The sequence below is a fragment of the Scyliorhinus canicula genome, chromosome 16, assembly GCF_902713615.1.
Source record: "Scyliorhinus canicula chromosome 16, sScyCan1.1, whole genome shotgun sequence".
NCBI classification, from domain to species: Eukaryota; Metazoa; Chordata; class Chondrichthyes; order Carcharhiniformes; family Scyliorhinidae; genus Scyliorhinus; species Scyliorhinus canicula.
In genome coordinates, this window is record NC_052161.1 from 10,435,253 (window position 1) to 11,011,968 (window position 576,716).

The window sequence follows — 576,716 nt, forward strand, 5'->3', positions numbered from 1 at the left end:
GTGATCACTTCGTTGTTATGCCTATACGTTAACCCCTTGTATATATACAGATATGCAGATCATTACAGTATCCAGTGGAGTGCAGAAGAGTAAGAGGTGACTTGATTGAAACCTTTAAGATCCTGAGGGATCTTGACAGGGTGGATGTGGAGAGGATGTTTCCTCTTGTGGGAGAATCCACAACTCGGTGTCACAGTTTGAAAATAAGAGGTCGTTCATTTAAGTCAGAGTTGAGGGGACATTTTTTTTCTCTCAGGGTAGAAACTCTCTTCCTCAGAAGGCAGTGGAAGCTGAGTCTTTGAATGTTTTTAAGGCTCTCCCTTGGTGTACCCGAACAGGCGCCGGAACGTGGCGACGAGGGGCTTTTCACAGCAACTTCATTGCAGTGTTAATGTCAGCCTACTTGTGACAATAATAAAATATTATTATTGTTTATTCCCTTGTGAGGAAAAAAAGATAGCTGCCATTTTTAGCCCTTTTTGTCCTTCCCTCTTGTGTCACAAAAGGCTTCACAGCAAATTAAAATACGGTAAAACATGCCAATCCCAAACCCCCGGCTGACATCTACCACTCATTAAAGAAGGCGATGAACAACCTCCACCTCGGAAAGAACTCCTCATCTGACCCCCGAATGGCAAATTTTATCTTTTACAGATGTAGGAATTCCGCCAGGTCACTCACCCACCCTGCCACCTTGGGCGGCTTCGGATCCCTCCACCCTAACAAGATTCACCTCTGGGCTATCAGGGGTGGCAGAGGCCAACACGTCAGCCTCTCTGCCCACCCGCACCCCCGGATACTCCAACACCGCAAATACTGCCATCCATGGGCTCAGAGCCACCCTCACCCCCAATAGTCCCTGCAAAGGACTTCCTTTCCTCAACCTCGCCTGATCCGCAACCCTCAGATACATCTCTTGCATAAACACCACATCTGCCTTCAAATTATTTAAGTGGTTAAGAACACAGGACCTCTTGATCAGCCCATTCAGTCCCCTAACGTTCTAAGCGTCCAGTCTCCTTGGAGGGCTCAACTACCCCCCAACCTGATCTGCCACATCCACATTTCAGTGGGCTCCTCCAGGCCTGTGTCCCGCCCACCTCCCCGGCCCCCTCAACATGGCCGACTTCATCCCCTCCCCAGCCAACTGTTCCAAAACAACACCTTCAATATCAGCAACTCGGGCAGCAGGGTGGCGCAGTGGGTTAGCACTGCTGCCTCACGGCGCCGAGGTGCCAGGTTCGATCCCGGCTCTGGGTCACTGTCCGTGTAGAGTTTGCACATTCTCCCCGTGTTTGCGTGGGTTTCGCCCCCACAACCCAAAGATGTACAGGGTAGGTGGATTGGCCACGCTAAATTGCCCCTTAATTGGAAAAAATGAATTGGGTAATCTAAATTTATAAAAACAATATCAGCAACTCATCCCTACCCCACAACACCTCCCCATCCCAAACACAAAAGGTCCCACCTCTCCAGGTCCACCTTCCCCCCTCCCCAAGCCACAAACAAAGAAAGCCAGTACAACCCAAAAACCCAACCCTGCGACCCCCACCTCATCCCTCCACAGCTCTCCCCACCCCCTCCATTTCACTTCCGTTAACTAGCCTACCTGCCAGCAGGGTGACTCCCATCAAAAAAACAACTACCGGGCAGCACGGTGGCACCGTGGTTAGCCCTGCTGCCTCACGGCCCTGAGGTCCCAGGTTCAATCCCGGCTCTGGGCCACTGTCCGTGTGGAGTTTGCACATTCTCCCCGTGTCTGCGTGGGTTTCGCCCCCACAACCCAAAGATGTGCAGGGTAGGGGGACTGGCCACACTAAATTGCCTCTTAATTGGAAAAAATTAATTGGGTACACTAAACTTATAAAAAAAACAAAAAAAAAACAACTACCTCTAAACCACGGCACCTTTCCTCCCCCTGCCCCACCCAAACTCCCATTCCGCCCCAAGCACGGCACCGGGATTCCGATGAATCCTACAAGCTCCCCGCCTTGCTTGGATTTCCATGGCCCAGGCCAGGACGATTTTACTCCAGTGGAAGAACTGAGTCTCCCGAATGGAGAATCCATCCCATAATAAAAGCTGTACTACGATCATGGATCAAATCCCAACAGTGACGAGGATAGTGGACACACACCCCAATATATTGTTTTAATTTTGTAAGATTGTGAGGAAAGTACACCTCGCTCCAGGAGTGATGGCAGAAAGAAATAGGGATACAGTATATTAAAATAAACGTTGTTATTTTTTTAAAAAGAAATTTAGAATACCGAATTTTTTTTCCAATTACGGGGAAATTTAGCCTGGCCAATCCACCTAACCTGCACATCTTTGGGTTGTGGCGGGGAGACCCATGCATACCCCGGGGAGAATGTGCAAACCCCACACGGACAATGACCCGGGGCAGGGATCAAATCTGGATCCTCGGCAACGTGAGGCAGCAGTGCTAACCACTGCAACACCGTGCTGCCCTTAACAAACTTTATTACTAGAACAGTCCAAAAATATCTTTAACATCACACAAGAAAATATCTTACAATTACCCCTTACACAATGCTAATCAATACAGTGACACAATTATCCTTAACTGCTATTCAAACAACAGAACCATCTCAGATCTCAATCTACTTTTAAATACAATTAGCAGACCCAGGTATTCTTGCTTAAGAGATGTTTCTTGGAGAATATTTTAAGAGAGACACCTGAATTCTGCCAGAACAATGCAAGATCACTAGCTGAAGTCTTCAGAAACTGCTTTATACTTTGACTTGCAGAACCAGCTGCAAACTCTTGTCGGTCTCGACTCACTGGTGAAACTGTCTATCCTGTTCACAGGCAAATCTGCTTCTGGTCTGATCCAAGACAAATCTTTAGCTGAACTGCAGTGAAAGCAGATACTTGACTACCGGTCACATCCCAATCTAAAACTCAATTAGACTGCTTTTCTGCAAAATGCCTGGTTATCTAGCTCCTAATTACATCATCTTACCAAGCTGAAACGCAATGTATCTTATTATGTACTCCACAGGGAACCGTCTTAATCCAAACGAAAATCCATTAGCCCAAACTTTTACGATGCTTTAATTGCACCTCTGGCTCCCTAAAACACAGTTGCTTTTTAAACCAAGATTCTATTTTAAATTCTTACCTGATTTCACATACTAACCCAGGCTTTTAGTCCTTATTGCACCAGATACCTATAGTACAATATATCTGAAATTCTATGTCCATCACAGTTGTTACATTCCAAATGGTAAATGAAATCACATTGGTGAGATGGTTTCAGTTATTTTTGGTGAGGATATATGGCTAATATCTCATTCATAGTTCACATTAATATTTAATATTTATTTTTTAGTTCTGAAAGATTAAAGTTTAACTGTAAAAAATAGGATAATGCAATTAAAACAGCTTAGGTCTATTACACCTAACAGGTTGGTGCCTTGATGATTTAAGGGGGAGCAGCTAGAAAGGCAAGATCCTAAAACAATAGGTGGGCTTACTTAGCTGGAGGACCTCTTGCAAAAAGTGCAGTCCAGAGATGAGGGGTGGGATACTCCAACCCCCACAGCGGGTCGGAGAATTGCCGGGGTTTGGCGTGAATCCCCCCCCCCCCCTGGCGGCTGCTGAATTCTCCGGCGCCGGAGATTTGCCAGGGGCGTGAATCCCACCCCCCGCCGGCTGCTGAATTCTCTGGCGCCGGAGATTTGGCAGGGGCGGGAATCGCGCCCCCCGCCGGCTGCTGAATTCTCCGGCGCCGGAGATTTGGCAGGGGCGGGAATCGCACCGCGCCGGTCGGCGGCCGCTGGCAGCGCCCTCCCCAGCAATTCTCCGGCCCGCGATGGGCTGAGTGGCCACCCATTTGTTGCCTGTCCCGCTGGCGTATGTTAGAGTAGGTCCTTACTGGCAGGTCCTGGTTGGACGGGTGGCCTCCGGGGTTCTCGGGGGGGGGGGGGCACGGGGGGATTTGGCCCCGGCAGGTGCCCCCACGGTGGCCTGGCCCACGATCGGGGTCACCGATCCGCGGGCGGGCCTGTGCCGTGGGGGCACTCTATTCTTCCACACAGGTAGCTGTAGCGGTCCGCCATGGCCAGTGCGGAAACGGAGCCCTCTGCGCATGCGCAGGGATGACATTAGCACACGCTGGCGCTCCCGCACATGCGCCAACTTGCACCAGCCGGTGGAGGCACTTTGGCGTGGCGCCAAGCCCCTTCTCTGCCGGCCGGCGGGGCGCAAACCACCCTGGGGCCGGCCTAGTCCCTGAAGGAGCGGAGTATTCCGCACCTTTGGGGCGGCCCAATGCTGGATGGTTCACGCCACTCCTTCCCGCCGGAGTTGCCCGACCCGCCGATTACGGCAGAATCCTGCCCATGTTTTCTTTTGGGAGCTAGAGCTAAATTAGTTTAAAAGTAATTGGTGAACCCTGAAATTTTACATAGAGATTGGTGTAACTTAAGAGGTTATCATGTTTAAATTCACCTGTGTGTTTCGCTGGGAGAGGGGGTTGCAGTTTGAACCTTGTATGGTTTGCGCCTCACAAAGAAGCCCGGGAAACCATGTGGAGTAGTTAGGGCTCAGGTATGTCCTGCGGATCTGCGATTGTGACATGGTGCCTGGTTCCATGCCAGTCACAGCTCAGAGAAGCCCTAGGATAGCTTGATGCACCTGGGAGACTCAAGATTGGAGAAACGCTGGGATAGTGCCAGCTTAGTGTTGTTAGCAGTCTGCAGAAATGCTAGAAATGTGCTCATAATTGGTGGCAAGAGTAAATCCTGTGGAACGCAGTCACAGGATTGAACCACCAGGAATTGAGCAACCTTTGAGGTAGACCGGGTCAGAGGGGCCTTTGAGGGAATTCAAAGGCTAGATCTTGAAAAGTTGAAATCCCTCCTGAGAGATACAGGGCGCAATTCTCCGCACTCACGACGGTGCAGAGAATAGCGGGCGGCGTAAATTTTTACGGCCACGCTGGTCTGACGCCCTCCCGCTATTTCCCCCCCCCCCACGCCCGCCTCCCCACACAAATCGCTGCCCGCCATTTTTTTACGGCGAGCAGCGATTCTCAGCTGGCCGATGGGCCGAATTCCAAGGCCTTTATGACCGTTTTTAGGAACGTCAAACACACCTGCTCTGACCGTTTGTAAAAACGGCCGTAAAGTCCCGATCTGAGCACCGATCGCGGGCAGCGGGTACTTACCCCCGCGCACTCTTTATCCTTCCGCCGCCCCGCTGTATCCATTCGCGGGGCGGCTGAGGGGCATACCGGCCCGCGCATGCGCGGGTTTCACGCAAATGCGTGATGACGTCATCTGCGCACACGCGGGTTGGAGTCGTCCAATCTGCGCATGCGCAGCTGACGTCATCTGATGCGTCAGCCGTCGCAAACTCTGGCTAGCGGGCTTAACGAAATTCGTTAAGCCCGCGATGCCGGAGTTCACGGCCGCGGGATGCTAGCCCCAAACGGGGACCAGAATCGGTTCCCGGTTGGGGGGCGGGGGGGGGGGGGGGGGGGGGGCGGAGGCTGGCGTCAAACCCGCCCGTTTTTGACGCCAGCCTCACGATTTCTCCCGGGTGCGGAGAATCACGCCCACAGTTTTTCTGAGTTTCAATGACTCACAATGGTCACTGACATCCTGGGTTGCTTAGAAATCCATGGTCGCATCTGACATTTAATGTGCAGCAAGGTGTTTTCAACCAGTTTCCTGTTCGTTCATATTTACCTCATGTTGATTCTGAATGTTAAGAGTATCTGATAGATATTGCAGACTATTTTACTTATCTGACTTTGTTTAAAACTCAGGAACCTTGTGAGTTTATTCTCTTATTGGGTAACTGGGATTTCAAACTTTGTTTACATTGAAGAAAAAGTTACTGGTGTCTAACCATATTGTAACAGGGGATAGAGAAGCAAGGTGGATAAATTGATTTAAGATACAGACCTTCTATTAATTCATTAATTGGTGGAACAGGCTCAAGGGCTGAATGACAACTTCCTGTTCCTTTGTGATTTTTTTTGGGGGGGGTGAAAAAACAGGATCTGATGGAGGATGAGGGAAATGTTATTTGCCTAAAGAATTGAATAACCATAATAATTAAGGAATGGGATAATTATCTGAGAAAGAATTTGCAGAATTCCAGCTGAATAGTGCTTACAGAGGGCTGTCATGGACATGATGGGTTGAATGGCCTCCTTCTGTGCTGTAAGCATTCAGTGGCATAACCATTATGCTACTGGACTGTACCGTACCGGCTCAGGATGATGTGTTGCAGCCTGAAACATAAAATATTTTGAAGCTAGAGATCAAAACCCAGATGAAAGAAACTGTGAGAGAAGAAAGTCTTATGTTTATACAAGATTTTACACAATTTTAGGATGTCCCACGTGCTTTCCAACCAATGTAATACTTTTGCAGCATCTTTTGTGAGATTGTGAATGAAGCTGAGTTTTATTGAAAAATCGTATCTCTCATCATTAATTAGCTTGCGTTGGCATGTCTGATTCAAACGGTAGCTATAGAAATGCAAGATGTTGGTTTTGTTGCGACCACCAGATAAGGCAAAATGCTGCTATACCCACCAACAATTTAAGTTGTTGTAGGCACCAGGTACAGCCAGTTGTTGTTGTAGGCACCAGGTATGGCCAGTTGTTGTTGTAGGCACCAGGTATGGCCAGTTGTTGTTGTTGTAGGCACCAGGTATGGCCAGTTGTTGTTGTAGGCACCAGGTATGGCCAGTTGTTGTTGTTGTAGGCACCAGGTATGGCCAGTTGTTGTTGTAGGCACCAGCTATGGCCAGTTGTTGTTGTAGGCACCAGCTATGGCCAGTAGTTGTTGTAGGCACCAGGTATTTTTTTTTATAAATGTTTTTTATTGGGGTTTCGAACATAATATACTTACAGGTGTACACAAAGAAAAAAAATGTGAAGATAATACAAACGAGATAAAAACAACAATGCTATATAGTTAGCTAAATCACAGAAATAACAAGTAAAGAAAAACAAGGTGTGGGAGGCTAAAAACTGGGGAAGTGTGTATACATCGAGGTATATAATTGCAGTATACCTGTATACATGTCTTGTGTATTCTTCCTTTTTTTTTTCAAACATAGCGAGTAAATACACCACCAGTAATACAAAATAGATCTGTGGGGGTGGGGGGGTGATGTTGCTTGCTTCACCAGGTCAGTTTTGTTGTTGTTGTGCGTTTGCCTCTGCTTCGGCCATTCATCGTTTCTTCCTCCTGTACTTTCTTACTCTCTGTTGCTGTGTTTGTCATGGTCGTTGTCATTTCCTGTGCTCTCCTTCCAGTTTGCGTTCCCTCGTCTTCCCCCCCTCCCCTCTGGTTCCCCTCTATTGTTCTTTGCCTCCTGCCTTTCCTTTTTTCCTCCCCTGTGCCCCCCCTCTCCCACCTTTACCCTACCTCCCCCCCCCCCTCCCTCCGTGCAGTTCATCTTATTTTTCTATTGATTTTGGCTACCCCCTCTTGCACTGCCCCCCACCCCCGGCCCTTTCCCTCCTTCCTTCTCTTTTCTCATGTTTTAGCTACTTTCCCCCGGCTCTTGGCTGCTTGATTATTTATCAGCCTGTTCGTTGGTCACAAACAGGTCCCGGAACAGTTGAGTGAATGGCTCCCATGTTCTGAAGAAGCCATCGTCCGACCCTCGGATAACTAATTTGATTTTCTCCATTTGGAGAGATTCTGATACGTCGGACAGCCAGCCTGCAGCTGACTGCCAGCTGAGCAGGATTCTACTGCGGGCGATCAACGACCACCTTCCTCCCCATGAATCGATCTGGCTGGTCTGATACCCTGAAGACCGCCACTTTTGGGCACGGCTCCACCCTCACCCCTACCACTTTGGACATTGCCTCGAAGAAGGCTGTCCAGTACTCAGCAAGTCAGGGGGCAAGACCAGAACATGTGGGCATGGTTGGCACTGTTCACACCTGTCCTCCACCTCCAGGAGGAACCTACTCATTTGGGTTCTTGCTAAGTGGGCTCTATGTACCACCTTTAGTTGCGTTAGGATAATCCTGCGCATGTGGAGGTGGAGTTTACCCCATGCAATGCTTCACTCCAGAGTCCCCACCTGAAGTAAAAAAACTCAGCACTATTCTTAGAATTCCTCCTATACCTAAAAGGGTCAATAAGACATTCTAAATTGTGAACAGGGATTCTCACTCCCTGACTCCTATGCAGACTTGGTGGGTTCTATTCGGATCAGTCTATATTTTTAAGTTATCCCCGGTATAACCCATATCTTCATAGGAGATTTCATCTACTTACCACTTAGTAGCATCGATCCTGGGTCCTGCATTGCTAAGTAAAGTAGACTTTGTAATAACCACTGTTTCAGGTTAAAACTTTTAAGTTATTTTCTTTTTCTTTTAAAAGATGCAGTCACTGTCTTTACAGTAAAGTAAAATGATCTTACTTCTGGATTCTCCTGGTTGGTTGAAAAGACCTTCAGGTCTACCATGACAATCTCTCTTCTTTAGCTTTTGGTCTTCCTCAGATGGATTCGCTGTTCCGCTCGGTTTCTGTGCTCCATCCTTCCCATGACCGAGGGCAGCTATGAGAGCTGACTCTGTTGGCTGTCCCTAAGGGTTTATATTCTCCTTCTAGCAGTTATTAAGTTTATATGACATTATCGTGAAGTAACTTTATTTTACTCTTGATTGTTCAAGGTACCTTTAATCTGAATGATTTCTAACACAACTATGTATTCATGTTGAGCATGACGTTAGATCATCAAACTCTGATTACATTTTTTCCCTTGTGATGGTCAAAAGTGTTTTGATCCTAGAGGGGTGTTACATCTGGTTCCTGTCACTTCTAAAGCTGCCTTATTACCAAATAGTGCCCGTAGCTTGTCAGAACTCTGACTCCGATTTGGGGTTAACGTGTGTTCTCGTGGACCCGTTGTCTGCAGCTTCCCATATTCATCTGGTGTCAGCAGAATTTCACACCTAAACATATGTCACCCAATTCAACTGAAGATCCTGGCAATTCTTTTTTAGCTGCTTACTAAAATAGTTAACTTCAAAGAAGGTGCAAAATATTGTTTTTTTCCATATAACTAAAAGTTCATTCTGCTGTGACCTGAAAGACATGCATCAGTTTTACAGCTTGAATAGTCACAAGCTGCTTTCTTAACGCCTGTTTGATAAAGGCTTTCTGCATTTCAAAACTTTCTTTTGCAGCTGCTGTTAACCCTTTGTGGGATTTTTCCCTACATTTTCCGGTGTATCATAGAACATGGAACAGTACAGCACAGAACAGGCCCTTCGGCCCTCAATGTTGTGCCGAGCCATGATCACCCCACTCAAACCCACGTATCCACCCCATACCCGCAACCCAACAACCCCCCCCTTAACCTTACATTTTATTAGGACACTACGGGCAATTTAGCATGGCCAATCCACCTAACCCGCACATCTTTGGACTGTGGGAGGAAACCGGAGCACCCGGAGGAAACCCACGCACACAGGGGGAGGACGTGCAGACTCCACACAGACAGCGACCCAGCCGGGAATCGAACCTGGGACCCTGGAGCTGTGAAGCATTTATGCTAACCACCATGCTACCCTGCTGCCCCTCCTTAGGTCAGGTTTTGCTAGACTTCCATATTTCAAATGACATATTTTCCCATTTTTACTTTGCACACCACATTCCGAGCCCCAGGTCTTCCTCCCATTTCTTCCTCGTTGCGTTCAGTACAGTGTCGGCCCTCTCTACCAGTCGTTCCTACATGTCGCTGCAGTTCAGGCACCAGGTATGGCCAGTTGTTTTTGTAGGCACCAGGAATGGCCAGTTGTTGTTGTAGGCATCAGATATGGTCAGTAGTTGTTGTAGGCATCAGGTCTGGTTAGTTGTTACTGTAGGTACCAGGTCTGGTCAGTTGTTGTTGTAGGCACTAAATCTGGTCAGTTGTTGTTGTAAGCACCAGGTATGGCCAGTTGTTGTTGTAAACACGAGGTCTGGTCAGTTGTTGTTGTAAGCACCAGGTATGGCCAGTTGTTGTTGTAAACACCAGGTATGGCCAGTTGTTGTTGTAAGCACCAGGTCTGGTCAGTTGCTGTTGTAGGCACTAAATCTGGTCAGTTGTTGTTGTAAGCATCAGGTATGACCAGTTGTTGTTGTAAGCACCAGGTCTGGTCAATTGTTGTTGTAAGCACCAGGTCTAGTTAGTAGTTGTTGTCAGCACCAGGTATGGCCAGTTGTTGTTGTAGTCACCTGGTATGGCCAGTTGTTGCAAGCACCAGGCCTGGCCAGATGTTGTTGTAAGTACCACGTCTGGACAGTTGTTGTTGCAAGCACCGGGTCTGGTTAGTAGTTGTTGCAAGCACCAGGTCTGGTCAGTTGTTGTTGTAAGTACCAGGTCTGGCCAGTTGTTGTTGTAAGCACCAGGTCTGGCCAGTTGTTGTTGTAAGCACCGGGTCTGGTCAGTTGTTGTAACCACCAGGTCTGGTCAGTTGTTGTTGCAACCACCAGGTCTGGCCAGTTGTTGTTGTAAGCACCAGGTCTGGCCAGTTGTTGTTGTAAGCACCGGGTCTGGTCAGTTGTTGTAACCACCAGGTCTGGTCAGTTGTTGTTGCAACCACCAGGTCTGGTCAGTTGTTGTTGCAAGCACCAGGTCTGGTCAGTTGTTGTTGCAACCACCAGGTCTGGTCAGTTGTTGTTGCAAGCACCAGGTCTGGTCAGTTGTTGTTGTAAGCACCGGGTCTGGTCAGTTGTTGTAACCACCAGGTCTGGTCAGTTGTTGTTGCAAGCACCAGGTCTGGTCAGTTGTTGTTGCAAGCACCAGGTCTGGTCAGTTGTTGTAAGCACCAGGTCTGGTCAGTTGTTGTTGCAAGCACCAGGTCTGGTCAGTTGTTGTTGCAAGCACCAGGTCTGGTCAGTTGTTGCAAGCACCAGGTCTGGTCAGTTGTTATTGCAAGCACCAGATCTGGTCAGTTGTTGTTGTGAACACCAGATCTGGCCAGTTGTTGTTGTAAACACCAGGTCTGGTCAGTTGTTGTTGTAAACACCAGGTCTGGTCAGTTGTAAACACCAGGTCTGGCCAGTTGTTGTTGTAAACACCAGATCTGGCCAGTTGTTGTTGTAATTGTCAGCTCAGGTAACCGGCCTTACCCAGAATGCAGCGCGGGGTGAGTGTCGCAGTGCAACTGGACAGTACTGGCAGCCCCGCCTCCTCTGGCCATAGGAACCAATCGTGCGGGGGGGAGGGTGGAACCCAGGCGCTGATTTGTTGGGCGGGGCGTGGTTAGAAGGGGACGTCACAAAGGGGCGGGCAGCAGGTTTGTCTGAGCCGGCTGAAGTCCGTTAGGACGGTTGGTGCGCGCGAGTAGCCCGTCCTCCTTCCCCCGCCGGCTGACCTTCACCTCCTTCCCCCGCCCGCCGCCGGCTGCCCCTCACCTCCTTTCCCCGCCGTCCCGGAGCCTCGCAATGGCGTGCGCCTCCTCGCTCTTCGCTGCAGTGCCGCTGGCGGCGCCCGTGGCCGTCTTCAAGCTGACCGCCGACTTCAAGGAGGACTCGCACCCCAAGAAGGTCAACCTGGGAGTGGGAGGTAAGGGTTGGGCCGGGGCGGAGCGGGGAATTCGCCGGGGCGGAGCGGGGAATTCGCCGGGCGGGTGTCCCCATCCAGCGAAAGCAGAGACTTGACACGTGTCCAGTGTGAAGGGGCACCACCCCAGGCCCCGGGTTTCTAACCCCAACGGGTGCTGGTAAAGCTGGTGACTGTCGTTGTCAAAAACCCATTTGGTTCACTTGTGTCCTCCAGGGACGGACAGATGCCTCTCTGCCCCACCACTGACTGCAGGCCCAGGGCTATGTGATTGACCTTCAATTGCCCTCTGAAATGTCCAAGCCAGCAACTCAGATTGTGGGCAGTTAGGGATGGGCAAAGAGACTGGACCCTGAACGATTTAGAGGAAAGGCACCGTTATCCAGATGTGCATGACACATGGGGTGGAATTTACTGGCTGTACTCTCCGGTGGGATATTCTGGTACCGCTGACTGGTTTCCCAGTGACGAGGGGTGCAGGCAACAGGATATCCCATTGACAGTGGTGGGCTCAAAAACTCCCACTGGCTGGCTGCCTCTGCTGTGGCAGGTTGTGTGGTAGATACTGCTCATGGTTTCTGTTTTTGTGGTGGGGAGGAGTGCGTTGGCCTTCCCTCCCAAGATACCCAAGTTTTGGATACCTTAACAATTACTCCTCTTAAGATGGGAACCCCATCGTCTTGGCTGGGATGGGAATAGTCATCCTCTTGTCGTGGATGAGGTTGGAAAGGTAGAGGTGTGACTACGTTGCATATTTCTTTTCCGTGTGCTGGGGGGGCTAGTTTTTTTTGTACAAGTTGGTGTTGGGCCAGGCCCAGTGCTGTGGCTGTTATCCTGTTGCACCTCAGGGCTTGGGATGTTCCTCTCTCAGGGCATGGTTTTGTTTCCTTGTCTCTGTGGGATAGGTTGAGTTTGGTGTATTGGTGTGGTTAACCAATGGTTCCCCTGGGGGAAACAATAGTGCAGACTATTGGCCGAAGGGCCTCCTCTGTACCGTATGACTCTTTCCTCCGGTGTCAATATTTGCAAATTCAAAATCCACTAGCATTTTTATAATTGGAGTTCAGCGTTTTTCTTTTTAAAAGCCAGAAACACAAAAACCTGGGACCAATAAGGGACATATGAAGCCACCAAATGTTTCATTATGCTTGAAATGCAACAGATGTGAATGTAAATTTGAACCCAATTCTCAAGGTAGCTGTGAGATTACTAAATTGATCTTTAAACATTCCTTTTAACCAAGTTTCATTTTAAAACATGCCTTGAATTGATGGGCATGTACCACAAGCAGTTAAAATGCATTTGTGTTAACTGTCCAGCATAATATTGTTGTTTTTCCTTCTCTTCCCTCTTTGTCCCTGTCAGCTTATCGTACAGATGCAGGTGAACCCTGGATCTTGCCTGTAGTGAAGAAGGTGGAACAGCAGATTACTAGTGATACCAGCCTTAATCATGAATACATGCCGATTCTGGGCTCGCCAGAGTACACCAAACGAGCTTGTGAACTAGTTCTCGGAAAGGACAGTCCCGCCATTGCCGAAAACAGGGTGAGCCTCCCAGTTTGCCTAAACGCAAGTTGGAGAGTTGCGCAAGTATTGCAGTGTTTCAGAAGTGGTGCGAGGAGCTGTACAAAACATCAGCAAAAACTTGTTATTCCTGCTTGGAGACTGCTGTGATTTTATTTACATCCCAGTACTGTCATTTAAACAGGATCTGGTTTCAAATGTGTCAAGGGTTGTATTTGTCCTGTGGAACTCGTGGATTATTTTGATGGAACAGCTGCTCTAGGTTTTGATGTGGAGTTTCTTTGCCACTGGTAATAGGTTTGACACTGACTTGGATAGCAGTGCTAAAGCAAGACAACACTAAATTAGACCTAACTTACATTCTACAGTGTCCTTCAAAACTAGCAGGTAGCCAAGCCCCATTTGCACCTTGGTGTCTTGGACAACAGCACCAAAAGTGCTTGTTAGTAACACCCACAATTTGCTGAAAATGAGCTAATGTTGAGAAATATGCTCCAGTACGATTTTGGCGTAGCATTGTGCTCTTTTTGAAAGGAGGAACATAGTAATGGATGATTGGATAATCCAATATCAATGATGTAACCAAAAAACATTTACAAAAAGGGGATGTGAATATTTTAGATGTTCTTGATGGTAAATGGGGCTCCAATAAACCAACCATGAAATTGCAGAAATCATTAACTTAATAGCCCTGTCCAGATGTTGGCAAATGATTGACTTAAAAATGTTTACATTTAAAATGAGTCTTTAATTGATGGATATGCATGGCATTGCATCTATTTTAGAATTTTTGTATACATGCCCCAGTAAACTTTTTAAAAATCCATTGATCCAGTAGGACACTGGATCGCTAACAAGATCAACATTTATAGTGCACCTCTAGTTGCGCTTGGGAATACGCCTTCTTGAATGCACCTAAGTGACTTGCTAAGGTGTTGGGAAGGGTATGGCTAGATTTCCTTCCCTACAAGACAATGAACCAGTTGGATTTTTACAAAAATCCAGTTGTTTATGGTCACCGTTTAATTCTCAACCTTGTTAATTTGCCAACTACTATAGTGAGATTTGAACGCCTGCCTACAGTCCACATCTCAGGATTACTAATCTGTAACATAACCATGGTGCTATTATGCACTTTAGTACCACGTGTAATTGCTATGGTGCTTAATGTGGGATTCTACGGTTGGGCTGAGTGCACTCACATTTAAAACTGCTGAGTTAATTGCTTTGTAGCAGAAAAATCAATAGACGGGTATTAATGGTGAGGACCACAAAGTCTCCCCAAAAGCACTGTGTTCTTTCTTTGCTGTTGCCCATTTTACATCTGTGACCTTCCTATGACAGGTGGGTGGCGTGCAGTGTTTAGGAGGAACTGGTGCTCTTCGCATTGGTGGTGATTTTCTGCGCTCTTGGTACAATGGAATAAACAATACATCCACGCCTTTATATGTTTCTGCACCAACGTGGGGTATGTGTTTGCCTTATAAAATTTTGAGTGACTTTTAATATATGCAAGAGTTCAGGCCTACAAATTGCTTTTTCGGCTGATGACTGCAAAGCCGTCTCAGAGGATTGAACTAAATGGCAATTGTTCTGATGTGGCATTGGCTCTGGAAGGTCAGTGGTGAAGGACCTCTTCTCCACTGGACCTGCTAAGCTGCCTACAAAAATGTAGCTGTAGCTGGCAATAGAAGGTATTATTTTCCTTGATTCTGTCGGGACTTTTTGAATTTGGTGTTTTCCAGCAGCAGTGCAGGCAGGCTGTTCAGCCAGATGGCAAAGCAGAAAATGTAATTTGCACTTTATAGAAGGCAAAATAAAGATCGAGGCAGACACAGGGGATTGGGTATTGCTGAAAAAAGTTGATTTTTTTGTTGAAACTTTTTGTCTTGCACTCATCAGGACATTTACAAAAATACAATACAAGAGAAATCAACCAATTGGGAAGAGAGCCACTTACTGTGGGATACGGGGTCAGTTTGATATTCTCTTATTCCAGGTATTAATATTTCAGTTGGCTGTTGAGAACATGGTTTTTAAAATAAATTTCACATTCCGCAGGAACTTGCTGTGGGATACAGGGTCGGTTTGATTGCCTATTGCAGATTGAGAGCACAGACTGCTCTCTCTGTGGCCTTGATTGTCACCAGTTTGTCTTCCTAGTTGTAAACTATATGGAAATCGAGTAAGTTGTAAACAAAATTGAATGGAAGATTTTGCGGTAAAGTTGTAGTGGCGCACAAAGCCAGGGGAGTACAAAATGTGAACAGCGACTTTGATTTATTGCCTGCTCTCCAATCTCAACCATGCTGTTGAGGAGGTTGCTAAATGGCAAGCAAATGGTTTCCTACCACGGGAGGAAAACTCTACTGTTATTGTATACATCTCTCAAGGGATAGTGCAAGTGTGGCATTAAAGATGGCCTGGGAACAGACATCCCTGCATCCCTGTGTATGTTGAACCAGTGTGTACGCAGAGGATACCAGGGAAAGAAGGGTGACACTTTACTCCAGGGAAAAAAAAAGGCCACCCATCTTCATCAACCAGTATCTATTCAACTGAGCCAAATCTGCCCAGGAGATCTGTTTCAATTTTTCGTCTTTCTTGAGTTGATTGACCCAATTAGGACCTGTTCCTGTGCTGTAATTTTCTTTGTTCTTTGTTCAATTAATAGTGGGGGCACTGCAGTTGACGTGAGAACCCCAAGGTTAGATGAGAAATTTGACATTGATTTTGACTCCTGATCATTATCCAGTTTGTTTAATGAATGCTTGAGCTACATGGAATTAAACCCCAGCAAAGAGTCAGCACCAGTAGCAGAGTAAAAAGGGAAGGGGGCGAACAGTAGGAAAAAGAGCATTCATCCAGTTTTGCTGGTACCTGAATACTGAGTTAAGTTGACATTTGTTTCACCGGTGATTATAGTTACGACATAAATCTTCCAAAATTGTCTAGCAAGGTATTAAACTGAGTCATGTTATTCACTGGGAATCGAAGGCTATGGGGATAAAGTGGAATTTGAGGTTTGTGGTGGTTTTTCTCTTCCAAATTGGAGGAGTCTTGGTAGTTTGATTGACCAACACATTGGGAGAGCCCAGCTTTAGAGATAGACCTCCGGAGCTGACTCTGCACAGAATAGGTGGCATTTATACAGAATATGATTGAGTAGATCATGTATGTAAGGATATTGTTTACAACATGTCTGTTTTAAATTTTAAACCCAGACAGTGTTATCTATCCTTCAGTTTTCTATGGATCTCTCCCTAATGTCCCTACTTGGTGCCAGACCAGTTGGAAGTGTCTGGTCCTTGGGTCGAGTTAGAAAAACATGTTTGTTAACTTTTAATGCTGACTGTTGTGTTTTGGCACAAGCTGTTAAGGTCACTGGAACTGGAACATGCTTGACCCTGCAGCGACTGTTGTAGACTGGTGCCATGTCGGCTTTTAGCTGACATAGTCATAGAGGTCTACAGCATGAAGACAGGCCCTTCAGCCCAACTTGTCCATGCTGCCCAGTTTTTACCACTAAACTAGTCCCAATTGCCCACGTTTGGCCCATATCCCTCTCTACCCATCTCTCCCATATAATTGTCCAAATGCTTTTTAAGAGAAAATTATACTTCTACTCCTGCTTCTGGCAGCTCGTTCCAGACACTCACCACCCTCTGAAGAAATTGCCCCTCTGGACCCTTTTGTATCTCCCCTCTCAACTTAAACCTATGCCCTCTAGTTTTAGACCCCCCTACCTTTTGGGAAAAGATGTTGATACCTTATTCATGCCCTCTTTATTTTACAGACTTCCTATAAGATCACCCTACGCACTATCTCCTTCTAACTCAAACTATCAAGTCCCGGTAGCATCCCAGTAAATATTTTCTGCACTCTTTCTTTTAAATTTAGAGTACCAAATTCATTTTTTTCCAATTAAGGGGCAATTTTGCGTGGCCAATCCACCCACCCTGTAGAACTTTGGATTGTGGGGGTGAGACCCACACAAACATGAGGAGAATGTGCAACCTTCACATAGATAGTGACCCAGAGCAGGGATCGAATCTGGGACCTCAGCGCTATGAGGCAGCTGTGCTAACCACTGCGCCATCACGCTGTCCTCTGCGTGTAGTTTAATAATGTCCTTTCTATAATAGGGTGACCAGAACTGTACACAGTATTCCAAGTGTGGCCGTACTGATGTCTTGTACAACTTCAAGATGTCCCAACTCCTGTATTCAATGTTTTGACAATGAAGCCAAGCATGCCGAATGCCTTTTTCACCACCCTGTCCACCTGTATTCCATGTTCAAGGAGCTATGAACCTGTACTCCTAGATCTCTTTCTTCTGTAACTCTCCCCAATACCCTACCATTAACTGAGTAGGTCCTGCCCTGATTTGATCTGCCAAAATGCATCACCTCACATTTATCTAAATTAAACACCATTTGCCATTCATCGGCCGACTAGCCTAATTGATTAAGATCCTGTTGCAATCCTAGATAACCTTCTTCACTGTCCACTATGCTACCAATCTTGGTATCATCTGCAAACGTACTAACCATGCCTCGTAACTTCTGATCCAAATCGTTAATCTATATATAACAAATAACAGTCGACCCAGCATTGAACCCTGAGGCACACCACTGGTCACAGTCCTCCAGTTTGAAAAACAACGTTCTACAACCACCCTTTGTCTTCAGTTGTCAAGCCAATTTTGTATCCAATTGGCTATCTCGCCCTGGATCCTATGAGATTTAACCTTGTGCAGCAACCTACCATGCGGTACCTTGTTTATGAAAATTGCTGTACTACAGAACAAAATCCTTCAGAATAAATGCTTAGAAAATTGCTAACTGTCCTAATAGATTATTAATAAATCCTAATCATTCATTTTCCCCACAACAAGGATTATATCCGACCAGCCATGATCTCATTGAATGTTGGAGCAGACGTGATGGGCCTAATGGTCTACTTCTGCTCCCAGGTCTTTTGGTCTGTCACATTATCTCAGTTGGGTTATGGTAAATGAATGGATTCTAAATTCTAAGCTGCCAATCTTTTATGGTTCTCCAGGCCATTGTGTAGCCTAATTGAAAGGCCTTTGTCATTAAGGGTTAAGTGTAATCTTCAGAATTACTTCTTAATATCAAGTATTATGAAGTGAAGTTCCTATCTCTATAGTGGGAATTCTAATATCTGCTCCTCCCCTGCTTCAAAGCATAACAAGGCACCACGAGCAAACTAAAAATTAGTAAAGTTTTCTTTTATAATGAGGATTATATCCTCCCTACTCTTTGCCAATTAAAAAAAAAATTAGAATACCCAATTTTCTTTCCAATTAAGGGACAGTTTATCATGCACAATTTACCTAATGCTGCACATCTTTTTGGTTTTCTGGGGTGAGACCCATGCCAGACGTGGGGAGGATGTGCAAACTCCACATGGACAGTGACCCGGGGCCGGGATCGAACCTGGGTCCTCAGCGCCGTGAGGCAGCAGTGCTAACCACCGTGCCCACCTCCCCCTTTGCCTAGTTGACCATTGGATTAAAGTCTTTCATTTACTGTTGGATATTCCTATAATTCTTTTTAATGCTGCCTCTTTGGATTAAATATCTCGCATACTGTGTCTTGCTTAACTGTCCGGCATTCCCTTTTCATAATGTGCTTCTTCTACCACATCAATTTTTTCTAGTTGCCTCATAGGCCTGGCATGTAATAATTTGTTCTTTTCAAACTTAGGATATTAAGGAATAACTAAGTCATGAAGGACTACAGCTGCAGTCTAGCTCATTTGGGGCCAGGTTTCACATCGATAAACTTGTTACGTTTTTATGACAATCCAGCAGGAGTTTTTGCAGCCACTTATTTTGGTGTTCGTTAACAAATGACCAGAGTTCTGTGGAATATTAAACCACAATCTCTGGATTCTAGTCGGTTATCATAACTGCTGCCCTGTCCTATTCAAGCAATTGATGATCACTTCAACTTGTTAAATCTATCCCAAGGCAGTGTCTGAGTAGAATAGTGCAGAACTCCCAGCATTGTTACAGATTGAGGAGAGTTCCTTTTTTTTTACATTGGTGGAGGCAGAATGTACTTGCCCTGCTCGGTGACAAGAGAATACTTTTGTAACTTTGTGGGTGGAACGGTTTCACATTTACTAAGTAGCATGATTAAGCCCTGCCTCATTAGTCAGAAGATGATTATATCCATATAGGTGACAGGCTGATGAAGCATTCCAAACCAAGCCAGGAAAACCAAAGCAAATACTGAACATACCATGGCCGCACCCACTATTCTTTGTAGAGGAATTGGTTCTTCAAACCTTTGCATGTGACAGCTTTAAGGTTTGAATCCCAGTGCCTAATTAGTGTGAAATTTCTGTTCACAGCCAACCACAATGGAGTGTTTGGTGCTTCAGGATTCACTGACATACGCAGCTATCGTTACTGGGACCCAGCCAAGCATGGCCTTGATCTACAAGGACTGCTGGAGGATATGGAGGTATGCATTGTAAAATGTGCTTTTTAGTTCAAACATTATCTACAATTTGCTTTGTGAAACGCTTGACTATTTTTCTCTTTCCAGTGCCGGTATGGTGGAACAGTAGTTAGTGCTGCTACCTCCTTTAGGGTCCCAGGTTCAATACCAGCCTCTGGTGAATGTGGCGTTTGCACATTCTCCCTTTGTCTGCGTGGGTTTCCTCCCGGGAGCTCCGGTTTCCTCCCACAATTCAAAGATGTGCAGGTTAGGTGGATTGGCCATGATAAATTGCCCCTTAGTGTCAAAAAGGTTAGATGGGGTTACCAGGTTGCAGGGATAGGGTGGAGGTGAGGGCTTAAATCGAGTGCTCTTTCCAAGGGCTGGTGCAGACTCGATGGGCTGAATGGCCTCCTGCACTGTAGCAATTCTATTTAGCAAAATGTATGGTGGAGGTTCTGCTTGTGGCCTGTGTGCGACCCGCCTGCCATCTTGGGTGGGATTACCTCCTTTGTTTTATAAATTTAGAGTACCCAATTCATTTTTTCCAATGAAGGGGCAATTTAGCGTGGCCAATCCACCACCTTGCACATCTTTGGGTTGTGGAGGCGAAACCCATGTAAACACATGGAGATTGTGCAAACTCCATAAGAACAGTGACCCAGAGCTGGGATTGAACCTGGGATCTCTGTGGCATGAGGCAGCAGTGCTAACCACTGCATCACCATACTGCCTGATTACCTCCTTTTCTGCACATCTTTCCATGATTTAAAGAAAAAAATACTGTTATTTTTGCCCGCTCCGAATTGTAGTTTTGGGGGATGTTTGTTAAAAGACCAGGTTGGATACTTTGGGATGAAGAGAAAAGTTTAGTTGTGGAGGAAGAACATAAGACAGATAAGTGAGTTTTTAGGAATGTTGCTGAGGTTAATTGAGATCAGGATATTGAAATTTCCTGATGGCACAAAAGAGAAGCTACAAAATGTTTTTAAATGGGATGATACTGAAGTGAGGGATCAATAGTAAGAGTTGCAGCATGAAATATTGAAAGGGAGTGGGAGAGGATTAGACTCGGTTATAATGCCACCCTGCAGTCGTATAGCTGATTGTTTAATGTCCCAGCTCTTATATGACCTGTGGCCACTTAGAACTTGTGGAGCTGTATCCTAATGTGGATCACCACCAGGAGATGCTAGAATTAAATCAACAGAATAATCTCTTGTGTAGCAGACGTTGAGGAAGCATCTGGTTTTTAATATAAGTAGCACACTCTGATCTCTTTGGAATGGCAGGATTTCTACAGACTTTTGGTGACTCACTTTGAGACCTCGGGATTGGCAATATCACAGACTAATGTATGCTGCAGCTTCTCTTGAACAGAACATTGTTACGGCATGTTACACAAAAGCATTGTGGATTTTCCCAAGAACAGCTGGCAACTGCAGTACTAGTAGTGATAACTGTAGCTACATTAGCCCTTGGACAGAGTCTTGAGTGAAGGTTAGAAAGTTGCTTGTCCTTGTGGGCTGCACAGATAAATAGTTTTAGTAGCAGAATGCACTTTAATCTTTGATGGATAAATTAATTTATCCAGTGAAGCAACAATGCTAAAAAGGGCTTTGTCCAATGCCAATGATATTCATAGTAGATAAACCAGAAATAAAAAGGAAGTTGCATTTATGTAATGCATTTCATGACCTCCCTATACCTCAAAGCTCTTTAAAGCCAATGAAGTACTTGGGAAGTGTAGTAACTGTTGCAGTGCAGGAAATTCAGCAGCCAATTTGCAGGTACCAAGCTCTGACAAGCAGCAGTGAAAAAAATAAATAGATCATCTGTTTTGAGAGATAAATATTGACCTGCAGAGCACTCCTTTTTAGAAAGTGGTATCTTTTTACATTACTTGTGAGGGCAGGAGGAGTATTGGTTTCAAATAGTGTATAAAGACAGCTGAACTTCAGTTGTCAGGCTTGGGGGATCACATGGCCCTAGGATTGGAGATTGAATTCTCGAGTCAGGAACACTGACTTAAGAAAAGGCGGGGAGTGGGTGTGCAGAGGTGTGGTGAATTGAATATTGTAGCTGGCACAGTAATCTCATGTTTGCCATTCTCAAATATACATAACACTAATTTTAAGGATTGCTTTTCCTCTTTACTGCTAGAAAGCTCCGGAATTTTCCATCTTTGTGCTGCATGCATGTGCACACAATCCAACTGGTACAGACCCAAACAAAGAGGAATGGCAGAAGATTGCTGAGATCATGAAGGTACAGTAAGTTCTGTTTTTTAAAGTATATTAGTCCGTATTCAAGTGAATGGTAGCAGCACCTAGTTATTACCATTCACCTGAATATCTTAGAACAAAGAACATACAGTGCAGAAGGAGGCCATTCGGCCCATCAAGTCCACATCGATCCACTTAAGCCCTCACTTCCAACCTATCCCCATAACCCAATAATGCATCCTAACCTTTTTGGTCACTAAGGGCAATTTATCATGGCCAATCTTAGTTTTCCATGTATTTAAAGTTAATGTACGGAATATTGAATTCAGTGGCTTTAACCGTTTGAACTTAATCCTATCTAATATCTTGAATAGAATTTTATCTTCAATATGTTATGCCCTGATTAGCCTGTATGTTTTAAAATCGGCACATGGGAATAGGAGATTGCCAAAAACAGTCCCATACTGCCTAAGACTCACTACGAATAGCTGTGAACTTTATCTCTTTGATTTGCATTTGGTAAATATTTTACATGTGTAGGATTAATGTTTAATTTGCAAACGTGTAAATATTAGGTAATTTCAAATATACTTTGCACCCAGTCTGAATTGAACTAAATTCAATTCTAAACTCTAACTGAGAAGGGTTTGCCTTCGCTGAATCTGAAGGCAGCGCTCCCATATGTGGCCAAAATAGCTTGCGTGTGGTAATTATGTGCTGTAATCATGTGCTGTAATCAGCGCTCAGTTCTATAATACGAGATGTTGTTTGGGAACAAACAGTGTCTGAGTTCAGGAAGTAGAAGTAGTTGAGAACCATGGGGAATCGTCATACAGCAGTGTGTGTAAAGTCATCGGTGTAATTTTATTGTAGTGTATCTGAGTTCTTCTCGTATGTCTTTTGAGTTAATAAATATACTTAGTAATTGATCACAAAAGACTGGACTATTCCTCCATGGTTCACATACCTTTTCTCACAGTAAACCACATTGAAAATATACACCAATAAGCACTGGGGTTCCAAGTTGCCCTTCTGGATTTTGGAATGTCCTTGCATTGAATAAAAGTTGGGTTCTTAACAGGAACCATTTTCAATATTCCACATTTTCTCAAGTCTGGATCTGTTGTTCAGTAATTATTGCTCTATTTAGTGATTTTTATTCAACAATTTGAACTGTTGAAAGTTTAGAGCAAGTCTCTCTATGTATAGCTGACCGATTGGTGACCAAAAACTCCACTCCTGATGGTCTTCAACAGCTATTCAGATGCAAGAATTTTCCCTCCTGGACTAGATAAGATGCCTAATTATGTTTTGAAAAGAGGGGGAATTTTCTTTTTTGTGTCTGCATTATCTGCTCTTTAAACGTGCTTTGGAAGATGGTGAAACACCTAAAGAATGGAAAACTGCTCTTGCTATTTTTAGAAAAGGGAGCAGAAAGGACACTTATTGACCGGTCAGCTTGACTTGTCACATTGGAAAATTAATGGAATCTTGTCTTGTAGAGACAGACCATCTGGACATTTTGGAAGGAGTGTGGTCTTATTTGGGGAAACCAGTTTGGCTTCATCCTGTACAGTTTTGAAAGATTGTTTATGACAATAAAATTTATTTTCAAGTTTAAGAAAAATAATTCGGGGCTCTCGAATGCACACCTCTAGAGTGATTTATCTTGTATGGTGTAGTGGTCCAAGGAGTGGCAAAGTGTTCATCTTTCCATTTTGGCCATATTAATCCTTAGTCTTGGAGCCAATCTTTTCATACATTCAATCATTGGAAAGGATTTGGGTGTGATTGTTACAAGTAATTTGAAGTTTACGAATCATGTGGCTCGGGCAGTAAAGCGGAAAGAACATGGTTTACGAGCGCTGAATGCATCCTTTTTTGAGTTAGGATGTTAGTGTTTATCTTAAACTCTAAGCAGCTCTGGTATGCGCACATCTGCAGGATGCGTCCACAGTTTGGAATCCACACTTTTTGATACAGCTTATCCACAGTGAAAAGACCTGTTACCAGCAAAATGGAAGGCAGGAGGGGGATACCTTTTGAGGAGTGTTGTAAGAATTCTTAGATTGCAATCTTTTAGAGATGAGACTAGTGATTTGATTTAGTTGAAGTTTATAAATTGTCATGTGAGAGTATCTTTTAAGAAATGGGTGTTTATCAAATAGTGAATGTAGCTTTAAGAAATGGTGTTTTATCAGTGATGTCAGTGTGGGTGGAGCTGGGCTGTCTGTCAGGTTTAGTTTCGCTTTGAGGAAAAGCTTGGGTGTGTCTTTTTTTTTGGTTTTAGTGTTGGAGCCAGCCAAAGAAGATGTAATTTCAAACTCTCTGCAATCTAAAGACTACCTCTAGATCATTTGGTGAATTCAGAGTGATAACTGTTCTCAGTAGTGAATTTAAACCTAATTTGCTTCTGTTAAAAGGTTTTTGTTGTCTTATGGATGTTAAAAGGAAAATTTTAAGTATTACTTAGTGTTGTATTCTTTGGGGGTTGTATTTGAATTGATGGTTGCTAAGATGTTCACTATGTTTTAAAAAGGTTTACTGAGTTCATAGAATAAACAAAAATACTGTTGGATGTCTGCTGCACCACACCTGTAGAGTGGGCTGTGTGCTCCCCACACCACAATCTATTCAAAGTTGTGGGTCAGGTAAACTCCATGATACACTTTGGGGTTCTCTAACCCCTGGCCCATAACAAAATTGATACATGGCATTACTGTCTCAGGCTGAAAATTTTTTCAATGTATGTATTGTCTGATGTTCTTGTTTTTAATATCGTGCCTATGTGCTTCACACTGTATGGCAATGAAAATAAACACATTAATCATTTTAAAACTCAGTTACCCCCTCATTGAACAAAGTTTAACTTTTAGTAGAGTTTCTGTCAAAGATGGGAATAGGGAAGTTCTCCGATCAATTACTTGTGGTTTGCAGGCTTGATGAGAAGGCCACAGTTGGGGGTTGATTTGGGGTGGGGGAGAGGGGATCCACAAAATAACATGGGGTGCACAATGCAAAAGCATTCCTCCAATCTGCGCTAAATCTTGGAAGTGGGGTTAAAATTCAGAGAAGTAATAGCGAATTACTGCCCGAGCCACGTGCCAATTGGCATAGGGACAAGAAAATTAGGGAAGTAAACACGTGGCTAAGGGATTGGTGTGGGAAAGAGGGATTCCACTTCATGGGACATTGGCATCAGTTTTGGAACCGGGGGGATCTGTACCGTTGGGACGGTCTCCACCTGAACCGATCTGGAACCAGTGTTCTAGCAAAAAGGATAAATAGGGTGGTCAGTAGGACTTTAAACTTCTGAGTTGGGGGGAAGGGAAAGTGAAAGCGACAGGGAGCATGGAGTTAAATGGCAAGATACGCAGGAGGATAACATGTATTTCAGCTTCATGCAGACTAGGAATTCAACAAAAAGGAAGGATAACTTTGGACATCTTAGGACTTCCAATATCTGTAATGATAAGAAAGTTAGCATTAAGGTACTTTACCTGAATGCTCGTAGCATTTGTAACAAAGTAGACGAACTAATGGCACAGATCATCGTGAATGATTATGATGTGGTAGGCATCACAGAGACATGGCTGCAGGGGGTTCAGGACTGGCAGTTAAACATCCAAGGATATACAACCTATCGAAAAGACAGGGAGGTGGGCCGAGGGGGTGGGGTTGCCTTGTTAGTTAAGAACAAAATTAAATCTATGGCACTAAACGACATAGGGTCGGATGATGTGGAGTCTGTGTGGGTAGAATTGAGGAACCACAAAGGCAAAAAAACCATAATGGGAGTTATGTACAGACCTCCTAACAGTGGTCAGGACCAGGGGCGCAACATGTACCGGGAAATAGAAAAGGCATGTCAGAAAGGCAAGGTCACGGTGATCATGGGGGACTTCAATATGCAGGTGGATTGGGCAAATAACGTAGCCAGTGGATCCAAAGAAAAGGAATTCATGGAATGCTTACAAGATGGCTTTTTGGAACAGCTTGTCATGGAGCCCACAAGGGAGCAGGCTATTCTGGACCTAGTGCTATGTAATGAACCAGACTTTATAAAAGATCTTAAAGTAAGGGAACACTAGGAAGCAGCGATCATAATATGGTTGAGTTCAGTCTGCAGTTTGAAAGAGAGAAGGCAAAATCGGATGTAATGGTGTTACAGTTAAATAAAGGTAATTACGAGGGCATGAGAGAGGAACTGGCGAAAATTGACTGGAAGCAGACCCTAGTGGGGAAGACAGCAGAGCAAAAATGGCAGGAGTTTGTATGCATAATTGAGGACACTGTACAGAGGTTCATCCCCAAGAAAAGAAAGATTATCCGGGGAGGGATTAGACAGCCATGGCTGACAAAGGAGGTCAGGAAATGTATCAAAGAAAAAGAGAGATCCTATAAAGTGGCCAAAAGCACTGGGAAATCAGAAGATTGGGAAGGCTACAAAAACAAACAGGTTAACAAAGAGACAAATAAGGAAGGAGAGGATCAAATATGAAGGCAGGCTAGCCAGTAATATAAGAAATGATAGTAAAAGTTTCTTTCAATACATAAGAAACAAACGACAGGCCAAAGTAGACATTGGGCCAATTCAAACTGATTCCGGAAGGCTAGTGATGGGAGACGGGGAAATGGCTGGAGAACTTAAGTACTTTGCGTCTGTCTTCACAGTGGAAGACATGAGTAATATCCCAAAAATTATAGAGGGTCAGGGGGCTGAGTTGAGTATGGTTGCCATTACAAAAGAGATGGTGCTAAAAGGTCTTAAAATTGACAAATCTCCTGGCCCCGATGGGCTACACCCTAGAGTTCTGAGAGAGGTGGCTGAAGAAATAGCGGAAGCGTTGGTTGAGATCTTTCAAAAATCACTGGAGTCAGGGAAAGTCCCGGACGATTGGAAGATCGCTGTTGTAACCCCCTTGTTCAAGAAAGGATCAAGACAAAAGATGGAAAATTATAGGCCAATTAGCCTAACCTCGGTTGTTGGTAAAATTCTAGAATCGATCGTTAAGGATGAGATTTCTAAATTCTTGGAAGAGCAGGGTCGGATTAGAACAAGTCAACATGGATTTAGTAAGGGGAGGTCGTGCCTGACGAACCTGTTAGAATTCTTTGAGGAGGTGACAAGTAGGTTAGACCAGGGAAACCCAGTGGATGTGGTCTATCTGGATTTCCAAAAGGCCTTTGATAAGGTGCCACACAGGAGGCTGCTGAGTAAGGTGAGGGCCCATGGTGTTCGAGGTGAGCTACTGGCATGGGTTGAGGATTGGCTGTCTGACAGAAGGCAGAGAGTTGGGATAAAAGGTTCTTTTTCGGAATGGCAGCCGGTGACCATCGGTGTCCCACAGGGTTCAGTGTTGGGGCCACAGCTGTTCACCATATATATTAATGATCTGGATGAAGGGACTGGGGGCATTCTAGCGAAGTTTGCCGATGATACGAAGTTAGGTGGTCAGGCAGGTAGTGCTGAGGAAGTGGGGAGGCTGCAGAAGGATCTAGACAGTTTGGGAGAGTGGTGCAGGAAATGGCTGATGCAATTCAACGTGAGAAAATGTGAGGTCTTGCACTTTGGAAAAAAGAATCCAAGCATAGACTACTTTCTAAACGGTGAGAAAATTCATAATGCCAAAGTACAAAGGGATCTGGGAGTGCTAGTCGAGGATTCCCTAAAGGTAAACATGCAGGCTGAATCTGTGATTTAAGAAAGCGAATGCAATGTTGTCATTTATCTCAAGAGGGTTGGAATATAAAAGCAGCGATGTGCTATTGAGCCTTTATAAGGCTCTGGTTAGGCCCCATTTGGAGTACTGTGTCCAGTTTTGGGCCCCACATCTCAGGAAGGACATACTGGCACTGGAGCGTGTCCAGCAGAGATTCACACGGATGATCCCTGGAATGGCGGGTCTAACATATGATGAACGGCTGAGGATCCTGGGATTGTATTCATTGGAGTTTAGAAGGTTAAGGGGAGATCTAATAGAAACTTACAAGATAATACATGGCTTAGAAAGGGTGGACACAAAGAAACTGTTTCCGTTAGGCGAGGAGACGAGGACCCGTGGGCACAGCCTTAGAATTAGAGGGGGTAAATTCAGAACAGAAATGCGGAGACATTTCTTCAGCCAGAGAGTGGTGGGCCTGTGGAATTCATTGCCGAGGAGTGCAGTGGAGGCCGGGACGCTAAATGGCTTCAAGGCAGAGATAGATAAATTCTTGATGTCGTGAGGAATTAAGGGCTACGGGGAGAATGCTGGTAGGTGGAGTTGAAATGCCCATCAGCCATGATTGAATGGCGGAGTGGACTCGATGGGCCGAATGGCCTTACTTCCACTCCTATGTCTTATGGTCTTATGTTGATTGCTGTCTGATATTCTGCTTTGTGATTTCATTTTGTCTGTTCAGCAAACTGTGCAAGGTACAGCATGTGTAGATTGTTCATACAGCGAAGTCTGTACTTGCAGTATCTGATTCACAATAAAGATGTAATACATCCACTCTGTTGTCCATTTTTCTGCCAAGTGGAGTTATTGAATTTACAACATCCCTGTGTAGCAACTATGCATGTCTGGTAACCTCTCCCAGCACTACCTTTAGTGAACTGTACTGATGCTCGGATGTGGTCTTCAACTACCTTCACCGGGGAACTTTGGCATTATTTAACCACTCTTTTTAAAAAAAAAAATATATATATATATTTCTATTCAAGGCATTTTCATATAAACAAACCGAATCAGAAGAGCAACCAACATCCACTCCTCTCCTGATGTCAACCCCATCTAACCCATGGGGTCTTCCCCCGCCTCCACAAATTCAGAGATCAGCCCATTGATCTTCCTAAAAACGATTTGGGCATGAACATTGGGAGCAAACAGAAGTCTTGGTAGCACTGTCATTTTTACTGTCTGCACTCGCCCACCAGCAGCAGCACATCTGTCCTCCTCTCCACCAACCAAGCCAGGTACAGCTTGTGCAACAGCTCTGTTCACCTGGATGCCCAAGTACCTGCCTCCACCACCCTAAATGGCAATTCCCCATTTCTTTCCTGCCCTCTAGTGTCAATTGGGAACACATCACTTTTCCCATATTCAATTTGTCGCCCGAGAGCCGGCCAAACTCCCCTAGGATCCCATTGATGCTGCCCACCAGGTCTGAAATATACAGTAGGAAGTCATCCACATAAAATGAGACCCTATGGCCAATGCCCTAAGTGCCACTGCCAGTGACTGTTGCCAAGGTGGGGACAGCGGGCACCCCTGCTTCGTCCCCTGATGCAGCCCAGTACCCCAAACTCACTCTGTTCGTCTGCACACTCGCAACTATCGCTTTCTACAGCAGCCAATAATAATAATTTTTATTGTCACAAGTAGGTGTGCATTAACACTGCAATGGAGGTACTGTTAAAAGCCCTTGTCGCCACACTACAGCACCTGTTCGGGCGCACAGAGGGAGAGTTCAGAGTGTCCAATTCACCTAACAGCACGTCTTTCGGGACTTGTTGGAGGAAACCGGAGCACCCGGAGGAAACCCACTCAGACACGGAGAATGTGCAGACTCCACACAGACAGTGACCCAAGCCAGGAATCGAACCTGGGACCCTGGTGCTGTGAAGCCATAGTGCTAACCACTATGCTACCCACCAATCTACAGACCCACGTGTGAACCCAAAACGCCCCAGCACCTCTAATGGATATGGCCACTCCACCATTCGCCTTCTCCACAAATTCATACACTGCCCCTCTAGCTGTCTGCAGATGCCCCACTGCCTTCACCGTCAAAACTAGCCCAAACGTCATCCTGTAGCCACTGCTTCTCCTTCAACAGTCCTGCATCCAGTGCCTCAGAGTATCTCCTGTCCACCTTCAAAATCTCGTCTGCCAATCTAGCCCTCTCCTCCTGCTCCGTTTTCACCCTGTGTGCCCAGGTTGATATAAATGCCCCATACTATCTCATTGCCTCCCATGATGCAGTGACCGTGCCCTGATGTATGATCATATTAAAGTTGCCCCCCCTCCCCACAATCTTCATGTCCAGCCCCAAATGGAACACTTGCACCAGTCATCCTTTTTTCAACCTCGTCTGGTCCCCCGATTTTCACGTGTGTTTCCTGCAACAAAAAAAAGCTACGCCTGCCTTCAAACTCAGATGCATGAACACATGCAACCATTTAACTGGCCCATTCAATCCCCCTCGCGTTCCACATGACCAGCCTTGTCAGGGGGGGGGCTCCACATGACCCTATAAGCCCACCCTCGGATGTCCACTGTTAGTGATCTCTTCCCAACTGCATCACACCCATGTGAGCAAACCTCCGACCCTCGTGGCAACCTCCCAGCTGACTCACATTAACTGGCCTGTCTCCTCCCCCCCCCCCCCCCCCCCCCAATCCTTGCCGCGTACACAGTGGCCTCTGCTCCTTCAATGCCTTCGGGCATCCCGACCACCCTTGAAGTTTTACCTTCTGGAGTGATTCTCCAGGTCCTCTGTCTTCTCCCTTAGCCTTTTCTTTTTTTTTTGGTCTCCCATTCCCACCTCAACCACCAACAAGGCCAACTGCTCCTCGTGCTCCCCCACTTTCTAAATCGTCTGATCTTGGGACTCCAACCTCTGCTCCACTCGCTCAATCCCAGATCTCCGCGGTTCCACCACTTTGTCTCGGTCTTTCAGGGCCGCTTTCCTCTGCTGCCGAAACTTCTCATTCAAGAACTCCTCCAACTGCTCCGTTGACCACAGGATGGGCAGCACAGACCCCATGTCCGTTGCCATCTTTGCCTGTGGTGCACCACAAAGACTTCCTCCAGTAGTTCTTTCTTCCTTGCACCACGCCTTGTCTGTGAATCCATCCACCAGCCACACAAGAGACGTATTACCTTCCCCAGTCACTCCTGTACCTTTTGCCCTCCAATACTTTGCCCTGTGGGAGGGGAAAGGACTTAAAAAGATCCGCCTTGAGCGGAAGTCACCAAATGTGCGACCACTCACTCCATGGCCACCACTAGAAGTCGTCTTCACCACAATTTGAGTGCGAGTTGTTTGTTGAGGACTCGATCTACATTTGTCCCTTTAGAACTGTGTAGGAATGAAGAGCAGACTAAAAATGTAGGTGAAGTTGCTGAAAATAGTGGGAAAATGTAGAGGAGTGCAATTCAACTGTTCAGCTAGAAGTAATCCTTTTCAGTTTTGCTTTGTTTGTGTGTTGTATCCTCACGCCTGTATTTTCTGTCCATTTGCAGCGAAGATCGCTTTTCCCTTTCTTTGATTCAGCTTATCAGGGCTTTGCATCTGGAGACTTGGATAGAGATGCCTGGGCTATTCGTTACTTTGTGAGCCAGGGCTTCGAACTCTTCTGTGCACAGTCCTTTTCTAAGAATTTTGGACTATACAGTAAGTAATAGTTTATTTCTAAATTTTAAAATGTAGCAGGAGCTAAGCACAGTGAAGGAAGCAAAATGACAAACTAGCAACAATATCTACTGAGATCCTGAATAATCCCAAGTGGGTGAAAGTCTGCAACCCATTCGACAGCCCTTGAATAGATGAAGAACAAATGGGGTCTGAACATAAATGCATATATTCTGCCACAGACTAATAAAAGGTGACAGTTCCAAATAGGTTGACCTCTCTGGGGAAAGTCCTGAATAAACGCTTATTAACTATAAAAACAAGAGTGTAGCAGGACACAGGCCTGCAACTGAAGCTGTGGGTGTGCCCAGTTGTAAATTTTAATTGTGTTTGATAAATGCTTGGGTTAGTTGGTTTCATTTTGCCTCCTTTAAGCAGATTGAACTTTGCTTTATGGAAGTTGGTTCTGGCTGCACCCTCTTGTGATATGGACCAGTTTCTACATCATCATATGTCACCCCTGATGGACCGTGTCAAGTCTAAAGGCAGAGAAGATTGGTTTAAATAGTCAGACAGCTTTATGCTGCAGCAAGGTTAAACAAAGAAACAGGAATGAGCAGAGTCTATAAAGCTTGTATTCACAGAATGACACAAAATTATATGAAGTCATGCCTTGATCTGCAGATGGTAGTTTGTTCTCAGAACACTAGTGGCTGCCATGTAATAATCTTTATTATTGTCACAAGGAGGCTTACGTTAACACTGCAATGAAGTTACTGTGGAAAGTCCCTAGTTGCTGCTACACTCTGGCGCCTGTTCGGGTCCAAATTGCCTAACAGCCCGTCTTTCAGGACTTGTGGGAAGACGCCCACGCAGACACGGACAGACAGTGACCCAAGCCGGGAATCGAACCTGGAACCCTGGCGCTGTGAAGCAAATTTCTTTCTCCTTGCTGTTCTTCACATCTACCCATTCCCTCTCTCTTGCCAAAATATATTAAACAAATTCAATGCAAAAGAAGTATGCAGTCCCCTCACCCCCTACCCCTTTTTTTTGCAGCTAGCTCCTCCATTTTGCTCGAGAGGATTATGATGACTACTTCTTTCCTCGCTCCTCTTCCTTTGTGCATTTCTAGTACCCAAACTCATTTTTCCCAATTGAGGGGAAATTTAGTGTTGCCAATCCACCTACCTTGCAGGGTTGTGGGGGTTGAACTCGCGCAGACACGAGGAGAATATGCAAACTCCACACTGACAGTGGCCCAGAGCTGGGATCGAACCTGCACTTCGGCACCGTGAGGCAGCAGTGCTAACTACTGTGCCACCATGCTGTTCTCTTTGTGCATTTCTAATTAAGAAAATGCTGTGCTCGGTTCAGCCTCCAGTCAGCACAAACTTCCGAACAGCACTGTGGGTGCACCTACGCCATACAATCTGCTGCAGTTCACCACCACCACCATCTTGACATTTTAGGATCAGCAACTAATGCTGGGTTCGCCAGCAATAACACAGCATGAATGAAACTTTGACATCTGCCTCTCACTTCAGGTTATGTGATTGTTCATAAACCAGGCACTTGAGCTGCTGTCAGGGACAGGGTGGTCGGCAAGAAATGTTTGAGTGGCATAGCGGTTAGCACTCCTGCCTCATGGGGCCAAGGACACTGGCTTGATCCCGGCCCCAGGTCTCTGACCCTGTGGAGTTTGCACATTCTCCCCATGTCTGTGTGGGTCTCGCCCCCACAACCCAAAGATGTGCAGAGTAGATGGATTGGCCACATTAAATTGTCCCTTAATTGGGGGGAAAAAAAGAATTGAGTACTTAAATTTATAAAGAAATGTGGCTCAGATGAGGTATTGCTGATCACTGACTGTTTTTTAAAACATTTTTCAAAATTATGAATGCTTCAAGTCCCTTAAGGCTACTTCAGAATTCAGGTATTTATATCAAGTATACAAAGAATTAGGCATTGATTTCTCCTGGGGCAGAGAGTTCAGAGGCCAACAATCCTCTGTCACTGAGATAGGCATCCGAATGGGCCTTGCACCGTTTACATTTCTGAGCCTAATTTAAATAATCCAGGACAGTTTCTGGGCAGAAATGATGGCGGGAAGGAAATTGGGAGGCCTCGAGTTTTGCGCTCCCAAGAAAACAGTCCTCTGCATCAGCTTGCGCTGGGGAAGTGCTCGTGCACCTCTGATGCCAGAACCAAGCAGAAGACCAAGCAAGAGCTGGGAAGGCTCTGGATTCCTTGAGGGGCCTGGACCCAGCAAACCTACTCCAGGTGGTGTAGTTGTGGTGATGTTACTGGACTAGTAATCCAGGGGACATGGGTTTGAATCCTACCCCGGCAGCTGGTGGAATTTATATTCAATTAATAAAACTGGGATTAAAAGATAGCCCTGGTAATGGTGACCATACAACCATTGTCAATTGTCTTAAAAAACCCACCTGGTTCACAAATGTCCTTTTAGGGAAGGAAATCTTCCACTCTTACCTGGTCTGGCCTACATGTGACTCCAGACCCACCGGCAATGTGGTTGACTCGTAAATGCCCTAACAAGCCACTCACTTGTATCAGAATTGCTGTAAAATCTACAAAGAGCAATGAAACTGGCAACGACCTAGGCAACAGCAACCCCAACCTCCTCGACTTTGCAAAGACCCCCTCACAAACTCTGGCTTGTGCTAAAATTGGATGAGGTGTCTTATGGATTAGTCAAGCAACAGCCTGACATTGTCATGCTCACAAAATCATACTTTATAGTCAATGTCTCAGAAAACACCATTACCATCCCAGAGGTGGTGGAACAGTGATAATCAATCGGGAGGGAGTTGCCCTGGGAGTTCTCTATCTCCTCAGTCATGAACCTGTACTCCTGTTGCACACCACCTGGAGGAAGCCCTGAAGATGGCAAGGATGCAAAATATATTCTGGTTGGGAGACTTCAGTGTCAATCACCAAGAGTGGCTCAGTAGCACTGCTATTGACTGAGCTGGCCATATTTGGTCGACTGGGTGGTGAGGGAAAAACCTACTTTACCTTGTGTGCAGATGTGCCTACCCATGACTGAATCGGTAGATGTTACCACTACATATTCCTTGCGTAGCCAAAGTCACGTCTTCACATTGAGATACCCTCCATGTGTTGTGGCGCTGTTCTCATGCTAAATGGAATAGACTTCGGACAGATATAGCAACTATAATCTGGGCATCTATGTGGGCATCAGCAGCAGTAGAAATGGATACAACAACAATTTGTAGCCTCATGACCCGGCATATCCCCCACTCTACCATTACCATCAAACTAGGGATCATCCTGGTTCAATGAAGAGTGCAGGAGAGCATGCCAGGAACATCAGCAGGCGTACCAAAAAATGCGGTGTCAAGCTTCTAACCTCAATGATGGAGCATCATCAGCCAATTTGATACACTGCAGATAACATCACTAAACAGTTTGAAGGCACTGGGTATTGCAAAGTTAGCATATTAGATGGTTAGCAGTTTCAAATTCCTTGGGGTGCACATCACCAAAAATCTGTCCTGGTCCACTCGTGTCGATGCTATCACCAAGAAAGCACAACAGCGCCTATACTTCCTCAGGAAACTAAGGAAATTCGGCATGTCCACATTAACCCGTACCAACTTTTACAGATGCACCATAGAAAGCATCCTATCTGGCTGCATCACAGCCTGGTATGGCAACTGCTCGGCCCAGGAGGAGTCGTGAATACCGCCCAGTCCATTGCACGAACCTGCCTCCCATCCATGGATTCCATCTACACCTCCCGCTGCCTGGGGAAAGCGGGCAGCATAATCAAGGATCCCTCCCACCCGGCTTACTCACTTTTCCAACTTCTTCCATCGGGCAGGAGATACAGAAGTCTGAGAACACGCACGAACAGACTCAAAAACAGCTTCTTTCCGACTGTCACCAGACTCCTAAATGACCCTCTTATTGACTGTCCTCATTAACACTACTGTATGCTTCATCCGATGCCAATGCTTACGTAGTTATCTTGTGTTGCCCTATTATGTATTTTCTTATTTTGTTTAATTCCCTTTCCTTCCCATGTACTGAATGATCTGTTGAGCTGCTTGCAGAAAAATACTTTTCACTGTACCTCGGTACACGTGACAATAAACAAATCCAATCCAAAGGCTATGTGCTCCAGGACTAGCTGTATCCTGAGCCAAGCTGTTCCAGTATAGCCACATCACTGGCATCTGCCTGGCAATGTGGAAAATTTCCCAGCTATGTCCTGTACACAAAACACAGGACAAATTTGACCAGGTCAGATATTGCCCCATCAGTCTATTCTCAATCTTCAGCAAAAGGTTGGAAAGTGTCGTCAACAGTGCTATCAAGCAGTGCATACTCAGCAATAACCTGCTCCTGATGCTCCACTTAGGTTCCACCAGGGTCACTCTGCTCCTGTTCTCATTGCAGCCGTGGTTCAAATATGGACAAAAGAGCTAAATTCCAGAGGTGAGTGTGACTGCTCTTGAGATCAAGGCAGCATTTTCTTTCGAGTATGGCATCAAGGAGCCCTAATAACTGGAGTCAATGGCAGGGGACGGGATTCTATGCTGTTTGAACTCATACATGGCACCATTTGCAACTCTGCAGATATCAAAGCAGTCTGAGGCCATATGCAGCAAGAGCTGGGCAACATTCAAGCTTGGACAGATAAGTGGCAAGTAAAAGTCATGCCACAAGTGGCAGGTGATGATTATATCCAACCAGAGAGAATCCAACCATCTCCCCATAATACTGAATCCCCCATTATCAACATCCTGGGGGTTGCTATTGACCAGAAATTGAACTGGACTACCAGTATAAATACCGTGGTTACAAGAGAAGCCACAGGCTGGGAATTCACCTCTTGACTCCCCAAAGCCTGTCCACTATCTACAAGGCACAAGTCAGGAGTGTGATGAAATATTCACCACTTGCCTGGATGACTGCAGCTCCCACAACATTCTAAGCTCAACACCAACTGGGACACAGCAGCCTGCTTTCAGCAACCGCCTTCAACATTCATTCATTTCACCACCAATGCACAGTGGCAGCAGTGTGTATCATCTGTAAGATGCACTTTCCAAACCAGTGACCTTACCAACCAGAATGACCAGGGCAGCAGATTCAAATTCCCTTCCAAGCCTGATTTGGTATTACTTTGCTGTGACTGTCAAAATCCTGGGTCTCCCTCCCTAACAGCACTATGGGTGTACCTACACCACATGGATGATAACATTTCAAGGCGAGAGCCACCACCTTCTTGAGGGCAAGTGTAAGGATGGGTGTAATGCTGGCCAAGCTAGCAACGCCCACATCCTAAATAATTTGTAGGCTTTTTAACAATCTTACTACTTTCCTCGGTGATGCATTTCCTTATAGCAGTAGGACATTTGCCAGCTCTTGCTGCATATGGCCTCAGACTGCTTTGATATCTGCAGAGTTGCAAATGGTGCCATGTATGAGTTCAAACAGCGTAGAATCCTGTCCCCTGCCATTTACTCCAGTTGTTAGGGCTCCTTGATGCCATACTAGTACCAGAGATGAAGGACTTCAGTTCATTATTAAGACTGGTGAAACTGGGACTGTTCTTCAGAGCAGAGAAGGTAATGGGAGATTTAGTAGAGGTGTTCAAAATTATGAAGGGTTTTGATGGGGTTAATTGGGTGGGGTGGTGGTGTAAGTTGAAAAAGAGAACTGGATAAATACTTGAAAGGGAAAAGGTTGCAGGGGAGAGCAGTGGAGTGGGACAAATTGAAGCTGCCACAGGCATGATGGGCCGATTTGGCTGTCTTATGCAGTGTATAATTCTATGAATTGTCTCCATCAGCAGTGTGTCTGCAGTACTGCTATAAATCCAGAAGGTGGCAGACAGTGAGTGCAAGTGGAGCGGTGGGGGTAATACTACAGATATGTAATAATTTACACCTGTTTGTTTCCTAAAATAGATCAAAGCTTTTGCTCGGGGGCATGTGATATTCAGAAAAATGTGCTTTGATTTTGTTCCATTAGGTCCTGAAGAAGCAACTGGTGTTTTTTTTTTTTAAATTATGGAACTTTTTTTCCCCCCGAAGAGTCTGTAATTGTGCATCAGGCTGCATACCATTATAAACTCATTTTAACATTTTACTCTGCTATGATTAGGGGTATTGGAGTTTCTGCTTTGGGAGCAATCAAAAATTGTGCCCAAAGTGCACTTTAAATTGCACAAGTTGGGTTGGGCTTCAATTTTTCACTAAAATTAATTTGTCTAATCAAAAGCGTAACATTTTCCATAGACCACAATAGGGCAGTGTAATAGATTGTAATTGTTTTTTTTTTTTACACTTGTAGTTGCTGATATATAAGTGTGGAACCTATTGCAGTTTAGTAACCAAAATTATCCCATGAGTAACCCCATTTAAAATAATTGAAAAGAACTTTTTCAAAAGAGCAGATCATTGAACAGTTTCATTCCAGACCGTGCTCAGCTGTTCAGAGTTTGAGCGTTAAAATTCCGTTTGAAAATTGATCAGTTCACAGAATAGAAATAGATGGGCGCAGTATTGAAAAAGCAATCTTCAAATCATTGCATAAACGTTACATTTGTACATTAAAAGGTTTGAAATCTATATTCTGTTGGATTATGATCTTTCATAAAAAGTTAGACTTCATTTAACACAAATTTCCCACGAATACTGAATTAGTCTTGGGTTGTGTCAGCTTTTTATGCTACGTTGTGGTAAGCACCTTTTTAAGTTCAGTGGATTGCTGATGTCTGTGTGGAGTTTGCACATTCTCCCCGAGTCTGCGTGGGTTTCAGCCCCACAACCCTAAGATGTGCAGGTTAGGTGGATCAGCCATACTAAATTGCCCCTTATTGGGGGGAAAAAATTGGGTACTCGTATTAAAAAAAAAAATTTAAAAAAAGCTTTTGTTATATTCGCCTTTAATATATGAAACATCCAAAGGCACTTCATTGGACGGTAATGAAACTAATTTGATGCCGAACCACATTGTGACAGATTGGTCAAAGAGGTATGTTTTTAATGAGTGGCTTAAAAGTGGAAAGGGAGACAGAGCATTTTAGTGAGTGAATTCCAGTGCTTTTAGTAGCTTTAGTAAGGATCAAACCCGGGTTCTCAGTGCCGTAAGCATCAGTGCTAACCACTCTGCCGCCCTAACTACAAGTTGTTACACTGAAGAGTTGGGTTCTCTGAACAGCAAGACACAGCCACCAATGCGATCCTCAAGAGGCCCGAATTAGATGAGGATATACATCTAGGGAAGGCTGTGGGCTGGAGGAGGTTCTAGAGTTATGCAGGAGACAATGGAGGAGTTTGAAAATAAGAATGTGAATTTTAAAATCAAGGCATCGCTTAACTAAAAGCCAATCCAGGTTAATGAGCACCGGGGTGAATGGGACTCAACGATGTTTAGAAGATGAGCAGTAGTGTTTTGGTGAGCTCTAGTCATATAGGATTGAAACTATTCTTCCACCATTCTCTTTGTCCCCGTTGACTGAATGAACCCACTCCGCTCTGATTCTTCGCCCAGAGTGAAAGGAAAGGAAGAATTGGATTTTACATCGCACTGTATCACTTTTTGTTCGGCTGTTGAGGAGGGCGTGTGGCAGCCATTTTGAGCAGTGCAATGCCACAAAACAGCAATTGGATAAATGACCCATGAAGTTTAATTTTGGTATATTGGTTAAGGGTGAGATATTGGTCAGGACAATCTGTAAGCCTTGTAATCAGAAGTGGCATTTTAATACCAACATTTGGGACAATCTAAATATCCATTTGGATGTTCTTGGCCACAGTTGAATGGCTCTACATGCTTTAGAAAATGAGTGTGTGCTCTTGAGATCCAGCTGTTCTTGTCCTTTTATTTTCTTTTGAACATTCTGTGTGATTTTACATCTGCTTGTCATTCCAAAGCTGCACTACATACTTGATCAGACGTAGTTCAGTAGGAATCTTGGCTGCAGCTTAAAAATTCCGAAATTTGTAAATTAAAATCCATTGCATTCCAAGTCAACCCAACAAAACAACTTTTGGGGGATGAGATTTCAGTTTTTAAACCTGGAACAGTGATGTTCACAGTGAGTTTGATACACATCCCATTAATGAATAAATGGTCACCCAAGGCTTAAGGGACTGACTGGTCTCTTCCTGTTCCTATCTAGCTCTGGTCACTAGGGGATCCTGTTATACACCTTGGCTATGTAATGGGAGGCATAAGTATCAGGTGGCATGTTCTTAACCCTAACTACAAAATTCTCAGACTGTTAGGGGAGTGGTCAGTAATGGTGTATGTTAAAGTAGCTAAGGCAGAACCTAACTTGCAATGTAGATCTCAAAAAGGAGTTGCTCAATATTATTCACTCTTTAACCAACTAAATCTTGCAGATTTTCTTCAAATAAAAAGGCACTTTTTTCAGTATCAGTGATGATCAGACCTCTTGCAAACTCATCCAGCTCAGTACGCAAGAATAAATAAAGAGACAGCCAAAAATGATTCAATTAAATATAAACAAAAGATGCTGGAACTACAATAAACAGGGCAGAGTGAAAGAGAAGGGAATAGGTTTAGGGTTAAAATGATGATTTAAAAGGAAACTGTATCTTCACTATAAACGGTATTGAGAGTTGTAAGAAATATTTACTTTTTCTTGGGTTGAGAAAAGTGGTCTAATTAAACATGGTACAGATATTTCAATGAAGGGCTTCGGTGATATATTTTGTGTTTTCAAGTGGGGAGGGGAGCATGGAAACAAAATAATACATAGACTGATTCTCCCCCCCCCCCCCCCCCCCCCCCCCCCCGTAACTCCTCGCAACATTTATTTAATCTTCTCCAGATATAAGAAGGACATCAAATTTTCAAACCAGGATGCAGCACTGGGTGGCTTGGGAGATTTCCAGGTTAATAAAATCCTCCAGTGAATTTTTTTGGTCTGGATATTTTTAATATCTCAAAGATTAGAATTGCATCAAAGACACAAATGTTTGTAGTTTGCTTTTCCTTTTAATCCGATGGGAATTCTTTCCTCGGGAGGCCCTTTGTTCCCTTTCAGATTCAGTCATTCTAATATTCTTCTGGCCGGATTGCCATTCTCCACTTTTCCATTCAAAGTTCTGCAGCCGCTATCCTAGTCCACACACTTGCCCATCACCCTCTATTCTTCTCTCTGCTTTCTTACATTGATTCCCAGTTCAATCAACCTGAGATTCAAAATTCTCATCCTGTTAAATGCCTTTGTGGCCTCAGCCCTCTCACATCTCTGTGAAATTTCTCTGGCTGTAGGCGCATTCCTCCCACACACTCAAACACACTCTCCTTCTGACTGTAGAATCCATTAGTTAGTAGACCTTCAGCAGTTGGTGTACCTTCAGCTACTTTAGTCTGTCCTCTGGAAATTCCTTCTGCTTTGCTATCCTGCCATCACCCTCCTTAAAGCTTGCCTTTGTGACCAACCTTGGTTTACTCACCAGATCTTTCCTTTAGCTAGGGGTCTATGTTTTCATGCTTCTGAAATGCTGCCTAGGATTTTTTTTCTACTAAAGGTAGGTTTATTCTTTCATGAAATATGAGCAGTTTTGGCAAGGCCATCATTTACTTGGTATTAAAGATTAATTGTCACTTTTAAAAAATAAATTTAGAATACCCAATTATTTTTTTTCCAATTAAGGCACAATTTAGCGTGGCCAATCCACCTATCCTGCACATCTTTGGGTTGCAGGGGATGAAACCCACGCAGACACAGGGAGACTATACAAACTCCACATACAGTGGGATGGATTCAAACCCCGGTCCTCAGTGCTGTAGGCAGCAGTGCTAACCACTGTGCCACCCTAAAGATTAGTTGTCACAGCAGTATTCATAACATTAATGATTCTGTTATTAAATAAAATGTACAGTGAATGTCCTGCATTAACATTTATATCTCAATCTTTGTGGAAATTAGTGGTGGCACAGTGGTTAGCACTGCTGCCTCACGGCGCCAAGGTCCCAGGTTTGATCCCAGCTCTGGGTCACTGTCCATGTGGAATTTGCACATTCTTCCCCTGTTTCTGTGGGTTTTGTCCCCACAACCGCATTAGGGAACTGGAGTTGGATGAACTTCGGATCATTCGGGATGCAGAGGTGGTCACAGATAGTAGCTTCAGGGATGTAGTTACTCCGAAGAATCAAGATAGATGGGTGACAGTGAGAGGGGCTGGGAGGAAGCAGTCAGTGCAGGGATCCTCTGTGGTCATTCCCCTCAGTAACAAGTATACCGTTTTGGATACTGTTGAGGGGGATGACCTACCCAGGGGTAAGCCATGGTGAATGGATCTCCAGCACTGAGTCCGTCCCTGTGGCTCAGAAGGGAAGGAGGGAGAGCAGGAGAGCAATAATTATTGGGGACTCGATAGTTAGAGGGACAGATAGACGGTTCAGTGGCAGCGAAAGATACTCACGGATGGTATGTTGCCTCCCGGGTGCCAGGGCCCTTGACATCTCGGACCGTGTTTTCAAAATCCTTAAGGGAGAACAGTCACAAGTCGTGGTGCACATCGGTACCAATTACCTAGGTAAGAGAAGGGATGGGGATTTAAAACAGGAATTTAGGGAGCTAGGGTGGAAGCTGAGAGCCAGGACATGTTGTCATCTCTGGTTTGTTGCCGATGCCACGTGCTAGTGAGGTGAGGAACAGGGAGAGAGTGCAGATAAACACGTGGCTGCAGGGATGGTGTAGGAGGGAGGGTTTCAGGTACGTGGATAATTGGAGCACAATATGGGGAAGACGGGGCCTGTACAGACAGGACGGTTTGCACCTGAACCAGAGGGGCACCAATATCCTGGGAGGGAAATTTACCACGGCTCTTTGGGGGGGGTTTAAACTAATTTGTCGGGGATGGGAAAACGAGCTCTAGTCCAGAAGCCAGTTTTGAGAGTAGTGAGGTACTGAGGAGGGTATCAAGGTCGCAGGAGTTTACCGGCAGGCAGAAAGATGGGTTGAAGTGTGTCTACTTCAATGCAAGGAGCATCCGGAATAAGGTAGGTGAATTTGGAGCGTGATTGGTACTTGGGACTAGGATGTGGCCATTACGGAGACATGGTTAAAACAGGGACAGGAATGGTTATTGGAAGTTCTGGGATATAGATGTTTCAGTAAGAGTAGGGAAGATGGTAAAAGAGGTAGAGGAGTAGCATTATTAATCAAGGATAATTTAACGGCTGCAGAAAGGCAGTTCGAAGGGGATCTGCCTACTAAGGTAATATGGGCCAAAGTTAGAAATGGGAAAGGAGCGGTCACATTGTTAGGAGTTTTCTATAGGCCCCCAAATAGTAATAGAGATGTGGATGAAGAAATTGCAAAGCAGACTATGGATAGGTGTGGAGGTCTCAGGGTAGTTGTCATGGGTGACTTGAACTTTGCAAATATTGATTGGAACCTCTATAGATCGAACAGTTTGGATGGGGCAGTTTTTGTACAATGTGTGCAGGAGGGTTTCCTGACACAATATGTGGATAGGCTGACAAAGTGGGGGGGGGGGGGGGGGGGGGGCCACATTGGATTTGGTGCTGGGTAATTAACCGGGCCAAGTGTTAGATTTGTTTGTGGGAGAGCACTTTGGAGATAGTGACCACAATTCGGTGTCTTTCACTATTGCAATGGAGAGGGATAGGCCCATACGGCAGGGCAAAGTTTATAATTGGGGGAGGGGTCATTATGATGCGATTAGGCAAGAATTAGGGAGCATAAGATGGGAACAGAAGCTGTCAGGGAAAGGCACAAATGAAAAGTGGAGCTTGTTCAAGGAACAAATACTGCGTGTCCTTGATGGGTAAGTCCCTGTCAGGCGGGGAGGAAATGGCCTAGTGAGGGAACCATGGTTCACAAAAGAGGTTGAATGTCTTGTCAAGAGGAAAAAGGAAGAGTATGTAAGGATTATAAAACAAGATTCAGTTGGGTCGCTTGAGGGTTACAAGGTAGCAAGGAATGAGCAAAAAAAAAGGGCTTAGTAGAGCTAGGAGGGGGCATGAGAAGTCCTTGGCGGCTCGGATCAGGGAAAACCCCAAGGCTTTTTACTCTTATGTGAGAAATAAAAGAATGACCAGGGTGAGGGTAGGGCCGGTCAAGGGCAGTAGTGGGAACTTGTGCTTGGAGTCAGAAGAAATAGGAGAGGTGTTGAATGAATACTTTTCTTCCGTGTTCACCAAGGAGAGGGGCCATGTTTTTGAGGATGTGTGTGATACAGGCAGGTAGGCTGGAGTAGGTAGATGTTCTGAGGAAGGATGTATCAGCAATTTTGAAAAGCCTGAGGGTCGACAAGTCCCCTGGGCCAGATGGGATATATCCAAGAATTATTTGGGAGGCAACGGATGAGATTGCAGAGCCTTTGGCTTTGATCTTTGCGTCCTCATTGTCCATGGGGATAGTGCCTGAGGACTGGAGAGTGGCAAATGTTGTTCCTCTGTTCAAGAAAGGGAATAGGAATGACCCTGGTAATTATAGGCCAGTTAGTCTTTCTTCGGTGGTCGGTAAGTTAATGGAAAAGGTCCTGAAGGATAGGATTTGTGACCATTTAGAAAGACACCGCTTAATCCGGGATAGTCAACACGGATTCGTGAAGGGTAAGTCTTGCATCACAAATTTGATTGAATTCTTTGAAGAGGTAACGACGTGTGTAGATGAAGGTAAAGCAGTTGATGTCGTATACATGGGTTTTAGTAAGGCGTTTGATGTTTCCCCATGGTCGTCTCATGAAGAAAGTAAGGAGGTGTGGGATAGAGAGAAATTTGGCCAATTGGATAAGTAACTGGCTATCACATAGAAGACCGAGGGTGGTGGTGGATGGAAAATTTTCAGACTAGAGACCAGTTACCAGCGGTGTACCACAGTGATCAGTGCTGGGTCCTCTGCTATTTCTGATTTTTATCAATGACTTAGAGGAGGGGACTGAAGGGTGGGTCAGTAAATTTGTTGATGATACCAAGATTGGTGGAGTAGTGGATGAGGTGGAGGGCTGTTGTAGGCTGCAAAGAGACATTGATAGGATGCAGAGCTGGGCCGAAAAATGGCAAATGGAGTTTCACCCTGATAAGTGCGAGGTGATTCATTTTGGTAGGAAAAATTTGAATGTGGATTACAGGGTGAACGGCAGGGTTCTGAGGAATGTGTAGGAACAGAGAGATCTTGGGGTTCATGTCCACAGATCTCTGAAGGTTGCCACTCAAGTGGATAGAGCCGTGAAGAAGGCTTAGTGTGTTAGCGTTTATTAACGGGGCTTGAGTTTAAGAGCCGCGGGGTTATGCTGCAACTATACATGACCCTGGTGAGACCACATTTGGAGTATTGTGTGCAGTTCTGGTCACCTCACTTTAGGAAGGATGTGGAAGCATTGGAAAGGGTGCAAAGGAGATTTACCAGGATGCTGCCTGGTTTGCAGGATAGGTCTTATGAGGAAAGGTTGAGGGAGCTAGGGCTTTTCTCTTTGGAGGGGAGGAGGATGCGAAGCGACTTAATAGAGGTTTATAAGATAATGAGGGGGATAGATCGTTCAGAGACTATTTCCTCGAGTGGATGTAGCTGTTACAAGGGGGCATAACTATAAGATTCCGGGTGGGAGATATAGGAGGGATGTCCGAGGTAGGTTCTTTACTCTGAGAGTGGTTAGGGTGTGGAATGGATTGCCTGCTGTGATAGTGGAGTCGGACACTTTGGGAACTTTCAAGCCGTTATTGGATAGGCACATGGAGCACACCACAATGACAGGGAGTGGGACAGCTTGATCTTCGTTTCGGACAATGCTCGGCACATCATCGAGGGCCGAAGGGCCTGTTCTGTGCTGTACTGTTCTATGTTCTATGAAATTATAGGGTGGTGGGCCTTGCGTCAGTGTTGGGGAAATTATTGCAGAGGATTGTTCAAGACAGAATTTAATTCAATTTGGAAGCAAATTGGCGTATTAGAGCGATGCAGCATGGTTTTGCGCAGGGAAGGTTGTGTCTCACTAACCTGATCATGTTGAGGAAATTCCGAAGATGATTGAAGGTAGGGCAGTAGCTGTTGTCTGCATGGACTTCAGTAAGGCCTTTGACAAGGTGAAGTCACACTGGATCAGAGGTGAGCTGGCAAGATGGATACAGGGCTGACTCAGTCATAGAAGACAGGGTAGCAGTGGAAGGGTGCTTTTCTGAATGGAGTGCTGTGACTAGTGGTGTTCTGCTGGGATCAGTGCTGGGGCCTTTGCTGTTTGTAGTACATATAAATGATATGGAGGAAAATGTAACTGGTCTGATTAACGTTTGCAGACGACTCAAGGTTGGTGGAATTGCAGATAGTGATGAGGACTGTCCGGTTATAGATCGGTTGGAGATTTTGGCAGAGAGATGGCAGATGGAGTTTAATCTGGGCAAATGTGAGGTAATGCATTTTGGAAGGTCTAATAGAGGTGGGAAATATGCAGTAAATGGCAGAACACAGTATTGGCAGGCAGAGGCATCTGGGTGTACAGGTCCACAGGTCACTGAATGTGGTAATGCAGTGGAGAAGGTAGTCGAGGCATATGGCATGCTTGCCTTAATCGACCAGGGCATTGAGTATAAAAACTGGCAAGTCATGCTGCAGTTTTATAGAACCATAGTTAGGCCACACTTGGAATATGGTGTTCAATTCTGGGTGCCACAATACCAGAAGGATGTGGTGGTTTTGGAGAGGGTACAGAAGACGTTTACCAGGATGTTGCCGAGAGGTTGGATAAACTCTGTTTGTTCTCGCTGGAATGAATGAGGTTGAGGGACGACCTGATAGAAGTGTACAAAATTATGACAGGCGTGGACAAAATTGATAGTCAGAAGCTTTTTCCTAGGGCGGAAGAGTCGAGCACTATGTGACATCAGTTTATGGTGTGAGGAACAAAGTTTAGAGGAGACGTGCGATGAGGTTTTTTTTTATACAGGGTCATGGATGCCTGGACCTCGCTGCCGGAGGAGGTGGGTGGAAGCAGGTATGATGGTGATGTTTAAGGGGGTCTTGACAAATACATGAATAGGATGGGAATAGAGGGATACGGACCTCGGACGTGTAGAAGCTTTTAGGAGACGGGCAGCATGGTCGTCGCAGGCTTGGAGGGCCGAAGGACTTGTTCCTGTGCTGTACTTTTCTTCTTTGTTCATCCAGAACTGATGTAAAATGGCTTATGTTTAAGCTACATGTTGATTTTTAAAAACTTAATTGTTTTCAAATCCCACCATTGCCCTGCCAGTCCCTATCTCTGTAATCTCCTCCAGCCCTACAATTCCCAAAGTTATCTGTTCTCTAATTTTTGTTTCCTGAGCAATTTTAATCATTCCACTATTGTTGGCTATGCCTTCAGTTGTCGAGGCCCTGAGCTTGAGAATTCGCTCCCTGAACGTTTCGACTTCTACTGCTCCTTTTTTTTTTAAGATGCGCATTTGAAGTGTTCTTGGCCAAGCTTTCGGTCACCTGCTCTTAAATATCATTTTGGCTCAGTTTATAATTTTGATTCCTGTGTAACACCGTGGGACATTATTAAAGATGCTATATAAATCTAAGTTGCTTTGCATTATTTGTAAACCCAACTTTGTTAATGGTACCTTAACTCTGTTTTATGAATTACATCTTCAGTCGAGCAATTGATAATAAAACTGCTAATTTTTTTCGACAAAGTAATGTTTACATGTTTGAGCAACTGAGTTCCTTTTTGGATCCATAAGGTTACCTAAATCAGCAGTAATTGTCTATAAGGTGATCAAGATATACAAGATGATCAGAGGATTAGATAGGGTGGACAGTGAGAGCCTTTTTCCTCGGATGGTGATGTCTAGCACGAGGGGACATAGCTTTAAATTGAGGGGAGATAGATATAGGACAGATGTCAGAGGTAGGTTCTTTACTCAGAGTAGTAAGGGCGTGGAATGCCCTGTCTGCAACAGTAGTGGACTCTCCAACACTAAACGCATTCAAATGGTCATTGGATAGGCATATGGACGATAAGGGAATAGTGTAGAAGGGCTTTAGAGGGGTTTCACAGGTCGGCGCAACATCGAGGGCCGAAGGGCCTGTACTGCGCTGTTATGTTCTATGTTAAACCCAAAATATGTGCAGGCTAGGTGGATTGGCCACGCTAAACTGCCCCTTAATTGGAAAAATGAATTGGGTACTCCATTTTCAAACGAATGCAAAATTAGTGTTGGATTTAAATATTTGCTCAAGAGGAAACATGGTTTTATTCTGTGGGGTTGCTCAGAGTCAGCTCACTAACTCTGACATTTAGTGCTGGTTTATCACCATCACAGAATCTTGAACATCATTGTGCATGCTTGCCCATTTTATTCTGATGTGTGTATTTAGTAATAGGCTGAAGAAATTATGAAATGCATTCAAGGAAAAGCTTCTGGAAGCGGGATTATCTTAACTCCCAGTAAATTTGCCTTGGACACCAGAATCTTGTATTTCACAATGATCCATTTCTTTCCTTTTCCCTTTCCCCGTGTTTAGATGAACGAGTTGGGAATCTGTGTATTGTGACTAAGGATGAAGACAATGTGACCAAGATTCGCTCCCAAATGGAGAAGATAGCCCGTACTATATGGTCGAACCCGCCAGCTCACGGGGCTCGTATTGTAGCCATGACGCTTGGTAACCCACAACTCTATACAGAGTGGTGAGATGTTGTTGATTTGAGAAATGTTTTAAAGATGCACTCTGACATACTGCTGCTTAATCCTCCTTGAGCAAAAAAAAAGCACCTGCGGTTTTTAAATGAAAATTTAAGCCTAAAATTATATTTTCAATTCTTTAAATGTGTTTCTGACTGATGGGACAGAGTGGACACAACCATGACGCAAGAGTTGGAAGTGGTTACCAAAATCTTACTTCAAATGATGGATTTTGCGATAGATTCTAAAGGTGCAGTAAGGTCGAGTGTAGAATGTTCATGGTTTTAAAAACAAAAAAATGAATTTTATATACTTGAGTCAACCCTTGAGTGCTGGAATTACTCAGCAGGTCTAGCAGCACCTGTGAAGAGAGAAACAAAGTTAACGTTTCAAGTCTAATATGAGTCTTCAGAACTGGGAATTCTAACCCTTCTCTTTGTACACGTGTCCCATTTATATTGGCAAGGGTACCCTTGAGGGAGAGTTAATTGAATGTATGAGAGATTGAGCTAATAGTTAAGGATCCTCTAAGATCGAATTCAAAATTTAGTTTGAGGGTGAGAAACGGGAGTCACACACGTTCCAGAGCTGAGCATAGGCACAAGGTCAGAAATGGCCCTGGTGGACTGGGCAGGAAGAATAAAAGGTAGGACAGTTGATGAGCAGTGGCAGTTGTTAGAGATATTCAATTCCTCCAAAACAAAATATATTCCAGAAAGGAAGTTTGCAAGAGGTGGAAAAAATCCATGGCTAAGCAAGGAAGTTAAAGATAACAAAGACGAAAACTAAGGCATGCCATATTGCAAAGGCCAGTGACCGGCTGGAAGATTGGAAAAACTTTGAATTAGTTAAAAAAAAGTAAAAATAAGAGCAATGGAACGTGATGAAAGAAAGCTAGTGCAAAATATAAAAAAAGTTAGCAAAAGCATCTATAAGTAAATAAAAAAGAAAAGGGAGTAGCTAAAGTGAATATTGGTTCCTTGGAGGATGAGGACCGGGAGTTAATAATGGAGAACACACAAATGGCAGAGACGCTAATTGTATTTTGCCTCAGTTTTCATGTGGAGGACACTCGTACCATCCCAATAGTAACAACAGGTAATGCAGAGGTAATAGAAAGAGAGGAACTGGGTGGCACAGTGGTTAACACTGCTGCCTACAGCGCTGAGGTCCTGGGTTCGACTGAGCCCCAGGTCACTGTCCGTGTGGAGTTTGCACAGTCTCCCCATGTCTGCATGGGTTTCACCCCCGCAACCCAAAGAGGTGCAGGTTAGGTGGATTGGCCACCTAACAAGCACGTCTTTTCAAGTCCCTACCCCAGAGTGCAGTGGATGCCAGGACAGTGAGTAAATTTGAGGAGATAGACAGATTTCTAATTAGTAATGGGTTCAAGGGTTATGGAGGATGGGTAGGAAAGTGGAGTTTAGGCCGAGATGAAATCAGCCATGATCATATTGAATGGCGAAGCAGGATTGAGGGGCTGAATGGCCGAGTGGCCTAATCCCATGTTTCAGTAAACTCTACGATAGGTTGTTTGCAGGATATCTAATCCGTAATCGGTACGGAGCTTCCAGCTGTGCCACTTCGTGCGCTCAATTTAAAAACGAGATTGGCTTTTTAAAAAATTGAGAATGAAAGAATCAAGACAGAAAGATGGTTGAACCTCTTCCCGCTGTCTCCAGTTTTGCTCCCCCCTCCTAGCATGATGTACGTTGCCCTGATGTTTTTGAATGTGCTGCCTTATATACTGCATTCTGATTAACATTTATCAGTGCCAGTGCAGCAGCTTTGCTTAATTACTTTTACAACAATGTAGATTTCTACCAGGTGTTTTTTTAATACATCATCCTCTACTGCTTTACAGTTATATATTTGTGCCATACTTTGATTTTGCTTTTGCTGTTTCCTTTGATTTCCCACCAGGCCCTTTGAATCTTTAATGTTAAGTTGGTTCTCTGAGGCATGTCCTCAAACAAATTCATAGAGTCATAGAATTTACAATGTAGAAGGAGGCCATTCGACGACCCATCGAGTCTGCACCGGCCCTTGGAAAGAGCATCCTACTTAATCACACGCCTCCGCCCTATCCTCGTAACCCCTCCGAACCTTTTTTGGACACTAAGGGGCAATTTAGCACAGCCAATCCACCTAACTTGCACATCTTTGGACTGCTTGCATTAATTTCCTTACTTTGCCTACCATTGGTATTTTTCTGTCCCAGCTCCATCATTGCACACACAGTAGCTTGTCGACCTCCCTTAAAAACTGGTTGCCTCTTTTCTCATTTTATTGCAGCCAAGTGTGCGCTCCACTGGTACATTAACACCCTGGTGAGATTTGTAACGTATGGGTCCTATTACCAAGATTTGCCCTTGCAGGCACCTACTAACTGGTGCGCAGTTCCAGCTAATATTCACTGGTGCATTTCACCAAGTGCACCTACTGAAGATAGAGCAGAGATCAATGTAGGAATACCAATGTCAAATCTAGCACTTGTATCCGCCAGAGTTAAAATCCGCTTGCCCTGCTCAGCGCAAATTATAAATCAAACCTTGAACTTTCCGAGCTCATTATCGCATCAGACAGCTCAATGTCCACTAATCCACTGTAGTAATTTCACCCCACTCCAGGAAAGGTAATGTGAAGACCATGGCTGACCGTGTGTTACTGATGAGAGCGCAACTGAAGGAGAAATTGGAGAAGCTGGGAACACCTGGCACTTGGGACCACCTCACCCAGCAGATTGGAATGTTTAGCTTCACAGGACTTAACCGTATGTATCTAGACTAATGGAAGCCTGCTTGTTGTGTGATCGCGGACTCTTGAGGTTACAGACATGTCTGCGTTTTGTGGGGTCTAACCAGCAGCACTTTCCAAAGATTTAACCAGCAGTGTTGAAATGCTCTGATGTTGTGCTGCAGCTTAAGGAGAATGTTTACAATAGGAATACTAAAAGAAAGAAAAGAAGTAGAACCTCATACAAGGTCCATCTGTTTTGGACAAATTTATGTATAGATTTATATTGAAAAGATCAAACTGATTTCACATTTGCAAATAGGCATTAAAGAGTAAGTCATTATGCCAACTACTTAAAAAAAAATAAATAATAATAATTTTAATGAGGTATTTTTCGGCATTGGAAACAGTCGAATTACAGAGTAGAATTATAGAATGAGAAAACAAAAGGGCTGTACAGTAAACAAAGTACATAGTGCAATTTCTGTAGCCCGCCCCACCCAGATCTGTCTAAATGAACCCACCCCGACCATTAATTCTCCGCAAAGAAGTCAACTAATGGTTGCCACCTCCAGGTGAACCCTAACAATGACCCTCTCCAGGCAAACTTGATTTTCTCTAGGCCCAGGGAACTCGCCATGTCTGATAGCCAGGCTTCTGACTTTGGAGGCTTTGAGTCCCTCCAAGCTAGAGGTATCCGTCTCCGGGCTACCAGAGATGCAAAGACCAAGACGTTGGCCTCTTTCTCCCCCTGGACTTCCGGGGCCACTGAAACTCCAAAAATCGCCACCTCTGGACTCATTGCCACCCTCGTGTTCAATACTCGAGACATGACGTCCTCGAACCCCTGCCAGTATCTCCTAAGTTTTGGACAAGCCCAAAACATGTGGACATGGTCTGCCGGTCCTCTCAGACACTTTACACACCTGTCCTCTACGCCAAAGAATCTGCTCATCCGGGACACTGAAGACCTTAAATTGAATCAGGCCAAGCCTGGCATATGTTGCAGTCCCATTAACCCTGCTCAGCGCGTCCACGCACAGGCCTTGCTCAATCTCCCCTCCCAACTCCTCCTCCCATTTATGCCTCAGCTCCTCGGTCTGTGTCTCCTCCGCCCCTATGAGCTCCTTGTAAATATCCGAGACACTTCCCTCCCCCACCCATCCTTTAGACACTACCCTATTTTGGAAGAAAATCGCTTATTGTCACAAGTAGGCTTCAAATGAAGTTATTGTGAAAAGCCCCTAGTTGCCACATTCCGGCACCTGCTTTGGTCTGTTTTCAAAGCCAGCGATCTAGCCCAGTGCTAAACCAGCCCCATGTGGTTAAAACATAATTTGTTGGAAATTAAAAATAATAGAACATAGAAAAATACAGCACAGAACAGGCCCTTCAGCCCACTATGTTGAGCCGAACCTTTGTCCTAGATTAAGAACAAATTAATCTATACCCCATCATTCTACCGTAATCCATGTACCTATCCAATAGCCGCTTGAAGGTCCCTAATGTTTCCGACTCAACTACTTCCACAGGCAGTGCATTCCATGCCCCCACTACTCTCTGGGTAAAGAACCTACCTCTGACATCCCCCTGTATCTTCCACCATTCACCTTAAATTTATGTTCCCTTGTAATGGTTTGTTCCACCCGGGGGGAAAAGTCTCTGACTGTCTACTCTGTATCTATTCTCCTGATCATCTTATAAACCTTTATCAAATAGCCCCTCTTCCTTCTCCGTTCTAATGAAAAAAGGCCGAGCACCCTCGACCTTTCCTTGTAAGACCTACTCTCCATTCCAGGCAACATCGTGGTAAATCTCCTTTGCACCTTTTCCAAAGCTTCCACATCCTTCCTAAAATGAGGCGACCAGAACTGCACGCAGTACTCCAAATGTGGCCGTACCAAGGTTTTGTACAGCTGCATCATCACCTCACGGCTCTTAAATTCAATCCCTCTGCTAATGAACGCCAGCCCACCACAGGCCTTCTTCACAGCTCTATCCACTTGAGTGGCATCTTTCAAAGATCTATGAACATAGACCCCAAGATCTCTCTGCTCCTCCACATTGCCAAGAACCCAACCGTTAACCCTGTATTCCGCATTCATATTTGTCATTCCAAAATGGACAACCTCACACTTTTCAGGGTTAAACTCCATCTGCCACTTCTCAGTCCAGCTCTGCATCCTATTTATGTCTCTTTGCAGCTGACAACAGCCCTCCTCACTATCCACAACTCCACCAATCTTCGTATCGTCTGCAAATTTACTGACCCATCCTTCAATTCCCTCATTCAAATCATTAATGAAAATCACAAACAGCAGAGGACCCAGAACTGATCCCTGTGGTACGCCACTGGTAACTGGGCTCCAGGCTGAATACTTGCCATCCATCACCACTCTCTGACTTCTATCGGTTAGCCAGTTCGTTATCCAACTGGCAAATTTCCCACTATCCCATGCCTCCTTTCTTTCTGCATAAGCCTACCATGGGGGAACCTTCTCAAATGCCTTACTAAAATCCACGTACACCACATCCACTGCTTTACCTTCATCCACGTGCTTGGTCACCTCCTCAAAGAATTCAATAAGATTTGTGAGGCAAGGCCTACCCCTCACAAATCCGTGCTGACTATCCCTAATCAAGCAGTGTCTTCCAAGGTACCCTTTTTTTAAGGTTTGAACTACTGAGCACATTGGTTACTTTTATGACTTCCAGGTGTTTGAATGCGATAGAAACATTTGTCCTGCAATGTCTCCAATGACTTGGTTGGCTAAGTTTTCCATGGTTTTCCATGACCCAGCTCATAAAAAAGTTTCATATAACCCAACCTTGTGTTTAGAGATGCTGTTTTAGATTATGCAGGCAAGACCAGAACTGGGGACCATAAACATAAGATAGTCACTAAAAAGCCAATAAGGAATTCGGGAAAAACCCAGGGAATTTGGAAGGTTAAGAGGTTATTTGGTTGAAGTTTTCAAAATATTAAGGGTAGAAGGAGAGAAAATATTTGCACTGGTTGTGGAGTCTAGGGGAATTGTCAAAAATTAAAGCCAGAACATGGGAGTGAAATTGGGAAACAGCTCATAGTGTGGCAAAGTTTGGAACTCTCTCGCAAATAGCAAATGACACTGGTTCAAAGATATTAAGGGATACGGGGCAACAAAAGTGCTATGAAGTTTTGTCACAAATCGGCCATGATCTCATTGAATGACAAAACAGGTCTGCTAAGTAAAAACAGAAAATGCTGGAAAAATTCTGCAGGCCAGACAGCATCTGTATAGAGATAAAGAGTTAATGTTTCAAGTCCAAGTGACTTCTTCAGAAAGCTCTGAATAAGAGTCAATCCGGCCTCAACGTTAATTCTGTTTCTCTCTCCACAGATGTTACCAGACCTGCTGAGCTTTTTCCAGCATTTTCTGTTTTTATTTCCAGCAGTATTTTGCTTTTATACAAGGGGCTAAATGACCTACTCCTGTTCCTGCAATCCTATCTGAGGGGTTAGAATGTGGAACACGCTGGAAGATGCATTTAAAGAGAATACAGTTAAACTAGGTGGTGTAAAGAGAACAGAAGAAATGGACTTGTTGGTCCATTTACTGTAAATGATTTGAGTCGTCTTAAATGAAGGTTAAAACTTATGGTGCATAACACCATTGGAGTTGGAAACATTATATTAGACTTACACAGGAATTAATAGGACATTGCCAATCTCAATTCAGAAATAAAGCACCAATTTTGCAACATTCAACTTTGTAACTTTAATCCTGCCCAAGGCAGTAACTAGAATCACAAGCCAAAAATCTATCTAGATTGATACTGACCTTGCACTTCTCATTTTGCAAAGTGTCTTTCTCCCTAACTCCCTCTTCAAGAAATTGGTGTGGTATTCTGTCAAATGAACAAAGAGGATGGATTAACCAGAGGGGTAGTTAGTACTCACCTCCCAAGTCAGAGATTGTAGGTTCAAGTTCCACAACACCCAATTTGCTTTTATATAACACCATAACATAGCATAAGGTTTCAAGATGCTTTGCAAGTGTAATTGGACAAATATTGATCTTCAGCCAAAGAAGGAGACATTCAGGAGTTAAGAGGGGGGTTTTGAAGACCATTTTAAAGTGTTGAAACATGCCAAAATCTAGCCTGATATTCCAGTATTGAGCGAGTGCTGTTCAATTGGAGGTGTGCACTGTTATAGATAAGGCATTTATTACCTCTGGATCCAGTGACACTCTTTTGAAGGTGATGATTTGAGGTTTTCACCAATGTCCCTTCTGTCCTATTTATCCCTCAATAAATAGATCCCTGAAACACATAATCTGATCTATATCACACTTATGCTGGTGCTGTGCATACACTGACTGCTATCTTTCCTACATTAGCAATTACACTTCAAAAGCACTTAATTGCCTGTAAAGTGCTTTGGTAGATCCTGAGATTGCGAAAGGTGTGCTGTAGAAATTAGATCAGCTAAACTTTGAAGTTTTCTTTTGGACACCTAACAAGTAATTTTTATACTTTTTATTGTGCTAAATGTTGAAAATTAAACTCTGTGAACTAATGAGGAGTAATGCTGCTAGGTTTGCTAAAGGGTTTGTAGGTGGGGTGCAGAGGAAGCAGCACAGGCTTCCTCCAGCTTGTGATGCTTGAGATCACAGCACGTGCCTGCTATAGTTTAGACTCTGGGATCTTCAGCTGTTCCCAATTCATGTGACAGATATTGAGAGCAGTCCATTCCTCCTTAATGCACCTGGCAAATAGCTTGGAAATTTTTGCAGATTTTCATTGCAGCATTTATTGCCGGCAGCTGCAATGTTTGCACAAACCATTACAGAATGTGCCCAGGGTCGTCTCTGTTTATTGTCAGTCTAATTGTGTTGAAAGCTCTGGGCAGCCAAAAGAGTTCCTACAAAGACCTTCCATAATGTTGTTGCCAAAGCATCTGTCTTGCAGGAGTCTCTGAGCAACTGAGCTCTCTCTAGATATTTCTCCCAAAGCATGCAGGATGAAGGATTTTTTTTTTAAACACAATTTTCCAACAGCTCAAACCACTCTTTTGGGACATTTGCAGTATTCATTCTCGTTCAAAGGTTGGGTACATTTGGGTTAATAGGTGAAATTCCTTGGCTGAGGTTTATTACCTGAGCTCTGACCATTTGTCAGTAGATGAGGCGACAGATTATTTGTTTATTGGTGCATATCACCTACCTCTCCCCTTGTGGTAAATACCAACGGCATCAGTAAAGCTGAAGCCAAGAAAATACTTGCTGAAGCACCTAAACCTGTGCCATTGGACTTTACATGGAGGCCCTCTGATGTCATCCAGGTCACAGTAGAGTCTAAGAAACTTGATAAATTTCTTACCAAGTTCTTTAGATCCTCTTGTGACCTGGATGATTTCTGAGCATTTGGACTGATGCAAATTGTATTGGAAGTACAGAAGTGTGTCCTCTATTCTGCTCCTCTGGATGTCATGCCACCTGTTTAGTCCTGGCACCCAATGTTAAAGATTGGCAGAGGGAAGGCAAAAGATGGGACCAGCATTGAGGCTCTGTGCTGTGGCTTTACGAGGATTGCCACTTGATTTAATTTAAGTGGATGCTGTAGCTGGTGTTTTCTCTCTCAACTGCCACTTGAACAGCGTATCCCACAGCAATAAGAAATCTTATTCTGCAATTCTAGCTGTTCCTGGGATTGGCACTCTGTGCAATTCTTCCACGTTGATTGATCAGTGGGTTTGCACCATGTGATTGAGATGCCTCTCCATCAGTCCAATTATATTTGGGAGATTTTTTGGGTTTCTTTCAGATTCCAGCGTCTGCAGGATTTTTTTTACCTTTTTGAAAGTTTTCCTTGGATGTGAGTGAGGCTGACTAGGCTTTTTAAAAATTCATTGCTGGGATGGGGAACATTGCTCGCAAGGCAACAGTTATTGTTCATCCCTAGTTGCCTTTGAAAAGGTGGTGGTGGTGAGCCAACCTCTTGAACTGCTGCAGTCCATGAGGTGTAGATGCATCCACACTGCTGTTAGGAAGGGCATCCAGGTTTAGGAACCCTAATATTGTTACAAGCCAGGATGGTGTCTGGCTTTAAGGGTTATTGGTGTTTGTAGGGGTCTGCTGCCCTTCTCTTTCAAGATGATAGAGGTTGTGGGTTTGGAAGGTGCTGTTGAAGGAGGCTTAGAGTTGCTGCACTCCATCTCATAGATGGTGTACACTGCTACTGTGTGTGCCAGTGGTGGAGGGTTTGAATATTCAAGATGGTGAATGGGGTTTCGAATGAGTGAACTGCTTTGTCCTTGTTGATATTGAGCTTCTTGAATGTTTCTCGAGCTCATCCAGGCAAGTGGAGTATATTCCATCACACTCTGACTTAGAGTCCAATGCTGTCCAGTTCTTACAGCCAGTGAGGGATATGGCTTGTTCAGTTCAATGATGACCACACACTCTCATCCCAGGAGGTTTGATGGTGTGTTTTGCCATTGAAGGTCAAAAGGATAGCAGATTGATGGACATTTTATTATTGGAGATAGTCACTGCCTGGCACTTGTAAACCAAGCTTGGTTATTCAACTCTGTCTAACTGTTGTAGATTAGTTCGGACTTCTACATATTCTGAGAAGTTGTGAATAGGACTTGCTGATGTACTTGTAGTTTTGCAGACAGCTCTTTAAAGGTTTCAGTATTTGGAATTCGAGAGTTTAACCAACAAATCTTTGTGGCAGCAGTACTGAATTTGTTCCCATAATCTTGGTATCCTCTATGTGGATTCAAATTTACAGCACTGTTTCCGTGGGTAATGGTGTGCTGTATTGGGGATGAAAGTATTTAACAGGAAATCCATGTTTTTTAGTAGGATTTTTGGAAATAAAGCCTTTGTGGTTAATACCCCACTTAGAGAGAACTAGCTGGTTTGAGTGCTGGTAATCTAGTTGCTTTAAAGATGCAAGATTGGCATCTAATTTCATCAGTGCCCTGAAGAATTACATTTATTGACGTGATAGCACCAACAAGCTCTGTTGCACACATCTCCAGCAAACTGCTGGCATGAGATGCTACTCTGCATTAGCAGTGGGAATGATTTTTTTGAAAAAAGAAACACTTAAGTGATGGATCACTTTCAAACTTCTGTGTAGGTACACCGGTCCAATGGGGAGAATCACACTGCTTGATGATAGCATCATAGCGCTAGCCCCTGCTCTGTAACACAGCTCCCCATTGAGAGGTTGTATCTCAAACATTGACCGTCTGTTCTTGGATGCTGATAGAACATGCGAAATAGGAGCAGAGGTAGACCTTTCAGACCTTCAAGCCTGTCCTGCCATTCAATAAAGTAATGGCTGATCTTTTTGTATCAAGTTCAACATTCCCATTTACCACCAATAACCTTTGGTTCTGAGCCTAACAAGAATCCATGTACTTGTGCCTTAAAAATATTCAGTGACCCCACTTCCACCACTTTGAGGCAGAGAGTTCCAAAGTCGCACAACCCTCAGAGAATTTCTCCTCATCTCTGTCCTAAAAGGATGAGCACAATAAGGAGTCTTACAACACCAGGCAGTGCTCCGAAAGCTAGTGTTTGAAACAAACCTGTTGGACTTTAACCTGGTGTAGTAAGACTTCTTACTGTGCTCACCCCAGTCCAACGCCGGCATCTCCACATCCTAAAAGGGTGACACCTAATGTTAAAACCATGCCTCCTAATTCTGGATTCATCCACTAGAGGAAACATCTTTTCTCTGTATACCTTACTGTTCAGAATCTCGTATACTTCAATCACGTCACCCCTCACTCTTCTAAACTCCAGTGCAAGCAAGCCAACCTTTCCTTGTAAGGTGACCTGCTCATTCCAGGTATCAATCTAGTTAACCTCTGAACTGCCTCCAAAGCATTTGCATCCTCCCTTAAATAAGGAGACCAAAACTGCGGGCACTATTCTAGATGCGGTCTCATCAATGGCCTGCACAACTGAAGAATTCCGTCCTTGTGTTCAATTCCTCGTAATAAAGGGTAGCATTTCATTAGCCTTAATTGCTTGCGGGACCTGTATACTGACCTTTTGTGATTCATTCACGAGAGTTGTTTACATTTACCATGTTAATCTTCGTGTCTTCACTCTTGTCAAGTGACTGCTAGTTGTTTACAATTCAATGCAATATTTGGAATTTTTCTGTTTTATCAGGTGAGGCATTAAATTGAGTCACCACCTGGCTGAGGAGGATGTTTAAGTAAAAGTAAGGTAAAATCGCCATAGTCCCAGGTGACCATAGGCTGGTTTCCCCTTTGAGGGGGAGAGCTGACTGGTGGTCATTTAACCTGAGGAACATCACCTCTGGCTAGGGGCAAGGTTGAGAAGACTGGGTCTTCATGGATGACCTCTGCCAGTACAGGAATTGAGCCTGCGCTGCTGGCCTCACTCTGCATCACAAACCAGCTGATGCCAGTTTAGCTCAGTTGGCTAGACAGATGGTTCATGATGCAGCGCAAGGCCAACAACGTGGGTTCAATTCCCTTACTGGCTGAGGTTATCCATGAAGGTCCACCTTCTCAACCTTGCCCCTCGCCTGAGGTGTGGTGATCCCACCGGTCAGCTCTCCTCCTCAAAGTGGAAAGCAGCCTATGATCATCTGGGACTATGGTGACTTTACTTACTCTGGGGCAAGTTTAGGTCTGGAGGGTGTTTACAGATCCTGTGGCATTTGTCAAAGCAGAGCAGAGTGTTCCCGTGGCATCTTGGCCAACATTCCTCCCACCAGTGCCAAAAATCGATCGTGTTCATTCATCTAACTTTTTGTTTGCAAAATGTTGCTGTGGGTAAATGGCAACTGCATTTTGCTGCATTAGTGGCCAGAGTTTAGAAGCAAGTCATTCCATTTAAAATGTTTGGAGACTTCCTGGAGATGTGCTGGGAACCATATAAGTGCAAAGTGTTCAGTTTACAATTTGCCTCCACCACCTCCCCTGTCTGCAGCCATTAAGCATCATTTGGAGTATCAGATATTAAATTGTTTAATGCCCTGGGAAACCTTCCGTTTTTTTATTTGAAAGCAACAGATAATGCCCCATGGTTGATGCAAGTGTTCCCACTGAAAACTGTGGAGAGACCAAGGTGTTGGTGGATTGGCAGCGCCCTTGGTCAGCACACATTACTCACAGCTACTTTGGGTTTCCTGTCGACCCTATTAAGTTTGGGTTCGCTCTTTCAGGCCTTTTAATACAAAACAACTGCACTAATTGATCCACATCCCTTTGTCCTGCAGGTCTTTGTACCATACAATACTCAGGGCAGTAATACCATCCAGCTGTACCGCCTGTGTGTTTTGTTTTGGATAGTTGCAGATTCACAAAGGACCCGAGAACTTTATATTTTAAAAAAACAAGGAAGAGAGGGGGGGAAAAAACTGCATCATACTTTTATTAATGGGAAGCAGACTGTTTGGCTTAGAAAAGGATCTTGTGCAACTTGAGAGTCTGTTGAGAGCGTCTGTTTTGGTGCCCTGAAGGAGTCAATTAGATGTACACATAACATACCACCAGGGTCTTTTGACGGCTGCCAGGCGGTGTCTCCTTCTATTTAGAAAAAGACCCCAGGTATCTGATAAAGTTATGTTGAGGAATCTGCTCGAAGACCCTCATCTGCTTTGCGGAATATGACCTCTGAGGATTGAGCTATTTCTATATCGGGCTGGGTGGTGAGCCAGGGCCTCGGGTTCCCAACACGAGGAGCTCATGCAAATGTTGGCAACCCCAAAATAAACCTGTTCGATCTGTTAAAACAGGACACTGGGGAGACCTTTCCATCTTTTTTGTATTCGGGTTTCCAAGAGGCTGCCTTCAGTGAGTCTTGTTGTTTACTGTCCCCCTCTCTACTCTCTCTCTTTCTTTCTTTTCTTTCTGCTAGCTTTTTTTTTCTCTTTTATTTTCTTTCTGCTGTCTTTTTTCTTTCTTCTCGTTCTCTAGAGTCAGTGTCAGGTTTTAATGTTTTTGTTTCCTCCTCTTGTCGTTTCCCCCCCTCTGCCCAGGACCAATGGCTGGAACCACAAATTGGCGACTCCTGAATAAGTCTGTTGTTTTTTTTTTGTTGAAAATTCCACGATTTAGATTCTTTGGGGATGGATTTTTTCAAACAGATCTTTTGTGAATCATTCCACGTAGTTCCTGGTAAACCAACCAGTGGCTTTGCCCATTTCCTTGTTGTTCCCCAACACAGCCTTCATCCAGTATATTGAGGAAGTGGCTGTTTGTCACCTATCACTCCAGGTATTGAGGCAATTTGATCATGAGGGTTTTAAAGCTAGGGCTTATACTGTCCCAGTCAAATATCCACATAGCAATATGCACTAAGTGTCACCTGGAGTACAATCAGGAATGAAAAACCTTGCTGTTAGCACTCCTTTCACTTTCACTCTCTCTTCTTGCTCTTATTCTTCGCCACTGTCCTTCTATTTGTTCCTTCTTTGCTCTATTATTCTGACACACGTTCTCAGCGCAAATACTTTCTCACATTCTAACACTCGTGCTGGCTCTCTCACTCTCTTGACCAATCCTTTTTTTTATAAATTCAGATTACGTTGTTAGTTTAAAAAATAAATTCCAAATATGGGGCAATTTAGGGTAGCCAATCCACCTACCCTGCGCATCTTTGGGTTCTGGGGTGCTAAGTAATGGGTTAAGAGACATTGCAATTAGTTGTCTCATTTATGTTAAGTGTTCAATGATTGACACTGATATGTAAAGGGGCTTCAAGTGACCTCTGGATCTGGTGATCTGTAGAGTTCTGTGCAGTGAGTTTGAACCATTAAAGGTGTGTTGGTGAAAAAGGAGCTGAACTCTTGCCTCTTCATACCACAGCATCTAATACATCTAACATGGGGGTGAGACCCACGCAGACACGGGGAGACTGTGCAAACTCCACACTAACAGTGACCCGAAACCGGAATTGAACTTGAATCCTCGGCGCTGTGAGGGAGCAGTGCTAACCACTGTGCTGCCAGCTCAAAGGAGTTTTTGTACTGAACAGTTGACATCACTCATCACTGAGATTGAGACTCCAGGACTCTCGAGAGCAGATAGAATCCCTACAGTCAAGAAGGCCGCCATTTGACCCATTGAGTCTGCACGAACCCTCCGAAAGAGCACCCTATCCCTGTAACTCCACCCAACCTGCACATCTTTGGACTGTGGGAGGAAAGTCGAGCACACGGAGGAAACCCCACGTGGATGTAGTGTATTTGCAGCACATTTCTCCATCTAATCATTTTGATTTTGTTTATGTTTTCCTCTCTGGAAATGTGTAATATTGTGGGACTGTTCTGAGTTTACTCTATATTCTTGCACACAGAAATCTATTGTGGGGAAGTGAGAAATCGGTTTAATTCCTTTTAAACTACTGTCATGCCTCGGGTTCCTTTTTTAAAAAATTCATTCATGGGATGTGGACATCGTTGGCTGGGCCAGCAATTATTGCCCATCCTCCATTTCCTTTGAAATAAATGGTTTGCTCAGCCAATAGTCAACCATATTACTGTGGATCTATGGGCCAGACCAAGTAAGGATGGCAGATTTCATACACTAAAGACATTAGTGAACCAGATGGTTTTTAAATGACCAATCTACGATGATTTCATCATCATCATTAGACTTTTAATTCCAGATTTTTATTGAATTTAATTTTCTATTCTAACCTGGGTCCCCAGAGCATTACCCTGAGGTTAACAAACCCAGATCAGGGCTGCCTTTAAAGATAAACTGTTGGAACATCTTGAAGAAAGTCCAAACTAGCACCTATAATCACACCTTTCATATCCCAAAATCTCTGACCAATGAATTACGTTTATGTTTGAAGAGTAGCAATTGTTTTTGTTATTATGCAGGCTAGTCATTTAAAAAATCGGGGTCATGGGTCTATCGGTTGTGGCGCTCCCAATCGTGGGAAGAAGTGCCCATTGGCCGCGACCAGCTTTTGATAATGCCGAATGCGCCTGGTTTTCAGAATGCAGGCCATCCTGTGCTTGTGTGCTCCCTCAGCAGTGAGATCTTGAAAATGAAAATCGCTTATTGTCACGAGTAGGCTTCAATGAAGTTACTGTGAAAAGCCCCTAGTCGCCACATTCCGGCGCCTGTCCGGGGAGGCTAGTACGGGAATCGAAACGTGCTGCTGGCCTGCTTGGTCTGCTTTAAAAGCCAGCGATTTAGCTGAGTGAGCTAAACCAGCCCCAGATCTTAAATCATCAGCTGAAGTCTTTACTAGAAATGTAACATTGAATGACAAAGCAAGTGAGGTCGTGAGGACCAAGCAGGTTCACGTCACGTTAAAGGTAAGTGAAAATGGTGAGTCGTGAAGTTTGTGTGGTGTGGGTCGCGAAGGTCAGCCAGTGTGGATCCTGAAGGATGGCCAGTTGGTAAAAATGGGTCCCAGGCAATAAAACTTGAAAAACATTGATGTAGGCAAACATAGTGACACATTTGCATCAAGACAAATGATTGAGGAATAAATTCTGGACAGGAGCCCTGTTGCTCTTTGAATAGCATCATGGAATTCGGTGTTCCATCAGCATAGTGCCTGCCTGGGCATCACCTGGAGTAACAGCTTCACCAATGAACAAGGACTACAGAGGATTGGCCGGAGCGCCTGTGGGTCAGCATGATGGAAAGATGACTGAAGCTGGCAGGACGCACATCTTGCCTCTTGGATGGAAAGTTCCACCAGAGTGGCAGTAGAATGTCTCCCACGAGATGGAAGAAGACTGGGCCAGCCAAAGATGATTTGGAGAAGTACATTTAAGGAGGACCTTCGAAGAGTGGAGCACCACCTGTGGACTGGAGCAAAAAAGATTCTGATGGACTGAGTCCTTCATGAGGCAGGAGGAACAGAGTCTCAGTCGGCCTTGAAAGGGTACACCTAGGTTTGACGGCACCACTTGATCTAGGATGGCAAGTCTAAATGTTGTGCTGCCCTCCAGTGAAGCTTGACTTTCTAACTCCCAAGATCAGAGTGCACCCACAGACCCAGACTAATGAGCACTGTTGGAATACAAGATATTAAGTTTGGTTTAATATATTACCAAAAGCCCAAGTATGTTTATCTAGTTTTGGAGCTTAGTAGTGATCCCTTTCTTTCTGTTACAATATCAATGGAGTTTTTAAAAACTACCTGCATTCAAACTGCATGCTCCCAGCCAAACTAGATATATAGACTTTTCAGACTTCTATTTCAGTTGTCTCTTAAGACTGTTTTGGAGAGAGTGCAAAGACCAGGCAAAGAGAGTGCCTGGTCTCGAGGGTGTTGGCTATGAGGAGAGGTTGAATAAACTAGGATTGTTTTCACTGATGAGATGGAGGCTGAGGGGAGACCTGATAAGAGGTCTACAAAATTATGAGAGGCATAGACAGGGGAGGCATTGTCCTAGGGTGGAAGTGTCAATTACAAGGGGGCACAGGTTCAAGGTGAGGGGGAAAGTAAGGGAGATGTGCAGGGTATGTTTTTCACGTAGAGTGGTGGGTGCCTGGATATGAAGGAAGCAGGCATATTCGCAACATTTAAGAGGCATCTGGATGGGTACATGAATGGGGAGGAAATAGAGGGATAGGAGCGAGTTAGGGCAGAAGGTTTTTTTTTAAATTAGGGCATCATGATTGGCACAGGTTTAGAGGGCCAAAGTTGTTCTCTTTGGATAACAAAATAAAGCATTGAAGCTATGTCGTCCTTTTCTCAGTTATATCAATCACCAATGATTGCTTTAGAATTTAACTGGCGACTACTCAAGTTTATAACTTCTGGTTAAGTATTTGTCTTCTACACTAAATTCTGTGGTGCAGAAGTTTCAACGGAATAAGTATAAAGTTCCTGATCCATTATAAAGAAGAAAGAATAACTACACAAATAAAATAATTGAACATCGAGATTGTGAGCATTTATGATTTTCACTGCAGAGTTTCATTTAGTATATCTACAGAAAATGCTATTTGCTTGTTCTCCTATATAATACATTTTCCTTGATATTCCAAAACGAGATCTAATGTTATGGTGCTCTACTGCTTTTTTAAGATGTGAGAACGATTCTATGTGGATACCGATAGATCCAGTAGCCAAAGGAAATTTAAAAAAAAAAGATTTTCTGTTATCCTGGACTTTTATAGTGTTACAATCATCAGGACAGATGCAAAAATGCTAGATTTCAAAGGGAGCAACAATTTCTACCAAATTCTCCTTTGAAATTTGGCATTCTTGACTCTGTCCCGATGAATGCTGGGCATGTAAAGCTTTGACCGTATGTCTTTTATTTGCAACAGTACTCGTGTTCTAAGTGACATGCCAAACAACAGAATCTTCTGACTCGAGGGTATAAGTAACTTGAGTAGAACTGCTGCCAAATAATAGGGGAGAGGAGTTCCACTGGCATACCTGTTGGACACTGATGGTGTGAATCTTGAGATATATTTTTTTGTTAAAAACTGACTTTAAGATTAATAGGCAGGTTACATATCTCTAAGTTAACTGCTGGTGGCTGATTTTGGAGACATAAGTAAAAATTCACTTAGGAGTGACATGAAATATGCAAACTAAAATGTCTGAAATAATGAAGGTCCCTGGACTGACATCCCACCAGGGAGAATTTATCCACCTTTTCTATGAAAATTGAATCTTTTGACGTTTGCAGCAGTGTTCAATTACAATTTAAAGTTTCAAAGCAAAAGCTCTTAGTTCACCAGGCCCCCTTTTAAAATGAATAAATCTTGAAAAACATACCAGTTACTAGTACTGAAAATAAACCTGTTGCCTGAGCAGACTAAATTGAGCTGTCTGTATTGTGTTGGTGTGTGTGTGTGTGTGTGTGGAATTCTGAGGCATTCTCAAAAATCTTTAATTCTTTACGAGATTGGATAACCTTAGCACTTCTGTTTCTAAACCGAGCATTTGTAGGATTCTGGAAGGCTGGAAGCAAGTGTAGGAATGTAACTTTAAGCAGCAAAACTGGCACGCCAGCTGTTTTATAAAACTGAGAATTTATTCTCTCTTTTTTATTTGCAATCTTTCCTGGTTCCTTTTGATAAAATGATTCATCCTTTACCATTGGTCTTGTTGCTCCCCTGGATTGGGGAGGAACCTGCCTTTTGCTGTGTAACTGTCCCAAGGTGAAACTGCAGGGCATTGTCCTGCACATTTGCACTCGTGTGAAGGGCAGGCTTCAACCATTCTCTGGTCCTGGACCCTCCTCCCTTTCTACAGAGCCACTTAAAATATGCCTGTGCCAGAGCTCTCTTGAAGGTTCTCCTAAAGCTTGTGGACTGGTGCAGAGGGAAACATCAATCGTGAGGTGTTCTGCAGGAAAAAACCTCTACTTTCCTTTCTCCCCCCCCCCCTTCAAATATTGCCTTGGGTAGGGGGGGGGGGGGGGCTCTGTTTTATTGTCTAATCCAAAAGATGGATTACCACCATGAATGTTGGCCTAGACCCTTGCTGAAGTCATAACCGTCTAACTCAAGGATCTAAGTAACTGAGTAGAATTGCTGCCAAATAACAGGAGAGGGGAGTTCCACTGGTGGAATTGTTGAACATTGATGGTGTGAATCTTAATTTGTGATTTAAAAAAAAAAAAGATTAATAGGCAGGTTATGTATTAACTACTCGTGGCTGATTTCTGAGACCCAAAACTATTGACTAGCAGTGTCTAAAAACCTGAAAGGAGTGAGCTCATGGCATGTCCCCTACCTAATAAACAGATGCTGACCCTTTCTCTCTCTCTCTCCTGTGTTTTGCAGCTTCCCAGGTGGATTATATGATTAAGAAGAAGCACATCTATCTTATGGCCAGTGGTCGCATCAACATGTGTGGCCTGACCACTAGCAACCTGGATTACGTAGCGGAATCTATTTACGAAGCCGTGACCAACAGCCAGTGCCAGTAATCCCATTCACTTGATGACATTGTGACCACTAAGCAAGCAATCTGTAGATGTGATTTTATGTGTGTGTGCGCAGGGGAGGGTTGGGGGGTGGTGGGGGTGGGGTGGAGAGGAGCAGTGGTATTTTCTTTGGCCTCTACCCCACCACCAAAAACCTCAATTGGAAAAGAGGTATGTGACAAAGTAACCACAGGAACTCTTCATTAATCGAGTTCCTTGGTTGAATATCTGCCCGTCCTTTAATTTTATCTTCACAATTACACTTTTAATTTGAATGCATGTCAGACGATGCCTGTGGATTTTAATAGAAGCTTGACCCAAAGCCCATGCATTGTGAAGCTGACCTTAAAAGGCATGTTTTGCAAGTTATCTTCATGCTCCTCATCTTCAATATGTCTCTACATTACTGTAAGTAGGTAATGGAAGTCATTTCAGAAGGCACAAGAGTGATGCTAGACTGAAAAACTCCCAGGTTCGATTGGTGCATCTTGAAACCAGTTAAATATTCTCTCAATAAGACCAATAATCCGAGGCAGTGAGCGTTGTGTGATGTGACCTATGATTCAGTAAGAAGTCTTACAACACCAGGTTAAAGTCGAACAGGTTTGTTTCAAACACGAGCTTTCGGAGCACTGCTTCTTCCTCGGGTGATTCAGATTCCCATGATTCAGACCAAGGTCCCACAGCCCTGTGAAAGTATCTGAAAACTCCTGCTTGAAACAGTAATCACTGTCCTTGTACATGTAGGTAGGTAAAAAATATAGTACAAGGAACTGCCCCTACCTCCGGCACCACTTTTCAGAGTAAATGGTCCATTCTGTACACCCAGTACACAGGCTACACTTTCAGTGGTTTTGAGTGCGGAGCTGAGTAACTGGAAATGCAATCATTTGGAGAAAAGCAGCCGGTCACTTCATGTTTTGTGATTTAAAAAAAAAAAAAATCTTCCCCAAGGGCAATTTCATGATCAAAAACATCTTCCTTTCTAAATAAACAAAACCCTACTAAAGAAATCCATACATAATAAAATATGATGTGTTGTAATTTCTGTTTCCAAGGTTTGGCCTGGGGGGACAATTTAAATGAATAAACAGATATTAATTGTTTAAAAATTTTAAACGAGTGACATTTCAATAAATGTTACCACAGGAGTGGTATCAAGGTGGGGTTGGGGGTGGTATTTGAATGGAATCAGTAGGAGTGAGATATTCTGTTGTTGAGACCGTATCCAGTCTAGTCCGCAAGCTGCTATTTGCTCATTGCAATCCCAGTTCAAGGCAATGTTGTCTGCAAATGTGGTTTGTGTATATGGCATTGCTTGTGGAAAGCATGATCTCTACAATAATTGAATGGAGCGTCGGCTTAAGCCATAGAACCTTCCACTTGAACAAATAATATTACTGACGTGTGTAGGACATCCTGCAGCGCACAATAATTTTCAGGATGCTAGTGCTGAACAAATTCTAATGTGCTAAAATAGTTTTGTTGTTGTGGCTGCATTTAATGAGTCCATTATCAGTGAACAGTCCGATCGTGGGAGAGCCCGAGAGGGAGCCTGGCCAGTGTAAGTGAGAGCAGAGCTGTTCCACGTAGCTCATTATAACAGCACAACAGTGCTCTTTACAGAGAGGTGACTGGCTAATAAGATATTTCTTACAAGTATTTCTTTAAGTATTCCAAGCCCATCGAAGGGAATTGATATTAACAGGGAGCGAAACAATTCCAGATTTATTTGGTTGTAGTGTTTGAGTATGAGATGTCACAATTATACAGCTCTAATGACATCACACAAGGTGATGGGGTTCCAACCAATGCTTTTTAACTAGTGAGACTGAGAAATTGGTAGAATATGATTCTGTTCCATCACTGTCCTTGATTCTACTTTATAAAGTAACTGAGAGTTGTTGATTCAGAATAGCCATCAGATATCCCTGTAGTTTTACATGTTAATCATGGGGAGTGTGTAGTTCGTAGTGTGGCTAGGCTGGTGACCGTTGTCTGGAATATATTTGCACGCTGCTAACGGTTCCTGTTCTTCTCTTCTCTGGAAAGGACTTTCAAAACTCTAACTCTGCTGACTAGTAATGATACTGAGGCTCATTTAGCGGAGGATAGCAGGCTATGGTAATACCAAAAGAATTTTACCTTGGGGTTAATTAACAGCTTAATGAATGTAACCAGGTTGTGATTGACTCAATACCATCATGTCATTCAGTTGCTGTATGGGACATTGTTTGTCATGTTGACCAATTTACATGCAGTGAAACTCTTTATTATGACTGTTTTATTATGACGGTTGTTGTAAGTGTTTGTTTGGGTGGGGTTAAGGGAGGAAGGCAGAGTTCCACACCTTCTGTTATTTGCCTATGGCCATTTGATTAAATTCCAAAACCATAATCATTTCATCGATTTCTAACATTTGGTGATCTACTGAACAGATCAAAAGCAAACTCATTGGTGATTTAGTTCCAGTACTATAAGCTTCTAATAAGAATGTCTAGAAAATAATATATGAAATGTATAAATGTGGATAACTGACTAATTAATCCATTTAATGTATACATGTAACGGGTCACATCCAAATCAATGCAATATGAAGAAATAAAATTTTAAAATTGTTCCATTATTTTCTTTCATTCTCGAGCTTTTGCGATGCTGGCGTGGTTGTAATTATTTTCCAAAGATGATGGTGCTGTGGGCTTGAACAGAAAAAAGTGGCAGATGAAATGCAATATGGGAAAGTGTGAGGTTATGCACTTTGAAAGGAGAAATTTAGGCACAGACTACTTTCTAAATGGGGAAATGCTTAGGAAATCAGAAGCACAAAGGGATTTGGGAGTCTTTGTTCACAATTCTCTTAAGGTTAACACACAGGTTCAGTTGGCTGTGAGGAAGGCAATGCAATGTTAACATTCATGTCAAGAGGGCTAGAATATAAGACCAGGGATGTCCTTCTGAGGCTGTAAAAGGCTCTGGTCAGACCCCATTTGAAGTATTATGAACAGTTTTGGGCCCCAAATCGAAGGAAAGATGTGTTGGACTTGGAAAGGGCCCAGAGGAGGTTCACAAGAATGATCCCTGAAATGAACAGCTTGTCATATGAGGAATAGTTGAGGACTCTGGGTCTGTACTCGTTGGAGTTTAGAAGGATGAGGGGGGAATCTTATTGAAACTTACAGGATACTCCCTAGGCCTGGATAGAGTGGATGTGGAGAGGATGTTTCCACGTAGGAAAAACTAGAACCAGAGGACACCATCTCAGACTAAAACAGAAATGAGGAGGAATTTCTTCAGCCAGAGGGTGGTGAATTTGTGGAACTCTTTGCTGCAGAAGGCTGTGGAGGCCAAATAATTGAGTCTCTTTAAGACCGAGATAGCTAGGTTCTTGATTAATAAAGGGATCAAGGGTTTTGGGGCGAAGGTAGGAGAATGGGGATAAGAAAAATATCAACCATAGTCATGATTGAATGGCAGAGCAGACTCGATGGGCCAAGTAGCCTAATTCTGCTTCTATGTCATATGTTGGATTTTTCTATCCTTTTAACTCTTTGTTTTTTGGACCACACCAAGTCATATCTAGCAGAAAAGAAGATAGTTTTCATTGTTGATGGCTAATCACCTCAGCCCCAAGAGCGAGCTGCAGGAGTTCCTCCAGCTAGTGGCCTTGGCCCAATAATCATCAGATACTTCAACAGTGACTTTCCCTCTATCATAAGGTCAATAAGGGATGTTTGCTGATGATGTTCGGGGCCATTCGTGACTCAACAGATACTGAAGCAGTGCATGATCATATGCAGCAAGACCTGGACAACATTCAGGCTTGGGCTAATGAATGTAGCATTTGTGCCACAGAAGTGCGAGGCAATGGCCATCTTCAACAAGAGAGAATCTAAGCCGCTCCCCGTGGCATTCAATGGTATCGTCACCAACAATTCCCGGGCGGGGCGGGGTGGGGGATGGTGTCACTATTGACCAGAAACCAAATGAACTAGCCATATAAATACTGTGGTTCGATGAGCATGTCAGAGGCTGGGGATTGTGTGGTGATTCCCCCAAACACTCCAGTCTGCAGGTCATGAGTGTGATGTATTTTACATGAATAGGATGGGAATAGAGGGATACGGACCCCGGAAGTGCAGAAGATTTTAGTTTAGCCGGGCAGCATGGTCGGCACAGGCTTGGAGGGCCGAAGGACCTGTTGCTGTGCTGTACTTTTCTTTGTTATTTGATGGAATAATTCCCTCTGCCTGGATGAGTGCAGCTCCAGCAACATTCAAAAAGCTCGATACCATCCAGGACAAAGTCTGATCAGCACCCGATCCGCTACTATAAACATAAATGGCTGTGGCAATTCCCGCATCCCCATGATTGCAAAACAGTGCAAGAAGAGACTCTCTGACTTCACCAGGTAACATCAGCGACATATTTCCTTGCCCACAGTGAACATCAGCACACTCCAGGCACTACAGTGTTTATTTTACTGAACTGGCAAAACAAAACCCTGGACTTGCACCCTGGAGGTGAAGTTCAAACCCCACCACCACAGTTGGGAAATATACATTGATTTAAAATAAATCTGGAATAAGTAATGGTGGCCATGAAAGTACCAGATTACCGGAAAATCTAACTGGTTCACCAATGTTCTTTGGTGAAGGAAATCTGTTTTTACAGAGGACAATATGGCTAACTTTGAACTGAAATGGCTGAACAAGCTACTCTGTTGTCACCACTTTTATCTCAAGTCACTGGGGATGGGTAAGTACCACATTAAAGAATAAACTTTGCTCAGTTCAAGTCTGTACTACCAAACAACTATTTAAAAGAAAGAAATGCAACTTGGTTATTAGAGATTCTAGCTTTGCCCCTTGCACAGGCGTTGCCCAGATCACCAGTAACAATTAGTTACTTGCACAATTCTAAAATCTTTCTTTCCTTCATGAAATGCAGTCTCCTCAGCCAGGTGCATTTCTGAAGGAGGAGTAATATTTGACATTCTGTGTTCTCCCTTGCTCCACCCTATGCTGCTGCTCCAGGAGTATGCCCAAAAGGAATGCCATAGCTGCTCCCAGAAGGCCCTCATTGGAGGTAGGTGTCAGTCAGCTTAGCTGTAAGAAGTTCAGATCTATATAGAACAGTAACATTTAATTTGTTTTTTTATTAAGGGGCAATTTAGCATGGCCAATTCACCCAGTGGGCCCTGCACATCTTTGGGTTGTGGTGGGGGGGGGGGGGGGTGTGAGACCCACACAGACACGGGGAGAATGTGCAAACTTCACACAAACTGACCCAGGGATTGGGATCGAACCCGGGTCCTCGACACTGTGAGGCAGCAGCGCTAGCCACTGTGCTACCCTGATAGAACAGCAATATAACAAAAATCACAAGTGCGCCTCAGCTGGAGAAGTCACTGAAACTTTTCTGTCTCAAAAGTATCGCTCACTTGCACCAGCTACTTCCCAGCTTTTTACCAGAATGTGAGGTCCGAAACACCAAATCGCAGCATATTGGTTTATTAATAAACCAGTTAGGACTTGGTGGATGGATCATGGGTAAGAGGCCAAAATCACCAGAAATCTCAAAGTTTTAATGGTGGGCAGAGCTTCTACCCAACTTCCTGCTGAAACATTTTTGCTCTATGTACTAATGTGTGAATAATAGAAATTTAGTAACTTCCCCATTCTGTCCACAAAATCAGATCGGACATATGAAAAATAATGAAGGTTGAGGTAACTAGGCTCAGAAGGATTTGTATCTTGGATGACTAGGTCAATGTGGATAAACTTGAAATAACTGAGGCAAGGAATCAAGTGTCTGTTCATTGGAGCAGTGAGGCATCTGTGAATAACCTGCAAGTTATTGTGAACAGGTCTATGAAACATTCAGCACTGTTGTTACTGATTACATTTATGAAATAGCTCGTATTTTCACCCTTGGCTTTTGTTTGATCCTGGAACAGTGAATTGTCTCACATTTACTGTATGATTCTCTGCAGTGCCTCTCCCTTACCTGACTAGTCATCTATCTCATCGCCTCCGGAGGATGGTGAAACAGCAGTTTTCATTTATTCTTTGGTTGCCACTGCTGGTTTATCAAACTATTTCTGCCACCTTCCCTTCCGCTGTTTATTGCTAGTCAAGGGCAATATATATCTAACCTAGCTGGTGAAGGGCTGGGATTGAGGGATGGGAGGGCCTTGAGTTTGAATGTTGACGGTTCACTTGTGACTTTCAGCTCCCAAAGGTAGGTAGATCTTCAGGATGGGCAGATGGAAAAGAGGTAGATCGCGTGCTGTGCGTGACGCAAGCCGTATTTTTCCTTGGTGTTGCGCAGCTATTTGGCAAGTCAAAATAGGGTTGGTCCTGCACCCAAGACATTTGACTCTAGTGCAAACCAGCACCTATGGACAGTACCTCATTAATAATGTCAATGCTTTTGCTTGGGTCAACTTTTGTAACATTTTAACCATCTTGGGGCTTGTTTTTGTTCCTGTTTGTGATGCCAATAATGTCAGTATTTTTGCACAATACCAATAGTTTATTCGTAATTTATTTCCAGTTTCCTTTCTCAGTTTAAATATTGTTTGGAAAAAAGAAATCTTTGATCATATTTATTTAATGGGAGGGGGAATATCATGTTGCTCTGAACAAAATCTCAGCCTCTCATTCTTAACTTTCATTTCACTAAATCTCAGATTCTGACTTTATGCCAATACTTTCAATCCCCATTTGGCTATGAGCAGGCCATCCTTCCTGTACCTGTTCCTAATTGAGTAGAGAAATCCAACCCTTGATAAAATGAACAGTCAATTAAAACATTCTTGCTATTTATACTTCCAACTAAGCCTTTGTTCTCGACCTGGAATCGAGCCTAGTGCTCTAAAGCTTGTGCATATTTCTTTGATCGTGGGCCTACTATCGAATGTAAAGCTGCTGTTGTGAAAATCGAGTCATTTTTAGCTGCAGAAGGTTCAGCAAATTCCTTGCACTTGTAGCTGTATCCCTTTTCCTCGTCCAGAAGGATAACACGATTAAACTAAGTTCCCACACAAAGTGCACAGTGTCCTATTGTTGAGGAGTCAGGCCGGAGAGCAACTTGAGTATAAGAGTTCTACCAGTCAGGAAACTGGGGAAATCAGACTTGAGAGGTTGGCATTTGGAACTCCTTGAGCACCTTGAAACTTGATGGAGGTCATTTTGATTTTCTTCATGGTGTAAAGCATGCAATATTGGCTTGGCCATGTTAGAATACCTCTTTTGAAGTCCAAAATTGGGGAGGGGTATTTAATTTTGTAAAGCAGGGAGTGGGGGGGAAAGGGTATTGTTAAGCCAATATCATCCATTTTGCATGATAGGCAAAGTAACTCTTGTTCCTACAACTGTTGTTACCACTGTTATTTCCCCCACCCAAAAAACGTTCACTTCCACCCTGCACCTTCCCTTTGGGGAGATCAAAATGTATTGCACCATTTCACACGCGGCTGACTTTCCCATGGATTCCCTGCCCTTTCCCTTCAGTGGGTCATGGCTGATTGTTCTGGTGCAGTTTCCATCACCTCACTCAAGTGACAGTCATTCATATGTAATTGAATATGGTACATCAAAACCCAGCTCCAACCTGATCACAGCCATAATCTAAAAATACACACTTCAATCAACTAGCCCTGGACAGTGCTTCGGAGCAGTAACCCAGGGTCACTTCTCCCTCCCTAGCTCAGGAAACTCAGCCAATTGCAATTTCCTTATTGATGATGAGCTATAAATAAGGGAACTATGCGTTGCTCAGGAATCAAGTGACTCATAGACCAAGGATTTGAGCTAGTGCATATATCAGGAGAATCCTCAAGCTCTTACAAATAGTGTAAAATAGACGACCTGAGAAACAAAAATTACAAAGGAAGGTTGGATGGAGTGTCTTTATCATTTGAGTTGTGGGGTTTAGAAATAGAAAATGTTTCATTGATCCAGAACAGTAGCTAATCTGAGGAAACACTGGCCAATGTATGACTTACCTGAAACTTTGAAAGTTGACCTGATGGAAAGATTAGAAAAATCTTCCATTCTCAAATATTAGTGATACTTAAATCAAACTTTTTCATTTAAGTTCAATATCAAATGCATATTGTGATTCTGTTGTAATGATTCACTGTGCAATCCAGCACCAAAGTTGAAGAGATGTTTCAAGTATTGCTTGGGCAATGTCAAGATGTTAAATGTCAGTAGTGCCGGAGGAAACAAAAGGGAAGGAGTTTCAAAATCTCTGCGCTCCTCCAAGTTTGACCTCTTTCATATCTTTTATTTTCTTTGCTCCCATCATTGCCAGCTCTGCCTTTTAATTAATTTTTAAATAATCTTTATTGTCACAATAGGCTTACATTAACACTGCAATAAAGTTACAGCTGGAGTTTTTAAGTTCTAGAATTTATTCCCTAACTCTCCCTACCTTCTCTTTGCGTAGATGCTCATTAAAAAACCTCTCTTTAAAAGCCAAGTTTGATCAGCTGTCAAAACATCTCCTTAATAAATTTAGTTTGATAATTTGGGTGGCACAGTGGTTAGCACTGCTGCCTCGCAGCACCAGGGACTGGGTTCAATTCCAGCCTTGGGTCACTGTGAAGTTTTCACATTCTCCCAGTGTGTGCGTGGGTTTCCTCTGGGTGCTCCGGTTTCCTTCCACAGTCCAAAGATGTGCAGGTTAGGTGGATTGGCCATGCTAAATTGCCCCTTAAGTGTTCAAAAAAGATGTGTAAGTTAGGTTAAGGGGTTATTGGGATAGGGTGGAGAAGTGAGCTTGGGTGGAATACTCTTTTTGAGGGTCGGTGCAGACTCGATGGGCCGAATGGCCTCCTTCTGCACTGCAGGGATTGTGAAGTGCCTTGGGACCTTTTTTTTACGAGGTTTAATTGCGCAATAATGCAAAATATAGTCCTTGCAAAGAATGTTAGAGAACCTGCCCGAATCTGATCTTAACTCTTGTCATTCAGTTTTATAATACATGGCCTAGGCACTTTTAATATCGCTGCCATCTTCTGACGAGAAGGAATGACCATGATATGGAATCACCATCAGTTGAATTTATGGATTTTTCCGTTTGAATTGAAGTGAATGGAAGCATTCAGGATTATGATGGGAAATGGGCTAAATTAATCCAAGCAAGTTGTGAAAGATTCAAATGGGATGAAAGTTTAAAAGTAACAAATTGGGAGCCAGGAAAGACGGAGCTGTCTTTTTCCCCCAATGGGTAAATAGATTCATGGGACCATTTAGCAAGGAAAACCATGGATGGGGAAAAAAATAACAAGTGGGCTTGAGGCAAAAAAAAAAACACTGCAAGAAACGGTGACAGGTGGGGGGTTTGCTCTGATACAGGTTTGTTGGGTTGGACACATATTGAACTAACTGAGACAAGAATACTTCAGTTCTTTTAAGTTGTATTCAGTGTTGGAATATTTTCATTAAATCTCTGGAATTTGACGAAATGTGACTGGTTGTATATCTGCTTTGGCATCACCAAGGACTTAAAGTGCTTTGATTAGATGTTTCTGTACATAATAAAGATCAAATGTGATTATGTTTAGAGATATGTTTTTTGTGGCAGGGGATCACAAAGTACAGCTGAATATATCCTTCTGGTTTGTTAACTCAATTAAGCCAGATACTATTCATTATTAGATTTTCTTTAGCATTGAGAAAATTATGAAGTGGGTATAAAGGTCTATCTCTATCGTGTACAGCTTAGGCTTTGCACACAACTCAGGGCTGCAAAGGTGTTTGAAACTCTGCAGTGGTCGCAGGCTTTCAAAAGTAGGTGTCATCAATTGAAATCGTGAAATTAGAAAATGTGTAAAAACTTCGGGCTGGATTTTCCACAGCCCCACGCCGAAATCGCATTTGGCGCGGGGGCGGAGAATTGACGTTTATGCCCGAATCAGCCCTGGCGGTGCTCCCACGATTCTCCGGTCCCCAGATAATCGCTCGCGTGAATTACGTGGCGCGGCTGGGGAGCCATTGCCAGAGGCCCTCCCAGCGATACTCTGGTCCCGACCGGCCGATTTCCTGATGGCGTGGTTCTAACCACGTCTGGCCGGTTGGAACTCTCGCGCGACGGCTGTGGACTCGGTCTGCGGCCGCCCTGGTAGCCGGGGGGGGGGGGGGAGACCTTATGGGCGGCCGGGACAGTGATCGGGCGGGTCTGATGGAGTGGCACGGGGCAGATCTGTGGCACCTTGTTTGTTGGTCCAGGTACGCGGCTGAGTCTGCCAGCATGTTCGGCGCAGCCGCTGGAGGCCGCCGCTGTGCGCGTGCACGGACTTGGAACCGAAAGTGCGGGGGCCCGTATCCACGGCTCAAGCTGTGAGAATTACTCCGGGTTCCTGCCAGTGCCCTGAAGGTAAGTGAATTGCTCTTTATTTTTTTCAGGAAAGTCTGGAGTGAAACACCAGCGGTTTTATGCCGGCGTGGGGACATAGCCCCATTGTTTTGGAGAATCCAGCCCCTATTTCTTTCCCCCACAAGTATTTCGTGTCAGCGCACAATATAATGTAGTCAAAGCTATGAGTAATTGAAAACATGGTTCTCATAATGGTTACCATTTGTAGCACAACAAAGTATGTGAGACACTAAACAAGATCACAATCTCCGTCCTCCAGTGCTTCAGTGGGATGTCAAAGAACTAGCATTTTAAGAAGCATAATTTCTCCCCCATCCAGCAAACCAAGTAACAGATCAAATATTCATTCAACTCTTGCCATGTGCTAAACAGCTGGCACCTGACTAAACACTCACTGCATTTCCTCTCCATAGATTAGATTAGCCCCTGCACCATTATTTGGTTGAGGGGCAGTGTTAGATCAGAGCCTATACCTTGGCCAGCAAATCTAAATGTTAGGAGGCAAAAGCACAATTTGGTTTCGCTCAACTTCCCATTTTCCATTACCTTCCTCCCATGCCTCTTGACCGTTCTACTAGTGATCAGTACTGAGCTCAGGAACTTTAGCAGTTAGAAGTCTTGGACAAATCATACTTTCTGATGCAGCAGCTGAAATCTGAGGGTGTTTAAATTAGGGAGATTTTGTACTTTTGGGTGGAGTGATTTAGCTGGGCAAATCTTCCTGGACCAATAATGTCTCGCACAAGTCTACACCTGATAATTTGGTAGTATGGTCACCTTCAAAGTATACAATATATTGCAGTCCAATGTCAGATTTCCTGTTTTCAAAGCAATATGGGATGCTGAATTAAAAAATACACCAGAATCTACACCACTGCAAACCAGTTAACTCATCATTAACCTCACTCATCATTGACTTAAGTATTAGGTCGGGAGCAGTGTATTACATTGAGATAAGCCTTGTTCCAATTTTTATTGTGTCACCAAGCCAACAATTACATTTACAGCAGGTTTCAACACTATCGGGGTGGAACATCAGTTGCTTTAAAAAAAATACATAAAAATAGAATAATTTAAACCTTTTTAGAGATAGCATATTTGTGAACTATTCACGGAATCTAACAGCACAATACATGCAATGATTTTTCTAGCACACATGACAAAGTGCTAATTCAATTAATGTATTCATTTTAAAGTGTTCCAGTATGTTCCCCCAATATGAACGATCATATAAAATTTCCATACAAAAAATAATGCATGCCTTGTAACTTTGCAACATACCCAGGGTAGGAGTGGAAATGAGAGGCTCATTGACTAGATTAGGTTTGAGCTACTTCCCATTATTGGCTGAACTGAGAGACAAAGCAACTGTATTTTTCCCGCACTCCTATTCTTAACTGTCCCTGATAAACTTCATTCCTTTGGCTTTGTTGTAGATCTTTTTATTTTCCTAATGCATTTCCTGCAAAATTATAAATATTTTTACAATGGAATTGATCATTTCTGAACCCATAGGAGTAAAGAACCATAGAGGTTTATAGCACAGGCCATTCAGCCCATCAGTGATGACCCAGATTGATTAATGTGGCTGGAGGACAATGAATGGGCCTAAAAGGCAGTGCTCTGCCGTGTAATAGATAGTGATCGGATCTGTTCTCACTTAAAAATGGTTCAGATATTAAAGAGGTTTAAGTTTCACTTTGGCAACAAAGGGAGAAAACCTCTCCCCACCCTGTTTCCTCCAGAAATAACCAGTGAATTCTCACTGTGGGAACCAACTCTCTCTCTCTGCAGAAATGGCTGATGTAGGCAGAGGCCAGTATGCGATAATCACACCGCAGAATTGGCTTGTCTGAGGCTTTCCTGTAAAAGCTAGGAGTAAGACATTTCGATCTGCAAGGTTCATCATTACGGATGGTAAACCAGAGACTTTAAACCATGTTTATACTGTGAAGGAAGTGCGCTGAAGAACTCATCAGCTGAAGCAAGGACTCTTATCTTTTGACCTTAATCCTTATTAATTTTGCCCCTTTCCACTCCTCTATGTTTGTCTTATTACTGGGCTTTAAATCTGAAAGTTTTCAGAGAGTGGAGTGCTGTTTGTGACTTTTTAATAGGAGAGATCTCACAGAACTGGCTTGGAGATTTTAGAAATCGCCTGGCCAAGGGAGAGAGAGCAGCAGAGAGAGAGAGAGTGCCTCCCAGATGCTTCCTGGCCTGCGTCTTCTTTGCATGGGCAAAATGGCCCTGGCTTCTCCTGTTCCATACGTTCTGAAAAGCTCCAACAATACCAGGCAACAATAAGAGACGGCTGAGAATTCTACATTCACCGATTGACTGTCTATCAAATTGACATCACAGGTTCTGCCATAGAACTCAAAGGAGATGTTTTGGTCTGGTCCATTCGAACAGGGGTGTTTCAGTGTGCCCAAGATCTGTAGCTTAAACGGAAATCTCAGTGATGCAGCAGCTAGCAAGAAGACCAGGAATAACAGAAGACACAGAACAGACAAAGGCTTTACAATAGTGTCCTAACACTATCAACCCCCGATAATCTTTCACCCCCATGTTAACCAAGAATCTACCTACCTCTGCGTTAAAACTATTCAAAGGCTCTGCTTTCACTGTCTTTTGGGGAAGAGTATTCCAGAGACTTCCAACCCACAGAGAAAAAATTCTCATCTCTGTCTTAAATGAGTGACCCCTTATTTTTAAAGTTACCCATAGTTGTAGATTCTCTAAGAATCATTCGATCGATCGAGTCTGCATCGACACTTTGTAAGAGAATCTTAAAAGTTTGGGTCAAGTCACCTCTTACTCTTCTAAACTCTAGCAAATACCTACCTAGCCTGTCCAGCCTTTCCTCATAAGACAATCTGAACAATCCAGGTATTAGTCTAGTGAACCTCTGAACAGTGAACACATTTACATCTTTCCTCAAATAAAGAGACCAATACTGTACATAATACCTCCCGACTTTTGTAATCAATTCCCCTCACAGTAAACAATAACATTCTATTTGCTTTCCCAATTACTTGCTGTAACTGTATCCTGGCCTTTTGTGATTCATGCACTAAGACACCAAGATCCCTCTGCATGCATCTCAGAGCTCTGCAATCTCTCACCGTTTAGATAATAAGTCTCTTTTATTATTCTTCCTGCCAAAATGGGCTATTTCACATTTGCCTACATTATACTCCGTCAGATTTTTGCCCACTCACTTAACTTATCAATGTCCCTTTGTAGCCTCCTGATGTCATCTTCACAATTTACGTTCCTACCTCTCTTTGCAATGTCAGCAAATTTATCAACCGCACCTTCAATCCCTTCCTCCAAGTTATTGATATAAATTGTAAAAAGTTGAGGCTCCAGCACTGATCCCTTAGGCTCACTACTCGTCACATCTTGCCAACCAGAAAAAGACCCATTTATGTCTCCTCTCTGTTTCCTGTTAGCTAGCCATCTTCAATCCATGTCAGCAATCCATGTTGCCCCTACACCAAGCACTTTTATTTTCCACAATAACCTTGGATGCGCCATTTTATCAAATGCTTTCTGGAAATCTAAGTACTGTACATCCACCGGTTTCCCCTTTATCCATGGCACATGTCTCCTTCAAAGAATTACAATAAATTGTTTAAACAATTTCACTTTCATGAAACCATGTTGACTCTGCCTGATTGCCTTGAATCTTTCCAAGTGCCCTGCTGTAACATCTTTAATAATGTCTTCCACAACTTTTCAATGACAGATATTCGGCTAACTACCTGAAATTTATGCTTTCAGTCTCCCTCCCTTTTAAGTAGGTTTAAAAGCACCCCTGCTAAAGATTACCTATCAACAATAGCATGGAGATTAGCTAGCATAAACTGTATTATAAAGAAAATGAAATTCGCTTATTGTCACAAGTAGGCTTCAATGAAGTTACTGTGAAAAGCCCCTAGTCGCCACATTCCGGCGCCTGTCTGGGGAGGCTGGTACGGGAATCGAACCGTGCTGCTGGCCTACTTGGTCTGCTTTAAAAGCCAGCGATTTAGCTGAGTGAGCTAAACCAGTGAGCTAAACATGAATATAACAAAATTCTGTCATATTTCCCAAATTGAATTCAGACCAATCTCTCGAAATACAAACTGTCCACGTTAATAAAGTCAAAAGTAATGTTTGTTTCAGGGCTTTATATTTTATATATATATATATATATATATATATATATAAATAGATAGATATAGAGATATATATATATATATATATATATATATATATATATATATATATATATATATATATATATATATATATATAGAACATAGAACAGTACAGCACAGAACAGGCCCTTCGGCTCTCGATGTTGTGCCGAGCAATGATCACCCTACTCAAACCCACGTATCCACCCTATACCCGTAACCCAACAACCCCCCCTTAACCTTACTTTTTAGGACACTACGGGCAATTTAGCATGGCCAATCCACCTAACCCGCACATCTTTGGACTGTGGGAGGAAACCGGAGCACCCGGAGGAAACCCACGCACACACGGGGAGGATGTGCAGACTCCGCACAGACCGTGACCCAGCCAGGAATCGAACCTGGGACCCTGAGCTGTGAAGCATTTATGCTAACCACCATGCTACCGTGCTGCCCTAAATATATATGAGAGATAGACATAGAGAGATATAAACATATCTATAGATATCTCCAATGATTTGCACATAATAGTGTAACCATTGTGATGCTAATATTGTTTTGATTTTTTTTCAGAATATTGTCTCGGTCTGTGGAAATGCTGTTTGTAAAGTTAGTTTCATTAAGGTGTAAGTGGAGAGCCGATGGAATTGAGATGATCAAAGAGGTTAGGTGTGAAAAACACATTTGAAGAGAATAGGACCAAGTTAGATTTGACTTCTATATTGGGAGATAGGTGAGGATTTGGATTGTTAGTTGTTGAATTTCAAAGGGAGGTAAGAAGGAGTTTAACACTTAGAAAAGGTCACAGATAAATAAGGCAAAGTTATCAAATTTTATTTCACACGAAAGTAGTAGCATAAGGAGAACATAAAAGATTTTTATATACTGGGAAAGGTAAGTTTCAAAGAAGGATGCAAACAATGGTTTTAAAGATGAAAGAGAAAAAGAAAAAGGTGGGTTGTGCTTTGTGATAATATTACTGGATTTAAAAAATATAGATGAAGCTTCTATATAGACTGATGCCTAAAGGGGTGTTTATTTGTGAGTTTAACCAAGTAAGAATCTTTTGGGGAAATATTCTGTCAGACTAATTTTAACTGTGTAAATGTAATTTTGTGTGTTTAAGTTTTCGTTTTTAAAAAATAAATATTTTTATTCTCCTTTTCATATTTACAACAACAAATAATTAACAATAACAACAAATACAATGGCAAACCCCAAGCCAACAATCCCCTCATCCCACCCACCCTAAAACAGCTCCCAACATTTTGAATACAAAACATCAATGAAGACGAATCATCAATAACTTACACATCCCAACCCCCCTCCCATAATTTGTGATAATGCATGATGAACAAGGCCCATGAGTTGTAGAACCCTTCCATCCTCCCCCTCAACTCGAACTTTACTTTCTCAAGCATTACGAATTCCAGCAGATTCCCCCCCCCCCCCCCCCCCCGCCACGCCGAGGCACAGGGTGGAGAAGCCGACCTCCATCCCAACAGAATCCATCTTCGAGTGATCAGCGAAGCGAAGGCTAAGACATCTGCCTCCGCACTCGCTTCCAACCCCGGCCGATCCTACACCCCGAATATGCTTCTAGGGGACCTGATTCAAGTTAGTGTGTTTAAGTTTTCTTATGTTTTGTTAATGAAAAATGAAATGAAAATCGCTTATTGTCACGAGTAGGCTTCAATGAAGTTACTGTGAAAAGCCCTGAGTCGCCACATTCCGGCGCCTGTTGGGGGAGGCTGGTACGGGAATTGAACCGTGCTGCTGGCTTGCCTTGGTCTTCAAAATCCAGCGATTTAGCCCAGTGTGCTAAACCAGCCCGTTATGAATGTTTCAAATTAAAATCTTGAACATGTTACTAGTATGGCTCCTGACTTCAGTACATGCAGTTTTGTACACAAAATACAAATTGAAAATAGTTGTGAAAGCTTCCCAGTTACCCTTTGCGATTTGGCAATTACCACCTGCATAACATAATTGAGGACTCTTTGCAGTATTAAAATTGCCTTGATTGGCTTGGAGTTGGTGAATCCAAAGGCTACAAATGCTAGGAGAACACTGTACTCAGGAGTTGCAGTTGAGGGATTTTAAAGTGGTTGGACTGCAAAATGTCTTTGGCAATGGCTAAAACCTTACTGCAAATGGAAGATGCAACTCTGGCTGGTTTACAAAAAGTAACCAAAGCTCACCTAATGGAATTGGCAGATAAGTTGCGGTTAGAATTAACCATAGGGGCAAGGAATGCAGACATAGTTGAGATAATAGTGAAATTGGAAGGGATGCCAGAGCGACTTGGTTCTCCAAGAGATGAGTCACGAGAATAGATTTGGCCAAGTCAGTTGCAAATGGAAAAAAAAACTTGAATTGGAAGAAAAGGAAAAGGAACAGACACTTAAAAAGGGAGCAAGCAGAGAGTCAGGAGCAGGAAAAGGCAAGAGGCTGAGAAGAAAAACAATAGTGAAGGCAATTGGAAAAGGAGAAAATATAAAAGGTCAGAGAGAGGGATTACCAGCTTAAAAGGCTAAACATTTAAAGAGGCACCAAAAGGTGGAGCAGAACTTTTCCAGACCAGAGTTTAAGGGGGAGATGTTTAAATTTGTGAAAGCCCTGCTAAAGTTTGAGGAAAAAGATGTAGAGGCATTCATTATTTCATTTGAGAAGACTGGAAAGCAATAAAATGGCCAGAAGAAATCTGGACATTGCTCTTGCAGAGTAGGTTGGTAGGTAGTGCTCATGAGGTTCAAGGATAAAAACAAATGATAGAAAGGGGAATAAGAAATGTGATAGGCCGAGAAACCAAGGGCCAGATTCAAACACGGACACAGTGAAAAATAGTGGGACAAGTAATGTTAAAAATACAAGCCTAAAGACTTTGGGCTGGATTCTTCATTATTGGGACTATGTCCCCATGCCGGCATCAAAATAGTGGAGTTTCACACCAGAAAAGCTGGCATGAAAGGAACACAAATTCCTAGCCCTGCTGGGGGCTAGCAGGGACCTGACATAGATCTAGCAGCTTTTGCTGCAGATACGGACCCCGCATTGCTGGGTCGGAGGCCTTGTATGCACACAGCAGCTGCGCCGTGCTCCATGGCGGACTCAGACCACGGAACTGGAGCCAAAAAAGAACCCCCCCCCCCCCAATCGGCCACACGCCTGACCCTTAACCCCTGCACAAACATTCCCCGGCCGCCTATAAGGCCCGGGCCGGCCTGCCCCTGACCAGGGCGGCAGCAGACTGAGTCTGCAGCCATCACGTGAGTATCCCGACGGGCTGGGGATAGTAGATCCACGCCATCGGGACTTCAGCCGTTCGGGGGCGGAGTGGGCCTCTGGCAATGGCCCCAGATAGGTGATATGCGGTGTAGCGTACTCCCCAAGTGCGCCATTTTTCGGGGCCCGCAGAATCAGGGGACCGGGGCTGGTCACAATTCCTTGCAGGAAAATGGATTCTCCGCCCTTGCGCCAGCCGCGATTTCGGCATCTGGGTGCGGAGAATTCAGCTGTTTGTGCCTTAATGCAGGGAGCATTTGTAAGGATAGCACGCAGACATAGTGGTTAGCACAGCTGCATTACGGTGTCAGGGACCCAGGTTGAATTCCAGCCTTGGGGAGATGTCCAAGAAAACGGTCCCGTCAGCAGAACCTACAGATCGTTGGGTTACCAGACGGCACAGAGGGAGAACTGAATAGAATTTCCCTTTGTTCATGGGCCATGATGGCCATCATCTCCTTCCTCTTGTCATGAGAATGTTACTTTAAGAAATGTTTGGCTGCTCATGTTACTGCAGTGATGTCAGAGTGTGGGTGGAGCTGAGCTCTGGCTCTGCTTTTTAGTTTCACTTTGAGAAAAGCTTGGGTGTGTCTGTGGTTTTTTGGTTTTGTTTTTCAGTGTTGGAGCTGAAGCCAGATAAAGCAGGTGTACTATTGTGCTCTCTGCCATGAAAAGACTATCTCTTGATCATTTGGTGAATTCAGAATTATAAACGTTCTTAGTAGTGACTTTAACCTGATGTGCTTCTGTTAAAGGTTATAAGTCTTATGGATGTTAAAAGGAAAGCTTAAAGGATTACTTAGTGTTGTATTCTTTGGGGGTTATATGCAAATTAATGGTTACTAAGATGTTCACTGTTTGTTTTATAAAGGTTTACTTGAGTTCATAGAATAAACATTGTTTTGCTTTAAAAATACTTTTCCATTTCTGCTGTACCATCCTGTAGAGTGGGCCGTGTGCTCCCCATACCACAATCTATTAAAAGTTGTGGGTCAAGTGAACTCCATGATACACTTTGGGGTTCTCTAAACCCTGGCCCATAACACTCTATCCAGCCATCTCTACATGCGACCTGTTGTAACCAACATTCTACCTATCCTCCCCCCCCATCCCCCCCACTGAGGCCTTCTGACCATGCAGTTCCCCCCTTCCCTTTCCCTGCTCCCCCATTACCACCTCGCCTTTCCCCTCTCTTTCTTGTGTCACGCACACCCATTCCATCTAACCCCTCTGCTTGCTCGTTAGTGTATTCGCTTCCCCAGAAATGGATTCTGTTCTATCCATCCCTTCTGACTCCCAAACCCCCTCCCCCCACATCCCCAGGTGCAGTTACCCCTTTCCTCCCTGGACTCTTGAAAGTCCGCATTAAGATTCTTTGTCCCTCACTGCTCCCCCCCCCCCCCCCCCCCCCCCCGAGCTTGTTCTTTTGGACAAACCCGCTTGCCTCCTCTGATATATTGAAATAGTTTTTTTTGCCTGACTCTAGTCTAGCTGGCAGAGCATGCCAAATCACACTTTGCTTTTAAACAGTGTGGTTTTGGCCACCTAAATTCTGCCCGCTGCTTGGCCAGGACGGCCCCAATGTCCTGGTACAAGCAAATGGTGCGTCCTTCCCACATGCACGACCGCGTGCTCTTTGCCCACCTCGGAATCGTTCTTTGCCGTGGATTCTGTGGATCTTCACCATCATTGCCTATAGTGGTTAGGGTTAGCATTGCAACATTTCAAGTCAGGTGTTCGCTTTGCAACATTTCAAAATTTATATTGCAAGCACACAATTATTTATATAGGCTATAATCCTTTGATATTTCTGGAAAGGTTTTGAAACCAGAATGTTGAGTTGCAGTTTATTACTTCAACTGCTTAATTTACAAAGTATACATGTGGCTGAATGAGAAAATGTAGTTGCAGATGCATTGTCAAAAGTTGAGAGTTCAAAGGAGCTTAATCATTTTGAACGCAGAGAATGGACTGAAATTAACTCTATTTTTACCAAAAGACTTGTGTATATCGTCATATTTAATGTATGTGCTCTATAGTGTAATAGTTTTGTTTGGTATAGATGAATATTGTCATGCGAAGTAGGTTGAGAAACTGTCGGAGGTACGATTAAAATGTTATTTTTTTTGAATATATTGTGTTAGTCATTGGAAATACAGTTCTATTAAGCTGGGAACTGAGTGTCTATGAAATTGAGACTATTAAAGGGCCTAGGTGTGAAAAGTAGGTTTTTGAGGTGAATAGGACCAAGTTAGATGTTCTGCAAATAAACACATGGGCAGAGATTTGCATTAGGAGAATTGGCAAGTCATGTTGCAGCTGTATAGAACCTTAGTTAGGCCACACTTGGAGTATAGTCTTCAATTCTGGTCGCCACACTACCAGAAGGATGTGGAGGCTGCAGAAGAGATTTACCAGGATGTTGCCTGGTATGGAGGGCATTAGCTATGAGGAGCGGTTGAATAAACTAGGTTTGTTCTCACTGGAACAACGGAGGTTGAGGGGTGACCGGATAGAGGTCTACAAAATTATGAGGGGCATAGACAGAGTGGATAGTCAGAGGCTTTTCCCCACGGTAGAGGGGTCAATTACTAGGGGGCAAAGGTTTAAGGTGCGAGGGGCAAGGTTTAGAGGAGATATACGAGGCAAGTTTTTTTTACACAGAGGGTAGTGGGTGCCTGCAGCTCGCTGCCGGAGGTGGTGGTGGAAGCAGGGATGATAGTGACGTTTAAGGGCATCTTTTGCAAATACATGACTAGGATGGGAATGGAGGAATATAGACCCAGGAGTGTAGATGATTTTAGTTTAGATGGGCAGCATGGTTGATGCAGGCTTGGAGGGCCAAAGGGCCTATTCCTATGCTGTATTTTTCTTTGTTCTTTGTAAAGGAACTTCTGGGAAAGTGGGAGCGGTGTTGAGGGGAGTGATCATGTAAGACCCTGGAGTGTGCTCTGTGCTGGAATAGATCTGTGAAGTGGAGTGAGCTGTTGTTCTAAAGCTTTTTGAAATTCCCCAAAGTGGAATGAGCGTGAAAAAAGAGATCTTCTAGCAATAGTGGGTTGCACATTGTGGTAATATTACTGGATTTTTAAAATATGGATTAAGTTTCTTTATAGACTGATTATTTGTGAGTTCAACCAAGTAATAATCTTTTAGGGAAATGTTCTGCAAGATTAATTTAAACTGTGTAAATGTCATATTATGTGTTCAAGGTTTCTTTTAATGAATTTTTAAATTTAATATTTTAAAGCTCCAACAGTGTTACTGGGATTTGTGGCTCCGAACTTCAGTACCCATATTTTCTTGTAGTAAAGTATAAATTGAAACTTTTGCGATCGCTGCACAAATTTCCCTTTTACTTGGTTAGCATGTAATTACATTGTAATTACATTACCATCTGCCAGATCATAACACCATAAGCCATTCTTTACCTTCCTTAGTGCGATTATTCACAAAGTGAATAGCGAATTCACTAGTAACGAGCAGAGAATTACAACCAGACAAGTCTTGTTCCAATGTTTATTATGTTACCAAGTCACAATTACATTTACAACAGTTAGATTTCAATGGTAACAGGCTGGAACATGAGTTGTTTAAAAAAATACATACAAAGTAAATAAGAATTTTAACTTTTTAGAGGTAGCATACTTGTCACTATTCACTGAACCTAAGAGCACAATACATGCAATGATTTTTCTGGCACAAATAATAGTAGAGTTTTAATTTCATGAATGATTTTGAAAGCATAACATTTTAAACAGTGTTCCAGTATGCTCTCCTATTCTAATGTCCCATTATGAACCACCATATAAAATCCTCATACAAAAAATAATGCATGCTTTGTAACTGCAACATAGCCAGGGTAGGAATGGAAACGAGAGGCTCATTGACTAGTTTGGGTTTGAGCTACGCCCCACTGTTGGCTGAACTGAGAAACAAAGCAACTTTTCTTGCCCATTTCCAGAAGGCACACCGATACCGTGGTCATGTGGTCTTTGTTCGTTAATACTTTCCACGCATTTCCTGGAAAGTCATTCAATCAAGGAGCATTGATCTTTTAAAAAGATTGTTTCGTTTGTCCTGTCCTTTTTCCCAAAACATCTTCCTTGTGAATGCATTCTGAAAACAGACAGCTTTGTAGTTTGGGGGAAAGAGTAATTTTTTTTTAAACACAAAAAATGTAGATTTTTTTTTGGAAACGATGCCCAATCCAAAGAAAGGTCATAGCTTTATGATAAAAAGGGGAAACTTTCACTGCAATGGCATTAATTGTGATGGTTATGGTTTTAACTCACTCACTACATTGTGCTGCTACACTAACCAGTTATCTGATTTTGGCTCAGGTAGGCACTGGTTTAAAGTGGGGTGTTTTTTCCAATCCAGATACTGGTGGCCTGGGAGTGATATTTATCTCGGTTAAAAACAAAAACATGATTCTGTTCATAACAATAATCAAGTTGCAGTCTCAGAAAATACACATTTCAAAGTCCTGCTTTTCATTAAAAGCATTTTCCTCTTCCTTCAAAAGACTGGTTTAAAAAAAAATAGAAGTAATTGCCCATCTCTACTCGCTTCTCTTCCATTAGATCTGGAAGCACGAGCAACAAAAATTTGCAATTGATTATTCTCAGCAAATATCAGATCTCAAGGCACAATCTTACTATCGGTCCAGGATGGAGTTGCAAAAGGGTCAACCAGAATCTGCACCCATTATGCACAGTTACAATGTTATTCAGTCAGAATTCTAATGGAAACCTGTGGCGATAAAATGTGGCAATTGCTATTCTATTTCAACTCTCTAAAGTAACAAGTTAAAGGAGAGGTCTATCTAAATCATTTTTTCAGCTGAGTGGAAAGCTGGGTCTAATGGCCCCAGTTCGTACTCTCCCTTTTTATTGCCTTATAGGAGTCTGGCATTGATCCTGTGATAGCACAGCTAAAAGTGGCAATTCAGCCCAGTGGAAAAATCAGTTAATCATTCAATAAAGGGTTAAACAAAATAAAAAGATTTCTGATTTGGCGTTCAGATTGATCATCGCCTCAGTGAACTCCAATGTGAATTAATAGCAATCTATTCTTTTTGTGTTGGGTGTTTCATCATGAAGTGACCTGACTTCAATGTATTTTTCAATTGCACTGAAAGCTTCCTAAAAGGTTTCCCTGTTGTGAAGCAATTTGTTCAGTGCAATTGGTTCCCTTTAGGAAATACAGATATTATCTGAAATTAGAAAAGAAACGAGAAAATGCTGGAATGCAAAGAGAGTAATCAAGAGCTTAACGAGAAATATAAGTGACATGTTTTTTACAAAGAGGCTGATTTGAGCATCTTTCTCACCTTTAAGCCCTTATTGTGAGCTAGCAAGTCCTCAGATACCTCATTTGGGTAAAGAGGCTAGAGAACATTTGAGCAGGATATTCAATCTAAGTCCACGCGCACACTCACTCTCTTTCCATTAACGGTGACTGGATGGAAAACTGTCCAACTTCACCTCACCAAACTCTTCCCCCAGCACCGGGGCCAGCCGCAGCACAGGGGGGCCAGCCGCAGCACCGGGGGGGCCAGCCGCAGCACCGGGGGCCAGCCGCAGCACCGGGGGCCAGCCGCAGCACCGGGGGGCCAGCCGCAGCACCGGGGGGCCAGCCGCAGCACCGGGGGGCCAGCCGCAGCACTTTACACCCACCACAATCCTGCTCAAATCAGCTGCTGACTCAATATCAGCACCATTATCCCCTAAAGACTTGCAATTGACAGCATAAGAACCCCTTTAATGATGCATTAATGATTAATTGCTACCTCTTAATCCAATCCCCTTTGTCGCCCTATTCAAATTCAGTCCTTTCTGTTTAATTCTACATCTTTATGTCTCATTTGTTAGGGGTTAAACGGTTTGTTCCATTATTCACCAAGGTCCCTGCTGCCCTTTGCCGCACTATTAATTTACAATTCCAGTAACTTTAAAGGCAAAACTTTTTTAAAAACTCTAAACTTACAAGGCGAAGTCACATCGGCACACTGCAAGATACCCCACTTGAGCAAAACCAAGCACAGTGTTGTTTTCTGATTTAAAAGATATGGGGGGAGGGGGGTGATATATTCTACTCAACTGGGTGGCATATTTGATGCAGGATGCCATTTGGTGAAACCATCACAATTGACAAACCCACTCTAAAAGTCAGGCAAACGTAGCACCACATCAGTACAAAAATTAATAAAACCTTCCAATTTTACTTATTTAAATGCAAAAGTCCACCCACACACAATTTCTATTGCCTCCCCTGAAGGCACCAATTATTGCAGGGCTATGGTTCCATGATTACCAGTAATTGCCTGTCTGCCATTTTATAAGAGTTGAGCAATGCAAGCGTTGGTTTATATGGATCGTACCACAATTAAAAACAATCAGGATTGCGCCTCTCCATATGGCTCAATGAAGTTCACTTGTAAGCACCTGACACACACACTGAACAGGAAACTATAATATTCAATCCTCTGTCAGTGCTATCCCAAACTGCGGTGGAACAGGTGCTGGAGATGGACTCCGTGCCTGGGGCTAGGCAGAGGACAATGACCCAGGTTTCCTGCTCCTACTTGTCATCTGGTGATCCCCATTGTATACTTCGTGCATGGAATTGTATACTTCTTAGTGGGTTGAAGTGTGATGCCTACTTGCTGTCAAAAAACTTTGCATGGAGGTTCATACATGAATAATGGGAATGTGCCAGTTAAGCACTAACTGACTATAGGTGAGCGAGGGAGGCAGAAAATTGTCAGGAGAAAACGAGGACTACAAAACCTGATTTCAAGGCAAGAAAAGGCTGATTAAATGTACTACATCTGCAGCCTCTTGGAATTAAATTATGTTTCCATGATTACGTGAAATAGTTTTTGTATCCTGACACAAAAACTGTAGTACAAGTTGGAAAAAGCCACCAAGTGATCATGTACCTCAACTCATCATGAGGGGCTGGTTTAGCACAGTGGGCTAAACCGCTGGCTTGTAATGCAGAACAATGCCAGCAGCGCGGGTTCAATTCCAGTACCGGCCTCCCCGAACAGGTGCCGAAATGTGGCGACTAGGGGATTTTCATAGTAATTTAATTGAAGCCTACTTGTGACAATAAGCGACTATTATTATTAAATTATTTTGTATTGAATTTCCAAGAGGATGGTTCAATTTTCACTGGCCTCAGTATAACTGCAGTATGTTTTGGACCATCTCAATATTGGTGCAGGACCAACTGCTCCTTGACAGATTAATGCGAAAATTAACTGGTATTTGGGATGGCTGAGTCAGCACTATAACTTGGTCCTGTAAAATTGCACTTCTTTGAGGTACCTGTCTCAACTGGGCAACACTTTGAACAAACATGCCTGCCGTAAAATACTTGGAAACTCAAAGAGTCTGTGGTAATGTGTGGTGATGACATGAAGCAGAATTTCTGCTACAAAATGTGCACTGTTCCAAGGTACTGCACACAGAACACATATGCAAACACAACGTTCTGAGATGGGGCATGGGGGGGATGGGGGGGTGGGGGGGATGGAGGGGTGAGTCAGCACAGCAAAGATACAGAAAGGGAATAGAAATGTCCTACTTGAGAACAGACAGCCATTCATATACAGTAATGCTATTCATCTGAAACGAGTGAATACTTTTGTCTTGATTATCTACTACGGGATATTCTCTACAGGATAGGAGGTAACCATTGCAAGGCTATGCATGTTCAGGTAACATTATACACTATCAAGAGCAACACTTTTGAAATAATAAATATTGCAGTGGTGAAACCGTAAATATTAATTACTCTCTACAATATATATTTTAGATCATTACAATAAAAATATTTACCTGAAAAACATCAGAGGTAATACAATTCATAAGCACAGCACTCAATCTGCAGTGATTTGGGCTATAACATGCTTTGTATCTATTGAAACAAGGTGATGTATGGAGGGGTAAGACTTCCTCTTTTTGCTGTGACAGCAACGTGGTAAACATAACAGGAAGGTTTCCCACATATACAATTAAGCTTGAAATAGTAAACGCCTTCCTTTAGAATACATTTATCGTTTTACTACAGTCTGCTGTTTTCACAACTTTGCTAATATATTGTGACCAGAAGAAATCTGTTCCCCTTCCCACCTCCCAGGGGCCACACCCCAGGGGTGTGCGTTACAAGACAAAGACACATCAAAGGGGCTCATGTCATCTTGTGAACTGAAAAAGCAATGCTCCAATGGAGCATCAATGTTTTGTGAAACCCGAGAGGTGTTATGTTTCTGAAGCGCACTTCAATCTGTACCACAGAAAGGCTGTGTTTACGGTATCACAACACACCTAGGTTATAATGGGAGGCGGGGGTGAGAGCAGCGGTATGCTGACAGGAATAGAGACTTTCATTGAAAAATAATGTATTTTACATTATATAACATTATATAAAATGCTAAATTTCAGCTCATTGCAAATCTATATGGTTTGCTGCTCTTTCATTTTACTTCAGAGGAATGGAAAACATGCAAACCCTAAATTCTCAATTGAAAGTATCAAATTACTTGGGAAAAACTGTATCAAGTTACTTGGGCCCTGCTCTCACTGCTCTGATACCGTTTCATGTTTACAATCCCTGACAATGTCTGGCGATCACCGCATCTATTATTTGGGCTCTGGTGTAAGGAATGGTTCACAATCAGTCAGTGATTTTCGCCGATGCTCTTTTGCTTTAACCTTGTTGCTTCGTTGGAGACGTCAGATCTTTAGTTGAGGTACATTTAAATTCTCTTCAGGGCTTTTCTCGCTGTTCCTGGAGGGCTTCCTCTTTTTGCCACCTACACAGATTTACAAAATACAAAAATATAAATTTTGGGAAATACGCACACTTGGATGTTCTAAGCATAGTAGCATAGCAATTAGTAGACCAGGAAGATACGAGTTCAAGTCCCATTACGTGACGGGGCAATTTAAATTCAGTTAATTAGATAAATCTGGAATAGAAAGCTACAAGGTGACCATGTTGTAAACCCATTTGGTTCACTAATTCATTCAAGGAACAAAACCTGTTGCCCTACCCGATCTGGTCTATATGTGACTCCAGACCGACATCAATATGTTTGACACTTAACTGCTCTGAAGTGGCCTAACAAGCCACCCATTTGAATCAAAACTGCTATGAAAAATTGTAAAACCACACAGTCTGCAAGGGTTCAAGAAGTGGGATTAGACAAGTTCCGCAAAGGGCTGGTACAGGCATGACAGGTCAGTGCTGTACCCATTCCATGATTCCAAAAAAAGCTACTAGGGCAGCACGGTAGCACAGTGGTTAGCACTGTTACTTTACAGCTCCAGGGTCCCAGGTTCAATTCCCGGCTTGGGTCACTATCTGTGCAGAGTCTGCACGTTCTCCCCATGTCTGTGTGGGTTTCCTCTGGGTGCTCCGGTTTCCTCCCACAGTCCAAAGACGTGCAGATTATGTGGATTGGCCATGCTAAATTGCCCTTAAGTGTCCAAAAAAGGTTAGGTGGGGTTACTGGGTTACGGGATAGGTTGGAAGTGTGGGGCTTAAATGGGGTGCTCTTTCCCAGGGCCGGTGCAGACTCGATGGGCCGAATGGCCTCCTTCTGCACTGTAAATTCTATGATTCTATGATATTGAAACAATGCTCCTTTGTTGGAGCTGGATAAGTTAAATCCAGAGCCGAACTGCCTGTTCCTGTGATTCACATGGACACCAAGTAATGCCTCAAAGAAAAGCAGGGAGTTCGCCCTAATTCATGGCCAAGCATTACTCCGTCAGTTAATATCACCATAAAATATCAATCGGCTATCCAGCTAATGACTGCATGAGGGGCATTGCAGGCACAGAACAGCTGCCTGTCTGGTTACATAACAACTGCCACTGTTTTCCAGAAGAATTTGGGTATATGAAAATACAGACAAATAAAGAGCAACGTCCATCTAGTTTGTCTTCTACTGTGCTGGTAGTTGCAAAATGTGATAATGGAGTTGTTGACTAATCATAGCAATCAATCTCCATCAATTAGTCTATAATAGACCCAGACATGGGGCAAGATTAACCTCAGTGGTCAAAATAGTTGGAGAGCTGTGGGAACAGCACCTGTTCCTTCCAAGCATCAGGCACTCACCACATGTCTTTTCTCAAATAACTCAAATCCTAAAAGGCGAGTCAAGCACTTTCCGATGTGCTGAGAATCTTTAGATCAATTATATAAATTAATTTGCTACAAAATTTACATTTATAAAGAACAGAAACACATTGGATAGCATGAGTGGGTTTAAGAGAAATGAATGATCAAATTTAAAGACTCCTTGGCTTCTATGGCTCAATACCAATCCTCATTGTATCTTTGCCTACCGATCCATAGGAGACTTTGTTTAGTATTTTTACTGTTTTATGGAACAAAAAGTATCTATCTATGATGCGCTTGCTTATGAAACCCCGAACGATTATTCTAGTTACGAATGAGCACATCTATGTCACTTGACGTGGTGGTGCCAATAGTGATACCTTTGCAGCAGATTGACAATATTATCCTTCGCTGTTAAAAACAGGAACTCACTTCCTACTATTGCCCTGAATTTCGAGGATACATGTGGACAATCTGGAGTCTGCTCCACATCAGTCTGCTTGTGATTCAGTCAGATGGCATAATATTTCTCTTGTACCAAAATGCCTTCAGTGCAGTAGTGAGGAAGAGCTGCATTGTTCCAGACGGTGGCCTTTCGATGAATTGTTAAACTATCTGTCTGACTGGTCAAGTGGATCTAAAAGAGTCTGTATAACACTTTGTTTTGGAGGAGAGGAGCAGGGAGTGTCGTGGCCAACATTTAACACTCAACCAACACTATTAAAACAGTCAATTGATCCTTATTAACATTGCTACATGTGGCATCTTGCTGTGTAAATTGCCTGCTGTTTGCCAAAAAATCACCGAGAACACGTCAAAAAGTAATTGATTGGCTCTCAAGGCACTTTGCAATACCCATTGAAAGTGTAAGGTGATAGATAATTGTGTCTTTCATCTTGTTTATCGATCTTGTTCATTACTGTGATGGCCTTGTCTAGATCTGACCAGTACAAATTGGTTATTTGTTCTTGCTACCACTGGGTTTTCTATAGAAGCCTAGGACGATCACAAATAACGGAGTGCCGGACAACAATCAACACTGTGTTCCACTCATCAAGACATAAGCCTTGAACAGTAATCAGAAATAAATTTTAAAAGCAAATTAAAAACATATTGACTATATTCGTGAGTTCATCAGTTGGCAGGGAAGACGAGGAATACTAGAAAAGAAGCAGATGGGGGATAAATGTATTCATACAACTCATGTTGGATTGCTACCTTGTTTGCAGCCTGTGCAAATCAGGAACTTACAAGCCAATGAAAGTCTGGGAGTGAGTAATTATAAAAATATTCGCTACAATTCTTTTCAAAATGCATCAAATTTCCTGCTCCGATTGGGACCCTCTAATTTTAACTCTCTATCCCCTCCAGCTAGTCCAGCACTAACTGGGAACAGCTACAAAACTGAAGAACAGCCACACTCATTCATTTTAATAGGTTCCGAACTTTAGACTCCCCTGGGAGCTGATCATGATCATTGCGATCTCTGTTGGCACTATGTGTGTTCCCAGGGCTAGGAAGTCCTGGATTGGCATGGAGACCTGCTTGTAATCGCGGCCCAATCTAAATATCATCGTGCTGTATAGAATGCAACAATGCCACAGAGTGAACCAAAGTGAAACAGCTATGAAATGACAAAGTCATGCCGGGAACTACTTTTTTTAAACTGTAGGAGCACTTTAAACAGAAAAAATGCTCTCCCTGGACCTGTCTTTTGCTCTGTACTAGAGTCTGAGGGTATTTCGAGCTCTAGGGCAAACACAAGGGTGGTCCCCTGGCTCCCAACATCAGTAATCTATCAAGTTAGATTAACCCCTTTGTCAGCCTACCTAATAAGTATGTGATTGGCCACACATGGTGCAATACTACTGGCGGCAACAGTCACAAGTATCAGCTCCAGTTACCATTATATCAGTACTGATACATTCTACTTGTACTTGTTCTGGGCTTAAGGTTGACCTACAGTAAACTTGTAATTGGCAGTTATTGTGCCTCAGCTTCAATAAAATCCCCACTATCAGGGCAGTATGGGAGTGTGTACCAGTACAAACCTGACATGTACAATGCTAACCTCACTCATACCATCAATGGAAAAGACTGAGTTTGTGGCAGCCGGCTACCCCATTGTGTCGTTGTGGACCATCCAGCAAACAGACACAAAGGAGAACACAGATGGGGTTAAGAGTAGGAGCCGGAGGAGAAAATAAATAGGCCGCAAGCGAGGCAGTTTATATACAAATAAGAAAGGCTTCCATCATCTGAAACTTGTCTGAGAACACCACCGAAACCCAAATCAAATTGGCGCAAAAGGATTTACTGAACCATCGTCACCTTATAGTTTGGGGGGTGGGGTCACGCTGATTGCAAATGAACACAGTTAACATCAGCTTAAAGGAAGGTAACTGTCCCTTGGGATAAGAAAGGTAATCAATAGCTAGACCGACAGGGTTGCAATTGATTTCAGTGACATGATCGGGAAAATTTGGCGTTAAATTACCTCCATTATAACGCCAGATCCAATTCCATATTTTGCAACTAGATTTAGTAGAATTCAAGCCTGCAAAATAAGTTACTATTTTCCTTAATTTATGGGTGACAGGAAAATAAATCTCAGTGAGAGTTTGATATTTTCAGGAGGATGGCAGAAATTGCAAACCTGTAATAATCATCACAGACCAATGGTAACGTCTAATCCAGGATTGAGGGTTCAAAATTCAAATTGTGTATTCTGGAGTCTGACTTCAGACCAAACAGGTTACAGAGACCAAAGTCAAATGTCATTCTCTACTTGACATAATTGGCAAGGCTCACAACAAAAACATATTAAATGAGGCAGGGATAAGCTCTCAGGCCTGGCCACTCAGATCTAAGCAGGACGTGGAGTTGATTAGGGCTCAGACTGTGGGCATACCGAGAAAATAGAAGCAAGAGGAGGCCATTCAGTCCATCAGCAGCTGAGGAATTATTTGGGTTTGGATGCTAAGTTAACATTGGTTCATTCAGGAAGCATGGAGTTAACTTGGGTCACAGTCTTGATAAGCAAAGACCTGAAGGGTAGGTCAAACTTAACCCTTGGAAGTATGGCTGGTTGGGGTAGCTGGAGAAAGAGAAACAGTCTGAACAGCAGCAAGACCAAATTCACACAATACTTTTAAATCTGAAAGAATGAAAGAATTGTAGACAATCCAGTTGTGCCAAAAGGCCTGTTTCTGTGCTGTTGTGAACTCAATGTAATAAATTGCTACAATAATCATTTGTCACAAGTAGGCTTACATTAACACTGCAATGAATCATAGAATTTACAGTGCAGGAGGCCATTCGGCCCATCGAGTCTGCGCCAGCCCTTGGAAAGAGCACCCTACCCAAGCCCACACCTCCACTCTATCCCCGTAATCCAGGAACCCCACCCAACCTTTTTGGACACTAAGGGCAATTGAGCATGGCCAATCCACCTAACCTGCACATCTTTGGACTGTGGGAGGAAACTGGAGCACCCGGAGGAAACCCACGCAGGCACGGGGAGAACGTGCAGACTCCGCACAGACAGTTACCAAGCCGGGAATCGAACCTGCGAACCAGGAGCTGTGAAGCAACTGTGCTAGCCACTGTGCTACGTGCTGCCCAGTTACTGTGAAAAGCTCCCAGTAGCCACACTCGGGCTGTTGAAATGATCAGTATAAATTAGCTCAAAAACCCAATTGATGGTGATTTAGAAAGAGGGGAATGAAGGATATGACAGAGCTTTGAGTCAAATGGCCTGTTCCTGGTCCTAAAAATGCTAATTTTCTCTGTCCAAAATCCAGCACAGAATCTCCATGTACCGTAGCCATAATACTTGCATTGAATTTCAGAGGCAGGGTTTTTTTTTCTTAAATAACATGAACAGTTACACTAACTTAATTTCCTCAGCAGCTTTTTGCCAAGTGTCTCTTCTGAACTGCTAAGTGAGGTGCTGTTTTTCCACTCGGGATTGTTGACCTCAGGATCAATGTTTACGCTGGTGTTTTCATCACCTGAAAATAAACAGAAAATTAACTGACAGGACTGCACCTTAAAAGGGTAAAGATCTCTGATGTATTGATTTGAAATCCTGAACTCATTAAAGAAAGTGCTTCGAAATGCTTTTGGTTTCTTGCCAGTAATGTCCAAAGAGCCTCTCTCAAGTATCTTCTTTTCACTCCATTATTCTTATTTCCGGAGCATGCACTGTGCCCCAGGACAGAGAACAGACAGAGGAACTGCTCATGAGTCTCTGCTGCCAATGGGGCACCTGAGCTTACAGTTAAAGGATACAAGTGAGTATCACCCAGCAATCTTCTAAAAAATAACCTCCCCAATCCCACCCAGTTTTCTCCACTCAGCTTCTATTTGCGCCACCACTTCCTAGGATGCTGAATCCCTACCCAAGTAGCCTTTTCTTCATGCAACGCATTGAGCATTGTTGGATTACTGACTGTGAACTGAGAGAGAGCGTCACAGCTGAACCCAGTTCTGCCCTTAGCTGGTAACACACATTTTCTCTTGTGGGCTGCTGAAAGTGATAAAGAGTGGGGACCCCTAATTAATTCCACACCCCGACAGCCAAGGATGCTGACCCCAATTATCGTGCTCCTACTCTTCTCCTAGCTGGTTTGAATGAATACAGTACACACCAGCGATTAAAGTCCAAGTACTGTGGGATTGGGCATCCATATTATCCATGGTTGTCTGTTGTAATTATCTGTGCTGACACTCTTCTGAACCTAGGATGGAACAATCTCGATGCGCCTATTCCTTGGCCTTCTCCAACCCCTTTAATATCTGTGACTCCAATACCCTGCCGTTGTTTGAATTGGAACACTCACAAAAACATAATAAAACATAGAATCAACAGTGCAGACGGGAGGCCATTCGGCCCATCGAGTCTGCACTTAAGCCCTCACTTCCACCCTATCCCCGTAACCCAATAACCCCTCCTAACCTTTTTGGTCACTAAGGGCAATTTATCATGGCCAATCCACCTAACCTGCACGTCTTTGGACTGTGGGAGGAAACCGGAGCACCCAGAGGAAATCCACACAGACACGGGGAGAACGTGCAGACTCCGCACAGACAGTGACCCAGCGGGAAATCGAACCTGGGACCCTGGCACTGTGAAGCCACAGTGCTATCCACTTGCGCTACCATGCTGCCCTTGACAGTCCTACCTTAGGGAGGCATATATCAAAATCCCTGATTTATTAGGGAAAACAGTGAAAGGATGATTATGAGTAGAGATTTCAGAGATCCCAGACTCATACTCAAGCTAATTAGTGCCCCACGAACCTAGTCTCCTACTTTGTTGCCTCATAGGGAGCATATAGTTGAGTTCAGCAGTTTGTCCCTCAAATTGGTTTGAAGGTTTATATTTTGTTTGCATTAGCTGCCAGATACTTTATTGTTAAAGAAAAACTTACATTGTCTAATCTTGAATCCAGTCATATCCGAGTTATTTATTGCGTCTACTCCCAAGAAAAATAGATCACTTGGGTTTTTCAGTCCATCTGACTTGCTGCCTATAAGTGAGATATGAAGCTGAGCAACTGAAAAATACTTCATTTCAATGTTTTTTGTAGACAGGCAGCACTAAGTACAAAGGAAATACACAATCTTTATTGCAGAAAGTACAGCACATTCAGACAACACATAATTGGACTCTGTTGTAAGACTGAACAAGTTAAATGCAATTAATAAAGACACAACAAAGACAGCTTACCGTGTGGAACACCGTGAACGCAAAAAGTTAATTGCTCACACTCCAGCCGGAAGTTGTTGGGTTGTACTCTGTTGGAGTAACATTGTGTTCATATATTTTCTCCATTAAGTGCTCTCCTAACAACAAACCGCTGGTCATCTATTGTAAGCTTTTGCAACCGAGAGAAGTAATGGGACAATATCATAATCACTTCCTCCAATTCTTAATTATACTTCCAGGAAAAAAAAAAACTACATTCCAGTTCAACGATAAGAAACTGAGAATCATAATTTGTAGTGAAGCTTACAGTTAGTTTACTATCAGGTCCCACGGCCAAACATGTAGAGAAGAAGCTATGGGCGAGAACCCTATTGTCACAGTTATTGAACTGTACACTTCCAAGATCTGTACCCGCCTGCTTTGCTAACTAGGGTCTGTTCTGGACTTTAGAGTGTTGAGTGATGTACAACATTATCTGTCTCAGATTTCTTGCTCTTCCTCCAGACAATCCATCAGAGGCAGGCAAACCCAGCTACCCTTGAGGGATTGAACATAGACATTAGGATGCGGTCAATGAGTGGTATGTTCCAAGCGTTTTCCTGCCTCAACAGTCGACTTTAATATTTGCCAGGATGTACACGGGTGCAGTTTGATCGGTGTGAAGTTGTACGAGGAATTTGAAATTGGAGCAATGTAAAACATAGTATACTAGGAAAGAGATGGAGACGATCACAGTTAAACTTCTTAAAGAACATCATCTTTGTCAAAAAGAAGAACAGTTGGAGAAGCGTGTGAAGTGTGCATCTGTCATAAGGAAAATGTTAGAAGCTATGTATAACAGGGCACTTGGAAAATGCAAGGATATCAGGCAGAGTCAACATGGTTTTCTGAAAGGAATTTTATTGGAGTTCTCTGAAGGAGTCGCATGTGCTGTGGATAAAGTTGAGCCGATGGATGTACTGAACTTAGGATTTCCAGACGGCATTTGATAAGGTATCACATCAAAGGTTATTGCGGAAAATAAAAGCTCATGGTGTAGGGAGTAACATATTGGCATGGATAGATGATTGGTTAGCTAACAAGAAACAAAGAGAAGGCATAAATGGGTCTTTATCTGGTTGGCAAGATGTGATGAGTGGTGTGCCAAAGGGATCCATGCTGGGGCCTCAACTTTTTACTAATTATATAAATGACTTGGATGAAGGGACTGAAGGTGTGGTTACTAAATTTACTGACGATACAATGATGGCAGGAAAGTAAATTGTGACGCGGACGTAAGGGCTCTACAAAGGGACAGAGATAGGTTAACTGAGTTGCCAAATGTGAAATTGTCCATTTTGGCCGGAAGGATAGGAAAGCTTATTATCCAAATGGTTAAAGATTGCAGAGGGCTGAGGTACAGAGTGATCTGGGTGTCCTGGTGCAGGGTTTTTCAAACTGCAGGCCACGGGAAGGTGGCGGGAGGGTCACAGACCAATCACTGCTTTCCCGATCACGGGCGGAACACCCAACGGCCGCAATCGGCTTTTAAATTGAGAATGTCGGCTGCAACCAGCTTTTTAAAAATAAATTTAGAGTACCCAATTATTTTTTTCCCCAATGGAGGGGCAATTTGGGATGGCCAATCCATCTACCCTGCACATCTTTTTGGGTTGTGGGGGTGAGACCCAATCAGACACGGGGAGAGTGTTCAAATTCCACATGGACAGTGACCCAGGGCCAGGATAAGTGCTAACCATGCTGCCCCTGCAACCCGATCTTAAATGGAATGTAGCAGTCTTCCGACCAGAATCAGTAGCAGTGTGTGTGCCCGGCACGTACACTGACGTCACGCACCCTGTGCATCCGGGCTGTTGGCGTGAAATCACGGAGGAGAGATTCCTCCATTTTCTAGCTGCGAGTAAGCAAAGCAATAGGACTGTGAAGAATGGATTGTTTTGTTATAAATGATGAGAGGGCCAAAGCTGCAAACAGTCCAGGATCTGACAACTGAATCTGCTGCCGAGAGCTGCTCAGGAGAGTCTATGGCAGGACAAAGCAGTGCTAGTGTTGGCGCTGTACAGAACTCCAGGGCCTCTGGTGAACAGCCAACAAAGAATAACCTGAAATCGGGAACAAAGCAGTATAAAGGTATGGCTTTGTTAATTATGCCAATGCAAATCAGGATGCAAAGCCCATGTGCGTTATACGCAGGGAAGGACTTGCAAATGTGAATTTAAAACACTCCAAATTTCAACGGCATTGAAGACTAAGCATGGCGGACAAACCTCTTGATTTAAAAAAATTTTTTGCAGTGAGAACTGAAATCATCAGCTGAAGTCCCTAGCAGAAATGTCACATTGAATGACAAAGCAAGTGAGATTGTAAGGACCAAGCAGGCTCACCTGTCGCATTAAAGGCAAGCAACAATGGTGTGTCATGAAGGCTGTTCGGCGTACGTCCCGAAGGCCGGCCGGCGTGGGTCGCGAAGGCCGGCCGGCGTGGGTCGCGAAGGCCGGCCGGCGTGGGTCGCGAAGGCCGGCCGGCGTGGGTCGCGAAGGCCGGCCGGCGTGGGTCGCGAAGGCCGGCCGGCGTGGGCTGTGAAGGCTGGCCGCCGTGGGTCGCGAAGGCCGGCCGGCGTGGGTCGCGAAGGCCGGCCGGCGTGGGTCACGAAGGCCGGCCGGCGTGGGTCGCGAAGGCCGGCCGGCGTGGGTCGCGAAGGCCGGCCGGCGTGGGTCGTGAAGGCTGGCCAATAGGCAAAAGTGGGTCCCGGGGAAAAAAGTTTGAAAAACACTGTCTTCGTGCATGAATCACAAAAGGCTAATATACAGGTACAGCAAGTAATTAGCAAAGTTAACGTAGAAATCATAGAATCCCTACAGTGCAGAAGGAGGCCATTTGCCGCATTGAGTCTGCACCGCTCTTGCTCCAATAGAGCACCCTACACCTAGGCTCAATCCCCCACCCCTATCCTCAAAACCTCACCTAACCTTAGGTAAATTTATCATGGACAATTCACTAAACATGCACATCTTTGGACTGTGGGAAGAAACTGGGCACCCGGAGGAAACCCACGCAGACACAGGGAGAAAGTGAAAACTCCACACCGACAGTCACCCAAGGTCAGAATTGAACCCAGGTTCTTGATGCGGTGAGGCAGCAGTGCTCACCACTGTGTCATCCTTTGTGGGGCAAATTCCTAACAGAATGTTATCATTTATTGTGTGGGGAATTGAATACAAAATTAGGAAGGTTATGCTTGAGCTGTACAGAGCATTGGTGAGATCTTTTTTTTTTATACATTTAGAGTACCCAATTATTTTTTCCAATTAAGGGGCAATTTAGTGTGGCCAATTCACCTAACCTGCACATCTTTTTGGGTTGTGGGGGCGAAACCCCTGCAGACACGGGGAGAATGTGCAAACTCCACACGGACAGTGACCCAGGGCCGGGATTCGAACCCGGGTCCTCAGCGCCGTAGGCAGCAATGCTAACCACTGTGCCACCATGCTGCCCCATTGGTGAGATCTTTAAGATCCTGAATTGACAGGGTGGATGTTTCCTCTTGTCAGAGAATCTGGAACGAGGACTCATTGTTTAAAAATAAGGGGTCGCTCATTGAAGGTGGTGTTGAGGAGAATTCTCTTCTCTCAGAGGGTCATCAGTCTCTGGAACTCTCTGCCTCAAAAGACAGCGGAAGCAGAACATTTGAACATTTTTAAGGCAGAGCTAGATAGATTCTTTATTAAAGGGGGGGTGGGGGTGAAAATTATTGGGGGTGCGAATGTGGAGTTGAGGTTCCAATCAGGTCAGCTCTCCAGCAGAAAGTGCAAGCGTTTAAAAAAAAAACATGATCCAAACTGCAGGACATGGGAGCCAATGGCAACTTTTCACAACACAATCCAACTTGTCACCAGAACTTAAAAACAGCACTATTTTAACACAAATTCAACAAAGAAAATCAACTTTTTATTCGCCCTGGGCCTCTTTTGGAGGTCTGTAGGAAAGGTGCAAGAAGGTGAAGAGAAGGTAAAATTATACTGTTTTAAACGAAACCACATCTCAGTTGGTTTTCACAAGATTTCATTAACTGCTACAATGCAAATAATTCAACTGTGTTCACTGTTAAAACACATTGTAATTTCAAAAGTATTTATTAGAATTCAATATTTTGTAGTTACCTGTCTTGGGAAGCACACAATGTCAGAAACAAGTGGCATTAGGGAATTGTCCTAGTGTATTTCAACAGTTGTTTCAGATGTCCTGTGTGAACCACAAAAGAAAATAACACAAACAAAACAGATGCAACAAAAATAAAAGCATGCAGGAATCTAGAGAATGAGAAAGAGCAGGAGACGGTTCTGGTCTAGTGCTTTGTCAACACGTACTCGGACCAAACAGACATATGTGGTTTATTCAGTTTATCCTTCTAAAATATCAAGCAGCTTTTCACTGAACAAACTAGTGATTTAAAGCATAGGTAATGGCTGGTTTGGGCCTGGGATATCATTGCTAACAATCACCATAAGCACTTACTCATGAGTCCTGCAAATTGGATCATGTTGAAAAAGTGAATGGTTACAATTTCCTGGATAAAGTACCAGCATTAAAAAATGAAAGAGTGTTGGCATAACATTTACATGAAACATTAATTTCACAGTCAAGAATACAGTAACTGGTCTTATGGAACTCGGTCTTCCAATAAAAAAACAAATATGAAGACAATTTTTGAATGAAGATAGCAGTGTTATTTCCGAATGGCTCAGTCAGTGACTGCACAACTTGATGTATTAATGATCTGCACAGGCTGGAGGGGCCACACTGTCAATCACCAGCTTGTGCTGGGTCAGGTCTTGAGTACCGGTGTCTTGGTAGAGATGTGACAGCTAGTCTCAGTGTACTTAGACGACAAGGTAAGTGGGGTGGTGGGATTTTGGGGGGGTGGAATTCAGCCAGTTTTCCCACTCCTGTTTGATAGCTAATAACCGCTGCTAGAAAATACACACAATTTCATATTATGTAAAAACAAATAACAATGGATGCTGGAATCTGGATCAAAAACAGAAAATGCTGGACAATCTCAGCGGGTCTGACAGCATCTGTGGAGAGAAGGGAGCTGACGTATCGAAGCTTTGATGCAGACTCAAAACGTTAACGCTGTTCTCTCTTCATGGATGTCGGCAGATTGCTGAGATTTCCCAGCATTTTCTGCTTTTGCACATTATGGATTGGGCTCAGCAATAATATCCACCCCTATCCACTACTATCAACTGTCACCATCTGACTGACTGTGAAGAATGGCCAGTTTGAGTGAAGCACTGACGGGCTGCCAGCATCCATACAACCAAGTACCCAGTCACTACTTTCAGGAAAGGACATGGGAAAATTAGGAAGGAACTAAAAGTAAAATATTGAACACCTACACTTAATATTGTTGCTTTAAACCTTGGTATGAAGAAGGCTACGTGATGAGGGACGCACTAAAGCTTGATGCAGCCACCGCAGAGGTGCAATGAGAATAGGTCGCTGTCCAATACCTTTCAGCCAGTGTACACTGAGGGGCTGGAAATCGTATAGAACCTCTCAGGCTGTATGACTTGCATTGAATGTACACAGTAAATATTGCATGTACCACAATTGTATTGAAGCACCTCAGTGCAACTTGATCTGTGTAGAAAGTCTGAATATCGTGGCACTTTTCTGATGGTCATTTTGAAATGTCTTTAATGTTCTTTTAGACATTTTATGAGTCAAGTGTAATTTGTCAAAAACATATTATTGGTATAAAGAGGTTAAATGTGTACGAAGACAGAAAATATGTGCAATTAAATGTTAGAGTAGGAAGGATTTATGATTAATTGGTTTGAAAAATATCACTGGAAAGAATGTACAAAAGAAATTAAGTGTTGACAACAATAAATAAGCGAAATGCAGAGCAATTTTAAACAAGCTGCAAGTAAAAGAGGCACGTTTAGTGACAACATTCACAATGCACAAGTCATGCAATTAAAGTTTATCTATAATAAACTTGAAACCAAACACACAAAATAATGAACAACAGCAAACAAACATTGGCAAATACTGTAATCTACGGTTTTATTCCCAGTTGAATTGCAGCAACACCGTGCATCCAATTATGGTGTGAAAATCTCAACGTCATCAGATTGTTTTGTTTGCCGGGGAAAATCCCTCTAGGTAAACATTATATAGTGATTTGATTTAATATGGACAGTGAAAAAGGCAGGCAGCTGACCACAAGATGTCACCCTAAGGCATTTTTACATGAGAATCCTCCTAGCTGCTTTTTCATCTAATTGTTCAGCACAGTGAATCTGTCCCCATGCAGTCACTGATATTGGCAGACAGGAGCTGACAACTCACTGATGTTTGTAAATATATGTTTTTATTATTTGTGCCAGAAATGTTAAATTATCTAGCCTTTCAAATTAAGCCACTAGAGTAAAACAGTGCCGAGGCATTTTCTTTCAGTGAACGTCCAATTTGAATTATTCAAGAATTCACCTTGAAATTCAATTTTGAATTAAGGGTAGGTAGACTGTATCGGCAACTTTTCACTTTCAATCCGTAAATGTCCCTTTTGTTGGCTTGCAGCATACACACTAGACAAATGTTTTCAAAACCTAATCCTTTGCATACTCTGCCTTAATCATCTTGGCAATCACCATTTATGAAGTTTGCCATTTCATAATTAATTCAGACAAGGAAAACTGTAATGCCATTGGAGAAACCTATATTCATATACCACTTATTTTGTGGCATTCAGCCCTTCAAATCAATCTTGAAAAAGCTAGAGCACTTCAAAGGCAAATTAAGTAACATCAAGTTATCACTAAATTAAGATGTGTCCTTTGATGCTTGGGCTGAATTACCACACCTCCCCCACACCCCCATCCTCAATCTTTTTATTAACTGTGAACATTAGAACACTATGCTCAACTCAAGCTCAACATTGATGCAGGTAGGGCAGTGCATGTTGTCTATATGGATTTCAGTAAGGCCTTTCACAAGGTCCCTCATGGTAGACTGGTACAAAAGGTGAAGTCACATGGGATCGGGGTGGGCTGGCCAGGTGGATACAGAACTGGCTAGGTCATAGAAGGCAGAGAGTAGCAATGGAAGGGTGCTTTTCTAATTGGAGGGCTGTGACTAGTGGTGTTCCGCAAGGATCAGTGCTGGGACCTTTGCTGTTTGTAGTATATATAAATGATTTGGAGGAAAATGTAACTGGTCTGATTATTAAGTTTGCAGGCGACACAAAGGTTGGTGGAATTGCAAATAGCGACGAGGACTGTCAGAGGATACAGCAGGATTTAGATTGTTTGGAGACTTGGGCGGAGAGATGGCAGATGGAGTTTAATCCGGACAAATGTAAGGTAATGCATTTTGGAAGGTCTAATGCAGATCGGGAATATACAGTGAATGGTAGAACCCTCAAGAGTATTGAAAGTCAGAAATCCAAGTGTACAGGTCCACAGGTCACTGAAAGGGGCAACACAGGTGGAGAAGGTAGCAAGAAGGTATACGGCATGCTTGCCTTCATTGGCCGGGGCATTGAGTATAAGAATTGGCGAGTCATGTTGCAGCTGTATAGAACCTTAGTGAGGCCACACTTGGAGTATAGTGTTCAATTCTGGTCGCCACACTACCAGAAGGATGTGGAGGCTTTAGAGAGGCTGCAGAAGAGATTTACCAGGATGTTGACTGGTATGGAGGGCATTAGCTATGAGGAGCGGTTGAATAAACTCAGTTTGTTCTCACTGGAACGATGGAGGTTGAGGGGCGACCTGATAGACGTCTACAAAATTATGAGGGGCATAGACAGAATAGATAGTCAGAGGCTTTTCCCCCAGGGTAGAGGGGTCAATTACTAGGGGGCATAGGTTTAAGGTGCAAGGGGCAAGGTTTAGAGTAGATGTACGAGGCAATTTTGTTTTTACACAGAGGGTAGTGGGTGCCTGGAACTCGCTGCCGGAGGAGGTGGTGGAAGCAGGGACGACAGTGACATTTAAATGGCATCTTGACAAATACATGAATAGGATGGGAATAGAGGGATACGGACCCAGGAAGTGTAGAAGATTGTAGTTTAGTCGGGCAGCATGGTCGACACGGGCTTGGAGGGCCGAAGGGCCTGTTCCTGTGCTGTACTTTTCTTTGTTCTTTAAAAAGTGCCAGCTTTTATATACTGCCAGTTCATGTCACCACAGAATGTTCCTGCTATCATCGGTACCTCCCTTTCCATTCAACCTTTATATAACACGGTTCTCAAAGTGTAATACTCATGAATATGGGAAACACTGATAAAACAGTGGATACTGAGATTAGCTCTAATGAATGAAAGCAAAGGTAGTAATTTCACCATGGGTAGCCACCACTACATATACCGATCACTAAAGACCATACTAAACACAAGTGAAAGGAATAGAGCTCTTGTACTGGTAAGTCTCTTGATTTAGAAGTTTCATTGTGCATCCCGAAACATTTTTCTTTTACTATTCCTCCATTAACGTGCATTAGTATTTCCTTTCTTTACCACAATCTACACTTTCACACTTCTTCCTTTGTAGTTCATCTTTCCTCACTTTGCTTCAAACCCCAAATCTCTGGTATTAATTTGCTTCCCATGTGCCTTCCTTCACCAGCTCAGTTGTAGCCTACAAGTCAAGCTGGCAACATCCCTCATAGATATCCTCATGTGAAACTTTTCCATACCTTCTTGCAACACCTTAGAACATAGAACATAGAACATAGAACGATACAGCGCAGTACAGGCCCTTCGGCCCTCGATGTTGCACCGACATGGAAAAAAAAAACTAAAGGCCATCTAACCTACACTATGCCCTTATCATCCATATGCTTGTCCAATAAATTTTTAAATGCCCTCAATGTTGGCGAGTTCACTACTGTTGCAGGTAGGGCATTCCACGGCCTCACCACTCTTTGCGTAAAAAACCCACCTCTGACCTCTGTCCTATATCTATTACCCCTCAATTTAAGGCTATGTCCCCTCGTGCTAGCCACCTCCATCCGCGGGAGAAGGCTCTCGCTGTCCACCCTATCTAACCCTCTGATCATTTTGTATGCCTCTATTAAGTCACCTCTTAACCTTCTTCTCTCTAACGAAAACAACCTCAAGTCCATCAGCCTTTCCTCATAAGATTTTCCCTCCATACCAGGCAACATCCTGGTAAATCTCCTCTGCACCCGTTCCAAAGCTTCCACGTCCTTCCTATAATGAGGCGACCAGAACTGTACGCAATACTCCAAATGCGGCCGTACCAGAGTTTGGTACAGCTGCATCATGACCTCATGGCTCCGGAACTCAATCCCTCTACCAATAAAGGCCAACACACCATAGGCCTTCTTCACAACCCTATCAACCTGGGTGGCAACTTTCAGGGATCTATGTACATGGACACCGAGATCCCTCTGCTCATCCACACTACCAAGAATTTTACCATTAGCCAAATATTCCGCATTCCTGTTATTCTTTCCAAAGTGAATCACCTCACACTTCTCCACATTAAACTCCATTTTCCACCTCTCAGCCCAGCTCTGCAGCTTATCTATGTCCCTCTGTAACCTGCAACATCCTTCCGCACTGTCTACAACTCCACCGACTTTAGTGTCGTCTGCAAATTTACTCACCCATCCTTCTGCGCCCTCCTCTAGGTCATTTATAAAAATGACAAACAGCAACGGCCCCAGAACAGATCCTTGTGGTACGCCACTCGTAACTGCACTCCATTCTGAACATTTCCCATCAACTACCACTCTCTGTCTTCTTTCAACTAGCCAATTTCTGATCCACATCTCTAAATCACCCTCAATCCCCAGCCTCCGTATTTTCTGCAATAGCCGACCGTGGGGAACCTTATCAAACGATTTACTGAAATCCATATACACCACATCAACTGCTCTACCCTCGTCTACCTGTTCAGTCACCTTCTCAAAGAACTCGATAAGGTTTGTGAGGCATGACCTACCCTTCACAAAACCATGCTGACTATCCCTAATCATATTATTCCTATCTAGATGATTATAAATCGTATCTTTTATAATCCTCTCCAAGACTTTACCCACCACAGACGTTAGGCTCACCGGCCTATAGTTACCGGGGTTATCTCTACTCCCCTTCTTGAACAAAGGGACCACATTTGCTATCCTCCAGTCCTCTGGCACTATTCCTGTAGCCAATGATGACCTAAAAATCAAAGCCAAAGGCTCAGCAATCTCTTCCCTGGCTTCCCAGAGAATCCTAGGATAAATCCCATCCGGCCCCGGGGACTTATCTATTTTCACCTTGTCCAGAATTGCCAACACTTCTTCCCTACGCACCTCAATGCCATCTATTCTAATAGCCTGGGTCTCAGCATTCTCCTCCACAATATTATCTTTTTCTTGAGTGAATACTGACGAAAAGTATTCATTTAGTATCTCGCTTATCTCCTCAGCCTCCACACACAACTTCCCACCACTGTCCTTGACTGGCCCTACTCTTACCCTAGTCATTCTTTTATTCCTGACATACCTATAGAAAGCTTTTGGGTTTTCCTTGATCCTACCTGCCAAAGACTTCTCATGTCCCCTCCTTGCTCGTCTCAGCTCTCTCTTTAGATCCTTCCTCGCTTCCTTGTAACTATCAAGCGCCCCAACTGAAACTTCACGCCTCATCTTCACATAGGCCTCCTTCTTCCTCTTAACAAGAGATTCCACTTCTTTGGTAAACCACGGTTCCCTCGCTCGACCCCTTCCTCCCTGCCTGACTGGTACGTACTTATCAAGAACATGCAATAGCTGTTCCTTGAACAAGCTCCACATATCCAGTGTGCCCAACCCTTGCAGCCTACTTCTCCAACCAACACATCCTAAGTCATGTCTAATGGCATCATAATTGCCCTTCCCCCAGCTATAACTCTTGCTCTGCGGGGTATACTTATCCCTTTCCATCACTAACGTAAAGGTCACCGAATTGTGGTCACTGTCTCCAAAGTGTTCACCTACCTCCAGATCTAACACCTGGCCTGGTTCATTACCCAAAACCAAATCCAAAGTGGCCTCACCTCTTGTTGGCCTGTCAACATATTGTGTCAGAAAACCCTCCTGCACACATTGTACAAAGAACGACCCATCCAATGTACTCGAACTATATCTTTTCCAGTCAATATTAGGAAAGTTAAAGTCTCCCATAACAACTACCCTGTTACTTTCGCTCTTTTCCAGAATCATCTTCGCCATCCTTTCCTCTACATCTCTAGAACTATTAGGTGGCCTATAGAAAACTCCCAACAGGGTGACCTCTCCTTTCCTGTTTCTAACCTCAGCCCATACTACCTCGGAAGAAGAGTCCCCATCTTGCATCCTTTCTACCACCGTAATACTGTCCTTGACTAGCAGCGCCACACCTCCCCCTCTTTTGCCCCCTTCTCTGACCTTACTAAAGCACCTAAACCCCGGAACCTGCAACAACCATTCCTGTCCCTGCTCTATCCATGTCTCTGAAATGGCCACAACATCGAAGTCCCAGGTACCAACCCATGCTGCCAGTTCCCCTACCTTATTTCGTATACTCCTGGCATTGAAATAGACACACTTCAAACCACAGACCTGAACACTGCCGCCCTCCTGCGAAGTCAAAACTGTGCTCCTGACCTCTCTACTCTCAATCTCTCGCACCCCAAAACTACAATCCAGGTTCCCATGCCCCTGCTGAATTAGTTTAAACCCCCCCAAAGAGTACTAACAAATCTCCCCCCCAGGATATTGGTGCCCCTCAGGTTCAGATGTAGACCATCCTGTCTATAGAGGTCCCACCTTCCCCAGAAAGAGCCCCAGTTATCCAGAAATCTGAATCCCTCCCGCCTGCACCATCCCTGTAGCCACGTGTTTAATTGCTCTCTCTCCCTATTCCTCATCTCACTATCACGTGGCACGGGCAACAACCCAGAGATAACAACTCTGTTTGTTCTCGCTCTGAGCTTCCATCCTAGCTCCCTAAAGGCCTGCCTGACATCCTTGTCCCCTTTCCTACCTATGTCGTTAGTGCCAATGTGGACTATGACTTGGGGCTGCTCCCCCTCCCCCTTAAGGACCCGGAAAACACGATCCGAGACATCACGTACCCTTGCACCTGGGAGGCAACATACCAAACGTGAGTCTCTCTCGCTCCCACAAAATCTCCTATCTGTGCCCCTGACTATTGAGTCCCCAATTACTAATGTTCTACTCCTTTCCCCCCTTCCCTTCTGAGCAACAGGGACAGACTCCGTGCCAGAGGCCCGTACCCCATGGCTTACCCCTGGTAAGTCGTCCCCCCCACAAGTATCCAAAACGGTATACTTGTTACTCAGGGGAACGACCGCAGGGGGTCCCTGCACTGACTGCTTCTTCCCAGTCCCTCTTACAGTTACCCATCTATCTCCAGTCTTTGGTGTAACTACTTCCCTGAAGCTCCTATCTATGACCCCCTCTGCCTCCCGAATGATCCGAAGTTCATCCAGCTCAAGCTCCAGGTCCCTAACACGGTTTTTGAGGAGCTGGAGTTGGGTGCACTTCCCACAGATGAAATCAGCAGGGACACTGACGGCGTCCCTCACCTCAAACATTCTGCAGGAGGAGCATTGTACTGCCTTCCCTGACATCCCCTCTAGATTTAAAAAAAAAACAAGAAAAAGAAAAAGAAAGGAAGAGCTTACCTGATATTACCTCAAACCCTGATCCCGCTGAAAGGTAAGCAAATTTAAAGGCACTCACTCACCTTCACGACAGGCCCCTGCTCCCGCTTCCCAACCACCGTGGGGTGGGGGGGTTGGTTAGAGGAGGAGGTAGGGTGGGAAACACTCACAAAGTGTTTCGGGTTTAACTGTCACTTGCCAACAGCCCCTCCACAAACCACCTTCAACTTAGGCTGACCGCACTGCACGTATGCAAATTCCCCCAGAACAGCTGATCAGTAGCTCTGCTCTGCTGCCCTCTGCTGGTTGCTTGCCTTTACTCAAACTCCTTGGGTCTTCTTCGCAGGTTCACCTTCAACTTAGGCTGACCGCACTGCACGTATGCAAATTCCCCCAGAACAGCTGATCAGTAGCTCTGCTCTGCTGCCCTCTGCTGGTTGCTTGCCTTTACTCAAACTCCTTGGGTCTTCTTCGCAGGTTCACCTTCAACTTAGGCTGACCGCACTGCACGTATGCAAATTCACCCAGAACAGCTGATCAGTAGCTCTGCTCTGCTGCCCTCTGCTGGTTGCTTGCCTTTACTCAAACTCCTTGGGTCTTCTTCGCAGGTTCACCTTCAACTTAGGCTGACCGCACTGCACGTATGCAAATTCCCCCAGAACAGCTGATCAGTAGCTCTGCTCTGCTGCCCTCTGCTGGTTGCTTGCCTTTACTCAAACTCCTTGGGTCTTCTTCGCAGGTTCACCTTCAACTTAGGCTGACCGCACTGCACGTATGCAAATTCCCCCAGAACAGCTGATCAGTAGCTCTGCTCTGCTGCCCTCTGCTGGTTGCTTGCCTTTACTCAAACTCCTTGGGTCTTCTTCGCAGGTTCACCTTCAACTTAGGCTGACCGCACTGCACGTATGCAAATTCCCCCAGAACAGCTGATCAGTAGCTCTGCTCTGCTGCCCTCTGCTGGTTGCTTGCCTTTACTCAAACTCCTTGGGTCTTCTTCGCAGGTTCACCTTCAACTTAGGCTGACCGCACTGCACGTATGCAAATTCCCCCAGAACAGCTGATCAGTAGCTCTGCTCTGCTGCCCTCTGCTGGTTGCTTGCCTTTACTCAAACTCCTTGGGTCTTCTTCGCAGGTTCACCTTCAACTTAGGCTGACCGCACTGCACGTATGCAAATTCCCCCAGAACAGCTGATCAGTAGCTCTGCTCTGCTGCCCTCTGCTGGTTGCTTGCCTTTACTCAAACTCCTTGGGTCTTCTTCGCAGGTTCACCTTCAACTTAGGCTGACCGCACTGCACGTATGCAAATTCCCCCAGAACAGCTGATCAGTAGCTCTGCTCTGCTGCCCTCTGCTGGTTGCTTGCCTTTACTCAAACTCCTTGGGTCTTCTTCGCAGGTTCACCTTCAACTTAGGCTGACCGCACTGCACGTATGCAAATTCCCCCAGAACAGCTGATCAGTAGCTCTGCTCTGCTGCCCTCTGCTGGTTGCTTGCCTTTACTCAAACTCCTTGGGTCTTCTTCGCAGGTTCACCTTCAACTTAGGCTGACCGCACTGCACGTATGCAAATTCCCCCAGAACAGCTGATCAGTAGCTCTGCTCTGCTGCCCTCTGCTGGTTGCTTGCCTTTACTCAAACTCCTTGGGTCTTCTTCGCAGGTTCACCTTCAACTTAGGCTGACCGCACTGCACGTATGCAAATTTCCCCAGAACAGCTGATCAGTAGCTCTGCTCTGCTGCCCTCTGCTGGTTGCTTGCCTTTACTCAAACTCCTTGGGTCTTCTTCGCAGGTTCACCTTCAACTTAGGCTGACCGCACTGCACGTATGCAAATTCCCCCAGAACAGCTGATCAGTAGCTCTGCTCTGCTGCCCTCTGCTGGTTGCTTGCCTTTACTCAAACTCCTTGGGTCTTCTTCGCAGGTTCACCTTCAACTTAGGCTGACCGCACTGCACGTATGCAAATTCCCCCAGAACAGCTGATCAGTAGCTCTGCTCTGCTGCCCTCTGCTGGCCTTAGGAGGCCATTCAACCCATCGAATCTTTGCTGACTCTCTGAAGGAGCAATCCAGTTTGACCCATCATCCCCCTCTTTCCCCAAAGCTCTACAATCCTTCTGTTTTTCAAATACATATCCAATTCCCTTAGTTACAGCTGAATCCGTTTCCATCGCTCTTTCAGCAATGTATTCTGGATTATAAAAACTTGCTGCTTAAAAGTTTCTCTCGTGTCCCCTCTGATTCTTTTTTTCTAAAATAAATTTAGAGTACCCAATTCATTTTTTCCAATTAAGGGGCAATTTAGCGTGGCCAATCCACCTACCCTGCACATAGAACATAGAGAACATAGAACAGTACAGCACAGAACAGGCCCTTCGGCCCTCAATGTGAAATGAAAATCGCTTATTGTCACGAGTAGGCTTCAATGAAGTTACTGTGAAAAGCCCCTAGTCGCCACATTCCGGCGCCTGTCCGGGGAGGCTGGTACGGGAATCGAACCGTGCTGCTGGCCTGCTTGGTCTGCTTTAAAAGCCAGCGATTAGCCTTGTGAGCTAAACCAGCCCCTATGTTGTGCTGAGCCATGATCTCCCTACTCAAACCCACGTATCCACCCTATACCCGTAACGCAATAACCCCCCCTTAACCTTACTTTTATTAGGGCACTACGGGCAATTTAGCATGGCCAATCCACCTAACCCGCACATCTTTGGACTGTGGGAGGAAACCGGAGCACCCGGAGGAAACCCACGCACACAGGGGGAGGACGTGCAGACTCCACACAGACAGTGACCCAGCCGGGAATCGAACCTGGGACCCTGGAGCTGTGAAGCATTTATGCTAACCACCATGCTACCCTGCTGCCCCACATCTTTGGGTTGTGGGGGCGAAACCCACGCAGACACGGGGAGAAAGTGCAAACTCCACACGGACAGTGACCAGAGCCGGGATCGAACCTGGGACCTCGGCGCCGTGAGGCAACAGTGCTAACCCACTGTGCCACCGTGCTGCCCCGTCCCCTCTGATTCTTTTGCCAATTTTCTCAAATTGGTGTCCTCTGGTAAATGATCCACCCACCAATGGAAACAGTTTCCCACAACTTGTCAGAATTTTGAATACTAGTATGGAAGCTCTCCTTAACCTTCACTGCTCTAAGGAGTAAAACTGCAGCTTCTCCAATATTTTCACATGACAAACTATTTATCCCTCACTGATACCACTCTGGTAAACCTCCTCTGCACCCACCCCAAGGCCTCTTTACATGTGTTCCCCGTGTTGAAGCTCCATCTTTATTTTTGGGGTACTGATGAGCAGAAAATTATTAAAAAGAGTACATTCAAATCTTCAAATAAATAAATATAGTAAGATTACTCCCAAGATCCTGACATAAACATTGTCCCAGAAGTTGCCCGAGCAGCACACCCCATCAGCTTGGAAATGATTGCGCTGAAAATTGCTGGAAGGGAGAGATGACAACGCAATGGAATATCTGGGATCTTGCTGAACGGGACTAATTGTCTATCATCTAGACCAATGGAATTTAAGGACAGAGAAGGAAAGAGAAATGAGGGTGATGGAAATAATGTGAATTGGAGTAAAATCAGGTACAAAAAGAAAGAGAGGGAGAGAAAGATCGGATTAAAAGAAAAACATTCCTAACAGAGTGATTGACAAGAACATAAATCTCATCGTTAAAGGTACTATACATTGTTAATTATTCATCCCGACTTTGCGAGGCAAAATTTAATTGGCAACTAATGTGCAGATGCAACAATTTTCAAGAATCACAGGACGGTTGAGGGCTGGCTGCTATTTTTGCAAGGCTAATGGCTATATTAGGGACCAGTGCAAATCATCAAGCAATTTGTGGTAATTTGCAACTCTTGGGGTATTTCTTCCTAGCCAAAATTTTTAAAAATTTGTTCATGGGATGAGGGTGTCGCAGACTGGGCCAGCATTTGTTGCCCATCTCTAATTGCCCTTGAGGGGAAGTTAAGAGTCAACTGCTGTGGATCTGAAGTCACATTTAGGCCAGATCAGGTAAGGACGGCAAATTGTTTTCCCTAAAGCACATTAGTGAACCAGATGGACTTTAACAAGAATCGACAATGGTTTTCATGTGATCATTAGACTTTTAGTAAGAAGTCTTACAACACCAGGTTAAAGTCCTAGTAGGAAGTCTTACAACACCAGGTTGAAGTCCAACAGGTTTGTTTCAAATCACTAGCTTTCGGAGCACTGCTCCTTCCTCAAGTGAATCTGAGGAAGGAGCAGTTCTCCGAAAGCTAGTGATTCGAAACAAACCTGTTGGACTTTAACCTGGTGTTGTAAGACGTCTTACTGTGCCCACCCCAGTCCAAAGCCGGCATCTCCACATCATTAGACTTTTAATTCCAGATTTTTATTGAATTCAAATTTCACCATCTGCAGTGGTGGGATTTGAGCCTGGGTCCCCAGAGCATCACTCTGGGTCTCTGGTTTAATTGTCCAGTGACAATATCACTATGCCACCACCTCCCCAAATCTGTTAGCTATGTAGATATTCAATAATAGGATATGCCTTAAACCCAACATTATTTTGTCAGCACACTCTGGGTCATTCTCCCTTTTCTTATTCCCACTGTCATCCTGAAAATGCTCAATTTCTCTTTCGACTTTCTTGGGCTACAGACCTTTCCAAGCATGAAGGAGCTTGTGAAAGAGTTCCCTGGCAACTCACCTCTTGCACTCTTTACTAATTATCACTTCTCCAGTCACACCTTCTTGCACTGACTCAGCAGGAAACGTGAAGAGGAAAATATTAATGGACTGTTGCAAAAAAACTCCAGAGTTTCAACACACCGTCATCGCGTCGACCACAATATCCCACCAGTAGTAGATTGGGTAGCAAAGCCTTCAAAGTTGATAAGTTTCTGCCACCCTGATTAAAACTAGTTGTGGAGCATACATTTAATCAAAAATCGCTACCGTTGAAGTTGGTGTCCCTATTGTTAATTTACATGCATTTTTCCAAAATGAATTAACTTCAAAAGTAAAAGCAAAATACTTCAATAGGTAGAAATTGGAAATAAAAAGAGAACATGCTGGGAAACACTAAGCAGCATCTGTGATGTTTCAGGTCAATGACCGTGCAGCAGAACTGGAACTTAAGTTAAAGAACAGGTTGTTTCTCCTTTACCATCACATACAATGAATGGCTTGGGGACCTCCCGTTTGCATTGTGAGCTTTCAACAGCAGCACCAGATTTCCAATCACATCACACGGAGCAGTAGTGTTGGTCACTTAAATCAATGACCCTGCAGGGGTTGTTGTGTTTAATGGAAGGATGGGTTAATGCCCCCATTTTATTAAACATGTCTATTCTAAATTGAGCCATCACACCGAGTACCAAGTAGAGGTGAGACATGTTCGCCACTGACAGCAATAAAATATTAAGAAGTCACGGACTGTCCCATGTACTGATGAATGTGCAATCAACCAATCAATGCACCATAATCAGTGGGGAAGATCACATGGTCCTTTCACCTGGTGATACAATAGGGAAATGTGTAAGAAATGGAAAGGTAAAAATGTCTATAGACACCACTATCGCTGCAAATGATTGGCTGTGGCCGGACTTACAGACATCAAGACTTACAGCCAAACAATGTATTTTACTGTAAAAAGAAACTATTTTATAAAAGTGTCTCCACAAGCTGAAGCAAACAGATTCATAAGTCAATCCCAGTCATTTACAGTCCTGACAATCGCCACACATGATTCACAGAAGAATTGCCTAACCACCTTTATTCTGCCTGGGAATAGTGGTGTGGCTGATTGCAGCTAACAATATTGACTTGTTACTAAATACAAGCTGTAAAAATGCATCAAAGCTCAAAGGTCAATTAAATTTAGTAAAAAAATAACAACATTAACTTGGAAATCAATCAGAACGCATAATAAATATTTCAAAGTTGGATTGAAATATTTAAAAGATTTAGAATAGGGGGAGTGATTCATTTTAAATAACAATGTACTGCAAGTAAAGGAGATAAGTTTCCTTAAAATTACAGAATTTCCATTATTCAATGTCTGTGTAATATCAGAAATGATGTCACTTTGCAGAGGTAAATTAGCAGTTGAGACAAACTTGATGCTTGAATAGCTAACTCTCATCACTGTGACACAATAGGATATGACAGTTCCTAACCAAAACACTATTAAGATCAAGGAATAAGTCAGTATACCTCGTTCTGAAAACGAACTGATAAACTAAGCAATAAAACTCAATTTGTCAAAAACAGCTGCTTTGCATTTACATGGTGTTGAAAACTACTTACTAAAATAAATTGAGTTTGGTTAACACAGACATCGATCAATCAACAGAATTATCTGTTGTGGATGCAGCACTTATACGGCAATTCTACATTATGTTTGTAATTTCTTGCTGTAATTTATTCCAAAAATGTTGCAACAAAATGTAAGCTGCAAATCAAATCATTTACCAGTCTTGTGAATTGATTTCAAACTAATTAACTAAGAAAATCATTATTACTGACTTCACGTAAATAGGGCCATTAAATTTCTTTAATTTTATTTATTCTGACTTCATTTATGCTTATCTGAAAGAATGAAATACTGTCCTTAACATTAGTCTGGGATTTCATGTCAATAACACCAATACAAGTGCACAAACATTATAGAATCAAGCAATAGAAAAATATACAGTGGCAATTCTCAATAAATGTCACAACTGAAGTAAACACTAACATTCAATAAATATTTTTTAAAAATCGAAGTCTTTACTGCAACCCGCTGAAGTGTGGCAACTTCTGCCAGTTGTGCAAAACTAAAATGCGTAATAATTGTAGAATTCCCGTAACACACAGTGTCACTCAATCACGTAGCTTATCACACAAGACAATAAATTTTAGTGAACAGATTAAGGAACAATCCATTGGCGAGAGAGAGGGATATCTTTAGAAACATCTCAACTTCCAAAAGTTGGCGCCATAGTTAAAATAGAGTCATTATCTGTCCACTAATAGTTAGAATGAACAGTCCCATATGTTTTATGCTGCAGTGGGGGGAGCAGAAGCTTAAGCAAATTAAGTCAGTCGGTGCTTTCCCATTCTACAACAGAAAACTCTCAGCAACTGTTCATTACCATGTTAGTATAAACACAATGTGCAGAAATAGTTTTTATTTTAAATCATGCAGTTAGGTAAAGTTAGAAATGGCAAAAAAAATACAACTCATGACAGAAATTAAAAACAAAGCACAACCTTTCTAGTGAATTGCAATGCAGCATTCCAAGGGTTTGTTTGCAATCAGCATTCTTCACAGTCAGATACTGTTCATCAGCCTTTAATGCTTCATGTGAGGCCGCAGACATTGTAAACATAAACAAGAAGAGTCAGTGCAGGGTTTAAAGTACAGTGGACAATAAGGAGGGCAAACAACCAAAGTTGTATGGTCATAGATATGAAGTTTAAAGGTTCATATCAAATACCGTAGCAACAGCAGCCATAAATTCAGGTGCAAATGAACAAGCTCGTTTCAGTTAATGCAGAGTGTTTAGCTGATTTTTCCTTCATAAATTAAAAATGGCCAAAATGTTTGGCACTGAAGTCTGTTAATGCACTGACACATCCAAGCTAGATGCACATTTAAGGACTCAGGGCTTCCAAGTAAGCTATACTGAATTCTCATCAAGGAGACTTACGAATCACACGTTTCTTCCCATTGGACAAGTTAGTGGTTTCAGTAAATATGCTAGTCGTTAGGTCTTTACTTGTTGATTCTGTCAGTGCCATATCAGGTTCAGGGGTCTGGGGAGAAATCTCCAATTGGGTTGCTGTTACCGCATTTGCATACTGCATCCTCGTGATCTGAACAAAGATAAAAAGTAACTTTTATAACACGCAAAATACTGCAGATGCTGGAGATCTGAGTTAAAACAGAAATTGCTGGGAAAACTCAGCAGAACTGGCAGCACCTTGTTGAGAGAGAAACAGAGTCAACATTTGGAGTCCAATAGGACTTCTTCAGAACTGAATAGAGGCAAGAAGGCGATCAGTTTTATACGGTTGAGAAAGGGTCACTGGCAAGTGAAGCAAAGGCGGGCTGGGATAAGTTAGAGGGCAGGGGAGACTGAATGACAAAAATGTCATGGAACACCAGGCAAAGGGATGGTAATGTTACAAAGTAGGTGTCAATAGCAGTATAAAGATCAGTGCTGTCTGAAAGCAAAAGCATGAGAACAAGATAGAGACCGACAATTGCCAGTGGGGGTGCGGGGGAGAGCATAAATGGGGAAGCGATCATATGGTCAGGGTCTTGCTTGCACACTGAGCAAAGATGTTCAGCAAAGTGATCACAGAGTCAGCGTTTGGTCTCCCCAATGTAGAAATGACCGCATTATAAGCAATGAATGCGCAACACTAAATTCAAAATACAAGTAAATCGCTGAGTACACCTGGAAGGACATTAAAACACACCTAGCATGCAGGTTCTCGAAGATATATGGTGGAGGCAGTATGAGAAACTGAACAATTATAGAATCTTTACCTTTCCCTCATTTACGGATCGCACAGTGGTTAACAGCACCAGGATCCCAGGTTCAATTCCCGGCTTGGAACACTGTCTGTGCAGAATCTGCACATTCTCCCCGTGTCGCTCTTAGTGTCCAAAAAGGTTCGGTGGGGTTGCTGGGTTATAGGCATGGGGGTGGCGGTGTGGGTTTAAGTGGGGCCAGTGCAGACCTGATGGTCAAATGGCCTCCATTTGCACTGTAAATTCTATGATAGAGAAGGCCATTTGGCCCTTTGAGTCTGCACCAACCCTCCGAAAGAGCACCCCACCTAGGCTCAATCCTCCGCCCTATGCCTGCAATCCCATCTACTAGGGAGCAATTTAGCATGGCCAATCCTCCTAACCTGCACATCTTTGGACTGTGAGAAGAAACCAGAGCACCAGGAGGGAACCCACACGGACAGGGGGGAGAACGCGCAAACTCCACACAGAGTCACCCACGGTAGGAATCAAACCCAGGTCCCTGGCGCTGAGGCAGCAGTGTTAACCACTGTCCTAATGCTCATATAACAATCATACTAATAATAATTTTTGTCTTCAAATCTCAACTAGAGTCTTTGTAAATTACTGTCTGTCCCAATGTTATCCCAATTGATCGCCTCCTCTCTCAAAATATTAGCTAATGTTCGGGTAGAGACCAACACATGGAGAGTCTGCAAAAGCAGAGTTCAGAAACACTCATGTGACAATCACCTGGGGGAAATTTGAGGAGAAACCCAGAGAAGATCAATTGAGTGGGGTGTTGTCTGCCCATACCCGAGCCTGTTGGGCTACAGGGATTGTATATTTATAGTGAACATTACATCGTAAGATATATTGCGCAGCCCGTGTTATCCTAGAAAACTTTACATTTGTGAAGATAAGGGGTGAGTGAGGGAATATCCTGTAAATCTTTGGGTTTAATAAATGTTTTCTTTGGTGTTGAAGACTAATTGGCAGTCCTCTGACTCTGTTCCTCCACGTTTTCTAAACAACGTAAAAATTAGGGTTTGTGAGCCAGGGTTCTGTTCTAGGACTTTCCTGTCCAGTTGTAACAGCAACTGGGATTGTAACACTTGTGCCTCATAGAATCATAGAAACGCAACATTGGGGAGGGAGGCCATTCAGCCCACAAAGTCCATTCGGGAATTGAATGGCCTCCTCATGCTCCTCTTATGTTCTTATTCCATTAATGGGAATGTAGTGGTCAGACGTTTGCCATGGCGAAGACTACTGTGGCAACGCACAGTTCCGTCACTATGCATCCACACAATGAATCAGCTGAAACAACATTCTCAGGAGGATCACAACACAGAAGCAAGCTTTTACCTTCACAAACTGGATGTCAGTTAATAGCCGTACAGAGTAGTCTGGAACATAGTTGTAACTACTTAAACTTTGTTGAGGGGTACTACCCCCAAATTCAGTCCGCTCCGGTCGATTTACTGTGTCTGTCCACTGCATTCCAAGGCTCTGATTTGGTGATCTGGTGTCTGGGAACATAAATATTGAAGAGAAATAAAATGACACCCTCTAATAACTTTATATAAATAATAGTCACAAAAATGGTGTAAGAGATTGCCGAGGCTCTGTCAGAATACATTATTGAAACAGCCTCAGCAAAGCTTGCTGGGCTGCTGACCTTAAGGGCTACAATGATCATTACACTTTGGAAATGGTTCCCAAGACTAGTCGGATATGCTTGCAAGAACAAGCACCATTTCAATAATAAATAAAACAGTATAAGGTGTCTTTAACTAGTTATCGGATTTGTTCAAGTAGCAAAATCTCATTAAGAAAGTCTGGTTGCGCTGCTAACAGCACCATCTATAGGTCAGTAGCATTTACGATTTTTCATGACAAGAATCTTTTAAGGAGCAAATTCTCCTGTGATTTCTGACTGGCCAACATTTATTCCTTAGGCTCAAAACACCGGAAATAAGGCCAAAACCCAAAATAGCTGAACCACAATAAATTCCAAACTGGGGTAGCAATTTAAGTGAGGTGAATGCTAATGTCTCTGACCCTTCCACCTCATTTTGCTCATCGCTGGCCAGCAGAATCAGGTAGTGATGTGGTGTAGTGGTAATGTCACTTGAAATTGACTCGGTCTACACCTCCAGCTGTGTTGTGAAAGCGGACAGCATACTCAAAGACCCCTCCCACCCGAGTTATTCCCTCTTCCATCGGGCAGAAGATACTAAAGTCTGAGAACACACACTAACAGATTCAAAAACAGCTTTTTCCCGCTGTTACCAGACTCTGACCCTCTTAAGGACTGCACTGATCTCTCCACACACCTTCTCTCTACTGCTGCAGCATCATAGTCCTTGGGCGGGATTCCCTGATCCTGGAACGAAATGTTGATGCCGTCGTAAACGCCGGAGCATTTTACGCCGGCGTCAACAGGCCCCTAGGAGCAACAATCCTGCGCTGCACACTGCTCACGCTGCTCCAGCTGCCGATACCGGCGCCAGAACTGGCACCGCGGGTCCGCGCTATGGGTGGCGTGGATTCGTGCATGTGCATGGATTGTCTTCTCCATGCCGGCCCCACACATGGCGGAGAGCTACAGGGGACCAGCGCGGAGGAAAATAGGCCACCACCAGGATAAGCCCGCCGGCCGATTGGTAGGCCCCGATCGCAGGCCAGGCCACCGTGGAGGCCCCCCCACCCCCCCCCCCCCCCCCCCCGCCCCGCAATGTGAACACCGTGGTCCCGCCGGGTAGGACCACACGTGAACAGCGCTGGCGGGACTCGGCCTAACTCGGCGTGCACTCGGCCAACCGTGCACAGAGATTTGCCGGGGGTGCCACTCCGGCGCCAATGGCACCGCTTCTCCGGTCACCGGAGAATCGGCACACCGCCACCGGGGCGTCGCCGCATGAATCGCGCCCCCGCCACCCCCAGCGATTCTCCGACCCGGCGTGGGGTCAGAGAATCCCGCCCCTTATGCTTCATCCTATGTCTATGTACTTACATTGTGCATTTATCGCATCTTTAATGTTTCTCATGTATGCAACGATCTGCCTGGACTGTAGGCAGAACAATACTTTTCACTGTACCTCAGTATACGCAACAATAAATCCAAATCTAAATCAATGGCCACCTTCAATTGCTTGACATAATTCGGTGTTGCCAAAACTGGTACGGTGGTTAGCCCAGTTTTCAGACTGTCAAATGCCTCCTGATATTCTGATGTCCAATTTCCAGTTCTTTTTTAAAAGTTCAATCAGTGGAGCAACCACACTGCTGAAATTTGGCACAGATTTTCTGTAGAAACCACTCATGCCCAGAAATCTCAGGATTTTCTTCCCCGTTGATGGTATTGGGGACTCACCAATAGTTTTTGTTTTCATGCTTCAAGGGGCCATCTGATCATGTCCAACAGTATGGCCTAAGAGTGTGACTTGGGCTTTTGCAAACTCAAGTTAGTCAAGTTTATCACCAAGCCAGCCTCCTGTAGTTGGTAGAACAATTCCTTTAACTGTTCAAATGCTCCTTCCACGTTTGATTGAACATTCCCAGATCAGATCGTCTATGTATTCTTGAATCCAGAAATGGCCTTTCTGGTTAGTCTTTGGAATGTTGCGGCCACATTCTTTATTCCAAACGGCATAACTTTAAACTGATACAGACCATTTGGCATTACAAAAGCATTAACTTCCTTCGCCCTTTCTGATATGTAACATATATTGCAATATACAATATACAACACATAAAAATGGTGGAACATATACTTAAGTGTAATATGCCATACATAATAAGGGCTGTAATAAACCACATACGTGTTGAAATATATCACATTTAACAAATGTTAATATACGACAGTCATGAAGTGCTGTAATGCAGTACAAATAGTAATAGCTGCAATGTATCGCAAATAGTAACGGTTGTAATATCAGTCAGTTAATGCCATTGGCATGTGGTAACTGGGAAACCCACCTAGTCTGGTTTTAAATACGTCTGTGGGTTCATTAATTCAGCATATTGTTGGAAAACAAAGGTAGTTTTAAAGGATTTAAATTGGTAAACATTAGAAATAAGGTGGCTTTATGGTAGCACAAGTGGCTAGCACTGTGGCTTCATAGCGTCAGGGTCCCAGGTTCGATTCGCCACTGGGTCACTGACTGTGCGGAGTCTACACGTTCTCCCCGTGTGTGCGTGGGTTTCCTCCGGGGTCCCCGGTTTCCTCCCACAGTCCAAAGACGTGTAGGTTAGGTGGATTGGCCATGATAAATTGCCCTTAGTGACCAAAAAGGTTAGATGGGGTTATTGAGTTACAGGGATAGGGTGGAAGTACGGGCTTAAATGGGTTGGTGCAGACTCGATGGGCCGAATGGCCTCCTTCTGCACTGTATGTTCTATATTCTATTTTCTAAAGGTACTTGCTAGTATCCCTTCAGTAAGTCAATTTTGGTAATAAACTTTGCTTATCCCACCTTTTCAATAGTCTTCCAAATGAGGAATAGGACACGAATCTTATTTTATAACTTCATTGACTTTTCTATAGTTCACACATAATTGTTGTGTTCCGGGCAGCACGGTGGTACAGTGGTTAGCATTGCTGCCTACGGCGCTGAGGACCCGGGTTCGAATCCTGGCCCTGGGTCACTGTCTGTGTGGAGTTTGCACATTCTCCGTGTTTGCGTGTGTTTCACCCCCACAACCCAAAAGATGTGCAGGATAGGTGGATTGGCCATGCTAAATTGCCCCTTAATTGGAAAAAATAATTGGGTACTCTAAATGTAGAAATAATAAATTTTTAAAAAATTAATAATAATTGTTGCGTTCCATCTCATTTTGGTTCCATCACAATAGGTGAGCTCGAGTTGCTGCAACTTACTTCAATGATATCATTCTTTTTATTGAAAATATTTTTATTACAGCAAGAAAGGAGGAAACAGAAAAAAATGGGGGTAAAGACTGGCTTTCACACGAAGTATCGTACAATAACATAGGTTTGAATGGCCAGCTTCGGGCCCCTCCTTGTCACCATAGCCGTGACTGGGCTCCAACGCTGGATAATATTTACATTTGTACAACAATGTTTGATTTTCAGAAGTCTGTCGGGGTTCACTAGGGTCTCTGTCGCTTGGCAATAGGAGTCGTTTCTCATTGTCTCCATCTGTATTCTGGTATGTTCGGGGTCACCCCCTCGATTGTTCATTCTGTCCATGTTGGTGGGGGTTGAGATGGAGCCGTGCCCGTCGTCCACTACAGTCAGCGTTCCTCCATCCCGTCCCCATGTCCCAACGGTAGCGTCCACTCCTTCCGGTACGAACTTGTGCTTATTGCAGATGGGGACCCCCGTGGACATCTTGCTCAGTTGAAAATGGCATCTAAACTGGTTCCAAGTCCTAATGGTGGCCACTACAACTGGGCTCCTGCAGTGCAGGGGGCCGGAAGCGGTGGGGTGGCCAGCGGACAGAGAGAGGTCCCTATGCAGGTGGCCTCCTCCATTTGGATCCAATCCGCCTCTGGTTCCCTTAGCCATCCTCTGACCCTCTCCATGTTAGCCACCCAGTGGTAGAAGAGAAGATTTTGTAGGGCCAGCCGCCCCACGTGCGGTACCCATTGTAAAATGGCCTTCCATATTCTCGGCACCCCCCCCCCCCAAAACCCGGGACAAAGGTCATGATTAGTTCGCCAATCTTGCTGAAGCAGGTTTTGGGGATGAAGATCGGGAGCAATCTAAAAATGAAGAGGAACCTAGGCAGCACATTCATTTTGATGGTCTGAACCCTTCCAGCTAGTGAAAGAGGGAATGAGTCCCATCTTTGCAGGTCCCTCTTCACCTCCTCCACCAGGCTGGAGAGGTTACATTTGTGGAGCCTCTTCCGGGTTTGGGCCACTTGAATCCCCAGATACCTGAACTTATTCTGGGTTACTTTAAACGGCCGTTCCTCCAGCTCCGCTCCTCCCTCTCAGGGGTTTACCGGGAAGATTTTGTTCTTACCCAGGCTAAGTTTGTAACCTGAGAAAGCGCCAAACTCCCTCAGGAATCTGGTTATCTTTCCCCTGCTGGCCAGGAGATTCAATACGTTGAGGAGTAGGTCATCCGCATACAATGAAACTCTATGCTCTCAGCCGCCTCTTTGGATGCCTGTCCACCAATCCGCCGATCTAAGGGCGATAGCCAGCAGCTCAATTGCTCATGCGAATAAAAGTATTCGGAGTGCTGTACAGGAGCCTCACCCACATGGTTAATCCCTCTCCAAACCAAAACCGTTCAAGCATCTCTATGAGGTACCTCCATTCTACTTGATCCAAGTCTATCTCAGCATCCAGGGACACCCTGGATGGGGTCATTACTACGTTCGGCAGGCTGTTCGCTGTTAGTGGTCTTCCTTTCACAAACCCAGTCTGATCGTAATTGAACACATCTAGCACTGCAGCCCCCCAGTCGCCTTGCCAGAGCTTTGCCAAGATTTTTGTGTCAGTGTTTTGGAGAGGGATAGGTCTTTGTATGATCCACACTCTCTCGCATCTTTGTCCTTTTTGGGGATCAATGAGATCGAGACCTGGGCCAGCGTGGGCGACAGCGAGTCACAGAACATTTCCCGCCGGTGCGGGAAAATTTCACAGACAGTAAAATAAATAAGTGGGACATCATGGGATTGGAGTAGAAGCTAAATATCATAAGTGTGCTTTTGCTTTAATCATATTTGAGAAATTTGACATTCCACGAATATAAACTTTGTCTTTCAAGCCCAAAGGAGTTAGTTCTTCAACAGTATTTATGAAGTTAGTGCAGCACGTCTTCGCTTAAAGTCACTTAACGGTGACTCACTTTCACTTGGTCAATAGAGTAGCATCAGTATACCTGTTTAACGTTGCAGGTTTCACTTTAGTGTTGTTTGCCACCACCTTCCTCTTCTGTGGCATGCCTACTCGCATGACTTTATCCCCAGTGCTTCCAACCTCGCCTGCAGTCCCTCTTCCTCCTGCTTCAGGCCTTGCCAACTCCTGACCTTAACTACCTCCCACCATCCCCTCACACCTTGCCCATTCGCAGCCGCCCCCCACTGCCAATAATACCCTCTCCCTGACCACGACTCCTCCCTCTCACCTCCCAGCTTCTGTTCTTAACCGAATCCTCGGGTCTGTTCTTCAGTGGTTCCTGACTTCTGGCTCAGCTCCTGGCTTCGCTCGTAAACTCATACTAAGTCCTAGGCTCCATCTAGTTGCAGAGGACGGTTAGTGCATGCAGCTGCAGACTGCACTGACCAGCTTCTACCACTGGGTGGAGCCAGGTCAATCTAAATACCGTGTAGCTGTACGGAGGTGAGAACAGATACAGTAATTATTTTTAAAGTTTTAATTTATATATTGTATTTCTTTTATATTTAGTGCTGTATTTTTGTTACAAATTACTTCAGCTAGAAATGCAGTGCTGCACATATATGATACAGTATTTCAACTTGTATATTAATTTTTCCCAGGAGAGAAATATACGAAGGAACCCAACTCTGGCTTTAACATTGATTCCTATTGGAACCCACGATTCACCTAAAGTTGTGTTTTTAAGGAATGCAACCTCAACTTTAAGTGAGGACTCCTGTCTGCTGTGCTACAATCCCAGATGAGACCCCCAAAAATTATGATCTTGGTAGACATCAATAATGTTTTAATTTTTGTTTAAGAATCCAAAAGCCCAGGGATTGCGGGTAGTGTCTCGTGATAGATAGAAAACAGTTTAGCAGACAGGAAGCGAAGATTGGGAATAAATAGATCTTTTTTTGGCAAGCAGTGACAGCGAGGTACCGCAGGGCTGTGTGCTAGGGCTCCAGCTGTTCACATTCTATATGAATGATTTGGTCGCGGGAACTAAATGTATTATCTCCAAACATGCAGATGATACAAAGTTGGGTGGGAGGGTGAGCTGTGAGGAGGATGCAGAGATGCTTCAGCGGGATTTGGACAGGCTGAACGGGTATATGTATGACAGATGCTTTATACGATGGATAAATGTGAGGTTATCCATTTCGATAGCAAAAACAGGAAGGCGGATTATTTGAATTGGTGTAAGTTGAGTGGTGGGTACTCAGCGAGACCTTGGGTGTCCTCATGCAACAGTCGCTGAAAGTAAGCACGCAGGTACAGCAGGCAGTAAAGAGGCAAATGGTATGTTCGCTTCATAGTGACAGAATTTGAGTATAGGAATAGAGATGCTTTACTGTAATTGTATAGGGTATTGGTGAGGCCACACCTGGAATATTGTGTGCAGTTTTGGTGTCTTTATTTAAGGATATTCTTGCTTTGGAGTGCAGCGAAGATTTACAAGGCTGATTCCCATGATGATGGGACTGTCATATGAAAAGTTAGGATTATATTAATTGGAGTTTGGAAGAGTGAGAGGGAATCTCATAGAAACTTATAAAATTCCAACTGGATTAGATAGGGTAGATTCAGAAAGAATGTTCCCGAGGTGGGGGAGTCCAGAACTAGGGATCACAGTTTGAGGATAAGGTGTAAACCTTTTAGGACTGAGGTGAGGAGAAATTCCTTCACCCAGAGAGTGGTGAATCTGTGCAATTCACTAGAGCGAGAGAGAGCGAGAACAGAGAGAGAGGCAGGACCAGGGTGCTGAAATTAATGATCAGCCATGATCATATTGAATGGCAGGGCAGGCTTCAAGGGCCGAATGGCCTCCTCTTGCTTCTATTTTCTATGTATCTAAGACTTATCTGGATAGGCACATGAACAGACGGGGTATAGAAGGATACAGACGATTGGTCGAGATAGGACACGTGATTGGCACAGGCTTCGAGGGCCGAAGGGCCTATTCCTGTGCTGAATTGTTCTTTCTTAGTTCTTTGTATGTTTCTATGTATTTACTCAAAGAACGAAAGCCGCAAAGTCCACAGCTTAAATCAAAATAATTGTACTTTCTAAAACTCAAAGAACATGATTCCTAATGAATACACTCTCATCTTAAGTAATCAGTTATGTTAAAGATAATAAAAGTGTCATGAACTCAGGTATGTAGAATCGAACAGACTCTCACATTGTTCAAGTCAGATACTTTTTTTTTTGTAATAAATTTAGAGTACCCAATTATTTTTTCCAATTAAGGGGCAATTTAGTGTGGCCAATCCACCTACTCTGCACATTTTTGGGTTGTGGGGGCGAAACCCACGCAGGCACGGGGAGAATGTGCAAACTCCTCACGGACAGTGACCCAGAGCCGGGATCGAACCTGGGACCTCAGCGCCGTGAGGCAGTTGTGCTAACCACTAGGCCACCATGCTGCCCTCAAGTCAGATACTTAACCAAAAATTAGAAGATTAACTGCTGAGTCTAAGTTCTGCTTCAATTATTCATTTAAGGGTTGTGATTTCTTCGGCATTCCACTTACTTGCGCCAGAACTCTGACGGTTCTAATATTATTTTTCTTTAGTTTTGCATCGCAAACTCTATTGCAGTTTGGCTTTGGCTATCCCTGGAGTTCAACTCATTGTCAACAGCCCTTCACCAGTTCCGACACGTCCCGAAAGATGTGCTTGTTAGGTGAATTGGGCATTCTGAATTCTCCCTCAGTGTACCCGAACAGGCGCCGGAGTGTGGCGACTAGGGGTTTTTCACAGTAACTTCATTGCAGTATTAATGGAAGCCTACTTGTGGCACTAATAAAGATTATTATTAGTTAGCAAGATTTAAAACTATTTTAGCCAACACTCAAAATTTCAGCTGAACTCTGAGAAATGTTTTCTCTCCTTCAGCCAGCTTGTTCGCAAACCTAAAACCTAAACTGCTTGAACGTTGAATTGCACCCTTATAACTTAATTTATGATGACCCTTTCCCCCTCTCTATTGTTTATGTCCTAGACAACCTGGTCACTAAATCATTCACTGAAAGCCAAATGCTTTACCACCATCCCCATCAAATCCGAGGGAAACAGAGTTCTAAAAGAAATAACTACCCCAACACAAAGTTATGCCCCCCCCCAGTCACATGGCTGTCGCAGCTAAAATTAAAAAAATAATAATTTCCTCATTCAACACGGCGTATCCTTATCACAAAGGATATTACAGCAAGACTAATAGTGCGTTAGCTCAGTGATTTCAAACTGATTGCCGTCTACAGGAACATCAACAGAAGTGTAGATACAACAGCAACTTCTGTATTTCAGCGTTTAACTGCATCATGTGCCAATTCCAGATTCAGGAGGAGTAATGTCCGAGAACACAGATATTTCTGCTGTCTTATCTAACTCAAATTCCATGTAATTATAATGTGCTTCAGCAAAAATAATTATAGTCAAGGCATAGAAAAGATGACCACAGTCAATTTTCAGTCTCATGGGCATGATGTTGTTGATTTTTTGCCTTTTGAGTACCCAACAAATTTAATATTGGCGGAGCTCATGCACAAAGATCATTACAAAGCCAGAATGGAAAACAGGCATGCCCATTAAGCGAAATACCATTAGAAGTTAATGACCAATGTTAATCAAAGCAAAATGTCATATTAACCATCACCTCCGATGGCTTTCATGCAAGTTTGTCACCCGAGTTATGTATATTTACACTAGACTGCTATTGACACCACAGGAAAAGTTATAAAGAATGCCACATTATCCATACTGCATCCTACATCGTTTCTCTATTGGACATAGAGTCAAATAACAAATAATGTTTCCAATTTTCTCAAGATGTTGATTTCTTCCCCGAAAATGATTTCAAAAGTGTCACTTTCTGGGATTTTGCCCAAGTTGTCGGTATTCATGTGCGAGGCTGGACAATGAGCATCAGCAGGATTCTTGATTGCTACAGACATCACATCTGAGACCAATCTAGTCCTCATTTGATAAAGAGCAAAACGTCGAGCTGATTTTTCTCTCCTAACCCACTGAGCTGGGGCTAATGGGAATGCCTCCAATTCTGCTCTGGAGATCAGCTGAGACAGAGCAGCCTGGGAATCAGATCTGGAGCTTTCCTCATCCAAATGGTTCAATAACCTGCTGGATAAACTCAGAGAAGCTATCAAAGGAAATTGTTTAAAGCATCTCACATGGGGGCGGGAAGGTAATTAGGTCGCGTGCATTGGTACCGCCTTCCCTGATTGAAAACAGGAGACAAATGTGAGCATGTTTGTGGCAGGTTACATGAGAGGGGTATCATAGTCCCATAGTTAGTCAATGGAAGAATATGTAATGATTTGCACTAAACTAAAATTTCTCTGGGCTGCACACGTTTTCGGGAAAAGTGCACATCCCAGCAGGAGGTTAAAATTAGAGTACCTCTGCTCCAAAAAAACCATAGCCATTACTCAAGCAATGAACAATGTCATTTTTTTCTGTTCCTCGGGAGCCATCAGAAAATGTGATCCTGTGCATCAAGTCATTCAGTCGATAATCAAGGATGAGAAAATTCCTTTCATCCATCCTTATTCACCCATCCAGAGTTATTAAATACCTTTAGTATTTGGTAGTTTATTCCTTTTCCTCCGCCCCCAAACTTAATACACAATTTACATACATCCGGGTATATCCTCAGGGAACAAAGATATTCATAAAGCAGGTATCAATTTCATGGCAATAATGGTTTGATTTTTTACCACACAGAAAATGACTTATCACAATTTACACTAAGAAGACTCCATTACACTCTATGTCACTGATCTTTATTATGTTTCAGGAAAGAGACTCTTCTGAAAAGGAACCTATTGAATACCAATAATATTAGTTGCACTTTTTAAACTGTCTTTCACTCAATTGCACAGTCTTTTCACAACAGCTAGTTCTGTACCTTTACTGAATTTTACCTGTTGAAGACAGTGCAGGAACCAGGTTAACAATTAAGCTAATTATAGTTATTTCTATACAGGACTTTATAAGGTTAGTCTCTCGATCTTAATCAACTGGTAGCACAAATAAAAACAGAAAATGCTAGAAATACTCAGGTCAGTAACATCTGTGGAGGGAGAAACAGAGTTTATGTTTCAATTGAAGTGACCATTCATCAGAATGAGTATCTCCACCATGTTCTTAAAGAATTCCAATATCCACGTTTTGTTTGCTTTTGAATTAATAGTTCAAAGAAGCTTTTACAGACCAAAATTACAACTATTGAACTGAAACATATAAACAACTATACGAATTATAATAGTCTATCACAATAAATTATCACAGATCCTTAGTATCGCAAAAGGGAACTCGTTATAGATTTTAAATTAATTTTTCCAATTAAGGGGCAATTTAGCGCGGCCAATCCACCTACCCTGCACATCTTTGGGTTGTGGGGGAGAGACCCACACAGACACTAGGAGAATGTGCAAACTCCACACAGACAGTCACCTGGGACCAGGATCAAACCTGGGTCCTCGGCGCCGTGAGGCAGCAGTGCTAATCACTGTGCTGCCCCTTTACAGGATCTCGTTATGGCGAAATGAAGTAGAATAGTCAGTTTTACAATGCAGGGCAAGATTTTTCAGATGGCAGGGTTTCCCATCCTGCCACCTGAAGATATGGCGAGCAGCCTCAGAACCATTCAGCACACGAAGGGGAATTAACTGGCTGGAGGCAGGACCTCTGCCCATTTACTTGGGTGAAGTCCCGGCTCAGAATTGTGAGTCTACGGGGGGCGGGGAGAGAGATCAGACCCCCGTAGACTCACAATGGGAAGCGCATGCATAGATTTTTAAATAAATTTAGAAGTGCTACTTTCTTACTTTAACTTATATTTAACTTATGGTAGCATAATGTAATAATTCTGCAGTCAACTAAAGTAAGTTCTTATCAGAACTCTGATCGAAGGTTTTATCCAATACTTCCGGTCCAAAAAAAAAGTTGCAGAGCCAATATGCAGCAGTGGATATTGGATATGAATAGAATCTGCATAACCCACCCACCTAGTTCCCTTAGTTCATATTAGGAAACCCACAGAAACTTACCAGGAACGCTGCTCCTCTCTCACTGAATCTCCCTCCAATCAGCTGGCAGTGTCAATTTCAGCGGCCGGCTCACTTTGATCCGGAGAGGGAAGCTGACAGTTGGGGTCCATAAGCCCCCCCGCCATATATCGCGAACCGCGGTATTGCGGAGCGCGGTATAACGGGGGACTACTGTAGTCACATCCCTCCAATTAGAAAAGCACCCCTCCATTGCTACTCTCTGCCTTCTGTGACCTAGCCAGTTCTGTATCCACCTTGCCAGCTCATCCCTGATCCCATGTGACTTCACCTTTTTTACTAGTCTACCATGAGGGATCTTGTCAAAGGCCTTACTGAAATCCATATAGACAACATCCACTGCCCTACCTGCATCAATCATCTTTGTGACCTCTTCAAAAAAACTCTATCAAGTTAGTGAGACACAACCTCCCCTTCACAAAACCATTCTGTCTCTCACTAATACATCCATTTGCTTCCAAATGGGAGTAGATCCTGTCTCAAAGAATTCTCTCCAGTAATTTCCCTACCACTGACGTAAGGCTCACCGGCCTGTAGTTCCCTGGATTATCCTTGCTACCCTTCTTAAACAAAGGAACAACATTGGCTATTCTCCAGTCCTCCGGGACATCACCTGAAGACAATGAGAGGATCCAAAGATTTCTGTCAAGGCCTCAGCAATTTCCTCTCTAGCCTCCTTCAGTATTCTGGGGCAGATCCCATCAGGCCCTGGGGACTTATCTACCTTAATATTTTTCAAGACGCCCAACACCTCGTCTTTTTGGATCTCAATGTGACCCAGGCTATCTACACACCCTTCTCCAGACTCAACATCCACCAATTCCTTCTCTGATGCAAAGTATTCAACTGATATATACTGATGCAAAGTATCCGAACTTGGGTTCTCAGCGCCATAGTCCCAGTGCTAACCACTGTGCCACAAGCCGCCTTACTTTTTCTTATTAACAGTAACTATAATTAAATAGGCAACAAATATTTATTTATTTCTTTAATTATAAATTTAGAGTACCCAATTATTTTTTCCAATTAAGGGACAATTTAGCGTGGCCAATCCACCTAACCAGCACATCTTTGGGTTGCGGGGGCGAAACCCACGCAGATACGGGGAGAATGTGCAAACTCCATACGGACAGTGACCCAGGGCCGGGATTCGAATCCAGGTCCTCAGCGCTGCAGTCCCAGTGCTATCCACTGTGCCACCGTGCTGCCCAATAGGCAACAAATATAACTACTATCTAACCCCCCCCCCCCCCCACCCCCACCTATTAACTCACCCACCCTCTAAACACAGACAAACAAACACAGAGGGGAATGAGGGGTGTAAAATAATGATGACAGGTAAAAGATAAGAGTCTTTGTTTCAGATGGACGTCTTCCAGTTAGTTTCTGCTTTAGTCTAGGTATTCAGATGGATGTTATCTTTTCTTTCAGCTTGTGCTGGTTTTCACTGTAGACTCAGAAACAGCAGGCAGCCAGCATTCGAGAGAAATAGAGAAAACTTCTTCTTTCAGGGTCTAGAAGTTTCAGCCTTCAGACAGTAGGCAGCAGAGGAGAGAGAGAGAGAGAGAGAGAGAGAGCTGCTTCCACCCCGGGGATCCAGCGGCTTCTCCTGGGCTCTCTCCGAAAAAAACCCTCCTGACAGGAACCAAATGCTTTTGGTTGCCAGGCAGAATACTGTCCCTGGCCAATCCATTGGCCCCCTGCCAACCAATTGAAACAAACCCTTCCAATATCTTGGGTGCCATAAAGTCTTCTGCCCAAAATACAAAACTTTACAACACAGTGTGCTATTTTGACACTTCCTTTGCTCGATTTAAAGGCATTTTTCCATTAACGATCCATAGACCAAAAACGATAAAGACAAAATAAAAGAAATATGAACTATGGGAATCAGCAGGAAGGGCCCTTACACGTTAGAAGTCTTTTTCCTTCTCTCATGCACATTTGCTTATCAGTCAGAATTGAGAAGCAAGCTAAAAATTCTCAACCATTTGGATGCAGAATAATTATCTGGGATGGATCAGTTGCCACTGGGTTTCTGCCATTTCCTGTTATTAATAAATTCCAACCGAGGAGAGCAGGGGGCAACCCCTTCTCTTCGGCTGTGCCTTCAATTGAGATGTCACAACGCATGATATACCTAACTCTGCGTGCTTCACTTTTTTTCCTCTCTCTGTATCATTATCTACGCTCACTCATATCTCATCTTCACTCTTTTCTCTGACCTCCTATGGAGCCCTGAAATCAAAGGTACATTCAGGTCAGGAACTGGAAGGATTCTTTTGGGGAGAAGGGCAGTCATGCAGAGAGAGTGTAGTCTAATCTGGGGTTTATTGTTTTTTTAAATTATATGAAGTTAGTTTCCCTTTTTATGAAAATTATGAATATTTTTATTAACTTATTGAAGGATGTATTTAAACAATTTCAAATAAGGACGACTAGATTTATAAGGAATCTCTCCAATATTTTTAAGAGGTATTTCTCAGTTTAAACAATTTGAAGAACCTAGTACAGACAGTCCACACTACTATTCCTTGATTTTCACAGGAAAAAGCCGAAGTCCGATAAATGCGTTAGCCATTTGTCATCACCAAACCCATGAATTTGCAGCTTAAACAGGCAGGTGTTAGAAGCACAAAAATACAAATAGAGCAAAGATATTGTAGCAAAGGTTAACCTGCTTAAAAGCATCAGTTGACTGAAGCTGTCCGAAGTTTTCTGGTGCCTCCCACAGTTGTTAAAAATTAACAATGAAACCAACTGGGGAATTCAGGCAACTTCATTCAGCCACTTGCATTGTTCATGTGTGCAGAGGCAGCTGGAAACAGTGCCACACCTCTAACAGACAAAGGGAACATCATTAAAAGTTTACAATTATAATAGCATCCATTTTCAATTTAACATATTGATACTAAAATAATAAACGTGTCCCATCTTAAAATGGTGCACAAGTGAACCAACCAAAATTAACTATGATTGTAGAAGCTTATTTGAAGCTGGTAAAATAAATCTTCAGCTCCTTCAAACATCTTAAATTAATTGATCTAAAGTTTATCTTATGAATTTGTTTATAAATAGAGAAAACACTACCTGAAGAAACCATAGTGGAGAGTGCAGGTACACCGTAATAAGTGAAAGCTCCATTTTCAAATTTCAAGCCTTCTTTGCTTATTTCAACTTCCACCTTTCCCTGTGTGAAAGAATCATTGCATGAAGTCACATTTATAAGTGACACATTACTGAGCACTGCAATAAACAGTTAGTGTGTCAACAAGTCTGGTTACTACAGAGGCAGAGGGGTTTTTGCTTCATCATTATTGGGCAGTGAATGTGGACAAGGTGCGGCGGTGGTGGGAAGGAGAAGGGGTAGAGTGGGTTAGGATAGAGGAGGAATCATGTAAGGGGTCTAGTTTGAGGGCTATGGTGATGACAGCATTGCCAATGGCTCCAAGTAGGTATTCCAGGAGCCCAGTGGTGCAGTCCACGGTGAAGATATGGAATCAGCTGAGGAGGCATTTTAGGGTGGAAGGGATGTCAGTGCTAACGCCGCTGTGCGAGAATCATGAGTTTGAGCCGGGGGGATGGATAGTGTATACAGGAGGTAGAGGGAAGTGGTGCTGGTCAAGGTGAGGGATTTGTATTTGGAGGAAGGGTTCGCCAGTCTGGAGGAGCTAAGGGAGAGGGTAGATCTGCCGAGGGGTAGTGAGTTCAGGTATCTACAGGTTAGGGACTTTGTATGAAAGGTCTGAAAGGGGTTCCCTAGATTTCCGGGATGCACCCTGCTGGAGCGACTGCTGCTTCCGGATGTGGAAGCAGAGGGAAGAATTGGGAATATATATAAGTGGCTGGGGGAGCAGGGAGGCGAGCAGGTGGTGAAGATCAAGGAGAAATGGAAAGCGAAGTTGGGAAGGGAGATCAATTGGGGAGTATAGAGTGAGGCACTGCGAAGGGTAAACGGGGCCTCCTCTTGTGCAAGGATGAGTCTGATACCGTTCAAAGTGGTGCACAGGGTGCATATTGCTATCCTCCAGTCTTCTGGCACTATTCCTGAAGACAAAGATGACTTAAAGATCAAAGCCAAAGGCTCAGCAATCTCCTCGATACTTGGTAAGTATGTACCTGTCAGGCAGGGAGGAAGTGGTCGAGCGAGGGAACCATGGTTTACTAAAGCAGTTGAAACACTTGTCAAGAGGAAGAAGGATGCTTATGTAATGATGAGATGTGATGGTTCAGTTAGGGTGCTTGAGAGTTACAAGTTAGCTTGGAAGGATCTAAAGAGAGAGCTAAGAAGAGCCAGGAGGGAACATGAGAAGTTTTTGGCAGGTAGGATCAAGGATAACCCTAAAACTTTCTATAGATATGTCAGGAATAAAAGAATGACTAGGGTAAGAGCAGGGCCAGTCAAGGACAGTAGTGGGAAGTTGTGCGTGGAGTCCGAGGAGATAGGAGAGGTGCTAAATGAGTATTTTTCGTCAGTATTCACACAAGAAAAAGACAATGTTGTCGAGGAGAATACTGAGATACAAGCTACTAGACTAGAAGGGCTTGAGGTACATAAGGAGGAGGTGTTAGCGATTCTGGAAAGTGTTAAAATAGGTAAGTCCCCTGGGCCGGATGAGAGTTATCCGAGGATTCTCTGGAAAGCTAGGGAGGAGATTACTGAGCTATTGGCTTTGATCTTTAAGTCATCTTTGTCTTCAGGAATAGTGCCGGAAGACTGGAGGATAGCAAATGTTGTCCCCTTGTTCAAGAAGGGGAGTAGAGACAACCCCGGTAACTATAGACCAGTGAGCCTTACTTCTGTTGTGGGCAAAGTCTTGGAAAGGTTTATAAGAGATAGGATGACAATCATCTGGAAAGGAATAATTTGATTAGAGATAGTCAACATGGTTTTGTGACGGGTAGGTCGTGCCTCACGAACCTTATTGAGTTCTTTGAGAAGGTGACCAAACAGGTGGATGAGGGTAAAACAGTTGATGTGGTGTATATGAATTTCAGTAAAGCGTTTGATAAGGTTCCCTACGGTAGGCTATTGCAGAAAATACGGATGCATGGGATTCAGGGTGATTTAGCAGTTTGGATCAGAAATTGGCTAGCTGGAAGAAGACAAAGGGTAGTGGTTGATGGGAAATGTTCAGACTGGTGTCCAGTTACGACTGGTGTACCACAAGGATCTGTTTTGGGGCTACTGCTTTTTGTCATTTTTATAAATGACCTGGACGAGGGCGTAGAAGGATGGGTGAGTAAATTTGCAGATAACACTAAAGTTGGTGGAGTTGTGGATAGTGCAGAAGAATGTTACAAGTTACAGAGGGACATAGATAAGCTGTAGAGCTGGGCTGACAGGTGGCAAATGGAGTTTAATGCAGAAAAGTGTGAGGTGATTCATTTTGGAAGGAATAACAGGAAGACAAAGTACTGGGCTAATGGTAAGATTCTTGGTAGTGTGGATGAGCAGAGAGATCTCGGTGTCCATGTACATAGATCCCTGAAAGTTGCCACCCAGGATTAGAGGGTTGTTAAGAAGGCGTACGGTGTGTTAGCTTTTATTGGTAGAGGAATTGAGTTTCGGAGCCATGAGGTTATGTTGCAGTTGTACATAACTCTGGTGCGGCTGCATTTAGAGTATTGCGTGCAGTTCTGGTCGCCGCATTATAGAAAAGATGTGGAAGCATTGGAAAGGGTGCAGAGGAGATTTACCAGGATGTTGCCTGGTATGGAGGGAAGATCTTATGAGGAAAGGCTGAGGGACTTGAGGCTGTTTTCGTTAGAGAGACGAAGGTTAAGAGGTGACTTAATTGAGGCATACAAGATGATCAGAGAATTAGATAGAGTGGACAGTGAGAGCCTTTTTCCTCGGACGGTGATGTCTAGCATGAGGGGACATAGCTTTAAATCGAGGGGAGATAGATATAGGACAGATGTCAGAGGTAGGTTCCTTACTCAGAGAGTAGTAAGGGCGTGGAATGTCCTGTCTGCAACAGTAGTGGATTCACCAACACCAAGGGCATTCAAATGGTCATTGGATAGGCATATGGACTATAAGGGAATATTGTAGCTGGTCTTTAGGTTGGTTTCACAGGTCGGCGCAACATCGAGGGCCGAAGGGCCTGTACTGCGCTGTAATGTTCTATGTTCTATATGACTCGGGCGAGAATGAGTAGGTTCTTTCAGGTGGTAGCAGGTGAGTGTGGGAGGTGTGGGCGGGGGCCAGCGAATCATGCACACATGTTTTGGGGTTGTGAAAAATTGGGAAGATTCTGGGCAGGTGTGTTCGTGGTCTTAGCCAGGATACTGGTGGAGGGAGTGGACCCGGACCCTTTGGTGGCAATATTTGGGGTTCCAGAGAAGCCGAAGCTCATGGGGAAGAGGACGGCCGATGTCATGGCCTTCACCTCTCTGATTGGACGGCGCCGAATTTTGCTGGAGTGACGGTCGGCATCGCCACCGGGAGCAGCAGCATGGTTGGGTGACCTGTATGACTTCCTGTGGTTAGAGAAGATAAAGTATGAGTTAAGGGGGTTCAGCAGGGGAATTCGAGAAAAGGTGGGGGATGTTTGTGACCGTGTTTGAGGAGCTTTTGTCGCAGGGGGTGAAAAAGGAGGAAAATCTGTACAAACTGTATCGTTGATTGTTGGGAAGAATGTTTCCAGGGTGTTTATTTGCTGTAATCTACTTTGATACAAGTTTGAATAAAATGCGTTTTTTTTTAAAAATAGGTCTGGTTACTTCCATTCAATTTATCCCACTTTAAAGGCTGCCATTTTAGATCCCTATATATCATTTGGCCTTCAGATTTAATTCTTCTATTTCCTCAGAAAAGTGTTTAGCCTTCAATTTTCACCTCCTCCAGTGACCAAGATCTGGAAGTTGGGCAGGTGACTTACAGGTGCAAATTCATATTTTGGCACTCTGATACCTCCTACATTTGTCTTGTTTGCAATCCATCACATTCACAGCCTATACCTCTTACCTCATCTGGAAAGTGAGCTGTGCTGAATACAGTGAGGCTTCCTGATACTTAGAGATTTGACAAATTTTTGAAGAGCAAGGAGATTGAGAAGTGAGGTTAAGATAATCAAAATGAAGTGGGTTTGCTTGACATAAGTGCCATTAAAATTGTTTATGAGCTGATCCGAAAGCCAGATTAAGAAGTGCCACGCAACACAGAATTTTATCTGAAGGGCAAATATTGGCAAGACATCAGAAAAGACAACATTCAAAGATCATGAACAAAGGGAAAAGTAATCAGGTGTCATATCACTGGACTATGCTCAGCCACCTCCAAGCACCTGACTTTTGATTTATGATCAGTGGTGTGAGCTTATGTTCTCTGCTTTATTAGATTATTTTAAAAGTACTCTGTTCGATTTAATTATTTTCTCTGCTGGTAACATGCACTGTAATGCCAAAGAATTCTAAAAACATGAAATCAAATGAAATGAAAAATCGCTTATTGTCACGAGCAGGCTTCAATGAAGTTACTGTTAAAAGCCCCTAGTCGCCACATTCTGGCACCTGTCCAGGGAGGCTGGTACGGGAATAGAACTGTGCTGCTGGCCTGCTTGGCCTTCTTTAAAAGCCAGCCATTTAGCGCAGTGAGCTAAACCAGACGTAATGAATGATTTGAACACAATAGTTCCCCATTTGTTAAAAAGATTGTGTAAAAATTCCAAAATGGTCTATTTGCTAAAGGCACAGCTGGTACTATGTGCCAGGTTTGACCTCCACTCCATGGCGAACATGCTGATTACAGCTGAGGGGGTAAGCTTGCTCGAATTGGACTCAGCACCCAGGGAGAATTCCTATGCCTGATCTATCCCACAACCACTGCTAAAAAAGGGTCCATCAATGGGTGTTAATTGAGCAGCATTAGAATTTGGCTGTGATACCATGTCTAGTTAAACACGTTTAAATATGGGTACTTGAATGCAGTACAAGATGACTACCAATGTGTATGGAAATACACACCAGAAGAAACCATCAAAGGAAGACAGAATATTGTGGGGAGAAAACATATTATAAAATTGTAACTAGGGAGTCAAATTGTTACTGTGTCCATAGCAAAATGTTTGGGTTGAACAACCCAACCGTAATAGTAAACTTATATCCTGGAATTTTCAGCCTATTACCTTGAGGAACCAAGGATGTTTCTTGGCTTAGAAAACTTACCTATGAATAATGACTACCTCCTGGAGGAAATTAAATATAGTAAATTAATGAAATATTCTCTAAGGGTTCACATTCTAATTGAAGAAGCAATCTCAGTGGGTCAAATGAGACATTTTTGCCTCATACTTTGATTTCTATCTGCAGCTTTCTAGATGCTTTGAAACACACTTGCTTTTTTCTTTATTCTTTCATGGGATGCGGGTAACGCTGGCAAGACCAGCATTTGTTGCCCGTCCCTAGTTGTCCTTGAACGGAGTGGCTTGCTAGGCCATTTCAGAGGGCAGTTAAGAATCAATCACACGGCAGTGGTCTGGAGTCGCATGTAGGCCAGACCATGCAAGGATGGCAGATTTCCTTTTCTGAAGGACATTAGTGAACCAGATGGATTTTAACAACAGTCTATGATAGTTTTCATGGTCAACATTACTGTGACTAGCTCTGTATTTCTGATTAATTAATTTGAATTTAAGTTCCACAAGCTGCCCTGATGGGATTTGAACCCAGATCACCAAAGCATTAGCCTGGGCCTGTGACATCACCACTATGCCACCATCTCCTTCATATAATACATTAGTGCTCCATGCATCTAATAACCATGTAAGAGCAAGGAATTCAGATTGGCACATACCTGTAGGATCAGTGCAAAGTAGTCAACAGGTTTATTCCGCTGATAAAGATATTGGTCAGGGGACATTTTGTTTTTCCCATCATATTTTAACTCCCAGATGATCTTAGGATGTTTCAGAAGTCTGAGCAGAATCCTGTCTGATATATGTGTGCTTTTAAAAGGTTCCACCTCTGTTCAATTGAGAAAGAAACAATTAGCTTGGTTTGACAATGTGAACTTGAATGTCTTGAATATTCTGATATCACCATGCTTTCTACATTCTAACAAAAACATGATTATTTTTACCTAATTCCTCCCAGGTCATAATCAGTACACATTTAAGTCACTTAATTCAAATTATATGTTATTTTGAATCTTTTTAAGGCACAAAATATCCTGTGTCATTTAATGCAACTTTTAAATTATCAGCAGACTATCGTTTCTTTCATGAAAACAATTTTAAAACTTTACATAACAGCCAAGACTACAGCTGGGTTGATTGGAGCCAATAACTGGTTATCTATCAGTCAAGAAAAAAATCTGATTTGAGGGGCAATGAATTGTACATTGAGAGACCAAGAACAAAAGACACAGTACATAATTAAGGTTAGTAATACAGATTCTGATTTCAATAGCATCTTAAAGTGTTTAGCTTCAAATAGCGTGAATTTAGAAAACAAGCGTATGAAAGGCCACCTGACAAGTTTGCTGCACTTGGCATTAGGTTGTTAAAAAACAGAAATTGTGTTTGACAAAATTATTAAAAGGTTCTCCAAGAGAAGTGCTAATAGTGTTGGGGACAGAGGATCGGCTAACTTACAGGAAAGAGAGAGTCAGCATAAATGAGTCAGGTTCAACTTGGCAAAATAACTAGTGGAGTACTACAGAGGGCAATGCTGCAGCCTCATCTATTTATAATCAGTTTTATGTGGCATCTTACCAAATGCTTTTTGGAAATCCAAGAACTACATGCACTGCTTTCCCCTTTATTTACTCTGTTTGTTACATCCTCAAATCATTTTGTCAAACACAAGCCTAATGCCTCACGCAGTGATCTTGGTCAGGGAGCCTTCACACACTAAATTTTCTAAATTCATTCTATTTGAAGCTAAACACATTAAGATGCTATTTAATCCTAATCTGCATTACTAAACCTAATATAGATTTAGATGAAGGAACCAAATGAATTGTCGGCAAATTTGCTAATGCAAAAATAGGTGGGAAAGCACATTGTGGGCAGATACAATGAGTCTACAAAGTAAGAAGTCTTACAACACCAGGTTAATGTCCAACAGGTTTGTTTCAATCACTAGCTTTTGGAGCACTGCTCCTTCCTCAGGTGATTCACCTGAGGAAGAAGCAGTGCTCCGAAAGCTTGTGTTTGAAACAAACCTGTTGGACTTTAACCTGGTGTTGGAAGACTTCTTACTGTGCTCACCCCAGTCCAACGCCAGCATCTCCACGTCATGTCTACAAAGTAAGATAGATAGGTTAAGTGAGTGGGAAGATGAAGTATCTGAGAAAATGTGACGTTGTTCACTTTGGCAGGAAGAATAAAAAAGCTGAATATTATGTAAATTTAAAGAGATTGTAGAATGGTGTGATACAGAGGGATCTGGGTGTCCTCATACACAAACCCTAGCATGCAGGTAAAGCAAATAATTAGGAAGGCAAATGGCTTTTATCAAGGCAGATGGAGTATAAAAGTCTGGAAGAGTCTTGCTACAACTTGTCAGGAAACAGGTAGTTTTAAGTAATCTATTTTTGTATTTCTGGGTATTAGAAACAGGGTAAAGTTTAATTTTGTGTTTCTGTGTAAGAAAGGGCCAAAACTTTAGCTATCTTCCTGTAAAACAAAGATGCTTGCACGTCTGTGGGTTTTTGTTTCATTTCAAACTTTGCCTGCATTGTAATTAAAGGGTTTAAAAGTGAAAACATAACGGTTTAAAGAAAGACTATGCTGTTGCTTAGCAACCAGAGCCCCACACTGAAAAGCATAGCACTTGTTGTTCAGTTGGAGCCAGGCCCCTGAGAAGAAAGTAGCTCCCATAAAAACTGCCAGCAGGGAGGTAGGGCAATGGAGTAAGGGACAGCAAGCAAGTCCAAGAAGCTAAAGAACAGATAGTTCTAAAACGTAGGGAATGAAAAGAGAAGTGACTGGAAGACTGAAGTCAAAGGAACAAAGAACTGGAATCTGAATAAGGTACTGTTCACTGAAGCTAAAGAAAGGGGCAGAGAGAGGCTCCTGAAAATGAAAAATGAAAATCGCTTATTGTCACGGGTAGGCTTCAATGAAGTTACTGTGAAAAGCCCCTAGTCGCCACATTCCGACGCCTGTCCGGGGAGGCTGTTATGGGAATCGAACCGTGCTGCTGGCCTGCTTGGTCTGCTTTAAAAGCCACCGATTTTAGCCGAGTGAGCTAAACCAGCCCCTCCTAGCTATGATAGAGCTAAAAGTTGATGAAGTCGGCTAGCGGGAAGTCAGACATCTCAAGTAATCGTAAGGTTGGTGATACCTTAATACAGCCTGTGAAGCAGTGGTGTTCTGTTGGCATGGTTGGGTACCCGAGAGATTGCGTGGAAGCTTGAATGCATGTGGCAATCCAGCCCATAGGAATACTGAAAGAAAAGTTTTAAATCCTGGATGTGGATCCGTAGTGAAGGCATCAAGAGAAGGTGTTGCTTGAGAAGATTCTAAGATGTGATGTTTTTCCGAAAGTGAAGTTTAGAAACACTCATGTGGAAGTCAGATCCCAGTGAGACCAGTCGTGATAAACAACTGGGAAGAATTTAATGAGAAATCCACAGAAGTTGTATTAAGTTGTGTCTGCCACTTGGTTTCAGAGTAGTGTGTGTCTGACCGCAGTTAGCCTGTTGGTTTACATGGACTGTGTACTTACCAAGAACATGATAGTGTAAGATATATTTTGTAACTTGTGTTATCCTTGGAAATCTGTGCAGATCTGTGAAGATTTAGGTGGGGGTTGAAGGAGTATTGTATTATAGTCAATCATTTCATGTTTAATACATGTTTTATCATTTTATTAAATGTTAATTGGCAATCTGTTACTCTGATCATCGATGTCTACGCAAAAATAAAGGTTACAGTCTACTGAGTCAAGGTTCCATTCTGGGACCTGACTGTCTAGTATAAATATCAACTGAGGTCATAAACTATACAGGGCACTAGTGGGACAACACATATCGTGTGAAGTTTTTGTCTCCTTATTTAAGGAAAGATATACTTGCATTGCAAGCAATTCAGGATGGTTTACTCGGCTAATTTCTGAGATGAAGGGGTTGTCTTAAGAAGAAGCATTAAGCAAGTTGGGCCTATACTCATCGGAGTTTAGAAAAATAAGAGGTGATCCATTTGAAACATATGAGATTCTGAGGGGGGCTTGATAGGCCACATGCTGAGAAAATATTTCCCCTCATGGAAGAATCTAGAATTAAGGGGCAGAGCTTAAAAATAAAGGGGTCTCTTATTTAAGATGGAGATGAGGAGAAATTTCTTCTCTGAGGATTGTTAATCTTTGGAATTCCCTTTCCCAGAAAGCAGTGGAGGCTGGGTCATTAAATATGTTCAAGGTTGAGTTAGGCAAGATTTTTATTTACAAGGGAGTCAAGGGCGATGAGGGGGCAGCAGGAAAGTAGAATTATGGCCACAATTAGATGAGCTATGATCTCATTGAATGGTGCAGCAGGTTTGAAGGACCAAATGGCCTATTCCTGCTCCTACTTTCATGGATCGTTGCTACAGGATTTTATGTTCCCTCAACAAGAACAATGTTTCCATTTGTATGTGAAGATACAAAGGACAGCAAGGGGCAAGCCAGCAAATCTCAACGTTTCAAAAGGTTAACTGTGTTTGAATTTCTATAATTTATAACGTTGTTTTGCTCTGACCTTATTTGCACTGGTTCAGTTATGACACCTGTGCACAAACTAACCTGGAAGCACCTACATTTTTCTGTTACTCATTTGAATAATAAAAAGCCAAAGAAAATCTGAAGCAGTTGTAGCAGCAGGAAACAATACTTCAGTCAATCTATAGTACCTGTTGCTAAAAACCGGTGAGTTGCAAGTAAAAGCTGAGGTGAAATCTTGGTTCTTACATCGGTGTCTGAGCTTCTGAACAGGGAGAAGTCTTGTCGCTTTCTTTCTCTGTGAGCAATTGTCTTTGATCTATTGTCAGCTGCAATTGTAAAATTAAGATTTTTCATTAACATACAGAAGGATTTAATCAGCGAGGTTAAAAAGAAGCTCAAGTTTGCTCTATGCCTTTTTGCCATTGCAGGGACCTGCTACTGTGATCCCTCAATTATCCAAATGAATTACTGACACTCCTTGGACGGATGCTGCGAACATCCTGCACTGGAAGGGTAGGAGTTTCATTCAATTAAATACTGGGAAGGTTGAAGCCATTGTCTTTGGTCCCCATTAGAACTTTCTTCTCTAGCCATCGACTCCATTCTGCTCACTTGTGACTTTGAGGCTCTACCAGACCGTGGTGATACGAGTACATATTCGCAGCAAATGAAGACTGCTTATTTCCAGTTCCGTAGCATGTCCCAATTCCACCTAACTCCTGTCCTGCCTCAGCTCGTTTGCAGCTGAAACCCTCATCCCTTGCTTTATTTCTAGATTCGACTATTCCAATGGATTCCTGATGGACCTCCACAAACTTTAGATCATACAAAGCTCTGCTGCCCACGTCCTAACACGTGAACATCCCGCTCACCCATCACTCCCGTGCTTGCTGACCTAAACCGCCCCCAGCTCAGCAACACCTCGAGTTTAACTTTCCCACTCACCTTTTCAAACCCTCTTGTGGTCTCGCTCCTACTATCTCTGTAGTGGGAGCACGGTAGCACAGTGGTTAGCATGGTTGCTTCACAGCGCCAGGATCCCAGGGTCGATTCCCGGCTTGGGTCACTGTCTGTGCGGTGTCTGCACGTTCTCCCTGTGTCTGTGTGGAGTTGCGGATGCTCCGGTTTCCTCCCACAGTCCAAAGATGGGCCGGTTAGGTGGATAGGCCATACTAAATTGCCCTTAGTGTCCAAAAAGGTTGGTGGGGTTACTGGGTTACGGGGATAGGGAAGAGGTGTGGGGCTTGAGTGGGGTGCTCTTTCCAAGGGCCGGTGCAGACTCGATGGGCCAAATGGCCTCCTTCTGCATTGCAAATTATATGTTCTAACCTCACAATCCTCAGAGATATCTGTGCTCCTCCAATTCTGGCTTCTTGAACATCCCTGATTTTAATTATTCCAGCACTGGTGGCCATGCCTTCAGCCACCCAAGCTTTAATGCTCTGAAAGTCCCTACCTAAACCTCTACATCTTTCTATCTCTCTTTCCTCCCAGACTTTCTGCAAACCTGAGTTTTGACTAAGTTTCTGGTCGTCATCTGCCCATGTGACTGCTTGGTAATGCTCCTCTGAAGTATCCATTAGTTGGGCCATTTAGACACAAATTGTTTTGGAGAAAAACTGTCCTCTCAAGGATGTGATAAAGCTACCAGACAAGGTGTTTTAAGTGGCACAAGTTCCCCCATCAAGAACAGGAGCATAATAGTATATTATTAACAGTATCACTGCCACTTAAAACTGACATCAATGCATAACTATGATTTTGGTACATTGCCTTTGCCGCGTAAAAGAGAATCTACTGATGAGATTGAGGTGAGCTGTTGTTCAGTAATGTTGAGCTGAAAAACACCATTAGGCATCAGCAAGTTTACACATCAACATGTTATAGGAAAGTTAGTGTGCAGTCAAACCTGCAGTCCAAATCTTCATGCAGTACGGGAAATTATTGAAAAAGAGAGAGAATGAAAGAGAGAACACCGTAAATGTGCATGACTGACCATATAGAGAAAGGAAAACATCAAGTAAAGGAAGAAGAGACAAGAAGATATTTGTTGTTGACAGAGATCATGAAACTGGGCAACATTTCCAAATCAAAACACCTCAAGGCAAAATGGCACAAGACAAGTGGGAAGTCGTCAAAATGCATGTCTACAAACAAGTTGAACAGGTCAGGCAGAGTGTGTGGATGTTGCGCATCACGTTCCGTTCAACGTTACAGGGTGAAGTTTAAATATAGCAAGGCCATCATATGATGGTAAAGAAGAATGTTGCCCAATTGTTTGCTTGAGACATTTTGGAAGAGTTTGGTTTTGAGGGCATAGTTTCAAAGGCACCTGGAAAGAAATTTGGTAGCCAGGAAGTTCACTTGCAAATTGTTTGGAAATACTGTATTTTCAAAAACTTTAGTCATAAAGTAAATGTTTTTCTTCTTTTTATACTTACACACAGATAACCCGTATTAAAATGCCTGGTTTATTCCACTACAGCATTTATTGTTATGCTGAAATGCAAATGATAGAAAGAAAATAAAAACTTGGATTTATGCAGTATCTTTCATGACCTGAATAACTCACCTGCTCTTCTTTGAAATAGCACCATTGGGTCTTTTACGTAGATGAGGCCTTAGTTTAATATCTCATTCAAAAGACAGCTCTTCCAACAGCACAAAGTTCTCTCAGTGCTTCACTGCAGCACCAGGCTAGATTTTTGTGCTCATGTCTCGATCAGGGACTTCAACTTAGAAGCTTCTAATTCAGAGATATTACCAATTGAACCAGCACTGACACCATAGATGCAAATCTGTAAATTTAGCTACATTCTCCATTACCAATAACTAAATATCATCTTCACACTATCCAAATAATATGGCATCCTAAAAGGTGAAATGATCAAAGTAGAAAAACTTACATGTTTTATTACCTACTTCCAAAAAAAAAACAAGAGTTTGGCTAAATGCAACAAATGCAACAGGCACCATTCAAAATTTAACACAACTGTCATTTGGCACACAAAGAAAAGATTGTCCATGCGCGTTACACTATAATCCACTGTTCCAATTGGCCAAAGGTCACGAAGGAAATGCAGTAGCTCCTGGCAATATTGCAAATAGTAATTGGCTTCTTCTTCACAGATGTGTTGGGATCTACAGAAGAATTCAATAGCTCCTATATAGGTCCACATACCTCCATTGTGAAAAAGACACGTCTCCTCGAAATCCTTTCCATCTACAGCCAGGAGCCTTGCTTTTAAGTAACTCTGAAGAGGATGAGCTGGACCACAACGTAACAGTGGAACCTGAAGAAAATATGGATGCGGAGATGATGACGAAGATTATGATAGTTCCTTTGATTCTGATTCAATATATTCCGATACATCCATTAGAGAAGTGTCATCTATTGAGCATTACGTCCAAGTAGGGTCAGCATATAAGCAGCAGGGAAGACAAGCAGATAGAGAGCTAAAAGTTTCTGGAATCCCGAAAAAAGATATCCATGGTCACTTGCAAATTCAGAATGACCATACGTGGAAAGTGCCTTTTTTCTGTCATTCAAAGTCAAGCATGGATAAATTAAGCAAGAGTGGATAGAATGTCATTAGGTTGCACTGCTGCTTAAAGTGCTAAAGTTTCTAAGTAATTTCAAGCATCTGTGGTTGCTGTTTGAGAAATAACTGGCCCTTTGTCCTGCTATACAACAAGAAGTCTTCAAATTTGGCCAAGTAACAAATGATTGGCCTCAGGGCTGAGGAACGATGCAACATCAGCCATCAGGTAAAGGAAATATAAGCCATTAGAAATCTGAACTGGAACCAACTATATTTGCTAATATTAGTTTCCATATTTAAAAATATTCTGGGCCATGCTTCAACCTCCCACTTTGCCTTCTCTATCTCTGAATCTTATCAAATAAGTGCTTTACAGTATAGTTTAGTTCTTGTGATAATTACTACCCATCCATACACTCCATTAATACCTGGTTGTCACAACTTGGATAGCTAGGTGGTGAAGGATTAAACACTGGAGCCTGGTCTTTCAAGATTTTATGTACAAAGACACACATTGCACACCATGCACTCCATCAAAAGAAAACCGCTTTCAGCCTCTTCCTATTTATGTATAGGCTCCCAATTAATACAATTAACACTAGTTCAATATGATTTCACAAGCAAATGCAAAAGTACTCATAAAACTGAAGAAGAAATAGCGCAAGGTCAAGAAATATGACTGGTTACACTCCTAATTAATGTATACTTGAGCTGTCAGGACAACTATACACAAATGATTCTGTATGTGGCCAAATATGCCAAAATCATGTTGCAGAAAATACTTTTGTATTTTCATTCATACAGAAAGGATCAACAATCGTATATTCTCCACATATTTTCAATTCATGTGAAGCCCTAGAATGCTCAATATTTAAGAAAAAGGTGATGCACCATGAAAGTCCTGGAAGTATCTGTGTTCCCTGGTTGCATGAGTGCAGCTTTTAAATGAATTTTGGCAATACTGATTTAATTTCTTATGTAGATTGTATTGTAGGAAAATAGTGGTGACATGAAAATATCAGGGAACTCCAAAATACTGGAGTATCTTCAGCTGGTTATACATTTTATAAACTGTGAGACAATGTAAGTTAATTAAGGCAGGGCAGCATGGTGGTGTTGATGGAAGTAGTGCTTTTGACATGTTGATGATCTTAGCAACACTGCAAAAATATGTTTACCTAAGGCAAGTTAGTAACAATGGGGGAACAGAACATGAACAGATTTGAATCAGGTCTTGGGGCTTCAAAGAAAGAGATATAATGTGTGAAAAGAGAAATGTAAAGAAAGGACTCATAAAGTGAGTGTACTTTGCTTTTATGCTCAAAGCTAAAATCAAGAAATGAAGTAATCAAGTCAGAGTTCTAAAAGACGTTAGGTCAGATATGAGAAGATCAAAGGGAAACCAGCCCCGAAAGACGTGCTTGTTAGGTGAATTGGACATTCTGAATTCTCCGTGTGTACCCGAACAGGCGCCGGAATGTGGCGACTAGGGGATTTTCACAGAAACTTCATTGCAGTGTTAAAGTAAGCCTATTTGTGACAAAATAAAGATTATTATTTAAGGAGATGATTAAATCTATGCAGGGGAGCTATTTTTCAGACCCCAACCATCAGCAGGAATAGCTGTTTAACTCCCAGCAAGCAATGTCTGTGAAGAAAGCCTGTCTAGAAAAGCAAGCTTCTTGTTTCACCTCAGAAGCAGCCCCAACAATTACTGGATTTTTACAGATATTAAAATCTTTAAGGTGCTGTGGAACTATTTGAGGGGTGTTACCTCTGAAAACTTCAAGTCAGCATCTAACTGTACAATACCTAGAACTGGAAGTGGTTGATTCAGTAAAGAACAGTTGAAAAGAAAATTGCACACTGGCAATGCCACAAAAGGAACTTGCTGCCATTTCATTAAACAATAAACTATTAATATTAACAGTGAGCTGTTTACATCTCTACTGGAGATACTGCAGGAAGCAATACATACTGTAAATGTCCGTTTCATCCAGGATCTCTGATTTTATAATTTCTTCAATTATATCTTCCAATGTGACGATACCCAATACTTCATAGAAAGGATCACACTCTCCCTCATCATTGACTCTCTGTACTATCGCCAAGTGGGATTTACCTGAGGAGAAACAAACACAGAAAACTGCTTCATTATAACATTCTACTAAAAGTAAACTGGCAATAAACACAATGCAATAAAGAGCTCATTCACAGTTCTAATAATATTCAGCTGTGCGATTCATTGCACCAGCCCAGAATTCACTGGACAACAGCATTGCCTCTGCTCCACATTACCGTTATGGAACAAGAACCCATCATGCGCATTGACTAGCTCTTCCTTATTTGGCCTTGTGTTTCCTTTTTACTGCTTAGTACTCTGTAGGAGTTGAAAATCTTTTCAATAAAGCTTTTAATCTTAATAAAACCAATATACAGTGAATAGTGCATTAGAATATTTCCACTTGAAATGAATACGTGGCTTGAGAGATGGTGCAGGAGAGAGGGGTTCAGATTTTTGGGACATTGGAACCGGTTCTGGGGCGGTGGGACCATTACAAATCGGATGGTCTACACCTGGGCAGACTGGAACCAATGTCCTAGGGGGTGCTTTTGCTAACACTGTTGCGGAGGTTTTAAACTAATGCGGCAGGGGGCTGGGAACCAGATTAGGAAGTTAGAGGTCAGTAAAGAGGCAGCAACTAAAGCCAGTAAGGTACTAGATAATAAACTCAATGTGACTAAGGGGAAGAGTAGACAGGGAAGAGATGATGATCGCAAAGGGACAGGTGGTCTGAGGTGCATTTGTTTTAATGCGAGAAGTGTAGCAGGTAAGGCAGATTAATTTAGGGCTTGGATTAGTACCTGAGAATATGATGTTATTGGTATTACTGAGACTTGGTTGAGGGATGGGCAAGACTGACAACTAAATATCCCAGGGTATAGATGCTTCAGGAGGGATAGAGAGGGAGGTAAAAGGGGTGGATGAGTTGCATTACTGGTCAGAGATGATATTACAGCTGTGATTAAGGAGGGCACGATGGAGGATTCGAGCACTGAAGCAATATGGATAGAGCTAAGAAATAGGAAGGGTGCAGTAACATTGTTGGGACTTTACTACAGGCCTCCCAAAAGCGAGCGTGAAGTAGAGGTACAAATATGTAGACAGATTATAGAATGAAGTAGGAGCAATAGGGTGGCTGTGATGGGAGATTTTAACTTCCCCAACATTGAATGGGACTCATGTAGTGTTGGAGGCGTAGATGGAGCAGAATTTGTAAGGAGCATCCAGGAGAGTTTTTTTTAGAGCAATATGTAAATAGTCCAACTCGGGAAGGGACCATACTGGACCTGGTATTGGAGAATGATCCCGGCCAGGTGGTTGAAGTTTCAGTCGGTGATTACTTTGGGAATAGCGATCACAATTCCGTAAGTTTTAGAATACTCATGGACAAAGACGAGAATGGTCCTAAAGGAAGAGTGCTAAATTAGAGAAAGGCCAAGTATCACAAAATTCGGCAGGAGCTCGGGAATGTGGATTGGGAGCAGCTGTTTAAGGGTAAATCCACATTTGAAATGTGGGAGTCTTTAAAGGAAAGGTTGATTAGAGTGCAGGACAGACATGTCCCTGTGAAAATGAGAGATAGAAATGGCAAGATTAGGGAACCATGGATGACGGGTGGAACTGTGAGACTGGCTAAGATGAAAAAGGAAGCATACATAAGATCGAGGCGACTCAAAACTGATGAAGCTTTGGAGGAATATCGAGAAAGTAGGACAAATCTCAAACGCACAATAAAGAGGGCTAAAAGGGGTCATGAAATATCTTTGGTTAACAGGGTTAAGGAAAATCCCGAAGCCTTTTATTCGTATATAAGAAGCAAGAGAGTAACTAGAGAAAGGATTGGCCCACTCAAAGACAAAAGAGGGAATTTATGCATGGAGTCAGAGGAAATGGGTGAGATTCTTAATGAGTACTTTACATCGGTATTCACCAAAGAGAGGGACATGACGGATGTTGAGGCTAGGGATGGATGTTTAAATACTCTAGGTCAAGTCGGCATAAGGAAGGGGGAAGTTTTGGGTATTCTAAAAGGTATTAAGGTGGACATGTCCCCAGGACCGGATGGGATCTATCCCAGGTTACTGAGGGAAGCGAGGGACGAAATAGCTGGGGCCTTAACAGATAACTTTGCAGCATCCTTGAGCACGGGTGAGGTCCCGAAGGACTGGAGAATTGCTAATGTTGTCCCTTTGTTTAAGAAGGGTAGCAGGGATAATCCAGCGAATTATAGACCTGTGAGCTTGACGTCAGTGGTAGGCAAACTGTTGGAGAAGATACTGAGGGATAGGATCTATTCACATTTGGAAGAAAATAGACATATCAGTGATAAGCAGCATGGTTTTGTGCAGGGAAGGTCATGTCTTACAAACCTAATAGAATTCTTTGAGGAGGTGACAAAGTTAATTGATGAGGGAAGGGCTGTAGATGTCATATACATGGACTTCAGTGAAGCATTTGATAAAGTTTCCCATGGCAGGTTGATGGAAAAAGTGAAGTCGTATGGGGTTCAGGGTGTACTAGCTAGATGGATAAAGAACTGGCTGGGCAACAGGAGACAGAGAGTAGTGGTGGAAGGGAGTGTCTCAAAGTGGAGAAAGGTGACTAGTGGTGTTCCACAGGGATCCGTGCTCGGACGAAGGTATAAGTGGTCTGATGAGCAAGTTCGCAGATGATACTAAGATTGGTGGAGTTGCAGATAGCGAGGACTGTCAGAGAATACAGCAAAATATAGATAGATTGTAGAGTTGGGCAGAGAAATGGCAGATGGAGTTCAATCCAGGCAAATGCGAGGTGATGCATTTTGGAAGATCTAACTCAAGAGCGGACTATATGGTCAATGGAAGAATCCTGGGGAAAATTGATGTACAGAGAGATCTGGGAGTTCAGGTCAATTGTACCCTGAAGGTGGCAACGCAGGTCGATAGAGTGGTCAAGAAGGCATACAGCATGCTTGCCTTCATCGGACGGGGTATTGAGTACAAGAGTCAGCAGGTCATGTTACAGTTGTATAGGACTTTGGTTGGGCCACATTTGGAATACTGCGTGCAGTTCTGGTCGCCACATTACCAGAAGGATGTGGATGCTTTAGAGAGGGTGCAGAGGAGGTTCACCAGGATGTTGCCTGGTATGGAGGGTGCCAGCTAAGAAGAAAGGTTGAGTAGATTAGGATTGTTTTTGTTGGAAAGACGGAGGTTGAGGGGGGGGGACCTGATTGAGGTCAACAAAATTATGAAAGTTATGGACAGGGTGGATAGCAACAAGCTTTTTCCAAGAGTGGGGGTGTCAATTACAAGGGGTCACGATTTCAAGGTGAGAGGGGGAAAGTTTAAGGGAGTTATGCGTGGAAAGTTTTTTTACGCAAAGGGTGGTGGGTGCCTGGAACGCTTTGCCAGCGGAGGTGGTAGAGGTGGGCACGATAGCATCATTTAAGAAGCATCTGGATAGATATATGAACGGGCGGGGGACAGAGAGAAGTAGATCCTTGGAAAATAGGCAATATGTTTAGATAAAGGGTCTGGATCGGCGCAGGCTGGAAGGGCTGAAGGGCCTGTTCCTGTGCTGTAATTTTCTTTGTTTGTTCTTTGTTTGTTCATTTCACCCCCTTTCTTATTTCGCCTGAGGATATTGACTCTTGCACGGGTCAACGGTGGATATACGGAAATAGATCACAGATCAAGCATGATCCCGTGGAATGGCTGAAGAGGCCCGCGGTACTAAATGGCCTACTTGGCATATGTAAACCAGAGTTCTGTTATTACAAACCTTACTTATAAGGATCTGTGTTAAGAAGTTTCTGTCCCAATTCAATTCAATTTAATTTAATTTAATTTAATTTAATTTAATGGTTGATGACGTACCCTTGATAATTAATTTTTCTAGGTGGTATCACTTAGTATAATTGTGTTGAGAAATGGCTTGATTTTAAAATTTTCATCCTTTTTTCCCAATTCCTCAAAAGCTCCACCCCACCCTCGCTCTGCAACCTCCTTCAGCCCTTCAAATCTTCACGTCTGCATCCTCCAATTCTGACCTTTTGCACATCTGCAATTTTAATCGTGCCATTGGTGGCAATTCCTTCAATTACTGAGGCCCTAAGCTCTGGAAACCCCTTCCTAACCCTCACCACTATTTCTTTCCTCCTTTAAAACGCTCCTAAAAAACTGGTTAAGGGAACAGTTGATCGCCCAAAGGCGGATCCTGTTAAGGGTGGAGAGCAACCTCGCCACCCTGTGCCCGGCGGGGGGACTGGCAGGCATTGAAAAATAAACAGGAACCGCAGCTTACATTCATTTTAACCGCCTGAACCCGACCTGCCAATGAGAGGGAGACCATCCCACCTTGCCAGATCAGCTTTCACCCTCCCCACCAAACTAGAAATGTTGTACCTACAATGCCCCCCCCCCCCCCCAATCTCAAGCAACCTGCACCCCCAGGGTGAGTCCCTGCCTTACGGAATGGCAGCCCCCACCCCTGGCCGAGACACCACAAAATATTCACTCGTCTAGATTTAATTTGTACCCCGAGAAAGACACATTCAGATACTTTTTAACAGATGTGAGGAAACCCACCTATACTATCCTCCCAGGCAGTGCATTCCAGAACGTCACCACCCTCCGGGTAAAAAAAGCTTTGCTCCAAATCCCCCCTAAACCTCCTGACCTTGAACCTGTGACCCCTCGTAACTGACCCTTCAACTAAAGGTGAACAGCCACTCCATATCCCTGTCCATGCCCCTCATAGTCTTGCACACCTCGATCAGGTCGCCCCTCAATCTTCTTTGCTCCAGCGAAAACAACCCAACCCAAGCCTATCTACCTAACTCAAGTGAGATAAGACCAGCAATAAATTAGATAAAAATTGGAAAAAACCTGGCATGGATGAAATACCTACAGATTTAATTAAAAACATGGGGAAGAAATTAACATCAATGTTTACTAAGCTGTGCAAATATATTTACTTATCAGGGGAATGGCCAGAGTATTTCATGCAGACAATAATGATCATGCAAGGCACATCAATGAGAAAATAGGTTCTGTAGAATGTTTGAGGAGTCAGGCATTAAATTAAACAGAATCTCCAAGGATTTATTACCTGAGCCACAAGCAAATTGACCGAGTACACAAAATTAGAGAGATGAATACATGGCTCAAAGACTGGTGTGGGAGAAGTGGGTATTGGTTCTTGGGGCACTGGCATCATTACCGGGGGAAATGGGGGGTTGTATCGTTGGGGTGGCCTTCATCTGAACTATGCTGAGACCAGTGTTCTTGCATACTGCAGAACGAGGGAAGTAGAGAGGGCTTGAAACTAAATAGAGGAGGGATGGTTTTGGGGAGCAGATAGGTAAGCTTATAAAGCAAAGGAACTGGCAGCAATGCAATCCAGCTATTTAGGTAATGATACCTAGAGTGCGCCAGGAAGCGATAGAGTACACAAACATAAAAAAACTGCAGTAAATAGGGGGAAATAATGGTAAAAAGGCAAAACTAATGGCTCTTTATGTAAATGCACATCGTATTCGACAATAAATTAGGTTAGTGGGTTTGATCTTATAGCCATTACAGAGATGATGTGGAGATGCCGGCATTGGACTGGGGTGAGCACAGTAAGAAGTCTTACAACACCAGGTTAAAGTCCAACAGATTTGTTTCAAACACGAGCTTTCGGAGCACTGCTCCTTCCTCAGGTGAATCCGTTACATGGAGGTGGTCATAAGGAGATCAAAGCTGGGAACTAAATATTCAGGATATGCAAATTTTCATAAGGTCAGGCAGGAAGGAAAGGGTAGTGGGGTAGTTTTGTTAGTATGAGACCCAGAATCCAAAATGTAAATGCAAAAATATTTGCAAATGGTGGGCATGTCATTTGATTAAATTTCATGTGATTAGTCAGTTAAAAGTCACATGATCTAATGTTATATGATCAAACCTCTAGGGGTTAGCAACCTTAAGTATTGTGTGGAGTTGTTTTTCAGACCCTATCTTCAGTGCTCCATGTGGCTTCATGAACAATTACATGAAGAATATTATTGTCCTTCAGAGGATACTGAAGCAAGTAACAAAGATGATTCCAAATATTAGGAAATTTACTTGGTAGAAGAACATTATGCAATTTAGGCTGGAGTTGACTAATTTGATCCAGACAGGTTGTGTATGATGGTAAAACTGTAAAGTTAAAAGAACAAAGAAAAACCTGCATTTATATAATAACTTTCATGATCTGAGGACACCCCAAGCACTTTACAATCAATGAAGGTTTTGAAGTGCAGTCACTGTTGTATTGTAGGAAACATGAACTCTCAGAAACAGCAATGTGATACAACCAGATAATCCATTTTATTGATGTTGGTTCGGTTTGATGACCATCATGACATGCAAAGACCTTTTGAAGTCACCAGTCCCACATACAAACTTAGATGAAATGGACACAATCCTCTTTGCTCACAAGATGTGGTCTCCATAATAACAATGCCATCTGCCAACACTGGAAAGAACATTTCCAACAACTTCTCAAACATGAATCCATAATGGCAGCTGATACACTTCTGCCTATCCCCCAGTACCCGGTGGTCGAATCCATGTGCAATCCACCACCAATATGAGAGCTGCAATAGGCAATCAAACAGATGAAAAACAGCAAAGCCTGCAGTCCCAATGGTATTCCGACCTTGTTCTTCAAAGTAGGTGGGCTTTTGCTCAAATCAAAGCTCCATTTATGGATTTAGGAGCAGGACTGTGTGTGAGTGTGTGTGTGAGATTAATTTAATTAAACTGAAGACAGTGGGATTGCAAAATTTAAAACATCAAATGCCTAGGTGTGAAAAGCAGGCATTTGAAGTGAACACGGTCAGATTGGATGTTCCACAAGTAAACACAACATGGATTGGCATTTACATGAGGGGATAAGTGAGGTTTGGGATCTTAGCTGTTGAATTTCAAAGGGAACTAAAAGGTTTTACAACTGAAGTGAAGTCATAAAAGTTCTTAAGTTGTAATTGACTCGTGTGGAACAATAGAGAAATTAATTATTTTTATAATTTGAAGAGAGATACGTTCAGAGAGATGTTGCAAACAAATGGGAAAAGATGAAAGAGGAAAAATATATTTACAAGAGAGGTTGGAGGTTATGCTGGGGGTGTGGCCATGCAAGATCTCAAAGAGTGTGTCTTGCCGGGACAGAACTGTGAAAGAGGCAATGTGAAACAGTCTTCAGCGATCAGAAAGAGAAGTGTCTGTTGTTTTCAAAAGTATTGTTCTGTTCCAAAGCTCTTGGAATCCCCTACTGCAGAGAAAAGCCCTGTGATGTACCAAAAGCAACAGTGGGTGCCTTGTGGTAAATTTACTGTAATATTTATAGATTAACTATCTTTAGGAATGGTTATCTAAAAGTCAACCAAGTAAATATCTTTTGGGGAAATGTTTGTAAGATTAATTCTAACTGTGTAAACATAATCGCGTTTTTAAGTTTTATTTCATTTTATAAATAAATGTTAAATTTATTATTTGAAATCTCAGTAGTTTGGGAATTTTTGAATCCTGACTTCATCATACGTAACTTCTCATAATAAAATAGAAATTGAAAATTGCTGTGATAGCGTGCCAAATTTCCCTTTGGTTGGCACGGCATGTACCACCTGCCACATGGTAAAACTATCAAGGTCTGTTCCTCTTGTTAATTCTGACACACCTTCTCCTGAATTGCCTGTGGCTGAGCCCAGAAATTCAATGTGGCTTTAGAGCTTCCAGGGGAACTTCTGAAATTGTCTCGATTGCCAGTCAAATCCAAGCAAAATGTCAGGAACAACACCAGTAAGTCTTCTTGTATTAATCGAACTGACCAAAACATTTAACTTGATAAATCACAAGGCTCGGTGGACTGCGCTCTAGAGATTTTGAAGACCAAGAAACTTCATTGCAACCCTGCAACAGCTTTTTGATGATATGACTGCAACTGTCTTGAGTAGGTGATCTGAAATACCGGTGTCAAGCAAGGTTGTGTGATAGCCCATTTACAATCTACTTGACTATGGCTATTCACCACATCAAAAATTAACTGCCCTCTTGTGTGAGTATTAAACGCTGCTTAGATGGAAAACAGTTTAACCTCCAATACCTCCAGGTCAAAATTAAACTGATCATCACAGGCATATATAAACTAGTTTGTGGGTGACAGCAGTGTTGTCACCCACTCTGCACCGGATCTGCACACCCCTCTCGATCTCTTCAATTCTGAATACAAGAGATTCAGCGTGTCCTTGAATGCTGTCAAACCAAAATTCATATCAACCCAGACCAAGTCAGTGAAATATTCCATCTTTTATATATGTTGAAGGAGAAACTCTGGTATACGTTGAACACTTTCTATACCTTGACGGCCATCTCTCTCAAAAGGACACCATTGTCAAGGAGATCAAAACGGATCAGCTGTGTCAGCTCAGCCTCAAACAAATTTGAATAGCAAGTGTTTGACAACAAAGGCCTCTGGAAGTCAACAAAAGACCTAGTGTACCGAATAGCTGTTGTCACCACACTCCTGTACTGCAGTGAGACCCGGACTGTATCAGCAACACACAAGAGTGCCAGAGAAATTCCACCAGCAATGCTTCTGCCACATCTTCCAGGTTCAATGAGAGGACCATTTAACAAGAAACTAGTATCCTTCTTGAAGCCAGCTTCGCAGGCAGTAATGCAAAACTCCTGAAAAATCAAGTAGGATTAATTGCCGGAAGGCCAGTGACCCCTGCTGGAAAGGTGTGCAGATATCACGTAATAACAATTCCCAGTTGCGATACACCCTATGGAGCAACAGCCTGTCAACACGCATTATCCAGGCTTGATGAATACGATGAACGTTATACGTGATGAACAATCAACTAGCTGAGATACCAAAGGATTCTGTCATGGACTCTAGCAAGGAGCCAATTTCTTCCTTTTTTTAGAGAAGGTAATTGGAGAAAAATGAATATTCGTGTACTAGTTTCTAAATCCATCTGTGGGTGTGATTCTCTGGCTTCATTGCACTCGAGCGAGAGCACAAAGTGGCCAGAGAATCCCAGGAGGGCCCCCCCCCCGGGTCTCCTGGCAGCCTCTGTGCTTTACAGGATTCACCCACGACCTGCGTGGCGTCTGATTCGGATCTCTGCCCAAAAGGGGCAGGACCAAATGGCACTCATGGAAGAAGGTCTTAAAATTACCTAAGGCCTACTCACCCGACATCCATCGGCCTCCCTTGAATCGCCGGCCTCCCCAGAGAGGCTGCAGCTGGGTGCCAATCAGTGCTGGTCCACGAGAATGATTACCAGGCAGAAAGGCAACCAGGGGCGGGGGCGGGGGCGGGTCTCCCAGGCCAAAGACCCCTGGGTGGTTTGGGTCAGTGTAGCATGACTCCCTGGGCCTTGCGCTGGAACGTGGTGGCACCGCCAAGCTGACTGGACCACTGCCCTGGTGCCAGAGCAAAGGCACCCAGGTGGCAGGGTGGCACTGCCAAGGGTTTGGGCGTGACGGGGGGGGGGGGGGGGCAATGTCCATGAAAGGAGGGTGGAGGGAGTGTTTGAAGGGCAGGCAAGTAGGAGCCATTGGAAGGTTTGGAGGTGACGGGTGGGAGTCCTGGAAGGGAGGGGCTGCTGCAAGGGGGCTTGACGGGCTGAAGAGGGGGGGCCCCCAGGAATGCCATAGCGGGGTGTCCTCACTTGGGGAGTGTGGGGTAGTGCCCATGTAAGTGGGGGGTTGACAGACCCACAAGCTAACTTGGAGATCGGGACACCCTTTCAAAAGGCATCAATCTCGGAGTTCAGCTCCCCAGTATTAAAAGAAATTCTAAGTGTGAGCTAAACCGGTGAGACACTCCCAGGGTCCAAAATGTGATTAAGTGTCATTGAATAGCAGTGGGGAACTCGCCGGCAGAGCTGGTGGGAAACTCCCTGAAAAACCCGCCACAAATAAACTTTGAATTGCTTCTGGAGAATCGCGCCCAGTATTTCTTCTCATTAAATTTCAGAAAATAAGTGCATTTGTGTTCCTTGGAGAAATACTACATGCCTCCCAAGTGGTTTATTTGATCTTCTGTACTGAATGTACTACACTTCAAATCCCTATTCAACCATCACTAGATTAATTTTAAAGCATTTACAGAATTGTGATAATTGGCAATGCTTTTTTCCTCCACTGGCTGCAAGACAAAATACTTAAAAGACGGTGTCCTACCCTGTTTTGCCGTTCCTAATCTCAAGGGAATATTTCACCATTATTATAATTTGGAAATCCATTTTGTTGCCATATTTTAAGCTATAAAGATACCAAATAAGATTACAATTAAATCACAGCAGGAAGCCCACACAGAAAAATGCAATACTGTATGGATATCTTTGGTGAGTCTAAAATAATTTTATTTGTGCATTAAGATAAGTGTACACAAATAAAATAAATAGCCTTCACACAGCATGGCAGCCTCTTTTCTTTACTTCCTTATAGTCTATTTATTTGTTTAATGCCACCATACCTCAAAAGAGTAATCTAGGAATTAAACACTAGATATTTGAATGTTATCGGAGTTCAATGATCATGAGTGTTTTATTGGCTGTTGTCAGTGTACAGATTCATAAAGAACACTCAACAGATTATGCTCAATCCACAGGAAGCATTTTGAAGAAGTCAACGGCATTGATTGACAAGGAAAATGCTGTACATAAATTTATTTGATTTTTAGATGAGATTTCACATTTTAAAGGCTTGGAAAGATTAAAGATTCCATAAATAATGCTAACTGGATCGATAACTGGCTGATGACACTGATTCCAGGGCCACATCTTCGATCACACACTTGGCAGGTGTTTCTGGGAGGTGGGATCAGTCCATGGATTCCGGATTGTTGGTATTCCTTTCGCAGGTTCCTTTTCTGGGCCTCCTTCTGCCGCTGGGTGCTCTCGAAGAAAAGTGTCACTTCAATCAGGAGAATTCTCCAAGTAGGTCACTTTTAAGCAAGAGTTTCCCAGGCTTTGACTTAAGGTAAACTTTCAGGGTATTTTTGAAGCACTTCATTTGTCCTCCTCTTGATCAGAAGCCTTCCTTGAGCTGGGCAACAAATATTTGTTTTGGCACTCGGTAATCTGACATCCTAAGCAAATGGCAGGCCCAGCGGAGTTGGTTTCTAATGGTCATAGCCTCAATGCTGGCGTTCTTGACTCCTTCAAGGACACTGATGTTAGCACGCCTGCCGTCCCATCTGATGCAGAGAATCTGTCTCAGACAGCGTTAATGGTACCTCTCCAGGTCTTTGAGGTGGCGTCTGTACATAGTCCAACTTTCTGAGCCGTATAGAAAGGTTGGGAGGACGACCGCCTTTTACACAAGGATATTGGTGTCAGCACGGATGCTGCGGCCGTCAAAGGCTCTCGTCCTTGGGTGTCCAAAGGAGGTCTCGCAGATTAGATACGATATCAGCCTTAGAGGAGAGGTCACCCACCAGGTATGGGAATATTCCATGTTTCACCGTTGATCTTGCTCTGGGGTGCATTGGTAAAAGATACTCAGATGTACATCTTAATAAGTTAGCTTAAAGCTGTACTCACCCAAAGTATGCATTCCCATCAAGAATCTTAATCCAAGGGGTGCTGAAACCTGATATTACCCTCACTGTTAATAAATTAAACCTTGGACTTCAGTGGTTTATATGGCTCAGGTCACTCACTGAATAAACTCACTTGTCACCAGGAAACTTTAATTTAGCAACTTGATAATGAGAAACACTGTTACAATGGTAACTACTAGTAAAGACACTGTAGCGCTATTTCTTCATGCCAAAAGTTTGAGATGTTGAATCAAGCAAATGAACCTTACTAAGGGTTAACTAAACACATACTCACACCCAACACCAAGATTACAAGAGACGACTAACTGCAGAATGCATGTTGCAGTCAGCTGAGTTTATCTCTTTCTCTCCTCTAACTTATATTATTTCACCCATTTCATACTGCAGAACATCAAGGTGCGATGATTAGATTTATCTATTGTTGGATAAGAACAAGATCAAGCTTGGTTCTGTTAACCATACCACATGATCGAATAGCCTGCCCACAAGCAAATGAGCACACAGGTCGTGGTCAGACATGATAAAGGACCACGCACACATACTTGTGGAACCGTAGTCCACAATGAACAAGTGCTCTCGGAAGAGGAATGGAAAAGAATTAATTGCAAAAACAACAAAGCTTATTTGCAATAGGGGCACACTTGAAAGTACACTAAAGAAAATGGAATGTGACAGATACCTCACTTTTAACTGGAAACAAAAGTTAATTTTGCATTCTCAATGTGACTAAAAGCCACTGGCTGTAAAACCTTACACTACCTTTTATTACTTCTTCAAGCAATAAGTTACATCAGGGGTGGGCAAACTTTTCCGTGCAAGGGCCACATTCGGAAATTCACAATTTTAAAGGGCCGCATAGTATATTAAGTAAAATTATTACTTCATCCGGTTCTGATTCTGGGCACCTCATATAGAACATAGAACAGTACAGCACAGAACAGGCCCTTCGGCCCTTGACGTTGTGCCGAGCAATGATCACCCTACTCAAGTCAACGTATCCACTCTATATCAGTAAGTAACCCAACAGCCCCCCCCCCCCCTCATTAACCTTAAAAAAAATTTATTAAAAAAAAAAAATTATTTTTTTTTTAATGACTTGGTGGGCCGCATAAAGACCTTTGGCGGGCCGCATGCGGCCCACGGGCCGTAGTTTGCCCACCCCTGAGTTACATGGTACACGGCTATGGCACAATACGATTGTGGCATCTGTTTTTGAAGGATGTGACATTTTCTCTTTCAAAAGGACAGAACAAGCGTTCAATAACATTGAACAGTCCTTGTTATTGATACTTCATGTGGCATTTTAAAATATAATTGACTATTTAAAATTCCCATCTGTTTTTCAGTGAGAGGACATGAATAATGAATATCCTTTAGTGCATGCACTGGAAACACATCTGCTGAAACAGTAGGTAGGCTAGATGAAACTAGGCTTCCTACTGTAGCCTGTTTCCTGGCAGCAATCACATCCACTGGGCTAGAACAGTCCTCAAGGTAAAGTATGCTAAATTATTTTCAGGATAATCTAATTTTTTGTGACTGTCATCTATGCCATTTCAATTACCTGTGAAGCCTCTTTTCAGTTGAACAGATCACCTTTTTTTCTTCTTTGTTGGTTAAATAGTTTAACAACTTACATTTGTATGGCACTATTGATGTAATAAAGCATCTCAGTGCTTCAGAGTGACTGTAGAAAACAAAACATGATCCCGAGCTACATAAGAGGATATTAGGGCAAGACCAACTACTTAGTCAAAGAGATAGGTTTGGAATGTCTTAAAAGGGGAAAAGAAAGGTAAGAGAGGTGGGCATTCCAGAGTTTGGTGCCTAGGCAGCTGAACGAACAGCCATCAATGCAGGAGTGATTACATTTTAAGATGCTTAAGAGGCCAGAATTAGAGGAGCTCAGGTATGTCAGAGGACTGTGGGGCAGGAGGAGAGATAGGGAGGGCCAAGGCCATGGAGGGAATTGAAAACATGGAGGGAGGGGCATTTTAAAATTAAGGCATTGCTTAACTGGGAGCCAATGTATATCACTGGTGAATGGGATCTGGTGCGAGTTTAGACATCGGCAACAGAGCTTTGGGTTACCTCAAGTTTATGGATAGTAAATTGAGGGAGGTCTGCCGGGGTACATTGGAATAATCAAGTTTAGAGGTAACCAAGGCATGAATGAGGGTTTCAGCACAGCAGGTAAACTGAGCCAGGGACGGAGTCGGTGATGTCAGAGGTGGAAATAAGCAGGCTTAGGTTATGGCCTGGATGTGTGGATATGTTTAACTTGTAACATTTTTCAGGATTTCTAATTGGATATATTATACTTTTGGTATTCATTGATATTAAATAAACAACCTTATATACAACCCTTTTCACATTTCAACAAAAAACTTCTACCCAATCATATGAGAAAACATTATTCTCCTGGGTGCAGCTGCTGTGACAATTCCCCCAACCAGCACCACTAAATGTTGGTGTTCACAAAGCACTTCAGGACTCTTTGAACACCCGAGGTAATTTCATTCTTAGCTACCACCCAGACAGCTGACTCCCCTCTGCAAGTGCCTTGATGAACAAATCAAAACTGCCTTGCAAAAGAGCCCCAACACAAGCCTACATTCGTGTAACTATCACGTGAGAAGTTAGCCATTCAGGTCTGGGAACAGAAATCTCAGTTGAGAGAAGAGACATCTGAACACATCAATAATAATTCTTATACTTCATTTGCTTCCTTTACTGCTGATGGCATTAATCCAGGCTCAGTCTAGGCTCTCACTAAATTTTGAGCTGTCTCAGTAAATTGGTATACCAAAGTTGACACCAACAGTAAATGTTGCAGATTTCAAGGAGTGGAAACTGGCCGTCCGCACTTTCTTCTCACCAAGATGATTCAGTGGTGACAATAAATAATGAGAAAACTGGCAAATGAAGATATACTGAATGAGAAAACAAGAGAAATACTGAGGGGAAGAGAAACTGAGGATCACTTTAAATATCAAATATTTTGGCCTATTTACAATTTTATAGAACAAAAATGCAGTAAAGGTTTTATGTTTGCAGGAAGCTGGATCTCTGCTTTCCTTTTTCTCCCTCAGCATAGGCAAAAGTTAACAAGACAACATTCAATTGCCCCACTCTATTCATCCTGAATACATTAAGTATAAACCACACTGTATGCACTGGAGTTGCATGAAGCACAGACCAAGGGATGGGTAAGTTCCCTTCCCTGTCAGACAGCAATGAACTGGTGTTTTCATGACAGTTCAACAACTTTCATGGTTTTTTATCTAGTGCTAGTCACCAAATTTATCAAATTCACTTCTACAACTTCAGGAAAGATTAGAAATGGATAGAATCATAGAATCCCTACAGTGCAGAAAGAGGCCACTTGGCCCATCGGGTCTGCACTGACCCTCCAAATGAGCACTCCTCCCATACCCACCTCACCCCTATTCCCGCAACCTAAACTGCACATCCCTGGACACAAAGGGACAATTTATCAAGACCAATCCACCTAGCCTGCACATGTTTGGACAATGGGATGAAACCGGAGCACCCAGAGGAAACCCACACGGACAAGGGGAGAACATACAAACTCCACAGACAGTGACCCAAGCCGCAATTGCACCCGGGTTCCTGGCGCTGTGAGGCAGCACTGTGCCTCCCAGATGTGAAGGCATTAGAGAGATTGCAGATATGATTCACCAGAATGGTTCCAAGGATGAGGGATTTCAGTTATGTGGAGAGATTTGGGCTATTTTCCTCGAAGAGAAGGTTGAAAGATTTGATAGATATATTCACGAGGGGTCTAGAAAGAGTAGATAGGGAAAGAACTGGGGGCAGCACGGTAGCATTGTGGATAGCACAAATGCTTCACAGCTCCAGGGTCTCAGGTTTGATTCCGGCTTGGGTCCGGAGTCCGCACATCCTCCCCGTGTGTGCGTGGGTTTCCTCCGGGTGCTCCGGTTTCCTCCCATAGTCCAAAGATGTGCAGGTTAGGTGGATTGGCGATGATAAATTGCCCTTAGCGTCCAAAATTGCCTTTAGTGTTGGGTGGGGTTACTGGGTTATGGGGATAGAGTGCAGGTGTTGACCTTGGGTAGGGTACTCTTTCCAAGAGCCGGTGCAGACTCGATGGGCCAAATGGCCTCCTTCTGCACTGTAAATTCTATGATAAATCTATGAAATCTATGAACTGCTCCCAATGGTGAAAGGATAAGAACAAGAGGGGGCAGATTTAAAGGTAATTGACAAACGAAGCAATGGAGACATAAAGATAAACATGAAGATAACAATCAAATTCCCTCTTGAATGCCACATTTGAACTTGCCTCCACCACACATTTAGGCAATGCATTCCAGATTCTGTTGACTCTCACTGGCTTAGCTCAAAACTGAAGAATGGTCACGTAGGTGAGGCGTCAGGCATTGGCCAACACTGGGGGAAATGAATCAGCATTCCCATAGGGAAACAGGAGCATGGTGTATTATTCAACAACAAAACCAAGGATTAAAATAACACTGCAATGATCTTGCAAACAGCTTTCAAAATGTGTTTACATAGAACAGTACAGCACAGAACAGGCCCTTCGGCCCTCGATGTTGCGCCGAGCAATGATCACCCTACTCAAACCCACGTATCCACCCTATACCCGTAACCCAACAACCCCCCCCTTAACCTTACGTTTTAGGACACTACGGGCATGGCATGGCCAATGCACCTAACCCGCACATCTTTGGACTGTGGGAGGAAACCGGAGCACCCGGAGGAAACCCACGCACACACGGGGAGGACGTGCAGACTCCGCACAGACAGTGACCCAGCCGGGAACTGAACCTGGGACCCTGGAGCTGTGAAGCATTTATGCTAACCACCATGCTGCCCCTAAGTTTCTTTAAAGCAGAATGTTTCTTTAAAGCATTCCTCCACCAAAAATAGGAACTTTGCATTCTAATGAATGTTAACTCCATCTGATGCTCTGTGCTGAGAAGTAACATCTATTTGTTTTGTGGCTCACTGATGATTTGTTACAGATGAATGGAAAGTTAAGTATATACCATGTCAAAGTAGCAAATACATAATTAACTGTCTCTACCACTATATTCAAATTAACATTTCGAATCATAGAATTTACAGTGCAGGAGGCCATTCGGCCCATCGAGTCTGCACTGGCCCTTGGAAAGAGCACCCTACTTTAGCCCACATCTCCACCCTATCCCCGTAACCCCACCTAACCTTTTGGACACTAATAATAGCAAAGGTCAGCCGGCGTGGGTCGCAAAGGTCAGCTGGTGCGGGTCGCAAAGGTCGACCGGCTGGTAAAACTGGGTCTTGGGCAAAAAAGATTGAAAAACACTGGTATGTTATGATATTCAGCAGATCACAAGCAAAACAATGCCGTGATCAGAAAGCCCAACATTATAAAAGCCTTGATATAATTCTAGAGAAAAGCAAATTACTGCAGATGCTGGAATCTGAAACGAAAGGGAAAATGCTAGAAAATCTCAGCAAGTCTGGCAGCATCTGTAGGGAGAGAAAAGAGCTAATGTTTCGAGTCCGATGACTCTTTGTCAAAGCTGATACAATTCTAGTTTATGTAATCTCCCCATATAATTTAACTGTTGGAAAGCCGATAAAATTCCAGCAAATTTGCACTATCCTCTTTCCAAGACCAATGTATTCTTTCTGAGCTGTAGTAGCTAGAACTGTTGACAGTCCTCCAAATGTGGTCTAACCAGGGCCTGAGATGACTGGAGCAAACATCCTCCCCTTTACCTACTATTCCTCTAGTTATAAACATTCCATTAACCTTTCCAATTAATTTTATGCCTGACCATCACATTTTAATGATGTGTACATAGACCTTTAAATCTCAGATGGCCACTGTAGGAAATCTAGTTTCATCCACTCTGCCTGCTGTTTCTTTGGAAGTGATTCCAGTGCCAGCACTTAAGGATATTCATTATTCATGTCCTGTCACTGAAAAACAGATGAAAATTTAAAACACTCTCAACATTAAAGTGCCACATGGGGTTTCAAAAATAAGGCCCTTTCCATGTTCCATAAATGTTTATTCTATCTTTCAGAAAGGAAATACATCACATCAGGGTAGCCTAGTGGCAATGTTACTGGATAGTAATGCAGAGATTTGGACTAATAATCCAGAAACACAAATTCCATCAAGGGGAATTAAAATTAAGTTCATTAAATGAAAATCTGGAATAAAAAGTGAGTGCCAGAATGTGACCATGAAACTACCAGTTTTCATAAAAATCCAGCTGGTTCACTAATATCCCTTTGAGAAGGAACTCTGCTGTCCTTGGAGAGCTAGGCCTACACATGGGATAAAAGCAAATTACTGCGGACGCTGGAATCGGAAACGAAAGAGAAAATGCTGGAAAATCTCAGCAGGTCTGGCAACACCTGTAGGAAGAGAAAAGAGCTAACATTTCGAGTCCGATGACTCTTTGTCAAAACTAACAGACAGAGAAAGTGGGAAATATTTATACTGTGGCGTGAGAATGAAAGATGAGTCATAGCCACAGAAACCCAGGGACACCGGATGCCAATGGCCACAGAAACCAAGGGGAAAGAGTGCTCATGGCAGTCCCCAGAGAGAACAAAAGATATTAAAATGGCAGGCAACGGTCTGTGCGCATTCAGAACCCTGACCTTCCCATTGATTGCCATTTTAACAAAAGACCCTGCTCCCATGCCCACTTGTCTGTCCTTGGCCTGCTGCAATGTTCCAGCGAAGCTCAACGCAAACTGGAGGAACAACATCTCATCTTCCGGTTAGGCACGCTACAGCCTTCCGGCCTGACATCGAATTCAACAACTTCAGATGGTGAGCTCTACCCCACCTTAACCCATTTGTTTTCATCCCATTTCATTTTAACGGTCTTTTACCATTTCTTTCTTTATATATATATATATATATTTACCCCCCCCCCAATCTTATCCACCTTTCCTTAACCTTTCTCCTCTTTGCTTCCCCGTTCCCCTCGCCCACATCTACAGTTCATCCTCTATGTTAGTTTCTCTGCTGTTTGGCCTTTCACATCTTTTGTTCTCTCTGGGAACTGCCATTAGCACTCTTTCCCCTTATTTTGTGGCCATTAGCATCCGGTTTCCCTGGGTTTCTGTGGCTATGACTCATCTTTCATTCTCACTCCATAGTACAAATATTTCCCACTTTCTCTGTATGTTAGCTTTGACAAAGAGTCATCGGACTCGAAACGTTAGCTCTTTTCTCTCCCTACAGATGCTGCCAGACCTGCTGAGATTTTCCAGCATTTTCTCTTTCGTAGAGAACATGATTCCAGATCCACAGTAATGTGAGTGACTCTTAATTACCCTCTGAAATGGCCCAGCATGCCACTCAGTTGCATCAAATAGCTATGAGAAACAACAATAAAACCAGGAGCACCCAGCATCAACCTAGGTGCCAGACACTTCAAAGACACACCCAGCCTAGTCAATTCTGCAAAATCCTCTTCACCAACATTTAGGAACTTGGGCCCACAATGTTGTGCCGAACTTTTGTCCTAGATTAAGAACAAATTAATCTACACCCCATCATTCTACCGCAATCCATGTACCTATCCAATAGCTGCCTGAAGGTCCCTAATATTTCCGACTCAACTACTTCCACAGGCAGTGCATTCCATGCCCCCACTACTCTCTGGGTAAAGAACCTACCTCTGACATCCCCCCTATATCTTCCACCATTCACCTTAAATTTATGTCCCCTTGTAATGGTTTATTTCACCCGGGGAAAAAGTCTCTGACTGTATATCCCAAGATACTTCACTAGGGTAAAACTGAACAAAATTTTTGGCTGAGTCACAGAAGGATGTTGAAGGAAGATGACCAATAGCCGTCTCATAAATAAGCATTAAGGAGTATCTTAAAGCAGGAAATAGAAATGGAGGTGTACAGCGAGGGTATTCTAGAGTTTAGACAACTTAAAACATGACCGTCAATCATGAAATTATTAAAATTGAGACCAAGAGACTGAAACTAAGTGGAATGCCAAAGTCCGAGGACTACAGAACTGGAGGAAATCAGAAATTAGACTAGGAATGGATTTGAAAGTATGATGAGACTATTAATTAAAACAGATATTTGTAGAGAGCTGAAGCCAACATCGGTCAGCGAAGATAGGGTAATGGGTGAACAAGACTTTGGCAATTTAGGATATGGCAGCGGAGTTTTGGATGAGCTCATGTTTCTGGAGGATACAAGTTGGAAGCGTGTCAGAATATTCAAGTCTGGAGTAACAGACATGGATTTCAACAACAAACTGAGGCAATGGTAGAAGTGAATGATGTTACAGAGGTGAAAATAAGGTGTCTTGATCATGGAATAAATATACGACTAACATCTCATATTGGCATCAAATACAACACCAAATTTCCAACATTTAGAATGAAGCAGTTGCCTATATAATTTTAAATATTGAACACAACATTTTTGCAACCCCCTCCTTACACCACTGCCCTTTTAAAGTCAAACTTGTATCTCGGCACTAGCTCTATTGGAAACTCAGCTGTCAATCATGTTATTGCAATAACATTTGAGGAATGTGTGTAAGTCAGGCAATGCAATATTTTCACACAATAACCATTAAGAGCAAACACAAACTTGCAATTGACTTCTGAAGCTGTCAAGAAGCGGATTGATTTTTTGGGAATTTTTACAAAGTCTACAAGTTTGCTGATGACAAGACCGTAGTGGGTCGGATCTCGAACAACAATGAGTCAGAGTACTGGAGGGCAATGGAGAATCTAGTGGAGTGGTGTTAACAACTCCACTATCTCTCCCTCAATGTCAGCAAAACTAAGGAGCTGGTCATTGACTTCAGGAAGCAAAGTATCGTACCCCTTGTCTACATCAATGATGCTGAGGTGGAGATGTTCGACAGCTTCAAATTTCTAGGTGTGCACATGACCAACAATCTATCCAGGCCCACCCACATCAACGCTATGACCAAGAAAGAACAACAGCACCTGTACTTTTGCAGGAAACTAAGGAAATTCGGCATGTCCACGTTGACTCTTACCAACTTTTACAGATGCACCATAGAAAGCATCCTATCTGGCTGCATCACAGCCTGGTATGGCAACTGCTCAACTCAAGACTGTACGCTACTACAGAGAATCGTGAACATAGCCAAGTTCATCACGCGAACCCACCTCCCATCCATTGACTCTGTCTACACCTTCCCGCTGCCTTGGAAAAGCGGGCAGCATAATCAAAAACTCCTCCCATCGGGTTTATTTGCTCTTCCAACTTCTTCCAGTGGGTAGGAGATACAAAAGTCTGAGAATACGCACTAAGATTCAAAAACAGCTTCTTCCCAGTTTTTACTGGACTCTTGAATGACCAATTTATGGACTAAACTGATCTCTCCACGCATTTTCTCTACTGAGTAGTTCTACACTCCTGTATGCTTCATCTAATGCCTGTGTCTATGCATTTACATTGTGTATTTATGTTTGTCCTATGTTTTTTTCATGTATGGAACAATCTGTCTGGACTGTACGCAGAACAATATTTCTCACCGTACCTCAGTACACGTGACAATAAACAAATCCAACAATTCAGAATCTTACAGTACAGGAGACAATTCTTCAGAAGTGTCATCCAATGATGATGCTCTTTCCCTACAGCTCCAAAATGCTTTAATATCCAATTCTAAAATAAAAATAGAATGCACTAAAACACCAGTCATCTCTAACAATAGTTTTGGAAGCTTCAACATCAGTAAAGCTAAAGTTCGAAACTGCTCCAAATGTACAAACTTGCCTTTTTTAAAGTCTTCCAGAACTGCATCCAGTTTTGCATCATTAAACACACAATGCAAAGGACGGCAATAAAACTTTGTCATCGTTACTAAAGACATACAATCATCTGGGTCCACAAAGGCCAAATCCTTCACGTAAAGTATGTCAACAATGTTTGACCGCTCGTTCTCATAGACAGGAATCCTTGTGTAGCCGCTTTGCATGATCTCCGACATGGTCGCAAAATCCAGTATAGAGTCAGAGCTCAGCATGAAACAATCACCCAGAGGTGTCAGCACTTCTTCCACCGTCTTGTTCCTGAGTTCAAGGGCTCCCTCAATAATGTTGAGCTCCTCTTTAACCAGGTCGTGATAAGGATCAGTCACCTTGAGCATCTCGATCAGCTTTTCCCTGGTGTAAAAGTTGCTGATCTGCTGGTGCAAGATGACATCCAGGAGTTTGCTGATCGGGTACGAGGCCGGGAAGGCGATGAACATGAAAACCTTAGTGACCCAGATGGTCTTGGAAGCCAGGGCCAAGCCATGCCTGGAGCAGATGGCGTGGGGGACGATCTCCCCAAAGAAAAAGATACAGCTGGTGCAGACCACGATTGTCAGCCAAGTGCTCTGGAACATCTCACAGAGCCATACCGTCAGGGAGCAGTTCATCAGGACATCCCCCAGCATCAGGGTGCAGAGCAAATAATTCCCATGCTTTCGCACAGATTCGATCTGCTCCGAGTATTTCTTCTCCTTCTCGCTGCCGCTGTTTTTGATGACCCTGAGCTCCACCGGGTCCAGGGCCATCAGGCTAATGTTGAGGATGCTGAAGAGGGTGGACATGCAGACGAACAGCACGGTGATCAGGATGCGGTACCGGAGGCTGGTCATCTGCTCCCTCGCCAGCAGCACCAGCTGGAAGTCCTCGCTGTCGAACCGCAGCCAGTCGTGCGCCCCCTGGCCCCCCACCCGGGCGCACAGCCAGAAGGACTTGATGGTCTCGTCCTTCCTCAGATACATGGTCTCCACCTCCACCAGGGCCCAGCGGTCCGTCAGGTTGGAGCTGAGCACGGCGATGTCCGAGCTGCCCTCCTGGCACAGCCGCTGCTGCCCGCCGGCCGCCGGGCCCTCGCTCACCTCCACGAAGGAGAGGCCGAGGCCGTGGTCTGGGCCTCCTGCGCCGCCGTCGCCCAGCAACCCGCTCCGCCTCAGGCCGGTGCCGTGCAGCCGCAGCGTGAAGCGGGTGGCCTCCGTCACCTTCAGCAGCCCGCCCTCCAGGTAGACGGTGCCCGCTGCCGTGCTGTCCGGCCGCATGCTCAGCAGCTGGGCGCGGCGGGGGTGCGGCACCGTCTGAGCCGCCGCCGTCCACAGCCACAGGGAAAGCACCAACGGCGGCCAACTGCACGGCGCCGCCATCTTACTGCGAGAGCGCGCGCGGAGGGGGGTGGCGCGCGTCCGGCGGGGGCGGGGCCGAGCAGGAGGGGGCGTGGCCGAGCAGGAGGGGGCGTGGCCGCGCAGGAGCCGGGGGTACACCCAGTCAGAGGAGCTGAGCAAGGGGGCGGGTCTCTGCTCAAAATGGGCGGGGCACGGTGACGAATGGGCGGGGCCACATGACTGATTCAGTCCCTTGTAACTTGCCCACATGCAGATTCAGTCTGTTGCAAAACAAGTGCAAACAAACCCACTTTTTGCACCAATAGTTTTGCACTCACCAATAAAACGCTACAATGTCAGCAGAGAAATTAAAAAGAAAATGAAATGAAAATCGCTTATTGTCCCAAGTAGGCTTCAAATGAAGTTACTGTGAAAAGCCCCTAGTCGCCACATTCCAGCGCCTGTTCAGGGAGGCTGGTCCTGCAATTGAACTGTGCTGCTGGTCTGATTTAAAAGCCAGCTATTTAGCCCAGTGTGCTAAACCAGCGCCGATACACATCGGGACGAGTGTTATAAATGCTGCATTTGCAAAGTTTCCGAAACAAGACCGGTCCCAAGCCAGAAAACCCACCTCCTGACTCCCAAAGAGCAGGTTGAGACAGAGAATTCTGCTTCAAGCATCTCACCTGACTCCCCAAAGAGCAGGTTGGGGCAGAGAATTCTGCTTCAAGCATCTCACCTCCTGACTCCCCAAAGCCCAGACCACCATCTACAAGTGCACACTAGAATTGTCTAGGGAATACTATCATCACAAGGGCAGCACAGTTGCATAGTGGTTAGCACAGCTGCTTGACAGCTCCAGGGTCCCAGGTTTGATTCCCGGCTTGGGTCACTGTGTAGAGTCTGCACGTTCTCCCCGTGTCTGCGTGGGTTTCCTCCGGGTTCTCCGGTTTCCTCCCACAAGTCCCGAAAGATGCGCTTGTTAGGTAAATTGGACATTCTGAATTCTCCCTCTGTGTACCCGAACAGGTGCCGGAATGTGGCTACTAGGGGCTTTTCATAGTTACTTCATTGCAGTGTTAATATAAGCCTAGTTGTGACAATAAAGATTACTTTACTTTAACATTCTGAACCAGCTCATTTATGACACCCAGACCTTCATCACTCATACTCAGTCAAAGGCCTTTCAATTAGTAAAATAACTTATTAAAGCCTACAACACCCAAGAAGCTCAATAATATCCAAGAGAATGTAGCCCGCTTAACTGGTCCCCATCCACAACCTTAAATATTCACTTCCTCATGCATCGATATACAGCTCCTACAGTGTGGGCCATCTGCAAGAAACTCACCAGGATTCCTTTCATAGTATCTTCCAATGACATCCACCACCTAGAAGGACAAGAACAAAAGATGTAGGGGAACACCACCACCTTCAAGTCCCCTTCCAAGCCAGACATCATTAAGATTTGGATTTGGTATTGCTGTTCTTTCACTGTCACTGGGTCAAAATCCTGGACTCCCTTCCCAAGAGCACTGTGGCTGTACCTATGCCACATGGACTGCTGAGGTTCAAGAAGGTGGAAGCACGGTAGCATTGTGGATAGCACAATCGCTTCACAGCTCCAGGGTCCCAGGTTCGATTCCGGCTTGGGTCACTGTCTGTGCGGAGTCTGCACATCCTCCCCGTGTGTGCGTGGGTTTCCTCCGGATGCTCCGGTTTCCTCCCACAGTCCAAAGATGTGCAGGTTAGGTGGATTGGCCATGATAAATTTCGCTTAGTGTCCAAAATTGCCCTTAGTGTTGGGTGGGGTTACTGGGTTATGGGGATAGGGTGGAAGTGTTAACCTTGGGTAGGGTGCTCTTTCCAGGAGCCGGTGCAGACTGGATGGGCCGAATGGCCTCCTTCTGCACTGTAAATTCTATAAGGTGGCTCACCACCACCTCCTCAAGGGCAATTAGGAATTAACAATGTCCGTATTACATGATCAAATAAAAAAAGAGATGTTTTTAAGTTATCATACAGATATTCAAAAGAAGAGCAAGCTAAAAAGGAGAGGAAATGGAAACGTGGAGGAGCTGAGGCAGAGAAATCTAGAATATGGAGCTGAGGCTGGTGAAGACTTGATTGGCAATCATTGGAATAAGGGGATGCACCAAGGGCTAGTGTTGGGACATCAGAATATAGGATGATGGATTTTCTTGTAGTTGGAAGAAACTACAGAAGTAGGGAGGTGCAGGGCCACAGCAGGATTTATACACAATGATAAGAATTTTAGTATTGCTTAAAAAAGAGACATGTTCTCAAAGCTTTTCACCTTCTATTCATCAAGACAGATGCAAGAATGTTAAACTTTGAAAAAGAACAATTTATACCGCTGATTGGTTGGAAAGTTAACCCTGATTGGTTGAGACATTGTCATGCGGAATACACCAGTTGTTGCCCCGTGTTTCTGTTTCTTCAAAAAAGGTTTAACGTCGGGACGTATTCCTTTTGCCTGCAGAGGACAGATCCCTGTAACTTAATATATGTAGCTTCTAGCAAACAGAGGTGAGCTGCATTGTGAGCCTAACTGATAAAGGAAAGGTTGGACAGACTGGGCTTGTTTCCACTGGAGTTCAGAAGGGGGTGACTTGATTGAAGTGTATAAGATCCTGAATGGTCTTGACAAGGTGGACGTGGATGGGATGTTTCCTCTTGTGGGTGAATCCAGAACTAAGGGTCACTGTTTTAAAATTAGGGGTTACCCTTTTAGGACAGTAAGAAGTCTTACAACACCAGGTTAAAGTCCAACAGGTTTGTTTCAAACACGAGCTTTCGGAGCACGGCTCCTTCTTCAGGTGAATGGAAAGGCTTGTTCCAGAAATGTTTATATAGACACAGTCAGAGATGCCCCGGAATGCGAGCACCTGCAGGCAATCAAATCATCAAAGATGCAGAGAGAGAGGTAACTCCAGGTTAAAGAGGTGTGAATTGTCCCAAGCCAGTTCAGTCGGTAGGCCTCTGCAAGTCCAGGCTTGTTGGTGGGGGCCGAATGTAATGCGACATGAATCCCAGATCCCGGTTGAGTCCGCATTCATGCGTGCGGAACTTAGCTATAAGTTTTTGCTCAGCAATTTTGCGTTGTCGCGTCTCCTGAAGGCCTCCTTGTAGAATGCTGACCCGGAGATCAGAGGCTGAATGTCCTTGACTGCTGAAGTGTTCCCCAACTGGAAGGGAACAGTCCTGCCTGTTGATAGTCGCACGATGCCCGTTCATTCGTTGTCGCAGTGTCTGCATGGTCTCGCCAATGTACCACGCTTCGGGACATCCTTTCCTGCAGCGTATGAGGTAGACTACATTGGTCGAGTCGCACGAGTATGCGCCGCGTACCTGGTGGGTGGTGTTTCCACGTGTAATGGTGGTGTCCATGTCGATGATCTGGCATGTCTTGCAGAGATTACCCTGGCAGGGTTTTGTGGTGTTGTGGTTGCTGTTCTGAAGGCTGGGTAATTTGCTGCAAACAATGGTTTGTTTGAGGTTGCGCGGTTGTTTGAAGGCCAGTAGTGGGGGTGTGGGGATGACCTTGGCAAGATGTCCATCCTCGCTGATGATGTGTTGGAGGCTGCGAAGAAGATGTCGTAGTTTCTCCGCCCCAGGAAAGTACTGGACGACGAAGGGTACTCTGTCAGTGGTGTCCCGTGTTTGTCTTCTGAGGAGGTCGGTGCGGTTTTTTGCTGTGGCGCGGTGGAACTGTCGATCAATGAGTCGAGCGCCATATCCCGTTCGTACGAGGGCATCTTTCAGCATCTGTAGGTGTCTGTTGCGCTCCTCCTTGTCTGAGCAGATCCTGTGTATACGGAGGACTCGACCAATGTAGTCTACCTCATACGCTGCAGGAAAGGATGTCCCGAAGCGTGGTACATTGGCGAGACCATGCAGAAACTGCGACAACGAATAAACGGGCATCGTGCGACTATCAACAGGCAGGACTGTTCCCTTCCAGTTGGGGAACACTTCAGCAGTCAAGGACATTCAGCCTCTGATCTCCGGGTCAGCATTCTACAAGGAGGCCTTCAGGAGACGCGACAACGCAAAATTGCTGAGCAAAAACTTATAGCTAAGTTCCGCACGCATGAATGCGGACTCAACCGGGATCTGGGATTCATGTCGCATTACATTCGGCCCCCACCAACAAGCCTGGACTTGCAGAGGCCTACCGACTGAACTGGCTTGGGACAATTCACACCTCTTTAACCTGGAGTTACCTCTCTCTCTGCATCTTTGATGATTTGATTGCCTGCAGGTGCTCGCATTCCGGGGCATCTCTGACTGTGTCTATATAAACATTTCTGGAACAAGCCTTTCCATTCACCTGAAGAAGGAGCCGTGCTCCGAAAGCTCGTGTTTGAAACAAACCTGTTGGACTTTAACCTGGTGTTGTAAGACTTCTTACTGTGCTCACCCCAGTCCAACGCCGGCATCTCCACATCATGGCTACCATTGACACCGCAAACTGCCGGCTCAAAGTGGAGAGGATCTCCAGGAAGATCGCGCATATAGACACTGACATTCAGTTTCTACAAAGATGCAAAAAAGCAGACAAGATCCCGAAAGGACTACAGATCAAAAACCCACTCAAGTCGACTTACAACACAGACTACGCTGAAAGACTCTGCCACCGCACCTCTGTCACACTCCTCAAACACCTCGTACACCAACTCTACAGCAGTCGACGCAACCTGGAAACCAAGAGAGAGGCCATATTCTCAACTTGCGCTCAGGACACAGCAGACCAGCTGCGGAACACCGCCAAACAGATGAGACAGCAATACTATGCCACCTACATGCACACCAAGAACAGGAAGCTTGAGAAACTTGGCATCACCACCAGCAGCAATCAAGCTTCTCCCGGTACAACAGTCGAAAACAATACAGGGAAATCCATTGTCAACTTGTCAGACTACACCCTTCAACCAGACGAAATCGAAGTCCTCAGCAGAGGGCTCAATTTCTGCACCACCACCAAAATGGACCCCATCAGTCTCGCGGCAGATACGGAGGAATTCATCAGGTGAATGAGGCTCCGGGAATTCTTCCACAGACCCCAAGAGGCCGACAGCGAACCCAGGGACACGACCAATGAACCGGAACAGCAGACCGCGAGATCTGCAGTGCAGCAACCGAAAAGGAAAGAGTCAAATTGGACCCCTCCGGAAGGCCGCTGCCCTAGACTCGACATGTATGCTCAAGCCGTCAGAAGTCGTGTCAATGCCAGATTCATCACTCGCAATCACAAGGCAGCCTCAAACGTCACCCAAGCACAACGCAACGCCATCCGCACTCTCAAGACCAACCGCAACATCGTCATCAAACCAGCAGACAAAGGAGGGGCCACCGTCATACTGAACAGAACAGACTACTGCAAAGAAGTATACCGACAACTCGACAACCAGGAACACTACAGGCAGTTACCCGCAGATCCAACCAAGGAACACATCCGCCAACTCAGCAGACTGATCAAGACCTTAGATCCAGACCTTCAGAACACCCTACGTGCTCTCATCCCACGTAATCCCCGCATTGGAGATCTCTACTGCCTCCCGAAAATACACAAGGCCAACACACCAGGCCATCCTATCGTTTCAGGCAATGGGACCCTGTGTGAGAACCTCTCTGGCCACATCGAGGGCATCTTGAAACCCATCGTACAAGGTACACCCAGCTTCTGTCGCGACACGACGGACTTCCTACAGAAACTCAGCACCCATGGACCAGTTGAACCAGGAACATTCCTCGTCACAATGGATGTCTCGGCACTCTACACCAGCATCCCCCATGACGACGGCATTGCTGCAACAGCCTCAGTCCTCAACACCGACAACTGCCAATCTCCAGACGCAATTCTGCAACTCATCCGTTTCATTCTAGACCACAACGTCTTCACCTTCGACAACAAATTCTTCATCCAGACGCACGGAACAGCCATGGGGACCAAATTTGCACCTCAATATGCCAACATCTTCATGCACAAGTTTGAACAGGACTTCCTCACCACACAGGACTTTCAACCGATGCTATACACCAGATACATCGATGACATTTTTTTCCTTTGGACCCACGGCGAGACATCACTGAAACGACTACACGATGACATCAATAAGTTCCATCCCACCATCAAACTCACCATGGACTATTCTCCAAATTCAGTTCCATTCTTGGACACACTCGTCTCCATCAAGGACGGTCACCTCAGCACCTCGCTTTACCGCAAGCCCACAGATAATCTCACGATGCTCCACTTCTCCAGCTTTCACCCGAAACACATTAAAGAAGCCATCCCCTATGGACAAGCCCTCCGTATACACAGGATCTGCTCAGACAAGGAGGAGCGCAACAGACACCTACAGATGCTGAAAGATGCCCTCGTACGAACGGGATATGGCGCTCGACTCATTGATCGACAGTTCCACCGCGCCACAGCAAAAAACCGCACCGACCTCCTCAGAAGACAAACACGGGACACCACTGACAGAGTACCCTTCGTCGTCCAGTACTTTCCTGGGGCGGAGAAACTACGACATCTTCTTCGCAGCCTCCAACACATCATCAGCGAGGATGGACATCTTGCCAAGGTCATCCCCACACCCCCACTACTGGCCTTCAAACAACCGCGCAACCTCAAACAAACCATTGTTTGCAGCAAATTACCCAGCCTTCAGAACAGCAACCACAACACCACAAAACCCTGCCAGGGTAATCTCTGCAAGACATGCCAGATCATCGACATGGACACCACCATTACACGTGGAAACACCACCCACCAGGTACGCGGCGCATACTCGTGCGACTCGACCAATGTAGTCTACCTCATACGCTGCAGGAAAGGATGTCCCGAAGCGTGGTACATTGGCGAGACCATGCAGAAACTGCGACAACGAATAAACGGGCATCGTGCGACTATCAACAGGCAGGACTGTTCCCTTCCAGTTGGGGAACACTTCAGCAGTCAAGGACATTCAGCCTCTGATCTCCGGGTCAGCATTCTACAAGGAGGCCTTCAGGAGACGCGACAACGCAAAATTGCTGAGCAAAAACTTATAGCTAAGTTCCGCACGCATGAATGCGGACTCAACCGGGATCTGGGATTCATGTCGCATTACATTCGGCCCCCACCAACAAGCCTGGACTTGCAGAGGCCTACCGACTGAACTGGCTCGGGACAATTCACACCTCTTTAACCTGGAGTTACCTCTCTCTCTGCATCTTTGATGATTTGATTGCCTGCAGGTGCTCGCATTCCGGGGCATCTCTGACTGTGTCTATATAAACATTTCTGGAACAAGCCTTTCCATTCACCTGAAGAAGGAGCCGTGCTCCGAAAGCTCGTGTTTGAAACAAACCTGTTGGACTTTAACCTGGTGTTGTAAGACTTCTTACTGTGCTCACCCCAGTCCAACGCCGGCATCTCCACATCATGGCCTTTTAGGACAGACATGAGAAGAAATGTTTTCTCTCAGAGGGTTTTTATGACATTGGAACTCTCTGCCTCAGAAGGGTGTGAAGTTCGGGGGGGCGTGTCAGTGAATATTTTCAAGGTGGAGGTAGATAAATTCTTGTTAGACAAGGGAATCAAAGATCCTCGGGGTAGTTGGGAATGTAGAGCTTAAAATTCAACAGATCAGCCATATTCTTATCAAATGGCAGAGCAGGCTCAAGGGGCCGAATGGCCTTCTTCTGCTCCTATTTCAAATGTTTATAAATAAGTGATGTTGGGGTACTGGGAGGTAACAAGGATAGGGATTATTGGGGAGTGCCTCCTGGTAAAATACCCACAAGGTACGCGATAGATACTCGTGCGACTCGGCCAACGTTGTCTACCTCATACACTGCAGGAAAGGATGTCCCGAAGCGTGGTACATTGGCGAGACCATGCAGACGCTGCGACAACCGATGAGCGGACATCACACGACAGTCACCAGGCTGGAATGTTCCCTTCCCGTGGGGGAACACTTCAGCAGTCAAGGGCATTCAGCCTCTGATCTCCGGATAAGCATTCTCCAAGGCGGCCTTCAGGACGCGCGACAACGCAGAATTGCCGAACAGAAACTTATCGCCAAGTTCAACACACATGAGTACAGCCTCAACCGGGGCCTTGGATTCATGTCGCATTACATTCACCCCCCACCATCTTGCCTGGGCTTGCAAAATCCTACCAACTGTCCTGGTTTGAAACAATTCACACCTCTTTAACCTGGGATTACCTCTCTCTCTCGATCTGTAAAGACTTAATTACCTGCAAATGCTTGCATTCAAAGCATTGTGTTGCATCTTTGACATTGTTTATATACCGTATATGTTCCTGGAATCTACCTCTTCATTAACCTGAGGAAGCAGAAGTACTCCAAAAGCTAGTGATTTGAAACAAACCTGTTGAACTTTAACCTGGTGTTGTAAGACTTCTTACTGTGCTCACCCCATTCCAACGCCGGCATCTCCACATCATGGTAAAATATGGACAGCAGAATTTGGGGAGAAACTGAAGTTTATGGAGAATATAGGATGGGAGGTAAGCCAAGATGGTAATGATCTATAGAGTGTGGAAGTGACAAAGGGAATGATAAGGGTCTGAGCATGAGGTGGGGTGGAGTAGGGGGGGAGTGATGTTGCTGAGATGGAATTAGGCGTTCATTGTGGGGGAGAGGATATAGTGTTGGGAGATATGGGCAGCACGGTAGCATTGTGGATAGCACAATTGCTTCACAGCTCCAGGGTCCCAGGTTCGATTCCGGCTTGGGTCACTGTCTGTGCGGAGTCTGCACATCCTCCCCGTGTGTGCGTGAGCTTCCTCCGGGTCCTCCGGTTTCCTCCCACAGTCCAAAGATGTGCAGGTTAGGTGGATTGGCCATGCTAAATTGCCCTTAGTGTCTAAAATTGCCCTTAGTGTTGGGTGGGTTACTGGGTTATGGGGATAGGGTGGAGGTGTTGACCTTGGGTATGGTGCTCTTTCCAAGAGCCGGTACAGACTGGATGGGCCGAATGGCCTCCTTCTGCACTGTAAATTCTATGATAATCTATGATAAATGCAGGATCATCTCAATGTTTTTTGATGAGTCAAATAGGAAGAGTTTGAATAGCCGAGTCTAAAGGAAGAAAAAACATGAATGAGGAATTTCAGCAGCAGACAAGTTGTTGTGGGGGTAGAGGTAAATGAAGTTGCTGAGCTCAGAACAGAAAGCCTTTAGAGGAATTGGAAATGAATAGTGTCCCAAAGGCCTTCATGTCGATGAGAAATGGGAGGTAGGGTCAAGGGAAGATCCTTGGGGACTTGAGGGGTGGGAAGAGAAGCTATTGTAGAAGTAGGATAATATTGGAGCCAGCCGAGGCCACACAGCTGGTCCACAGAGGAGGGACGTTGGGGAGGATGGTGTGGGTTAACAGGAATAAGACAGTTGTCATCGCAGAGGATGTAATTTGTGGCTTATATCTTAACAACCAGCGTGAATGTAACAATGGGTGCAATCTCACAGCAATCTAAAGCAGGTCCCTGAGCAATAATTAAGGATAGGCACAGTGAGATTATTAAACAGAATAAGCTAGTTGACATTATTTCACAGTAACTTCATGTGTTAATGTAAGCCTACTTGTGACAATAATAAAGACTATTATCCAGAATTACATAAGTAGCTGAGCTAGAGCAATGTAGAGTTAATCTTAAAAGCCATTTCTGGTAGAGAGAGAGCGAGAGCAAGAGAGAGAGAGAGAGCTGCTCTTCTGCACAGCAGGGGTGAGTGGGAGAATGGAATGTCAATTGCTGCATGGACTCCAGAGTGACTAGAAAATAAGTCCCTTTTGCAATAAAGATTGAAAGAGATAAGGGATTAAAGGTTACAGAGAAGAGTAATGAGCCCTCATGGAAGGAGACGTCCAGAGTGCAATAAACCTGAAAGACATTAACTGACATGTGGACTGAATGATAGCAGCTTTATTTACAATGAAGCAAACTGGGTATCAATGGCATGTCCACAGACGTTAATGAGATATTGGATTATGTAGTTAACCGTAAAGTACACTACTGTACTTTAGGAACTCTGTGTAGTCTGTTCAGGGCTACTGTGAGCATTGGAGAGAAGCCAAGTCGCATGCCTTGGTGAGTTTTTCTGTATCAGGAAATTTCAATTCCATCTCACGGGCGATGCATGTAATGAGCTCTATGAGCGTGTTTCTTAATAGAAAATATTAGACAGACATTTTTTCCCTCATTCTCAAATCTGTATTGAGGTGAAGGGTAGTGACTATCCTAAAAATCTAAACGTGCATATGTGTAAAAATAAAATGTGCTGGAAATGCACAGCAAGTCAGGCATCCTCGGAGGACTGAAACAAACAAGTGAATGAGCTGTCACCAGATCTAGAAATGTGACAAGTTTTAAGCAAATCCAGAGCTTGACGTTTATGTCATGTTTCTGTTACATCTCTAACATTTTTAATTTCTGATGAAATTTCAGCAACCCAGATCATTCGTCTATTTCCTCTTTCTGTGGATGCTACTGAACTGCTGAGTATTTCCAGCAGTTATTGTTTTATTTCAGAGTTCAGGCTGCTGCAGTATTTTATCTTTATATCGGTAGCTACAGTGTCACTGCAGCACAATAGTAACGGATTCCTAAGTTCCTTGGAGTTTGATACACAGATGTTTCCGATGTTACACTTTGGTATCAGGTTCAGTGTGATTCCAGCAATCCTTTGTCTCAAATCACAAATTAATTGTTAACGTTGACCAGTATAGCTCAGCTGTTTCAGCACACACTTCATCTGTATAAAGCATGATCCATTACTTCCAATTACCAAAAAGCAGTTAGTCAAGAATCAACTTCAAAAAACCTTAAATCAGAAATCAACAACCAGCAAATAACTACCAAAGTAGCAGAAAGAGAGCCAATGAGATCATTCAAAATATTATATGTTGAGAATTCTTTCAGTAGCTGTTTTGCTTTACCTACAAACTGGAAATGAGCTTTGTGTTGTTGAACTGGAGAAAATACAAAATGATAGAACAATTACATTTCCTTGCACAATGACCCAATAGCACTTTTTTGTTGGTTTGTATTAGCCTCACACTGGTTTGTGTTCACTTCACAGTTATATAAAATTGACAGTATTACACTGCAGTCAGATCAGAGCTGAATGTAACACATCAAAAGAAGTGTAACCTCTTCCAGCATTATAACCCTCCGGAACTCAGTGCTCCTCCAATTCTGGACTCACACACATTTTGATTTCCTTCACTTATCCATTGGCATGTGTGTCTTTACCTGTCTAGGCCCCAACCCCTGCAATTCCCTCCCTAAGTGCACCTACCTTGCTACCACTCTCCTCCTTTAGGACCATAAGACATTGGAGTCACATTAGGCCATTCGGCCCAAAGAGTCTGCTCCGCCATTCAATCTACTGCCTCTACTGCAGTCAGATTATTGTAACCCAGGAGTGTGAAATCTGAAGTGTGAAGAGTAGACCTGGTAAGAGCAGATCTCAACTTTGTGAATTTCTTTGGCTGGGCAGGGTGCCCTTTTGAAGAGGTAAGTGTCAAGTGAACCTGCCAAGAAGATCCATCAAGAAGATAAGCCAAAGGTGTCAAGAGGAATTGTGAAAAGGCACCTGTCAAAGGGCGCTGTCAAGTCGGCAAATCATTTAAAGCTGCTGCCCTTTAGATCTTTGGAAAATGTCTGCATTTTTTTTTTTAAATGCGTGTTCTTTCACTCTGTCTGTTGACATAAGCCTGAGTGCTTTCCCTATTGGGTTACTGCTGCATGACCGATTTCATAATGACCCATTTTCACAGTAGGATGTCTCTCATTTCATAGTTTGATTGACAGCTACAAGTGGTCTGACATGGGATCATGTTGTTATATGTTGTTGTGCACTTGAATGAAATGTTTGTTTTTAGAAGGCAGTTGAGGAATATAAATGTAGTTACTGGGTTTTTATGACTGGGAGTGATTTTACTATGCAGTGAAGTCTGCAGTAGATGCTTTGGGCTTTATTTTATACAACTTTATTTGATCTCATCTCTGCATGAGTCTTGATATCTGTCCATACTACTAGTTGGGTTGGCATGGCAGGTGTAGACAATGGTGGTGTGTGGGTGCTAAGGGTAGGCATGAGTTTGCACTGAAATGGCATGAAAGGTATGAGGGGTCATGGGCGTGTGCATGGGGCATATATTGACATGGAAAGTATGGTGGTTGTGGAGTGTGAGTACAGGGTATAAACTGCCATTGGTTGGCATGGATGGGGAATGGGGACTGTTTGGGGAGTGATGGGGCAATGGTGGAGGATGTTTTATGCTTTATTCTTTTTGAAAGTAATTTTGGACACAGTGTTAGAGCCCCAAGGCTGGCCTTCTGCCCAACGCACCTCCGCACCCAGCTTTGTCCTCTCTACCTCTGGGATCATCCGCCCCAACTTCTAATATAGCCTGCCTTTCCCCAGCTGGGCTGAAAGTCTGTCACACGGGCAGCCAATTTTAAAGGCAGGTTCACAGAGCTGGGCATTTCCCCAACTCTGCACTCCTAACTTGTTAATGTTTCTGGTTGATCATCTTTCATGAGAACTGAAGAATGTTATAAATTAAGTTTTAAGTGAGTGCAGAGCCAGAGAAACACAGGCAAGAACAGCGAAGAAGGTCTGTGCTGGATGCAGGACAGGACTGTTTAAAACACAAAGGGGGTGAGAGTGTAGGCAACAGTGGGTGGTAATGGGACATGTAGGAGGGTTGGCCAGTACGTTTGCGGATGATACGAAAATTGGTGGGATGGCAAATAGTAAGGAGGATAAGGATATAGATGGCTGATCAGATGGGCTAATCAGTGGTAAATGGAATTTAACCTGGATACGTATGAGGTGATGCACTTGAGCAGGAAAAACAAAGCAACAATGCATGATAAACGGCAGGACCCTGGGAAGCACCAGGAATCAGATGGAACCTTGGTGTGCACATATAGTGGTCCCTTAAAGTAGCAGGGCAGGTAGATACAGTGGTCAAGAAGGCATGTGATATGCTTGCCTTTATTAGCTAAGGCAGAGAGTTTAATATCAGGGAGGTTATGCTGGAACTGTATAAAACTTTGGTTAGGCCACAGCTAGAGTATTGTGTGCAGTTCTGGAGTCCATATTACAGGAGGGATGTGACAGCACTGGGAAGGGTGCAGAGGAGATTTACCAGGATGTTGCCTGGGCTGGAGAGTTTTAGCTATGAAGAGAGGCTGGACAGACTGGGGTTGTTTTCCTTGGAGCAGAGGAGACTGATGGGAGACATGATTGAGATGTATAAAATTATGAGGGACATGGATAGAGGAGGCAGGAAGAAACGTTTCCCCATGGTGGAGGAATCAATGACCAGGGGGCATAGATTTAAGGTAAAGGGCAGGAGGTTTAGAGGGAATTTTATGAAAAGCTTTTTCACTCAGAGGGTAGTGAGTGTCTGGAACTCGCTGCCTGAAAGGATGTTGGAGGCAGAGACCCTCATAACATTTAAGAATTATTTAGATGTGCACTTGCAATGCCAAGCTCTCAGCAGATATATCGCCTTCTATATTATAGCTTCAAACTTCTCCTGGATTTTCAACAGGTTGCATTCTCCCTGCCACAGCAGAGTGAGTCTTAAAGTAGCCTTTGAAAGTCCATTCTCTGTCATCTGTATATTCTCAAACTGATTTCTAGCAGCCATGCACCCTTAGTCCTTCAATCTCTACAAGTTCCATCTCTTCAAACGGGGAATTCATTCTCACCAACATTCTGCTTGGTGGCCAACACAAAACAGTTTTCCCTCTGTTTCATACAGAAATAGCAGTTTTCAGGTCTCCCTCTCCAGGTCTCTCTGAATCTGAAGTTCATGTCCAGAAAAACCCAATGCCCCTCTTTTGTGTCAAGATTTTGGCTTAAGCCTTGGTATGTCCAGGAGAGAGAGGCAAAACCAAACTATTTCATTCTCCAGCCATCTGTCCACAAGTATAGGCTGTGGCACTTGTTCCAAAAATAGTTTGTGTGGTTAATTTTGCAAAGTAATTTGCAATAACTCTCAGGATTAAATCAGAGGTTTAGTTTATTCACACATTCAAACCTGGGGGTGATCACAACTTTGCACACACTAACACACATGTACACATATACACACACACAGACACAGAAATAGATATCCATTCATGTAATTTGCAGAGACCAAGTGCATATCCAGAGGGGGTTTTCTCAGGGAGAAGTTCCAGTTCAGGTGGGTTTCAGGATGAAGGCAGAAGTCTAGAATTCCTTTAAGATGATGGTGCCGCAGTAAGATAAGATTGATATTCAGAGTCTTGCTCTGCTTGGCAGCAAGGGTTTGTTACATGTTACCCGGTCAGCCTGGAGTCCTGCTGTTGGATATTAGCAGGTTGGAGATAAATCGACAGACTGACAGAGTTCTCAACTGTATACAAAGATTTCAAAATAGTTAGTCAAGTTATCTGACCTCCTTCCTCTATTGGGTTCATAAAGGAAAGTTTATCTGATATTTAGGTCTGGCTTTTGTTTAGTTTCTTATCATGCCCCAGCCATTAGCCTCTTTAACCTCTGAAAGAGTCATTATCCATATTGATGACCCTGTTTTATTGTTTTGGTCGACCCTCAGACTCCACTGTTGATGTAAATGATGTTCATTTTCTTTCATTTGTTCCTTTTTGAAATTGACTTTGACAGTTCCAGTTGTGAAATTCCATAAGCAATATATCAGGGAATGCCTCCAGTGCAATCCATATAATGCCTCATTAGTCACCTTACGATGACATACATCAGGTGACTTGTTGCAGCCATCATTTGGTTTGCCAAAGTTCATTGTTCAATGAGCGAAAAAAAGAATAAAGTCTAATTTACATAGTTTATGATTGTTCATGTCTTAGGGCATGTCAGCCTCTTTCATTATGGTGTTACAATCCTCAAGAGGGAACTGGAAACCAAAATAACCAGAATTACAAAGGACTCCCAAATGACAAAATTACACTGCAATTTCATATTTTGTAAGTTTTGCTTTAACACAAATTAGAACCAATGTAAATTAAACATGAATTAACATGCAGATTATACTCCAAAGAAAAATGTTAAATTTCACTTTAAACATTCAACACAACAAAGGCACATCTTATACAATCACAGGTACCTACACCGCTCCCTGCTAACATGTAGAACTACATAGTTCATCACTCCTTGCAGACATGTGGAACTACACAGTTTACCACTCCCTGCAGACATGTATAACTACATAGTTCATCACTCCCTGCAGACATGTAGAATTACACAGTTCATCACTCACTGCCGCATGGTGGTTAGCATCAATGCTTCACAGCTCCAGGGTCCCAGGTTCGATTCCCGGCTGGGTCACTGTCTGTGTGGAGTCTGCACGTCCTCCCCGTGTGTGCGTGGGTTTCCTCCGGGTGCTCCGGTTTCCTCCCACAGTCCAAAGATGTGCGGGTTAGGTGGATTGGCCATGCTAAATTGCCCGTAGTGTAAGGTTAATGGGGGGATTTTTGGCTTATGGGTATACGGGTTACGTGTGATTAAGTAGGGTGATCATTGCTCGGCACAACATCGAGGGCCGAAGGGCCTGTTCTGTGCTGTACTGTTCTATGTTCTATGTTCTATGCAGACATGTGGAACTACATAGTTACTCACTTTCACAATATTCCATTCTTTATTCACACAGGTTAGGTCAGGGAAGTCATATTTGACAACAACTTTCCCACCTTTGAGTTCCAAGTGTACAACTATCACCAGCAAGGCATGCTTATGTGAACCATCTCTCCTTCAAATCACGACATCCTGATGGTCACAGAGTTTTCAGCACAGAAAGAGGCCCTTTTGGCTCATTGTCTATGTGCCGGCCGCCAAACACCTATCTATTCTAATCTCATTTTCCAGCGTTTGGTCCATAACCTTGTCTGCTATGGCATTTCAACAGTTTATCTAAATGTTTCTTAGCTCTTCAGAGTTCCTTTTCAATTGACTCACCAACAACACCCCAGTTTACAGTTACCCACTCCTGGGGAAAACACCGAGCTCTTGGTAGCTCTGAGCTATTAACGGTGCTTTCCAGGTTTTAAACATTTCTAACCAGTTTACACATTGCCCCCAGGAGCTCATGGGCGGGATTCTCTGAAATGGAGGCAGAGTGTCCACGCCGTCGCAAACGCCGTCACGTTTTACGATGGCGTGAACAGGCCGCTCCCACGTCAAAGTCTGGCCCCTACAGGGGGCCAGTACGGCGCTGGAGTGGTTCGCGACTCTCCAGCCGCAGATCCCGGCGCGTACTGGGTGCCGCGGGATATGCGCATACGCATTTGCGCCGGCGCCAGCGATGACATGCGCAGTGGCGGCAGTGACAACCGACGATGCGCAGTAGCCTCGCAGAGCGCTCCGGCCCCTCACCAACATGGTGCCGGGGTTCTGGGGCCGGTTGTGTAAGAAAGTAGGCCCGGGGGAGGGGGGGGGAGGCCGGCCCGTCAATTGGTGAGCCCCGATTGCGGGCCAGATCTCATTGGAGGTGCCGCCCGGGAACGGAGGCCCCCCCCCTTGCCCCCCCCCCCCAAAGCCTTCGCGACGAGTACCTGCCGGCAGCGGCCAGGTGTGGACGGCGCCGGTGGGACTAGGCCGTTTACGTGTGGTCGCTCGGCCCATGCGGGCCGGAGAATCGGTGGTCGGCCGCGGATAGCGGGCAGCGACCGGCGCCGCGCCAAACGTGCCGGCGCAATAGCGCCGATTCTCCGCACCTCAGAGAATCGTGCGCCGGCGTCGGACCAGCGTCACGTGGAAAAATGGCGCGAATGCCGATTCTCCTAGCCGGCGCGGTTTTGGAGAATCTTGCCCCCTATCTCCTTTTCTTCCACCGCTCTGCAGTGAGCTTTGCCAGCTTCACTTCTGTGTTCCCTTTCTGTCTCTGCTTTCTATTGGTGCTGATTGCATTGACCTTCCTTGACAAAATTGATCAGGGGGCTTACGCCGTTTTCAGGACTCAAGTGCCAAATTCTCCAATCAGTGTTTCTGGATCTATGGCAGCCTAACTAGCAGTTATGAAAGGATTCTGGCGGTCACCAAAGAATGGGTTCTGTCTGTCCAACTCCATCAGGAATGCCTAAATTGACATCTGTAGCCAAAAAACTGAAATGAAAATCGCTTATTGTCACAAGTAGGCTTCAATGAAGTTACTGTGAAAAGCCCCTAGTCGCCACATTCCGGCGCCTGTTCGGGGAGGCTGGTACGGGACACAATTTGGAGTAAGTCTCAAGCACCCAACTTCAGGTGAACAATCCAAATCCGTCACCTGCTATGTGCTGGTTCCTGGCACTTAACCAATGTCTCTCGCCTATATGTTCAAATCTTACAGTGGAGCATTGAACACACAAGATTCTGAAATCAGAAGCAAGTGGGCCAAGATTTTAATTCAGGCGAAATGACAGTTAATGCAGTGGGAGCAGGCTGAGAAAATGCATTTAAACAGTAGCAGTGGAAAGAATGGTATTATTCATTCCAACTGGAGTGGGAGAGGTGTTAATGAAAGTACAGGAGCAAAGGAGGAATTTTCTTTATAGAGCTGTAATGTTCAGAAATAGCTCTTAAAGCTTGTGAGCAATATATATTTTTTTCATTGCCCAGAATCAGTAGGAAAACTATTTTGTACAGGATTGCATTAAGAAATCAAAGCAGAACATGCTGCATTTTTTTGATTGTGGCAGACCTCCTGACATTGGGCAGGTAGGGTAAAGGCACAGGAAAAGACTTGGTATCATTCAAAATTCCTGACTACAATTAAATTGGGAAAACAGAGACTCTGAATTGTATTGATCAAACTGCAACACTATTGTTCGGCCACATTCCTGTTAACCCTTTGAATCAGATTTTTTTAAATAGATGGTGGCATAGTGGCGCAGTGGTTAGCACTGCTGCCTTACAGCGCCAGGGACCCGGGTTTGATTCTGACTTTGGGTAAGTCTATGTAGACTTTGCAAGTTCTCCTGTATCTGCGTGGGTGTCCTCCGGGTGCTCCGGTTTCGGCCCACAGTCCGAAGATGTGCAGGTTGGATGGATTGGCCATGATAAATTATCCCTTAGTGTCCAAAGGTTAGGTTTGGTTACAGGGTTACGGGGATAGGGTGGAGGCTTAAGTTGGGTGCTCTTTCCAAGGGCCGGTGCAGACTCGATGGGCGAATGGCCTTCTTCTGCATTGTAAATTCTATGACTAATGCATTCCCATCTGTGCTTTTGTAAGAATAACTAATTTGAGGATGCAGCTGAGGTTAAGATACTCTATTTCCAGTAACCTGTTAGTCTTTTCCTCTCTCTCAAAGAAGAAGGGTGGAGATGGATGATAGACGGGATGGGAACTCCAGAGCAGACATTGGTGGAATTTGAGCAGACTATTCAATGACAGAAGTAAAATTGTATATTCTGCATCAATCAAAAAATTCTGTCAAATCAAGCACATAGGTTGTGGTGTCACTCAAAACATAAACCATTAGAATCAAAAGCTGAAGTAACAATAGGAACGCATTAATGTGTATATTGAATTGTTTTCAATAATTTGCTTTGAAACAGAGTTTTATTCTCTAAATATCATTTCCTCTATTCTGCAGTTAGCATATTGCCACCCCCGAGTACAAGCAATCCTGGAGTATGTTTCCAAGAGGTAGTTTTTCAGGTGTCAACCAAACATTATCCTAGAATTTACAGTGCAGAAGGAGGTCATTCAGCCCAATGAGTGTGCACTGGTCCTTGAAAAGAGCATTCTACTTCAGCCCATACCTCCACCTTATCCCTGTAACCCAGTAACCTCACCTAACCTTTTTGGACACTAATTTATCACAGCCAATCCACCTAACCTGCACATCTTTGGACTGTGGGAGGAAACCGGAGCACCCGGAGGAAACCCACGCAGACACGGGGAGAACGTGCAAACTCCACACAGACAGTGACCCAAGCCGGGAATCAAACCTGGGACCCTGGAGCTTTGAGGCAACCGTGCTAACCACTGTGCTACTGGTTAAGAGTCAAACACATCGCTGTGTGGGTTCAGAGTCACAGGTAGGCCAGACCGGGTAAGGACGTCCGATTTCCTTTCCTGAAAGATGTTAGTGAACCAGATGGGTTTTTAATGACAATCAACAATGGTTTCATGGTCATCATTAGTCTTTTTAATTCCAGATTTTTATTGAACTCAAATTTCACCATCTGCAGTGGTGGGATTCGAACCTGTGTCCCCAGAGCATTGTCCTGTATGTCTGGATTACTAGTCGAGTGACAACGCCACTGCCTCCCTTGTTATGAGGGATATTCATTTGTCCAAAAACAGGGGGTCAGAAATGACCACCCCGCTGATTCCAGGTCATCAAAAATTGAGGCATTTCTGTAACCCTGAGATCATCTTAATCACTGCAGACAAGAGATCTAAACTGGGATGTACCTGGTACTACCACTGCAATACTACAGTGACACATCAGGTGATTCCTCGTTGTAGGATTATTGGAAAAGAATGTTGGGGTTGATAATTAGCATTCGATTAGTACACACTATTGCCGGTATCAACAGCTCTCCCAGGATAAATGATCAGATTATGTTATGGTGGAACCTATAACCATGGGGAATGTTGAAAACGGTCTGGGACTCAAATTAGGACCTCAGTGCAAACCTGTTTGACTTTATAAATGCACTTTGAGCAGAACTATCATCTCAAAATGACAAGTTTACAAAATGTAAACACGGAATCTGAATGCCTCCTGAAGTTCTAAACTCTAAATTACATTGAAAGCTATGTTCGTTATGCTGGAAAGGTCCCTGGATATTTTGACGGCCTTCAAAATAAGAAAACTGCAACAAAAGTCCGAAACTGACAACTCAAAAACTTACTTTGTCGTTCTTTCAGTTTTTAATTATTGTGCTAATTAAAATTACAGATAAGAAACAAAAGTAACGGCTTCCCTGAGACAAGAGTAGCGAAAAGTTCAGGAGGTTTCCCTTTGCAGTTGACTTATTTTTTTCCTGGACCCACCTTGTTTCCTTGTGTGTTTCTGTCAGATGACCAAAGCTCCCCATTCGCTCCTCAATGAGATTGGGTGCAAGCCGACTGCTTTTGTTTGAACTCAAGGCAGTGCTGCCAATGAGATTGTCCTGCTGCCGTTCGAGGCTCCAGGGGAGTCCTCTCCTCTCCTGATTTCACTGTAAATCCACCTCGGATAAGGCACCTCTGACTTGGTGATACCTGTTAGCTTGCAATGGTGGCTGGTTAGTTTCCTTGACTGGCGAGGCATATCCCACCCGCCTGCAGCAGCTGGGTGCATCGCACAGCCCTGCAATTTCTCGTTGACAGCAGCCCTTCATTCTAAGTTGAATGCAAGGAATGGAAGTGTAAGATAGGGCTAATAAACAAGATGGGAGGAGAGGAAGACGATGATTACCTTGGCAACGCGGGCACCTTTTCTCCAATTCATATTTGCTCCATACCCAGAGATTAGACTCAAACCCAGCCAATATAAACCCCTTCAACAGAGCAGCTTATCAAGCAACTCAACTCTGGATAATAATAATTTATTATTAGTTAATCTTTTTCAAATCAATTTTCAAACAAATAAAATCAATTTTCTCCCCTCAATAATTTCCCATTGATTATTTATTCCCACTAACGAATGTATAAATTACAGCTAGGTTTCACTGCCCAGTGTGAAATGGAGGCTTACAGGCCAGGGAGATGGCAAGGTCAGTCATGCTCTACGGTGAGTTCCCTGGTCTCAGACAAGGCTGCAGTCAGAATCACTGCAATATGGTCTCAGTGGACTTTGCGAATCAGTGAGCGATTTTCATTTCATTTTCAATTTCCATTGATCCTGAGAAGTCTCATGAAGATACTGCCATGGTAGGTCAGCACTGTGAATTGCAAAATAGGAGCCTGCAGGAGCACCAGTGTCCAGCAAGTGGCGCTGCTGAAAACATTTTCACAATGTTGGACCATCAAAACAAATGCAAACAAATTAAGACCGACCCAAATAACACAGGACAGACCCCAAACAGCAACAACAACTCATATTGATATGGCACTTTGACCATAGCAAAATGTCCCAGGGCACTTCACAGGAACGTCATGAAAGAAAAAAGCCGCATAAGGAGATGTTACGACAGGTGACTAAATGTTTGTCAATCAGGTGACCAAAAGTTTGTCAATCAGGTAAGTTTTAAGGAGAAACTTAAAGGAGGAGAGAGTGATGGCGGAACCTCAGAGCTTGGGGTCTTGGCAACTGAAGGGATGTTCACCAATGGTGGAGCAATTAACATCGGGGATCATCAGGAGGTTAGAATTGGAGAAGCTCAGGTACCTCGGAAGACTGTAGGGTTGGAGGAGATTACAGAGATAGGGTGGGTGGAAGGCCATGGAAGGACTTGAAAACAAGGACGAAAATTTTAAAATCGAGGCCTCACTTAACTGAGGGCTAATGTAGGTAGTTCAGTGAGAATGGAGGTGTAAATTAAGGCATGGACAGAAAACATTTGGTTGAGCTCTAGTTTACATAGGCTAGAACAATAACACAGGACAACCTCAAATAACACAGAACAGAACCCAATAACAGAAGACATAGCTAACACAGGACAACCCACAATATTAAGAGACAGACTCAAAATGTATCTTTATTCACTCATAGGATATGGGTGTTGTTGGCTCGGCCAGCATTTATTAAAGAACAAAGAAAAGTACAGCACAGGAACAGCCCTCCGGCCCTCCAAGCCCGTGCCGACCATGCTGCCCGACTAAACTAAAATCTTCTACACTTCCTGGGTCCGTATCCCTCTATTCCCATCCTATTCATGTATTTGTCAAGATGCCCCTTAAATGTCACTATCGTCCCTGCTTCCACCACCTCCTCCGGCAGCGAGTTCCAGGCACCCACTACCCTCTGTGTAAAAAACGTACCTCGTACATCTCCTCTAAACCTTGCCCCTCACACCTTAAACCTATGCAACCTAGTAATTGACCCCTCTACCCTGGGGAAAAAGTCTCTGACTATCCACTCTGTCTATGCCCCTCATAATTTTGTAGACCTCTATCAGGTCGCCCCTCAACCTCCGTCGTTCCAGTGATAACAAACCGAGTTTATTCAACCACTCCTCATAACTAATGCATTTATTGCCCACCCTTCATTGGCCTTGAGTATTCAGGGCAGACCCATATTATTTCAGAGTGAACTGTGTAACATAAGATATATTAACAAAGGTAAGTTTAAGAACATGCAATGGCTAGTAACCCCATTGAAGCCATTCTTCCATGTTTCCTTGAGAGCATCCAGCCTCTGTGGAGCATTCTTGCCATTTTTGTCTCATTACACCACCTGGCAGACTGATCCAAACACTTAGTGTAACATTATTTCTCCTAACATCTGTTCGGAAACAATTTTTCATTCATTTAAATGTTTGTCCTCTTGTTCAACTCTCCGTGTCCATTTTGTAGTAATGTTCATGTTTATCCATATCTAGAGATCTGATTTCCTCAACATTAACCTTAGTGCTGAATAGAATAACTTAAGCTTCCCCAGTTCCCCAGTCTGTGCAGGGGCTGGTTTAGCACAGGGCTAAAGAGCTGGCTTTGAAAGTAGACCAAGCAGGCCAGCAGCACTGGTTCAATTCCCGTACCAGCCTCCCCGGACAGGTGCCGGAATGTGGCGACTAGGGGCTTTTCACAGTAACTTCATTCAAAGCCTACTTGTGACAATAAGCGATTTTCATTTCATTTCTTTTTCATAGTCATTTCACTATGCACTCAGAGGCAGTGCCATTGCTCTCTGCACCTTTCTCAATGCTTTGGTGACTAGAATTGAACATAATACTCCAAATAGGGGCTGGTTTAGCACACTGGGCTAAGTAGCTGGCTTTTAAAGCAGACCAAGGCTGGCCAGCAGCACGGTTCAATTCCCGTACCGGTCTCCCCGAACAGGCGCCGGAATGTGGCGACTAGGGGCTTTTCACAGTAATTTCATTGAAATGAAATGAAATGAAAATTGCTTATTGTCACGAGTAGGCTTCAAATTAAGTTATTGTGAAAAGCCCCTAGTTGCCACATTCCGGCGCCTGTTCGGGGAGGCTGTTATGGGAAGCCTACTCGTGACAATAAGCAATTTTCATTTAATTTCATTTTCAAATTAGATCCAAACCACATTTTACTCCGCTGTTACAATTATAATTCTGCTATTTCTGCTGTTTCTTATTTAATTCCTACGATGTCCCTTTCTATCTTCCAGCACCATTATAGTCACATTTGTTGTGTACTTTTTCAGGACCAATTTACAAATATGTTGTGAGATAAATCTTATTCACACAATTAGTTGTTCAGTCCTGGAATGCACTGCCTGCAAGTGTGATGGAACAGGTTTGATCGAGGCATTCAAGAGGGATTTAGATGATTACTTGAATAGAAACAATTTGCAGGGGAATGGCACTAAGCCATGATGCTCATTTGGAGAGCTGGGGCAGACATGATGGGCCAAATAGCCACCTTCTGCGCAGTAGCAAATTCTGTACTTTTACGTGTAAAAATGTAATACTTTCGAGAACAGATTCATGAACACATGAGAGATCCTCCTAACATCGAAAAGCCCCACTAATACTGGATAGACATAAATAGTAGGGGAAATACTAATGAAAAATAAAAAGAGGCAGTCTTAGTGGGCAGCACGGTAGCATGGTGGTTAGCATAAATGCTTCACAGCTCCAGGGTCCCAGGTCCGATTCCCGGCTGGGTCACTGTCTGTGCAGAGTCTGCACATCCTCCACGTGTGTGCGTGGGTTTCCTCCGGGTGCTCCGGTTTCCTCCCACAGTCCAAAGATGTGCGGGTTAGGTGGATTGGCCAGGCTAAATTGCCCTTAGTGTCCTAAAAAATAAGGTTAATGGGGGTTGTTGGGTTACTGGGATAGGTATACGTGGGCTTGAGTAGGGTGATCATTGCTCGGCACAACATCGAGGGCCAAAGGGTCTGTGCTGTACTGTTCTAATTCTAAAAAAAAAATAACAAATGGCAGATCCAAAACAACAATTTATATATATAGCAATATATATAGCACTTTACTGCAATAAAATGTCCCATGTCAATTCACAAGAGCACAGTTAAAGAAAATATGATTTGAAACCTCATGAGGAGATAGTGACCAGGATTCTCAGTTCTGGAGTCGAAGTGCTCCCCCCCAGTGAATCGCTATTGGTCTTCCCTGGCACTAGGAACAGGGCCTAATAGGCGAGTCTCTCCTTTACTGTGTTAATTTATGCACAAGGGAGAGCTCACCGGATTCTGTGCATAAACACTCTTGCTATGATTGACAGCTCCTCACCATGTCGAAAGGAGCTAAATGCTGAGAAAAAGAGGAAGTGAAAGCACTTAGCTCCATTCTCCACCCAATCGGGAGCCATTATTGGAGCCCAGTGCAATTGAGAATTCCCCCCCCCCCCCCCCCCGTTAGGTCAGGTGAGGAAGGCTTACTCAAAAAGTACTTTTTTTAAGAAGGGTCCTAAAGATGAAAGGAGGAAATTGTGCAGCTTGGGTGGGAGCGGGGGGGGGGGGGGGGGGGGGGGGGTTGTGAGGGGGTAGGCAGCTGAATACAGAGTGACTAGCAATGGAGTGATTAACGTCGGGGGTTTAGATTTATTGTCACATATACCAAGGTACAATGCAAGTATTGTTCTGCATACAGTCCAGGCAGATTGTTCCATACATGAAAAACATAGGACAGACCATAAATACACAATGTAAATACATAGACATACTCATTGGGTGAAGCATATGGAGTCTAGTGCTACAACAGTTCAGAGATTAGTTCAATCCATAAGAGGGTCATTCATGTGCACACCTAGGAATTTGAAGCTGTCAACCATCTCCACCTCAGCACCATTGATGCAGACACGATACTTTGCTTCCTGAAGTAAATGGCCAGCTCCTTAGTTTTGCTGATGTTGAGGGTGAGATTGTTGTCATTACACCACGCCACTAGGTTCTCTATCTCCCTCCTGCACTCTGACTCATGTTGTTTGAGATGTTACCCATAATGGCCGTGCCATCAGTAAACTTGTAGATGGAGTTGGAGTCACATTTTGCCACACAGTCGTGTGTGTAGGGAGTATGGTGGGGGGCTATGTATCCAGCCTTGCCTGTTATTGAGGATGCGCCAGACACCAGATCTAGATGAGCATAGATCTTTCTGAGGGCTGTGAAGCCGGAGGAGATTACAGTGATAAGAACGGCCAAAATCATAGAGGGATTTGAAAACGAGGACATTAATTTTAAAAATCAAGAGATTGCTTCACTGGGAACCAATTCAGGTCAGCAAGCACAGGGGTGATAGGTCAACACGACTCGGTCATCCCAAGTTAAAACATGGGCAGCAGACGTCTGGATGATGTCACGTTTATGGAGGGTCCCATGTGGGAGAGTAGCCAGGAGTGCATTGGAATAGTGGAGGTAATGAAGCCGTAAATGAGAGGTCCAACAGCAAATCAGCTGCGATAGGGTCAATGTAACAGAAGCGGAAATAGTGTGTTGTAGTGTATTGTGTGGGCTGCACGGTAGCACAGTGGTTAGCACTGCTGCTTCACAGCACCAGGGACCCGGGTTTGATTCCCGCCTTTGGTCACTGTCTGTGCGGAGTCTGCACGTTCTCCTTGTGCTCTGCGTGGGTTTCCTCCGGGTGCTTCAGTTTCCTCCCAGATGCCCCGAAAGACGTGCTGTCAGGTGAATTGGACATTCTGAATTCTCCCTCCGTGCACCCGACCAGGCACCCCAATGTGGCGACTAGGGGATTTTCACAGTAACTTCATTGCAGTGTTAATGTAAGCTTGTGACAATAAAGATTATTATTATCAGTGATGGCATGAATATGTTCAAATAACACACACCTCCCCCCCCCCCCCCCCCACCAAAATAAAAGAGGGCTGGTAGAAACCCTGGCTCAAATAATAGGAAACACAGACCCTAAATCTCGGGACTGACCAAGACACAGGATAGACGCTGAGGCTCCACGGGCGTACCACAGAGTCTGATATGGCGCTGCAGAACACAATTCACCAAATTAAAATGATTGACGGTGAATCGCTCAATCGGGGAGTCGGCGGAGACGGTTTGGGCCCGATGCGCTGGAACAATTCTGTTGTGAAAACAAAAATTTTACCGCTCATCGCTGACTGAACGACGCCCACCCATTTAAACCCGAACACATGCAGGATTATTTCACAGGCAATCGGGGAGCGTTCAGCAACACTGTCATTTGGCTTTGTTTTTGAAAGGAGAGAGTTATTGCACAGGCGGTTAAAACGAAAGAATCTGAAGGTATCCCATCGGGAATAGGACAGAGACAGTCCAGAAATTAAACAGCAGCGCCGGATAAAACAAACAAAATAAACAAACAACAAATCACTAGGACAATATACACTATTTACTAACAGGTTGTGGATACTTCGTTACACAAAGTACCAGGTATTGAAGGGTAAGTTTTTTTAAATTTTGAGTTTGTTATCGTTTGAGTTTACATTGGTGAAATTGATCGGTTAGAAAGTGACGAAGCGAGACAATGCAAGCCTGGCCAGAAAGTCAGCTTCAAGTTTTGCACATGGACCATTCATCAGCAGTTACTGCTCTCCCAAGTTCCTCTCTCCTCTGGCGTTGGTTTAAGTATTATTGCACAAGGGGATTGTGTAAGGAGGGGAGTGGGGAGAGAGGGGAAGCAAGGGGGGTGTTTGGGGGGGGGGGGGGTGAGCTTCTACTGCTGACACCACCAATCTGGGGCTAAGGGTTGCAGTCTGGTAGAGGCTTATTTGAAAGTGTGTGTGGGGGTGTGTGGGAGGGGATACGGGGGCTCCTGGAGGAGGCTGGCAGAGAAGGGGGCGTGGAGCTGCAAACCACGCCATCAAAACATTGTAAACCGCATCCACACAAGATAAAGAAATAATTCATTCTCGCCACCGTCTTGCAAATTCTCATCTGCAGGGCACTGGGGGGGAGGGGGGGGGGATTTTAATTCGATGTGATTGAATTTTGCTCTCTTTCTCTCTCTCTCTCTTTCTGCCTGTCCCCCTCTCTTACCCCCCACCCCCTCTCTCTCTCTACGACAATGATGCCCAGCGCTCCTCTCTCTCTCAGCCTCTCTGGGATCCTGCCAGCCCTCTACTTCCTCGCATCCCTCCCCACGTTGGCTCACCTCTCGGCCGCCGGAGGACCCAGTCGAAGCAGGAGTCACCCGTGGGACACGGCCACTCTCATCCTCCTGGACGTCAACATCAGGAGGTCGGTGCGTTCGGTTAGCGAGAACTTCTTGTCCATTCAACTGGACCCCGCCGTGGTGCACAGTGGCTGGATCGACTTCTTAAGGTAAACAAAAAGCTGCTGACACCCACAATGGGGACAGCTTTTCTATTGTGTCTGTGAGTGTGTGTGTGTGTCTTAAAATAAATATTATTTCCCTCTCGGGGTAAATAATGCCCAGTGTGAAACTGACACTATTTTCTTTTCCCCAATTCGTTTCAATTTCTTCTTGTTTGCTTTCTGAAGCGCGGTCTGTACATATCCAGCAGCCCTGAAACTAACCCCAAATCCATTCAGATCCTTCCTCAAATTAAAAAAGAAACCTCCAGTGCAATCATTTCGCTTCTGTGCAATCGACGTGGCGCATTTCACATTCAATCTCAGTTGATCAAAGGGCCGCCTGGTTTATTCTAAGAAATGCTCCCCCCCTCCCCATGTCCAAGAATGTCGCTCAGTTTTGGGGGGGACAAGAACCTTAAACGCACGGAAATCTCCACGCTTTAAACCCGCAAAGCCAACCCCAAAATAAACCCAGGAAGGAATTCGATGAAACGAAACCAGTTTTTAAAAAAAATTCTCTTAAGTTTAATGAGCAGAAAGTTGTCCGGGAAATGTGGGGGTGGCAAAGATCCCGGGAAACACATTCGGGATCAAACCCACCGGGCGGAATCGAAAAATCGTTTCAAAGCGTCTCTTTCTCAATTTGAGGCTCGCTTCGAGTTAAATGAGACGAGGCAAGAGCGAGGCGAAGTTTTGGACAAGAGCGAAAGATCCCGCATGTCTGGCGCAGCTGGCGAATCGAACCGTTCGCCCCTCTGCGGGTTTCGGTTTGACCCCCCCCCCCCCCCCCCCAGTGTGTTTCTGGGGAAATATCCGAATTAAAGCGCAGACATCCTGCCCTGCCTCAGTCACTGTGAACGGTTCCTTGCATTAATGGCATAGACAATTAAAGCGTCCCCTGTAAACGAGCCGTGCAACTAACCATCATTCACTGTAACCTTTGTTTAAACAGCGTCTGATGCCCAAAGTAATCTTTGCAATTTGTGGAATTACGCATTAGACAAGAGAATATTTTAAACTGGCTGTCGGATGTAGGTATCAATTGTCTGCAGTTATGGATCAAGCGCCACAATCTCAGGTCCCGGAGCGCTCCATGTGTAACGAGAGTTCGGATTAACATCCTGAAAATCAAGACGCGGCTAATTTTCAGAGAAAGCTGTTCTGTTTTTTTCACTGTAACGGACTTTTATCACCGTTCCCTCCCGTTATTGGTCATGCACAGCTCTCGCAGACACATTGCACTCCCCACAGCAGCGAGAGCTGAGGGAGGGTTAAATGTTGTTCTCCCTTTTTTCTTTTATAAAACAATCCAATGTGTGTGTGTTGTTTTCAGCTCCAAGAAGCTGGTCACGCTGGCTCGGGGCTTGTCCCCCGCCTTTCTCTGGTTCGGCGGCAAGAGGACGGATTTTCTGCAGTTCCAAAATCAACGAAATCTGGCGAAGCACAGGGGAGAACTGGGGCCCGATTTCTACCTGAAAAACTACGAAGACGGTACGTGAATCTTTCCTAGCCTTTCGTCTGTCAGGCGTCCGTCCTCTATCTCTCTCTCTGTGGCCAGCAGCCTGTTGCTGACAACTGGAGATTCTGTTTAAACAGCGCTTGATGCCCAAAGTAATCTTTGCAAATTGTGGAATTTGGTATTAGAGAATATTTTTAACGTGCTGAAGGATGTTTGACATTCTATCTGAAAGGCTTATAACCACATAATCAAGGCATGAATGTAATATATAGTGTGTGTATATATACTGTATATATATTCGGGGCCTCACGGTAGCATGGTGGTTAGCATCAATGCTTCACAGCTCCAGGGTCCCAGGTTCGATTCCCGGCTGGGTCACTGTCTGTGTGGAGTCTGCACGTCCTCCCCGTGTGTGCGTGGGTTTCCTCCGGGTGCTCCGGTTTCCTCCCACAGTCCAAAGATGTGCGGGTTAGGTGGATTGGCCATGCTAAATTGCCCGTAGTGTAAGGTTAATGGGGGGATTGTTGGGTTATGGGTATACGGGTTACGTGGGTTTAAGTAGGGTGATCATTGTTCGGCACAACATCGAGGGCCGAAGGGCCTGTTCTGTGCTGTACTGTTCTATGTTCTATGTCCATTTACACAGTCACATATGCGTTTTGTTTTTATACATACCGCCTGCTAGAACAGATAAATCGCCCGCTACATCCAACTATGATAAACCTATGGAATGCATGGATTACAATTACAAATCACCGTGATTTTCACAGTAACTTCATTGCAGTGTTAATGTAAACCTCCCCGTGACAATACATTTTTTTATAATTGCGTGCCAGGAGTGCATCTATCAGAATGATATATTTTTGCAATTAAATATTATGTGTCATCTGGAAGGGGCAGCAGATTATCTCTGTCATTCCCGTGGGAGAGGCTGTGTCAAGAACTCGCAGTTAAATACCCCGGAAAGTTCCCTGGATGAGATTTACTCGTGTAAACGGTTTTTAACTTTTAAGATTAAAATTTCCTCCCCTGATAATTCTCTCTGCAGAGGTGGTGGTGTGGGGGGTGGGAAGAAGGGTAATAACTGGGGCAGTGATTTGGACTGATTCGTACCAAAGCGCGCCCTGAAGTGGTTTGCGTTGCCATTTCAGACATTGTCCGGAGTGACATCGCCCTGGATAAGCAGAAAGGCTGTAAGATCGCGCAGCACCCCGATATCATGCTGGAGTTGCAGAGGGAGAAAGCTTCACAGATGCAGGTGGTTCTGACGAAGGAGCAATTCTCCAACACCTACAACAACATCACAATAACAGGTAGGAAAAAACAGAGCAGGTCGTGTTGCAGGCTGGCATCCAGATGTTTTGATTAAAACGCGGGATTTGGTTTGAGTGCGGGAGAGAGAGAGTGAGGTTTCGTTTGAAGGAGGGGAGAGAATGCAAAGAAGCAGTCTCTCATTCCGGTCCCAGCAACCTCAGGATTATTTGGTGCGATTTTTGTGGCTAGATTTCAATTTCCGCGCCATTTCCCACCCCAGGGGGCATTAGCCTCTCACCACTGAGTTCCTTAGTTGGACATTCAGATACTCCGTAACGATTGGCTCAAGTGAAATAAAGTTTAATGCTTGTGGGTTGCGAATGCCCGATTTGATTTTCAATATTTCGTGGATTTTGAAGACATTTTGCAGAAAATGCATGTACTAAATACGGATGAACAAGGGCGATCGCTACATTTAACAAAACAGCGCGTGAGGAACTTCGAACTTAAAATAGCAAAAGGTGCAAAAGCGTGTGTGGTGCGCAGCTGTCTGTCGTGTGTCTGATGTATATATTGAATTGCATGCATTGGAATAGTTGCATATATTGTACTTATTGCCTGCAGCGCACCAGTTGCATGCATTGTAACTAGTTGCATATAATGTACCAGTTGCATTGTAACGAGTTGCATATAATGTACCAGTTGCATTGTAACGAGTTGCATATAATGTACCAGTTCCATGCATTGTAACGAGTTGCATATAATGTACTAGTTCCATGCATTGTAACGACTTGCATATAATGTACTAGTTCCATGCATTATAACTAGTTGCACATAATGTACCAGTCGCATGGATTCTGCCCCGTGTGTCCTAATTGCAGGTAATGAGCAGTTAGATGCGGGCTCACTCAGTGGGAAAAATAACAGTGATGCTGTTGCGAGTTTGAAGTGACCACCTGCTGTATTTTTCCCAACGATCTGGCCTTTTGAGCGATTGCAGTTTGTCAGTGACTGTTGTATTAAATGGACCCAAGTACAGGGGATTTCAGATTTCCACAATGCATTGGACACATTTAAGTGATTATTTGGAAGGCCGTGTCGGCGCTCGTGTATCGGAATGGAGTTCCATTCTCACGCAAAAGCATCGAATGGAAATTGATGGCACTGCAAGCTGTTACTCTCATGTGTCCGTAAATATTATACAATTAATTCGCCGCCTGGAAATGGCACAGGCCTGATCTTAATTAGTCTAGAAATGTTCATCTATCTGCAGATTGGGTACTTGTCAGCAATTTGTGGCTGTTAAACCTGGTACATTATAATGCACCAGTTGCCTGCGCTGAGGTCAGTGAGACAGGAATAAACCTGGGGACATTGACAGAGCGCCTACCCAGATGGCTAATTTGTAACATTGGAGGAAATGTGCCAGGGCAGTTTATGTTTCGAGATCAGACGCATCGAGCAGTCAGTCTACAAGGTCCTTAGGAAGGCTAGGGAACCTTTTTTTGTGTGGCAGTTTTAAAATGTGGCTTTTTACTGGGCCGGAGAATGACCGTATCCGTTGTGAACATGGGTTGGGGGTCTACCCACTTCGCTTTATTCACCGATCCAGGTCAGGACCCTCCTATTCGGTTATATTTCCATCAAACCCGAGATCAGGTGTAATACCTGTTCTTGTCAACCTGAGAGAGGTGGTGTAGGGGTGATGTCACTGGACTAGTAACCCAGCAGTCTGGGACATTGCTCTGGGAACATGGTTCAAATCCCACCATGGTATTTTAATGAAAAGTCTAGAATATTTTAAAATGGTCGTGCTTATCAGTGGTCTTGAGGAGGGAGGGGCAAGTGTGTGTGGTGAATTCCCATCTGAGTGTACCCTACCTTGGGAGGAGTTTCACATTGGCCCCAAGCCCTGAAACCCCTGGGGCCCCATTGCCCAAGGGTTTCCTGTATGGGCTGTTATTACACACCCATCACGCCCTTGCCCTCGGATATCCCTGTTGCCGTCCGTCAGCAGAGGTCGCTCTATGGAGGAGTCCTCCCCCTTAACATTGGGGACCTGAGGGTGAGGGTGTTGCACACAGCAGCCCCATACAACAGTAGCTTGTTCTATTCACGGACTCCCAAGATACCCGGCCACCTTGTGGAGTCTGTGGACCGTGCTCGTATAGTTCGCTTTAGCCTGCGCTCCATTTTCAGTTATTTTGAACACCTATTGCACTTCAGCTCACACCTGGTGTGGAGGGAGGGAGTGGGGGGTGTGGGGAGTGGGGGGTGGGAGGAGTGTGCCTCGTGAATCTGCTACTGGGCCTGGACAAATTCGCCACCACCAGGTCCAGGCAGCGGGCGACTGAGGGGATTGTCCAACCCGACTGTCTGCCCCTCTACCGGGCTACATTTGTGAAGAGGGAGAATGTGGAGTCCACTGGCACTGTCGAGGCCTTCCATGCCAGGCGGGCACCATGGGGATTGGTGTGCTTTATCGACCCTCTTAAATCAGATTTTGGTTTGATGTTTTAACTTTCATTTGTGATTTGTTTAAGGCTGTATCCCTTTAAGGGGCTGCCCCTTTAACTTGTCCCTTGATTTGCTTGGTTTACTTTCTTTGGTTATTTAATTTGCACCAAAGTAGTTGGATCTGGTTTGTCTCTCTTACGGGAACCATGAGTTGGATTCAGTTTGAATTTGAATTGGTTGTTGGAGCAAGCAAGACGATGGAATAAGGACTTGTCCTGTCCACTCTGCACGTTGGCTTTGTAACTCTGAGAAAGGAATAAAATTATTTTTGTTAAATGTGCAAAGGCACATGCCCTAAACCATTTGACATCAGCATGAAAGTAACAGATATGTCTCTCTAGTGATACTGTCACAGATGATTATTGAAGCTTTATAATTTTACTATATTGTGAAATAGATGTCACACTTTAAAAAAAAAATAAGTGTATCTAAATCTTGGATGAGCAAATAAGTATAACTGGCCTTTAACAAGTGCACAACTACTTCACTTCTGAATATGCCACAGATTTTGTCATTATTTCTTCCGCCATTCATTTGTTCTTACAGAGTTCACACAGCACATTAACTCCATGATAACAACATGATATGAACACACGATTCTGGAAAAGGGACTTTAAATCAAATGTTTCATTTATACTGTGGGTACTGTTCAGAGATTTATCAACACTTACAATGCTGTCCTGACATTATACTGCTGCTGTCTCATCAGCCCCAGCTTTGTTAAAATAAAGCAGTTTGCGCATATACTTAAGCCCACACATTCTTGCTAGACAAGTGAATGAAAGGATATGGAGTCAAGGCAAGTGGACAGTTTTAAGATACAGGTCAACTGTGGTCTCGCTGATGTGCTGAACTGGTTTAGGGAGCTGAATGGCCCACCCCTGTTCCTATATATAAACTGCAGTTATCTGAATTAGGGAATATTCCGGATGCTAGCCACTAGTTGATTATTCTGGACCAACTTTTTCCACCTTCATGTGAGCTTCAGCCTATCTCCTGGAGCCAGTGTGAACAGCCAGTAATTTGTGGCTGCCTCTTTAAAGTTGTCTTGGAAGCTGAATTCAAAGTTCAGCTGAGGTTAATACCATGATTTTCACTTTATAGGGAAACGGGAACTTCTTCTCAGCAACAAGGAGCACTCTATGTAACACTCAGTAGATTTGTGACGCTGCAGTGTGAACTCTCACTTGGTGCTTCATCAACCTCGATCCTGTTTCCACATTAGTGTATAAACTGTACAGTCTGTCGCTCCTAAATGTCTTTTAACTTAATTTTCTTTCCTCTTCTTTGGACTTTTCCCATGCTTAGGAATAGGTGTTAACTGGGCTGTTTAAACCTCACAATATATCATCGTTCATAGATGAGATAAGGTGGTCAGTGTCAGTCACTAATCATCCAAGATTTAGATACACTTCTTTTTTTAAAAGTGTGACACCAATCATTGAAATTCAAATAAAAGCGAAATGCTACAATGCTGGAGATCGGAAATAAAAACAAAGTGCTGAAAAAACTCAGGTCTGGCAGCATCTGTGGAGAGAGAAGCAGAGTTAACGTTTCAAGTCCAATGTGGCTCTTTTATGGAAAAACCTGCTGAGTTTTTATTGCACATTCTGATTTTATTTCTTTAATATTCCTTTTAATTCCAAGCAGTTAAAGGTAAATCCAATTAGGAAATATTCGTCTTGAGTTCAACTCATTATTAGTTAAGCCTACATTTAGTGCAGGCTGGTAGGGTGAAAACATCAAGCTTTGACAAAGAGTCATCGGATTCAAAACGTTAGCTCTTTTCTCTCCCTACAGATGCTGCCAGACTTGCTGAGATTTTCCAGCATTTTCCCTTTCATTTCAGATTCCAGCATCCGCAGTTTTTTCCCTACATCCAATACTCTGCCTACTGCCAGTAAAGTCCCATGTGCAAATATCGCCCTAGTTTATAGCGGACATGAGCTCACATCACAAAATGATGTCTAATACAGTACTACGTTGACAATATCACTCAGAATGATTTCTGGCTGGTATGGGAATTAATTCATGCCACACTGGCGCTGTAGGGCTTTGAGGTTGGGTTGAAATATTGGATTTGTCAAAGCTGTCTGCCTCATTGGCGTCCATCCGTCATCATTCGCCATTGGTGTGACGTGGCTGAGATGTACTATGTATAAGATGCACCGCAAGGCTCCCTCGACAACACTTCCCACTCCTGCAACCTCTACCACCTGGAAGAGAAAGGGCAGCAGGGGCACGAGAACACCACCGCCCGCAGCTGCACCTTCAAGTCAAACGTTATCCTGACTTGGAAACACATCAGCAATTCCCATAGCTACTGGAACAAAGTACTAGAACTCTATAGTGACCACACGATGGGAGCGGACTGCAACGGTTCAAAAAGCTGGCTAACCCCCCCCCCCCCCCCCCCCCCCCCAAAGGGCATTTGGGGATAGACAATAAACACTGGCCTTGCCAGCAACACCCACATTGAATAAATAAAAACTAGCTGCTTTTACATTGCATTAATGCATTGATAAAGCTCCCTGGTCCTGCGTATGTAGGATTCTGCAGCTGGCTTCAGGTTGAATATAAGTCTGTCAGGTCACATCAAGATCAAGATCCATTCAGAGTGCTATTCAGGCCGTCAATCTTGGCAAGCCTGGCAGTTTTATATTTAGCTTCTGGGAACCAACTAGCACAGATCCAACAAAGTAAAAACAGCTAATGTGATATTGTTCTGCAAGTGCCTGATGCTGAAATTTGGTGCCTGAAAGTTCTTTAAATCTCAATGCAAATCCTTAATCCCGATGAGTAAAAAAACTTGTTCCCAGGATTTGTTACCGGGTGAGGTTATTTAAAAGAAATAGGATGCAGAGGTAATTGGATGCATTTCTGGAAGAAGGGGCCCAGGATGGGGAGGTGGGTTTGAGATCACAAAGATGGGCATTTTGGGCCCAACATTTTTATTTTTACGTTGCTTCCAACTGTTTATGCATGTTTTCAATTAACAACATATGATTATTACATTAAAATACAAGGATAAACATTTCATTCCCATTTGTCATTTGAAACCAAACTGCCATAGATGTCACTTATGAACAGAAACAAGTCAAGCAAAAAGAACGCAAACCATCAAAGGATGGCTCAGATCGTAAAGCCAACTCGTAATTAAGACAAGCGCACAATGCTCATATGGAGCACGCAAATGTTATTGAATCTGTCAACAACAGGAATAGCATGAGGCCCATGGAATAAAATATTTGCCGCTCTTTTCTTTCAATTTGGATTTTTTTTAAAAAAGCATCAATGCCACAGATTTTGTGAACATTGATGAGTGACTGATGTGTATCAGTTTCATTCCCCCAATACCTTTAAGTTGCCTGCATGTGCTGTGTGAGTATCAAGCCATGTATGTGCCTTCACGTATAACTCGATGCAGTCAGTCGTATAGAATTTCCTTGCTGCAGGTCACTTTAATCTGCTTGCCAAAGTCAGTCTTCTCAGTATAACAGATAGGTGGCGTGCATCTCTGGAGGAGAACAAAGAGACCCTGGGCGCGATTTAATGGCCACCTTGCCGTGGTGAGGATCCGTGCAAATTGGTTCGATCACTGGAGTGGCCTAAGCCACGAGGCTCGCCAGACGCCAAGTGGTTTGCGATCAAACCGACTCGCTCCCGTTGGCGGATTCCGGAACTCGCCTAGGCGCGGCGAGCACCCGCTAATCACCATTTAAAGGTCAATCTCCATCTCATTAATAAGATGATCGGCATATCTTGCGATCCACACAAATGAGGACCAGGCGGAATCAGCATTTGGAAGTTCTCCCAGGCCGTTGGTGGCTCTTGGATGGCACTCTGGCTTTCCCCCTGATGCCTTGGTACAGCCAAAGTGTCAGGGTGGCACTGCCAGGCTGGCAGGAGCACTGCCAGGGCAGCAGTGCATGGGTGCCCTGGTGCCAGGGTGTCACTGCCATGGGTCATGGCCTGAGGGGAGTGTTGCCCATGAAATGTAGGATGAGGGGGTATGGAGGGTAGGGGCAAGGATGGATATGAGGGGGCCTCTGGAAGGGTGGGGGCCCAAAGGGAGTGTGGGAAGCCTGAAATAGGGGAGGGGCCTCAGCAACCCCATTGCTGAGTGTCAGAACTTGGTGTATAGGGTAGTGCCGAATGTATGTGGGGGTGACAGTGCCCGTGGGTGGGGGATGTGAGGGACCCACAAGCTCACTGAGAGATCTGGCACCCTTTCACAATGGCGGCCCGATCTCTGAGGAGGCGGTCTAGCCAGCAAACTCAGATCCCCTGTATGAAAATAATGGGCTTGCGGCAAGGAACTCATAAGGATCTGAAAAAAATGACTTAAGTACCATTTGCTAGGGGGCAGGAGCTCGCCAACGTGGCCGTCGAGGAGCACGCAGGAAAGTTCGCTTGCTACTCACTTGTCCTGTTCACAACACGCCCGTTAACATCCTCGCAGTTCTATAATGGTCCCGTGGTAATAACCGGATTGGCACCAAATAGCTTCCCGGGCCATTGATGGGACGGCTGCATGTCAGATTTAATAAGATTGTGCAAGGATAAACAAGATAAACTTTGCAAAAGGTTCATTGCTCTCTTAATCTTTTCCATTCGCAAAATAAAGATTATTCAAAAGATGGATTATGTGTGGACTGATTAAATCTCAGTCTCCAGAAAATGTCTGTTGAAAAGGCACACTGCATCTTCAAAACCTTTTCATGTTGCTGAAAGCTAGATGCTATTTGTTAAAGTTAAACTATCAGTGATATCCTGACCTGTGTCAGGTACTAGAGCTGTTTGCAGTGTGGAGATCTTCCACCTGCCTCTCCAATTACTTAATACGGTGCCCAGGCACACTCTCTCTCACTCTCACACTCTCACGCTCTCTCATTCTCTCTCTCTCACACTCTCTCTCTCACACTCTCTCTCTCACACACTCTCTCTCTCTCTCTCTCACTAGCACAACTTACACCCGGTTTCTTTCACTGGATTTCGTCCATGGTACGCAGTCTAAACATTGCAGCGGCAGCACAATTGCAGTTGTTGCAAACCTCAGGATGGATTTTGCGGTCTGTGTTTGGAGGCCAAGTGCCAGTGGCTACTAAGATAAAATGGCAGATACTGCTGTTGGGCATCAGGTCCTCTCTGAATGTGGAAACCATTGTCTGGTCTCATGTTGGTTCATCACGCCATGGTATCGTTGGCAAGATTCACATAAAATCCTCTTGTCCACCTGTTTCACCATTCTGTCCTAACTGACAGAATGGGCAGGTCAAAAATAGGTCTAAACGCCTGTCTCTCCCTCAGTCTGATGCCTTCTTGACCCTGCAATGTGTTATATATTTAAGACCATTCCATCCATGTTTTTGTAAGCTATTGAAAAGGATACAGAGGCACCGGAGAAGGTGGAAGATGAGAAATTATATGTATTGGGAAAGATTGAACAAGCTGGAGCTCAATTCTTTGTAAAAGAGATTACTGAATGGAATACAATGTTGACAAATGTGAGGTTATCCATTTTGGTAGGAATAACAGCAAACGGGATTATTATTTAAACGATAAAATATTAAAGCATGCCGCTGTTCAGAGAGACTTGGGTGTGCTAGTGCATGAGTCACAGAAGGTTGGTTTACAAGTGCAACAGGTGATTAAGAAGGCAAATGGAATTTTGTCCTTCATTACTAGAGGGATGGAGTTTAAGACTAGGGAGGTTATGTTGCAATTGTATAAGGTGTTAGTGCGGCCACACCTGGAGTATTGTGTTCAGTTTTGGTCTCCTTACTTGAGAAAGGACGTACTGGCGCTGGAGGGTGTGCAGAGGAGATTCACTAGGTTAATCCCAGAGTTGAAGGGGTTGGATTATGAGGAGAGGTTGAGTAGACTGGGACTGTACTCGTTGGAATTTAGAAGGATGAGGGGGGATCTTATAGAAACATTTAAAATTATGAAGGGAATAGATAGGATAGATGCGGGCAGGTTGTTTCCACTGGCGGGTGATAGCAGAACTAGGGGGCATAGCCTCAAAATAAGGGGAAGTAGATTTAGGACTGAGTTTAGGAGGAACTTCTTCACCCAAAGGGTTGTGAATCTATGGAATTCCTTGCCCAGTGAAGCAGTTGAGGCTCCTTCATTACATGTTTTTAAGGTAAAGATAGATAGTTTTTTGAAGAATAAAGGGATTAAGGGTTATGGTGTTCGGGCCGGAAAGTGGAGCTGAGTCCACAAAAGATCAGCCATGATCTAATTGAATGGCGGAGCAGGCTCGAGGGGCCAGTTGGCCTACTCCTGCTCCTAGTTCTTATGTTCTTATGTACTGAGGAGTGACCTCTTGGAAGTCTTTGAAATTCTGAAAGGGTTTGACAAGGTGGGTATAGAGAAGATGTTTCCACTTCGGGGGAGTTCACAAAAATAAGGCAGCCACTTAACAAGTCCAAAAAGAAATTCAGGAGAACCTCCATTACCCAGAATGTGGACCTCAGTGCCACATGTAGTTATTGAGATGGATAACATAGAACCCTTTAAAGAGGAGCTAGGTAAGTACACAAGGGGGAAAGGAAGAGAAGGATATGATCAGATGATGTAGGATGAGAAGATACTTATTGGAGATATGGATCATTTGTGTCTAATGTCCTGATTACATGCTATAATTTGTATGAAATTTTATTCAGTGGTAGCTTTTTGGCCATTGATGGTATCAGTTCTGGGTCCTCTGCTGTTTGTGATTTTCATTAATGACTTGGATGAGGGAGTTGAAGGGTGGGTCAGTAAATGTGCAGACGATACGAAGATCGGTGGAGTTGTGGATAGTGAGGAGGGCTGTTGTCGGCTGCAAAGAGACATAGATAGAATGCAGAGCTGGGCTGAGAAGTGGCAGATGGAGTTTAACCCTGAAAAGTGTGAGGTTGTCCATTTTGGAAGGACAAATATGAATGCGGAATACAGGGTTAACGGTAGGGTTCTTGGCAATGTGGAGGAGCAGAGAGATCTTGGGGTCTATGTTCATAGATCTTTGAAAGTTGCCACTCAAGTGGATAGAGCTGTGAAGAAGGCCTATGGTGTGCTAGCGTTCATTAGCAGAGGGATTAAATTTAAGAGCCGTGAGGTGATGATGCAGCTGTACAAAACCTTGGTAAGGCCACATTTGGAGTACTGTGTGCAGTTCTGGTCGCCTCATTTTAGGAAGGATGTGGAAGCTTTGGAAAAGGTGCAAAGGAGATTTATCAGGCTGTTGCCTGGAATGGAGAGTAGGTCATACAAGGAAAGGTTGAGGGTGCTAGGCCTTTTCTCATTAGAATGGAGAAGGATGAGGGGCGACTTGATAGAGGTTTATAAAATGATCAGAGGAATAGATAGAGTAGACAGAGACTTTTTCCCCGGGTGGAACAAACCATTACAAGGGGACATAAATTTAAGGTAAATGGTGGAAGATATAGGGGGGATGTCAGAGGGAGGTTCTTTACTAAGAGAGTAGTGGGGGCATGGCATGCACTGCCTGTGGAAGTAGTTGAGTCGGAAACATTCGGGACCTTCAAGCGGCTATTGGATAGGTACATGGATTACGGTAGAATGATGGGGTGTAGATTAATTTGTTCTTAATCTAGGACAATAGTTCGGTACAACACCGTGGGCCGAAGGGCCTGTTCTGTGCTGCATTTTCTATGTTGAGCTATTTTCTGGGCAGTTTTTGTCAATGGTGGTTTGCCCCTTGCCATGTACTCGCAGGCAGGGCAAGAAAATGGTTCCAAATTTACCTCAGTCAGAGTGGGAATTGAACCTGTCCTGTTGCTGTTATTCTGAACTGCACACCAGCTAGCCAACTGAGCTAGCCTACCCCCATGTAATGTGTAACTCTACATAATAAGTGTACAATTGGTTGAATTGAACTATGTCACAGGTCTAATGGAAAATATATTAAAACTTTAAACGCCTACTGCTTTATCTTTCATAACAGTATGCTATATTTTGGCTTGAAGTTACTATATTACATACACATGGGGAAATCACCAGGAACAGCTGTCCAACTCAGTATGAACTAAATACATGATATTGCCAAATAAATGAATTTTGGCTCCTTTATAACTCAATCCGCATTGAGACAATCTGTTAAGGAATGGATGACTTGAAATGTGCGCTTCATTGACATTGCTCTGCAAAGTCCTTATTTTGTGGTATTGCCCGAAGGAATCTGCCAGCCTATTTCAGTTGTTAGCATTCATAGAACATAGAACATTACAGCGCAGTACAGGCCCTTCGGCCCTTGATGTTGCGCCGACCTGTAAAACCACGCTAAAGCCCTACACTACACTATTCCCTTATCATCCATATGTCTATCCAATGACCATTTGAATGCCGTTAGTGTTGGCTAGTCCACTACTGTTGCAGGCAGGGCATTCCACACCCCTACTACTCTCTGAGTAAAGAACCTACCTCTGACATCTGTCCTATATCTATCTCCCCTCAATTTAAAGCTATGTCCCCTCATGCTAGACATCACCATCCGAGGAAAAAGGCTCTCACTGTCCACCCTATCTAATCCTCTGATCATCTTGTATGCCTCAATTAAGTCACCTCTTAACCACCTTCTCTCTAACGAAAACAGCCTCAAGTCCCTTAGCCTTCCCTCATAAGATCTTCCCTCCATACCAGTCAACATCCTGGTAAATCTCCTCTGCACCCTTTCCACTCCTTCCACATCCTTCCTATAATGCGGCGACCAGAATTGCACGCAATATTCCAAATGCGGCCGCACCACTCTTGCCTCTCAGAAAGTTGTGGGTTGAGGCACCATGCCAGGACGTAAGCATGTAACTTGGTCAGATGGGGGGCACAGTGGTGATATTACTGGATGGGTAATTCAGAGACTTAGGCTAATGCTTTGAGGGCATTTATTCAAAATCCCACCATGGAAGCTGGGGGAAGTTAAATTTAATTAATAGATCAAATAAACCTGGATTTTAAAGCTAGTTTCAGTAAAGGTGACCATTGATTGTCATTTTTTAATGACATTTGGTTCACTAATATCCTTTAGGGAAGGAAATCTGCCATCCTTACCCTGGTCTGTTCAATGTGTGGCTCCAAACCCACAGCAATATGGTTGACTCGACAATCTGCCCTTTGAGGTGGCCCAGCAAGCCACTCAGTTCAAGGGCAATTAGGGGTGGGCAACAAATGCTGGCCGTGGCAATGACACACACACCTCCTGTGAAAGAATGAAAAAAACATAAGGCTGCAACCTCCCCCAGTACGGAGGGTATGTTGAATTGCTGTTGCCTTGTAGATTAGATATGATTCTGTTAGTTAAAGTGGTTGGAACAGATCGCGTGGTATAATTTAAAGAAGAGCATAGAATGGGCGCCACGGTGGTTAGCACTGCTGTCTCACAGCGCCAGACACCCGGGTTTGATTCTGATCCTGGGTGAGTATCTGTGTGGAGTTTGCACTTTCTCCCCGTGTCTCCCCGTTTCCTCCGGGTGCTCTGGTTTCCTCCCATAGTCCAAAGATGTGCAGGTTAGGTGAATTAACCATGCTAAGTTGCCCCTTAGGGTGGGGTTGCAAGAATAGTGCGGAGGATTGGGCCTGGGTAGGGTTATTTTTCGAAGGGTCGATGCAGACGAAGGACCTCCTTTTGCACTGCCGGGATTGTATAACTCTCCCTGCATCCTGACCAACATTCCACCAGCATTAGATTAATTGGCCATTGGCATCATTTGTGGGACCAGGTTGGAGTAAGTTGAAATCTGCTTTATGTTGTACTCCTAATTTAGATCATGGTGGGCTGTGTTCAGTGAATTAGCTCCTGGTGTTTATAGTCCTCTGAGATCTATCTCACTGTTCTTCAGTAAATGGATTTAGCAGAACAATTGCAAACACTGATGGGCGGCGCGGTAGCACAGTGGGTAGCACTGTTGCTTCACAGCGCCAGGGCCCCAGGTTCGATTCCCGGCTTGGATCACTGTCTGCGTAGAGCCTGCACGCTCTCCCCGTGTCTGCGCGGGTTTCCTCCGGGTGCTCCGGTTTCCTCCCACAAGTCCCGAAAGACGTGCTGTTAGGTGAATTGGACATTCCGAATTCTCCCTCTGTGTACCCAAACAGGTGCCGACCAGGGGCTTTTCACAGTAACTTCATTGCAGTGTTGATGTAAGCCTACTTGTGACAATAAAGATTATTATAATTGTTAAGAGAGTAAAGCATTTAGCCTTCAAAGACGGAGAGAGAATCCTCTTCGTGCACTGCATTGTTCGAGTGCCCCGGCCACTGTTTCTATCTCCACCAAAAACAAATAGATAGACTGCTTACCTCACAAATATTTGTTGTGACAGTTGTGGCAACAATCTGAAGTATTAATTATACATGAGGTGCTTTGATGCTTTGAGATGTTTCTGAGAGATACTTTATAAATACAAGACTTCCTTCTGATTGTTCCAAAGATTATAAACATGGTGCAAAGCCTGCCTCTAATGGATGAGAACATAATTGAACAGCAAATCTGTAACCTAGACAGTAATGTTGGACTTTACGAATAGTTAGGTGCAGTTGGCATTTATTCTGCTGTACTTTTAACTCAAGTATGTTTGAGATTGAACTACCAATTTTTATTACAGTGTACAGTCCAGCAAATTATAAACTAGGCATCAGAGTCTACTTTTAGGAAAATACAAGGTCCAATTTTTATGCAGCTGATGTTATTATGGGTTTCAATTATTTCTCATTGGAAGCAAAGGGAAAAAGTCAAACCTCAAATCATGATTGCATCCCTTGCCTTTATTCTGACTCCTCTCCAGATTTGTTGAAAGGTAGGAACCCAGATGATGGTGGCAAGTCTGAGGATACCTGGATCTTGGACCTTAAGAGCTGTAAGCTGCAGAGCAAGGGTCCGGTGGGATTAGAAAGGGCACCGGAGTGTCCTTGGCTGGCAAGGACAAGATGGGCTGAATAGCCTCCTTCTGTACTGTAACAGGATTGTGGGCAGTGTGTATGGTCTGGTATCTGTGTCAGGATTCTGGGCGGAGTGTATGGACTGGTATCTGTCAGGATTCTGGGCAGTGTCTATGGTCTGGTATCTGTGTCAGGATTCTGGGCGGTGTGTATGGTCTGATATCTGTCAGAATTCTGAGCAGTGTGTATGGTCTGGTATCTGTCAGGATTGTGGGTGGTGTGTATGGTATGGTATCTGTGTCAGGATTCTGGGCGGTGTGTATGGTCTGGTATCTGTCAGGATTCTGGGCAGTGTCTATGGTCTGATATCTGTGTCAGGATTCTGGGCGGTGTGTATGGTCTGGTATCTGTCAGGATTCTGGGCGCTGTGTATGGTCTGGTATCTGTCAGGATTCTGGATGCTGTGTATGGTCTGGTATCTGTGCCGCGATGCTGGGCACTGTGTATGGTCTGGTATCTGTCAGGATTCTGGGCAGTGTGTATGGTCTGGTATCTGTGTCAGGATTCTGGGCAGTGTGTATGGTCTGGTATCTGTCAGGATTCTGGGCAGTGTGTATGGTCTGGTATCTGTGTCAGGATTCTGGGCGGTGTGTATGGACTGGTATCTGTGTCAGGATTCTGGGCAGTGTGTATGGTCTGGTATCTGTGTCAGGATTCTGGGCGGTGTGTATGGTCTGATATCTGTGTCAGGATTCTGGGCGGTGTGTATGGTCTGGTATCTGTCAGGATTGTGGGCGGTGTGTATGGTCTGGTATCTGTCAGGATTCTGGGCAGTGTGTATGGTCTGGTATCTGTCAGGATTCTGGGCGGTGTGTATGGTCTGGTATCTGTCAGGATTCTGGGCGGTGTGTATGGTCTGATATCTGTGTCAGGATTCTGGGCGGTGTGTATGGTCTGATATCTGTGTCAGGATTCTGGGCAGTGTGTATGGTCTGATATCTGTGTCAGGATTATGGGCGGTGTGTATGGTCTGGTATCTGTCAGGATTCTGGGCGGTGTGTATGGTCTGGTATCTGTGTCAGGATTCTGGGCGGTGTGTATGGTCTGGTATCTGTCAGGATTCTGGGCGGTGTGTATGGTCTGGTATCTGTCAGGATTCTGGGCGGTGTGTATGGTCTGGTATCTGTCAGGATTCTGGGCAGTGTGTATGGTCTGATATCTGTGTCAGGATTCTGGGCGGTGTCTATGGTCTGATATCTGTGTCAGGATTCTGGGCGGTGTCTATGGTCTGATATCTGTGTCAGGATTCTGGGCGGTGTGTATGGTCTGGTGTCTGTCAGGATTCTGGGCGGTGTCTATGGTCTGGTATCTGTGTCAGGATTCTGGGCAGTGTGTATGGTCTGGTATCTGTCAGGATTCTGGGCGGTGTGTATGGTCTGATATCTGTGTCAGGATTCTGGGCAGTGTGTATGGACTGGTATCTGTGTCAGGATTCTGGGCAGTGTGTATGGTCTGATATCTGTCAGGATTCTGGGCGATGTGTATGGTCTGATATCTGTGTCAGGATTCTGGGCGGTGTGTATGGTCCGATATCTGTCAGGATTCTGGGCGGTGTGTATGGTCTGGTATCTGTCAGGATTCTGGGCGGTGTGTATGGTCTGGTATCTGTCAGGATTCTGGGCGGTGTGTATGGTCTGGTATCTGTCAGGATTCTGGGGTGTGTATGGTCTGATATCTGTGTCAGGATTCTGGGCGGTGTGTATGGTCTGATATCTGTGTCAGGATTCTGGGCAGTGTGTATGGTCTGGTAACTGTCAGGATTCTGGGCAGTGTGTATGGTCTGGTATCTGTGTCAGGATTCTGGGCGGTGTGTATGGTCTGGTATCTGTCAGGATTCTGGGCGGTGTGTACGGTCTGGTATCTGTGTCCGGATTCTGGGCGGTGTGTATGGTCTGGTATCTGTCAGGATTCTGGGCAGTGTGTATGGTCTGGTATCTGTCAGGATTCTGGGCGGTGTGTACGGTCTGGTATCTGTGTCCGGATTCTGGGCGGTGTGTATGGTCTGGTATCTGTGTCAGGATTCTGGGCGGTGTGTATGGTCTGGTATCTGTCAGGATTCTGGGTGGTGTGTATGGTCTGGTATCTGTGTCAGGATTCTGGGCAGTGTGTATGGTCTGGTATCTGTCAGGATTCTGGGCAGTGTGTATGGTCTGGTATCTGTGTCAGGATTCTGGGCGGTGTGTATGGTCTGGTATCTGTCAGGATTCTGGGCAGTGTGTATGGTCTGGTATCTGTCAGGATTCTGGGCGGTGTGTACGGTCTGGTATCTGTGTCCGGATTCTGGGCGGTGTGTATGGTCTGGTATCTGTCAGGATTCTGGGCAGTGTGTATGGTCTGATATCTGTCAGGATTCTGGGCGGTGTGTATGGTCTGATATCTGTCAGGATTCTGGGCAGTGTGTACGGTCTGGTATCTGTGTCCGGATTCTGGGCGGTGTGTATGGTCTGGTATCTGTGTCAGGATTCTGGGCGGTGTGTATGGTCTGGTATCTGTCAGGATTCTGGGCGGTGTGTATGGTCTGGTATCTGTCAGGATTCTGGGCGGTGTGTATGGTCTGGTATCTGTGTCAGGATTCTGGGCGGTGTGTATGGTCTGGTATCTGTCAGGATTCTGGGCGGTGTGTATGGTCTGGTATCTGTGTCAGGATTCTGGGCGGTGTGTATGGTCTGGTATCTGTCAGGATTCTGGGCGGTGTGTATGGTCTGGTATCTGTGTCAGGATTCTGGGCGGTGTGTATGGTCTGGTATCTGTCAGGATTCTGGGCGCTGTGTATGGTCTGGTATCTGTCAGGATTCTGGATGCTGTGTATGGTCTGGTATCTGTGCCGCGATGCTGGGCACTGTGTATGGTCTGGTATCTGTCAGGATTCTGGGCAGTGTGTATGGTCTGGTATCTGTCAGGATTCTGGGCAGTGTGTATGGTCTGGTATCTGTGTCAGGATTCTGGGCGGTGTGTATGGACTGGTATCTGTGTCAGGATTCTGGGCAGTGTGTATGGTCTGGTATCTGTGTCAGGATTCTAGGCGGTGTGTATGGTCTGGTATCTGTGTCAGGATTCTGAGCGGTGTGTATGGTCTGGTATCTGTCAGGATTCTGGGCGGTGTGTACGGTCTGGTATCTGTGTCAGGATTCTGGGCGGTGTGTATGGTCTGGTATCTGTGTCAGGATTCTTGGCGGAGTGTATGGTCTGGTATCTGTGTCAGGATTCTGGGCGGTGTGTATGGTCTGGTATCTGTGTCAGGATTCTGGGCGGTGTGTATGGTCTGGTATCTGTCAGGATTCTGGGCGGTGTGTATGGTCAGATATCTGTGTCAGGATTCTGGGCGGTGTGTACGGTCTGGTATCTGTCAGGATTCTGGGTGGTGTGTATGGTCTAGTATCTGTCAGGATTCTGGGCGGTGTGTATGGTCTGGTATCTGTGTCAGGATTCTGGGCGGTGTGTATGGTCTGGTATCTGTGTCAGGATTCTGGGCGGTGTGTATGGTCTGGTATCTGTCAGGATTCTGGGCGGTGTGTACGGTCTGGTATCTGTGTCAGGATTCTGGGCAGTGTGTATGGTCTGGTATCTGTCAGGATTCTGGGCGGTGTGTACGGTCTGGTATCTGTCAGGATTCTGGGCGGTGTGTATGGTCTGGTATCTCTCAGGTTTCTGGGCGGTGTGTACGGTCTGGTATCTGTCAGGATTCTGGGCGGTGTGTATGGTCTGGTATCTCTCAGGTTTCTGGGCGGTGTGTACGGTCTGGTATCTGTGCCGCGATGCTGGGCAGACTGGCTGATGTGGTAACTGCGTCGGATCCTGCTTGATGATGTGGCAGCTGCGGGAATATGATGCTGACTCTCACAGCTGCAAGATCATACACGCGGTATGAAAAGGAATTTATTTTCTACGGTTTTTGGGTCCACATGGTGTTATAAATTGTAACGATCACTCTTTGAACCCACATCCACAATTAATTTGCATTCAGCCATTGAGGGAATTTCTTCGTCCTCCAAAGGCTACTATTAGAGAGGAAGTTTTTTAAAGGAAAGAATTGACGAGGGCAAAGGGTTAAGGGAATCAAAAACATATGTCCGAAAGCTTAAAGCTTTTATGTGCCATCATTTTCTTTTAACAATGTAATGAATTGACATGTTGTAATCAAACAATATAATGGTGATCATGCAGAAGGGAACGATTACATTGACCAATAAATCACAAGATCAATCGAGCCATATCATAGTCAACTGATTAAACATAAAACAACACTGACAAGGCCCATCAGATACTCACAAGTGACACTGATGAGGGTAAATGTCGTCAGCCTCATCAAAAGACATCCTCTGTCTTTTCACATCGATTCAGTCTTGCTCATTGAGGTGAGGAATGTTCAGGCTATGAATGGAATACTGCCCATTCCCCCATTCCCCTGTCCAGTTAGCATGAGGTGCAACACTCTGTCCTGTCCCATCAGTTTACTTTGGGACAGGCTCAGACAAGCACCAGTGTGATATTTTCCCAGCCAGCTAAACTGTCCACAGTCTTGTGGCCATTCTGAATGTGATTACCCAGTTGATACAAGATTAGCACTTCCCCAAGTCTAATCCCTCCACCATTTGTGACTGAACCCACAGCTTTCTCGGCTTTCAGCTCTAAAATATCCTTCCTGCACCTTTCCATTATTGTAACGCACTTTATTATTTATTATTGTTATTATTTAGGCGACTGCTCCATTTCTGCCTCTTGACCGAGCTTTTGGTCGTCTGTGCTAATAGCCCTATAAAAGCTCAGGAGGCCGAGATGGTAAATCCAAATGGCCATACAGCACAAAGGTCCCAACCAGAACTCCCGATCATGCCGGTCCCAATCTGGGCTGGCTTTTAAGAGGTTAATTTGATGAGACCCATTAGCGGGGGAGCTCATATTCCACAAGTCCACGGGGAAGTCAATCGTGCCGTCTCCGTGAATCTCATGAGGGTTATTACAATTTCCTTATGAGCTTGGAGTCATGTTTTGTTTTATAATGCTCCCACTAAATGTTTTGGACTTTTCATTATGTTAAAGGTGCAAAATAAATGTTGTTGCTGTTGCTGCTGGAACTGAGCTACGGTGTGCCAAAGTCATTTTATGTCGGAACTTCATGATAGACAGGCAGGGGGGGGTCTCTCCATCCCCTTATTTTAATTTTTAAAAAAATTTAGAGTACCCAATTCATTTTTTCCAATTAAGGGGCAATGTAGCGTGGCCAATCCACCTACCCTGCACATCTTTGGGTTGTGGGGGCGAAACCCACACAAACACGGGGAGAATGTGCAAACTCCACACGGACAGTGACCCAGAGCCGGGATCGAACCTGGGACCTCGGCGGCATGAGGCTGCAGGGCTAACCCACTGTGCCACCGTGCTGCCCCTCTCCATCACCTTAGACAAGTGGCAAAGTATTGCAGATGGGAGGAGAAAGTTACAAAGGAAGATCAGTCGATCAGGTGACTGGGAAAATGTTGGCCAATGAAATTGAACATGCAGAGAAAGGTGTGGTAATGCAGTTTTGGATCGAAGAAACATAGATGTACATATTTTCTCAAATGCCGAGAAACTGGTAACTGGAGAAACAGAGATTTAATTATCCATGTACACAAATCATTATAAACCAGCGGTGATTGCAGAACAAACAATTTAAAAGGCTAATTAAGCGTTCGCAATCATCTCAAGTGGCTGGAGCATAGCACTGTGCTACAGTTTTGAAAGCGTTGGTTAGACCACATCTGGAATACTGTGGTCAGTTCTGGGCATCGCACCTCAGGAATGTTATATTGGCCTTGGAGGGGTTAGCACAGGGTCACCAGAATGATACTGGGGTCAGAAGGATACAATTATGAGGACAATTTGCAAAGATTAGGCTCTTATTCCCTCAAATAATGAAGATTATGGTTGATATAAGTGAGGTGTTTGGTATGGTTAAATGATTTGATAGAGTAGCAAGATAGAGACCAACTATTTCTTATGGTAGTGTGAGAACCATGGGTATATAACCTTAAAATTAGAGCTTGTCCATCCAGTGTGACAGAGGAAGCACTTCTTCACATAAAGGGGGAGTGGAAATCTGGAACACTGTCCCCCAATAAGCTTTTGAAATCCGGGCAATGGGTTAATGGAAATTTTCAAAACATAGATTGAAAGCCTTTTCTTAGGCAAGTGTACGGAGGGATATGGAACTCGGGTGTAATGAAGATACAGACCAGCTGTGGTCTAATTGAATGGTGGAACAGACTCCAGTCGCTGAATGGCCTTCTATTTCCATGTTCTAAGCTGGACTGGATTTGACCCACAGTCCTAACAGTGACACGTCTCTTTCTATCTCACTCTTCTGCCCAGTGCCCACTGGCGCAGTCAATGATATTTCCTTGCAACACAAATTTACATAAATGTCAAACTGAAAATCTACAAATGCGAAGGGCACGATTGGGTGTGTTCGGCAAGGTGTTTCTCGGCAGCTGCAGTATTCTTTGGGCTTCGAGGAGTTTATCCCTACCAAGGCCACACTTTAGTCAGAGCCCACCAGCAGGAATGGCTCCTCACAGATTGGGATGTCATTTCAACTGGCAGCTCCGACCTCTGCACCCCTCCCTTTCAGCCCTCCCTCCCCCCCCCACCCCTGCTTTATTGAACCCCCCCTTCACACTCAATCTTGTCGAGGCCCCTGGAACCGTCCCTCACCCCCCTCCAATGGGAAAGCCCTCGCCCCCTGGGCCTGACCCTTGACACTACCAACCTGGCACTCAGCCAGTGCCAGCCAGGGTAGCAGTGGCAGGGTGCCAGGTTGGCAGTGCCCAGTTGCCAGAGGAAGTGCCAGGGTGCCACCCTATTCGTTCCCCGACCATTTGGGGTCTCTAATGGCCTGGTAGACCCCCCCTCCCCCAGGTGCCATCACGCCTGGTCCACCGGTGTTGGAGGGCGCCCTGGCGAGGTCTCGCAGGCACGGCCATTGACTCCCGGGCACTGGCATCCGGGTATTTAAATCAGCCTAATGGATAATTTGAATATGCAAATCTGGATCAAGCCCAGTGAGGGCGAGATCCAGATTGCGGCAGGCGGAGAGAATCAGGTGACTCGCGATCAACCCTGTGCCTGGCATGGAGTCTGATTTGGGTCACTCGTGTGATTCGCCCGGATCAGGGCCAGGCGCTGAATTCAGTGATGGCTGAATTGCGCGCTGTAAAACTGAAAAAGAACTGGAAATGCAGGGCAGGTCAGTCAGCTTTGGGAAGAGAAAGGAAGGTTAATGTTGCAGGTGAGAGCCTGTCCTCAAGAATTCTATGAATTCTGATTAAACCCGTTATCAAGTCCCACATGCTTTAACATAACAACTAAGGGGATGGAAGAAAAAGTAAAATTATATTAAGTAACAATGCAATGCTACACCTTCATTTCATCAGTCTATAACGTCAGTATTTATGACACAGTCTGTTGACTTGAGTGAACATGCTGATCAAAATGATTCCCCTGTAATTACTAACCCTGGTCAGGCGACAAGGTGTGACATTAACTGGCTGCTGACTTCCCAACAGATTCACCCTATTTCACCCTGTCAAAATTTTAAAAATAACTAAATAAATTCTCCCTTCAGCAGTCTCTGCTCCAGGAGAAGTAATTCGGCCACTATGTCAAACCTGACCTCACATCTATGGCCCGGTGCCAAAGCCTTTGCAGTGGTAGCATCCTTGTGCGTACATGATGCTCACACCCAACTCCAGACACTTGAGTATCTCAACTAGAATGAGGGAGGATCTAGGTAGACTAGACTGCAGTATCGGAGGTGCCGTCTCACGGATGGGGCATCAGACCGAGGTCCCTGCCCTCACCTCTCACCTGGACACAAACGATTGAAGAAAGAGCAAAGGAGTTCTTCTGGTGCCCTGACCAGCGTTTATCCCTCAGCCAGTATCATACAATACAATTGATGGACTTCTGGTTTTACAATTACAGCAGCCTCCCTTCCCCGTCCCACCTTCCTCACTCCTATTTGCTACTCATTTGCCCAATGGCTCTGCTCTGTAGATCTATTTAGGTTTCAGTACTTTCCCCAAAACACTCTTTCAACAATTTTGCACGCATTTTATTTAGAATACTCTCTGCATTAGCGTATCAAAATTATGAGCAGGAGCTCAGGTTCAATTCCCATATAGACATCGCAATCTCCACGGGAATTATTACTAAATACTTACTCTTTCCTATTTCTTGTTTGCCACCCAATCTGTTGCTTTTTGTCTCCACCCCCCACCCCCACCCCATACCATGAGATTTCAATAGGCTCACAATACTCCTGTTAAAGATCCTATCCAATGAAGGGGCAGCAGGGTAGCATGGTGGTTAGCATAAATGCTTCACAGCTCCAGGGTCCCAGGTTCGATTCCCGGCTGGGTCACTGTCTGTGTGGAGTCTGCACGTCCTCCCCGTGTGTGCGTGGGTTTCCTCTGGGTGCTCCGGTTTCCTCCCACAGTCCAAAGATGTGCGGGTTAGGTGGATTGGCCATGCTAAATTGCCCGTAGTGTCCTAATAAAAGTAAGGTTAAGGGGGGGGAGTTGTTGGGTTACGGGTATAGGGTGGATACGTGGGTTTGAGTAGGGTGATCATGGCTCGGCACAACATTGAGGGCCGAAGGGCCTGTTCTGTGCTGTACTGTTCTATGAAGGTCAGGATATTTAATACCAAAACGCACCATCATCACCACCGTCAACACTAATGTGGGTCAGTATATTAGGTCCCCTCTTAAATCCATGTTATCAGGCCAATAATCATACTGCTGTTTGTGAGGTCTTCCTGTGCAAACAGCAATTACTGCATTTCCCTTAGATTACAACAGTGACTGCAGTTCAAAAGGCACTTAATTGGGTGTGAGCATTATGAAATTGTTTAGATCAGTGTTTTTCAAATCTTTTTCCTCCCCGGTGCATAAGAGCATAAGACATAGGAGCAGAATTTGGCCATTCGGCCCATCGGGCCTGCTCCGCCATTCAATCAAGGCTGATATTTTCTCATCCCCATTCTCCTGCCTGCTCCCCATAACCCCTGAAACCCATATTAATCAAGAACCTATCTATCTCTGTCTTAAAGACACTCACTGATTTGGCCTCTACCGCCTCTACAGCCTTCTGCGGTAAAGAGATCGACAGATTCACCACCCTCTGGCTGAAGAAATTCCTCCTCATCTCAGTTTTAAAGGATGGTCCCTTTAGTCTGAGATGGCGTCCTCTGCTTCTAGTTTTTCCTACAAATGGCAACATCCTCTCCACGTCCACTCTATCCAGGCCTCGCAATATCCTGCAAGTTTCAATAAGATCCCCCCTCATCCTTCTAAACTCCAACGTGTAGAGACCCAGAGTCCTCAACCGTTCCTCATACGACAAGTTCTTCATTCCGGGGATCATTCTTGTGAACCTCCTCTGGATCCTTTCCAAGGCCAGCACATCCATCCTTAGATACGGGGCCCAAAACTGCTCACAATACTCCAAATGGGGTCTGACCAGAACCTTATATAACCTCAGAAGTACATCCCTGCTGTTGTATTCCAGCCCTCTCGACAATGATGCGGTAGGAACTTTTCAAGTGCAGGAACTCTTAGAAAATGTGTTGGCCATATAATTTCAAAATCTTCTATTCCGTTGTTTTCCTTTGTATTAATTATCTGACTCCCCAAATGTCAATAAAACTGTGCCTTTTAAGTGAAAAATATTAATGCCAGTCTGTATTTTGATTCAAACAATGTGGCATTTTGAAACATGAGACTTTGGTACAGCTAGAATTTCATTATGCATGAGATTATTTATTTAATTAAATCCTATTAAAAGCACGAATTGCAGAAGATTTGACTTGCCTCTGACTGGGGGATGGTGCATGGAGGGATCACTGCTTTCCTGAATTTACATTTATAACCTAGACCTGTGTGTACGGGGGCGCAGTTAAAAAATTTGAAGGTGAAACGAGACTTGGAAGTATTGTAACTGTGAGGAAGCCAGAGCTAGAGGGCAGGAGGATATAGGCAGGCTGGTGGAGCGGGCAGACACGTGGCCGATTAAATTCGATGCAGAGCATTGTGAAGTGCTACATTTTGGTTAGAAGAATGATGAGCGGTGGTATAAAGTAAAAGGTACAATTTTAAAGGCAATGCAGTGACAGAGGGACTGGGGGCCTATGTGCATAAATGATTGAAGGTGGCAGAACAGGTTGAGAAAGTTTTAAATTAATTATACTGAATCTTCTATTCTGTGTACAGGGCACAGAGGACTAAAGCATGTAAGTTATGAACCTTCATAAAACACTGATTCTGCCCCAATGTGAAGGTTATAGAAAGGGTGCAGAAAGATTTACAAGAATGTTCACGAAGATGAGAGTTTTTTGGTAACGTAGATAGATTGGCAAAGCTGGAGTCCTACTCCTTGGAGAAGAGAAGTTTGAGAGGAGATTTCTCAGACAAACTCAAAATGATGAGCCTGGGGAGTGTAAATGGGTACAAACTATTCCCTTTGGCTGAAGGTTGATAGCCCTAAGGTGATTGCAGAGGGGGGGTTCACCTACGCGTCAGCCATTGCGGAGGCTGACACGGCCGACGCATAGGAAAAGAATGCCCCCATGGCACAGGCCTGCCCGTGGATCGACGGGCCCCGATCGTGGGCCAAGCCACCGTGGGGGCACCCCCCCGGGACCAGATCGCCCAGGACCCCGGAGCCCGCCCGCACCGTCAGGTCCCGCCGGTAAGGGACCTAGTCTGATCTACGCCGGCGGGACTGGCAAAGAACCAGCGGGACTTCGGCCCATTACGGGCCGGAGAATCGCCGGGGGGGGCTGCTGCCAGCGGCCGCCGACCAGCGCAGCGTGATTCCCGCCCCCGCCGAATCTCCGGTGCCGGAGAATTCGGCTGAGGGCGAAGGCGGGATTCACGCCCCCCCCTCCTCCCCCCCCCCCCCCCCCCCCCCCCCCCCCCGGCGATTCTCCGACCCGGCGGGGGGGGTAGGAGAATCCCGCCCATTATGTTGAATGGCCTCCTTCTATGCCATGACCATTCTATGGGTGGGGCTTTCAGGCCCTTCCCAATGGTGAGATCCTCTGGTCTCGCCAAAGTCGACAACTGCCCCCTGGGAGATATACCAATTAACATGGTCTTTGGCAGGACCTACGCTCTCTCCCCCCACTTTCACATTCCCCCTCCACCTCTCACATTGGGCACACACTGTCCCATTGGGCAGACACAGAATGGGTTCATAAAGGGCTGGTCGTGCCTAACTAATTTAGTGGAATTTTTTGAGAACATTACCAGTGCGGTAGACAATGGGGAGCCAATGGATGTGGTATATCTGGATTTCCAGAAAGCCTTTGACAAGGTGCCACACAACAGGTTGCTGCATAAGATAAAGATGCATGGCATTAAGGGTAAAGTAGCAGCATGGATAGAGGATTGGTTAATTAATAGAAAGCAAAGAGTGGGGATTAATGGGTGTTTCTCTGGTTGGCAATCAGTAGCTAGTGGTGTCCCTCAGGGTTCAGTTTTGGGCCCACAATTGTTCACAATTTACATAGATGATTTGGAGTTGGGGACCAAGGGCAATGTGTCCAAGTTTGCAGACGACACTAAGATGAGTGGCAAAGCAAAAAGTGCAGAGGATACCGGAAGTCTGCAGAGGGATTTGGATAGGTTAAGTGAATGGGCTCGGGTCTGGCAGATGGAATACGATGTTGACAAATGTGAGGTTATCCATATTGGTAGGAAAAACAGCAAAAGGGATTATTATTTAAATGATAAAATATTAAACCATGCTGCTGTGCAGAGAGACCTGGGTATGCTAGTGCATGAGTCGCAAAAAGTTGGTTTACAGGTGCAACAGGTGATTAAGAAGGCGAATGGAATTTTGTCCTTCATTGCTAGAGGGATGGAGTTTAAGACTAGGGAGGTTATGCTGCAATTGTATAAGGTGTTAGTGAGGCCAGACCTGGAGTATTGTGTTCAGCTTTGGTCTCCTTACCTGAGAAAGGACGTACTGGCACTGGAGGGTGTGCAGAGGAGATTCACTAGGTTAATCCCAGAGCTGAAGGGGATGGATTACGAGGAGAGTTTGAGTAGACTGGGACTGGACTCGTTGGAATTTAGAAGGATGAGGGGGGATCTCATAGAAACATATAAAATTATGAAGGGAATAGATAGGATAGATGCGGGCAGGTTGTTTCCACTGGCGGGTGAAAGCAGAACTAGGGGACATAGCCTCAAAATAAGGGGAAGTAGATTTAGGACTGAATTTAGGAGGAACTTCTTCACCCAAAGGGTTGTGAATCTATGGAATTCCTTGTCCAGTGAAGAAGTGGAGGCTCCTTCATTAAATGTTTTTAAGAATAAAGGGATTAAGGGTTATGGTGTTCGGGTCGGAAAGTGGAGCTGAGTCCACAAAAGCTCAGCCATGATCTCATTGAATGGCGGAGCAGGCTCGAGGGGCCAGATGGCCTACTCCTGCTCCTGGTTCTTATGTTCGTATGTTCTCACACTGCCTTCTCACTCCCTCACACAATCTCCCCCAATCCTTTCACATTCTCCCCCCCCACACATTTTCTCCCCACCGCTCTCTCTCCCCTCACACCCTTGCTCCCTCACCGCCTCATACTTTAAATTTTTAAATTTAGAGTACCCAATTCATTTTTTCCAATTAAGGGGCAATTTAACATGATCAATCCAGCTACCCTGCACATCTTTAGGTTGTGGGGGCGAAACCCACGCAGGCATGGGGAGAATGTGCAAACTCCATACGGACAGTGACCCAGAGCCGGGATTGAACCTGGGACCTCGGCGCCGTGAGTGAACCTGGGACCTCGGCGCCGTGAGTCAGCAGTGCTAACCACTGCGCCATCGTGCTGCCCTCACCCCCTTATACTTATTCTCCCCTACCGCCCTCATATTATCTCACTCACATGCTCTTTCCCTGCCCCCTCACAGCCTTCCTCCCCCCGCACACACGCACGCATGCGCTCTGTCTCATTCTCCAGTTATTCACCCACTCAGAAGACAGGGGGCTCCACTTCTCCAGATGCTCGGCATCTGGACCCCGTACCGGCGCTCCTGCTGCCTCAGCTGGGCCCTGCTCGGGTTACCACATCTGTGCCCCGCACTGTCACTCCAGCTGCCTCCCTGGGGCCCCCAGCTGCCTCCCTGGGGCCCCACCATGTAGCTCCAGCTGACTCACCTGGGCCCCCCCTCTGCCACCCAGACCACCTCATGCTCCTGGATGTACCTTCCCACTCTTTGCTTTTCATCCAATCACAGGCTAGTTTCTCTCTGATTTGCTGATGATCAACTCACCAGTGAGCCTATCAGCAGAAAATGGATCTGGGCCGGGATTCTCCCCTACCCGGCGGGGCGGGTGGGTCCCGGCGTGTCGGAGTGGCGTGAACCACTCCGGTGTCAGGCCGCCCCAAAGGTGCGGAATTCTCCACACCTTTACGGGCCAGGCCCGCGCCGGAGTGGTTCCCGCTCTGCTGGCTGGCGTGAACGGCCTTTGGCGCCACGCCAGCCGGGGCCGAAAGGACTTCACCGGCCGGCGTACGTCCGCGCATGCGCCGGAGCGTCAGCGGCTGCTGACGTCATCCTGGCGCATGTGCAGGGGAGGGGGTCTCTTCTGCCTCCGCCATGGTGCAGACCATGGCGAAGGCAGAAGAAAAAGAGTGCCCCCACGGCACAGGCCTGCCCGCCGATCGGTGGGCCCCGATCGCGGGCTGGTGGAGAATTCGGGACACGGCGGGGGCGGGATTGACGCCGGCCCCGGGCCATTCTCCGACCTGGCGGGGGGTCAGAGAATCCCGCCCCTGAGTATTTTTACAGCATTTTGCAAATGTTAGTTATTTGAATGTCCAGGTGTGGCTGGCTGCATTGAGTTTACAAGTCTGCTTGAAATCGATGGCCCCAGAGCAACACTCCAGTGCACTCGAGCAACACGACCCCACTGCCCAAAACTACACCGAATAATCCAACTTGTGTCTGTACTTTGCACAAATGTTTCATTTCTCACTCATTCTTGTCTCTTTGCCTGTACTTTAAACACATGGGATTGATGATAGTAAAACATTTCTTGATTGTTCCAGTTTAAAATTTTCTTCAAAATTAAATCAAACTCCCAGTCCTGAAAACTAATTGAACTAATTGAAGTTTGTATGTCAGCCGAGGCTTTGTTGGTAGCCCTCTGCTCTCTGAATCAGAAGCTTCTGGGTTCAAGTGCAACTCCAGGATTTGAGCACAGACTCCAGTACAGTGCTGAGAGAGTGCTGCACTGTCAGAGGTACTTGTCTTGTGGCTGAGATGTTGAACTGGGGCGCTATCTGCCCTCTCACGTGGATGTAATAGATGCCATAGTAGGCAAGTTAAACCCAATGTCCTGACCTATATTTATCCATTCGGGGACATTAAAAACAGACAGATTACCTGGTCATTATCACATTGCTGTTTGTGGGAACTTGCTTTGCCAAATTGGTTGCCACATTTGCTACATTAGAACACTTCAAAAGTACTTCAACGACTGTCAAGCACTTTGAGATGTCTGGTGTCGTGAAAGGTACTAAATAAATGCAAACCTTTTTTTACATTCTTATTGCACAGACTAATATCTGTATACTGACCATGTTTTTAATAATATATGCATTACCGATTGAACACACAAATAAAGTTAATCATTTAAAAATGTCTCAAAGCTCTTTACAATGAATTATTTGCAAACTGCGATGATTGATGTTATGTAGGAAGGATGTCAAAACCCACTTGTATGAACAACGTCCCACAAAGAGTAGAGGTGGGCTGGATGATTGGTTAATCTCTTTTACTTTTGTTGCTGTGTGAGGAACGAAATTTAACTGGGAGACGGAAAGAACTCTGTTGTACTTCGAATAAGGCCATGCCACCTTTAACATCCAACTAAAGCAGACAGATGGGACCTTGCTTTGACTGTTGTTATAATGAGTGCTGGTGTTTTTTGGTAAATTAACTAAATGTAGTAAATGGACGGTAGCCCATTGGTTAGCACTGTTGCTTCACAGCCACCAGGGACCCAGGTTCGATTCCCGGCTCGGGTCACTGTCTGTGCGGAGGCTACACGTTCTCCCCTATGTCTGCGTGGGTTTCCTCTGGGTGCTCCGGTTTCCTCCCGCAAGTCCCAAAAGACGCGCTTCTTAGGTGAATTGGACATTCCAAATTCAACCTGTGTACCCGAACAGGCGGCTGAGTGTGGCGACTAGGGGATTTTCACAGTAACTTCATTGCAGTGTTTTTTTTTTAGAAAATATTTTATTAAGGCATTTATAATTTTAACATTTTAAACAAAGAGATCCAACAAACACAAAAAACCCCCGACAGTAACATATCCATCTCCCCCCCAGCATAAACTCTAACAATTCATTGCAGTGTTAATGTAAGCCTACTTGTGACAATAATAATGATTATTATTATTATTATTATCATAGTACTCATATCTTGAAGGGTTTACATTGAATGTTTTTAGTGGATTTTTCAATAAGTATTATGTATAAATATATTTAAATATGTAAAATATGTATTTGGGAATGTTGGAACAAGCTGATGAGCATCGGAAAGATAAAGACAGGTTAAACGTTGATCAGTCATGAAAAATTGGCATGCTCAGGCTAGAGAAGTTTGTCTTTTAAAGGATTGATGAGGACCTGTCTGCAGAATGCTAAGAAAATATAAAGGGGGATGGGAGAACGCAGGCAAAGATCATAAATTCAGATCTGCATTAAAAACATAAGATACAGGAGCAGGAGTTGGCCACCGGGCCCCTTGAGCCTGCTCTACTGTTCAATAAGATCTTGGTTGATCTGATCTTGGCTTCAGTCCCACTTTACTGCCTGTTCCCCGGATCTACTCCAATCTACTGAGAGCTTTCACAAAGACTGAACTGGTGAGTTGAATGGCCAGGCCAGCTCAGGTTGGGTGCATTCTAGGAGGTTATCACATGACCTGCAAACCATAAAACCCACACTTTTCAACTTAACTGGCCTTCCCATGCCAACTGGGAAGGGAATAGTTAATCGTGACTGTCAGAGAAACAAACTTTAATCTCCATCTCCAATATTTTTATTGAAAGCTTCAAAGAAAATACACGTATTGGCTTTTAAAAAAACCTGGATTGTTTGCAGCAGTGCCCTGCAAAAGGATCTATAAATCCTGGAAATGCCAACGCAATTCTGATTTTAAAATGCTGGGATGCGCAAACTATATAGCCTGTAAACCACATGCAGTCCCTGAGCTCGGGGTATCAGATCCTTAAAACGTAGGCAACTCCACCCCATTTACGCTTTTATTTACAATTCGTTAATTTGCCCTCTTTGAATTTGGCAGCCCTAGATAGAACATAGAACAGTACAGCACAGAACAGGCCCTTCGGCCCTTAATGTTGTCCCGAGCCATGATCACCCTACTCAAACCCACGTATCCACCCTATACCCGTAACCCAACAACCCCCCCCCCCCCCCACCTTACTTTTATTAGGACACTACGGGCAATTTAGCATGGCCAATCCACCTAACCCGCACATCTTTGGACTGTGGGAGGAAACCGGAGCACCCGGAGGAAACCCACGCACACAGGGGGAGGACGTGCAGACTCCACACAGACAGTGACCCAGCCGGGAATCGAACCTGGGACCCTGGAGCTGTGAAGCATTTATGCTAACCACCATGCTACCCTGCTGCCCCGGTTTGGATGTTTGGATGGACTGTGTTTTTGCCTTCTTGGTGAATAGGTTCAAAAATCTGTTGAGATTGGTGTTTTGAGATTGTAGAATCAGAGATTGTTCCAGCACAAGGAAAGGAAAACCCAAGTTGGCTCTCTGCAAGATGGGCCGAATGGCCTCCTTCTGCACTGTAGGGATTCTATAACTGGGTTGCCATGGACCTACCTTTTTGCGGCCTAGCCGAGGGCACTCACACTACAGCTGCACACTGCCATTCGAATGCTGCTGGGGTCTGACCGACCTTGAACTTGGAGCAGGTCTCACACCAGCACCTCTTTAGAGCCTTGATGGGGAAATGTTTCCCCTGACTGGGGTACCCAGGACACGGCGTTGCGGACTCTGAATAAAGGATCAGCAATTTAGGGCTGCAACTGAAAGGTGTCTTCGCTCAAAGGTTTGTAACCATGCTTGCAAACCTCTCCTGCACTCTGTCCAATGCATTCACATCCTTCCTCTAATGTAGCACCGTATAATGTAGAACTGTATACAATATTTCAGTGTAACTAGTAACAGCATAACTCTTATCCTTACTGCTTCTACTAATAAAGCCCAGAGATACTGTGTGGGTTGAGGAAGAAAATCAGCCACATCCTATTGCATGGTGGAGAAGGTTCAAATGACCTGCGCTTGCTCATAGCACAAGTGGGCAGCACGGTAACACAAGTGGATAGTACTGTGGCTTCACAGTGCCTGGGTCCCAGGTTCGATTCCCCGCTGGATCACTGTCTGTGTTGAGTCTGCACGTTCTCCCCGTGTCTGCGTGGGTTTCCTCCGGGTGCTCCCGTTTCCTCCCACAGTCCAAAGACGTGCAGGTCAAGTGGATTGGCCATGATAAATTGCCCTCAGTGACCAAAAAGGTTAGGAGGGGTTATTGGGTCACGGGGATAGGGTGGAAGTGAGGACTTAAGTGGGCCCGTGCAGACTCGATGGGCCGAATGGCCTCCTTCTGCACGGTATGTTCTATGTTTAAAAAAAATATTTCTTGTGTTCTTATTTGCTTATAACTACTGGGTGACCTTGCTTGAAAGGAAGGTCCACCCCTATGTATGGTCCTTGTGGCTCCCATGATATGGCAAACATGGCCTTAATGACAAGTTGGACAACCCTTGCTACCCAGTATGCAGGGTTCATCTGAGTATAGACATTTGGAAGATAAAGGAGCGGCCAGGCTGTGGAGATATGTAGGCGTGATTATGGCATCGGGATTTTGATGGATACTGTTAAGACTAGAAACCTGTCCAGTGTTGCTTTTGTTGTTTATGTCATTTTCTTCTGAAGTTCCTATTTACAGAATGCCCATGAGGTTATTGCCGTGAAGAAAATGCCCAGCTGGAGTTGATATCAGCGGCAGAGCAGACACATTGAACCTGTAACTATTTTTAAACGAGCTGGGTCTGAACAGTTTTAAAAGAAAGGTCATGTAAAAATATTTTCGGAAAATCGTGTTTTGATGATGCCAAAACTGTGTCAGATTTAATGGGCACTAAAACCTGCACAGATGCTTCAGGCAGGAATGGTTCCTTAAGCTGCTGGGAAGCTGAAGAATCTATCCAAGTAACACACAAGTGCCAGGCCATAACCGTTACATTCTTCTGTTCAACCTAAATGTACCAATCATATAACATGGATTGGCAAACCGATGTGAGTCCTTTATTTGAAGATAAGGTTGTACACATATAGTGTTAACTGGAAGGCTGAGAAAAGCACATCTGACTTCTACATCTGCTGCGATACACTGAGTAAAGTCATGGGGCTACTACATCACATCCGGTCTCGGAGGTAGTGATTGACAGCAGTTCAGGATATGCTCCCTCGAAGGTACATGCAGACCCTATCACCGCAATAACCATCTCTGACAAACGAGAATCTAACCATCCTCCCTTGACATTTAACAGCTTTATCATAATTGAATTCCCCCACCTCCACACGGCACACAGTGGGCAGAGCAGTGTGTACCATCTACAAGATGCACTGCAGTAACTCGCCAGATCACCTTCGACAGCACCTTGTGCAACTTCACCCACCTCGAGGAATAAAGAGAATAGACGCATGGAAAAGCCACCAGTTTGCCTCCAGTCCACACACCAACCTGAATTGGAGTTCTCTTGCCATTCCTTCACTGTCGTTGGGTCAAAATCCTGAATTCCATTCCTAACAGCACTGGAGGTGGACCTACCCTACATGGATTGCAGCAGTTCAAGAAGGCAGCTCGTCACCACCTTCTCAAGGGTAATTAGGAACGGGAAATTAAAGGGCAGCACGGTGGCGCAGTGGTCAGCACTTCTGCCTCACGGCACCGAGGTCCCAGGTTCGATCCCGGCTCTGGGTCACTGTCCGTGTGGAGTTTGCACATTCTCCCCGTGTCTGCGTGGGTTTCGTCCCCACAACCCAAAGATGTGCAGGGTAGGCGGATTGGGCAGGCTAAATTGCCCCTTAATTGGGAAAAATTAATTGGGTACTCTAAATTTATATTAAAAAAAGGAATGGGAAATAAATGCTGAAATAAGCAACGCCCACATCCCGTGAACAAATATAGAAAAACAACTCTGCTGTCACAGTGGCCACTTGTTTCAGTGAAGGGGCAGAGTGTTGTTCAGGAGCTATTCAGCCACCCCCCCAAAATCAACTTTAATTTCTGGCTGCTGCTAGGGAATTTTAAAAAAAGGGTTTGGGCCAAGGTTATGGTGCTGTAGTACAGAAACCTGGACGTACAATCCAGGAAATGCAAGTTCAAACCCCACAACAAAGCTTTGAATTTAGTTTCAGGTATTAAATCTGGAATCCAAAATCGAAAGAGCTGGTAAAATTGCCAATGAAGTAGGTGAATTGCCACAGCGAGCCAACTGGCTTACTCATACCCTTGAGGGGTGGAAACCTGACCTCTACCTCGCCTGGTGTTTATGTGACTTTAAATCCACACCACCGTCCTCTGAAATGTCCCAGAATGCATGTTATAGTTGTCAAACACTGTACATAAACTGCAGTTTACCACCTTCTCAGGACAACTAAGCATGTCCGATAAATGTCAGGTCGCTAATGAGGTCCACATTCCGAAAAAGTGAGACAGGGTAGTACAGTGGTCAGCACTGTTGCTTCACAGCGCCAGGGTCCCAGGTTCGATTCCCGGCTTGGGTCACTGTGCGGAGTCTGCACGTTCTCCCCGTATGTGCGTGCGTTTCCTCCGGGTGCTCCGGTTTCCTCCCACAAGTCCTGAAAGACGTGCTGTTAGGTGAATTGGACATTCTGAATTCTCCCCCAGTGTACCCGAACAGGCGCCAGAGTGTGGCGACTAGGGGCTTATCACAGTAACTTCATTGCAGTGTTAATGTAAGGCTGCTTGTGACAACAAAGATTATTATATTATAAATAAGAAATAAAACAATGAAATAAATAATAAAATAATTAAAAATACATTTCTAATGCTGAGAGGCAAACAAATGCAAATTCCATTTCCATACCTCCAAAATCAGTTCCTAGCTCGATTTTTACATTACAGCACATGTAGGTTGGGATTTTAATGTAGAGGAGTATAGGAATTCTGACTTGTCTTAACTAGGGACAGATTCTACAGCATTGGCACTGTGCCAAAAATGAAGCATTTCTGCTCATAGTGTATTATTTTATTGCTTTTTTTGGGTTGTGGAGCACCCGGTTAAAATTAAGGTTCCTGATAGAAAAAAGCAGTGGAATTTTACTCAGATTTGGGTAGGTTTTCGCTTTCACTGTAGTAATCAGGCAAAGTGATTCACTCCTGTGTTATATCATCCTCCTGATTTTCAATCCATTCTGATTAAATGGAATGAAAATTGTGCAGGTTCTATACGGGGCAGCTAATCTGCTCTGAAATCTGCAATGAAAATGGTGCAGGGTCAACAGTGTGTAAATTATAACTGCATCTACTTACCTGGCTCATTGCATTCTAAATGGTGTTACTCATGGACAAGGTCTGGAGTCTTCCAGCAGAATTTGGTGGGCCATTTCTTCCCAGACAGAATGTGGGGTGAGGGGAGGGGGTGGTATCACTGGTGGTCAAGCTATTAATTCAAAATAAACATCTTCATGGGCACTATCGAATGGCCACACTGTGCCCGAAAAGCAGCCCGCTGTGGCGCAGCGCGGCCGATAGAAGCCAGGAGACCCTGTTCCGAGGACCTACCCAGCTCGCAATGTCTCGCAAGATGTAATGAGACCTCGCAAGACTTTGCAATGTAAATCCTGCCCATTGTGGGAGGGATCACGTTTTGGCAGATGTGCATATAATAATAGTCTTTATTGTCACAAGTAAGCTTATATTAACATTGCAATGAAGTTACCGTGAAACGCCCCTAGTCACCATATTCCGGCGCCTGTTTGGGTACACAGAGGAAGAATCCAGAATATCCAAATTACCTAACAAGCACGTCTTTCAGGACTTCTGGGAGGAAACCGGAGCTCCCGGAGGAAACCCACGCAGACACAGGGAGAACCTGCAGTCTCCGCACAGAAGTGACCCAAGCCGGGAATCGAACCTGGGACCCTGCTGCTGTGAAGCAACAGTGCTAACCACTGTGCTACCTTGCCGCCCTATAGACTCACTTTAATATGCAGTTGCCCGAGGTACCCGAGGCGTTGGGATCTATCTCCAGAAACCGGGACCAGATGGAACAGCATTCGTGGAGGTCTCCCAGGGAATTGGATTCCCCCAGGTGCATGCCCTTTGGGCAGGGTTCCCTGGCACTCTTCGTGCCACCCCGGGTACTCTGGCACTGCCAGCCTTTCACCCTGGCAGTGCCACCTGGGTGCCAGCCTGGCACTGCCAAGGTGCAGAGGTGGCACTGCCAGGTTGACAGAGCCAAGTAGGCATTTTTTTGCGTAGTGGTGATCAGGACAGGGGTGCCCTGCGCAGTTGTTGGGAAGGGTGTGGGAGGACCCTCCCATAGTGCGTTGGAGCTTGGGAAGGGTTCGGGGTTTGCTTCGGGGGCTCCGGAGATCGGGATGCCATTTAAAAATGGTATCCGATCTCTGTGCGGCTTTGGTCAGGCATTCCCTGCTGAGGCCCCCTATCTAACCTGGGTGCAGTTTTATAACGTTGTGTTTCTCGGCGCTGCGAGTGCTGGGAAACGCGCGGCTAAACGTGCTCGCTACGGGACTTTGTTCCCATTTAGTTCAATCCTGCCGGACATGTTTGACTGTCAATCCGACTGAATTCAAGGGAAAGATTTTGGATTTCCCCTGGTGCAGCATGCTCTGGAAGGATTTGAATGATACACCTGAGTCCAATGACAGATATGACGGCAGAGCCCGTTGTGAGGCAGTCAGCAGTGAGTCACCGTGTATGTTTAGTTCAAGATCATGCCTCTGGGTTAGGTTGTGGAGAGAGTTACCACAGGCAAAGCAATTTGTTGTTTTCTCAGTATTCTGGGAAGAAATAGCAAATTCTGAACTTACTCGAAATGTAATGTTTGCATTTGACACACTTCAGTCATCAGTTTGTCATTGTGTAAATCTATCCAGCAGTTTATAATCTAAGGCAAGCTCTGACAGAGTTTATTCTTCCACGTTCCATACTCTGGAAAATCAAGAGGATATCCAGTTTGTCCAAATACAGTAACAATCCTTCAGATCAGTACAGTATTCAGAAAGTAACTACTCCAGGTCACAGTGAGCACGGTCCGTAACGCTGAGCTCAACATGTAAGGTTAAAAACACAAAGTAATAATAGCTAGGGGGAAGATGATAAGATCCTGAGAATTAGGAGGAGGAGGCCTTTCAGCCCCTCGAGCCTGCTCCACCATTCAATGAGGTGGTGGCTAATCCGATTGTAGATCTCCACCTTCCTGACCCAACCGTGTAAAAGTCTCGGGTCTTGCACTGAAAAAGTCTGAGAATTGGCTCCGGGAAAGCTCCAGAATCCTTTGCTGCTTGGCGTACCGTTTTATTGCGGACATGTGAGATACAGTTCAGTGTCGTCAACGCTTGTCAAACTTGTTTTTGGCGTTTTCGTGCTGCATTGTGAAATCGAACTAGGAATTGGAGCCTTTTGTGACACTAGTTAGGGAAGCAGGTAGGCGAGCATTCATCAAGGCCAGCGGCCTCCTTGGCCTCCTTGGTTGAAGACTATACTTTCCTGCAGGATTGGACTGGAGGTGGGAATATTTTCTGCTCAGACTGCCTTGAACCACATCACCAGAGCTTCTTCACTGTCGGGACAGGCAGCTGTCTTCATCCTCTTCCTAGCTGGAGAGAATGCCTCCTTCTGGGACTGTTCCAAAATGTTCACCGTGTGTGAGATAATGATGGACAAACTTAGCAGTGGAATCTCCCACTTCCTTTGCGCTGAGTGCGTTTCACTTCCTGCCACAGTTTTGCACTTGCTGTATCAACTTCAGTTTCTCTCCGATCGACAACACTTTTAACTTTCTCAGAGGTTTAGCCATACTCACCGATTTTGCACATCCTTTCACCGAGGCGATCTCAATACCAAAAGATGGCTCCCTCAGCGCTCCAGGATTTTGTGCTCTTGTGTGGCCTAACTCCAGTCAGATTGGCTGTCATCATCATATAACAAGTTTAGACAAGTTCAGCTCATCCAGGGTAACGACTGTGGAATTTTGTCTCATCCTAGATGTCCTTCTATGGGATTTGCTATTCTGTCAGCGGGAATGGGTGACGACTTTGACATAACCAAAATTTTGTGTCATCTGAGTCTGACTCATAGAATCATTCATAGAATCCCTACAGTGTAGAAAGAGGCCATTCGGCCCATCGAGGCTACACATACCCTCGGAAAGAGCACCCTACCTGGGCCCAAACCCCACACTATTCCCTGAACTCCACCGAGAGCCAATTTAGCACGGCCAACCACCTAACCTGCACATCTTTGGACTATGGGAGGAAACCAGAGCATCGAGATACACTGGGAGAAAGTGCAAACTACACACACAGTTACTGAGGTCGGAATTGAACCTCGGTCCCTGGCGCTGTGAGGCAGCAGTGCTAACCATTGTACCGCCCAATCGCGACTCATCGCGATTTCACTGCATATCCAATGACCCAGGCTGCAGTTCTCTAGCGAAGATTTCCTAAGACTGATGACCCTCAGAGAAGAAATTCCTCCGCTTTGCCCTCTAGTCCTACATCCCCCTCTCACAAAGGCTCTGTGCAGTAGTACCAAGACTTCCCAATGTTTATATTCCACCTCCTTTGCAATAAATACCAACATTTCATTTGCCTTCCTAATTACTTGCTGGACCTACATGCTAGCTTTTTGTGATTCATGTACAAGGACACCCAGATCCCTCAGTGACAGAGCATTCTGTAATTTCTCTCCATTTAAATAATATTCTGCTTTTCTATTAAGAATCCCTACAGTGCAGAAGGAGTCCATTCAGCCCATCGAGTCTGCACTAACTCTCTGAAAGAGCATCTTACCTCGGCCCACTCTCTGTCCTAACCCCGTAACCCCACCTAACCTGCACATCTTTGCACGCTAAGGGGCAATTTAGCATGGCCCCCTAACCTGCACATCTTGGACACTCAGGGGCAGTTTAGCATGGCCCCCTAACCTGAACATCTTTGGACTGTGGGAGGAAACCGGAGCACCCGGAGGAAACCCACACAGACACGGAGAGAACGTGCAGACTCCGCACAGGCATCTCACGAGGCTGGAATTGAACCCGGGCCCCTGGCGCTGCGAGCAGTGCTTCCTGACAAAGTTTTCACACGTGCTTTGAGACTGCGTATCTGTAAAATCATACAAGTGTTGGTGCACGTTAACACTGTGCTAATTATTGTGTTTTTTTTAATACATTGTGGGCGCAATTCTCCCATCGGGAGACTAAGTCCCGACACCGGAGTGAAAACTGGAGTGTTTCACTCCGGCGTCGCAGCCACCAGGTGTGGACGGCGCCGGCGGGAACCTGTCGTGTTGGGGCGGCCGCTCAGCCCATCCGGGCTGGAGAATCGTCGCTCGCCCATTACAAACAGCGAGCGGCGATTCTCCCAGCGGCCAGCCGTGAATCTCGCCACGCCGGTTTGGGGGGGGGGGGGCGAGGTGGGAGAATCACGTGGGGGTGCCGAGGCGGCGTGGCGGGACCCGCTTGGCGCCCCGGCGATTCTCCCACCCGGCGTGGTGGGGGGGGGGGGGGGGGGTAGAATTCCGCCCTGTGTGTCATGTCAGTGTTGGGAGTGGAAGTTTTCCCTGTTTTTCTCCATAAGTTGCTTCAGCGGAACAGGAAAAGCAACGGATAGATGCTCAGTAAAGCACCTTGCACTGCCTCAGTGAGTAGAATTGCCAGTTTAATGTTACTTCCTGACAAATTCAAAGTAGTTTCATTCTGTCACAGTGCGGTTGTTGAGAACCCGGTTTTGGCGTGCCAGCTGAAAAAGTCCAGCTGTAGGGTTGAGAGCAGAGTTCAGGGTAATCTCCATTCAACTATCCCTGAAATGGTTCACATTCATTGAAGATAATGGGATATAGTAGTCTAGGCATAGACATGACCGAGGAAGGAGTTCCTTCGCCTCCCTGGTCCACTCTTGACCTTGACTCCAGAGGAGGTTCACAAGAATGATCCCCGGAATGAAGAGCTTGTCGTATGAGGAACGGTTGAGGACTCTGGGTCTGTACTCGTTGGAGTTTAGAAGGATGAGGGGGATCTTATTGAAACTTACAGGATACTGCGAGGCCTGGATAGAGTGGACGTGGAGAGGATGTTTCCACTAGAACCAGAGGACACAATCGCAGACTAAAGGGACGACCCTTTAAAACAGAGATGAGGAGGAATTTCTTCAGCCAGAGGGTGGTGAATCTGTGGAACTCTTTGCCGCAGAAGGCGGCGGAGGCCAAATCACTGAGTGTCTTCAAGACAGAGATAGATAAGTTCTTCATTAATAAGGGGATCAGGGGTTATGGGGAGAAGGCAGGAGAATGGGGATGAGAAAAATATTAGCCATGATTGAATGACGGAGCAGACTCGATGGGCCGAGTGGCCTAATACTGCTTCTATGTCTTATGGACTTGTTTTCCAGTGTCATATCTATTCATTTGCTTATCTGTGAGATTCCACCTCGATTTAAGGATAGGACACAACTAACTAATCGCTGGAAGTTCCCAGCCATTGTCTTCTGAGTATTACAGGATGCTTTCACTAATGTTAGGATGTGTTTGTGGTCCAGCATTGAGAAATAGCTTAATTTCAGATCCACCAGGCGGAATCCCCCAGGCCCACCAGCAGGTGGCAGCGTGGCGGGCAGGCGATCTTCATTTGGTGTGAGACTAAAAATCAGTTTCCCAAAGGCAGGATTAGCTTTTGCAATTATGTTCTTGGGACTTTAAAGATGGGTTGAGTTTTCTGACGAGTGAAGTCAGAATCTCGCAGAGTCACAAGAAATTCTACAGCACAGAAAGAAGCCCTTCGGCCCATCATGTCCACCTATTCTAATCCCGTTTTCCAGCACTTGTCTGCCAAGCCATTTCAGGTGCTCACCTAAATGCTTCTTAAGTGCTGTGATCTTGAACTCACTGCCTGGGTGAAAGTGCTTTTCCTCATAACCCCTCCAAACCTCCTGCCCCTCACCTTATATCTATGCCCCCTGGTTATTGAAACCTCCACTAAGGGGAAAAGTACCTTCCCATCCATCCTATCTATGCCCCTCCTAATTTTATGGACCTCAATCAGCGGCCCCCTTAACCTCCTCTGCTCCAAAGAAAACAACCCCAGCCTAACCATAGCTGAAACTCTCCAGCCCAGGCAACATCCTGGTGAATCTCCTCTGCAACCTCTCCAGTGCAACCACTTCCTTCCTATAGTGAGGTGACCAGAACTGCACACAGCACTCCAACTGTGGCCGAACCAGCATTTTATTCAGCTGCAACATAACCTCCCTGCTCTTATAGTCTATGCCTTGGATAATAAAGGCAAGTATCCCTTTATATTACTTGGTTTAAGTAATATGTGTCGTTTCTAACTGTAGACGATGTTGAAGAACACTCGAGTCTTCGAAGTCAACTGAAAGAATTTATTAAGTAGTGTCAAAGCTAATAAATGAGTTCGACACGCTACTGATCTAACTCTCGCAACAAAGTAAGAATTACAAACTGTCTCTAAGCTGCACGTGGTGGCGGGACAGAAATCCCTGCTACACTGATGTTCTTCCTGTAACTCCTGCTGGAAGTGAGAGCGAGAGAGCTTCTGGGAGCTCCGGTTTTATAGTGGGTCATGTAATGCCCTCTAGTGGTTATGCCACAGCTGGGTGTTGTGATTAACCCCTTAGTTACATGTCTGTCCACATATCATTACACCACATGCCTTCTAAACCATCTTATAGAACATAGAACGATACAGCGCAGTACAGGCCCTTCGGCCCACGATGTTGCACCGACATGGGAAGTCAAATACTAAAGGCCATCTAACCTACACTATGCCATTATCATCCATATGCTTATCCAATAAACTTTTAAATGCCCTCAATGTTGGCGAGTTCACTACTGTTGCAGGTAGGGCATTCCACGGCCTCACCACTCTTTGCGTAAAAAACCTACCTCTGACCTATATCTATTACCCCTCAATTTAAGGCTATGTCCCCTCGTGCTAGTCACCTCCATCCGCGGGAGAAGGCTCTCACTGTTCACCCTATCTAACCCTCTGATCATTTTGTATGCCTCTATTAAGTCACCTCTTAACCTTCTTCTCTAACGAAAACAACCTCAAGTCCATCAGCCTTTCCTCATAAGATTTTCCCTCCATACCAGGCAACATCCTGGTAAATCTCCTCTGCACCCGTTCCAAAGCTTCCACGTCCTTCCTATAATGAGGCGACCAGAACTGTACGCAATACTCCAAATGCGGCCTTACTAGAGTTTTGTACAACTGCAACATGACCTCATGGCTCCGGAACTCAATCCCTCTACCAATAAAGGCCAACACACCATAGACCTGTCCTGCTATCTTCGGCAATCTATGGACATGCACTCCAATGTCCCTCTAGTCCTCCGTACATCTGTGCATCTTACCATTCATTGTATATTCCCTTGCTTTGTTAGTCACCCCAAAATGCATGACCTCACACTCTTCTGGGTTAGCTTCCATTCTCCACTGCTCTGCCCGTCTAAATCGTCCTGTAATCTGAGGCTTTCCTTCTCACTATTAACCACACCACCAATATTTGTGTCATCTGCAAACTTACTGATCACACCTCATACCTTCACATCCAGGTCATTAATGTACACTGCAAACTGCAAGGGACCCAGCAACGATCTCTGCGGAACACTAGACATGGGCTTCCAATCACAAAATGTTTTTAAAAAATATTTTTATTCTCCATTTTCACATTTTTCACAAATTTCACAAATTTACACCCCACCAACAAACAGTAAACGGTAACGAATACAATGTCAATCCCCTTATCAACAACAACGATCCCATCCTCCCACCAACCCCCAAACAACGGCCCGCATAAAAATATAAGCCTCGAATAAAACAAACCCTCCCAAGAAGAAAGAAAAGGTAATGAAAAAGGAATCAGGAATCGCCTATGGTCACCATTGACATATATAGTCCCCCCCCCCCCAATATTCAACGCCATCCAATCCCCGAAAGAGTACCGTCAATGACACCCATGAATTGTAGACCCCCCACCACACACAAATTCCTCCCCTCCACTTCCTCTTGTAAACTCCTCCCCCCCAACCTCGGTTCCTTCCCCCAATGGCTAGACTCACCGAAACCTGTTCTACCAGGCTCCGATGGCCGCAGCCCCTCCCCCCACCTCACTCCCGTTCACTGGCCGACTTAAATCGGCCAGCGTGGAGGCCCCCGCCCGGGTCTCCTTCCCCTTGCCTGGTCCCAGGAAAAATCAAGAAATCCCCTATAGCACACAACTCCAGCATACCACCCAAGCCCCAAAGAACCATCATTGCAAATGAAAGTCCCAACTCCTCCTTTGTCCAAATATACAGCTGTTGACTCATTTAGTACATACAGCAACATGCAGCGAGAAAATAAAGTTACATGAGGCTACATCGGTACACGACCCGCTCTCAGTCCCAATTCTCAATTCTGCCACAGTCCTTCTGCCTTTGCAAACCTCTCCGCCGCTTCCGCCGTCTCAAAATAAAAGTCCTTGGATTTGTAGGTCACCCTCAACTTAGCTGGTTACACTATGCCACGCTGCACCTTGCTGATGTACAGCGCCTTCTTCACCCGGCTGAAGTCCGCCCGCCTCCTCGCCAGCTCCACCTTCCAATCACAAAATTAACCGTTGACAATCGTCCTCTGCTTCCTTCCACTGAGCCAATTTTGGATCCAATTTGCCAAATTACCCTGTAGCCCATGGGCTCTTACCTTCTTAACGGGTCTCCCACGCAAGACTTTGTCGAAGCCTTATTGAAGTCCATGTAGACTATATCAACTACTCCACCCTCATCTCCACACCTAGTACACCGACATCGAGAAGTGGCAGCCTCCCTCCGCCCACGGGAATAGCCAGCCCGACCTCGGAAAATTCAATCAAATTTGTAAGACACGATTTTTCTTTGGAAAAGCCACGCTGATTATTCTTGATTAATCCTTGCCTCCCCAAGTGGAGATTAATTCTGTCCTTCAGATTTTTCCAGTAGTTTCCCGACCACTGAAGTTAGGCTCACTGGCCTACAATTTCCTGGGTCATCCCTACCACTTTGGGGACCTGGAGTACTTATCTAGTTTTAAGCCCGCTAAATGCATTAATAGCTCCTCCCTATGGACGTTAATTTTTTTGAGTACATCACAGTCCCTCCCCCTCCCTGATTTCTACATCGTCCTTCTCCATCGTGAACACAGATGCAATGCACTCATGTAAAACCTCATCTGCATCTTCCGACTCCTCACCGGGTGCCCGTGGATCAGGAGCGGGCGGCACGGTAGCACAGTGGTTAGCACTGCTGCTTCACAGCGCCAGGGACCCAGGTTCGATTCCCGGCTAGGGTCACTGTCTGCGCGGAGTCTGCATGTTCTTCCTGTGTCTGCGTGGGTTTCCTCCGGGTGCTCCGATTTCCTCCCACAGTTCAAAGATGCGCAGGTTAGGTGGATTGGTCATGCTAAGTTGCCACGTAGTATCCAAAAGTTAGGTGGGTTGCTGGGTTATGGGGATAGGGTGGAGGTATGGGCTTAGGTGGGGTGCTCTTTCAGGGCCCGGTGTAGACTCGATGGGCCGATTGGCCTCCTTCTGCACTGTAAATTATGTGATCTAATGTTCTCTGAATGTGGGGCTAAAGTGCAAACAGAACTATAAAAAGATTTTTCAAGAAACTGAAAGGGACATGCAGCTTAAAACATTTAACATCAACATGGTCCACAGAATCCGCAAAAAAGGCAGGCATCTTGGGAGTCCATGGACCAACGCAGTTTACAGTTGTCTGGGACTGCTGCGTGCAACACACCCCCCCCCACCCCCAACCCCAGTTCCCTGAGATTCCTGTGCGGCCAATCCCTACCCATTCATCTCACTGTTTAAAATTCCAATTGACCATATCACTTCCTACTCACTGATGGTCTGTAGAAGATAGTGTGTTTCTCCCTTTCCCCTTTCACTCCCAGGATATAGAATTCCAATGGACTGAGTCACATTTTGTAGAATGGAAGGTTTAAGCATTACAGTTACTCTTCTCTGAGTCAGGCCTCAATGGGTTCATACACCTCTGACTATTTTCAATTACCCATGGGGGTTGCGGTGGGTGGGGGGGGGGGGGGGGGGGGGGGGGGGGGGTGTGAATGGCGGAATGATGTCGCACTTTCAAAAAGAGCATTTTCCGATGGCATGTCAATCTTGTGATGCCTCCAGCACGAGCTGCTGTTTTCAAAGTGAGGGCTTTGGAGGTGGCTCTGGGAATCTGCTTGTCTCCAATTAACTGATTGTTAAGCTCCTTGAAAAACTTGTAATTGGGCTGCGGAGGGCCAGAAGGTGATTTTCCGTCTGTTGTATGTTAGTGCACAGCTGTTGGGTGCAATGCAGGGAGCTATTCAAGTCATGTTTATGCTGAGGAAAGGTTTATGGCAAAAGGATTATCGTGTCCGATTGGGTGTACCGTCCTCTCATTGACCATTTTGAAAATCGCTTAGCTCACAGGGCTAAGTCGCTGGCTTTTAAAGCAGACCAAGCAGCCCAGCTGCATGGTTCGATTCCTGTACCAGCCTCCCCGGACAGGCGCCGGAATGTGGCGACTAGGGGCTTTTCACAGTAACTTCATTGAAGCCTACTCGTGACAATAAGCCATTTTCATTTCATTTATTGCCACAAGTAGGCTTCAAATGAAGTTACTGGGAAAAGCCCCTAGTCGCCACATTCCGGCGCCTGTTCAGGGAGGCTGGTACGGGAATTGAACCCGTGCTGCTGGCCCTGTTCTGCTTTACAAGCCAGCTATTTAGCCCACTGTGCTAAACCCACCCCATTTTGCTATTTTGCTAGCACAGTGAGGCTACTGATCTCCTGCCTCCTCTGTTCCACAGGGCAACAGCAAACCCATTCATGGCTGCCATCAGCCTTTGATGTCACCCACGGTCCAATTAGGGTGTTTATATTAGATGTGGCACAGTGTTGGCACCCAGAAATATCCCAGGCCTGACCCAGGTTGAATATCAGAGATCTGAGTTCAGTAATCCAGGTTGACACTGATTTTGAGCATTATTCGAAGAGTACGGACGCTCTCCAGGTTTCCTGACCAACATTTATCCCGACGGAAAATTTCCACTTGTGGGAGCTGGCTGTACACAAATTATTTCCCGATATTATAGCAAAGATTAAAACTCAAGTCATCCACTGGTCATAACACATCCTCTGTCCTGTGGAACTGAGAAATATTCCCATTTCCAATGATATTGAGATGAGGCCCATTTCTGACAAAAGCCCTTGGAGGAAGTATTGAAAAATGAAAATTGCTTATTGTCACAAGTAGGCTTCCAAGTGAAGTTACTGTGAAAAGCCCCTAGTCGCCACATTCCGGCGCCTGTTTGGGGAGGCTGGCACGGGAATTGAACCCCTGTTGCTGGCCTGCCTTGGCCTGCTTTCAAAGCCAGCGATTTAGCCCTGTGCTAAACCAGCCCCTCAAATGAAAGTTGCTTATTGCCGCGAGTAGGCTTCAAACAAAGTTACTGTAGAAAGTTGCCACATTCCGGCGCCTGTTCGGGGAGGCTGGCACGGGAATTGAACCCGTGCTGCTGGCCTGCCTTGGTCCGTTTTAAAAGCCAGCTCTTCAGCCCTGTGCTAAACCAGCCACTCAAATGAAAGTTGCTTACTGCCACAAGTAGGTTTCAAACGAAGTTACTGTGAAAAGCCCCTAGTCGCCACATTCCAGCACCTGTTCGGGGAGGCTGGTACAGGAATTGAACCACGCTGCTGGCCTGCTTTCAAAGCCAGTGATTTAGCCCTGTGCTACCTCCCAGCTTCAGGTTAGCTGATTGTGAATATTACTGGAATGAATCCTGGTCGTTCATTCAGACTTCTGAAAAACTTTACTGGCCTGGGAAGCACCAGAAATGAAAATTGTCTCGTAGTTGTTTGTTTATATGCTTGGGATCAGCAAAAGTGCACAGTGACACAGAGGGACAGATTTCACCCATTGCTAGACAATTCTGAGTCAGAAAAGCAGAGCATTTTAATTGGCTGATTAGGTAAGAAGATTAGAATGCTGGTCTCAATGACAGCTCAATTTGAAGTGTTGTTTTAGCTGCACTTGTCCAGGTGGGTGGTGAATACTCCATCATGTTCCTGACCTGAACCTCGGAGAGAGCCTATGATCCTCATAAACAGCGGCGAGACAATCAAGGGCAGTGGAGGCGAGCGACTAACAGGCTATAAATTCTGCAGACTACGAATGGGCGACGCTCACTCTCATGTGCTATATCCTGATTAATACTCTTGGCAATGGGTGCGTTATATTGTAAAATCCACTCCACAAGAGACGGCTGCACACTTCACAAATCTAATTTGAGCCAATGTAGCAGCTGGAATATTACAATTGACTTCAGCGGCCGAAGGCTAGGAAAGGAGGAATAAATCCTGCGTACGATCATGATCTAACCGTCCCTCCCCGGCGAGAAAGCATAAAACTGCTCCCTCTGTTTTGTGATGAGATTAAATTGCTAGAATAAGTAATTAAATGGTCTGTGGCACAAAGGGAAGCAATTTGCCTTTGTTTGTCTGGAGCTTTGAGCAGTCCTTGATTCAAGATCTTGATCATTATTTGACAAACTAGTTAAACGTTTATGAGGATTAAGCTGCAGTGATGTTTTGTCAGGCAAATCGAGATTAGATTTTAAAAGATCCCACTGCTTTGCAGTCTATGATCCTGGTCTGATTAAACAAATTAGTCTTCAGGGGAAGTGGCTCCCATGATGTCTAGGTTAGTACATGCACTGCACAGTGTGTAAATGACTCACACGCATAGGAAAGGGCCAGATTTCAGTCTGTGGTCCGCACTGAGTGAATTTTGCCAGTGTAGCGTGAAGGACATTTATACATTGACACATGTTTAACTTGGATTGTGGGGGAATGCCAACCAAGTACCAGTTTCCTGCGTTTGAAAAGAAACAATCGGATTTCAGACACAAAGTGGGGTTGTAACCTCACTCTGTGTTGGGACCAGGCAACCCCCAGTGATTTTATCTGAATTGGCCAGTTTGTGGCCAGAGTATGCTCTCACTGTCCTGATCGGGTTCTCGAACCTGAAGGGTCAGCCGGAGGCCCTCCAGCGTAGAAGGAGCTGCACCCTGGCGATACAGGTAAGAAAGAGAGCACTTTTCCACCTTGAGGTGCCATCTCGGCCATTTTAATAAGTCAACTGATGTGTGGCCACTCTCCAGATTTCCCCATGCTACCCGTGATGATGTCCGCTGCTGGTGAGACAGGAAAATCCCCACCATCATGTCTGCTGGAAGACAGCACCTCCGACAGTGCTGCACCCCCCTGCCCTCCCTCCCTCACCCCCTCTCCCCCCGCCCCCCCCCCCTCCCCCCCCCTCCCCCCCGCCCCCCCCCTCCCCTCTCTTCCCCCCCCCCCCCCCCTTCCCGGCTGACGGAAGACTGCGCATGCATGGTGAAGGCCATGGCGGGGGCGGAAGAGAAAGAGTGCCCCCACGGCACAGGCCCACCCGCCGATCGGTGGGCCCCAATCGCGGGCCAGGCCAATTCCACCCCTGGTTTTATTGATGTTAACCCAGAGAGCTAGTTTTAGTAATGTGACACCAGGTAACTGGTTATCATGATCTTAACCGCGAAAGCTGGTTTTAGTAATGTTAACCCATTGCTACGAACCCAGCTCACGTTATTGCTGGACTAGCCGTATCCCAGAATGGAACCGGCTTGACAGATCCTAATTTTAATTTTTTGAAACCGTGGAGGAAAGTTACTGAACAGATTGACAGGAGTCTGCTGATAAACTTTTAACATGAAAGAATAAAACATTTTTTAAAACAAGAAAAATGAACTATATTACACTGGACAAAAAGGTTGGAAATATTTTGATACAAACAAGAGTAAAGGGGAGGGAGTGGTGAAGTGGTATTGTCACTGGACTAGTAATCCAGAGACCCAGGGTAATGCTCTGGGTGATCCAGGTTTGAATCCCGCCATGGCAGATGGGGAATTTTGAAATAAAAAAAAATCTGAAATTCAAAGTCCAATGATGACCATTGTTGATGGCCGGAAACACCCATTCACTGGTTCATGACAGGAAATCTGTCATTTTTACCTGGTCTGGCTTTTATGTCACTCCAGATCCATAGCAATGGCCTCAGGGATGAGCAATAAATGCTGGATCAACCAGTGACCCCCACACCCAATGAATTTAAAGAATGTCAATTCAGACTGCTGCTTCACCCTAACTTTACCGTAACAGATACATACAAATTTGTAAAAGATAACTATTTCTAAAATCTAGGGAGCTGGTTTTACTGATGTTAATCCAGGGAGTCGGTTTCAGTGATGTTAGTCCAGGGAGTTGGTTTCAGTGATGTTAATCCAGGGAGTCGGTTTCAGTGATGTTAATCCCGGGAGTTGGTTTCAGTGATGTTAATCCAGGGAGTCGGTTTCAATGATGTTAATCCCGGGAGTCAGTTTCACTGATGTTAGTCCCGGGAGTCGGTTTCAGTGATGTTAATCCAGGGAGTCAGTTTCACTGATGTTAGTCCCGGGAGTCGGTTTCAGTGATGTTAATCCAGGGAGTCGGTTTCAGTGATGTTAGTCCCGGGAGTCGGTTTCAGTGATGTTAATCCAGGGAGTCGGTTTCACTGATGTTAATCCCGGGAGTCGGTTTCACTGATGTTAATCCAGGGAGTCAGTTTCAGTGATGTTAATCCAGGGAGTCGGTTTCACTGATGTTAATCCAGGGAGTCAGTTTCACTGATGTTAGTCCCGGGAGTCGGTTTCACTGATGTTAATCCAGGGAGTCAGTTTCACTGATGTTAGTCCCGGGAGTCGGTTTCACTGATGTTAATCCAGGGAGTCGGTTTCAGTGATGTTAATCCAGGGAGTCCGTTTCAGTGTTAATCCAGGGAGTTGGTTTCAGTGATGTTAATCCAGGGAGTCGGTTTCAGTGATGTTAATCCAGGGAGTCGGTTTCAGTGATGTTAATCCAGGGAGTCGGTTTCAGTGATGTTAATCCAGGGAGTCGGTTTCAGTGATGTTAATCCAGGGAGTCGGTTTCACTGATGTTAATCCAGGGAGTCGGTTTCAGTGATGTTAATCCAGGGAGTCGGTTTCACTGATGTTAATCCAGGGAGTCGGTTTCAGTGTTAATCCAGGGAGTTGGTTTCAGTGATGTTAATCCAGGGAGTCGGTTTCAGTGATGTTAATTCAGGGAGTCGGTTTCACTGATGTTAATTCAGGGAGTCGGTTTCACTGATGTTAATTCAGGGAGTCGGTTTCACTGATGTTAATTCAGGGAGTCGATTTCAGTGATGTTAATCCAGGGAGTCGGTTTCACTGATGTTAATCCAGGGAGTCGGTTTCAGTGTTAATCCAGGGAGTTGGTTTCAGTGATGTTAATCCAGGGAGTCGGTTTCAGTGATGTTAATTCAGGGAGTCGGTTTCACTGATGTTAATTCAGGGAGTCGGTTTCACTGATGTTAATTCAGGGAGTCGGTTTCACTGATGTTAATTCAGGGAGCCAAATTCAGTGTGACCTGACTCCGAATAGCGAACACACCTGTGCTTCTAATGCCAGTCCTGACTTGACCTGATGTTATTTTAAAGGAAACTATGATAACGTGAGGTGTGAGTTGGCTGTGATTGATTAAGGAAATGTTACTTAAATGGATGACTGTGGATCGGCAATGGCAAACATTCAAGGAACCACATGGGGGAACTCCAACTATTGTTTATTCCTGTCAGGTGCAAAAGTAAAACAGGAAAGGTGGCCAAATGGCTTACAAGACAAATTAGAGATAGTATTTGATCCAAGGAAGAAGGATACAAATTGTCCAATAATAATAACAGGTCTGAGGATTGGGAGCGGATAAGAATTCAGCAAAGGAGGACCAAGGGATTGATTTAAGAAGGGGAAAATAGAGTATGAGAGTAAGATTGCAGGGAACATACAAACGGACTGTTAAAGATTCTACAGGCATGTGAAGAGAACAAGATGGGTGAAGACAAATTTAGGTACCTTGCGTTCAGAAAGAGGGGTATTTATAATGGGGAACAAAGAAATGGTGAGCAACTAATATGGTTCTGTCTTCACAAATTGGGACATAAAAGAGATACCGGAAATGTTGGGGGACACCGGGTTTAGAGAATGGGAGAAACTGAAGGTGATCAGTAACAGTAGAGAGACGAAGTGGAGATGCCAGCGTTGGAATGGGGTGAGCACAGTAAGACCAGGGGGGTGGGATTCTCTGACCCTCTGCGCCGAAATCCCGCTCTGCGTGGGGGCGCAGATTTACCCAAAATAGGTCCCCACGCCGGCACACGATTCTCCGGCGACCGGAGAATCGCGGTCATTCGCGATCGACGTAGCACCGGTTGGGGGCCGTTGGAAAAGGCCCCCCCACAGCGATCCTCTGCGATCGACTGGCCGAGTTCCCGCTGGCGTGGTTCTAATGTGGTTCCACCCGGTGGGAACTCGGAGATGCGGCTGATGTGGCCGTTTTGGTGGGGGGGGGTGTGTGTGTGCGGATTGGACACCGGGGTGGGGGGGGCCTCGACGACGGGCAGGCCCGCGATTGGGGGCTACCGATCGGCGGACCATCGCGATCTGGGAGCAACCTATCTTCCTCCGCGTGGGCCCGCTGTGTGGCTCTGCCATGTCGGCGGCGCCCGCACCGAGGTGGGCTGCCATGCACGTGCGCGGACCCTCATGCGGCCGCCGTGCGCAAGCGTGGCTCCGAATTCTGTACAGCAGGGTCCCGCCGGCAGCCAGAGCTGTGGGACACACGCCGGAGGCCTGCTAGCCCCCTGGAGAACAGGGAATCACCCCAGACTTGCGAGGAAAAAGTCCAGAGTGATTCTCGCCCGTTTTCCGGCGGGCGTGGTGACTTAGTCCCCCAACCGGAGAATCCCGCCCCTGGTGTTGTAAGACTTCTTTCAGTAGAGAAATGGTGTTGGGGAAATTGATGGGATTGAAGGCAGATAAATCTCCAGGGCCTGATAATCTACATCCCAGAGTACCTGGGGTACTCTATTTGTCCAGAAATAGTGGATGCATTGGTGGTCATCTTCCAGGATTCTATAAACTCTGGAGCAGTTCCTGCAGATTGGAGAGTAGCTAATGTAACCCCACTATTTAAAAAAGGAGGTTGAAAGAAAACAGGGAATTATAGACCAGTAAGCCTGATGTCAGTAGTGGGGAAAATTCTAGAATCCATTATCAAAGATTTTATAGCAGAGCACCTAAATTTAACTCTTGTTAACCAGTTTTATTACAAGTCTTGATAGATGTGAAGTAACTGGATGTGCCTTGGCACAGTAAGATGCCCATTGCTGTCCCTACCACCATTGTCAATGCCAAGACATGTTCACAAATGAATGAATTTACAGCTGACACACTGACTAGAAGTTTATTTGTTTACATATGGAATGTACCTATTACACATCCTGAAGAAAGTAATGTTAACAAATTAATCTCCTTTACCTGCTACCCTCTCCTATGTTGGAATGGCAACATCTGTAAATCACGTCAGTCAGCAGAGTGCAAAATGCCCCCTCCCAAAGCAACAGAATATGCTACAAATAAGCAGATCAACGCATTTACAACAGCCATAAAGCATGAAATGATACACAGCTGATCTCCTGTGGAGTGCGTGCTGCCACGATAGTTGATTCAGGATGTTGCCGGGATGATAGAGGAACCTCAATCTTGACATAATAATCGTACAGGCGTCGGATCTGCGGTTTGATGGGTCTGCAGAATCATTCGAATGAACATTCCACAAATCTTGGATGAAATGTAGAAGTCCTGCAGTGAGGGCAGCTGGTAAATCTTGGCAAAGACAGCCTTGCATTAGATATAGTTTCTCTCCTAACTCTCCCTCACAGCAGGTAAACACGCCTTGCTGTTCCTGCCACTGTGATGAGCTTTGTACTCCAGCCTGAAGAAAAATAGGACTTCACGAGAAACAGTGACGGGGAAGCTGGGCATCGTGGCAGAGTGGGTGCGGTGGTGTGGGAAGGGGTTGGTTGGTGGAGTTAGAAGTTCCAGATAAGAGCTATCAGATTTAAATCTTCACAGCGGGCAGCACGGTAGCATAATGGTTAGCACAATTGCTTCACAGCTCCAGGGTCCCAGGTTCGATTCTGGCTTGGGTCACTGTCTGCGGAGTCTGCACGTTCTCCCTGTGTGTGCGTGGGTTTCCTCCGGGTGCTCCGGTTTCCTCCCACAGTCCAAAGACGTGCAGGTTAGATGGATTGGCCAAGCTAAATTGCCCTTAGTGATCAAAATTGCCCTTAGTGTTGGGTGGGGTTACTGGGTTAAGGGGATAGGGTGGAAGTGTGGGATTGGGTAGGGTGCTCTTTCCAAGAGCCGGTGTGGACTCGATGGGCCGAATGGCCTCCTTCTGCACTGTAACATCTATGAAATCAACAGGTGAAAATTGGGCGGGCTGCGTAAGTTGCATGCGATCCTTCAGAGACCCAGTTTTTCTCTCTGCGCTCTGCCCATCCTCAGCAAAACCGTGACATGCCAGAGTGCGCTTACAGAGGATTCCGCCGGCTCTGCGGCACAGAAAGAGGCCATGCGAGCTGAACTACAACAACAACTTCAATTTATCCGACACCTTCGTCAAAGCAAAAACACTCCAAGGCACTTTGTGGCAACACCATGAGACAAACATCGACATTGATTCGCAGAAGGAAACATTAGGACAGGTGACAAAATGTTTGACCAGCAAGTTAGGTTCAGGGCAGCATCGTAAGGGTGGCGAGAGTTTTAGGGCCCCGAAGAGAGATCTTCTGGTGCATTATGAACTTTTGCTGTACCTCCCACGTTTTGGGGTCGTGTTATTTTGAAGGATTCTTCTGTCTTCATCTGATCTGGCCTCTTGAGTGAGTATTTTGCACTTGCTTTGGAGTCAGTTGTAGCCTGTGAAAGCGTGGACTCTGGCTAAAGGATTACCTGGGAAGGGCTTAAAAAGTACCAGATGGAGACACATCTGTCTGCAATTGCTCAAAGTCAGGCAATATCCACGAAGCAGGGAGCTAAGCTGTCATGGAAGCTTTTGCAAAATGGTGCAGTGCTTGCCACGGTGATCAGATTGCCAGAACCACCTGTCAGATTAGCAATCATTGGCAGATGAGTAATAACCTGGGTGTGAACAGCAAAAAAAACCAGTTTGAATGCTGAGCCCAGCAACGTACCTGGAGTAAGAGTCCATTTGACTGCCCTCATGCCCAACGGTTTGATACTTTTAATCTTTGCAGAGAAATAGTTGCTTTAGCTTCGGCTGTAGAACACAATCAGTAAGTAGAAGCTCAACAATACTGAGAAGCCAGCACAGAAATGTCATTCGCTCTTGTACTTTCTACCTGTTCCCAAAATTCAACCTTTTTTTCAATTGGGTTAAGGACCTGAATACAGAGCCTCAGCGCTGGAGCGCAAACAGAGACCTGCCAAAAGCAGCAGGCGGAAGCGGATTGCAAGAAAGCATGGAATGATGAACTCCGATCTGTATACTGTGCACAATCTGTGGTACAATGGACTCTACCTGAGACAATCACTCTTCTGATAGTGTACCAGGACAGGGTACTGACTGGTCAAATGGTGTACCCGGAACCGGATACTGACTGGTCAAATGTGTATCCGGAACCGGATACTGACTGGTCAAATGGTGTACCCGGAACCAGATACTGACTGGTCAAATGGTGTACCCGGAACCAGATACTGACTGGTCAAATGTGTATCCGGAACCGGATACTGACTGGTCAAATGTGTATCCGGAACCGGATACTGACTGGTCAAATGTGTATCCGGAACCGGATACTGACTGGTCAAATGTGTATCCGGAACCGGATACTGACTGGTCAAATGTGTATCCGGAACCGGATACTGACTGGTCAAATGGTGTACCCGGAACCGGATACTGACTGGTCAAATGGTGTACCCGGAACCGGATACTGACTGGTCAAATGGTGTACCCGGAACCAGATACTGACTGGTCAAATGGTGTACCCGGAACCAGATACTGACTGGTCAAATGTGTATCCCGGAACCAGATACTGACTGGTCAAATGTGTATCCGGAACCGGATACTGACTGGTCAAATGTGTATCCGGAACCGGATACTGACTGGTCAAATGTGTATCCGGAACCGGATACTGACTGGTCAAATGGTGTATCCGGAACAGGATACTGACTGGTCAATGGTGTATCCCGGAACAGGATACTGACTGGTCAAATGTGTATCCGGAACCGGATACTGACTGGTCAAATGTGTATCCGGAACCGGATACTGACTGGTCAAATGTGTATCCGGAACCGGATACTGACTGGTCAAATGTGTATCCGGAACCGGATACTGACTGGTCAAATGTGTATCCGGAACCGGATACTGACTGGTCAAATGTGTATCCGGAACCGGATACTGACTGGTCAAATGTGTATCCGGAACCGGATACTGACTGGTCAAATGGTGTACCCGGAACAGGATACTGACTGGTCAAATGTGTACCCGGAACCGGATACTGACTGGTCAAATGGTGTACCCTGAACCGGATACTGACTGGTCAAGTGGTGTACCCGGAACCGGATACTGACTGGTCAAATGGTGTACCCGGAACACTAATAGTGGATTGAGACACAGAGCAGATTAAAGCATAAGGCTGCAAAATTTGATTTTCTAGCACCTCTATTTCGCTAAATGTACTATTTCGGGTCAAAAACACCATCCCTGTCCATAGGCACAATATTGACGCAAGCTGTGCCAGATTCCATTTTGGGTAGGTAGGGGGCATTCACCATAAACCAACAGTTCAGTTGTCATCAGTGCCTAACTCTGGTTTGACTCGAACTGTGATATTTTCGACCAGAATTCTCCAGCTAACAGCCTTTCAACCTTGGACAGCTGACCGTGCATTCAGCAGCGGGAAGGTCCCCCCTGGTCCCCAGCAGCCAACATAAATCCCTTTCCCGTCAGCTACTGATTAATTGCTACTGGTTGTTGCTGAGTTGAGTGTTTTATGGTTGATGCATCCACACTTCCCAATATATCACCATTTAACAGTACTCTTCCTTTCTGTTTTTCAGACCAAAGAGTATAATTTACATATAGCCAGGTTATACTGTCTCATTCCTGTGTTTTCCCACTCACTCAACGACTCTCACCTTGAAGCCTCCTCGCAACTCCGCAGGTCCACAACTGTTCACAGTCCATGGGCGCGATATAACCAAAAAAGAAACAGTCTGTTCTGAGCGGGAATCGAGGGGTCATTCCCGGTAGTGCAAGTGGCGGGAACGACCCCACTATGGTGGCCCGGCGGGGAATACCCCCCTCACCCCTGCCTCCCTCCTGAGGCTGCACTTCCAGCACTGAGTATCTCCACTTGCCAGAGCCCCTCAGTGCAGGAGGAGATCGGATCACCATTTAAACCCCCACCCCAATGCCCCAACTCACCTATAAGGGGGTTCTCATACTGCACCTCACGCAGGCAGGGCACCCCCGGTACCCTGGCAGTGCTGGGATGGCACCAAGTGACAGTGCCGAGGTGCCACCCTGCCCGGAGGCCGACCGCCACCAAACCCCTGGGAGACCCCCCCCCCCCACAGACACACACACACATACCTACAGTGCCATTCTGCCTGGTCCCAGTTCACCTAACGTCTCCAATGCAAATGGGTTAGATCCCAACACCTCAGGCGAGCTGCATATTAGAGGGAGGCTAGCTACTCGCTCTAATATGCAGATTTGCCAAATACTGATCCCACTCACAATGGGCGGGATGCAGATTGCGATGCCTCGCGAGATCCCGTTGGATCTTGTGAGACGCGGCGAACCAGGCGAATCCCGGAAGGGGCCTCTCCTGGCATCTACTGGCTGCGTCGCGCCCCCATTTAGGCCGGGACCGGTTGGTAAATCGGGGCCCATATAAGTGATTTGGAATGTGGGGACCAAATGTAATATTTCCAACTTCGGTGGGAACGGAAGTTATGGGGATGCAAGGAGGCTTCAAGAGGACTTGAATGGGCGAGAACGTGGCAGATGGGATATAATGTGAAAAAGTGTGAAGTTATTCACTTTGGAAGAAAAAACAGAAAGACCGAGAATTGCTTAAATGGTGAGAGGTTGTGAAGTGCGAGTGTCCAAAGGGACCTGGCTGTCCTTCTTCACGAGTCACTAAAAGCTAGCACACGGGTGGAGCAAGCAATTAGGAAGAAAAATGGAACGTTGGCCTTCATCGTGAGGCTTGGAATTGATGGTGACATTGAGAGTGTAAAACAGTGCCCAGAATACCAGGAGCAACAGAACGTCCCACCATTGGCCATCCCTGGGAATAGCCAGGACACTCCTGGGTGTGCTTGCATGCCGACTTTGTCGGGCCATTCATGGGGCCCATGTTTCTGGGCCTCGTGGACGCTCACTCCAGCTGGACGGCACCAGATGCCTATTACCACCTTGAGGACTATCGTGGAGAAATGACGCTAATCATTCAGCATCCACCGGCTATCAGAGGGACTGGACACAGACAACGGGATCCCGTCCACCACTGAGTTCGAATCATTTATGTGTGCCAACAGATAAGGGTTGCTCTGTACCACCTGACCTCGAATGGTTTGGTGGAGTGGGCGGTTCAGACATTCAAGCAAGGCCTGTGGAAACAGGATACAGGCTCCCTTGATATAAAGCTGGCAAGGTTCCTATTCCATTATCGGCCATGCCACATGTCACAACAGGGGTAATGCCGGTGGAGCCATTAATGGGCCAACATCTCCAAACCCACCAGAGCCTGACATTTCAAAGTCCAGGCGGGTAAATAGAGACAAAGCAGGACTTCCAAAAGACGTACCACAACCATCAGACGGACGCCTGAGAGCGGCTTTAAACTGGGAGATGCCGTGCATGTCCGTAACTTCAGGGACGGCACCCATTGGGTTCGTGAAACATTTGGACCAGCTCGAGGGCAGGGAGCCAGCCTCGGAGGATACCATGCCAGGCACATCAGTGCCTCCACCAACTCTCGTGCTGCCATGCAGTCAATTGGCTCAACCCTCTGTGAGCCGGTATCTGGACCAACAGGACGATGATGATTCGGCCTCGGATATGACATAGGAACATCAGCACTGAAGGACGATGCTGTAACTGGAGCCGGGGCCCCGGCAATGACCCTGCGCCATTAATCATGAGAAAGGCAATAGGCGACTCGATACCCCCTCCACCTCCACCCCGTCCCAGCCCCACTACTGGCAGAGGCACAGCCACGTGCAAAACGGCAAAGAAAGGCCCACTCAGCTGGCCACTGGAGGAGGACTGACTTATTGGGGGGGGGGGGGAAGAGAGAGAGAGAGAGAGAGGAGGGGTGTAATAATCCTCACGAGGCCCACAGGGATAACCTAATCGATCTCCCTGTGGGACTTGTGGATTACGAGCTTCCTCCCTGGGTCTTCATAGAAACCTAGCCAATTTAACTTGCAGTATTGAGGGAGTGCTGCACAGTTTGAGATGCCATCTTTCAGATGAGACATTAAACTGAGGCCCTATCTACTCGTAGATGGGCAATGGAAAATCAGCCATGCAGCACAAATCCTGTAATGATAACCCTCAGGTCTATGTCAGCAGACAGAGTGAAATAGCAGAGTTAAACCCTTTGACGGCTCTATAACAACTTTGACAGTTCTTTGGCAGCGTGACAGTTCCAATCAGTTGATATACTTTTTATGCATAATCATGGCTCCTATAAATGATCCTAAAGGGCATCTGAGCTATCTTTTTAAAATCAGTGAAAAGCAATAAAGGGTTCTGTGGATAATGTGGGAAAGTGGGGTTGAGGATTATCGTATCAGATCAATCATAGAATGGCAGAGCAGACTAGATGGACCAAATGGCCTGCTTCTGCTCCCACAGCCCATGGTCAAAGAGAGCCTTACCTCTCCCAAAGGGCCCCTGGCCTCTCCCAAAAGTGTCCGAGAACCATAGTCAAAGGGTGATCTTAATTTCCCAAAATGGTACCCTGGCTATCCAAATGAATCCGCAAGGTTGAGAATGCTCCTACCAAATCTGATGTGCACACATTGGGTTTCAGACACTTAGCTCACCAGCTCCCTCCGGGAGTCACAGATGCCCAATTTATAACCAGCCCCCATTCACCACTCTCCCCTCCCTCTCCCGGCAAAAATAGCAGCGGTCGGTGGGATGGGGGGGGGGGGGGGGTGCTACTGGAATGGTGTCTCTCCTGGCATTCCCGCGCAAACAGAAAGCCTGTGCCACTGCATGGAAATTCTGGCCATACTGGTCCAAAGACTAGAATATTTAGTTTGTATTAAAGTACGTCAGTGCATTCAAAAATCAATTTGCTGGATTCTCTGCCTTCGGGATGCTCCGTTTTGCCGGTAGCCTGGGAGTTTCCCGATGGCGTGGGGCTGCCCCACAATGGGAAACCCCCCTGACCGGCCGGCGAAACGCAGCATCCCGCCGGGGTGCTGAAACAGAAATCTGGCACGGCGGGACGGAGAATCCAGCCCAATGTATGTGTAATATGATAGTGTTTAGATCTTGGATGCAATGCTTGTGGATTGTATTCCAAATATTAGGAGTTTGCTGATTTATGGTATAGTGGTGATGATGGGGTCTGTTATAACCCAGTGTATGTGCTGTCATCGGGAAGCAGCTGTTTCCTAGCCTGTGACTGCAGTCACCAAGCAGATTGGAGTGTAAATTACATCCTCTCTGGGAGTGTATCAAATCCATGAGGGTAACACAGCCTCAAACTCCTCATCCAACTCCTTGAAAACCACTTACATCTAAATCTCTAAACTATTAACGCTATTCCCAAATTGATCACAGATCCCATCCAAAGCCAATCATAGATCTGTTCCTTAACTCAGCCAAGACTGTATTTATGTTCTTTCTCCCATTGTGATTATTAAGTAGAGGAAAGTTTGTGCGGGGGAAATGGAACATTTTCCTCTTCTCACTCACTCACTGTGAGCAACAACCCCAGGTGAGGGTTCATTTTGTTAAGTATTCACAGAACTGCTAACATGTTCCCAGTCAAAAACTTTTATCTCTGCGACAGGATTGGACTTTGGGGTTGGACTGCCTAGCTTTCAAATGAAATAAAAAGCAGAAAGTGTCAGAAAACACACAACAGGCCAGGCAGAGAAAGAGCATGAACAGCCAGAATTTGTATGAGCCTCAGAACTGCCCACTGCTGTGTGGTACATCTCTAGCTGTGAGGCAAGAGTTACTGTCCTTGACATCAAGGCAGCATTTGACCGAGTATGGAGCCCTCGCAAAGAGTCAATGGGAATCAGGGGGGAAACTCTCCGCTGGTTGGAGTCATACCTGGTGCAAAGGGAGATGGTTGCGGTGGTTGTAGGTCAATCATCTCAGCTCCAGGACATCACTGCAGGAGCTCCTCAGGGTAGTGTTCTAGGCCCAACCATCTTCAGCTGCTTCATCAATGACCTTTGTTCCAACATAAGGCCAGATGTGGTGATGTTCGCTGATGACTACACAATGTTCAGCACCATTCGCGACTCCTCAGACACTGAGGCAGTCCACGTGCAATATCCAAGCTTGGGCTGATAGGTGGTGAGGAATATTCATGCCACACAACTGCCAGGCAATGACCATCCCCAATAAGAGAGAATCAGACCATCGCCCCATGACATTTAATGGCATTACCATCTCTGAATCCCCACAATCAACATCCTGGGGGTTACCATTGATCAGAAACTGAAGTGGAAAAGTTATATTAATACTGTGGCTACAAGAGCCGGTTAGAGGCTAGGAATCCCTCCGGCAAGCAACTCACCTCCTGACCCTCCAAAGCCTGTCCACCACCGACAAAGCACAAGTCAGGAGTGTGATGGAGTACTCCCCACTTGCAGCTCCAACAACACTCAAGAAGCTCGACACCATCCAGGACAAAGCAGCCGCTTGATTGCTCCCCCTTCCACAAACATTCACTCCCTCCACCATCGACGCACAGTAGCAGCCTTGTGTACCATCTGCAAGAAGCACTTCCAAGAACTCACCAAGGTCCCTTAGGCAGCAGCTTCCAAACCCACGACTACTATCATCTAGAAGGACGAGAACAGCAGATACCTGGGAACCCCACCACCTGGAGGTTCCCCTCCAAGTCACTCACCATCCTGACTTGGAAATATATCGGCCGTTCCTTCACTGTCGCTGGGGCAACATCCTGCAACTCCCTGCCTAACAGCACTGTGGGTCTACCTACATGGGCTGCAGCGGTTCAAGAAGGCATCTCATCACCACCTTCTCAAGGGCAACTAGGGATGGGCAACAAATGCTGGCTTAGCCAGCGAAGCCCACATCCTGTAAAAAAAAAGAATTAATTAAAAATAAAAGCTGCATTGAGCTTCCAGGGGACATGGGGGGGGGGGTCTTCCTTTCAGGAGGCTACATGGCCCAAATGTCACCACGGGAGAGTTCACCCCTCCTATCGCCGGGACCCCCCTGCCTGGCCCCGGCACACCCATCATTCACTTACTGGCGCTTTGAGCGCACCTCAAAATTGGAGGCCCTGCAGAGGCAGCGGCAGTAGCCCTCTGATTGGGCTGGAAGCTGAGAGAGATGGGCCACCATCTTTAACTGCACAGCTGCCCCAGCATTGACCTCTCAATTGGCTGCCATGGTTAAAAAAGCCGTTGGAGCCTATCTGTCCACTTGCACGGTCTCAAGAACTGTATTTGGACTCAATACAGGAACCCACAGCACACTGGTAAGATTCTGGCTAGGTTTTCTGGTTGAGAATCTTTCATCAGGATTATTCATTGTGGACATTATGGAAAGCTTCAAGATCTGCTTCTCCTACCTTGAAGAAAAGTGGACTTTTGTGCATCTTGGTAAACTGCTCTTGGGCCCTCCAAACATGTGTTGGCCAGCACACAGAGCGAACTAGCTTTTCTCCAGATATCTCTAACACCTCCTAAGCAGGCAGATGGAGCTTCAATTTAACATCACATCTAAAAGCCAACGGACTGGATTTTCAGGGAGTCGAATTCGTGGAGAGGTGAAGATGGTGGCCGGGACCCGACTTGGGATTCCCAACCCTGCTTCCCGAATGCCGATTTTTCAGGAATGCCTTTCGAAGGTGCGGTTTGGTTTGTGTCGCGAGCACGCACCCTGCACCCCCGACGTGTCTGGCTCCATTGTGGGGATAGGCATGACCTCAGCCCCTGCGATTTTCGTGGAGTTGGGCCAAAGAGTTGTGATTTTCGGCCCCCCAGAGGTGTGAACCAGAGACTGTATGAAGAAAAACTTTTAAAAGCTAAGTTCAAAATATTCTCTTCATGCCTCCATTCCAAAGTATACCTCCCACCCACCCTCAATGGCCTCTCATCTCCCTCTATGATACGCTGGAGCACTTCCAAGCCATTCATGCACTTCATACTATTGGAACCAATTAACCTTCTAGAATCATAGAATCCCCACAGTGCAGAAGTAGGCCATTCGGCCCATCAAGTCTGCACCGACCTTTGGAAAGAGCACCCTACTGAAACCCACACCTCTAGCCTATCCCCGTAATCCAGTAACCCCACCTGACCTTTTGGACACTAAGGGCAATTTACCCTGGCCAATCCACGTAACTTGCACATCTTTGGACTGTGGGAGGAAACCGGAGCACCCGGAGGAAACCCACGCAGTGTAAACTCCACACAGACAGTCACCCGAGGCTGGAAATCAACCCGGGACTCTGGAGCTGTGAGGCTAGCCGCCCCTATAGTGAACATTAAAGATGTGTAAAGCAAAAGCTTTTTAAAAAAGTAATTAATTGATAACCTTTCACTTTAAAAAAGTCCTTTTTACTACAGGCCAATAGAAGTGTCAGTCATCCTGACCTCTTTAAAGTATCGACAGCTGAAATTGCAAGCACCTAACCTCTTTATCTTGTGTAAATAAACAGTGTGAAATTAACAGCATAGATCAGAGCCAAAGCTGTCAGTCAAGCAATGTTTTCCTTGGAGCTCATGTGTTTCAGATCTCTGATGGATTTCTGGGATATCAACCAAACCTCATTATGCATTCTTGGCTGATATCCCAGATATCCATTAGGTTATCATCTATTGTTTTTCTGCTAAGAGTTATAATTACACCAAGTGTGTCCATCCCTTTCAAACCCAGTGCCTACCCAACTCAAGCTTTTTCAGTTTCACTTTTCTGGGCACTTTTTCCAATGCAGAGGGATTGGGTGGTGTAATCTAGGCTTAGACTTCAAATAAACCCAGACTGATTGGGTGAAAGACTCCTCTGTCTTTTCAATGTAAGGGACCTACATAAAAACAGTCTGAGCAATAGAGGACTTGGCTCCTGATTTCCATGAGCCCGAATTGCTCTTAATGTGACACTAATTGGCCATTTGAGAGACCTCACAGGATGGTTGATGTGATAACTGGAAAAGGTAATGAATTAATGATTTTCTGAAGGTAGGAGTGAGGTATACTGGGGGTGCAGAATGTCGAGAGCTACAGGCCGGGATTCTCCCCTACCCGGCGGGGCGGGGTTCTCGGAGTGGCGTGAACCACTCTGGCGTCGGGCCGCCCCAAAGGTGCGGGCGTCTCCGCACCTTTAGGGGCCAAGCCCTCATATTGAGAGGCTAGGCCCGCGCCGGAGTGGTTCCCACTCCGTCGGCTGGCGTGAACGGCCTTTGGCGCCACGCCAGCCGGGGCCGAAAGGACTTCGCCAGCCGGCGTAAGTCCGCGCATGTGCCGGAGCGTCAGCGGCTGCTGACGTCATACCGCCGCATGCGCAGGGGAGGCGGTCTCTTCGATCGCGGGCCAGGCCACCGTGGGGGCACTCCCTGGGGTCAGATCGCCCTGCGCCCCCCCCACCCGCGCCGCCAATCCCGCCAGTAAGAGAGGTGGTTTAATCCATGCCGGCGGGAGAGGCCTGTCAGCGGCGGGACTTTGGCCCATCGCAGGCCAGGGGGGTCCGGCGGGGGGTCAGAGGATCACACCCATAGTCTGCCACATACTGTGCCATTCCTGACATGTGACAGCTTGACATTGACATTGGATGCCCAATATAAATTGTTTAATTTCCCAGCTGTAACAAATTTAATCCTGACAGAAGTTTAAAAAAATCATGAACTTAATTCAAAGAGATGACTGATGATAATAAAAACAAAAATGAATTGAACACTTCACTAAACCAAGAAAAGGACTACATCACCTTCCAAGATACAGCAAAGATTAAAAAAGCCAAAATGCTTCAACTGGCAACATGAAGTTGATAATATTAGTTTTAAAGTGGTTTTATCAATGGCTCAAATTCTTAATCTAGGAATTTACTTGTCTATGTATTTATATTGTGGACCTTGTGTTGCCCTATGATGCATTTTCTTTTTATTTTATTTTCATGTACTGAATGATCTGTTTTGAGCTGCTTGCAGAAAAATACTTTTCACTGTACCTAGGTACATGAGAAAATAAACAAATCCAATCCAATCCAATGTCTGTTTGGTGAGCAGTTTTGAGTTGATGATGGACTTAATCGCAAGTCTTGGGGAAAAGGTGACCAATTCGGAATTTTCTCAACACCTGGGGTGAAGGCATCATCAATGATGTCTGCTTCAAAGCAAATGTGACGGGCTGGGTTCTCTGTCCCCAGCCGTGTGTTTCTTGGCAGTGCGTTGTTGGCTGGCAGTGGAATTCTATCTTCCCACTGCGTTGCTGGTCAATGAGATTTCCCATTGAAGCCAACCCACGCAGCCGAGAAACCCACTGGGGGTGCGCTGCCAGCGGGAAAAGAGAATCCCGACGACCAGAGAATTCCGGCCTAAATTCCCGGCTTCATGACACAGCCTAAAAGAAAAGGCAGCCATTTTTCAATGACGACTAGATTTTCAGGACTTGTCTATGAGAAATCTGTCTGATCTTAATAAATTCCTTTTTCCAAAGAGTGGTACTATTGTGGAGTGTCTACCACGAGGAATGATGGAGTAGATGCATTTATGGGAAAGCTAGTGCACGAGAGAGTGTCATGTGAGAGTACCCTTAAGAAATGGGTGTATATAAATAGGTGTGTATATAAATACCTGTAGTGAGAGTACCTTTAAGAAATGAGTGTTTACTACTGCAGTGATGTCAGAGAGTGGGTGGAGCTGGGCTGTCTGTCAGCTTTTTACTTTTGTTTTTGAGCAGGCTGCAGGGTGTGTTTTAGTTTCATTTTCGGAGCTGGATTGCTGCAGTCACAGCCAGAAGGTGTATGAATCTCTCTCTGTAATCTCAAGACTGTAAATCGCTCCTGGTGATTTAAAACTAATAACAGTAGTGACTTTAACCTGATGTGCTTCTGATAAAGGTTTTGTTTTTAAATCGTATGGATGTTAAAAAGGAAAGCTTAAAGGTTTACTTAGTGTTGTGGTCTTTGGGGGTTGTATTTGAATGAATGGCTGCTAAGATGTTCACTGTATGTTTTAAAAAAGGTTAACTTGAGTTCATAGAATAAACATTGTTTTGCTTTAAAAAAATACTTTCCCATTTCTGCTGTACCACACCTGTAGAGTGGGCCGTGTGCTCCCCATACCGCAATCTATTAAAAGTTGTGGGTCAGGTGAACTCCATGATACACTTTGGGGTTCTCTAAACCCTGGCCCATAACAGGAGAAAGGAATAGGCGGCAATGTTGATGGGGTTAGATGAAGAGGGGTGGGAGAAGAGAGATGGGAGGGGGAGATGGTAGCACAGGGAGTAATGTAATTGGACTGGTAATTCCGAGGCCTGTATTACTGCTCTCACCACGGCAGCGGGAGGAATTTAAATTTGATGAATGAATCTGGAATATAACGCTAGTCTCAGTAATAATGACCGTGACAACTATCATCGATGGTTATCATCGATTGTTGGGCAGCACGGTAGCACAGTGGTTAGCAAAGTTGCTTCACAACTCCAAGTTCCCATGTTTGATTCCCGGCTTGGTTCACTGTCCGTGCGGAGCCTGCATGTTCTCCCCGTGTCTGCGGGAGTTTCCTCCGGGTGCTCCAGTTTCCTCCCACAGTCCAAAGACGTGCAGGTTAGGTGGATTGGCCATGCTAAATTGCCCTTAGTGCCCCAAAAGGTTAGGTGAAGTTACTGGGTTACGGGGATAGGGTGAAGGTGTGGGCTTAAGTAGGGTGGGGTGCTCTTTCCAAGGGCCGGTGCAGACTCAATGGGTCGAATGGCCTCCTTCTGCACTATAAATTCTATGACTCTATAACCCACCTGGTTCACTAATTCCTTTTAGGGAAGGAAATCTGCCATCTTTACCTGGTCTGGCCCACGTGTGACTCCAGAATGTTAAATTGAAGGGCAATTAGGGATGGGCAACAAATATTGGCTTTGCCCAGCAGCCTCCACATCCCATGAAAGAATGGAGCTCTATGCAACACATAAATTCTGACATAGAACTATTGAGCTGAATAGTCTCGATGCAACCGCAGCAAAAATTCTAACAGGCCTGGAAATCTAGCAATACAGCCCTTAAATCATCAAACTGGTGGCTCTGTTTCAAAATGGAGTTCTTAGTGTGACCCATGAGCCTGCCTATGTTGGGCTATTCAGCCATGAGTTCAGTAGGATGGAGTTGGGCTTCACTTGATACCAGTGCTCAAGGAGGAAACAGCCTCCCCCTGATTGTTACCACATGGCGGAAAGTGTGTCTGAGCGGATCTTGGGTGACTTGGGAATCGAACGTAGGCCTGTTGATACTCACTCAGCAAGAAGGGCCATCTTGGCATCTGAACACACCAGCCTCCATGGAACTGTACCCCAGAATTAATCATTAAGCATAGTAGTGGGCTGGAGAAAATGAATGACATTCATATAAAAAAAACACATCAGCAACAACATTCAACAGATTTATGTCTTTAGCAGACCCTTTTAAGAGGCTGAATTTCATAAGCATGAAAGAATATTTTAAATTCTTAAGACAGAAGTGCGCAGATTTGCTGAATAGTTCGATTTCTGTAAGGAACTCAAAACTTTTGTTTTTATTCTTAAGTGGCCACACTTTCCTTTCACCTCATAAATCTGGGCCTGGCTTTCTTCTGAACTATTTTAGCCTCAACCTGTAATGCACTTACTGCTTCCAAATCGCAAGACGAGAGTCAAGAAAACATGTGCTCTCCAAACTAATTGGTGAATTTAGGATTCTTTTTAATCTTACTCCCCTTCACCTTAAAGTCAAAAGTCGACGACAGGAAACTCTGTGCTGATGATCTGTAGGGGATTTACCGATACAATGTCTTACATGTGGGGCTAAAGTGTTTTCACCTGTGAGATGGTGTGTGGGAAGAAGTGCTTGTGAACTGTGCAGTCTTTACAGATATAAGTGCAGAATTTCCTTCACTTTTTCCGTCCTCCCATCTAATCTTGTGCAAACGTGGCACTAAAATCGAATGGGCAAGACTCGCTCAGGAAAAGAAAAGCAGTACATTTCTCTGTATCAAGAAGAAAAGAAGGAGCTCGCAGCTGTCCAGTGTTTGTCAACATCTCTCAGAAACATCCCATGAAGGACAGAAAGAAGAAAAAGTGAAGGAAGTAGGACAGAAGGAAGGAAAGTAAGAAAGAGTTAAAGGCAGAAAGAGTTAAAGGAAACAAAGATGGATATAAGGAAAGAAAGAAACAATGTGGTAAATGTGGATGCCTGATGTCACACTGATCATGATACTAGACTAATACACTAGATAGGAGTTCAAATTCTGTCATGGTAGTTAGAAATTTAAATAACTATGGCCTTAAAAAGCCAGTGGGCTGGATTCTTCCGCCCCACCCAGGCCAAGAACGCCACAGGCGAGGCGCCGACATTGGAAAAATCCATTGATCTCGGGCAGGATTCTCCGGTCGCCGGGCGAACACGGCCTGAGAATATGGCCCAGTAACTGTGACCACAATAACCAAGCTTCCACAACCTTCTTAGTGAAAAAACAATTCTCATCATAGTCCAAGTGGCTCCCCTCTTATATTGAATTTGTTCCTCTTCTTTCTAAGCTCCACAACCAGAGGAAATAGTTTATCTGCATCTACCCTGTGTATCTCTGTAACAATTTTGTAGGTTTCAATGAAATCACCTCTCATTCTTCGAAACTCAGAATACAGGCCTAGCTTCCTCAATCTCTCTTCATAGGACATTCCCACCATCCCAGGAACAAGTCTGGTGAACCTTTACCGTGCTCCCTTTATGTCAACAATACCTTTCCTACGGGAAGGGGATCAAAACTGCACACAGTACTCCAGGTGCGGTCTAACCTATACAACTGAGGCAAGACTTCACTATTCCTGCACTCAAATCCTCTTGTGATAAAGACCAACAAACTATTACCCTTCCTATTTGCTTGCTGCACCTGCATGTTAACTTTCAGTGACGTGTTGACGAGGACACCCAGGCCTCTTTGTACATCTACAGTTTCTAATCTCTTGATATATAATAAATACTCTGTACATCTGTTCCTCCTTCCAAAGTGGATAACCTCACATTTTCCCATACTATAGTCCATCTTGCCCATTTCTTGCCCACTCAGTCTGTCCAAATCCCCTCGAAGCAAATTTGCATCTTCCTCATAACACAAATTCCCACCTAGCCTTGTGTCATCCACCTCTTGGCAAGATTACATTTGGTCCCCACATCCAAATGATTGAAATACATTGTGAACAGCTGGGGTCCCAAGTAATGCGCCTTCCTTACCTGGCCTGGCATATATGTGACTCCACAGCACTGCAATGTTGACTCTTAACTTCCCTTTGAAATGGCCCAGCAAGCCATGTAGTTATCACCAACCCCTTCTTGGGGGCAATTAGGAATAAGCAAATCGTGGCCTTGTTAATATCGTCCCCATCCTGTGACTGAATAAAAATTAGCAACCAGTGTGTAGACGGCTCATACAAGCAGCAATGAGATAAATGACCGTCTAGTCTAATTTTGGTCTTGTTGGCTGAGAGGGGCATGTTTTTCTTCAAGCATCACCATGAACATGGGACACGCAAGCATGGGAGCTCAATTTAATATCCCACATGACAAATGGAACCTTCAATGATGTAGCATTCCTTCTGTACTACACTGGAATGTAAACTTAGATACACGGGGGCAGCACGGTAGCGCAGTGGGTTAGCCCTGCTGCCTCATGGCACCGAGGTCCCAGGTTCGATCCCAGTTCTGGGACACTGCCCGTGTGGAGTTTGCACATTCTCCTCGTGTTTGCGTGGGTTTCGCCCCCACAACACAAAGATGTGCAGGGTAGGGGGATTGGCCACGCTAAATTGCCCCTTAATTGGAAAAAAACGAATTGGGTACTCTAAATTTATTTTTTTTAAAACTTAGATATAAATTCACGCTGGCAGGGTCTAACGGTCCCACTGACAGCACACCCCTCCTGTCGGTGAGGGGCGTGTTCAACAGGAAACCCCATTGACCACAGCAGGACCAGAAGGTCCCACCACTGGCCACTGATGAATCACCTCCCATCGTTGCACAACACATCATAGAGGGGGAGGAAAATCCCACCCATAGATTTTTGACAAGCAGAGCTGACTTATACATTGATTATCATATTGAATAGTAAGAAAGACAGTACTTTGACAGCAGTGGGGTACCATTCTGGCCACTTTCTGTTACGCCACACAAGTGTCTACTCTTCATGCGTGAGCTTAAATAGTCAAGGCCCAATTTGAACTCTGAGTGAATTGACTTTGAGGGAGTTAAAATCACACCTTAATTGATAGCACATCAATCAGTCTCAGGATATCACCGCCAAACCCCACCCTCACCCAAAATTCATACGCATGCACTTTTCAACAAGAGTAACTTAATAGGATTGAGGTGTGGGCAGATGCAGCTATTTCACTCTCACTAGGAGAAGGATGAATGAAAATGAAAATCGCTTATGTCACGAGTAGGCTTCAAATTAAGTTACTGTGAAAAGCCCCTAGTCACCACATTCCGGCGCCTGTTCGGGGAGGCTGTTACGGGAATCGAACCGTGCTGCTGGCTTGCCTTAGTCTGCTTTCAAAGCCAGCGATTAGCCCTGTGAGCTATGCTGAAGCCAATTGTAACACCTCTACTAATACTCCAGCTAAAAACACCTAATTTAGCACAAACCAGGTACAAACCTCCTTTCTCTCTATGCTTCAATGCTGCACCAGCTAGAGCAATTACCAATTGAAGCATAAGGGCAGCCTTTTAATTTAAATTGAATGGGAAGAGATAGATAAATGTAGCTGGGGGGGAATGAAAACCTTAGCTTCTATTTCTGAACGGAACACAAAATGTCGTGGATAAAGACGGGGGGGGGGGAGAGCTGTAGTATAAGGTCAGGCACATAAAGGGTTAATGTGGGACTGGATACAGTGCCTCACACACAATGATGGAAAAGAACATTTGACCTGCACCTCGGGGTCAGCGTGCTGCTGGACAGAGCCGTGGGTAGACCCGAGCATGGAGACAGCTCCGATCTTGGACCTTTTGTCCACCTATGTATATTGTTTCTAGTAGTTAAGAAATACTTATTGTTGAGCTGCCTAAGACTAAGAATACCTTAATAAGAACGACCTGACCGAGCTATGCTATGCCCAAAACCTTACAACACAGCCTTTCCAGGTGTAGGGCATCTTGGAGGACCAGATTGGGCGTGTTCCTCCCATTCATACAGGACTGCACATGGAGACATTGCTCACGTCCAGGGTGATGAACCCTTGTCGGTCATGACCATTCATCCAGGAGGGTGGCGGTTTGGATTCCTGAGTTGGATGCTGTTCATTAATCTTTGGACAAATACCACCTCCCTCCCTTCATCCCTGCCTCTGACTGCAGCTGGTGGCAAATGGCACAGAGTAAACAGCAGCTCCGCACCTTGCTGGGATCTCAATATTCCCAGTGAGTCAGGAACAAAGCTGCTGCTGTGTGGTCTTCACCATCGAGCAGAACACAACATGGTTGACATCCAGTTGCCTCATAATTATTAAGGTGTCCCGTTAGACGGCTGTGCTGACCTTGAACACCACCCACTCAAAACGACCCACCTCCCATTTTGCAGGATCTCAATGATTGACTGACTGCGTGGTTGAGCTCAGATTTGGAAAATGGTGCACATCACCTTCTACCCTCCCCCTGTTCTCCACCAATTGCACCCCCCCATAATCACTCTTGACCCATCCGATATGACCATTCCTCTCCTTCGTCACCCTTGAACCTCCCCCAATTACCCTGGAGTCGATCACAATCCATTTCCACGTACCTTCCCTCCCCTCAACGCAGATATCTGTGGCCATGCCCACCCTGCCCCCTTCCCATTATCGGAGCCACCTGTCTGGCTCCCCTCTGTGACCACCACATCCCCCCCTCCCCCACCCCCATGACACCTTCACCTACCGGGCTCTCACCCTGGACCCACCTGTATCCCACTCCCCTCTCCAATCACCAGTTCACCCCCCCCCCCCTCCCCAGATGCCATCACGGACAATGCCAACCCTGCCCTCTGAGACCCTCACCCATTCTACCATCCCCATCTGAATGAAGTTATGCAAGATCCCCAAGAGACGAGGGCAGCCTCTACTGACCGCGGGAGACCTGGGGCGGGATTTTCCCTCCCGCCGCATCGGTTTTCTGGTGTGGCGCCCCCTTTGCCGGCAGCGGGATTCTCCCTCTCGCCAGCCGGCCAAAGGTGTTTCCCATTGTGGGCAGCCCGATGCCGTTGGGAAATCCCCGGTCGTGGGTGAGCTGCCGGCGCGACGGAGAATCCCGCTAGTGGAGAATCCAGCCCCTGAAGTTTGCCAGGTGCACGCCATTCAACAGTGACAAAAGCGAACATTCTGAATTCTTACTGGCGGGGAACATAATTTGGAGGATGCTCGGGCAAGGTGGCCTTTTAATGAGATCCTAATGCATGCAAATCAGACTCCCAACATTGTTCATCAAAACAAATTACTGCGGATGTTGGAATCCGAAACAAAAGCAGAAAATACTGGACAATCGCAGCAAGTCTGACAACATCTGTGGAGGGAGGAGAGAGTTAACGTTACGAGTCTGGTTTGATAAAGAATCATCCAGACTGGAAACCTTCGCTCCCTTCTCTCTCCACAGATGTTCTCAGACCTGCTGAGATTGTCCAGTATTTTATGTTTTGGCACCAACATTGTTCGTCAATGCCGTGAAAGTCCAGAGAACAACATTCCAACACGTTATCCTGCTGTTGGGACTGGAAGATTGGGCTGATATGCTTCTTCATTCTGATCTCTCCTGCGTACATGTTCTGTGTGCCTCTTCTAATGAACCCCCTTTATAATGTAAACAACCTCAATTTAGATTGCCCCTCGAATATCTGAGCAGAAGGACGTGCAAACCAGGTTTATGCAACCTGTCCTTGTAATCTAACCATCTAATCCCGGTATCGCTCAGTGAACCAGCACAGCACCGTTTTCAGGGTTCACCTACCCTTGCTTTTGTGTGATGTCCACAATAGAAACGGGAGTAGTTTATGAATTAACACTTGTTCTAAGCAAAGCAACGTGGAACGAGGGAGGGGATCAATTCAGAACTCGCACGTATTTCATTCTAATGGACGGAAATTCTTGCAAGTAGCAGTCTGGATGGCTGAAGTGTCCTGGGCAAAGTTCTACACTGGGACTGCCAAACTGCAGAGATTACAGGGGCGATTCTCCGAGCCCCGCGCCGGGCCGGAGAATCGCCGCAACTGCACCATGGTGCCGGCACGCGATTCTCTGAGGTGCGGAGAATCGGCGGCATTTGCGCCGGCGCGTTTGCTGAGGCACGTGATGGGCCAAGCGGTCGCGTCGATACGACAGAGTCCCACCGGCGCCGTTCAACCCTGGTTGCTGCCGGCGGGAACTTTGCGGGAACGCTTGGGGGTGGCCTGTTTTGGGGGGGGGGGGGGGGGAGAGGGGAAACGACGACTCCTTCACCAGGGGGGGCCTCCGATAGGGTCTGGCGATTGGCGGGCCAGTCTCCCCCCCCCCCCCCGGGGCTTACTTCCTGGCGCAGCCTACCCCTGAACACCGACCCCATGTTGGGTCGGGGCCGGCACGCGGAAGAAGTCACCCGTGCATGCGCGGGTTGGCAGCTATCAATGAGTTGGCCCATTGCCGCCTGTGTGGGCCAGAATAGGTCGTACCCGGGCCCTGTTCGCGCCGTCGTGAAAAGCGATGGCGTTCACGACGGTGCAAACACTTGGCCTCCATATCGGAGAATCGCTCCCTACGCTACCCAAGAGGGAAACAGAATTCAAATCATGATTCAATTTGCTTAAAAACCTGCTGTTTTAATTGGCCACACCAGCAATTAGGCTGGTTAAATATGCAGAAGAGGAGTTAAGTGTTTGTATTGGATGGCCCAGATCAGAAAGTGCTAAGCTTGGCCGGAACAGCAAGAGGACTGTGTCAACTCAGTAGTCACGGGAGATTCAGAAAACATGAGTTCAAATCCCATTAGGACAGTTCGAGAATCTGAATTTGATTTGAAAAAAACCCCTCACATCTGTAAAAAGTAGTAGTTGATGTCAGTGAAAGTAAGTGACTGTGAAAAGCTGTCAGGTTGTCATAACATATCCCAATTTTTTAGAAGAACAGTACAGCACAGAACAGGCCCTTCGGCCCTCGATGTTGTGCCGAGCAATGATCACCCTACTCAAACTCACGTATCCACCCTATACCAGTAACCCAACAACTCCCCCTTAACCTTACTTTTTAGGACACTACGGGCAATTTAGCATGGCCAATCCACCTAACCCGCACATCTTTGGACTGTGGGAGGAAACCGGATCACCCGGAGGAAACCCACGCACACACGGGGAGGATGTGCAGACTCCGCACAGACAGTGACCCAGCCGGGATCCGAACCTGGGACCCTGGAGCTGTGAAGCATTGATGCTAACCACTATGCTACCGTGCTGCCCAATTGTTTCACTAATAAGCAGGGTGAGCTGCCATCCTTACCCAGTCCCGCTAATTTCCATTCATACTGAAACCCCTCCCTGTCCTTGGCTAATTGAATGTCGGCCCTGTTGCAGACACTGATTTCCCCAGAATATACCGGGATGATATAATAATAATAATCATCGTTATTATTGTCACAAGTCGGCTTACATTAACACTGCAATGAAGTTACTGTGAAAATCCCCTAGTCGCCACATTCCGGCGCCTGTTCGGGTACACAGAGGGAGAATTCAGAATGTCCAATTTACCTGACAGCACGTCTTTCGGGACTTGTGGGAGGAAACCGGAGCACCCGGAGGAAACCCACGCAGACACGGGGAGAACGTGCAGACTCCGCACAGACAGTGACCCAAGCCGCAAATCGAACCTGGGACCCTGGCACTGTGAAGCAACAGTGCTAACCACTGTGCTACCGTGCCGCCCACCGACGGGAGGTCTCATTTAGGAAACAGACCCAGATCAAATTCCACCCCAGGTGGGGGTGGACAACAGCTCAGCATCCATTGTAACCTGACCCGTGATAATAACGCAATTGCACATTCCCCTATGCAATCGACGATGTCTTTGATTCCATAGGCGCCATTCATTCCAAGGTTATGCGATTATGAACAAAGTTCCAAAATTCCTAGCAACTTAGAAAAAGACTCCAGGTGGTGAGGCTTTGAAAGGAATCACCCCCCCCCCCCCCCCCCCCCCCTCCCCCCCCGCCATGTTGTGTAAGTATTGGAGATAGGCTGCCACAGACTGAATGAGAAAAGGCAGAGACCGCCTCTGAAATAGCATTGACACTAAGCAGACTTGCATTGAAATGGAATGGACTGCATTACCTGGCTTCAGAACAAGAGCATCGGGTCGGCATTGTTCAATTTCAGTCTGCAAGGAACTCAACAATCTGGCTGCTCACCAACTCATCTTGACTGTGGCTTGGGAAGGCAGGGGCGTGAGCTGTTTCAGATTTTCTCAGTGCATCTGACATCATTTCACTTTCATCATCACAGTTGCAGAGGGGCTGGTAGAAAGTATCTGGCATGTGTCCCAGGGACAGGTGCACAGCTGTACAAAACGCCGGGACGATCACATCTGGAGCACCGCCTTCGATTTTACACATCACTGAGCCTCAGAAAGGATATAATTTTCTTGGAGGGGATGCAGCATGGATTTGCCACAGCGATATCCGGGCGAAAAGGACCCAATTGTGAACGCAGATTGCTTAGACAAAGCTTGGATTGAAGATTAAATGCTGGTTTGAGGTGTTTAGACAGACTGTGTGGAAATCTGGAACATGGAGACGGTGGCGTAGTGTAGTGGTGTTAGACTAGTACATCCAGAGACACTGGGAAAGGCTCTGGAGCCCTGGGTTCGAATCCCACCATGGCAGATGGTGAAATTTGAGTTTAATAAAAATCTGGAGTTAAAAGCCCTGGGCCGGGATTCTCCCCTACCCGGCGGGGCGGGGGGGTCCCGGCGTGATAGAGTGCCATAAACCACTCCGGCGTCGGGCCGCCCCAAAGGATTTCTCCGCACCTTTCGGGGCCAAGCTCTAACCTTGAGGGGCTAGGCCCGCGCCGGAGTGGTTGGCGCCCTGCTGGCCGGCGGGAACGGCCTTTGGTGCCACGCCAGCCGGGGCCGAAGGCCGGCGGAAGTCAGCGCATGCGCCAGAGCGTCAGCGGCTGCTGACGTCATCCCCGCGCATGCACAGGGGAAGGGGGTCACTTCCGCATCCACCACAATGAAGACCATGGCGAAGGCGGAAGGGAAAGAATGCCCCCACGGCACAGGTCCGCCCGCCGATCGGTGGGCCCCGATCGCGGGCCAGGCCACCGTGGGGGCACCCCCTGGGGCCAGTTCGCCCCGCGCCCCCCCCCCCCCCCCCCCCCCCCCCCCAGACCCCAGAGTCCGCTCGCGCTGCCTGGTCCCGCCGGTGAGGTAGGTGGTTTGATTCCCGCCGGCAGGACCGGCATGACAGCGGCGGGACTTTGGCCCATCCTGGGCCGGAGAATCGGGAGGGGCCCGCCGACATGCGCGCCGCGATTCCCGCCCCTGCCGAATCTCTGGTGCCGGTGACTTCAGGAGATGGCGGGGGCGAGATTCACGCCGGCCCCCGGCGTTTCTCCGACCTGGCGGGGGGGTCGGAGAATCCCGCCCCAGGGGTCTATGAAACCATTGTCATTAAAAACCCACCTGATTCACTAAAATTCCTTTGGGAAGGAAGTCTGCCGTCCTTACCCGGTCTGGCCTACATGTTACTCCCGACCCACACAGCAATGTTGGGCCAAATGCTGGGCCAGCCAGCCAGGCCCACATCCCAAAAACAAATTTTTAAAAAACTCACTCCCTCAGAAAGATGTTGAGGCTGGGTGGCCCATGACAACTTTATAACCTGAGACTGGTAGTTAGGTAAGGTTATTAAAAGATATGGACCCACTGCGGGCAGATAGAGATAAGACCATAACACATAGGAGCAGAATTAGGCCACTCGGCCCATCGAGTCTGCTCCACCATTCAATCATGGCTGATATTTTTCTCATCCTCATTCTCCTACTGAGTTTAGGAGGAACTTCTTCACCCAAAGGGTTGTGAATCTATGGAATTCCTTGTCCAGTGAAGCAGTTGAGGCTCTTTCATTAAATGTTTTTAAGATAAGGATAGATAGTTTTTTGAAGAATAAAGGGATTAAGGGTTATGGTGTTCGGGCCAGAAAGTGGAGCTGAGTCCACAAAAGATCAGCCATGATCTCATTGAATTGCGGAGTAGGCCAGATGGCCTACTCCTGCTCCTAGTTCTTATGTTCTTATGTTCCTGCCTTCTCCCCATAACCCCTGATCCCCTTATTGATCAAGAACCTATCTATCTCTGTCTTGAAGACACTCAGTGATTTGGCCTCCACAGCCTTCTGCGGCAAAGATAAGATGCAGATCAGCCATGATCCAGTTGAATGATGGAAAATGCTCAAGGGGCTGAATGGCCTCCTCCTTCACTGAAGTTACTAGACAATAAAAGTTTAAAAAATAAATATGCTGAAGATGTGGCCTATACTGGCAAGGCTGACCGCTTATCGAGATCCCCAAGAAAATCGTGTTGGGCCTTCTCCTGTCACCGCTGCAGTCCTTAAGACCCAACACAGTGGTGTCACATAGGAGACACAGGGGGCGAATTTTTCCCATCGGGAGACTAAGTGCCGACACCGGAGTGAAAACCAGAGTGTTTCACTCCGGCGTCGAAGGCCGCTCCTCGCTCCCTATTTTCCCACCCCCAGGGGGCTAGGAGCGGCGCCGCGTCAATTACGCGCGCCGGGCCTTGGCCCCGCGTCAAAGCGGCGCCGTGTAAAATACGCGGCCAGTGGCGCGTAAATGACGTCACTCGCACATGCGCAGGTTGGCCGGCCTCCTCGTGGGCGCCCCGCTAGACATGGAGGATTGATCTTGCGGGGCGGCGGAGGAAAAGAGTGCGTCCTTTAGAGATGCCGGCCCGCCGATCGGTGGGCACCAATCGCGGGCCAGACCCCTACTGAGCGCCCCCCTGGTGCTCGATCCCCCCCGCAGGCCGCACACGCAGCATTTGCGCGCTGTTCACGCCGGCAGCGACCAGATGTGGTTGGCGCCGGCGTGTACCCGTCGGATTGGGCAGGCCGCCCGGGCCGGAGAATCGCCGCTCGCCCGTGAGAAACGGCGAGCGGCGATTCTTCGAGCGGCCTGTCGTGAAACGCGGCACGCCGTTTTGTGGGGGGCGGGAGAATCGTGTGCGGGTGCCAGGGCGGCGTGGTGGGAATCGCCCGGCACTCCCGCGATTCTCCCACCCGGCGTGGGGGTCGGAGAATTGCGCCCAGGATTTTGCCCAGAGCCAATGGCTTGATGTGATGCTGCACCTTTCAAAATGCGCTGGGAGAATAAGAGGCCTGAAATTTCCCAGGGAAAACATTCTGCTGGAGAAGGGGACAATGATTTTACACCAAAGTTAGGGAGAAGAGCAGGTGTACACGGGTAAAGATCTACATACCAGATTATTTTGGTTGCTGCCAGTCTTTTGAGGACAGTGGCTCAAAGTCACTGCGTTCAGGGACTGAGACAGAGATCTCTGGCCAGCTCTTCAACCATGGAGACAGCATAACATCATCTCTGATTTTAACTGCTGTGGAGGGTGTGGACAGCCATCATGACTAGGCTTGACCCAGTCTTCACTTGAAACGCCAAGGCATGTGTGTTTTCCAGATGGATCACTGGGTAGCCGTCAGGGTCAGGTGATTATAAACTGTGGTAACCAGGGACCATACAGCCACCCGAGCTTAGATCAACTGCCACGGGAACCTGTGCTGTTAACTCATTATTGACTTGCACAACATGTTAGGCTTCAAGATGTAACAGCAAACCAAGGCTGAGGGAATTCAAAGATGGCAAACCATTTGCTTGTAATTATCTAAGGGTTTAGCACACAGAGGTCAGATGGAGGCTATACTTCCCGTTGCTTAGCTCCCAATGTGCCTTAATGTCCGGAACACCTCAAGCGTTTCGCTTTTAGGAGCAGCCATCTTAGATTCTTAGTGATTGTTGAATGTTTTCTCCAACACCGTTGGTCTGTCGCTGTGGACATATGAAGCGTTCGCATTCCTGTCGCTGTAGATGGTTTGAGGGTCACAGTTAATAAGGAGTCCCTCGGAATGCTGCACAGTAATCCGACTCGTGGAGTACAATTCCCAAAGTTGCGTGTTAACAAATTTGTTCCATTCAGACAAAATAAAATGAGACGCTGGGAGAAAATGATGGTTATCAGAAAGGATTTTGAATGACGTTGGTCAGTTCTTATGCCAATTAGAGCCATTTAATTGAACGTAACATTTTTGGTCACTTGACAGACAAATAACATTCAATAATTAAAATCTGAGAACATTTCTTCATTCAAATCTTGGAATGAATCTCGGAGCGAATTGTGGATGTTCAGTCATTGCGTAGAATGTCAGAGGCAGATCTATTTTCAGGTGCTGAGGGGACGCAGGGTTGTGGAGTTGCTGTTGGAGATTAGCACAGTGGCTTCACAGCTCCCAGATCCCAGGTTCGAGTCCCGGCTTGGGTCACTGACTGTGTGGAGTTTGCACCTTCGCCCCATGTCTGAGTGGGTTTCCTCCGTGTGCTCCGGTTTCCTCCCACAGTCCAAAGGTGGTATGCAGGTTAGGTGGATTGGCCATACTAAATTGCCCTTGGTGTCTAAAAAGGTTAGGTGGGGTTACTGGGTTATGGGAATAGGGTGGAGGTGTGGGCTTAGGTAGGGTGCTCTTTCCAAAGGCTGGTGCAGACTCGATGGGCCGAATGGCCTCCTTCTGCACTGTAAATTCTATAAATTCTGTGAACATCTATTGTCTTGCTCGCTCGGAAAGCCAAATAGTTTACTGCAGCTCCTATTTGTTATGTTCTTAAATATATCAATTAATTTCCATACTGATAAAATCCTAAAGCAGTAAAGAAGCTTGGAGAAGGTGTTCGCGAATTTGCTGTCCATTAATTACATAATTAATCTTTATTAGTGTCACAAATAGGCTTACATTAACACTGCAATGAAGGTATTGTGAAAATCCCCTAGTCGCCACACTCCAGCGCCTGTTCGGGTACACTGAGGGAGAATCCAGAATGTCCAATTCGCCTAACAAGCACGTCTTTCAGGACTGGTGGGAGGAATCCGGAGGGAACCCACGCAGACATGGGGAGAGCGTGTAGACCCCGCACAGACAGTGACCCAAGCCGGGAATCGAACTCGGGTCCCTGGCGCTGTGAAGCAACAGTGCTAACCACTGTGCTACCGTGCCGTCCGTGATCCAGCCTCGAAAATCCAGCGCTGGATATCATTTCGAGGCACCTAAGCCAATATCTATTTGAGAGTGCTATCTGCCAGTCCTGGCTGTGGAAGTTTGCCACTGATTATGAACTCGACTCTAGAGGCAAGTGCATGACAGCAATGATATGCGTCTTTAAAGTGACTTAACTCTTTTACCCTATTCCCAGAACATTCATATTTCAGGGAAAAATGCTGGCTCTTCCACCCTTTCAGACCTTTTCCTATTGCGTCTCCAGAGACTGCCGTTTTTCATGAAAAAAGAAACCAAATTAGAAATGACTTGGCCCTATGTCTATATGAGATGAAAGTGGTCAGGATAATGCACTCCGCTGGAACACATTCAGCGATTTATATGTTTATTACAAATGGCATTGAACTTTAGGGGAAAATAGGCTTGATGTTTTCCATTCCAGCAAATCTACCGCAATCTCTGTCTCTTGATCTCAAATTGACCAGAGAAGCCGTGTATTTCTGTTGGGGATGGGACAATTGGGCGCGGCCGTTTTGGCGCGGCCGTTTGGACGCAGCCGTTTGGGCGCCATGGGACAATTGGGCGCAGCCAATTTGGCGCGGCCGTTTGGGCGCAGACGACAGAAAACCTTAAATTAGTTCATTTAGTTTAGTTCATTTGGTGATTATGAGCAAGGCTCCTCAAGTACTCAAATTTTCAAATTTAAGAACACTTTCATGTATTCTTTTATCTTTATTGTAAATTAAAAACCTTAAATTAGTTCATTTAGTTAAAAACCTTAAATTAGTTCATTTAGTTAAAAACTAAAGTTAAAAAACCTTTAGTTTAGTTCATTTGGTAATTATGAGCAAGGCTCCTCAAGTACTCGATAGCATCCATGTTTTCAAATTTAAGAACAGTTTCATGTATTCTTTTATCTGCATCTCTATACTTTTTTAGTTTTTGTGGCGGTTCATGGCCGGCTAGTAACCTTTCATAATATGCATCTCTACCTTTCTGTACTTTACGCAGGCCATCAATTAGTTTCCATATGGTGGGATGATGCATGCCAAGTTCATATTTCAATCGACGGTGGGCTGCCTCCGCATTATTGAGTTGCACCCAACTCAACGCACCCGCACCAGCCAACTCACCTGAGGCTAATAATAAAGAAATGTTATTTTGGCGCCAAAACGTCCGGCGCCAAAACAGCCGGCGCCAAAACGGGTTGGCGCCAAAACGGCCGCGCCAAAAAGTACCTAACCCATTTCTGTTCAATATTTGGAGTGCTGCAAATTATGAGAATAATGGAGATATTATCAGGCGGCTTGGACTGATGTGATTTTCATACTAACGGCCTGCGTTTTGCCATTAACAAAAACAACATGAGTTATTACTTAATTTCATGGAAACACAGATTAGCATCTCACGCCACAGGCTGCCAAGTTAATCAATGGGCCTGCGGACTCCAGAGCTGGAATCACACCTGTGGTTGGCTACCTGTGAGCTGTAAGTCATTCAGTTTGATTTTATTGTGTTGTATTTCTTTTTAATGCTCAAATATAAACGTGGACCAGCCCAGCATGCTCACTTTGAAATGATTATCACATGGGCAGTACACGCCACACATTATGGAAGGGAGGCTGAGAGTTGCGAAAAGTAACTGGATTTGATTTAGGTTAGGCCAGTGGTTCAGCCTCGCCTAAAGAAACTGATCTCGACCTCTGGGAAGAAAGACGCATCCTCTCCCATGCCCGAACCACCCCTTTCAAACCTTAGCTAAGGTCAGACCACCACTGGGGAAGAAGGCATACTAGAGCGAAAGACACCAGTGGGTTTGGCACATTTAACATTGATATAATATTCCTTATTCTATTTTTGTCAGACTTTAGCCTATTTATTTCAAATTGCCTCTGTTAAAGTAGGAAACAGTGAAATGCTGTGCCTGCAAACTAAACTATTCTCACAAATGACCATTTAGAATTTAATGCAATCGCTTTAATTCTACACCTCAGCATGTGTATTACCCAGTGTATTACTTCTGAAGTACAGTCACAGTTATTATGCATGTATACGTGGCATCCATTTGCACACAGCGCTGCAGACCGCAGGACCTGATGTTGAGTCTGGCAGCTTTACATTGTGACTTTTCTCCTCCACCTTAAACCCCTTTTAATGACCAGGCATGCAGGTTATAAAAGCAAAGGATAACAGAGGAAAAAAAGGGAAAACACCAGGGAAAGGAGGTTTAAACAGGAGGATCCTTACAATGTAAGTTACTAGAAGACCAGCAGAAGTCAAAAGCTTCCCCTCGCTCCCTACCGGCTAAAGCAAACAGGGATTAGTCCCAACGAGACAGGGTGAATTGACATGCAAATCACATCACTTAGATCAGCGTTGATGAGGTTCCGGGTCTCTCATTGGACTCACCAGGTTAAATGGGGAAATAAACACTCATGTAAAAGTGCTCATAAGATCCCTGGAGCGGCACAGTGGCACAGTGGTTAACAATTCTGTCTCACACCACCAGGGACCCGGATTCAATTCCAACCTCAGGTTACTGTCTGTGTGGGATTCTCCCCGTGTCTGCGTGGGTTTCCTCCGGGTGCTCCGGTTTACTCCCACAGTCCAAAGTTGTGCAGGTTAGGAGGATTGGCCATGATAAATTGTCCCTAAGCATCCAAAAGGTGGGTGGGGTTACAGGAATAGGGTGGGGGATTGGGCCTAGGTCGGGAGGTCTATTGAGGGGTGTACAGACATGATGGGCCGAATGGCCTTCTGCACTGTAGAGATTCTATTATTCTATGAATCAAACACCGCTCCAACTCAAACTTGATGATGAGGTTGTGTTTCAAAAGGTAGTTTCCTTTGGCTGCAGATCCACTGCATTATTGGACTGATGAATATCAGTAGCTGCAGACAGCGATGTGTAATTGAGAAGAGCTGAGTTATAACATGGGCCTTGCCTGCTGTGAATCTCATTGTCTTGGCCAATACAAAGCTCAGAGTTTGTGAGCTGAATCACCCCAGCTGATCTGTACTTTCCCAGGGGCTTTTTAAAGAATCCGAGGACAGTATTTGGAGAAGAACCGATTTTATCAACAGGGGAGAGAGATCAACTGAACTCCTCTATTTTCTCAACTTCTGCCCATCATTAGAGGTGATTAGTTTTTTTGAAATGGGCTGTGGTATGTGTTATAACCTGCCTGCTTACCACTGGCTCGGGACTAATGGCAATCCCACAATCGTTAGGGAGTATGAGCTTGCCCAACGAGGGGGGCAGAGAAATTATCAGCAAATTCCCTGCATGAATAAATCTGGCCAGTTTGGAACCAGCTAGAGAGGAGTGAGCAGCTAGGGAGTTGCTGCTGTTGTGTGTATATATATGTTATTGTAAATACATGTTATTTCTTTCTATCCTTCAACTCGTGCTGGATTCTTTGTGGCCCTCACAAAAGTATGTTTCCCCAAACCCTCTGATTGTGAAGTCAATTGTAAAGTGACTCACCGCAAACTCACTTTAGCGTGAATTCAGAAGTATTGTTTATTCATTCATTCAAACCTGGATCATAATCGTCATAACTACATACACACGCCACAAATACACAAGAAGTAGTTAGGAAAAGTAACAGTTTTGTAACTTAAAAAGAAAAGAACTGAAGATATAAATATTAATGCATGTGAATGTCTAGAGTCCAGAATGTCAGAATCCAGTGAAGCTTCCTTTACAGAAAGGTTAAGGTTCAGGTGGGTTCAGCCAGCTGAAAGCAGGAGTTGCTAAATTCCTCCAAAGTTGGTGATGGCGCAGCAAGTTGAGGTTGGTATAGAACATAGAACATAGAACAGTACAGCACAGAACAGGCCCTTCGGCCCTCAATGTTGTGCCGAGCCATGATCACCCTACTCAACCCACGTATCCACCCTATACCCGTAACCCAACAACCCCCCGTTAACCTTACTTTTATTAGGACACTACGGGCAATTTAGCATGGCCAATCCACCTAACCCGCACATCTTTGGACTGTGGGAGGAAACCGGAGCACCCGGAGGAAACCTACGCACACAGGGGGAGGACGTGCAGACTCCACACAGACAGTGACCCAGCCGGGAATCGAACCTGGGACTCTGGAGCTGTGAAGCATTTATGCTAACCACCATGCTACCCTGCTGCCCCAATTGAGGCTTGATCCACTCGACAGGCTTCAAGGAGGTTTTGACTCAAGATGAGGAGATGCCAGCGCTGGACTGAGGTGAGCACAGTAAGAGGTCTTACAACACCAGGTTAAAGTCCAACAGGTTTGCGTCTGTCATGTGAGAGTACCTTTAAGAAATGGGTGTGTATATAAATACCTTTAGTGAGAGTACCTTTAAGAAATGGGTGTTTATTACTGCAGTGATGTCAGAGAGTGGGTGGAGCTGGGCTGTCTGTCAGCTTTTTACTTTCATTTTAGGCTGTTTGCTGAAGGGTGTGTTTTAGTTTTGTTTTCAGACCTGGATAGCTGCAGTCACAGCCAAAAGGTGTATGAGTCTCTCTCTCTGTAATCTAAAGAATGTAAATCGATCCTTTGGTGATTTAAAACTAATAACTGCTCTCAGTAGTGACTTTAACCTGATGTGCTTCTGTTAAATGTTATGCTTTTAAGTCATATGGATCTTAAAAAGGAAAGCTTAAAGGTTTACTTAGTGATGTAGTCTTTGGGGGTTGTATTTGAATTAATGGTTGCTAAGATGTTCACTGTATGTTTTAAAAAGGTTAACTTGAGTTCATAGAATAAACATTGTTTTTCTTTAAAAAATACTTTTCCATTTCTGCTGTACCACGCCTGTAGAGTGGGCCGCGTGCTCCCCATACCACAATCTAGTAAAAGTTGTCGGTCAGGTGAACTCCATGATACACTTTGGGGTTCTCTAAACCCTGGCCCATAACACTTCAAATCACTAGCTTTCGGGAGCACTGCTCCTTCCTCAGGCGAAGGAAGTTCACCTGGGGAAGGAGAAATGCTATAAAAGCTTGTGATTTGAAGCAAACCTGTTGGACTTTAACCTGGTGTTTTGACTCAAGGTAGGCTTTGTTGTCAGCATGGAGTCCTGCTTTGGTGTTGACGGGCAGGATTTAAAAAAAAAATCATTTTTACGGGACTTCCCTGGCTGGACCCGCATTTGTTGTCCATTTTTAATTGCCCTTGAGAAGGTGGAGGGGAGCTGCCTTCTTGAACCGCTGCAGTCCATGTAGTGTAGGTACATCCACAGTGTTGTTAGGGACAGTGTTCCAGGGGTTTGACTCAGAGACAGTGAAGTAACGGCGGTATATTTCCAAGTCAGGATGTTGAGAGATTTGGAGGGGTACATCCAAGTGGTGGTGTTCCCCTGTATCTTCTGCCATTGCCCTTCCAGATGGTAGTGGTTGTAGGTTTGGAAGGTGCTGCCTCAGAAGCCATTGTGAGTTCACGCAGTACATCTTGTAGATGGTGCAAACGGCTGCTACTGTGTGTCGATGGTGGAGGGAGTGAATGTTTGAGGAAGTGGTGCCAATCAGGTGGGCTGCTTTTCCTGATGGTGTCAAGTGTTGGAGCTGCACTCATCCAGAAAAGTGGGGAGTATTCCATCACACTCCTGACTTGTACCTTGTAGATGGTGGACAGTCTTTGGGGAGTCAGGAGTGAGTTACTCATCGCAGGGTTCCTAGCCTCTCACCTGCTCTTGTAGCCACAGTGTTTATATGGCTAATCCAGTTCAGCTTTTGGTCAATGGTAACCTCCAGGATGTTAACAGCAGATTGACCTGGGCTTCCAGGAATATAACATTTAAACTTTCCAAAGGCTAATGGAGCTTGGATCACGCGGTGCTGCCCATTGATGAGTCAGTTTAAGATTCAGTGAGTTTCTGTGTCTCTGGTCAAAATCCATTGTTCACCTTGAGGTAGGTGGTGAAGGGGCACAGAAGGTGTAACACGTTTTGGTAGCTATCTCCTTGTTTACGTCCATGCTAGGGTGACAAGCTACCTGCCACTATTTTGTTTTGCTGATTGTAATGGATCCACCCAACGATAGGTGTGAGTTTCCACAAGGGTGAGGGTTAAACTTTGCCCTGTAATTACTGTTGGACGTTTCCAGAACCGTAGCCATCTTGCAAATCATGTGACCTGTAGCAGCCATGTTTTTGGTCCAATAAAGTCCATTCAGAAAGTAAGGTTTGATGAAAAAAAGTTGATTATCTCTTTCATATCCGATAGCCATGACACTACCTACTCTTATAAACTTACTACTGTATTGTCTCGATGTTATATAAGTAAGTGCCCAGGAGATACAGACTGCTTTCTGGATTATTTTGTAAACTACTTTGACATTACTGAGATAGGACATAACTAATCATAGAACATAGACCAGTACAGCACAGAACAGGCCCTTCGGCCCTCAATGTTGTGCCGAGCCATGATCACCCTACTCAACCCACGTATCCACCCTATACCCGTAACCCAACAACCCCCCCCCCTTAACCTTACTTTTTTATTAGGACACTATGGGCAATTTAGCATGGCCAATCCACCTAACCCGCACATCTTTGGACTGTGGGAGGAAACCGGAGCACCCGGAGGAAACCCACGCACACAGGGGGAGGACGTGCAGACTCCACACAGACAGTGACCCAGCCGGGAATCGAACCTGGGACCCTGGAGCTGTGAAGCATTTATGCTAACCACCATGCTACCCTGATGTCCCTTTGTTCTTCATTTCCACCTCCTTCCATCAGATGTAGAAAGGGAGTGGGGTGTGTGTGTGTGAGGGGATTCAGGAACGGGAGGGAATGTGTGATTTAAGACTACTTGCTTGCATGGAAGGTTAACCCTGATTTGGACTAGTTGAGCCAAAAGATCTGTTTACTGTTGTAAATTCTACCTGTATATCATTCCTATGTTCCCCCCCCCTTCTCACACTCCTTCCTTTCCATCCATTCTCCATGGTTGTGTCTTCGCCACTTCATTACCATTCACTTTCCCCCTTCTCACTTCATGTCAGTGCTGCCCATACGCACTGTCCGAGTCCTGCTTTAACTCCAGTCAATAGTTGATTGGGAGCGACTCTTATTCCAATCAGCCCCTCTCCTAAATCATTGATGCCATACCTGGAAACCTGGGCATTTAGTATGAGCTTGTTAAATGTTTATGTAGGAACAGCACAGAATTGGAAAATACACACTGAATTTTCTAGAAGGGAATTTAATTAATTGACAGTCCTACCACATTAATGTTGGAAAGAGAACATAAAAAAACCAGGATGAAATTAATGCATTATCCAGTTGTTAATTAAATGCTGATAAGACTTAGTCTCTGCCTTGTTTAATTCTTCTATCAGTGAAGAAGGAATGTAAACAGGCCAGCAGTTTACATCCTGCGCACTTCAGATAAAGTTCCAGATGTTACGGGATGGAGTCCTGTTTTTCAAAACAAAGGCCATTTTGATAAGGACTGTACGAAACTGTTCAGGTCATCAACCCTCATTTACGAGAAGCCTTGATGAACCTGCCACAACATGAACTACAGGGGGAAGAAAGAGTTGAAATAATAAGAGACAACAAGAGGAATACCAGCTTTAATGTGATTGGAAGGGTAAATACTAGATTAAATTGGTAAGGGAGAATGAGAAGAATGATAGACGGACTGGCAGAATTGGAGTAGAGAGTGAGTGAGGATAATTTTAACTTCTTCCAGGAGCAGAACTTACGCGGATGTAGAACTGCCTGTTATATATTCTATCCAGTTTCAGTTGAAACTCCAGTCAATAGTTGATTGGGAGCGACTCTTATTTCAATCAGCACCTCTCCTAAATCAGTGATGCCATACCTGGATATCCGGGCATTTAGTATGAGCTTGCCATCTCCAACAAGAGATACCCAGCTTCCTCTTGATAGTCAGCAGCATTATCGTCACCTGCTCTGCTACCATAAACATCCTTGGGGTCACCTTTGACCCAAATCTGAACTGGATCTGCCACAGAAATGCTGCGGCTTTTGTGAAAGTCAGAGGCTGGCTGTCCTGCTGTGAGTAGCTGAGTTACTGACTCCCCAAGTTCCCTCCATAACCTACAAAGCACAAGTCAGGGGGATGATGGAATAGGGGCTGGTTTAGCACAGTGGGCTAAACAGCTGGGTTGCAATGCAGGACAAGGCCAGCAGCGCGGGTTCAATTCCCGTACCAGCCTCCGCGGACAGGTGCCGGAATGGGGCGACTAGGGGCTTTTCACAGTAACTTCATTGAAGCCTACTTGTGACAATAAGCTATTATTATTACTCCCCACTTGTTTGGAAGGGTGAAGCATCAACGACACTCAGGAAAACTTACAGTATCCACGACACTGTGGACAGACAGCACTGTCAAAGGCACATCCATTCCCAACTTTTATTCCAGACCGATATATCTGAAAAAGACTGCCTAAATCCGTCGGATCCGACGATGGAAAGTGGTTATTGTTGACATCCTAGTGGCGATTCTACCTCTTCTCTGGCACCGGCCATTGGCTCCTCCTCACCTGTGGTGCCCTGGTGATACCTCCTCCAGCTGACTAACTGTATTCATCAAGGTACAAACATTTGGGCCTCATCTTGCGGCCATTGGTGTGAACAGCACAGGGTGCTGCAAAGTGGAAGTATTTAAACTTTCTGGGCTTTTCAAGAAAACAAATACCTACCTTTTCATGGCCTTTTGTGCAGCAGGAATCTGGCCTGAAAAGATGTGTCCGTCAGGCCATGCTCACCATTCGCAAAATAAAGCGAGGATTTGAAGGGATCTCACATCATTCACACCTTCAAAGTGCTTTGCGTTGAGGAGAAAGGAGCCAGATGAAATGCCGAAGAAAAAGAAGGAATGTGGAAAGGACTGGATTTTTGGAAGCTGGAGAAACTAGGCAAAGTGCTCCAGAAGGCAGGAGTAGAGTGGGAAGTGTGAGGAATCCGGAGGAATCTTGTTTTGGGGAAGTGTAAGGTGCACGGACACAGGTGGGGAAGAACATGGCTGAGGTGGGGTGGGGAGATGTCATGGAGAGATCTTGTAGTTAACTGACTGAGGCATAGGGACTATTTGAGGATGGGGAAATGGGCATGTGGAGTTTGTGGAGCGTGACCACTCGGCTACAGTGCTTTGGATGAATGAGAACTTGTGAGGTTTGGGCAGGAACACGTTAAGACAGGTTGTACTGCAAGATAATGATGACCTCAGCTAGAGTTTTGGTAGGGGCAGTAGATACGCATCTGGAAGAAAGTGTCTTGGCACCAGAGGAAGGAGGTGGTGGAACCAAGCGCGGGGTCAAGCTTTCTGCAGCTCCTGAATTAGCCAGAGGGGGCAGTACTTGGGGTTAGTAGAATCAAAGACAAGAAACATGGAACTATTTTTTGACTATTTTCTCTGGCTCCTCACGTTCAGTTTAAAGAGAAGTATGTAACTCAGTAACTCACTCTTCTGAATTTATGACTTACCTCATATGTATCTCATACTGCAAACTCGTTGTTTCTTCTGGATCATGTAATGCAGATAGAGTCTGGGGAACTGAGCGTGGGATTTTAGAGATAGAAATGGACTGATGTGAGTGAATATTCAATTGGGATATCATTGTTCCTGTGGTGGACGCAGTGTTTTCTTGGGAAATCTGGCAAGTCGATAGCAGAGGAGGCCAAATATTCTGCTGATTTGATTTGCCATCTTTGGAAATAAATGTGTGACATCCTCGGCCATTCCTGCTGGTGGGATTTTCTGGTCCGGCAGATGCCGAATGCCCACCAGGATTTCCCAACTGGGGAGCTGCGGAAGATCCCGTCGCGCGAATCACACAGTGTGATCACCCAGAAAATCCCACACTAATGTTATTTATGCCAAATCTTCCTCAAGATTAGATGAAGTTCACATTAGAGCACACTCAGAAATATGTGTGGCACACACGGGCAGCACGGTAGCATTGTGGATAGCACAATCGCTTCACAGCTCCAGGGTCCCAGGTTCGATTCCCCGCTGGGTCACTGTCTGTGCGGAGTCTGCACATCCTCCCCGTGTCTGCGTGGGTTTCCTCCGGGTGCTCCGGTTTCCTCCCACAGTCCAAAGATGTGCAGGTTAGGTGGATTGGCCATGATAAATTGCCCTTAGTGTCCAAAATTGTCCTTAGTGTTGGGTGGGGTTACTTAGTTATGGGGATAGGGTGGAGTGTTGACCTTGGGTAGGGTGCTCTTTCCAAGAGCTGGTTCAGACTCGATGGGCCGAATGACCTCCTTCTGCACTGTAAATTCTATGTATCTATGTATGTATAGAATGAGAAATTGGCGTTATACTTCTTCAAATTGAACGTACAACTTCAGCAACATACGGGGCTGGTTTTGACCTTCTGCAATGGTGGAAAATGGATGGTAGTGAATCACTCTCTTATTGGACACATTGTCTGGTTATTTTCCCACTGAGACCCACCACTTGGGAATTTATTCAAGTGCAACTTGCACCTTTAGGAATCCCTGATTAGCTGTTACTGAGATGGATAGAAGACTGTAAACTTTCATTGGGAGAGAGGTTGGTCTGAGATGTCATTGGGAGAGAGGTTGGTCTGAGATGTATCTGCCACTGGAAACAATTTAAGTAAATACCAGCTTGATTCCTGAGATGATTGGCGTTGGCTTATAAGGAAAGGTTAAGCAGACTGGGCCTATGTTCAAGACGGAGAGGTGATCTTATTGAAAGGAGAAGATTCTGAGGGTAGATGCTGCGAGCATGTCTCCCATTGTGGGGACTGCAGAACCAGGAGGTACAATTTAAAAATTAGGAATCTCACATTTAAGATCGAGATGAGGAGGAATTTCTGCTCTCAAAGGGTTGTGAATCCTTGGAATTGTCTATTCCAAAGAGCTGTGAAGACTGGGGGTCAGTGAATATATTTAAAGCTGAGTTGGATAGATTTTTGATAAACAAGGGGTCATGTGGGACAGGCAGGCAGGTAAGTGGAATTATAAGCCCACAATTAGATCAGTCATGGTCACATTGAACGACAGAGCAGACTGGAGGGTCTGTGTCATAGAATTATAGAATTTTCATGCAGAAGGAGGCCATTTGGCCCATCATGTCTGCACTAGCCCTGGAAAGAGCACCCTATCCACACCCACACCTCCACCCTATCCCCGTAACCTAGCAACCACACCTAACCTTTTTGGACACTAAGGGCAATTTAGCACTGCCAGTCCACCTAACCTCCACATCTTTGGACTGTTGGAGGAAACCGGAGAAAACCCACGCAGACACAGGGAGAACGTGCAGACTCCGCACTGTCAGTGACCCAAGCGGGAATCGAACCTGGGGCCCTGGAGTTGTGAAGCAACATTGCTAACCACTGTGCTACCGTGCCGCCCACATGGCCTATCTCCTCTCCTATTTCTTATGTTCTCGTGTAAATCAGGCAGAAGTGAAAGAAGATGAAAGTCTTGTGTGAAACTAACCTGTTCTTTGTTTGCATTGTGAGCATAGTACCGCTCATAATTATTTTTGTTGTTTAAAAATTTTTTTTAAGAGTACCCAATTATTTTCTTTTGCAATTAAGGGGCAATTTAGCGTGGCCAATCCACCTACCCTGCAGATCTTTGGGTTGTGGGAGCGAAAACCACGCAGAGAATGTGCAAACTCCACACAGACAGTGACCGGGGCCGGGATCGAACCTGGGTCCTCAGCGCCGTAGGCAGCAGTGCTAACCACTGCGCCACCGCGCCGCCCTATAGCACCGCTGGTAATAAGTTGAGAACAGTTCATTGTATAGAGACAAATGAGAGAGGAACCCGTTTGCCGTCGGTTTGTCTGGATTCAAATCCAAGTCTCAATACCATTGTGCTCCACTAGACCATGCAATCTCTCAGTTTGTGAAGTCTGATTATTTGGAGGGGTGATTCCCCATTGTGCTGCCTCGTTGACTCTCGATAGCAGTTTTTGGTATGTTTATCATTCTTCATTCGCCCACTGCGACGTACAAGACCCATCAGAAATTCACAATAAAACAATAGCTGATTAATAACAAAAAGCTTCAACGATACTTAACCCCATTTATGGGCCTCAGTGTCAGATCTCATTAGTTTCTGTAGAGTCTAAATTTACAATAGCTAGACACACGCCAGACTGAACATGTGTTCCCAAATCTTTACTTTGCGGGAGGAGGACATAACGTCAAACTGTGAGATAAGAAAGGTACCAGGTGTATAAAACAAGTGCATCTGGAATACATTTTGACTAGCTGGAGTGGAGCCAAACCAATATGGATAAAACTATTTTATAGTAAACCTACCCTGTAATCATTAAATTATATTCTCAAATTGGGTACCCATTTCTGCTCTTTGTGCAAACCATGCTTCACATTTTTTAACAGGCTGTTTTCTCTCATACGTGGGACTGCACAGGGCAGTCCTTCCTGCTGCATCTGGACACAGCAGGATGTTGTATTCTTTGTGGTCTACCAAGCTGAATTTAAACTCTGTGATAAATCCAAGCGAGACAATGCCCCTTTCAATGAAGATAACGGAACATGATCGATGGATTGCCTTCCTTCCTCCTCTCCACTTCCAAAGCCTTCACTTTTCAATGATTTGTTTCTCTTGCATTTCCTTAGATTTAACGCGAGACACCACTGTCTAGGGGCTGTGAGGTTATTGTCTTCATTGGGCCTGGTTTAAATCGCCAACGCAATCAGTGCAAACTTCAAGCAAAGTTCAAGATTAGAAATAAAACATTTTCCTCACAAGATAGTGACCATGTGTACACAGAAGGAGTTTAATTTGAACTCAGTTCCTACTCTTTAAAATCTGTTGAGAAGGGAACCAGGGATTATTATTATTTCGGGTAGGAAACCTGCAGCCTAGAAATTGGCTTGCGAAGCCTGGTGATATTAACTGGGGGCCGGGACCAGTTCCTGCCCTGGAGCAGGTAACCCAAGGTACACCTATGTTATGTACCCCTACTGCCAGGTTTGTAAGTGGTTGGGGGTGGAGGGGGGAGGTGCTTTAACCTCTTTGTATGGCCTTCCCAGTGGGCGCCCTGATGTACCACCAATTGAACGCGAGACGAGTTGCAGAACAAAAGTATGGCTTTAATATAATAGATGTTAAGCCCTGCGGTCGATTACAGTTGAAGGACGACCGCCGGGAGTACTGGGTATTTATACCCCGCCCTGGAGGCAGGGTTAACTCAGCCTCTCGACCAACCGGGGAGCCGTCACATGACTGGTCTCAACCAACCGGTCGAGATGCACATGACCGACCAGAGCCAATGGTAAGCCGGTGTTCTGCAACAATGGCAGGCAGCTATGCTAATCATACCACCACACGCCCGTCATTCAGAACTCTCTTCAAATTTACTCTGGGACAGCTGAGGCCGAGCCGGCCTTCCTGCTCTTGCCCCAATTGAGGCCGTAAGTGGTCAATTAATTACCACTTAAGGGCCGTTTCCCGCCTTGCCTCAATTTTCAGGCCCGTGGGAGTGGTTCGGGAACGGGGGGGAAATCCCGAAAATGACCCTGTTCAGACCTCGGGCAGGAAGGGCTGTGGTCTCTTAATCAATGGCTTCCTTTTAACATCGGGCATCTTCCCCTGCCCAACAAGGTCTGGCTCCTGAATGTCCGCTCCCTACCATCATGCGGTTTCACCTCTCCACTTTGTCCTGAGACCCTGTCACTAATCTAGGCCTGGTCTCCTTGGACTTCGACCCTGGGGGCTGCTTGCAATCCCAGTCCGACACTCTTGTCGTCCACTCCTGCCCACTGCAGCTTCTGGCACTGCTGCGACTCGAGAGGTGTGAGTCAACCAGAGAGACAGGCAGCTCTCTGAGGCGGGACTTCCTCATGACTGAGGAGCAGATGTCCCGTTTCCAGACAATTAATGCTCATCAGAATGTTAAATGGCTGAGGACCGGCAGGATGTGTTTGCTGCCAAGTCTCGGATGACATGAAGGGAAATCCCACCATCCTCAAAATCCTACCCCTGATGTTGAGCCTCAATAAATGAGACCAGTGAGCTTCCTCCCACAAACCCCGAAGGATTCTCTGATCCTGAGGCTAAGTGTTGACGCCGTCGGAAACGCGGTCACGTTTTTCGGCGGCGTCAACACGGCCCCAGGATCAGCAATTCTGGTCCCTACAGGGGGCCAGCAGGGCCCTGGAGCTGTTCACGCCGCTCCAGCTGCTGATCCGGCCGTGGAATGGGCGCCGGGGGATGCGCGCATGCGCAGTGGGTCCAGCGCGAACCTGTGCATGCGCGGTGTCTCCCTTCTCCGCGCTGGCCCCGACCCAACATGGCGCAGGAGTACAGGCACTGGTGCGGAAGAAAGGAGGCCGGGGGACAGAGAGGCCGGCCTGCCGGCCGATTGGTGGGCCCTGATCGCGGGCCAGGCCACATTGGAGTGGGACCCCCCCCTCCCCACAGGCCGCCTCCGGACCCTTCAACGGTGAGGTCCCGCCAGCTCAGAGCATGTTAGAACGGCGCCGGAGGGACTGGGGTTTTTTTTGGTGGCCGCTCGGCCCATTTGGGCTGGGATTCGCAGGGGGGCCGCATAGAGAGGCACTTGACCAGCACAGCTCTGCGGAGAATCATGTCCCTGCGGTGTGGCGCGATTCGCGCCGTCCCTGCCGATTCTCTGATCCAGCAGTGGTTGGAAAATCCCACCCATGCTGTTTGGTGAATTGGACAGCCTGAATTCTCCTTCGGTGTCCCCGAACAGGCGCCGAAATGTGGCGACTAGGGGATTTTCACAGTAACTTCATTGGAATGTTAATGTAAGCCTACTTGCGACAATAAAGATTATTATTATCAATATACAATTATGTGCCTGGCAGGGATTGTAAGGATTCCATCACTAATCCTGCTATCGGGCCACCATTTTGAGCAGCCCCACCCCCCCTCGCAATGCAGATCCTGCCAACCCCCTCCCCCCCCACTGACAGGGAAGGGCATCTTCTCCTCTCCAGTCACACCTCCTTCCCCCAAATATTTACCAGAACTTCCCACCAGAGACCCCCATCAGAGACATCCCCATAACGGAGAACCCCCCCCCCCCCCCAATCAGTCACCTCTGCCTGGAAGCTAAAGAGCAGTCCAAGCAGAAATGGTTAAAATAAAATGCTGCCTCAGGCAATTTCATAGAAAGCAAAAGCCACATCACAAGGCTTTAAACCCCTCCAAGCGTTTAATCTGTAAGGCCTCTATTCACTTCAAAGATAAATCACTTTTACTTGGCTGTAATTGATAGCTTCCAGACAGCCAGATGCCTGTATTGTTTATTTTCATTTCCCTTCATGCTTAAATGGATCGCAAGTAGCCTACTGTTGCATAGTACATACACATCTAGCTATGATTGACTGCTCATAACCACATCAAAAACAGTTAAGTGCTTTCTGCTGGGAAAATAGGAAGTTAAAGCACTTAGCTCCTAGATGGAAGAGGGGGCCCCCCGATAGGCTTTGGGAGCACCTACCTTAAAAACCTCTTGATCCAATGCGAGATCCACCGCGCCAGGGCCACGCTAACAAATACTTGTACCAATCCTCGCCCGCGTGAATCCTGGAACAGAGGGCTGGAAAATCACGGAGGTGTGACGAATCCGATGTCCAGCCCGCTGATAGGATGCAAATGGGTCATTTTGACCTTTGGCATCCTCCCGCTGGTGCAGGGCGTGAACTTAGATGCCGCTGCCAGCGGCGGACCGGAGCATCTGAAACGGTTTGGTGCCAGGCGGCAATTCTGTTTTTTCCCCGACTCTGGATTCTCCGCTACATCGGGAACTCCAGTACTGGCGGCGGAGAATCCAGCCCAGGGTCTTTCAATAGATTCTTGATAAGCAAGGGGTGAAAGGTTACCGGGGTTACAGACATACCAAATGGGAGCAGGAATAGACCATACGGCCTCTGGAGCCTTCTCCACCAATCCAACAAGATCCTGGCTGATCTATTTGATTTTTGAATTTCACATTCCCATCTACACCGATAACCTTGTCTGACAAGATTCTACCTCCCTTTGCCGCAAAAATATTCAATGGCCCCGACTCCACCGTCTTCTGAGGCAGAAAGTTCCAATCCTCAAAGAGAAAATATCTCTTCATCTCTATCCGAAAAGGGTGACCCCTAATTTTAAAACAGTGCCCCCTAGTTCTGGACTCGCCCCGAGAGGAAACACTCCACGTCCGCCTTGTTAGGACCACTCGGGATCTTCTACACTTCAATCAAGTCCTCCCGCTCTTCTAAACTCCGGTGGAAACAAGCCCAATTTGTCTAACCTTTTCTCATAAGATAAACTGCTCATTCAAGGTATCCTTGGATAGGAACCTGGCGTGCCGGCTGCGTACTGTGTCCAGTGCCGCCACACTCGGCTGGGATCCGTGCCACTGGCGGGAGGTCGGGGGGAGGGGGAGGCTTCTGCTAGTGCTGGGGGGTGGCCAGAGGGTAGGCTGTGGGGTCGTGCATGGCGGGCACCCACGGTCGGTGCCATGTTGCACGGCGCGGCTGTCACCCTTGTCAGCCTTGCGCATGCGCGGCCAGGGACCCGGCCATTCTACGCCCGTTTTCGGCGCGGGAGGTGGGAGTTTCAGTTGGCGCCAGCGCTAGCCTCTCACCGGTCCCAGAATCGGTGAGGCTTTCACGCCGATTTTTGGTCGTAGAAAAGCCACACATGGCGCTGGCACTTACCCTCGGAAAGGGAGAATCCAGCCCGTGTTTTATCCGGCATGCGTGAGTGTTTCATTCAGGAAACCTCAAGGACCTGGAAGACCCCGTCTGCAGCAAAGGAGAAGCTGTTTTCATGCCATGCTTTCCCTAATTATGTAGCATTAAGTTGTCAACCAACTAAACCCCTTTGAGCTGCTGCCATCTCTTCTGTTTGTGTCCTGCGTAACTGCCCACAGCTCTGAGCTACTGCCGTGAGGATGTCTCTATAATCACTGAGGCAGTCCCTTGGAAGGCCTGTAATTTGCACAATTACCAGGTATGCAAGGCCAATTTATTTTGTGTGTGACGTGTTTGGTGGTGTTGGGGGGGGGGGGGGGGGGGGGGGGGGGCGCGTTAGGATGTGTACTGGTGAATGATTTCCTCAACCTTTACTAAGTTTTCCACAAGATAAAATTAAGTTGCAGCACCTAACCCCCCCCCCCCCCCACCCAAAAACAATTGTAGTTTTAATTTCATACCTCCTTGCCGAAGGAGGAACAAAGTCATGATAGGAATTTTTCAGAGCTCCCTCCCCCTAGCTGGAGCGAGAGGATCACGTCCAATGCACAAACACCTGGCTAAGGCCTCAGGTCTCAAGAGAGGGATGTTCAAAGTGTATAATTAAGGCAGAAGCAATAATAGGAAAAGTCAAACTTGCATTATTCTGAGCGGCTAAGGAGTGAATCAGCACAAGTGTCAAGCACTTTGACATATGAATTAGTACTTTTTGAATCTGAATTAGTAAAAAAAATGTTGGACTACAATGAGGTTGTATAGTTCCTTCCTGACATTCTCCTTTGAGCATTCAGATGGGTCAGACTTAAAGGGACAAATGTCACATTTATAAGGTATTTGCAAGTGATTTTACAAGGTTTATTGACACAGGAATGTCTTGACTGCATCCTTTGGAAATTTAGCTCATTTTTCCAAAAGATTTTTTCAAAACGAAAGATTTTTTCAAAATAAAAAAAAAACACATTCAGGATTCAGACTGTAGGACGTTGCTCCTTGATGAGCAACCGTTGAAAAAAACATTCTGAGGGCCGAGATGAATCTCTGTAACACAGCATACCACCTAAGGATGCAAATATTAAATTACACAGTATTTGCAGCGTGGAAACACATCATTGGGTCCAACTGGCCCACACCAGCCTCCTCCCATCTTACTTCATCTTTATTCTTTCATGGATGTGGGCGTCGCAAGTGAGGCCAGCATTTATTGCCCATCCCTTGTTACCCTTGAACTGAGTGGCTTGCCAGGCCGTTTCAGAGGGCAGTTGAGAGCCAACCATATTGCTGTGGGTTTGGAATCGCGTGTCGGCCAGGCCAGGCAAGGCTGGCAGATTTCCTTCCCTAAAGGACATTAGTGAACCAGATGGGTTTTTATAACAATAGATGATCATTTCATGGTCGCCATTACCCAGACTAGCTTTATATTCCAGATTTTATTAACTGAATATAAGGTCCACCAGTTGCTGTGATGGGGTTTGGATCCGTGCCTCCAGAACGTTAGCCCGGGCTTCTAAATTACTAGTCTAGTGACATCACATGACAACTATGCCACCATTTCTACTCCCCCCCCCCCCCCACCAACACACATCTACCCCTACTTGTATATTCTTTTATTCACTTCTCTCTCATGTATTTATCCAGTTTGCCCTTAATGCATCTTAGCTATTTGCTTCAACTATTCTAGATACACAGGACATGGGACATACAGTTCAGAAGGAGGCCATTCGGCCCATCGAGTCTGCACCGACCCATTTAAGCACTCACTTCCACCCCATCCCCATAACCCAACAACCCCTCCTAACCTTTTTTTTTGTGTAGTAAGTTTCACATTCTAGTCATAACCTGGCTTTAAAATGTTTCTCGGAGTTCCTAATGGGATGTATCAGTGTTATCTTATACATATGGTCCATGGTTTAGGATCCCCACACAGCCTCTTCCCCTCCCAGCTGCCACAAGTGGAATCATCTTCATCTCCACATTGGTTCTTGTCAAACTCCTACAGAATTTTAAAAGACTGTTAAATATAGAATAGAAGTGGAGTCATAGAATTTACAGTGCAGAAGGAGGCCATTCGGCCCATCGAGTCTGCAAATGGAAAAGAGCACCCTACCCAAGGTCAACACCTCCACCCTATCCCCATAACCCAGTAACCCCACCCAACACTAAGGGCAATTTTGGACACTAAGGGCAATTTATCATGGCCAATCCACCTAACCTGCACATCTTTGGACTGTGGGAGGAAACCGGAGCACCCGGAGGAAACCCACGCGCACACGGGGAGGACGTGCAGACTCCGCACAGACAGCGACCCAAGCCAGGAATCGAACCTGGGACCCTGGAGCTGTGAAGCAATTGTGCTAACCGCTATGCTACCGTGCTGCCCTAAATGACTGAAACTAGTGCCAAATGAATGCATACCCCTATGAACAACTAAAGTGCTCACTAACAGAAGCTCCATCCCAAAGTGCTATTAATAAAACGCCAGTACTCAGTAGTAGAAAGCTCCAGTTTACAAACCAAGTTGATATTGATCCTCTCCAAATGATGTAACTGTTTAAAAAAAGGAGGAATCAGCCTAGTGATTTAAACTGGTGTGTAGGTTCCCCACAGGTAATACCAGCATTAGCAAAAACTATTGTGTCTGAGCGGCTCAATATTCTGAAGTTTTAGTAAAACGTCAGGCTAAATGTAACAAGGGTTCATTGAACTTGGTACAAGATATGTTTGCAATGTGGTCATCTAAAGGGAAGTTCTTTTGTCTTTGATGAAAGCTCTAAATAAATAAACAAAAACATTTTGGCATTTCTATGTCTTTCAGGTCCTTAGTGCACCCAGACGCAGTACTTTTTGAGCTGTAATATAGGGCAGACAATAGTCACACAATGTGATAATGGCCATATAATTTTGAGTCAACTCAGTAAGTGGTTGCCTGGTGACATTGATTTAAGAGTTTTGTTTTTCTCATCCTGAGTCAACTCCTTCCACTGTTTTCTGTTGATTGTGCATTTTCTGTCCACCCACACGTTCACGCTCAAAAGCACCCTGATAGCTCCGCTTGGCCACACGCAGGAGTTGTATTTTGTGCTGCGCTGCCCTCTTTCACCTTCGATTGGCAACTGCTTCACTGCATCACAGGAATGATGCTCGGACAGAGCGTACATCCGAAGAATATTGCAGCTTGTCGAAGTAGACAAAACCAGGCCACTCAGTGAGCCAAAGTTTGGTCAAGATCCGTTCTACCCACTGTCTCACGTTATCCCTCAAACCTTTCTCTTTCCAAAAACACATGTTGTTGCCTTTTGAATCCACTATTTTAATGATTACATTGGCTCTCGCTGGTGACTTATTCCACAACTCGTTATGTTTTGAGTTAAACTTTACAGCTCACTTCCTACTTAGTATTTTTTAACTAGCATCTCCAATATTTAATCCTTTACCCTAATGAACATAGAAGCATAGAAAATAGGAGCGGGGGAGGCCACTCAGCCCTTCAAGCCTGCTCCGTGATTCATTATGATCCTGGCTGATCATCCAACTCAACAGCCTATTCACGCCTTCCCCCCCACATCCTTTGATCTCCTTTGCCTTACGTCCTATATCTAACTGCTTCTTGAAAACATACAATGTTTTGGCCTCAACTCCTCTCTGCGGTAACGAATTCCACAAACTCACCACTCTCTGGGTGAATAAATTTCTCCTCATCCCTGTCCTAAATAGTCTACCCCGCGACCCCTGGTTTTGGACGCCCACAACATCCGCCTACTGCACCTGCATTCTTACCTTCAGTGACTGGCGTACGAGGGCACCCAGGTCTTGTTGCACACTCCTCTCCTAATTTATGGACATTCAGATCATAATCTGCCTTCCCATTTTTGCTACTAAAGTGGATAACCTTACATTTATTCAAGATGTACCTGCATCTGCCATTCATTTGCCCAATCACTCAACTTGCCCAAATTACACTGAAGTGTCTCTGCAACCTCCACACAGCTCACCCTCCCACCCAACAATCTGCCAATGAGCCAATCACCAGCATTAAGCATGTTCCAGTCATTGAACTTGGATATGGCACCACATGCACAAGGTTACACATGGCACTGTGCAGGACTGTGCATTTTCCTGTTATTAATTACACACATGGTGAAGATCCCATCACTGGACAAAGTTTCATCCCTCTTTTGGAACTCGAAACAAGGTCTTTTGATCTTATTGCTGTGGGTAGTCAGGGTCTGTTATGTCTAACAGTCTTTTCCAGATGTGGCTATCATTGGTTTGTTAATTCTATTCATTGGTCAGAATTCTCCGGAGGTTGGGAATCTCTGTTCCCGCCGCCCACGGATTTCCTGACAGCGCGGAGTGGCTTCAATGGGAAAGCCCGTTGACAAGTGGCGGGAGTGTAGAATCCTGCAGCCAGCGAGCGGCGCACTCCGAGAAACACGCGGCCCGGGGAACCGGAGAATCCCGCCCAGTTTATTTTCAGCTTGCACCGAGATAATAAGCATCTCCTCGGGCATGACTTTCCAATATGTGGAGGATGTTACACAGTGATCTACAGCACTCGCTTAATCCCCTTTAACTCTGGGGGCTTGATAAGAGCAGGGTAACTAGGAATGAATTAGGTTGCAGTTGAGTTGGAACACCTTCTGTGCCTATGTCCCACCCTACACCTTGTCAACTTGCCAAAACCACATTTTATGCCACTGCATAAATCAATCTCCAGATATTTTTCTATCTCCGCCACTTTGGACACCTTCTTGGATTTATAATAATAATAATCTTTATTGTTGTCACAAGTGGGTTTACATTAACACAGCAATGAGGTTACTGTGAAAAGCCCCAAGTTGCCACATTCCGGCGCCTGTTCGAGTACACGGAGGGAGAATTCAGAATGTCCAAATTACCTAACAGCATGTCTTTTGGGACTTGTGGGAGGAAACCGGAGCACCCCGAGGAAACCCACGCAGACAAGGGGAGAACATGCAGACTCCACACAATGACCCAAGCAGGCATCGAACCTGGCACCCTGGCTCTGTGAAGTCACAGAGCTAACCACTATATACTCTGAAACCTAACCAGTCATATTCATAACTGCTGTAGCTATGACTGGTATTAGGAGAGGGTTTCATGGATGATGAGGTGTTGTGAAAATATATCTATCTAGTTTGTTGTAGATATTAATATGGAATGCAGCATTAGAAAATGGAAAATTGGGGCGGTCCTGTGGCTCAGTTGGCCGTGTCCCTATCTCTGAGCCAGAATCTCTAGCTTTGAGTCGGTCCCAGGACTTGATGGTCATGGAGCGTGCATTCATAACATGGTCAAATGGGTTATGATTGTTAACCTGTAAATCTGTCCCACACCTGTGACGAGCAGTAAGAATGGGAGAGACCTCTGATCAGCCATGTTTGAGGCAGAGTGGCACCCCATAACTATAGCCACTGGCAACAGGCTGACCAGCACGGTGGCACAATGGTTAGCACAGTTGTTTCACAGCTCCAGGGTCCCAGGTTCGATTCCCGGCTTAGTTCACATTCTGTGCGGAGTCAGCATGTTCTGCCCGCGTCTGCGTGGGTTTAGGTAGGGTGCTCTTACCAAGAGCCAGTGCAGACCCGATGGGCCAAATGGCCTCTTTCTGCACTGTAAATTCTATGATTCTAGTGATCAGTTCCAGGGAAAATGAGCTTGGGAAAACAGATGTAAGCCTGTGCTTCACCTGCCTCATGTGTCTCCAGATGCAGGAAGTCTTCTAAGTCCAAGTCTAAATGGAAAATCGGTGATGCTCAGAATATGACCCACTTTCCCCCCATTCCTGCCTACAGAAAGCTTGGAGTTCAGTCAACCTTCAGGTCTTGACTCATAATTTGCACTGGTGCGGAACACTAACTGAACAAAACTCATTCCAAACAGCAAACGAAAACACCCTTTAAAATAGAACTATTTGTTGGCAAAATTGGTCCATTATTTTGAGGTATGAGGGCAAATTTTAATGATTGGAAAATGTGGATGGCTGTGAATTACTTGGGTCACCTTTACATGAATCTCTTTGAATTATAGTCCTGGTGAGAAAGATGTAAACTGCGATCATTATCGCACAAAATTAGATGAAGCAATTTCCTACTACGGGGAAATCAAGAACAAGGGGGGAAAATCTTAAAGTTAGAGCCACGACATTCAGAATAGCATCAATCTGGACTCTCAGAATGGGGGGGGGGGGGGGGGGGGGGGGGGGGGGGGAGTTGAGACCTGGAACTCTCTCGTCCGCACTGCTGTTGGGTAAATAAACCCAACTCTTTAAGTCGTGCTGAGTAATAAAGGTTCTATAGGTCAAGGATCATCCCCAATCCTCAGAACCTCTTCCAAGGCCATTATATCAGCCACTGCACTAGGCGACTAAACTGGGCACAGCACCCAGCTGTGATTATCCATGTCATTGGTTTAATATCTTCAGTGTTTGATCTCTATTCAAAAGAAGACTGTTATATCAATTTTGCAGAGCAGATCAGCAGCCCCACACTATCCCAAATTACTGACGGAGCAATCATTGTTTCAGTGTTTGCAGGAAGCAGCGAATAGAGTTGAGCAACTGAGCCAAGGGTCAGATATCCATTTGTGTTCAAATTGGCCCAAACACATTGAACCGAAAGCATGACCATGCCCCAAACTATCCTTTTATTACTCATAAGGGCGCAAAATGTGATTGTGTGTGTCCTGTTCTTTTAACTGCATACCATTTGTATGGGCAGCACGGTAGCACAGTGGGTAGCACTGTTGCTTCATAGCTCCAGAGTCCCAGGTTCGATTCCCGGCTTGGGTCACTGTCTGTGTGGAGTCTGCACGTTCTCCCTCTGGCTGCGTGGGTTTCCTCCGGGTGCTCCGGTTTCCTCCCACAAGTCCCGAAAGACGTGCTGTTAGGTGAATTGGACATTCTGAATTCTCCCTCTGTGTACCCGAACAGGCGCCGGAATGTGGCGACTAGGGGCTTTTCATTGTAACTTCATTGTAATGTTAATGTAAGCCTACTTGTGACAATAAAGATTATTATATGAACTACCTAGTTAGTCTCACATTTCTATAGTCTGATCATAATTAATCTTGTTGAGTCCTGTATCGACACATTTCTATAGTCTGATCATAATTAATCTTGTTGAGTCCTATATCGACTCTAATGTACAAATACTAAGTAGCGTTTTACCATGTTCCACCACACATTAGATTAGGATTGCAGAAGGTTCATTACTTATAGAGAAAGGGAAGGAAATAGAAATAGCGTCAGGCTTTTCGAGATTCTCCAAGTCTGAAATGCTTGGCTTACGCGTCGTGTATGTGATGGTAAATGCCATTGTGTGCTGATTAGGTAACTAGGATATTTATAACAACATATGAACATTTATAGAAAGGGGAAAGTCTTTTTTATCGATAACACAACCTTGCTTCTCACCATGTTCTTCAATCCCCATCTCTCTCCCCCTGAAGCACACCAAACTGAAAGGCTAGAAATATTCACTTGCCCACAGTGCAGAGAAGGGATTAGAGGTTGGAGAGAATTTATGGAGCTTACTTAATTTTCTGTCCTGAGAATTTAAATGGATGGAGAACTGGGAAGGCTTCATTCCCGGAGTAATCTCCTCTACCCAACTTTCCACTCGCCGTTCTGCCCAGTAATTATTTACGAAAAGAATACGATCCACCTTGTATTTTCTTTGCCGTTTTGTGAATTATCTTCACCATGCTTATCATTTCTTCGCATCATTTCACAAATAAGGTCACATACTTACAGTGCAGAGGAGATGGCATACGATAAGGAAAATTGCAATCATGGCCGGCGATAACTGGGGTTGCCGTCTATATTATATTCCATTATAAAATTTTAAATATGTGACAGACTGACTACTGAGCTTGCTGTAAATGTGATAGTTCTTAAACATGTAACTGAGAGACTCAGTGAAGAATAATAGTACCTCAAACCTGCAGACAATAACACAACGCTTTCAAAGAAGGAAATCAAGTTAATATTCAGCCAAAAGGTGACCGGGTGCTGATATCGCTCATCGGTTTTGTATCTTGATCAACAATCCTTGTTGAATCCCAACTGCTCCTTCCAGCGTACAAACCAACTGGGTTTTCTTTAAGAGAGAGCATGCCTCCTTCTGCAATATAGATAATTTCTATCCTCTCCCTGACTTGTCCCACTCTGAATCATGAAACAGATTAGTGATGGGCAACTCAGGTTAGCGAGGGGGCCACATGAGTCACCCTCCACCATCTCACTGGGCCGCAAGATTGAACTCGGGCTTGTTCACTAACCATTATCCATGAATCAGATTAAATACATTTAATACACGCCGAATATTTCATAACGAGTTGTAGAAGACGCTTAATCATTTATATATTAACAGAATGGTCAGCAACTTCAAATGGGGGAAAACAAAATAAATATTTACACTTTGAACACAGAAGAGCGTACGGTTCTCGCAGTCAATGTTGTGAGCAATCAGCACCCCCCTCATTTCACTTGCCCTGGCTTTATCTGTGAATCACTTGAGTCTTACCGGTAGGAAACAAAACCCGACACGGACAGAAATGAGAATGTGGCATCTCTGCGAGTGGGCAGCGGTCAACAAAATGTCTTGTGGGTCACACTCAGAACCCAGATGGGCCGCATGTGACCCCCGGGCCGCAGGTTGCCCACTACTGAAGGACAGTCTGACCCTTGGGAGGAAATGACCTGCAAATCAGATCCAATACACAAACACTTTCCTCTGGTCGATCAATTCCAATACACAAACACTTTCCTCTGGTCGATCAATTCCAATACACAAACACTTTCCTCTGGTCGATCAATTCCAATACACAAACACTTTCCTCTGGTCGATCAATTCCAATACACAAACACTTTCCTCTGGTCGATCAATTCCAATACACAAACACTTTCCTCTGGTCGATCAATTCCAATACACAGACACTTTCCTCTGGTCGATCAATTCCAATACACAGACACTTTCCTCTGGTCGATCAATTTCAAGGTACAGTGATATGGACCAGGTTTTAGAAAACTCGAAAATATATTGTGGAGTTCACCTGACCTATAACTGTTTATTGATTTTGGCTAGGATGAGAACAAGAGCCTGCCTTTCAGGGGTTATTCAACGGACGTCTTAGGCACCTTTAATCAAAAAACAGGCTTTATTCTAAGAATTTAGTTAACATTTGTATATACAAACACAGCAAGAATTTTCTTATCGATTACGAACATGAAGACTCCACGCAGCTACAGTAATCTATGTATAACCCTTAATGAATTCCCCTTTAACTGTTCCAATTCAAGAACAAAATCCAAGTAAAACCATAAACCCCTTTTGAAAGGAGTGGCCCAGCGCACTTGTAAAATATTGTTGTTACTGATACTCTGTTTCCCTTTTCAAACAGCAGATTTGAATTCCTTCCAGAAAGTAATTATCTCTTTTAAGTTACCGAGCAGTCTGGAAACAGCTTTTAAAATGGAAATAGAGAAAGGCACGTCTTTCAATCTGTGCAATTTAAACCAATCCAAAACCCAAAGCGAAAGTAAAAACTCACAGAGCCACAGCCCAGCTCCACCCACACAATGACATCACTGAAGCCATGTGATAAGACAAAGACCTTAAAGGGACACTCACATGGTCGATCAATTCCAATACACACTTTCCTCTAGGCGATCAATTCCAATACACAGACATGTTCCTCTGGTTGATCAATTCTAAATGATGCAAAAAAACTGGGCGGGATTCTCCGTTTCCCGACGCCGATATCGTAATCGGTGATAGACGGAGAATGGACTCCGACGCCCATAACGGGCTGGCGCCGGTTCAACGGCGGTCAGCCATGCTCTGCCCCCTCTGAAATGGTGTTGTCGCACGCTGCGTGCCGTTGCAACGCCATTGGTGCGTCATTGGAAGGCCCACCCATGATGGGCCGTGTTTCTGACTGCAGACTATGTCCAGCACTGCCACACTCGGCTACGCTGGCTGCGGGGACTTCTGCGAGGGCTGGGGGTACTGGTGTGTTGTTCCCCTTGGGACTCGTGGAATGTGTGCTTCCCCATTAGTGGGCATAGGGTAGCCCACCTGGGCCTCATGAGAACGCAGTATAAAGCCCGGGGATTGGCATGTTAGTTATCCCACTGTATAAATATATTCGCTGCCATGGGCAGACTTTCTGTGACCATGGGCGGAATTCTTCGACCCCCTGTAGGGTCGGGGAATCGCCCGGGGCCTTCGTAAATCCCGCCCCCGCCATGGCCGGAATTCTCCGCCACCCGGGAATAGGCGGAGGCGGGAATCGCACCCGCTGGTCGGCAGGCCCCCCCGCGCCGGTTGGCGGGCCCCCCGCGGCGAATCTCCGGCTCGCGATGGGCCGAAGTCCCTCCGCTGTCAGGCCTCTCCCGCCGACATGGTTTAAACCACCTCTGGTGCCGGCGGGAGCAGGCGGCGCGAGCGGGCCTTGGGGCCCTTGGGGGGGTGCGCGGGGCGATCAGACCCCGGGGGGTGCCCCCACAGTGGCCTGGCCCGCGATCGGGGCCCACCGATCAGCAGGCGGGCGTGTGCCGTGGGGGCACTCATTTTCTTCTGCCGCCGCCACAGCTTCCACCATGGCGGAGGCGGAAGAGACCCCCTCCACCGCGCATGCGCCGATGGTGACGTCAGCGGCCGCTGACGCTCCGGCGCATGCGCGGACTTATGCTGACTGTCGAAGGCCTTTCGGCCAGCCCCGACGCCGGTTGTCGTAGCGCCAAAGGTCGTTGCCGCCAGTCGGCAGAGAGGGAGTCACTCAATTAGTACAGATTGTCGGGGGCCTCCAATGGTTCTAGCCATGGAAGCAGTACTTTTAAGTTTATTTTAGCCGTTGCTGCTGCTTCACATTAGAAAACTGTTTTCTCTCGTCAACGGAAATCAGATTTTTAATCTTTTTGAGACAGTAGTAAATAATGATTGCTGAAACCCTTGAAGTGGATCTTCGATACTTTAAGGGTAATGAGGGAAGCCTGTAAATTCATCAACTTAACCTCATCTGAAAGGGTTCACTGATGTACAGATCAAGTTCAAAAACTGACTGCAGATCTTCATAAGGGAAAGCTTGGCTGAAGATGGAATTTTGTGTCAAAGTATTTCAGAGTTTAAAGGCTGTTTACAATCCGGTTACTTACCCAAAATCACTTTTGGCCCTCGGAAGCATTCTGAGGGAAGACAAAATGTGCTGAATTGGATCCAGTACCGATTTCTGCAACTTCTCCTATTGGTTCCTAAAACCTTGTTGGCCCAAGGGTTGCAAGGCAGCCTTTTGGCATCGCTCTCTGGTGAATATTCTTTAAGCGTGATCCTTGCTGACAATTCTATCTTCTGCTGATCTTCTCGGTAAGATACTCAGTGAGTTGCACTTCCACATCTGAATGGGAGGACTGGGGGCAGAATTGTGTATTTTTGGCCGGGTTGCCCACATTGCAATCAAACAGGTCAAGGGAGCAGTCAGCCGACATTGATTTTCCCTGAGTTGCCAATTTGTGGCCAGAGGGTGCGATTGCCCCCTCAGTGGAGGGGGGCTCTCAAAGTTGGAGGGCCAATGGGGGGAGGGAGGGGGGGGGGGGGGGGGGGAGAAAGAGAGAGCCGGGACACCTCCCTCCTGAGGTGCCACCTCAGCACTTTTAAAACCGACCTAACCTCAACTGCAGTATTGTGTCCAATTCTGGCCACCACAGTTTAGGAAGAATGTGAAGGCTTTCGAGAGGGTGGAGCAAAGATTTACGAGAATGATTCCAGGAATGTGCAGATTTCCGCTACGTAGATTGGAGAAGCTTAGTACTGTTGTACTTAGAGGAGAGGAGGTGGGGGGTGGATTTGATAGATGTGTTCAAAATCATCAGAGGCCCAGACAGATCATAGAGAGAGAAATTGTTCCCAATGGAAGATTCCAGAACCAGATGACAGAGATTTAAGACGATTGGCAGAAGAAGCGAAGGTGACCTGAAGAACAAATTCATTGTGCGGAGTACCCTCCCTGAGAGTTTGATTGGAGGAAGATTCAGCCAGGGCTTTCAAAAAAGGAATTGGCTAATTATCTGAAGAGAAAAGTGGAGGAAAGGATGGTGGGAGGAGGGGGCGGTGATGAGAGGGAACACAGCTAAATTACTTTGTGCTGCAGCCATTTTATCATTCTGTGTGTGGCCATTGTTTACCAGAACCATCAACTGAGAAATTTAAAAACAAAATCTACAGATATTTATTTCTAAAAGGCGCACGTTTCTAGTGATCACATCATTTCTCAAGAGTCTAGGTCAGAAGGATAAACAACCTTAGGAAAATATGTGGTTCTTCAGTGTAAAATGTCAATGAATTTTCTTGTGGCCTGGTAGAATTTGCCACTGGCTTTCTAACGGTTTTATCTCAAGCCTGCCCTGTCAGGGATGGTCCTGTGTGGCAGCAAGGGAGACATTTCTTGTCATCAAGGTCGTTTTTAGACACTTTCAGGTATGAATCTCAGTGATAAAGTTTGAGTCACGCAAGTATCCACTGTGTTTTGAAAATGCCCACGCCTTGTGAAGGCGGTTAAAGTGTTGTCGACCGCAGGCCAGGATTCCAGCTGTGTGTTTACGTAATTGTGGTTTTAGTAATTGCCGATGACATTTACATGGTATTTTTACATCTCTGTTACTGGGGCCAAGGCCTTATTCTCACAAACAAGAAGATTAACTCAAAGGAGCTGGCTAGATGCATATTCTAAAGAACATAAACTAGTTTTTACATAGCATGTTCCCTTATTAACCAAAATCTGTATTAATGACAATGCAGAAATTTCCCTGACAAGACAATGTACAATAGCGAAGGAGCATCAAAGCAATGGCAGTACCAGATGAGAACCATATCAGTTGTTGGGAGAGGTGGTGGCTTAGTGGTATTGTCACTGGATTAGTAATCCAGAGACCCAGGATAATGATCTGGGGACCTGGGTTCAAATCCTGCCATGGCAGGTGATGGAATTTAAACTCATTAAAATGTCTGGAATTAAAATGTGTAATGACGACCATGAAACCATTGTCAGTTGTCGGGAAAAACCCATCGGGTTCACTCATGTCCTTTTGGGAAGGAAATCTACCACCGTTACCTGGTCTGGCCTACATGTGACTCCAGACCCACGGCAATGTGGTTGACTCTTAACTGAAAAATGAAAATGAAATGAATGAAAATGAAAATCGCTTATTGTCACGAGTAGGCTTCAATGAAGTTACTGTGAAAAGCCCCTAGTCGCCACATTCCGGCGCCTGTTCGGGGAGGCTGTTACGGGAACTGCACCCTCAAGGACAATTTAAGGGGTAATTGTAAGCTATTTTTGCGTGTAAGGTTAAAGATTCTAATATTATGTTAATAAGAAAGTTTTGGGGCAGCACGGTGGCCTAGTGGTTAGCACAACCGCCTCACGGCGCTGAGGTCCCAGGTTCGATCCCGGCTCTGGGTCACTGTCCGTGTGGAGTTTGCACATTCTCCCCGTGTCTGCGTGGGTTTCGCCCCCACAACCCAAAACGTGCAAGCTAGGTGGATTGGCCATGCTAAATTGCCCCTTAATTGGAAAAATGATTGGGTACACTAAATTTATAAAAAAAAAAAAAAAAAAAAAAAAATAAGAAAGTTTTGTATTAAAGGACCAAATCCCTATTTCTTTGTGTAATTACTCCTGGAACGAAGCATTCCTTCCTCACAGTCTTCCAAAATAAACTAAAATATTAGGATTTCAGTCCAGTAACTGAGCCACCATTGGGATCTGCTCTGGGATCGTAATAATCCTATTTCTCTGTTTGAGGTGCTTTATACTCAAAAGAGCAACAAATGAAATGAAATGAAAATCGCTTATTGTCACGAGTAGGCTTCAATGAAGTTACTGTGAAAAGACCCTAGTCGCCACATTCCGGCGCCTGTTCGGGGAGGCTGGTACGGGAATTGAACCGTGCTGCTGGCCTGCCTTGGTCTGCTTTCAAAGCCAGCGATTTAGCCCAGTGAGCTAAACCAGCCCCTTAGTAGTTTGCATCAGAGAAACAGAAGCCGGGATTCTCTGAGAACGCGGCTAAGTGTTGACGGCAGCGTAAACACCGGAGGCCAGCATCAACGGGCCTCCTGGCCCAGCGATTCCGTGGCCTTGCACTGCTGGCCGCATGTACACAGCAGCCGGCTGCGGGTATGCATATGTGCGCGGCGGCCGCTTCCGCGCCGGACCTGTACAACATGGCGGAGCCACACTGCGGACCGGACAGAAGAAGGTAGGCTCCCCCGGATTGCACTCGCCCATCGATAGGTGGCCCCCGATCGCGAGCCTGGACGTCGTGGAGCCCCCCCCCCCCCCCCCCCCCACCAGGACAGCCACCACGGCAGCGGGTCCGAGCACGCACCAGGTGGAACCATGTTAGAACCACGCTGGTGGGAACTCGGCCAGTCAACCGCGGAGAATCGGCGTGGGGGCCTCTTTCAACGGCCCCCAACCAGCGCCGAGTCAACTGCGCGCGGCTGGCGGCGATTCCCCTCCGATCGCCGGAGAATCGCGTCCTGGCATCGCGAGCCGTCTCGGCCTCAACTTCGATTCTCCGAGCCGGCGCAGGCTCAGAAAATCCCGGCCATAGTTTTTGTACTTGATGAGCTCATTACTAATCAAATGTTGGAGCAATTTAATGAGCGCAAGAGTGTCGCTCATTGGTGTTGCCGATCATTACAGAATAAAAAATTGTTCTGCTATTAAAGAAGAGATAATCTGTTTTAGTGCAATAGTTGGTTGAGCTACATTTTGCCAAATGTTCTGAGAATGGGAGCTGGTCATCTTGAACACCTTTGGCTAGATTGGAGATGCCTTGGAGAAGATTGCCTTGGCAGAGAAGGACACTGAGTTTAATGAAAACAGGGACTTGAGGTAGGATGCAATAGCAATGAAGAAATTGAAGTTGGAAAAACTGAGATGAGAGCAAGAGAAGGAACCAGAGAGTCAGAAATTAGAGTTTCAAATGGAGCTTGAAAGTCAGCAACTAGAGATGGATAAAGCAATATGAATGAGAGAGTTTGAATTAGATGCACATGACCAACTGGCTCACAAATCCAGCTTTGACGTTAACAGGCATATTAGACTGGTACCTCCTTTTGAGGAGAAGGAAGTGGGGTGCGATGTAACACCTCAAGAAACAGAGTCTCGTTTTGGGAGTGTATAGCGGGGTGTTTATTGGTGACTGCAGCGCCAAGAATGACTCTGCTATCAAATGGGACTTTTTTTCTGGTCTCTTGGCATGGGCAACATGAAATCCACCTACCCTGGCGGTAATGGGTTGATGGCGCCGGGGCTGGGGTGTCGGGTTGGCAGAGTACCTAGGCCGGCGGTGCTCCCCCCCCCCCCCCCCCCCCCCCAGGTGCCCTTACGCCTGTGTGGACCAGTGCGAAACGGCGCCATGGCGAGGTCTCCGGGGCGTGGGTGTTCGTTCTCGGGAGCCTGTGCCAAGGCCTTCCCATCGCACCTGCGGTTACGAACTTTATTGCACTTCAGAAAAGTGGCGACGAATCTGAAGTAGCGAAGGGAAATTTTGGCTCTTGTATTTCAGTGTGTACTGACTGGTTAAGCTCAGCGATCTTCAGCCATGTCCACAGAGCAAAGTTTGCAATGTGACGATGTTAAAATGTTTACATTGAGAGCTTACCAGCTTGTTCCTGAACACATAGACAGTGATTTAGAAACTATAGCAAGCCTGTGTTGAATTTGCCAGGGAGACGAAAACTCTCTTTGACAAATGGTGTGACTCAGGCAATAGATTGTGACTTTTAAAAAACTTGAGATCTGAGGTTTACACGGCTGAGGACGAAGGAGTTTTCCTTTTTTTCACATGTCCATAAGGTATACTCTCGCATCGACTTTTTTGTTCTGAGCAGGGCACTAATACCGAAGGTGGTGGATGCTGAGTACTCGGCAATCGCGGTGTCGGATCATGCCCCGCACTGGGTGGATCTACGGGTTAGTGTGGAGAGAGGGCAATGCCCGCTGTGGAGACTGGATGTGGGGTTGCTAGCGGACGAGGCAGTCTGTGGGCGGGTTAACAAGTCCATCCAGAACTACCTGGAAACAAATGATTCGAGGGAGGTCTCTGCAGCGACGGTCTGGGAAGCTCTGAAGGCAGTGGTCAGAGGGGAATTAATCTCGATACGGGCCCACAGAGAATTGGTGGAACGGGCTGAGAGGGATAGATTAGTGGAGGAGATACTCCAGGTGGACAGGAGATACTCGGAGGCACCGGACCCAGGGTTACTGAGGGAGTGGCGGACGTTAAAGGCGGAGTTTGGGCTGTTGACCACAAGGAAAGCAGTGGAACAGTTGAGGAAGGCAAGGAGGGCGATCTATGAGTACGGGGAAAAGGCAAGCGGAATGTTGGCGCACCAGCTCAGGAAAAGAGAGGCGGCCAGGGAGACAGGTAAAGTGAAGAGCAGAGATGATAATACTGTCCTGGGCCCAGTGTTGATGAACAAGGGGCGGAATTCTCCGACCCCCCGCGGGCCCCCGCGCCAGTCGGCGGGCCCCCCGCAGCGATTATCCGGCCCGCGATGGGCCGAAATCCCGCCGCTGTCAGGCCCCTCCCGCCGACGTGGTTTAAACCACCTCTGGTGCCGGTGGGAGCAGGCGACGCGAGCGGGCCCCGGGGTCCTGGGGGGTCCTGGGGGTGCGGGCCGATCTGACCCCGGGGGGTGCCCCCACGGTGGCCTGGCCCGCGATCAGGGCCCACCAATCGGCGAGCGGGACTGTGCCGTGGGGGCACTCTTTTTCTTCCGCCGCTGCCACGGCCTCCACCATGGCGGAGGCGGAAGAGACCCCCTCCACCGCGCATGTGGCGGGGTGACATCAGCGGCTGCTGATGCTCCGGCGCATGCGCGGACTCATGCCGACCTGCGAAGGCCTTTCGGCTAGCCGTGGCGCGTGTTGGCGGGGCGCCAAAGGCCTTTCGCTTCGGTCGGCGGGGCGCCAGCCACTCCGGCGCGGGCCTCGCCCCTAAAGGTGAGGAGAATTCCGCACCTTTGGGGAGGCCCGACGCCGAGTGGTTCTCGCCACTCCGGTACGCCGGGACCCCCCCATCCCGCCGGGTAGGGGAGAATCCCGGCCAAGGTGTTTAAGGACGTTTATAGTAAATTATATGAGTCAACCCCCAGCTGGGGTGGAGGGGATGAGGCAATTTCTGGATCAGTTGAGATCAGTTGAGGGTGGAGGAGGACTTGGTGGAGGGGCTGGGAGCCCCAACTGAGATTGAGGAAATAATCAAGGGGCTGGAGGGCTTGCAGTCGGGCAAGGCCCCGGGGCCTGACGGCTACCCAGTGGAATTGTATAAGAAGTTTTCAGAGATATTGAGCCCACTGCTGGTGAGGACATTTAACGAAGCAAGAGAGAAGGGAGTCCTCACCCCAACAATGTTGCAGGCCTCGATTTCATTGATCTTGAAACGGGAGAAGGATCCGGAGCAATGCAGCTCATACAGGCCGATTTCTCTACTGAATGTGGATGCCAAACTGCTGGCTAAGATACTGGCCACAAGGGCTTTATTGACTGGGTGCGGTTGCTCTATCAGGCACCAGGTAGCGAGTGTGCGTACGAACCGGCTGAGGTCGGGGTATTTTGAACTACACCGGGGGACGAGGTAAGGGTGCCCCCTCTCCCCGTTACTGTTTTCTCTGGCCACAGAGCCATTGGCCATGGCGGTAAGAGCCTCTAGGAACTGGAAAGGGCTGGTTCGGGGGGGGGGGGGGGGGGGGGGGGAAGAGCACGGATCTCGCTCTATGCAGATGACCTGCTCTTGTACATTTCGGACCCGTTGGAGGGGATGGAGGAAGTAATGCGAATCTTGGGGGAATTTGGCAATTTTTCGGGGTATAAATTGAACATGGGGAAAAGCGAGATGTTTGCGATCCAGGCAAGAGGGCAGGAGAAGAGACTGGGAGAGCTGCCGCTTAGAATGGAAGGGAAGAGCTTTCGATATCTGGGAATCCAGGTGGCCCGGAAATGGGAGGTACTTCACAAGTTAAACCTATCCCGGTTGGTAGAACAAATGGAAGGGGACTTTAAGAGATGGGACATGCTCCCGCTATCACTGGCGGGGACGGTACAGACCGTGAAAATGACGGTCCTCCCCAGATTTCTGTTTGTCTTTCAGTGCTTCCCCATCTACATCCCTAAGGCCTTTTTCAAGTGGGTGAATAAGATTATTTTGGGCTTTGTGTGGGCGGGTAAAACCCCACGGGTGAAGAAAGTGTTGCTGGAGCGCAGTCGGGGGGAGGGTGGGTTGGCGCTGCCGAACTTCTGCAATTACTACGGGGCGGCTAATATAGCCATGATTAGGCAGTAGGCAGTGGGGGAGGGGTCAGCATGGGAGCGGATGGAGGCAGCGTCATGTAAAGATACCAGTCTGGGAGCACTGGTAATGGCACCTCTACCGTTCTCGCCAGCCCAGTACTTCACAGGTCCGGTGGTAGTGGCGGCTCTGAGGATCTGGGGGCAGTGGAGGAGATATAAGAGAGTGGAGGGAGCATCGACTTGGACCCCGATTTAAAACAACCACAGGTTTGTACCGGGCAGGCTAGATGGCGGGTTCCGGAGTTGGCAGAGGGCAGGAATTAGAAGGATAGGTGATCTATTTATAGATGGGAGCTTTCCCAGCTTGAAAGCTTTGGAGGATAAATTTAAATTGCCAGCAGGGAATGGTTTTAGGTATTTGCAGGTGCGCGACTTCCTGAGAAAACAGGTGCTGGCCTTTCCGTTGCCCAATGGCGATATCGTAATCGACGATCGGGTGGAGAATCGCCCAAATCGGCACCGGTTTGACACTGGTCAGCCGTGCTCCGCCCCCCTTGGAAATGGCATAATTGAGTCATGCGGCGCGTGCCGTTTCAACGGCGTTGGCGCGTCATCATCCGGCCCTCCCGCAATGGTCCGCCCCTGATGGGCTGAGCTCCCGGCTGCGCGGGACACGTGTGGTTTCAGTCGTGCGGGAACCCTGCGTGGCGGCTGCGGACTGTGCCCAGTGGCGCCACACTCGGCCAGAATCCTGGGGCGACTGGTGGGCGGTGGCCAGGGGTGGGTGCTGTGTGGTTGGAGATGGAGGGTCCGATCTGCGCACGGCGAGCGCCATGTTCTACAGTGTGACCGCTGCAGGTCGTCAGCCGTGTGCATGTACGGCCAGGGGCCCGGCCATTCTCCGGCCGATTTCGGCATGGGAGCCAGGAGTTCCACCCAGCGGCACTGCTCACCCCTCACTGGTCCCAGAATCAGTGAGGGTTTCATGCAGAAGTTTGGTCGTAAAAGACCACACATGGTCCATCACTTAATCGCTGAAACGGTGAATCCAGGCCATTATCTTTTAACTTCCTTGCTTGGACAGCACGGTGGCGCAGTGGGTTAGCCCTGCAGCCTCACTGCGCCAAGTTCCCATGTTCGATCCTGACTCTGGGTCACTGTCCATGTGGAGTTTGCACATTCTCCCCCTGTTTGCGTGGGTTTCACCCCCACAACCCAAAGATGTGCAGGGTAGGTGGATTGGCCACGTTAAATTTCCCCTTAATTGAAAAAATTAATTGGATACTCTAAATTTATTTTTAAAATCTTTTAGCTTCCTTGCTTAGCCATGGTCTGTTTTTCCCCTCTTGCGATCTTTCTTCCTCTCTTGAATATATTTTAGTTGGGAGGAATTTAATATCACCGTTAGTCTTCCTGCCCAGTCCACTAGTGCCAAATCTGTCTTCATGCCAAAATAATTATCTTTGTTCAACTCTAGTATTTCGCTTTCAAACTGAATTGCATGCTATGATCACTCTTCCCTAGAGGATCCTTAACTATGAGGTCATTAATTAATCCCTCCTCCTCTTTACACAATACCAAATCCAGAATAGCCTGTTCCACGGTTGGTTCCACAACATATTGTTCCAAGAAACAATCTCTAATACACCCAATGAACTCTCCCTCAAGGATACCTTGGCGAATTTGATTAATCCACTCCATGTGAATCTTAAAATCACCCATGATTATTTTTGTACCTGTTTAAGGCACCTTGGTGAGAATGTTGCCGTGCATCTTGTAGATGGTACACAACGGCTGCTACAGTGGTGGTGGTGGAGGGGGTGAATGTTTAAGGAGATGGTGGGATGCAAGTGGGCTGCTTTTTTTTGGATGGGGTCGAGTTGTGTGTTGTTGGAGCTGCACTCATCCAGGCAGGTGGAGGGTATTCCATTACACTCCTGACTTCTCCTATGTAGATGCGGACAGACATTGAGGAGTCAGGAGGTGAATTACTCGCCACAATATTTATGTGACTAGTCCAGCCTCCCGTACCAGCCTCCCCGAACAGGCGCCGGAATGTGGCGACTAGGGGCTTTTCACAGTAACTTCATTTGAAGCCTACTTGTGACAATAAGCGATTTTCATTTTTCATTTTCAGCTCAGTTTCTGGTAAATGCTTAAACCTCCACCCACCCACCCACACACACTCTCTCACACACACACACGCCAGATGTTGTAGTGGGGGTTTAGTGATGGTATTATCATTGAATGTCAAGGGCGATGGTTTGATTCTTTTATTGGAGATGGTCATTATCTGGCACTTGTGAATGTAACTTGCCACTTGTCAGCCCAAACCTGCTTATTGTCCAGGTCTTGCTGCATTTGGACATGGACTGCTTAGCTGTTGAGCACAGAGCTAAATCGCTGGCTTTGAAAGCAGGCCAGCAGCACGGTTCGATTCCCGTAACAGCCTCCCCGAACAGGCGCCGGAATGTGGCGACTAGGGGCTTTTCACAGTAACTTCATTTGAAGCCTACTTGTGACAATAAGCGATTTTCATTCATTATCTGAGGAGTCGCAAATGGTGCTGAACATGGTGCAGTCATCCGCAAACATTCCCATTATGACCTCATGATGGAAAGGAGGTCATTGATGAAGCAGCTGAAGATGGTTGGGCTAAGGGCACGGTAGCACAATGGTTAGCACAACTGCTTCACAGCTCCAGGGTCCCAGGTTTGATTCCTGGCTCTGGTCACTGTCTGTGCGGAGTCTGCACGTTCTCCCCGTGTCTTTGTGGGTTTCCTCCGGGTGCTCCGGATTCCTCCCACAGTCCAAAGACGTGCAGGTTAGGTGGATTGGCCATGATAAATTGCCCTTATGTTAGGTGGGGTTACGGGGCTTAAGTGGGGTGCTCTTTCCAAGAGCCGGTGCAAACTCAGTGGGCCGAGTGGCCTCCTTCTGCACTGTAAATTCTATGACCACTGCCCTGAGGAACTCCTGCAGTGATGTCCTGGAGCTGAGATTGACCATCACCCAACACAACCATCTTCCTTTGTGCCAGATATGACTCCAACTGGCAGCGAGTTTCCCCCCTGATTCCCATTGACTCCAGTTTCGCTAGCGCTCCTTCATTCTCGACCAAATGCTGCCTTGATGTCAAAGGCAGTCACTCTCACCTCTGCATTCAGCTCTTTAGTCCATGCTTGAATCAGGGCTGTAATGAGGTCAGGAGCTGAGTGACCCTGGCGGAACCCAAACTGAGATTGAGTGAGCAATTGTTTTTGCTCAGCATGTGCTGCTTGATAGCAGGGTTGATGACCCAGCGCATCTCTTTACTGATGATCAAGAGGAGACGGATGGCGCGGTAATCAGCTGGGTTTGACTTTTCCTGCTTTTTGTGTACGGGAGATAACCGGGCAATTTTCCACGTTTCTGGATAAATGCCAGTGTTGTAACTGTGCAGGAACAGCTTGGCTAGTGGCCCAGCAAGTTGTGGAGCATATGTCTGCACAAGTGATGGTACCATAACCTCATTTTTCACACCCCCAGCGCTGATCAAAGGTGCATTGCTGAAGTAAAACTTGGTGGCAGCGAGAACACTCAAAAGGCACTTTCTCGCATGAGTAGGATCTCCATGACTTGTCCACCTTCACTCTCGTCTCTTCCACCCCTGATTCTGTATTGCCCGCTGATGCACAGGAACGTACAGAATAAGCTCTGTGAGCTCGGCAATCGAAGGGAAAGTGCTGGGAGTTGAGGTGTTTAACGATTCAGCCTGATCATACCCACCCTCCCAGCCGTGTTTCCAAGCCGCAATTGTCACTGACAGGCTGTGCAGTGAACTCCCGGCAAACTGGTTCTCGTCAAATTGCTATTTCTTGTTTCCATGCTGACATAATAGGAGCCAATATTTGAAAAGGGAACGGAGACAGATTCCATCTAATGAGAATTAGAGCCCTCTAAGGTCAGGATATCACAATCCCACAGCCAGTGTGAGTGGCCAACGTCTCTCTGATCATTGCACTCACAGTCACCGAGGTCAGGGTCTTTTAAAGCCAGAAAACTGGAAGATAAACACCAGAATCTCCTTAATTAAAACTTCCTGCAAATCCCAAAGCCCTCCCTGCTTACTGGGATCAACGAGTTCTCAGACAACTGTGTCGGGATTCTACCACCCAAAACATGGTTAAGTGTACGGGCAACAAGGTGGCAGACGGAGCCTCATGTGGGCAAGTGGGAGGTTGTTCACTTTGGTCAGAAAAAAGCAGAATTACTTTTAACAGGTGCCAAACTTATTAAATGTCGGACTTGGGTATATTCATACAGTGATTAATAAAGACCAACATGCCGTTTGGCTTCCTAATTCCAAGGGGAATACAGGAATCAAAAGTCTTGCTACAATTCAGTTGTTAAAATTGATAAGGTTCACTAATGTCCTTTCGGGAAAGAAATCTCCCATCCTTACCTGGTCTGCCCCACAATGTGACTCCAGGTACATAACAATGAGCAATGACCGACAAACCACTCAGCTCAAGGGCTGTTGGGGATGGGCAACAAATGCCGGCCTTGCCAGTGATGCCCACGTCCCATCAAAGAATCAAAAACACGTATAAGGTCAGGTAAAGTCGCCATAGTCCCAGATGGCCGTAGGCTGCTTTCCCCTTTGAGGGGGGAGAGCTGACTGGTGATGATTTAACCTGAGGGTCACCACGCCTCAGGCGAGGAGCAAGGTTGAGAAGGCGGGGCCGACATCAGTAATAAAAAAATGAATAAGACTTTGGCAAGGCCACACATACTGTGCACCATTTTGGTCTCCATATTCAAGCAAGGATATACTTGCGCAAGAAACTTCAGAGAGTCGTGAACACTGTCCAGTCCTTCAGACGAACCCGCCTCCCATCCATTGACTTTATCCCCACCTCCTGCTGCCTTGGGAAAGTGGGCAGCATGATCAAAGACCCCTCCCACCCGGCTTACTCACTCTTCCAACTTCTTCCATCGGGCAGGAGATACAAAATCATAGAATCATAGAATTTACAGTACAGAAGGAGGCCATTCGGCCCATCGAGTCTGCACCGGCTCTTGGAAAGAGCGCCCTACCCAAAGTCAACACCTCCACCCTATCCCCATAACCCAGTAACTCCACCCAACACTAAGGGCAATTTTGGACACGAAGGGCAATTTAGCATGGCCAGTCCACCTAACCCGCACATCTTTGGACTGTGGGAGGAAACCGGAGCACCCGGAGGAAACCCACGCACACACGGGGAGGATGTGCCGACTCCGCACAGACAGTGACCCAAGCCGGAATTGAACCTGGGATCCTGGAGCTGTGAAGCAATTATGCTACCCACAATGCTACCGTGCTGCGGTCTGAGAACACGCACGAACAGATTCAAAAACAGCATCTTCCCCGCTGTTACCAGACTCCTAAACGACCCTCTTATGGATTGATCTGATTAATACTACACCCCTGTGTGCTTCACCTGATGCCGGTGTTTATGTAGTTACATTGTGTACCTTGTGTTGCCCTATTACGTATTTTCTTTTCATGTGCTAAATGATCTGCTTGAGCTGCTCGCAGAAAACTACTTTTCACTGTACCTCGGTACACGTGACAGTAAACAAATCCAAATCCATTGGAGAAGGAACAGCAAAGGTTAATCGATTGACATTAAAGACTTACCCGAGAATAAGAGGCCGAGTAAATTAGATCAATCCGCTCAGGAGTTTAGAAGAATGAAAGGTGGTCTCCTCGAACATACAGGGTTCTGAAGGGGTTCAACTGGGAAATCTAGAACATAGGGGCAGCAGGGTAGCATGGTGGTTAGCATAAATGCTTCACAGCTCCAGGGTCCCAGGTTCGATTCCCGGCTGGGTCACTGCCTGTGTGGAGTCTGCACGTCCTCCCCCTGTGTGCGTGGGTTTCCTCCGGGTGCTCCGGTTTCCTCCCACAGTCCAAAGATGTGCGGGTTAGGTGGATTGGCCATGCTAAATTGCCCGTAGTGTCCTAATAAAAGTAAGGTTAAGGGAGGGGTTGTTGGGTTATGGGTATAGGGTGGATACGTGGGTTTGAGTAGGGTGATCATGGCTTGGCACAACATTGAGGGCCGAAGGGCCTGTTCTGTGCTGTACTGTTCTATGTTCTATTGGGGCAAAGTCTCAGAATAAGGGGCTGAAATGAAGAAAATTGTCTTCACTCAGAGGAATTTTCTAGCAAAGATTCTCCATCATTGAGTATATTTAAAGCTGAGTGTGGTGAATGTAACTTAGTAATTCACACTGTATTGACCAATACCATTGTAAGCGCAGTAGCGTTATCCGACCACTAGGGGGAGTAGCTCTGGGAATGCTCAGGAGTTTGTACAGGGCTCCACCCTTGGCTCCGCCCACGACTCCTCCCCCTGGACTACTGTATAAATACCCTTGTCCAGAGCCAGCCTGCAGTTCATCGAGAGTTCAACGGGTAACAGGCTGGCTCTGTAGTAAGTAGATTAAAACCACTGTTCATATCTTAAAGGACGTGTCTAGTGAATTGATGGTTCCATCACTGAGGTAGACACTTGGCGGGTTGGCGGGTTCCTCCATTCGCCGGCAGCGCACCCACGGCCAAGGGTTAGGACCATTTTAGGCTGATTTTGGTGAGATTCCCAATCGACAAGTATCTTTACAACTTTTGTACCACTGATGCAGTGGACCGGGGCATTTACCTTCCCTGGTGTCCTAACCCAATGCATCCACTTTCTACTTTACTCCTTGATACCATTATCGAAGGTCAATGTTGCACGCTTTGATGTTGCACACCCCACTTTAGGGCGGCACGGTAGCACAGTGGTTAGCACTGTTGCTTCACGGCTCCCAGGTTCGATTCTCGGCTTGTGTCACTGTGTGAAGTCTGCATGTTCCCCCCGTGTCTGCGGGGGTTTCCTCCGGGTGCCCCGGTTTCCTCGCACAGCCCAAAGATGTGCAGGTTAGGTGGATTGGCCATGCTAAATTGCCCTTAGTGTCCAAAAACAAGGTTGGGTCGGGTTACTGGGTTACGGGGATAGGATGATGGTGTGGGCTTAAGTAGGGTGCTCTTTCCGAGGGCCAGTACAGACTCGATGGGCCGAATGGCCTCCTTCTGCACTGTAAATTCTATGATTTTATGATTCATCGTAGATGGAGGCAGGTCTGCATAAGTGTTACAGAAGCTTTAGTTTGGGGGGGGGGGTGAGGAGGGGGTGCAGGGTGAGGACTAATATGAACCCATTTCTCCAAATATACTGATTTTGTCCTTCCGCATACTTTGCGTGTCAGGGTTGAACTTCTGCAGAGTTGTCCCAATCACCTATCATAACTACGGCAGAGGATCATCAAAGTGGATCTAAATGCCACCCCTTTTTATGGGATTCCTGCTGGATTTTTGCGGGTCAGTGTTATGTGGGGAGATTGAAAGCCACTCCTGCCGCCTCACCATAGAAATGTGCACATTGCGATTGGTAGTTATGTTTTTGAGGTTTACGGCCAGATTTCAACTGTAGCTCGTTTTTAACCAGCCAGGTCTCTAGACAAACTCTACAACTTCGCCGAGTGCTCCGGCCTGCACCTGATTTTTGGCTTGAACTCCCTGCTGCGGAATCCTGACAACTCCTGGAATGGCTCCAGTGGACTGAGTCTGCTCAAGTACTGTGCCGGCAAGAAGTATAACATATCCTGGGATCTTGGAAATGGTAAGTGAGCTTCTGTGTCTGGTCAGCGAGGTCTACGTTTCCTCCCTCACTCCCCATGAACCCACTCGAGTATGTCGATTTGTCTTCATAGCACCGTTTGATGTTCAGCTCGATAACTTAGATATTCCGGGGGGGGGACAAAAGGACGTGGAGGCACAGGGGAAGGTGCGAGAAAAGATTTACCAGAATGATAAGAGGAGTGTGAGCGTATATCTATCGGGGGAAATCTAACAGACCGAAGCTCTTTATCACTTAAAAAGCGAAGGCTAAGGGGTAACCTGAGAAGGTTCTTAAAATTCTTAAGGGATTTCCTCGGGTAGACCCCCACTCCTGGGGGAGTCCAAAACTAAGGGTCATAAACGTAAGACAGCTACCAATAAATCAAAGTAACTTCTTTACTGATAGAGGGAATAGAATATGGCATTTGCTGCCAGAGGGATCAGCAAAGACAAATAGCAAAGATATATTTAAATGGAAGCTCGGCAATTACGTGAGGGAGAAAGAAATAGAAGGGTGCGAGGGAGCGGAGTGGGAACCAGCTCGTGTACAGCATGTGCACAGGCATAGACCAGGGTATCTGGTGTACGTTCAATGTAAGTTGATGTAATCTTGGCAGCACATTCTCTGGGTAAGAACGGCCACTGGGCTCTTCATTCCCAAGTGACTCGGGAAATATCCTGCTTTCCCACGTGGCCATTGCACACCTTCTTTATTCTATTATCGTGTGATTTCTAGTTATTCCATAAAATCGAGGCATGTCAAAGCTAGGTACCCAATTCAGGGGTGGGATGTGTTCCTAAATATTTCAGTACATGGCACCCCCCCTCCCCCCTCCCATGATGCCACCATTGGACCACCCAACACATTCAACCTTAAGACAAACAGCCTTCCCATACCATTGAAATGCAGACTCCTCATTAACTCAATTGGACAATTCATGACTGTCAAACAATCTTTTTCACCACTAACCCCACTCCCGCCCTTCACCACCCCCACCACAACGCCATGTTTTTAATACAAATAAACAAAAATGTTCAAAGAGAACGAGAATATTAAAATCACTGTGATATTTCTCCTTTGGGTTTCCCACGTTCCTCCAAATTCATCTTTAGCTCCTGGGGACTCCAGGGCAATGCTGGAGACTTGGCATCCATGCCAATCGCTGGCAAAGTCACTGGCTGGAAAATCTACAATCCCAGTGCAGTAACATAGGAGCTCAAATTGGAAACTTCAGAATGCCCCTTGACTCACCCGTCAAACTTCAGAAAGCAAATGAATGAACGCAGGGCTGGAATAACCCAGATTGAATGAAGTGACAGTAACAATGATATCTTGGCCTGGGTTACTCCAGATTTTGATACACACTCATGTTAAGTTTGCCCACACAGGAAAACGCTAACGTTTGATCAAAGAGGAACTTTCTGTTATATTAATTTTATGTCCCTGTTGTTCGAGCGACATCAAGTTAAATGGTAAACTCTCAATGGTGCTGGTTTAATGCTCCACCGATTTGTCAGCATTGGTGAGACGTTACATCTGTTCATGGACTCAGTTAGACGTGACGTAATGATGGATCAGACTAGACTGAGACTGACTTTGCGCCATTAAACCTCTCATGTCTTTCTAAAGAGGTCACAGCTGTAAGGGGATACAAATACTCACTGGGTTAACAAAAGATGAAGTAAAGCATTTTGAAGAAGGGATTATTTAAATTATGCTCTGATCATCAGTGGAAAATGGAAGGTCCCCGGGAGTTTGAGTTGTAATCTGTTCCTGGATGACCACAAACTTCCCTCAGTGCCACCCATTGATTCTAACAAACTGAGCTTTGCCGTATGAACGAGCCTAAATAAATAAAGACCTTTAGACTGGAGCAACTAGTCTGCGGCTGCTGGATGAAACAGTTGTGTGAGCACTGCAGCTGTGTACAACTCTTAAGGAGGCCGTCTTGGTACCTAAGCATTATGGGAGTTAGAGTTGGCCATGCATTTCCTCGAACCCTTCAATTGTGTCACAATTTCACTTAACCACCTATCAGAGCACGCACACCTCATTTTGCTCCACGTGGTGACAGTTTTGTCAAACAACAATGTGTTTGATGATCTTTGGAATATATATTTTTTTTAAAAAGGGTGAGTGTAGATAATCGGCATCTGAAAGAAATGATTCCGGTGAAGAATGGCACTCAGCAACATGACCTGAGCTAATGTCACTCGAATATTCAACACTGAATACTTGAAGGATATTTTCGTACTCCTCAGACATTTAACTTTACCTCTCAGCATCCAGCGTTGACGACTTTGATCTCTTCAAGTTATAGCCGAGAGGATTTGGCTGTCAGTCACATTTTAAAATGGATTATGTGGCACTCACCTTTAAATATATTGCTGGCATGCACTCGCCAGAGGGGGAGCAGGATGGAAAGAGTTGGAGGGGAGGGAAGGAGGAGAGGAAGGATTAATAATAATAATAATAATAATAATCGCTTATTGTCACAAGTAGGTTTCAACTGTTACTGTGGAACACCCCTAGTCGCCACATTCCGGCACCTGTTCGGAGAGGCCGGTACAGGAATTGAACCTGCGCTGCTGGCCTGGTTCTGCATTACAAGCCAGCTGTTTAGCCCACTGTGCTAAACCAACCCATGACGTGATTACCATGACATTTTACAAATTGTTAGAAATAGAGGAAGGGATATGGTTCACACTGTTCTTGTGGAAAGATTGCGGCCAGGTTAAATCTATTTCAAATATCACACGGTTTCATTTTACCGCAGCAACCTTCAGCTCCAGATATAAAGAGAGAGAGATGAGGAACATTCTGAATGCCCTGTTGACATTGCTTTTGTTGTGGGGATGTATTTTCATTCGATTTCACCTTGTGTATTGGACCATGTCGACGCAGCAGGTAATGGGGAGTAGTTTTGGGAAGGAGGTCCATAAGGGAGTCCACCCCATTGTCCAATCATGAATTGAGTGAAAATCAGGCAAATTGATCAGGTGATCCTCTGGTTCGCCTTGCTAGCACTTATTACATTGACTGTGAAACTACTGCATTGTCATAAATACTCACCTAGTTTACTAACATGCGCAAGGGACGGGAATCCTGACCTATTCTGTCTCCTGGCCCTGAAATATGTTGACTCTTAATAGGCCTAGCAAGCCACTCAGTGATATTCAAGAATGCGGATCACCACCAACTTCTCAAGGGCACTTAGCGTGGGCAACACACACAGATCTTAACATTGATACGTGAATTTTTTTTAAATCCGAGAGATTTGTTTTAATCAAATGTGGTATTTCGGGAGAGCTTTGTGTAGCATTGCCCCTCTGGAGGTTAAATCTATTGGGTCATGTCCATGTTAGTGTAGGTTGTCATCAGTCCATAGAAAGGACAAGCTTGATGGGTCACCTAGTCTTTCTCTGCTGCCTGCTTCCTTCGGACCCTTTCCTCTGGAATCAGATCCTCCCTTTTCTTCAGAAGGTATTTGCTTTTAATATCTATTCTCCGTTCACATAACAATCGTAGTGTCGGCAGGAAGTGGTGCTTTTCTGAAGCCAGATCCAGGGATGACCTCCTTCAAACACAGTCTCACCCCACTTCATTTCAGACTCTTTACGCTCTCAATTCACACGCCAAGTTTAGTGTCCGCCGAAAGAGGTTTTGGCTTTGCATGGGCATTAAACTTGCACAGCATGAGTCATTGAATTATTGCAAATTAAACAAATGTAACTTGAGGAATGTGCAAAATAAACAGAATAGCAACACTAAATCAACTGAAAACACTCTCAGGCAAGTAGAAATCAGGAAAAATGCTACCAACAATTAAATATACACACATCATGTTCCCCGTACTTGCTCTCTGTATCCAGTTACAGGGTAAAAATCACCAGGTCCAGGAATCTCTTTTGCACCCTGTCCGTTTTAAAAATTTCCCTGGAGCATTGCACCTCCCAATTTATCTTCATTCCTTGCTTTTCCAAACCTCTGATTTGCAGCATTCCCAAAGCACACCTATCCCTCTGATCCCAAGACTTGAGCTTGTGTTTAAAATGAGGGGTCACAAATTCTACCTAAAATTAAATAACAAAGTCGCATTTTTGGAATAAGCTAAATTAGCAATGGAGAGACATTTTAGCGACTGGGCCTAAGTGACTCAGAATGATTATTCAATACTCTCAAAGATTCAAATAAAAGAGACAAGAATCTCCAGACATAAGATCCAATGTAAAGAGTGACGGGGTAAAAATTGTTCTGGTCCTTTGTGTCACAATATTGTCATGACAAATACATTTTGTGTATTTGTTTAGCACTGTTGCTTCACAGCGCCAGGGTACCAGGTTCGATTCCCGGCTTGGGTCACTGTCTGTGCGGAGTCTGCATGCTCTCCCCGTGTCTGCGTGGGTTTCCTCCGGGTGCTCCAGTTTCCTCCCACAAATCCCGAAAGATGTGCTGTTAGGTGAATTGGACATTCTGAATTCGCCCTCTGTGTACCCGAACAGGCGACAGAGTGTGGCGACTAGGGGCTTTTCACAGTAACTTCATTGCAGAGTTAATGTAAGCCTAATTGTGACAATAATAAAGATATTTTAAAAAATTAAAGTACATTTGTTATTTTTGTAACACATTTACAACTGCGTTACAAACACAGAACTGAAGCATTTACAGTGCTCATTGACTATATTCAATCCAGCGTTCCCCTTCAGTGATACTTTAGCAAATGTTACTTGGAGGCAAAATTATGACTCTAGTTGAAGTAAAACTGATTTATGTTCAAAACCCGAGTCCGTAAAAGGAGCGGCCCACTCTTGTGCTTGGGAATTCCAGATACTGTAAGACAGGATGTGAAAATGAATCGTCTTTGCCCAGCATTTGGAGAAATTCTTCCCGCAGAGGCATTTTTTCTTTTAACAGAAATCTGTGTTTTCAAGAAATAACCTTGAACTGCTGACCACTTTAGGGCCTTATTGTGCCATCTTCCTCTAAGCTTAAGGATTGTAGCTTCTACACGAGTTACTGCACGAGATAATTTTCTGATGGCACTGTGTGTTAAGTGCTTGAAGATACTGATACCAAGGCATGGACTTGGAAAAACATGCCCTTATTTGTAAGTCGAAGCAGTAGCTAATAACTGGTTAGTCGCGCACAGTAGGCTCGACAGATGCGCTCAGTTCTATCATCTGCACTAGATACCGAAAAGAAGGAACTTTCGTTTGATTTTTCCTCCCTTCCACAGCCCAGGGGTATCATAGACGAATTGTCGTAGAGTCCCGACAGTACAGAAGGCCATTCGGCCCATCGGGCCTAAAAGGGCACGCTACTGAGGCCCACTCCCCCGCCCTATCCCTGTAACCCCACCTAACCTGCACATCCCTGGCCAGTAAGGGTCGATTTAGCACGGCCAATCCACCCAACCTGCACACCATTGAATTGTGGGAGGAAACCGGAACACCCTCAGGAAACCCACGCAGACACGGGCAGAACGTGCAAACTCCACACAGACAGTCACCCAAGGCTGGAATTGAACCCAAGTCCCTGGTGCTGTGAAGCAACAGTGCTACCCACTGTGCCGCCCAGGTTATGAGCCATGTTAAAATGCCCCGACTTCCAAAGACAATCTCAGAACGTGGCAACCATCACGCACGTGTGTCCAGACAAGAAAGAAAGACTCTGCATTTATATAGGGCCTTTCATAAGCTCACAATGAGCCAAAGTCCACTTTAGAGCCAAAGAAATGCCTTTGAATGTACTTGTGTAATGTAGGACTATAGTGATAGGGGACTCAATCATAAGGGGAATAGACAGGCGGTTCTGCGGACGCAATCTAGATGCAATTCCAGGATGGTATGTTGCCTCCCAAGTGCAAGGGTCAAGGATGTCTCGGAGCGGCTGAGGACATTCTGGCGGGGGATGGTGTACAACCAGCTGTCGTGGTGCACATAGGCACCAACAATATAGGTAAAAAACGTGATGAGGTCCTACAAGCCGAATTCAGGGATTTAGGAGTTAAGGTAAAAAGTAGGACCACAAAGGTAGTAACCTTAGGATTGCTACCAGTGCCACGAGCTAGTCAGATTAGGAATGTCAGGATTGATAGGACGAATGCTTGGCTCGAGAAATGGTGCAAGAGGGAGGGATTCAAATTCCTGGGGCATTGGAACCGGTTCTGGGGGAGGTGGGACCAGTACAAACTGGAGGGTCTGCACCTGGGCAGGACTGGAACCGATGTCCGAGGGGGAATGTTAGCTGTTGGGGAGGGTTTAAACTAATGTGGCAGGGGGATGGGAACCGATGCAGGAAGTCGGAGGGAAGTAAAATGGGGCCAGAAACAAAAATCAATAAGGGGGAAAGTGTAAGGCGGAGAAGCCATAGTCAAAAATCAAAAAGGGCCATAGTACAGGGTACAGTGACTGAGGAGAGTGTGAAAGGGGAGGTGGTCAATGCAGGATTGAGGGTGTTGTACCTAAATATGTGCAGTATATGGAACAAGGTAAATGAGTTTGTTGTGCACATTGAAATTGGCCGGTACAATGTTGTGGGCATCACAGAGACGTGGCTGCAGGGGGATCAGGGCTGGGATCTAAATATCCAAGGATATATATCCTATCGAAAGGACAGGCAGATGGGCAAAGGGAGCGGGGTTGCAGTTAAATCGATAGCAAGGAGTGATATAGAATCAGAAGGCATAGAATCTCTGTGGGTAGAGTTGAGGAATCGCAAAGGTAAATAGACCCTGATGGGAGTTATGTATAGGTCCCCTAGCAGTAGTCAGGATGTGGGGCAGAAAATAAATCAGGAGGTAGAAAAGGCGTGTAATAAAGGCAATATTACAATTATCTTTGGGGACTTCAATATGCAGGTGGACTGGGAAAATCAGGTTGGTAGTGGATTCCAAGAAAAGGAATTTGTGGAATGTCTAAGAGATTGTTTTTTGGAGCAGCTTGTGACAGAGCCTACTGGGCAACAGGCAATTCTGGATTTTGTGATGTGTATTGAGGCAGACTTGATTAAGGAACTTAAGGTGAAGGAACCCTGAGGGAGCAGTGACCACAATATGATAGAATTTACCCTGCAGTTTGAGAGGGAGAAGCTGCAGTCAGGTGTAACGGTATTACAATTAAATAAGGGTAACTACAAAGACGTGAGGGAGGAGCTGGCCAGAATTGATTGGAAAAGGAGCCTAGCAGGGAAGACAGTGAAACAGCAATGGCAGGAGTTTTTGGGGGTTATTAGGGAGGCACAACAGAAATTCATCCCGAGGAGGAGGAAACATGCTAAGGGGAGGAGAAGGAATCCATGGCTGACGAGGGATGTCAAGGACAGCATAAACACTAAGGACAAAGCATAGAAAGTGGCGAGGATTAGTGGGAAGCCAGAGGATTGGGAAGCCTTTAAAAGCGAGCAGAGGACAACTAAAAAAGCAATAAGCGGGGAGAAGATGAAGTATGAGTGCAAGCTAGCTAGTAATATATAGGAAGAGTTTTTTTCAATACATAAAAGTAAGAGAGAGGCAAAAATAGACATTGGACCACTGGAAAATGTGGCTGGAGAAGTAATAATAGGAAGCAAAGAAATGGCAGATGAACTGAGTAGTTACTTTGCATCAATCTTCACGGTGGAAGACACCAGTGGGATGCCCGAGCTCCAGGAGAACCAGGGGGCAGAGGAGAGCGCAATGACCGTTACTAAGGAGAAGGTTCTGGGAAACTGAAACGTCTGAAGGTGGATAAGTCACCTGGACCGGATGGACCACACCCCAGGGTCCTAAAAGAGATAGCTGAGGAAATTGTGGAGGCATTAGTGATGATCTTTCAGGAATCACTGTAGGCAAGAAGGGTCCCAGAGGACTGGAAAGTGGCTAATGTAACACCCCTGTTTAAGAAGGGAGGGAGGCAGAAGACGAGAAATTATAGGCCGGTTAGCCTGACTTCGGTCATTGGTAAGAGTCTGTTATTAAAAGTGAGATTGCGAAGTACTTGGAAGTGCATGGTAAAATAGGACTGAGTCAGCACGACTTTGTCAAAGGGAGGTTGTGTCTGATAAATCTGTTAAAGTTCTTTGAGGAGGTAACAAGAAAGTTAGACAAAGGAGAACAAGTGGAAGTGATTTATTTAGATTTCCAGAAGGCCTTTGACAAGGTGCCGCATAGGAGACTGTTAAATAAGTTAAGAGCCCATGGTGTTAAGGGTAAGATCCTGGCATGGATAGAGGATTGGCTGACTGGCAGAAGGCAGAGAGTGGGGATAAAGGGGTCTTTTTCAGGATGGCAGCCGGTGACTAGTGGTGTGCCTCAGGGGTCTGTGCTGGGACCACAACTTTTCACAATATACATGAATGACTTGGAAGAAGGAGCTGAAGGCACTGTTGCAAAGTTTGCAGATGATACAAAGATCTGTAGAGGGACAGATAGTATTAAGGAAGCAAGGGGACTGCATAAATATTTGGACAAGCTAGGAGAGTGGGCAATGAAGTGGCAAATGAAATACAATGTGGAAAAGTGTGAGGTTATGCACTTTGGAAGGAGAAATTTAGGCGTAGACTATTTTCTAAATGGGGAAATGCTTAGGAAATCAGAAGCACAAATGGACTTGGGAGTCCTTGTTCACGATTCTCTTAAGGTTAATGTGCAGGTTCAGTCGGCAGTTAAGAAGGCAAAATGCAATGTTAGCATTCATGTCAAGAGGGCTAGAATACAAGACCAGGGATGCACTTTTGAGGCTGTATAAGGCTCTGGTCAGACCCCATTTGGAATATTGTGAGCAGTTTTGGGCCCCGTATCTAAGGAAGGATGGACCCTTGGAAAGGGTCCAGAGGAGGCTCACAAGATTGTTCCCTGGAATGAAGAACTTGTCATATCATAGAATCATAGCTATCATAGAATTTGCAATGCAGAAGGAGGCCATTCGGCCCATCGAGTCTGCACCGGCTCTTGGAAAGAGCACCCTACCCAAGGTCAACACCTCCACCTTAACCCATAACCCAGTAACCCCACCCAACACTAGGGGGGGAACCGGAGCACCCGGAGGAAACCCACGCACACACGGGGAGGATGTGCAGACTCCACACAGACAGTGACCAAAGCTGGAATCGAACCTGGGACCCTGGAGCTGTGAAGCAATTGTGCTATCCACAAGGCTACCGTGCTGCCACGAGGAACAGTTGAGGACTCTGGGTCTGTACTTGTTGGAGTTTAGAAGGATGAGGGGGGGGGGGATCTTATTGAAACTTACTAGATACTGAGAGGCCTCGATACAGTGGACGTGGAGAGGATGTTTCCACTTGTAGGAGAAACTAGAAGCAGAGGACACCATCTCAGACTAAAGGGACGATCCTTTAAAACAGAGATGAGGAGGAATTTCTTCAGCCAGAGGGTGGTGAATCTGTGGAACTCTTTGCCGCAGAAGGCTGTGGAGGCCAAATCACTGACTGCCTTTAAGACAGAGATAGATAGGTTCTTGATTAATACAGGGATCAGGGGTTATAGGGAGAAGGCAGGAGAGTGGGGATGGGAATCAGCCTTGATTGAATGGCGGAGCAGACTCGATGGGCCGAGTGGCCTAATTCTGCTCCGATATCTTATGGTCTTGGGAAACACGGCAGCCATTTTGCGCACAATGCGCTATCACAAACAGCAATCTGATCATGGCCAGATAATCTGTTTTTGTGATATTGGATGAGGGCTGGAGATTGGTCACTGCCCTTGTGGAGAATTCTCTTGCTGTTGCTCCGATGAATGCAGTGGAATCTATTACTCCCAGGTCAGAGGTTAGACTCCGTTTAGCGTCCCATCTCAGAGTCGGCAGCCCAGCAGCGAGGCACTGACTCAAAGGCAACATTGCAATCTGCAAACCAAAGTGATATAGCTCATGTTTAATGAAGAGATCATGTTGGTTTAATCTTAAGCAAAGTAAGCAGTTGCAGAATTTCAGTTCGCAAATCATTGCTCCCTAAGTGTTTACACAGTGTAGTGATATATTTATACTGTTAGTATTTGCCATGCCCGACTGTGACAGCAGCATGAAAAATGCCCCCGCCTGTTTTCTTAAGCAGCTTTTCACAGAAAAAATGTTCCCGCTCAGCAGAAAGCTCCTTTAAGATGAACCTTTTGCTTTTAAATAGTTCACGCTCCTTGTATCCCCCTGACGGGCAGGGAATTAATGGGTTGGGCGTTTTATCCTCCGGGGTGACCCCTCCATCGGGTCAAGTTTTTCCAAATATTTTTATCTATTTATTACTCTCAATACTACTTTCTGTTTACTTCAATTTGGCTTTGAAAATGAATGATTTCAAACTAAGAACGTAAGTCAACTGTTGGGTCAGTACTCAACGGGATCACTAACTTTCCTTTTTCCCTTTCCCACTGCAGCCTCCCTCAACCCCATCTCCACCTCGACAGTAACTACTTTGTCACCATTTTTGTCCTGAGATGGTTTGTCAATCTTCGGCTCTAGATATGGGGCTTGTTTCTTAGACAGACTGTGAACAAACTCTGGTATTTGCTGAACACTTGTTTAGCAGCACTACATCCAAACAGGTTAGAGCGTAGGTACAATGCTCTTAGGTGTGATCCAACCTTTCTACCCCTCTTGACCCTAACACATGCCTGACTGACGCCAGTGATGGGTCAGCGTCTACTTCATGTATCAGCATATCCCATCTGTTGACCGTAGAACCATGGAACCATAGAAAGGTTACAGCACAGAAGGAGGCCACTCAGCCCATGGTGCCCATGCCAACCTAAGGACACCCAGGTGACCTTTCTAATCCCACCTTCCTGCACCCAGGTGCAGGGTATCATCCCAAACATTGACCAACAGGAGATGTTCTAACAATCTGAGTGCCCTAAAGTCAATGGGCGTCGGAAACATTTTGGGGCGTGGTTTGCCAGTCCTGCCAGCAAAAGGGCATTGTGGCAGGGACTAGAAAAGCTGGAGTCAGTTTCCCTCCAGATTGAAAATAGTTTGCAGATTTCAGCTCCTGGGTTTCATCGTGGATTTGCTTGCCTGGCGCTCCATGCCGGGAATTTCATTCGCATCTCATGAATTCTCATTAAACACCCAGCTCACTGGAAAATGTCCCCCACCCCAAATCAAATGGTCACGCCGACGGCTAATTTGACCATCGTGATCACGGCCAAATGTAAGAGACATAAACTCAGCGAACTGCACTTCACTCGCGACTTTGAGGTTTGTACATGCAGATCCCGCCTACCTTTCACTGCACCCTATTTGCAGCTGCTTCACCTCCATACCAAGGCTGTCATTATAGAATCATAGTATTTACAGTGCAGAAGGAGGCCATTCAGCCCATCGCGTCTGCACCGGCTCTTGGAAAGAGCACCCCACCCAAGGTTAACACCTCCACCCTATCCCCATAACCCAGTAACCCCACCCAACACTAAGGGCAATTTTGGACACTAAGGGCAATTTAGCACGGCCAATCCACCTAACCTGCACATCTTTGGACTGTAGGAGGAAACCGGAGGAAACCCATGCACTCACGGGGAGAATGTGCAGACTCCGCACAGACAGTGACCCAGCCGGGAATCGAACCTGGGACCCTGGAGCTGTGAAGCAATTGTGTTAACCACAATGCTACCGTGCTGCCTGTCAGGGAAGACTAGCTAGAAGGCAAGGGAAGGGGAGGGGTTTATAAGACGCAGGCTTAATATTAACCCTTATTGTCACAAGTAGGCTCACATTAACACTGCAATGAAGTTACTGTGGGAAGCCCCTAGTCTCCACGTTCCGGCGCCTGTTTGGGTACACGAAGGGAGAATTCAGAATGTCCAATTCACCTAACAACAAATATTTCGGGCCATGTGGGAGGAAACCGGTACATCCGGAGGAAACCCACGCACACACGGGGAGAACGTCCAAACTCCGCACAGACAGTGACCCAAGCCGGGAATCGAACCTGGGACCCTGGCGTTGTGAAGCACCAGTGCTGCCCACTGTGCTACCGTGCCACCCTTGACAGGGATGGAGTGTGTGAGATAAGACAGAGGCAAGGGAAGGGGTTGACAGAGATACGTGATATGGGGTTTTGCCTGGAGCACAGGAGGAAAGGGGCGGATAGAGATGCATGATGGGAGGGTGGTAAGTGATGTAACAGAGGTCTAAGTAAGAGACAGTCCTGGAGCATATCAGATAGTTGGGGTCAGATGGGGCTACTGGAGGGAGATTGAGGTCACCCCTCTCACATCACACTGGTGGATGCCACTCATGGCTATGGTGATGGTGTGCAGGTCCACGTGTCTTGCAGAAACTCCTGGATCCATGGCTCCATGGCGGCTGCCAACCTTCCAGTGGTGAGTTTTGTGCTCTGGCATGTTGGTGCCATGACATCAGACTGATCGTGGACGGGCTTCTCTACCCTCGTCTGCCGATGGCCGATGCCAACACTGCCTGCTGTAACCTCAACTGTCTGTGGAGCCCCAACATCTCTCTGAGGGCCGAACCCAGCAGCTCGTCATTGGACTCAGACTCAGCAGGAGCCTGGTCTTCATCAGTCCTCCGAGTGTTGGTGACGTTGGCTGTCCCTGCCTCCACCCTGCTCTGGACCAGATTCTGTGCCGTTCTCGCCAGATTGGTGACCCCACACATGCTCTAAAACTACTTCCACTGATGTGAGTGCCTCCGCGCTGTACTGTGTACGGATGAACGCAGTGATCACAGAATTTACAGTACAGAAGGAGGCCATTCAGCCCATCGAGTCTTCACCGGCCCTTGGAAAGAGCATCCCACTTAAGCCCACGCCTTCACCCTATTCCCGTAACCCAGTAACCCCACCTAACCTTTTTTAGACACTAAGGCAATTTAGCACGGCCAATCCACCTAACCTGCACACCTTTGGACTGTGGGATGAAACCGGAGCACCCGGAGGAAACCCACGCAGACACGGGGAGACCGTGCAGACTCCGCACAGACAGTGATTCAAGCCGGGAATCGAACCTGGGACCCTGGAGCTGTGAAGCAACAGTGCTAACCACTGTGCTACCGTGATGGCTCAACGTCTAGTGGGTCCTCAGGATTCTCCATCCGAGTTGGTCTGGGGGCTGGGGCTGGTGGGCGAGGTGCCTCCTTTTTTTCTCGCTGGTGGCTGTCGTAGAGAGAAGAGATAGTTAGTGATTGGCTGGATGTTCACCTACATTAAAGAGCACGCACCGTTTTGGCAGATAGGTGGATGGATCCTCACTGGCTTGTGTGGAGGCACCGATCTCCCCTTTGGTGCAGGAACAGTCTCTTCCCTCACTGGCCAGCTCTGCTACCAGCTCCTCAATTAGTGGTGAGCGACCTGGGCTTCCGTTTGGAATCTCTCCCTGTGGTTGTGGGCAGTCCTTTCCTGAATAAAGGCAGATGGACAGATTGTGAGAAGGACGGATGCCAAAGCAGGCGATGAGCAGGCAGACGACTGAGTGGGCCCACGTGAGGGCTGAAGAGGTGACTTGTGCCGGACCTAACAAGAGATGAAGATGGAAAAGTGTGTGTGGGAGATTCAGTGGTGATGTGCCTTGTGCTGGTGGAGAGTGAGATCCCTGTGGACTGGAACCCTGCGAATGCCTGGTGGCCTTGTGAGAGTATGAGTTGAGAATGAGGAGAAGGTTGACTCACCCTGGCGGAGGGGATAAGGTCATTCATCCTCTTCCTGCACTGGATTCTGATCCTCCTCTGAGGACTACTGTGGCTGACCACCCTGGAGACCTCCTCCCAAGCCTTGGTGGTGAAGTTGGTTTGGGCCTCTGGCTCCCATCATGGGGGGAGGGGGGAACACTACTCAGCTGCCTGGAGGGGCACCGCCATTGCCTTGTTGCTCGACCTGGCCACATAGTGTTTGTCTCTTGTCAGGGCCATTACTCACAACAACAAGACCTGGATTCCAGAGAGTGACTGTGCGGGTGGGTGGTGTTTAAATATGGCACCCGGAAGTATGAGCCGACGAGGTAACGGCAGAGTGGAGGAATCCCAGCTCGACCCGCCACGAGATAGACGTGCTCCTCATTTAAGCACGCATATCGAGGTGAAAAGCGAATGATCTGGCGCACCAGGCCGGCCAGCAGGGACTTTCCCACCCGTCACCACAATTAGGCCGGGATTCCCCATCGCGAGTCCGCCCCGCTATTGCTGCTAGCGAGGGCGGGGAATTTGGCGGCAGCCAAGTCTCCCATTCACTGCAGCGGAACTGGAGCATCCCAGTACTTATTGATTGATTGTCACATGTACCGAAGTACAGTGAAAAGTATTTTTCTGCAGCCAAGGGAATGTACAGAAAAATGCCTTTCACTGCACTTTGGTACATGTGACAATCAATCAATCAATCAATCAATCAATCAACCGTGAATGGACGGGAATTCAGCTGCTGTCAATGGCTGGAGAATCTTGATCTTAGCCTCCGCAAGGGCGAATTCCACCCTTTGACTCCCCATGGTATCTCACATGGAACCCCAAAGCCATGTATGAAGTTTAAACCCATGTTGCCATCAATTGGTTTAATCCACAAACAGACCGTGGGTTCTTCCTTTAGGGTTTAGGAGGAGGCCTTTTCCCAAACCTTCAGGCTCTCAAAATTCAAATTGAGCTAGTGAGGAAATCTAAGCCAAAAGAGGGCAGAGTTGCCTAGATTTTGAGGGCAGCACTGCCAGTGGTCGGTGGCTACGTGTGTGGCTAATTGGCTACAGTTTGGATGCCAATTCACTGGGCGGATTATCCCAGCGACCACTTTATGGGGTTTGTCACTTAGTGGATGAACCGATAAATTTCGAAGTGCACCTTCCTCCCAGTTACTCATCTGAGTCGAAATTCTGCAGCCGATGGGATTGCCTTTTCCTGCCAACAGTGCGCTATCGCCCTTGGGTTTCCCGGCGGCACGGGGTGGCTTCAGTGGTGCGAGTAGAGAATCCCATCGCTAGTGAATGGTGCGCGGCCGAGAATCATGCGGCTGGGGACCAGAGGGTGTAGTCCCTGGTAGAGCGACCGCTCAGGGTACAACTGAACTACACAAACCAAGAGGCCCTTAGTTTCAATCCCTCTGACATGGCTGAACTCAATTTGGACCTGCAAAAGGTATAAAACAAGGAACCAATTAGATCGTTATCTGATATTTACAGAAAAATGGTGGTAAGTGACCCCAGGATTAGACCTGGTGGCAATGCACTCCAAGTCATTTTAATTCTCCACTTTTGTCCCACTCCAAGTAGAACATAGAACATACAGTGCAGAAGGTGGCCATTCGGCCCATCGGGTTTGCACTGACCCACTTACCCTCACTTCAACCCTATCGCAATAACCTCATCTCACCTTTTTTTGGTCACTAAGGGCAATTTATCATGGCCAATCCACCTAACCTGCACGTCTTTGGACTGTGGGAGGAAACTGGAGCACCCGGAGGAAACCCACGCACACACGGGGAGAACGTGCAGACTCCACACAGACAGTGACCCAAGGCAGAATCGAACCTGGGACCCTGGTGCTGTGAAGCCAAAGTGCTAACCACTGTGCTACCGTGCTGCCCGTGGCTTCTGTCCTTGGTTTGCCGTAGAGCTCCAATGAAGAAGCTCAAGAAACAGCACCTCACCTTTCAACTCGGCAGCCTGCGGCCTTCTGCATTCAACACTCAGTTCAGCAATATTAGATCATATCTCCCGCCCATATTGTGCGTTTTTTCTGCTTTTCTTTTCCTAATTTCTTTTTTTATTCCTTCAATTTGCATTCGGAAGGCTGCTTTCCGCCCCTCATCTGGACACATCTTCTGTTTCTTTACAAAACATGTCACCACTCGCTTTGGCTCTGGTACCATTAAACCTTCCCCTGGCCTCCACACTGTCACAGACGCTTCCTTTTTGTTCTTCTAACCACCGTCCTCCATGGCCCCTGCTCAAAACCTATTACACATCTATCTTTCCTCAGTTCTGTTGAAAAATTATCGACCTCAAATGTTTACTCTGTCTCTCCATACGTCCGTCTGACCATAAAGATCGTCAGACGTAGGAACAGAAGTAGGCCATTCAGCCCATTGAGTCTGCTCCGCCATTCAATGAGATCATGACTGATCTGATGCGATAATCCTCAGCTCCTCTTTCTCACCTTATCCTCATAACCCTTGATTCATAGAACATAGAACAGTACAGCACAGTACAGGCCCTTCAGCCTGCGATGTTGTGCCGACCATTTATCCTAATCTAAGATCAACCTAACCTACACCCCTTCAATTTACTGCTGTCCATGTGCTTGTCTAAGAGTCGCTTAAATGTCCCTAATGACTCTGACTGCACCACCTCTGCTGGCAGTGCATTCCACACACCCACCACTCTCTGTGTAAAGAACCTACCCTTGACATCTCCCCTATACCTTCCTCCAATCACCTTAGAATTATGTCCCCTCGTGACAGCCATTTCCACCCTGGGGAAAAGTCTCTGGCTATCCATTCTATCCATGCCTCTCATCACCTTGTACACCTCTATCAAGTCACCTCTCTGCCTTCTTCGCTCCAGTGAGAAAAGCCCTAGCTCCCTCAACCTTTCTTCATAAGACATGCCCTCCAGTCCAGGCAGCATCCTGGTAAATCCCCTCTGCACCCTCTCCAAAGCATCCACAGCCTTCCTATAATGAGGCAACCAGAACTGGACACAATATTCCAAGTGTGATCTAACTAAAGTTTTATTGACTGATTAAAAATCTGTCTCTCTCAGCCTTGAACATACTTAACGACCCAGCCTCTGTAGTTCTCTGTGGTAAAGAATTCCATAGATTCACAATCCTCAGAGAAAAAAAATTTCTCCTCATCTCAGTCATTTACCCCTTACTCTGAGATTCTGTCCTGTGGTGGAATCTCCCACAAGGGGAACCACCCTCTCAGCATCGACTCTGTCAAGAGCCCTGAGAATCCGATATGTCTCAATAACGTCACCTCTCCTTCTAAACTTCAATGAGGACTCAACTTCTAGCAGAAAATCCCTCCACGCCCAGGATCAACCAAGTGAATCTTTCTCTAGACTCTCTCCAATGTCAAGATATCTTTCCTGAGATAAGTATTCCCAGTGTGGTCTAACGAGCGCTTGTATAGTTTAGAATCTCCAGCACGCCCGGAGCTTGTCCTTAAATACAAGACATCTCCATTTGGAAAGGATCAGAAAAAAAGGAAAAATCAAGAGAAAATTCAACCACCCCACGTTCCTCTTAAATTAATAACGGGTTGTCCAAAATGTCTCGATCTTTATCTGGGGAACTCACTTCATGGGAGGTGTGTATAAAATGTGCTGTCATTTATTTTTTTTACAAAACTTAGAAAGCTGCAGTTTTATATTTTCAGTATTAATATACTTTAGGATCATTTAAAGAACTCACATTTGTGATATTTATGTTACCCAGACTGTCGAATTTAGTGAATAATGAGGTGTTAGATCAGTATTAAATGACATTGCGTGATAATGAGGAACGATAATGGAGAGGTAGAGATTAATATCCACTTACTCAAAGAGTTGGCGTAATCTAATAATTTGTACTTTTCAAACCGAATTTTGAATTTTGCAGCCCGGCTAATCACGTGTCAGTCCAGGTCAGGAATAGTACTGATCAGATGCAGCGTACTGCTCGCTGCTGTGGAAACATGTTTGAGTTCCAACCTCGGGATGCACCAGTGTGTCCTCTTTCTGTTTCCCAAGCCAACCTTCCTGTCCCCTCTCTGTGGATCAATTTTTATTTGAATCCCAACCAATACAGAACTAACGGCAGTGACCGCTTGGAGCTGTGCTGACTTGCAAATTCACTTTGGATTGCGCGAGATAGTCGGAATCTAGAGGGGATTATCATTGTGTCAGCCTTTCCTGAATCTCCACCAACTTCTGCCGATTTATTAACTAATCTTACATGCGTCAATAAAAAGAGAAATATATCAGTGTCTTACTTGTTGGATTGTTTCATGCATGATGCTGTATTGAAGGAGACATTTTATATAGAGCTCCCCTTCCTGTGACACTGCTGGCCCAAGATCACTATTGGCATTCATAGTCTCACTGGAATGTATTTTCACAAAGTCACTGCGGTCCTCCCTCAAACTCCCTGCCTGTCCACCTCTTTCCTCTTTTAAGACGCTCCCTAGAACCGACCTCTCGTCTGATATTTCCTGATATGGCCCCGTGTCAGATTCTTTTTTTTAATGCTCCCATGACGTGATTTGGGATGCTTTATTCTGTTAAAGACACATTTTAAACACAAGTTGTTGTTGAGTTCTGTTCAATATGTCTGTCCGTAAGTTGTACGGAACTGGCCCTCCACTGCGTAGGAATATAATAATAATAATCGCTTCAAGGAGGCTTCAATGAAGTTACTGCCAAAGCCCCTAGTCGCCACATTCCTGTGCCTGTTCGGGGAGGCCGGTACGGGAATTGAACCCGCGTTGCTGGTCTTGTTCTGTATTACAAGCCAGCTGGTTTAGCCCACTGTGCTAAATCTAAACCAGCCCCTATGTGACAAGCAGGGAGTTACGCTGAGTGTAGAGCATTGTCCTTTCACTTCCCAACCAGCAGGACTGAGGGAATAAGTAACTCCCCTAAGGTGCACGATGGGGAGGTGCAGTCAGTTCAAATCCCGTCATTTCCTTTATGGCCCAGATCATGGGTTTGATCCTAACTCTGACCGATGGCTGTTCCATCTCTCTGACATGAGAATGCTGAATGGAATGAGTTTGGGCAATCTCAAGCGAGGTTTCAGTTCGCCCTAATCCACAGTCTATAATTTAGCAATTGTAGCGAAAGAATCCTCTGCGATCTATAGTCTGACAGTATGGCAGACAGAACTGTGACAGTGGTGCAGTGCTGATCATCTTCTGAAAGTAGATTGAAAGCTGCACGATACCCATACTGTACACTGAACGTTACCTGGGCCCCAAACTCTGGAATTCCTCCCCTAAACCTCTCCACCTTTCTTTCTTCCCGGAAATCTTCCTCCCTGACTAAAATTGATCACTTGCTCTGAAATGTTCTTATGCGTCTTGGTGTCAAAGTCTGTTTGCTAATGCTCCTGTGAAGTTGTTAATGTTGTAAGTTGAAGCAACCATTGGGCAGTGACACCAATTGCAAACTTTGAAGACTTGGGTCTCAATCTTGACCCCTGCCAAGACTGGCATCGGAGGAGGACAAGAGCTAAAAATAGCCGCAACATGCCGGCACAGTGGCGCAGTGGTTAGCACTGCTGCCTCACAGCGCCAGGGACCCAGGTCAATTCCAGCCTTGGGTCACTGTCTGTGTGGAGTTTGCACGTTCTCCCCGTGTCTGCTCTGGGTTTCCTCCGGGTGCTCCGGTTTCCTCCCACAGTCCAAAGATGTGCAGGTTTGGTGGATTGGCCATGCTAAATTGTCCTTAGTGTCCAAAATGTTAGGTGGGGTTACTGAGTTGTGGGGATATGGGGTTATGGGGAGGCTGCTCTTTCAGACGGCTGGTGCAGACTCGATGGACCGAATGGCCTCCTGCACTCTAGGGATTCTATGATTGTATGCCAGTTCTTCAGCTCCATCCTGACTCTGTGCCATTTTTGCAGAGGCAGAATTAGAGGTGGGCATGTCTATCTGCCCTCACGTGTCAGTTAGCCAGCCAATCATGCTCAATAAGAAGCTAGATGACATCCATGTGAAGTTTCTGGTCAGCCTGCAATTTCACAGAGGTGTCAGTAGGCGACCCCCCTGGCGGGCAGCCGGGGGAGCCAGTACTCCAGGGAGGGTTGGAGAGACCTCCCTGGCTGACTGGGTGCAGGAGCAGTCACAAGCTGCCTGTAGAGGACCCCCACGCTCCCCCTAACAGCAGTCGCCTGGTTGCAAAACTCATTTTTAAATTACGGATTTGAAAAGGTTGGAGGAAGGTCACCTCCTCTTTGGAGCGTCCTCTCTCTGACGCACCTTCCACCGCATCCTGCTGCTCCTTTAAAGCTGGAAGGCGTCTGATTGGCCATTCAGCTTTCAAAGTCCAGCCCCTTTCCGTAAACGGGACAAGGAACTAGTCTCCGTGCCAATTCACAGCTCTGTGAAAATTCTTGTGAGCGACTCTCTCCCCCAGGGTTGGGCTCAGGGAAACTATTCAACCCCATTCCTACGCTTGCAAGCAAAATCCAGCCTGTGCACCTCATTATCTCCACTGTTTAAACAGTGGCACTAAACTATTTAAACCAAGATGACAGTAACTTTCAAGTTAATATTTACAATTTATGCTACACCTGAACTTATCACCAAGTTTCTATTTTTTAATTTGCTCTTGTTTTGGGTATCACTTTCAACGATAGCATTTATTCCAATACCCAGTTAATGGTGCGCTGAGGCAGACTTTAGAACATAGAATAGTACAGCACAGAACAGGCCCTTCGGCCCACTATATTGTGCTGACCATTTATCCTAATCTAAGATTAACCTAACCTACACCCCTTCAATTTACTGCTGTCCATGTGCCTGTCCAAGAGTCACTAAAATGTTCCTCATGACTCTGACCCCACCACCGCTGCTGACAGTGCATTCCACACACCCACCATTCTCTGTGTAAAGAACCGAATTCTGACATCTCCCCTCTAACTTCCTCCAATCACCTTAAAATTATGTCCCCTCGTGACAACCATTTCCACCCTGGGGAAAAGTCTCTGGCTATCCACTCTATCCATGCCTCTCATCACCTTGTACACCTCTATCAAGTCACCTCTCTGCCTTCTTCGCTCCAGGGAGAAAAGCCCTAGCTGCCTCAATCTTTCTTCAGAAGACATGCCCCCCAGTCCAGGCAGCATCCTGGTAAATCTCCTCTGCACCCTCTAAAGCAGTGCATCTCAAACTATCTGATGTGGCGTACCGGCAGTTTTTTTTTTCAATGTGCCAGGGACCGGTGAGCGAAACAAGCCAATCCAGGATTACTGTCTCTTTCTTTTCTGGAAACACTCCAAGTACCGGCAGGCGATGGCTCGCGTACCGACACCGGTACGTGTACCACACTTTGAGAAGCACTGCTCTAAAGCATTCACATCCTTCCTATAATGAGGCGACCAGAACTGGACACAATATTCCAAGTGTGGTCTAACCAGGGTTTTATAAAGCTGCAGCAAAACCTCATGGCTCTTAAACTCAATCCCCCTGTTACTGAAAGCCAACACGCCATACGCCTTCTTAACAACCCTATCAACCTGGGTGGCAACTTTGAGGGATCTATGTACGTGGCCACCAAGATCCTTCTGTTCCTCCACACTTCCAAGAATCCTGGGTGTGACAATGGGCGGGGGGGGGGGGGGGGGGGGTGAATCCCGTTCCTGTCGAATTCTCCGGCGCCGGGGATTTGGCGGCGCTGGCAGTGGCCCCCCCCCCCCCCCCCCCCCCCCCCCCCCGGGCGATTCTCCGGCCCGCGATTGGCCGAGTGGCCGCCCGTTTTCGGCCGGTCCTGCCGGCGTAAATTAGAGTAGGTACTTACCAGCGGGACCTGGCTGCGCAGGCAGCCTCGGGGGGGGGGGGGGGGGGGGGGGGGGGGGGCAGGGGGGGTATCTGGACCCAAGAGGTTCCCCCACGCGATCGGGGCCCACCGATCCGCGGGCAGGCCTGTGCCGTGGGGGCACTTTATTCTTCCGCGTTGGCTGCTGTGGTCCTCCACCATGGCTGACGCGGAGATGAACCACCCCTGCGCATGCGCTGGGATGACGCCAGCACACAATCTGCCGCTCCCGCGCATGCGACAACTCGCGCCGGCTGGCAGAGGCCCTTCAGCGCCGGTTGGCGTGGCGCCACGACCCTTCCCCGCCAGCCAGCATGGCGCAACCTAGCCCCTGAAGGTGCGGAGGATTCCGCACCATTGGGGCGGCCCGACGCCAAAGTGGTTCACGCCACTCCTCGGTGCCGGAGTTGCCCGCCCCGCCGATTCCCGCAGAATCCCGCGCCTTTAACCCTGCGTTCAGCATTCAAATCCAACCTTCCAAAGTGAATCGCATCACATTTATCTAGGTTGAACTCCATCTGCCACATCTCAGACCAGCTCTTCTGTTTCCATAGCTATTAATTCCCGGAACTGGTCGGCAGAGGCTTGTAGCCTGTGGGACGCCATTCCCCACCAAACATGTCTGACCAGGAGATTCTCCCGCTCTTACCGCTAGCCACTGTCGTCTTTGGAAGGATTTGTATGTTGACAGTAAACCCTTTTGGCCATGTTACGAATGCACCTTCCTTGGCCATGAAGTCCTGGGGTGGGAATCAAACCCAGAGCTTCAGGCAGTGACGATCCCCATTGTGCAACAAGTTCGTCAGCATTTATTCCCTCTGCCTAATCGCTCTTCAGAAGGTTCTGCTGAGCTGCCAACTTCAGTTGCTGGCATCCATGTGTAGTTTTGGGCTCCACATTTAAGAAAAGATGTATTTGTATTGGAGGCAGTACAGCGAAGGTTCTCTAAACTGGGCGAGAGGTTGTCCTATGATAGGAGGCTGAGTAAATTGGGTCTATGTTCTCTGGAGTTGAGAAGAATGAGAGGGGATCTCATTGAAACCGACAACATTTTGGAGGGGCTTTGACAGGGTGGACGCGTAGAGATCGTTTCCGTTGGTCGGGGAATCTAAAACACAGGGGCACAGTCCCAGGATAAGAGGTCGATCATTTAGGACTAAGATGAGGAGAAATTACTTCACTCCAAGAACTTTTTCTTTGCCAATCGCAGAATATAACTGTCAAGCTGTAAAGAAATGTGTTATTCTTCAACACATCTACAATTAAACAAATACTTTAGCTGAGCCACAATTCAGTTTTTGGACTAATTCTTTCACGTAGTATGGAACTTATCTCCCAGTGTGATGACAGTGTGAGGGGAGCTTGTGTACTCTCTCTGACTGGTTACTGTTGTAAATCATCTACTTTCAGCTGTTTGCTGTGGTTGTCTCAAAACACATACTCCATGTTCAGGACTGGAGCAATGAGTGTGGCGTTCCCTCGCTGTGAGAAACCTGTTGGCGGCGGTGAGGTTTTTGAGTCTTTTCAGCAGATTCATGGAACTAATTTATCTGCTTTGTGACTCATCCTGATTGTCTCAAATTACAACGGTCTGATGACTGTTCCCCCCACCCCCCCAGCCCTCCGTCGCCACCACACGGGGGCAGCAACCAGCTGCATGAGCTAGCGACAAAGATTAACTGGAGCAACAAACCCCAGAGTGGGTCAGGGTGACATCTCTTTGGCAATTAAGAAATATAGAAAACAGGAGCAGGAATAGGCCTTTAGGCCCTCCCAGCCTGCTCCACCATTCAGTATGACCATGATCCTCTATTTCAACACAATACTTCACCATCTGCCCCTACCCCATGTCACCTTTAGAGTCCAGAAATCTATCCATTTCCTTCTTAAATATTGTGAATTCGCAAGGTGCTGGGGATGGTGGTAGGCGAGGTGGAGTTCATCCAGATCAACAGCTCACACAGTTACCAGAAAATCACAGAATTTACAGTGCAGAAGGAGGCCACCCGGCCCATCGAGTCTACACTGGCCCCTGAAGGAGCACCCCCACCCAAGCCCACACACCTCTTCCCTATTCCCGTAACCCCACCTAACCGTTGGACACTACGGGTCAATTTAGCGTCACCAATCCACCTAACCCGCACATCTTTGGACTGTGGGAGGAAACCGGAGTACCCGGAGGAAACCCACGCACACGCGGGGAGAACGTGCAGACTCCGCACAGACAGTGACCCAAGGCGGGAATCGAACCCGGGTCCCTGGCGAGGTGAAGCAACAGTGCTAACCACTGTGCCGCCCCATAAATGTTGACCAAATACCCAAAACTGAACATTTATTTAAAGGTCTTCTGATATTCAGCAAAATAGAAAACAAAGGAAATAAACACCTACCTATTTTCTGAGCCCAGCTTCACACACAGTATATCCCTAAGATGATGGATTTCCCAGAGAGTGGGAATGTAACTCCGGAGATTTCATGGCCGCATTGTGTCACTGAGTCGGGCGCGATGAGACCGTACGATCGCACCCATTGAGTCTCCATTTGGTTTTCTCTACTCGAGGGGATTTAGTCCCAGAAGCTACAGTCTCCCCCCATCGCTAACATTGGTACCCAAACATCATCCAGGTGAACCTACCCTGTACATTCTCTCGGGATCCTGACAGTGGGATACCCAACATTACAGTCGTATAAATATTGCCTGACCAATGCTGTTCTCTCTTTATTTCGATACCATTATGGTCTGTTGCTGCTACTTAATAAGCTCAGAATGCCATTGATACTTTTTATCTACCTGCTCCCATAGTTTCAGAGACTTGTATGAAATAAATTATTGCATTTATATAGTGCCTCAAGACACCCTAAAATCACTACGCCACTGAGGTATTTGGAGGGGTAGTTGTCGTTGTAATGTAGGAAACATGGTTGCCAATTTGTGCACAGTAAGTTCCCACAGTCAGTGTTGTGATAGTGATGAGATCATCACTTAGTGATGTTGGTTCAGGGATAAATATTGGCCGGAATACCAGGGAGAACCCGACTCCTCCTCTTTAACCCAGTGCTATGGGATCTTTGCACATAGCTGAGAGGGCAGCTTGGGCCTCGGTTTAGAGTTTCACCCATAAGTCAGCATTCCTGACAGTGCAGCATTGCCTTAGTGCTGCAATGAATGGCCAAGCTAGATTATATGCTCAAATCGCTGGTGTAGGACCTGAACCGAAAGCCTCTGACTGAGAGGCAGGACTGCTACTCACTGACACCTACTGGGTGGGATTCACCGATCCCCTGCCAGTCGGAGAATCACCGGGGAGCGGCGTGAATCCCGCCCCGGCGCCAGCTGCATAATTCTCCGGCGGCGCAGTTTAGGCGGGGACGGGAATCGCGCCGCGCCGGTCGGTGGCTGCTTGCAGCGACCCCTCCCCTTCCACCCCCCCCCGGCGATTCTGCGGCCCGCGATGGGCCGAGCGGCTGCCCGCTTTCGGCCAGTCCCGCCGGCGGAAATCACAACAGGTCCTTACCGTTGGGACCTGGCTCTGTGGGCGGCCTGCAGAGTCCTTGGGGAGGGCCCCGGGGGGGATCTGGACCCGTGTGGCCCCCACAGTGGCCTGACCCGCGATCGGGGCCCACAGATCCGTGGGCGGGACTGTGCCGTGGGTTCACTCTTTTCCTCCGCGCCGACCACTGTGAACCTCCGCTATGGCCGGCACGGAGAAGAATCCCCCTGCGCATGCTCTGGGATCACGCCAACAGTTCAGCGCATGCGCCAGAAGACGCTGGCGCTCCCGCGCATGCGCCAACTCGCGCTGGCTGGCGGAGGCCCTTCGGCGCTGGTTGGTGTCGTGCCAACCCCTCCAGTGCCAGCCTAGCCGGAGTGGCTCACGCCACTCCTCGATGCCTGTACGGCCCGCCCCGCTGGTGAGCAGAGAATCCCGCCCACTGTCTGTGAACCTTTCACCCTCATTAGCTACTCCCCATTGAGGATGAACCTTTCTTCAGGGGCTACCTATACTTTACCTGTGCTTCTATCAACTGAGGGCAACTGTTGCGTTGCCAATTCTCCAGGATGTGGCTGGAGTGTCCAGGAATTGAAGATCAATTTCCAGGACACAGCTGTGTGCAACCCCGGGGGGAAAAAATAATCGGGAAATTAAAAAAGTTGTTTTTTCATTCCAATTTCCTTTGAACATTTGTCTTTAACAGATATAAATATGTTGAAAATGTGGGGAAAGGAAAATGCCATTTCACTGACAGTCGGGCACCTTCCAGTTAGGTAATGGGTTATTTTGGTCTCCAATTGGCGCAGGAAGGAACTGCACCATAGGGATGGATGTTTTGGCGACTGGAGCATGGGGGCAAGTCATTGTAATACATGTAATCACAGTTAGCAACCCTACGCAACTAATGGGGACCGTAAATGCAGGACTTTCTAATGATGTCCTTGTTGTGAGAATACATTTTTTAAGAGTGGGCAGTACGTTAGCACAGTGGTTAGCACTCTTGCTTCACAGTTCCAGGGTCCCGGGTTTGATACCCTGCTGGGTCACTGTCTGTGCGGAGTCTGCACGTTCTCCCATGGTCTGCGTGGGTTTCCTCCGGGTGCTCCGGTTTCCTCCCACAGTCCTAAGATGTGCAGGTTAGTTGGATCGGCCATGCTAAATTGCCCTTAGTTCCCAAAAAGGTTAGGTAAGTTAACTGGGTTACGGGGATAGGGTGGAGGTGTGGGTTTAAGTAGTGTGCTCTTTCCAAGGGCCGGTGCAGACTCGATGGGCCGAATGGCCTCCTTCTGCACCGGACGTTCTATGGGCGGGATTCTCTCATCCCGCGGCAGAGTGTCCACACCGTCGTAAAACGCGACGGCGTTTACGACGGTGTGAACGGGCCGCTCCCAGGACTAATTCCGGCCCCTACAGGGGGCCAGCACTGCGCTGGAGCGGTTCACCCCGCTCCAGCTGCTGATCCCAGCGCAAACTGGGTGCTGCGGGATCCGCGCATGCGCAGTGGCCTCCTTCAACGCGCCGGCCCTGACGCAACATAGCGCAGGACTACAGGGGCCGGCGTGTAGGAAAGGAGGCCCCCAGCCAGAGAGGCTGGCCCGCTGATGGGTGGGTCCCGATCGCGGGCCAGGCCGTATCGGAGCCCCCCCCACTGGGCTCGGAGCAGGCCCCCCACCCCTCTCCACCCCACCCCACAGGCCGCCACCCGACCCTTCCACTCTGAGTTCCCGCCGGCTGAGAGCAGGTGTGGATGGCGCCGGCGGGACTCAGCATTTCCACAACGGCCGCTCGACCCACCCCGGCCCGAGATTCGCTGGGCCAGCCACGGAGAGCGACCGGCGCCGTGCCAACCACGCTGGCGCCAATGGCGCCGATTCTCTGCTCTGTGGAGAATCGCGTGCCGGCGTCAGGGCGGCGTGGCCCAGTCGCGGGGATTCTCCGGCCCGGCCCAGGGCTGGGAGAATCCCGCCCTCTGTTTCTACGATAAAGGTAGAGGAAAAAGATCCCATGTGGCTATTGCTTGACCAACATTGATCCCTCAAACATTGCCGTCAACTACAGATTAAGTGGCAATTTACCTCATCCACCGTTTATGGGACTTTCCTCTAATTTTGTGCAAATTGTCTCTCTGGCAGTGACTGCACTTCATGAGAAACCGATTGGCTGGGTTGCACTAGGGGTCATCCTGAGCATGCAAGAGGCACTTTGCAAACGTGAGTTCTTTCTTCCTTGGAGGATCCTTCAAGCGACGTTACTGTCTGAATCATACAGAAGCTGGAAAAGGCAGCGTGGAAAAATAGAGGCTCCTCCATGCTGTGTTAACGAAGATGATAAAGGAGAAGTCCGAATCAGTGGGGATTTATACTGGAGAATGCAATGGAGATCTGCAGAATGACGTGTGTTCTTTGATGTAGCTAAAGAGAGTGTGACTTCACGTACTTTAAAAGATCTTTTAATAAGTCTTTGAACCATATATAAAGGTGCCTCTTTCCCCGATTAGTTACAGTCTGAAGTATGTTCCGTTGTGCCAGATATAAGAAAGCGGCAAACTTCAGAAGCTATCCTTTTTTCCCTGACAGTTCACATTGTAAATGAGAAGGATGTGGAAAGGAGGGGAAACAGCGGAGAGTTCAGTACTCGATGGTCGCTTGATTTGTTGCTAGGTTACGACGTCTGGTCAAACGGCACCAAACTTAAATTGCGTGTTTTTGCAATATTCCCGCAGAGCCCAACAGCTACCGCGCCATGGTGGGCAAGACGATTAATGGCAGCCAGCTGGGGAGGGACTACATCCAGCTCAAGAACCTGCTGCAGTCTGTCCGTTTCTACACAAAGGCCAGCCTGTACGGGCCGAACATTGGGCGGCCGCGGAGAAATGCTGCCGCCCTGCTGGACGGGTAAGGTTCATTCACCTGCAGAGGCGGGTCCCCAGTGTGTAAGAGTGAGCTGCAGCCATTTCAGAGGGGGGGGGGGGCAGTTAAACGTCAATCACATTGCTGTGTGTCTGGAGTCGCATGTAGGCCAGACCGGGTAAGGACGGCAGATTTCCTTCCCTTCAGGGACATTAGTGAATCCGTTGGGTTTGTACAACAGTCGGTGACAGCTGCCATGATCACCATGACTGAGGCTAACAATATAGTCCAGATTTATTCATTGAATTGGAATTCCACCAGTTGCCGTGGTGGGATTTGAGCCCGTGTTCCAAGAGCATTAGCCCCTGGACAATAATACCGTCTCTCTTAAAGCGCAGGGTGAGAGAACTGTTGCAATGCAGAATGAGGCCATTCAGCCCGTCGTTTCTGCGCCACCTCCCTGAATGAGCATTTTACCCAGTGCCACTCTACTGCCTCCTCCCCTCCTGACCCTGTGCATTGTTTCCTTTTACATAATCTTCTTATTCTCTCCTCAATGTCTCAATGGAACCGGCCTCCACCATACTCTCGGCCAGTGCATTCCAGACCCCGACCACTCGTCATATGTCTTTTTGCCTCTTTCACCAATGACCTTAAATCTGCGCCATCTCATTCTCGATCCTTCCACCAGGGGGAACCGTTGCTTCCTATCTACCCTGTCCAGGCCTCGCATGGTTCTGAGTATTTCCAAATCTCCTCCCCGCCTCTCTCCTCCAAGGGGAAGAGTCCCAATTTCTGCAACCTAACTTCATTACTGAAGCTCCTCATCCATGGAAACGTTCCCTAAACTTCTGCACCTTCCCCAATACCGTCACATCCTTACTACAGTGTGGCACCCAGGACTGTACACAATATTCCAGTGGAGGATTAACTAGTGGTTTATACAAACTCAGCATAGCCTCCTTGCTCTTGTACTCAATGCCGCTATTAATAAAGTCTCGGATACAGATTTATTTTATCAACCGCCCTCTCAACCTAATTGCCACCTTCAATAGTTTATGTGCATATATATATACAGGTCCCCCTGCTCCTGCACCTGTTCATGGAATAGAATCTCAACAGTGCGAGGCCCATTTGGCCCACTGAGTCTCCACTGACCCTCCGAAAGAACACTCTCCCGACCACCCTGCCCTATTCCCGTAACCGTACCTGCGAGTCCCTGGACACTAAGGGGCAATTTAGCGTGGCCAATCCACCTAACCTGCACCTCTTTGGATGATGGGAGGAAACTGGATGAAACCCACGCAGATGCTGAGTGAACAGGCAGGCTCCACACAGACAGTGACCCAAGGCCGTAATCGAACCCGGATTCTTGGCACTGTGAGGCAGCAGTGCTAACCACTGTGCCGACTTACCGTCCTTTAGAGTTGCACCCTGCCTTTCCCTGTTCTTCCTCCCAAAATATATCACCTCACGTGTCTCTGCATTCAACTTCATCTGCCACCTGTTCACCCACTCCACCAAGTTTGCTGTGTCTTTTTGAAGTTCTGCACAGTCCTCCTCACAGCTGTGAACCAAACTGTCCTTTTCCTGCTGAAACTGTCCGTAGCCCGAGATGGGCGACATGCAGATCAGTGCGAGAATCCTGATGTCCTGGTCTGTTTGCCATCAGAACTGTGGCACAATCTGCACTGTGAACCCCACTGGTCCAGAACGAGCGATCCCATAAATCCATGAGAACTTCACTTCGAACCCCCATAATAAGTTACAGATTATTCACTGGGGTTTTAATGGGGATGCGACTCACAAAATGTGAACAAACAGACTGGCCATGAAAAGATGATTTTATATTTATGGAGTGCTGTTCAGTGATTAATATCAGTGAAAATAAAGATATTTTCAACAATTCAAATAAAAAGATTTTTCAAAAAGAAATTCTGAATATTTTAGTTTCCGCCTTCCCCTAACTTTGTGTTGCAATTTTTAGATTGTTCCTTTCAGGATTGCTGCGATCACTCAGCAAACCCGAGCGGCAAAATCCGGCGGGGGAGTGGGGGGCAAAGAACTGAATTAACTATTCATGCATCTACTCCTCTAAACACACAAATAAATGTCAGGGAGCAATCTACTGAAATACAACCACAAATAGATTTCCTTACATTATAATCATAGAATTTACAGTACAGAAGGAGGCCATTCGGCCCATCGAGTCTGCACCGGCTCTTCGAAAGAGCACTCTACCCAGGCCCACATCTCCACCCTATCCCCATAACCCAGTAACCCCACCCGACACTAAGGGCAATTTATCATGGCCAATCCACCTAACCTGCACATCTTTGGACTGTGGGAGGAAACCGGAGCACCCGGAGGAAACCCACGCACACACGGGGAGGATGTGCAGACTCCACGCAGACAGTGACCCAAGCTGGGAATCGAACCTGGGACCCTGGAGCTGTGAAGCAATTGTGCTAACCAGTATGCTCCCCTGCTGCCCCTTTCCCAAATCTTTCCCAAAACGTCATATTGGCCGGAATTCTCCGGCCGTTGGGATGCTGTCATCCTGCCGGCAGCCCAACCCCCCCCCCCCCCATGGGCTTCCCGGCGTGGCATGGGGTGGCTTCAATGGGAAATCCCATTGGCAGCGTGAGTAGAGAATCCCGGCTCCAGCAAAGGGCACACCACCGAGAAACACGCGTCTGGGGGAATGGAAATCCCGCCCATTATATCTTCATTGTTTATACAACAATTTTCCAAATTTGTACACATATGTGTATTCCATATGTGTACAATTCACTATTTTGGACTATTCCAAAACTGTGAACCAGTCAATAATATCAAAGAACATAGTTTAATCTAGCCCACTCTGTCGTAATGATTATTGATCATGTAAATTGTGCACAGAATTATCAAGTAACTGAGTCATATTACACATTATAATGATCAGTTATTCCAGTATATACTCTGTGCAAAGTGCAGAACAATGAATCAGAATCATGATATTCTTCTTTCATTTCAAATGAATCTGTAATTATAAGTGCAGAATTTTTATTCCGACTAATACACAAGGGGCTGGTTTAGCTCACCAGGCTAAATCGCTGGCTTTTAAAGCAGACCAAGCAGGCCAGCAGCACGGTTCGATTCCCGTACCAGCCTCCCCGGACAGGCGCCGGAATGTGGCGACTAGGGGCTTTTCACAGTAACTTCATTGAATCCTACTCGTGACAATAAGTGATTTTCATTTTCAAGATTAGTTTTCAAATGCGAATTGTGGGAACCGGAGAGCGAGGTTTGCAAGGCTGAAGGTTTGTCCAGGACACCAGATATTCTTGCACCTCCCCTGGCTCTATGTAAACATTTTTAAAGGATATTTTATTTGACTGCTTTTTGTTTCCTGACTGGGCTGTCTGTGAAAATCCTTTAATGTGATTGGCTGCCCGAACAGCCCGATGACATCACTCGAGCCAAGCTGGGAATTCCCTGGGAATGAACGCTGCCATCAGTTGAAATGAAATGAAAATCGCTTGTCACGAGTAGGCTTCAAATGAAGTTACTGCGAAAAGCCCCTAGTGGCCACATTCAAGTGCCTGTTCGGGGAGGCTGGTACAGGAATTGAACCGTGCTGCTGGCCTGCCTTGGTCTGCTTTCAAAGCCAGCGATTTAGCCCTGTGCTAAACCAGTTGTAGTGACGCTACTTGGCGATAAAGGTGAAGTTCTCATCAGAGAGTACGCTCCATCTCTCAGTGAGACTAACTTCAAGGTCAGAAGCAGGCGCTCTTGCTCCGCAGCTGACTGCAATCCCAGGGCCAATACTTGACCCCTACAAAACAGAAGATGTAACGATGCAAACATTGTAATGACGTTACAGAGCCTCTTCACTGTTGTGCCAGTGAGTGTTAACATCCCGCTAGGAAGGTCACGGCTCTTCCCACTTTGCCCCAAGCATAAGCACTGTTCCTTTAACATCTTTACTCTTTTAAATTCAACATCGATGTTGTTTGAATTCAATATAAAAGATTAGCTGAAGGGATATGTCTTCATTCGAGATGTTCAAAGAATGTCGTCTTCATGGGCAGTACTTTAAAGAGTTACATCTTCATGCACAAAGCCTTTGACAGACCATTATTTGCAAACTTGTGATGTGAAGACAGAAACCACATTGAAATCTGTCACTGCGTTGTCTGCGCGGGGAGATCGCCCCAGTTGTTGCCACGGGTTAGGTACGTCTCCGGCTGTCAGTCTGCACCAATATCTCACACATTGGCAGCAGACCGCACTGCCCTCTGATGGCATCATGGTGAAGGTGGTGACCCATCTCCCTCACCAATCGAGAAGCTTCGCTGCATACATTTTCCTGAGTAAAGTGGCCCTTTAAATTCACAGCCACTAAAGTTTTCCAAAAAGCCTCCAGTCTATTAGAAGACTACTGTTCAACAACAGGAATTGGCAATTACCAGTAACTGTTAAAATATCACCGTAGATATGCCATCTGTGGGATGTGGGGGACCCAGACGCACACTTAGAGATCAGGGCAGCCTTTCAAAATGGTCACCTGGGACGGGATTCTCCGACCCCCCTCCAGGTCGGAGAATCCCCGGGGGGGTGGCGTGAATCCCGCCCTCGCTGGCTGCCGAATTCTCCGGCGCTGGGGATTTGGTGGGGGCGGGAACCACACCGCGCCGGTCGGCGGCCGCTGGCAGCGGGCCCCCATCCCCCGGCGATTCTCCGGCCTGCGATGGGCCGAGTGGCCGCCCGTTTTCGGCCGGTCCCGCCGGCGTAAATTAGAGTAGGAACTTACCGGCGGGACCTGGCTACGCGGGCAGCCTCGGGGGGGGGGGGGGGGGGGGGGGGGCGTGGAGGTATCTGGCCCCGGGAGCTGCCCCCATGGTGGCCTGGCCCGCGATTGGGGCCCATCGATCCGCGGGCAGGCCAGTGGGGGCACTCTACTCTTCCCCGCGGGCCGCTGTGGCCCTCCGCCATGGCCAATGCGGAGATGAACCCCACCTGCGCATGCGCTGGAATGACGGCAGCACACGCTGGCGTCCCGCGTATGTGCCAACTTGCGCCGGCCGACGGAGGCCCTTCGATGACGGTTGGCGTCGCGCAAAGCCCCTTCCCCGCCGGCCGGCGCGGCGCAAACCACCCCGGCGCCGGCCTAGCCCCTGAAGGTGAGGAGGATTCCGCACCTTTGGGGCGGTCCGATGCCGGACTGGTTCACACCATTCCTTCCCGCCAGAGTTACCGGCCCCGCAGATTCCCGCAGAATCCCGCCCCTGATCTCTGAAGTGCTGGTCTGGCCAGTGAGACGTCTCATCTATCACGGTGAAATTCTTCTTTGTAACAAACCGTCTGGAGTCAAACTATCAACAGTGGCCTCACAAATACAATCATTTGGAATCTTTGCACAGGGCAGTGCGATCCAACAGATATTCAGGTGGCATTTGTGGTGGGTTTTGCTCAAAGTCTCTCCCCAGCTCTGTAGGCAGGTTGCCCACCGCTATCTAACCACACTTCGGGCGGAATTTACCAGCTACTCACACCGGCTCCACCCTCCTTTCATCAGCATGGGCCCCCCCCCCCACACCCCCTCAGGCCCTGACCCTTGGCAATGGCACCCGAGCACTACCACCCTGGCACACTGGCAGTGCCCCTGCTGGCTTTCCAGTGCCATCCGGGCGCCTCGGCAGTGCCAAGATGTCACCCCGGCAGTCCCAAGGTGCCTGCGTTCAAGAGGGAGGGCCGGGGGGCCACCCTGCCCTGTTCCTGGCCACCCAGAGGTCTCCTTTAGCCCGGGAGAGCCCTCACCCTGGGGTGCCCTTCCGCCTGGTCCAGTACTGAACGGTGCCACACAAACTTTCATCCAGTCAAACACAGGCCTCCCTCAGCCAGACCACGGAGCTAATGAAGGGGTTAATTGAGCTGTTGCTGGGTTGACGATTTGATATGCCCACAGGCTTATATAAACGCACTATAAAGCAATGGGGCTTTTAGGAAAGCAAGTCCTTGATCCTCCCTTTAATGAAAACCATTAACACAACCAACTTTTAACAACAGCCCTCCCTCTCAAGTCTTAATTTAAAACAAAATACTTTCCTGTTATTTTTCTGGTTTATTTTTCCCCAAACCAGAATTAAAATACAGCAAGTCTGCTTCCTCCATGTACCTCCCATTGAATTATTGGACTTTCGTAATGAAGGAACTCTTGAAGAATGTTATTGAATTTCCCCAGTAGCTGTACGAGAAATGATCAGAGAGCAACTGTTAAATCAGCTCTCATTACAGCGTGTGGTACTCTATAAAACAAGCTTTAAAAGAAACAGATAACTTGGGTTGCCCAATTGGCGTTTGAGGTAAACGTACCATCTGGTGCGGCACCGAGCCCAACAGAGCAAGTAGATCCCACATCTGATCATCTCTTCCCTGCTCTGTTGGCTAATCTCATCTGAGGCAAGGTTGCCCCTCAGCATGGCTGAAGGGAAATCTCAACCACAACCCCGTGGTTGTGCTCCAGTGACCTTAGTAAAACTGTTGGTTGAGGCGAAGATTAAATTCGACTGTGATGCTCGGTGCGGTTGTATCGTCTGATGACACCCATCGGCTGGGAGGACACTTGAAGAACGGCCTCTTAGGTGAGGCACTGGTGAGGTGTGAAACCATACCTAGGGTGAAATTCTCCGACCCCCCCCCCCCCCGCAGGGTCGGAGAATCGCCCGGGGCCGGCGAAAATCCCACCCCCGCCGTGGCAGAAATTCTCCGTCACCCGGGAATTGGCGGGGGCGGGAATCACGCCCGGCCGACCGGCGTGCCCTCCGCGCCGAGCGGCGAGCCCCCTGCGGCGATTCTCCATCCTGCGATGGGCTGAATTCCCGCCGCTGAGAGGCCAATCCCGCCGCCGTGGTTTGAACCACCTCGGGTGACGGAGGGATCGGCGGCACGAGCGGGGTCCTGGGGTGGGAGGGGGGGGGCGCGGGGCGATCGGACCCTGAGGGGTGCCCCCATGGTGGCCAGGCCCGCGATCAGGGCCCACCGATCGGCGGGCGGGCCAGTGCTGTGGGGGCACTCTTTTTCTTCTGCCGCCGCCGCCACAGCCTCCACCATGGCGGAGGCAGAAGAGAATCCCCCAGCGCGCATGCGCCGGTGGTGACGTCAGCGGCAGCTGACACACCGGCGCATGCGCAAACTGGCGAACGCCTTTTGGCCAGCCCCGACGCCGGGCGGCGGGCGTCAAAGGCCGCTGGCGCCGGTTTTGGCGCCAGTCGTCGTGGTGCCAACCACTCCGGCGCGGGCCTAGCCCCTCAATGTGAGGGCTCGGCCCCTAAAGGCGCGGAGAATTCCGCACTTTTGGGGAGGCCCGACGCCGGAGTGGTTGGCGCTACACCGGGACCCCCCGCCCCGCCGGGTAGGGGAGAATCGCGCCCCTAATCAGAAACTAGTACCTTAGACAGAACCCAGGTAGCATGAGTTTGATGGGCCGAATAGCCTCATTCTGTGCCATTATGACTTTATCAGGATGTCAAAGTAGAGTCACAGGGACCTATAGCACAGGAATAGAGTGGTCCATCCCATCTGCGCCAGTCAAAAACAATCACCTAAGTATTCTACTCCCATTTTCCAGTACGACCTCGTCTACCTTGGCATCGCAACTGCATATCTAAATACTTCTTAAATGTTATGAGGGTCTCTGCCTCCAGCACCCTTTCAGGCAGCGAGTTCCAGAATCCCACCACCCTCTGGGTGAAAAGGCTTTCCCCACATCCCCTCTAAACCTCCTGCCCTTTACCTTAAATCTATCTGGACAATCAACCCTCTACCAAAGGGGATTCTCCCTGACTATCTACATCCCTCAAAATCATTTGTATTCCTGTTGCATCTCTCATGAGCTCAGACCATACCAGAGTGCTTCCCAGTTCATGAAGTATTTTCCAAAGTGAAGCCTCTGTTGTGGTGTATGAATCTCAGTAGCTGATTTGTGCACAGCAAGCTCCCACAGACAGCAATCTGATAATCTGTCGCAGTGATGTTGATTCAGGGATACATGTTGGCTTGGACACCAATGGTAAGATTCCCCCTACTCTTCTAACAAAATAGTGCCATGGGACCTTTGCACAGCCTCCTGAGAGAACAGAAGGTGTCCCAGTTTAATGCTTCACTGGAAAGACAGTAATGCAATCCGTCCTCACTACAGCACTGGAGTAATCAGATTAGCCTCTCATCCCTGAAGTGGGACTTGAACCTCCAACCTTCTGACTTGGGGAAGTGGGACTGCTATTGGCTGTAACACAGCGATGACGGCCAGTATTCCTGAAATATAGATTATTCCTCTTGTCAAGAAAGCCTAGACATTGTTTTGCAAAATCCATAAATAGAAATCTTACATTTGAAAAATGAAAATCGCTTATTGTCACGAGTAGGCTTCAATGAAGTTACTGTGAAAAGCCCCTAGTCGCCACATTCCGGCACCTGTTCGGGGAGGCTGGTACGGGAATTGAACCGTGCTGCTGGCCTGCCTTGGTCTGCTTTCAAAGCCAGCGATTTAGCCCAGTGTGCTAAACCAGCCCCTGTCAGTTTCAGCTCTGAATATGATTTATTTGTGTGGTTCGCTGAGATACTGTTAAATTCTTATAGTGGTTGAGGGACTTTGCGGGCATACAAGAAAATAGCTTTGCATCACAGAACAGGAAGACACTAAAAATCAATGTAGCAAGATGATTTGTCATTTCAAACTCTTGTTTAAACAGAAAGACATTTTTACAGCTCTCTTCAGTCGAGCATCTTCCCAGAATTTGGGTGGTAAGGGTAATTACTCGGTCCTCATTCAAGAATGGGTTGGTTGGAGTGTCAAAACCACAATGTCTCGTAGAATCATAGAATTTACAGAAGGAGGCCATTCAGCCCATCGAGTCTGCACTGGCCCTTGGAAAGAGCACCCTACCCAAGCCCACACCTCCACCCTATCACCGTCACCCAGGAACCACACTTAACCTTTTTGGACACGAAGGGCAATTTAGCATGGCCAATCCACCTAACCTCCAAATCTTTGGACTGTGGGAGGAAACTGGAGCACCCGGAGGAAACCCACGCAGACACGGGGAGAATGTGCAGACTCCGCACAGACAGTGACCCAGCGGGGAATCTAATCTGGGACCCTGGAGCTGTGAAGCAACAGTGCTAACCACCGTGCTACCGTGCCGCCCACATTTATGGCCACTGGCCCTTCATTCAGCTTCCCAAGTTTTAAAGAAAGGTTTTACCCTGAATCAGGAATCCGATTGTTGACCCCCCCCAATAGCTCCATTGTAACTTGATTGAAATACAGCAACTCTTCAATGAATCAGAAGATCAAGATCTGTAGAGTTTGGGATGAAATTTGAAGTACATGAGTCAATGTTTAGGAGGAGCCTCTATCCACAGTAGTTCTCCTGCCCCCCTCTCATACAGCCACCACCCTCCTACCTTGATGGACAAAAGAAAATAACGTACATTCACACATCAGAATTGACCAGCTGACCTGGCAATCTCAACAGAGGTAGGAACACTGGTCTGAAAAGTAGAATGCAGTGTTTATACTTTAGACGATTGCATTACTGGGGGTTCCAAATCCTCAGGTACCTGACTCCCATTTGATTGCAATACAATAGTGGTTGCATGGTCATCAGAAAACAATTCTTTGAGCAACAAGTTTCAGCAATGGCGGGACGTGTTGCAAACTGTTCTGAGGCCGCATGAGATGTGAGACCAACAAGCCCATGATTGGCGCCATCAGGGAAGCTTGATAAAACTCAGCAGGGCTGGCTACATCTGTGGAGAGAGAGAGAGAGAGAGAGAGGCAGAGTTAACGTTTTGAGTCCAGAAGACGCTTCTACCAGAACTGACCAGGACCTGAAACACTAACTGCACTTGGCTCTCCACAGATGCTGCCAGATCCGCTGAGTTTATCCAGAATCCGCAGTGTTGCGCTGTCATTTGAGGAGCAATGTAGGTAGTTTTCAGTATCTTGAAACAGCAAAGCTTGGGAAATAATTGAAGGAATAGAAAGGGGATCAGAAGGCAAGTCATTGGAGATATTGTTGGAAGATCAGTGAAGTTAAACTGGCAGAAGATGCTGTGACAATAAAAGGTAAGAGAGGGATAAAGCTCGTGCAGTCCAAATGAGTTAGTCGACAGAGAGGAGGCATTGATCTAGAACACAGCGTGCGGCAGCGTTAAATGTTGCAAATAGATCGAGGAGGATAATGAGGGATACTGCACCATGGTCTCAATCATACAACATGTCAATTGTGACTTTGGTTAGTGTCGTGTTCTTTGTGATTCTTGTTCTCAGGATGGATGTTGGAGTGTTCACAAAAACACAGAAGCTAAGTTCATTAACAAAACATTTATTACACTACTTATTAAAGCTCGACCACTTACTCCTATAGTAAACAATAATCTAGTAATCTACACTACACTAACACTAGTCTCTACACACTATCTATATCTGTACTCTAATCCCGCTCACTCCTCCTGTGCTCTCCTCTCCAGCGTTCTCCCAGAAGTCAGTGCTTTATATAGTTCTGCATCTTCATAGAAGTTACAGTGCAGAAGGAGGCCATTCGGCCCATCGAGTCTGCACCGGCTCTTGGAAAGAGCACCCTACCCAAAGTCAACATCTCCACCCGATCCCCATAACCCAGTAACCCCACCCAACACTAAAGGCATCTAGCCCCACCCAGTGGTTAATTATGATATGACATTAACCCTTTGTATTCTGAACATTTCCCATAATGCCACAGTTAGGATTTACAGTGGGCATTGCAACAGGAGGTGCACAGACTGTGAAATGAAAGAAGAGTTAACTTGTTGGGTCAAAATAAACAATTAAATAGTCTTGTATTTGATATAGTGCCTCAGAATGCAATGGAGATTTGCTCCCATCCGCTCCCCTCCTATCGCATGCATCTTCTATCCATCCTGCTTGCAGCTTGTTCCTTGGTTAATTATTGCTGCCTTTGGAAACAAATGCAATTGTGCAAATGGTTTCCAACGTTGCTGCATAGAACCTGGTTGGATTTGGGCTTTTAGTGTTGGTGACATGCAGTGTCTCCAGTACTGGCAGACCAGCGAACAATGGAGCAGCTGATCCTAATAACTGGCTAAATTGGAAAATGTTAACTCTCCAGTGATAATTGTTTACTGGTGTGTTAAATCCTCATTGGGAAATGCAGACTGAGTGACTGATACAACCAGAAATTATACCCAGGTGTCGTACTTGAACTGCTCTCTATCGAGTTTGATATTTAATCAGCAGAGTTGTACTGGAGGCTGCATTTCCACTGAGCTCAATGACAGGTACAGTTTTGTCCAGGTGTGCTCAGAAATGGGTACTTGGGAATGTTTTAAAACTTTATGGGTCTGCTTTAGCTGTGGTTATAATACAGCTGTGGTAAATTTCAGGATGGCAACATTCTCACCAGTGAGTCAAAAGGTTCTGGGATCATGTTGCCCTCCGGAGACTTGAAGCTGTAACCTGGGTCCATGCCCCAGTGCAGCGCTGAGGGAGCACTGCACTGGCAGAGGTGCCAACTTTCAGACCAGGAGAGGGATTCTCTAATCCCCCCCCTCCCCCCCAAGCACGTGTTTCCCACTGGTGCGCCTTTCGCTGGCGGCGTGATTTCCCACCCAGCCAGTTATCAATGGGATTTCCCATTGCCGTTCCCATTTCCCCGTGCCATCGGGAAACCCACGGGCAGGAGTACGCTGCCGGCGGGAAAAGCGAATCCCAACGGCTGGAGAATTCCGGCCCGGATGTCATACCGAGATCAAGTCTGCCCTCGCAGGTGACACGACTTTGAAGATCATTGTTTTCAGAAGGGGTTCCAGCCAATGTTTATCCCTCAGATTCTGTGGCCCCTGTCCTATTGCTGTTTGTGAGGTCTGGCTGGGCACAAATTGGTTGTCACTCTCCCTACATTGCAACACTGATAACACTTTTTCTTCTGTATTCGTTCGTGGGATGTGGGCGTCGCTGGCTGGGTCAGCATTTGCTATCCATCCCTGAGAGCATTTAAAAGTGAACCATATTGCTGTGGGCTTGGAGTCACGTGTAGGCCAGACTGGGTAAGGACGGCAGATTTCCTTCCCAAAGAAATGGGAAATCCTGCCCCATGTGGCGGCACAGTGGAACAGCGGTTAGCGCTGCTGCCTCACAGCGCCGTGGACCGGGTTTAATTCCGACCTCGGGTCACTGCCTGTACGGAGTTTGCACATTCTCCCCGTGTCTGCATGGGTTTCCTCCGGGTGCTCCGGTTTCCTCCCACTGTCCAAAGAAGTACAGGCTGGGTGGATTGGCCACGATCGATGCGCGGGATTACAGGGATGGGGAGTGGGCCTAGGTTAGGGGGCTCTTTCGGAGAGTCGGTCCAGACTTGATGGGCCGATTGGCCACCTCCTGCACTGTAGTGAATCTGTGGGCCACATCGGGTTAGAGAAAACGCTACATTTTTATTAAAATATTTGATTGATTACCAATGAGATCTGGCTGAAATTACAAGTGTTCCAGTCGCTAGTGCTCGTAAACCTCGATGAGCACAAGAAAATTCATTTAAAAAAATGCATTTAGCTTAAGTCTCATAATCACATCTGTTAGCTTTCGCTACTCTGTTCAACAAAACTAGCCCTGAAACCGATTCAAACTCTGTAATAGCCTAACTTGTAAAAGGGTGAGTTAATTGCAAACCTCCCTCTTTAGAGATGATTATTTTCCTGTGCTAAAGTGTCTGGATAGACACTGCTAACTGAAGTTAACTATATAAAAACATTTTCCCATCCCAGGCGTTCATTGCTACATCACTGCGTTCATTTATGACAAATACCCACTGGTTATTCAGTTAATCCCCTCACACATGTTTTGTTGTGTTGAAGTAACTGTATCTGGCTGCTGCCTTTCTGGATCTTTAGATTTGAAGATTTCAGCCAAGTGTAACAGAGCCATAGGGCCCATGGAATGGAAGGAATTCATTCAGCCTATCGAGCACATGCCAGCTCTCCGGGAACAGACTGGGGAACTGCTCCACGTAGTTTCCTGTCGGTCCATTTGCCTCAAGTGTCCATCCTAATTTCCCTATGAGATCATCGATCTTCGCCACTTCCACTTTTCTCATAAACATTGAGTTGCAAGTCATTACCACTCACCTTGTAAGAAAGTTCTTCCTCACATCTCTCAGGCTGGCACCTCTTGCCCAAAACCATTAATCTGTGTCCTGTAGTCCTTGTACGATTTGCTCATGGGAACAGCCTATCTTGCTCCACCTTATCTGATGCACTTGCCTCAGATTTGCCCTCAATACCCTTTGGTCCTGGGCGACCCCAGCTTTTCCGACCTCCCTATAGAAGCTATAATAATAATAATTATTATTGTCACAAGCAGGCTTACATTAACACTGCAATGAAGTTACTGTGAAAATCCCCTAATCGCCACACTCTGGCACCTGTTCGGTTACACGGAAGGGGAATTCAGAATGCCCAATTCGCCTAACAAGCACGTCTTTCGGGACTTGTGGGAGGAAACCGGAGCACCCGGAGGAAACCCACGCAGACACGGGGAGAACGTGCAGACTCCGCACAGACAGCGACCCAAGCCGGGAATCGAATTGGGGTCCCTGTGAAACAACGGTGCTAACCACTGTGTTACTGTGCCTCACCCCCGGAAGCGTTGCGGTAAATTTCCTCTGCACCCTCTCGAGGAGCCAATTGCTGCCAATACCTCCTCAGTTATCAGCTGGAGTTGGAAATCTACCTGCTTCGGGCAGCAGGATAGAACCAACTATTTATAGTGTCCTGATATCGCTCTAAGAGAGAATATGCTAACTGGTAGGCAGCCAAGATGTAAATCATTGAATCATAGAATCTCCATTTCCATTAAACCATTTAGCTAGCAGTGTGTGGTGTGAAGGAATTGCAGCATTATTTCCCGGTTCACAATAGCTGAATCTTCATGCAACCTTATTTCTGATATCAGTCCCAAAGTTACCTTTCACTTATCCTTTGTCCTACTCCCACTGTGTTAAGGGAATATTGCAGGTGTGCCTTTGTCATTTCCTGTCTTGTATGCCTTGAGAAATTCATCTCTCGGGCTCCTTCTTCCCAAGCAGAAAAGCCCCCGTCGCTCCAATCTTTCCTCATAAGTCAGCCCTCCAACACAAATGTCTCTCTTGAACACAGGTAATCATCTTAAACAGGATGTGGTATGTTCTTAAATCGCTGCAAAAAAATAAATCTGGAGCTGCCACACACTTTTGTTTCTTCAAAACACAACTCAAGGTTTATTCAGAAGATGTTGCTCATACACGTCGAAGAGAACTAACGCCCTGCGCAAAGACTCTGCTGACATCTCCGCAGATCACATGACATTGCACCAGCAGGGGCATATTACTTAAATACATAACACCCCTCTCCATTTACTTTAGTTCAAATGACAACTTTTCTTAATGTTTAAACACCAGACCCAATTAAACATTACTTCGCACCATTATCTTTTTACATCTATACAGTTTACAGCACGGTAGCATTGTGGATAGCACAATTGCTTCACAGCTCCAGGGTCCAGGGTCCCAGGTTCGATTCCAGCTTGGGTCGCTGTCTGTGCAGAGTCTGCATGTCCTCCCCATGTCTGCGTGGGTTTCCTCCGGGTGCTCCGGTTTCCTCCCACAGTCCAAAGATGTGCAGGTTAGGTGGATTGGCCATGATAAATTGTCCTTAGTGTCCAAAATTGGCCTTAGTGTTGGGTGCGGTTACTGGGTTATGGGGATAGGGTGGAGGTGTTGACCTTGGGTAGGGTGCTCTTTCCAAGAGCCGGTGCAGACTCGATGGGCCGAATGGCCTCCTTCTGCACTGTAAATTCTGTGATAATCTATGATAAGACAATCTCTCAGGAGGACGTCTATTTCTTTTGGGTTGTACTCGACGTTCTGGAACCTGGCTACTCGAGACCCTTTGAAGTACCTTCTCTTTCTTCAGTAGGTGACGTTACTTCAGTGTCCGCCCCCAATGGTCATAGAATCACTACAGTGCAGAAGGAGGCCACTCAGGGCCATCCGAATCGATCTCCCTGTGGAACTCGTGGAATACAAACTTTCCCGCTAGAGCATGGAGCCCTGTCCAGCTGAGGCTCACAATTAACCTGTGTGAAAGCCGGCCTGGACAGGGACCGGCATGCTGGTAGTCCCGACTGGGACTTATCCAGTGTGTTAATGCCGCCATAGCGACCGTTTCCTTTGACCGTGAAAAAATTAGCTTTTACTCAACTAGCCGGCCTCCTGTAGATTAAGATCCAGATGTGGTGAGTAGTAGGCATCAACGTGGCATCACATTTGCCTTCATTTCAACATCTGGTATAATTATATTGGAGTGTCCCACCATGGGGAGCACATATTGGGAAATATCAGCCATCATCTCCATTACTTTTGGTCATTGGGACTGAAAACCATGGGGATCGTGTCCGACCTCCCAGCTCTGTGCTGCCAGTGGGCAAGGCTGAGCTGTCGGGGCCATAAATTCAGAACCTCAGTGTTTCCCCAGATTCAGAACCCCGGGAAAATGAAGCTCAGGCAACTCGGTCTCAGTCATTTCACACCTTGGGCGGGATTCTCCGACCCCCCCGACGGGTCGGAGAATCGCCCGGGGCCGCCGTCAATCCCGCCCCCGCCGTGTCCCGAATTCTCCGCCACCCGAGATTCAGCGGGGGCGGGAATCGCACCGCGACAGTCGGCGGGCCCCAAGCGGCGATTCTCCGGCCCGCGATGGGCCGAAGTCCCGCCGCTGACAAGCCTCTCCCGCCGGCGGGAATCAAAACACCTACCTGACCGGCGGGATTGGCGGCACGGGCGGGCGCCGGGGTCCTGGGGGAGGGCGCGGGGCGATCTGACCCCAGGGGGTGCCCCCACGGTGGCCTGACCCACGATCAGGGCCCACCGATTTGCGGGCGGGCCTGTGCCATGGGGGCACTCTTTTTCTTCTGCCTTCGCCTTGGTCTGCACCATGGCGGAGGCGGAAGAGACCCCCTCCCCTGCGCATGCGCGGAGATGACGTCAGCAGCCGCTGACGCTCCGGCGAATGTGCGGACTTACGCCGGCCGACGAAGTCCTTTCGGCCCCTGCTGGCGTGGCGCCAAAGGCCGTTCACGCCAGCCGGCAGAGCGGGAACCACTCCGGCGCGGGCCTAGCCCCTCATTGTGAGGGCTTGGCCCCTAAAGGTGCGAAGAGTTCCGCACCTTTGGGGTGACCCGATGCCGGAGTGGTTCATGCCACTCTGATACGCCGGGACCCCCCGCCCTGCCGGGTAGGGGAGAATCCCGCCCCTTATCTTATTTACTTAAAATTAAACCCCCTATTCACCTGTATGGGGTTGCGGTGGCACTGTGGTATTGTCAGTGGACTAGTAAACCAGAAACCCATGGTAACGCTCCGAGGACCCGTGTTCGAATCCCGCAACTGCAGATGCTGAAATTTGAATTTGATAAAATGCTGGAATTGAAAGTCAAATGACAACAATGAAACCATGTCATAAAAACCCACCTGGTTTACTAATGTCCTTTAGGGAAGGAAATCTGCCCTACATGTGACTTCAGATCCTCAGCAAGGTGGTGGACTCTTAACTGCCCCCTCAAGGGCAACTAGGGATGGGCAATAAAGCAACGTCCACATCCCATGATCGAATAAAAGAAGATGTAACAGCAACCAGGAGACAATTTTAGGTCCTTTTTTAAAGCATTATCAAGCCGTTTTTCATGGCGGCCCGCGATTCTCCGGCCCGGATGGGCCGAGCGGCCTGCTGTTCCCGACCTGTTCACGATGGCGGTAACCACACCTGGTCGCTGCCGTCGTGAACATGGCGCGCCAGGTAAGTGTGGGGCCTGTGGGGGGCGGATTGGGGATCGAGCACCACGACTGTGCTCGGGAGGGGACGGGCCCGGGATCGGTGCCCACCAATCGTCGGGCCGGCGTCTCAAGGGGACGCACTCTTTCCCCTCCGCCGCCCCGCAAGATCAAGCCTCCATGTCTTACGGGGCTGCTGAGGGAAAAGACGGCAACCACACATGCACGGGTTTGAGCTGCCCAACCCGCGCATGCGCGGCTGACATCATTAGGCGCCGCTGCGGTGTCCCTTGAAGCCAGGGACAAGGCCCGGCCGCCGGGTTTCCCAGTACGGCCCTCCTATCCCCCTGGAGAGGAGAGAATAGGGGGCCGGGAGAGGCTTCTGACGCCGTCGTGAACCTCTCCGGGTTTGACGATGGCGTCGGGCCTTGCGGAGAATTCCGCCCATGTGTTCATAATCCCACTGCGACCTAAAGCTTGTCCATAAAGTCTGGAATTAAACAAACTGGTATCCGTGAAAGATTGCTGTGAAAACCCAATAATGATTCAGTGAAAGTCCCTCAGCAGAAGGAAACCTACCATTCCTTCTGAGATGGGCCTGTAGGTGACTCCAGGGGCGAAATTCTCCGACCCCCCGCAGGGTCGGAGGCTCGCCCGGGACTGGCGAAAATCCTGCCGCCGCCGTGGCCGGAATTCTCCGCCACCCGGGACTTGGCAGGGGCGGGAATCACGCCCCGCCGATCGGCGTGCCCCCCGCGCCGATCAGCGAGCCCCCTGCGGCGATTCTCCGGTCTGCGATGGGCCGAAGTCCCGCCACTGAGAGGCCAGTCCCGCCGCCGTGGTTTCAACCACCTCTGGTGGCGGCGGGATTGGCGGCGCGAGCGGGCCCCCGGGATCCTGGGGGGGGCGCGGGACGATCGGATCCCGGGGGATGCCCCCACGGTGGCCACGCCCACAATCAGGGCCCACCGATCGGCAGGCGGGCCAGTGCCGTGGGGTCACTCTTTTTCTTCTGCCGCCGCCACGGCCTCCACCATGGCGGAGGCGGAAGAGAACCCCCTACCGCGCATGCGCCGGTGGTGACATCAGCGGCAGCTGACGCACCGGCGCATGCGCGAAACCGGCGAAGACCTCTCGGCCAGCCCCGACGTAGGCCGGCGGGCGTCAAAGGCCGTTGGCGGCGGTTTTGGCGGCAGTCGGCGTGGCGCCAACCACTCCGTCGCGGGCCTAGCCCCCAAAGGTGCGGGGAATTCCGCACCTTTGGGGAGGCCCGACGCCGGAGTGGTTGGCGCCACTCCACTACGCCGGGACCCCCCACCCCGCCGGGTAGGGGAGAATCCCGGCACAGGTAATGTGGTGCCCTCTGATATGGCCCAGCAAGCTCGGATGTGTCAGCCCATCACCCAGCAGTTGAAGAAGATGCTCTCTCAACCAAATAATTTTAAATTCAGCAAAGATGAACTACAAATGGGCGGCTAGATGAGGCCGTGGTTAGCACTGCTGCCGCACGCCGGCGAGGACCCGGGTTCGATCCCAGGCCCCGGGTAACTATCTGTGTGGAGTTTGCACATTCTCCCCGTGTCTGCGTGCGTCTCGCCCCTACAATCCAAAAAGGTGGGTCGGTGAATTGGCCTCGCTAAATTGCCCTTAAATTGGGGGGGAAAAAATGAATTGGCCACTCTAAATTTATTTTTAAAATATTTTAAAACAAATTTTAACTACAAAGATTATCCCCAAATAGTTATTAAATCCCGGAATTGTGTAATTTCTAGAACATAAAACAAAAAAAAAAGAACTAAGGTGGACATGACAGAGAGATATCACTAATCAGTAGTTTGTTCTGATCATGCAGCAATAGCTGAAGGGGAACAGATAGATAGCCATCCAGATAATCTGTCTTGTATCTATTGAACTTGCAGTGACTTTCAGAACAGCTCTAGTTAACCTGTCTGCCTTTGTAATCCTTTACTGACAGACCCAGCTGTTACGGGGAAAGTCCAGATCGTTCATCATTTTAGCGGGACTGTAATTAGTGGAATAAATGTGGTCGTGCGCTACCCCCTGTCTGATATCTGGTCAAGTCTGTAGATCATGCTGTTGACACTGACTATGCTGCCTAGAGGGAACATGGGTGTATCAAAGCACTGGCATTGCTGATAACTTTATTAGTTCATAGTGTGCACGTCTGGCACACATACATTATGGAACAATGCTGAAGCATGAGCCAAGCAATATGAATTGGCTCCTGATGATTTTTGGGCCGGAGATAACGCAATTGTTGTTTTGAGCCTTCACGTTGTTACCAGCTGTCCCCTGGCATTGTGTTTAAAGCCACTGCATTCAACAGTCAGCTCGTTGGCATTTTCACACCCAAGGGGTGGCACAATGGTTAGCACTGCTGCCTCACCACGCCAGGGACCCGGGTTTATGTCCAGCCGCGGGTGACCGTGCGGAGTTTGCAAGTTCTCCGGGTGCTCCGGTTTCCTCCCACAGTTCAAAGTCGTGCAGGTTAGCTGGATTGGCCATGCTAAATTGCCCCTTAGTGTCCACAGGTCGGATGGGGTTACGGGATAGGCTAGGGGAACGGGCCTAGATAAGGTGCTCTTTCATAGGGTCAGTGCAGACCCGATGGGCCGAATGGCCTCCTTCTGCACTGCAGGGACTCTATCGAATCTCCACTTCTAGGGGCTGTCAGCAACAATCTGGGACAATTTGCAACCTCTGATGACTAATGATTAGTTTAAGTGGGCTCAACTCGTGTGAAGACGACTTTTTAAGAAGTCAAGAGCAATGGGCACAGATGTTCAAAATTCGCCGTGCACATAGACTGTGGAAAGACAGTTCTGCCACCCTATATCGAACCTCACATGTTTTGTAAGCGACTGAGTGCCCCCCCCCACACCCCCCACACCCCTCCCTTTGTCCCAACATCAGTGGCTGTTCCTGCAGCCATTATGCCTCCCGCATTCCGACATTCCTTCCATTTGCCTCCTCACCTCGCTGCTAACACTTCCCAGTTCCCATAACCTAACTCATCACTCAGGCCTTCACTGAGCTGTTGAAGGTTCTCCCAACTCTTGCTCAGCGCTTGCAACGATGCACTTTCAGAGACTTCATTCGTAAGCAAAAAAGGGATTTATTTACAGTGATCTTGAAGAGCTGTGTGATTGCAGCAAATTCAAAAACACCCGTGACCTAGCAGAACCCCTCCCCTTGGGGCGATTCCCTTCTCTGAGTCCCGGCTGGTCACCCATGCCTGGTAAACCTAACTCTGCCGTGCTGGCCTTAAAAGGACGATTTTAGGGCCATTTCCCCTTATTAAGGATTTCTGATTGTATGAACAATATTATGTACAGTATGTAGATTATTGATCCTCGAAGGAAAAAGGCAAAACAGTAGAACGAGTCTCTGGAGAGAACATTACACAACCCCCAACTCCAATAGTATTTTTTTTGTACTGTAGAGTCCAGTTGGAGCAAAGAATGCCTGAGAGACTTCAGCAGGAGTTTCACGTTGGGTTACATTTCAGTGAAATACCCGTTTCTTCTAAGTATTTGTTATAATATTGAATGCAGCACATCCATAGTGCAGAGATACCACAGTCCAGGCACTGCACCTCTGTGCTATAGCCTGAATCTCTGAGCACTTTCAATGTTTCCTCCCCAAGTTACAATGAACTGAGTCCATTTCACTGAGTGGGACTTTTTTAGCCATCAATGAGACACAGCTCCACCCTGGCAGAATAATTCAGTGTATCAACGAAAAACGGTTCTCTTCTTCCTAAAACAGTCCATGCTCCAACACACTGTGACCGTGGTGACTGGCGATCCGTTAACAATAACTTGTGCTAGGTTTGCAACAAGCTGTTTAATAACCAGAGCCTCTTATTTTCCAATCTGTTTTACAGGTTCATGAAAACAGCAGGGACAGTGGTCAATGCGGTAACATGGCAACAGTAGGTATTTAACCTTTGATAACATTCAGTCATTGCCGTTCCGTGTGTTCTGATCAATGCCTTACGGTGCTTTTGTGCTAGGGGTTGATAGGAGGAGTGCATTTTTGCAGTTACAGAGGAGGGGTGGCAGCAGAGTGACGGAGGGGCAAACCATTGGGCCCCCAAATCCTGCAAAGTTTCCTCAGTCAGGCGAAGAGCTGCAGAATAAATCTCTCACTTCTCCACTTGAATCCAGCATTGAGGGGGTGCTGTGTTAGAGAGGACACACGTTCAGACGAGATGTTAAACCAGTGTTTTTCAAACTTTTTTCCGGGGATCCATTTTTACCAACCGGCCAACCTTCGGGACCCAGCCCGGCCGACCTTCGCGACCCACGTCAGCCGACCTTTGTGACCCACGCTAGCCGACCTTCGCGACCCACGGCAGCCGACCTTTGTGGCCTACACTGGCCGACCTGCGCGACCCACCATTTTCTCTTACCTTGTTTGCTGCTGACAAAAATGGAGGAAATGGTTTTGGGTCCATACCCATTTGGAAACTCAAACTTCTCCAATTCTCCCAACTCTGCAAACCCACCTTCCACAAATAGATCCTGAAACTGCTCAATCCCCTCTCGCTCCCGCACCCTAGATGTTGCATCCAACCTTGTTGGGACAAATCAGTGATTGCCAAAGATCGGTGCCCACAACAACACGCCCCAATCTTAAAATGCTGCCTGAATTGATTCCAGACCCTTAACGTTGCTACCACCACCGGACCCATGAAATACATAGCCAGCGAAAACAGAAGTGGCACCATCGCCAGTGCCCTCCTACATGACGCCTCCTTCATCCACACTCTGCATCAAAATTCAGCCACCCCCCCCCCCCCCCCCCCCCCCCCCCTTACACAATTCAGACCCCAACCCTGGATTTTCTGGGTCCCTCCCAACCTCAGAGGGTGACCTGACCCATCCCCCGGAGACCCGTGACTAAACAGACCCCACCACAGAGACCCCTTAAATAAAGAGACCCCCTCCCAAAAATAAAGAAACTCTGCACAGAGACCCCCTAAATAAAGAGCCCCCTCACAGAAACACAATAAATAAAGAGCCCCCCCACAGAGACCCCCTAAATAAAGAGTCCCCCTCACAGAGACCCCTAAATAAAGAGCCCCCTCACAGAGACCCTTGACTAAAGAGCCCCTCCCACTGAAGTCCTCTAAATAAAGAGCCCCCCAGAGACCCCGTAAATAAAGAGCCCCCTCATAGAGACCCCTAAATAAAGAGCCCACCCACAGAGACCCCTAAATAAAGAGCCCCCCTCACAGAGACCCCTAAATAAAGAGCCCCCCCTCACAGAGACCCTCTAAATAAAGAGCCCACCCCCCACAGAGACGCCCTAAATAAAGAGCCCCCCTACAGAACCACTTAAATAAAGAGTACCCCCATAGAGGCCCCTAAATAAAGAGACCCCGTAAATAAGGATCCCCCAGAGACCCCTAAATAAGGTAAGCCCCCATAGACTCCCTCAGCAAAGAAACCCCTGTCAGCAAGCCCCCCAGAAGAGAGACCCCTGTCTGGAAGCTGGGGAGCAGTCCAGACAGAGACTCTGAAAACAAATTACTGCTTTAGCAGATCTTTAATCTGCAAGCCATTTATTCATATCACTTTGATTTTGATTTACTTGGCTATGATTGACAACTTCCACACTCACAGCTGTCAGCATTGTTCCATTCATATTCCTTCACGGTTGAGTAACTTTAAAGTGACCTAACCCCAATGTTTATAAACATCAAGCTTTGATTGACAGCTACTGGACCACTTCGAATTTACGTGCATTCCAATCACCTCCCTTGGTGGTTGAATCATTTTGAAGTGGTCAGCTAGAAATTGACGACACTTAATTCTGTTCGAAGTGGTTGAGGAGCTGTCAATCAAAGGAGTAGCTTAAAAGAGGAGGTTTAGGAAGGGAATTCAAGAGCTTAGAACCTGGGTCCCTTAAGATATGATCGCCAATGGTAACGCCTTCAAAATAGACTGTGGGCGCGATTCTCCGCTCCCCACGCCGGGTGGGAGAATCGCAGGAGAGCCGGGGGACTAATTTCATGGCGCCCCCCGCGATTCTCCGACCCTCCAGTCGGATGAATCGGCACTCGCCGCTTTTCACGGTGACCGGCGATTCTCCGACCCGGATTGGCCGTGCGGCCTGCCGTTCGCGACCGTTTCATGACGGCGGCAACCACACCTGGTCGCTGCCGTCGTGAACATGGGCGCCAACGGCCCGTTTGAAGCTTGTGGGGGGCGGAGAGGGGAGTGAGCACCACGGCCGTGCTCGGGAGGGGACTGGCCCGCGATCGGTGCCCACTGATCGTCAGGCTGGCGTCTCAAAGCGACACACTCTTTCCCCGCCGCCGCCCCGCAAGATCAAGCCACCACGTCTTGCGGGGCAGCGGAGAGGAAAACGGCCACCGCGCATGCGCGGGTTTGAGCCATCAGCCGCCGTGACGTCAGCCTGCATGCGCGGGTTGGAGCCGGCCAACCTGCGCATGCGCGACTGATGTCACATAGGCGCCGCCGTCGCGTCATTCTCGGCGCGCCGCCTTGACACAAGCGTCAAGGCCCGGCGGCCGAGAATAACGGAGCGCCGCTCCTAGCTCCCCGGGTGGGGGTGAATACGGTGAGAGGAGCGGCCTCCGAGGCCGTCGTGAAACCCGGCCGAGTTCACGACGGCATTCACGATTTTTCCCGGGAGCGGAGAATTCCGCCCTGTGTGTCAGAGGCCTGGATTGGCTGCATGAGGAAGGTTACACATTCGGAGTTTTGAAACCCAAGGCCGAGAATTTTTTAATTGAGTTGTTGCAGAACCGGGAACCAATCTGAGTTATAGTGAGACAGGAGCCACGACAGAGGAAAGGGACGCGACACAGTTTAAGATGCAGTCGGAATGATAAATGGGCATTAATGTGCCCACTTAGGGGCTGAGGAGAAGATTGGCTGTCGGAGTTATGAGACACAGAACTGGGGTAAATATTTGAAACCACGAACGTTGGAGGAACAACAGCAGTAGGTGTGGGCTGTGCGATTGGCGTCCGAGAATGTGAAAGTCACTCCGATAATCTTGGGTCAACAAATCTCATTTGTGGCACCGTTGGCGATGCTTTTTCTTCATTGCAATCCAGAGTGGATCATATGTCCACTATATACCATAGAACCCCAAGCAAACATTGACCAGGAGCCTGTTGGTGTTTCCACCTTGCCATTGGGAGCACAGATTGAGCCAAGGTGCCAACTGCGGACGGAATTTGGAAGGCCCTTTGTGTCAGCACCTGGCAACCAGCCACTGAAGTCGTCCAGGATCTCATAGCTGCCATTAGACGCGGCAAATTGCTGATCGGCGGGACTGTAGTCCCACGATGGGTCTGGCTGAAATTGACTGCACTCAATTTGCCGTGTCTCAGGACAAACAATGCACCAGAGGGGTGTAAGCAGACCTCCCCTCAGGGCCCCAGTTCTATGACAAGTAAGGTCAGGTTGCCCAGGGCAAAGGTCTAGAGATACAAGCTGCAGTGGCTCGCTGCCAGGAACAAGCCATCAGAAGAGAAACAGCCACCACCATGAGCTTATTGTGGTAGAACCACCGCCTGATACGAGCCCTCAGCCACATCTCAAAGAAACGAGGAGAAACACAGTGTGAGGAAGTTCCTGTAGCAGCACAGGCTGAAGTAGCTTTAGTGTTCACTTTGAACATTGTTGTATTAAAATGGAAAACACACTTGTGGCATTCTTTTATTGTTCATGTTCAAACAGTTCCACCTCGTCTCGATCAAACTGTCCATTACTGTCACAGTTCAGGGGCGGAATTCTACGTTCCAGCGGCTAAGTGCCAGCGTGAACCACCGAAGAGTCGCCGGGTCCCGGGCTGCGCATGCGCGGGGCTGACGGGCTGCACTGGACGCGCCGGAAAACATGGCGCCGGCAGTGTTGGAATTCTGACCCCCCCACCCCGACCCCATAGCCCAACCCCTGGCCACCCCCCCCCCCCCCCCCCCCTCCCCCCCAGCCCTAGCAGAAGCCGCCCCCCCACCCCCGGCCAGCGGCACGGATCCCGGACGAGTGTGTCGGCGCTGGTCACTGTCGGCAGCCGGCACGCCAGGTTCCCGCGCCGTCGGGATCTCGGCCCATCGGGGGTGGGGCATCGCGGGTGGGCCGGCTGATGGCGCGCAAACGGCCTTCCAACTGAGAGCTGCGCGCGTCCCAATGACCGGTTTGAAAGGGGCGGAGCTTCGCAAGCCAGCGCCAAACTGGCACCCGCCCCGATTCTGCCGTCGGAATCCATTCTCTGCCCCGATTCTGCCGTCGGAATCCATTCTCTGCCCCGATTCTGCCGTCGGAATCCATTCTCTGCCCCGATTCTGCCGTCGGAATCCATTCTCTGCCCCGATTCTGCCGTCGGAATCCATTCTCTGCCCCGATTCTGCCGTCGGAATCCATTCTCTGCCCCGATTCTGCCGTCGGAATCCATTCTCTGCCCCGATTCTGCCGTCGGAATCCATTCTCTGCCCCGATTTTGGCGTCGGGCTACAATCCAGCCCCAGGGCTTTCTTTGCAATAGAGGTTTGCAAGCTAAACTAGATTGGACACAAGAGTGGCAGCACACTGCAGAACCCATCCTGACTTTTCGAGGCAACCACACTGTACAGTAGCCTGGCCAATATCCCCGATGGCTAACTGAAACGAACCCTTGCCAAAAAGGTTGATTGTTGTCATCAGTTCCACAGCCACAGACAGAGCACGATGGGCAGGTAAGTGTTGCGGAAGCTCCTCATGTGGTAGGCGGCCTAATTACTCTTCTTGGATCTGTTGCTACTAATCTCCTCGCTAAGGTTTCAGGGTCCGTTCAGTGACAACTCTAACAGCGGCATGTCCATCCTGGGCCGGGTCGGATCACCCACAAAACATCTAAGGACTGATTTTCTCCGTTGGAGTAATCACACACCCCCCCCCCCCCAGTACCCACTCAGTGATTCTCGAACTGCTTCGCCCTCCGTGCTCTACCGCTGAGTGTGTCCCCAAGATGCACATCACGGGTGTAGGCGGCCAGCTGCTTTCCGCGTCCCCTGGCCTTCGATGCCCCTGGCAGTCGTCCTCTGGGGGGGCTCTCGTGTTGGAGGGCCCTGGCGCACTTGCCAAATGCACATTCCCGGGTGCTGACTGCGAGACACGCTGTTGTCAGAGGAGGTCGGGGGGAGTGGCCAAAGACCGAGCAGATGTGATGATTCACCAGCATCCACCCCCGATGATCTGTCAAACGTGAGCCATACAGACTGACCCAGCATCAACAACAACTTTTATTTAGACAGCACCTTCAATGCAATGAAATTACCCAAGGGTCTTCATTGGAGTATCAGAAAGGAAAGTAATGATACTGAGCCACTTGAGGAGATATTAAATCAGGTAACTGATAGCTTGGCCAGAGAGGTAGGATATAGGGAGTGCCTTAAAGAGGGAGAGGTGGAGCGGTGTGCGGGATTTTACAGCCTTGGCAGCTGAAGGTTAAAATTGGGAATGTTCAAGAGTCCAGAATTTGAGGAGCCCAGACATCAGAGGATTGTGGGGCTGGAGGAGAATACAGAAATAAGGAGGGGCGAGGCCATGGAGGGATTTGAAACCAAGGAGGATATTAAAATCAAGATGCCGTCATCACGGTATGGTCCCTTTAAGACTGGTGTGCAACCACGTGTGTGACACATATGCTGCACTGTTCTGCACATTCCAGGTTGTTTCACTACACCATGGCTTAGAGAGAATACTGAAACAACAGGAGCTCAATCCTCACAGATGTATTACATAAAGTTAGGCTGCCTACAGGTCCAGCAAGCTCTTTCTGTTCAAACTGTCAGTTTTGGTTTAATCCGCTCTTTAAGTTACCGTTGATATTACAGCAGGGAGCAACTTCTTATGTTCCATCCTGCATCAGCCTGGCTCGGTTAGAAGCGAGGTTGTACATTCAGGCTTTGTTATGTTGCGGAATGTGTAAACTAAGCTGGTGCTTCATCGCAGTCCCATGGGAGTTCAGATTGTCAATCGCTGTTAAATCTGGGCAACATCAGGGCCGGGATTCTCCCCTACCCGGCAGGGCAGGGGGTCCCGGCATGATGGAGTGGCGTCAACCACTCCGGTGTCGGGCTGCCCCAAAGGTGCGGGAGTCTCTGCACCTTTAGGGGGCCAAGCCCTAACATTGAGGGGCAAGGCCCGCGCCAGAGTGGTTGGCGCTCCGCCGGCTGGCGTGGAAGGCCTTTGGCGCCCCGGCAGCCAGGGTCGAATGGACTTCACCGGCCGGCGGAAGTCCGCGCATGTGCCGGAGCGTCAGCGGCTGCTGACGTCATCCCAGCGCAGGGGAGGGGAGGGGGTCACTTCCGCCCCCGCCATGGTGAAGACTATGGCGAAGGCGGAAGGAAAAGAGTGACCCCACGGCACAGGCCTGCCGGCCGATCGGTGAGCCCCGATCGCGGGCCAGGCCACCGTGGGGGCACCCCCCGGGGCAGGATCGCCCCGCGTCCCCCCCAGGACCCCGGAGCCCGCCCGTGCCGCCTGCTCCCACCAGTGAGGTAGGTGGTTTGATCCACGCCGGCGGGAGAAGCTTGACAGCGGCGGGACTTCGGCCCATCGCGGGCCGGAGAATCGCTGGGGGGTTGGGGGGGGGGGGGCACGCCGACCGGCGTGGAGAGATTCCTGCCCCCACCGAATCTCCGGTGCAGGAGAATTTGGGACACGGCGGGGGCGGGATTGACGCCGGCCCCCGGCAATTCTCTGACCCGGCGGGGGGGTCGGAGAATCCCGCCCCAGGTCTGAAAACAGTCTCATGACACAATTCAAAGAGGCACTCCTGATGTGTTGGCCAACACTCCTCCCTTAACCCGTGCCACCTAACGCAGATTAACTGGACTTTTATCTCGTTGCTGTTTGCAGGGGCTTGCTGCATGCAAATTGGCTGCTGTGGTTTCCTACAAATTAACCACAAATTGCTGTCAACTGCTTTTGCATGTGCTGAAGATGCAAAAGTTACGATATAAATTAAATTCTTAATATTTTCATAGCAGTCCTATTGAGCCAGAACACTCTTGTTAACTGCAGATATAAAGATGTGAACATTGAATTATCCCCAGGTCTGCTGACTACTTTTCCATTCTCCTGCTGCACCGATTTTATTGTTTTAATTTTACTTTTCTCCCTTATCCAAATGCATTGTGTGTTTTGTAACCTGCTGTTTATTCACCTCTCTGCTCTTAACTCCAAACATTCACATTCAGGGAACCAATTCAGCACACGTACCTTTTCAATGTCTGGCTGAGAGGGTTAGATGAGCAAAGCTTCTACGAACAACAAAAACAAAGGACCGGAAATTCTCCAGTCGTCGAGATTTGCTGTTCCAGCCGGCAGAGAGCCAGGGAGCTTCCTGGTGGCATGGGGTGGTTTCAATGCGACATACTGTTGACAAACGGCGGGAGGATAGAATATCGCTGCCAGCGGACAGCCCGCCACCGGGAAACAGGCGGGAACGGCAGAATATAGCCCCCGAATAACGGGCGGGATTTTCCAGGCATTCCCGCCAGTGCGACCTTCCGTGCCTGCCGACGGCACAACCCAACTCCTCCCCCCTGAGTCCCCTGCGGTGGAGGGAGTGAACGACAGGAAACCCCATTGACAGCTGGGGGGGGGGGGGGGGGGGGGGGGGAAGAGGATGTGTGGAAAATCCTGCTGGTTTAGCTCAGTGGGCTGGAGAAGCAGTGTGATGCAGAACAAGGCCAGCAGCGCGGGTTCAATTCCTGTACCAGCTGAGAATTCTAAATTCTCCCTCTGTGTGCCCGAACAGACACCGGAGTGGGGCGACTGGGGGCTTTTCACAGTAACTTCATTGCAGTGTTAATGTAAGCCTACTTGTGACAACAAAGGTTATTTATTTATTTAAATTTTTTCTGTGTTGGTTGAAGGATAAATATTGATCAGAGCACCCGGAGAACCTCCAGGCTTTCCTTTCAAATACTGCCGTAGGTTCTGCTGTGTCTACCAGAGAAGGCGCAAGAGGCTTTGGTCTGATGCCTCGTCTCTCTGAGAGCAGAGCACTCCAACAGAACGACGCTGACTCGAATCTGAAATGGGTCTTGTATCCTCAGGGTTTAGAGAACCCCGAAGTGTATCATGGAGTTCACCTGACCCACAACTTTTACTAGATTGTGGTATGGGGAGCACACGGCCCACTCTACAGGCGTGGTACAGCAGAAATGGAAAAGTATTTTGTAAAGTAAAATAATGTTTATTCTATGAACTCAAGTTAACCTTTTTAAAACATACAGTGAACATCTTAGCAACCATTAATTAAAATACAACCCCCAAAGAATACAACACTAAGCTTTCTTTTTTAACATCCATTAAAAACAAAACCTTTAACAGAAGCACATCAGGTTGAAGTCACTACTGAAATCATTCATAATTCTGAATTCACCAAATGATCAAGAGATAGTCTTTTGATGGCTCACTCCAGAAAAAAGTCCCTAGAAATGCCCTGCTTCAGACGTCCATGTTGGGGCAGCAAGGTAGCCTTGCGGATAGCACAATCGCTTCACAGCTCCAGGGTCCCAAGTTCGATTCCGGCTTGGGACCCTGGGGATAGGGTGGAGGTGTGGATGTTGGGTAGGGTGCTCTTTCCAAGAGCCGGTGCAGACTCGATGGGCCGAATTGCCTCCTTCTGCACTGTAAATTCTTTGATGCTTTGAGCTGTGAGGAAACAGCAAGTGGCAATGATCTGTAACTCTGGCACTTGAAAGAAATAACCTGACAAGCATGTGATGACAGAGTGAGGGAATAGAACTGATTGGATTGCTCTGCAGGGAGCCAGTGGGTTGAATTGCCACCTTCTGTTCCAGAATAACTCTGTGACTGCTGCTTCACAGCTCCAGGGTCCCAGGTTCGATTCCCGGCTTGGGTCACTGTCTGTGCGGAGTCTGCACGTTCTCCCCGTGTCTGCGTGGGTTTCCTCCGGGTGCTCCGGTTTCCTCCCACAGACCAAAGACGTGCAGGTTAGGTGGATTGGCCACGCTAAATTGCCCTTAGTGTCCAAAATTGCCTTTAGTGTTGGGTGGGGTTACTGGGTTATGGGGATAGGGTGGGGGTGTGGGCTTGGGTAGGGTGCTCTTTCCAAGAGCCGGTGCAGACTCAATGGGCCAAATGTCCTCCTTCTGCACTGTAAATTATATGTATCTATGAATCTGCACATTCTCCCCGTGTCTGCGTGGGTTTCCTCCGGGTGCTCTGGTTCCCTCCCACAGTCCAAAGATGTGCTGTTAGGTAATTTGGACATCAGAATTCTCCCTCTGTGTACCCGAACAGGCGCCTGATAGTGGTGACTAGGGGATTTTCACAGTAATTTAATTGCTGTGTTAATAAGCCTACTTGTGACGATAAAGATTATTATTACATTTAGTGCCTGTGGAATGACTTAATTCCCAACTCGCATAGTTTTGTTCTAAAACATCTTGAAGGCCGTGTGAATCTCAGGTTTTTGAGCAGTTTGGCAGTGTAATCAGTCACTTGCTCTGCTAACACGTCCTGCTGTGTGTCTGTTCCAGTTACTACATTGATGACCAAACAGTGAATGTGGCTGATTTTATGAAAACGCGCCTGTTGGACACTCTCTCAGATCAGATTGCCAAGGTACACAGGGTGAGTTTCTTTACTTCTGCTGGTTAATGTAGACACCAAGTAGCAACAGAAGAGCAGTAAATCGGACTGACATTGTGACCAGATACCTGAGCTCCTGGGCTGAAGGTGTGTGTGTGTGTGGCGGTGTTTGGGGGGAGGTGGGGGAGTGGTTTGGGGGGGGGGGGGGGGGGGGGGGGGGGGGGGGGGGGGGGGGGGGGGGGGGGGGGGGGGGGGGGAGAGACTGGGGATTTCTGATGCTGGTTAGGTGTCAAACCCTCACACCCGATCCATTTTGAAGATGTGGGTACTGCAGGAAAGGTCAGCATTTATTGTATATCCCTTGAGAGGGTAGTGGTGAGCTGCCTTCTTGAACTGCTGAAGACCATGTGGAGTAGGTACACCCACAGTGCCTTGACCTGGAAAGGTTTGATACAGCGGAGTGGCTTTCTCAGCCATTTCAGAGGACTGCTGTGGACCTGGAGTCACACATAGGCCAGACCAGGTCAGAACAGCAGATTCCCTCCACTTAAGGAGATTAGAGAACCAGGTGGAACATTATGACAATCTGTCAGGTCTCAATCGTTTTTAAACAACACTTTAATTCCAGGTATATTAATTAATTGAATTTAAATTCTCCCAGCTGCCATGGTGGGAATTGAACTCGCCTCTCTGGAGCAACAAGTCAGGACTCTGGCCCAGTTTAACCAGCGGTGTTAGAGAAGTGTTGTGTGGTTTATAATTTCCGACCCGTGGGGGTTGCCAGTGGAAGGTTCGATAATAGAATTCTGAATGAGTTACAGCACAGAGGAGTGCCATTCACTCCTGCAATCCTTGTTGGGTCTCTGCAAGGGAAATGGAGCCAGTCCGACTCCCCTGTCCTGTCCCATAGTGCTGCATTTCCTTCCCTTCCAGCTGCTGATGCAATTCCCCTTTGAAACCCAGTCACCCTAAACCCACGTCCTCGGGTTTGTAGTTTGCTGCCTTGTTCACAAAGGCAGGCAGTCTTTAAAACAAAAAATCGCCTATTGTCACGAGTAGGCTTCAAATTAAGTTACTGTGAAAAGCCCCTAGTCACCACATTCCGGCGCCTGTTCGGGAAGGCTGTTATGGGAATCGAACCGTGCTGCTGGCCTGTTTGGTCTGCTTTCAAAGCCAGCGATTTAGCCCTGTGCTAAACAGCCCTATGCATTACCGGTGCATTATCTCAAAGCTCGGAGTCCACGAGGGGTTTTGGGCCATCGAGGGAGTTGATGGCATCAGTAACATCACCAGGCATGCGCCGCGCCAATCACATTTCAACTTGCGAGGGAACAAGGACTTACAGAAGTGTCCTTTGCCGCTCAGCAGGAAGCTAAACACAGGATAACTGCGGGATCCGAAGAGAAGAAGTTTTAGTCACGGTAAAATACTTTTACAGTTCAGGGGCTGGATTCTCCGATTTCCCCATCTGCGTGTTTCTTGTTGGAGTGTCGTTCACTGGTGGAAGGATTCTATCTTCCCACCGCTTGTCAATGGAATTTCCAATTGGAGCCATCCCCACGCCGCCGGGAAGCCCGTAAGGGGGGGGGGGGTGCACTACCAGTGGGAAAAGTGTGTCACAACAGCCAGACTGCACGTGGTGATATTACGACGGAAGGGACCAGTTCTCCCAGCTGATGGTCTGTAACTGTTGCAGGAGCCAATTGCTGAGAAGCTGACTGCAGCGCCCTCTGTTGGCCATTAGCGCTGCCACGTCCTCGGAACTCATTCAGACCCCAGAGTGATTTTTTTTTTATATAAGAAGGGAGTTGACATCCTCCACTGACTTCCTCAACCTTTCCCATTGGGAAGCAGCATGCTTCAACGCAGCATCCCTCCCGAACGGTAAAGCCCATGGATAGAACAATAATTTAAAGAATAGTCATTAATCACACGCGGTTTATTTTCTCTTTTCTCTTCTCTCTGCCTTGGAACCGTAGACAGGTTACGGTGCAGAAACAGGCCATTCGGCCCACTGTGTTTGCGCCGGACAGGAAGAGAAAAAATAAACCAGCCGCTCATTTTAATCCCACTTTCCAGCCCCTGGTTCCGTTACCTTGCAGGTTCCAGCACCTCGGATATAGATCCAGGTTCCTTTTAAATGAGGTGAGCATTTGAGTCTCAGTTAATTCAGGCAGTGAATTCCACACATCTACCACCCTCTGAGTGAAAATGTTTTTCCTCATGTCCTCTATTATCCTCATATCTCCAATCTATTTCCCCTGGTGATTGATCCCTCAGTTAGGGGAATCAAGGTTTCCCTGTCCAGGCACCTCATCATTTTGTACACCTCAGTTAGGTCACCCTTCAGCTTCCTCAGTTCTAAGGAAAACAACTCCAGCCTATCCAACCTCTCCTCACAGCTGCAATTTTCTAGCCCTGGCAACATTCTTGTAAATCTCCTCTGCACTCTCCCCAGAGCAGGTATGTCCTTCCTGTAATGTGGCGACCAGAACTGTGCACAAAATTACAACTGTGGCCTCATCAGCATTTTATCCAGTCCCAGCATTATATCCAGTTACTATCATAGAATTTACAGTGCGGCCCATCGAGTCTGCACCGGCTCTTGGAAAGAGCGCCCTACCCAAGGTCCACACCCCCACCCTATCCCCATAACCCAGTAACCCCACCCAACACTAAGGGCAATTTTGGACACTAAGGGCAATTTAGCATGGCCAATCCACCTAACCTGCACATCTTTGGACTGTGGGAGGAAACCGGAGCACCCGGAGGAAACCCACGCACACTCGGGGAGGATGTGCAGACTCCGCACAGACAGTGACCCAAGCCAGAATGGAACCTGGGATCCTGGAGCTGTGAAGCAATTGTGCTAACCACAATGCTACAGTTCTGCCCAGTATTATATCCCTACTTTTGTATTTAGTGCCTCATCAAATGAAGAAAAGCACTCTATATGCTTTCTTCACCACCTTGTCCCTGCCATCTTCAAGGACCTGTGGACATGCACTTCCTCAACCCCTCCCAATATCTCCCTATTTATTCAGAATTCACTTGCTTTGTTTGTTCTTCCCAAATGCGTTACCTCACACTTTTCCGGAGTGAATTCCATTTGCCATTTCCTTGCCTACTGGAGTCGGCACTGCCCTCCTCACTATCACCTACACGGCCAAATTGTGTGTCATCTGCAAATTTTCCAATCCTGTCGCCTACATTTAAGTCCAAATCGTTAATATATACAACAAACAGCAAGGGCCCCAAGACTGATCCCTCTGGAACACCATTAGAAGTTGCCTTCATTTGCATAAACATCCATTGACCATTATCGTTTGTTTCCTATCCCTGAGCCAATTTTGGATCTAGCCTGCTGCCCTGTCGGTTTCCTATTAGATCTCACTTTTCTGACCAGTCTGCAGTGTGGGCCTTATCAAATGCCGTACTGAAATCCATATAGACAACATCCACTGCACTACCCTAATCACTCCTCCTTGCTACCTCCTCACAAAATGCTATTAACTTTGTATGGCATGATCTTCACACCCATAAATCCAGGCTGTCTGTCCCTAATCAATATGTACCTTTTTAAGTGAGTTTATCCTGTCTCTCAGAATTGTTTCTAATAGGTTGCTCACCACCGAAGTCAGACTGACCGGCCTATAGTTTTCTGGCCTATCCCTTGTACCCTTTTTAAATAATAGTGCAATGTTCTCAGAAGTTCAACCCTCTGGGAGCTTGCCTGTATCTAGTGAGGATCCTCGCGCATCCGTTATTTCCTCCCTGGGATTCAATCCATCTGGCCCTGGCTACTTATCAAGGTTACTAGTCCCTCCAGTACTTTCTCTCCAACTATGCTTATTGTATCTAAGATTTCACAGTCTTCCTCTTTAACTAGAATATCTGCATCATCCCTCTCCTTAGTGAAGACAGAGACAAAGTGCAGGCACGATCGAATGGCCTCATTGAGAGCCCAACTCTGTGATCTGACAAGGATGTTAAATATCACAAGAGGCGTCTCACCAGATTTGTGATGCTCGGAACGCCTTGCGAGATCTTACGAGACCTCGCGAGACACCGCGATCTGGATCTTGCCCGCGCTGGGTGAGATCCAGGTTAACTTATTTAAATGAGTTATTCGGCTCATTTAAATATGTCTGCACCTGATTATCCCGAGCCCGGGAATGAACAAACTCCCGTACCTGGGAGACCTCACCGTAGCCGCGATAGCACTGGTTCACACAAATATGAACCAGGCGTAACGGCAATTTGGGGGGGGGGGGGGCTCTGGGCAGGGTGGTACCCTGGCACTCACACTACTACTCAGGAAATTGGCACTGCTAGCCTGGTACCTTGGCAGTGCTACTTGGGCACCCTGGCAGTGCCACCCGGGTGGCTGGGTGGCACTGCCAGGCTTGCAGGGGCACTGCCAGGGTGCCAGGCTGGCCCACGTGCCAGGTTGCCTGTGACATGGATTGGACCCTGGAGTGCCCTGCCCTTAAGAGGTGGGGTGAAGTGGGGGGGGGGGGGGGGGGGGGGGGGGGAGAATCGAGGACCCCTAAGAGGTAAGTTGGGGGGGGGTGTTCGGAGGCTGAGGTTGTTGGCTGAGGGGGGGTTGAGAGATCGGGCCAGCATTTAAAAATGCGCCCCTATATCTTCCTGCGCCAACAGCTCAAAGTGAGGTAAATGCGGCATCAGCGGGGCGTTCCTCGCCAAAGCCCCAAAAAAGGTCCCATTTGATAACGGGGGCAATCTCGGTGCTGCAGATACCCCGAAACATCCGCGATCCACGCCCAAAATGGGACTTTTATTTTGTTACATCATGCCCCTTATTGAGAACCCTGCCCATGTTTTCTGAATCAACCCACATATTACCATGTAGATCTCTAATGGACTCTACATTTTCCTTAGTTATCCTCTTAGTTTAGCACAGGGCTAAATCGCTGTCTTAGAAAGCAGGCCAGCAGCGTGGGTTCAATTCCCGTACCAGCCTCCCCGAACAGGCGCTGGAATGTGGCGACTAGGGGCTTTTCATAGTAACTTCATTTGAAGCCTACTTGTGACAATAAGCAATTTTCATTTCATTTGCTCTTAATGTTTGGTAAACTATCTTTGGATTTTCTTTGATTTTACTCGACATTATTTTTTTGCATCCTCTCACTGCTTTCCCCATTTCCATTCTTACTGTCCCCCTGTACTTCCTATACTTCTCTAGGCTTTCTACAGTATTAAGCCATTTGTGACAGCCATAAGCGTTCTTTGTCTGCATTATCTTGGTCTGTATGCTTCTGCATAACCATTGGCTCTAGATTTGGCAGAACCATTTTCTTTGTGGGGAGCTGGTCTACACTGTGCACGCAGAATCTCACCTTTGAATGCCTCCCACTAATCTGACACTGGTAGCTGTATCCAGGCCGCTCTTGCTCACCTCTCAGCTTTGCAAAATTTGTGTTCCTCCGATTTGTAACTTTTACTCCTGTTCCACCTTTGTCCTTTTCCATAATCATGCCAAATCGAACTATATTATAGTCACTATCTCTAAAATGGTCCCCCACGGCTACTTCATCCACTTGACCAGCTTAATTTCCTGAGACTGAATCTAGAATTGCTTCCCCTCTTATCATAGGCCTTACAGTGCAGAAGGAGACCATTCCGCCCATCGAGTCTGCACCGTCCCTTGGAAAGAACACCCTACTTTTTTTTAAATAAATTTATCGTACCCAATTCATTTTTCCAATTAAGGGGCAATTTAGCGTGGCCAATCCACCTACCCTGCACATCTTTGGGTTGTGGGGGCGAAACCCACGCAGACACGGGGAGAATGTGCAAACTCCAAACGGACAGTGACCCAGAGCAGGGATCGAACCTGGGACCTCAGCGCCGTGAGGCAGCAATGCTACCCACTGCGCCACCGTGCTGCCCAAAGAGCACCCTACTTAAGAGCACCTCTTGTTGGGCTTGTTACGTGCTGGCTAAAAAACGTTCTCTTGAATACAGTTTTTCTGGCTGATATGGCGTGATGGGTAAGAATTAAAGATGGATAAGGTGTGAACCACCCCAGTGCAGTTGGATGTCAGTGGAGAGCTGTTGGGGGAAAATGGTGTGTCAAAGACTGCAGACAGGCCAAGAACGAGAAGTGTAGCACTGTCACAAGATGCAATTTGTGACATTGATAAGGGCTGTTTTTGATGTGTGGCATGGATGGAAACCTAATTAGGGGGATTCAAATGAAAGAATTGGCACGAAAATGGGAGCCCACAGTGCAGATGTCACAATATGGAGTAAGGGGGGCTCTGCGAAGGTTGGAACTGAGGCACATTTTGTTGTGAGATTCTGACTCTGTTCTTTAGGCATGTGATACCTGGCCTGAAGTGAATCTGGCCTTCTATTTCTGTCCCCCAAGTTGGGGAGGTGGTGACATGGCGGTAATGTTGTTGGACTGTAATCCAGAGACCCGGCTTAAGGATGGAGGCATGGGGCTTGGGGAGGGTGCTCTTTCCAAGAGCCGGTGCAGACTCGATGGGCCGAATGGCCTCCTTCTGCACTGTAAATTCTATGATAATCTATGAGTTGTCTGAAGCTTGGCAGAAAGCACATCATTGCTTGCTCAACCTCTCGGCCTCCTTACAGCGGGAAACATTCTGGAGCCAAATGACTCGTCTGACTGGATCCAAAGTGACCTCCTGGTCACTCGTACTCACCTGATTGACTTGGATGAGGACGCTGCAGAGGGAAGCTGCAGTGAAACGGTCTCAGGACTAGGAATAGGCCATTCAGCCCCTCAAGTCTGTTCCATCATTCAAGCAGACCATGCTAATTCACTACTTGCTTATGATCTACCTTTAGCATCAATCCCCGGCTCAAAAGCTCCACCTCTTTCACCACCCAAAGCCTTTTGATGGGGAGCGAGTTCTGCATTTCCACTATTCTTTGTATAAATGTCGCCACAGTCCCAGGGGACCCGAGGCTGCTTTTCCCTTTGAGGGGGGAGAGCTGACTGCACCTCAGGCGAGGGGCAGCTGGTACATGGATTGAACCCGCGCTATTGGCGTCTCTCTGCATCACTAACCAGCCGTCCAGTCAACTGAGCTAACTAAGCCCTTTCTTCGTAAACACACAGACCCATCCACATACACGGACACACACCCATACATAAACCCACCCATGTACACAGACACAACCCACATACACAGACACACACACACAGGCCCACTCACATACACAGAAGCACTTACACACACCCACACACAAACCCACCCATGTACACACACACACACACACACACAAGCCCACTCACATACACAGAAGCACTTACACACGCCCATACACAAACCCACCCATGTACACACACACAAGCCCACTCACATACACAGAAGCACTTACACACGCCCACACACAAACCCCCCCATGTATACACACAGACACACACAGAGGCCCACTCACATACACAGAAGCACTTACACACACCCACACACAAACAGACCCACCCACATACATAGACCCACACTCGTACACAGACCCACACTCATACACAGATCCACACTCATACACAGACCCACACTCATACACAGAAGCACTTACACACACCCACACACAAACCCACCCATGTACACACACATACACACACACACAAGCCCATTCACATACACAGAAGCACTTACACACGCCCACACACAAACCCACCCATGTACACACACACACACACACACAAGCCCACTCACATACACAGAAGCACTTACACACGCCCATACACAAACCCACCCATGTACACACACACAAGCCCACTCACATACACAGAAGCACTTACACACGCCCACACACAAACCCCCCCATGTATACACACAGACACACACAGAGGCCCACTCACATACACAGAAGCACTTACACACACCCACACACAAACAGACCCACCCACATACATAGACCCATACTCGTACACAGACCCACACTCATACACAGATCCACACTCATACACAGACCCACACTCATACACAGACCCACACTCACATGCAATTCCACTCACATACACAGAAGCATTCGCACACACCCATTTACACACCCACACTCACACACAGACCCACTCAAATACACAGAAGCACTCCCATACATGCCCAGGTAGACACATGCACTTACACATACATGCACCCACAGCCGCACCCATATACATAGACACACCAAAGAGAAAATGCTGGAAAATCTCAGCAGGTCTGGCAGCATCTGTAGGGAGAGAAAAGAGCTAACGTTTCAAGTCCAGATGACCCTTTGTCAAAAGTCTAGTCGAGTGGTTCGCATGACATTCTAAAGTGCATGGCCGAAAGTTGTTTAGATCATTAAGATCATAGAATTTACAGTGCAGAAGGAGGCCATTCAGCCCATCGAGTCTGTACTGGCCCTTGGAAAGAGCACCCTGCCCAAGCCCCATGCCTCCACCCTATCCCCCTTTATCCCCGTAACCCAGTAACCACACCTAACCTTTTGGAAACCAAGGGCAATTTAGAATGGCCAATCCACCTAACCCGCACATCTTTGGACTGTGGGAGGAAACCGGAGCACCCGGAGGAAACCCACGCAGACACAGGGAGAGAACGTGCAGACCCCACGCAGACAGTGACCCAAGCTGGGAATCGAACCTGGGACCCTGGAGCGGTGAAGCAACTGTGCTAACCACTATGCTACTGTGCTTCGAATGAAAGCCTTCAAACTACTTCACCACAACTTGTCGTTTACTGCGCTGGCAGACCACCCCTGCTGATGCTCACGGCGAGCCACTGTTTTACAATGAAATGGCAGAGCTACCACAAAGATAATGGGGGAAAGGGTCATAAGACCAATAGATGAAGGGGTAGGCCTGATCTCCTTTCAAGCTTGCGTTGCCATTCAATCAGACCACGGCTGATCTATCACAATTCCACTTGTCTTTCCACTCCCCATACACCATGACTCCCTTAGAATCTGAAAACCTATTGCTCTCAGCCCTGAATAGACATAGGAGCAGAATTAGGCCACTTGGCCCATGGAGTCTGCTCCGCCATTCAATCATGGCTGATATGTTTCTCATCCCCATTCTCCATCTGTATTTCAATGAGATGGTTCCTCATGCTTCAAAACGGAAAGAATGTAGGCCCGTGCTTACTCAATCTCTCGCCATCGGGCAATCCTCTAATCCCAGGAAGTAAGGGTGGCACTGACAGGAAGTGTGTACGTTGAATATGTTATCGATGTTCTGTCAGGGTGCTATGATTTCCTGAACTCTCCCCAACTCTGAAGCGTTGCCGCGTTGTAACTGAAACGTTAATATCATTGAGACTGTTACAGGTGTGTTGAGAAAGAATTTGCCGTGGAATGCGAGAAGGATTGGTAGCCAGTTATGTGAGCTGAACAGTGAAAAGGAGGCTAGAAGATGCCAACTCTCCAGCTGCAGACTGCAGTTAACTGGACTCCACTCCAGCCGCACTTCAATCCTCCACCTTTTATTTTCTCTGCTTACATCAAAGATTATTTCCAGTATTTTCCTCCCAACAGGTTGTGAACTCACACGCGCCGGGGAAGAAGGTGTGGCTTGCAGGGGTAGGGCCAGCATGGACTGGAGGAACCACCAATCTCTCTGATAGTTATGCAGCAGGATTTCTGTAAGTATTCCGTGCGTATGTTTCAATACTCTGTCCAGTCATTGCTGTGTGTTGGTATCGATTGCACAGATGTCATGAAGACTGTGCCCCAGATGAACTGTTCAGGATGAAAGGCAGATTTTTAAAAAGTACAAAATGTACAAATGAACAGAATGATCTGTTGAGCTGCTCACAGAAAAATACTTTTCACTGTACCTCGGTACACGTGACAATAAACAAATCCAATCCAATCCAATCCAAATGTAGTCACCTGATTTCAAAAACAAATACAAACTAGAATTCTTCCCCGTCTAAAGTAAATCTACACAGACTGCCCAGCCACTTGGCCCAACTGATCTGTGCCAATGTTGATGCTCTGCACTATTTTGTTCTTGACCTCATCCAACGTCACCAGCCCATCCCTCTACTCCTTCCACCTTCCTGTACTTATCCAGCTTCTCCTTTAATGGATCTGTGCTCTTCACCCAACCAGACCCACTCAGCAAGTTCCACATTCTCATCATTATCTGAAGGAACCGCCAAGTTACCAGGTCGAATTTTCTCAGGTCTTCTCCCGCTTTGCCGTCAGAACGGTGATGAGAGATCTTGCTCAAATTCATTGTTGGCGATCTGGACAAGTCCAGAGGAGGCTTCCCGGCAACGTTGTTACATGGTATGGCGAGAGTGCAAGTATGTGGCCGCATCTCGCGCTAGTTAATGGAAAGCATTCCGAAAATCATGGCACTGAATGGGAGCCCTCTGGGTGGGTTCCCAGGAAGGGTCATTGGAGGCCGGTCGCCAGGCTCGTTCCAAACCGTTAGCTCGTGTGACCAGACGATGATGGGGTCAGCGCTGTGAAAGGTGCAGGCAAAATAGGATGGAGAGCTTTCATCATTTAGAAATACTATGTCAATTTATGATGCCGTGTTACGCCAGGTGGGCAGCACGGTAGAATTGTGGTTAGCACAATTGCTTCACAGCTCCAGGGTCCCAGGTTCGATTCCCGGCTGTGCGGAGTCTGCACGTTCTCCCCGTGTGTGCGTGGGTTTCCTCCGGGTGCTCCGGTTTCCTCCCACAGTCCAAAGATGTGCAGGTTAGGTGGACTGGCCATGCTGAATTGCCCTTAGTGTCCAAAATTGCCCTTAGTGTTGGGTGGGGCACTGGATTATGGGGATAGGGTGGAGGTGTGGGTTTGGATAGGGTGCTCTTTCCAAGAACCAGTGCAGACTCGATGGGCCGAATGGTCTCCTTCTGCGCTGTAAATTTGATGAAATAGGTGCACCTATATTTTATAAATTTTTTCTAAATATTGATATTGTTCTTCAATAGCAATATAGGATTATAGGAAATAGGAACAGGAATAGGCCATTCAGTCCGTCAAGCCTGTTCTGCTATTCAGTTACATCATGGCTGATCGTCGACCTCTTAGGCTATTCTTCCCCCTATCCCCACATCCCTCAATGTGATTAATATCCAAATACCTATCACTTTCTATCTTGAATCTACTCAATGATGGAGCTTCCACAATCCTCTCAAGTAAATAATTCCAAGGGTTCACCACCCTGAGTGAAGAAAGTCCTTCTCACACAACAAGCGGCTGGTTTAGCACAGTGGGCTAAATAGCTGGCTTGTAATGCAGAACACAGCCAGCAACGCAGGTTCAATTCCTGTTCGGGGAGGCATACAGCATGCTTGCCTTCATCGGACGGGGTATTGAGTACAAGAGTCGACCGGTCATGTTACAGTTGTATATGAGTTTGGTTAGGCCACATTTGGAATACTGCGTGCAGTTCTGGTCGCCACATTACCAGAAGGATGTGGATGCTTTAGAGAGGGTGCAGAGGAGGTTCACCAGGATGTTGCCTGGTATGGAGGGTGCCAGCTATGAAGAAAGGTTGAGTAGATTAGGATTGTTTTCGTTGGAAAGACGGAGGTTGAGGGGGGACCTGATTGAGGTCTACAAAATTATGAGAGGTATCGACAGGTTAGATCGCAACAAGCTTTTTCCAAGAGTGGGGGTGTCAATTACAAGGGGTCATGATTTCAAGGTGAGAGGGGGAAAGTTTAAGGGAGATGTGCGTGGAAAGTTTTTTACGCAGAGGGTGGTGGGTGCCTGGAATGCTTTGCCAGCGGAGGTGGTAGAGGCGGGCACAGTAGCATCATTTAAGAAGCATCTAGACAGATATATGAATGGGCGGGGAACAGAGGGAAGTAGATCCTTGGAAAATAGGCGACAGGTTTAGATAAAGGATCTGGATCGGCGCAGGCTGGGAGGGCCGAAGGGCCTGTTCCTGTGCTGTAATTTTATTTGTTCTTTGTTGTTCTTAGATAGGGTGGACAGTGAAAGCCTTTTTCCTCGGATGGTGATGTCTAGTACGAGGGGACATAGCTTTAAATTGAGGGGAGATGGATTTAGGACAGATGTCAGAGGTAGGTTCTTTACTCAGAGAGTAGTAAGGGCGTGGAATGCACTGCCTGCAACAGTAGTGGACTCGCCAACATTAAGGCCATTTAAATGGTCATTGGATAGACATATGGATGAGAAGGGAATAGTGTAGATGGGCTTTAGATTGGTTTCACAGGTCGGCGCAACATCGAAGGGCCTGTACTGCGCTGTAATGATCTATTGTTCTATTGAAGACACGTTGAGGAAGCAGGGGGACTGCTGAAGGACTTGGACAGACCAGGAGAATGGGCAAAGAAGTGGCAGATGAAATACAATGTGGAAAAGTGTAAATTATGCACTTTGGAAGAAGGAATGGAAGCCTAGTCAAAGTTTCTAAATGAGAAAATGCAGATGGGAAGGCAAACGCAATGTTAGCATTCATGTCGAGAGGGTTAGAATACAAGGCCAGGGATGTACTTCTGAGGTTGTATAAGGCTCTGGTCAGACCCCATTTGGAGTATTGTGAGCAATCTTGGGCCCCGTATCTAAGGAAGAATGTGCTGGCCTTGGAAAGGGTCTAAAGTTTGTTCACAAGAATGATCCCTGGAATGAAGAGCTTGTCGTATGAGGAACAGTTGAGGACTCTGGGTCTATACTCGTTGGAGTTTAGGAGAATGAGGGGGGATCTTATTGAAACCTACAGGACACTGCGAAGCCTGAATAGAGTGGATGTGGAGAGGATGTTTCCACTTGTAGGAAATATTTGTTGTGCGGCGTGACCGATGTAGGTCATCAGCCAATGTGCGGCCAGGGTCCCGCCCACTCTCCGGCTGTTTACGGCGCAGGAGTTGGGAGTTTCACCCGACGCCGCTGCTCGCCCTTCACCGGTCCCAGAATTGATGAGGAATCTCCGCCGATTTTTTTGGTCACAAAACCTCCCGCGAATTATCCGTTCGAGCCGGCACTTAGCCGCTGAAACGAAGAATCCAGCTTCTTGTGCTTTCAGATGTTGTGAAAGGGGAGTGAGGGTCTAAAGTTATTAACAGCACTCAGTGTGGCCAGGGTAATTTCCATGATTAGTTGAATGGCCAATTTTTGTGCTCTTAACGATTTTATTTCTGACTCTATTGTGAGAGTACTTTCGAGAAAAATTAGAAGCTGACATTCTACTCCATCAAAGGGCAAGGTTTGTAATCGAATCACACTGTCACGTCCAAAATCAAACCACAGATATTCTTCTCACACATCATCGCTTATTCATTTTATTACCATTTATCCAACCCGAGAATCTCACAGACAGGAGCAGAGAATATGAAACTATGCCATTCCAGTGATTTGAAGGCACACTTTCCAGCAATGTTCACCAGGAAGGAAGGAACAGGAGGAGGCCATTCAGCACTTCAGTCCTGTGCTAGCATTCGATTAGATTGTGGCTAACTTAACTCCACCTACCTGGGTTTTATTCCACAATTCTTAATCCCCTGTTTAATAAAAATAGCAACCAGTGTTAGGAGCCTGTGATAGCGTGGCATCTTTAAGGGGCGATCCTTCGCCGGGCATGTGACCCACCCAGAACCTACGCGAATGGAACACACAAACGCGAGCCGATTGGATGCCAGGGCACAGACCCAGGTGGTGAGAATCGTTAGAGTAAGCCCGGAAGTGGCTGTGATGCGTGCTGTGTTGGACTTGTGTTGATCTGTATCTATATAAAATTCTTCCTTTGTTAATAAATCACCGTTGTGAATTAACTCTGCCTCAGCGTATTACCTCGCGCCGCAACAGACCCCGATTTAATTACCTCAGAAGTATCAGAGGCAATAATAGATACCGTGTTGCTAAGCCATTGGAACACAGGCGGTACGCCATACTACCGTACAGGCCTGCTCCACCGTACAGGCCTGCCCCACCATTCGACACGACCGTGGCTGATCTAATTGTGTCTCAACTCCACTTCCTTGTTGGTTCCCCATAACCTTTCACTCCCTTCTCTATCAAAAATCTAAATCAGCCTTGAATAAATTCAAGCACCCAGCCCCCACTGCTATCCCAGAAAGAGAATTTCACAGACGAACGACCCCCCCCCCCCCCCCCCCCCCCCCCCCGAGAGAAAAACGATTTTCTCCTCATCTCCATCATTTAATCTAGAACTGTGTCCCCCCCCTCCCCCGGTTCTGGTCTCTCCCACAAGTGGGAGCGTCCTCCTAGGATTTACCCTATCGCGTCTCCTCAGGGTCTGACTGAAGCCAACCAAAATGTACTAACTCAACACAGACAGGGCAATTGATTCTGGAACCTTCCATAGCCCAACTGCGTGTAGCCACAAAGCTCCTGGAAGTGCTTAAATCTGCTTAACTTCGATCAAAACCTCTTGGGTGTGTGGTACCATCATGGCTATATTACTGAACTAATAATCCAGAGGCAAAGACTAATGACCTGAAGGCCTGGGTTCAAATCCCACCATGGCTGCTGGGGAATTTAAATGAAATATGTTAGGAATTAGAAAGGAAGCATCTGTAATGTGATGCACAATCAATGGACACGAAACGTAGGTGTAGTCCGAAACGAAAGGCTTTAATCAGCAAGAAGTGAGCCCAGCAGCAGGAGTAGAGAAATGACCTGGCTGCTGGGGAACACGGGTTCTTATACCCCGCCTCGTAGGCGGAGCTACCTTTCTCTCGACCAATGAGAATACAGAGGACACTACTTGGGCCAATGGGCAGCGAGCCCTCTGCACCAATGGCAGCTCACACTCCCAGGTACCGTAATACCCCTAGTCATATTACCACATAATGGTGACCAGAAGAATCACTGGATTGTTGTGTGTGCACCCATCTGGTTCATTAATGAATACATTTATAAAAATAAATTCAGTTCATTAGTATGGACGAGTGCAATGCAAGGCCACATTTCTTACCCTATTCCAGTTGCCCTGTGCAGATGCCAGTGTGCTTCCTTTCCAAAATAGTAATTGTTTTTGCAATTGAGTCAGTCAGAGTGTGGCGTGGAATCTAGTGTGGGCTCCCTTGCTTGAGGGGCATCCATGTTTGGCTTCTATCACATTCTAGAGCATTTAGTAAGCAGTCTTACAACACCAGGTTAAAGTCCAACATGTTTGTTTCAAACACTAGCTTTCGGAGCACTGCTCCTTCCTCAGGTGAACACAGAGCTTTTAGGGTCACTTTGCTGTGACAATAGGCTGAGTTATTGAACTCAACTTGGCAGGATTTGAACTGACAACCTCTCGGCTTACTAAGTCTCGATAATTGAGCATAACACCACTGTATCTAGATAACTATTCCATTCTTATCACCAGTTTTCCCACACGTAACACTAGAGAGCATATACAGGAGGTTCAAGGAGATTTACAAGAACGTTGCTTAGGAATGATGGATGTGGAAAGAATGGATAGACAGATTTTTGACCTCCAAGAAAATCAAGGGTGGAATTAGGCTGGATAAATATGTTTCAGCCAGGACAGATGGCCTGGGCAGCAATGGCATAATTGGTGTTGTAATCCTTTAAGTTTCTATCAGAGGAAAGAACGACAGAAAAGTCAAAACACTTACTCTCTTATGCAATTAAGTAGAATTCAAATGGAAAATATTTCTGCAGATTACTGCACCGTTCAACCCAAACAGGGTTATTTTGTGAAGCTGTTTATTTGTGGTGTCTGCTGGGTGTCTCAATCGAGACTCTTTCTCACAGTGCACCCGGAGAAGGCTGACTCTCTCTGCTTCCTCTATCTACAGGTGGTTAAATACATTGGGCATGTCGGCCAAGCAAGGGATAGATGTCGTGATCCGAAACTCGTTCTTTGACCATGGATATAATCACCTTGTGGACCAGAACTTCAACCCACTACCAGTAAGCTCAGAGAAATCTTCAACCCTTACAGCTTCAGTCTTTAGACCCCTGACGGGATGTAAATTGCTGCAGCGCAGGATTACCTGTGACGCAGCTCGTTTTCCCAGCCCATCCTGTCCTCGCCTAATACACTTTACTGATCCCCTACCCAGTCTCCTCCACCCAAAACCCGGGAGAGAGTGACAACCCAACCTGGCCGGGTTACACTAAGTCAGCATCCATCAGGGATCAGTCCTGTTCTTCAAAGTGAAGGTATGCACTTCTTTGCCGAGCGACCAGCAAACCTCATTGCAAGATTTGATACCGACTATTCTGATCTAGAGAGTGCCCAGACAAGATTCACATCCTTGGTGTGCTTTACAACTGGGAGGGATAGATAGATGGATACATGGATACCCGGATAGATGGATAGCACGACGAACGAATGGTCGGAGAAACAGACAGGTAGGCAGATAGCCAGGTAGGCAGACAGCAAGGTAGGCAGACAGATTCATGCTTCAATGATATACTGTAGACAGGAAAGTAGAGTTGAGGCCACAATCAGATTAACCATGATCTTATCAAATAGCAGAGCAGGCTCAAATGTCCGAATAACCTACTCTTGCTCCCAATTTATTTGTTTGTACGCGTGTGTATATTCGCAAAGAGATATATAGAGTTTTCATTGACAACCAACCTCCAATCAAATTCCCTCATACAAATGCCAGAGTCCCACATGCAGTGCATTCCAAAAGGACTCACACTTTCTATGGCCTCAGGCTACCCTATAGTCTCACAGCTAATGAAATACTTTGAAATGTAATGACGTTTGTGACTTATGAAACGTGGCAGCCAATTAGCACACAGCAAGTTCCCATAAAGAACAATGTGATGCCCTGTTTTAGTGATGTTGGTTGAGGAATAAATGTTGCCCAGGATACTGGGAAGGTGTCTGCAGTTCTCCTTCGAAGCGGTGTAATGGAATTTGTACATCGCCCCGGGAGGGCAGATGGGCTGAAAGACTGTGGGTGCGATTCACCCACTGCGTTGGCGCCTGGGTGCGCCGGTTAACTAGTGGGGCTGGCCAAAATCGAGATTCGCATAAGGGGGCCGCAAATCGGTTTGCAATCTTCCAGCCCACTCCCGATGGAGAGTTCCAGATCGCGCCCAAATATAGCAGGCATATCATTGACCCTCATTTACATCGCATTAGCGAGATTGAAGTCGAATGGCCTCCGGGGCAGCACGGTAGCATTGTGGATAGCACAATCGCTTCACAGCTCCAAGGTCCCAGGTTCGATTCCGGCTTGGGTCACTGTCTGTGCGGAGTCTGCACATCCTCCCCGTGTGTGCGTGGGTTTCCTCCGGGTGCTCCGGTTTCCTCCCACAGTCCAAAGATGTACAGGTTAGGTGGATTGGCCATGCTAAATTGCCCTTAGTGTCCAAAATTGCCCTTAGTGTTGGGTGGGGTTACTGGGTTATGGGGATAGGGTGAAGGTGTGGACCTTGGGTAGGGTGCTCTTTCCAAGCGCCGGTGCAGACTCGATGGGCCGAATGGCCTCCTTCTGCACTGTAAATTCTATGAATGCAACAGCCTCCCGGGAATTAAATGGCTCCCCAGCGAGAAATCACATGACTGTTGTTTAGTACTTTTTAAAAACATGAAGCTGGCGCAATGGCTGTTGAGCGGAGCTAAGGAGGTGAGTAGCCATTTTGGGGGGTGGTGGGCGGTGAAGGGGGTGGGCTACACCGCAGGGGGGGGGGGGGTTGGCTGGGCTTGGTCGAGGGACTGAAATGTTCCAGGGTGGGGGCGGTGGGTGAGGGGCTTTTTGTCTGTGAGACCTTCCAGCCATCTTTAAATATTACGGAGACCCATAACAGGGACAATTACAGCTGCCTCCTGTCTGTCAGAGCAAACACTCCCAGGACTGAGCCCTGCTCTGGGTTCTCTGCTGAAGGTCACTTTAACTCCCTTTGGCTGTGAGCAGCCTCAAGCTTCACAGCTGGAGACTATTGTTATTGAGAAATTGGCCTTGTTAGTTGTTGCTGTTTAGCTGCAAAATGCCTGGAGGCTGTAGCTGAGAGTTGAAAAATGAAATGGAAATGAAATAAAATGAAAATGAAGTTCGTGTGCTGCGTGCTGCTGCCTTTCCTGCTCGCCTGCTGCCTCTTCCCCTTGGGCTTACTTGCTGCTTTCTGGATGGAGGGAAGGAAGAAAGAAGGTAGTCGCGTTTCGGTCTCTTTTACCTGGAGTGCGGCGGGGGGGGGGGGGGGGGGGGGGGGGGGGAGGATTTAGACGGGCCTACACCCGGGCTGAGGATGCAGGAGGGCTGCTCGAGCAGTCTCTGGATGTTTTTAAAAGTCTGTTTTGTGTGTTGACTGTGTATTCTGATCTGGACCCGTGGGTCACCTGTTAATGTCCCCTGTGTTCCTATGGCCTGGTCCTCAGACTGGGTGGTGATGGAAGTACAGACGCTGGTGGTTGGCTTACCAGACTGCAGGAGAGGAGGGGCGGTGGCCCGGCTCAACTGCGCAGGCCGCAGGTTGCACCGAAACACTTTCACGGTCTACCAGTGACTTTTTATATTCAGTAGCCATCTGCTGCTCTCATTCTGGGACCGTGCAGGTCTCTGGTGTTCCTTGTTTTCCTTTTGTCCTGGTCTATGTTTGTTGGGAAGGGGGGACTTGTAGGATGGATGCCAGGTAAGCCCGGTATATTTTTTTGCGCTGGCTGCAGCCCACCCCCACCTCTGTAGCTTGGGGATTGCTGGAACGAGGCGTTGCCAGTGCTGGAGAGGGGGAGGTGATTTTCACTGTCTCTCCCTTCTCCGCTATGCTCCATGTTGGTGCGACCTTCCAGTGGATGACTCACGAAGCGGCTTCCACTGATGCAGGTCCACTGAATAGGACGGGAATAAAGGGGCGGGGCAGGGAGGAGGGGGTGGGAGTGTGTTGTACGTGCCAAGTGATTGGTGTCCTCATTGTATTGTCTCTTGATGCTGTCAATAAACTAAGATATTTGCAGGTTGTGTTTGCTGCTTGCTCCTGCTGGTGGCTGCAAATGCCTGGAGGCTGCTGTTGCTGTTTCCTTCCTTTTCTGTTGCTGGAAAGAAGGACAATTTTTTCTAAGATACCTGGGTCTTGAAACACTGGGCTCAGGGGGGCGTATGAATCCAGAAGGCAATCTGGTTTGAAGCAAGAAGCTGCTGCGGGATCTGGTGGGCGATATTGATCCAAATGGGCCACCTGATTACGGTATTGAAGAATTGCTTTCACAGATTGCTGATGCCTTTGTTGCTGGTGTGGTGAGTGCTGCGTGTAATCGGCACGTCACCGCGGGTTAAACATGCTGGAAGTTAAGGATGTTCAACTGCACCTTGAACGCCAGTGGAATACGTGGATGCCAGGATTTGGTTCCGGTGAGATTGGGCTCTTTGGGAGGGGCCTGCACAGCTGCGGCTCCTGGACGGAGAATGGTACTGATTCGTGGACCAAGAACAAAGAACAAAGAAAAGTACAGCACAGGAACAGGCCCTTCAGCCCTCCAAGCCTGTGCCGACCATGCTGCCCGTCTAAACTAAAACCTTCTACACATCCGGTGTTCATATCCCTCTATTCCCGTCCTATTCATGTATTTGTCAAGATGCCCTTTAAATGTCACTATCGTCCCTGCTTCCACTACTTTTCCCTGGCAGCACGTTCTGTGCACCCACTACCCTCTGTGTAAAAAAAAACTTCCCTCGTACCTCTCCTCTAAACGTTGCTCCTCGCACCTGAAACCTATGCCCCCGAGTAATTGACTCTTCCACCCTGGGAAAACGTTTCTGACCATCCATTCTGTCCATACCCCTCATAGACTGGGCTTCAGCACTGGGGATATCCTCACGATCATAGGATGAGCGTGTGGACCAGGGGAGGGCACCAATAGGGGTCTGGGGTCTAGAGGCTCCTGATGCGGCTGGGGGGGTGGTGAGTGTGTAGCGCGAGGTTTTCCAGCACAACTGACTTGGTGGATCGCACTTTGAGAGAAGGAGGGACATGTAAGGGTGAAGGAGGCTCGGGGGATTTGAGGGTCAAAGGGTGGAAACTGTGTCTGATTGTCCATCCCTCCCTTCCCCTCCAATTCCTTAAAGATATAACAATGTGGCTGGTGTTGTTGGTCTCAAAGGTTGTCTTCACCGTTCTGGCGATAGCCGAGGCAGGCAGATGCTGGAGAAGGCAGCAGCAGCGTCAACACCCCATGTAGAGGGGGCCGCCGCACACCCTGAAGATCCGGCCGTCCACCAGGCCGAGGAAGAACCCAGAGGGGGAGGCCAGCAACGGCCCAAAGTGTACAGGCATTGTTGGTCTTACAAGGAGATTAGTAAGAATTCTTACAATACCAGGTTAAAGTCCAACAGGTTTGTTTCGAATCACTACCTTTTGGAGAACTGCTCCTTCCTCAGGTGAATGAAGAGGTGGGTTCCAGAAACATATGTATAGACAAAGTTAAAGATGCAATACGATACTTTGAATGCGAGTCTTTGCAGATAATTAAGTCCTTACAGGTCCAAACGGAGAGAGGGATAATCACAGGATAAAGAGGTGTGAATTGTCTCAAGCCAGGACAGTTGGTAGGCCTGTGACTATCTCTCCAGTTGCTCTGTCTGGACCTGCAAAGACTTAATTACCTGCAAAGACTCACATTCAAAGTATCGTCTTGCATCTTTGACTGAGCCATGCCCTGTATGCCACACTCAAGAGGCGGACATCGTGTTCCAGGATTTCCACAGCAGTTGCCACCCTAGATCTGCATCAGCTCTGGGAGAATCTTGTCCAGACGTTGGGCATCTGACTGGGACCCAGCTGAATTCTGGGATCCGGCAGACCTCCGACTGCTGACTCCTTTGGATGGTTTAGCACAGTGGGTTAAACTGCTGGCTTGTAATGCAGAACAAGGCAGCAGCGCGGGTTCAATTCCCGTACCGGCCTCCCCTAACAGGTGCCAGAATAGGGCTTTTCACAGTAACTTCATTGAAGCCTACTTGTGACAATAAGCGATTATTATTATGATCCTGTCTCCCAACTGATGTGCATCAACATCTGAGTGGTGCTCACCAGATTGTGCCCCAGAAGCCCGTCCACTGATGTCGCCCACTAAGGTGTATGTCTCTGTGCTGGTAGAAGGTGGGAGTAATGAAATGAAATGAAATGAAAATTGCTTATTGTCACGAGTAGGCTGCAATGAAGTTACTGTGAAAAGCCCCTAGTCGCCACATTCCGGTGCCTGTTCGGGGAGGCTGGTACGAGAATCGAACCGTGCTGCTGGCCTGCCTTGGTCTGCTTTCAAAGCCAGCGATTTAGCTGAGTGAGCTAAACCAGCCCCTGTGATAGCTGTGATGCCTCGATGGTGTTCTCCTCAGTTCTCCTCCAAGGTGGTCTCTCGGGGGGGGGGGGGGGGGTGCTCTGGGAAATGACTCCGGATAGAACAGCACAGAACAGGCCCTTCAGCCCTCGATGTTGTGCCGAGCATTGTCCGAAACCAAGATCAAGCTATCCCACTCCCTGTCATTCTGGTGTGCTCCATGTGCCTATCCAATAACCGCTTGAAAGTTCCTAAAGTGTCCGACTCCACTATCACAGCAGGCAGTCCATTCCACACCCTAACCACTCTCTGAGTATAGAACCTACCTCGGACATCCCTCCTATATCTCCCACCCTGAATCTTATAGTTATGACTCCTTGTAACAGCTACATCCACCCGAGGAAATAGTCTCTGAACATCCACTATCTATCCCCCTAATCATCTTATAAACCTCTATTAAGTCACCTCTCATCCTCCTCTGCTCCAAAGAGAAAAGCCCAAGCTCCCTCAATCTTTCCTCATAAAACCTATCCTGCAAACCAGGCAGCATCCTGTTAAATCTCCTTTGCACCCTTTCCAATGCTTCCACATTCTTCCTATAATGAGGTGACCAGAACTGCACACAATACTCCAAATGTGATCTCACCAGGGTCATGTACAGTTGCAGCATAACCCCGCGGCTCTTAAACTCAAGCCCCCTGTTAATAAACAATAACACACTATCGGCCTTCTTTACGGCTCTATCCACTTGAGTGGCAACATTCAGAGATCTGTGGACATGAACCCCAAGATCTCTCTGTTCCTCCACATTCCTCAGAACCCTGCCATTGACCCTGTAATCCGCATTCAAATTTTTTCTACCAAAATGAATCACCTCGCACTTATCAGGGTTAAACTCCATCTGCCATTTTTAGGCCCAGCTTTGCATCCTATCAATGTCTCTTTGCAGCCTACAACAGCCCTCCACCTCATCCACTACTCCACCAATCTTGGTGTCATCAGCAAATTTACTGACTCACCCTTCAGCCCCCTCCTCTAAGTCATTGATAAAAATCACAAAAAGCAGAGGACCCAGCACTGATACCTGTGGTACACTGCTGGCAACTGGTCTCCAGTCTGAAAATTTTCCATCCACCACCACCCTCTGTCTTCTATGTGATAGCCAGTTACTTATCCAATTGGCCAGATTTCCCTCTATCCCCACGCCTCCTTTCTTCATAAGCCGACCATGGGGAACCTTATCAAACGCCTTACTAAATTCCATGCATACAACGTCAATTGCTCTACCTTCATCTACACACTTAGTTACCTCCTTAAAGAATTCAATCAAGTTTGTGAGGCAAGACCTACCCTTCACAAATCCATGTTGACTATCCTCGATTAAGCTGCATCTTTCCAAATGGTCATGAATCCTATCCTTCAGGACCTTTTCCATTAACTTACCGACCACCGAAGTAAGACTAACCAGCCTATAATTACCAGGGTCATTCCTATTCCCTTTCTTGAACAGAGGAACAACATTCGCCACTCTCCAGTCCTCTGGCACTATCCCTGTGGACAGTGAGGACCCAAAATCAAAGCCAAAGGCTCTGTAATCTCATCCCTTGCCTCCCAAAGAATCCTTGGATATATCCCATCTAGCCCAAGGGACTTGTCGACCCTAAGGTTTTTCAAAATTGCTAATACACCCTTACTCAGAATATCTACCTCCTCCAGCCTACCCGCCTGTATCACACTCATCCTCAAAAACATGGCACCTCTCCTTGGTGAACACTGAAGAAAAATATTCATTTAACGCCTCTCCTATTTCTTCTGACTCCAAGCACAAGTTCCCACTACTGTCCTTGACCGGCCCTAACCTCACCCTGGTCATTCTTTTATTTCTCACATAAGAGTAAAAAGCCTTGGGGTTTTCCTTTATCCGACCCACCAAGGACTTCTCATGCCCCCTCCTAGCTCTCCTAAGCCCTTTTTTTTTAGCTCATTCCTTGCTACCTTGTAACCCTCAAGCGACCCAACTTAATCTTGTTTTCTCATCCTTATGTATGCTTCCTTTTTCCTCTTGACATGGCATTCAACCTCTTTTGTGAACCATGGTTCCCTCACATGGTTCCCCCCTGCCTGACAGGGACATACCTATCAAGGACATGCAGCATTTGTTCCTTGAACAAGCTCCACTTTTCATTCGTGCCTTTCCCTAACAGTTTCTGTTCCCATCTTATGCTCCCTAATTCTTGCCTAATCGCATCATAATTACTGCCCCTCCCCCAATTATAAACCTTGCTCTGCCGTATGGCCCTATCCCTCTCCATTGCAAAAGTGAAAGACACCGAATTGTGGTCACTATCTCCAAAGTGCTCTCCCACAAACAAATCTAACACTTGGCCTGGTTAATTACCCAGTACCAAATCCAATGTGCCCCCCCCCCCCCCCCCCCCCCCCCCCCCCACTTTGTCGGCCTATCCACATATTGTATCAGGAAACCCTCCTGCACACACTGTACAAAAACTGCCCCATCCGAAATGTTCGACCTATAGAGGTTCCAATCAATATTTGGAAAGTTAAAGTCACCCATGACAACTACCCTGAGACCTCCACACCTATCCATAATCTGTTTTGCAATTTCTTCCTCCACATCTCTATTACTATTTGGAGGCCTATAGAAAATTCCTAACAACGTGACCGCTCCTTTCCTATTTCTAACTTCGGCCCATATTACCTCAGTAGGCAGATCCCCTTCGAACTGCCTTTCTGCAGCCGTTAAACTATCCTTGAATAACAATGCTACTCCTCCACATCTTTTACCACCTTCCCTACTCTTACTGAAACATCTATACCCTGGAACTTCCAATAACCATTCCTGCCCCTGTTCTAACCATGTCTCCGTAATGGCCACAACATCGTAGTCCCAAGTACCAATCCACACTCCAAGGTCACCTACCTTATTCCGGATGCTCCTTGCATTGAAGTAGACACATTTCAATCCATCTTTCTGTCTGCCGGTACACTCCTGCGACCTTGGTACCTCCTCAGTACCTCACTACTCTTAACACTGGCTTCTGGACTACAGCTCATTTTCCCAGCCCCCTGACAAATTCGTTTAAACCCCCCCCCCCGAAGAGCCGTAGCAAATTTCCCTCCCAGGATATTGGTGCCACGCTGGTTCAGGTGCAAACCGTCCTGTCTGTACAGGTCCCACCTTCCCCAGACTGTGCTCCAATTATCCACGTAACTGAAACCCTCCCTCCTACACCATCCCTGCAGCCACGTGTTTATCTGCACTCTCTTCCTGTTCCTCACCTCACTAGCATGTGGCACCGGCAACAAACCAGAGATGACAACATGGTTTGTCCTGGCTCTCAGCTTCCACCCAAGCTCCCTAAATTCCTGTTTTAAATCCCCGTCCCTTCTCTTACCTATGTCGTTGGTACCGATGTGTACCACGACTTATAACTGTTCCCCCTCCCACTTAAGGATTCTGAAAACACGGTCCGAGACGTCACGGACCTGGCACCTGATGAAGCATCAATCGAACGCGAGACGAGTTGCTGTACAAAAGTTAGGCTTTAATAAGCTAGAAGTTAGCCCTGTGGTCGACTACAGTAAATGGACGACCGCCGGGCGTTCTGGGTATTTATACCTCGCTATGGAAGCGGGGTTAACTCAGCCTCTCGACCAATCGGGGAGCCGTCACATGACTGGTCTCAACCAATCGGTTGAGAGGCACATGACCGACCAGGGCCAATGGTAAGCCAGTGTACTGCACCAATGGCAGACAGCTATGCAAATCATACCACCACATTACCCGGGAGGCAACATACCATCCGTGAGTCTCTTTCGCTGCCACAGAACGGTCTATCTGTCCCTCTAACTATCGAGTCCCCAATAACTATTGCTCTCATGCTCTCCCTCCTTCCCTTCTGAGCCACGGGGACGGACTCAGTGCTGGAGATCCATTCACCGTGGCTTACCCCTGGTAGGTCGTCCCCCTCAACAGTATCCAAAACGGTATACTTGTTACTGAGGGGAACGACCACAGAGGACCCCTGCACTGACTGCTTCCTCCCAGCCCCTCTCACCATCACCCATCTATCTTGATTCTTCGGAGTAAATACATCCCTGAAGCTATTATCTATGGCCACCTCTGCCTCCCGAATATAATCCTAACCAACTTAGTCTCTCCTCATATGACAGTCCCGCCATCCCAGAATCATCCTGGCAAACCTTTGTGGCACTCCCTCCATAGCAACAACATCCTTTCTCGGATAAAGGCACCAAAACTGCCCGGCCCCATCTAACGTAGGTCCTGCCAGACGTGTGATCAGTGAGAAGAAAGGATCATTTTATCTGACATGAACAACTCACTTGAGACAAGTCATCTGGGTGAAGGGGCAGTGGACCCTCACCTCTGTGGCGCAGGCCAACCTCTCCTCGGTCAACCCCGCAATATCCAGGGCCCGTTCCTCAAAGGGGGTGAGGACTCAAATTTCTGCCACCTCCATGCCACCTCCCCCCACCCCTCCCCCCCCATATTGGTCCTTTCCCACTTATGGGCTATCGTCTCCTGCGGGGACAATGAGATGGCATTGTGGGCCAGGGGGGTCTATAGCAGGTGGCATGTGTGGGCACCGCAGCTGGATATGAAGGAGTTGTGCTGACGGGTGCCAGGGGGTTCTGAGGAACAAGCAAGAAGATGGGATGTGTGGAGGCGCAAGATGTCAGCCAGTGATTTGGGGAGGTGGGGGTGGGGAGGTTGGGGAATATCAGGGTGGCAGGTGCAACCGATGCCAGGAGAGAGGTGGTAACTTACCCTTGCAGCTCAGTGGAGGCCGTTGGTCTGAATCCGACATTGGACAGCAGTCCTCCTGGTCATGCTGCCCACACTGCCAGCCGCTGCCACTGCCCCCCCAGGCAGTGAGGAAGGAGCAGTGCTCCGAAAGCTAGTGTTTGAAACAAACCTGTTGGACTTTAACCTGGTGTTGTAAGACATCTTACTGTGCTCACCCCAGTCCAACGCCGGCATCTCCACATCATGCCCCCCAGGCGGTATGGGTGACCCTGCTGCTGGTCCTCCAACCTCCTCGGGGGAACAGGATGTCCTGTCTCGCATTGATGGCATTGAGAAGCCTGGTCAGGTTGGCACCACCAAAGCGAGGAACAGATCTACGTGCTGCCATGCTTGGGTGTTAAGTGGGATTGAGTGGTGATGGAGCTTTTAAAAGCAGCGCCCTCTTGTTAGTGGCTGGCACTGAAGGGCGAGTCTGACGAATCAGACGGCAAGACAGCTAGTAATGGCGAGAGGGTCGTGGGGGCTCATCGGTGGCACTAAGTGCCGTTGAATACGGGCTGCAAACACGCCCAAAATCACACTCTGAAATGTATCCATTAAATGGCTCCCTACACCTTAGACCACGTGGCGCTCCCTCAGTGCTGCACTGGTACATCAGCCAGGATCGTGTGCTCATCTGTCTGGAGTGGGACTTAAGGTCACAACCATCTGACCCTGAGGTGAGATTGTTGCTCGCCAAGTCACAACTAACACAGTAGTCTGAACTCACTAACTCGCTGCTATTCACTGCAAAAATTACCCTGCTGCTGTTCACTGCAAAAATTACCCTGCTGCTGTTCACTGCACTAATTCAGCAGTCAATTGTCAACCTCGCTCAGAATATCCACATGGCTGATTGGTGTGACAAATGGAAACATCACCATGATGCACTCCTTGAAGATTGGGTTGTGGCAGTGCAGAAGGAACCCTAGCATTGTCTGGAATTGCAGATAACCTGGACTCCTGGATATCTGAGAGTCGTAGAGTCATAAAAGGATTATGGCACAGAAAGAGGCAACGAGGCCCTCCGTGTCTGGGCCGGCGAGGCGCTGACAACTCGCAATTAATAACCACAAGAAAGGAAAAGTGATCATTCTTGTGGACGACACTGCGGAAACCTGACACTAAATCTGATCGGTTTAACAGCTGTAACACTGCACAGCTTAAACGCGGCCGCAGCTCAGTGTGAATTCTTCAATCTCCAGAATCTCCAGTGGAATTTTTTTCAATTCTCCTCACAGTAAAAACTTGCATTGATATAGCACCTGGCACCACCTCATCATATCCCATACTGCTTACGGCTAATGAAGTGATTTTAAGTGTGGTTACTGTTGAAGGTCGGAGACGCAGCGGTCAGTTTGCACACAAACGTTGACAGGTATTTCTTTTGTGTGGTGTTGGCTGAGGGATGAATGTTGGCCAGGCCATTGGGGGAAAACTCCTGTGTACCCCTTTGAAATAGCGCCATTGTATATGTTATGCCCACCTGAGGGAGCAAAAGGGGCCTCGGTTTAACATCTCATCCTCAAGTCAGGAATTCCGATGGTGCGGAACGTCCTCAGTACCACACTGAGGAAACAGACTGGATTTCCTTGCTTCCTGTCTTTGAAGTGTGGGGCCTGAACCCCATAACCTATTAACTTAGAGAGAAGTCGCAAGCCTGAATCATAAACAATAGGTCCACATATTTAATTTTGTTTTTTGCCCCAGCGATGTGAAACATTCTTGGTTTTCTTTTCTCCAACTTTAAAGATAGTCTAATTGAGAACTTAAAAACCTTTTTGGCACTTTTATTAAAGAGTCATGCGTCTGCTAATCGAATCTCCATAAGTGAGCTTACTTTATTGATGTCTTTGCTTTATAGTCCGTCATGTCTTTAGAAGTCGGTCCCTGGAGTACAACTCTTTCATGTTTATTGGCTCATAAAGTTTCACCTGGAAATTTAATGGGGTGTCTTGGCAGTGTTGTCCATCTCTCACAGAAAAGCACACCCGTTTCATTCCTTAATATACATCCCGGGAAGCACGGCGGCGCAGCGGGTTAGCACTGTGGCCTGACGGCGCCAAGGTCCCAGGTTCGATCCCGGCTCTGGGTCACTGTCTGTCTGGAGTTTGCACATTCTCCCCGTGTTTGCGTGGGTTTCGCCCCCACAACCCAAGACATGTGCAAGCTAGGTGGATTGGCCACGCTAAATTGCCCTTAATTGAAAAAAAATGAATTGGATACTCTTAATATACATCCCAGAACAAGAGTACATTCAGCCCATCCAGCCTGCATACTACCCCACACGCCATCAGGTTTATTCAATGCCTTGGCCCATACGGAGTTGCTTATTGAATTGGAGCAGAAAGTCAGCAATCCAGTGTTGAGTCCATCGCACGATCAAGGAGCAGTAGGCCATTCGGCCCCTCGAGTCTGCCCCTCCATTTAATAAGATCACGACTGATCTGATAGTAACTTCAAATCTGCATCCCGCCTTCCCCCCGATGATCCATCACCCCCTTGCTTCCCAAGAATATATCCACCTCTGCCTGAGAAATATTCAAAGACTCTGCCTCCACTGCCTTTTCAGGCCGAGAGTTCCACAGAGCAGCGACCCTATGAGAGAAACAAATTGACATTGTCTCCATTTTAAATGGGTGACCCCTTATTTTTAAACAATGACCCTCAGTTCTAGATTCTCCCACATCCTCTCCACATCCACCCTGTTTCAAATGTTTCAAACAAGTCACCTCCCAATCTTCTAATCTTCGATGCATACACGTCTTTGCTCATAAGACAGCCGTCCATTCCAGGTATATCTTTTTTATTCGTTCATTGGACATGGGCATCGCAGGCTGTGCCAGCATTTATTGCCCATCCCTAATTGTCCTTGCAGAGTCAACCACATTGCTGTGGGTCTGGAGTCACATGTAGGCCAGACCAGGTAAGGACGGCAGATTTCCTTCCCAGGTGGACTTTAACAACAATCGACAATGGCTTCATGGTCATCATTAGACTTTTAATTCCAGATTTTTATTGACTTTAAATTTCACCATCTGCAGTGGTGGGATTTGAACCTGGGTCCCCAGAGCATCACTCTGGGTCTCTGGTTTACTAGTCCAGTCACAATACCACTACGCCACCGCCTCCCCATTAATCTGATAAAACTTCTCTGAGCTGAACTTGGACATTTTAAGGGCAATTTAGCACGACCAATCCACCGCACAGGCACATCCTTGGACTGTGAGAGGAAACCGGGACACCCGGAGGAAACTCCACACGGACACAGGGAGAACATGCAAACCCCACACAGACAGTGACCCACGGGCGGAATTGAACCCAGGTCCCTGTCGCAGTGCGGCAGCGGTGCTAACCACTGTGCCACCACGGCACCCTTCTGTGTCAAAAGATTCTCTGATTCTAAACTAATGAATTAATTTTTGGACAAAGGAAAGTGGAGGTCATTCTGAAGGTAGGAGATAAAGAATGCTCGTGTGTCTGTGTGTGTTTGCTTTCATGTGAACTGCTTGCTGTATAGTAGCCTAATAGAGCTCAGGGGCTCTCACGCATTTTCCCGTGGGAGTTATCAGGAAGATGAAAGAGGTGCTATTTTGTGATTAGGAATGTAAAAGGGTATCACAGAGCTGCAATCTGAAACATTATCTTCACGTCACTCCACCTTGCAAACCTTGTTGCCAGCACAGCGCATGTGGGCTCTGCTTTGTCTGCGTATACAGCTCCTGAAAGACATGGAACCTGAGATCAAGCCACGAGCCAAAGCCTTCGTCCTCGTTTTCTCTCTGCACACTGCTATTGACTGGGATGAATATGCAGCGTAACTTTTAAAGTTGGACTGACAACCCAATACATTACCTATCTAGGAATAAAATACAGTGGGGAGCCTTTCTCATTATTTAAAGCCGCTTCGTAACCTCATGTGGACCCTGAATTATAAATGATGTGAGTAAGAACGCAGTCCTTTCACATCAGGTATGAGTGTCGGACTTCAACTCCGAGAGGAGGGAAGAAAGCTCTCATCTCCCCGCTGAGTCGGAATGTCGTAAAAGAGGAGAGTTGACTCGGCTCCCACTTCTGTCATTGGGACGATACTGGGAATCTCAGAATGACGGGCGTGAGAAATGAAGAGCTCTCAGCGGTGAAGAAAGTGAGGCTGTTCTGAAGTTGAACTGCAGCCACCTTTCTCGGGCAGAATGGGCGAGGTGCCGCCTTCGCTGAAAGTACCTGCTGGTGACCACGGGCACCCAGAGCAGCAGGTATTTCATTCCTTGTTGCTAACCCGTCCTTTCCCTTGGATACAATTTTACTACTGATTTCCCGATTTTACTGATTTATGTATTTCGAACACGACCAGGCAATAATATGCGGTACATAAAATATAACAAATACCAAATAATGTGCAGCACCTGACGGATCAAAAAGCAGTCGGAAGAAAGAGTACAAATCATTGCCCTTTTACACAAAAACAATTCAGGTAATTTCCCAGTCACATGCTTCTCTCAATGTTGTGTTCCCATTATTCTAGTCAAACCTCCATGAATCACATAAACAATAATGTCATCTTATCCCCTGGCTTTATATAAACTAAAACCTTGATCCTTTTCCTGTTTGTAAACCTCTAAATATCCGGACATCATTTCAAGTCTTCATCCAGAGTATCCCAGAGGTTCACGAACTGGGATACACGGAGAGCGAAAGATCACCCCCCCCCCCCCCCCCCCCAGACGCGGGCCGGGAGCTGTGCGGCAGCGGCGGACCCTCTTTTCTCCCCCCCCCCCCCCCCCCCCCCCAAAACGATAAAGTAGTACTGTACAGAGTAAAGCTGTATTTTCACCATAAAGGGCTGGATTCTCTGTCCAGCAACGGTGGAAATAAGAACCGTGATTGGGTGGAGAATCGTGCGTCAATCGAAAACCGAGGCCGGCGCCAGGGTCCCGCAGGAATGCCATGCTCCGGTGATTCAACAGCAGCCTGAATGTGTCCCACGCCGCTCAACAGCACGGACATGCAAATTGTACAGTAAATGCCACTGGTGTATCAATAACGGGCCTGACCCGGCAATGTCTGGGTGCCCCGCGATGTTGCGGCGCCCCCAGGAGGAATTAACGAACGGCGAGGTATTTAAAAGCAGGACGCAGGCGATGTGGCTGCTGAGGGAGAGAGAGGGGGTACGAACAGCGTCCACTGTCGCTATAGTGTGCTGACAGTTTTGCCGCTGGCCGGGGGGGGGGGATGTAGTGGTGGGCAGCTGGGAGGTGGGCGGGGGGGGCACGGACCACCGTTGCCGCAGCCGGCAATGCAGCTGTGCACGCCGCTGACTTCCCACTGTGAACATAGAGCCACAGGAGTATGGGTGACTCCCCAGGCTACCCCACTAGGTACCCGCTGGCCCCACAACGGGATGGACGCACTCCAGCGCAACCACTGCCACCTACTTGGCCGGGAGGAGGGTGTGTGGGCAGGGGAGTGCCTCTATGCAGCTCCTGATTGCCGGACTCTCCAGCGCCGATTCCGACCCCGGCGAATCACACGCCCACGTTCGTTGGAATTGCACTAGTTCCACGTGGCGCCGGCGCTAGCCCCTCCTGAATCGCTCTCGGACTGGTGTCACTTTCGGGGCCGTAGAACTCAACTCATGCGATTTAGTCCCAGCATCTCTGAAATGGAGAATCCCACCCAAGAAGTTTGTACAACATTAAGCACTGATACTTAACCATGTACACATGAATTGATAATACTCCTTGGCCAGTGTCACCACTTTCATCACATTGCTAATGCAACATCATAAGGGAAAGAGGCAACAATATTTGAAGGGGATGCCTACTGAGGGACATCTGCTCCTGAGCTCTTCAAAAGAGCATGATGGCTTTGCTTGTCATTTTATTCAGTTAATACAAATATAACAATATCTAATTAACAATGTCAGAAATGGTTTCTCCCCACCGCCCACAATTGCAAACAGATATTGACTCAAGGACAGTAGTGGATTATGCAATCCATTCTCCTGGCAATGTCCTAGTTCATTCTGCATGAGCTAATCTCGCTTTCCTTTTAATGAATGAAACTTTGCAAAAAAAAAAGAGCTGGATAACTATCTGGTCTGGAGAAAAACTAAGGCCGTAGATATAATTAAACGTCATGGCTAAAAACTCAATGGAACTCTGCCTGTAAGTTAAAATAGATAGCAGCTGCTTGACTACCATTGATGGAAATGGCACAGATAATTCAGCAATATATTAGAGAGAGGCTGATCTACGACCACCCATTTTAACCCTCCCGCCTCCCCATCCGTCCCTGTCAAAGTCAATTTTCCGTAAAATGACTCCGATGGTTTGATTGGGATCGTGAGAGTGAAGACTATGAAAAAAAACTGGTCAGGGTCAAAGGACAGACACTCCAATGTTTGACTGAAATCCATAGAATCCCGACAGTGCAGAAGGCCATTCGGCCCATCGAGTCTGCACCGCCCCTCCAAAGGAACACTCTACCTTGGCCCACTCCCCCGCCCTCTCCTAATAACCCCCAGCATCGATCATGGCCAATTCACCGAACCTGCACATCTTTGGAATGTGGGAGGAAACGGGAGCACCCCGGAGGAAACCCACACAGACACGGGGAGAACGTGCAGACTCCGCACAGGCTTTGACCCGAGGGTCGGAATCGAGGCCGTGCTAACCACTATGCCACCAACAGCCTGGGATTTTCCTCAATTTCCTCGGACATCAAATAGGAATTTCATGAAATTCCTGGAAAAGTAACTTCTCATACGCCACCCAACATAAATCCTTCATGGAAAGGCTAAAGGAAGAAACAAGTTTGATCTCAGACGCAGCTAGTGTCCACTCTTCCTTATTTCTGACATACCACAGCTTAAATTGTTCTTTATATGGAACAAAATTGAGAAATATGGGCCCACAAATCCATATTAAAGCATTTTAAAGAGTTACTTAATCAGATAGAAAAATCCACACTTTGAAGTGAATTGTGCTTTCTTATGGTCTCCTGAGATGGTGTTCTGGGATTCGAGAAACCACAGTAAATCTGCAATGAATCCATTACTCACGTATGTTTCCGTTGAAAGCAGAGGTTCCCTGTGTTGGGGTTGTGCTGGCTGGAAAGTCTCGAGCAGTGGTGTGCGGTTGCTGGAGGAGTTGTGTCAAAACCGCACAGGAAGCCGAAACCCAAACAAGCAATTGATGTGAGATCTGCCCTGCTGGGTGCCCCACCCATTCAGGCAAAGCTGCTTCCCTTCCTCCCCACCCCCTCACACATTTTCTTCATTACCACTTGATGCAAAAAGGTTGAGGTCAGCTTGGATTTTAAATTAGCAAAACAAAGGTGGCGGACCAGCTGGGCACCACCAAGGCGACAAAGAATAGGGACAGGAGGTTTATTTCAATTCAGAAGTAATCGTTAAAAGCCAGGGGGTCGCAGTGTAAAAGGAAATCCGGGGAAACTTTGAAAATGTGTTAAAATATATTCAGTTGATCAGACTGCAGATATCTGACGTGTCACAAATATGACATTAGTTTTTCCAGGCTAGAGGAGTTGTTTGCCAGTAATTATGAATTTAGCGCACCATCATCATAGAATTTACAGTGCAGAAGGAGGCCATTCGGCCCATCGAGTCTGCACCGGCTCTCGGAAAGAGCACCCTACACCTCCACCCTATCCCCATAGCCCAGTAACCCCACCCAACGCCTTTAAGGGCAATTTTGGACACGAAGGGAAATTTATCATGTCCAATCCACCTAACCTGCACATCTTTGGACTGTGGGAGGAAACCGGAGCACCCGGAGGAGACCTACGCACACACGGGGAGGATGTGCAGACGCCACACAGGCAGTGACCCAAGCCGGAATCGAACCTGGGACCCTGGAGCTGTGAAACAATTGTGCTAGCCACATTGCTACCGTGCTGCCCCTGGATCTATTGCTGGATCTCTAATGGCAGAACCTTGAAATTCTCAACATATTATAAAAGGGAAGTAATAGTCCTTTCCTAACTCCCCGAATGGAGGTGCTTAACAATGCCTCTTCTTTTAAGACCACAAAGCCTAATTATTGTAAATAGCCGCATCCTCAAGTCAATTAGAGATTGTTATGTTCTGTGTTGTGGCCGTAGTACAGATGCACACAGAACATCTAGTTCTTTGACTAGTGAGATACTTTATTAACAGAATGAACACGTGGAAAGTTAACTAACAAACTGTGATACAAATGGTGACGCATAAATGAATTCAGTGAATTCTCCTGGAGCCACTTCAAGTGCTACTATCCTCTTGTACCACTTACTACCAACTGGAGGATATCTTGAATCACATGGTAGATCTCTATCGCCACCTGCTGGTTGGAGGCCGCATCAATAACTATATACATTGATAGATAACTATATACAAAACTGTGCACAGGCATCTCACCACAGAGACTAAGGCCGGGACTTTCCATTGCGAGGACGGACGTTTTGGCAACACCAGGTTATCAAACTCAGAAAAGAAAAACCAGGAAATACATTGTGTTCTTTTTGTTTACTTATTCGTTCACTGTTCTGTGTCTGTCCATCCGTGATCTCTACTTGAGTAAATGTATTTCATACATTCAAGCGGGACACCTTTATGTGGGATAGTTGCAGGAGATACAAGACCTTAGCTTCCTAGTATCATTCTAGGAATAATGCCTGCTATTTCTTAAGGTATTCTGTTCTTAAAATTGTTAAAATCACCTTCAGGAGAGTGGGTAAACATCTTAATTTAATTTCCTCAGTGGCGGACTTGTTCTCTCACGTATACTGTACATCGGTTTCTGTGCTAGCAGCATACTCTGCTTGATCTCGGTCCCATTGCTCTTTACTGGGTACCTGAGATTGTGAGTGGGGCTAATGAAATGTACACATGTTGTCCTGTCCATGTCTTTCTCTGAGGAACAACACCCTACCCTGGTCAGGGTGGGTTTCGGCAATCTATCCACCTTGAGGGCAGCACGGTGGCGCAGTGTAACCCACGGCGCCGAGGTCCCAGGTTCGATCCCGGCTCTGGGTCACTGCCCATGTGGAGTTTGCACATTCTCCCTGTGTTTGCGTGGGTTTCGCCCCCACAACCCAAGGATGTGCAGGATAGGTGGATTGGCCACGCTGAATTGCCCCTTAATTGGAAAAAATGAATTGGGTACGCTAAATTTATTTTAAAAAAATGATCCATCTTGGTTCGGAAAAGGAATAATAACCCATCCATATCGGCAGGGAAAGCAAATAGCATTCTTCCATCTTTAATAGGCAGGGAATAATAATCCATTCATCTTGGTTGGGATAAGGAATGATGATCCATCCTTATTGGTTGGGATAAGGAATGATGATCCTTCCCTGTTGGTTAAGGTAAGGAATGGCAATCCATCCATCTTGGATGGGATAGGGAACGACAATCCGTCCCTCTTGGTTGGGATATGGAGATTGCCAATCCACCTCTCTTGGTTGGGATAAGGAATAACAATCCGTCCATCTTGGTTGAGATACTGAATGACAATCCGTCCATCTTGGATGGAATAGGGAGAGACAATCTGTCCACCTTGATTAGAATAGCGAATAGCAATCCGTCCATCTTGTTTGGGAAAGGGAATGACATTGGTCCAGCTTGCTATTGAGTAAATATCTTATTGAACAGGGGACTTCGGGAAGCACATTGAATGTCCAAGGCCTCTCCCTAACCCAAAGCAAGTGCTTGACTGCAGAACATTGAGGAGGAGGCTAGAGACATTGGGGGTGATCTACCGGCCGCTTCCCACCAGAATCAGAGCAGGAGGCAGCCGGTAGATCCCGGGAGAGCCCCCCCCCCGGGATTCCTGACGGCTTTTACGCCTCGCGAGATCTAACCAGATTGCGAGAGGCGTCGCGATCTCTCACGGTTAAGTGAGTTGAAAAAACCAGCATCAAAAAGCCTTGCTGAGGAGGCCCCGACTGGGCGCCGATTAGTACTGAGGGACCAGGCATACCGGCACTTGGGAGGAGGGGGGTTAAGAACTTCGAACATACAGTGCAGAAAGATGCCATGAGGCCCATCGAGTCTGCACTCACTTCCACCCTATCCCCGTAACCCAATAACCCCCTCTAACCTTTTTGGTCACTAAGGGCAATTTATCATTGCCAATCCACCTAACCTGCACAACTTTGGACTGTGGGCACCTGGAGGAAGCACCCGGAGGAAACCCACGCAGACACGGGGAGAACGTGCAGACTCCGCACAGACAATGACCCAGCCGGGAATCGAACCTGGGACCCTGGCGCTATGAAGCTACAGTGCTATCCACTTTTGCTACCGCGCTTGCTTTTTATGTATGTGTAAAAAGCCTTAGGATTTTCCTTAACCCTATTTGCCAATTACTTTTCGTGACCCCCTTCTAGCCGTCCTGACTCTTTGCTTAAGTTCCTTCCAACTTTCCTTATATTCCACACAGGCTTCGTCTGTTCCCAGCCTTCTAGTCCTGACAAATGCCTCCTTTTTCTTTTTGACGAGGCCTACAATATCCCGCGTTATCCAAGGATCGCGAAATCTGCCGTATGTATCCTTCTTCCGCACAGGAACATGCCGGTCCTGAATTCCTTTCAACGGACATTTGAAAGCCTCCCACATGTCAGATGCTGATTTACCCTCAAACATCCTCCCCCAATCTAGGTTCTTCCAATCTAGATTCCGAGCGATCAGAGGCCCATGAGTGGTCGGAGGCACCTTGACATTGCCAGCCTTACATTCTGACAGTGCCACCTGGGTGCCAGCCTGGAACTGTGAGGATGCCCATGTGGCACTGCCAGGGGGTCAGGCATGTGCAAAGATGGCATATTTCCTGCGCAGGGGAATTAGGCCCGCGGTGCCCTGGTGGTGGTGGTGGTGGAGGGGGGGGGGGGGGGGGGGGGGATTCGCGTGCCCCTCCAGCAGGTAAATTGGGATACAGTAGTCGTGGCTGGGGGTCGAGAGATTGGGGCGCCATTAAAAATGGCACCCTGATTTCTTCCTGCACCTTTGTGCAGGAAATGACGCTGCGCGTGGCCTCAGGGGGGCTTTCCCGCTAAGGCCCAAAATAGCAACAGAGTGACGTAGGACAGCGGGGTCGCTCCCGGCACTTAATGTTGCCCGGAAAGGGCTCTGATTTTTTTTGGTTAGATCGCGCCCGCTTATCTAAGTGACAGAGGCGACAATGAGGCAGCAGGAAGGAGAGAGAAGAAAATGTTGAGGGGGAACAAACCCTCAAGGTGCAAAACATCCAGGTTTACCACCAAGATCGACGTTGAGAGAACATTGCCGAATAATGTCCGAGTCACCAGTAAGAACAGAACAAGCAAGCCCTTTACTCTGGACATGACACACTTGGGGCACACTGGCACTGCTGCCTCACAGCTCCAGGGTCCCAGGTTCGATTCCCGGCTTGGATCACTATTCTCCCTGTGTTTGCGTGGGTTTCCTCCGGGTGCTCCGGTTTCCTCCCACAGTCCAAAGACGTGCAAGTTAGGTGGATTGGCCCTGCAAAATTGCCCCTTAGTGTCCAAAATATTCGGTGTTACTGGGTTACGGGGATAGGGTGGAGGCGTGGGCTACAGTAGGTGCTCTTTCCAAGGGCCGGTGCAGACTCGATGGGCCGAATAGCCTCCTTCTGCACTGTAAATTCTATGATTCTATATCTAGGAAACTAGAGGGAAGGTTAAAGGATTAAAGTGTTGGAAGGACAGAAAAACCTGCTCCACAGTTTGTAAAATGTAATTGCACAGAAGAGCAGAGGATATAGGACGGTCAGCAATGTGATGCTTTGCAAATAGATTTCAGAGGGAAAAAAAGCTTCAATGCTAATTTTTCTGGGCACAGTAGAAAAATAACGAGTTCTTAAATGATTCCAATATAACCTAAAACACTTCCAGATGGGAAAGGTCAACTCTGATAGCGTAATTAAGTGTAATGTGTTTCAATTAGAGATTTGAACTCTGACCACAACAAAATGGTTCAACTCTCATCTTGATGAGAAAATGGAGTTAGTTTGTGTTAACACAATAAGGGTGATTTTATTATAATGACCTCCCGGTAAGGAGCTTCATCTACCAGAGAATGCATTTTGATTTCAGTTCCTAACCCTCAGCCCATCCGTTTTAGGGAGCCATTTACTGCATTGGGTTCATTGGCGAAGGAGTGTGAATTTATAACATTGGACTCGATTTTCCCAGCCCTGGGTTTGGAGGAGAGCCTCCTTGTAAATAAGGGGGAAGCTCTGCTGGGACAGATGCCTGATTTTTTCCCAACACCATGGAGCTTTCCCAGGTTTGGGAATAGAATGAAGACCAGCTGCCCACTCAGTTTGAGGGGATTTTGCGGGTTCATGGGCAATATGCCATTGGTGAATCATTGAATCACAGAATTTACAGTGCAGAAGGAGGCCATTCGGCCCATCGAGTCTGCACCGGCTCTTGGAAAGAGCACCCTACCCAAGGTCAACACCTCCACCCTATCCCCACAACCCAGTAACCCCACCCAACACTAAGGGCAATTTTGGACACTAAGGGCAATTTATCATGGCCAATCCACCTAACCTGCACATCTTTGGACTGTGGGAGGAAACCGGAGCACCCGGAGGAAACCCCACGCACACACGGGGAGGACGTGCAGACTCCGCACAGACAGTGACCCAAGATGGGAATCGAACCTGGGACCCTGGAGCTGTGAAGCAATTGTGCTACCCACAATCCTACTGTGCTGCCCTAAATCAGCAACCTTCTGCCACATGCGGAAATGGCCAAGTCATCGAATCCCTACCAAGGCCATTTGGCCCATTGATTTTGCACTGACGCTCTGAAAGAGCACCTACCAAGGCCCACTCCCCCATCTTATCCCCGTGATCATGGCTAATGCTCCTAACCGGCACATCTTTGGAGGAAACCGGAGCACCCGAAGGAAACCCACGCAGACACGAGGAGAACGTGTAAACTCCACACAGACCGTCACCCGAGGCTGGAATTGAACCCGAGTCCCCGGCGCTGTGAGGTAGCAGCAGTGCTAACCACTGTCTCACCCTCTTTGGCAGAGCAAGAGGCTCCATGCTGCAAAGAGGGAACTGTGTTCATGATGAGCCACAATTGCTGCCCAGATTGATGCACAGTGCAAACAGCTTGTATCTGGTGCTAAACTCTGGTGCTAAAAGGGGCAGGACCTGAAAGATCAGGGCCTGAAAGGCGAGGTTCCTGTGTGCGTGTGCGATGGCCTGAACCATCACATTGGCATCGGGCACCCTGATCTCTGTAAAGCCATGCTTGCCGGTGTGTTTAGGCCCCACCCCTCTCAGTGCCATTGCCAATCATGCATCCTCCGACAAAAAAATGACTAAGTGTGGGAAGATCGCGATGGAAATCGCACCGGAACAGACAGCGCAATTTGCACCCATTTTCAATGACCAAATAATGACCGAGGGCGTGAGTTTTCCACCGCGTTGCACCCCGGCGCTGATCCCGTTACACCACGTACATCGCGGGAGAGGAACAAATCAGGCTTTGCGCCAGCCACAAAAGCAGACCCGAGTCACGTGACCTGCAGCGCGGCCTCACCCCAGGGGCCGGTTAGTGCTGGTCTCCACAAGCCCAGACGTGATGGCTACTCCGGGGGTCTCTGAGGCCATTGGAGCCCCTCGGGAGGCTGGGAACAAGACAGGACAGTACCCTGGAAAACCCGTGGCATCCAGGAACCCTGGATGTGCCAATCTGGACAACAGAACGACCTCCCTCCCCATCATTAAATGTCCACGTCCCCCTCAAGTGAACATACCCTACTATGGGGCCCCCCACATTTAAGGTCACCCCCCCTTTCAGTCCCCCCCCATTTAGTATTGCCCCCACCTCCACTCCCAGGCTCCCCCCCTCGTTCACACTCCCACCCTTCGTACCCCCCCCTTCATACCTCCCCTCATACCCTCCTAATCCCCACCCTTCATAACCCCTCAGGCTGTCCCTTCACTCCCCCTTTAATGGGCATGGCCCCCCTCAGGCCCCATCTCTTGGCACTGCCCCATGGCACCTCGGAACTGCCCCATGGCACCTCCAGGTTGGCACTGCCAGGGTGTCAGGTTTGCACTGTCTGGGAGCCAAGGGCAGTGCTTCCCTCAGACCACCGGGGGCTCCAATGGATCCTGAGCACCCCTATCCCCTTGCAGCGTAATCGCAAGGCAAGGGGAATTTAAATTGAACCCAGTGCCACTATTAATGGGACAAAATTACATGTTTGTTTTTATAAATTTAGAGTACCCAATTAATTTTCCCAATTAAGGGGCAATATAACGTGGCCAATCCACCTAGCCTGCACATCTTTGGGTTGTGGGGGCTAAACCCACGCAAATACGGGGAGAATGTGCAAACTCCACACGGACAGTGACCCAGAGCCGGGATTGAACCTGGGACCTGCACCGTGAGGCAGCAGTGCTAACCACTGTGCCACCGTGCTGCCCTCAAAAATAATCCCGTACCAGCCTCCCCGAACAGGCGCCGGAATGTGGCGACTAGGGGCTTCTCACAGTAACTTCATTTGAAGCCTACTTGGGACAATAAGCGATTTTCATTTCATGACATGTTAACAAACTGGTTATTTGTATTCTTTGCTGAACTGTATATAATGTACACCACAATGCACGGCCCTCTGCATCTCCCAGTATCTGCAAACGCTCCAAGACTGAGACTATTTTCAAAGAAGGGATTGTAAAAGCCCGACATTAAATGCTGCCACATGCAAAATTCCGTGGGAATCTGTGCCCATGTGTAAACCTTGAGAGAATGGACTCAATTAGACTTGCCCTCATTACCCAGCAAACACTTGTTTTCTCGGCAGTAATCGCAAGTTCAAAGAAAACCCCCAGAAAATTGACCTGATAAGGAACCTCAGCTGCGCTCCAGTGAAAGGTTTAAGTTAAGAGAGTGAAAATAAAAGACTCTGGAGCATAAATAACTGCCTTCTGGCAATTACATTTTCCAAGATCATCTTCTGGATTTAAGTGACCACCACGAAACAAACGTTTTTGGTGGGCTTTTTTGGGAATTGTTGTGATCGAGGTTCAGTAGGAGGCAGACCATGAGGGCCACTTTCCAGACTTAATTTCTTCTTCCTTTTCGTTAAATGGAAATTTTTCTGCTTATTTTCTGAGTCTGACTGGAGTGAGACGTCACCAGTCATCGTGTCGTACTGCAGGGTGCACTGAATAAAGATCATTTTATCGTTAATAGTGGGGAACAGAGAAATGTCAGAGATGCTAAATCAATGCTTTAAAATGGAGTGGCACGGTAGCACAGTGGTTAGCACTGTTGCTTCACAGCTCCAGGGTCTCAGGTTCAATTCCCGCCTTGGGTCACTGTCTGTGCGGAGTCTGCACGTTCTCCCCGTGTCTGCGTGGGTTTCCTCCGGGTGCTCCGGTTTCCTCCCACAGTCCAAAGGTGTGCAGGTTAGGTGGATTGGCCATGCTAAATTGCCCTTTATTGTTCAAAAAGGTTAGGTGGGGTTACTACTGGGTTACGGGGATAGGATGGAGTTGTGGGCTTAAGTGGGGTGCTCTTCCCAAGGGCCAGTGCAGACCCGATGGGCCGATTGGCCTCCTTCTGCACTGTAAATTCTGTGCTATGATCTATATTCATGTTGAAGCCTTGCTTAAATACCTTAGATGGATCTTGGGGTTAGTTTGAATGTTCTCATCAACTTAAGGGAAGTTAGTGCTGGAAGAAGTGCCAAGTTTTGAATCCAGTCTCAGCCTCCAGCACTTCCAAGTCAGGCTTAAATTTGTGTAAGTATAAAATAAAGTTTTGGCCTTACTCTACCCCGGTCTTGTGGTGCAGCGGGTTAGCGCCCTTGTCCCTGAGCCACGAGCTGCAGGTTCAGATCCCACCCCTGGGCCTGATGGCCAAGGAAGGTGTGTTCATAATGCAGCCAAACAAGTTGAGTGTGCCAAATCCTTCCTAACACGCCAATGGCGGTGGTAAGACTGGGAGAGACACCTGGTCTTGCGACGGACTAGCGGCCAGTTCTGGTAATTACTAGCTGTGGAAACAAATAAAAGTCTGGCTCCACGAGGTGTGGGAAAGTTTACTTCAACGTTTACTTCTAATCTGTTCTCATTCACCTGTTTTATAAAGCAGCTGTGCTTACTCAGTTACTGATTGGCTAAAAACCAGACTCTGTTTTAGACCAATCAGGAAACTAGTTAACATGACTTTGTTCCAAACCATTCCCTTCAAATTGGACCCAGCATTGGAGACCCATAAATCCGTGGAAGCTGCTATTTGTTTGGGATAGACACAATAACTTTAAGGGGGAAATTCAAACCTGCTGCAGGAAAGTGGGGCGTGAATTTAGGGAGAGGCAACACGACAGCAACATTTGGAGACCCGAAAGGGAATTTGGTAATGGAATGATAGTTTGCAAAGGCAGCAGGGCCAGGCTTGGATGTGTGAGGATTAGATGACGACTGAGGTTTTGAAAGTGAGAGGGAAAATAGCTGAGGAGAAGGAGCCATTTACAATGTCGCCTCGCGTGGCCCAGGAAAAGAAATAGAGTGGTAAGAGGTTTGGTGAGAATGAAGTCAAGGGAGCAAGTGGTGAGTCGCATGGAAAGATTTTTTAAAAATAAATTTAGTGTATCCAATTCTTTTTCTCCAATTAAGGTGCAATTTAGCGTGGCCAATCCACCTGCCCTGCACAACATTTTGGGTTGTGGGGGCGAGACCCACCCAAACACGGGGAGAATGTGCAAACTCCACACGGACAGTAACCCAGAGCCAGGATTGAACCCGGGTCCTTGGCACCATGAGGCAGGAGTGCCAACCACTGTGCCACCTGGGTCACATGGAAAGATGTGCAGACGGGGGAGGGGGGGTAGAGGGGCATGCGCAGGTCACTGCTCCCCAGCAGAGGTTGGCACCTCCCCTGGCACAATTGGTACTGTTTCAGTACCTGGCTGTTTCAGTCTGTGTCAAGGGGCAGGCCCTGGGGAGCCCAAGTGGGGGGGGTGTTTCCATTATGTGCGGTAGGTTGGGGGGGGGGGGCAATGCCACGGCCTTTGAAAGAGGAGTGATAGGGGAGCGACCATTGGGTGAGGGAACTTGCAATCCCGGGGGAAAAGGGGGGCAACTGGCATTATGGGGAGGATGCTGGGATTTGGGGAGGGGACCTGGTATTGAGAGGGGACCGGGCATTGAGCGGGACACCTGACATTGTGGTGGGTGGGGGGGGGGGGGGGGGGGAGCTGGAAGTAAGGGGGGGGGGGTCGCTGATAATACTCAATTTTGCCCAGCGAGGGTGAGATACGGATCACGTGGACTCGCGCGATCTCGTGAAATCGTTCCAGGCATCACAAAACATGCGAGAGGCTTTTCGTGCGATTTAACAGCCTCGCTGCATCATCGGGTCGGGCACGACCAGGCCATTAGATCATATCCGTTACTTCCGACTGATTGAATAGGTCGTCTGTCTTTCGAACATCTCCCCTAGTCAGTGTTAACCAGCTTTGCAAAATGTCTTCCCCTCCTTAAGAGTCCATGGGCGGGATTCTCCCGTACTGGGGGGGGGGTTCCCGGCAGGACAGAGTGGCGGGGGGGTCCCCGGCAGGACAGAGGGGGGGGGGTCCCTGGCAGGACAGAGTGGCATGAACCACTCCGGCGTTGGGCCGCCCCAAAGGTGCTTCAGGGGCTAGGCCCGCCCCGGAGTGGTTGGAGCCCCGCCGGCTGGCTGGATAGGGGCCTGGCACCACGCCAACCGGTGCTGAAGGGCCTTCACCGGTCGGCGCGTGCGTGGGAGCGCCAGCGCATGCTGGCGTCATCCCCGTGCATGCACACAGGGATTCACTTCCACATCAGCCATCGCGGAGGACCACAACGGCCGATGCGGAAGGAATAGAGTGCCCCCATGGCACAGGCCTGCCCGCGGATTGGTGGGCCCCGACCGCGGCAAGGTCCCCCCGTGACCCCCTGGAGCCCACCCTCGCCGCCAGGTCCCACCAGTAAGGGACGTACTCTGATATACGCCGGCGGGTCCGGATATAGGCGGGTGGGACTTCGGCCCATCACGAGCTGGAGAATTCAGGCGGCCCCGGCGCCCATTGAGTCGCGCCGGACCCCACCATTCTCCGAGGCGGGCGCTGCGACTCACGCCGGGCCGGTTTTTGGGGGTGCGGGAGAATTAGGAGGATGGTGGGGGCGGGATTCACGCCGACCCCCGGCGATTCTCCCACCCGGCGCGGGGTCGGAGAATCCCGTCCCATCTTTGGCAGACACTCCAAATAAGCTCACACAATAATAGGTGTGCTTGTTGGTAGGAAGTTTGTGATTTAATGATTGTGCCCGGCCACTGTGCTGAGATATTTTCAATGTCTGACTCATTAATATATAAACTCTTCTGGCTGCAGGTTTGTAAAGGAGAATTTGAAACTTGCAATGAACCCACTTCAAAGTAGCTCATTTTGAATTGAACTTCCTGTCCAAAAAGGTTAGGTGGGGTTACTGGGTTAACGGGGATAGGGTGGAGGCGTGGGGCTTATGTAGGGTTTTCATTCCAAGGGCCAGTGCAGACTCGATGGGCCAAATGGCCTCCTTCTGCACTGTAAATTCTATGAATCTGGCAGGGGAATGGAAGCGAAGCACACTTCTGGACAAGTAAACTGACCAATGGATGGCAAAGATTAACGGGAGACAATGTTCAGACCATTAAAATGGGCCAAAGTACAAGAAGTTCAAACTATCCGATAATTCAGCAGCCTGACTTGGTGAGAGTGGAGTGCAGAACTGCCCAAGGATTTTGCATTGTGAAGAATATGCCAGAAAAGCGTGTCCAACATCAGAAATGTTTAATTAAGACCCCACTTTTTACACATATCTAGGATGCTGAACAGACACAGAAAGATGTTTCTAGTTTCAGTGATGGGATTGTGGTAGTATGACTAGGGGTATTACGGTACCTGGGAGTGTGAGCTGCCATTGGTGCAGAGGGCTCGCTGCCCATTGACCCAGGTATCGTGTTCTCCGTATTCCTATTGGCTAAGAGGAAGGTAGCTCCGCCTACGAGGCGGGGTATAAGAACCCGTGTTCCGCAGCAGCCAGGCCATTTCTGTAAGTCTGCTGCCGGGCTCACTTCTTGCTAATTAAAGCCTTTCATTTCGGACTTCACCTGCGTTTCGTGTCCATTGATTGTGCATCAGGGATGAGGGTTGTGTACCTGCCAGTGGACTGCTAGAGCTTAAAATAATGAATAATTATTCCACGATCCAGTTTATATGGTCATAGAATTGATCATTTTTACCTTTCTCGTGCTAATGGACCTCTTTTGGAAAATCACATCAAAGTAGGTTGGTGACTTTGACTTGGTGACTTTGACTTAAGCTTGATGTGCTGTTAAGTGACAGAACTTCAAATCACCTGCCATGAGAATGAAAGATACCTCAATGTCCCGGATGCTCCTTCCTAGATCCTAGACTTGGGGCAGCAGGGTAGCATGGTGGTTAGCATAAATGCTTCACAGCTCCAGGGTCCCAGGTTCGATTCCCGGCTGGGTCACTGTCTGTGTGGAGTCTGCACGTCCTCCCCCTGTGTGCGTGGGTTTCCTCCGGGTGCTCCGGTTTCCTCCCACAGTCCAAAGATGTGCGGGTTAGGTGGATTGGCCATGCTAAATTGCCCGTAGTGTCCTAATAAAAGTAAGGTTAAGGGGCGGTTGTTGGGTTACGGGTATAGGGTGGATACGTGGGTTTGAATAGGGTGATCATGGCTCGGCACAACATTGAGGGCCGAAGGGCCTATTCTGTGCTGTACTGTTCTATGTTCTATGTAGACTCCTCCAACTCCTCCCTGAATATTCATTCAAATATTTGTTTGATCAGAGGCACTAAAGACTGCCTTCCTATCCGAACATCTGAGGGAAACTAACTCTTTTATAGCATAGTAGGCTACTGATTGAACACAAATATGTTTTCCCCATCTTTGGCTGAATGGAAGAATAACCATTGTATCAGCCCCAACAACTTGGCTAATAAATGACAATTCACCAGAAGTAAAGGTTACACTATAGCATGAAGCCAATTCAGTAGATTTCACTTGGTTACAGATTTTGAGTTTATCCCCTTGAATCCAAACATAACAAAAGACGCAACATTGCGCTCACTCTATTAATCATACCAAACCATGGCCAGCATTTGGTTCACCTAACCACTGAGTCCTTAATTATGAATCTCTATTTCGCCAAACCCAGAACTGAGGAACTGGCCAATGGACCCCTCCGAATCAATCCGCGAACCGAGCAATCCGTCAAACATCAGCGTCCCCTCAGGAAGCTGATCCCAGCCAACCAGCCAGACTCAATCGTTGATAACTGTACAGATCGGCGGGCAGCACGTGGCGCAGTGGTTAGCACTGCGGCTTCACGGCGCTGAGGTCCCGGGTTCGTTCCCGACTCTGGGTCACTTTCCGTGTGGAGTTTGTACATTCCCCCCCGTGTTTGCGTGGGTTTCGCCCCCACAACCCAAAGATGTGCAGGCTAGGTGAATTGGCCACGCTAAATTGCCCCTTAATTGGAAAAAATGAATTGGGTACTCTAAATTTATTTTTTTATAACTGTACAGGTTGTTAGCACGGTGTGCTACTGGGGAGATCGACACTAAAAAAAGTATTTCACAAATTGGAGCAAGTAGGTGAAGATGTCTAACCGACACGATGGCGTAAGGAAGAAATCAAAACACAGAATATTCTTATAGAATGTTCTCTATTGGTTAACCGCGTTGGCCGTGTGGGTCTGGATTACCCACGACTGACTCCTGCAGAATCTGGATTCCACCTCAGATCAGAGGCACGGATCTGGGGCGGGACTCTCTGACCCCCCGCCGGGTTGGAGAATCGGCAGGGACCGGCGTCAATCCTGCCCCCGCCGTGTCCCGAAGTCTCCGGCACCAGAGATTGGGCGGGAGCAGGAATCCCGCTGTGCCTGTCGTTCCCCCCCCTCCCCCCCCCCCCCCGGGGCGATTCTCTGGCCCACGATGGGCCGAAGTGCCGCTGCTGTCAAGCCGGTCTCGCCGGCGGGAATCAAACCACCTACCTTACCGGTGGGACCGGGCAGCGCGGGCGGGCTCCGGGGTCATGGGGGGGGGGGGGGGGCGCGGGGCAATCTGGCCCTGGTGGGGTACCCCCATAGTGGCCTGGCCCGCGATCGGGGCCCACCGATTGGCGGTGGGCCTGTGCCGTGGGGGCACTCTTTTCCTTCCGCCTTCGCCATAGTCTTCACGATGGCTGAGGTGGAAGTGACCCCCTCCCCTGCGCGTGCGCGGGGATGACGTCAGCAGCCGCTGATGCTCTGGCGCATGCGCGGACTTCCGCAGGCCGGCGAAGTCCCTTCGGCCCCGGCTGGCGTGGCGCCAAAGGCCGTTCCCTCCGGCCGGCGGGGCGTCAACATTAGGGGCCTAGCCCCTCAATGTTAGGACTTGGCCCCTAAAGATGCGGAGACTCCCGCACCTTTGGGGCGGCCCGACGCCGGAGTGGTTCACACTACTCCATCCCGCTGGGACCCCCCACCCCGCCGGGTAGGGGAGAATCCCGCCCCTCAACTTACGAATAAGAAATTCAAAATAATGGGGCTCATGATTTGAACTCCGACTCATCAAGACCAATGCAAAATTGTTCCTTTTTTCACCGAGTCTCCGACTCGCCGTATGATCGGAGCCGTCAACTGTTTCTCTCTGCGCAGGTGTTGTCAGACCTGTTGAGTTTATCCAGCATCTTCTCTTTTTATTTGAAGTTTTCTTTCACTGCCTCACGTTAAGTTATTTTCTATCTAATTGCTGGTTGGCACAGTTCAGTATTTCCTCTCTTTCAGCTTTTGCTCGAAATGATCTCAAGGCCAAGATCTGATTAAATGAGCGTTGCTAAAATGGGCATAGAAATGAGCATCGAGGGGTAGTGAGGTGGTTCAGGAATGGGATGGGGGGAGGGAAGAATTCAAAATATAGATTGATCTCCCCTGGAATTCTCTGATGGGTCGAGCAGTGTCCCAGAAAGCTTGGAGATGTCCCTAATCACCTGTCTAGGAAAGAAAGAAACAAGGAGGGGTGGAAGCTAGAAATAGGAGTTATACTGCTATTAAAACCAAAGAGCTAGACAGCCACTAAAGTTTGCGAATATCAGACATGTGTGTTGACACATAATAATAATCTTTATTAGTGTCACAAGTAGGCTTACATTAACACTGCAATGAAGTTACTGTGAAAAGCCCCTAGTCGCCACATTCTGGCAACTGTTCAGGTACACTGAGGGAGAATTCAGATTGTCCAGTTCACCCAACACCACGTCTTTCGGGGACTTGTGGGAGGAAACTGGAGCACCCGGAGGAAACCCACGCAGACACGGGGAGAACGTGCAGACTCTGCACAGTCAGCGCCAGGCCGGGAATCGAACCCAGGTCCCTGTTTCCAGCTGTTCTCACCTGCAGGAGCTTCTCGTCCCGTCGACGGTGAACGCCCAGTGCGGGGTTCCTGGTGGCAGGGGGTGTACAGAACGGGAAACGCCGTTGACAGCGGCAGGATCAGATGATCCCGCCATCGGCCAATGGCAGGCCGCCCGCGAATCATGCCACGGGGCACGCGGAAAGTCCCGCCCATTGACTGTGCCATCTTGTGTTACTGTCACATTTTAACGCTCCTTTCTCCATCCTCTCCACTCGCTATCCACTGATGTCAGTTCCAAAAATCTACAAAAAACTCTTTTCTTGACTTCCATGCAGGACTATTGGCTTTCCTTCCTTTACAAACGGCTGGTGGGAACCAAAGTTCTCACTGTTCAAGTGGCAGGCCTACAGCGGAAACCTAGGCCCGGGCGAGTGATACGGGACAAGCTGAGGATCTACGCCCACTGCACACATATCCGCAAGTAAGTCTCCTTTGGAGTGTCTCTGCTCGTCATTTATTTTTTTTAAAAACGCCTCCAAACCCGATGCCTTTCAACTGCCCTGCAAGAATAATATCAAAGGAATAGAAGGTATGCCAAAGACCAGGACTAAAGGCTGTTGGATTACTCTGAAGACTAAGTAAATGTATGCCACTGTTGACATCTGGAGCCCTCTGTTTTACATCACCCCACACCCCCTCCACCCCGGTCAGATGAGCGCAGCCATCAAAGAGCATCATAGTATTTTTTTATCTTGTCAGAGGGACAGAAGTCGCTATTGTTCCGGCTTCTCTGAAAGTAATTTTCCGACAGATAAGTGTCCCAGAACTTTCAACGGTACCAATGACATGAATGAGCACATCGGATGATAAGTGATGTGCATTAAAGCTAATGGCTGCTCCTTCTGATAATTTCCTTGTTCTGTCTCTCTGCCATAATTAATATTGTCCTTTGCCCTACGTATTGAGTATCTGTCTTAACTCAACCCATCTGGAAGACGACAGGTTACGGGTTGGGGGGGGGGAGCCTCAGCCCACCACCTTATTTTCTGAGGAAGACAGAGCTCTCCAGAGAGTGTGTAGGTGGTTCTCTGAATCAAAGACTACTGTGCAGTCCTATCATTTAGGCTGGGATTATTGGCATGAAATCAAACCTTTCCTCAAACCTTGACTGCTGAATAAAAGAGATGGATTAATACCTCCGGGCATTAGAACATAAAAAGCTGGTGGCACGGTGGCACAGTGGTTAGCGCTGCCGCCTCACAGCGCCAGGAACACGGGTTCGATTCTGGCCTTGGGTGACTGTCTGTGTGGAGTTTGAATGTTCTCCCCGTGTCTGCGTGGGTTTCCTCCGGGTGCTCCCATTTCCTCCCACAGTCCAAAGATGTGCAGGTTAGTTGGATTGGCCGTGATAAATTGCCCTTAGTGTCCAAAGATGTGCAAGTTAGGTGGGGCTGCAGGGGAGTTAGCCTAGGTAGGCGCTCTTTTGAAGGGTCAGTGCAGACTCAATGGGCTGAATGGCCTCCTTCTGCACTATAGGGTTTCTAAGGGATTCTATGGGAAATAAGACATTCGGCCCCTCACCAATCGATGAGATCTTGGCTGATTCAATGTTGACCGCACATCCGTTTTCCAGTCTGTTTCCCATAACCCTTGACCCTCCTGTTGTGGAAGCCACCTTGCTCAGCCTTTAATATATTCCGTGACTTGGCCGCCACAGCTCTCTGGGGTAGACGTTCACAAGCCTCTGAGAGTTGGAATTCCCCCTCATCCCATTTCAAATGCGAGACCCCCTCATTCTGATACTATGCCCTTTAGTTCTGAATTCCACCACAAGGGGAATCATCTGCTCAGAAACTATGAGTTTCAAGAAGATCACCTCTCATTCGTCTGAATTCCAATCAGTGTGGATCCAACCTGCTCTTGTAATCCCTAAGACAACCCAGGAATCAGCCTAGTGAAACTTCTCTGAACCGTAAGAAGTCTTACAACATCAGGTTAAAGTCCAACAGGTTTGTTTCAAATCACTAGCTTTCGGAGCACTGCTCCTTCCTCGGGTGAATGAAGAGGTAGGTTCCAGAAACATATATATATATATATAGACAAAGTCAAAGCTGAAAGACAATGCTTTGAATGCGAGCATTTGCAGATAATTAAGTCTTTACAGATCCAGAGAGAGGGATAATCACAGGTTAAAGAGCTGTGAATTGTCTCAAGCCAGGGCAGTTGGTAGGATTTCGCAAGCCCAGGCCAGATGGGGGGGGGGGTGAATGTAATGCGACATGAATCCAAGGTCCCGGTTGTTCGCTGAACAGAAACTTATAGCCAAGTTCCGCACATGAGTACGGCCTCAACCGGGACCTTGGATTCATGTTGCATTACATTCATCCCCCACCATCTGGCCTGGGCTTGCAAAATCCTACCAACTGTCCTGGTTTGAGACAATTCACACCTCTTTAATCGGGGGATACCCCTCTCTCTGGATCTGTAAAGAATTATCTGCAAATGCTCGGATTCAAAGTATCGCCTTGCATCATTGACTTTGTCTGTATATATGTTTCTGGAACTCACCTCTTCATTCACCTGAGGAAGGAGCTGTGCTCCGAAAGCTAGTGATTCGAAACAGACCTGTTGGACTTTAACCTGGTGTTGTAAGGCTTCTTACTGTGCTCACCCCAGTCCCATGCCGGCATCTCCACACCTTCTCTGAACTGTCTCCAATATAAGCCTCTCCTTCCTTAAATAAGGAGACCAAACCATATGTAGTTTCCGAGGTGTGATCTAACTCAACACCCTGTGTAGTTGTGGCAAGGCTTCTCTCCTTTCATACTCCATTCCCCATGCAATTAAGGCCGGGATTTCCATTGGTACATTTCCATTGGGGCTAGTGCAATGCTACTGCGGTTTTGGACGAGCTGTGCAGAGGGTCATGCCCAGCGTTACCTATCCCTCTTATAATTAGCCAATCTGAGATACACCTCGGAAGGGTAGCAGAGAACAGAGGGAGCGAGGGAAGGAGGAAGGAGAAAAACATCAAGTTGCTGCTCCCATCCTTTGTGATCAGTGCAAAAACAGGATTGGAACGGTCACTTTCTTCCCCTTGCAAGGAACAGATAAGTGGATGCAGCTGGGTTGCAGAGTCGGCTTCATTTGTATTTAAACTCAAACCTTCAAAAATTGGGGATGTGGTTGCTTTGGAAAAAAAAATCTATTTGTTCTGTAATTACTATAGATCAATCAGCACTGAATGTGTGATTTTAAAACTGAGCCAAAAGATGGTTTTGGGCAGCACGGTAGCACAAGTGGCTCGCACTGTGGCCTCACAGCGCCAGGGCCCCAGGTTCGATTCCCCGCTGGGTCACTGTCTGTGCGGAGTCTGCACGTTCTCCCAGTGTCTGCGTGGGTTTGCTCCGGTTTCCTCCCACAGTCCAAAGACTGCAGGTTAGGTGGATTGGCCATGATAAATTAGTGTCCTAAAAGGTTAGGAGGGGTTATTGGGTTACGGGGGTGGAAGTGAGGGCTTAAGTGGGTCAGTGCAGACTTGATGGGCCGAATGGCCTCCTTCTGCACTTTAGGTTCTATGTTCTATGGCAATTATTGAGGGGCGCGATTCTCCGCTCCCCACGCGGCGTGGGAGAATCGCGGGAGGGCCCCCGACAAAATTCACGCCCCCCTGGCGCCCCCCACGATTCTCCTCCCCCCCCCCCCCCCCCCCCGCTCGGAAGAATCGCCGCTCGCTGTTTTTCACGGCAGATTGCGATTCTCTTGACCCGGATGGGCCGAGCGGCCTGCCGTTCCCGACCGTTTCACGACAGCGGCAACCACACCTGGTCGCTGCCATCGTGAAATGGGTGAGATATGCCCGTTTGGGGCTTGTGGGGGGAGTACAGTGGAAAGAGCACCACGACTGTGCTCGGGAGGGGACAGGCCCGCGATCGGTGCCCACCGATCGTCGGGCCGGCGTCTCAATCGGACGCGCTATTTCCCCTCCGCCGCCCCGCAAGATCAAGCCGCCACGTCTTGCGGGGCGGCTGAGGGGAAAGACGGCCACCGCACATGCGAGGGTTCGAGCTGTCAGCATCGTGACGTCAGCCGCGCATGCGCGGGTTGGAGCCGGCATTAGAACATAGAACATAGAACAGTACAGCACAGAACAGGCCCTTCGGCCCTCGATGTTGTGCCGAGCAATGATCACCCTAATTAAACCCACGTAACCTGTATACCCGTAACCCAACAATCCCCCCATTAACCTTACACTACGGGCAATTTAGCATGGCCAATCCACCTAACCCGCACATCTTTGGACTGTGGGAGGAAACCGGAGCACCCGGAGGAAACCCACGCACACACGGGGAGGACGTGCAGACTCCACACAAACAGTGACCCAGCCGGGAATCGAACCTGGGACCCTGGAGCTGTGAAGCATTGATGCTAACCACCATGCTACCGTGAGGCCCCAATTAGGTGACATTAGGCGCGCCGGCCGCGTCATTCTCGGCCGAGATTTACGGAGTGCCGCTCCTAGCCACGCCGGGAGGGGAGAATCGGGGGCGAGGAGCGGCCTCCAAGGCCGTCGTGATACTCGGCCGAGTTCATGACGGCCTTCCCGATTTTTCCCGGGAGCGGAGAATTCCGCCCAAGATGTTTATTATATATTAGGATTGCAAATCTCAAGCCATGTCCTTCACATGCTTTAGTTTAGTTTTTCTATTGGTAAATTTGTAAAATTATCAGTGAGAAATGGTTTCTCTTCCATTTCTACATGCTGAATAGAGTGTCACTATGGAGAGCTCCAAATCGTGACGTAAATAGCCTTACACTCAGAGAGCACTTTACCGTTGCAAGCAATGCCTTAACATAACGGTCGTGCCAGCCATTTTATTACCAGCAGGTCCACTGAACAGCAATGAGAATTCATAGAATCACAAAATTTACAGTGCCGAAGGAGGCCATTCGGCCCATCGAGTCTGCACCGGCCCTTGGAAAGAGCACCTACTTAAGCCCACTCCTCCACCCCATAACCCAGTAACCTCACCTGACCTTTTCGGACACCAGTCCACCTAACCTGCACTTCTTTGGACTGTGGGAGGAAACCGGAGCACCCAGGGGAAACCCGCGCAGACACGGGGAAAAAGTGCAAACTCCACACAGACAGTCACCCGAAGCCGGAATTGAACCCGGTTCCCTGGAACTGTGAGGCAGCAGTGCTAACCACTGTGCCACCGTGCCACTTTTATCTTTTAGAAATTTAGAGTACCCAATTCTTTTTTGCAATTGAGGGGCAATTTAACGTGGCTAATTCACCTACCCTACACATCATTGGATTATGGGGGTGAGACCCACGCAGGCACGGGGAGAATGTGCAAACTCCACACGGACAGTGTCCCAGGGCCAGAGTCGAACCCAGGTCCTCGGCACCGTGAGATGCCAGGGCTAACCACCGCGCCACCTTGCTGTCCGTTGATGATTTTGGTTTAAGGGAGGAATGTTGTCCTGGTCATCTGGAGGAACTTCAAAATATTCTTCAAGAAAGGCTGGGGTACGGAGGGGTTATAAAACAATAGCACAATTGGCCAGACAGCCCCCATGTAACTAACTCCAGAGTAGAATTGGGAAAAGCCAAGGCAGCAGTATATCGCTACACATTCAGCTCTGGAAAGTGTGCCACATGTGGTATTTAAGAGGGTGAAAGCCTCAGTAAAATAAGGCAATCACACCTCAGCCAAAAAGATTGGAAACAGGCTGAACAATTATGTAAACACATATCAAACAGAAAATAAAAAGAAGTTTGCTTGTGATGTAATAGCGTGCAATGCATTATAGCATGAAAGCCTTGGTATCCATCCCATGTTATAGAGGGCCGGAGGCCTCTTAAAGTCTGGCAATGTTCAGTAGTAATTGTTTAAGTTCAGCAGTTCCGCTCAACACCTTGTTGCAAAAGGCTACTGTTAAAAAAATAAATATAGGACCACATATAATTACTCCATTAAAAAGGCAAGGCACGAAAAGTTTGCTTTTAAAAAATAAAGATGCTTATTTCGAAAAATAAGTGTTCATGTTTGGATCACACGCTCGCTATTGAGCCTTAATGCTATCCTCTTTATGCACTGGAGTTCATAACACGCAAACAGGCGAAGACAAGAAGAAGTCAGTCAAACTCCTCACATCAGTTAGCAAATTAGTTCACTCAAAGAGAATGAACTTGCCTTTATATAGTGTTTTTCTCACCCGCAGGATGTCTTCCTGTGCTTCACAGACTTTGTGGGCACTGTTGAATTGTGTGCAAATGGAGCAGCCAATTTTCACAACGCCAGGCCCCACTGTGACATTATGGGGTTACATTAAATCAGCAGCAGACATACAGGTCATTTGTCCACAGCTTTAAGCTGGTACTCATGCTCCACTCAAGCCTCGTCCCACTCTGAATAACTCTTCCTGCCCAGTACCCATTTCGCTGTATCCTTTCTCCCTCCCAGCGGTACCTCCTAATTCAGTATCATCCGCAAACTGTGACACACGCCCTCCAAACTTTGAGTCCAGGACATTTATGTATGTGGTAAATAATGGTTCTGGTGTGGACTCCTGCGAGACCCTATTTCCTACTATCTGCCAGTCCGAGAAACACCCCTTAATTCCTAACCTCTGTAGTGTAGCCATTCAGCAATATGGCCCTCTATGGCATTGCCTGACCATTGTCAGGTGTCACCTATACAGCATCTTATCGAAGGTCTTCCATATCTGTCACATCCACTCTTACTCCTTCAAAGATTTGTTTCAGTAAACAGGCAATTTAAACAAATCAGTTCAAGGGGCCTCTTTAAGCAAAAATAAATCCAAGAACCTTATTTAGTTAAAAAGAAAGACAGTAGGGCAGCACGGTGGCCTAGTGGTTAGTACAACCGCCTCACGGCGCTGAGGTCCCAGGTTCGATCCCGGCTCTGGGTCACTGTCCGTGTGGAGTTTGCACATTCTCCCCGTGTCTGCGTGGGTTTCGCCCCCACAATCCAAAAATGTGCAGAGTAGGTGGATTGGCCACGCTAAATTGCCCCTTAATAGAAAAAATAATTGGGTAATCTAAATTTTAAAAAAAAAAGAAGAAAAAAAAAAAGAAAGACAGTTTACTTTGCAACCATAGATGGCTAGGTGGATTGCCCACACTAAATTGCCCCTTAATTGGAAAAAATGAATTGGGTACTCTAAATTTAAATTTTTTTTAAAATAAATAAATAAATTAGTAACTGGTTTGACAGAAAATATGGTGCTTTGTTGAGGATTAGTGTGCAACGCACGGACCCTTCTCAATCTCCCATCCAAAGGCATTCCAATCATTCAAACCAAAGCAGTCCCAAATTGAAAAAAACGCTCACACTCCTACAGTCATAAAGCGCCAAGTGTTGCTGTGTGAAATTTCCAAAATGCCCAGCATGGACTTGCCTCCTTAGGCAACACAATTTGTCTCAGACAACGACAGAGAGAGGTCATTGAGTGAGTGCAAGTCTTTCAGTTGACTTTCAGAATTTTGATGCACAAAAGGGGTTCCTTTGCTTGGAATTGTGGAGATGATTTAACTCTTCGATCCCAATGCTCTTTCACAACTTTATATTCGGGGGTCCACATCCTCACTGAAGTGTATCCAGGTCTTCAGGGCTAATGGGTACAAGTCAAAATGGGGATTGTTGTAGCCCTTTGACAAAGAGTCATGCAGACATCGCAACGCTAGCTCCTTTCTCCGCAGATACTGCCAGACCTGCTGAGATTGTCCAGTGTTTTCTGTTTTCGTTATGATCCACACGGGTCTTACGGGGCAGGGGTGATCCATTAACCCGGGGAGCGTGCAGAATACGAGCTTCCCCCGATAAGGGGCCGAGATCCCTTCACACAATTCATGTGCTTTTGTATAGAGTCGGCCAGTCAGGCACCAACTAGGAAGACCCAGTAGGGAACTACTGAAGCCGTACATAATAGTTAACGTGTTAAATAAATAAGTTCTGTTTTTCTCCACAACTCGGTGCTAACTCCTTTTGTTGCTCCTTACAAAAGACATCGAGCATGTGTTTAGATCCGCATACAAAATGCTCAAGTGGCTCCTCCAGATCTTACTGCTTTTTTAGGTCAGGCTTTACGCTGACAACTCCTCTCAAAGATCCTCAAGTCTGCCTCCAGATCATTCCATCTGCCGTTTTCTGTAGCCTGATGCCCTCAGACGTTCCAGGCGGAGTTTGTGGAGAAGGGCTGGGGAACATAGCGTCAAGTCTCTGCAGTTCTGCCCGGAGCTGCTCTTGACCCCGTCTTTGTTCTTCCAACAGTAACTGGTTGGTGATGGTTTGTGTCTGAGTTGCTTCTCATTGCTCCCCGATTGCCTCTTGTTGAGTCAGAGTTGCCTGGACGAGCTGCTGGATAAGGGTGTCTCTCTATTACCAACCCATGACCTAACCCCACATTCTCCACCAATTACATAGGACATAGAACAGTACAGCACAGAACAGGCCCTTCGGCCCTTGATGTTGTGCCGAGCAATGATCACCCTACTCAAACCCACGTATCCACCCTATACCCGTAACCCAACAACCCCCCCCCTTAACCTTACTTTTTTAGGACACTACGGGCAATTTAGCATGGCCAATCCACCAAACCCGCACATCTTTGGACTGTGGGAGGAAACCGGAGCACCCGGAGGAAACCCACGCACACACGGGGAGGACGTGCAGACTCCACACAGACAGTGACCCAAGCCGGGATTCGAACCTGGGACCCTGGAGCTGTGAAGCATTTATGCTAACCACCATGCTGCCGTGCTGCCCCAAATTGTGACGATATAGGTGGGATATAGTAGAGACACAAAGTAAGCAAGCTGAAGACCAAATCAAATCAATAAAAAATTTACTGATCAACACCGGTGAAGGCACATAGCCAAGTTAATGGTTGTATAAACGGAAAAAGGATTCAAGTTACTGAAGCAGGTTCTCATACAGACCATAGTCAGGTTCCAAAGTGGGTTCATTGTCCGGTACTGGTTGTAACCCACAAAGCACACAGCAAGTAAATCACACAGGAATCCAACATCCTCCTCGCTTCCACCCTAAGGCTTCACCATTGCTCAGTGATCCACTCGTATAGTCTGTCGAAGGGTTTGCACCTGAACCTCATCCCAAGATTCAAATGGAAGTGCTTCTGGGTTGAAGATCGCCAGTTCCTTTTGGGATTGCCGGGTGCCATCTTGTGTAGGCCTGGCTGTAGATGGCAGCCATATTGAGTGAGGGACGGACACGATCTCGAAAGTAGAGGAGGAGCGAATATCGGAAATACCACCCCTCCGGCCCCTTGTGACATCACACCATCAAAAACATTAATACCCAGATGGAAGTCTGCCAGCCTGACCTGTTGTGACTATTCGTGATTCCGGTACCCCAGCAATGTGGTCGGCTCTTAAATACCTTCTGAAAAGGCCTAACATAGTTGCTCCGCCACCTTCTCAGGGCAGCCAGGGATGGCCAATAGATGCCAGCCTCGCCAGCAATGCCCACGTCCCAAGAATTTAAAAAAACTTCCAAATTCAATCATTTTGAAAGCTGCAACAATCAGATTACTTTCATTTAATAGGAGCCATGCATGGATAGGAGCAGGAGCGGACCATTCGGCCCATCACACCTGCTGATCGCAGCTGACCATCTATCTCAATGTCACTTTCGTGTGCTATCCCCATATCCCTTGCTGTCATTATTATCCAGAAATCTATTGATTTCTGTCTTGGACTTGCTCAAGGATTAACCTTCGACATCCCTCTGGGGTAGCCGACAACGGTCAATGAAAAACCATCATGAGGGACCACTCACAAGGTTTCAGAATATGGAGAACATACATTATAAAGCTTGGAGTCACTCTCTCCATGTGGGAGATGATTTATAAAAAATTGAATCCAGATTGACTCTAATAGCTTGATTGACGAACCGCTGACAGCAAATAGCACATTGCTTTAATCTCAGATCGCGACTGTCCCACACCCAATTCTGGTCTCCGCAGGGTCAGCTGATGTCAGTCATGCCAGCAATTGGCCGTGCGTCTGGGCTGGGGAGAGGGCAAGGAAATCAGTCATGGTTCCTTGTTCTTGATTCCTTACTTCAAAGAGCTGGCCGACATTGGAACACTGGTTGTCCTTCGGGATCCTCACCCGAGAAATCAATCCGCATCCACGATTCCAGGTGCCGTGACCATGGCCAAAGGGCATCGACGCTCAGGATCTGGGATCAAGGATGCAGAATGGCGTGGGGAAGTGAAAAATAGCCGGTGTTCCAATGCGCGTCAGCTCTTTAAGGGAGACCAGGAGAGACAGAAAGACTTGCAATAAGCTAGCACTCTTCACAACTCAGGCACGCCTGCAGCCAGTGAAACACTATTGCAGCCTAATCATTGTTGTAACACAGGAAATGCGGCGGTTAATTTGTGCACAGCAAGATCCCACAAATAATAATCTGATGACAAACAGGTAATCTATTTTGAGTGGCTTGATTTCACTGGAACGAAGGAGGTTGAGAGGCGACCTGATAGAGGTCTACAAAATTATGAGGAGCATAGACAGAGTGGATAGTCAGAGACTTTTTCCCCAGTATAGAGGGGTCAATTACTAGGGGGCATAGGTTTACGGTGCAAGGGGCAAGGTTCTGAGGAGATATACGAGACAAGTTTTTTACACAGAGGGTAGTGGGTGCCTGGAACTCGCTGCCGGAGGAGGTGGTGGAAGCAGGGACGATAGTGACATTTAAGGGGCATCTTGACAAATACATGAATAGGATGGGAATAGAGGGATACGGACCCAGGAAGTGTGGAAGATTTTAGTTTAGGCGGGCAGCATGGTCGGCGCAGACTTGGAGGGCCGAAGGGCCTGTTCCTGTGCTGTACTTTTCTATGTTCTTTGTTCTTTATTCTTGGTGGTGGAGGTGCACAGGCAAAGGAGAAAGGTCTCCTGACCCCTTAGTCGCAGAACTCCCCAACCTCAGTAAATAGACTTTGAATTTATATAGCAGCTTTCACATCCAAAAGGCATTCTCAAGTTCTTCAGGACCAATTGGTTATGATTGAATTTGGGTAGAAAACGGGTCCCAGGAACTTAAATGGCCAGTCCATCTGTTTTGGCTTTGTCAGTTAGAAGATAAATGCTGGTCTTGATATTGGAAAGGTTCCCCTGCACTTTTTCAAATCATGGAATGGGAACTTTTATATTCATCTGAAAACATTCAAAGTGGGATTGGTAATAGATGTATATCTATGGGCGTTATACAGGGGTATTCGCCCCATTAGATAGCTAACTAGCCCATGATTCAGAATTATTCCAACAGCAGTGGTTTGACACCTGTTGCAGTGGAGGTAGATTTGAAACCTGCCACCTTGCCCTGTGCCTGGGAGTTGGTGGCAATGTCAAACTATCACTGGCTAAAACTGCCCAGGTGAAGGATGACCAGCAGGTGATGAATTGGGGAATTACACATACATTTGAAAATTTGCAGTGGTATGGGAAAAGAACAAGGGATTGCACGGTCGCACAGTGGTTAGCACGGTTGCTTCACAGCGCCAGGGACCCAGGTTCGATTCCCGGCTTGGGCCACTGCCTTTGTGGAGTCTGCATTTTGTCCCCGTGTCTGCATGGGCTTCCTCCGGGTGCTCCGGTTTCCTCCCACAAGTCCCGAAAGACGCGCTTGTTAGGTTAAGTGGACATTCTGAATTCTCACTCTGTGGGCGCGATTCTCCGACCCCCACGCCGAGTGGGAGAATCGCGGGAGTGCCGGGCAATTCCCGCCACGCTGCCCTGGCACCCGCACGCGATTCTCCCACCCCCCCCCCCCCCCCAAAAATGGCGTGCCGCGTTTAACGACAGGCCACTCGGAGAATCGCCGCTCGCCGTTTCTAACAGTCGTGTGGCGATTCTCTGGCCCAAATGGGTCGAGCGGCGATTCTCCGGCTCGGATGGGCTGAGTGGCCTGCCCAATACGACCGGTTCACGCTGGCGCCAACCACACCTGGTTGCTGCCGGCGTGAACAGCGTGCGAACGCTGCGTGTGCGGCCTGTGGGGGGGGGGTGGATCGAGCACCAGGGGGGTGCTCAGTGGGGGTCTGGCCCGCGATTGGTGCCCACCAATCGGCACGCCTGCGTCTCTAAAAGACGCACACTTTTCCCTCCGCCGCCCCGCAAGATCACTCCGACATGTCTTGCAGGGCGGCGGAGGGGAGGACGGTAACCGCGCATGTGCAGGTGATGTCATTTAAGCGCCGCCGGCGCCGCTTTGACGCGGGCGCCGAGGCCCGGCGCGTGAAATTGACGCAGTGCCGCTCCTAGCCCCCTGGGCGTGGGAGAATAGGGGGCGAGGAGCGGCCTCCGACGCCGGAGTGAAACTCTCCGGTTTTCACTCTGTGAAAAAGATTATTACAGATAGACCAAGACTATAGGACAAAATGCACAGATACAAAGTCAGGTTGGTGATTGAAGATGGGAAACACCGAGAGATATGAATATCAGAGGAGGTTTTCCAAGTAGGAGAGTGAGAAAGAAGCTCTGAAGTTGTGCAGAAGACAGTTAAATGCTGTGAGAAAAATAGAGTTCCATTGAAGGAGGCCTGGGATTTTCATTGATGGTTTTTTTTTGTGGAAAAATAGCCTCAGTTCAACTTGAGCCACTAAAGAGGATGCGACTTTCAGCAACTAATTCTACTGTCTCATTCCTTTCTCAGTCACAATTATCTGCGAGGATCCATTACCATTTACATCATCAATCTCCATAGATCAAGAAAGAAAATAAAGCTGGCCGGAACGTTGAGGGACAAGACAGTTCACCAGTACCTATTCCAACCTTATGGAGTTCAGGGGCTGCAAGCAAAGTAGGTACAGACACATTACCAACAATCAAATACAGGCTGGGTGCGGAACCATGTTGGTCAGTCAATTAGACCTTTCCGACAAGTCTTGGTACTTGTCTAACAAACAACCTGCATTTGTACACCACCTTTAATGTAGAAAACATTCAAAGGTACTCCGCAGAGAGGAAATAAAATGTAGGGAAAACGAATTAAAGAATATGCTGAAGGAATAAATTTAAGAATGAAATAAATGTTAGCCGAGGCGGTGGAAAATGTCAAACGGAAAGATAGATTTTGGGGATATCACTGGGAAAAGTTAAGGGGTTTCAAGAAGAGGGGACCATAGAAAAGGGAGACAAGGTGACAGGGGGCCCCATCACCAATGGTGGCCAGGTGAGAGAGAAATTAAGGCTGAAGTAGGTTGCAAGGTGGGGAAGGGGAAAATACTTTGAAGAGAAGGGAGAAAATTTAAAAGTCAACATGTTGGGGAAACAGGCAGCGAATGTACCGAGGGTGCTGAGTTAACGCGAGTTAATAGTGATGCAGAGTTAATAGATGGGCAGCACGGTAGCATGGTGGTTAGCATAAATGCTTCACAGCTCCAGGGTCCCAGGTTCGATTCCCGGCTGGGTCACTGTCTGTGCGGAGTCTGCACGTCCTCCCCGTGTGTGCGTGGGTTTCCACCGGGTGCTCCGGTTTCCTCCCACAGTCCAAAGATGTGCGGGTTAGGTGGATTGGCCATGCTAAATTGCCCGTAGTGTCCTAATAAAGTAAGGTTAAGGGGGGGTTATTGGGTTACGGGTATAGGGTGGTTACGTGGGTTTGAGTAGGGTGATCATGGCTCGGCACAACATCGAGGGCCGAAGGGCCTGTTCTGTGCTGTACTGTTCTATGTAGAGATGGGTCTTTGAAACACAATGCGGTTGCTGTTGACCTTGTACAGCGATGTAAAATGGATGATACTGACATGACATCAATGACAAGAAGAAGAGGAGGGGAGTAAAATGGGGCTGGGAGACGCTGTCGCCTGTCAAAATTACCCCAAGATTTAGGTATGTGGGTGGAAGTGAAAGGTTCAGAGACCTTGACTGAAGGATGTAAGCATTGATACAAGGCCAACATTTATTAACATTTACAACAGAAAATGCTGGGTAAACTCTGAAGACGGGTCGCGTGGACTCGAAACGTGACAGGTGCTGCCAAACTTGCTGGGTTTATCCGGCAGTTTCTGTTTTAATTTCAGATCTCCTGCATCTGCAGTATTTTGCTTTTCCAGATTAACATTTTTTTCTCGTTAGTCCGGAAAAGATGAACTAGCTTCTGAAATTGTCACAGACCATGTGTTACAGGTACACCCAGAGTGCTATTTGGGAAGGAGTTGCAGCAATTTGGCCCAGCGACAGTGAAGAAAGGGAGGTTTAGTAAGGGGAGGAGATGGCATAGTGGTATTGTCACTGGACTAGTAATCCAGGGTCCCAGGTTCAAATCCCATCACTGCAGGTGGTGAAATTTTAATTTAATAAAAAAATCTGGAATTAAAAGTCTAGTGATGACTATGAAACCATTGTAGATTGTCATAAAAGCCCATCCAGTTCACTAATGTCCCTTAGGGAAGGAAATCTGTCATCCTTACCTGGTCTGGCCTACATGTGACTCCAGAGCCCCAGCAATGTGGTTGACCCTCAAGGTCAATTAGGGATGGGCAATAAATGCTGGCCCAGTCAGCGACACCCATATCCCATGAACAGATTTTTAAAAAGTCAGGCAAGTGTGTTTCTTGGAGGGAAACGTGCAGGTTGTGGTGTTGCCATGGATCTGCAGCCCCAGTCTTCTCAGTGGCAGAGCTCACGGGTTTGGGTGGTGTTATCGAAGAAATATCGGAAAGCTGCACTGCCTCTTTAAGTGGCACATACCGCTGCCATTGTTTAAGTTGGTGATGAGGTGCCGATCAAGATGGCTGCTTTGTCCTGGATAATGTCGAGCGTCTTGAGTGTTATTGGAGATGCACTCGTCCAGGCCAAAATGTTCCATCACATTCCCGACTTTTGCCTTGTCAACGGTAGACAGGTTTTAGGGAGTCAAGAGGTGAGATACTCAACACGGAACACCCATAGTATTTATGTGACAGGTACAATCGGGTTTCTGGTCGATGGCGGGCGGCACAGTGGTTAGCACCGCTATCTCACAGTGCAGAGGACCCGGGTTTGATCCCGGCTCTGGGTCACTGTCCGTGTGGAGTTTGCACGTTCTCCCCGTGTCTGCGTGCGTCTCACCCTCTCAACCCAAAGATGTGCAGGGTAGGTGGATTGGCCACGCTAAATTGCCCCTTAATTAGTATTTTCTGTTTTAGGTTTCTGGTCAATGGGCGTTGATCCGATTCGACGCTGTTGAACGTCAAGTGGAGATGGTTTGACTTGCTTTTGATAGAGCTTGCCACTGTGTGGCACAAATGTTACCTGAGCCAACAGCAATGAAAGAATGTCATTGCATTCCCAAATCGGGATGGAATGTGACTTGGGAACCTGGAGGTGACGGAGTTCCCAAGGCCTTTGTCCTCAGTGGCAGAAGGCTCGGTCTGGGAACGGCTCGCAAAGTGAGTTGACGTGGGAGGGAATCCTTGGAAGGGGGTCCGGATTAACCAGACTGTTTTATGGTGATGGTGAATAGGAAGCAATCGGTTGCTGAGTGAACTGTACTGTGCTGCTGGATGAAGGGTCTAAGATGGGCCCAATCGGTTTCCCCAGGTACTTGTTCACATTTATCAATTCAGAACGGGCGATACCTTCCGGCTAGTCAGCGATTCCTGGCAGGAATATGCGGATCTTCCGATCCCGCTGACACTGCACCCCAACCACGGGTTTCCTGGAGGCGTGGGGATGGCTTCAGCAGAAAATCCCATTGACAGGAGGCGCGACTAAAAGCTCCCACCTCTCCCTCCAACCGCCAAGAAACACGCCTCAGGGTGGCCAGAGATTCCGGCCCAATGCCTCAGACAGGCCTCCTGGCTGAAACGTTCTGTTGCCCGAGCCAAGGGAGTCAGGAGCTGGGACGGTTGGTTGGACATCTTCTTGTCTGATTGGCGGGGTTGAGTGTGAGGATAAAAGTGCATAAATTCTGAAATTCCCCTGACCATGAATCTTAGTAGGTTTAAGTAATCAGCACATCGTGGGATACAGAAAGATGTTTTTTTAAAAATATAAAAACACAGGCCTTCGGTGTGCAGCATATGTAAAATGCAGACTGGATGGGCCCACTGCATCCAATAGAAACAGGAACAGCTGCCTTGGCTTTTCGATCTCTCCTCTGTGAAGTCCTCCTGTAGGACAGACCGGTAACTGCAACGTTAAACCGTTTTGAACCTGCACTGTTCGTGGGAAGACATAATTTTGGATGGTTGACTGTTTCCAGGAAAGCAGTGATGTGGCCCCTTATTCTCAAAGGGAGGGTGGGAGCGGGGCTGGGAGAGAGGGGGCTGGTGCGGTTGGGATTTAACAATTTAATTGTTTCCTCTTGGCTTGGGCCAGACGAGAACTATTCCTCGCTTTCCTGCCAGGAAACGTTGACAACAACAAACACTGAACAGAGACGCAGAATCACACGTGCAGACCAAACGGGTGGTTGTGGTTAAAACCTTGTTTACTGCGACCCCAGACGGCGCTTCAGCCGCACTTTGCCTGAATTCGGAATTGTTTCCGAGAGAAGGGAGCGAGCGCCGGTTTCCATCTCTCTGGCACAAGAGTTAAGCAAGTACACCCTCCGCGCCTCACTAACAGCCGCAAGATTATGCCTCACGCATGCGCGGCCGCCAAATGATGAGGGCAACTAATTTTGCAGCGGTTGTTGGAAATGCATTTCAAGGGCGCCACGGTGATGCAGTGGCTAGCACTGCTGCCTCACGGCGCCGAGGACCCGGGTTCGATCCCGGCCCCAGGTCAATGTCCGTGCGGAGTTTGCACATTCTCCCCGTGTCTGTGTGGGTCCCCACAACCCAAAAGGATGTGCAGGGTGGGTGGATTGGCCGCGTTAAATTGCCTCCTGATTGGGAGGTAAAAAAAAGAATTGGGTACTCTAAATTTCTAAAACAAAATAAACGGAAATGCATTTCAAGTGTAGACCGCACCAGAAAGACCTGCGTTTTTATAGCGCCTATCATGACCGCAGGATGTCCCAAGCAGTTTATTGCTGTTGAAGTACCATTGAAGTGTAATCACTGCCACAATGTCGGAGAGGCAAACTGCACCGAGAAGCTCTCGGAGCGTGGAGTTGGCGAACTGCTAAACGTTGGTCAACTATAATATAAACACAAGGGCCGCGCTCGAACTATAAAGTGTGCCGGTCAGATCAGACTTGGTCTCCAGCTTGATCATTGTGCCACTTGGAGTATAAAGGGGAAGATGTACACAGTTCAGGGGAAAGAACTGAGGGAAAGAAAAGAGACGAGATCAGCGTCAAACCTGTTTTGTTCCAGTCATCGGACAGACGGTGCAGCAGCTGGAATGAGTAGGCCGGATCTGTTTGCTGGGGTTTGGGAGTGAATTGGAGCCCCGGGGGTATTTCTGCAGTTCATTGCCAAAAACCCCCCCCCCCCCCCCCCACAGGCCAGGGCTGCTCAAATCTTGACAGCATGACTAAAAGTAGGTTTTCCACGCTTACCAGATATTTCCCCACCACCAGTCCGAAAGGCTTTGAAGAGGCACGTCCGAACTTCAGTGCTGGCCACAAGTGCAGCCTCCAAATCCGAGATGCATAGTTTTGTGTAAATTGTTTTAAAAATAGATACCCTTTTGACTTTCCCACCACACAGTCTCCTTTACCAGCAGAATGGGCCGCTGACCTACTGCCCGGGCTGTGCTGGTCATTGGTCCTCGCTGGGAGATAACCAGCATTAGGCCAAAGTTAAGTAAATAACTCCTATCTCCCATCGGGGGGGGGTGGGGGGGGGGGGGGGGGGGGATGCTGGTTGGACTGATTCTCACCTGGTATCTATCAACTTTGTCGAGATAGACACAGAGATAGGGACAAAGAGAGAGAGAGAAAATAGAGGGAGAGAGACTAGAGGGATAGAGGGAGATCGACATAAGATTGGACGGGAGGGGGGTAACTCATGTAATGACACGGGAAGGTGAGAGGGAGCATGGAGTGCCCTTCCCCATAACTCTGCCATCGTATTTGACCAGCTGTGAGGAAGATGGAGGATGGCCCTAGAACTCAGAGACCAACTGAGCCACTTAAGTGGCCAGGTAATAGCCTCTTCCCCCTTCTGTTGGTATTTTACTGGCAGTGGGTGGGCCTTCCACCACATGGGGAAGCTGCCTGGTCAACACTGACAATCTCCCTGTGGGCTCAGGGTGGGGGTGGGGGAGGGTGTGCGGTGGAGGAATTGGGGGGGGGGGGGAACGCTTTCCTAATCAGGCACACTGTGGCTCATGGAAGGGCCCCCAATGACAGTGGCCAGCAGCAACCCCCCCCTTCCCCGCCTCTGCCCTCACCAACAGCTCCCGCACCCATCTTCAACCACTTACCAGGGCCTGCCTGACTGATCCTGGCATCATCAGACTGAAGAGCTGTGCCACCCCTCCGTTTGGCTGGCAGCTCCTGAACGCAGGTGCCCATCCGCTGAAGGGACGGGGGCCCCGTCAGCAATTAAAAATGCACCTGGGAGCCCTACAAACGGTCAAGGCGAGGTGGGCCCAGGCTTTTGGGCCCATTGCTGGAGTTCCTGCATGTCGGCAACATTTCAGCCAAGATGTTCACACATTAAAGGCAGGAAGATGCACAGAAAGAAAGAGAGAGAGAAAGGCGAAAGGGAGATGTATATTAAATTTTGGGGAACGTCACACTTCAGATAGTCAAAGTTTCAAAAGGCAGCTTCTTCACTCAGATGTCAACGAACGTTCATTACTGTCAGGGGGGAGAAACTTGCGGTCAGAGTCTAGAAGCACCAAGCAATCTGCAAAACCCTCACGCCAATAGCCACTAAACTCTGACTGACCTTAGGCTTGTGTGTATTTAGCGTTCAGTTTTAACAGCGGAGAATGCATCAGCGTCACTCGGTCCTGATAAAATGGCACGTCATCCAAATGCGGCAAAGCTGTGTGAGATGTGCCATTTGTGTGAGAAGAATTAACAAACGGGAATGTTCGTGATTCAAACAAGCTAACAAATATTCTTATTTTATGGCATTTCCCACTGAACAGACAGCACTTTGTGTGTTGAAGTATCTGACTGGCATGAAGTAGTCCTGTCTCCCTCTGACACCAGTGTTCATTGTCACACTCATGCCAATGTTACAAATAAAACTCCACGACCTATAACCCAACAGGAAAAGAACATTTACACAATATTGGAATTGTATTTCCAATACAGGGGGCTGGGATCCTGATTGCCCGTCTTCTTTGCCATATCTCCTGGTTTCTGTGGATTGTCCGTGATGGAGGATCGAGAGAAACCCTATAGGAAGTCCAGCCCCTTGCCGATGATGACGACCTGTGCTCCACACCAAAGTGGAAACCCTGAATTCAGTGTTTCCCCTACCTCATGACCAGCCCAGCACTTATTTCCCAGACCCTTAAAGTATCTCATTCTAATGCTCACTCTTAATCTTGGGGTTGCAGGGGAGCCAGATTGTCACCTCACTGACTTTAGGTGGGTGGGTGGAAAATCGCTCCTCAGATAGCTGCCTCAGCATCTTCCCTCAACGACTCCCACCGCGAACCCCATTTGTCCTGTGGTGGTATGGATATGAGCACTGCCATTGGTGCAGAGCACTGGGTTCCCATTGGCTCTGGCTGGTCATGTGCCTCTCGTCCGATTGGTTGGGACTAGTCATGTGACTGCTCTCCAATTGGTCGAGAGGCAAGCGAGGCGGGGTATAAGTACCCAGAGTTCCCGGCGGTCGGCCATTCTCTGTAGTCGACCACCGGGCTAACAACTAGCTGATTAAAGCCACAGTTCGGATCCTAAATGTGTCTTGAGTCGAATTGATGGTACATCATGTCCCAATTCTGAAACTCTCTTATTGTCGATTTCTGATGTTTTCATCTCTCTATCCATTTCCTGTTTTTCTCCAAAGTTCTTTTTCCCAGGATACAGGGGTCAATTACTAGGGGACATAGGTTTAAGGTACGAGGGGCAAGGCTTAGAGTAGATGTACGAGGTAAGTTTTTTACACAGAGGGTAGTGGGTGCCTGGAACTCGCTGCTGTAGGTGGTGGTGGAAGCAGGGTCGATAGTGACGTTTAAGGGGCATCTTGACAAATACATGAATAGGATGGAAATAGAGGGATACGGACCCCGGAAGTGTAGACGATTTTAGTTTAGACGGGCAGCATGGTCGGCACAGGTTTGGAGGGCCGAAGGGCCTGATCCTGTGCTGTACTTTTCTTTGTTCTTTGTTCTCTGCCCTCAATCCAGCACTCCTCTCCTCAAACTGGGTCCTGTGTGTTCGCAAATAAAGGCTGTCTTTAGCAGTTGATTTATTTGATGGTTTATATTTTTCCCAGCTCCTTTTTGGCTGTGCAGTGCCGTTCCTATTTGTACTGTTGAACACGTTGACCCTAGGGGCAGCAGGGTGGCACAGCGGTTAGCACTGCAGCCTCACTGCATCGAGGTCCCAGGTTCGATCCCGGCTCTGGGCCACTGTCCGTGTGGAGTTTGCACTTTCTCCCCGTGTCTGCGTGGGTTTCGCCCCCACAACCCAAAAGATGTGCAGGCTAGGTGGATTGGTCATGCTAAATTGCCCCTTAATTGGAAAAAAATGAATTGGGTACTTTAAATTTATTTTTAAAAAACATGACCCTGAATTTCCATCAAGTGTCAGTCCTGGTTCGATATGTAGCATCCGTGCCTTTGAGTCAGAAGATCTTGTGTTGGAGAACAATGCCAGAAACCTCAGCACGGAATAGGAAATAGGAGCCATGTAAATTAAAGTTGTTGTTGTCGTCGTCCCACACTAACTCCTCCTCATCAGAGGATCCGGAGGGAACCCAAAGGTAAAATACCGGAAAAGGCTGTGGGGAGAACTTTGTGCTGACAAATGGAAATCCTTTCTTCAGAAGGGGTCGCACAGGACCGGGGAAATTACAATCCCACTAACTGCACGGAGACTCGTGTTGGAACTTCCACAGTCACATCTTCAACACAGGATCCCAGTTTGACTGGTTTACTGAAATGCGAGGGAGTAATCAATAAGAAGATAGGAACATCAGAATAGGTGGAGGCCTTTTTTGCCCACAAGCCTGTTCCGCCATGCACGGATTTCCAGACGATCAAGATGCTAGTGGTGCTGGTCACTCCTGGCCTCTGAGGCTACTGTGGCAGGCTGCACTTTAACAGGCAGGACATCATCTGGAGCTATGGACGGTGTTGGACTGGGGTGCTGGGGCCGGTGCTGGGGCTGGTTTAGCACACTGGGCTAAATCGCTGGCTTCTAAAACAGACCAAGGCAGGCCAGCAGCACGGTTCAATTCCCGTACCAGCCTCCCCGAACAGGCGCCAGAATGTGGCGACTAGGGGCTTTTCACAGTAACTTCATTGAAGCCTACTCGTGACAATAAGCGATTTTCATTCATTCATTCATTGTTAGTAGAGGCTCCAACGTTCTTTCCATCACATGGCTGACCCAGAATCTCTCCCGCTCTCGCTGCTCACACTGTGTTTTGGAAGGATTTATAGGTTGATTCTAAACCTGTTTGGCCACATTATGAAAACACTTTTGTCGTCCAGAAAGTCCTGGAGCGGGACTCGAACCCGGAACCTTTGGCTTCAAGGCAGAAACATTACCCATTAGGGACCCTCCCCATCGCACCACAAGATACTATAACCATCACTAAACCACAGATACAGATATATAAGCTTCACAGCAATCTGCTGCCATCTTATGGCTTGTTTCCATTTCACACCAGACCTGATGATAGATTCTGCGCAGAATTCGCCGTTTGCCGGGACTGAATGGTGGATGTTCCATGGCGGGAGTGGGACCTCCGGAGCCATGCAGGATGTTGGCGGGACACCCTATTCCCCAGCGTGGGAAGGAGGCTGACACGCGCCGATGTCAGCCAGGTCTGGGCGGAGGTGGCAGAGATCGTGAGCGCTGTGAGGACCGGACAGCAGTGGCAGAAAGAAGCTGCACAACCTCCTCAGGGCAGCCCGGCTGAGTCACCACCTCTGTGCCCCTGGCACCACCCCACTCCCACAATCCCGTAGCCCGTCCTTCCCTTCTAAAGGGTGACCAAACCCAAACCTCCATCAGCCCGTTGGCACCCCACCTTGCAGCACATGCCAGCACCCATTCAGCCCGTCATGGCCGCCGCCCTGCACAAGGACCACTAGCTGCGGACCCCCTGTGCTGCCTGCGACTGAGTGTCTCGCACTGAGCATTATCTGTCCCCCCCAGGAGTGGGTGACCCACAGCCGGCAGGAACGGGAGAAAAGCGGCTTGGCCCCGCTGGACCTGCGGCCCCTCACCATCGCTTGGCAGAGGGCGATGGACCTGGTCGGCAGAGTGGGAGAGCGGGCATTCACAGAGGTGGAGGTCAGCATGGAACAACCAAGTGAGCCCCCAGTGCATTGTGATGACCCTATGGCACTTGAGCCAATCCACACACGCCTACCCCTGATCTCACCATGCATCTTGTCTTGTGTCTTGCAGAGGCGGGACTGCCCAGGGTCCCTCGCCCCCAGCCACAACCCCCGCGGCCTCATCTGGCGATGAGTCAGGGCCATCCAGGGTCCCTAGCCCCCAGCCACAACCCCCGCGGCCTCATCTGGCGATGAGTCAGGACCATTCGGGGTCCTTTGCCCCCCCAGCCATAACCCCGTGGCCTCACTTGCCGATGAGTCAGGGCCATCCGGGGTCCTTCGCCCCCAGCCATAACCCCGTGGCCTCACTTGCCGATGAGTCAGGGCCATCCAGGGTCCCTCGCCCCCAGCCACAACCCCCGCGGCCTCATCTGGCGATGAGTCAGGGCCATCCAGGGTCCCTCGCCCCCAGCCACAACCCCCGCGGACTCATCTGGCGATGAATCAGGACCATTCGGGGTCCCTCGCCCCCAGCCATAACCCCGTGGCCTCGCTTGCCGATGAGTCGGGACCGTCTGGGTCTCTCGCCCCAGCCGCAACCCCACAACACCTCAGAGCACCAGTCTGGGGGTGGCACCGATTTCTCGTCACTGCTGTCACCAACAACTTCCACCATCGCAGAGACACTCAGCTTGGTTGGGCACTTTAGTGAAGAGGCTCCTGAGTCACCATCTGGTGCACATGACACATATGCACCGCTACATCAGGTGGAGGTAGGAACCCCTGAGGGGGCAGACAGTCAGAGGACGGTCCGACTCCAGGGACTATCTGCCGTCCAGACAGCTCTAACGCTTCTGGAAAGGGTGGTTGAATAAATATAGAGGTGCAGAGCCGGAGACTACGTGAGGGGGCGTCAGCAACCATCTAGCACCAGAAGGTGCAGTTGGAGGTGTCCAATTGGCTGCAGGCAAAGGAGGCAATGCCGACAATGCCTGCCCCCCAGGCCAACATGGCACAGGTGGTGTCCGCGGTGGAAGCCTTGGGTGCGGGGGGTCACGGCCATGGGTCAGGATATCCAAGGCCTGGGGCAGTTTTGGGCGGTGGCTGACGCTCACGAGAGGGCAGCCATGTCACAGGCAGCCATGTACCATGGCCACATGGACATTTCTGCGGCGCTCCAGAGCTTGGCCTGGTCACAAAGGGCCGTAGCTGCAGGTATCGAGAGCATTGGCCTGGCGCTGGCTGACCTGGCACAGTCATGGAGAGACCTGGCACAGTCGCTGAGTGACGGGGCCCAGTTCCAGATGCACCTGGCACAGTCCCTGTGCTCCATGGTCACGAGCATCAAGACCTTGGCCGAGACAAGAGAGCGCCTCCAGGACTGGCAACGCCAGGTGACGGCCATTGGGCTCACTCCAGCCCCGGCCCCATCCCAAGGAGGGACCTGGGGGCCATTGGGCACCCCAAAGGAGATGGAGGTAATGGGGCCTTCCGCAGAGGAGGTGTGGGAACACAGAAACACCTCTGAATCCTCTCCTCCTGTCCCTGGCTGATCCTACTGACAGAGAGCAGAACAGGGTGGCACCATGCCAGGGTGGGCCCCGGGAGACTGCTTGGCCCATCCAGGCCTGGACAGCTGCCAAAGGGGACCCAGGTCACAGGGCAGGACCCGCAGTAGGCCGCCTCCACTTCCGATGTATCACCTGGGGACCACCTAGACAGAGCATTAGGACAGGTAAGATTTGGAAGGTAGACACCAGTTAAGTTGGTGCAGCACGAAGGATAGTGTTAAGGTCTAGGGCACAGTTACTGTACATAGCGCTTTAACAAACAAACACCGACCTTCCGACCTGCCTCAGCCTTCTATCAGCGGGGTGCGAGGGATGGGCTGGGTTCAGAGGGTGTGGGGGGGGGGGGGGGGGCAGCGATATGGGGTGTGGGTGTTGGAGGACGATTTATTCAGTTCCCCTGAACACCCAGGGGTTGCCCTCGGGGGCAGAAGGGAACTGGGTCAGAGGTCTGGTGTGGCCAACCCAGTGAGTGACACATCACCGCTCACCACCCCCAGTATGTGGAGGTGGGACAGGACGGCTGAGATGCCAGTGGCCAGGCCCCCGAGCCGGCAAACCTGAAGGCAATCAGCCCAGGTGAACATGTAGTGCGACCCCCTGTGCCTGACTGGGCCCCATATCCTGCCCATGCTGACCCTTCTCTGCATCCTCCTCGAGAACGGCACTTGGCGGTCCTCCACCTTCTCCTCCAGCATGTCACCCCTCTGCTGCGCGATGTTCTGGAAGCCACCACGATATGGGAGACCCTCCTTGGGCTATATTGGAGGGCCCCACCAGGGCTGTCCAGGCACCTGAACCATACGTTCAGGATGCCGATGCACCGCTCGTTGTAACAATTCACTGCGTCAGTCTGGGTCCTCCTGATAGGCGCCATTAGCCACGATCGTGCCGGATAACCCCTGTTGCCAAAGAGCCAACCCTTCACCCAAGGGAACGCCTCGAAGGTGTCGGACACCGACAAGTGTACCAGGACGAATGTGCACACTGCCTGGTTATTGAGCGCAGATGTGCACGATGTGTAGCCGGTGGCCACATACCAAATGTACGTTCATCGTGTGGAAGCCCTTTCTATTGATGAAGGGCACCCCCTTATATGCTGGTGCCCATAGGGGGGTCATATGACCCCACCATCACCCCCTGGACCTGGGACATTCCTGCGATGGCAGCAAATCCTGATGCCTGGACAACCTGTTTGGTTTGGTCCACATTGAAGTTGATATATTGGTGCCACCCTGACATATAGAGCATCTGAGTCAGCACTGATGCACCTGTGCACGGACATCTGTGATATCCCAGATAGGACCCCACTCGGCGCCTGGAAGGACCCCGTGGCATTTCAGTTCAGGATGACCATCACCTTGACGGCCAAGGGAGTGGGGGTCCTCCCCCACACCAATGCTGTTCCAGCTGCGCCATCGTGTGGCAGAGATGTCGCACGGTCTCCCTGCTTCGCCGTAGTCGTTGGCAATATGCCCGGTCCAGGTCATCGGATGGCAGCCGTTGCCGATGTACATGGGGCCTGATACTGCGCCTCCTTCCCACCTCCTCCTCGGCCTGTTGCACGGCCGGTTCTCGAGCCTCACTGGCTGGCCCCTGCTCCTCTGGGGCAGGCTCCTGTTCTGCAGGGTCCTCCCCGGGGAGGTCCGCAAGGGCCACCGTGGCCAGGCAGATGCCATCCATTCCTGGCTGCACTCCGAAATCCATTGTCTGCAGGGGGTGAAGGGTAGACATGTTAGCATGGTGAGTACTCCTGTGTCTACCCAGGTCCAACAGGCTACGCAGTGGCTCTGGCCTGCTCTGCAGTTCCTGCTCTGCATGTCCGACCCCCCCACCCTCCCTCCCAATCCTAGCCCCAACCCTGGGCTTTCTCACCACACTCTTCCTTCTGCATCACGCCCCTGGACCAGTTGGTGCCTGGCACCGGGGGCCTCTATCCCCGCCACCCGAACCTGTTGGCAGGGATACCAGTTGCTGGCACTACCCATGCCAGCGATATGCCTTGGGGGTTGGTTTAGCACAATGGGTTAAGACAGCTGGCTTGTAATGCAGAACAAGACCAGCAGCGTGGGTTCAATTCCCGTGCCGGCCTCCCCGAACAGGCGCCGGAATGTGGCAACCAGGGGCTTTTCACAGTAACTTCATTGAAGCCTACTTGTGACAATAAGCGATTATTATTATTATTATGCATGTGCCCCCTGTCCTGCGCACTTGTGTGGTGTCTGCCGTGAGTGCCCTCCTTGGGTGGGCCATGTGGTACCCCTCCAGTTGGGTGGCACCTGGTCAGATCTCTATTTCTCAGTTGCAAACAAGCAGCCACCGAACTCGGTTCTATTTAATTTTGGATTACTGACAATCACAGCAAAGGCCAGTCAACGATCATTGAAACTGAGCATGTCTGCAGTTAGTTTAGTTTATTGGATAAAAGAACATTATTTTAAGAGGTACAGCTAATCTGAAGCCAATCTTGGACAGTGACTGTTTGCCTCGAGCCATACATAAAAGATGACATGCAGAACTTGCTTTCATTACATCAACAATGTAACACCACAAAGAGATTCTAACAATTCTTCCACATTAACCAGTGATCTCTTGCACCAAACGGACTGTTGGAAAATACATTTGTCTCTTCTGTCAGATAGTTGCCTCTTTCCCTCTCATTCCTGTACCTCCCCAGGGCATCCCAGAACACCAGGCTCCCCTGACCTTTGATTCCTGTGCTTCCAACCTGACCTTCAGATCTTCCACTCTGCTTCTCCTACTTGGTATCTCTAGCCTCGCTGAAATTATAGGATCATAGAATTTACAGTGCAGAAGGAGGCCATTCAGCCCATCGAGTCTGCACCGGCTCTTGGAAAGAGCACCCTACCCAAGGTCAACACCTCCACCCTATCCCCATAACCCAGCAATCCCACCCAACACTAAGGGCAATTTTGGACACTAAGGGCAATTTATCATGGCCAATCCACCTAACCTGCACATCTTTGAACTGTGGGAGGAAACCGGAGCACCCGGAGGAAACCCACACACACACGGGGAGAATGTGCAAACTCCGCACAGATAGTGACCCAAGCCGGGAGTCGAACCTGGGACCCTGGAGCTGTGAAGCAATTGTGCTAACCACAATGCTACCGTGAATGGCCTGTTCCAGATCTGTTCCTTCTCTTCATTCCATCAAGACCAGCCCAGCTTCCTTCCGTACTCCAACCTTCTCTCCCCTTGACCACCTCCACGGACTTGACCCTTAGGGACATCATTCCCTGCCCAAGCCAGCTCCTGTCTCCAACAACGATTGCCATTTACATTGTGTCTTTACCGTGGCAGTATTGTTTATATATTGTTGAGTTGCACTAATGTTTCAACACACCGTGTAAGCAGCCACCTTGAGTTTGAACCCACCCACTCTCCCAGCTTAATGTCATTCCCAAGGTGCTTTTCCCCTCTGGGCTGGGAAATGGGGAGGCAGGGGAAATCAGAAGGTGTCAGTCAGGCAAATTCTGCCGGCGGAGAACTATTTTCTCAACTGGGGTGACAATACGCTGCCCAGCGAGATCTGACCAAATAACCAGGATGGCCCGAAATCTTCTGAGGGGCGGCAGATATTGTCGGATTGCCGCTTCTCTAGTGAGCTGGGTATGCTGGGTGAGGTGAATCAGGAGTGGCCGGATCGGGTTGTCAGGTCTGGTCAGTGGGGTGGTAGCCGGGTGGTGGTGGGGGGGGGGGGGGGGGGGGGGGGGGGGGGTAGTCAGGTCTGGCTGGAGGTTGACCGAGGTGTAGTGTGGTTGCGAGGGGTAGTCAGGTGGTCGAGAGTTAGCGTGCTCAGGAGGTGAAGTTGGTTTGGGAAGGTAGGGTAGTCGGGGGGTTAGCTGGAGGAGGGTTAGAGTGAGTGATTGGGGTCGGTTCTGTAGTTACCCAGTTGTTAGACTAGATTTTAATCCAGGTAAGCACATCGGAACTATCTGAAGACTCCGATTTGAATTCAGGGTTGGAGACATTCACAGAGGTTCCAGGGAGCAGGGGTATTGCCCATCGGAATTTCAAACTTCCTGGGTAACTCCCAAGGAGATCAACGCATTGGGATTTCTGCAGTATTCCGAGGTGCATCTTCCATCGCACACCCCGGTCTCTAGTGATCCAGGGGCCGGAGGATTTGTTCCCGTGTGCCAGCCTTGGATCAGTGTTAGCAATCTTGCCCAGGCAGCAGCTCCTTGCTTCATGGCCATTGTGGTAGAGGCTGAGCACAAAATCTCAGCTGATCCAAAGTGCAATACTGAGGCCCCGCCTACTCTCTCGGATGAATGCAAAGACCTCCTGACACTATTAAAATAAATTGTCTTCATGTCAACATGTATTCCTCGACCGACATCACTAAAGCAGATGATCTGTTCATTTGCCTCGGAGATATGGGACTGTCCAGTTTCACTTCTGTTTTGATTTTGAATAAAAGGGCAGCAGCAAGAGAGAAGCAGAAAAGGAAAGTATTGGGGCAGAACCAAGTGATTAATGCCATCTTACTATTCCTGCAATTATGATTATTGTAACTTGTCACTTTTAACTTTGACACAATGATGTAGACAACAGACTAACCTCAGATACAAAACAGACCATTCAGCCCATCTGGTCCATGCTGGTGTTTATGTCCCACATGAGCCGCCATCAACCTCACCCTACCTTCTATTCCTATCTCCCTTGTGTCCTTCTCTAACTTCCCCTTAAATGCCTCTTTTTTTAAATAATCTTTATTGTCACAAGTAGGCTTACATTAACACTGCAATGAAGTTACTGTGAAAAGCCCCTAGTCGCCACATTCCGGCGCCTGTTCGGGTACACGGAGGGAGAATTCAGAATGTCCAATTCACCTAACAAGCACGTCTTTCAGGGCTTGTGGGAGGAAATCAGAGCTCCCGGAGGAAACCCACGCAGGCACGGGGAGAACGTGCAGACTCCGCACAGACAGTGACCCAAGCCGGGAATCGAACCCAGGTCCCTGGCGCTGTGCCGAAACAGTGCTAACCACTGTGTTACCGTGGTGCTGTTCACCTCAACCATTCCCTGTGTTAGCGAGTTCCACCTTACCAGCGAGTAGTTGCAAAATGGTTTCTCTCCGAGCTGGTCTTTATCTAGTGTTGCTGACTCGGGATATCAACCATCAACCATCATACTGGGGCTGTTTAGCACAGGGCTAATTCGCTGGCTTTGAAGGCAGGCCAGCAGCACGGTTCGATTCCCGTACCAGCCTCCCCGAACAGGCGCCGGAATGTGGCGACTAGGGGCTTTTCACAGTAACTTCATTTGAAGCCTACTCGTGACAATAAGCAATTTTCATTTCATTTTCATTTTCAACCCATCACCTGATCCACAGTTTCTGCCACCGATTTCCTTCGGACCAGACGATCTGAAGCTGATCAATAATCAATACCCTGGAGTGCAAGCGGCCAGGCCATTTGGCCTGTTTTCCTGCTGGACTGGATCTTTAGTAGCTCAGGGTATTTATTTTAAAAAGAAGCAGATCAATACAAATGGCCTCACATCACCTTGAGCGGCTTAAACAAACCTCAGTTCCACTGTGAATGAGACTGCATTGAAACAATTCACCAGATTGTTATTCATGATAAATAACAAAGAATAATGTTATCTTTCTCACAGCTGCTTTCACTTAACTTCAGATATGAAGAGTTGTGTGTATAAATCCATTGGAATCAGTTAGAAGCTTATAAGCTGTCTGGAGAGTTTCAGTGGTACACCCTCGGCCTTCTTTAACTCTTTACTCTTTTTAATTCAGAATAGAGTCAGTTTCGCCCTCACTGCTTGCTGGGGGAGGCACTGGCTCGCAGTGTTGGCATTACCCAGAGACCCAGGATAATCCTCTGGAGACTCGGGTTCATGGCTAACGGTAGAATCTGAATCAATAACAATCTGGAATTAAAAGTCTAATGATGACCACGAAACCAGAAAAAACCAATCTGGTTCATTCATGCCCGTTAGAGAAGGAAATCTGCCATCTTTACCTGGTCTGGCCAGACCAAAGTCAACTACCGCAGATGCTGGAAAGCTGAAATAAAAACAGAAAGTGCTGGATATGCTCAGCAGAACTGGCAGAATCTGTGGCGAGAGAAACAGTTAATCTTTTGAGTCCATATGAGCAGAAGAGAGTTGAAACGTGATGGATAGTTGGAGAGAGGGTGGAGAAGGTGGAGCAGAGGTAGGTCAGAGCCACGGAGAGATGAACAAAGATGTTACGAACGCGAGACAACGGGAGTGTTAACGGTGGCATTAAAGCTGGTGCTGATGGCAGCTCAGGGTTTAGGATATGTGAGAATGTGTTACTAGGAGAACAAAGGCAGTGCTCAGCATAAGTAAAGCTGAAGAACAAGTGAAAGATGGCCCAGTGGGGGAGGGCAAGGTGTTTGCATTGGGATGGAGGAGAAAGTTCACTGGCTGAATGTCTGGGGCTGGATTCACTGCAGCCATGCGCCAAAATCGCATTCGGCGCCGCGGCGGAGAATCCGCGTTTACGCGAGAAACGTAGCCGGTGCCGCTCCTGCGATTCTCTGGTCCCTGGAGAATCGCTCGCGCACGGATTAAGCGCCGTGGTTGGGGGGGCCATTGACAGAGTGCCCCCCCCCCCCCGGCGATTCTCCAGGCAAAACTGGCCGAGTTCCCGACGGCGTGGTTCTAACCACGTCTGGCCGGTTGGGAACCCTTTCTTTCCTCGTCCAGGTCTGCCGGCTGGGTTTGCCATCGCGTTCGGTGCGGCCGCTTGAGGCTGCCGCCGTGCGTATGTGCGGACTCAGAACTGGAAGTGCGGCGGCCCATACCTGCAGCTGAAAGCTGTGAGAAGCACTCTGGGGCCCTGTCAGCCCCCTGCAGGTAGGAGAAGAGCTGCTAAAAATTTTAAGGAATCTCCAGAGTAAATCGCTAGTATTTTTACACTGACATTGGGATATAGCCCCATTTTTGGAGAATCCAGCCCCTGGTCTGTGTGTGACTCCAGAGCTGCAGCAATGACTCTTAGATGACCTAGCAAGCTACTCAGTTAAGGGCAATTAGGGATGGGCAACAAATGCCCACAACCCATTAATTTTGTTTTGTTACAGTGGAAAGTGGGTGATGTTGAATCACTCATGATCTTAGTTTCCTGATACTTAATGATATTAGCCATTCTCCACTGCCGTGAAGAGTTCAAATTCCCACCCAATGAGGGGGTAAATGTGTGGATTTTAGAGAACCATTAGAGCTTAATTTCTGATATTTTCAATGGGTGTTTTAATGCTGAAAATGGTGCCCACCAGCCTTGTTATTTTTCAAGGTCCCAGTCACGGGTGATCTTGGCAGGCGAGCTGCAGGCGGAGTCTCTCTGCTCGGCTGGGACACTGGTAGAGACCACGTGGCAAGGCTGGGTGGAGGGGAGGTGTGCGGTTGGCCAACAGTAGCTCACAGCGTCTTTGTGGAGCCAAGAGGAGAATTCGGACTCCCATGAAATAATCACCAACCTTGTCTGAGAAACAAAACATTCAAATCATCAGAAAGACGCTCCCAGCCCCACCAGACCCTGAGAAATGCCACAACAGTTGTGGTGATGGTTTAGTCCCAGCAGCTAACACCAATATGTCCCCATCAAAAAACAATATCTCCCTCCATGGGCTGGATTCTCCATCCCCCCCGACGCCCAAATCGCGTTCAGCGATGGGGCGGAGAATCCGTTTTGGGGCCGAAATCGGGAGCTGAACCGGTTTTTCAATTCTCCGCCCCCTGAAAATTGGCCGCTGAAGGAGTACGATGAGTATCCACCGCCTGAGGGCCCGCCCCACGATGCTCCGTCGCGGACTGGCCAAATTCCCGGCGGCGTGGGACTCTCATGGTCCCAGCCGTTCAGGAACCTCTCGAGGCAGCTGCGGACTCAGTCCGGGGCCGCCACAGTCTGATCGGCGGGCATGGGCGGCTTCATTCTGGGCTGGGAGCACTGTGACCGGGCGCACGAGCGGCCGATGTGAGGCACTACTTTCCCAACATATAAAAACCAGCCTTTAAGTAAAAGCAGTTTGGCTTTAAACTTACCTTTGCCAATTTGAGTTTCATATCCTACTGACCTGACTCAGCTTGAAGTAATATCATGGGTTTACCTTATTTATGCCGTTGAAAATCTAAATTTTAACCTTTTTTTTTAGCATGAGCATCTCTACACCTCCCTCATACTTCATTTTTTCCACACTTGTTGCTCTATATGTTCTATAATGACAGGGAGTGGGATGGCTTGATCTTGGTTTTGGTCAATGCTCAGCACAACATCGAGGGCCGAAGGGCCTGTTGTGTGCTGTACTGTTCTATGTTCCCACCTCCCGCAGTGTGTATACAGTGCTCCAGTTGTATTCTCCAATTATATGTTGACGATGTATCATAAAATTCATTGGCATTTGGAACTGTCACACCACAATGTCTGGATATTGAAAGTAAAGTTGCCAGAGTCCCAGATGACCAGAGGCTGCTTCCCCTTTGCGGGGTAGAGCTGACTGGTGGTGATTTAACCTGAGGCGAGGGGCAAGGTTGAGAAGGCGGGCCCTTGATGAACAATCTCAGCCGGTACGGGAATTGAACCCACGCTGCTGGCTTTGCCTCTGCATCACACACCAGCTGTCCAGCCCACTGAGCTAAACCAGAAAATCCCACGCAGCGTTCCTCCCTCAACCAGCATCACAGGACGACGACGATCTGGCCATTCATCACATGAATATTTTGCTGTGCGCAACTGACAGACACGTTTCCAACAAAATTTCATTGACTGTAAAGCACGTTGAGACATCCTGAAGTCATGAAAAGCTTTATATTGACGATGGTGATACAAGAACTGGGAGGTTATAACTGCCAGGAAAGATTGGGGTGCTTGTTTCTAGAAAAGCAAAGTGGACCTGATCTTTAAAAAGATAAAGGGGTGTGCGAGGTAAAGGTAGAAAAGATCTCTCTATGAAAATTAAGGACCATAAGAATAAGATGGTCACTAGTAACTCCCAGTAAATAATTTGGGAGAAACGTCTTGTCTCAAAGAGTGGTTAAAATGTGGAACTCGGTACCACAAGGAGCAGTCGAGGCAAATAGCACAGATGCAAACAATGAAAAGCTAGACACACATCTAAGGGAGAAAGGATAGCTAATGTTAATGGTAAGAGAGAGAAAGATTGGGTTGTTAACTGTGACATGGGCAGAATGACCTTCTTCTGGGCCGTACATTTGGTGGCATAGATTCAAGTCTTTCTTCCTACAAAGAACAGCCAATTCTATGAATCTTTGTCAAAGCCACCTCTGCCAAGTTGACTTACAGACTTCAAGTAAAACTTCTTTTGTGCAGTTAAAAATATTTCAAAGCACTTCCCCCGAGCCCTTAACCGCAAACTAACAGCGGAACATGCTCAGAGAATCCTCCTGATTGACCACCTTGCCTTGGACACAAGGTCAGCCGGAAGCCTGTTCACAGGATTAATCCAGGGCTTTATGCAAATCTCTATCACCCCCATCATTTAAAAATTCCAGTCATTGAAAATGCCTCAAATTTAAGAATCCTCATGCTCAGATCCCTCCATGGTCTTGCCTTTATAATCCTCCTTCAACCCCACAATCCTCTGAGATCTTGCAGTCGCCCAACTCTGGCCTGTTTGCTCTCCCCAACTATTATCCTCCAACTTTTGTGGTCATGGTTTCAGCTGCCTGGAACTCCCTCCCGAAATCTTGCCATCCCCCTCGCGTTCTTTAAGATATTGAACACCTACCTCTTTGATCAAGCCTTTGTTGTTTTGCTGATCGAGCCTTTGATGTTTTGCTGGTCCAGTATTGAATGAAGCACTTTGAGATGTTCTACGATGTTAAAAGCACGATATAAATGTGAGTTGTTGTTGACCCATCAGTTCCTGCCCTCTGCCATCCTACCCTCCCTCCATGCACTGGAGGCCATCAAATGAAGCAGTTCACCGCAGGACGACCTCCCACGGCTGATTCTTCCCTTAAGCTAGTCAGAGGGTGCGGGCCGTGGCACATCGTTTGAAGTTATGCAGTTGGGAGTAAGACTGGATAAAGCAATGAGTTGTACCCACTTCACTTCCTTTTTTTCAGCATGAACATGAACCTGTTAGAGGGGCCGAATGGTGAGTCCTGAAGGCCAATCTAGTGACGTTGAATTGGCACAACACCATTAAATTCTCAGGTTGCCGCTATAATGGGATCGGTATTGTCATCTTCAAGGTCGGTGTTAGCTCCATTGTATTCACCTGAATAATGTAAAATTATGCAATCTCACCCCCCCCCCCCCCCCCCCCCCCCCCCTCCCCCCGCCCCCATGCAGGGCGCCCCTGGGCCTGAATCCCAGCACAGGAACAATGCCAGCCTTGCACCCTGGCAGTTTTCCTGCAAGCTGGCAGTGCCACCTGGACACTTGGCAGTGCCAAGCTGATGCCCAGGTGACACAAGCATGGCACCAGTAATGCCGCTTGTGGGGGGAGGGTAGTCTGATCCCCTGGGAGACCCCCACAAGTGCCATTCCATCTGGTCCCCGCTTATGAGGGCCAACACTGAACGGCACTCGGCCGAGTTCTCCGAGGAAAAGGGGTTAGATCACAACGCCTCAGGTAGGTCAGGTGAGTGCATATTGCATGAATCTAGCTGTCTCACTCTATAATATGTAGAATTTCAAAAGAGTGACCCTGCCCAGAATAGGTGGGATTCAGATCGCGACGTCTGGCGAGATTGCACTGGATCTTGCGAGGCGTGGCGAGCTGGGTAGATCCCAGAAGAGAGATCTCCCAAAATCTACCGGCCGTGCTGCCTCCCGGGGCCGAGGGCAGCCAGTAGATCGCGCCCGATATAGACTTCAATTGTAGCCATTGGCGCCCTCAGCAGAGCCCAGATATCAAGCCCCTTCTGCATTTACACCCCCTTGGAAAGCTGTTCAACTATGGAGGACATCGCCGGGGAGCCACATTCTGCTCAGCTTCATGCACACAATCTCCAGTCGAGGTCACTGGTCAGCAATTAGTCAAAAGCAGAGGAAAATAGCTCACCTCTTAACTGCCCAAAGCTTGTCCACCATCTTTAAGGCGCAAGTCAGGGGTGCAGAGGAATGTTCTCCTTGGGAGAGAGCAGCTCCAACAACTCTCAGAAGGTTTGACACCATCCAGGACAAAAGAACTTGCTGGATCAACGCCCCATCCACAAACCTAAAACATCCGCTCTCTCCATCACAATCTACAGGATGATTGCAGCAATTGAAAAAAGCTCCTTCAATAGCAAACCTGCGATCTCTACCACGTAGATGGACAGGGGCAGCGGCCACAGGGGAACCTCAGCGCGCCTGGAGGTTCCTCCCCAAGCTGCACACCGTCCTGCCGATGAAACATACCACCACTGTTGCTGGGTCAAAAACACTCCCTAACAGCACTGTGGGCGTACCTACACCTCGGGGATTTCAGCGGTTCAAGAAGGCAGCTCACCACCACCTTCTCAAGAGCAAGTAGGGATGGGCAGCCAGCGATACCCACACCCCAGGAAATAATAAAAACACGAGTTGCAAGAACCTTGGCTGTCTCCCCTCCCCAGCCCAAGGACGTTTAGGTATTTTATAAACAGATGTGAGCATTAGTTGAGGACATGATCTGCTTCATTGTGTTGCCTTTGACAGTAAATAGATGTCTAGCACTATCCAGACAAGCGGAGGAAGAGGGGTTCCCTGCCTCAGGACAGCCATAGAATCCCACCACACCATGCCCCAACGCAGCTGAACCAGGATGAGAGGAAATGTGTGGTGGGTTAATTTTCAAAGAAGATTCTAAAACTCCCTGTGGGGTGGCAGGAGTCTCTGGATTTAGATGTAGCCCACACATCAACAATATTGCACATTAATATCCAGTTGCTGTCTTTAATTCTGTTAACCGCACGGTCATGGGATGTTGAGGCAAAAATGAAAGAGCCAGACTCTGAACAAAGCTGTTTGTTGTGGGTGATACATGCGCTTGCCCATTTGGAACACGTTGGTCATGCTTCTACACCCTCTCCTTGCCCAGTATTCACAACCTACAGAGTCACAAGCCTAGAGGTTGCAGCTTAGACGGTTATACGGTCAATTGTAGCAGCGCAGGCACTTTATTTGATTTTATTTGATTTATTGTCACATGCACCGAAGTACAGTGAAAAGTATTTTTCTATGACCGAGGAACATACACATACACGTACGTGCATAGTAGACTCAAGAACTCAACAGGGAACATTGACAAATGGCACATCGACAAAACAGTGATTGGTTGCAGTGCAGAACAAGGGGCCAAACAAAGCAAATACATGAGCAAGAGCAGCATAGGGCGTCGAGAATAGTGTTCTTACAGGGTACAGATCAGTCCGAGGGAGAGTCGTTGAGGAGTCTAGTAGCTGTGGGGAAGAAGCTGTTCCTATGTCTGGATGTGCGAGTCTTCAGACTTCTGTACCTTCTGGGACACTTCAATCCCCAATTCCGCACATCTCGCCACCCTTTCACCATCTCCTTTTCTAGCCTCCCTTTCCAAATACTCATCAGACTGTCTTTTAACTGTTACAGGCTGGGAAGCTCCTCGGAATAGTTTCCATTCCGTAGCGGGGATTAGAAACTTTGGCTTACGTCACACTGGATGGTGAAGTCACACCTTTGGAACAGAAAACCAGCCGGCGTGTATAATATCAACCTCTTTACCTTCCCAGATCTCGGTTAAGCCCCGCTCAGATTTTCTCTGTTCCACTAAAAAGATGCTCAGTTTCCTTGAGCCTTTGAAACAGGAGTGAAATTTGCAGCCCATGTCTCATCCTCTGGGACATTGAAGCTCTGTAGCAATCTTGGCTATAGTCCTGACTGAAATTAGATAGCTGACAATGGGTCAGGGGTCACACATGAGACGTTTAAGGGCACACGGACAGACCATGTGTAAACAGAATCAATGTCACATTGAATCCATCTAAATACCCAAATATTGAATGTTCTGCCTCCGTGCCCGCTATCAGTACCTGACAGGGTGAGATGCAATCTGCTAACTGAAGTGTAAATACCATCTCCTGCTGTTTGGAACCCAAAGGGGGAACGAAAAGTATAACTAGGAAGGGGGGGGGGGAGGGGGGGGGCGGAGAGAGATGATTGAAATTCGATGTCCCTCCTGGGGATAATGGTGAAAATCTTAGTGGTTGTTCCTAAATGTACAGAAATATTTTGTCCTTGGAAAGAATAAGACTTGCATTTCGAACTTTCTTAATTGCTAACTTTCTAAACTTCAAAACACTCCCAAGGCAGTTTACAGACAATGATGCAGGAAACACTACGGTTAATTTGTACACAGTAAACTGCAGTGTCATAATTGCCACAGAATCTGCTACTCATTAGTGCGGGGGATAAATATTGGCCAGAACACAGGAGACAACTGGCCTGCACTTCCTCGGCGTGGAGCCCTGGGATCTTTAATGTCGACCTTGGAGAGCAGATGAGGCTTGTTTTAACGTCTCACCCAGACAGTGCAGCACTCAGTCCTGCACAGGACTGTCAACCTTCAGTCTTTAGAGTGGGACTTGAACCCACAGTTGAGGTTATTCCTTAAGGCCCCTCCTTCTCAACCTTGCCCCTTGCCTGAGGTGCGGTGATACCCAGGTTAAATCGCCACCAGTCAGATCTCCCCCTTAAAGGGGAAAGCAGCCTACTGTCGTCTGGGACTGTGGCAACTTTACCTTACCTTGGGCGGCACGGTAGCACAGTGGTTAACACTGGTGCTTCACAGCGCCAGGGTCCTTAGATTTGAATCCCGGCTTGGATCACTGTGAGGTGCCTGCACGTTCGCCACTCACTGGTTTTGCAATTTCCATTCTTCCGTCCTACTCCAGAACTCTCATTCCTCCAACTGACAGCTTGTGCATCCAAAAATGCCCCACACCATGACAACTGACTGAGCTCTACTTTCTGGAATTCCCTCCCTACACGACTCCACTCTCCTCTTCTCCTTTGATCTTAATTTTTGTCCTAGCATCATTATTATCTAATTATTGTTTTCCCACTAAATATTCTGTGAACCACATTTGGATATTTCGGATGTTAAAGATGCAATTTGTCTTTGAAAATATTTCCAGTGAACTTCTTACATTCTATATCACAAATTCATAAAGGCAAATAAAACCAACACATGTATCAACAAAAGAAGTAGTTCCAATCAATGATTGTAACAATAGCTTCCCTTAATGACTGTGGCTTCACAGCGCCAGGGTCCCAGGTTCGGTTCCCCGCTGGGTCACTGTCTGTGCGGAGTCTGCACGTTCTCCCCGTGTCTCCGTGGGTTTCCTCTGGGTGCTCCGGTTTCCTCCCGCAGTCCAAAGACGTGCACGTTAGGTGAATTGGCCATGATAAATTGTTCTTACGGTCCAAAAAAAGGTGAGGAGGAGTTATTGGGTTACGGGGATAGAGTGGAAGTGAGGGCTTAAGTGGGTCAGTGCAGACTCGATGGGCCGAATGGACTCTTTCTGCACTGTATGTTCTATGTTTTATGTTCATGTCTGCATGGGTTTCCTCCGGGTGTTCCGATTTCCTCCCACAAGTCCTGAAAGACATGCCTTTTTAGGCGAATTGGACATTCTGAATTCTCGCTCTGTGTACCCGAACAGGCGCCGGAATGTGGCGACTAGGGGATTTTCACAGTAACTTCATTGCAGTGTTAATGTAAGCCTACTTGTGGCAATAATAAAAAGATTAGTATTAAAGTTATTGTTGCAAATTGTGACAGAATGGCATCAACTGCTTCCGTGCCCATTCAAACCTCAAGACGCGGCCTCCATGATGCCAGCTCTCCAAGCCGAAAGCAAACAAGAGCCTTTCACCCCCAGTTCAGTTGGCATGTGAATACCCCATCGCAGCCCTGGCTTACAAACCGAGATAACGAAAGAGAAACCGCTAGAAAATCTCAGCAAGTCTGGCAGCATCTGTAGGGGGAGAAAACGTTAGCTCTTTTCTCTCCCTGGCTACAGATGCTGCCAGACTTGCTGAGATTTTCCAGCATTTTCTCTTTCGTTTCAGATTCCAGCATTCGCAGTAATTTGCTTTTATAAACCGAGATACTCGGGGCAAAGTGAAGTGGTTAATACAAAGGTTTTCAAAGTTCTTTGCATCTCTTTGCAACTGATGAACTTATTATATTAATAGCTTTCCCTCAGTCCTAAGTAAATAACAGTGAAATTATCATTAAATTATCACCATATGGGCCTGTTTGCCCCTTCAAAAGACAGCACTTTACACAACCCACGAGACTAATAAAACATACAATTCTTCCACTGCCGATAAATAAATTGGACAAATACATACCCAGCTGTCAAACAGGGATTGCCAAATGTAACTTGGACTATCTCTGCACCATGCCACGCTAATCCCGTTTTATTATAAATAATGTCACAGTATTCTCTGACCCAATGAGAGAGTAGCAACATTGCTGAACTAAAATCTCTGTCTCCTTGCCTCTGATTCATCTTCTTCACAACAATGACGTGTGTTTATATAGCACCTTTAACATTGTAAAACTTCCTTACGCACTTCACAGGAGCTTGATCGAACATAATTTGGCACGAGCCACGTAAGGAGTTGTGAGGAAAGTGATCGAAAGCTGCTGATCAGATTATTCACAACCTTGGTCTCCTGTTTGACTCCCAGGTTGAGTTTCTGACCACGAATGATCTCCATCACAGAGACTGCCCCTTACCGCCTCTGCCTCAGCCAATCTGATGTTCAACTTACATCCGTGCTTCTGTCAAATCCTGACTTGACTATCCCAATGTTCTCCCAGTTGGCCTCCCCACCACTGCGCTCCATAAACCCCTGTCTTACACCACATCCTACTCTCTCAGCACCCCTTTTTAATCACAGAGCATTATTGGCTCCTGATCTGCCATGCTCCTCACCATTTTCTGTCCTCATGTTCAAATCCCTCCCTACCTGTGTATCCACTTAGATAATTACAACTTCCTCTCCCTTGAACACTGCATTCCCCTGACTGACAACCTACCCAACTCTTGTATCATAGAATTTACAGTGCAGAAGGAGGCCATTCAGCCCATCGAGTCTGCACCAGCTCTTGGAAAGAGCACCCTACCCAAGCCCACACCCCCACTCTATCCCCATAACCCAGCAGCCCCACCCAAAACCAACGGCAATTTTGGACACTAAGGGCAATTTAGCATGGCCAGTCCACCTAACCTGCACATCTTTGGACTGTGGGAGGAAACCGGAGCACCCGGAGGAAACCCACGCAGACACGGGGAGAACGTGCAGATTCCGCACAGACAGTGACCCAAGCCGGGAATCGAACCTGGGACCCTGGAGCAGTGAAGCAATTGTGCTGACCACTATGCTACCGTGCTGTCGTTGTAAATTCATTCTCCGAGGCGCTGCTCTCCCCAACACCTCCCTCTCCCGCTTTGTAATCATTTCTTTGATCAAGCTTTTGATCTGCCCTCCAAATATTTCCTTCTTTGACTTAGCGTAAGGACCTCTGAACAGAAAGCCTAGGAACGGAAACAAGCCATTCAGTCCCTCAAGCTTGTCCAATGATTCAGTCTGGTCATGGGTGGCCTGTTCTTCAACTCTATTTACCTCCTTCTTGTCCTGACCCAACAAAAACCCATCTCAGTCATGAAAATTTCAATGGGCCCTCCATGTACATTAGAGTATAGAGTATAACGTTAAACTTGGGGGCCGACCTAGCTCAGCTGGCTGGGCAGCTGGTTCATGATGAAGAGCAAGGTCAGCAGCGCGGGTTCAATCCTCAGACCGGCTGAGGTGTGGTGATCCTCAGGTTAAATCACCACCAGTCAGCTCTCCCCCCTCAAAGGGGAAAGCAGCCTATTGTCATCTGGGACTATGGTGGCCTTACCTTACCTTATCTTTAATGTTAATCTGCATCTAGCTCCATAATGCCTGACTTGGGATTGCCCAGTGACTGAAATGGAAAGAGTTCCATTCTAGCTTGCCTTAATGGGTTTAAGAAGGAATAAATTGATTCTGACTTACTTTCAAAGCTCATTGATATCAACTTAGAATTGCCATGATCATCAATACTCCCTTTTCTCCTGACCTCTACTTTTGTTTTTAAATTTAAAGTCGTCAACTCATTTTTCCCAATTAAGGGGCAATTTAGCACGGTCAATCCACCTACCGTGCACATCTTTTGGGTTGCGGGGGGCGAAACTCATCCAAACACGGGGAGAATGTGCAAACTCCACACGGACAGTGACCCAGAGCCAGGATCGAACCTGAGACTGCAGTGCTAACCACTGCGCCACCGTGCTGCCCCATGTTCTCTACTTTTACATCCTTTTGTGAATGTGTTTAGTTGAACATCAGGGACACATTACTTCACAGTCATGCTGTCGACAGCCACAACAAGAGATCAACACAAGTGGCTGCTACAGAATTTACATTATCAGGGAGTAGAAACAAAAAATTCCCTTCCCTACTCCTCTTGCCTGGTGGGAAGTGTGTAGCCACTGCCACCATTTACGCCTGAAGGTGAGGTAAGCAGACGGACCACTTTTCTCTCAGCACACATTAGAATCACATTGCGCAGATCCCAGAAACAACTTTTACAACCCATAGCTTTTGGGGGGGGGGTGTCATGCTTACATCTTTAATAATTTTTAACACGATGGAAGAAAGAAGATTCACTATTGTGTATTAGTTTGAAAGCAAATGTTTCCCTGAGGTGGAATCTAATGGCAATCAATAGTCTCTTGGGAGTTGCCACGGCAACCGTATTTTGTTCCTGATTTCTTAGTCCATCTGATTTTGGAGAAATTTGGGCGGGAGTTTAGTTCTTGATTCAATTTCAAGAGGCGTACACGCTCGGCAAGCCCAACATTTAGTGGCCGCGAGATGTAGGATTGGGGCAGTTTGAAAAAATAACCGAGTGGCTTGCTAGGCCACATTGGCCTGCAACTTAGCCTGATCCTTTGTAGGCCAGGCTGGGTCAGGATGTAAGCAAATCAGATGGAATGTGGCATGTTTGTAGTCACTTATACCGGTACCAGTTTCTCTCACATTTCCAATTTTTTAAAAACTGGATTTAAATTCTCAGGCTGCCATAATGAGAACTCATGCACTCCGGGTTATTTGTGTAGGCCTCTGGATTACCAGGTTAGTAGCGTATAACTACCACATACACAGCCTAATTCTGTGATCAACAGAATACCAGAATCATTAGTATAGCTCTGCAATATAAGCATAAAGAAATCGCTGAGGTGCTCCTCAAACAGTATGTGATGGTTTCTGAGGTGTTATGACTACATTTGCTCCCTGTATATTTACCTATCTTCTCTTTGGCTCTTATTTATTTTCTCTCCTACAACTGGCCTTCAATGTTATGACTCTGCTGGCTGCCTCCCTTGCTGTTTTTCTATGCCACTGGCTTAGATCCGCGTACCCTGACCCGATATATATATACCTTTGCCGCCTTGCCAGATCTTTAGAACTTTTAAATTTATTTTTCAACGGAACAAAATGACCGCACTCAACATTCCATTCAACAGACAGTCAATGTTCACCAAAAACCCCGAGCAAGGTCAGTTGAATTGCAGCTGAGGTTAAAGGGCAGTAGTTTGAAGCGTGCCTCCCACACATGGAGTTTTGCTAATCTGGATTGATCGTCTCAGATTGATTTATCCTCTATCTCTAAAACGCACCCCCCCACAGTGGAGCAGCTCCATGCGTTGGTCTGGGAAAGGTTTCCCATGAAGCAGCAAAACGTCTGAACAAAAGTCCATGTGCTAATATCCTCTTACAATGTTTTTAGGGTCCTGTTCAAAAGACCTGATAAATCACAGGTTGAGTATCTTTTACCTGTAAATCTGAAAACCAAACACATCCAAAAACCGCACTTTCTTTGAAATACCTTTAACGTGGGCAGAATAGTTTTTGTCTGAAATGTTTACCTTGCGATTTTATGGTGAACATGTCAAATAGAAACTTGTTACTGACACCACGTACGTATTATTCATAGACCATAAGTAGACCAGAAAGAATAGGAACAGGAGTATGCCATTTGGTCCCTCGCGCCTACTCCGCCATTCAACAGGATCATGGCTGATCCAACATTCCTCACGTCCTCTTTCCTGCCCTTTCCCCGTAACCCTCGATTCCTTTCCTGATCGAGAATCCATCTAACGCAGCCTTAAATATACACAAGGTCTGTGCCCCCATAGTTCTCTGTGGTAAGGAGTTGTAAAGACTTGCAAGCCTTTGAGAAAATAAATTCCTCCTTGTTGGATTGACGGAATGTAAGGAACTTAAGATTTATTTACAGTAGAAAAAAGAATATGTCCACTGGTTCCAGAATGGACTACCCAACCACATTCGGACCGGGGTTTTTTACCTCCTGTTTTGCTCTCCCGCTGATGAGCGAGTTCCGCCCCTCAACGGGGAAGCTTGGACTCCACGAGACACACACACAGCCTAATCGGCCAGTCCAAGTGGGTCACGTGTGGGTTACAACACTCCTCATCTCGGTCTTAAATTGTCACCCCTTTATTCTGAGACTGTTCCCTTGGGTCCTCGACTCTCCCATGAACGGAAACATCCTCTCAGCATTGACCCTGTCAAGCCTCGTAACAGTCCCAAATTTTTCAATGAGATCACCTCTCATTCTTCCAGATTCCAGTGTGCTCCCAGATACTCCAGATGTGGTCTCCCCAGTACCTTGTACAGCTGCAGCAAGACTTCCCCACTCTTATACTCCAACTCCCTTGAAATAAGGGCCTACATTCCATTAGCCTTCCTGATTACCTACTGCACCTGTGCACTAGCTTTCTGTGTTTCGTGCACAAATACCCCCAGGTCCCTTTGCTTTGCTGCTTTCTGCCATTTTTCTCCATTTAAATAACTCTGTTCTTTTGTTCTCCCTTTCAAAATGAGCAACTTCACATTTTCCCATATTATGCTCCATTTGCCACCTTTTTGCCCTTTTACTTAACCCAGCATTATCTCTTTGCTAATTGCTTGTATCCCTCTCTCAATTCGCCTTTCCATTTATTATTGGGTTGTCTGCAAATTTGGCTGCAGCGCTTCCCTCCTCCAAGTCATTAATATATATTGTATAGATCTGCGGTCCCAGCACTGATTCCTGTGGAATCCCACTGGTTACAGGCCGCAATCCTGAAAAAGACCCCTTATCCTCACTTGTTGCCTCCTGCCCATTAACCAATTATTTATCCACGTCAATATACTACCTCCAACACCATGGGCTCTTATCTTATGACAACCTTTTATGAGGTACCTTGACAAACGCCTTCTGGAAGTCCAAATACATCACATCTACTGGTTCCCCTCTATCCACTCTGGTTGAGAATTTCTTGAAAACCTCTAATAAAATAGTCAGACACGATTTCACTTTAATCAAGCCATGTTGATTCTGCTTGATTAGATTCTGATTTTCCAAATGTGCTGCTATTGCTTCCTTAATCATTGATTCCAACATCTTTCCAACAGTAAATGTCAGGCTAATTGGCCCATAGTTACCCGCTTTTTACCTCCCTCCCTTTTCGAATGGCATGTCACATTGGCAGTTGTCCAATCCTTTGGAACTTCTTCAGAATCCAAGGATGTTTGGAAAGTTACAACCAATGCACCCACTATCTCTGTAGCTACTTCGTTTAGGATCCTAGGATTCATGCCTTTAGGGCCAGGGGACTTCTCTGCCTTGAACCCCATTAGTTTGTCAAACACTACTTCTCTAGTGATGATACATAATTGCTCCCCCATATTCTTTAGTTTTAATAGGATGTTTGAAGTATCTTCCACCATAAAGACTGATGCAAAATATCTGTTTAACTCCTCTGCCATTTCCTTGTTCCCTGTAACTATCTCCCCAGGTTCATTTTCTAAGGGCCTTGTGTTCACTTTGACCTCTCTCTTTCTTTTTATATATTTAGAGAGGTTTTTATTGACAATTTTTGCATTCCTTGCCAGTTTTCCCTCTTGTCTATTTTGTCTCTCTTTAATACCTTTTTAGACCTCCTTTGCTGGATCTGAATTCATCCTAGTCTTAGGGGCTATTGCTGACTTTTGCCTCCTTATATACTTTTTCTTTAATATTCTCCTTAACTTCCTTGGTTAGCCATGGTTGGTTTATCCCTCTCTTAGAATCTTTCTTCCTTACTGGGATAACTTTTTGCTGATAGTCATGAATTACCTCCTTAAATGTCTGCCACTGCTTGCTTGCTGTCTTTCCTGCAAATCTATCTGCCTAGTCCACTTTAGCTAACTCTATTGTCAGTTCATTGTAATTCCCTTTATTTAATTTAAGCACAGTTGTTTCAAACCCACGTTTCGCACTCTCAAACGGAATATTAAATTGTACCATGTTATGATCACTATTTCCTAGGGGATCATTTACTCTGAGTTCATTTATTAAATCTCATTACCCATTACCAGACTTAAGATAGCCTGTTCCCTTGTTGGTTTCATGACATGTTGCTCTAGAAACTATCCCTAACGCACTGTATGAATGAATTGTCACAGCTACCCTTTCCAACTTGATTAATCCAAACAACATGAAGCTTAAGGTCACCCATAATTATTGCTCTTTATTTTTACATGCTCCCATTATTTGTTGATTTACACCCTTCCCTACAGTGAGGATACTGTTTGGGGGTCTATGCACTGCTTCTACCAATGTTTTCTTCCCCTTGCTGTTTTTTTTACATCCATCCAAATGGAGTCTACATCATCTGAGGCTCGATCGTCTCCTACAACTGTCCCCATTTCATCTCTTATCAACAATGCTACCCCACCACCTTTTCCTTCCTTCCTGTCTTTCTGAAAGGTCAAATATTAAGTTCCCAGTTTTGAGCTCCTTGTAACCACCTCTCCGTAATGACAATGGGATCATATCCATTTTCCTCAATTTGCTCCATCAGGTTGTCTCCCTATTTCCGAATGCTTTGTACATTGAGATGCAACGCCTTTAGGCTTGCCTTTTTGCATTTTTAGCATCCTTACTTTCCTTTGCACTGTGGACTTACTTGACTCATGCCCTCGATTACTCTGTCTACCGGATTTGCGTTTTCATTGTTTTATTTTATTACTGCTCTTATTCCTTGTTACTCTCCCCCCTTGTCACCCTGCTTAGGTTTTCTTCCTCTGCAATTCTAGTTTAAGTCCTCCCTAACCACACTAGCAAATACTCACCCTGGGACATCAGTCCCGGTCCTGCCCAGGTGTAACCCGTCCAGTTTGTACTGGCTCCACCCCCCCCCCCCCCCAAAACCAGTCCCAATATCCCAGGAATCTGAAACCCTCCCCCTTGCACCATCTTTCCAGCCACGTATTCACCCGATATGTCCTGCTATGTCTAATAGCAGGGCAGCACGGTAGCATTGTGGATAGCACAATTGCTTCACAGCTCCAGGGTCCCAGGTTCGATTCCGGCTTGGGTCACTGTCTGTGTGGAGTCTGCACATCCTCCCCGTGTGTGCGTGGGTTTCCTCCGGGTGCTCCGGTTTCCTCCCACAGTCCAAAGATGTGCAGGTTAGGTGGATTGGCCATGATAAATTGCCCTTAGTGTCCAAAATTGCCCTTAGTGTTGGATGGGGTTACTGGGTTATGGGGATAGGGTGGAGGTGTGGGCTTGGGTAGGGTGCTCTTTCCAAGAGCCGGTGCAGACTCGATGGGCCGAATGGCCTCCTTCTGCACTGTAAATTCTATGATAATCTGACTAGCACATGACACTGGTAGTAATCCTCAGCCTACTTTTCAACTTACTTCATAACATCCTATATTCGGCTTTTAGGACCTCACCATTTTTATTTTAACCTGTGTCACTGGTACCGATGTGTACCATGACCACTGGCATTTCATCCTCCCCCTCCAGAACGTTCTGTAGCTGCTCTGAGACGTCCTTGACCCTAGCACCACGAGACAACATACTGTCCTGGAGTCTGATTGATGACCACAGAAATGGCCATCGATTCCCCATAGAATTGAATCCACTGACTATTGCATTCTCACACTTTCTCTTCCTCTGCCATATAGCAGAACCACCTGTGGTGCAACAAATGTGGCTGTTACTGATTTCCCCGAAGAGGTCATTCCCTTAAAAGTATCCAAAGCGATATATCTCTTTTGCAGGGGAATGGCCACAACCGGTTCCTACACTGCCTGCCTAGTCTGCTTATTCTGCCTGCAGGTCATCCATTCACTTCCTGCCTGCGGAGTGACTACCTTTCTACACTTGCTGACCCCAATACTCTCCCCCCTCGTGGATGCTCCAGTATCCCAGGCGCCCCTCCAACTACAAAACCCGGCTCTCCAAGAGCTGCAGCTGGAGACATTTCCTGCACACGTGCTGGGTATGTGTCCGGCATCCCACGTAAAGCAGGAGGAGCAGGCCGGCACGGTGGCGTAATGGTTAGCATTGCTGCCTCACGGCACTGAGGTCCGAGGTTCGATCCCGGGTCACTGTCTGTGTGGAGTTTGCACTTTCTCCCCCTGTTTGCGTGGGCCTCACCCCCACAGCCCAAAAGATGTGCAGCACGGTAGCGTAGTGCTTATCACAGTTGTTTCACAGCCCTAGGGGTCCCAGGTTCGATTCCTGGCTTGGGTCACTGTCTGTGCGGAGTCTGCACGTTCTCCCCGTGTCTGCGTGGGTTTCCTCCTGGTGCTCCGGTGTCCTCCCATAGTCCAAAGATGTGCAGGTCGATTGGCCGTGATAAATTATGTCCAGGTTAGTGGGGTTACTGGGTTACGGGAATGGGGTGGAGGCGCGGGCTTAAGTGGGGTGCTCCTTTCAAGGGCCGGTGCAGATTCAATGGGCCGAATGGCCTCCTTCTGCACTGTAAATTCTGTGATATCTGTGATGTGCAGTGTAGGTGGATTGGCCATGCTAAATTGCTCCTTAATTGGAAAAAAATAATTGGGTAACTCTAAATTTATTTTTAATAAAGCAGGAGGAGCAAACGGTGGTTTTAAGCTCTCCTGCCCTGAGTTATCCCTTTTGATCAAACCTTTAAAGGGTTCTTACCTCTGAGTCTGGCAGACTGTTGGTTAAAATCCCACTGCAGAGGCTTGAGCTGGGCTGGCACCAAAGTGGGTGTGCCACACTGCAGGTGTGCCACACTGCAGTAGGTGCCACACTGCAGTAGGTGCCACACTGCAGTAGGTGCCACACTGCAGTAGGTGTGCCACACTGCAGTAGGTGCCACACTGCAGTAGGTGTGCCACACTGCAGTAGGTGCCACACTGCAGTAGGTGCCACACTGCAGTAGGTGCTACCATTTGACCCAGGCCCTGTCTCCTCCTCACGTAGGTGGAAAAGATCTCACAGCATTATTTTGAAGATCAGGGGAGTTCTCTCTAGCATCTTAACCTAATATTTATTCCCCAGCCAACATTATTAAGATAAAATGGATTATCTGGTCATTATCACAGTGCTGTTTATGGGAGCTTGCTGTGTACAAATTGCTACATTACAACAGTGACTACCCTTCAATAGGTTGGCGGGGGAACTCTTTGGGAAGTGCTGTGGTAATGAAAGGCTCCATCGGAATGCAAGGTTTTAGTTTCTTTATGAGGCAGACTCACGATTGGCAGGTAGATAAACTGCACCATGTCGACTTCTGAAATTAAATGAAATGAAAATCGCTTATTGTCACGAGTAGGCTTCAAATGAAGTTACTGTGAAAAGCCCCTAGTCGCCACATTCCGGCGCCTGTTCGGGGAGGCGGGTACGTATAGGATCCCCTTAACCATGGTCTTGCTTTGTTCTAGGTCTGTGCAGCTGAATGGTCGACCGCTAGTAATGATAGACGATGAAACGTTCCCCGAACTAAAACCAAGAACTCTACGAGCCGGAAGAATTGTGGTGGTTCCCCCTCTATCCATTGGATTCTACGTGGTGAAGAATGCCAACGCCCCCTCTTGCAAGTTCCGGTAGCCAACGTTTCCCAGAGGCCAGAAACCGGTCACCTTGTCCTGAACAATATTGTTAAAAATAAAATCGGCTGACAGTTTGTGCTCCTGCCTGAACATCCTCTGAAAGCAGGGCCTGAAAAGTCCTTGACTGAAAAGTTAAAATGTGATGTCCGTCTCTTCTGCAAGCCCCCCCCAACTCCACCCCCCCCCCCCCCCCCCCCCATCTACACCTGCCCATCTCTTTCTTGTAGGTTGTTGTCTGCCTCACAGAGCGACTAACCAGCTACAGCCGTTCCTTTGTTGTAATGGTCCTCAATGAGTGACATTTGTTTGAAAGACAGAACCATCCACGGAACAATTTTCATAACCACAGCAGGTTTGCGGCTCAGCCAGACTCTGGATCGCACATTGACAATGCCTCAAGGCATCTTCTGTACAAAAGAGTTATTTTTCTAGTCAGATAGTGTAAATCAGGCCCAAATCCCCACTGCAACCTCTACAAAACACCCAATTAGTTGCTTTGCTACTGTTCGTCTGGTCTGTGTAAGTGGAAGAAATGTGTTTCCATGTTTGCAAACTAGCTTCTGCCAACTTTCCTGATGTCTTATTGGTTCAGCGCAGCTGAGCCAGCCAGACCAGGAGCACTCCCGGTCCCATCGATGATCTGTGCTGAGTTAGTTGATCTCCACTCCATCACAGCTAGGGTGACTGCCATAACTGGTCTCCGTGTCCCTAATTTAGGGATATGTGGGGGTAAGGGCTAGGGGGTGTTGTGTAAATCAGCCAGTGTACCCACGTCATTGACCACTGCTGGAATGTGTGTGTGTGTTATCTATGGATGACAACTCATTTAGACATGGCCATGATCTCCTTCATAACTTGTTGTTTGGGAAATCTGGGTGGCTGGCCGGAGAGTTGTTACATTCCTCGGTAGATCGGAAACAGTAGGGAGAGAACGGAAGGAAATGAGAAACTCCACCAAATTATCTGCTTCTCTCATTCATAAAGTCCATATTGTACTTAAAGCAACTTGTGGAGTATTACTGTTACGTTAAAGATTAGCACAAATTCTATCCAATCATCTTTTGTTTTTGAGCTATAATTGAATGATACAGTACAGAGTCTGCCATTGTGTCTGTCAGCTTTTGGAAAGAGCTGTTTAATTAAATCCTATTGCCTTGCTCGTTTCCCATAACTTAGAATTTTTTACCCTGTGAAATATTTATCCAATTTTCAAATTCAATGTAGAACATGTATTGAGAGTATCACCCTGATCTTTTCCCTGTATCAATCCGTCCTTGTGGTATATAGAATAGCCACACATTGAACCATTCTACCAAGTTGGCAACATTTCAATACAAACATACCAATCAGGAGCAGAGGCCAGCCCCTCGAGCCTGCTCATGGCTGATCAAATTGTAACCTCAACTCCACATTCCCGCCAACCTCCTGATCATCTTTCACCCCCTTGCTCATCAAGAATGTTATCTCCCTCTGCCTTGAAAGTATTCAAAGACTCTGGATGCGATTCAGCGGACTGAAAACTAAGTCCACTTTTGGGGGGCCTTTGGTGGGTTATTCTTGGCCGCTATCCAATGGCCGCTGATCTCGCCAGCAGGAACGGCTGTTCACAGATCAGGGCGCCATTTTTATTGGCATAACACATACTGGCAAATGTGCCTGGGTGTTAGGGAGAGTGCCAGGGTACCGCCTTGCCCTGTCTCCAACCACCCAAGGGTCTCTTATGGCCTGCGTGACCCACTGAGGTGCTGTTCCGCCTGGTCCACCTTTGAGTGACCAGAGCTAAATGGCACCCTGGCGTGGTATCGCAAGCACGGCCATTGAGTCGCGGGCGCCGGATGAATCCGGATTCCGGGATTTGACTGAGTTGCAATTGGCCTGGCGCAGAGCCTGATTTTGGCCTCTGGCGCGAGTCACCCGTTGATTCAGATCCACGGCGGGCGCAATGGGGTCGCTGAATCACGCTCTCTGTTTAACCACATTCTCCTAATCTCTGTCTCACATGGGCGATCTCTTATTTTTAAAGAGTGACCCTGAGTTCTACATTCTGCCATGCGAGGAAGCACCCTCTATACTTCCACCCTGTCAAGACCCCTCAAGATCTCAAGCTGCTTGTGAATTTGTCAACGTTAGTTAATAAGACAGCATCCTCTCTGGGGAAAGTAATACTTCAATCTATTTTGCCTTTTCTATCTTTGAATAAATTCAATAGTCCCATGTACATGAAGCCTTTAGCATGGGGAGGGATTTGCCTCAGATGGTTAATTTAACAGCTCTATATTATAAGGAATTGTATAACGTGTGCACTCTGACCGCGAGAGGGTACAGAGCTTCTGGGAGAGGCAAGGTAGAGATGTAAATGTTCTGGGAGAGACCTGAACACAGGCCAAAACAACAGGAAAAGCAGTAAGGGCTGGATGTTCTTTGCCCAAGCCTTTCTGTTGGGCAAAGAACATTATTAACTTATTAGCGGAACATTTGTGGTGAAATTAGTAAGTTTATTACAACGCTACTTCTTTTAAATCCCCATGCTATGCCATTCCATCCTTCTCAGGGTATCTCTCTCCATTCCCTTCCTTTCATATCATCGCCATCCCACCCCATTCCAGCAACCCTAGGAACACATTCCCCCTTCCAGATCTCCCATCCTCCACTCCGTATCTCCTATCCCTCGCTCCCCACCCCAATTCCATAGCCCTCATCCCCATCCCATATTGTCCATTCCCATTCCATATCTCCCATTCCCATCCCTCGGAATGGCTCGGAACATCCCCATTCCCAATCTCCCACTCTCCAAGCCCATTCCATATCTCCCATTCCCATCCCATTCCATATCTCGGAACATCCCGATTCCATGGTCAGAATTCTCCGGTCGTCGGGATTCACTTTTCCCACTGGCAGCACACCCCTGCCCATGGGTTTCCCAGCGGCATGGGGGATTTCAATGGGAAATTCCATTGAATTTCGCAAACGCGCGTCGCCCCATATCTCCCATTCCCCATTGTTCATTCCCATCCCCACATCTCCCACCCTCCATTCATATCCCCCCCCCCCCCCCATGCTTCCCCCTCCCTTACACACAACCCCATCCTCCAGCCGTCAAACCTTTACTTGAAATGACCAACCATTTTAACCAAACCTCTGGTATTCCAGACAGTTTCAAAGAAAGAGTGGGTCAGTATAGACGATGAAGAGTCAACCGGAATCCTTGATTGTTCCTTCTGTACAGAAACCTGATTGAAAGTAAAATAACTGATAATGCAATTGGGGGTCAGGAAGTAAAGTTTGAACTTGTATCGCCCCAATCATGACAAATTCACACCACCTTCCATAGTTCCCACTCCAGTGTCATCATGTCCCAGGTACCTGCAAGTGTCTACGCATAGCCTCACAATCTTGACTTGTATTTCTTTGCATTTTAACATTATACATTAGTGACATACAGCTAATCACTTCTAATAATGCCATGTTAAAATGTCCTACTATGTAATTATCAACGCCAGAAACAGAAGATATTAACAACACTTAATATATTTGATGTCTTGCTTATAAAAGTATTTACTAAGATGTTCATATATCTTTGAGAGATGAAGAAGCATTTCAAGATTATAACTCATATTCTTGCCTTATCCAGGATTCTTTTTTTTTTAGCACCACACCATATAGCATGTTCTCCAGCAATTGAATACTTTTCTGGCAATTTTATTTTGTCTCAAAGGTGCTGAAGTTCTATTAAGTTATGCAAGTCAGTTTTTTTAAAAAATAAAGACTAAACATGAAGCCTTTGGCATGTCGAAGTATTCTTTAATTTTGCATCATGTTTTAGAGAGGAAGTCTCACCATCAAAGGCCCAAGGATTTGGCATCAACCTCTCCGAATGGAAATCCATTGTACATGTAAAGGGTGAAGATTAGTCTCAAATTTCCTTTTTGCCGGTTTGACCCTCTGTCCTTTATTTCTTGTCTCGTCACATTTATTGGAGAACTGAAGTCCCAGATGGATCTGATGTAGCTCATGTGCCTGTGTAATGTAGATTAGCATGGAGCCAGGGTGCAACTGGATTCTGCTCCATTACTTTGCCCCAGCCATTTTCTCTTGCACTAGCCATGGGTGGACCTCCTCTCCACCGAGCGCCCCTTCCTGCCACAGCAAGGGTCTGCATCTGGGGATGTTGACGTGTTACCTTGTCCACGATGCTCTCAAAAGTCTTCAGCAGAGTTCAGGTCAGCTGATCATTGGTGAGGACCCAGGAAAGACTGCGGGTCTTAACCAGCAGCAAAGTAATAGATCCCAGAGGAGATCGCTTTAGCCACACGCTGACATATCTTTCATCGTGTGTCTCTCCAGCCCAGTCAGGACGCTGATTCACCCTGACAGAGCAACTGAGTGCTGGCATACCTTTTGGAAGGTGGGTAGAGTTACCAACTCATGTGGAAATGAACATTTTGCCGAGGTTTTTATTTAGTTTTCAGTCCCTTCCAATATTCCTTCCGAAGGCGTTTTTTTCCAGAAGGTGGATAAATTAATTTTGGAATTTGGGCAGGCAAGACGCATAGGATTCGGAGAACTTTTTGGAAAGGGCGCGGTGGATGGTGGGGATTTGTGCTCCCAAACTTGTATTATTATTGGGTGGCAAATGGGGAGAAGGTCTGCTGCTGGTGGGGAGAAATGGGGGCAGAATGGGTACAGGTGGATGAGGCCTCACATGTGGAGATGAGCTTGAGGGTCCTGGCAATGGCTCCCCTCCCGTTTTCTCCGGGTCGGCACACTAACAATCCCATCATTTCGTCATCTCTCAAAATTTGGAAACAGTTGAGGTGGCACTTAAATAAAGAACGTATTGACCCCAATTTATGGGAATCCTAGATTTGTACCAGGAGGAATGGGATGTGATGTCTAGGAGTTGGTATAGAGAAGGGATGGAGTGGGTTTGGGACCTACTCATAGAGGGGAGTTTCGCGAGGCTAAAGGAATTGCAGGGGATGTTTGAGTTACCAAGGGGAAGCAAATTTAGATATTTTCAGGTCCGGGATTTTGTGCGTAAGGAACTGCCCTTGTTCCTTCAGCTGCCAAAGCATATGCTGTTGGGTAAGTTGTTAACTCCAGGTGAGCTGGGGGGGGGGGGGGGGGGGGGGTCGTTGGTTGGGGGGGGGGGAAGGTTTGGGGGTATTTACAGATGGCTTGTGAAGACGGAGAATGCACCAGTGGAGGGGATAAGGCAGAAATGGAAGGAGGAGCTGGGGATTGAGTTTGGGTGAGGGGCCTGGAGTGAAAGAAAGCACCGGGTAAATTCAACCTCATCCTGTGCGAGGATGAGCCTTCTACTGTTTAAGGTGGAGCATATGGCTCATGTGACTTGGGCATTAAGAGTGAGTTTTTCAAGGGCAGCACGGTGGCGCAGTGGGTTAGCCCTGCTGCCTCACGGCGCCGAGGTCCCAGGTTTGATCCCGGCTCTGGATCACTGTCCGTGTGGAGTTTGCACATTCTCCCCGTGTCTACGTGGGTTTTGCCCCCACAATCCAAAGATGTGCAGGGTAGGTGGATTGGGCTAAATTGCCCCTTAATTGGAAAAAATGAATTGGGTACTCTAAATTTAAAAAAAAGAGAGTTTTTTCTGGAGTTGGAGGATGTATGTGGGAGGAAGCCGGTGAACCACACTTTTTTTTCCAATTAAGGGGCAATTTAGTGTGGCCAATCCACCTACCCTGCACATCTTTGGGTTGTGGGGGTGAAACTCACGCAGACACGGGGCGAATTTGAAAACTCCACACAGACAGTGACTCGGGGCCAGTATCGAACCCGGGACCTCGGCACCGTGAGGCAGCAATGCTGGCACTCGTGTTTTGGGGGGTGCAAGGTTGGGGGGTTTCCGGGCAGCGATTGTCGAGACTGTTGGAGGTTGTGGGGGTGAGGAATTCACCGCATCCTTTGGTTGCGACTTTTGGTGTTTCTGATTTGTCGGAGCTGCTGGAGGTGAAGGGGGTCCGATGTCGTGGCCGTCTCCTCTCTCATTGTCGTCGGCCAATCTTACTGAGTTGGGGGTCGGCAGTGCCGCCAGAGGTCTCGGTGTGGCACAGGGATTTGTATGAATTTTTAAGACTGGAGAAGATCAAGTTTACTCTCAAGTGGATCGGAAGAGAGGTTCTGTGTAGGATGGAGGCTCTTTCATAGATTTCATAGAATTTACAGTGCAGAAGGAGGCCATTTGGCCCATCGAGTCTGCACCAGCTCTTGGAAAGAACACCCTACCCAACCCCACACCTCCACCCTATCCCCATAACCCAGTAACCCCACCCAACACTAAGGGCACTTTTGGACACTAAGGGCAATTTATCATGGCCAATCCACCTAACCTGCACATCTTTGGACTGTGGGAGGAAACCGGAGCATCCGGAGGAAATCCACGCACACACGGGGAGAACGTGCAAACTCCGCACAGACAGTGACCCAAACCGGGAATCGAACCTGGGGCCCTGGAGCTGTGAAGCAATTGTGCAACCACTATGCTACCGTGCTGTCCTTATTTGAGAATCTATTTATCACCAGTGGGCGGGAGTGGGTTCAGGGGTAAGGAGTGTTGGGGTAGTTTAGGGGGGAAAATTGACAAACCGTTTGAATCATGTCAGGAAGTGAGTTACTCTCTGCAAAATTCACAGACTCTGACCTGCTCTTGTAGCCACAGTATTTATACCTTGTTTCAGTTCATTTTCTAGTCAATGGTAACCCCCAGAACGTCAATAGGTGGGAGATTCAGCAATGGTAATGCCATTGCCTGTTAGGGGGAGATGGTCATTGCCTGGCACCTGTGTGGAGTGAATGTTTCCTGCCAGATACCAACCCCAGCCTGAATGTTATCCAGGTCTTGCTGCATATGGACAAGGACTGCTTCAGTATCTGAGGAGTCGTGCATGAACGGTGCTGAGCAACCACAACCATCTATCTTTGAGCTCGGTATGACTTCAAACGCTGGAGAGTTTTCTTCCTGATCCCTGTGAACTTCAGATTTGCTCGGGCTCCTTGATGTCACATTGGGCCAAATGCTGCCTTGGTGTCAAGGGCAGTCACTCTCACCTCACCTCCAGAGTTCATGTTTGCTCCAAGACTGTGACAAGATCAGGAGCTGAGTGACCCCAGCCCAGAATCCATACTGAGTGTCAGTGAGCAGAGGCATACTGAAACATAAAGTATGTATATTTTCATATTATAAATATTAACGCTACACGAGCATGTGTTTATTTGAAACATTTGAATGTGTAATACAAAATCATCATCATAACCTTCATCTGTGAAGTGAATACCTTTCTCACATTGATGTTAATCAAAGAAAATCAACAGATCATAAATCTTGCGTATACAACATCACTGCTGTGGCTCGTGCTTGTGATGGAGCCAGTCTGGTTGTGTGATGGCATGCAAGTGTGGGGATGAATGTTCTGGAATGTTCTCTTTCCATAGACTTGACTGTGGCAACAGTGACCTGTATTCTGGACCAGCCGGTTGAAGGATCCTTGCAGACTATCAGTGGTCCATGTGCCACACTTTGAGAACAACAGGTCGATGAGATCCCCAATGTCGTGCGAAATTAGCACTGGGTTCAGACTCATTTCATGCAAGCCTTTCACACTCAACAGGCAAGGCAGAATTTCATCTTTCAGTCTTTGGGTTTCAATCTCACCTGTCTATTGTAATGCTGGGATTTCTCCGCTGCACATTTGCTACTTGCCATTACTGTCAGATCAATGTCAGTGATGAACCATTAATTGAACGCGAGACGGGTTGCTGTACAAAAGTAGACTTTAATAAGCTAGATGTTAGCCCTGCGGTTGACTACAGTAAATGGCCGACCGCAGGCCGTGCTGGGTATTTATACCTCGCCCTGGAGGCGGGGTTAACTCAGCCTCTCGACCAATCGAGGAGCCATCACATGACTGGTCCCAACCAATCGGTCGAGAGGCACATGACCGACCAGGGCCAATGGTAAGCCAGTGTTCTGCACCAATGGCAGGCAGCTATTTTAATCATACCACCACAGTCAGCGTCTCTCCCGTCTCCCTCTTTCATTTACAAGATTCTCAGGTACTGTAGCTTTCACAATATCACATTAGTATACTTTGATAAGAATTTAAACCAGTACTCCCATAAACTTATTTTTTTGTGTTTCTGATAAGTGGGAGGCAGCGGGGTAGTGGTATTGCCGCTGGACTAGTAACCCAGAGACCCAGGGTAATACCCACCATGGCAGATGGTGAATTGGAATTCAATAAAAATGTTGAAATTTTCAGCCATGTCGAAAAGCTATCTTCACTAATTTTCTTCAGAGAAGGACGTCTACAATCCTTACCTGGCCTACGTGTGACTCCAGATCCACAGCAATGTGGTCAATTGTGAATTGCCCGAGGGCAATTAGGAGTGGGCCCAAATCCCAGGCAACATTTTTTAAAATGCAGCCCTCGTTCCTGCTCACTCACCCACTGATATCAAGCTTGCAATCTCCATGTTTCTCCGATTGCCTCTCGCTCAATGCCTACTCATACCCTCATAGAATCCCTAGAGTGCAGAAGGAGGCCATTCGGCCAATCGAGTCTGCACTAACCCTCTGAAAGAACACCCCACCCAGGCTCAATCCCCCACCCTATCCCAGTAACCCCACCTAACCTGCACATCCTTGACCACTAAGGGGTAACTTTTGCATGGCCGATCCACCAAACCTGCACATCTTTGGACAGTCTCCGGAGGAAACCCACGCAGACACGGGGAGAACGTGCAGACTCGATACAGACAGTGACCCGAGATCGGAATCGAACCCAGGTTCCTGGCTCTGCGAGGCAGCAGGCTGCCACCTGGGCACTGCAAGGCCAACATTTACTATCCATGAAATATTGACGGTGAGCTGATTCTTCAATCTCTGCGGTCTACCTGGTGTAGGTTCACCACAGTTTTGTTAGAGAGGGGATTCCAGAACTTTGACGTTGAAGGAACAATGATATCGTTCCGAATGAGGATAGTACGTGGCTTGGACGGACACTTGCTGTTGGTGCTATTCCCATGTGTCTGCTGCCCTTGTCTTTCTAGGTGGTAGAAGTTGCAGGTTTGGAAGGGGCTGTCGAAGGAGCCATGGTGAGATGCTGCTGCACATTTGGTGGTAACACTGCTGCCACTGTGAGCTGGACGTCAATTATTTCTCTGGATATCTTTCGTATTTTTCACAGACACTCTGGGCACGAGTTGACGGGAAAGTTTCTAAGTGTCTATTGTGCGGGTTTTGCTGGGAGTTTCTCCCTGGCTCTGTCAGTGCGTTCCCCACCACTATCTAACCATGAGATAGTGGGTCCCGCCCATTGTGGCTGGTAGATCACGCCCGCTATCATTTCTGCCTCCCTCTCACAATAATTTCTCACGCTATAGCTTGGGTTTCCCCCCTCCTCTCCCTTGCTCCAGTCTTATTTCTCAACTCGTGATCACTTTAATTATGACTCCTTCACTTTTCCCTGATGCTGAAGTCTCTTCATCCTGTCACTAGGATCAGTACAGATAAGTTGTCTCAAATAATCAGGTCAACCTTGATTTTATCTTGGAGTCAAGTCTGCAACCCTCGGATTTCTGGTGGCAGCTATGAAGGAGTAGGTCGCACATTTGGTGTCTCCCACTCGGGTCGGACCTTTGGACCTTTTCCCCCGATTTTTTGTCGGACTTGATTCGGTAAATTGATGGTAGAGGCAATTGTGGAGTGGATTCCTATATCGGTGCATGGAGAGGCGGACCAGAAGTGCTCGTAAAGGAAGTAATGGACAAACAGAGAAGGCCTGGGCTGAAACTGCAGCAGGAGAAAGCATGGCAGACGACCGGGGTCCTGGCTTGTCGACCCAGCGGTCAACGGAGCAGCTGATGCAGTTTATTCAGGAGGGCTTCGCCAAGCAGAAACAGGAATGCTTGGACCCGATTGAGGAATCGATTACGCGGCTGGAACTTAGACTCAAGACCGGGCGATCCAGAAAGTAGAGAAGGCGCTGACTGAGCAGGAGGAACATCAAACTCAATGGAGTTGGAGGTGGGGATGCTGAGAGACCAGCAGAAAAGGCTCCTGGAGAAGGTGGAGGATCTAGAGAATAAGTCCCGCTGGCAGAGTTGAGAATCGTCGGTCTCCCGGAGGGGTCCGAAGAAGCGGACGCTGGGGCATACATAGCGGGCATGTTCGTGAAGCTGCTGGGGGATGGGATGTTCTCCCGACCCTTGGAGGTGGACAGGGCTCACAGAGCGCTCGCGAGGAAGCCGCTTCTGGGGGACCCCCTGAGGGCAATGGTGGTGAGATTCCACAGGTATTTGGACAAGGAGTGTATTTTAGGGTGGGCCAGGCAGACACGGAGCTGTAAATGGGAGAACAGTATCCTGCGGATCGATCAGGATCTGAGTGCGGAGGTGGCCAGGAGAAGAGCGGGGTTTAACCAGATAAAGTCGGCCCTTTTTAAGAAAAAGGTGAAGTTTGGACTGCTGTATCTGGCCTGTCTCTGGGTCACATATGAGGAGCAACATTTTTATTTTGAGTCGCCCGAGGAAGCGATGGACTTCACTAGAAGGAAAGGCTGGTGGCAGACTGAGGACTTTGAACTTTGCTGCAGCGCTCACGTTAAAAAAGTTTCTTGTTTTTCAGACGTTATTGGTAATGCCTTCTATATTGATCTGGGGCCTGTTGCAGAGCTGTGTGAGTTAAAGTTTGCATTTGCACTGATGGGGGATGGAGGTGTGAATGTTAGATCTTCTGTTTGAATTTTTCTTTGTTGTTCGGGTTTTTTTCAGGCAATTGTATTGGGATTGTTTTTCTTTTGAATATGTGTGTCCGAGCCGGGGGAGGGGGGACCAATAGGTGGGGGAATGTGTCGTGCCATGGGCGGGGGTCACGGAAGCGCAGTGGGGGGTGAGCAGATGTTATGCTTGTTGAAGGGGTTGGTTTACATAGTGCTGTTTCTGGGGAGGGGGGGGGGCGGGAGGGGGGAAATGTTCTGCTGACGGGGAAGGGACTTTTGCTGTGGGACAGAAAGGAGGTCGGGGGGCGGAGGTTGCCTGGGGCGGGCCGGTGGATACACGGGGCGCGGGCTGGAGCCTTGCCCAAGAAAGGTGATGGCTGATCGGTGAAGGGGGGGAGGGGGGCGATAAGCCCCCTAACCAGGCTGATCACCTGGAACGTAAGAGGGCTAAATGGGTCGATTAAGAGGGCACGCGTGTTCGCGCATTTGAGAGGACTGAAGGCGGACATGGTAATGTTACAGGAGACGCCACTTAGAGTAACTGATCGGATTAGATTAAGGAAGGGATGGGTCGGACAGGTTTTTCACTCGGGGCTGGACTCTAAGACTAGAGGGGACGCGATCCTGATTAACAAGCGAGTGTCATTCGAGGCAGGAAGAATAATTGCAGATGTGGGAGGCCGGTACATTATGGTTAATGGCAAGCTGGAGGGCCTGCCGGTGGTACTCGTGAATGTGCACGCGCCAAATTGGAATGATGTGGAGTTTATAGAGAGGATGTTGGGGTAGACCCCTGACCTGGATTCGCACAAGTTGGTTATTGGGGGGGGGGGGACTTTAACACAGTCATCGACCCAGGGCTAGACCGGTCGAGCTCAAGGACAGGCAGGGTGCCAGCAATGGCAAAGGAGCTAAAGGGGTTTATGGAGCAAATGGGGGGGTGGACCTGTGGAGATTTGGGCAGCCGAAGGTGAAGGAGTTCTCCTTTTACTCACACGTGCATAAAGTGTACTCCCGGATTGACTTTTTTATTTTGAACAGGGCTCTACTGACGGGGGTAGTGGACACGGGGTATTCGGCGATCACAATCTCAGGTCATGCCCCGCACTGGATTGACCTACAGGTTAGCAAGGAGAGTAGCCAGCGCCCGCACTGGAGGCTGGACGTGGGACTGTTAGCTGCTGAAGAGGTGTGTGGGCAGCTGAGGAAATTATTCAGAACTACCTGGAAGTTAACAACACGCGTGCAGTTTCGGCGGCGGTGGTCTGGGAGGCATTGAAGGCAGTGGTTAGAAGGGAACTGATCTCGATACGGGCCCATAGGGAGAAGGCAGACAGAGCAGAGACGGATCGACTGATAAAGGAGATATTGCAGGTCGACAGGAGGTATGTGGAGACCCCAGAGGCAGGGCTTCTAAGAGAGCGACAGAGGCTACAGGCGGAGTTTGGCTTGTTAACTAAAGGGAGGGCGGTAGAGCAGCTGAGGAAGGCGAGGGGAGCGATCTATGACTATGGAGAGAAGGCCAGCAGAATGCTCGCGCAGCAGCTCAGAAAGAGGGAGACAGCCAGGGAGATTGGAAAAGTAAAAGACGGGGACGGGAACCTGGTTGGAGATTCAGCAGGGGCGAATAAGGCGTTCAAGGAGTTTTACAGCAGGTTGTATGAGTCGGAACCCCCAGCTGGGCCGGAGGGGATGAGGCAATTTTTAGGGGGGCCGATGTTCCTGAAGGTGGACGGGGGGTTGGCAGAAGGGCTGGGGGCCCTGATCAGGTTTGAGGAAATAGCAGAGGGGCTGAAGATCATGCAGTCAGGTAAAGCCCCGGGGCCAGACGGGTACCCAGTGGAGTTTTATAAAAAGTTCTCTGGGATATTGGGGTCACTGCTGATGAGGACATTTAATGAGGCAAGGGAGCGAAAGGGGCTTCCCCCGACGATGTCACAGGCCATTATCTCATTGATCCTGAAGCGGGATAAGGACCGTGAGCTATGTGGGTCCTACAGACCGATCTCCCTACTAAATGTAGACACCAAATTGTTGGCCAAAATCTTGTCCTCTAGGATTGAAGACTCCGTTCGGGACGTGATTGGGGAGGACCAGACAGGATTTGTTAAGGGCAGGCCGTTGGCGGCCATCGTAAGAAGGTTGTTAAATGTGATTATGGTGCCTCCAGAAGGTAGGGCGGTGGAGGTAGTGATCGTAATGGATGCAGAATAGGCGTTGATCGGGTGGAATGGGAATATCTGTGGGAGGTACTGAGGTGGTTTGGATTTGGGCGGGGATTCATTGACTGGGTCAGGTTGCTGTATCAGGCTCCAGTGCGAGTATACAGACAAACAGGTCAACATCGGACTATTTTAGACTGCACTGGGGGATGAGACAGGGATGCCCCCTCTCCCCACTATTGTTTGCGCTGGCCATAGAGCTGCTGGCAATTGCACTGAGAGCCTCAAGGGACTGGAAGGGGCTGGTCCGGGGGGGGGAGACAGAGTCTCGCTATATACAAACGACCTGCTCCTATATGTTTCGGACCCACTAGAAGGGATGGAAGAAATTATGAGGATTCTGGGGGAATTTGGCCGGTTTTCAGGTTATAAACTGAACATGGGGAAAAGTGAGATGTTTGCGATCCAGGGAAGGGGGCAGGAGAGGCGATTGGGGAGCGGCCGTTTAGAGTGGATGGGGGGAAGCTTTCGGTACCTAGGCATCCAGGTGGTGTAGGAATGGTAACGGCTACAAAAGTTAAATCTGGCCCGACTAGTAGACCAAATGAATGAAGATTTCCGAAGGTGGGATGCGCTCCTGTTGTCACTAGCTGGGAGGGTGCAGACAGTGAAAATGACGGTCCTCCCGAGATTCCTGTTTGTGTTTCAGTGTCTCCCCGTCTTTACTCCACAGTCCTTCTTTAAACGGGTCAATAAGGTGATGTCTGGCTTCGTATGGGTGGGTAAGACTGTAGCGTAGCCGGGGGGGGGGGAGGACAGGGTGGCGCTGCCGAACTTTAGTAATTATTACTGGGCGGTGAATATAGCCATGATCAGGAAGTGGGTGGAGGGTTGGTATGGGAGCGAGTAGAGATGGCATCATGCAAGGGCACTAGTTTGGGGGCACGGTACTCCACCAGCCCCATGGTGGTGGTGGCGGCCCTGATGGTCTGGGGGCAATGGAGGAGGCATGTGGGAGCGGAGGGAGCATCGGTCTGGTCTCCAATCTGTAATAATCACCGGTTTGCCCCTGGAAGGCTGGATGGAGGGTTCCGGAGATGGCAGAGAGCAGGGATTGAGAGGATGGGAGATATGTTTATAGAGGGGAGCTTTTCTAGCCTGAGGGAGTTAGAGGAGAAATTTGAATTGACGGGAGGGAACGAGTTTAGGTACCTGCAGGTGCAGGACTTCCTACGCAGGCAGGTCTCAACCTTCCCGCTCCAACCACCAAGGGGGATACAGGACAGGGTAGTTTCCAGAATGTGGGTGGGAGAAGGAAGGGTTTCTGATATTTACAAGGAACTCATGGGGTCAGAGGAGACGCAGACTGAGGAGTTGAAACGTAAGTGGGAAGAGGAGTTAGGAGGAGAGATAGAGGATGGTCTCTGGGTGGACGCTTTGAGTAGAGTCAAAGTGTCCACATCATGTGCCAGGCTCAACCTGATACAATTTAAGGTCGGTCACCGGGTCCACATGACAGTGGCCCGGATGAGCAGGTTCTTTGGGGTAGAAGACAGGTGCGCAAGGTGTGTGGGAGGGTCAGTGAACCATATCCATATGTTCTGGGCATGTCCGAAGCTTAGGGGATTCTGGCAGGGGTTTGCAGATGTCATGTCCACGGTGTTAAAAACAAGAGTGGCACCGAGTCCAGAGGTGCCGATTTTCGGAGTGTCGGACGACCCGGGAATCCAGGAGGAGAAAGAGGCAGACGTTCTGGCCTTTGCTTCCCTGGTAGCCCGGAGACGGATACTATTAGCTTGGAGGGACTCAAAGCCCCCGAAGTCGGAGACCTGGCTATCGGACATGGCTAGCTTTCTCTGTTTGGAGAAAATCAAGTTCGCCTTGAGGGGGTCACTGTTATGGTTCGCCCGGAGATGGCAACCGTTCATCGACTTCTTTGCGGGAAATTAACTGGGGGTGGGGGTTAGTTTAGTTTAGAGTAGGGGGTTAGTAAAGGTGGGACCTGTACGGGAGGAAGACGGCTTTAGCACTATGTTTATATTTTCATGTACCTTCTGTTGTTGTTATAAAACCATAAATACCTCAATAAAATGTTTATAAAAAAAAGTCTGCAACCCTCTAATTTGGGAGCTGGAAATTCCAGGATTTCAGCTCCACGAAGCTACGTTTTGCAAATCCAGACATTTTTGGGCTAAACTGGAAACGGGTCACACAGGAGGAGGATTATTCCCTTGCCCACTGTGTTAACAAACCCCCCCCAAATACATTAACTTCAAAAGCAGTACAATATTGGCAATAATCTTCATTCTGCTTGCCATCAAGACTTTTTTCCCAACAGTCAAATAAATAGCAGAGCCTACTTTAATCCTGATTAAATAAGTATGCAAGAAAAACAGAAAGCAATCCCTTTGAAATAGCTGTGTTCCCAAAACACATGGAGCAGGCACTGTCCTTTTGGCAGACTTTACATGATTCACTGTATCGTGGACTCAAAACACCGCTGTGGGTGAATATCACAGCAGTGAATGGCTCACCTCCTGACTTTCACTACCCAAAGCATATTTATAAGCCTTTATTCATTAAGACTTCTTCAATAGCACCTCCCAAACCATGTCACATTATGTCCTCCAAGTACCCCTTTAAATCATAGAATCATAGAATTTACAGTGCAGAAGGAGGCCATTCAGCCCATCGAGTCTGCACCGGCTCTTGGAAAGAGCACCCTACCCATGGTCAACACCTCCACCCTATCCCCATAACCCAGTAACCCCACCCAACACTAAGGGCAATTTTGGACACTAAGGGCAATATATCATGGCCAATCCACCTAACCTGCACATCTTTGGACTGTGGGAGGAAACCGGAGCACCCGGAGGAAACCCACGCACACACGGGGAGGATGTGCAGACTCCGCACAGACAGTGACCCAAGCCGGAAACGAACCTGGGACCCTGAAGCTGTGAAGCGATTGTGCTATCCACAATGCATTCCTTCATTGTTGCTGGGTCAAATCTGGGAACACCCCACCTTTTTAAAAATTCATTCATGGGAGGCGGGCAGGCCAGCAATTATTGCCCATCCCTCAGGGCATTTAAGGTCAACAATACTGCTGTGGGACATGTTGGCCAGACCAGGTAAGGATGACAGATTTCCTTCCCGAAAGGACTTTGGTGAACCAGATGGGTTTTACAACAATCAAATTCAAATTCTACCCTCTGCCCTGGTTGGGATTCGAACCCAGGTCCCCAGGCCATTAATAATATTAATCTTTAGTATTGTCACAAGTAGGCTTACATTAGTACTGCAATGCAATTACTGTCAAAATCACCCAGTCACCACACTCTGGCGCCTGTAAAGTGCAGACTCCGCACAGACAGTGACCCAAGCGGGAATTGAACCCGGGGCCCTGGCGCTGTGACGCAACAGTGCTGACCATTGAGCTACCCTGGATCTCTGGATTGCTAACCCAGTGACAATACTGCCTCCCCGCCTAATAATACTGTGGGAGTGCCGTCACCACCTGGACTGCAATGGGTTTATCAGGAGGCTCACTACCAACTTCTCAAAGCCAACTAACATTAGACAATAAATGGCAGACATGCCGGTGATATCCACATTCCGAGACGGTTCTGACCCTCCAAGATAAATCAAACAAACATCAAGACTATCCGCTCATATTCTACATGAAAGAGATAACTTATATTTATATAGTGCCAAATCATATCCTCACAAGATGCCAAAGCACTTTCCAAATTCTGGCTTACTTCATTGCTCTTGCTACCCAGCCAATCTGTTCACGGCAAAGACTCACAAAGACCAAATGAATGAATAGGATTATAGAGAGGGAGTAAGCGAGTGAGATTAATTGTTTGCTCTACTGAAAAACTGGGCTGGCCAGAACGTGCAGAACTGTGATGTCCTCTGTTGTGTCTATCAGGATGTCTTGAGAACGTAGTGTTGAACAAAGGACATCAAGCTAAGTTACTGAACAAAGTTGATTTATTTACACTACTTAAATAAGATTCAAACAAGTCACCAGGTATAGGTTATTAAATTAAACTATACAATATCTCTAACTACAGAATACTACACTAAGCAACTAATCTATCTGGGTGGCATGGTAGCACAGTGGTTAGCAGTGTTATTTCGCAACACCAGGGTCCCAGGTTTGATTCCCGGCTTGGGTCACTGTCTGTGCGGAGTCTGCACGCTCTCCCCGTGTCTGCGTGGGTTTCCTCCGGGTGCTCCGGTTTCCTCCCACAAGTCCTGAAAGGTGTGCTGTTAGACAATTTGGACATTCTGAATTCTCCCTCTGTGTACCCGAACAGGTGCCTGAATGTGGCGACTAGAGGCTTTTCACAATAACTTCATTGCAGTGTTAATGTAAGCCTACTTGTGACAATAAAGATTATTAACAAAAAAATCTCACAACTAAACACCTTCTCCCAGAATCCCAGGAGTCACGTGATATTTATATGACTGCTCCTTATCTCCATCTGGTGGTGAGAAGTATTAATATCAAATTGTCAACCCTTTGTATTCCTTACAAGATACATATTGTCACAGTGCCCTGCTGTGTGCCCACATCTCCAGTGTGTTTTAATGTATCAATGTGTGTATACAGGTTCTAGAAATTTGTATGGGTGTGTTAAAAGAACAAAGAGTGTGCATATGTGTATATGTGTGTTTGGGTGTGAGTTCACGTGTTTTAATTCATCTTTGAAATCACAACGTGAGCATATAATGAATAACAGAAGGGATTTTCAGTCGGTTTCACCCCAACACAATGACCAACATTCTCCAGTCCTGAGACAGATGGTGCCGGCATCTCATACTCAGACCGCTGTAAAAGCAGAGAACCATTGTCTTGTCAAAGCAATAACTTTAGGATTTCCTGACACAAAGCACTGGCGAGTTTTTGGGTTGCTGAACTAGGCTGAATGTTTCGCTGTATCCAATTCCCTGACACATCCGGAAATATCTGCAAGGTATTCACTATCGCAGCACATCCAGCGGGATTGAAAGAAAAAGAGAGAACTTGCATTTAAGTAGCACCTTTCATGACCTCAAAGCGTTTTATTGCCAACGAAGTTCTCCAGTAAGGCCTCAGAGCAGTCATTGAGAAAATCTAGCAACCAATTTGAACCCAGCGAGTTTGCCCAACTGCCAGGCGAGAATGGCTAGATCATCTGTTTTAGCGATAAAAATATAAAATATTGGATATACTCAGGCAGCATCTGTGGAGAGAGAAAGGGTTAACTTTTCAGGTCAATGAACTTTCACCAGAACAGTTCACCAGTTCTTGCATATTTCCCATTTTCTGTTTTTATTTCAGGTCTCAGGCATTGGCCGTATTTTGCTTGTGCACGTTGATGCTGGTCGACAAAACAATACCGACCAGGTCTCTGGAAAGAACCCTCTTTCTCTTCCCCAAATAGAGTCCAGGAATCTTCTACCTCCGCCTGAGAGGGAGCGTGGAACCTTGGTGCAGTGCTTTACTTGAAGAACTACAGCACTGACAGTGTAACGCTCCCCATACTTCACTGGAGGGCCTGATCCTCAGGTGTGATCCTCAGGTGAAATTTCTACCCACTCAACACGTGCAAGGGTCTGAATACAAGTCCTTTCCTGTTGCAACCTTTGGACACACACATCACCAGGGTCCCGAGAACAGAACGGCCATGATTTTCATAATAATACTACATCAAATAATACATAAAAATACAATAATAATACTAATAATAATCGTCACTGGTAGGCTTACATTAACACTGCAATGAAGTTGCGGCATGGTAGCACAGTGGTTAGCACTGTTGCTTCACAGCTCCAGGGTCCCAGGTTTGATTCCCGCTTGGGTCACTGTCTGTGTGGAGTCTGCATGTTCTTCCCGTGTCTGAGTGGGTTTCCTCCGGGTGCTCCGGTTTCCTCCCACATGTCTCGAAAGACGTGCTGTTGGGTGAATTGGACATTCTGAATTCTCCCTCAGTGTACCCGAACAGGCGCCGGAATGTGGCCCATGAGACATTCAATTGTATGGCCTTCCACTGCAATCACTAAGCAGGCATTTAGCCACCTCTTTTGAAGACGGTAATCAACAGAATATTTAACTTATTTTGTTGTTAATCTGTTCCATGGCCTCCCCTAATCAGTGAAAAGAAAATGTCTTCACTCATCTACTTGGTTTAGCCCGAGGCTTTTTTAATTTTTCCAGTTCAACAGCTAAATCCAGTTTAATCGGCCAGCTTCAAGGAATTATGGAGCACCTGGATCACAGCTTCCTAAAATGTTCTTCTTCTCCCAGTGAAAATAAATTCAGCTGCGTCGGCCAATTAAAGAAATAAACTATTTTGTCTGCGGACTGAGTAGTTGGAATGGTGCAAATTCCACATGACCTTGTGTACCTCTTGTAGAAGCTAGGTGTTAAATTCCTTTCTAGCCAATGGCGCAAGGCAGGTTTCTTGTCCTGACCCTTGTTCCATGCTCAGCACATAAATTGTACCCGTGTTATTTATCCATTTATTATGATTCAGGTAGATGGGACATTTCTCAGTTGCTAACTGGTCCCTTAAGGTTCAGAAGTAAGTGAAACATTACATGACAATTGGGTCTTCAACACTATCCTCTCACTCTTGGGAACTGTGTGGTTGTGGTGGGGAAGAGACTGTTCTCCACCTCCTTCTGGAATGTGCCTTTGCAAAGAAGGTCTGGAGAGAGATGCAGTGTCTTTTGTCCAGGTTCATCCCCAGCTCTGTGCTCTATGGGGTGTTCCCAATGATACACACCATGATAAACAACTACTGTGGTTAGAAGACCATCAACTCGGTGAAAGATGCTCTTTTGTCCGATCTGAAACTTGCTGGTCTTCCAGTGCAAAGGGTTGTCCTCGGCCGAGTGTTGCAGACTAGCACATTTCAAGGTCCAGGGCTATGTGCTGAGGGGCGCATGGAAATGTGGAACAGCCACCATGGTGGCACAATGGGGAAAGACGCTGATCTCACATGCAGGCAAGAACAGAAATCGGAATAAAGGGAACCTCAGTACATGGCTTGTGACTTGGTGATGGAGGGAGGGGCAAATTGGCTCCCTATGAGGGTTGTTGAAGCGGAGGCAATCAATAATTTCAAAAGGAAATTGGATAGACATGTGTGGGAAATAAACCTGTGGGGGTTATGGGGAGCGATTGGGGGAGTGGGGCTGATTGGATTGTTCTTCAAAGAGCTGGCATGGACTCAGTAAACCGAACAGCCTCCTGTGTCGTGATGATTCCATGATTCGAATGCTCGATTCCTCTTCCTATGTTTTTATGTTGTGGTCTGAAACAAAGGGGTGTTCTCTCCATTTGGGAGACTATGACCCCCACATGCATTCTGGAATGCAGATATATATGTCAACAGACATGTCACTAACTTTAAAATAGACACTGGAGTGCGTGTAACAGTTTTATCAGACATGAACTGTGGTTACCACTGCATTGCCTGAAGCCAATGGAAACCCAACGATATGATCCAGACAGGATCGAATTAAGAGTCAAGGAAAAGTTACAGGAGACACTCCAGTAAAAAGGAAAGCAGATATTGGAAGCATTGTATGTTCTACAGAATCAGGAAATCTCTCCTTTAAGCAGCTTACATAAACCTCAGTCCTCTACTGAAAATGGAAGAAGTCAATCAGCAAGATCTCGATTGCAATTTCAACGCTGACTTTTTGACACGCTCCAGAGATTGATAGTCCATTTGTTTTGGTGGTGGATGTCCAGGAGTGGGTGGGCGGGTGGTGGGGATGTCCCATCACTCACAACGAATGCAAAATAAAAGAATGTACCAGATAAAACAGGAGAATACGAGTGGTCACTTATCACTCTGTAGTATTGCTTCAAAAGTGGAATATGAAAATGTGGTGACAGAATTGTTCAGAAACCACATTCCTCTAACAGTGGTGACCTTCTCAAAAGTACAAGGGTAGGGAGCATGTGAAATGCAAAGAGATGGATAAACCTGCAAAATCGAAAGAAGAGCGAGGGAAATGTGATTGTGAAAAATATAACAGTGAACAGAGGAAGAAACGGATCAAGTCCAGATCCAGAACAAGGGAAAGAAGGATTAATAATGTGTTATATCCCTGAGTTTGTTGAAAAGAGAAAAGTTATGGAGGTGCTACATACTTAGATTCTTACAAACACTATGAGAGGTTTTATTAGATGTTGCTGATACAATCTAAGATGGAGAACTGAAGATCACGCAAACACTCTCTGTTGCCGCCACTGCAGATCACGTGACACTTCACCAACAGGGACTTATTCTCTGATACATAACAGTCCTCCCCCTTCTCTTCTTTAGTACAACTACAACTGTCTTAACATTTTTACAACTGACCCACTTATCGTTGTTTCTATATCCACATCTACAATTTAATAAGACAATCTCTCAGGTGGACATCAATTCCTTTTAGGTTGTACTCGACATTCTGGCACCTGGCTACTAGAGACCTTGGCAGTGTCCTCTACTCCTACAGTAGGTGGTACTTACTGTGCAGTTACTCTTGAGTCCATCTCCGTAAGTATTGAAGATTCCTCAGAAACAGAATCTGAGTTTGTCTGTGTTCAGAAGTATCACTGCTTAGATTTTCCCATGGAAATACTTCCTGAGAGGTTTGTATGATATTGGACCTGTTGTTGCTATGTTCACAGATACCCATTTCTCAATTGTAGTGTAGCTGCCCACTAGCACTCGCTCTCCTCGAGTGAACACTCACTTTTTAGAGTTTTGCTCCATCCTAGCAATCTGTGCTTGTTATTGTCATCGTCAATCTCTGAAGTATCAGGTGGTATCAAAAGATCAAACTCAGTTTCCTTTTGAACAGCAGCATTTCAGGTGATCTCCGTTGTTGCGTGTGCAGTGGCCCGGTCAGACATTAAGAATTTCTTCACTCTTCTCGCTAATGCACCCTGGTCCTTTGATGCCTTGGTATGTTTCAGTGACTGAATGAAACAGTTGGCCAATCCATTTGTTGCGGACGGCGTGGAGCTGACTTTCTGTGCTGTATACTATTTAATTTTAAGTAGTCCTTTAACTCCTTCGAAGTGAATTGAGTTCCATTGTCACCTACGACCTGCTCCGGTCGACCAAATCTTGCAAATATGTTGTCCAGCTTCTCAATAGTTTGTCGTCATGGATTTCATAATCACTATTTCTGGTTATTTAGAATGTGCATCGACAAATGAAATGAAAATGAAAATGGCTTATTGTCACGAGTAGGCTTCAATGAAGTTACTGTGAAAAGCCCCTAGTCGCCACATTCTGGTGCCTGTTTGGGGAGGCTGGTACGGGAATTGAACCGTGCTGCTGGCCTGCCTTGGGCTGCTTTAAAAGCCAGCGATTTAGCCCAGTGTGCTAAACCAGCCCCTATCACTAGGAACATGTGTCCCTCAATGGGCCAGCGTAGTTTGTGCATATTCTCTGCCATGGCTGTGTCGGCCATTCCCAAGGATGTCTGGGTTTGCAGTGGTGAAGTGTTTCTTCTTTGAGCACAGGACTGACATTGCCCCACTTCCTCTTCAACCAGAGTATCTAATCCTGGCCACCAAAACTATCTACCTGCCAGTTCCTTCATCCTCCCCACATCAGGATGACCTTCATGTAGTTGGTTAAGGATTTTATTACTGAAGCACAGAGGAATAATCACTCGGATTTCCAATAATAAATCTCCATCCTGGACTGTCAACTCAAGTCTTCTTGTGATATAGGGTTTGAGGTCTGGATTTTGACGATGGGCCCCTGTCATTGTTCCTTTTTGGACCATGTCCATAATTTTCCCCATTACTCGATTGGTTCTTCTTCATCTCTGAACTTGAGATGGAGTCAGAGGTACATGTGAGAAATACAGGATGTTGATAAAATGTTCTTCAGGTTCTGGCTTGACTTGTAATGGCAATCTTGACAAAGCATCAGCACTTGTACATTGCTCTGATTTGTGATATTGAATATCAATCATATGTGCATGCCAACAATATCAAGGACCATCTCTGTACTAGCTCCTGAAGAAGGAATATCTTTTTATGGCCAAGGATTGTTATTAAGGGTCGATGATCCAAGAAATTAGTAAAATGACGCCCATAAAGGTATTGACAAAACGTTCTTACCCTGAAATGATGCTCAAAGCCTCTTTTTCTAGCTGAGCATAATTCATTTCAGCGTTAGTATAGGTTTATGAAGCAGATCGTATAGGTCATCCCTCTCCTGAAGGCATTATGTGTGAGGCAACTACACCAACCTGGTAGGGTGATGCATCGCAAGCAACTGATAACTTCAGTTTGGAATTGCAGTGAACTTATAACTGACTTCTTAAAGCATCCTTTACCTCGTTACATGCACTTTTACATTCTTCAGACTGTTGTCGTACCTGTTTGGTCCATAACACAGCGTGTAAAGGCTTCAATCGTGTTGCCAAATTCAGCACAAATTACCATAATAATTGGGCAATCCTAAAACCAACCTCAGCTGTGTCACATTCTGAAGACGTGGTGCTCTAAGATCGCTGTCATCTTCTTTGTCTCCTTATTTTGTTTTTAAATTTAGAGTACCCAATTCATTTTTTTTAAATTAAGGGGCAATTTAGCGTGGCCAATCCACCTACCCTGCACATTTTTGGGTTGTGGGGGTGAAACCCACGCAGACACGGGAGAATGGGCAAACTCCACACGGACAGTGACCCAAAGCCGAGATCAAACTTGGGACCTCAGCTCTGTGAGGCAGCAGGGCTAACCCACTGCGCCACCTCGCTTCCCTATTTGTCTCCTCATTTAATCCACCTTTATCGATGATGTGTTGCAAGTAATTTATGGATGTCGCAGTTTTCCTTTTTAACTTGGAGATTATGGTTTTGTAGATGTTTCAGAGCAGCTCTTCAAGTGTTCTTGTTCACTTGAACCGCTGATGAGAATGTCATCTAAATAACACTGCGCCCCATTAATTTTGGTTTACTGTTTGGCTTGACCTTTAGTTGCACTTCAACTTCAGTCATTGAGCCTAATGAATCTTCAAACACCTTCTCATACTTCTCCAGAAGTTGTTGTAGGTCATTCTTTGAATCCATTAGTTGACTCGCTGCTCTGCTCCCCAGTTTAATTTACTTTGCCAACTATGCTCTGCCAAACAAAGCAGGAAAATTTCCACAAACAACATGAAGAGGCAACTGCAACTTTGTCCATTTATTTCTAATTTGACCATAATGGAAGACTTTTAATGGGACGACGACTTCTGTGTGTGTCCTTTGGGTAACATTTGATGGTTTTAAGGGCAGATGTTTCAACTTTTGGTGATCAATTGTCTCCGATGTCAATAATGCAGGTGCACCCATATCCACTTCCATTTTAATTTGGTTGCCACCCAGAAATGCCCCACACTGACAAGGTGCCTAGTTTCAGCTCCTGACGATTTCTGGGTATGTCATCTCCTGAAAGGTCTTGAACTTTGTCTGCTAACTTACAGTCAGGGCTAATCTGCATTGATGTGTTTTTTTCTTGCACACCTTTGGTGTTGGTGAAATTTGCTGAGACCAACACGCTTTTTGCCACAGTTCCTGCACTTATTTTCTCTTCTGCAGCATTCCCCCGCTGAGTGTCCAACCTGCGTACATTGATGGCATGGTTGTACCCTTGTAGCTATGTCTCTGATGGTCTCCATCTTGTACATATTCTCTCCAGCCCCTATCTGTGAAGCATCTTTTGTTGCTAGCTCCATAGATGTGGCAACTTCCACAATAGCTTTGAGAGTTAAATCGCTTACCGTAAGCAGCTTCCTCTGAACAGCTTCACTGCAGACACCACATACCAGCCTATCACGAAGAGTGTAATCTAGTGTTGCGCCAACTTCGCACTATTTTGCTTTGTAAAGTTGCTACGAATTATAAAGAAAGTTGCTACCAATTATGAAATGCTTTCACCTGCTTCCTGACTATGGCGGTGGAACTGAACCCTTTCTGCAATTAAAAGTGGTCTTGGTGAGAAATGCCCTTCTAAACTCTTCATTAACTCATTGTAGGTCTTATCTCCCGGCTTTTCTGGATGGACTAAGCTTTGCAGGAGCATAGAAGTTTTACTCCCTACTGAACTGGGAAATGCAGCCACCTTTAGGTCCTCCGATGTTTGATTCGCTGTGAGATACAATTGGAATCTCTCCTCATATGAGTTCCAAGGCTTACAGTCATCATCAAATGCATCCATGGCATCCATTTTTCCCGTCATTCCGGATACCGGCTCCTAGGATCTATAGTTTAACCAACTTCCTTCCTTCCAATTCTTCTGGATGTAAGGCACAAGCGATCCCTTTATCCACAAAGCAACTTAGAAATTTTTCTTTTTGCCTGACTATGGTTTGACCTCTTCCCGAATAGTGGCCTATACAGAGTCGGAAGACTTCTGAATCCCCGGTCCCGCAGCCCGATTAATTTTTGCCATTTGCATGGTCCCTGTAGCCCAGACTTGATCTGCTTCAACGGCAGCAAGTTTTCAAACTCTAGTTCTTCTTACCCATGGTCGTGTTCCACTTTTTAAACAATCTTCAGCATCAGTGGCCGTGCCTCCTCTGACTAGTGTGGATCCAGCCCAGAGAATCTTTCTCCGCTCTCGACACCATCTCCACTGTTCTTGTCGGCAATTTGTTCTTCGGCAATCCTCATTGCCAATTTATTTTGTTATATCTCTCAGTTTGCCATGGAGAGAAAAGGTATGGAGACGCCAAACACTTGGATTCTGAAAAACACAATGAAAGATTTATTAGATGTTGCTTACACAATCTAAGAGAACTGCAACCAACACAAATACTCTCTGTTGTCGTCACCACAAATCACATGATGCTTTATCAGAGGAGATGTACTCTCTGATACATAACAACAATCCAGAGTGATGACAAACAATGGAGATCTTATTTAGTACATACTTCAGAAGGTACTATAGATAGGAACCAGAGAAATCTTATTTCTGTTCACCAAAGACAACAATCAGTTATATGTTTGGAAGAGCCTTGTTGGAGGAGGTGCTGACGACAGGGGGACTGGAGAAGGGGGTAGTATCGGCGGTTTAGGGGGCTATTTTGGAGGAGGAGAGGGCGCTGCTAGAAGGGATCAAGGCAAAGTGGGAGGAAGAGTTGGGAGAGGATATGGAGGAGAGACTCTGGTGTGAGGTGCTCCGGAGGGTGAACGCCTCCACCTCGTGTGCAAGGTTGGGGCTGATACAGCTGAAGGTGGTGTATAGAGCACACCTCACGAGGGCGAGGATGAGCCGGCTCTTTGAGGGGGTAGAAGATGTGTGTGAATGTTGCGGCAGGGGGGGACCTCGCAAACCAAGTTCATATGTTTTGGTCCTGTCCAAAGCTGAAGGATGACTGGAAGGAGGTGTTCAGGGTGATCTCTAAAGTGGTGCACGTGAAACTGGACCTGGGCCCTCGGGAGGCCATATTCGGGGTGTCGGACCAGCCGGGGTTGGAAACGCGCGCGGAGGCAGATGTTGTAGCCTTCGCCTCGTTGATCGCCTCGTTTATACTTTTCATGTAAATTGGGAAGTTTTGCTCGATAGTATCACCTGTTAGGGTGGAGATCAGCCTCTCCACCCTGTGCCCTGGCGTGGTGGGGGGACCTGCTGGAATTCTTGACTCTTGAGAAGGTTAAGTTTGAACTGAGGGGAAGGATGGAGGGATTCTACAATTCATGGGCGTTATTCATTATGCACTTTCGAGAATTGGATCGCATCGAACATTAGGGGGGGGTGGTGGGAGGGTTGGGGGGAGGGGGGACTGTATGTGTTAATGGTGACTATGGGTGATTCCTGATCCCTCTATCATTTGTTTATGTTAACATGCGGGCTAATGTTTGGGGTTTGGTGGGAGGGTGGGACCATTGTTATTGATATGGGAATTGACATTACATTCGTTACTGATTATAGTTTAGTGTTGGGTGTAAATTTGGGAGAAAATGTGAAAAAGGAGAATAAAAAATATTAAATATATATATATATTTGGAAGAGCCAGACATTGAGTCAGAAACAGAGCAAGGAGCAGGTCCTACAAATCTCAAAGAAGACCCTCCAAGTCAAGGACAAGAAGTTCAGAGAGATCGAGACCACTGGTCTTGTGAAAAGAATGTAATCAGGGCGCGGAATTCTCCGACCCCCAGGGGCCGGCGTCAATCCCGTCCCCGCCGTGTTCCGGATTCTCCGCTCCCTGAGATTCGGCGGGGGTGGGAATTGTGCCGCGCCGGTCGTCAGGCCCTCCGCGGCGATTCTCCGGCCCGTGATGGGCCGAAGTCCCGCCGCTGACAGGCCTTTCCCACCGGCGTGGTTTAAACCACCTCTGGTACCGGCGGGATTGGCGGCGTGGATGGGCTTCGGGGTCCTGGAGGGGCGGCGGGTGCCTCCATGGTGGCCTGGCCCGCGATCGGGGCCCACTGATCGGCGGGTGGGCCTGTGCCGTGGGGGCACTCTTTTTCTTCCGCCCCGCCATGGCCTTCACCAATGTGGGGGCGGAAGAGGCCCCCTCCCCTGCGCATGCGCCGGTATGACATCAGCAGCTGCTGACCCACTGACGCATGCGCGGACTTCTGCCGGCCGGTCTTTCGGCCCCGGCTGGCGTGGCGCCAAAGGCCATTCGCGCCGGCCGGCGGAGCGGTAACCACTACGGCATGGGCCTAGCCCCTAAAGGTGCGGAGAATTCCGCACCTTTGGGGCGGCCTGACGTCGGAGTGGTTCACGCCACTCCGTCCGGCCGGGACCTCCCGCCCTGCCGGGTAAGGGAGAATCCCGGCCAGGGAGAGCGATGAAGCCTCCGAGCAGGGTGAATCAGTAATGCCAGAAACATGTGGGTGGTGTGCGGATGGTATGAATGAATGATAACAATATGGATGAAAACTTGGAGCGAGATGTAGTATTCGACTTTGTCATGATTGAAGTGTGGGAAAATGTTGTAGCCACCTGGGGTGACCACGTCACGATTCAAAATGGACACTCGCAAGGAGTGCAGGGAAAAACGGACAACACCAGAGAAAACAAGCAGGTGCAAGGTTTCCTGTGTATTAAGATTTGCAGAACCCAGACAGAACTGAAACCAATAGCCATTAACATATTAATGAGCTATCTCCAGGGACAAAAAGAAACATTGAAACAATTGAGACCAGGACAGACTCCCCGGCGCCAGTGGGAGCTAAAACAAAGGCAGGCCAATGGCCACGTAGGGCCCGCCCAAGGATCAGGGAACAACTTGGAGAAAATCGATAGGAACGATTGGGACATGGTCCAATTAATTGGGACCAAGTCCGGGGTCCGCCCAGAAGAGCGCAAAACCCCTGGGGACTATAAGATAGCGTCCCCAAGTTCAGTTCGCTCTCTTGGCCTTGGCTCTCAGCGAGGAGAGACCTGCCTAGCAGCTGCATCAACCAAGTAAGTCTCAGATCAACGCACGCTACGAGATAGACGCTCCTAGCTACTATTCCGTACCAGTTCGAAGCCAGCAGAATCAGAACCGGACAACGGCCATTGTTCCTCTGACCTGGTGGGCCACTCGAAGCTAAGTATAGGCTTTTAGTAATAGTGATAGTTTAGTAAGTAGAGTTTATGCATGAGTAGTAATTGACTGTGTGTATAATAAATGTGTATTGATTTCAAACTTACTAACTGGTGTATTGAGTTATTGATCAGTACTTGGCTTTGAACCTCGTGGTGGTATCAGAAAGATGCCTGGCGACTCTAGAGCAAAGGTTATTAAAACAGAGCAAATTAAGGGAAAACATAATGAGCAACAATGTAAATAGCACATAATGATGATGTAAGAGAACACCTGACAAGGAGCTGAGGGGCAGAATGTTCCTGGCTTCAGCAGTGTAGCACCTAATCACTGATAGCTGTACATAGTTCACTGGTACATAATAAACCAGTTATTATTTGGACGTATCAACTTCGCAGTAATCATTCCTCAGCTAGGCTAACCAACATACAACAAATTATTGTGGGGTAGGCAAGAAAGGGGAGCTGAAGACACAGGCAGAATCTTACTGTACAGCGAAGCAGGCTTGAGGGGCTGAATGGCCTCCTCCTTGGTCTTGTGATCTCACGATAGAGTAAATGGTTGTTTATTTGACCCCGTTCTCCTGCACAAGGGGCCTCCTGGAAGAAGGGGCCATGAAGGACCTTTACCAGGGCACAAACACTGAATGATATGAAAATCGCTTATTGTCACGAGTAGGCTTCAACGAAGTTACTGTGAAAAGCCCCTAGTTGCCACATTCCGGCACCTGTTCAGGGAGGCTGGTACGGGAATTGAACCATGCTGCTGGCCTGCCTTGGTCTGCTTTAAAAGCCAGCGATTTAGCCCAGTGTGCTAAACCAGCCCCGCTATACAACTCTTATATAATGACATGATCAGGTAAGGTCCTTTGCATTCACTATCAGGATTAGTGCAAAGGCTTCAGGACGTCAGCTATGGCTTTCCAACAGAAAGGGTCTCGAAAGTAAGATTTGTTTCAGCTCACATCTCTGTCTGCTTGTAGTTTGCAAACCTGTGGTACAATTCCATACAAACCACATGAAGCTGGCAACACATTAAAACCTTCAAGAAACATTTCTCCATCATTTAACTGCCGAGCAATCATGTCTAATAGCTTGTTTTTAAAGTTCCATTCCAGTGTCTTTAGTTTTATTGTTGGAGTATGGAGTGTGCAGTTTATTTCCTAGTCAGCTGCCAAAACCACTGTTAAAAGGCCTTTAAGGAGTTAGATTTTCCTCCAATTGTCAGCAAATGACTGTGAAATCTGGCACCCGCCTGCTCCCCCCTTATTAAGCACCAATCATCATGTCAATATGTCTTTGCAGGGTTAGCATCACTCGCTTTTTGCTGATAAATGCAGCATCTTTGCTTCTCACACCAGATCACACAGTCTAGGCTGGCATGTTACGCTCAGTACTGAGGGAGTGCTGCACTGCCTTTGGATGAGATGTCACTGCGAGGCTCTATCTCTCTGTTCAGGTGGGGCGTCAAAAGCTCCCACAACGCAATTTAAAATTGGAGCAGGCGAGCATCTGGCCGATATTCATCCCTCTGTCAACGTCGCTGGTGCAGGCTGTCTGGACGTTATCACATTACTATTTGTGGGAGCTTGCTGTGCCCACACTTGGCTGCTGTGTCTCCTACATTGCAGCAGTGACTACACTGCCAAAAGTACTTCATTGATTGTGAAAGGGCTTTGGGACACCTTGAAGTTGTGAAAGACACTATATTAATGTGATAGTAATGCAAATCTTTCGTTTATACTTTTCATGTAAATTGGGAAGTGTTGCTCGATATTATCAGCGGGAATGATGCGCCTCTCGCGATAGCGAGGTGGGAATGTGATGTAAATTGTGCGGCTATGATTCAATTAGGATTGTCATCAGGGGAAGCCAGTTTGATTGATCGCTGTTATCAATGAATGGAAATAATTGCCTGATCAGAATAAAGCTACTGAGCACACAGCTCTTCAGTTTGTATGTTCCCTGCAAGCTTACTCTCATATTCAATTTTCCGCTTCTTAATCAATCCCTTGGTCTTTCTTTGCTGATTTCGAAACTGTTTCCAATGCTCAGGTCTGTTGTTTTTCTTGGCCAATTTGTATGCTTCTTCCTCAGATTGAGTACAATCTCTTAATTTCCTTTTTGGTCACCTTTTCTATTTTATTTTTGTGCCAGACATGAATAAACAATTGTTAAAGTTCCCCCGTGCACTCCTTGAAGTTTGCCATTCCTATCCACAGTCTTTCCTTCAAGGAACATTTCCCAATCAATCGTAGCCAACTCACGCCACAAATCATTGTAGTTCCCTTTATTAAAATTCAAGATCCTAATCTCAAAATCAACAACGTCCCTCTCCACCTTGATGAAAAATTCTATCAGCAGAGCCGTTGGCAATGATCTTTTCGTCCTCACTGTCAACAGGGGTGGTACCAGGGGATTGGAGAGTGGCGAATGTCGTGCCCCTGTTCAAAAAAGGGAATAGGGATAACCCTGGGTATTACAGGCCAGTTAGTCTTACTTCGGTGGTAGGCAAAGTAATGGAAAGGGTACTGAGGGATAGGATTTCTGAGCATCTGGAAATACACTGCTTGATTAGGGATAGTCAGCACGGATTTGTGAGGGGTAGGTCTTGCCTCACAAGTCTTATTGAATTCTTTGAGGAGGTGACCAAGCATGTGGATGAAGGTAAAGCAGTGGATGTAGTGTGCATGGATTTTAGTAAGGCATTTGATAAGGTTCCCCATGGTAGGCTTATGCAGAAAATAAGGTGGCATGGGATAGTGGGAAATTTGACCAGTTGGATAACGAACTGGCTAACCGATAGAAGTCAGAGAGTGGTGGTGGATGGCAAATATTCAGCCTGGAGCCCAGTTACCAGTGGCGTACCACAGGGATCAGTTCTGGGTCCTCTGCTGTTTGTAATTTTTATTAATAACTTGGATGAGGGAGTTGAAGGGTGGGTCAGTAAATTTGCAGATGATACGAAGATTGGTGGAGTTGTGGATAGTGAGGAGGGCTGTTGTCGGCTGCAAAGAGACATAGATAGGATGCAGAGCTGGGCTGAGAAGTGGCAGATGGAGTTTAACCCTGAAAAGTGTGAGGTCGTCCATTTTGGAAGGACAAATATGAATGCGGAATACAGGGTTAACGGTAGGGTTCTTGGCAATGTAGAGGAACAGAGAGATCTTGGGATCTATGCTCATAGATCTTTGAAAGTTGCCACTCAAGTGGATAGAGCTGTGAAGAAGGCCTATGGTGTGCTAGCATTCATTAGCAGAGGGATTGAATTTAAGAGCCATGAGGTGGTGATGCAGCTGTACAAAACCTTGGTAAGGCCACATTTGGAGTACTGTGTGTATTTCTGGTCACCTCATTTTAGGACGGATGTGGAAGCTTTGGAAAAGGTGCAAAGGAGATTTACCAGGATGTTGCCTGGAATGGAGAGTAGGTCTTACGAGGAAAGGTTGAGGGTGCTAGGCCTTTTCTCATTAGAACGGAGAAGGATGAGGGGCGACTTGATAGAGGTTTATAAGATGATCAGTGGAATAGATAGAGTAGACAGTCAGAGACTTTTGCCCCGGGTAGAACAAACCATTACAAGGGGACAAAAATTTAAGGTGAATGGTGGATTGGATAGGTACATGGATTAGGGTAGAATAATGGAGTGTAGAACATAGACATAGAACATAGAACAGTACAGCACAGAACAGGCCCTTCAGCCCTCGATGTTGTGCCGAGCAATGATCACCCTACTTAAACCCACGTAACCCGTATACCCGTAACCCAACAATCCCCCCATTAACCTTACACTACGGGCAATTTAGCATGGCCAATCCACCTAACCCGCACATCTTTGGACTGTGGGAGGAAACCGGAGCACCCGGAGGAAACCCACGCACACACGGGGAGGATGTGCAGACTCCACACAGACAGTGCCCCAGCCGGGAATCGAACCTGGGACCCTGGAGCTGTGAAGCATTGATGCTAACCATAATTTATTATTAAGGGCAGCACGGTAGCATTGTGGATAGCACAATTGCTTCACAGCTCCAGAGTCCCAGGTTCGATTCTGGCTTGGGTCACTGTCTGTGCGGAGTCTGCACATCCTCCCCGTGTGTGCGTGGGTTTCCTCCGGGTGCTCCGGTTTCCTCCCACAGTCCAAAGGTGTGCAGGTTGTGTGGATTGGCCATGCTAAACTGCCCTTAGTGTCCAACATTCTATGATAATCTATGATTAACCTAGGACAAAAGTTTGGCACAACATCGTGGGCCGAAGGGCCTGTTCCGTGCTGTATTTCTCTATGTTCTATGTTCTATATTATGGTCGCTCATCCCCAAGGGGTCTTGCACAACTAGATTGCCGATGATTCCATTCTAATTTCACAGTCGCCAGACTGGGATGGCCTGTTCTCTAGTTAGTTCCTCAATGTATTGGGTCCAGAAAACCATTCCATATATATTCCAGGAATACCTCCTCTATGGTATTGCAACTAATTTGATTTCCTCAATCTATATGCAGATTAAAAATCACCCATAATTACAGATACTCCTGTATCGCATGTGTATTTAGTTTCCTGTTTAACATCATTCCCAACATCACCACTACAGTTTATATGCAACGTCCACTAACATTTTTTTACCGCTTTGTATTTTTCAATTTGACCCATACAGATTCCACATTGTTGAAGATAAGATCCTTCCTCGCTATTTCGTTAATTTCCTCTTTAGCCAGCAACAAAACTCCACAGTCTTTTCCTTTTTGCCTGTCCTTCCTAAATACAGAATACCCCTGGATGTTCAGCTCCCATCCCTGGTCACCCTGTAGCCATGTCTCCGTAGCCCCGATTAAATCACACCTGTTTATGTCTATTTACATGATTAGTTCACCCGTTCTATTGCGAATGCTCCACACAATAAGGCACAAAGCCTTTAGGATTGTCTTTTCAGCATTACTGGTCTCATTCCCAATATTTTTCACTGTGGCCTTGTTTGAATCTGGCCTTTGGTTTCTCTGCCTATTTTCTTATTCCCCTTTCTGTCTTAGTATTTGTCCTTGATTCCCTCTCCTCTGGCTCCTTCTATAGGTTCCCAACCCCTGCCTTTTTTAGTTTAAAGCCTCCCCAGCCACTGCAGCAAATACTCCTCCCCCCCCCCCCCCCCCCCCCCCCCCGGACATCAATCCCACTCCTGCCCACGTGTAACATGTCCAGTTTGTACTGATTCCACCTCCCCCAGAACTCCCCCCAATGCCCCAGGAATCTGAACACCTTTGCACCATCTCTTCAGCTATGTGGGATTTTGTCAAAAATCTTCTCTATATGTGCTATCCATGATACTCTCCATCTCAACAGAGGGTTCCTTAGAAAGTAATAAAAAGAGAATTATGAGAGAAATCTAGTGCAAACTTTAAAGATTGTAAATAATTTTATAAATGTATATAGAGGAAGAGAATAGCTAAAGGCAACATTGGTCCCTTACAGGATGAGACTGGGGAGTTGATAATGGGGAACACAGAAATGGCAGAGGCACTAAATCAATATTTTGCCTCTGTTTTTCCCAATTTAGAAAATACTTCAGTCCCCTTTGAGACTATCTTTGATCAAATCACCCCTTAACTCCCCAACTTGCGGGGAATACAACACTGGTTTGCGTCCCCTCTCATCTTTCTGGTAAATCTATGTTGCACTCCCTCCAAGACCAAAATATCCAAAGGTATGACTGTCCTGAATTTGCCTAGCAACAGCAGCAACTCAGATTTAACAGAACACAATGGGATACGACCTGCACAGCAACATGTAGAAGTCTGCCTAGAGACAGTAGTAGCCAGTATTCAAAAGGATGGATGAGATGCGTCGCTCCTACTAATTAGATCAAATGGCAGTTTAGATAGGAATCAGATGTGAATAGATTATGAATAGAAACAGTCTATCTCAATGTTTTGGAAGTTCAATGAGGTATACATTTGATAGTGTCTAGACTCAAGGAAATTGATAGGCACAGACAGCCAAATACGCAGAAGGCAAAATCAAAGTGGAGCAAATGTATAATTGGCCAGATCCTCAGAAAGAAGGCCTCTTGTTAACACCTAGCAGGCTCAAGAAGTCAACAAGTCAGTTTTCCAGCTAGTGCTGCCCACAACTGCTCACAACAACTCCCAAGTGTGGTCTAATCAGGGCTTTGTGTAGCTGGAACATGATTTCTACCCCCAAGTATTGTATTCCTCTAGCTAGAAAAGCCAGAGTTCTATTAACCTTTTTGATTATTTTTTTGTGACTGTTCATAATATTTTAATGATGTATGTACTCAGGCCAGCAGAAACCTCTTGATCTTCTCTCTCGATTTTCACCATTTTGTAAGTGCGCGGTACTATCATTGTAAGATCCGAACTTGGTGAGTCTACAAAGTTCCTTCTTTTGAAAAAAAGAAGTGCAAAAGAAAACAGTAAAATTAATCATAATTTGTTACACCAATGTGACATCCAAAAAGGGTTCCAAGTGGTGAAATTGCAATTTTAACATCTCAACCTGTTTTAATTAGTGCTCTGGGAAGAAATCAATCTGTTAGTTCTTTCCTACAAATGTTTGTTTTCCCAAGAGTTTGCTGTAAGAATTACACATGGTCCTAACTCCACGGATGCAGCTGCCATTAATTTCCCATCTTGGTTGTTTTGCATTGCAGGCACATGTGGTGGTAAAAGGATCCCTGATCCGCAACATCCTCCATTGCTCTTAACTGTCCAGGACCTCTTTACTGCACAGAAAGAGCATTGCACAGAATTTGTGGCTCGGAAACCAGGCCCAGCTGGTCTGAACTGCTTTGAAAATGCACAAGAGGGAAATGATCGGCAAAAGAGGGGTGGAATTATGTGGTGATTATGGCACTCAGCCGCATATTAACAAGTGGGAGGATTCTGCTGAAATCGGCTTTCTTTACGCATTTTTTTTATTTCAAGGGATGTGGGCGTCGCTGGGCAAGACCAGCGTTGGTTACCCGTCCCCAATTTCCAATGAACTGAGTGGCAGTTAAAGGCCAGCCACATTGCTGTGGGTCTGGAGTCACATGTAGACCAGACCGCGTACCGGTGGCAGATTTCCTTCACTTCAATGTTGAGCCTTCTGGACTCAACATCGAGTTCATCCATAGAATCATACAATTTACAGTGCAGAAGGCCATTTAGCCCATCGAGTCTGCACCGGCCCTTGGAAAGAGCCCCCTACTTAAGCCCACACCTCTGCCCTATCACCATAACCCAGTAACCCCACCTAACCTTTTTGGACACTAAGGGGCAATTTAGCGTAGCCAATCCACCTAACCTGCACATCTTTGGACTGTGGGAGGAAACCCACGCAGACACGGGGAGAACGTGCAGACTCCGCACAGACAGTGACTCAAGCCGGGAATTGAACGCGGGTCCCTGGAGCTGTGAGGCAGCAGTGCTAAAGTGTCCTCGTGCCACTTAAGACTGTGAACTTTCCCTCGTATCTTGACCGCCCCCCCCCCCCCTCTTCTTTGTCTTTTGTTTTTTGGTTTCCTTGGTCTGCCCCAACACAACCACACCCCTTCCCCACATGATCGCCTGTCCCCTGTTGTTCAGTTTTGCTCCCACTGAGCACTGATCTTTGTTTCCTATTAACACATTCTGCTACCTTGCCTGTTGCCACTATTAGCACTCTTCAGTCCTTAACAGCACCATTAACACCACTCTCCCCCCCCCCCCTTTGTCTTATTGTCATGGCAACTTTGTCTATCTCTCCTTTGCTCTGACCTATTCCTGTCCTTCATTTAAGTACATAAGAACTAGGAGTAGGATTAAGCAATTCAGCCCCTCGAGCCCACTCCACCATTCAATACTATCATGGCTGATCTAATTTTGGCCTCAACACCACTTAGGAACACAGGAACAGGAGGAGGCCATTCAGCCACTTGAGCCTGCCCCGCCATTTAATGAGATTATGGCTGACTTTCCTACCCGTTCTCCATAGCCCTTCAACCCTTGCAAAACACATAATAAGACGTCCACTGTTCGATGTGATTCTGCGATTGGGCAGCACTCAATGAACAATACTGAGTGCGCTAGTGACTACACTGACATCCAATTAAAGATAATCAGTTGCACTCAGAACGTGCCTCATTTATATTTGCTGAATGTGACATAAATTAATACTCAGGGACTCGTTCTCTGCAAACAAAAGGAATACGTTCAAGTCTTGCACCATTTTGAATTACCCAGTAACTTTTGGAGTCTATAGTTCCTCTTCTCTATTTTATGACTATTCCTTGGCCAATCAGCATCAACTTGTCAACCAATGTGCACTCTTTTCTTCCCTAGTATAAATTAGAATTGCTTGAAATTTGACATTCTCGTGTCTGTTCTGATAAGTGCAAGATGAAAAGTTTCAGCAACATGGCTCTCTTCCAGCAATATTTATTTTAATTTTATTTAACAGTTATTTAGCCAGGTGAGTCATTTGAGAACCAATTCTCATTTCCAATAATGACCTGAGCAAGAGGCTAACGCCACAGCAAGAGGAAATATGCAAAAATACAAGTTATTTAAACATTTAAGAAAATACAAATTGGCAGTGAAAGAGAATTGACAGTCTAGCAAGTACAAGTATCAGCCAAGTATCAACCCATTGGTGAAAGGCAACCACGGTAATAAAGGTGGCTCTCTCAGCTTTAGTTCTACCTTGTTCCAGTTATTGGCAGACACAAACTGAAATTTACAACCAAAGACTGCGCTCATTCTTGGACTGACCAATTTGATCAAAGTACATGACCGCCGATGACAAGAAGAGACAGCAAAACGTGGCAAACGTTTCAAATAGGCAGGTGTTTCCCTTGTAAGGTTCGATAACTTAACACCTTCCAAACCCATGACCACTGCCATCTAGAAGGAAAAGATCAGCAGATACCTGGGAACCCCACCACCTGGAGGTTCCCCTCCAAGTCACTCACCCACCCTGACTTGGAAATATATCGACCACTCCTTCACTGGGGCAAAATCCTGGAACTCACTCTCTAACAGCACTGTGGGTGTACCTACACCTCAAGGACTGCAGCAGTTCAAGAAGGCAGCTCACCCCCCATCTTCCGAAGGGCAACTAGGGATGGGCAACAAATGCTGGGCTAGCCAGTAATGTCCATTTCCTGTAAAATGAATTTTTTTAAAAATAGGCAAATGAAATTGGTAAACTGTGTGCGATGAGGGCCAATTAATCAGGGAGTACAGGTCACAGCGATGGATATGAAAAGAGGAACTGGTCAAATGTAATTGCAGAGGGAAAGAGGACGCCTCACTTACCAGGAGAGGTTTTGGGGGCCATTTTGTAAGTGAGGCCACCGTAATCAAAAATGGGCAGGATAGACATCTGAACTATGGTGTATCAGTTAGTGTGAGTAAAGAAGGACTTACTGAGGTAATAATCAATAATTAAATATATTTCTTAATGAAAAAAGCATCAACTTGCCTTCATTTAGGAACTTGAATGTAATAAAACATCTCTAAACATTACATTATTAGACAATCTTTGACACTGTACCGCATAAGGAATAATTAGGACAGATGACCAAAAGCTGAGTCAAGGAGAATGGGTTTTAAAGAGCATCTTAAAGTCTTTAGTGAGTTTGCAGAAAAGATTTACAAGAATGGTTCCAGGAATGTGAGATTTCATGCACATTGGACAATTTGCTGAAACTGGGGGCATTGTCTTCAGAGAAGAGGAGGTTAAGAGGAGATTCAATAGATGTTTGCATCGTCTGGAGGAGTCTCATCAGGAATAGATGGAGAGAAAGTGCTCCCTTGCTGAAGGATCGAGAGCCAGAGGACACTGATTTGAGGCGATTGGCAAAAAGAATCACCAGCAGTGAAGGGCTAGGACCTGGAATGCACTGCCTGAAAGGGTGGTGGAGGCAGTTTCAATCATAGCTTCTAAAAGAGATTTGGGTAAGGACTCAGAAATTTTAAAAATCTGTAGAATTACAGAGCAAGGGTGGAGGAGTGGGATCGCTGAATTGCTCATGTACAGAGACAATGTGGATCGTGCTGCAACCATTCAAAATTCTAATCTCTTCTATAGGAGAGGTGGAGCAGCCGGAGAGGGAATTCCAGAGCTGTGGACCCAAGTAACTGGAGGCACGGACGCCAATGGTGGAAAGATTAAAATTGGGAATGCTGAAAAGGCCAGGATTGCAGGAGCACAGAGAGCTCGGAGGGTGGCATGGATCTGGAGTAACTTGGAGAAGAGACAGGGTGAGGCCATGAAGAGATTAGAAATCAAGGATAAGAACTATATAATAGAGGGGCGGTCTCGAGTAGAAAGAAACTGCATTGATAAAATACCTTTGACAACCTCTGGGTTTACCACTTTACGGTCATCAAAGTGATGGTCACTATTGCGATGTAGGGAATACGGCCAGTTCTGCAGAGCAAACTCAAACAATGGTGTTATTTGAGGGATCAATATTGACTGCGTCATGTATTTCAGTTGGAATTCCCACTGACAGGGCAGCCAGTGCCTCGATATACCTCAAGACAGGAATCCCAGCATCTCAGTGTCTTGGGCTTGGAGTATCAGACTGGATTTTGTGCTCTAGATACTGGATTGGGGCTCGAACCCATGACCTCCTCACCTCTATATTTGGCTATAAAAATGCACCACATGTGCAGCACGGTAGCATGGTGGTTAGCACAATTGCTTCACAGCTCCAGGGTCCCAAGTTCGATCCCCGGCTGGGTCACTGTCTGTGCGGAGTCTGCACGTTCTCTCCGTATCTGCGTGGGTTTCCTCCGGGTGCTCCGGTTTCCTCCCACAGTCCAAAGATGTGCAGATTGGGTGGATTGGCCATGGTAAATTGCCCTTAGCGTCCAAAATTGCCCTTAGTGTTGGTTGAGTGGGGTTACTGGGTTATGAGGATAGGGTGGTGTGGGCTTGGGTAGGGTGCTCTTTCCAAGAGCCGGTGCAGACTCGATGGGCTGAATGTCCTCCTTCTGCATTGTAAATTCTATGCTATGGTTCTATGTCTCCAACATGAAGAAGTCTTTGGATCACCGATATTTATTCGGGAGTGAATGTCGTGGTTAAAGTCTTCCCCTCAGGCTGTTATTCCTCGACTCAAGCTGGATTGCCCCCACCCAGAGGCAAATCCCAAATTGCAATTGGGGAACTATAGGCACCACTGGCAGTCCTGTAACATCTGCATTGCATTCAGTATAAATGTTAATACGATTATATTTATGTTTTAAAATCAAAAGAAAAATTAAGTGATGTTAATCAGTATTGCCACATCCACCAAAATAACTGAAGTTCAGTTGTAGCGAATGTGATACCTTTTTGTGAAACATACTGGATCAAATGACAGGCTATTGCTCTTCCACCCCCACCCCCTCCGCCTCACCTCCTTCCTCATCACAAGCTTCTCAAAGCACCAGTTAGCCTCTTTTTTTCATCAGATGAGACACGCAAAGAAAGTGTCACAGGAAAAAAAATGGACTACAAATCAAGAGAGAGAAAAACAAACAATTTAAAGGATCAAATTTGCGCTGATGAGGATCTTGGGCTGTTTCCTGAAATTGTAGTTTATCTGCAGGATGAGGCAAATGATTCATTTCAGCTGCTGCTGGAGGATTTGGGTTCAGAGCACCCAAAAATTCCACAACCTATTGCAATATTCCGCGAGTCAATCTAACCAACTCTGACTCTGTCATGCCTTTCTGGGTACATGGTAAAAGAAAATTACAAATTCTGGAAGGTTAATGTACACATATCGAGTTCTCCAATGAAAAAAAAAAATTCTACGTTTCTTAAACAAAACCAGGCAAATCAATTATATCACACTGTCTGCTTAACTCTTTATCGGCCATCACTGTGTATTTTTGCGATGGGGTCACTGCGGTGAGTTTCCCCAAAGTGTGAAATCTCTGTAACCTCCAACTCTGAGATGTCTACGCTCCAGGTCAGGCTTCTGGTCCATCCCCAATGTTCATCACTCTGCCAATGGCAGCCATGCCTACAGATGTCTAGGTCGTAATCTCCGTAAAGCCATCGCTAAACCTCCCCACCTCCCTCCCCTCCTTTAAAACGCTCCATTATACCTATCCCTTTACTTTGTGTTTGCTGAGATCTGTTGGTTTTGTACCAATGGTTCAAGTCTGGTCCTGTATGCATTATGATGTACCATCGATTGTACGCGAGGCGAGTGATTTACCAAAGTCTGGCTTTAATTGACTAGAACACAGCTCTGCGATCGTCTACAGTGGAAAGGGACGATCGTCAGGCGTCTGAGCATTTATACCTCGTTAATAGAGGCGTGGTTAACTCAGTCTCTCGGCCAATCGGTCGAGAGGCACATGACCGACCAGGGCCAATGGTAAGCCGACGTTCTGGCCCAATGGCAGACGAGTATGCAGATCATATCACCACACATTAACTCCTCGTCATTGTGTTGCAGTTCTAAGTACCTCACAGGACCCTGAGAAGCTCCCGCCTGAGACAGGCTATGAATAAAACCGCATACAAAATGGCGGCCGGCAGGAATGGAGCGGGAACAGCACAGTTGAAGTGTTGCCACGGTGTTCGAGTCTCGACCATTCCAATCCTGCTGGCCAGAGGCCACCGAAAGTGGTTCAAATGAACCGAGCATAAGTTCCAACCTGACCCATCGGCTACTGACCACATTCGTGCCTATTTCGATCACAAAAATCAATCTGCAAGAAATGTGCCATCGTGCATTCTGCAAAGTAGAATTAGAAACACAGAAGTTCGTGAACGCCCGGCTGGTCAAGCAGCATCTGTAGGGAGAAAGAGACACGTCGCCGCTCGAGGTGTCGGCCCTTCGGCGGAACCTGTCTAACGGCTGAATGTGTCCAGCATTTCCCCGCTTGCCTTTCAGATTTCAACCATCTGCAGTTTATTGCTCTTACTGAGCTGATTGAGCCCCTCGCCTAGATATCGCTGCATACAAATATTTAATACTTTCATGTGACATTCCTTTAGCTTGGCTGAAAATCGAAAGCAACAGATAGTGGAAGTTATGTAACGAGCTCTGTTAAGACCCCCATCTGGAATACTGCACTCAGTTCTGGGCATTGCACCCAACCAGGAAGGAGATATTTGCCTTGGATGGAATCCAGCAGCAGATTCTTCAGCGCGATACGGGACTGAAAGGTTTAAATTATGAAGACAGGTTGCATAGACTCGGTTTGTATTCCCTCAAGTATAGCAGATTAAGGGGTGGTTTAATTGAAGTGTTTAAAATGATTAAAGGAATCTATTTCTTCTCCTGGAGGACTCCAGAACAAGGAGAAATAATCTTAAAATTACAGCTAGGTAATTCAGGGGTGGACGTCAAGAAGCATTTGTTCGTGCAAAGGTTAGTGGAAATCTGGAAGGTTCTCTGATTCGAAAAATCCAAGAGACTCTCAGGTGAATTGTTAATGTAAATACTGAGGTTGATAAGATTTCTGTCGGACAAGGACTTGGGCTGGGGAGCCAAAATGGGAAGAAGGGGTTTCGAGGCAAATCACCTGCGATGGAGCTGAAGGGTGAAAACAGGTGGGGCTTCAAAGATAGATCTCCCTGGACGAGAAAGGAAATGGGGGTTAAAACAAAACAGTGTAGGTTTAGGACAAATGTCAGGTCAAGAATAAAGTCAAAAAGCAGGGCGAAGTCAAGCAGTGCAGCAGGGGAGAAGTAGAAGAATAGGTCAGAAAAGGCAAAAGTATGAGAAAAGAATCGCGCTGAATGTAAAAGGGAATCAAAATGTTTTATAAGCGTATAAAAATTAAGAAGACTGTTAAAAGAATTGTGGTTAGAAAAACAGAGGGCCGCACGGTGGTGCAGTGGTTAGCACTGCTGCCTCACGGCGCCGAGGTCTCAGGTTCGATCCCAGCTCTGGGTCACTGTCCGTGTGGAGTTTGCACATTCACCCCGTGTCTGTGTGGGTTTCGCCAAACCCAAAGATGTGCAGGGTAGGTGGATTGGCCATGTTAAATTGCCCCTTAATTGCAAACTATGAATTGGGTTCTCTAAATTTATTTAAGAAAAAGAAAAACATCTTGTGAAAGCAAAGGGTGTGGCGAAGGCACTGGATGCAGACTTTGCATCTTCTAATACTCACAGGAGTCCCGAGATGGCTTAAACATAGGTTTACGCTGCCAAAGACAAACAAGGTCGCGACGTGGCAGGCAGTACAGCAATCCCAGCCACGAGCATCTGAAGATGCCGGTTCCAATCCTGACCGGCTTTTAACTGCCTGATTCAACGAGCCCCAGCTCAATGGGGGAGCTGGTCTTCCACGAGCCCCACAAGGAGTTCAATTGGGTCATCCCCATGGGTTACGGGAGGGTTATTGCACATCCGGTTCCATGAAGGAAGAGGATAAAGTCGATGGAGCAGTAGAGGAGGAGGGAGTCGAGGTATTGGATGAGCTAAATGGGGGTGGTAAACAGGTTGGCTTCGGCCAAAGATAACACATCACCTGGTCCCGATAGGGTGCAACCTCGACTGCTGAGTGAAGCAAGGGTGGAGATAGCAGACGGTCTGACCACCATCCTTCAATCATCCTTGGATCTGCCGAAGATTCGAATTAGGAGTGGGAGTAGTGCCAATCGATATCTTCGAGCCTGTTCCACCATTCAATAACACCACAGTTGATCTGATTGCAACCTCAACTCCACACTCATAGAATTTACAGTGCAGCAGGAGGCCATTCGGCCCATCGAGTCTGTACCGGCCCTTGGAAAGAGTACTCCACCTCAGCCCACGCTCCCACCGTATCCCCATAACTCAGTATACCCACTTAACCTTTTTGGACACTAAGGACAATTTATCATGGCCAATCCACCTAACCTGCACATCTTTGGACTGTGGGAGGAAACCGGAGCACCCGGAGGAAACCCACGCAGACACGGGGAGAATGTGCAGACTCCGCACAGACAGTGACCCAAGCCGGGAATCGAACCTGGGACCCTGGAGTTGTGAAGCAACTGTGCTAACCACTGTGCTACCATGCTGCACTCTTGCCTACCCCCCAGTAACCTTTCAAGCCCTTGTTTATCAAGTCTATCTCTGCCTTAGAAATGTTCAAAGATTCTGCTTCCACTGCCTTTTGAGAAAGAGAGTTCCAGAGACTGACCACCCTCCGAGGGAAAAATAATCCTCCTCACCTTCGTCGGAAATGGGCCTCCCCTTTTTCTTTAAACAGTGACCCTCCCAAGGGTGGGAAATTATTAAGGATCTGTGCCAAACATTACTGACAGTAGAAAGAATTACAGTGGCCGAAATATTCCGGCTGTTTCCAGTGGCGGGGTCTTCCAGTCCCGCCCATGGCGCACCCACGTTCCCCGCCCCAGGTTCCCCGACAGCGGAAGGTGCGAACAACTGGAAAGACTGACAGCAGCGGGACCAAACGATCCAGCAGCCGGCCAATAGCGGTCCACCTTCGCTGTTACAAAACGCCCTGCGGGGGGGCGGTGCATCCTCGCCATTACGTCAAGCAGCACAAAGTTCAATAAGGAATTTCACAACGGGTGACTTAAAGCTTGGTCATAAAGGTAGGTTTAAGGAGCATCTTAAGGGAAGGGGGGGGGGGGGTCGAATTGGAGCAGGTAAGAAAGGGAATTTCAGAGCTTTGGACCAAGAAAGCTGAAGGCGCAGGCGCCAATGGCAAGACAGTTAAAATCAGGGATGTGTAAGGAGGATCGCAGAGAACCTGGGAGGGTTGTAGAGTTGGAGGAGGGTACAGAGCGAGGAAGAAAATGAAAGGTTCATTCACATAAACCAAATACTCTGACGGCAAAGGAGAGGAGTTAATTTTATCCCTCGAGGATTGACTTTTGGATATTGTGGGGAATAGAATATTGTGGTTAACAAATTGTGTATGTGTAGCCTTCTTTGACTGACTACTGTCCAGCTTCCCTGGAACATCTTCCCTATAGAGGCCTCTTGGCCCATTGCATCTTTGCCAGCCTCACTGGAAAAGCTCTATTCGCCCCCTCCATAACTTTCCTCATATCTGTTTGAATATTTCAAATATCTTTCCCTCGTGGCTCCAGTGCAAAAGTAAAGTCAAACCTGACCTTTCACTCTTTAGGCTCCTTGAACTTTTTAGAGTTACACATCCCTTCATGATCTGGTCCTGTGAATCGGTTCCCTGCGCCCAGATTGAAAGTCCCTGTTATTTGTTTAATTATAAAGCCTCAGAAAAGCAAATTTTAACCAAAAAGGACGTTTGTCGTCAGCTCCCCCCCCCCTCCCCCCCCCCCCCCCCCCCCCCCCCCCCGCCCCCCAACACTCCCTGCCTAAAATGAATTGATTGGAAGGGTGTCTCCCTCATCCTGCTGCCTACATTAACCAAATGATGCCATGGTGAAAAGGGGGATATCGGTCCAGAGCAGGAAGTCTAATGCGGCCAATTCAGGGGGCGCCACAGTGAAATAGTCTTGATGCATTTTAAGGAAGTTGATCATTACATGCGGGGGACAGGAACAGAAGATTATGCCGATAGTGCAAGATGAGGAGAGGGAGAAGGTTCCCACATGCAGCACGGCAGCACAGTGGTTAGCACTGTGGCTTCACAGCTCCAGGGTCTCAGGTTCGATTCCCGGCTTAGGTCGTTGTCTGTGTAAGTTTGCACATTTTCCCCGTGTCTGCCTGGGTTTCCTCCGGGTGCTCCGGTTTCCTCTCACAGTCCAAAGATGTGCAGGTTTAGTGGATTGGCCATTCTAAATTGCCCTTAGCGTCCAAAAAGGTTAGGACGGGTTATTGGGTTATGCAGATAAGGTGGAAGTGAGGGCTTAAAGTGGGTCAGTGCAGACTCAAAGGGCCGAATGGCCTCCTTCTGCACTGCATGTTCCATGAGTTTAAACACCAACATGAACCAGTCGGCCTGTTCCTGTGCAGCAATCCAAGTGTTGAACCTGGCTGTGAACCGATTGACTGGTCAGCACCAAGTGTCTGGGATCATACACCAGCAGGGGCTGGTTTAGCACAGGGCTAAATTGCTGGCTTTGAAAGCAGACCAGGCAGGCCAGCAGCACGGTTCAATTCCCGTACCAGCCTCCCCGAACAGGTGCTGGAATGTGGCGACTAGGGGCTTTTCACAGTAACTTCATTGAAGCCTACTTGTGACAATAAGCGATTTTCATTTCATTTCATTTCATACAGGAGACACAGCCAGTTTGGGCAAAGAACTAGTTGGAAAGGGGTCCGACAACCGAGCTTCATTAAGAAGAGCTGTGGGTGAATTAGAAGTTGGAGAGAGAAAAAATAAATCAACAGTTAAAATAAACAGAATACAATCTAACCTGGAAGGTAATACGACTTTTTCAATTAAGATAAAAAAAAGTTTGCTTGATCCATAGAAATATTAATTTCCCTAATCTTCTTTTATGCTACATTCTGGCTTCCACATCAAGGATGTGAATCTTGCATTGAGTTGGATGTCAGTCCAATACTTCCTACACACAAACACCCTGACACATAGCCCACCACACATACCCTGACAGACAGACATACCCACACACACATAGCCCACCATACACACCCTGACACACACACACACACACACACATCCTCTGACACACAGCCCATTATACACACCCTGACACACACACACACACATCCTCTGACACACAGCCCATTATACACACCCTGACACACACACACACACACACATCCTCTGACACACAGCCCATTATACACACCCTGACACACACACACACACATCCTCTGACACACAGCCCATTATACACACCCTGACACACACACACACACACACATCCTCTGACACACAGCCCATTATACACACCCTGACACACACACACACACATCCTCTGACACACAACCCATTATACACACCCTGACACGCACATACCCTCTGACACACACACACACACTGACATTCACACAAACCCTTACACACACACAAACACATACACACACAGACAAGCACTGACCCCCTGCACCTCAAACACACACCACGACACCAACAAACACACATACACACTCTGACCCACACACATCCAAATACCCATGCCAGAGTCCATGTTCTGGGAAGAGTCAAGTTTTGTCCACTGATTGAAATTGCCTTCTTGACAGTCCCCTATGATCTGATTCCAGCAGGTTGGCTCCACACGACTTTGAGAAGTGGATCTGGTTCTGCTCGCAGAAGCCCAACATTGGTGAAACAATGGGGGAGGAGGAGAAATGTTGAAAAAGTATATTAGATGAATTAACTCACATACCACGAGTAGTAAATTGCTGTGCCGATAGGGAAAACAACTTTTAACTTATTAAATCCTCCTCATGTGTTTTGTTTCAAAGGACATGGCACCAGGTTCAGCCAAGGAAACATGCCACGAATATCTTGGCAAGGTGAAAACCCTCACAAATATAGTGCACAGCTTGCACAGGTCCAAATGATTGCAGCTTAATGGGAATTTTTCATAACAACATGACCTTTGCATGAGCAACAATAAAAAGGGTAAAACGTGTAGGATTGTGGCGCCTTTTTAGATTAAGAAGAACAAAGGACAAGTGAGCAGCCAATGTGCCTCTAATGGGACTCAAATAAGCTAAATAGCCAAACCACATGGCCTCGTTAGGATGATTTAGAACGACAGAGCCTAATGCAACAATAAACTGGGCCGAGCAGGTAACTTCAGCACTCATTCGTTCATTTTTCAAGGTTGGGTTTTACCTCTCACCCGAGCCGTTAATTGGCTGAATTATGTCCAAATTTAGCCAGCCCCCATTTCAACCAATTGTAATCTTCAGAGAGGAAATAGGTAAAGTATGAAACTAATATCTGTCTCCCTGCCATAGAACCACATTGCTGTAAGATCTCACGCCAGCCATTCCCAAGGTGAATGAGATGGTTTTTAATAATTGGAGTTAAAATCCAACAGGAGTCTTTATTTCTTTCATTGGATGCGGGCCTCATTTATGGCCCATCCTTAATTGCCCTTCAACTGAGTGGCATGCTGGTCCATATCAGACTCCACCACTTTACTGTGGATTAGGAGTCACGTAGGTCAGATCAGGTACGGTCAGCAATTGACAATGGTTTAATGGTCAGTTTGATTCCAGGCTTTTAATTTACAGATTTATATTGAATTCATATTTTACAACTGCCGAACCCGGGTGCCCAGCGTCTCTGGATTACTAGACGGGCAGCACGGTAGCATTGTGGATAGCACAAATGCTTCACAGCTCCAGGGTCCCAGGTTCGATTCCGGCTTGGGTCACTGTCTGTGCGGAGTTTGCACATCCTCCCCGTGTGTGCGTGGGTTTCCTCCGGGTGCTCCGGTTTCCTCCCACAGTCCAAAGATGTGCAGGTTAGGTGGATTGGCCATGATAAATTGCCCTTAGTGTCCAAAATTGCCCTTAGTGTTGGGTGGGGTTACTGGGTTATGGGAATAGGGTGGAGGTGTTGACCTTGGGTAGGGTGCTGTTTCCAAGAGCCGGTGCAGACTCGATGGGCCGAATGGCCTCATTCTGCACTGTAAATTCTATGAAATAGCACTAAAATACCACCTCCCCTAATCTATCGCCTTCTGTCCTCAGGTCAGTAAACAGGAAGAGATTTAATCCCACAATCCGATTAGCAACACACTTTCTATTGGACAGTTCAAGGAGCAACATTTTTAAAAATTCATTTACGGGATGTGGGCGTCGCTGGTTAGGCCAGCATTTATTGCCCAGCCCTAGTTGCCCTTCAGAAGGTGGTGGTGAGTTGCCTTCTTGAACCGCTGCAATCCTTGAGGTGTAGGTACACCCCCTGTGCTGTTAGGGAGAGAGTTCCAGGATGTTGCCCCAGCGACAGTGAAGGAACGGCGATATATTTCCAAGTCAGGGTGGTGAGTGACTTGGAGGGGAACCTCCAGGTGGTGGGGGTCCCAGGTATCTGCTGCTCTTCTCCTTCTAGATGACTGTGGCCGTGGGTTTGGAAGGTGCTGTCTAAGGAACCTTGGCAAGTTACTGCAGTGCATCTTGTGAAACTTCCCATTGGACAGTCCAAGGAGCAACAGGTGTGAGGCACACATCCCCATTGGACAAAGGTCACTTGGACCCGCATCTCAGGAAGGATATTTGGTCATGGCGGGGATGAAACAGAGTCAACAGAGTGATACCAGGACTAAAAAGGTTAAAAACAGATTACGTAAAGCAGGTTTCTATTCCCTTGAATGCAGAAGATTAAGAGATCTGATTGAGGTGTAAAATGATGAAATAGGGAGGGAAAAAGAGAAAAGCCTCAGGAGTTTGGATCAACTCAAGTTGGCTCATCTTTGATATCGTGAACAGGTGAAAGACCTGTTCACTGGAGCCTGGCTCACTAATGGTCACTTTCAGTACATTACAGGGGAAGCCACATCCCAATGAAGAGACAATACCTTCTGGAGATGAGTGAGGAAAATGCTATACATTAGAAAGTAAAGGGAGATCCTGGTGTGTGACAGTTAGCAGAGTTGTTAGTGCAGTAATCAGCTGGACTGGTTACAGAGCACGGTGCTGTGTGTCAATTGTGTGCACTGGCAGACAGCACATTCAGACTGTGCGTGCGCTGACTCAGTTAGTCTTCTTGCATAAACTGCATTCAAAGCACGGAAAACTGGTGTAATTCGACAGCACAACTTTTATTTTACCTCTGAACCAGATGTCGATGTGGCCCCAGGGTCAGTAATAAGATTGTTCCTGGACTTGCCGTATTAAGAGTATACATACACACTTGTGTACAAACACGCAGATATACATGCCTGTACAAAGACGCAGAAGCACACCCTCAACCAGACTCAGTTGCACAAATACATATGCACTCCATGATAAAACACGCACTTGTGCATTTAATTGTCACAGATAAACACACACACAACACACAATTCGAGAGTGGGGCTAGAGTGACTGCCCTTGACATCAAGGCAGCATTTGACCGAGTATGGAATCAAAGAGTCCGAGTGAAATTGGAGTCAATGGGAATTGGGAAAAGTCTCCGCTGGTTGGAGTCATCCCTAGCACACAATAAGGTCGTTGTTTTTGGAAGCCAGTCATTTCAGTCTCAGGACATTGCTGCAGGTCATCTGCAGGGTAGTGTCTTAGACTCACCCATCTTCAGCTGCTTCATCAGTGACTGTCATCCCTACATCATAACCTCAAACAGCGGCCATTCCCATTGGTGATTCTGTGGATGTTCAGTTTCATACGCAAGATATTGCCCCACCCCTGTCCATGTGTTGCAAGACTTGGACAACATTGAGTCTCAGGCTAGAGTGGCTAATGACATTGACACCACACAAGCTCAAGGCAATTACAATCTCCAACAAGAGAGCATCTAACCATCTCCTCTTGACATGCATTCGCATCATTGAAGTCCCCCCACCCCCCGCAACTATCAACATCCTGGGGGGTTTACCATTGACCAGAAACTGAACTGGACGAGCCACATAAATACTGTGGCTACAAGATGAGGCTAGAGAGTGTTAATTCTGCAAAGTTTAATTCACCTGACTCCCCAGAGCCTGTCCACCACATAAAAGGGACAAATCAGGAATGTATTGGATAACTCTCCACTTGCCTGGATGAGTGCAGCTCCAAAAAGACTCAAGACGCTCAACACCATCCAGGGCAAAGAGGTCCACTTGATTGCTCCCCCTTCAACATACATTCAAACCCTCCACCACCTACGAGCAGTGGCAGCCGTGTGTACCATCCTCAAGATGCACTGCAGGAAGGCTCCTTGATCAGCACCTGTGACCTCACCTAGTGGGGACAAGGACAGCAGACGCTTGGGAACACCACAGACTTGCATGTTTCCCTTCAAGCCACATACAATCCTGACTTGGAAATTCATATCGTCATTCCTTCATTTTCACCGGATCCTAACAGAACTCTGGGTGTTCTCACACCACATGGACTTCTGTGGTTCAAGAAAGTGGATTATAATCGCCTTCTGAAGGGCAACTAGGGCTGGGCAATAAATTCTGATTGTGCAGCGATGCCCATGCCCATAAATAATTATAAAAATACAATAACACAGACATGTAGGCATACATGTGCCCAAAAGTACATAATACATCCGATGTCCATGGGCCTACGCACAGCTACACAATGGGTTCAGAGTATTTGGACAGAAAGTATTGCATGGAATGGAGTTAATTTAGTATGAAATACGGTAATGTAAACCCTGCACAACAGAGTCACAATTCATCCCTCTGGCCATCAATCGCGTGATGGGGTGACACAAGATCCTGGCATCTGTTTTCTCAACTGCCTCCAGGGAGCAGAGGTCACTCAGGTAATCACGTGATATTGTTTATCTACCCTTCATGCCAACATAGAATTTACACAGCAGAAGTTGGCCACTTGGTCCATCGAGTCTGCATCGGCCCCACCCAAGCCCACACCTCCAACCCACCCCCACAACCCAGCAACTCCGCCCAATCCCTTGGACACTAAGGGTAATTTATCACGGCCAAGCCGCCTAACCTGCACATCTTTGGACCGTGGGAGGAAACCGGAGCTCCCGGAGGTAACCCACGCAGACACGGGGAGAACGTGCAGACTCCGCACAGACTGTGACCCAAGCCGGGAATTGAACCTGGGACCCTGGAGCTGTGAAGCAAGAGTGCTAACCGCTACCGTGCTACCCATAGGCTATTTTTTAATCCAGATGGCTGGATTCAAAGCTCTGGGAAATGTCATTATTTATTTCATTGCTGCTTGTGGTTGTGTGTAAATGTGCTGCAGCATTTCCTGCATCACACCATCGACTTCACCGAAAGTAACGCCAGAAGTAGGTCATTTTGTCCCTTAACACTGTTGTGCTATTCACTGAGACCATAGCTGATGGACGGCCTAACTCCTTTAACCAGTGTTACCCCTATCCCTTAAGCCTTTGGTGAATATAAATCTGTCACTCAGATTTGAGGTATGATTGATCTAAGATCAATTGCCTTTGTGGATGAGAGTTGCAAACTTTGTGTCTACAAGTGTTTCCTCGTTTTGCTTCTGAAAGGTCTGGTTCTCATTTCTCGCCTATCCGCCCTAGTCTGAGACACCCCCAGCCGGTGGAAATCGTCCCTCTTTACAGAATTTACCTGATCTCTTCCCTTTCATCTCTTGAATATTTCAATCAAATTACCCCTTAACCATCAAAGTTCTGGCAAATGCATCCCTAGTTTGTGTAATCGCTCCTCGTGGTTAACCCTTGGTATTATCGTTGTAAATCGGCAGTGCTCTTCCCACTGGGCCAGTGAATCCTTTGATACACTGCTCATAGCCCCCCGGGTGTGGTCCAGGCAGGGCTGTGCGTTGCATGATTACTCCCCACACCTCCACCCTTTGGACCTCCAATGCTTTCAATAGTCACTTTTTCTATCTTTTTTAGAACCAATGTGGCTCGCCTCCCCAGAAACTAATTTTTGCTCAATCTATCTGTAATTTTACACTTTCAACTCCACTCTGTAGCTCTGCTTTTAAAAAGTACATAATTGGCAGCACACCACTTTGGGACATCCTGAGGCACTGTATAAATGTAAGGTCTGCCGTTTCGTTCTTTAATAATCTCGATCAACTCAACAGAGGTGAGGTGCACTGGGGTGGGGAGGAGGAAGGGCCTGAAGGCATAGACTTGTTACCGAGCACTGGGATTCTTCCCGTTTGATTGCAGTTCCGCCAACAAATCAATGGTTTAAGAGGTACGTTCTGGCTGAATGAAGAAGGAGGAAGCCAACCCGGGCCCTGTGCCTTTAAGATTCGAGCTGGTTAAATTCCAGAATTAGGCTCTAAACCACGGTCACTGGCAGCCAACCCCAAAGTTAGATAAGCGAAAGAGAAAAAAAAAAGGACTTGCATTTATATAGCGACTTTCACAACCTTCGGATGTCACCTTTGGCCCATAATCCGTTTCAACAGCGATGATTGCTGGAGAAATATTGGCCAGGACATCTTGTATACGTCTTCTGCTCATCGGCAGAATAGTCATAGTTCTGGATGGGTCACTGTCAGACCAAAGAGTGCACAGAGTTACTGGGAGGGTTTGGGCAGTCCGTCTGTTTAAAATTACCCCTGCAGCTGAGGTGGCATTATCATTGTGTTCTCCATTCTCAAACCAGAAATACACTAATGATCTTTCACGTGGCCAGGAGACACGCCCACCTGAGAAAGTAGAGAGTGCCTAATTTTCCGATGTCACCCAAAAGATGGCACCACCAACAGTGCAGCACTCCCTCAGTACTGACCCTCTGACAGTGCAGCACTCCCTCAGTACTGACTCTCTGACAGTGCAGCACTCCCTCAGTACTGACCCTCTGACAGTGCGGCACTCCCTCAGTACTGACACTCTGACAGTGCGGCACTCCCTCAGTACTGACCCTCTGACAGTGCGGCACTCCCTCAGTACTGACCCTCTGACAGTGCAGCACTCCCTCAGTACTGACCCTCTGACAGTGCAGCACTCCCTCAGTACTGACACTCTGACAGTGCAGCACTCCCTCAGTACTGACCCTCTGACAGTGTGGCACTCCCTCAGTACTGACCCTCTGACAGTGCAGCACTCCCTCAGTACTGACCCTCTGACAGTGCGGTGCTCCCTCAGTACTGACCCTCTGACAGTGCAGCACTCCCTCAGTACTGACCCTCTGACAGTGCGGAGCTCCCTCAGTACTGACCCTCTGACAGTGCAGCACTCCCTCAGTACTGACCCTCTGACAGTGCAGCACTCCCTCAGTACTGACCCTCTGACAGTGCAGCACTCCCTCAGTACTGACCCTCTGACAGTGCGGCACTCCCTCAGTACTGACCCTCTGACAGTGCAGCACTCCCTCAGTACTGACCCTCTGACAGTGCAGCACTCCCTCAGTACTGACCCTCTGACAGTGCGGCACTCCCTCAGTACTGACCCTCTGACAGTGCAGCACTCCCTCAGTACTGACCCTCTGACAGTGCAGCACTCCCTCAGTATTGACCCTCTGACAGTGCAGCACTCCCTCAGTACTGACCGTCTGACAGTGCAGCACTCCCTCAGTACTGACCCTCTGACAGTGCAGCACTCCCTCAGTACTTACCCTCTGACAGTGCGGCACTCCCTCAGTACTGACCCTCTGACAGTGCAGCACTCCCTCAGTATTGACCCTCTGACAGTGAAGCACTCCCTCAGTACTGACCCTCTGACAGTGCAGCACTCCCTCAGTATTGACCCTCTGACAGTGCAGCACTCCCTCAGTACTTACCCTCTGACAGTGCGGCACTCCCTCAGTATTGACCCTCTGACAGTGCAGCACTCCCTCAGTACTGTGCGAGACAGACAGTCCTAGAATTCTGTATCTCAGTCGCCAGAGTGAGATTTGAACCCACAACTCAGAAGAACACTCACCACCCTGACTTAGACCATAATAAGACCATAAGATATAGGAGCAGAATTAGGCCACTTGGGCCATCAAGTCTACTCCGCTCCTTTGGGAGGGGTGGGGGGGGGTTTATTTACATGCGTTGTTACTGGTGCCGGGGGGGGGGGGGGGGGGGGGGGTTGTTTATTATTGTTATTGTTCTGTTGCTATACATTTTTCAAAAAATTTCAATAAAAAATTTTTTTTTTTAAAGTCTACTCCGCCCTTCAATCATAGCTGATATTTTTCTCATCCCCATTCTCCTGCCTTCTCCCCATAACCCCTGATCCCCTTACTAGTCAAGACTTGGAAATATATCGTCGTTCCTTTACTTTCACTTGGTCAAAATCCTGGAATTCCCTCCCTAACAGCACGGTGGGTGTGCATACACGACATGGACTGTAGCGGTTCAAGAAGGCAGCTCCCCACCACCTTCCCAAGGGCAATAAATGCTGGCCTAACCAGCAACACCCACACCCTGTAAATTAGTTTTTAAAGAACAACCACTCTGCACCGAGCTATGGCTGACACCGTGTGATGTGATCCTGCAGGGGAACAAAGTGTGCCCTTCATATCAGGAAGTTCTACCTACTGTAGATTTCTCAGCTTCGGTTTGGAGTTGTAGCAAATAGATTGATTCCCACATGGCAGAGTCCAGTTGATCAAAAAGATAACTGTCTAGAAGATGAGGTGGACCAGTTTTAAAGGAGGGGGAATTTTGACAAATGGTAAAAGAAGTGAGTTGTTTCTGATATTGTACCTTTTGAAAGCAACAGATTAAAAAGTAACAAAGTTGTTTACTTCTAATGGTAACCTTGTCAGCAATTATCAGCAATTCAAATCTGAAAATGATTGTTATAATTCCGTAAAAGGGTTGCATAAATCGAACGCAGAATGTCCCAAAGCAGAGATAATGCACCCTACCCAAGCCCACATCTCTACCTATCCCCGTAACCCAGGAACTCTACCCAAACATTTTAGACACTGAGGGCAATTTATCATGGCCAATCCACCTAACCTGCACATCTTTGGACTGTGGGAGTGATGAACCATCAATCGAACGCGAGACGAGTTGCTGTACAAAAGTTAGGCTTTAATAAGCTAGAAGTTAGCCCTGCGGTCGACTACAGTAAATGGACGACCGCCGGGCGTTCTGGGTATTTATACCTCGCTCTGGAGGTGGGGTTAACTCAGCCTCTCGACCAATCGGAGAGCCGTCACATGACTGGTCTCAACCAATCGGTCGAGAGGCACATGACCAACCAGGGCCAATGGTAAGCCAGTGTTCTGCACCAATGGCAGACAGCTATGCAAATCATACCACCACAGGGAGGAAACCGGAGCACCCGGAGGAAACCCACGCAGACACGGGGAGAACGTGCAGACTCCGCACAGACAGTGACCCAAGCCGGGAATCGAACCTGGGACCCTGGCGCTGTGAAGCAAACCACTGCGCTACCTTGCCACCCAATGGAGGCAATGTGTAGAGAGTCCATAAGAAGGTCATTCAGGAGTCTGGTAACAGTGGGGAAGAAACGTTTTTTGAATCTGTTTGTGGGTGTTATCCGACTTTTGTATCTTCTCCCGTTGGAAGTGGTTGGAAGAGTGAGTGAGCCGGGTGGGAGTGGTCTTTAATTATGCTGTCGACTTTCCCAAGACAGCAGGAGGTGTAGTCAATGGATGGGAGGCTGGTTCGTGTGATGGACTGGGCTGTGTTCACGACTCTTTGTAGTTTCTTACAGTCTTGGGCCAAGCATTTGCGATACCGCCAGGCTGTGACCTAGATAGGATCGTTTCTATGGTGCTCCTCCTGGTGAATGTGGTCAGTGGGTCAAAGTCCACCCTTCCTAACAGCACTGTGGGTGTACCTACTGCAGCGGTTCAAGCAGGCAGTTCATCATCACCTTCTCAAGGGCAATTAGAGATGGGCAATAAATGCTGGTCTAGCCAGCGATGCCCACATCCCATAATAGAATAATATCAACGCACGACCGAGAGAGTGTATTTTAATTTAAGAATTGAAGCAGTTGTTATAATGGTATTTATTTATCAGATTAAAGTGGGGGAGCAGGCATCTCATTATAGCTGTTCCTGTCATATGGAGAGTAAGACTTCTATCCTAACTTAGTGCCCTAATTCGAGAGCAGCTGCTCTGTAACTAACCTCACTTTCATTGTGTCAAACCTGTCATCACATGCATACTGTTAATCAACAAGCATCTGCTTCTAATTTTAATTTCTTCTGGCAATAGGAGCCTGTCTCAATTTCATTTTTGGTCAAGCCATCTTCTCTTTCCTACCTGCAACGTGAAAGCCCCCGAAGCTTGGGGTGAGTTGTTGTAAAACGAGGCACTGACCCACCTCTGTACGAAGGTGAGGAGAAGGTGTGAGCAGGTCACATTCCTGAGATGCGGCCCGTGTTTATCTGTGATGGCAGTATGTCGGCGCGAGCAGTTGGGGGGCCCAAGTTGGACTCCCACTCATGAACCAGGCTATTGCCTGCAGGTATTCCAGCTTTGACTGGGTCAGCTGAGGGAGTGGAGGAACAAAAAAAGCCGCAGATGTCTCGTGTCTGACAGTTGTCTGATGGTGGGCTGAGCGTGGAGGAGTATCAATTGCATTTATCCAGACGTCTGTGTGTTGGATCGTCCCGACAGCGGCAGACAATGGGAAATGTCGAAATGCCAAATTTTGAGGCTTAAAAATGGTGGCAGGGAGGTGGGGAGGGATTGGAGGAGGGGTGGGGGGAGGTCGGGGGGGGGGGGGGGGGGGAGAGAGAGAGAGAGAGAGAGAGAGAGAGAGAGAGAAATAACACTGAAAATTCAGAACTGTCCCAAAACACGAGCTTTTGCTCCATGAAGGAGTCTTGTATTGCGGGCAACCTTTTGTTATTGGTCCTTGAAAAGACGAAATTGGGTCAAAAGAGAAGTGTTCTGTCAATCTGAAGGCCCCCTTTGATTAAGGAATTGGACAGTGTACTTCCACTCAAGGGGAGATTCCCACTTGTCCAGCTTAGGGAGACCCTGGAGATATCAGCTCAGAAATCGTATCCAACAGATTCTGATCTACCTGGCTACTGTTAAACGTGGGTTTGGGGACCACTTTACCACCACCCTCACCAACATGCCAAAGTGTTTCATGTAATAGCGATACAGATTAATAATGTGACAAAGAACAATCAAATTTCTGGGATTCAGGGATCAAATTGCAAAGCAGAGACACTGGGCGCGATTTCACGGAAATGAGTGTGTTTAACCGGGTGTTTCCTGGTACAGGCAGCGCCAAGAATGACCCCACTATTAAACACGACTCTGCTTCAATCCTGGGCCTTAAGGAATGCCGTGCCGAAGCAGCACTTAATCCCGTTTCCTGCACTAATGAGCTTCCAGTGCAGGAAGAGATCGGGGGCGCTATTTTCTCTAGACCCCCCACCGTTGCTTCCAAACCCCCCCAACTCACCAATAAGGGGTCATCGAGCCCTTCAAACCCTATCTCGTAAGGGCAGGGCACTCCCATGCCCGATCCCCATCACTGGCATGATGATACCTGGGTAACTTGGCACTGCCAGTGTGTCTGGGTGGCACTGCCAGGGTGCCCAAGTGGCACATCTAGGGTCCCAGGTGGAAGTGCCATGGGTGCCTGGGTGGCATCAGGGGTACCAGGGTACCACTTGCCCAGAGCCCAACCACCCAGGGGACCCTGAACGCCTGGAGACCTCACCAGGAAGCCTGGTCCACATTTGTGGAAACCAGTGTAAATGGCGCTCACTTGCCGTCTCCAAAGTGAGGCCGTTTGACTAACTGCTGACTTGAATACGCAAATCTGGATCCCGACTTCAATGGGTGGGATCCAGATCACGATGCCTCACGCAATCTCATTAGATCTTGCGAGGTGTGATGAGGCCGGTAATTTTCCGGCCTCATCATGTCTCTAGTCGGGCGCGGGGTGGCCGATAGGTCGTACCCGCTAAGTTAAACCTCTGTAAGAATTAGATTGGTTAGCGTGTGACTGAGGACTTGTTCTGGTCTCCATATTGTAAAATAGAAAAGGGACAGATACTACACAAGGTGCAGAAAATATTGAGTAAAATAATATTAGAAGCCTCTATCTGTTCGGGAAGGTTGAATTTTCTGGGACTCTATTCTCTAGAAAAGAAATGACAAAGAGGAATGGAGGAGTTTGGTAAATAGAGATGTTCCCACTGGGGGGTGGAGGAGGAAGATCAAAGCTGGTCATAAATAATGCCCTTTTTTTAAGAGGGCAATTAGAATACAGAACTCTCCAGTTGAGGTTAATAGCAAAGATGCATTTAAGGAGAAACTAGATAAGCAAATAAGTGCAAAAGGAATAGGAGGATATTAAGATGGTTAGCACTGATGCCTCACAGAACCAGCAAACCGGGTTCAATTCTGGCTTTAGATGACTGTCTGTGTGGGGTTTGCACGTTCTCCCCGTGTGTGCGTGGGTTTCCTCCGGGTGCTCCGGTTTCCTCCCACAGCCCAAAGATGTGCAGGTTAGGTGGATTGGCCATGCTAAAGTGCCCCTTAAGTGTCCAAATGTTGGGTGTGTTTGCGGGGAGGGTGCAGGGGAGTGGGTTTGGGTGGTGCAGACTCGATTGTCCGACAGGCCTCCTCTGCAGTGCAGGAGTTATGTAATTTTAAAAAAATGTTAGTGAGAAGAGATGAAGGGGGTGGAAGAAAGGTCACGTGGAGCATAAACACTGGCATGGATCTAATGGGCTGAATGGTCTGTATCTGAGCTGTAAATTCAGTATAATGCCGAGTATGTAATATGGATGGATTTGCTGAGGTGTTGATAGAATGCACCACAACTGGACCCCAGATGAGCAGCAAATGTGATGAATGGCCAGGTAATCTGTTTTTGGTGCTGTTTGAGCAAAGAACATAGAAAAATACAGCACAGAACAGGCCCTTCGGCCCACGATGTTGTGCCGAACGTTTGTCCTAGATTAAGGACAAATTAATCTACACCCTATCATTTTACCATAATCCATGTACCTATCAAATAGCTGCTTGAAGATCCCTAATGTTTCTGACACAACTACTCCCACAGGCAGTGCATTCCATGCCCCCACTACTCTCTGGGTAAAGAACCTACCTCTGACATCCCCCTATATCTTCCACCATTCACCTTAAATTTATGTCCCCTTGTAATGGTTTGTTCCACCCAGGGAAAAAGTCTCTGACTGTCTATCTATTCCCCTGATCGTCTTATAAACCTCTATCAAGTCGCCCCTCATCCTTCTCCATTCTAATGAGAAAAGGCCTAACACCCTCAACCTTTCCTCGTAAGACCTACTCTCCATTCCAGGCAACATCCTGGTCAATCTCCTTTGCACCTTTTCCAAAGCTTCCACATCCTTCCTAAAATGAGGTGACCAGAACTGCACACAGTACTCCAAATGTGGCCTTACCAAGGTTTTGTACAGCTGCATCATCACCTCACGGCTCTTAAATTCAATCCCTCTGCAAATGAACACTAGCACACCATAGACCTTCTTCACAGCTCTACCCACTTGAGTGGCAACTTTCAAAGATCTATGAACATAGACCCCAAGATCTCTCTGCTTCTCCACATTGCCAAGAACCCTACCGTTAACCCTGTATTCCGCATTCATGGGCGCGATTCTCCTACCCCCACGCCGGGTGGGAGAATCGCGGGAGGGCCGGAAGAATCATGCCACGCCGCCCTGGCACCCCCCGCGATTCTCCCATCCCCCCAAAATGGCGTGTCGCGTTTTGTGACAGGCCGCTCCAAGAATCGCTGCTCGCCGTTTCAAACGGCAACCGGCGATTCTCCGGCTCGGATGGGCCGAGCGGCCTGCCAAACCCGACCGGTTCACGCTGGCGCCAACCACACCTGGTCGCTGCCGGCGTGAACAGCGCTCGACCGCTGTGTGTGGGGCCTGGGGGGGGGGGGGGGGGGAAGGGAGGATCGAGCACCACAGGCATGCTCATAAGATGTCTGGCCCGTGATCGGTGCCCACTGATCGTCAGGCCGGCATCTCTAAAAGATGCACTCTTTTCCCTCCGCTGCCCCGCAAGATCAAGCCGCCATATCTTGCGGGGCAGCCGAGGGGAAGACGGCAACCGCGCATGCGTGGGTTGGCGCCGGCCAATCTGCGCATGCGCGGCTGACGTCACTCAGGCGCCGCCGGCCGCGTCATTCCCGCCACGCCGCTTTGATGCAAGCGTCAAGGCCCAGCGCGCGAAATTCACGCGCCGCCGCTCCTAGCCCCCTTGGGGGGGGGGGGAGGGTGGGGGGAAATAGGGGGCGAGGAGTGGCCTCCGACGCCGGAGTGAAACATTCCGGGTTTCACTCCGGCGTCGGCTGTTTGTCTCCCTTTGGGAGAATTGTGCCCCATATTTGTCCTTCCAAATTGGACAACCTCACACTTTTCAGGGTTAAACTCCATCTGCCACTTCTCAGCCCAGCTCTGCATCCTATCTCTATCTCTTTGCAGCCGACAACAGCCCACCTCACTATCCAGAACTCCACCAATCTTCATACCGTCTGCAAATTTACTGACCCACCCTTCAACTCCCTCTTCCAAGTCATTAATGAAAATCACAAACAGCAGAGGACCCAGAACTGATCCCTGCGGTACGCCACTGGTAACTGGGCTCCAGGCTTAATATTTGCCATCCACCACCACTCTCTGACTTCTTTCGGTTAGCCAGTTCGTTATCCAACTGGCCAAATTTCCCACTATCCCATGCCTCCTTACTTTCTGCAAAGCCTACCATGGGGAACCTTATCAAATGCCTTACTAAAATCCATGTACACCACATCCACTGCTTTACCTTCATCCGCATGCTTGGTCACCGCCTCAAAGAATTCAATAAGACTTGTGAGGCAAGACCTACCCTTCACATATCCGTGCTGACTATCCCTAATCAAGCAGTGTCTTTCCTGATGCTCAGAAATCCTATCCCTCAGTACAGTACCCTTTCCATTACTTTGCCTACCACCAAAGTAAGACTAACTGGCCTGTAATTCCCAGGGTTATCCCTATTCCCTTTTTTGAACAGGGGCACGACATTCACCACTCTCCAATCCCCTGATACCACCCCTGTTGACAGTGAGGATGAAAAGATCATTGCCAACAGCTCTGCAATTTCATCTCTTGCTTCCCATAGAATCCTTGGATATATCCCGTCAGGCCCTTGGATATATCCCGTCAGGCCCGGGGGACTTGTCTATCCTCAAGTTTTTCAAAATGCCCAACACATCTTCCTCCCTAACAAGTATCTCCTCGAGCTTACCAGTCTGTTTCACACTGTCCTCTCCAACAATATGGCCTCTCTCATTTGTAAATACTGAGGAAAAATACTTGTTCAAGACCTCTCCTATCTCTTCAGACTCAATACACAATCTCCCGCTACTGTGCTTGATCGGACCCACCCTCGCTCTAGTCATTCTCATATTTCTCACATATGTGTAAAAGGCCTTGGGGTTTTCCTTGATTCTACCCGCCAAAGATTTTTCATGCCCTCTCTTAGCTCTCCTAACCCCTTTCTTCAGTTCCCTCCTGGCTATCTTGTATCCCTCAAGCACCCTGTCTGAACCTTGTTTCCTCAGCCTTACATAAGTCTCCTTCTTCCTCTTAACAAGACATTCAACCTCTCTTGTCAACCATGGTTCCCTCACTCGACCATCTCTTCCCTGCCTGACAGGGACATACATATCAAAGACACATAGTATCTGTTCCTTGAACAAGTTCCACTTTTCAATTGTGTCCTTCCCTGACAGCCTTTGTTCCCAACTTATGCACTTCATAAGTTGGTTTGGTTGAAGAATGAATGTTGATCAGGACGCTTGGAAATTTTGGGGGTCTTTGCTGGGATCAGTGCAAACAGTTTGGGAAAAGGTGACAAGGTAGCACTCCCTCAATACTGTGTTGAAATTCCGAGCCCTGGACAGAGCCTTGTGGCTTTCCATAGTTACGTGCAAAACTATATTTTAATTCGTCATTTGGGGGAGAACACAGTTGGTTACATAAACAATAGGGCAACATTTAGTTGTATGTTTATTGATGTTATTTTACGACAGCTCAGCCCTCTGTATTTACTTTTCTAGGTAAATAGCAGAGGAGCATTTACTGGGAAGTTGGAGAAGCAGGTGAGAGAGACATTTATGTTGCTAAGTTTATACAGAGTAGGGTGGGAGAGGTCTGTGTAGAGTACAGACAGTGACATAAATCAGTTGAGTAGAAGAGCCTGTTTCTGTGCCGGGAATTCTTTGGAATATTTTGTAAGTGTTTCAGTTTTATCTGGAAGTATTAAACTTTCATTTGTGAATCCCACCTCCACATATGGTCATCCTGTCTCCTATTTTAGACAGAATGGTGGAAACAAATGTTCAGCTAGACTGTTACGTCGCCCAGCTTGCAGTATTCATGCTTCAGAGTCAGGGGGTTGCAAGTTTAAGAATTTAAGACTCCAGAATTTCAGCACCAAAATCACACCTCCAGACTTTATGAGGCCCCTTCATACCCCCTATTCACCCCCCCCCCCCCCAACTCTCCATACTCTCCTCACTCCCTCTTTCATGGGCATGACCCCCCCCCCCCCCCCCCCCCCCCCCCCTCAGGTCCCGAACCTTTGCAATGTCAACCTGGCACCTGGGCACCTTTGCACTGCCATCCTGGCACCCTGGAAGTGCCTCTGCCAGCCTGGAGGTGCCATCCAGGCACCCTGGCAGTGGCAGGGTGGCACTGCCTGGGTGCTCAGGTGGTAGTACTAAGGTGCCAGTGCCATGGTTCCATCAGGAGTGCCAGAGTACCACCCTGCCAAATGGTCAACCACCCAATGGTCTTCTGGGAGACCCCTCCCCCTGTGCCATTGCGACTGGTCCACGTTTGTGTGGACCAGTATTAAACGGACCCCCCCTGGCGAGGTCTCCCAGGCACAGCCGGAGAACCCCGGGCCGCGCGTGAATCCAGCAAATGCATATTTAAGCGAGCCTATTGGCATATGTGGTTCTCCCCCAGCGAGAGCAAGATCAAGATCGTTCCCACGAGATTCCGTTGAATCCCGCGAGACGTTTTGAGCGTCGCAAATCTTGCTTGAGGCCTCTCGCGAGATTCAACAGCCTTGTCCTAACACCAAGCCTAGATTGACGCTCATTCTGCCCTCTCGGGTGTATGTTAATGATCCCGTGTCACGGGGAGTTATTTTGGGTGTCATAGGTCAACAAAACAGATCATAGCGCTGCTGTTTGTAGAGACTTGAATGCGCAAATTAATGCTTTCGACATTACAAGAGTAAGCATGCTTGAAAAAAGTATTTCATTGACTGAAAAACAACGTAGGTTGTCGTCAAGTCAGACAGGTGCTATATAAATGCAAGTCTTCCTTTTTCTTCTTACTTGTTCCCTATACCATGCATTGTCCCTGACCTGGAATCACCGGATGACCATACAGAGACTCTCCAATAATCATCCCTGATTATTATTCCGCCTCCAAATCCACACACGTTGCCTTATATTTTTATTTTGATTGAACATTTGCCTAATATTAGATAGAGAAAGAATGATTAGGTTGCAAAGATAATTTGAAAGTTTGAGCAATGTAATCTGCAGTGACTTCGGTGCAGACAGAGAGGAAAAAGTGGCTCGTTAAACATGTAAAGTTACTTTACAGTTTGTGCATTTTCAACTGGGATTGGAAATGATTTTGAACTTTCACCCCCAATTGAGATATCGTGAAATTTGAGCATTTCATTTGGAGAAATCTTGCCCATTTATTTAGTCTTCGAGCGGCCCTGAACCTCCCGTCAGTTCAAAGTCCCTTATTTCATAGTCTCTTTAATTTCTTGTAAAGAACTGACTCACAAACCCTTTTCATTTCAGCCTGATAACTATCTTTTATTGGAACGTTTTGACAAGTACTAGGTCGAGAAGCCATGTGGAATGTAAAAGTTTTCACATCGGGGTGAGGGAGGTGGTGGTTGAGTGGGGGGGGGGTTGGGGGTTGGAAAAACTATCATTGCCCATCGTCAACCTTTTCAAATCTCCCATGCTGTCAAACTAGCTGTTATGGAGTGGGACTGACAGTTCATAAAGCTATGGCTGGCTCAAACCATCTGGACCTCCCAGCGAGAAGAGGCCGCGTGTGGCAGGAGGAGGGAAAAATAATGTTCTATATGTGGTATCTGTCCATACAGCGTGTATAATATAGAGAGAGAGAAAGAGAGAGGGAGAGAGTTAAAACCCTTTGATTAAAGGGAAATATAAAATTGACTTGAGTTTCTAACTCCTCAGGTGGATGTGAAAATGTCACTGCATTAATGTGAAGAAATACAGAGGGCGTTCTCCTTGTGTCCGGACCAATATTTTATCCCTCAGTCTACATCACTGAAACAGATTTTCTTCCCGTTATCAAATTGCTGTTTGTGGGATCTTGCTGTGCATAAATTGAGTGCCGGGTTTCCCACATCGTAACGGTGACTACATTTCAATAGCACCCAAGTCCATGCAAATTAATCCTCGAGGGAATATTGCTTTCACATCAAAACCTCAACGCAGAAGGTTTCAAGACATGAGTTGCTTTCCTTCTCTCCTTCATTCACTCTCATTCCCTTCAAATTGGTTCCTCTTCTCTTTCTTTCGCCTCATTCCTTCTCTCTGTTTCACGTACTGTAGAATTGATTCAACGCGTCTGAACTCGGCCTCCCGTAAATTGTGATTTTTGATATATTTGTTCGCTGACGATGATGCATCACTCCATGGTATCTTTCCACTTCTGTCATGTCCCAAGCTGATTTCACAAAGTCTCCCAACATCAAGCATGTTGAGTCTTCCATTCAAATATCCTGGGTCATCTAGTCACCTTTAGGAAACCATTCAATCCCCTGCTCTGCTGCCTCCATCAAGCTATCAAGGAAAATAAGCCCACTCGTGTTTGGATGTCGCAAAGTTTGGAGATGGCTTATATAGAGAATAGCTGGATTAATTTTATACCGGGGAATAGTGAGAGAGAGAGAGAGAGCAGGGAGGGGGAGAAAAAAGAGAAAGAAACAGAGCAGTAAAGAGGGAGGGAAAAAGAAAGGCAAAGAGAAGAGAAAGGAAATGAAAAACGAAAAATAAATGAAATGAAAATCACTTATTGTCACAAACAGACTTCAATGAAGTTACTGTGAAAAGCCCCTAGTCGCCACATTCCGGCGCCTGTCCGGGGAGGCTGGTACGGGAATCAAACCGTGCTGCTGGCCTGCTTGGTCTGCTTTAAAAGCCAGCGATTTAGCTGAGTGAGCTAAACCAGCCGCAAAGATGAAATAAATCAGGAAAATTAGGGGGAGAGGGAAAAAAGGGGAAACTGGGAAAGAAAGATAGCGGGAAGGAGGGGAAGGAAAGACAGATAGAAGAGGAGGAGAGAAAGGATGCGCTGTGGAAGCTAAAGAGAAATAAAGGAAGAGTGGAGAGAGAAAGCAAAGAGGATCAGACAGATTCAGAGAAAAAGGTAAATAATGAGGAAAAGCAATGGCCGTCCATTTTCCTGGCTTCAAGCCGAGTTTGTGGAAGTGAAAGGACAAAGTTAGAGGCTGCAAGAATAAGTGCCTCTGTACAGCCACTGGCGTTATGTTCCTTGTTTTGTTCTCCAAGATAGCCAAAGAGGCAGTGCTCATAAAGATATATGTTTAAATTAAAACTAATTTATTTTACACCACTCAACTTGGTTCGCACACTCTACTGAGTAACAGTTAACTAAATAATAGTAATGAACCTGCGATACAATAATTAATAATCTCTCGAATATATAAGCTACACTCCAACTCAACTTCACACTACCCTTCTACATCAAGTTCTCCAACAGCTTCTCCCAGAATGCCTAGAGACTCAGCCTTTTATAAGACTTCTCAGTGATGCCATCTAGTGTTGATGTACATGAACATCATCTTGTTAATCTTTTATCTCCTTAGATTATACATATCATTACAACTGGCTTGGGCTCGATGGAGCTGGCTGGCGAACAAAATGGCAGGGGTTCACTCCCAACCAGCCCCGTTGTAGCCTATGACAACTAGCAGGCTGTGGAGGGCGATAGTGCCGGTATCCAGTGTGCGCACCGGACATACCCAGATTGCGGCTGGCTTGTGTCTAATGCTGATTTAACCTCCACCACTGGCGTTATTTAAAAGCGTCACCACCCAACTTGCAGGTGAGGTGCTCTCTACCTGCTCTTCCAGATATCGTGGAAGCACCGTGCTGTTGCAAGAGTTGAAGGGAGTGGTACTGGATCTTTGCAAGGGGTGGGATGGTTTTGAAAGGTCTTTGAGCAGATCACTTCCATTCGGGAGGTCGCTGCAGCTTTGCTGAGCGGCAGCATCATTTCTTAAAGCCAGACCGCACCTCCTAAAGACAAGGCACATTCTGGTTGCAGCAGGTGTTGAAGGTGGCTGTTGGCAGCCTGGCACAGAGCCTATTGTCACAGTGAAGATGTACGGAGGAGCCTGGTGCCAGCTTGGCACAGAAGAAGCTGAAACCCGTCCTTTCCAATCAGCGTGAAGGCGGTGGCCAACTGCACAAGATTGTTTGACCCAATCGTAATGCAACATGTGATGACTGAAGTCTCCGTTTCTATTTCAGGACAGACAGCGCAGCAGTGAAAGTTCAGATTGCTTATGACATCTCTGCATATCGGCATGCAGGCCCGGTTTGGAGCCATGCAAGCTCAGGCCACTGCCATCAATGTCTCTCTCCAGCTTTGGCAAAGAGTCACCCAGACTCGAAACGTTAGCGCCCTTTCCTCTCCACTGATGCTGTCAGACCTGCTGAGATTGTTCAGTATGTTCTGTTTTTGTTTGAGAAATGATTATTGGTTCTAATTGGTGCTAGGCTTGCACAAACCTTTTTCTTTTTATTAATTTTTACGGGATGTGGGCCTCGCTGGCTAGGCCAACATTTATTGCCCATCCCTAGTTGCCCTTGAGAAGGTGGTGGTGAGCTGCCTTCTTGAACCGCTGCAGTCACTGAGTTGTAGGTACACCCACAGTGCTGTTAGGGAGTGAGTTCCAGGATTTTTACCCAGTGACAGTGAAGGAGTGGCCAGTATATTTCCAAGTCAGGGCGGTGAGTGACTTGGAGGGAAACTTCCAGGTGGTGGGGTTCCCAGGTATCTTCTGCTTTTGTCCTTCTAGATGGTAGTGGTCGTGGGTTTGGAAGGTGCTGCCTAAGGAGCCTTGGTGAGTTACTGAAGTGCATCTTATAGATGGTACACACGGCTGCCACTGTTCGCCGGTGGTGGAGGGTTTGAAAGTTTGTTGGAGGGGGAGCAATCAAGCGGGGCTGCTTTGTCCTGGATGGTGTCGAGCTTCTTCAGTGTTGGAGCTGCACTCATCCAGCAAGTGGAGAATATGCTTGTGCCCCTTGCTGAGTGTGTAGTCACTGCCCAGTATATAAAAGACTGGGCTGCACACTGTTGCCATAGTAATGAGGAGACAGCACCGGCTGGCTCACCTTTGGCCCATTGGCTTTGGCCCGGCGCCTCATGTCTCACTCGCTGTTGCTGGCTCCCTGCCCTCAGCCCTGGTTCGAGAAACCGGCAGAGGCTGCGCCTATTTTCAGAAAAGTAACGCACATGTTCTTCTGCCTCTCTACTCTCTCTCCTCACCGAGTAGCCTCGGTCCTCATGCTCCTCATCGTTCGGACCAACCTGTTTTCCCACTTCAAGGGGACTTGACCAGAGTCTGATGTCGCATTGCACTGTCTGCTGATGGATCAAATTAGCCTATCAACAAATGCAAACTCTCATTGGTATCCACAGGCACCAGCCAGTATGGGCCCCCTCCCCATTCATCCGAGGCACAGCGCGTTTCATTGTAAATCCAGCAATGGGTACAATCGGACTGTTCTCCCCCAAGACAGTATAATACAGGGAGACAGTTTATAGATCATAGAATTTACAGTGCAGAAGGAGGCCATTCGGCCCATCGAGTCTGCACCGGCTCTTGGAAAGAGCACCCTACCCAAGGTCAACACCTCCACCCTATCCCCATAACCCAGTAACCCCACCCAACACTAAGGGCAATTTTGGACACTAAGGGCAATTTATCATGGCCAATCCACCTAACCTGCACATCTTTGGACTGTGGGAGGAAACCGGAGCACCCGGAGGAAACCCACGCACACACGGGGAGGATGAGCAGACTCCACACAGACAGTGACCCAAGCCGGAATCGAACCTGGGACCCTGGAGCTGTGAAGCGATTGTGCTATCCACAACGCTACCGTGCTGCCCGTTAGTTATACAGTACTCATAACTAACGTGAATGAATAGAGGAACATATAAATGCTGTATCGTACTATGTCAATGTCACGTCGCCCCTCCCTTATCTTCTTAATACTTAATTATGAACAACCTGGCACAACCAGCCAGTTCCACAAAGAAGATAGCTTTAATCATTGCTGTGTGTGGGCACAGGCAGAGGTCTGTGTGGCAAGTTAATCATCTAATCTCAGGGACCGGAACGTGCTGTAATAAATTTATTATAATGCTGTGTCTGCTACCACTGGTGTGCAGACCATTTCATTTGTCTGCAGGCATCTTTGCTTTGAACTACGTGCCATGGGAGAGCTCTAAACAACATTTGTAGCTTAATGTTCGCACCAGAATTTATCCGTGGGCGGAACCCGGCGCGTCTGCGTTTTATATAAAAATCCAACGAGTCAAACAACTGAGAATTTCTTTTTTACACCAATAGTGGTGGGAGTGTTGGATTTTCACAAGCTCTGCCACTACTCATCTTTTCATTCTTTTTTTTTTAATCCTGATGCACAACCCATAATTATTTGATCCTGATGTGAATTGTCCTGTGCTATGTTCCTGGGAGATCCTGGATAAAGTTTGGAGATGGGGAGTAGAGTCAAATCAAGAAAATCCTTGTTGGCTGAGGTGGTCAGAAATGGCCGGGGTGGGGGCAGTTCGCCACAGAGGTTTCGCTGGCGAGCAGGACTGCGCTTTGGCAGTTGGCATTAAGATGATGGCTGCCAATTGGGAGTGATGTTGTGGGCGACAGGCCCCAGCACAGATTTTTGGTGCTCACTTTGATGAGTTGAGAGATACCCTGAAGAGAATGGCTGAAACGGGGAAGGGAATCCTGTCGGCCGTCAGGTCAGTTTCCTCAGAGGGGGCTCATTTTCACTCCTTCACGTTGTGTTGTGCTGCTTCGTGTAGCATAAGCTACTTCCTTGATGTCTGCTTTGACAAAGGAAGCTCCAGATTATGAAATGGGTTCAACGTGTTTATTGAACTGTTAACACAGTTCTCGAATGAGTTCGACTCTCTGCTAATCTAACTGTAGCAACTCAGTCTATCTTTACCAGCTTGCTCTAAGCCACATGCTGGGTGTGATGCTGTTGATCAACCCTGATGAACTCTCTAGATGCCTGTCTGCAGAAAGAGGCAGAGCATGTGTGCCCTGTCCTTTTACATGGGCTGTACAAGGTGCCCCTTGTGGTAATGCCACCTCTAGGTGTCCTGATTACCCATTGGTTGTGTCCTGTTGTAATGACCCATTGGCTGTATGTCTACATGTCATGACATCTCTGGTGCTCCCTCTAGTGGTTACTTAGTTATAGTGTGTTTACATTAATTCCTTGTGATGTATATGTGATGCATAATAATAATAATAATCGCTTATTGTCACAAGTAGGCTTCAATAAAGTTACTGTGAAAAGCCCCTAGTCGCCACATTCCAGCACCTGTTCGGGGAGGCTGGTACGGGAATTGAACCCGTGCTGCTGGCATTGTTCTGCATTACAAACCAGCTGTTTAACCCATTGTGCTAAGCCAGCCCCTGTATATCACCAACCTTCAAAATCCTGCTGCATGGTATGGCAAATATCCTGGTTAATTTGGGAAGGTGGGGTCGGAGGACTGCTCCTGTGCCCAGTCTCCAGATGGGTGCTGGAGATAAATGCTCAACCAAATTTCCGAGAATTGGCTGCCGTGCTTTCACAATCTCGATTTGAAAATTGGCCGTTTTGAGTTCAACGGAACACATTGTATCCGGTCTTCAAGGCCTGAGGTCAGTCAGCGACCCTGACCACTGGTCTTACTTTCTCTTGTTCTTGGTGTTCGTCGAGAAGAGTTGGAGGTGGCCAGACAGGACCGGTCTTCGCCAGCCGCCAGGGCCTAGGTGTCTTTATCCATGGCTTTGGGATGTGATGTAACGGATGTGCAGAGGTTTCAATGAAACTCTGGATGGATCCTGGTTGCTGCGCAATGATCCTGTCATGGCTGCGGCCTTTCCAAGCCCAGTGGATGGTTATATTATCCGGTTCATTGTTAATCCTGAACTTTGTTCCTTTGTGATGTTACTCTTGATTTTTTTTTAAACCAAGAATGTCCTTTCCAAGTTCTGTGGACGGTGATATTATCCTGAGGGTGGTGCAGTATTTAACTAGTTTTGTGGTTATATCTATCCTCAGATAGAAGAGAGAGTTGTAACCATCCCTGGATACACCGTTGAGAGGCGCCTTGACAATTCTTTTTCTCCTGATCGGTGAGGTTTCCTCTGTGGAGGATGGTTCATGTCTTCGAGGGTTGGCAGGGCCTGAGTGACGCCTCTGATTTGGCTGGAGAGGAATGAGATGCGTTGTGTAGCGGGATTTGCAATGGCGTAAGTATTTGTTGGCCTCTGTATATACAAGTGTACACCTACAAGCCATGCCTTGTACTGAAATCGGTATCCTGTTGTTCCTCTTTGTTTGGGGTAAACTTTCGTTGCCTGGTGGCCTTGGGAGGCTGAGTTAGGTTTCAAATGTGTAGCTTTTTCTCACGGAGGGAGGAGTGCTCTATTGGGCCATATGCTTTATCCTGGTATCCCGTTATCCTCAGTTTCCCTGCTCTTTTTCATATCTTTTTATCCTGTGTGAAGAGAGACTCCGAGCACAATGATTACAATCTGAACTAATTATAGGAATACGGCACGGTAGCATCGTGCTTAGCACTGTTGCCTCACAGCTCCAGGGTCCCAGGTTCGATTCCCCGCTGGGTCACTGGCTGTGCGGAATCTGCACGTTCTCCCCGTGTCTGCGTGGGTTTCCTCCGGGTGCTCCGGTTTCCACCCCCAGTCCAAAGAGGTGCAGGTTAGGTGGATTGGACTCACTAAATTGCCCCTCAGTGTCCAAAAAAGGATAGGTGAGGTTACTTTGATAGGTGCAGTTGTGGGGAGCTCTTTCCAAGGGCCGGTGCAGACTTGATGGGCCGAATAGCCTCCTTCTCCATTGTAAATTCTGTCATCTATGAAAGTAATCGGCAAAAGAAACAAAAACGACATGAGGAAGAACATTTTTAGGCAGCAGTGGTTAGAATGCACTGGCCCAGCGTGTGGTGGGGGCAGGTTAGTTAGAATGCACTGTCCCAGCGTGTGGTGGGGGCAGGTTAGAATGCACTGTCCCAGCGTGTGGCGGAGGCAGGTTAGAATGCACTGTCCCAGCGTGTGGTGGAGGCAGGTTAGAATGCACTGTCCCAGGGTGTGGTGGGGGCAGGTTAGTTAGAATGCACTGTCCCAGCGTGTGGTGGGGGCAGGTTAGAATGCACTGTCCCAGCGTGTGGTGGGGGCAGGTTAGAATGCACCGTCCCAGCGTGTGGTGGGGGCAGGTTAGAATGCACTGTCCCAGCGTGTGGTGGAGGCAGGTTAGTTAGAATGCACTGTCCCAGCGTGTGGTGGAGGCAGGTTAGTTAGAATGCACTGTCCCAGGGTGTGGTGGAGGCAGGTTAGAATGCACTGTCCCAGGGTGTGGTGGGGGCAGGTTAGTTAGAATGCACTGTCCCAGCGTGTGGTGGGGGCAGGTTAGTTAGAATGCACTGTCCCAGCGTGTGGTGGGGGCAGGTTAGTTAGAATGCACTGTCCCAGCGTGTGGTGGGGGCAGGTTAGAATGCACTGTCCCAGCGTGTGGCGGAGGCAGGTTAGTTAGAATGCACTGTCCCAGCGTGTGGTGGGGGCAGGTTAGTTAGAATGCACTGTCCCAGCGTGTGGTGGGGGCAGGTTAGTTAGAATGCACTGTCCCAGTGTGTGGTGGGGGCAGGTTAGAATGCACTGTCCCAGCGTGTGGTGGGGGCAGGTTAGTTAGAATGCACTGTCCCAGCGTGTGGTGGGGGCAGGTTAGAATGCACTGTCCCAGCGTGTGGTGGGGGAGGCAGGTTAGAATGCACTGTCCCAGGGTGTGGTGGGGGCAGGTTAGAATGCACTGTCCCAGCGTGTGGTGGGGGCAGGTTAGAATGCACTGTCCCAGCGTGTGGTGGGGGCAGGTTAGTTAGAATGCACTGTCCCAGCGTGTGGTGGGGGCAGGTTAGAATGCACTGTCCCAGCGTGTGGCGGAGGCAGGTTAGTTAGAATGCACTGTCCCAGCGTGTGGTGGGGGCAGGTTAGAATGCACTGTCCCAGCGTGTGGTGGAGGCAGGTTAGTTAGAATGCACTGTCCCAGCGTGTGGTGGGGGCAGGTTAGAATGCACTGTCCCAGCGTGTGGTGGGGGCAGGTTAGTTAGAATGCACTGTCCCAGCGTGTGGTGGGGGCAGGTTAGTTAGAATGCACTGTCCCAGCGTGTGGTGGGGGCAGGTTAGAATGCACTGTCCCAGCGTGTGGTGGGGGCAGGTTAGTTAGAATGCACTGTCCCAGCGTGTGGTGGAGGCAGGTTAGTTAGAATGCACTGTCCCAGCGTGTGGTGGGGGCAGGTTAGTTAGAATGCACTGTCCCAGCGTGTGGTGGGGGCAGGTTAGAATGCACTGTCCCAGCGTGTGGTGGGGGCAGGTTAGAATGCACTGTCCCAGCGTGTGGTGGAGGCAGGTTAGTTAGAATGCACTGTCCCAGCGTGTGGTGGGGGCAGGTTAGTTAGAATGCACTGTCCCAGCGTGTGGTGGGGGCAGGTTAGTTAGAATGCACTGTCCCAGCGTGTGGTGGAGGCAGGTTAGAATGCACTGTCCCAGCGTGTGGTGGAGGCAGGTTAGTTAGAATGCACTGTCCCAGTGTGTGGTGGGGGCAGGTTAGTTAGAATGCACTGTCCCAGCGTGTGGTGGGGGCAGGTTAGAATGCACTGTCCCAGCGTGTGGTGGGGGCAGGTTAGTTAGAATGCACTGTCCCAGCGTGTGGTGGGGGCAGGTTAGAATGCACTGTCCCAGCGTGTGGTGGGGGCAGGTTAGTTAGAATGCACCGTCCCAGCGTGTGGTGGGGGCAGGTTAGAATGCACTGTCCCAGCGTGTGGTGGGGGCAGGTTAGTTAGAATGCACTGTCCCAGCGTGTGGTGGGGGCAGGTTAGAATGCACTGTCCCAGCGTGTGGTGGAGGCAGGTTAGAATGCACTGTCCCAGCGTGTGGTGGAGGCAGGTTAGAATGCACTGTCCCAGCGTGTGGTGGGGGCAGGTTAGTTAGAATGCACCGTCCCAGCGTGTGGTGGGGGCAGGTTAGAATGCACTGTCCCAGCGTGTGGTGGGGGCAGGTTAGAATGCACTGTCCCAGCGTGTGGTGGGGGCAGGTTAGAATGCACTGTCCCAGCGTGTGGTGGGGGCAGGTTAGAATGCACTGTCCCAGCGTGTGGTGGAGGCAGGTTAGAATGCACTGTCCCAGCGTGTGGTGGGGGCAGGTTAGAATGCACTGTCCCAGCGTGTGGTGGAGGCAGGTTAGAATGCACTGTCCCAGCGTGTGGTGGAGGCAGGTTAGTAGAATGCACTGTCCCAGCGTGTGGTGGGGGCAGGTTAGAATGCACTGTCCCAGCGTGTGGTGGGGGCAGGTTAGAATGCACTGTCCCAGCGTGTGGTGGGGGCAGGTTAGAATGCACTGGCCCAGCGTGTGGTGGGGGCAGGTTAGAATGCACTGTCCCAGCGTGTGGTGGGGGCAGGTTAGAATGCACTGTCCCAGCGTGTGGTGGGGGCAGGTTAGAATGCACTGTCCCAGCGTGTGGTGGGGGCAGGTTAGAATGCACATCCCAGCGTGGTGGTGGGGGCAGGTTAGAATGCACTGTCCCAGCGTGTGGTGGGGGGCAGGTAGTTAGAATGCACTGTCCCAGCGTGTGGTGGGGGCAGGTAGTTAGAATGCACTGTCCCAGCGTGTGGTGGGGGCAGGTCGAATGCACTGTCCCAGTGTGGTGGGGGCAGGTTAGACACTGTCCCACGTGTGGTGGGGCAGGTTAGAATGCACTGTCCCAGCTGTGGTGGGGCAGGTTAGAATGCACTGTCCCAGCGTGTGGTGGGGCAGGTTAGAATGCACTGTCCCAGCGTGTGGTGGGGGCAGGTTAGAATGCACTGTCCCAGCGTGGTGGGGGGCAGGTTAGTAGAATGCACTGTCCCAGCGTGTGGTGGGGGCAGGTTAGTTAGAATGCACTGTCCCAGCGTGTGGGGAGGCAGGTTAGTTAGAATGCACCGTCCCAGCGTGTGGGGGGCAGGTTAGTTAGAATGCACTGTCCCAGCGTGTGGTGGGGGCAGGTTAGTTAGAATGCACTGTCCCAGCGTGTGGTGGGGGCAGGTTAGTTAGAATGCACTGTCCCAGCGTGTGTGGGGGCAGGCTAGTTAGAATGCACTGTCCCAGCGTGTGTGGAGGCAGGTTAGTTAGAATGCACTGTCCCAGCGTGTGGTGGGGGCAGGTTAGTTAGAATGCACTGTCCCAGCGTGTGGTGGGGGCAGGTTAGTTAGAATGCACTGTCCCAGCGTGTGGTGGGGGCAGGTTAGTTAGAATGCACTGTCCCAGCGTGTGGTGGAGGCAGGTTAGTTAGAATGCACTGTCCCAGCGTGTGGTGGAGGCAGGTTAGTTAGAATGCACTGTCCCAGCGTGTGGTGGAGGCAGGTTAGTTAGAATGCACTGTCCCAGCGTGTGGTGGGGGCAGGTTAGAATGCACTGTCCCAGCGTGTGGTGGGGGCAGGTTAGAATGCACTGTCCCAGCGTGTGGTGGGGGCAGGTTAGTTAGAATGCACTGTCACAGTGTGTGGTGGGGGCAGGTTAGAATGCACTGTCCCAGCGTGTGGTGGGGGCAGGTTAGTTAGAATGCACTGTCCCAGCGTGTGGTGGGGGCAGGTTAGTTAGAATGCACTGTCCCAGCGTGTGGTGGGGGCAGGTTAGAATGCACTGTCCCAGCGTGTGGTGGGGGCAGGTTAGAATGCACTGTCCCAGCGTGTGGTGGAGGCAGGTTAGTTAGAATGCACTGTCCCAGCGTGTGGTGGGGCAGGTTAGAATGCACTGTCCCAGCGTGTGGTGGGGGCAGGTTAGAATGCACTGTCCCAGCGTGTGGTGGGGGCAGGTTAGAATGCACTGTCCCAGTGTGTGGTGGGGGCAGGTTAGAATGCACTGTCCCAGCGTGTGGTGGGGGCAGGTTAGTTAGAATGCACTGTCCCAGCGTGTGGTGGGGGCAGGTTAGAATGCACTGTCCCAGCGTGTGGTGGGGGCAGGTTAGAATGCACTGTCCCAGCGTGTGGTGGGGGCAGGTTAGTTAGAATGCACTGTCCCAGCGTGTGGTGGAGGCAGGTTAGAATGCACTGTCCCAGCGTGTGGTGGAGGGCAGGTTAGAATGCACTGTCCCAGTGTGTGGTGGGGGCAGGTTAGAATGCACTGTCCCAGCGTGTGGTGGGGGCAGGTTAGTTAGAATGCACTGTCCCAGCGTGTGGTGGGGGCAGGTTAGTTAGAATGCACTGTCCCAGCGTGTGGTGGGGGCAGGTTAGTTAGAATGCACTGTCCCAGCGTGTGGTGGGGGCAGGTTAGTTAGAATGCACTGTCCCAGCGTGTGGTGGGGGCAGGTTAGTTAGAATGCACTGTCCCAGCGTGTGGTGGGGGCAGGTTAGTTAGAATGCACTGTCCCAGCGTGTGGTGGGGGCAGGTTAGTTAGAATGCACTGTCCCAGCGTGTGGTGGGGGCAGGTTAGAATGCACTGTCCCAGCGTGTGGTGGGGGCAGGTTAGAATGCACTGTCCCAGCGTGTGGTGGAGGCAGGTTAGTTAGAATGCACTGTCCCAGCGTGTGGTGGGGGCAGGTTAGAATGCACTGTCCCAGCGTGTGGTGGGGGCAGGTTAGTTAGAATGCACTGTCCCAGCGTGTGGTGGGGGCAGGTTAGAATGCACTGTCCCAGCGTGTGGTGGGGGCAGGTTAGAATGCACTGTCCCAGCGTGTGGTGGGGGCAGGTTAGTTAGAATGCACTGTCCCAGCGTGTGGTGGGGGCAGGTTAGAATGCACTGTCCCAGCGTGTGGTGGGGGCAGGTTAGTTAGAATGCACTGTCCCAGCGTGTGGTGGAGGCAGGTTAGTTAGAATGCACTGTCCCAGCGTGTGGTGGAGGCAGGTTAGTTAGAATGCACTGTCCCAGCGTGTGGTGGGGGCAGGTTAGAATGCACTGTCCCAGCGTGTGGTGGAGGCAGGTTAGTTAGAATGCACTGTCCCAGCGTGTGGTGGAGGCAGGTTAGAATGCACTGTCCCAGCGTGTGGTGGGGGCAGGTTAGAATGCACCGTCCCAGTGTGTGGTGGGGGCAGGTTAGAATGCACTGTCCCAGCGTGTGGTGGGGGCAGGTTAGAATGCACTGTCCCAGCGTGTGGTGGGGGCAGGTTAGTTAGAATGCACTGTCCCAGCGTGTGGTGGGGGCAGGTTAGAATGCACTGTCCCAGCGTGTGGTGGAGGCAGGTTAGAATGCACTGTCACAGCGTGTGGTGGGGGCAGGTTAGAATGCACTGTCCCAGCGTGTGGTGGAGGCAGGTTAGAATGCACTGTCCCAGCGTGTGGCGGGGGCAGGTTAGAATGCACTGTCCCAGCGTGTGGTGGGGGCAGGTTAGTTAGAATGCACTGTCCCAGCGTGTGGTGGGGGCAGGTTAGAATGCACTGTCCCAGCGTGTGGTGGAGGCAGGTTAGAATGCACTGTCACAGCGTGTGGTGGGGGCAGGTTAGAATGCACTGTCCCAGCGTGTGGTGGGGGCAGGTTAGAATGCACTGTCCCAGCGTGTGGTGGGGGCAGGTTAGAATGCACTGTCCCAGCGTGTGGTGGGGGCAGGTTAGAATGCACTGTCCCAGCGTGTGGTGGAGGCAGGTTAGAATGCACTGTCCCAGCGTGTGGTGGAGGCAGGTTAGAATGCACTGTCCCAGCGTGTGGTGGGGGCAGGTTAGAATGCACTGTCCCAGCGTGTGGTGGGGGCAGGTTAGTTAGAATGCACTGTCCCAGCGTGTGGTGGGGGCAGGTTAGAATGCACTGTCCCAGCGTGTGGTGGAGGCAGGTTAGAATGCACTGTCCCAGCGTGTGGTGGGGGCAGGTTAGTTAGAATGCACTGTCCCAGTGTGTGGTGGGGGCAGGTTAGAATGCACTGTCCCAGCGTGTGGTGGGGGCAGGTTAGTTAGAATGCACTGTCCCAGCGTGTGGTGGGGGCAGGTTAGTTAGAATGCACTGTCCCAGCGTGTGGTGGGGGCAGGTTAGAATGCACTGTCCCAGCGTGTGGTGGAGGCAGGTTAGTTAGAATGCACTGTCCCAGCGTGTGGTGGAGGCAGGTTAGTTAGAATGCACTGTCCCAGCGTGTGGTGGGGGCAGGTTAGAATGCACTGTCCCAGCGTGTGGTGGGTGGGGGTAGGTTAGTTAGAATGCACTGTCCCAGCGTGTGGTGGAGGCAGGTTAGTTAGAATGCACTGTCCCAGCGTGTGGTGGAGGCAGGTTAGTTAGAATGCACTGTCCCAGCGTGTGGTGGGGGCAGGTTAGTTAGAATGCACTGTCCCAGCGTGTGGTGGGGGCAGGTTTAGAATGCACTGTCCCAGCGTGTGGTGGAGGCAGGTTAGTTAGAATGCACTGTCCCAGCGTGTGGTGGAGGCAGGTTAGTTAGAATGCACTGTCCCAGCGTGTGGTGGAGGCAGGTTAGAATGCACTGTCCCAGCGTGTGGTGGAGGCAGGTTAGAATGCACTGTCCCAGCGTGTGGTGGAGGGCAGGTTAGAATGCACTGTCCCAGCGTGTGGTGGAGGGCAGGTTAGAATGCACTGTCCCAGCGTGTGGTGGGGGCAGGTTAGAATGCACTGTCCCAGCGTGTGGTGGGGGCAGGTTAGAATGCACTGTCCCAGCGTGTGGTGGGGGCAGGTTAGAATGCACTGTTCCAGCGTGTGGTGGGGCAGGTTAGAATGCACTGTCCCAGCGTGTGGTGGGGGCAGGTTAGAATGCACTGTCCCAGCGTGTGGTGGGGGCAGGTTAGAATGCACTGTCCCAGCGTGTGGTGGAGGCAGGTTAGAATGCACTGTCCCAGCGTGTGGTGGAGGCAGGTTAGTTAGAATGCACTGTCCCAGCGTGTGGTGGAGGCAGGTTAGAATGCACTGTCCCAGCGTGTGGTGGAGGCAGGTTAGTTAGAATGCACTGTCCCAGCGTGTGGTGGGGGCAGGTTAGAATGCACTGTCCCAGCGTGTGGTGGGGGCAGGTTAGAATGCACTGTCCCAGCGTGTGGTGGAGGCAGGTTAGAATGCACTGTCCCAGCGTGTGGTGGAGGCAGGTTAGTTAGAATGCACTGTCCCAGCGTGTGGTGGGGGCAGGTTAGAATGCACTGTCCCAGCGTGTGGTGGGGGCAGGTTAGAATGCACTGTCCCAGCGTGTGGTGGAGGCAGGTTAGAATGCACTGTCCCAGCGTGTGGTGGAGGCAGGTTAGAATGCACTGTCCCAGCGTGTGGTGGGGGCAGGTTAGAATGCACTGTCCCAGTGTGTGGTGGAGGCAGGTTAGTTAGAATGCACTGTCCCAGCGTGTGGTGGGGGCAGGTTAGTTAGAATGCACTGTCCCAGCGTGTGGTGGGGGCAGGTTAGAATGCACTGTCCCAGCGTGTGGTGGAGGCAGGTTAGTTAGAATGCACTGTCCCAGCGTGTGGTGGGGGCAGGTTAGTTAGAATGCACTGTCCCAGCGTGTAGTGGGGGCAGGTTAGTTAGAATGCACTGTCCCAGCGTGTGGTGGGGGCAGGTTAGTTAGAATGCACTGTCCCAGCGTGTGGTGGGGGCAGGTAGTGTAGAAGGGTTTCTTTCCACATTGTAACAATTCTCTGATTCAGCTGTTTAATCAAGCTCAACCAAATCAAATATATGAAAAACAAATTGGTGCAAGTTTTTTGAAAATCCATTTTAAAATGATCCCTGATTGCTTTGGATCATGAAGGGGCTTTGCAATAGGTGCTGTGCAAATGAGTTTGATTGGAAAGTTAAAAAAGCTATCAGACCGTACAATTGAGGGTGTGATTTGCACCCAGGTCACTGACTGTATCCAGAGTGAGGCTCACCCCGTGGGTCTTTAGGCTGGTGTAGGTTAGAAGATTGCACCCATTAAAGAACTTCATCGGAAATAGAGTACAGGAACATTCAGCCTAAATGGTCTACGTGGGTGTTCATGCTCCACACATGTTTCCTCCCATCCGCTCTTTATTTCTCCCCAGCAGCATTTCTATCGGGATATTTAGCAGCATTCTTACACCTCCAAATTCCCGATTGGATTTATGGCCCTCAGTTTTGGACCTCGCCACAAGTGGGAACATTTTCGCCAACATCTACTCTCTCAAATGCTTCCATAATTCAAAAGTTTTCCTCACTCAGCCTTCTACTTTGTAGAGACAATAGAGCTATTCAGTCTTTTCCAATCGTTAAAACCTCATTTCTGGTATTGGATGCTGTGTTCGGAAGATGGGACCAAATGGGGCAGATATACTTTCCACCCGACCCATAAGCTTGTGTGGGACCTCCAAGTATTTCTTCAAATTTTCACATCTGATCAACATTAGGTCCAGGAATCCATAGCAACCCCAAAACGTCGTAAAAATGGTCATTGAGAAATATATATTTTTTTAAAAAGACATTCAAGAAGTAGTAAATCTCACACTGTGTAAAACGAATGTATAATGTGTCAGAGAATGTGGCAATATTCAACAATTTGAAATCCACGAGAAATCGCACAACACATTTACTTGAATCCCGAGACTTGTACATCATCCCCTGAAAAGCTGATATCCGATTTTATTATTTTAACATGTATTTATCATACACGGCCGGGGGGGGGGGGGGGGGGGGGGGGGGGGGGGCAGGGCCGAGGGGGGGGGGGGCCGCAGTGACCACCGGCGAGCCTGGATCCATCCGCCATGTTTGTGCGGGGCGGCCTGAGGGAGGGCGGCCACCGCGCATGTGCTGGTTGGCACCGGCCCAACAGCGCATGCGCGGGAGCCGCACTCCTTGATGGCGCCCCCTAGCACATGGCGCCCCGGGCGACTGCCCGAGTTGCCGGTACCTTGAGCCGGCCCTGGCTGTGGGGAAGAAGCTGTTCCTATGTCTGGAAGTGCAGGTCTTCAGGCTTCTGTATGTTCTGCCTGATGGAAGGGTCTGGAAGAGGGTAAAGCCTGGGTGGGAGGGGTCTCTGACAATGCTGTCCACCTTCCTGAGGCAGCGGGAGGTGTGTACAGAATCAATGGGAGGGTGCAAAGCTTGTGTGATGCATTGGGCTGAGTTCACTGCACTCTGCAGTTTCTTGCGATCTTGGACCGAACAATTGCCATACCATGCTGTGATGCAGCCGGATAGGATGCTCTCTATCGCACATTGGTGGTAGTTTATGTGAGTCAATGCAGACATGCTGAATTTTTTCAGCTTCAGTAGGAAGTAGAGAAGTTCTTGGGCTTTCTTGACTGTTGTATCAATGTGAGTGAACCAGGACAGACTGTTGGTGATGGTGACCCCCAAGTTATCGATCATCTCCACTGCGGAGCCATTGATGTAGACAGGGGTCTGTGTCGTGCTACGCTTCCTGAAGTCAGTGATCAGTTCCTTGGCCTTTCCGGCATTTAGAAAGAGGTTGTTTTCGGTACACCATGCAATCAAGTGATCTATCTCCCTTCTGTAGTCTGATTCGTCGTTGTTTGAGATACGGCCAACCACAGTCGTATCATCCGCAAATTTATAGATTGAATTGGAGTTAAATCTTGCCACACAGTCATGTGTGTACAGGGAATACAGTAGAGGACTGAGCACACATCCTTGCGGGGCCCCGGTGTTGAGGACTATTGTGGAGGAGGTGCTGTTACCTATCCTGGCAGATTGCAGTCTGTTGGTAAGGAAATCAAGGATCCAGGTCACAGGGAGGGATCAAGTCCAAGATTGCAGAGTTTGGTTATTTTTTTTTCAGAAAATATTTTATTGAAGTATTTGTAACTTTCACAATTTAACATGTTGACATTTCTAAAACAACCGCGTGGGTTGATGCACAAAATACCCCTTAAAAGAACAACGAACAATAAACCCGTCCCCATTTCTCCCGCCCTGTCCACAATTACCCGGATTCTAAGTTCCCTGTCCTTATTTAACATTACCATACCTCCTATTTTCCTCCCCCCCTCCTTTTCTCTCTCCCTCCTTACTGCTGACATTCAATTTTTGTTAAAGAGATCGATGAACGGCCGCCAACTCCGGGCGAATCCCTGTATTGATCCTCTCAGAGCGAACTTGATTTTTTCCAGACTGGGAAACTCTACCATATCGCTGACCCACACTCCTGGCTTCGGGGGCTCCGAGTCCCTTCATCTCAGCAAGATCCATCTCGGGGCCACCAGGGAGGAGAGGGCCAGGATATCGGCCTCCCTCCCCTCCTTTGCCCCCGGATCCTCCGACACCCCAAATATTCCTAATTCTGGACTCGGAGTTACCCTACCTTCCAGGACTTCTGACATAACATCTGCAAATCCCTGCCAGAATTCCCTCAGTTTCGGACGTGCCCAAAACATATGAACATGGTTGGCCGGGCTACCCCCACACCGCCCACATCTGTCCTCCACCTCCCTCGAAGAACCGACTCATCCGGGCTACCGTTATGTGGGCCCTGTGGACTACCTTGAACTGAATCAAGCTGAGTCTGGCACAGGGCGAGGATGCATTTACCCCTTTCAAGGCTTTTTCCCACAGTTCAGTTTCCCCTCCGAGATCCTCTTCCCGTTTCCTCTTCACCTCTCTGATAGGGGCCCCTTCCCACTCTAACAATTCCCTGTATATCTCTGAAACCTTCCCACCTCCAATCCCTGTTTTTGACAGCACTTTATCCTGTAGTCCCCTCAGGGGGAGGCGAGGGAAGCTTGGGACCTGCCTCCGTACAAAGTCCTGCACTTGAAGGTACCGAAACCTGTTCCCACCCAGCAAATCAAACTCCTCCTGCAATGTCTCCAAGGTCGGAAAGCCTTCCTGGATGAATAGAACCCCAAACCGCTCAATCCCTGCCCGCTGCCGTACCTTAAAGCCCCCATTCAGCCCCCCCGGGACAAACCGGTGATTGTCACAGATCGGTGACCACACTGACAGCCCCCCCAGTCTCATATGCTGCCTCCATTGCCCCCACACCCTCAGGGCTGCCACCACCACCGGACGTGTAGAGTACCGAGCCAGCGGGAACGGCAGGGGCACCGTCAGTAAAGCCTCCAAACTCGTACCTTTGCAGGATGCTGCTTCCATCCGCTCCCAGACCGACCCCTCCCCCACTACCCACTTCCTGACCATCGATATGTTGGCCGCCCAGTAATAGTTAATAAAGCTCGGGAGGGCCAAGCACCCTCCTCCGTGGGTCCGTTCCAGGAGTGCCCTCCTTAATCTCGGGGTTTTACCCGACCATATAAACCTCGATATATCCGCATTCAGACTTCTGAAAAAAGCCTTTGGGACAAAAATCGGGAGACATTGAAAAAAGAAAAGCAGTCTCGGAAGGACCGTCATCTTCACCGTCTGAACCCTCCCCGCCAGCGTCAGTGGGAGCCGGTCCCATCTACAAAAATTCCTTCTCATTTGATCCACTTCTTTGCCCAAATTTAACTTGTGAAGCTGCCCCCAATCCTTGGCCACTTGAATCCCCAGATACCTAAAACTCCTCTCAACCACTTTAAAAGGCAGCTCCTTCAGCCTCCTTTCCTGCCCCCGTGCCTGGATCACGACCATTTCGCTCTTTCCTATATTTAACCTGAATGCCTGAAAATCGCCCAAATTCTCCTAATATCTCCATGATTCCGGTCATTCTCCCCCCCCACCCCCACCTGATCTGTGACATAAAGCAGCAAATCGTCCACATAGAGAGAGACCCTGTGTTCCCCCCCCCCCCCCCCCTCCCCTTCACGATACCCCGCCAGGCATTCGCTGCTCTCAGGGCCATTGCTGAGGGTTCTATGGCCATGGCAATCAGTAATGGGCAGAGCGGGCATCCCTGCCTTGCCCCCGACATAGACTAAAGTATTCCGACCAAACTCGGTTAGTTCTTACGTTTGCCACCGGGGCCTGCTACAGTAGCCGGTACCCGGACCCACTCCACAAATCCCCGCCCAAACCCAATCCTGCCTAAAAAATCCCATAGATACTCGGTCGAAAGCCTTCTCCGCGTCCATGGCAACTACCACCTCAGCCTCGCGCACCCTCCGCTGGCATCATAATTACATTAAGAAGCCGTCTAATGTTGGATGTCAGGTGCCTGCCTTTTACAAATCCCTTCTGATCCTCCGCAATTATCTCCGGGACACAATCCGCTATTCGAGTGGCCAGGATCTTTGCCAATAATTTGGCATCTACAGTCAAGAGGGAGATTGGCCTGTATGATCCACAGCTCTCCGGATCCTTGTCTCAGGATGAGAGAAATTGATGCCTGTGATAACGTTTGGGGGGGTGGGGGTACTCCCAGCTCCTTGGACTCGTTAAAAGCTTAAATACATGAATAGGATGGGAATAGAGGGATATGGTCCACGGAGGTGCAGGAGATTTTAGTTTAGACGGGCAGCATGGTCGGCACAGGTTTGGAGGGCCGAAGGGCCTGTTCCTGTGCTGTACTTTTCTTTGTTCTTTTTTGTTCTTTGTTCTTTAACTAGGAGCAGCCCCAGAGAACCTCTTATAAAATTCCACTGGGAATCCATCAGGTCCCGGGGCTTTAACCAAATTCTGGAAAGATGAAGTGGGGGGGGGGGGGGGGGTACTGCTGACTGGTAAGGGACAGCCAGGAGATGGAGATCAGATGCCGGTCGCCTCCAAGGGGCGGATCAAGTGAGGTGCGGAACACGGGCTAGGAGCTGGCTGAGGAAAGATCATGGCTGATTGATAGGGGAGGCCCGATTGGCCAAGAGGAAGGTAGCTCCGCCTACGAGGCGGGGTATAAGAACCCGTGTTCCCCGGCAGCCCGCCACTTTCCTGTACGTCTGCTGCCGGGTTCACTTCTTGCTAATTAAAGCCTTTCGTTCGGACTTCACCTACGTTTTGTGTCCATTGATTGTGCATCAGGGAGGTGGGGTGGTATCTAATAGCTGGAGGCCTCCGTGGGTGTGTCACACTAACAGTCAGGGTCTTCAGTAGAGGGAGGGATGTAAGAGGGAGAGAGGATCAGAGAGGTACAGATTCACCGCGTTCTCAGTGACAGTCTCTTGCTGCCCCTGACATGGGCAATTAATTTGGTGCAGGCATCAATGGTATAGGATGGAATTGGTTCATCCAACTTTCAGCGTACTTCTGTTGTCAATCTCATTACTCATCAAAATATGGAAAGGATTTCAGGGCATCTGAACCTGTGGCCTAGTTTATGATATTTAACATTAGAAATGTTATAGGCAATCTGTTTAGCAGATGTTATGTCACAAGCCCTGATGGGGTACTCTGCAGAGGGGAGTCAATACATTCAGATATTAAGTAATAGGGAATTAAAGTGTCAAAAGTGTAATCTGGTTTCCATTTCATTGTGCAATAAAAAATAAGAAAAATACATAAACGAGACCATCCCACGATGATAAATTCCTCCATATATTTCCACCGCCCAGACACAGCCCGCCCATCGCGGACTCAGTCACGCAAAGTGTCCTCAGCAGCAACTGCAGCCAACAATTACACCCATATAGTGCCCTTAACATGATTAAACACTCAAATTGTTCCTGAGGAACATTAGGTAAGAAAGTACGTCACTGAACTGCATAAGGGGATATTAGGGCAGATGGCAACAAACCTCGGTCAAAGAGGTTTTGAGGAGTGTCTTAAAGGACAAAGGTGAGGTGGACAGGTGTATAGGGAGGTGGCCAGGTGTATAGGGAGGTGGCCAGGTGTATAGGGAGGTGGACAGGTGTATAGGGAGGTGGACAGGTGTATAGGGAGGTGGACAGGTGTATAGGGAGGTGGGCCAGGTGTATAGGGAGGTGGCAGGTGTACAGGGGAGGTGGACAGGTGTATAGGGAGGTGGGCTGGTGTATAGGAGGTGGACAGGTGTATAGGGAGGTGGACAGGTGTATAGGGAGGTGGGCAGGTGTATAGGAGGTGGGCAGGTGCATAGGGAGGTGGGCAGGTGTATAGGGAGGTGGCAGGGTGTATAGGGAGGTGGGCCAGGTGTATAGGAGGTGGGCAGGTGTATAGGGAGGTGGGCCAGGTGTATAGGGAGGTGGGACAGGTGTACAGGGAGGTGGACAGGTGTATAGAGAGGTGGACAGGTGTATAGGGAGGTGGGCAGGTGTATAGGGAGGTGGGCAGGTGTATAGGGAGGTGAGCAGGTGTATAGGGAGGTGGCAGGTGTATAGGGAGGGTGGCCAGGTGTATAGGGAGGTGGACTGGTGTCTGGGGAGGTGGCCAGGTGTATAGGGAGGTGGGCAGGTGTATAGAGAGGTGGGCAGGTGTATAGGGAGGTGGCCAGGTGTATGGGGAGGTGGACAGGTGTCTAGGGAGGTGGGCAGGTGTATAGGGAGGTGGGCAGGTGTATAGGGAGGTGGGCAGGTGTATAGGGAGGTGGGCAGGTGTATAGGGAGGTGGCCAGGTGTATAGGGAGGTATGACAGGTGTATAGGGAGGTGTGGCCAGGTGTATAGGGAGGTGGGGCAGGTGTATAGGGAGGAGGACAGGTGTCTGGGGAGATGGCCAGGTGTATAGAGAGGTGGCCAGGTGTATAGGGAGGTGGGGCAGGTGTATAGGGAGGTGGCCAGGTCTATGGGGAGGTGGACAGGTGTATAGGGAGGTGGCCAGGTGCATAGGGAGGTGGGCAGGTGTATAGGGAGTGGGGCAGGTGTATAGGGAGTGGGCAGGTGTATAGGGAGGTGGCAGGTGTACGGGGAGGTGGACAGGTGTACGGGGAGGTGGACAGGTGTACGGGGAGGTGGACAGGTGCATAGGGAGGTGGCCAGGTGCATAGGGAGGGTGGCCAGGTGCATTGGGAGGTGGCCAGGTGTATAGGGAGTGGGGCAGGTGTATAGGGAGGTGGACAGGTGTACGGGGAGGTGGACAGGTGTATAGGGAGGTGGCCAGGTGCATAGGGAGGTGGGCAGGTGTATAGGGAGGTGGGCAGGTGTATAGGGAGGTGGGCAGGGTGTATAGGGAGGTGGGCAGGTGTATAGGGAGGGGGCAGGTGTATAGGGAGGTGGACAGGTGTATAGGGAGGGTGGCCAGGTGTATAGGGAGGTGGGGCAGGTGTATAGGGAGGTGGACAGGTGTATAGGGAGGTGGGCAGGTGTATCGGGAGGTGGACAGGTGTACAGGGATGTGGCCAGGTGTATAGGGCGGCGGGTAGGTGTACGGGGAGGTGGACAGGTGTATGGGGAGGTGGGCAGGTGTATAGGGAGGTGGCCAGGTGAATAGGGAGGCGGACAGGTGTATAGGGAGGTGGACAGGTGTATAGGGAGGTGGACAGGTGTATAGGGAGGTGGCCAGGTGTATAGGGATGTGGACAGGTGTATAGGGAGGTGGACAGGTGTATAGGGAGGTGGGCAGGTGTATAGGGAGGTGATCAGCTGTTTAGGGAAGTAGGCAGGTGTATAGGGAGGTGGACAGGTGTATATGGAGGTGGGCAGGTGTATCGAGAGGTGGACAGGTGTATAGGGAGGTGGCCAGGTGTATAGAGAGGTGGGCAGGTGTACAGGGAGGTGGCCAGGTGTATAGAGAGATGGGCAGGTGTATAGGGAGGTGGGCAGGTGTATAGGGAGGTGGGCAGGTGTATAGGGAGGTGGGCAGGTGTATAGGGAGGTGGCCAGGTGTATAGGGAGGTGGGCAGGTGTATAGGGAGGGGACAGGTGTATAGGGAGGTGGCCAGGTGTATAGGGAGGTGGCCAGGTGTATAGGGAGGTGGGCAGGTGTATAGGGAGGTGGCCAGGTGTATAGGGAGGTGGACAGGTGTATAGGGAGGTGGCCAGGTGTATAGGGAGGTGGCCAGGTGTATAGGGAGTGGGGCAGGTGTATAGGGATTGGGGCAGGTGTATAGGGAGGTGGACAGGTGTACGAGGAGGTGGACAGGTGTATAGGGAGGTGGCCAGGTGCATAGGGAGGTGGCCAGGTGTATAGGGAGGTGGGCAGGTGTATAGGGAGGTGGGCAGGTGTATAGGGAGGTGGCCAGGTGTATAGGGAGGTGGCCAGGTGTATAGGGAGGTGGCCAGGTGTATAGGGAGGCGGACAGGTGTATAGGGAGGTGGCCAGGTGTATAGGGAGGTGGCCATGTATAGGGAGGTGGCCAGGTGTATAGGGAGGCGGACAGGTGTCTGGGGGCGGCCAGGTGTATAGGGAGGTGGACAGGTGCATAGGGTGGTGGCCAGGTGTATAGGGGGCGGACAGGTGTATAGGGAGGCGGACAGGTGTCTGGGGAGGTGGCCAGGTGTATAGGGGTGGCAGGTGTATAGGGAGGTGGACAGGTGTATAGGGAGGTGGACAGGTGTATAGGGAGGTGGACAGGTATATAGGGAGGTTGGCAGGTGTATAGGGAGGTGGGCAGGTGGATAGGGAGGTGGACAGGTGGATAGGGAGGTGGACAGGTGTATAGGGAGGTGGACAGGTGTATAGTGGGGTGGGCAGGTGTATAGGGAGGTGGGCAGGTGTGTAGGGTGGTGGACAGGTGTATAGGGAGGTGGCCAAGTGTATAGGGAGGTGGCCAGGTGTATAGGGAAGTGGGCAGGTGTATAGGGAAGTGGGCAGGTGTATAGGGAGGTGACCAGGTGTATAGGGAGGTGGGCAGGTGTATCGAGAGGTGGACAGGTGTATAGGGAGGTGGCCAGGTGTATAGGGAGGTGGACAGGTGTATAGGGATGTGGGCAGGTGTATAGGGAGGTGGCCAGGTGGATAGGGAGGTGGCAGGTGGATAGGGAGGTGGGCAGGTGGATAGGGAGGTGGACAGGTGTATAGTGGGGTGGGCAGGTGTATAGGGAGGTGGGCAGGTGTATAGGGAGGTGGGCAGGTGTATAGGGGTGGGCAGGTGTATAGGGAGGTGGCAGGTGTATAGGGGGTGGGCAGGTGTATAGGGAGGTGGGCAGGTGTATAGGGAGGTGAACAGGTGTATAGGGAGGTGGCCAGGTGTATAGGGAGGTGGACAGGTGTATAGGGAGGTGGGCAGGTGTATAAGGAGATGGCCAGGTGTATAGGGAGGTGGCCAGGTGTATAGGGAGGTGGCCAGGTGTATAGGGAGGTGGGCAGGTGTATAGGGAGGTGGGCAGGTGTATAGGGAGGTGGGCAGGTGTATAGGGAGGTGGACAGGTGTATAGGGAGGTGGGCAGGTGTATAGGGAGGTGGGCAGGTGTATCGGGAGGTGGGCAGGTGTATCGGGAGGTGGACAGGTGTATAGGGTTGTGGACAGGTGTATAAGGATGTGGGCAGGTGTATAGGGAGGTGGCCAGGTGCATGGGGAGGTGGCCCAGTATATAGGGAGGTGGGCAGGTGTATCGGGAGGTGGGCAGGTGTATAGGGAGGTGGGCAGGTGTATGGGGAGGTGGCCAGGTGTATGGGGAGGTGGCCAGGTGTATAGGGAGGTGGACAGGTGTATAGGGAGGTGGGCAGGTGTCTAGTGAGGTGGGCAGTTGTATAGGGAGGTGGGCAGGTGTACGGGGAGGTGGGCAGGTGTATGGGGAGGTGGGCAGGTGTATGGGGAGGTGGCCAGGTGTATAGGGAGGTGGACAGGTGTATGGGGAGGTGGCCAGGTGTATAGGGAGGTGGACAGGTGTATAGGGAGGTGGACAGGTGTATAGGGAGGTGGACAGGTGTATAGGGAGGTGGACAGGTGTATAGGGAGGTGGACAGGTGAAAAGCGAGGGGAGGCTACTCGAGAACTTAGGGTCAAGAGCAACTGAAGGCACAGCCACCAATAGTAGGGTGTTTAACATGAATACCCAAGAGAGCAGGAATAGGGGAGTACAGATATTTTGGAAGGTTGTGAGGTTGGAGGAGATTAGGGAGGTGTAAGGCCTTGGAGGGATTTGAGAGTAAGGATGAGAATTAAAACATTAAAATTTTGTTTGACTGGGAGCCAAAATCGGTCAGCGAGCACAGACGTGACAGGGAATCTGAATTTGTTGCGAGTTAAGACACTGGCCGCAGACTTTTGGGTGACTGTGAGCTTGTGGAGGTAGATTTAGGCCAGCCAGAGACGCATTGAAATAGTCAATTTAAATGGCAATGAGGGTTTCAGTGACAGATGAGTTGAGATAGGGGCGCGGTCGAGCAACGGTACAGGGCTGGAAATGGCAACATTGGTGCAAATATCAGGTAAATGATCAAATAAAGGTGATTTCAAGGTTGCAAACAGATCGGCTGAACGCAGACTGTTGCCATGGAGACGGATGGAGTTGGAAGTTAGGGAATGGAGTTTGGAGCAGGGACTGGAAGCAATGCCTTTGGTCTTCCCAGGACTGAATTGGGAGGAAGTTCCTATACTGGATGGCGGATAAGCTGTCAGATAATTAAAGAGTGGAGGAGTCGAGGGAGGTGGTGGTGACGCTGAGCTGAATGTGGCCGGTGTAGGTGTTTTCAAATGATGTCACTGAAGAGCAGCAAAATAATCCAATGCTCAAGAATGTACGGAAGAGTTACTGTGGGGTCTAGACGTCCAGACGCGGCTCTTCCATTGGAGAATTAGCCCATCAGGACCAGCACATTTCGTTAAAGGTCTTCTCTTTACCCAAGTAAGAAGTCTTACAACACCAGGTTAAAGTCCAACTGGTTTGTTTCAAACACGAGCTTTTGGAGCACTGCTCCTTCGTCAGGTGAATGAAGAGGTGGGTTCCAGAAACATATATACAGACAAATTCAAAGATGCCAAACAATGCTTAGAATGCGAGCGTTTGCCAGGTAATCAAGTCTTTACAGATCCAGAGAGAGAGGTAACCCCAGGTTAAAGAGGTGTGAATTGACTCGAGCCAGGACAGTTGGTAGGATTTTGCAAGCCCAGGCAAGATGGTGGGGGGTGAATGTAATGCGACATGAATCCCAGGTCCCGGTTGAGGCCGTAGTCACGTGTGCGGAACTTGGCTATAAGTTTCTGCTGGGCGATTCTGTGTTGTCGCGCGTCCTGAAGACCGCCTTGGAGAACGCTTACCCGGAGATCAGAGGCTGAATGCCCTAGACTGCTGAAGTGTTCCCCGACTGGAAGGGAACATTCCTGCCTGGTGATTGTCGTGCGATGCCCGTTCATTTGTTGTTGCAGTGTCTGCATGGTCTTGCCAATGTACCACGAAGAGTGGACATCCTTTCCTGCAGTGTATGAGGTAGACAACGTTGGCCGAGTCGCACGAGTATATACAGTGTTCCTGGTGGGTGGGTCTCTTTACCTGATATTTGAATTTGTAGCTAGAAACAGCCCATTCTGGACTTCCGGTTGCGGCTATGCGGAGCTAAGCCGCACGTTCGGCAGCTCCCGCTATTTAGGGACATTTGGGCCGTTTTGAGGGCCCCAAACGGCGCTGTTTTAACGCATCCCGGTGGGGGAAGGTGCCTGGAGGAGCTTGCCCCACACTATATGGTGCTCATCCGGAGTGGGACGAAGGAAGAAGCTGCAGCAGCTCCCCCAAAAAAAGGGGAAAAAGAACAAAATGGCGGCCGGCGCAACACCCGAGGACTGGTGGAAGTGGGCGCAGGAGCAACAGGCCTCGCTCCTGCGTTGGTTTGCGGAGCTGAAGGCTGAGCTGCTGGACTCCATGAATGTGACTACCAACAAGCTGCTTGGGACCCAGGCGGCCCAGGAGGCGTCCATTCGGGAGTTGCAGCAGCTGGCCGCTGAGCGGGAGGAGGAGGCCGTGGTCCTTGTGGGGAAAGTGGAGTTGCACGAGGCACTTCATAAAAAGTGGCAAGACCGCTTGGAGGAGCTGGACGTTCGCGCGAGGCGAAAGAATCTGAGGATCCTGGGCCTGGCGGAGGGGCTGGAGGGGTCGGATCTCCCAGTGTATGTGACCACGATGTTGAGCTCGTTGATGGGAGCGGGGTCCTTCCATTTGCCCCTGGAGCTTGAGGGAGCTCACAGAGTGATGGCCAGGAGGCCCAAGGCAAACGAGCCCCCGAGGGCGGTGCTGGTGCGGTTCCACCGATTCAGCGACCGGGAGTGTGTGCTGCGCTGGGCCAAGAAAGAGAGGAGTAGCAAGTGGGAGAATTCGGTAGTGAGGACCTACCAGGACTGGAGTGCGGAGATGGCTAAGCAGCAGGCTGGGTTCAACCGGACGAAGGCGGTGCTACATGCCAAGCAGGTCAGATTTGGAATGCTGCAGCCTGCGCGCCTGTGGGTGACATATAAGGACCGGCACCACTACTTCGAGTCCCCGGAGGAGGCGTGGGCCTTTGTACAGGCGGAGAAGCTGGACTCGAACTAGGGTCTGGGGGCACACTATGGCCGTTGCTGTTTCCGCTGTTGCTGTTTTGTTTCAACTTTTTTAACTTCGACATGTGTGTTATGTATGCTGGTTTTCTTTTTGCTCTGTTTACGGGTGGGTTTGTCTGTTGGGTATGGTTGTGGGTTAGGTGGGGAATGTGGGGGGTTTGTGTTTTATATGTTCTCTTCTGTATGGGGCTGGGGATTGAGGGGAAACTGGATTTTGGGGAGCTGCGTCAGAACGGTGGGGTGTGGCAGTGTGAAAGCGCGGGCTTTCCTCTGGTTTCCCGCGCTGCGGGGCGGGGGGGTGGAGCTTGTGGTGGGGGCGGGGCCTCTACTGGTCTTCTTTCCCGCGCTGAAACGGTGCCAAGGAGGTGTGGCAAGAGGGGGATGACCCCATGCTGGGAGGGGATGGGCGTTGGCGGGAGCTGCCGGGGTCAGCAGAAGTCAGCTGACTCACGGAAGTACCATGGAGGGTGTGTGCGTCGCAGCTAGGAGGGGCCCTAGCCTTGGAGGGGGGGGGGGGGGGGAATACCGGGTTGCTGCTGGAATGACCAGGAAGGAGTCAGTGGGGGCCGGGGGGGAAGAGGAGAGGCGCTATCGCCATGGGGAACGGGTCGGGCGGGGTGTGCTGGCCTTTGGCGAACATCTGATAAGCTATGGCTAGCCGGCGGGGGAGAGGGGCAGGTTGCCCTCTGATCCGGCTGATTACCTGGAACGTGAGGGGGCTGAATGGGCCGGTTAAGAGAACTAGGGTATTTTCTCATCTGAGGGGGTTGAAGGCGGACGTGGCTATGCTCCAGGAGACCCACCTGAAGGTGGCGGACCAAGTTCGTCTGAGGAAGGGGTCGGTGGGGCAGGTTTATCACTCAGGATTGGACGCGAAGAACCGGGGGGTGGCGATTCTGGTGGGGAAGAGGGTGGCGTTCGAGGCGGCTGAGGTGGTGTCGGACAAGGAGGGCAGATATATTATGGTGAAGGGTAGGCTGCAGGGAGAGAAGGTGGTGCTGGTTAATGTATATGCCCTGAATTGGGATGATGCCGGCTTCATGAGGCGCTTGTTGGGCCGCATTCCAGACCTGGAGGCAGGGGGCCCGATCATGGGACGAGACTTTAACACAGTGCTGGATCCCCCACTGGACCGGTCCAGTTCAAGGACGGGTAGGAGACCGGCGGCGGCCAAAGTGCTGAGGGGGTTTATGGACCAGATGGGAGGGGTGGATCCCTGGAGGTTTGAGAGGCCGAGAGCGCGGGAGTATTCCTTTTTCTCTCACGTCCATAGGGTTTTTTCCCGAATAGACTTTTTTGTCCTGAGCAGGGGATTGATTCCGAGGGTGCAGGATGCCGAGTATTCGGCCATAGCGATTTCGGACCATGCCCCGCACTGGGTTGATCTGGAGATGGGAGAGGCGCGGGACCAGCGCCCGCTCTGGCGCCTGGATGTGGGGATGCTGGCGGAGGAGGAGGTGTGTAAGAGGGTTCGGAGAAGCATTGAGGGGTATCTGGATACCAATGATACGGGGGAGGTCCGGGTGGGGATGGTCTGGGAGGCTCTGAAAGCAGTGATCCGGGGGGAGCTGATCTCCATCCGGGCCCACAGGGAAAGGAGGGAGAGGAAGGAGAGGGAGAGACTGGTGGGAGAGCTTCTGGAGGTGGACAGGAGATATGCGGAGGCACCGGAGGAAGGGTTGCTGGGAGAACGGCGCAGGTTGCAGGCCAATTTTGACTTGTTGACCACCAGAAAGGCGGAGACACAGTGGAGGAGGGCGCAGGGCGCGGTATATGAGTCTGGAGAGAAGGCGAGCAGGATGTTGGCGCATCAGCTCCGTAGGCGAGATGCGGCTAGGGAAATTGGGGGAGTGAAGGATGGGGGTGGAAATGTAGTGCAGAAGGGGAAAGAAGTAAACGGGGTCTTTAGGGACTTTTACGAGGAACTGTACCGGTCGGAACCTCCGGGGGGGAGAGAGGGGATGGAGAGCTTCATGAACAGGCTATGTTTCCCAAGGGTTCAAGAGGGGCTGGTAGAGGGGCTGGGGGCGCCGATAGAGTTGGAGGAGCTAGTCAGGGGGATTGGACAAATGCAGTCAGGTAAGGCCCCGGGGCCGGACGGGTTCCCAGCGGAATTTTACAAAACGTATGCGGACCTGGTGGGTCCGCTGCTGGTGCGAACTTTCAATGAGGTGTGGGGGGGGGGGGGGGTCTTTGCCCCCGACGATGTCACGGGCGCTGATCTCTCTGATCCTGAAGCGGGATAAGGACCCCTTGCAGTGTAGATCTTACAGGCCTATCTCGCTCCTTAACGTAGACGCTAAGCTGCTGCCGAAGATCCTGGCCACCAGGATAAAGGATTGTGTGCCAGGGGTGATACACGAAGATCAGACAGGATTTGTCAAGGGGCGGCAGCTCAACACGAATGTGCGGAGACTGCTCAATGTTATCATGATGCCGGCAGTGGAGGGGGAGGCGGAGATAGTGGTGGCGCTGGACGCAGAGAAAGTGTTTGATAGAGTTGAGTGGGGGTACCTGTGGGAGGTGCTGGAGAGGTTTGGATTTGGGGAGGGATTCATCAAATGGGTGAGGCTGCTCTACGCGGCTCCGATGGCAAGCGTAGTCACAAATGGAAGGAGATCGGAGTATTTTAGGCTTTATCGTGGGACCAGGCAGGGGTGTCCCCTGTCCCCCTTGCTCTTTGCACTGGCGATTGAACCTTTGGCTATGGCGTTGAGGGAGTCAGGGAAGTGGAGGGGTCTGGTGCGGGGGGGGGGGGGGGGGGAGGAGCATCAGGGTATCGCTGTATGCGGACGACCTGCTGTTATATGTGGCGGACCCAGAGGGGGGAATGCCGGGGGTGATGGAGCTGTTAGCGGAATTTGGGGGCTTTTCGGGCTATAAGCTAAATTTAGGGAAGAGCGAGGTATTTGTAGTGCACCCGGGAGATCAAGAGGAGGGAATTGGGAGGCTCCCTTTTAGGAGGGAAGTGAAGGGTTTCAGGTACCTGGGGGTGCAGGTGGCCAGGAGTTGGGGGACTCTCCATAGGCTTAACTTTACCAGACTAGTGGAGCAGATGGAGGAGGAATTTAAAAGGTGGGACATGGTGCCGCTATCGTTGGCGGGCAGAGTGCAATCCGTCAAAATGACGGTTCTCCCGAGGTTCTTGTTCCTTTTCCAGTGTTTGCCCATCTTTATCCCTAGGGCCTTTTTTAAAAGGGTGACCAGCAGCATCATGGGATTTGTTTGGG

The 576,716-nt window shown here is 47.2% G+C and overlaps 3 protein-coding genes across 3 annotated transcripts; 2 read left to right on the forward strand and 1 right to left on the reverse strand.

Annotated features, from left to right (window-relative positions):
* The first annotated feature begins 11,274 nt into the window (after positions 1–11,274).
* Positions 11,275–69,067, forward strand: got1 (glutamic-oxaloacetic transaminase 1, soluble). Its single transcript, XM_038821175.1, has 9 exons — positions 11,275–11,568; positions 12,931–13,112; positions 14,436–14,559; positions 19,476–19,588; positions 21,728–21,832; positions 31,023–31,173; positions 47,645–47,810; positions 50,436–50,578; positions 66,302–69,067. The coding sequence occupies exons 1-9, from the start codon at positions 11,448–11,450 to the stop codon at positions 66,445–66,447; spliced, it is 1,251 nt and encodes a 416-aa protein (XP_038677103.1). The 5' UTR covers positions 11,275–11,447; the 3' UTR covers positions 66,448–69,067.
* Positions 69,068–90,027: 20,960 nt separating this feature from the next.
* On the reverse strand, positions 90,028–175,331 carry LOC119979688 (metal transporter CNNM1). Its single transcript, XM_038822232.1, has 10 exons — positions 173,939–175,331; positions 152,459–152,602; positions 147,127–147,264; positions 143,088–143,257; positions 137,378–137,477; positions 122,701–122,864; positions 120,524–120,689; positions 99,878–99,976; positions 98,339–98,455; positions 90,028–93,126 (listed from the first exon to the last, which is right to left on the reverse strand). The coding sequence occupies exons 1-10, from the start codon at positions 175,329–175,331 to the stop codon at positions 93,047–93,049; spliced, it is 2,571 nt and encodes an 856-aa protein (XP_038678160.1). The 3' UTR covers positions 90,028–93,046.
* A 27,086-nt stretch (positions 175,332–202,417) lies between these two features.
* Positions 202,418–482,330, forward strand: hpse2 (heparanase 2). Its single transcript, XM_038822233.1, has 12 exons — positions 202,418–202,674; positions 204,002–204,159; positions 205,279–205,440; positions 326,448–326,621; positions 354,283–354,454; positions 375,164–375,211; positions 384,818–384,911; positions 394,383–394,489; positions 400,607–400,721; positions 433,619–433,764; positions 446,000–446,146; positions 481,993–482,330. The coding sequence occupies exons 1-12, from the start codon at positions 202,418–202,420 to the stop codon at positions 482,156–482,158; spliced, it is 1,746 nt and encodes a 581-aa protein (XP_038678161.1). The 3' UTR covers positions 482,159–482,330.
* Positions 482,331–576,716: the final 94,386 nt, after the last annotated feature.

Excerpts from the sequence above, each read along its gene's own strand:
- got1 (XM_038821175.1), top strand. The coding sequence starts at position 11,448 with ATGGCGTGCGCCTCCTCGCTCTTCGCTGCAGTGCCGCTGGCGGCGCCC. Across the intron at positions 14,560-19,475 it reads TGTTTCTGCACCAACGTGGG|CCAACCACAATGGAGTGTTT; the intron begins GTATGTGTTTGC and ends TTCTGTTCACAG. Across the intron at positions 31,174-47,644 it reads TAAGAATTTTGGACTATACA|ATGAACGAGTTGGGAATCTG; the intron begins GTAAGTAATAGT and ends CCCCGTGTTTAG.
- LOC119979688 (XM_038822232.1), bottom strand. The coding sequence starts at position 175,331 with ATGGCGGCGCCGTGCAGTTGGCCGCCGTTGGTGCTTTCCCTGTGGCTG. Across the intron at positions 152,603-173,938 it reads TCTGGAAGACTTTAAAAAAG|GTAAATCCCACTTGGCGATA; the intron begins GCAAGTTTGTAC and ends GTTTCTCCTCAG. Across the intron at positions 143,258-147,126 it reads TCACCGGTTTTTAGCAACAG|AGGTGGAACCTTTTAAAAGC; the intron begins GTACTATAGATT and ends TCAATTGAACAG.
- hpse2 (XM_038822233.1), top strand. The coding sequence starts at position 202,418 with ATGATGCCCAGCGCTCCTCTCTCTCTCAGCCTCTCTGGGATCCTGCCA. Across the intron at positions 204,160-205,278 it reads CCTGAAAAACTACGAAGACG|ACATTGTCCGGAGTGACATC; the intron begins GTACGTGAATCT and ends TTGCCATTTCAG. Across the intron at positions 326,622-354,282 it reads ATCCTGGGATCTTGGAAATG|AGCCCAACAGCTACCGCGCC; the intron begins GTAAGTGAGCTT and ends ATATTCCCGCAG.